Source organism: Homo sapiens, chromosome 12 (genome assembly GCF_000001405.40).
Source record: "Homo sapiens chromosome 12, GRCh38.p14 Primary Assembly".
Classification (NCBI taxonomy): Eukaryota; Metazoa; Chordata; class Mammalia; order Primates; family Hominidae; genus Homo; species Homo sapiens.
This window is the reverse complement of record NC_000012.12, coordinates 83,778,867-84,355,582: the sequence shown is the minus strand read 5'-3', so window position 1 is coordinate 84,355,582 and position 576,716 is coordinate 83,778,867. Positions and strand designations below refer to the sequence as shown.

At 34.7% G+C, this 576,716-nt stretch overlaps 2 long non-coding RNA genes and 1 pseudogene across 3 annotated transcripts, besides 8 other annotated features; 2 read left to right on the top strand and 1 right to left on the bottom strand.

Moving 5' to 3' along the window:
* Positions 1-61,026: 61,026 nt before the first annotated feature.
* LOC124902976 (uncharacterized) lies at positions 61,027-84,292 on the bottom strand. Its single transcript, XR_007063391.1, has 2 exons — positions 84,177-84,292; positions 61,027-61,273 (listed from the first exon to the last, which is right to left on the bottom strand). It is a non-coding gene; the product is annotated as an uncharacterized LOC124902976 (long non-coding RNA).
* Positions 84,518-85,240: an enhancer, noted in NCBI's record as "OCT4-NANOG hESC enhancer chr12:84664122-84664844 (GRCh37/hg19 assembly coordinates)". NCBI's record gives its function as "activates a minimal SCP1, AML or CMV promoter by ChIP-STARR-seq in primed H9 embryonic stem cells {active_cell/tissue: H9 hESC(primed)}" and the evidence as "EXISTENCE:reporter gene assay evidence [ECO:0000049][PMID:30033119]".
* On the top strand, positions 169,007-466,735 carry LOC107984536 (uncharacterized). 2 transcript variants are annotated; one of them, XR_001749234.2, is made up of 4 exons: positions 169,007-169,117; positions 294,429-294,531; positions 378,647-378,697; positions 465,610-466,735. It is a non-coding gene; the product is annotated as an uncharacterized LOC107984536 (long non-coding RNA). The 2 variants fall into 2 exon arrangements; XR_001749235.2 differs by lacking the exon at positions 378,647-378,697.
* Positions 172,135-172,259, top strand: LOC124900326 (uncharacterized; annotated as a pseudogene).
* Positions 227,047-227,572: an enhancer, noted in NCBI's record as "H3K4me1 hESC enhancer chr12:84521790-84522315 (GRCh37/hg19 assembly coordinates)". NCBI's record gives its function as "activates a minimal SCP1, AML or CMV promoter by ChIP-STARR-seq in primed H9 embryonic stem cells {active_cell/tissue: H9 hESC(primed)}" and the evidence as "EXISTENCE:reporter gene assay evidence [ECO:0000049][PMID:30033119]".
* Positions 312,404-312,594: a silencer, noted in NCBI's record as "fragment chr12:84436768-84436958 (GRCh37/hg19 assembly coordinates)". NCBI's record gives its function as "represses an EF-1alpha promoter that drives an FKBP-Casp9 reporter gene in an ReSE screen in HepG2 liver carcinoma cells {active_cell/tissue: HepG2}" and the evidence as "EXISTENCE:reporter gene assay evidence [ECO:0000049][PMID:32094911]".
* Positions 343,481-343,981: an enhancer, noted in NCBI's record as "H3K4me1 hESC enhancer chr12:84405381-84405881 (GRCh37/hg19 assembly coordinates)". NCBI's record gives its function as "activates a minimal SCP1, AML or CMV promoter by ChIP-STARR-seq in primed H9 embryonic stem cells {active_cell/tissue: H9 hESC(primed)}" and the evidence as "EXISTENCE:reporter gene assay evidence [ECO:0000049][PMID:30033119]".
* Positions 483,928-484,427: an enhancer, noted in NCBI's record as "H3K4me1 hESC enhancer chr12:84264935-84265434 (GRCh37/hg19 assembly coordinates)". NCBI's record gives its function as "activates a minimal SCP1, AML or CMV promoter by ChIP-STARR-seq in primed H9 embryonic stem cells {active_cell/tissue: H9 hESC(primed)}" and the evidence as "EXISTENCE:reporter gene assay evidence [ECO:0000049][PMID:30033119]".
* Positions 484,428-484,929: an enhancer, noted in NCBI's record as "H3K4me1 hESC enhancer chr12:84264433-84264934 (GRCh37/hg19 assembly coordinates)". NCBI's record gives its function as "activates a minimal SCP1, AML or CMV promoter by ChIP-STARR-seq in primed H9 embryonic stem cells {active_cell/tissue: H9 hESC(primed)}" and the evidence as "EXISTENCE:reporter gene assay evidence [ECO:0000049][PMID:30033119]".
* Positions 536,339-536,633: a silencer, noted in NCBI's record as "tiled region #9787; K562 Repressive non-DNase unmatched - State 24:Quies". NCBI's record gives its function as "represses a minimal TATA promoter and a strong SV40 promoter by Sharpr-MPRA in K562 cells {active_cell/tissue: K562}" and the evidence as "EXISTENCE:reporter gene assay evidence [ECO:0000049][PMID:27701403]".
* Positions 558,535-559,734: an enhancer, noted in NCBI's record as "CDK7 strongly-dependent group 2 enhancer chr12:84189628-84190827 (GRCh37/hg19 assembly coordinates)". NCBI's record gives its function as "activates an origin of replication core promoter dependent on BRD2, BRD4, P300/CBP, MED14 and CDK7 cofactors, with strong dependence on CDK7, by STARR-seq in HCT116 cells {active_cell/tissue: HCT116}" and the evidence as "EXISTENCE:reporter gene assay evidence [ECO:0000049][PMID:35650434]".

The window sequence follows — 576,716 nt, the reverse complement described above, 5'->3', positions numbered from 1 at the left end:
TGCCCAGGCTGGAGTGCAATGGCACGATCTTGGCTCACTGCAACCTCCACCTCTCAGGTTCAAGCAATTCCCCTGCCTCAGCCTCCCAAGTAACTGAGATTACAGGCGCACGCCACCACACCCAGCTAACTTGTTTGTATTTTAGTAGAGACGGGGTTTCACCATGTTGCCCAGGCTGGTCTTGAACTCCTGTGCTCTGGCAATCCACACGCCTCAGACTCCCAAAGTGCTAGGATTACAGGCATGAGCCATTGCACCCGGCCTATTTTCTTTTCTTAAGGTCCCTCAAATCATACAAATTTTAGTTCTCATAAAAAACTTGTTTTCGCTTCTCCTTTCTACAAATTCAAATATGGATATTGAGAGTAAGTAATTGGCAAGAGTTTTTAGAAAACATGTCTGGATGGGTGATGTATATTTGAGAGTTTTCAGCATGTAGAGGAAGTTTAACACCATAAGCCTGTATGATATCACCAAGTGAGTAAGTATAGATAGAAAAAAAGTCCAGTGAATGACCCCTGAGGCGCATCAGAAATTTAGAGGCCCTGGAGAATTTGGTGTTAGAGTTACTACAACAAGATGAGAAAGGACCAGTAAAAGATACTGGAAAGAAAAAAACAAATAAAGTAGGAGAATCAAGAAGTGTGATAGTTTAGATTCTAAATGAAAATATGCATTTCTAAGAGGAAGTGATCAGCTATGTCACATGCTGGCTAATATCATTAAAATCATTGGTGAAGATAAAAACAACAAAACAACAGAAAACATATCCCACGTTTACTTAATTCCAAGCAGTGTTCTAAGAATGTCAGATCTTTAAAAATTCATTTAATCCTCACAACAATTTCATGAGTTAAGTATTATTTCTCATTTTGCAAATGAGAACTCTGAGACCCTTAGAGACTAAAAGACATGCTCAAGATCACACAACTAGTAAGTAGAGGGGTCGGGATTTGCACAAACTCTAAGTCAATATGATTAACTATTCTTTTATTTGACTATTTCTTTGTCAGTGTTTGGGAAGGAGTAAAAACCTTTTTTTATGCTCTTTCCATGAGCTTTGTCAATGATTGTTTTAGGCTTGGATGCATTTATTGTTTATGGGATTCTGTTTATTTGGTATAATTGTGGGCAATTTATTTATCGCATAAATTAATAACTTACATGAATTCATAAAGGGACTCCAACATATGTGAAATTTTTAAATCCAAGACTAGAAACCATTATTCTTCCCACTTCACCATCTCTTCCATTATAATCATATATCTAAATTTGAGGTTTAATTGTCAAACACTGACAAACCACTAAAATGTGAAGAAGAGCAGTAACTGAGCCGTTGGTGAAAGTCTGGACACACCTATTTCTAACTGGGAGATGGCAGTGGCTGCAAAGACCATCCTCTGACTATCTGGACAGAGGCTCTTGAGATCATGTGGTGTATTTATCCTCTGAGTTACTCCAAAACCAGTCCTGTAGGAGTGGTCTTCAGCCCTGTTGCAAGAGATTCTCCCAGCAGGGATCACACCCTCAGCAGAGTCCAAACCATAACTGAGATTTCCTGGCAAATCCCTTGTGTGAAGAATCAAACCTTCAGAAACCCTGCAGGAGAGAATTTCCATTGATTTCAGCTGTGCCTAATTCGCCATAAAAGTTTAGAGAAGATAGTAAATTCGTTAGTGTTAGTGTTTTGAGATATCCTCTTACTGTAGAGGACCAAAAAACAAACAAAAAACAAAAAAGAGGAGAAGGGGAAGAGAGGAGTAGATGCAGTAATTTCTCTTTGGAAAATCTTTGTCCTTTATGCCACTTCAGATACCTATGACAACAAAGATGAGCATGAGTGGCAGGGAGAACTTACGTTTTGCTGTAAGTTTTGGTTTAGTATAACAAAACCAATCACATTCAGCTTATAAAAACAGGCATAGAAAGACTGAGAATCAGACACCCTAAAATTGCTCAGTGGAAACTCTGTGATGTGATGTGACAGAGTGTCACTAGTACCTGAGGTGCAATCTGTATTTATAAACAGAGTTTGCTACTTGTCACAAATCCAGAAAACAAATACATTTGTTATACTGTGATGCCATTAGAAAGAATTGCATTTGATCATCTGCCTTGGTCTTCTCTGAACAATTTCAACTGAAATAAAAGCACTGCAGTAATATTTGTACTAAAAATCCCACTGGATTGATAAAAGATAGTGTCAAAAACCTGTTTCTTTGAAATATTGGGAAGATTCCCAGTGGGGTTGGAGGTTTGTGGAAATCCTAACTTTAACAAAATGATGGAGAAATCACACGTTTACTAGAAACAATAAATCAGGGGAATAAACCTCACTTAATTAAAATGATGTATAGAGCCTATTAAAATTTGTAAAAACCCGTTATATTAATTGTGCCACTGGCTCACCCGCTAAGCAGCCAGTGGAGAGGTTCATTTGAAGAAGAACTAATACTCCTGGCCAAAGCCCTGTGAGCTTTCAATTGACAGCCAGCACCAACTTAATAGCCACATGAATGAGAATCTTCAAAGTGGATATTTCAGCCTCCAGTCAAGCAAAACTGCTGATGCCCCATGGAATAGAGATAAACTTTTACTTATATAATCCAATTTCTTTTCATTAATTTACTTTATATTATTTTAAATCTATTCTTTAGAACAGAGCTACCGAAATAAATATAATGCAAGCCTCATTTATAATTTTACATTTTCTGGTAGTCACATTACAAAGAATAAAAACAAACAGGGGAAATCAGTTTGACAGAGAAATTTGATTATCTTAATATATCAGAATTATTATAATTTCAGCATGGAATAAAGATAACAGTAATAAACCCTTTTGTGGCCAGGTGCGGTGACTCACGCCTGTAATCCCAGCAATTTGGAAGGCCAAGGTGGGTGGATCACCTGAGGTCAGGAGTTCGAGACCAGCCTGGCCAACATGGTGAAACCCTGTGATTGCTAAAAAAAAAAAAAAATTAGCCAGGCATGGTGGCAGGCGCCTGTAATCCCAGCTACTCGGGAGGCTGAGGCAGGAAAATCGTCTGAACCTGGGAGGCAGAGGTTGCAGTGAGCCGAGATAGCCCCATTGCACTCCAGCCTGGGGGACAAGAGTGGGACTTCATCTCAAAAAAAAAAAAAAAAATTAAAAAAATATATGGTTAATTTTATTTAGAATTACCCTCTACTCAGGCCAGTTCTCACCTTATATTCATGAGTGCTGTTTCTTTATTCATAGTGTTGAATATGGGAGTAATGAAACATTTCAAATTACAAAAATGATCCTGAAAAGAGAACAATTAATAAGAGTGGATATAAAATAATTATTGTGTTTGCTCTTGCTTTTCTTTGATGGGCTAAAGATGGGGATCTTTTACGAAGAATGAGTATTATAAGATAAAAGCTATATAGAGACAGAAAGAGACTCCTTTATGTCTCTATTTCCTGGCTGTGGAGTCAGGCCTATCCACTTTTGAAGGGCTCTCTTCCTCACCAGTTGTGCGACTTTGAACTTGCTGATCAAATACATGTAGCCCCCAGTACCTTTATATGTGTAACTGGATTACTAATATTTACTTATTATGGGGGTAATTAGACAAAATAGGATTATATGTAAATATATATAATCCTATTTATATTTACACCTGTATGTGTGTGTGTATATATATATATAAAACATAGATATAAAGAGAGAGAGAAAAAATGCCTGCTTCATAAGTATTCAATGTATGGTATCTATTTTTCTCCTTTTCCTTCTCCTCCCACTTATCCTCTCTCTTTGTTAAATGATATAGATTAATATTATAAAGATAACAAACACTCTGATATACATAAAATGTAGAAGTTTATTATATTTTAAAAGCAGATAATGAAGATTTAGACTTGTTAACCATTTTTATTTTCTTATTATTCTATTACACACTTCTAAAGTTTTAACTTAGTTGAATAATCTTAGTAATTGAATGACTAGGTCATCTAGGGTCTACAGAACTAATAACAATTATCAAAGACAATTGTTCCTAAAATGAGACCAACTTTTAGGAAAGCCTTTTCAAAAGGTAATTCTTGGATTGATAGTATTTAGTTGATTGTAAAATCCATATCATTAACATTCGTTAATTTTTACTAGAAATATCTGTGTTTTATTTAAGTATAGAGTAGCATTTAATATTAAAAGCTTTTATGTAATTAATGGTTCTCCACAAAATTTCAAGTAACTGGTCAATACATAACCTGTGTGCTTTTCTTTAAAGATACCTAATTTAACTCGTATTATTGGTTCATTAACATTGAACTCATGATTAATAGCACTGTAACTCACACCTAAATGAAGCTTAGCTAACACATGTATTTTTTCACAAAGTATTTTGGCCTTAAGAATGGGAGATTTCCTTCAGCACTATACTCGAGCACCATTTTAAAAAACAGAAACACCAAAAAAAGCAAACAAAAAATGAAAGAAGAAAGAAAGAAAAAGAAAGAAAGAGAGAAGAGAGGAAAATGAAAAATGTGAAAATGTGGCACTAAGAAGACCAAGAAAAGAAAGCTACTTTACAATACGAGAGCTGAAACAGGAAGGCAAAGAGTCACTTTGTTCAACCTCAGTTGAAAACTCATTAGGCAATTCAAAATTTTTGCTTTTCCTCTGAAATCTGTGAATGACCACTAAACTGCTATTATAGATATTGGGGTTGTAAATAAATTTTAGCAAGTAGAAGCATTTGCAAATATGAAATACATGAGTACAGAGGGGTGACTACACTACAATGAAATTCTCTCTTCAATGGATAAGTCTTTTAAAATTTACTGCAACTTGATTCTATTTTCCAAGTCTTTATATATTAAAACTATAAACTGCATGTCCTAGAAAGAATGTAAATCACAAATACAAAAAGAAACTGTCACCTTTTTTTGGCATTCACTGTGGGAACTGGTGCAAATTTGCATAATAATAAATACAGACCAATTTTGATGTACCTCAAAAGACATCTAGTTTAGAAAATTTGTTCTCTACCATAAAAAAGGTTTTCCTTGTACCACAATGTCCTGCAATTCTGAACAACAGCAACTAAAGAATAGCTTTTCTTTTTTAATTTTCTTGTTTCAGAAATGCAAGTTACTACCCTAAAAGTTTATGTATGTCCTCAAAGTAAATATAATTAGAAATATCTTTGAATTTTGACTAAATCATGATCTAGTTTCAAGCTTCATTCCAGGGAATAATGATGCATGTGATACCACATTTTGTAGCCCTTTCAGTCATAGACTAAAATAACACAGATGTTGCCAAACTCAAAAATAAAGACAGAAGGTACTCTGACTATGTGATGAGGGAGTACTTCCCAAGAGAGGAAATATTAACTTGCTGAACACTTTTTTCTGCCTACAAATTTAAATTTTTCTTTTGCGGTCTAAGATGGGCTTCTCAATCACCATGCAATTCATTAATGAGTTTCATCCCATTTTGTCCTATCTTCCTAAAGTCATCTGAAATGGATAAATTGATCAAGCAGATCAATTTTGAAATTTTCTAAATTCAGTGAAAGATGATGGACAGTGCCTGGAGAATTTCTGAAGAGCGCTTTCACTTTCATAAAAAATAATGTTCTCTGAAATATTAATTAAAACTTGAATATTCCAACAGTAAAACAGATATTGAAGTATGGCTCATTATTTCTTTCACACTATAAAGTCAAAAAAAGGTACTTTTCTAACAGTAATCACATTTTTAAATTAATGGCTGTACTATATCTTCAAAAGAAAAACTACATATTTAAACAAAAAATATAAAATAAGAATGTGATTTCACTGAAATAGGGGGGAAAATGATTACTATATTGCTAAATGTGCAAAGTTTAGATGAGATTCCGTGATGTGCTGGTGAATTTTTAACAATTTGTTTTACACACACACACACAAAATCTCTTAATTTGTAGTATTTGTTAATTTTCATTGTGTAAGTACTCCCAGCAATACTAATTTTAAGATACCAATATGTCAGTAAATGAAGCAGAGAAAGGAAGAGACAGGAACATTCAGCTCTCACAAGCTGTTAAAATCTAACTCCAGAACACTATTGGTTATATCTCTAAGCAATTTTTTATGAATATAAATTATCCTCAAACCAATAATAAAAGTATATTCTTAAGTAATATGGTTTATCTTGTATTACATACAGCTCTTGGGGGAAAAAAGCCAGTTTTTTTGAAACATAATTGACCTCAATTTTTATTTATTCTGAATATTTTATTCATTATTGAAATATTTTAATTCGCTTTAACATTTAAAGATATAAACCACAATATATAAATATCTACTTTTATACATAAATAATTACTATTTATGAGCATAAAGTTGTGCATCAGCCCACTCTCACTCAGGACATCTGAAATCCTAACTACAAGATATCCCACAACCGCTTCTCCCACCATAGACATTAAATAGACAGGGAGATTGGCCCAGAGAGTAGACAGAGACAGAGCTCCAGCTTGCATGGGGCCCAGGGGTGTTGTGCATGGGACAGCTGCAGTGGAACATGATCATAGGTGCTTATATCTCAAAGCTGTCCATCTAACCCCATCTAACTGCCAGGCCAAGAGAGAGCAGGGCTGTCTTACCCACAGGACTGAGGCGCATCTTTTCTGCAGGCACTTCTGCCCAATACCTGCACCCCAAGGTCCTACCTGGTTGTTCCTGCAAGAGCAGAAGCACTGCACAGCCTCTGCCATCCACCTTGGTTGCTTTGCTGGCAGCCCTGCCTGAGTGCTTTCCTGGTGGCCTGAAAACATTTTGTGTCCCTCAGCACAGCCAGGGCATGACCTTAAGAGCCAGAAGACAGAGCTCTGGGCCCAGTCCCAAAGCCCCAGGGCTGCAGTACATAGCTCAGGAGTGCCAAAATGAGATCTGTAGCCGGCACTCAAGCTAGGGAGGAGCCTTCACTCTCAGAACACTGTGAGGGGTGAGACTTGGGTTCCTGGGCTGGCATGGGAGCAGGGTATGCCTCACTCTGTAGGGCTGGTTTAGGAAAGGTGTGGCCAGTCTGCCAGCCACAGCTTCTGTCTGAGGGAGCCCTGAAGCCTGGAACACCTAAGAAAGGAAATGCAGGCAGTGCCAATGATGGGAGTAGGCTCCCTAAAACCTGGGAGCAGATCTGGCAAGGAGGTTACCCCTCTTCCCCACCACCAAAATGGAGCACTACTGTGACTTCACTGAAATACAAAATATCTGGCTGAGTAAAAGCCTATCTACCAGCCATTACTCTTAAGTGTCTCCTACATTAGTCTTAAACAGCAAAAATCACAACACCAAAAATATTCTGCCATTATACATTTCCTGTGAAACCCAGGGCAAGAACCTAGCCACAAATAAAGATCACATACAGAGCCTTGGCCCTCTGAAAGCACACAGAAATTAAGCTAATTGACTATACTCAACTTACACCACAGCTTAAACCTCAAAGTAAATAAAGAATATAAATACAAAAAAAATTGCATCCAAATGACAGAAAAGCCAATAGGACAAAGGAACACCAGAAAGAATCAGCGCAAAAACTCTGGCAATCCAAAAGCTCAGTGTCCTCTTACCTCTAAATAAGCATATTAGCTCCCCAGAATGATTCTTGAAATAATAGACATGGAATTCAGAAGGAATGGCAAGGAAATTCATCGAGATTCTGGAGAAAGTTGTAACCCAATCCAAGGGATCCAGGAATCCAATAAAATGATCCAAAAGTTAAAAGACAAATTAGTCATTTTAAGAAAAAACAAAACCAAATTCCTAGAATTGAAAAATTTACAACAATAATTTTTTAACAGAGTTGGTAGCATTAACAGCAAACTAGACTAAGCTAGGGAAATGATCTCACAACTTGAAGACCAGTTCATCAAATCAACTCAGTCAGACAAAAATAAAGAAATAGTAATTTTAAGAAATAAAACCTCTAAGAAAGCATTATGAAAAGAGATCTAATAAACAACTCCTTGGCATTTCTCAGACAGAAGGAGAAAGAATAAGTAACTCTGAAAATGAATTTGAGAATACAGGGCACAAATATTTCCCCAGTCTTGCTAGAGAGATTTATATGCAAATTCAAGAAATACAGAAAACCTCCATGAAATGCTATACAAGGCGACTATCCCCAAGGCACACAGTCATCATATTTATTAAGGTCAATGCAAAATAAATCACATCAAAGGCAGCTAGAGAGAAGGGTCAGATCACTTACAAAGGAAACACCATTAGGTTAATAGTAAATGCCTCAACAAAAACCTCAGAAGCCAGAAGAGATGGAGGACCTATTTTCAGTGATCTTAAAGAAAAGAAATTCCAACCAAGAATTTCATATCCTACCAAATAAAACCTCATAAGCAAAGGAGATATAAAATCTTTCTTAGACAAGCAATCACTAGGGGAATTTATTTCCTCTAACCTGCCTTAAAAGAGGTCCTTAAGAGAGTGATAAGCATGGAAATGAAAGAACAATACCTGCCACCACAAACACATTTAAGTACACAGCCTACTGACACCATAAGACAACCTCATAATCCAGTGAACAAAATATACAGTTAACAACATGAGGAAAGTCTCAAAATCTAGGATATCAACATTAACCTTGAATGTAAGTGGTCTAAACATCCAACTTAAAAAGTTATGAAGTGGTAACTTGGAAAAAAAGACAAAGCCTAACTGTGTGCTGGCTTCAAGAGACCCATCTCACATGTAATGACACTCACAGGCTCAATGTAAACAGAAAGGGAAAGATTTATTATGCAAACAGAATACAAAAAAAGAGCAGGAGTCACTATTCTTATGCCAGATAAAACAGACTTTAAACCAACAACAATCAAGAAAGACAAAGAAGAGCATTACATAATGGTAAATGGTCAATAAATAAAAATGTATATATATATATATATCCTAAACCATAGCATTCACACACTTGGACCACAGTGCAATAAAAATGGAAATCAATACCAAGATGATCTCTCAAGGCTATGCAATTACATGGAAATTAAACAACTTGCTCCTGAAAGACACTTGGGTGAACAATGAATTTAAGGCAGAAATATAAAGAAAATATTTGAAACTATTGAAAATAAAGATACAACATATTAAAATATTTTGGATTCAGCTAAAGTATTGTTAAAAGGAAAGTTTATAATGTTAAATGCCTACATCAAAAGTAAGAAAGTTCTCCAATTAACAATATAGAATTGCACCTAGAGGAACTAGAAAAAAATGTACTTAAAGATAGCAGAAGACAAAAAATAAGTAAAATCAGAGAAGGACTGAATAAAATTGAGATGCAAACGTCTATACAAAAAATCAATGAAACCAAAAGTTGGCTCATTGGAAGAATAAACAAAATGAATATATGGCTAGCTAGATTAACAAAGAATTAAAGAAAGAAGATCCAAATACACAATTAGAATTGAAAAAGATGAGATTACAACCAAATCCCACAGAAATATAAAAAATCCTGAGACTATTGTGAACACCTCTATGCACACCAACTAGAAAATCTAGAGAAAATGGAGAAATTCCTGGAAACAGATAACTGTCCAAGATTGAACCAGGAAGAAAGGAACAGACCAATAATAAATTATGAAACAGAATCAGTAATAAAAAGTCTACTAGCTATAAAAAGCCATGGAACAGATGGATTCACAGCCAAATTCTTCCAGACATACAAAGAAGAGCTAGTACCAAACCTACTAAAATTATTCCAAAAAATCAAGAAGCAAGGAGTCTTCTCTAACTTGTTCTATGAAGCCAGCATTATTTTCCTACAAAAATGTGGCAGAGACCCTATGAAAAAATAAAACTTTGGGTCAATATTGGTGATAAACATAGACCCCAAAATTCTCAACAAAATGCTAGCAAACTGAATCCAGTAGCACATCAAAAAGTTAATTCACCATGATCAAGCAGGCTTTATTCCTGGAGTGCAATGTTGGTTCTACATTTTTCAAATCAGTAATTGTGATTTACCACATAAACAGAATTACAAACAAAAACCATATGATCATGTTAATAAATGCATTAAAAGTTTTGGATAAAATTCAACACCTCTTCATGATAAAAACACAAAAACAAAAAAACCTTGAGCAACTAGGAATTGAAGGAACACACTTCAAAATAATAAAAGGTATTTACATCAAACTCACAGCCAATATCATAATCATTCCAACAAAAGCTGGAAACATTCCTCTTGAGAACTGGAACAAGACAAGGATATCCACTCTCATCACTCTGATTCAACATAATACTGGATGTCCTAGTCAGAGAAATCAAGTAAGGAAAAAAAATGCATCCAATAGGAAAATCACATGTCAAACTATCTCTTTTCACCAATGATATGATTCCAAAACTAGAAAACCTTAACAGCCCTGCCAAAGGGCTCCCAGAGCTGATAAATATCTTCAGTAAAGTTTGAGGATACAAAACCAATGTACAAAAATAAGTAGCATTTCTATGTACCAATAAATTTCTAGATGATAGCCAAATAAAGAACACAATCCCATTTACAATAGCTGCTAAAAGAGAGAAATACCTAGAAATACATCTAACCAAGGAATTAAAATACCTCTACAAGGAGAAATACAAAACACTGCTGATAGAAATGAAAAATTACACAAATAAATAGAAAAATATTTCATCTTTATGAATTGGAAGAATCAATATTGTTAAAATGGCCATACTGCCCAAAGCAGTTTTCAAATTGAACATTATTCCTAGCAAATTATGAATGCCATTTTTCACAGTACTAGAAAAAAATCCCCAAATTCATATGGAACCAATAAAGATCCCAAATAGCCACAGTAACCCTAAGCCAAAAGATCAAAACTGGAAGCATCATATTACCTGATTTAAAACTATACTACAAGGCTACAGTAACCAAAACAGCATGGTACTGATACAACAACACACACACACACAGACCAATGGAAAAGAACATAGAACGAGAAATAAAGCTATGCACAGAGAACAGAGAACAAGAAATAAAGCTACAAAGTCATTTGATCTTTGACAAAGTCAACAATAACAAACAATGGGGAAAGGACTCTCTATTCAATAAATGGTGCTTTTATAACTGTCTATTCATAAGCAGAAGAATAATACTGAACCCCTACCTTTTACCATATACAAAAATTTACTCAAGAATTATTAATGAATTAAATGTAAGACCTCAAATTATAAAAGTCCCATAAAAAAAGAAAAACCTAGGAAATACTCTTTTCAATATTGTTCTTGGCAAATAATATATGGCTAAGTCCCCAACAGCAAATTCAACAAAAACCAAAATTGATAAGTATGACCAATTAACTACAGATCTTCTGCACAGTAAAACTATCAAAGACATACACAAACAACTCACAGAATGGGAAAAAATATTCACAAACTGCATCCATCAAGGTTCTAGTATCCAGAATCTATAAGAAACTTAATTCAACCCAAAAATTACTCCATTACATGAACAGACACTTCTCAAAACAGAACATATGCAGCCAACAAATATAAGAAAAAATGTTTATCATCATTAATCATCAAAGAAATGTAAATCAAAACCACAATGAGATACACAACTGTCACAATGACTTTTCTTAAAAAGTCAAAAATTAACAGATGTTGGTGAGGCTGGAGAGAAAGGGAACACATACACTATTGATGGAAACGTAAATTAATTTAACCACTGTGGAAAGAAGTTTGGAAATTTCTCAAAGGACTGAGCTGAACTACCATTCAACTCAGCAATCCCATTATTGGGTATATATTGAAAGGAGAATAAATAGCTCTGCCAAAAAGACACATGCACTTGTATGTTCATCGTGGCATTATTCATAACAGCAACAAAAAAATAGAATCAATGAAGGTGCTCATCAATGGTGGACTAGATCAATAAAATTTAGTACGTGTATACCATGTAATACTATGCAGTGATTAAAAAAATAACAAAGTCATGTTGTTTGTAGCAACACAGATGCAGCAGAAGGCCATTATTTTAAGCAAATTAATGCAGGAACAGAAATAATACATGTTCTCAATTATAAGCAAGAGTTAAACATTAAGTACACATGGACATAAAGATGGGAACAATGGACACTTGGGAATACAAGAGGGGAGAAGGAGGGGGCAAGAGCTAAACAACTACCTATTGTATACTATGCTCACTATCAGGGTGATAGGTCCAGTCAGACCCCAAACATCAGCATAACACATATATGTTTGTAACAAACCTGCACATGTTTCTCCTAATTCTACAATAAAAGTTGAAAAAGAGGGAAAAAAAGTAAAAACATTAACAACAATAGCAAAACAAAAATAAAAGAGCATATTATGATCTCATATTTACACACGATTTAATGAAAGGGGGTTATGTTTGATTGCTGTGTTTGATACTAAATTGACTGTCTTACAGGACAACAGCAATAAACTTACATTGAAGAGAAATTATTTGAACCTTTACATACCATTATCTATACAATAACATGTGAATCCAATAAATTTGGGGTCTTTACTTAGTAGTCATAGTGCAGATTCCTGCTTGTCTTTGGAATTTTCTAATCCTATGACGAGAATTGATCTAAATTATATGCATTTTTCACTTTAAACAAAATTTGATATGTTTAACTTTTCATGAGGTGAATTCAAATATGCATTTAGATTCAAACTCTATTACAAATATCAATAAATTGTTATCAAATATAATTACTAAGTCTGTACCAGGTATTTATTTGTGTGCTAGATATACAATAGTGGCCACAACAGAAATCTGTATCCTCGTCAAACTTAAATTGTAGAAACAGGAGAAAACAGACAATTAAGCAGGATACACAAGCAAATTCTATAGCATATTAAAAGGTGATGTGTGCTATGAAAAATAGAATCTACTAAAAGATAATGGAAATTTGGAATGGGGAATAGGAGAGGAGCAGATTTCAGAGACAAATAGAACAGTCACGGTAGTCTCATTAAATTGGAGAGGTTTAGCCAGGTAGAAATAAGCACACCTGGACCAAAAACTTAGTTTCTAATACCATTCTTCAATAAAAGAACAGGGGATCCTTAGAAAAGTGCCTAATTCTAGGACTGATGCAGTGAAAATACAAGATAATCCTGAAGCATCTTGTAGTAATAGAAAGTAAAGAATGAACAAAAACAAAATAGTAAGTGCATGTCAAAGAAACACAGATGCCAACGTTTAAGAGACCTCAATAGACAAAGCTAAAACAATTTGAGCAATAAAATATACATGTAACATTGAATTATAACCCAAAGTATCAGATAAATATGCATGTCTATAATGATATCAATAAATGATTGAATAGGTAAATAGATAAGGGATAATGAACAAAGAATTCTAACATTTATATATAGATATAACTTTTCTAGTACATTGAGCTTAATTTCTGGCTCCCTTGAGGGTAGCTTGAATTGAATAATTTGTTTCCAAAGGATAGAGTATGAAATGGAAAATTCTGTAACTTTATAATAGAGGAAACTGACATACCCTATCTTAACCATGCAATGAAGGGTGACAGCCTCAACGATATCATATGGATATAATTTATCCCCTAATATGATGCAATAATAATAGCACTTTACCTCTGTGGTATTTTTTTCCAAAAACACATGAGGCAGCTATATTTGAGAAAAATACTTTAAAATCTCAAATTAAGAAACATTTTATGTAGTATCTAGAGTACTCTTCAAATTGTTAAGGTGATGAGAAACAAAGAAAATATGAGAAATACACATAAAAGAGAAAAATAAGGTGGCATGACAACTAAATGAAACCTGGAATTTTGAATTGGATGCCCAGGAAGTAAAAGGACTTTAGTGTGGGTACAGATAATGCCTGGAAATTAGTTAATAACAATGTACAGATAGTGATGTCATAATTTGACAAATGTATAAGATTATTTGAGATGATAACATCTGGAAAAACTAAAATTGGATGAGGAGTACAGAGGAACACTTTATGTTATCTTTGAAAACTTTCCATACAACTGAAATTATTCTAAAATAAAATGTTTATTTTTTAAAGGTGATATTTGAGTGAAATAAGGGAGTGACCCTTGGGAGTATTGAAGCTGGGGGTGTGGATGGAAGTATCACAGCTAAAGAAAACAATCAAACAAAGGCTGAAAGAGAAGATATGCTATTTCTCAAAGGGCGTAAGTCTTGGTGTGTTTGCCTGAGTATGCACACACATGCACACTGCATCTGTAGAAACTTCTGTGTGTGTTTGCAAGATTGTGGATGTGTGTTTTCCTTTCACAGTTTATGTCAGATACTATTTTTTTTTGCCCTACAAATACACTTACGACTTTATATCTTGAGAAAAGACTTGTTCTTCACAGGAAGGGGAATATCACACACAGGGGATGGTTGTGGGGTGGGGGGAGGGGGGAAGGATAGCATTAGGAGATATGCCTAATGCTAAATGATGAGTTAATGGGTGCAGCACACCAACATGGCACATGTATACATATGTAACAAACCTGCACGTTGTGCACATGTACTTTAAAACTTAAAGTATAATAATAATAAAATTAAATTAAAAAAAAAAGACTTGTTCTTTAGTGGAATCAAGGACAATGAAAGAAAGAATAGGTATGAGTATTTCCATACTCATTTTTACATGGAAACTTTATGTCATTGTTTCTATCACATATAAAACAAAAACATTTTGCTACACTTTCTAAAATGTCCCAGATCTGTCTTTAATACATGAACATTTTTTAAGGAAATTTTTTGGTTATGATTCCAGTTCCCAACTTAATATGAATCTTTACTTTCAAGCTGTTATAATTTGCTTTATTTTTATTTGCCATGCATATAATTAAATCTTCACATCTTGATCATTTTCTAAGTATGAAAAAGTCTTAGTATCTTCCATTAAGAAATTGACAATTGTGATATATTTCAGTGATTTTAGTGATTTCCTAGGCAGCTAATGTCTCATCATCATCCCAAACTCAAGTTTAATCTTTCTGCTGAAGTTCGTCTTTGTTACAGGTTGTTTTCCCCAGGAAGTAAATTCTGAGATGGAGACTTGTATGTGGAAATGTTATTACAGAATGCTTTTAGAAACTAGAACTCTGAAGGGTTTGAGAAGCAGGGTTGAACAAGGAAAGATATTGAACAATGATGCTTTGCAACAAAGGCTCTAGTCTATTTTATGGAGAGTTCTGGAACTGAAGTGATCCTTCAGAACTGAGGGTTGAAAATAGAATGTGAAATATTCATACTTTCATTGACATGTCATTTTTTCGATCTTCTATTTCTGATAAGAATCTTCTGTCTGCTTTTACTTTCTTAAAATCTAGGTGTATAATGATAAAGATAGGGCACTCTAGTCAGGTACAAATTCTAACTCCCATCAACTACCTGTATGACATACTGAATTAGTTTCTATCTCTTGGATCAATTTTGTGACTTTAAAAAGTAAATAATAATTTAATTTTTAGATTATGGAATCTAAAATTGTCTGAAGGTACCTAAATAATCATGGATGAAGTAAAATAAAGACATTGACTCTCGACAACGTACAATCTGAGAAGAAAAGTAAGTAGATATATAAATAAAATAAGACTTAAGGTAGGTGCTGGATTCATGGCCCTTAATTGTTAAATTCCTTCTGTCTGAAACCTTCCCAATAAAATGTACATGAAAATGACATGGTTCTAAATGTATATTTTCAACATTTTTTTTGTTTTACAAAACTCTTGGACAAAGGGATGATATAAAACTAAAAAATACAGAATCAACTTCTTAGCCTACTTTATGAACCACTCCTGTATTTTTTTGTCACGTGAGCTCATACTTACACACAGGCATACCTCCTGTCAGGAATTTGATGTCTTCCTAAAGCTGAAAGTTTAATGTTTTTATTTATTTTTTTCTCATCTTTAAAGGGTATTGTGCCATTTTGTCACCTCTTGAAAAATAGCACTACGGGTTTCTCTTCACAGGTGAGAGACTTTATCCAGGTCATTCAGCTTTTATTGACTTCCCTGTCTATTCTAGCAATTTATGATATCTTAAACCTGAGCTTTATCCTTGTAAGTGTGATGATATGTTTAAAAACAAATTAAAAGAAAAAGTCACATGTTAATTTTTGTATTTTTAAAGGACATCCCTATAGTCTTTTACTCTAGGTTCTACTGCATAAAATACCTTTTTTTATTATTAATATTATTATTTTCATTATTATTACCATGTTCTTCTACTACATTTTTTTTAGGATAAGGATTATAACATAGCTTTTTATTTATTTATTTTTGGCAATTAACATAACATCTGGCACAGAACAGATGCAAAATAAATTTGGACTGAAACATATTTAATTGTGCTTTGATTCTTTTTTTTTCTTTCCTGTTTCTACATTATTTTTCTGCTCCCACCTTTTTCTTTGACCACTTTTCTTCTTTCATAGGAGAAATAGCAATGTGCTATTTTGTCATCTACTAAAAAATAATAGCACATCATGGTTTTGTAAACACTGGATTGAGAACTCTTTCCAGGGCATTGAGCATTTATTGACTTTTAGGTTTAAATTAGTAAGTTATGATGGCCTTAAACCATTATCTTTCTCCTGTGCTCATCCCTATTGTTTATCTGTCTTTGGTTTTTCTTTTCCTTTTCAAGAGCGTCTTTTATCATCACCTGACAGCAAGATTCAATATATAGCAGAGAGCAATTCCTTTAGTACCTAGATAACAGGGAGTCTAATGATGATTATAAACGAAAACATATACAAGTTAGTGAAGTATGAAACAAAAAATAAGTATAACATCAATGAGATATTCTTGTACACAAATATTGTCTAATGTATTGAAAATTAAATTGATTATCTTCTGCCCATATATGGGATGAGCATACAATTTAATCTGTCTTGTGACTTGTCCAGATCATATGTTAATTTCTCAAAGTATTGTATAGATTGTTGTAGAATTCTTTGATTTAACTTGCAAATCTTTTTTCATCTCACTTATAATTTATTATTTGAATTAGTTAGTGAAACAGTAGCATGTCGGAAAAATACAAAATGGTCTGTGAAATGAAAAGGACGTTAGAAATAAATGGTGCTGGTAGCATAACAGACAGCACTATGTCCCATTTGTGTTTTAGGCAAATACTTTGGCAAATACAAGCAGGCTACGTATGTTCTTACCCATGAGAAATTGTTAAATCAATTGAGACTTGAATGAATTTGAGCAGGAGACTGTATTGATGACTTTTTATATGTATCTTTCTAATTTTGTTAGGATGATCCCGAATGTTGCTTTAAAAACAGAAAACCAACAACAACAACAACAACAAAAACAGAACTCCCTACCTAACCCAGCCCAGTGTAATAGGTTAGCCATTATCTTTGATTAAAAATCTAGCTTTTGGCTCAGCAGGTGGGTCACACTTGTAATCTCCAGCATTTTGGGAGGCCGAGGCAGGTGGATCTCGAGGTCAAGATATCAAGACCATCCTGGCCAACATGGTGAAACCCTGTCTCTACTAAAAATACAAAAGTTAACTGGACGTGGTGGCACATGCTTGTAGTCCCAGCTACTCGAGAGGTTGAGGCAGGAGAATCGCTTGAACTCAGGAGGCGGAGGTTGCAGTGAGCCAAGATCACGCCACTGCACTCCAGCCTGGCGACAGAGCGAGACTCCGTCTCAAAAAACAAAACAAACAAACAAACAAAAAATAGCTTTATTTCTGCCACACTCTTCTTTCTCTCTTTCTCTACTTTTTAAACGTGGTATTCTTTTCCAATAATTGGCATAAAAATGTTACTTCCTATAGTAAAAGGCCTTCAGATCATCATGGTATCCAGAGGGGAAAGTTAACTTAGGATGAATGAGGGTAGAGGGTTGATTTATTTAGATTTGTATACTTGTGGATCAAACATACTAAGAACAGTAATCTAACCTCACACTTAGGTTTTAAAAAATAGGATGTTGTCTAGTACATTTGTATTTGAGAATTATCAGTGGATGTTCTTTTGTGAGAAAGTAACACATTTCTTCACTGAAAGTGCCATCTCTCTAGGAAATGGAAATGTTTTTGAGGCTTTATCATTTAAGCCTTACTTTGAGAGAAAATTCATTTTGGCAGTGACTCAAATACCAACTCCTGTATGCAGTACACACATCTTTTTTGTTGTTTTATCCACTTAATGTATGTGAAGCCTGAGGCTGGAAGTAGGACATATAAATATACACAAAAATATGCCCTTCCTCTGCTCTTGAAGAGTAGGGAAGTTGAAAATATGGGCAGACTTAACACAAGACTATCACAAATAATACAAAACAATATACAGCAATATACAGGTATTGGTCTAAAGTGTTATGAGAATTTAGAAGAGGACTAGATGAATTCTGGCTGAGGGAAAATATTACATGGTGGCAGAGGGATTTTAGTTGTTGTGAGTAGATAATATCTTATTGGAAAGTATGGATTTAAGGAGGATTAATATACTGGGGGAAAGGTCTTATGTAGGCTCCGAACACTGAATAGAGAGATCAAATGTGTATGTGGGGGATTTTGTTCAGTTTGATTAAAACTAAAATTCAGTGAGAAGATTTATAGCTATGACTGTGTAGAGAGAGCTGTGGAAAGATTTTATCAGGTATGATACGAATTTATGGCACAGCCATTTAAATAGGAAGTGTTACTAATTAGGAAGGTGAATAACTACAGTTAGATATTTCTTTGACGTATAAAGATTGAGAAAGAGACTTTGTGACAAATATTTACAAATATTGTAAGATTTTTGACTTCAAATATGCAATGCTAATTTTTAACTCTCATCTCATATTACAATTCAGTTAATTTGCTGCGGGTTTGGGTCTATTGGCAAAGGTACCAAAAATCTTTGATTAGTTACTGTATTTTATTTGGCTTTATCATTTTGTTTGCATTTAAAACAAACTTCTAGTCCTCAAGAGCACTGAGATGTGTGTCTACAGAAGGAAAAGAAGCATTCTCTCTTAGAACGTTTCAAAGTCCAGTTGTATCAGTGTCTTCAGGATTTAGTTCAGGAGGGGTTAGGATAAATTGCTGGGAACATTATCTTCCTACCTACTTCAAAAAAAGCTTGGTTGAGTTATCTAAAAAAAGCATGTGGGTGTAACTCTAGAAATTGCTCTTGTCTAATCTCACTGAGAAGTGATTTTGTTGTGGTCATCTTAGTCATCCACTGATTTCTCTCTCTTAGTTGTTACCAAGCTATTTCTAAAAGGAGTTTCTGTAAGTTTTGCCTTCTTGCTTCCCAACTCTTTTTAGGCTTTATAGAATGATGATCTCAGAAAAAGAATACAAATATTTTGTTTCTAAAAAGTACCAGTAATCTGTATATATGCTATAAAATATTTTTAGCCAAAATTTTACATCTCATGACCTTGGAAAACTATAGCCTAAAAACGTGTCTCTAGGCCCTGTTATTTCTTATGGTGCCATAAATAGGAAACGGCAATAAAAGTTTTAATAAAGCAATGTGTGCTTTTCAGAGATCCTAGATCTACTGAATTTACTTTCAAGGTAAACGTGAGCAAAAAAAGTAAAAATGTTTGTAATATATTCTTTAGCATTTCAAAAATGCATTCATCAAATACACAATAATGTATGAGGGGTAATACATCTTTTAGCATGTATTTATTTGACAATTCAGTTGAAAGAAATAAAGGAAACACCATACACCTTAGTTTAGAACATTAAATAGTCAATAGTATTCAGGAAAATATAATAACTATTCACTTATATTGGCTTTCTCTTAATTGGCATTATTTTGGAGCAAGGTTATTACCAACCTAGGCTAGCACTCTTATTTCCCTCTAGCTTCAACCCCCACATGCCTATGTTTTGTTGTTGTTGTTGTTGTTTTTGAATTGGACTGATTTTTTAAGACTTTATCTTTTAAAGCAATTTTAGGTTCACAGCAAACTGAGAAAAAGGTACAAAGAATACCCCATCCCATATTTCCCCTACCCCACACATGCATAACCTCAATTATTGATATTCCCCACCAGAGTGGTACAATTGTTACAACTGGTAAACTTACATTGACACATGATCACTCAAAATTTATAGTTTACATCAGTGTTTACTCTTGGTGTAGTACATTCTATCATTTTGGAGACATTTATGATACATATCCACCATTATAGATTTATACAGAATATTTTCGCTGCTTTAGAAACCTCTGGGCACTACCTATCATTGTTTCCACCCCTGACTCTTGGAAATCACTAATATTTTTACTGTCTTTACACTTTTGCCTTTTACAGGATGTCATATAGTTGGAATCTTACAGTATGTAGCCTTTACAGGTTGGCTTATTTCACTTAGTAATATGAATTTAATTTTCCTCTATGTATTTTCATGGCTTGATAGTTCATTTTTTTTAGCACTGAATAATATTCCATTGTCTGTATGTATAGTTTATCCATTAACCTATTGTGTTAGTCCATTTTCATATTGCTATGAAGAACTGCCTGAGACTGAGTAATTTATAAAGGAAAGAGGTTTAATTGACTCAGTTCAGCATGGCTAGAGCGGCCTCAGGAAACTTACAGTCATGGCAGAAGGCAAAGGGGAAGCAAGCCATCTTCTTCACAAGGAAGCAGGAAGGAGAAGTGCCGAGCGAAGGGGCAAGAGCCCCTTATAAAAACATCAGATCTTGTGAAAACTCACTCACTATCATGAGAACAGCATGGGGGAAACCACCCCCATGATTCAATTACCTCTACTTGGTCTCTTCCTTGACACATGGCAATTACAGGGATTACAATTCAAGATGAGATTTGAGTGAGGAAACAAAGCCTAACCATATTACCTACTAAAGTACATCTTGGTTGTTTCCAACTTTGGACAATTATGAATAAAGCTACTGTTAACAGGACCGTGAAGGTTTCTGTGTAGAGATAAATTTTCAATTGTTGGTTGATGAAATGCAAGAGAGAATAATTCTTGGATTGTATCGTAAAAGTATGTTTACCTTTTAAGAAATAGCCAAACTATCTTCCAAGGTGTCTGCACCATTTTGCAATTAAGATGAGTTCTTGTTTCTCCGCACTCTTACCGGCATTCGATATTGTCAGTGTTCTGAATTTTAGCAATTCTAATAGGTATGTAATGGTATCCTATTGTTTTAATTTGTTTTAACCTGATGACATATGATATGAGACATCTATTCAAGCGCTTGTGTGCTATGTAACTTCATTGGTGAGGTGTCTGTTAAGGTCTTTTCACCATTTACAAAATTGAGTTGTTTTCTTACTTTTGATTTTTAAGAGTTCTTTGTATATTTTAGATAGCAGTCATTTATCAGATATCTCTTTTGCAAATATTTTTCCCAGTCTGTGGCTTGTTTTCTTATTCTATTGGCAATGTCCTTTGCAAAGTAAAACATTTTATATTTAATTAAGTCTAGCTTATCGATTCTTGTTTTCAAGGATTGTGCCTTTGGTATGTTTGAAAAGTCATTGCCAAATCCAAGGTAATCTAGATTTTCTCCTTTGTTATTTTCTAAGAGTTGTATAGTTCTTAATTTCAATTTAGGTTTGTGATTTATTTGTAGTTAATTTTTGTGAAGGTTGTAAAATCTGTGTCTAGTTTTTTTTTGTATGGATGTCCAGTTATTCCATTTGTTAAAAAACAAACAAACAAACAAACAAAAACGTGTATTTGTTCCCATTGTATTGCTTCTGTTACTTTGTCAAAGGTCAGCTGACGATATTTGCATGAGTGGATTTCTGGGCTTGATATTCTGTTCCATTGATCTATTTGTTTATTCTTTCACCAAAATCATACTTTCAGGATTACTGTAGCTTTATATTAAATCTTGAATTAGGTAGTGTGTGTCCTCCAACTTTTTCACCTCCTTCAATGTTATATTGGGTATTCTAGTCTTTTAGTCTCTACATAAGCTTTACAATCAATTTGTGGCTATCTACAAAATAACTTGCTGCGATTTTGATTGAGATTGGATTGAATATGTAGATCAAGCAGCAAAGAACTTACACTTTGGCAATATTGAATCTTCCTGGCTGTGAACATGGAATATCTCTCCATTTATTTAGTTTTGTAGTTTCTCTCATATAGATCTTGTACATATTTGATAGATTCATACATAAGTATTTCATTTTTATAAGAGTTTAAGTGGTATTTTGTTTTTAACTTCAAATTTCACCTGTTCATTGCTGGTATACAGGAAAAAATGATTGACTTTTATGTATTAACCCTGTATCCTGCAACCTTGATTTAACTGATTATTGGTTCCAGATTCTCTACATAGATGATCATGCCATTTGCCAACAAAGAGTTTTATTTCTATCTTTCCAATTAGTATACCCTATTTCCCCTTTACTTGTACTTTGCATTATTTGGACTTCCAGTATGATGTCAAAAAGGAGTGGTTAAAGGAGATGTCCTTGCCTTCCTTGCCTTATTCCTAATCTTAGTAGGAAATCTTCTAGTTCGTCTTCACTGTAGGTTTTTGGTAGATATTTTTATCATATTGAGGAACTTCCCCTCTTCTCCTATTTAACTGAGAGTTTTTATCATGAGTAGGTTTTGAATTATGTCAAATCTTTTTCTATATTTATTAATGTCATCATGTGAATTTTATTCTTTAGCCTATTCATGTGACAAATTATTTCAACTGCTTTTTGAATGATGAATCATATCTGAATAAATTCTACTTGTTTATAATGTATAATTCTTTTTACACATTATTATATTTTATTTGCTAATATTTTGTTAAGTATGTTTGCATGTATGTTTGTGAGAAACATTACTTCATAGTTCACCTTTCTTTTAATGTCTTTGTGAAGTTTTGGAATAAGGGTAATACAGGCATCATAGAATGAGTTAGGAAGTATTCCCTCAGTTTCTATCTTCTGGAAGAGTTTGTAGATAAAACTTGATACCATATCTTCCTTAAATTTTTGGTAGAATTCACCAGTGAACCCATCTGTGTCTGTTGCATTCTGTTTTGGAAGGCTATTAATTGTCTATTTAATTTCTTAAATATGTATAGGCCTATTCAGAATGTATATTTCTTTTTGTGTGAGTTTGGCAGTTTTTTTCTTTCAAGGTATTGGTCCATTTTACCTAGGTTGCCAAATTAGTGGGAATAAGACTTGTTCATAATATTTCTTTATTGTCTTTATAATATTTGTGAGATTTCTAGTGATGTCCACTCCTGTTGCTGATATTAGCAATTCATGTCTTCTTTTTTTTCTTAGCTATTTTGGCTAGAGCCTCACCTACTCATGAATTGTATTGTAGTCATGAATTACCTATTGTATGAATTGTTCATCTAGGTGTTTGTATGTAGACAAACTAGCAATTTCAAGATGAATCAATAAATACTATAATTTGTGATCTAACATTATACATACACATACACAAACATAAAATAAGCCAGAGACAAGAAGAAAAAGAAAGAGAAGGAAAGGAGGAAATAAATGAATGAAAAATTTTTTTGAGTAGCCTCATCTTAGGATAAAAGGTTTTAAAGACAAAAGCTAGGTTCTCTCATGTAAGCATAGTATTTTGTTATAATGCAAGCCTTCATTCTTTTTTAAAAATTATCTTCTTATTTATCTGCCCTCTGGTACATTATTGGGATTCCTCTCAAGCGCTAAAATAATTAGCATGATGATATCTCAAAATATTTATTAACTATAATTCTACACAATGGTATTAATTAGTACAGTTTATTTAAAATATCCCCCTCAGTTCAATGGGACTAACAATATTGAAATCAATTCTTTCAACGTGGTTGTTGTAATAATCATAATTAGACATGGCAGGGCTCAGTTTAATCATGTGCTTCTTTGGGGACACACTGGCTTTCAGTCTTTCTTGATAAGCACTGTATAATTAATAGAAGTGGTTTATTGCCAACACTCTTTGGGAATTATTCAAAAACATTCTAATGAGGGACTCTTACTAAAGGATGAAATTAAATTAGACAATTACCTTGTTTTACTAATTGTTTTCTTGACTCTCAGAAAAGTCATTTTAATAAGTCTTTTCATATCAATTCATCCAACTTTTTTTGACCAACTGCAGCTTGTGTAAAAAGATTTTGGAGGGCATGATAAGACAGAATGATTTTTCAGTCCTAAATTCTTTAAGCATTTTGAGAAGACGGCAGGCAAACAGAGCTGTGAAGAACTTCCTCAAGAGTTAGAAAGTAAATGTCCATTATGCCCTTTTGAAATCTGAGATGGGGGAAAAAAGCTCAGGGGCATCAGAAAAGACAAATGTAAGCTGTGAGTGGATTCACAGAGATTATCCTTCAAAGGTACAGGATGTAATTATATTTGTTGACTAAGTACAGAATGAGAAGAACATGGTACCTTTTATTTGGAAAACTGAAATATGAATCTAGCTGTCGGAACAAATTTGATAATTTTTCTTAAGTTTTATGCAGTAAGTTGCTATGTAATTACTCTAACTGTGTCATTGTTAAATGACATTTAGGACATTTTTCCCTTATGTGGCTAAAGGCTTTGCATTTCTAACACTATAAAATAAATATTAACTATAAGCCTAATTACTATAACAATAGTTGGATTAACTTATGAATTGGCATGGATAAGCATAGCACACTTATGAATCTGAATGAGTCAGAAAGATATTTTAGCACAGAAGTATAAGGGCCACTTAAAGTCTGCAATATCCTAACTGACTTAAATGACATTGACATTCACAATATTTAATAGAAGTTTTTCTATGGTGACCTTTCACATGAAAATGGTTGTACCTTTCTGTAAATGATGGAATTAGACTGTGCATTGAGGAAATGGTTCAAATCTCTTTGCTTATAGAGATATAAGGGTAATGCCATTAATTGTTTCAAATAATGTCCCATATTGAATACACTTCAATGTACTTGTAGTAGTCGTAATATCAGCTGTGCTAACAAATACTTTAATTCATAATAAAATGATCTACTTAAAAACATTCTGCATCGGTTCCAAAAATTGCATGGAGATATAAAAAGTACTATTTTTTTTAATGAATGGATCAAACTTAAAGAGAAATTGTATAGTAATTACTAGTATATTCATGGATAAAATTTCAAAAGCAGAATTTAACAAACATTAACTTTAGATAATTTTTTAAGATAACAATTTTTATACTCTATTTTTTTATGGCCCCTGCTTTTTCTTAACTCAAAACATCCAAGTACTAGGAAACTGAAAGTTCCATTAATTACGTGTAATTGCAAATACAAATGGCTAACATCCCCAGGAGTCAGACTACCTGGTTACGTCTTGAAGACAGAAACAACCTTCTCCATCTGAATTATTTGACTGATTTTACAACCACTCATTTCAAGGAAGGAAGATAATGGGGCTATTCCCTGTGAGTGACTTCATCACTTCACTCATGTTAAGCTATTTTATAGCTTGGCAACAGCCCAGAAACCTAACCGGAGGAATATTGACAAAACTCCTGGTGCATGTAGAACTCCCTGGCTGCATTCAAGCCTTTAAAACACAAGAGAGTGTGTCAAGCATGTGGAAAAAAATGTTTTTGGGTTATCCAGCCACTCACTATTTCTGTACTTCCCTGTGTTTGTATGAGTGTAGAGTCATTTCAATTATATATCTAAAATATGCTGTCACTTGTGGCAGTAAAACCTGCAAGCTAATGTTAAAAGATTATAGTTGGTTTTGAAAGCCTTATTGTAAATACCACAGTTCTCAAAAATTAATTAAAATAATGATAAATGTGTATCTTTGAAATAGGTATTAAAATGACAGTGGCCTGCTTCAGGAGATGTGAAAAAAATCACCTACATCCTAAAAGAATAATTTCCAGAAATACGAAGGTATACAACATTAAAAATTGTTAGGACTCAAATAATATATCAGCTTCTTTAAGACTGATGTAGAGGTAATATCTGGAATTATACAACAAGATTAAATTTTACATACTGATGAGGGCACAAAAATAGTATTCTAATCTTTTAAATAACTGTTACATTCTAGCATGAGAACAATTGTATATTAACTGTACCTTTTCTAGAATTCTTAGAATTGATTACATTTATACAACTGTCTATTTATACTCGTGTTAAACATAATGTGGAGGTTCTGAATAATAAACTATAAATTATTTTACTTGGTTTCAGAATTTAAGAATATATTCCAATTTTTTTATATCCTGTCTATAGAATTTGGGATAAATCACTGAATTTCTTTGAATATAATTTCTTTTATCTGCCAAATAACAGAAAGAACTAATACAAATATATCTAAACATTAATATCTGTCATTTGATCCAAATACATCAATTAGAAAAATGAACAGAATTGATTTAAAAAACTTGATTCAACTGTATGAATTTGAGAAACTCACCTTATATTCAACAACGTGGATGGTTCAAAGTAAAGTCACGGAAACAGATATACCATTGAGACACTAAATTTAAAAAGTTCCTGTATTAATCACTGATAGACTTTAGGGTAAAGATAATTACTAGAGGAAAAGAGAGACATTTCATAATGATAAAAGGGATAAATCTATTAGTAAGACATAATCTTATCTTCTTATCTTAAAGTACAGGGTTAAGAATTCTAAGCTGAGCAGGTTTTTATTTTTTTTTCTTCATGCCACTTTACAATGCTAAGGCATGTCTTCCAATTTGCATTATTTGTGACAAGAATTCTGGTGCCATTCTTATCATTGTTGAATTCATGTTATGTGTCTTTTAGCTCTGGCAGCTTTCAGAATTTTCCTATTTGTATTTGATTTAGGTGTCATTTTATCATATTTATTCTGCTTGAAATTTTCTGATACCCTGGGATATAGAGATTCATTTCTACCATTTTTCCTTCATACATAAATTTTTTGCTCTATTTTCTCTTTTCTACTTGTTCTATAATTTAATATATATTATACTTTATGTCGTTGATAACTAAGTTTATAAATCCTTAGTCTAGAATTATTCAGTTCCAGGATTTCAATTTGATTTATTTTTATAGTCTTCAGTTTCCTTCAGATATTCCTCATCTGTTTATAATTTCCATCTTTTACTTTGGGTTATAATTTTCTAATTCCAATACCTGGGTCATCAGTGTTTTGGAATGCACTTGTTTTGACTCTGAGTTTTATTTTCTTGCTTTTTAATATCTCTTTTAAGTTTGTAATGTATGGAAGAAATGATAAATAGAATAACAGTGGAAATTAATATGTACTACTGTTTTGCTTTGTTTTTTTGCTGTTGAAAAAAAAAAGCATGTTCCCTCTTATATCTGCTGGTTAAAGTGAGGAGGTGATTATTCACATTTCACCAGGTATGAATTAATTTGAGAGTGGGTCATAGTTTTAGGTGACTGAGCTCACCTGTTATGCTGCTGCTCCAGATGGTAGCATCAGCATTTTTGTTCTGTATTACTATTGAGCCTTGAACCAGGAAGGAATGGGGCTTCTACTTACCTTCAGATTCATTAGTAGCATGGCCTCTAGTTTTAAAGATGGTTAAAATACACAAATGCCATGGTAATTGATTCTTTTAGTCCCAATTTCCTTAATTTAACATACAAAAAATGGAAAAATAGATAATATTGAGAGATTGCATAACGATTTAGCTGGTGAAAACTAAAACAATGAAAAACAAAATCAACCCAAAGTCATCCTTATCTGTGGCAGTATCTCTGTGTGTGTGTGTGTGTGTGTGTGTGTGTGTGTATATATATATATATACACGCACACATGTATATATACATATATATATATATAAATTGTTGTTTCACACATAGTACTTTCCAAAGTTAACTGGAAGCCTCCAATAGAAATTATAGAGTGTTAAATAAATATAAGTTATAAATAAATATTCCCCATATATAATAAAATGTTATAGTATGAAATGGCATTTGAACACAATTGCTTGGATTTGTAAGATACAGTAACTACATTTCTCCTGAAAAATTGTTCATATTTTTAATGCTAAGCAAACAACCTTTGGCATCTCTTTTTGTTTGATTTTTCTTCTTGTAAGAACTTGCACATTTTTATCTGAAATCCAGCTCAGATGTAATATTTTGTTTCTGCCAGCAAGCTCACCCCCATTTTTTGCCTTGAACATAAAATAATGAAACTTAGAGATTTATGAGCCCTAAGAGTCTTTTTAAAGAAAAAACTTGCTTGTAAAACTAATAAAGCAAGGTCAAGAAGATAGTATTATTCTCATTGATTCAATTATTAATTATTGAATTTTTTAACTATAATTTTTTGTAATTTACAAATATTTCTAAAATATTCCCATTTCTCCCAATGCATGCTGAAGAACTATGTGAGCTAGACACCTGCTGTGAAAGCAGCTGATTATGATACAGAAATATAGAGCAGGTGCATATCTCCTCAGTGAAGGACAGAAATAGCACTAAAAAGAGAAATAATTTTTTTTTTTTTTTTTTGAGACGGAGTCTAGCTCTGTTGCCCAGGCTGGAGTGCAGTGGTGCGATCTCGGCTCACTGCAAGTTCTGCCTCCCGGGTTCACGCCATCCTCCTGCCTCAGCATCCTGAGTAGCTGGGACTACAGGCGCCCGCCACCACGCCTGGCTAATTTTTCGTATTTTTAGTAGAGACTGGGTTTCACCGTGTTAACCAGGATGGTCTCGATTTCCTGACCTTGTGATCCGCCCGCCTCAGCCTCCCAAAGTGCTGGGATTACAGGCGTGAGCCACTGCGCCGGATCTCCACATCTTTCTATTTCTACTATGCAAAGAAAAAGTAACATAAATGTATGTATGTGTAAGTTATTCCGCTATGGAAAATGTATTGAGCTAAATTTTAAAAACGTTATCAAGCATTTATGCTTTGCTATACTATATATAATACCTCTGCACAAAAACATGTTTTTGCAATATACAACAAACTGCATCTAGTATTTTAGAAAGAACCTGAAACTGTAGTTTAAGAGTTCAAAATCCTACTCTACACTGGCTAAGTGACTTAACTTCCATTCATTTAAAATATCAATAATATGCGTTTTTTTAGTTTTATTTTAGGAAGAATGCATGAGATGTATGTGCAGTGTGACTGGCATATAAATTATGTTTATGAATACAAATAATTATATTAGGAAAATCAGAGGATTTTTTCTGAACACATTCATAAACACAAAACCATAAAGGTACAATTTTGCTCTGGCATTGATTTTTTGTCTGCCTCAGCTTCTTCATGACAACTCTAGAAATATTTAACCATCCCACAGAGTTTTCATGTGGATTACCCAGTAGGTGGTTTTGTGCTACTCTATTAAGTGTATTCAAGTGGTGATATTTACATGCGGGAATAGTTTTCAATGAGTGACCACAGAACATAGAAGAAAGGGCTGAAAGTTTTTCCTATGGGTCAAGGAATTTGACAGCTTCCCTTCTTATTTTTTATAGGGGATTTCCGTATATTAATCCTGTTTATATTGTGAGCACACATTTTATTGAAACAGGTTGAAGTATTCATGAATGCATGTATTAGGTTAAAATTTGCTTTTGTTTTGATTTGCACTGGGGAAATTTGAGAGAGGTTAAGGATTTATTATACAAAAGAATTGTGGAAAGGTCACTATATTAGAAGATGTGTGAGGCTGCTTAGTCTTATGGAAAATGGAAACTATTTTAATGAATTAACCAAAAGAAAAATTAATACATTGTGATGCTGCAAAACCAGATATAGGATGAATTAAAAAATCAAAGTTACATGCTTCTTCTCTACTATTTTGTCATAAATCCAGAAAACTTTCATCGGTGTGGTCAAAGGTAAGAAGTATCAATAATCTACATGTACTCACCAAAGCAAACCTCACTCTTTGGGTTGTTTCTCATTAGCTGGATTTCACCGAAGGATATTGAAAGTCCAGTTTTTCTTAACCATTCCTTTAATCACATCTTGGAGCAATTCATCTTGCTTGAGTGTTTCTTTAGTGGGCAGCTCGTTAATTTTCATGACATCTTCTATTGCTGAATAGCTCTCATTATTTACAACAGAACAAAACTACCAATGTTTTAAAAATTTTCCAAAATATATTTCTCTGTCATCTCTGTCACCTCTTCACTTCTTTTCAAATATCTATCTACCTAAATATCTGCCTAAAAAGAAATATTTATAAGTACAGATATCTATATTGATCTATATAATGTCTGTACTTATACATTACTACATCTATCTATCTATCTATCTATCTATCTATCTATCTATCATCTATCTATCTGATTGTGAGACTGTCAAATTAATTAAAAGGAAAATTTATACACAAAAGAGCAAAAAGCTATAGTCAATAAGTAAATATTTGACCGAATGAATGACACTTGAGACTATTAATAAATTGGATATTGACGGCTTTATGGTAGCTACTTAGTAAGTTCCCCATTGTTTAATTGTGGTAGATCATAGAACTTTGCTGAAAACAACATTGGCAAGAAAACTATTAATAGTACTCATGATATTATAATCTCTAAGAACACAGTAATAAAATCAATGATTTCTGTTAAGAAACTTTCTGTGTGTGGTATGGTCTCAGAGATTCTGAGCTGATTCTACCTGTTAACAGAGTCAGTGTTTCCGTATTGTCTGGGTGTCTTCCAGATTAAATTGCCTGTGCCTGGACTATATTAGCGATTCTATAGTAGCAGAATTCCATCTGGAGAACATACGTATACTTTCTTTCTTTGCAATTTTCACTTGGTTGTATTTATTGAACTTATAGAAGTGCTGAGTGAGTCATGGCAAGCAATCTGTCAAGTAAAAGATGCCATCAGCTTGGCTGAAGTCAGCAAAGAGACTCAACATCTTTATAAGCAAGTGGCTGGTAGGCAACAACTTTGCTTCACAATTGTGTATGTAAGAAATGAAATAAATGTTATTAGATGCATGAAGTTATAGTTGTTACAGATGTTTACTCTTTTTATCTAACGTGGAAATGCCTTTTAGAACATTTCTTTAAGATGTCCATTCAGACAGTCTGTATGTTCCCAAAACAAGGCTAAGTAAAACATTTCCATTGCTGAGTGATTCCAATTTTTCCTCTAACTTACCTTTTAAATTATAAATTTTCAAAAAAATAGATAAAATCCAGCCCATCTGCCTAATTTTTCAAAAGAAGAAACTAAGAATTAAGCATCTTAGATAACATCTGTGGTCTCCAGGTATAAGTGCCCTCACTATTAAATTAGAAGTTGTACTGACTATTCATAACAAATTACAACTCTATGATTCTGTCATTCTAAAATATTATGCTTGTCAGTTTCTAAAAAAAGAAATTTTTCCAATTTTTTCACCTGACATGTGTCTTTTGCATTTCCCTAGCACTGATGTCAGCACTTTACAATAACAAAGTGACTCTCAATGGAGAAATGGGGGCAATTTTGCCTCTTTGGGTACAGTTTGCACTGTCCAGAGACACTTTTGGTTGTCACGACTGGGAAGGTTTGGTGCCACTAGCATCTAGCAGGTAGAGGCCACAGTTATCTGACCCAAATTGCCAATTGTTCCTAGATTGGGAAACAGATGTAAGCCTACACAGATTAAATTTAATTGTTCCTAAATTAAATTGTTCCTATATTGGGAAACTGATGTAAGCCTACACAGATTAATCTAATTATTTTAACATATACCATACTTTTAAGTAGAAGTCTTATTGTTTTCTACATTTGTATAAGAGTATATAAGAAACTGAGAAAAAGGGGCTTGAGCAGTGTCATAGAGGTAGAAATGGTTGAACGAGTTGAACCCAGATCTACCTAAATTCATAATCAATGCTTGATCTAATCTATGCACTGGTACTTAAGACAATGCTGTCTTCTCATGGCAAAGTTACCAAGAAGTCAGTGGTAAATCATTCCTCACCTTGTGCCAAGACAGTTAACCAACACCAGGGGAATTGTAGAATGCCCTTCAGCATGTTGTTTTCCTTTTAGGTATAGGGCATTTGGCTACCTGTTCTTTTATCTGTCACGGCATGACCAAATGTGATTCAATGATTTCTCTCCTTTCCACCTTATATTAGGTCTGTCAGTGACTTCTCTCACATTTCTTTCCTTTTGACTGGGTGGGAGGAAAGAAATGAGGTGTGAAAAGTATAAATCTTCTAGAGTTTACATCAGTCTGTGGGTAGCAGGTGTTCACACTTTGTCTTGAGTATTGATGCACTATTCTTCCTATTTATGAATTGTGTGGATTATTTGTTCCAAATCTGCACAAGGAATATGGCATGGTTTGAGAGGGTCCATGGTCAACTAATAGTCATAACTCTGAAATTTTTCAAACTTATGGAGTAAATCACCTTTTATATAATAAAATTTTAAAAACTCTTTTCCTGCTCATTTTTTAACTAGTAGTGTACAAATTTGTTGAAACATTTGCTTACTCTTTTGTTCTAACAGCTATGTTGGTGTTATTTAATCATTCTTTTTTCTTCTTTTACTTATTATACAACCTGTTCTAATTGTATCTTTACAAATCTCCATATACATTTTTAATTGTTAACATGGTTAGCTGCTTAAGAAATATTTTTCTATCTAAAAATATTTTTAAATGCCTCATTTATTTTAAAATTAACACCTATTATTTCAGTAGTTTCTGGAAAAAACACTAATTGCTACCAAAAACACAAAGGGCACCTACATGTCATCCTAAATTTGCTGTGAAAATAGTTGGCCAAGCAATGATTTATTAAGTATTCACAAGATGGCTGTGAATGTGGTTAAGGGCAGAAGATAAATAGACGAACAGTACAATTCATCTTCCCTAGAGAGATTACAGTTAGTGAGAAAGACCAAAAGTGACATTTACAACAAACTTTATACAGCACACACAAACACACACATTCTGTAATTAGAAAATGGGTATATTTAATTTTGGCTGGGTGTAAAAGAAAAGGATCTATAAAATGCAACATGAACTATAATATTACTAAGTAGATTGTTCAACTAAAATAATACACTGTTTTTTAAACTTTTATTTTAGATTTAGGGGTACACGTGCAGGCTTGTTATATAGATACACTTATGTAACAGGGGGTATGTTGTACAGATTATTTCGTCACCCAGGCATTAAGCCTGGTACCCAGTAGCTTTTTTTTTTCTGCTCCTCTCCCTCCTCCCACCCTCCACCATCCAGTAGGCACCAATATCTGTTGTTCCTTTCTTTGTGTCTGTGAGTTCTCATCATTTAGCTTCCACTTAAAAATGAGAATATGCAGTATTTGGTTTTCTGTTGCTGCGTTAATTTGCTAAGGGTAATGGCCTCCAGCTCCATCCATGCTCCTGCAAAGGACATGATCTCATTCTTTTTATGGCTGCATAGTATTCCACGGTGTATATGTACCACACTTTCTTCACACAGTCTATCATTGATGAATATTTAAATTGATGTTATGAGTTTGCTATTGTGAATAGTTCTGCAATGAACATATGTGTGCATGTGTCTTCATAATGGAATGATTTATATTCCTTTAGGTACATACCCAGTAATGAGATTTCTTGGTCAAATGGTAGTTCTGTCTTTAGCTCTTTTAGAAATCACCACACTGCTTTCCATAATGGTTGAACTAATTTATACTCCCACTAATAGTGTATGTTCCCTTTACTCCACAACCTCATCAGCATCTGTTATTTTTTAAGTTTTTAATAACCATTCTGACTGGTGTGAGATGTTATCTCACTGTGGTTTTGATTTGGATTTCTCTAAAGATCAGTGATGTTGAGTCTTTTCTCATATGCTTGTTGGCTGAATGTATGTCTTCTTTTGAAAAGCGTTGACATCAAAAGCAATTGCAACAAAAGCAAAAATTGACAAATGTGATCTAATTAAACTAAAGAGTTTTCTGAACAGTAAAAGAAACTATCAACAGAATAAACAGACAACCTACAGAATGGGAGAAAATTTTTACAAACAATGTATGCAAAAAAAGGTCTACTATCCATCATCTATAAGGAACTTAAACAAAATTACAAGGAAAAATAAACAACCCCACTAAAAAGTGAGCAAATGACACGAAAAGGCACTTTTCATTTTTTTAATTATACTTTAAGTTTTAGGGTACATGTGCACAACATGCAGGTTTGTTACATATGTATACATGTGCCATGTTGGTGTGCTGCACCCATTAACTCGTCATTTACACTAGGTATATCTCCTAAAGGCATTTTTCAAAAGAAGACATACGTGCGACCAACAATATGAAAAAAAAAAGGCTTGACATCACTGATCATTAGATACCATCTCACACCAGTCAGAATGGCTACGATTAAAAGTCAAAAAATAACAGACGCTGGCAAGGTTGCAAAGAAAAAGGAAGGCTTGCCCATGCCTATGTCCTGAATGGTATTGCCTTAGGTTTTCTACTAGGGTTTTTATGGTTTTAGGTCTAACATTTAAGTCTTTAATCCATCTGGAATTAATTTTTGTATAAGGTGTAAGGAAGGGATCCAGTTTCAGCTTTCTACATATGGCTGGCCAGTTTTCCCAGCACCACATGTTAAATAGGGAATCCCTTCCCCATTTCTTGTTTTTGTCAGGTTTGTCAAAGATCAGATAGTTGTAGATGTGTGATGTTATTTCTGAGAGCTCTGTTCTGTTCCATTGGTCTATATCTCTGTTTTGGTACCAGTACCATGCTGTTTTGGTTACTGTAGCCTTGTAGTATAGTTTGAAGTCAGGTAGCATGATGCCTCCAGCTTTGTTCTTTTGGCTTAGGTTTGACTTGGCAATGCAGGCTCTTTTTTGGTTCCATATGAACTTTAAAGTAGTTTTTTCCAATTCTGTGAAGAAAGTCATTGGTAGCTTGATGGGGATGGCATTGAATCTGTAAATTACCTTGGGCAGTATGCCATTTTCATGATATTGATTCTTCCTATCCATGAGCATGGAATGCTCTTCCATTTGTTTGTGTCTTTTTTTTCGTTGAGCAGTGGTTTGTAGTTCTCCTTGAAGAGGTCCTTCACATCCCTTGTAAGTTGGATTCCTAGGTATTGTATTCTCTTTGAGAACTGAACAATGAGAACACTTGGACACAGGAAGGGGAACATCACACACCAGGGCCTGTTGTGGGGTGGGGGAGGGGAGATGGATAGCATTAGGAGATACCTAAGGTAAATGACGAGTTAATGGGTGCAGCACACCAACATGGCACATGTATACATATGTAACAAACCTGCATGTTGTGCACATGTACCCTAGAACTTAAAGTATAATAAAATATATATATACATATATATATACACACATATATATGTACACATATATATATACACACATATATATGTACACATATATATATATATAAAAGAAACATAAAAAGGAGGATGGGAGAAGGATGGATAATAAAAAGGATTATTTATCTTTTATCACAAATTAAAAAAAAAGAAAAAGAAAAAGGAAGGCTTATATACTGCTGGTGGGAGTGTAAATTAGTTAAACCATTGTGGAAAGCAGTGTGGAGGTTTTTCAATGACCTACAGACAGAAATACCATTTGAGCCAGCCATCTGATTACTGGGTATATACCCAAAGGAAGATAAATCATTCTACTATAAAGACATATGCACACATATGTTCATTGTAGCACTATTCCCAATAGCAAAGACATGAAATCAGCCTAAATGTCCATCAGTGACAGACTGGATAAAGAAAAATTGGCACATATATCCTATGGAATACCATGCAGCCATAAAAAGAGAACAAGAACTTTTCCTTTGCAAGGACATAGATGGAGCTGGAGGTCATTATCCTTAGTAAATTAACACAGGAACAGAAAACTAAATACTGCATGTTCTCACTTATAAGTGAGAGCTCAATGATCAGAATGCAAGGACACATACTGAGGAACAACACCTATTGGTCCTATTGAAGATTGGAGGTTGGGAGGAGGGAGAGGATCAGGAAAAAACAACTAATGGCTTAATACCTGGGTGATGAAATAATCTGTACAACAAAGCTCCACAACACAAGTTTACCTATGTAATAAACCTGCACTTGTAACCCTGAACTTGAAAGTTAAAAAAATACAAACTAAATATTATAGCAAGGAGAACATTGTTAGGTAAAATGCTTTCAAAGACTTCATCAGTTCTATGATTACATGTATATTCATTGTTTAATCTTTATTTGTTTAATATAGCTACCTTATCCCAGTAGGTGCTGAATAAATTATGTCACCTGACAAAAACAAACTGTCTATTCATGTAATTCACCAACTTACTAAAGGAGTTGTTTGATATTTTTTTCTTATACATTTAAGTTTCTTATAGATGCTGGATATCAGACCTTTCTCAGATGCATAGTTTGCAAAATTTTTCTCTCATTCTGTAGATTGTCCATTTACCATGTTGATAGTTTCTTTTGCTGGGCAGAAGCTCTTAAGTTTAATTAGATACCATTTGTCAAATTTACTTTTGTTGCAAATGCTTTTGGTGCCTTCATCATAAAATCTTTGTTCATTCATATGTTCAGAATGGTATTGTCTAGATTGTCTTTCAGGGTTTTTATAGTTTTGGGTTTTATATTTAAGTCTTTAATTATCTTGACTTCATTTTTATACGTGGTATAAGGAAGGGGTCAAGTTTCAGTCTTCTGCATATGGCTAGCCAGCTATCCCAGCACCAATTATTGAATAGGGGGTCCTTTACCCATTGCTTGTTTTTGTCAGTTTTGTCAAAGGTCATATGGTTGCAGGTGTGTGGCCTTTGGGTAGGTAATGTATTATTGCTTGTGTTTCAAAAACAAATTTTAAAAACCACTAAACAAATAGAAAAGCCGTTGTTTTGAATCATTTTTATGATGAATTCAATAAAAAGCACATCAATATGAGCAAGATCTTACCTCGTATGTATGAGGTTGGTATATCAGAAACTCTTCATAATATTAAGATAGAACTCATTATCTCTCCTTTTCTGTACAGATTATTATCTCTCAAAGCACCTCATTCCATTTGGAGGTAGCTGTTTCATTTAGCCTAGAAATTTTTGTAATTTTATTACATTGCATTTTAATGGGCCCAAATAAATTGACTTGTGTGTTACATATTTTTAATTAAATTTTAATAGATCTGAAACCAAATTTAAAATCATGTAATTTTTCTATGGTCTCTCATATAATAGCTAGTTTATATTTGTATTTATTCAGATCTAATACAGTACCTAGCAAAAATAAGCACTAGATATATGGTAATTTATGCCTATATATTTTCTGAAAAATTATAATGAAACCCTTCAAGCAATCTACAATTTACAATAGAAATTGTAATGATGGTCATATTCATGAATATAATTTTAAATGTAAAATGCCTTTGAAAACAAGAATTTTATTAAAAGAAAGCACAGCATAGATGCAAAATTTTCAGAAATGCCAATTTGTTCAAACAGTATCTTCAATTTTTTGCTGAAACTAGGCAGACTTCCTCTTCATCTATTTCACCAATGTGTTCATTAACTTTACAGATAAAGAACAAGTTTTTAAAGCACAGTGATTAATTAAAATAAATGGACTCTCCTGCCCTGTGTAAATCTGGAATTAACTTGGTAATGTACAAACAGTGAATGAAATCTGAAACATTTCAATAAAATTTGAAAGAAAATGTTTATTTCAGTTATAATTATTATTACTGCTGACCTAGTTATCTTCATAATAAGTCAATATTTCAAAGAGAAGAAATAGTTTATTTCTTGTGAAATGTAAAATGAAAAATTTAGACTTTAAGAATTTTCTATAAATAATGTGAAATGCAATGCTAATGCATCTAAGTTCAATTTATTTTTTAGCCATTATTATGGATAAACCATTTTATACGAAGATGAGTTTTACTTTAAGAAATGTTCTTGAATTGTTTTTGATACTGCCTTCTGAATGTTCAGTTTTCTCTATTATCTTTTTACTGCAATTGTTTTAGTTGCAATTTCGGGATCCTGGATTGCATAAATACCTGTTAACTTCTTTAGTCTGTTTTGGTTGTAAGTTTTAGGCTGTCTTTTTAATTTCTGTTTTCTTCAGTTCTCTGAATATTGTATAGTTTCTCTAGTATCAGTTTTGTTTTGTTTGATATTTCATTTTCATGTTACAGTTTTTTGTCAAGTTTTTCAGAAATCATTAATTGTTTTAAATTTAAGAATCAAGCTTGTCCAGGAGCTGCTCACGGCTGTAATCCTAGCACTTTGGGAGGCCAAGGCGGGAGGATCACGTGAGGTCAGAAGTTTGAGACCAGCCTGGCCAACATGGCGAAACCTCATCTCTACTGAAAATACAAAAATTAGGCGGGGCGCAGTGGCTCATGCCTGTAATCCCAGCACTTAGGGAGGCCGAGATGGGTGAATCACGAGGTCAGGGGTTCAAGACCAACCTCGCCAACATAGTGAAACCCCGTCTCGACTAAAAATACAAAAATTAGCCAGGCTTGGTGGCGTGTGCCTGTAGTCCCAGCTACTCGGGAGGCTAAGGCAGGATGATCACTTGAACCTGGAAGGTGGAGGTTGCAGTAAGCCGAGATTGCTCCACTGCACTCCAGCTTGGGCAACGGAGTGAGACTTCTTCGTCTCAAAAAAAAAAAAAAGAAAGAAAGAAAAGAAAATCATCGGGCGTGGCGGCGTATGCCTGTAATCCCAGCTACTCGGGAGGCTGAGGCTGGACAATCGCTTGAACTCAGGAGGCGGAGGTTGCAGTGAGTAGAGATTGTGCCATTGCACTCCACCCTGGGCAACAGAGCCAGACTCCGTCAAAAAAAAAAAAAAAAAAAAAAAAAAAAAGCAAAAGTGACAAACTACTCTGTACTTTGTGTTCTTCATTCTTGAGTGGACATTGCCAACCGTTATACTTCATTCTAGGATGAGTTGGTGAAGAGTCTTTCATCATATTGAGCTTTCTCAAATACCAAAATTCAGATGCTTCATCCTGGGCTATAATTCCACCCTAGTCCTTCCCAATCATGTAATCCCAATTGTTTGTGTGTATTTATCTAAGAGGTAGAAGCTTGCCTTCTATTCTTCCTGTGAGGTAGAAGCTTGCCTTCTATTCTTCCTGTGTGCATAAATGTTGGGGTGGTGCTGACAGGTGTTCTGCCTTTTATATCATGGCCTCTATCTCTTAGTCAAGAAATGCTGTGAAATTCATAACTGATAAATAACCTCTTTTTTCTTGCATCAACCCTTTCAGAGCATGTCCTAGTCTATGGCTTCCAGTAACCTGTATTATCAGCCTACACAATCAGTTCTTTTTCTTCCAGATTTTGCAACAACCATCTTTCTACTAATGGTCCCCCACTGCTGTTGTGTTTATTGATTTGAGTTTATATGTCTTTCACAATAATTTTAATTAGGAAACCAGATAAATTCAGTTCAAAATATTGAAACAGGATCCCTAATTACCTACTTAACATTCGTTATTTTGATTAGTCTGAATCCTTGGCAGGAGATGCTATCTTACTCATCCTTTCTTTCTTATTATAGCATCTGGCACAGTGTTGAGCTGAGTTGGCACTAGTGATGTTCACTTGATGAATTAATGTTTCTCTGCAAAATGACCCTGTAAACTACTATTACTTCCTACTTTTTAATTTAATAATTTAATTTAATGTATTAATTTAAATTATTATTAGTTATGAACTCAAGATACTGGAAAGTTGGAAATTAAAGCAGGTGAATAAAATATAATTTCAATGTAATGGCATTGTTTTTATTTGCAAAGAAATTTTTATTTTTGAAATTTGAAATTTATAGAAGTTTGAACTATAGTGTAAAAGGGCACAAAGAAGAAAATAAACATTCCATATAATGTCATGTTGTCAAAATTTATTAAAATGTCAGTATTTTAAATAACTATATGTACATGTATGTAGGTATATTCACATACATACATAATTTTCTTTAAAAAATTGAGAAATTAATTACATAATAAATTGTAATCTTTTTCACTTTATAACATTGTGATCATTATCTCAATTAAAACATCATTTATAATTCTATAGTATTTAATCATATCACGATAATTACTTAATTTGTATCTTTGCCTCTAAATTATTCTATTTGGGGGGAAATTGTTGCCTGTTAAGTTATTCTCAAATTTTTACTCTCTCTTTGTAATAGCAATAAATGTTTAATATATAAAAGCCTGTAGCCATGTGACTTTGCAGTGCTTCTCAGTAAAGAGTTGAATATAATCCCTTTCCTCCTCATTTCCTTTGACTTGTGCCTCGGTTTTGTGGCTTGCTTTGTTTGAACAATGGACTATAAGCAAAAATATAATAATGTAGCTCCCATAATTCCATTGGATTGTGGGAGGGACCCAGTGGGAGATAACTGAATCATGGGGGCGGTTTCCCCCATACTGTTCTCCTGGTAATGAATAAGTCACAGAAGATCTGACAGTTTTATAAGCTCCTTTCTCTTGGCTCTCATTCTTCTCTTGTGTGCCACCATGTGAGACGTGACTTTTACCTTCTATCATGATTGTGAGGCCTCCCCAGCCACGTGGAACTAAGAGTACATTAAACTTATTTCTTTTGTAAATTGCCCGGTCTTGGGTATGTCTTTATCAGCAGCCCAGTAGAGCTAGGTACAGTCAAAGCTGTCCTGCAGCATTATGTGCATGAAATAAATGCTTAATTTTATAAATGCAAGTTTGGGGCTGTTTATTACCAAACAAAGCTTGACCAGTGCAATTATTATATAGAGTATTGCATCAACAATATCTGTAGACTTATCTTTCTGTAGGTTAATTTTTCCATTCTAATAAATATTGGAATATTCATGGGATACAGCTACATTCAAATAATTTGAATTTGCATTTTAAAAGGTACTCATATTTTAAAAATATTTAATTTGAATTTCTAAATTCTATTCTGAAATATACTTAACCTGTTACTCCATATATACATATATACATATATGGAGCAAGATATATATATATATATATATATATATATATATATATATATATATACACACATATATCCATATATATATGGATAAGAGGATAAGTATATACCCTCTTACTCTATACCTATATGGAGTAAGAGGATATATACTTATCCTCTTATTGATATATATGTGTGTGTATATATGTGTGTGTGTGTATATATATAGTAATTCTTCTGGATCATGGCAGAAAAAGAGTGGGATATTAAAATGCATGTATATAACATGATCTACCAACTTATGATGGCATATTAAATGAAAGTTACAATATATTACCTGTAATATTTAATAAAGAGCTTTTTACTTTTTTGTCTAAATAGGAATTTAAATATTTATTTTGAAAACCCAGTACACTGTATAGTTTGGAATACTCCTTGGAAAAAATATATTTTACACAGATGGCAGATTTTATTGTCCCAATGCTACTATTCATTCTCAGATTGATGGGCCCTGAAATCTTTAGAGAATATAAAAATATCCTTGTTATCCTTGCATGAAATAATTTAAACATGTCTCATATTCTTAGCAAAAAGGACTGTAACTGCACACTGTGTTCATCAGAGGACCTATTATTTGTTAGAGATTCCATGAATATCAGTAGAGTGTTAATTAGGAGTACCAGAGTATTATACCACTAGCAGGCTTTATTATGTCTTTACCTGTGTAAACCTCAAATTTAGGTAATTCTCTTTTAAATATACCTAAAGTACTATGTATAGTATAAACAGAACAAGAAGTTATTCAACCATAGAACTATAGCAAAGCTGCTAAGTCAGGTCTAGATGGTCTTTTGCTTGGTCTCAATCCAAATTATTAAGCAACAGGATAGGAAACAATAAAAGAGACATTAAATAACCATTATTTGTCAGCTACTATGCCAGGTGCTTTACAAATATTTTCGTAACAGCTGTTAATTGTTTCCCTCTACAGATTATTTCTCTCTCCTTTTAGAAAGGATGTTTTCCTTACCCTCAAGGGTTTAATTATAGATGAAAACTCATCACTTTGCTAATAAATATATTTATTACAGCTGGATGTGAACATGTTGATAAGTGATGCTCACAATTTCCATATCTTTTTTTTTTTTTTTTTTGCACAAGAAAACCACTCTCCCTGTATTTCTCTTCCATTCTTTCCAAGTGCTGAAACTAGATCATGGTGTTGTAAGAGCAATGACCACATAAGTGACAACAAGAGAGGATGACAAAAAAAAAAAAAAAAAAAGGGAAAGAAGCTGGATCCCTGAATGGTTCTATAGAAGAGACTACAGATTCTCTCAATCCCTTACTTATTTCTTCACAGCTGAGAAAAAAATAAATCCTAACCTAGTTTAAATCACTTTATCTTCAGACTTCTTCTTTTCAGTGATATATATGCTAAAAACACTGAGGAATCTTAGCCACCATTAACACACACACACACACACACACACACACACACACACCTCTGAACTATGTGGTGCTGGCTTAAAACTTCAGAGGCAGATAGTTTGGCAGGCTGAAAAGTTGGTGACCCTCATTATGCAATTGCAAAACATTTGGTTAAATTATTGTGTGATAAACTTGAAGGCAGACCACATGCTCACCAAGCCTATAGCAACAGGCGAAATGGGTGAGAATCCAATAATTTGAGGTCTCTCAGAGGTTTGGAAAAGCTACTCAATTATAAATAGCAGGAGATATTATTCTTATTCAGAGATTTTCTCTGAGGCCTCTCCTTAAGCATTTCAGCCAGATCTTGTGATTTAGACCCATGGCAAAAATTCATTAAAGAGAGGTGTTTTGGGTGACTTATTGCTTTGCGTGACTTCATTAAAGCCGGTGGGCAACAGATGACTCACACACAGAAGCCAGTAAACAAAAAAGAATCCACAAGCTTAACTATGATGTCAAGAAGAGATCTTTAGGTTTGGTTACTCAAAAGTGGAATTTTTCTGGAAGCAATTATACTAGAAACTCACTATATAATTTTCTTGCCAGAGAAACAAGCCTAAATTACATAAATACCTGTGATTGTTTCATTTCTATAAAAGCTCCTGGACTCTCAAACTTGCTGTAGCAGGAAGTAGATTTCAAAAGCTCACCACCCCCTGGAAAAGGCACATGTTCCAATATGCATTTCAGTGTGGTTGTGAAGAAAAATTATGTATCAGTCAATGTAGACTGTGTTTTGCTGCATAATCAAAATCTCTATGGCATAAGACTTCAGAAAGTTTTATTTCTCGAGCCTACAATGTCTGAGGTGAGTTCAAGCCTCTTTCCTGGGCTGATGGCCTCTATAATTTAGCATTATACTTTTGTACCCCCATATTAACATACGATTATACCATCACAAAGGTGCTTTCATATATTTTATTGGCCAACACAAGTCATATGATCATAGTTATCTTTACAATGGCATGTGAGACCAATTCATTCCTACGCTTGTAAGTAGGAAGCAACTTGCTAATATTGAACACTAACACTATCTACCCTAAATCACTAAGAAACTACATCTCCAAGAGCAAAACCAAGAGACATAAAGAACAAGGCACAGGAAAGTAACTTCCAGAGAGAACCAAGTACAACCAGATGGGCTAACCAAATAACTTACTTTACAGACAGAACAGGATTCTCCTTGATTCCTGCCTATTCAAAATTGATAATTGAACATGCTCAAATTCTTCCTTTTTCCAAATGGTAGTGTTTATTGGATTGAACGAGGTCCAATTCCACCATTGTATATTCAGTGTGAGAAGGTAATTTATTTTTTATGTATACATCAGTTTTTCAGGATTACATACCAATTAAATGGAAGAGAAATTGCATTACTTAGAGATACTGGATTTTGAACTGGATAAAGCAATTGCTTAGAAATTTGGATTTTCTTCATTGTAGAGAAAGTCAATGTGTTTTATGTAAGGGAAGACTGATCTGCATGGATACTTGTTGGAACAGAATTGCAGATGATTACAGGGACAGTTAACTGTCTGAAATCTATTTTAAGTGTCCTCTTTTTTGACAGAGCCTCTAAAGTTTTAATCGGGCATATGACCATCTATGTCCTTTTGGATCCTCTGGAAAGCAAATGCCAGGGCAGAATTTGATGTAAAAGAGATTTAACTTCCAGGTTAAGTAGAAAAGTGTTAAAAGTTGGCAAGGAGCACTTTCTGACCACGATACAGTGTAATATCTGTGAAAGGACAAATAGAGGTAAGTTGATTGGGTAATAAGAGTCTTGGAATTTAGTATAGCTTTGAGAAAGTATATGCCAAACCAATAAGCAGTTCCAGAAAAAAAAAAAAAGAGGAAGGAAGAAAGAAAGGAAGAAAGGAAGAAAGAAAGAAAGGAAGGAAGGGAGGGAGGGAGGGAGGGAGAGAGGAAGGAAGGAAGGAAGGAAGGAAGGAAGGAAGGAAGGAAAGAAGGAAGGAAGGAAGGAAAAGAAATGCCTGTTATTGAAGTTGCAAGTTGAGCAGAAATGTTTTAGCATGCTAACAAACTCAGTGAATAGCTCGGTACAGGCCAAAGAGAGCATAACCTTGGCTGAAATGCTACAGTGAATTAACTGGATAAAGTCAGACAACTACACCTATTATACTATCTTCTCTTTTTTTTATTATTATACTTTAAGTTTTAGGGTACATGTGCACAATGTGCAGGTTAGTTACATATGTATACATGTGACATGCTGCTGCGCTGCACCCACTGACTCGTCATCTAGCATTACGTATATCTCCCAATGCTATCCCTCCCCCCTCCCCCCACCCCACAACAGTCCCCGGAGTGTGATGTTCCCCTTCCTGTGTCCATGTGTTCTCATTGTTCAATTCCCACCTATGAGTGAGAATATGCGGTGTTTGGTTTTTTGTTCTTGCGATAGTTTACTGAGAATGATGATTTCCAATTTCATCCATGTCCCTACAAAGGACATGAACTCATCATTTTTTATGGCTGCATAGTATTCCATGGTGTATATGTGCCACATTTTCTTAATCCAGTCTATCACTGTTGGACATTTGGGTTGGTTCCAAGTCTTTGCTATTGTGAATAGTGCCGCAATAAACATATGTGTGCATGCGTCTTTATAGCAGCATGATTTATAGTCCTTTGGGTATATACCCAGTAATGGGATGGCTGGGTCAAATGGTATTTCTAGTTCAAGATCCCTGAGGAATCGCCACACTGACGTCCACTTTACTATCTTCTCTTAAGGGAGATCTGAATGGCATATTTCCATGGTGGCCCTAACAACCTATCTAAAAATTACCTTTTTATCAGTTTCTCTTACAGCTAGGTGAGGCTGTATATCTTATTTCTCTCAATGGAGTAAAAGAATTAATTTGCAGCCAGGATCGGTGGCTCATGCCTCTAATACCAGCACTTTGGGAGGCCAAGGCGGGCACATGGCTTGAGGTCAGGAGTTCGAGACCAGCCAGGCCAAAATGGTGAAATCCCATCTCTACTAAATATACAATAAAAAAGAAAAAAAAAAAAAAAGGCTGGCCAGAGGTGGCAGCAGGAACCTGTATTCCCAGCTACTCAGGAGGCTGAAGCAGGAGAATTGCTTGAACTCAGGAGGCGGAGATCGTAGTGAGCCGAGATCGTAGTGAGCCAAGATCATGCCACTGCACTCCAGCCTGGTCGACAGAGCCAGATGCTGACTCAACAAAAAAAGAAGTATTAATTTGTTCCACTTAAGTACTTAAGTATAGCATTTTATAAGGAGATTGCTTGCTTTTCATTTTCTCTTTTTTTCTCCATTGTATAGGCTAGAATTTGGATGCGTTTATGTGAAATAAAGATTCTAGGTGATAATAAATCAAAAGAAATCTGAGCCTCTATGACTCTCTGGTGGACTACTTCCATGTTAGATCAACTTCCCACTCCTGAACCAACTGCCCATCTCTAGGCCATCACACAAGGTATACTTAACCCTGTATCTTGTTTGGTTAGAGATCTTGGAGTCTCTTTGTAGTAGCAATTAAACTTACCTAATACAAAAAAAAAAAAACTCCAATACCTAATACAAAAAAGATTATCCCAATATAGGAGCAGAGGTAACTGTAATTCAGAAATATATTCCTTAAGTTTCTATCAATAGAACTAGTCATCAGTGGAACTAGTAATCAACAGAACTAGTACTCAAATTCAAATTGTAGAACAAGCCCTGACCAGAAATTGGTTTAGTGTTTAAAAATCTTTCCTACATTCAGACAAGCAGAATTCAAATATTAGCTCCAGTATTTACTAGCTGTGTGATTTGTGGCAAGTCACTAAAACTCAAGTTTACTTCTACTTTAACATGGTTATTATAATTGTACCTGTTTTATAGGGTTATGAAGATTAATCAAATAAGTAAAGAACATAGTATTCTCAATATAGAACTTAAATGTTAATCATAATTATTGCTGTCCTCTCTTTCTATATTCCTTCCATTATTCTCCTTCTTACCCAGCTATTTGAACCCTTATTTATTTGTGTCCCATTTTTTGTAGGTACAAGTTGAAATCACAAATACAGTGGCTAACATTTTGAAGCAATACCATTTTAATGCTAAAAAAACTATTTTTTATCTGTTTACTTATATATTTTATTTTAATAAGGTACACAAAAACATGGAACAGACTGTGATAACTTGGTGTATATACTAAGGTCATATTTTAATAATTTAAAATGTATAGCATTGAAAGAAAAGTTGAAGGATTATGGAGAGATACCAAGAAGAAACTCAAAGTGTTGCAGAGACAAATAAAAATTGTACTAAACATAAATGAATTATCAACAAATATAAGGACATTTGTAAATAAAATATGACCAGAAACTCAGACAAGCCACCAAGAAACTTAAAGAATATAAACTGTACTTGTCAGAGTAGAAAAGGTGTAGTCCATGAGGAAAAAAACATAGTTAAATAGTTATAAGGTTAGGAAAAGCAATGGTCTTTTTTAAGTGAGTGGTCGTTCAAACATTTCTAGTAATGTAAAACTGAGATGGGAAATCATAAATAAATGCCATTTGAGACAAACAGTCAAATCTATCAGAATCAATGTGATTTAAATATATTTATTTAGGTAAAAAACTGGACTCTAAGAATACTGATATAGGGAAAGGAGAAGATAAAACACATGCACATTTTGTGCCAATGAGTTTTTGGAAGAACATATTTGAAAAAACAGTAATTTTAATGAGGGAGTTGGGCTGAAAGTGCATTTGGCTTCTAAGGAAGAAGACTGGAACTGACTTGAGGTGTTTCTATTTAGAAACAGCATGTTCTGGCCCTAATTTGTATACACCATCTGTGATTAAACATGCAAATACCTATTAGCTTTGGAAGGTTAACTAGACTCTCTTGATCGAAGTTGTTTTCCACTAAATTGCTGCTCTGTATGTCTTATACCATCTGAACATTTACACATTTACTTTTTTATTTTCTTGTCCTCTATTAAAGACAGATCTTAAGTTCTATTTCTGTTCTAATTTGTACATAATGCAGCTATCATTATCAAAAATATATATTATTTTTATTTTGGTTATGTGAGGTGTTGCAAAGTAAGCTAAATTGATCTACCATCTTTGTCTCTGTCTCTCTGGGAAAAAATTGACTATTTCTCACATGTGCAAGGCTAATCTCACCATCTCTGCCTTGTATCCGATCACCTCCTCCTTATTTCCTCCACTAAGACTTTCTTATCATTTAACCATGCTTTAGTTTTGAATTTAAAAAGAAAAAATAAGAAAACAGAGAAAAAAAAAACCCCTTAAATCCACATTCACATTGACTGTAATCATCTCTTTCATTTACACCCAAGAATTGAATTAACTCTTTGATTCACACTAAGCCTTGTTTTTAATTTTTCTTCTATTCATTTCTGAAACACTTGAAACCTGGTTTTTACACTGAAGTGTGTGCTGAAACAAGTCTGGTTAAAGTTGTGAATGGTCAGTCTGTACGAATATTGACTTTCAGTTATTTTGCTTTGTTCCTTTTCAACTTTACACTGTTGACCACTTTTATTCTTCACTTGCTCTTTTGTCTTGAAATGCTGGATAACACACTTTCTCCTGCATATACTCTACTGCATCTGCATCATGGCCTTTTCCATCTGCTCAGTTCTTATCTCTTGGTGTTCCCCAGTTTTCATTATCCACCACCATGACTTCTAAAGACCCCCCCTTTTTTTGGTGAAAACACACATGTCAATGATTTTACTCATTATTCATATGCCCGTGAGTGTCAATTTTTCTATCTGCCTTGAGTTCTGTCCTGAGCTCATATTTGCCTATTAAATTCTATAATAAAAATTCTGATTTATATATACTATAAGACACACTTAACTCAATGTGTCCTCATATAAATTTATGAGACTTATGTGCGGCCTATTGCACTAAGTGCACTAAGCAGGCAGGTCCCAAACTGACTTATTATCTCCCATCTACCACAAAATCTGTTCCTTTTCCGATGGTAGCAATGAAGAATATAGTAAACTAGCAGTGTCTCAAGCCAGAAATCTGGATTTAAGTGCTGGTTAGTCTTCTCTTTCATCCCTGCATTGAAACAATGACTGAAGTCATCCCCATTTTCCCTGTCTCCTTCCATACTACTTATTTCACATGGCAGTCACTGCTCACAAGATTAATTCCACACCCTTCTAACTGTACTTTATTTTTCTCTTTGCCTTTTTCCCACTCTTTTTTGTCCTCCATGTTGTTGTCAGAATGTTTTTCCTATCACTATGATTATATTTTATTTTGCAATCTTGCCCCTGTATCCTCTCTCACATTATGTTTCAGTATCCCTAACACTCACATTCCTGGTTTTTAAATGTCTTAAACATCCACAATCTCAACACACTTTCCATCATATCAGAACCACTGCATAGCTCTCTCTTTTGCTTAGAACTCCCCTTCCAATTTAGTTGTCCTAACTTGCCTAATTTCTAATTTTCCTCAAAAGTCAGCTTAGCTCTGTCATCTAGAATATTCTCTTTAACCCTCCATAGCAAGTCTAAATCTTTTTAGATACGATAGCACTGCTATGGTTTAAATATTTGTCCCCTCCAAAACTCATTTTGAAAGTTTATTCCCATCATAACAGTTTAAGAGGCGGGACCTTTAGGAGGTATAGATTAAGAGAATAGAATAGATTAACGCCATATTGCAGGAGTGAGTTTGTTATAAAAGGGAAAGTTTAGCCCCTGACCCCTTTTCCTCTCTCTCTTGTCTCTTGGCCTTCCACCCTTTGCTATGGGATAATGAAAAAAGATGGCCCTAAACAGATGCCAGTCCCTTGATCTTAGACTTCCCAGCCTCTAGAAATGTAAGAAATATATTTCTATTCTTTAAAAATTATCCAGTCTGGGATATTCTGTTATAGCAGTACAAAATAGACAAAGACATTCACCATCTCAAACATAGTATTACACTGTGTTGTAAATGCTTATTTACGTTCCTGTCTGTCCCTCTAGGACGACATTCTTTGTAAGCTATATTTTGCTACTAGCAGTTAATTTAGTATTTCCTATTATAAATGATTCATTCAGAACACTGATATTAGTGTCAGATGTCCTGGAATCAATATTGTCAGAAAATATATAATATTCAACACATTGATAAGCTCTCATCTACCTCATTTATATTATTTTAAAAATGAGAAACACAATGATACCTACAAATAGTTATTAGAAAGAACAAATGACCCACTGCATAATATAGACCTACACATAGTCCAACAGTAAATGCTTAACTTTGTAAATGTTATGCAGTAGTTGTAGTAGAATAATACAGAAAATTATTCTACAAATTAAAGTAGGAAATTTTAGGAACAGCATATTATCATAGATATTAGATAAATAACCATTTTTAATTAATAGAATACATAATAATTTTGCAAGAAAACCTGCCAAGTAGCTGGAAATCAAATTTCCCATATAGACTTAGAAGAGTGTATCTTGTCTCACACCGACAAATTCTACCAAAATTGTAGACAAATAGTTTTAGTGCCATGCGGTGGGACTGGAATGAGGATATAAAGAATAGAGTGGAAGTCATAATCATATTCCTGTTTCACAAGTTTGCTATAGGTATTGAATACGATAAGGAAAATGTATTCTGCACTCTATATGAAAGGTTTCATGTATAAGTATCTGGTGTGTTTTTCTCTAATTTGTTCTTAAAGTGTCTGTCTTTCTAAGTGGCCATAAACTGTTGCTTGCCCTGAGGGAGCTCCAGAGGATGTAGCTATGGCTGTTTACAGTGACGTGCCTTTAATAAGACACCTCTTTATCCTGTCAGGCGGCCTAATGTGTAAGCATCTGGCCTGTGACCAAGCGTCTCTCTCAAAGGAAACTTGTTTATATTGTCAAATACCCTGTGGCTTTTGCCTGACCTGTGTTCAGTTTATTCCTACCAAGATAGCTACTTTCTAGAAGAGCCCTGACTGAAAGGAGAGTTAAGTTTGAGTGTATTGGTCAGATGAAATATGGAGGAGGCAGTGAAACAAAACACATGAAATAACAGAATCAGTACATTACTTGCAGTTCCCAGGGAGAAAACGGCCTTATGACCTCATGCTCACAGAGCCAACGGGGATGGGGAAGCTATCCAGGACATGCATGTTTAACCAGAGGGTAGGGAGCGCGCGAGAGAGCGAGCGAGAAGAGAGGTCCTGTAGAACAAAGGCTTTCAATGGGATACAGGGCATTACCAAATCAAGTTTCCTATGGAACTTCTTATTTTTTTTTATTTTTATTTTTATTTTTTTTAGACAGAGTCTCGCTCTGTTGCCCAGGCCGGAGTGCAGTGGCACGATCTCGGCTCACTGCAAGCTCCGCCTTGCGGGTTCACGCCATTCTCCTGCCTCAGCCTCCCAAGTAGCTGGGACTATAGGCACCCGCCACCACGCCCAGCTAATATTTGTATTTTCTTTTTAGTAGAGACAGGGTTTCACCGTGTTAGCCAGGATGGTCTCGATCTCCTGACCTCGTGATCCCCCCGCCTCGGCCTCCCAAAGTACTGGGATTACAGGCGTGAGCCACCGCGCCCGGCCCGTATGGAACTTCTAATTGGTGGGTTTAATGCAAGCAGGCATGAGTTCCAAAAGGTCACCTCGTGACTGAGAAGCATTATCTGCTGCATAGCCCATGCAGGGTGTGGGTGGCAGTGGGGTGAATCAAGTAGGTTTTATCTAGCTGTCTGATACGAGTGTGGTCAATAGAAGGTGGTTGTACAGGGCAGACATCTGCATCAACCAGCTTGAGAAAGGGGGAGGAGGTGGAAAACTAGAAACTTTGGTAAGCCTGTCTTAGCCCTGCTTCTGGTGTGAGAAAGTCCAACTTATCTTTAAAATGGATGCTGAGGCACCATAAAATTATAAGAATTTACTACAATATAATTTTTACTTATATTACTGTTCTCTGTCTTTTACTAACTTACAGTGGTTATGTTTTTCTATATGCCTTCTTTCACTAACTTATTTTGGTATATTTTTCTATACCCTTCTTTTGTGTCTACTTTTTGCTATCACCAAAACCTGATTATTTCCACAAGCCTTCAAATAATCTTTTTTTTTTAAAAAAAATAACTGTTTAGAATTATTTAAGACTTCCTAGAATATAACACAGCTGTTTCACATTTTCTTCCTGTCTATCCCTTGCTATTGTATTAGCAACATAAAAACACATTCTTCTAACAATTCTTAATCTTTGACCATAAAGTTATTGTCTCTGCAGACCCCTTCGATCTCGCCATATTAGAAAGCGATATTATATATCAAACTTCAACAAAAGACCTTTAACTCATGTATAATGTCTGCCTCTCTCAAGCTATTATTCATTCTACATTTTCTCAGACTAAGTATCTACTCTAGAATCAATTGTCATATTTTATAACACCAAATATATGTTATTCGATGAAGTAAAATCAAGATATGCATTAAGTCATTGCTATGTGCACTGCTCATGAAACAGAGATAAGAGAGTTAGGGATATAAAGAGAGTTAACATAGCAATATTGGGAATATCGTTATTTTAAGGATATTAGCCTTGGATAAAATTGGATGTAAGGTAGGGAGGGGCTGATGATAGTAGAAATTGAAATAACAGATTATATTCAACAGACTATAAAAGCAGGAGGAAATGATATTTGTCTACTTTGTTCATTGCTCTTTTTGTACTTTGCATTCATTCCTTTATCCTCAGTGTTTAGCAGAGTGTCTGGCACATAATGGGCATGGAATAAATATTTTTTAATTAACTTGTTTCCCTTAAAGGGTATAGGTCAAAGAGGATCAGAGTGTTATATGGCCCTTGGAAAAAAACAGATTTTAATGATCAGAGATGCAAAATTAGAAAATCCTAGGTTCCTAAAAAGCTAATAATTATGCACCCTCTCTTACCAAACTCTCATCCCACTATGGAAGAAAAACAATAAATGATAATACCCCACTCCTTTTGTTTTTTTTCTGTTATCATGTATTCTGAATGGCGAGAAAGTCAGAAATACAATTTGGGTACATATTACAACTGATTTTGAATGCAGATTGTAGACTCTTTACCCATTTATAAAGCAATGGAAAAATAGTAATGTTTATTTTAAGCAAAGTAAGATCATGATTTGAATTATACTTTGGCAAGAAAATTATGGTAGGAATCTGCAGGCTCATTTGAAGGGGGAAAATAGAGGGGACAAGATCATTAGAGAAGCATGTCAAAATATGATTCTTCCTACCTCAAGGGTAGGAAGAATCCCAAGAATCCCAAGTTCCAGACTTAAATATAGACTCAAATACTGCCACATTCTAAATCAAGTCACTGAACCATCTATTCAGGATATGCTAAGAGAGTATGAAAGTGGTTCTACTAGCAATAGTCTGTCATCTTCCATTAGACAATGTAAGAAAACCAGAGCATTTACTAAGAATTTAATGAAAGTGAAGAGTGAGGCTTTCTTACTTCATATAAGAGCTATTAGCATATTATATTATATGTCAATCATTTCTATCAACTCCAGTCCAGTGAAAAGGTATTCAACTAAACAAATTTGGAAATCTTTTAAATAAAGCTTTACAGATAGAGTTGAAGTTATGTTTTTAATTTCCTCCACAATCTCACTTTTTTCCTTTCCTTTTCAAATTTAAGTACTATTGCATCTGTTTTTATCATATTGCTTATGCATATGACTATATATGCACGTATTTGCATACATACAAATACATAATACATATAGAAACAGTAAAAGTAGATTGTTTCAAATGTATAAAAATAAACTTGCTGTCATAATATATGTTTTTAAACATGTTTTAAACAAAATTATTTTTAAGATGTATCCATCTTGGTAAATATAAATCAAGTTCATTTATTTTGCCTTCCACTTGACATGCCATAGTGTGAATATTTTATAATGTATTTGTATTTTCCAGTATCGAAATCTACTTTATGGGGTTTCTTTACTCTAGGATGTATTGGCAGCAGGGATTTTGCTGGGTCCTATGTGAGCATCTTCTACGGCTTTCTTTGCTTTTTATACTTGAAAGGATACCTATGGCATACATATATTTTTTATAATGTTGAAGTTCTACTTCTGCATTTTCTATTTCATTTTATTAATTCATTTGCCAATGCTTAGCCCATATACCATAATCCTTCAATTTTATAGCTTAATATTGTCCCTTAAATCTTTATGTCATATCTTCACTCCTTATGCTGCCATATTATGTTGTGTTGACTATCATTGGCCTTTAAAATTTCATACGAATTTAAAGAAGATTTTTCAGTTTTCATGAAAAAAATCCTTAGTGGGTTTGATTTTATTGCTTTAAATTTTTATGTTAATTTATAGGTAATTGAAATCTCTTGAATATTAGACATTTGTATTTATAAATATGATATGTCTTTACACATTTCAGTCTTATTTTAAAACATTCATTAAAAAGTATAATTATATCCATAAATATTTTTCCTATTTTACTATTCCAAAGTACTAAAAAATCCTACCACTGTGTTATTTTAAAATTATATTTTCCAATTAGTTTTCAGTAGCATATAAAATTGTTTTTTTATATGCATATACATCCATGAGACTGCTGTGTTTAGGTATAATTTTAATAAGCAATCGAAAATTTTGTTAGATTGTCCATTGCAAATAAGTATATTATCGTCTGATGAAGAAAAATATTTCTCACCTCTACTTCTTGTATATACTATTATAAATACAAAACCACCCATGTAATATGAAAAGCAGTAAAAACAATTATGATATTTTTACTTTTACTGAAACTAAAGGAAATATTTCTAATAGCTCTCTATTTACTAAAATATATGCTTTTTTTGTTTAATTTTGATCTTGTGAAGGATATTTGCTTCTATACCTTCTTTGCTAACATGTGAATTTTGTTAATAAATAAATGTTGAATATTTATCAGTTTTTGCATGTGTTGAAATCATTATCAAATTTTTATATTTTTATTTAAAAATAAGGTACATCTTACTGCTAGATAAAATATTCTGGCTTCAAACATCCATTCCATTCCATTCCAAACATCCATTCCATTCCACGATTCTCCACAATATATGCAATTTATTCATGAGTGAGGCTGTCTACATTATTTTCATTCATACATCTGTGCTTTCACCATTGCAGGAAATTTATTTTTTGCTCTCCTAAAAACATGGGGTACTAGGTCAAATCCTCTCTCTTCTAAAACTTCACCTCACTCTTTAGAATCCATACTGATGCCAGTTTCTTTTTTTAAATTTCTAATTGAAACAGAATTGTTGTACATGTTTTGGGGGTGCATGTGATACTTTGATACATGTATATAATGTGTAATAATCAAATCAGAGTAATTAGAATATCTAACGCCTCAAACATCCTCGTGCTGGAACATGTCAATTCTCTTTTGGCTATTTTTAAACATACAATAAATTATTAATGATAGTCATGCTACTGTACTATCAAACCAGGTTTTCTTAATTTTTGTTGCCTTTGTAGACAATTATAACATTGAAGAATGTAGGCCGGGAGCAGTGGCTCCAATCTGCAATCCCAGCATTTTGGGAGCCTGACAGGGGCGAATCTCTTGAGTCCAGGAGTTCGAAACTAGCTTGGGCAACGTGGTGAAACCCTGTCTCTACACGCCTGTAATCCCAGCACTTTGGGAGGCTGAGGCGGGCAGATCACGAGGTCAAGAGATTGAGACCATCCTGGCCAACATCGTAGAAACCCCGTCTCTACTAAAAATACAAAAATTAGCTGGGCGTGGTGGCACACGCCTGTAGTCCCAGCTACTCCAGAGGCTGAGGCAGGAGAATGGCTTGAATCCTGGAGGCAGAGGTTGCAGTGACCCGAGATCTGCCACTGCACTCCAGACTGGTGACAGAGACTCCATCTCAAAAAAGATAAAATAAAATAAAATTAGCCAGCCATGGTGATACAGTGCCTGTGGCCCCAGGGACTCCGGAGGATGGGGAGGGTGGATTGCTTGAGCCCAGGAGGCGGAGGTTGCAGTGAGCAAATTTTGCACCACTGCACTCCAGCCTGGGTGACAGAGCAAGACCCTCCCCCTGACCCCAAAGAAGAATGTAATGTTTCAACTTAAATAAGCCAATTTTCTTTTTACCACTGCTGGAAAGAAATAACCTTGCCTAAAGTTGTTATCTCATTGGTGTCTAGCACACTGTGGCATAAGATTGATAATCACAATGTGATGTTTGATTGATTGAATGGATAATTGATTAAAGAAGAACACATGGAGATAGAAATATAATAGTAAATATGGAGAAGACATGCATACATATACACGTACACACAGACAAATAGAGAAAGCAAGGTACATATTGAGGAGAACGGATGAAAAGTGGCATGAAATGTTTTTAAAAAGCTTGATATTGACAAAGGCAAAAGGCAAAGTGTAGATGAGTATTTTAACAGATATTACATGTTGTTTGAAAGCAACTGTTTTGGGAAAATTTGATGTTCTATTAAATTTTTCCTCTTAAATTATCACAATTTGTCCACTTTTTTAAACCAGAGATCATAATTCAACAACTCTACTGTGAATGCAGTGGTGTTATAAAACGGTGATAAAGAGTACTGAATAGACAACAGAAGATCTATATTTCTATAAGATCTGTATTTCTAAGATCTATATTTAAAACCAAGTTCCACCATTAATTGTTTGATCCTGAGCAAAACATGAAACAATTATCTCTTCATTCTTTTTACATTTCTGTGAGATGAAAATTTTGCCCATAACAACATTTATTAAATCACTCTTATCTTTCTATTTATCTATCATCTATCTTCCTATTTGTCTATCTATTGTATCTATGTATCTACACTAGTGTAAATACACTAGTGTAGATACATAGGCATGCACGTATATATACATGTATATATGTATACACATATTGATATATATGTACATGTCAATATATATATACACATACACACCTATCTACCTGTCTACACATATACACATATTCATATACATACATATATATACACATACATACACACCTATCTACACATACATATATACATATGTATACATACACATATGCATATGTATACATACACAGCTATCTATCTATACACACTTTTTTGTGTGCATATATATACACACATCACATACACATATATTCACATTTCCAAATCTTTCTCTAGACATGTTTATCTATAAATACACACACACAGAGATTCTGAAATGTATATATATATATAGGTATATATAAACACACATATAGTTTCTAAACTATTGCCTATTGTATTATCCCTTGTAAAATTATAATGTACCAGAACTTATAATTCCTATGAACATATTTATGTAAGTTCTGAGAATTCCTGCTGTAGAGAAACTTGTTGGACCATTCAGTCTTACATTTTGTAAAGGTACTTGTGAAAAACTAAATGGACTATGATATTTTCAAGATAACTTCCTTAGTGTGATTGTTATTTGGTAATTCTAACCCTAGCGATCTATTTAAACAGAGAATAATTAAAGAACTGCAAGAATAATATCCCACAGAAAATTATCTCATTGACTGCAGCAATTTAAGCTGATAATTCATCTTATGCCAAGAGTTTTCATGTTGAAGATCAACAATAAAATAGAATACTAGAATATCAAAAGTTGCCATGGGTGAGATAATCTAAAATTCTTGGGCATGAATATTACTTGGAGAGGAAGCCAATAAGTTTATTCATGTACATACCTTAAGAAACATCACAGGAAGCCGGGCGCGGTGGCTCACGCCTGTAATCCCAGCACTCTGGGAGGCCGAGGCGGGCAGATCACGAGGTCAGGAGATTGAGAACATCCTGGCTAACACGGTGAAACCCCGTCTCTACTAAAAATACAAGAAAATTAGCTGGGCGTGGTGGCGGGCGCCTGTAGTACCAGCTACTCAGGAAGCTGAGGCAGGAGAATGGCGTGAACCCGGAAGGCGGAGCTTGCAGTGAGCCGAGATCGCGCCACTGCACTCCAGCCTGGGCGACAGAGCGAGACTTCGTCTCAAAAAAAAAAAAAAAAGAAAAAAAAAAGAAAAGAAAAGCAGCACAAGAAATATTCAATATGTACAAATCATGTTCAGTGATGTTTTTACCTTTGTTCTTTGGAAACGTGCAGACATTTTTCTATTTGTGCATAAATAATTATTTGATTTTCAGCATACACCAGAAAACTTTTTTAAAATATGATGTTAAAATATATGCAAGCATATATTATTTTTAAATTAAATCAATTCAGCAAAAGTAGAAAAAAGTTTAAGTGACTTGATTTTTATGAAATATCTTGAGCTTTAATATTTGAGATAAAACAAACAAACAGAGTATAGAATGAAAACCTGACTTGGAATTCCCAAAGAGATTTTATGGCCACTTTCAGAATTAGTGAAGCAATGTTAATTTTTTTTTTTTTTTTTTTTTTTTTTTTGAGATGGAGTCTCGCTCTGTCGCCCAGGCTGGAGTAAAGTGGCGCAGTCTTGGCTCACTGCAAGCTCTGCCTCCCCAGTTCACGCCATTCTCCTGCCTCAGCCTCCCAAGTAGCTGGGACTACAGGCACCTGCCACCATGCCCGGCAAATTTTTTGTATTTTTAGTAGAGTCGGTGTTTCACCGCGTTTGCCAGGATGGTCTCGATCTCCTGACCTTGTGATCTGCCGGCCTCGGCCTCCCAAAGTGCTGGGATTACAGGCGTAAGCCACCGTGTCCGGCCAGCAATGTTAATATTTTTAAAGAAAAGGCTTTTTATTTGTTAAAAACACATTACTAGTACTGATTTTTAGCATTTTGTAGATTTCTTTTTTGTTATCATACGTAAAAAAAAAAAAAAAAAACATAAATGACAAACCTATAGCCAACATCATACCCAATAGGCAAAAGCTAAAAGACCTCCTTGAAAACTGCAGCAAGACAAGGATGACTACTCATAGCACTCCTATTCAATATAGTACTGGACATTCTGGCCAGAGCAATCAGACAAGAAAAAGAGATGAAAGGTATAAAATAGGAAGAGAAAAAGTCAAATAATTTCTCCTTACAGGTGATATGATTCTATACCTAGAAAAACCTATAGACTATCCCAGAAGGCTCCTAGAACTGTAAGTGACTTCATTAAAGCTTCAGGATACAAAATCAACATACAAAATCAGTAGCATTTTGATACACCAATGATATCCAAGCTGAGAGACAAAACAAAAATGCAATCTCATTTACAATTGCCACAGAAAGAATAAAAAAAAAAAGAAACTAGGAATACAATTTACCCAGGAAGTGAAAAATCTCTACAATGAGAATTACAAAACACTGGTAAAAGAAATCAGAGATGACACAAACAAATGGGAAAACACTCCATGCTCATAGATAGGATAAATTAATATTTTAAAAATGGCCATACTGCCCAAAACAATTTTTAAATTCAATGCTATTCCTATCAAACTACTAACATCATTTTTTCACAGTATTAGAAAAAATGATTCTAAAATTTATATGGAACCCAAAACAGAACCTGAATCACCAAAGCAATTCTAAGGAAAAAAAAAAAAAAAGTCAGAGTCATCACCTTACTTGACTTCAAACTATATTACAAAGCTATGCTAACCAAATAAGCATGGTACTGGTATAAAAACAGACACATAGACCAATGGAACAACATAGAGAACCCAGAAGAAAGCTACACATCTACAACTACCAGATCAACAAAGTTGACAATAACAAACAATGGGGAAAGGACTCCCTTTCAATAAATGGTGCTGAGATAACTGGGCAGGCCATATGCAGAATATTGGACCCCTTCCTTTCACCAAATAAAAAAACTTAAGATAGATTAAAAACTTGAATGTAAGGTCTAAAAGCCATAAACATTCTAAAACTAAGGAAATATCATTCTGGACATGAGCCTTGGCACGAATTTGTGATTGAATCCCCCAAAGCAATTACAACAAAAACAAGAATTGACAAGTAGGACCCAATTAAACTAAAAGACTTCTGCACAGCAAAAGAAACTATCAAAGAAGTAGGAGTTAAGTATTGCATACACATGGACATGAAGATGGGACCCATAGACACTGGGGACTGCTTGACAATGGAGGGTGAGGGGGAGTCATGCATTGAAAGGCTACCTATTGGATGCTATGCTGACTATCTTGGTGATGGGATAATTGGTAGACCAAGTCTCAGTGACACGCAATTTACCCATGTAACTAACCTGCACATGTGTTCCCTGAATCCAAAATAAAAGTAGGAAAAAAGAAAAGGAAAATAAATCAGAAAAAAAATGATGAAAACAGAATAAGAGATATTTTCATAATTTTACTGAGCAAATAAAATACTTGTGAAATTTATGAATAATGATGAAACAACAACAGATGAAAAGTAAGATAATAGACTTGACATTCTTAGGTTAATTATCTAAACCATAATTGGCAATGAACAAAAGGAATTTAGAGTTTGAAGACCTCACATCTCCTCAACAGAAAAGATAGAATATGCTGTGTTTCAACAATAGTGCTTCCTACACTCAATTTTTATCATGTAACTACTAGTTTCCTATCCCATTAGATTATAAGCTTTTTGAAGATAAAGAATGGGTACAATAGTTTCTTATGTTAGCCAACAAAGGTAATAATGAATTAAACAAATACTGACCTTTTTGATTTGATATTTCTGGGATATCCTGTGGATTCTCTATGTCCTTGAATCTACCATATTAAATAGTACTTGTATTATTTAATAGAATCTTGGTTTGTAATTATTAAATGTGTTATATTCCAGAATGGTTGGTTCAAATTTAGTCTTACTTAGTTTTAAGAATTACACTTTAGGAACTATATTCAAATTGAAATGTATGCAAGGGAAATAAATGGTTATAAAATATACAAACCATAATTGTTGGAAGGTGAGTCAGCTGTCCTGAAAATGGCTGAGTCAAAATAGGAAGAGTGGTAGGATAAAATGGTTGCCTTCAAATATCTGGAAAGCAGACTAACATAAGTGGTATCAGATACCACAGATATTGTTAGATCATATTATCTAGAGGGTTAATAAGTTCCATGAAAGACAAGGATATACTTTTCAATTGTCTGCCTCAGAAAGTAGAGAACTTCTATCACTGGTGGTCTCAAAGCATAGCCTGACAAAAGCAGACATTTGCCGAGGAATTAAACATCAGAAAGTTAAGGTTTTTTAGTATTTCATCTAACCCTTATATACTATAAATCTTCATTTGTGGTTAACCTCAGCAAATTTGCTCTTGGCATCTAAAAGAAAGTGATAGTTTTACTAGATAAATGTTCTGTTCATTCGTTGGTGTCAAACTATGAAATCAGCTTGTTCTTTCTTTGCATTATCTGTAAATAAAATTTCTCTGGGTTGAAGTCATTAATCTTTTCAGCTGTGCTGTAAATCTGACATCTCAAAAGGGTTCTTTCATTTTGGTAGAAATTTTATTTCATCTAACACATTGAAAAATGAATTCTCTATCACATGGTGAAATATGTAGTTTAATAATGCATCAAATTGTGTGTCAGCCAATAGATCTTTTGAACCCTCCGTTTGCCTCTACTTGAATGATTTTGGCCTTTGTTCTGTGTCATAAAAAGGGTCTTAACATGTGGAAGAAATCATCATAAACTTGAACAAGATTTTATTCTTATACACATAAACTTGAAGAAATTCTTGACAATGACAGGGCTATCAAAGGAATTTGGCATCCATCTGGGAAGGATCTCCTGAAGTCCCCCTCACCTCACCCCATTTGACTGATCCCCAGGCAAGTTGATTGGTGCCAACTTAAGTAAGGAGTATCTGGCCAGTAACTTTCCATAATGCTGTCAATCAAGGATCCAGATGCTGCCACCACGGCTGTTACTCTTGCTGGGGAAAAACAAAGCAAATGTGTCAACTAAGTTACTCAGACCTGCAGCTGTGCTATTCCCTATGCATCCATTGTACTTTTATTTTACGTCTGAAGAAAAGTAAAAAGAATCAGAGTTTCAAAAATCATGTCGAAAACATGGGACAGTCAAAAGTGCATTTACTTACCAATTACATCTCTTAGCTTAAAACAATATTTTCAGCCCTTGCTAGTGCTCAGTGTATTTGACCAGCATGTATGATACTGTTTTATTGTTGTGAAGGTCATGTTTCTTCTTTTGTGGTCTTAACAGCATTTCCCAACGTCATATTTAGTGAAATGCAAAGCCAGACCTAATGCATCCTCAGGCTTTGTATGATGTTAATACACTCAAGTTTCAATCTTCATATGAAAATAAAATAATACAATCAGTGAGATTGGATAAGTGATTTATTGTAATACTTTACTAGAATGTTTTCCAACTAGGTTGAGCTGATTAACAGACCCTGATGATAAGCTTTCATATGATTATATACATCATAATTTACCTGGCAATCTATCCCAAAATACTGTCTTGCTAAGTCACATTAAGGAAGGTAAGCTATGAACCTATTCTAAGATATGTTTTAATGGGGATGGATAATTAATCCTCATTTTGGGAAAATGGGTTGCAAACTAAATGAATTGTCAAATTTTATGTGTAAATATCCATTTATATACATATTGAATTTACAGGTAAACCTCCAAACATTCTATCCTTACATCAACAAATTTTAGTCCAGGCATAGTGGCTCACATCTATAATCTGAGCAATTTGGGAGGCAGAGGCTGGAGAATCACTTAAGCCCAGGAGTTCGGGACCTGGGCAGTATAGTGTGACCTTGTCTCTACAAAATATAAAAAAATTAGCGGGGTATAGTGGCACAAGCCTATATTCTCAGCTATTTGGGAGACTGAGGTGGGAGGAACACTTGAGCCTGGGATGTCAAGGCTGCCGTGAGTTCTTGCAGTGCCACTGCACTCCAGCCTGGGTAACAGAGAGAGACACTGTCTCAAAAATAGTAATTATTATTATTATTTTTAAAATTCCTTAAAACAATTGGATTTATCATAGGAATTATTCTTCAATAATTCAATTTCTATTGTATTATGTTGATCTATATTTCAATAGTTTTATGAGTATTTTAAAATGTAATTAGCTGGAAGATGCTTCAGAGACAATCAATAATATATCCAGTACTGTTTTTTCTTTCTATTTTATTTTAGAGTCACACTTGTCTAGTCTATTTTATCATTAGCATTCACATTGCATACCTATTATGTAGTGGAAGAAGAGCAAATGATTTATTCCTTCTTCTTGAAAAGCTAACATTAAATTGTATTAATTTTTTTAAATCTCAACTTTTTTATTTTTAACTTTTTTATTTCAAATACAGACTCTCTGTTCATTTTTTGATGGCCAATAATTTCTCCAATAAGAAAACCCAAAACTCTTTGAAGCATCGTGCTTGATATGCAAAAGGCCTAAAGGCCTATGTTATATAATCAGTCCTATCTCTACACCCTTCCCCTTTTAATCTATTCTCTACCCTGACATTTCCCAAGAGTATATCCTGTGTCAAAATATATTCAGTTTAAAAAATTAAACCAAATCTCTAATTCATTAATGTAATATTGTGAAATTTCCAAAGGAGGAGAGGATATAATATGCAGTTTTTCTTAACCTTATTTGACCACAGAAACCTTTCAGTGATGAACATATTTCTTTTATAATACTTTAAGAAACACATTGCACAAAATGCTTCAACAACATTTATGGCCGTTTTTTTTGTGTTGGACACTATGCAAAGTCATGCTTCTGTGCCTGTTGTAGGGAAAACCTTTGCTTTTCTCCTACTGGTCAAAATCTGTGTGTCTTCCTTCAAGGCTCAGTTCCATTGTCGGTTCTTTTTCAAATATTCCCCTTACTTCCACAGGCTATGCTAATTTACTACTCTCATTGGATCTTGCATAGCTCTGTGTTTTTCTCTATCTTAGTTTTCATATTATATCACCATTGCCATATTTTATCAAATCTAAGGCATCATTGGCTGTGTCTGGTTCTAAAATTTCTAATCCTCAAAGGAAACAAAAATCACTGTTGATATTGTTAATATGATATATAATGTTTCATTCTACTTATAATTATCTTATACTAGTATAAATATGCCTTTAGGCTTAAACATATATTTAATCATGTAGCACTTTTGTGTGTACATAAAAGGAAAACATAAGTGAAATAAACTTCTGAAACTGTTCCAAATTCTGCCTCAACTTTTACTAAATTATGTTTCAGCTTGAATTGTCAGTGTTTGATATTCAGAATCATTCTCTGTCATCAAGAGGATTTAGTAATTTGTTTCTTAAGACAGTGCTCCAGTATGGCCTCTGAGATTTTCTTCCAAGACACAGCCTCCCATTTTGTAAGTTTTGATGCAGATATCTTCTTAATCATACAACCAAATTCCATGCATGTTGAAACAATAAAAACGTGACATTGACAGATTGACAAACTTTGATTTTAATACAGTATTGATTGTAACATACATCCTAATTTTAAATGTTACAATATGAAAAATATGCACCTTATAATTGGTGACTTATAGGATTTTTCCGTTTCCCAAGACCTTCATTGCAGAACCTTATCATTTTCAGAAATATCTACCAGTACTCTCAACCCCTGTAGCTCTGACACGTGCAAACATTGTTAACACAGTTTTGAGAATCAATATGTTTTGTTGATTGCCTTTGTAAAAATATCCACTACTGAGTTCTATGACATGTATTTATTAAATACCTTTGATGTTCTAAACCAGAAGCTAAATGATGAATAGATGTGTGTAGGTTTGGACTAGTTAAACAATTTCTCAATGAGCAATTTCTCACTGTCTTTAAGAGTTACTCTTGGTAACAGGAAGTTCATAAGTACTGAACCAATGTGCTTTTTAAAATGAAAGAGTCCTGTCCAAGCTCTATTTGAAGTAAAGAAGTCTGAGTGTTTACAGTTATTCATCAATTATGTTTTATATATATATATAGTGATGAAATATATATATACTGTTATTTATCAATTATGTTTTATATGTGTGTAAATATATATATATATAGTGATGAAACAATAGCATTATCTACTTCCTGGTAATTTTCATTCATACTGACAGAAAATTTTCTGTATAAATTCAACTCAGAAAATAGTTTGACCCATTTATCGGAACATCCTTCCCATATATATGTTAAAAGCAAATAGAATTTGCTTCCTAAGATGTAAGTCTGTTTGTGTGAAAAGATGGAGAATTGACTGAAGTAGCTGAGCAGTCTTTATTGCTAACAGAAAATACTAACTTAAAAAAAGTTAACCTCATGTAAATAATATAATTCAGCAATCTCTTAACTTGATTTATTTACTGATAATTTGACATGCTATGAAAATCTGTCTGGGGTCATTTCCAAATTCAAAACAGAAAGTAAAGTCTGTAAAATCTACCTTCTAGGCAGATTTTTTTTTTCTTAAAGGCATCGTTTCTTACCAGAAAGCCACAGCATCTATTATGGGCCAAAGTATCATAATCCAGAAGTTTGGGACATTTTGGTTCTTGGGTTAAAATGCTATTTATAATTTGTTGTCTTTTTTTGTTGTGGAATATTTAAGATAACTTTTTAAATGTTGATGAAACATTTCAAATAGCATTTAGGAAACATTCAGTTTGAGACAAGAAGTATTTACTCATAAGTCTGCCTTCATTTAATGTTCATGAACAAGTGTGCTGCAGGATTTATTTACTGAATTTAATATGAACAAAATATGGCTGGGCATCAAAAGTTTACATAGGGATTAAAATAAGGGAGTTATATTTAGAAAGCTGTGTGAGGGAAGATAAACTTTTTTTTTCTCTTTAGCAAACATTAATGTCTTAAATGAAATAAAGATGAATAAAAATAGTAAGTTAAATATTGCAATCTACTGAGTCATATAAAATACTTCCATTCAAGGGAATAAAAATAGCAATGAGACTATTGTTTGGAATCTAAATAAAAATAGCTTTGATTATGTTTTACACATAATGACATTGTTTTTCAATTCTGTTTCCAGAACAGAACAATAAAAAATTAGTTTACTATAATTTGAGTATTGTCATAATAGACAATCTACGTGTGTGTTTGTTTGCACATGTTTGTAAGTTTGAACCTAGCAGAACTGAGTAAAGCCAAAAATAACATTATACTCATACATTTTGAATATAAAAATACAGGAGTTTAAACTAGTATTAAAATTTCCAAAATACATAGCATCATTCTTTTTTTATTTAATGAAATATATTATACTTCACAATTTTGCAAAGTGTTTTTTTCTTCTCTTGTAGTAAGCACTAAAATTATTTCATTTGATCATATAATTTGTTATTGACTAGTTGGTACAGCAATACATAGTGCTCAAATTCCTTTGATGAATTTTGACAATAGCCTCAATTATTTTGTGAGGCAAAGGTGATAACTGCTACACTACAGAAACCTTAATATCAATTATTTCTTAATTATAGCTAGCACACATATCAAATGCTAATCACCAAAAAAAATTGATTAATTTTAAGTTCTGTGTTATTCTAAGCAGCTAAAATGTTGAGTAACTGCATCAAATATTTTAAATGAAAATTTTCTTCTAAAAATGCCAGCATTTTTTCCTGCAAATACATCATGATTTTCTATATGAAGTCACAATAAAGTAATTTAATTTAAATATTTGAATCATTTCATTAAAACATGTAACTTCATAAAAATTTTAAAATGTTCAAAGAGAATACAAATCTTGACTTTTTTTCTGTATTTCCATTTTTATGTCATTTAATTATGGAAGAAACCTGAAAGTATAGTCTAAATATATATATATACACACACACATATATATATGTATATACACACACACATACATTTTTTTAATTGCAGAAGCCATTATTTTTTAATGGAGCAGAGCTGCCACAATGCACAAATCCAATGCTCCTATTCGAAAGAGGATTCATCTGAAACCTGATTTATTTATTGCTCATTCCAATATCTTTAAGTGTACCTTCTTAGCTATAAAGCTAAAAATAAACTAACAAAAAATAGCAACAATTAATATAATACACATGCACACACACAAAAAAGTGTACGTTTCTAAATTCACTTGTAGGTAGATTGTTTCAGGATAATTTCAATTCTATACTGTGATGTACATCTGTGATTTCTGATTCAGAATTGAAATGTGTTTGGGCAGAGAGAAGCATGGTGCAAGGCATTCGTTCATTGATACAAATTTTAGCAAGACTTCCTGAGATGCTGGCTTCCTGAGGCCTCAGCAGCATCTTGGTCAGTCATAGCAGGAACAGCATGACCCTGGAGGCTGAGGATTATTGGAGGAAGCTTCATCTAGAACCTACCACTCTAGGACTACAAAAAATTTGTAAGCCATCTTGGACTTAGTTATACTCATTTCTGCAAGAATTGTTTTCTTTTGTCTGCAACTGACCTGTTAGGAATGGTTTTAGCTGTCATTCTCAAAAAAAAAAATAAGCCTCTGTGACTGGTCATCTGACACTTCTTTAGATACAAAGGTAGTGAGCACTCATCTAGTATTAGAGAATGGCAAATGATCTAAATTATATTTTTAACTGGATCACCCTGTCTGCTATACCAAACAAAAGGCCAAATGTATCAAGGAACAAGTAGAGACACAAGTTAAATGGCAATTGCAGAAGAGATTATATTATCAAAAGTCATTCTATGATGCTAATGCCAGCATTATTTTAATACTAAAAACAATTAGAATAAATCCACAGAACTATATCCTCATCAACATAGTTACAAACATTCTTAATATAGTATTAGCAAATCTAATCCAACAATGTATAAAAAGGATAATGCATTGCGGCCAAGTTAGATTTATTCCAGTAGGTAAGATGAATGTAACTTTTGAAAAATCAGCGTGCAAGATATGTGTGTAAGATGGATGTCACTATTAAGAGAGTAAAACAGAAAAAAAGACCATCTCAATAGATGCCAAAAAAGTATTTGTCAAAATTCGACAATAATATATATTTTTAAAATCTCATGATATTCTGAAAAGAGGGGAAACGCATCAATATTTTAAGGGCCAAATATGAAAAGATTTCATTTCAATGCTGGCCACTTGAAATCATGGGAATGGAGTGAGTTGCCCGAAGATACTATGTAAAATGAGAAGTGAAGACCTAGGGGCAGTTCATCTGTCAAATTTAAAATCAAGTAAAATATGGGAAACTGTGAAAAGGAATTTAATAGTGAACAGATTTACTGAAAGAGAGCAAAAACAATGTTATTTTTGATGCTTAGGTGATCATGATGATGTGCGTGTGTGTGTGTGTGTGTATGTGTGTGTGTGTGTGTGTGTGTATGTGGTTTTCTTTAGAAGAGATGGTTAAATACTGGCAAACATCTTATTGAAGGATGACTAAATTGCGATATGGCAATTAGGTCATTACCTGTCTTTGGAAAAAGTAATTTAGGTAGCATTATAGGGTCAGGATGCCCACTGAGTGTTGTAGGTGAGGAATTTGAGCCAATATACATCAACTGTTCTACCAGCATTAAGAATTTTGGTGGCAAATAGTAGGCTCAATTGTGGTGGCTTCAGAAGGGCCTCTGACTCCTTTGAAACCCTTACTTAATATAAGAAAGAGAGGCAAATGTTTATTTCCTGAGAATAATGTGTCAATGGAAAGTAAGAGTTTATGAATACACAAGAGAGAAGGGCAATTATAAAAACACAATCTCGAAAGAGTAAGAATGGCAAGAGATCAGATGGTGGTTATAATAGTGTTGGTAATGAAGATTTAAAGTTCCTTTGTCTTTAAAAATATTAAGTAAAATAACTGTACTTGTACCTTTTTAGCATGGTTTTTAGAGAGTTGTATGTTTTAAAACTACTTAAAATACAGTAAAAAAAACTGTACAGATAAATCATTGATGAGACAGTGTTGGGCATTTTATAAACTTCAAATTAACAAGCAAGGATGAAATGTAAGTAGAACAATAACTGAGAATAGATCGATTGTTTCATCAGAGACACTGCTGTCTTGGGTTTTCTGCAGTCTTTTTCCAGGTCACAGAGCACATCAATAATTGTATTCTTTTAGAATCAGGAAAAGTGTTTTAGAATCATTGTAGATATTAGAGCTGTGACCATTTTAAGCCTACAAAGAGTACTCTTCCATTTTATTCTAAGATGTGCTTCTAAAAGCCATCATTTTTTATGAATGTTAATGTGCTAATAGGCACTGCCCTTTACCGAAAAAGTCTCAATTGAATTAGCATTACGGGTACTTTGGCAGTTATTTAAGAATGAAGAATATATTCTGTGGCCTAAGTATATTAAATTTGCTAGATGGGATTTTTGTTTCAAAGAAGCATTCTAAACCACTATTGTAACACCTAGCATTTTAAATATTAATGCCTTAGGTTTGGAGACAGTTCGTATAATAATTCGACGTAAGAAACAGAAACTATTAAAGAGAAAGATCACTTTTCTACCTACAGATCTTTTAGGTCTGATATGCTTTGCTTTGTTAAGAACATGAATGTTATTTTTCTATTGTTTACATTTACTTGCACCATTTTTACAATCACTATTCAAAGATAAACAAATAGAATAATTTATTTACTCTCATTATTTGAAGTCTAGAGGGTTGTTTATATTTAAGACTTAGTCATTTTAATTAAAAGTCTTCTTGCTGTCTTAGTAAATTCTGAACCAATAAATGAGCTCAAATTAATTTATAAGCATGTTTTTAATTATTCCAATTGAAAAGATGCTAGAATATCATGAATTTAAGGAGCGAATGCCTCTCTGAGGTAATTCAATTTCTCCTATACCACAGCTATAGAGTTGGAGGCATAGTAGGTATTTCATGACTACACATGGCAAAATAAATCTTAGGATAAAACATTCAAAGAAGAATGACAGAAAGTTAGAAGAAGGGAGGAAGATGGAGAGGGGACAGTAGAAAGGAAGAATAAGGGAATGGAGAGAAATAGGCCATTGGGTGAATGGGATTCTTAATATAAATTATCGTCCCTCTGGGTACCCTGAGCAAAAAAAATAATGACAGCAAGTTATAAGGATACATGGTTGTCTCCAAAATTCCAAGGATATGGACACAGCTGTGTCTCAGGAACAAACTGGAACCAGGGACTACAATACTTGCCAGGTTCATGAGTTTGTGACCAATCTGGAGACTCTTACCCAGGAAGGCCTTTGTTTAAGATATAACGTTCTGTAATTGCCCCCTTAAAATTCTTAGCCTGGTGCAGTGACCTGTGCTTGTAATCCTAATTACTCGAGAAGCTGAAGCAGGAGGATCCCTTGAGACTAGAAGTTTGAGACCAGCCTTGGCAACACAGTGATACCCTGTCTCTATATAAAATAAAATAAAATAAATGCTTAAGCATTTTATCTTTGAAATTGCACAGTATAAGTGAATTTTGATAGGACACAAGAGCATGTTAGGGCTTGAAGCCTACGTGCTTGTGTTGTCCCACCTTCCACTTCCTCTTCTCCTCCAGGCTACCCTCTCCTTGTTCTCTGGCACCCTGGCCTGCTTGTATTACCCCTCAGCTGCCCAGTAACCCCTGCTACTCCTGCCCCCTGGAAGCCTTGGCCCCTGCCCTGCCACTTATTCTGCAGATTGAGGCTTTCCTATACCATTAAGTCAGTACACCTACTAAGTGTATTCCAGTGCAGAGGTTACCATCCTTTGGGGGGCTTGTCACTGTGGGCTGGGGCTATGGGCTTGTAGGAAAGAAACATTGCTTTTTCCCTGCTCTCTGGGTCACAGTATCTCTGTCCAGTGGCTGGCAGAAAGAACAACCCAGAACTTCTGCTTCAGTAGGTACTTCTGAGGGTCCTTACTTGCCTTGCAAGTGTCATTTGTTCACAAGGGAGCAAAACATTACGAAAATTTTTAAAACACAATGACAGGTTAAAAGAGAGACTACCAAGAAAAAGTAGAAAAGTTTGTATTTCAGTGCCTTTTAATAGCACTTTTTTTCCTGCTTTTTAAACTAGAGTGCTCATGTTTTCATTTTGCACGGAGCCCACAAATTATGTAGCCAGTCCGGATACTAGCAGTACTTTTCCTATTCACCTCATCATTGTTACTTTCTAAATATCTGGTTTATTCTTCAATTTCTGGAAGTCAACTCATCCTCTGATATTCTAGCCCATATGGCAAACATGCATGTGCACTCACAAACACACACAAATATGATTTCTGGGGGTATTTTAGTTGTCATATAAGTCACTAAGAAATAATTTATTTCTTAGCAATAAATTCCCAGAGAAGAGATTTTTAATTGTCTTTGGTCAAGCTTAAAAATGCCTGCTTCCACTCTAAACACAAGAATTTTGTAGGTGGAAGAAAAGTTCTCAGAAAAAAGTGGAAAAATTATGTCAACTATATGCATCATAAAGGAAAACGCAGGCTGATAGGGTATTCATTTGAATAGGGATTTTCAAAGCATCCATGTAAAATTGCATTCTATAAATTAAAATGGTGATACACTAGACAAAATTCAAAATGAACCTACTATCTTCTAAAAGATATCAAAAAATTAAAGTAATAATAAGCAACTTGGTACACGTATAGGAAAATTGTACCTCAAAACTATGAGTATAGGTTAGTATCATGCCCTTGCTCCCCAAATATACACTAAAACCAAGACCACCTGTGTAAACATAACTTATCTGTTTACTGTAGGAAATATAAAAGTACAAACAAATACAGACCTTCACTGTTTGCTTTAGAATATTTGTATAAACCAGTTTAACCAAGCAACCAATTTTCTCATCTAGGCAAACAGCTTTCTTATTTGGATAACAGTTTTCTCACCTGGAAAAAAAATAACTTTTTTTTATCAAAATTTATCTCAGACCCTTATCCTACTACAGTATATGTCCTCTTATCCTAAAGTATAATTGTGTGAATTAGCTCAATTTGAAAGTTAATTACCTTGAAATTCTTATGTTGAACAATTTGTATCCAGAAACCCAAACCTATAAATACCCTTCTCTAACTTCTTTTTTGAGGTACTACTAAGACTTGTCAAGATAATGATCTTACTAGAGAAAATTTATATTTAACTCAGTTTTGCTTGAGCAATAGATATCTTAGGATATCTCCACGGGTTAGGTAAGTCAACAATCTTGAAAGTTCCATTTCCAACAAGCCAAACCTCTCCACTGCCATGGCTCAAAACCCTTGAATTGGAATGAGCAAGGTTCCCTGAGGCTTCTTAGGCCTTCTGCTTGGGGACCTCCACATTGTGGTGACAAGGCAGGTCCCTCACTGTGTCTTAGCTCCAATTTATTTCTGTTGAGCTCACAGATGTCTTCATCCCTTTGCATAGGAAAACTTGAAAAGAATGTTAGTAGGACAGAAACAGGCATACATCTAACATTTTCATCTCTCAAACCAGTTCTGATGAAAAATAAAATAAATATTTTCATTAGAGTGGCTTCTTTAAAAAAAAAACTTTGCCTTTGAAACTTATCAAAACAGTATAAAAGCTTTCTACGTGTTGCCTTCTTTTGTTTAAAAAAATTCTGGAATTAGAAAACATTTCATTTTAAACATTTTATTATTTGAAGACTGGCTTTATGGCTTTAGTAGTTCTGCAGTTAGAGGTGGCCACATTAGTTTGGGGGTCTGAGATACAAAGTACATAAGCAATATAGTTAATTAATTTTTACCAAATTCTCAAGGGATCATTTTAATTTAAGTCCATTCTTCCCCCAAGTTAGACTTAATTCTTACATGTGTTCACTCTATAACTATTATTTATGCGTTGATATTTCTAAATGGCCAATTTTACCAAGTATAATTTAAAATTTTAGTACCTCCTTTGGAGAATTGCCAATGTAAGCCAAATTGTTTTCTTGATAGGAACATTCGAACTAAGTGGAAGCAAAGATTTGAACATCTAATGATTTGTGTTTTTTATTGTTCTGAGGAAGCTTATACTCATCTGATTGAATCCTATCATTGTAATTACTTTTCTCTGGTTTAATATGTTCCCTATATCTCCTCATGACTCAGGATCATGACCCCTCTTGTAGGTCAGAAATTATTGAGGCTATATTACATCTCAAAGATTAAACTCCCTTCAGAAAAGACCAAGCCCGTTACGGTTGAATTTAAACTCTAGTCTCAGTCTGAACTGAGATTCGGTGTTAAAGACATTCCAAAGCCTCGATAGGATACTGAGAAATTTACGGAGAAATTTAGATTTGTTCTAGTAACGAAAATTCCAGACCTATAGCAACTGGTTTAGATGTTAGTTTGTAGGAGCTTCATATGAAAACTATTTAAAAGTGAGTCTGGGAAAATTCTGAGACTCGTCTGAAAGTTCCCAAATTGCCCAGGACATAGATGGTTTAAGAAAATATGTAGACGAATTCCAGAAGATTGTTTTCTACTTTGTTTCCTCAGATGTTTTGTAGTCTTTATTTATTCTAACAGCAAAAGCCCTACTCACACTAGGGTTAATTTTGAGATGCGATCCATTCTATGAGCAGAAAAAGGATAAATTGACAAAAGATGGGTAAAGTTATGTCCATAAAATGATTTTTCTAACTTAATTTAAAATTGGAATCATTGATGTACGTATTAAGAGTTGGAACTTTGATCTTTTTAACTTCCATGATCTCAGAGTTTCTACCCTAGAATAAATTTATCCAGATGAAATTATGTCAGTCATTGAGGAAAGAATGAAAAGAAATGTATTTTGTAAAAATTAATGTAGTAAAAACTAAAATTGTAACTTAGTTAAGAACAAAAAGGTTATGAAAATGCACTTATCTTTTTTCTTCTTATTATTATTTTATAAATGGAGTCTTACTATGTTACCCAGGATGGAGTACAATGGTGCTATTATATGTCACTGTGACCTCAAACTCCTGGGCTCAAGAAATTCTCCCACCTCAGCCTCCCAAGTAGCTGAGATTTCAGGCATAAGCCACCACACTAGGCCAGTAACTTCTAAATATGTAACAAGGTGTGTATAAAACACATGGGTCATGCACATTTTCAGATAATTAAGCCATTTCAGAACTTTAGAAACCAGAGTTTAAGTGTTTTATTATAAAATATCTTACTATTCACCTAACAAAATCCAGACATCTGTGTTTTGTCAGCATTCAATTTTCTATTTTCATAAATTGTCATATTCAAAGGTATCGGGTATTTTCCATTTATTTTTAAGAAATATATATGTTCTGTGGTATAATGTAATATTGGACACATGTTGGTATTCTGATTAAATCTTTTGTTTACTGAAAGATAAGCATTGCTCATACCTTAGAATACCCTAGAATATATATTTTTTTCCTAAAAAAATTAAATTTATATAAGTGTATAGACATTAAGAGGACAGGTTCTGAACTCACACAGTCGGAGTTCAAATCTTGACACTTAGGGCCGGGCGTGGTGGCTCACACCTATAATCCCAACACTTTGGGAGGCCGAGGTGGGCGGACCACGAGATCGAGAGCATCCTGGCTAACACGTGAAACCCTGTCTCTACTAAAAATAAAAATAAAAAAAATTTAGTCGGGTGTGGTGGTGGGCGCCTGTAGTCCCAGCTACTCAGGAGGCTGAGGCTGGAGAATGGCATGAACCCAGGGGGCAGAGCTTGCAGTGAGCTGAGATCACACCACTGCACTCCAGCCTGGGCAACAGAGCAAGACTCCATCTCAAAAAAAAAAAAAATTCTTGACACTTAATACTTCCATTATGTTGGACCTTAATCAACCTCTCTGAGTCACAATATCCTAATTAGTTAAATAGGGTTAAAACACATAGTATTGTTAGGAGCATTAATTGAGCTAATATAATGCAAACTTATAATAGAACTTGAATTAACATGTAATATGTATTTTGTTATTGTTGTTGTTATTTATTACACATTTTATGTAAGAATAGTTGTTAAATGAAATTCAAATATTGTACCCCCTACAAAAGACTGCAAATTTTCTCTTGATGATGTAGAAATAACTCAGGATCTTTTAGAACTATAATTAACATTTAGGATCTGTTGTTTTGTTATAACTATACAGATGATATTTGTAGGAAAAGAAGTTCTGGGAAATTAATGTCAGAGTATGAAAGAAAAATATGACCTTTCTCAGAAGAATTATGTTTCTGGCAGCCATAGAGAATATTCCCTGAAGATCATGCCCTGAAGAAGAAGCTCTTCAGTTTATTAATATATAATACCTCCACAATTGCCTTACATCTTGGATGTATTGTTAGGGTGTCAGATTTTGTATTAGATAGCATTCACTAAGTTCCTCTTCAGTACTGTAACCTTGGTATCTCAGTGGCTTACCATCGCCAGTGTTAATTTTTGATTCTCAATGTATAGGATTGCAAGTCACTGTAGATTGGCTTTAGCTTACTTCTGTGTCTTCTTTGATCTAAGATCCAAACTGAAGGAGTATCTTTTAACTGTTACACCTACGTTTTATTGTGGTAGGAAGGAATGGGCATAAAAGAGCTGAAGAATCATGTGATACCCCTTAAACTTTCTGCTCTACATAGGTACAGTATATTTTACAACTGTTCACATTCAATTGGCTAAAGCTGTTCTTAGAGCCGAGGAATGTCACTGGGGCGGGGAAGTAAACTCCATCCCTCCAGGAAGCCTCTATAAGTCATAAGGCAATTCACTGAGATGTGTAATATGGGAAAGAACAGCAAATAATTTTAGAAAAATTTTACAATTTACCACACTTAAATCATTCTTTTCACTGTATATCTCTTATATGCAGTAATGTTTTGCTTTGTTATATAATTTGAAAATCAGTTTGTTGAATTGCTAATAAAACTTGAAAATCTATGAAATGCTAATGGTTAATTGTAAAGTTATTCTAATATTTAAATTAAGCACTCTATTTCAACACTGTTTAACTGTTAAATGTCAAAATATGAAATATGTTGGTTTTTTAATCTGCTTCTCTTTGTCAGTAATTTGAAAAGTTTATATTTCATTTTAAGTTCCAGTGGTTACATTTATAAGTATTCTTTTGTTTCATTAGAAATGCTGATTGACTTCCCAGAATGAACTGTAAAGAAATTATTATAATGGCACCTCCTCAACCACCCATCCTGCTTTCTATTACCAGAATTCGACATGGATTGTGATATGGTTTGGCTCTGGCTCTGTGTCCCTACCCAAATCTTATCTCATATTGTAATCTTCAGATGTCAGGGAGGAGTCTGGTGGGAGGTGATTGAATTACGGATGGGGGGACTTCCCCCTTGTAGTTTTCATAATAGTGAGTGAGTTCTCATAAGATCTGGTTGTTTGAAAGTGTGTGGCACTTCCCATCCTTGCTCTCTCTCTCTCTCTCTCCTGCCTCACCATGGTAAGACATGCCTTGTTTCCCCTTCACCTTCTGTCATGAGTGTTAAATTTCCTGAGGTGTCCCCAGCCACACAGAACTGTGAGTCAATTAAACCTTTTTACTTTATAAATTACACAATCTCAGGTAGTTCTTTATAGCAGTGTAAAAATGGAATAAAACAGAAAATTGGTACTGGGAGAGTGGGACACTGCATAAAAATACCTGAAAATGTGGGAGCAATTTTGGAACTGGGTAACAGGCAGAGGTTGGAACAGTTTGAAGGACTCAAAAGAAGACAGAAAAATGTGAGAACATTTGGAACTTCCTAGAAACTTGTTGAATTGGCTTTGTCTATTGTAATATGGACAGTGAAATCCAGGCTGAGCAGGTCTCAGATGGAGATGAGTAACTATTGGGAACTGGAGCAAAGGTAACTCTTGCTATGCTTTAGCAAAGAGACTGGTTGCATTGTGCCCTGCTCTAGGGAATCTGTGGATTGTTGAACCTGAGACAGATGATTTAGGGTATTTGGCAGAAGAAATTTTTAAGTAGCAAATCATTCAACAAGAGGCCTGGCTGCTCCTAACAGCATACAATCATATGCATTTACAAAGACATGGTCTGAAATTGGAAACTATGTTTAAAAGGGAAGCAGAGCATAAAAGTTTTAAAAATGTGCAGCCTGACCATGTGGTAAAAAAGAAAAACTTATTTTCTGGAGAGAAATTCAAGCCACCTGCTGCAGAAACTTTCATGAGTGAAGAGGATTCTAACATTAATGGTCAAGACAATGGGGAAAATGTCTCCAGGACATGTCACAGACCTTTGTGGCAGCACCTCCCATCACTGGCTGGAGGGAAAAATGGTACTGTGTGCTGAGCACAGGACTCTGCTACTCTGTGCAGCCTCAGGACATGGAACCCTGTGTCCCAGCCACTCCAGCTCCAGCTGTGGCTAAAAGGGGCCAAGTTACAGCTCAGGCTGTTGCTTCAGAGGGTGCAAGCCCCAAGTCTTGGTGGCTTCCATGTGGTTTTGGGTATGCCAGTGAACAGAAGGCAAGAGTTAAGACTTGGAAGCCTCTGCCTAGGTTTGAGAGGATGTGTGAAAATGCCTGAATGTCCAGGCAGAAGTCGGCTGCAGGGACTGGAGCTTTCTTTGAGAACCTCTATTAGGGCAGTGCAGAGGGAAAACGTGGGGCTGGAGCCCCTTCACGGAGTCCCCGCTGGTGCACTGCTTAGTGGAGCTGTGAGAAGGGAGCCACTGTTCTCCAGACCCCAGAATGGTAGATCTACCTACAGCTTGCACTGGGCCCCTAGACAAGCCATGAGCACTCAATGTCAGCCAGTGAAAGCAGCCAAAGGGGTTGTACCTGGCAGAGCCACAGGGTTGGAGATGCTCAAGGTTTTAGGGGCTCAACCCTTGCATCAGCATGTCCTGGGTGTGAGACATTGAGTCCAAAGAGATCATTTTGGAGTTTTAAGATTTAATGACTGCCCTGCTGGGTTTCAGACTTGCATGGGACCTGTAGCTGCTTTGTTTTAGCCTATTTATCCCTTTTGGAATGGGAGAATTTACCCAATGCCTGTAGCCCCATTGCATATTGAAAGTAACTAGCTTGTTTTTGATTTTACAGGCTCGTAGGCAGAAAGGACTTGTCTTGTCTCAGATGAGACTTTGGACTTGGACTTTTGAGTTAATGCTGTAATGAATTACAACTTTGCAGGACTATTGGGAAAGCACAATTAGTTTTGAAATGTGAGTTGTACATGAGATTTGGGAGGGGCCGAGGGTAGGAATGATATGATTTGGCTCTGCATCCCCACCCAAATCTCATTTCCAATTGTAATCCCACATGTCAAGGGAGGGGTCTGGTGGGAGGTGATTGAATCAGGGGGCAAAGTTTCCCCGTAATGTTCTCATGATAGTCAGTGAGTTCTCATGAGATCGGGTTGTTTGAGAGTGTATGGCACTTCCATTTTCTATCTCTCTCCTGCCACCATGTGTGAAGGTCCCCGCTTCCCCTTTGCCTTCTGCCATGATTGTGAGTTTCCTGAGGCCTGCTGTCATGGTTCCTGTAAATCCTGTGGAACTGTTAGTAAACTAAACCTCTTTTCTTTATAAATTACCCAGTCTCAGGTAATTCTTTATAGCAAGGTAAGAATGGACTAATATGATATGTTTATGTTACTCCACTGTCAAATGCCCTTAAATAGACTTCCTTTTACTTGATATATAATTTTAAAATCATACATTCATAGTTTAAATATTATTAAATATGAAAAAAACAGCATTTTATATTACTTCCTACCAAATTTATTTTATGTTGGGTCTCTTTCTGTTGCAAGAAACAGAAAATTTGGATTAGAAAGAAGAATTATTTGGCTTAGCAGCCCTTCTGTTACTAAAATCTGGAGCTCAATTAATGTGTTTAAGGTTCTTTCTCAATTTCCCCTTTTTGATTTTACAATGTTGAATTTTTCACAATTCCCTTCTTCTCCTGTGGTTGCAAAATGGCTGCAGTGACTGGGAAGCTTACATATAATCTAATTAAAAAGAAAAAAAATATTCTTGCAATCAAAAAAAGTTGTCCTCTGTGTCTTAAACAGTGATTTTTCAACCAGGGGCAATTTTATACCCATGAAGCTATTTGGCTAAATTTAAAGACATTTGTCTGTGTCACAATGGACATGGAGTGCGTAGATGCTACTTGAATCTAGTGAGCCGAGACCAGGAATGCTGCTGAACATCCTACAGTATGCAGGATAGGCCCCTATGGCAAATAATTATTTGGCTGAAAAATCTCAATAGTGCCAAGTTTGAGAAACCCTGGTCTAAGGTAAATGATATGCTTATACCTTGCCAATAATTGCAAGTAGGAGAAAGATATGGTCTTAAATATAAACCTATCTGAGTGGGATTAACTCTCTTACATCATGAGAAAGCAGGAGATGTGGCCACAAAAACACCGAGTTCAGCTTTGCCAGAAATGATTATTGTTCAATAGGCATCTACTACAATACTTTTCCATCTTTACTTTTTGAGTATGTATAATTTTTCTATGTTTTTATGGTTTAAAATATGTACACTCTATGCTGTAATCATTTCCATAGTTGTTTTTGGCAGTAGTTCTACTTTTACTCAGAGTCAATAATTCTGCATCTTCTCTATCACATCCTAATAATAAAGTTTATCCACTAATTGTTTGTTCAATATACAATCATGGGGTAAAATCTCTGAATTCTTTGGATTTGAAAATAGCATTTTTACCAAAACAGTAGTGCATTAGTTATCTCTTCCTGTACAATTAGCCACAATAAAATATATTAACTTAAAATGCCATCCATTATTATTGCTCATGAGTTTACAAACTACATGCTTCTGATGATCAAGATCAAGTTTCAGCTTAACCTCAGCTTCAAACCCATTCTTACATCCACTAATCTGTGATGTGAGGGCTGGGACTCTGCAAACCACATTCTGTTCTGCCAGTTGGCTCCCTGTTAGGCTCTGCCAAATGGGATGCTGGAGGGCGTCTGGAAGTCTGGAAGAAGAAAAGATTGCTCCCACCTGTTTGCTTCCCATTCTTGACAGTGTCCTGACAGCAACGCTTCTTCATCCTGGGAGCAGTGATTTATTTTAACCTGAAAAACCAACTTTGTCTTGCCCCTTCAGATAACCCTGGTGAATCCGCATAAGTTTGGGAATGCACATCTATCAGAGGTCAAAATTTCAGGGCTGCCTGGCATCTCCTCCAAGCTTCTAAGTGGTGATAACCCCAACCTCTGCCCTAAGGGTGGAAGCCAGTCTTTTTACTATTCTGATTTCATTTGCTGAGCATTCTTTTCAATAGGAATACAACATTTTTTTTTTTTTTTTACTAAATATTCTCTACTAAAATAATTGGTGTCATACTGTCTTCTGACTGGATCCTAGTTGCTACAGTTACTCCTTACCATTCTGAACTGTTGTTGAGATTTTCTTCCCACAATTGCTCCCTTTTCAAAAATCACAATTGCATTACTTTGTAAAGGGAGGTAAAGGAAAGAAGTAGAAGTTCACTTCCCTTCAAGAGGACAAGACTTAACAGAATATTGTCACAACCCTAATAAAATTCCTCACTAGTGTTCAGTTTATTATTGAATCAATCCCGTTAGTAACAGATTACTGATCAAATATTCCATTTGATGTCCCTCTTTCACTTTCCACAAATTTATGCAGCCTCCTGTCAACTATTTACATCAGAGCCAAACACCAAGTAACTGGGCCTGCAAAAGGAAATTGATATGCCATTTACCAGTTTTGCTGCTACAAGTGATATCTTTTACGTTGTATTTCATGTAAGAAATAAGTTCCATTATCTTTCTGATATTTAATGTATGACATGACTAGAAAATGCCTTCACTCAGAAACTTGCCAGAGTCTCTTCCTAACACTGTTTTTGATAGCTTGTTTTTCTCTGGGTGTCACACAGTTTAAAACTGAGATATAGAGTCCCAATATTTTATTGTGTGGAGATTTGATAAATATTCGCAATGACATTTCAGGACTATTGGCAGATATGGGCAAAGTGAAGAACCGTGCCAAAGTGCAACACTCTTTAAACAGGTCCTGGATGCAGTCTGGCATTGTCTAATCACTTTCTTAAGCCACCATTTTAAAATTGTTATCGCTTTCAGCATATTTATATTTTCTGAAAAATAGAATTCTTACTGTCTCTGAATTTGGTTAGGAAAGTATGGCTACCTGTATTAGGGTTCTCTAGAGAATTAGAACTAATAGGATATATTATATATATATATATAATATATTTTATATATATATATATCTCTTCTGTGGATTTAAAACATGGAAGCACAGTACTGATAGCTTTTGTCTTTCCAATTTATTTTTGTTGTTGGTTTTGGTTGGAGTGCTTAATAGCATCCACATATATATGGTACTGTAGTCACATCTCCAGTATTGGAATCACAGTCCCTATACTTCAAATCATCCACATTTTTCAGAGAAAAGAGTCAATTTCCCAAATTTTCTCAATGAAGTGAGGCCAGTTTTCTACCCTAAAGGAGATAGGAGTGATAAGCTGGTAAATATTTAACAACTTACTTTCTAGAGGGAAAAAATAGATGAATAAACCCTCATTTGTAGTATTTGCTGATTTTTATGGTGTTAAAATTCACAGCATGTTCTGCTTGAAGCTATCAGTGTATTGTCACTAAACACAGAGTTGGGACAAAATCACTCTCAAAGGGAAATACAAGTTGGCTGCAGCACATCACTGTCAGACATAAAACAGTCAAATACTCTAGTCCAACTTCAAGGCACTTCCCTACCCATTAATCCAAACTAATTCCAGGATAGGCAGCTCTGCCTGTTTCGGGAATCAAATGATAGTCTTCAAACTTGTGAACTGTACATTTGATTAAGCCATACTTATTGATTAATCTGTTAGGGATATTTTGTTCTAAAAAACATTTCTGACATTTATGCAGCCAAAAAACACATGAAAAGATGCTCACCATCACTGGCCATCAGAGAAATGAAAATCAAAACCACAATGAGATACCATCTCACACCAGTTAGAATGGCAATCATTAAAAAGTCAGGAAACAACGGTGCTGGAGAGGATGTGGAGAAATAGGAACACTTTTACACTGTTGGTGGGACGGTAAACTAGTTCAACCATTGTGGAAGTCAGTGTGGCGATTCCTCAGGGATCTAGAACTAGAAATGCCATTTGACCCAGCCATCCCATTACTGGGTATATACCCAAAGGACTATAAATCATGCTGCTATAAAGACACATGCACATGTATGTTTATGGCGGCACTATTCCCAATAGCAAAGACTTGGAACCAACCCAAATGTCCAACAATGATTGACTGGATTAAGAGAATGTGGCACATATACACCATGGAATACTATGCAACCATAAAAAATGATGAGTTCATGTCCTTTGTAGGGACATGGATGAAATTGGAAATAATAATTCTCAGTAAACTATCACAAGGACAAAAAAACCAAACACCACATGTTCTCACTCATAGGTGGGAATTGAACAATGAGAACACATGGACACAGGAAGGGGAACATCACACTCTGGGGACTGTTGTGGGGTGGGGGGAGGGGGGAGGGATAGCATTAGGAGATATACCTAAGGCTAAATGACGAGTTAATGGGTGCAGCACACCAGCATGGCACATGTATACATATGTAACTAACCTGCACATTGTGCACATGTACCCTAAAACTTAAAGTATAATAATAATAAAATAAAATAAAATAAAAAAACAAAACAAAACAAAACAAAAAGAAAACATTTCTAAGAAGACATATTAATACCACTAGCATGCTTAAACCTTCTGAAAGAGTATCATATTACTTTGGGTATTTCCAAATACAGTATTTGATTACTTAATGTCACACATTGCTCAGAAACAGATAGCAATTATTGTAAAAAATACATATAGATCTGAATGTTTTAAACATGACATCATAATTGTTCATATTATTTCTTAAATTTATTTCTTACTTTGCAGTAACTCAACAACAGATTCAGTGATTAAAATGCATACACATGATATTCAGCAAAAGCTTCTGATAGAAACCCTAAAAAGTTGAATATTTGATGCTGATTATTGAATGAATCAATGAAATGAACAAATTAAACATTTTTGACTGTTTTTCTCTGATTTCTTTTTGGTTCTCTATCCAAAATTCTATTCTCTTCCACCCTTCCATTAAACTCTCCACCCATTCTCATGGTTTTCCAAAGCTTTTGTAAGCATATACTTGATGTGTTTATGAGCATGTGTCTCCACTCATGTTTATAGACCTTGAAATAGTTTCTTTTCTCCTTTTACAGATGAGAACATCATTTTTTTTTAGAGCATAAGGATGTAATTTCTGAAAAATGAAATGAAAATTTTAAAAGATTATAAGGTAGAAAAAATAGATGCAAAAAATAGATGTCCTAGTGAAAATAGAAGACATTTTCTATTCTAAATAATAGTGATTATAGAAACAGCTTTCAATTGTTCTATGATTATTGTTGTTTTGTTATGATCGCAGCCCAATTACAATGTACTATAGTAGTCTACCTAATCATTAAAAAAATTGCTTTTTATAATAAAGACAACTTAAATATTCATAAAAATTCCCTGTGAACAAACCATTTTTTTTAACTTGGAATGTAGTTGGCAGTGTTTAATTTTTTATATATAAAACATTAAATTTTGTTAGAAAATAGTTGTGTTTCTAAATACACGTAGTATCTAATATGACTAATTCTGTTAACAATAGTTAATTTCGAAATACTTCCTATATGCCAGATACTGCTTTAAGTTTTATTTGTATGTGTGTGTACAGTATATGTGTGTGCGTGTATGTGTATTCTTGTTTAATCCCTGAATTAAATTCTGAATTAAAGCCTGCTTTCAGATGAAGATATTGAAGCATGAAGAAATTAAGTCACCATGCAGGTCACATGCTGGTAAGTAATGAAGCTGAAATTCAAGGTCAAGCAACCTGTATCTTAGCCTGGGCTCTTCAGAGTAGCACTACACAGCACCTCTATCTCTAATAACAAGTGATCAGCTGGGATGGTGAAAATATAAAACATAATGCACTAAGAATTAAATAGATTTTAGAAACAGTTAGATTCTATACCATAAACTTTAGTTCTTTTCTTTTCTTTCTTTCTTTTTTTTTTTTTTTTAAGATAGAGTCTTGCTCTTGTTGCCCAGGCTGGAGTGCAATCAATGATGAGAGCTCTGCTGACTCCAACCTCCGCCTCCCGGGTTCAAGCGATTCTCCTACCCCAGCCTCCCAAGTAGCTGGGGTTACAGGTGTCCACCACCATGCCAGGCTAATTGTTTGTATTTTTAGTAGACCAGGGGTTTCACTATGTTGGTCAGGCTGGTCTTGAACCCCTGACCTCAGGTGATCAACCCACCTCGGCCTTTCCATGTATTTCTTTATTATAACTGCCTCTTTCAAATAAATAAGATTAAATATTATAGGAATTAAGAATTTTTTACAAAACTCATATTAATGTACACATAAATCTTGTAGACTAATATAAAAATATTGTTTAATTTGTGTTTTACTTACAGAATTACTGAGGTATTGTTACCCTTTTCTTCAATTAACAACATTTCATTTTACAGCATATATATATGTTCTTATATGTTACGGCATATTAACATACTATATAGTTTGATTATGTTACACTACATAATATCTTTAATACTTCTGCATTAATTTATATTCCATCACTTATTTATGATTAGTGCAGTCATTATAATAGTCACTGCAATAGTTTTCCACATGGCAAGACTGATTACCACCTCCACCTTACATCATTACAATTCACATTTTCAGTGATCACTTCATTTTCTTCATATGCAGAATTCTTTCACACATATTAAAGTACACCCTGATTTTCATCTAGGGGCCACTTTTCCACTACTCACCTAATGTAAATGCTGGAGACTCCCACATGCATGAAAAACAGAAGGAGAGCACTTGCTGCCTGTGGAAGAGCAAGAGAGGGAGAGAAACCAATAGTGAACAAGATTTCAGCCAAATGTTTGAGGAGTTCGCTCAATGTCGTGTTTGAGCTAGCGTAGGAAGAAGCTGCAGACACTGAGGTTCCTACTCTCTGGGATCTTCTCTGCAGACCTTTTTGGATCCAGTGAGAAAGATTGTGAAAAAAGATTGCTTCTCTTAGAAGTAAAAGCCTGGGGAGAGGCTTTTCCTGTCAGAAGGACAGGAAGTTTTTCCCATAACCTTGTTCCCCACAGAATAAAGGCAAATGGCCTGCTGTAGCAAAGAAGAAAGATAAAAAATGTACCCCACTACCCCTGAAGAGGATCAAGGCATTCTCTACCTTCTAGACTTGAGATAGAAGGCAGAGTCTGGCTGCCTGCCAAGCGTACTCGCTATAAGGAGAATGGGCAACATTACTGAACAAGCTTCATTCCCAACACCCAAGGATTTAGGGCTACCTAAAACTCACACTTCAGTGGGAAAGGGGAAACAATTCCGACCAAGAGAACATTAACATTTCTTCCAGTTTGCCTCACTTTAGACAAGTTTCTTCATGCCTCTAGGCGCCTGATCTTTCACGTTAGAAATCTTGTAATTGCCCATTCTTTTTCTACCCACTTTGATATGTAAATCTTTTTTAAAAGCCTCTTAACAACTTTAATTCCTATGAATGTCTTTCGCACGCACCTGGGAGTTATCTCTTTGATAATGTCTTTGAAATGTAATCATTAAGGAAGGGAGTGCCACAGTCTTCCAGCTTCCGTGGGAGTTTAGGAGACTAACTCTGGTTAGGACATCCTTCTTCAAGTTGTAAACTACCTTCTATCATGAATATAAAAGAAAGTTTACTTTTCCTTTGTGTAAAGCCATTTAACAAGTATAAATGGCTTATGATTGCGCCCTCCAATTCAAGTTCTCAGTAACTCTTGCATCCCCTTTTCCAGTGGAGTTGAGGTCAGAATATTTTCTGATCTCTCTCCCTTATTGAAACAGCCTTGAATAAAGTTTTCCTTACCTGTGTAACTTTATCCAGTGTAACATTTACTTTGACAATCCCTGTTCGAATGGAAAATGGATTATAGAAGAGGGGGCCAAAAGATAATACATTTTAAAGTATCACAACATGTTGAATGCCACTTACTGAACAGAATAATAACACTCCCTATGTTTCAGTCTCTGACTTACAAATTGGGAATGAAAATGAACTATGAAATCTGTTTCAAACATTAAAGGAATATAAATTGTGAATCTAATTGGTGTATGTTAATCAATAGATACATTTCGTTTGTTTTTAATATTTTCCATTGGGAATGCTATGTGAATGTTTCTGAACAATTTACACATTAACTTGTCTCCTTCATCTCCTAGTCTTTAAGATGAGGTCCAACCTAAATCCAAATTCTATTACAACTACAACTATATACTAAATCAAATGCTATCTTTTAGTTGATTCTGAAGGAAACCAAAATATTTCTTCCCAAACTATACTTCATTGACATATTTGAAGACGGCCGTTCAGAGGGCCAGTAGACAAAATTAGCCCTGAACATCTTTTATGGGGGAGATTTGCATCTGTAGAGAATCTGCACTGATGCAACCAGATTTACTCTGAGGCTTTCTCTTATATCTAGGAAAGATTAACTGAGAGTCTCACATGGTTACTTATCTGAAAGAAACATTTTCCATCTATTGTCTCTGAGGGCTGCTATCTGTGAGGTCTCATCTATATAACAAGACAACCTTTGCTAGCCAGGCCTCTGCTTCTCTCCCTCCCATATCCTGTCTTACCACCATGACTTATTTGGGGCCATGCTCCGAGCCCCCATATTCTCTACAACTCTAAGATGGTATACAAGGGTCAACCATTTTACCTTTTTGGGGGATCTTCTTTTGTAAGACTCTTGTGGCACATTAATAATTTTGTATGCTTTTTCTTCTATTATTCTGCCTTTAATCAGTTAGTGAACCTTCAGAGAACAAGAGGAAAATTTCCCCTTAGCCTCTACAATTCTCACTTGGCTTTCTTTTTAGGCATAGATAGGTATATTGAAGAAGAATCATAATTTTATATTCTTAATTCTTTGACTACTTGATCAATATGTATTGCTAGTGTTCCTAACAATACTGCGTGGAACTTTAGAGGCTATCTATGGCAATTGTTTTCTGCTGAAACCCATATTTCAAGGAATTATTCTCAAGTCCTTCCAATTTTTTTGAATGCTCTTAACACAAAATTCTAAAACTAAATGTAGACGACTGTTGGAAAAGCCCATGTTACTGAAGCCACCAACTAAATTCAGATGTTCAAAAGGCCAAGCCATTATGAGATGATGCCAGAGTTTTGCAGGGCACAATAATTTAGGTGTATGGGCACAGAATCAAAGTATGTAAAAATTCCCCAAATGACCTTTCATTTTCCTTTACAAATACTTTGAAGTTTACCTATTGTTTCTACTTTCAAAGCACATTCTTCCTGCTGCAATTATGGAATTGTTTTCAATAGTATTGTCGTGAGTAGATTTTTTTTACACACGCAATTTATTAATAGCTAATAATATAAAATGAGACCATAAAGAGTATAATATGTACACATATTTTCTGATTATTCTTTCCTATATAGTTTTATCTTGTTATGTAAGCCATTACTGAAATGTATTGAAATCCACTAGAGAAAATTTATCATCTCATTATTACTACTCTTTATTAGTGGTTTCCTTGTATAACAAAAGGTACAATGTAGCAATAGCTTTTAAAAGAACAATATGTAGAATTCTCAGTTGAGTTTGAACATATTTAGAAAAATATTTCATTTTAAACTTCTGTTTTTCTCATTCACTTGGATTTTTGTCACCCAATTTCTAATATCCATGCTTAAATATGTGACTTTAACATCTGGCTTACCAGAAGTAAAAAATAAAATTGACGTTTTCTTCCTTACATGTAACCTGGTTTTATTTATGGTGATTAAAACTGAGCAAACTATTATTATCCACTAACAACCAAAAGTATTAAAATATGTGAGTATATATACCTTGAATATACTTCTCCATTTTTGCCCTCAACACCCCTCCAAGGCATTCTGTTTGCTGCTGCTAGAGTGATGTTTCAGCAAGTATCTGAATAATATTTCATTTTATAATTATAAATGTTTCCATGGAATACCCATCAAACAGGATAAAATCTTAGCATTTTAATGTGTACAGAAGCCTTCAGGACCTACTGATTCGTGAGACATGGCTGACACATAGTAAGAGATGTATACATCTAAATTCTCTTTCCTGTAGACTTGATCCAGTCTATAGTCTAGGGGTGGCTGGAGGAGCAGCAGTGTAAAGGCAGGGTTTTGAGGGCAAAGTGTTCAGATGGGGTCCATTATTTTGGCCCTGCAGGTATCACCATTGCTGTCTTGTAATGCTTTCTCAACCTCTCTTATATACCTCATTCACAATCATATTTTAATCTCCACAGTTACTTCCTTTCTTTTCAAAAATAATAGACAGATGTAGCATAAATATAACAAACTCTTTCAAGATTTTTTTTCCACTCAGAATACCCCTCCTCCTTTGGTTTCCCTTGCAAATTTATTGCAATTTTTTTTCCTGATTTTATCTTGTCTCTGAAGTCTTTCTTCACTAGCACCCTGGAATTATTCTGTACAGCAAACACTTTTCTCTGCATTAAACATTATTCAATCATTTTTTAATATTACTGAATATATGAATTGTCTTCTAGGCCTATCTTTTCCACTAGTCTGTGTACAACTTGAGGGCACGATAATGTCTTATTTATTTATGTTTCTTTGGCACTTAATACAGTATTTAGCAGATATTTGGTGTAGTATTTAGCAGTTATCTACTGAAGCTGAATTTGGAGGTGCAAGTGTATGTGTGTGGCATTAGGAGTATATTAATAGTCACATACATGACAGTAAGAAATTTGATATATTGAGGGGCAGGGAGAAGTGATGGTGGTGAGCTTTAATAATCTTATCAAAATTTTAATTAAACCAAAAAAAGGAGAAAAAGATTGATTAAAAAGAATATTGAGTTAGTTTCCAGTAATTTAGGATCCTGTGAATTAACAGTTTAGATAATTCATCCCATACATTTCAGTTGATCAAGGTCAGATGTTTTATTTTCCTTAACTGCAACAAGTATATTTAAGTACCAAGGTATCTTAAAGTAGTGTTACTAGATAAAGGTTAAATAGTTGAGGAAATGGATTGACTCATGTCCTGAAATCTTTTTAGAGGAATATTGTCAAATAAAAATCAAGAAAAAAGTTAAAAAATTTCATCTGATAAAGCACATGCAATTTTTCCAAGTTCTTGTTACTCAGACTCTAAATCTGCCTTTTCATTTAACACCTTCCTTTGCCTAGCATCAACTTATTTCTAGCAATCAGTTACTCTGCTGTATTGAATTTTCTCTTGAAATGTGAAATATATCCATCCACTCTTTTCTTCTCATGCTATTACCTGTTTTATTCCTTCTCATTCTGTGCAATTCAGCAGTATTTTTCTGCTTTTCTTGCTCAATTACTCCCTAAAAGAATTTGAAAATCAATGTATGTATTCACATGCTATTAAGATAACATATAAAATTTTTCATCAGGTTTCAACAATTATAGAGAAATTATAATGATTAACATCATAGAATAAACTGTTACAACACTGTTTAAATGTTACCAATAGTTTCCAAATACTATAACAGCTTACTACTCCCCCCCATTCATTTAAATGTCCATGTAAATAACTTTCTACACAATCAGAAACTCTACACTGTTGCTTGAAATTATGGTTGAATTTATTGAATTCAAAATTACATTTTACTTTTCCTATGAACTTAAGTTTAATCTAGCTTTATGCTTTAAAATAAAAAACTATGCAAATTTAACTATTTAAGAGCTTACATCCTCCATGTATATATGTATGTATACACAGATGGTCGGCAACTTACCATAGTTTCATAAGCTTTAGACTCCATCCATGAGTTTTTTTTTTAACTTTATGATGGCATAAAAATGGTATGTATTGAGCAGAAATTTTACTCCAGTATTCAATAAATTACATGAGATATTCAACACTTAACTATAAAATAGTCTTTCTGTTGGATGTTTTTGTCCAACCATAGGCTAATGTAAGTGTTCTGAGTACATTTAAGGTAGTATAAACTAAGCCATGATGTTTGGTCAGTTAGGTGTACTAAATGCATTTTCAACTTAAAATATTTTCAACTTGTAATGGATTTATTAGGAGGAACCCTGTTGTAAGTCGAAGAGCATCTGTACATGTATATGTCTATATCTCCTTTGCAAATGACTACATTCATATGGTTATTGTATAACTAACCTTACTATCTTTGGTCAGTTACTTTCCCACATTTGGAAAGGGGAGGGAGCATTCTGTAAGGGATTGCCCCCTGTGATGAATGACTCTATGCTCTCCTGTTGGCAACAATCCTCAGCCTTAGGTTGTGTTGAATGCATAAACGTGCACATATACACACAAACAAAAGAGCTCATCACACATACTAGAATCGATTTTTTAAAAAATCATTTCCTTTTTAAACCTCCAGAGAATCCTACAAAGCCATATGTTCAGTTATGCACTGAGATAAAAGTGTCAAAAGATTGAGAAAGCATGTTGAAATGGTTGAATAGTAATCAGTTTAGTGATTCCATTTATAGCTTTGTTTTGAATAAATCTAAATTTAAACTATTTTATTGGTAAAACAAGCACATCATCACAATTTAAGCAACATTCTTCAATAAAGAGTATTTTATAATAGCAGTATTATTTGCTTAATCACATAAAAACTAATGTGTCTTTGATAGCCTTTGAATAACTGTTATTAATCTTTTTTGTTAAAAAAGGCATAGGACTTTTAGAAAATGTGCATATTCTAATAGTACCTTAAAACTTTTATTTATTTTTCTTAAGTGGAAACAGACATGATCTCTCAGAACCTGAAAATGAGAAAAGTGTGTTCTTTAAGACCAAAATTATAAAATCATTTCAAAATTAATCACGAAAAAACATGCAAAAATTACTATAAACAACTGGAGGGACACCTTAGACGTTGACAGATAAGCAGTAAGAGTGAATAAAATATTAAAAAGTGAGTCAATCCACTAAGGGTGTTATTGCTGCTGGAAAATATCAGAAGGACATTCACTGAGGCAAGAGCATTTCAAGTTTCATTCAAAGAAATACCTCTTAGAACTAAAGACTCTGCCTGGCTTGTCCAAATGGCACACAAAGCTGTTTTATAAACATAAATTACAAGGACTTTGTACCAGGAATAGGGCCATACAAATGTTTAGTTCTTCATTTTGCCAATTTAATGTAGACAGTCATAACCATCTATTTAATTTTTGTTTTATTTATTTATAATGAGGTTGAGCATACTTTCAGATACTAATCACTGGTCATTTGTACATCTTCTTTTGGCCCTTATATCTTCTTCTCCTTCTCGTTCTCCTTCTCCTTTTCCTTCTTCTTCCTTTTTTTTTGAGACAGAGTTTTGCTCTGTCTCCCAGGCTGGAGTGCCATGGTGTGATCTCCGCTCCCTGCAACCACTGCCTCCTGGATTCATGTAATTCTCCTGTCTCAGCCCCTTGAGTAGCTGGGATTACAGGTACCCACCACCACTCCTGGCTAATTTTGTATTTTTAGTAGAGGCGGAGTTTCACCATGTTGGCCAGGCTGGTCTCAAATTCCTGACCTCAAGTGGTCCACCCACCTTGGCCTCTTAAAGTGCTGGGATTACAGGTGTGAGCCACTGTGCCCAGCCTCTTCTTTCTATTCTAAAGTTATGTGTTTATCTTAACTCTATTTATTTGGTCTACTTTTGGAATTGTAAGAATGATTGTCCCTATATCCATTGTATGTTACACACTGTGAAAATATTTTCTTTTAATCTACCAACTGATTTTAAATTTGTTTATAATCCCTTTGTTTATAATCCCTATGTTTATAAACCATATTTCCATTCTTGGAGGATCTTATTCTTGTTATATGTCCACCAGTTGTATATTCACCCTTGATGGAAAGAGCTACTGCCATTGGGCAGAGACGTCAGGCCTCTAGTTATAAAACTACGCGTTTACTCATTAGACCCAGGTAAATTTACTAAGGCAAAGACAATCTTATTAAATATCTTGACAAATGACTGTATGGCTCTCAACAACCCTTAGCTTCATGTCGTGCACGATACTGTTCTTTTAACTGTTTTACAGTCATTAGTATGTTTAACCAGCACTCAATAAATATTAAATAAATAAATAATACTTGAATATGCTACTAAATGGAAATCCCAGCTGAATAAATGTCCCTGACAATACATGCAAAAATTTTGAGGAATTATTTAATTATTTCATTCTTTTGTCTACTCATCCTTTGTAATCATGGTGTTTAGTTTCAAATACAACTTAAACTTCCTGATTAAATAAAGTTGATGAGACTAAGTAATAAAGAGTGAGAAAATAATTGAAAATAACAATAATGTAATTAAATAATATAGAACCAAATTAATAAATCCCCTTATAATTCTAAGATTGCTCTCTGTACTTTCTAGAAACTATAGCAGAAAAAAAAATGGATACATTTAAATATCACTGGCTCCATCACAGCATTTATTGGAATTTTTTTTTGAGTGCAGGATATTGTTCACTGACAAGTACTCTAATTCAAGTATCAGGAAACTAGGGCCAAAATATTAATTCTATTATTGCTAACTTATAAAATTAAATTCACCCTCATTAAGATTCAATTCCCTCTGCTTTTACATAAATATGAGTAGTTACAGAATTGCTGTGGGGATCAAAAGGTGCTATGGAATCATAGGCAATTCCATTAATTCTGTCATTTAAGCTGTAAACACTTCTTAGAAATGTTTGGACATAGTGTTCTATACCATAAGTTTGCCTTACAAATTGAGTTCAGTCACCTTTGTTTTATGTGTTAGCAAACAGAGGCTTGGAAACATTATTTAAACTGTTTTATTCATTTATGTCACACCTCTGCTAAATTATATCTTTAAATGAACTTCAGCATGTAAAAATAAAATAAAACACTATAAATTAAATTATATGCCTTCCATATTTCAAATACTTTTCAGTACTTTTCTTTATATGAAGCAATAAAACACAATCAGACCAATATGGGTAACCATCTTATTTTTAAAGTATATGTAAATGTGAAATAGGTGACATATTACTTCCCAAACTAAAAATACAGAAAGTTAGTCAAAATAATCAGAGATCAACTTTTAGATGCTTGCTCTATATTTTAAGAAACAGTTCTTTATTATTGCTATAAAACATCTGAAATACACGAATGTTTTGCTTTATTTCATAGCTAATCTTTTTGAAATAATAGAATTCACTTGCTATCTCTAATTCTCACTTCTCATTTCACCTTAATAATTTGGCTTCTTATCACTCTAGCAAGATGCTATCCAGATGATTTATAATGACCTTATAATTGATAAATTAATGTGCATCTTCTCTGTCTTCATAACTTTTTATTTTTTATAGTATTTGTCAGCATAGCCTTTGTCTTCTGTGATGTTTTTCTCCCTACAAATCTGTAATGTTACACTTTTACACTCTTTACATTCAAGAATAAGAAAAAATGAATTCATTATTTTCATTCCCGAACCTCTGTATCATTTTTCTTTTCTCATAATGGAATCACAATTCAGGTCAGACAGACTCAAGGCACTGGAGGCATAGTCTACTGTTAATTCCACATCATATGATTGATTTTTTAATAAGAAGCCCTGTGTACGATTTTAAATATACTAAAATCTTTCACTTTTCTATTTGATGCTCTCCAATTCCACTTCAAAACATAATCAAATTCTTTATGCTAACTTAGAAATCTCCACCCCGTTCCTATTCCTCTTGTGATTCAATCCCTTGCCATTGAAGTTCCAAACATAAAGAACATCTTCCTGTCTTTTGAAATCACCAGGTTTCTGTTTTTTCCTTCTCAGTAGGCCTTTGCACTAACTGTACTCACTCTCGGGATCACTCTTTCCTTTTATTGACATGTTATGGCTACATTTTTCCCATCATATCCCATTTTCCATGTCATCTTCCCAGAAACACCCTCTCTGACCAGGCTGCTTCAGAACAGAAGCTCCCCCAAGAATGGGGAGTGGGGAAATTCTCTGATTGGAAACTCAGAAAAGTATTTAATGACAGCTATGAGCCAGGTACTTTCCTGTGACCAGGCACTATGGTCATGAATGTGTGAATTAATATGTATTCATTGCCTTAAAAAGTATTTAATGTATTCGTTGCCTAAAAAAAAATATTTCCTATCCTAGGAAAGTGCCTAGCACACAGCTTTCATTAATACTTTTTAAGGCAAGGAATACATATTAATTCTAATTCACAAATATCTTCACCCACAACTTTTTTCCATCCTATAATTTTCAGACTATTGTTGCCTCTTCCCTTAGAAACCGATTACCTGTCAGCTATTTCAAATATAACTTCTCTGATCCTGTTACTTCCATTCTTAAAAATCTGCATGGACTCTCCACTTCTTAAAAAATGAGCCCTATTCATGGCTTTCCATGATTGGTTCTATACTTGCCTGTTCTGTGCTGTGCTACTTATGTCCTCTCTGCACTTTTTTTTTTTTCTAACCTCTCTTTCTTAAAAGTAAGATATAGGTATAGCAAACCACCACAGCACATGTTTACCTATGTAAAAAACCTGCACATGTACCCCAGAACTTAAAATAAAAATAAATAAACAGAAAAATTTGCTGAAAGGAAAGAAAAAGTAAGCTATTCTATTCACTCATCTAGATAGACTGGTGTTACCTGTTTCTTGAATATATCATATAAATTTCGTCAACTATAGTTTTATATTTTATTTCCTAAATTCAGGCCAGTTCAAAACTTTACCAGCTAAAATTATACGACTGCTAGTCTCATCTTAACTCTTATTTTTAAAATACAGACATCAAGTCTCTGAGTAGAATTCATGTCTCTCTTCTGTAAACAAATAAGAATCACTTTCCCGTAAGCACAAAGCAAATATCTCACATCAGTTGCCCAGTTACCTGTTGCTACACAAGATTACCAGCTTCTTTAGAATGGAAATAAATTCTTAGTCCGTTTTTAATCCTGCGTTTCATTTAATGCAATATTTTACACAGAAAGAAATTCAATAAATAGATATTGAATTAATATTTGCATGTTTTAAACTTCATAATATTAATAGTGTGGTTTAAATTTATTCATTTCAGGAATTAATTCACAAGGTATATAAAATGTACATTCAAAATTGCCAATTAGGGAGGAATTTCTTAAAATTATAGCTGCCTTTAAATTTCAAAGTTAAAACTAATAGTCAAAGATAATTAGTCTTACTATTTTACATATGGATATTCTGTCCATTTTATATTTTATTTCATTTTTATTTTACATTTTAACTAATGCTTTTCTCTTCCTGTATAGTTTTCATTTCACTTTTTGTTTGTTTGTTTTCATTTAGTATTCTTAGGGCATAAAACTAACTGTTGAAACTTGCCCAGTTTAATGCCTTTTAATTCAATTATAATTGCAGCGCTTTTTTGGAAGTATTTTTTTTTATCATTACTGGCTCTGAATATCCTGCTTCTTGTGAAACATAAGCTGTGAAAAAACCTAGCAATTCATCTATAATTCAATATGTGTTCTCCTGGGATTCACATTCTTATTTCTTACATTAGGTTTCATAAAATTCAGTTCTAAAAAAGAGTGAAATAAAAGTACATATGTATCTAAAAAATTAAAATACCACATTGCACACACTCATTGGTGTCTAATATTGAATTGTGTGAAATAATTTATTATAAATGTATTTTAATAAATATATTAAGTATTTATAATATTTATTTATTTATTATTATTATATATAATAGATAATATAATATATTACAATAGATAATATAAACACTAAATATTTATAATATTTATTATAAATACTTAAATTTCATAATTATTTACTGTAATTAAATCTTTAAATGCAGTAATGCAAATTATGCAGCCTTTAATAAGCTCATAGATTATGCATGGCTGCCATTTTAACAAGGTTTTATGTAATGGTTCAGATCCCATTAGGAAAATAAAAGACAATTTATCTTATTCTTGTTAATTTGAGAATTGAGAAGAAATTTTGGCTGATTGCTTTTCTAGGATATGTCATTCCTTACATGAGATTTAAAACTTTTGTATATTGAGAAATGTAAACCATTCACTATTTAGTTTCCTTATCTCATCACTCCAAAATATATTACCTATGTCACATCTCTAATTAATCACAATAAAATGGGATTGATAAAGTAAGCATTATTTGATGGTTCTACCTACAGCACAGAAGATTTTTCTATCTATTCAATTTTTCTGTAATTTCCTAAGGCAAATATCTTCTGTAGAATACATTAGGAATCAAGCAAATAATCACACATTTTGAAATGTACACTCTAGTTTAAATGACTATAAAATATTTTAGGGTAGTGCTTCTTTAAAAATGTCAATAAAAGGGATAATTCCTTCATATCATACACTTTTTTATGAAAATTTTTAAATTTTATTCCCAGTTTGTTTGAAAATTTCTCATTTGAAAAACGAAGGTTGTGAAACTTAGTGTTCTTCCTGAACAGCATAATATATGGTGGAAAATATGTTTTTATATTTAAAATACTAAGCACTAAAACATAATAACCCAAATTCAAAATGAAAAGCAAAATGAGAATTAAATAGTTTTTATATATTTTTGAGACAGTAATACAACTATTAGTGTCAAGCAAAGTACTGAACTATATTTTTTCTTTGCTTTATTAAATACCTAACAACACTAGAATAGAGATGTAGAGAAATTTAATATTTAGCCAATTTCTAAAATAAATTCCAAAACATAGATTTAATTACACATCTACTGCAGATAAAATGTTAACTGTTAACTGATATACAATTATACTTTTCTGTCCCTTCTAATAAATATGCATATATAAAATTCTTTTTACATATTGAATCAATTGTTATAAATGTATGCAATTGATTCAATGTGAGCAAATATATATTTAAAAAAATAAAGAAAAACCTATTATTCAGAAAGACTTTGTAAATTTTCAAATCTTTAAATTCACGTATCTCTGTAAGAAATAGTTAATTTTTTCTCTCACTATTTAATACAGATTATCAGAAAAAAATTGTTTTTGGCTTAGTTATTTCACAATTTATTAATTCATTTTAAAATGCCTTGTAACACCACATCAACAGAATGATAATAAAAGCCATATAATTTTCTCAATAGATGCAGAAATAGCATTTAAGAAAGTTGAGCATATTTTTATGGTAAAAACTGTAAACAAATTAGGTGTAGAAAAAGTGTACCTCAACATAATAATTGCCGTTTATGAAAAGCTCATAGCAAACATCATACAGAATAAGCTGAAATATTTTCCTCTAAGACCAGGAACAAGAAAATAATGTAAATGCTTGACACTTTTATTCAACATGGTATTTAAAGTTCTAACCAGACAAATTAGACAAGAAAAACAAATAAGAGACATCCAAATTAGAAAGGAACAAGTAAAACTGTCTCGGCAAATGATCTAACTTTATATACAGAAATCCCTAAGAACTTCACCAAAAAACTGATAGAACCAAAATCACATTCAGTACATTTCAGGATACAAAAGCAGCATACAAATATCAGTAATGTTTCTCTACACTAACAAGAAACTATCAAAAATGGAAATCAAGAAAAACAATCTCACTTACCAATAACATAAAAAAATACTCAGGAATAATTTAACGAAGAAGGTGAAAGACCTGTGCACTGAAAACTATAAAACATACATGAAAGAAACTGAAGACACAAATGAATGGAAATACATTTCATGTTCATTGACTGGAAGAATTAATATTGTTAAAATGTCCTTACTACCCAATATGATCTATAAATTCAATGCAATCTCTCTCAAAATTTTAATGACACTTTCCACAGAAATAGAAGAAAACATTTCTAAAATGTTTATGAAACCACAAAGACCAGAATAGCCAAAGCAATTCTAAACAAAAACAACAAAGCTGGAGGCATCACAATAATTGATTTCAAAATATACTAAAAAGTTATAATAACAAAACTGCATGGCACTGGCATTAAAACAGGCACAAAGACCTATGGCAAAGGCTAGAGAGCTGAGAAATAAATGTATGTTTCTATAGCCAATAGATCTTTGACAAATATGCCAGGAACACATAATTCAGAAAGGACAGTCTTTTCAATTAATGATGTTGGAAAACTTGGTACTCACATGCAGAAAAAATGAAACCGGACCTTTATATCACCCCATATACAAAAATCAACTCAAAATGATTTAAAGACGTACATGTAAGACATGAAACTCTAAAACAACTAGGTGAAAACACAGAAAGAAAAATTCTTGACATTGATCTAGGCAATGATTTTTTGAATATAACCCCAAATCAAGGCATCAAAAGCAAAGTCAAAAAACAGGATTGCATTAAACTAAAAAACGTATGCACAAGAAAGGAAACAATAAACAGAGTAAAGAGGCAATTCATGGAAGGGGGAAAATTATTTGCAAACAGTATATGCAACAAGGGCTTAATGACCAAAATATTTAAGGAACTCAGCTTGATAGCATGAAAACAACCCAGTTAAAAAATTGGCAAAAAACCTGAATAGACATTTCTCAAAAGAAGACATACAAATGGCAACAGGTATACAAAAAACAACAAAAAAAATTCAACCTCACTAATCGTCAGGGATATACAAATCAAAACCACAATGATTATTATTTCACACCTGTAAAAACAGAGATTATCAGAAAGAGGAAAGATAACAACTTTTGAAAAGGATGTGAGTAAAAGGAAACACTTGTATACTATTGGTAGGAATGTGAATAAGTAGAACCATAATTAAAACCAGTATGGAGGTACCTCAAAAAATTAAAAATAGAATTACCATATGATATAGCAATTTCACTTCTGTGCATGTACTGAAAGAAAATAAAATCAGTGCCTAAAATAGACATGTGGACTCCCATGTTCATTGCAGCATTATTCACAATGTCTAAAATACAAAATTAATCTAATTGCCCATCAATGGAAGAATGGAATTTTAAAATATGGTATACACACAATGGAAAATTACTCAGCCTTTAGAAACAAGGAATCTTGTCATTTGCAGCAACATGGATGAACCTGGAGAACATTATGCCATGTAAAATAAGGCAGGCATAGAAAGACAAATACTGCATGATCTCACTTATACATAGAATTAAAAAATGTGGAGCTCATAGAAGCAGAGAGTAGAGTGGTGATTTCCAGGGGCTGAGGAGTTGGAGAATGGATAGGTTTTAGTCAAAGGTACAAAGTTTCAGCTGGAAAAGATGTATAAATTCTGGACATCTGTTGTACCACATGGTCACTATCGTAATAATGCATTGTAAACTTGAAAATTGCTGAGAATGTAAATCTTAAATGTTCTCACCACCACTCCCCCTACCCTCACACACACACACACACACACACAAAGGGTAGCTATGTGATGTTAAGGATATTTAAGTAGCTTGATTATAATAAACATTTAACAGTGAGTGCATATATCAAAATATCACTTTACCCACAGTAAATATATACAAATTTTATTTGCCAGTTATACCTCAATGAAGCTAGAAAATTTGTTTAAACTCTACTTATAATTATAATTAAGAATAAAATGCTATAGCTGTTTTCCTCTCTAAGTCAATATTTATTTGGGACAATTTTGTTATTGAGTTCACAGCATGCCGAAATGGTGTTTCAGAGACTTCATCTGGCCAAGAAAATTTATATTTTGTTTTGGAGGCTGATTTTTTTTTAATCAAATACATTAGTTACTCCAATTTGGTTTTCTCTCAGCTTTTTTTCTAGGTTTACTATTAGCCATATTTATATACAAGTTCTTTGTTTTATTTTAGGATATTTGTTATTTCTAGAGTTTTTCTCTCTACTATATCTTTGAGGTACTTGTTAAGTAGTAAACGTAGTATTGGCTAAACTGGTTTTCATACACACACAAACACACACAAGTATATGTGATCTTATTCTCATTAACAAACCTAACATTTAGCTAGAAAAATATAACTATAATTATGATTTTGAGTTATATTTACTTTAATGTAATATGTTTGATATCTTATACAAATACAGTATGTCTCCTCTGAAAATTTCCAAATCCCCATGACTTTGACTTCAATGTTGATAATCCTGACAATTTTTATATGTGTAAGCAAGAAGGTAAGGAAAGTCTATGTAAAGAATTTACAAATTTGAAATATTCATTTAGCAAATAATTATTTAGACTCTCTGCTAGGAATTAAATTTGAAATGAATAGCAAGATAGACATGGTCCTCTCTTCAAGGAGCTTACAATATAAAAGAGAAAGCAGGCAATGAAAACATAATACAAAAAAAAACGTGATGCTGTGGTAGCAGAAGTAGTAGATACTGTAGGAGCACCTACTTCAACTAAACAAAATGGGGAACCTGATAAGTAGGCAAAAATTCCTGAAGTGCATGTGGAGAGCATGACTTTTCAGCAGATATCTGAAAAAAAATAAGATTTATTCAGGAAAAGAGAGCAGGAGATTATCAAGGAAGAGGTTATAGTTGGTGAGAAGATTTAAGGATGAGAAAGATGAGAAGAATCAAGCAACAGGAGAAGAGAATACAAACAATGGAATGATGGACAATGAAGTCAGAGAAGTACGCAGGAACCAGGGCTTGAATGGCTGTATGAGCCATTTTAAAGACTGGCTAATTCTGGGGAAGCCAATTTAACTAGGGTCTTCCATATGGAGATTTTCATTTCATGTTAAACTCTCAGTCAGCTTACATTCAAGTAAATAAATTGTGGGGGGCAGTGCGCGGGGGTGGAGGGATGAGGTGTAAAATTTAGGCAAGAGTATGATGAATACTTTTATTGTAGTTTTTAAGAAAGAAGAGAATAGTTCAAAAGTAGAACAAGCTTAATGGAGATCCTAAAGATTGAAAGGGACAGTGCAGAAAGAGAATCATACCTGCTCCTCAGATTTGGCTTCATATGGCAGGATGAATTGTATCAAGGACCTGAGCAGACATGGAGAAGAACTATATTGTGGAAGAGCAGCAGAAACAGAAAAAAAAAAATAAATAAGGAATGACAGGTTGTTACTCATTGACAGAGTATATTGGCCTATGAGCAGAATGCAGGAAAGAAAAAAAAATTAAGAGTTCTCGTATCCTTCAACTTAAAATGACAGACATATTTGCTGTTATCTGTTCCTCTCGACTCATATTTTGTCTTAATGTATATGCACAGCTGTTGTTTCTGACCTGAGAGACGATATGTTCAGCCAATCCGTCCATGGTTTTAAAGATTTTGTTCCCACGGTTGTCATTTGTCAAGCTTTTAAACTAGTAAGTGTAGTTACAAACACGTTTTAATTCCTTGTGAGATAATTTCTTAGGTAAATTAATATTGTATTGCAAAACATTCTAATATCTGTATAAATAAAATGTTTGATAATCAAAATCTTCGAGCTATTTCAAAATCATTACCATGTATGTTTAAAAAACAGTGTATTTAAAATCATCAATGTTTTGCTTAAAATTTTAAAAATAAAAATAGCAGAGAATAATTTTATTCTAGCAAACTGCTTCAAATGGTGTTAAACTGGCACTTTGACTTATTTTATAAAATTGATTGTTTAGAATAACGGAGTTTTGTTTAGTAATGAAATATTTCTTATAGCTTTCAGGAAGTATTAGAAGGTCTCCATGAGCACAACATGCAGGTTAATTACATATGAATACATGTGCCATGTTGGTGTGCTGCACCCAATAACTCATCATTTAATATTAGGTATATCTTCAAATGCTATCCCTTCCCCCTCCCCCGACCCCACAACAGGCCCCCGTGTTTGATGTTGCCCTTCCTGTGTCCATGTGTTCTCATTGTTCAATTCCCACCTATGAGTGAGAACATGCGGTGTTTGGTTTTTTGTCCTTGCGATAGTTTGCTGAGAATGATGGTTTCCAGCTTCATCCATGTGCCTACAAAGGACATGAACTCATCCTTTTTTATGGCTGCATAGTATTCCATGGTGTATATGTGCCACATTTTCTTAATCCAGTCTATCATTGTTGGACATTTGGGTTGGTTCCAAGTCTTTGCTATTGTGAATAGTGCACATGTACCCTAAAACTTAGAGTATAATTAAAAAAAAAAGAAAGCCATCATGAGTAGAAGGATCTTTTTAAAGAAGAGTTTGGGGTCTAGAAAAATATGCTGTTTCAAGGAGGCAAACTTTCTTAAAAATAAATGGCTGTCTTGGTACCCAGCCTTTCCATATGCCTCTCCCCAAACACACTCCCATTACATAAACATTTCTGGTCATACTCAAAATTATTTTAGAGGTTTATGAGCTTTAAATAACTCATCATAGCACAAATTTGAGTTTGTATCCAAATCATATCTAAATTAATTAGCTCTTTGAATTTGTAAAGGTTATTTACAATTTTTAAGTTTCATTTTATTCAACTTATAAGAGGGGTTGATAAAAACTACTTTAAAGTAAGAAAAATGATTAAAATGCTAATTTAATGAGTTAAAATATAGAAAACCTTAGTCTCTGCTTCATACATAATAAACTATCAAGAAATTATAATATTAATTATTTTATTATCACTGTGACTTTTTTCTGCCCATGACTAATTTCAGTTTAAAATACATATTGGAAATCATTAAATTATTAAATAGAAAGTGGTCATAATGGTTTATTGAAAAATTGAATCTTCATGGTGTGTATAAGACATCAAGCAAATTCATCATTTGAACCTGACATTTGGCTGGGAAACCAACCGTACTGTGAGAAAAGCATTTGCCCTTTATAGCACAGATATTAAAAAGTGAAGATTGCTTCCAAGTCCCACTAAAAAAATAAAGAAATCAGTGGAAAATATCTGAAAATCTAGCTGAGAAATCTTAATTTTGTAAGTATCCAAAGAAACTATATATCTATATCTAGATTTAGATCTATGGATATGTCATAGTATATTCCATAATGTGCCCATTATTTACTATTAACACCACCTGACTGCCATCTAAAACTAGAAACAATGCTTCCTAGAATCCCTTTCCACACTAGGTTATGGGATAGAGTTTGCCAAGGAGGAACAAGTCGAGTAAGATTTGAAAGGCAGAAGTGACAAAGAAGATACTCTGCCGCTCAAAAGGTCATAGAAGCCAGATGGAAAATTTTTGCAGAGCCCTCCAGAAGATCATGTTGTGACTTGATAAGCTTTGCAGAATTCCCTCAAGAACGCCCCTTCTTCATAGTGACAGATAGAGGGAGGAGCAATTCAGCCAACTTCTTCTATACTCTCTTGGCTTCCATATTCTCATTATACTCTGGCTTCTATACTCTTGGTTCTGAGATTTGGCTGAGGTCTTAGTGATTGAGTATGATCTTTCAGACCTTCACTGACCTAAGCTTCTCCCACATTCTTGTAAGCTATAATTTGTATATTAAATACCTTATTTTTTGATGCTAGTAAAGATTCAATTTTCCTGAAAAAGCAGTACAGATGCACCCTCCTGACACATGATGCATTACCATGTACATATCACATTGGCATTCTAATGATGACCATGCCTGATATGAATTTTAGGCTGCGTGCATCATGTAGATAGTTTCATGTGCCACTGCAACAACAATAACAATCATCCTCAAAAGATGTATTGCATTCAGTGTACTAAAGTATTTCATTACCACGGTTAGTCCTCAATTTATTTGAAGAGGTAGAAACTCTGTATACCTTTAATTTACAAATTAGAAAATATTTTTTAAATGTGTTTTGGTAACTTACTCTGACTTGGTCATTACACATTCTATGCATGCAGCAAAATATTACATGTACCTCATAAAATTGTACAAAAATTATGCAACAATAAAAAAATTCCTAGCAACCGTAAACCATTCATTAGAGAGACATTATATTTTTATGCTGATAGCAGAGTTAAATGTTAATAAAATAAATAATCTATAATTCAAAACAATTGAATTTTGTCTTTCACTGCAAATTGGTCATTTCCTTAAAAATAGGCAAATCTATGTAAATAAAACTGTTTTCCCAATTTGAAATCCTTTCTATAATAAGTCAGTTTAAAATAGTTAAGGAGAGCAGTAGTCTGCGGAGATTCAACACCTGTTCCTTCATACTGACTGTGTACTCTTAACAACCACACTATCCTCCCCAGCCTTAGTATAAATTATTGTTTTACTTGGAATGTGTGTTTTATTCCACTGGATCAAAATGTAGATAACTTAATTAAGACACAACTGTTGGTAGTGGCTGTGTTTCCCATTTCCTTATATTTCCTTCTAGAAGAGGCTCTCTCTGCCTAAATAATGAAGTGTTGATATTCCACCTTTGGTGATTCAACAGGATGGATAATTATTTTCATGTGTTTGGTGAATAGCCAGTGTTTCCAAATGGTTTTGTAACCATAATCTAAGTAACTTTTTAAAAAAGGTACAATCCTAAATTGGAGTTCATTGAAACACCAGGTTTTCTTAACATTTTAAATAAATACTTTTTATCTCCTTTTTTATTGATTCACAGTTCTCATAACATCAACTGAAATTTGAAGACCTGTCTAGAAAAGTTGAGTTTACTCAGAAAATTGTTGCATTAATGACACAATCTACTTTTTTATATTTCCTAAATAATGCAAAACCAGTGTGAGAGTTGCTATCTCTTTGCCCTGCCTCAGGCTCTGGTACTTTCTTCTCATTAGAATACAACTAAAATTATTTCAAGTGCAAATCCATATACAACTAAAGAAAATGTTTTCTGGCAAATTGAGTTTTAGTATTAATAGTATTTTTTCCCTAATTTCCCATAAAAGTCACAGTGCCTTAATTATTTAGCCTAAATTTGAGATGAACTAACCTTCACAAATTTAAGTTATTTTGGAAAATATAATGGACAAGTTTATGTATTCAGACTTATGGGAGAACTTTTTCAGCAGCAGCAGGATACTTGCTTTTCACAGGAAATTGTTATAGCTTCCTAAAATAGTGCAATATTTGGGGGTATTTTTTTCTCAAAATCTTGATAACATATGACCATAGTAGCATACAAGTATTTTTCTAAGTATATAAACACAAATAATGGTTGAGCTTCACATCATTTTTTTCTGACACCACAATCTTAAAAGTATATAATCTATAGTGTATAATTTAGAAATGAAGAAAATGACATATAGGTGCTTTGATTATCTAAGTTCTTATGGTCAGAAATAGAGTGGACTGGAAAGAAACAAAGAAATAGGTTACAAATATTTCAGTAATTAAGTCAATATTTCAGGATTCTCTTTATACTCCTTTGACAAGCTACCTAAATATGAGTGTTTTCTTCTCTTCTACATTCTTATTCCCATTCTCCCATGCATCCTTATCTTTCAAATTCCATCCATTTATCATCCCTTATCGTCTAGTCAATTTGCCCTTTATGTATAACCTAAGTTCTAAGTATTTTCACTATACATATATCACCTAGGCATCCTTTGTCTATTAAAAAAATAGAAACTAAAATAAATTCTTTGTTTTAATTTTCAGGGTTTGTTTTTTGTTGTTAGTTTAGATTTATTTTTTAGAGTCCATTCTGTTTTCAGAATTATTCATGTATCTTGTGTCACCTAAGAAGTAAAATTAGAATGTGCTTATAATATGTGAAAATAGTCAAGCATAGTAATCAGGGTAGAGATGCCACTTAAAATATAGTATTATTTCATCATTTATCATTTGTAAGGATTTTTTAACGTTAAATTACATAGTTTCTGTGCAAATAAAAAAAGCAGAAAGATAATATGAGAAAACATTAAAATATCATAATAGCTCCAGGATTGCATATAGAATGAAAGAATTAAACGTTTCCACTAAAACTTTTAGCATGAACAGGTCATAAATGAGCCAGAGCACTGAAAGCAAGATCTTTCCAGCTTCATTGCACTAATTATTGATATTTCACAGAAAAGAGCCTTTACAATGACCTAAATATGCAAATCTGAAACTTGTCTCATCTGAATAAAAGTATAGAAAAGTCTTTGTTTAGATATTGCTTTGTTAAATTCATATTAAAGTTATGTAATTTAAAAATGACTCAATAGTCTTTATACAAACTTGAGTTTAAATTTTATTTTTTTTGGAATCCATTTTCTTTACAAAGTTTTTCACTGTACATTAACTGAGAAGCCAACATTTGCTAAGAGTTGATGTTAAGTATTTTTACCACACACAATTAACTATGTGAGATGATGAATATGTTAGCAAACTTGATTGTGGTAATCACTTCACTAAGTGTGTGTGTGCGTATAATCACCTTAAATATATATAATTTATATTTGTCAATGTAGAAAAAGAAAATGTCATTAACATTGTGAAAAGGTTGGGTTTTTGAGGTATTCACATTTCCGATCATCTTTTTCTTCTTCACTTTTAACTGACTTTTTTCCCCCAATTGGGCAATGTGGAAACAATATCAAGTGTTATGTGGTTGGTGAGAAAGGAGGCTTCATGGCACAGAAAGTCTCAGGCCACATACAATAAAAAAGGCCAGAGTGATGGCACATGAGAAGAAACTCCTGGGAAATCAGCATAGAAGCAGAACATGCCACCACCCCATATTAACATTTTAATTACTACTGTAACAGATTACCATGAATGTATTAGCTTAAATCAGCACACATTTATTATCTTTCCATTGCGTTAAGAGCATGACATTGATCTCACTGAACGAAGATCAAAGTGTTGGAGACATGTATTCCTTTCATGTATTGTAGGGTATTCTGTGCTGTTTCCTTTTCCAACTACAAGAGATTCTCCTTGTCCCATGAGCCTCTTCTTCCATTTTCACAGCCAAGAACATTGGGCTGAGTCCTTCTCACTCTACCCAATCTCTGGCTTTCTCCTCTGATTGTCTCATCTCATCTACTTTTAAAGACCTTTTTGATGATATTCGTCCCACCCAGATAATCCAGGATAATCTCACTATCTGAAGATCAGATGATTCACAACCTTAATACTCCTCTGCAAACTTAATCTGCAAACCTAATACCTCTTTGCACTGGAACCTACCATATTCACTGGTTCTGAGGATTAAGACATGCCATCTTTAGGGTCATTATTCTATTCAACACAGTTTCCTATTCACGGCCTTCAAGTTAAGTAAGCTTTAATACTGGCTGCAGAAAAAGAGATGGAAAAATTACAATAAAAAAATGGGGATAAAATGAGGATGCTTATTCATTGATTCACAAATATTGATTACAGTACTATTTGTGATTCAATGCTTTTCTAGGTAGTAGAGATTAATAGAAAATCAAAAGTGGATTCTGTTTCTGAATGTATATGTTTTAATTGAAGAAACAGAAATATGAACAACTAATTACAAGATAATTCATTAATTCACATGTGCATTTTATATTCATTGTATTTTAGGTACAATAGAAGAAGTATGGTAATAAAGCTGTTGTTGGAAAAGAAAAAAGGAATTTTAATTAAATATTCTTCTAAAGTTCAATATTTACAGCATCATTTTAAAGTGAACTATATAACCATATTGCTGTGGCAGTTTATCAGTTAAGGCCATTTATTAATGAAGTTGGTTTTCTTTCCAGATATTTTAAAGCACAGAGATCCATTTAGTTATAAAAACTGAGATGTATCTGGAAACTATGACCTGAACACTCTTTGTGACTGGAATTGAAATAGAGCAAGGAAGAATTATCCACAACAATTTAAGTACATCTACTTCATACCCTTTTTATATGAACTAATACTGAACTATCCATATGATTGAAATACAAGATTTTACCTATTTGGGAGGATGAGGAAGTTAATGATATGGAGTAAACATATCCTCAAGCTTTTCTGCCTATACCAGAAGGTCCTTACTTCTTGAGCTACTGAAAAGTTAAAGTTACAATATATAATATATTTTATATTATTGAAATAATATAAATAACATAAACGATGGACAAATAATATAAACAACTCAAGTTCTCACCTTCTCTTGGACATTCCTTTGTCAGCCTTTTTTTTTTCTTACTGATTCATTCTGTAAATATTTAGGAAATACTGGCTGTGCTCCAGACACTATACAATAGTCTTAAGATATAATAAAAATGATGATGGACAAGATTCCTGCTGAAAGTCTAGTGGTAAAAACAATTAATCAAGTAATTAAAATAAAATATGTTTGCACAAGTCCATAATGCAATGGAAACACAAAATAGGGGCCCCTGACGTAGCCTATAATTTAGAGGGTGTTTTGCATGTAAAATGCAAATTTTAAGAATAATGAAAAGATATTATTAGAGTCAGTAAAGTTAAAAAAAAAGATAGGTAAGAGTGCTATTTACCCAACTATTCTAGAAACAAAACTCCAGGAAATTCTATCTACATGCAAGTTTTGAAGTGAGAATGCAGGGGATATGAATTTTGCACAAGTTACTTTGTATTTTTATTTTTAGTATGGAGATAAGGATATTACCAATCCATAGGATTTTTGTTAAGGACCAAACAAGAATACATATATAGCACAAAGTGTGCCTGGCATAAAATGTGTTCAGTAGACTTTAAGTATTATTAATATTATTAATGTATTTAGCTACATATCCCTTTCAAGCTAGATGGACTAAGATAGATCTAAGAAAATAGGTGTGCATTTCAATGCAAATTTTATGAGAGTGAACAAAGATAGGAAATTCTCACCTTCCATTTGTAGAAATAAATTGTCCAGGGTGGAAGTATTCACAGATAAACAAATACATTTACAGAGGAAGAAAAGAAATGAATATTTTCCTTATAGAGGTAGGAAAAATAAGTTTGTATGCAGTGTTTTGATATATGTAGCTCCATCCAAATCTTTCACTAGGGATAATTGTCTGAAAACTATTCCCGAAGACTCAGCTTCATTCAGAATCTGGCATGTTAGTGGCAAGTGAACTTGGCTCAAATCCAAATCCTATTTAGGAAATCCTAATTACTTTATTCTGCTTTCTTTTCTTTGAACTGATTCTTACCCCCCATCAACTAGTGTATTAATCTGTTCTCATGATGCTAATAAAGACATACCTGAGTCTGGGTAATTTATAAAGCAAAGGAGATTTAATGTACTCACAGATCCACATGGCTGGGGAGGCCTCACAACCACGGTGGAAGGTGAAAGAGGAGCAAAGGCACATATTGCATGGCAGCAGGCAAAATAATGTGTGCAGGGAACTATTCGTTATAAAACCATCAGGTCTAGTGAGACTCTCACTATTACAAGAACAGCAGCATGGGGGTAACCACCCCCATAATTCAATTACCTCCCACTGGGACTCTCCCATGATATTTGAGGATTATCGGAACTACAATTCAAGATGAGATTTGGATGGGGACACAGCCAAACCATATCATTCCAGCCCTGGCCCTTCCCAAATTTCATGTTCTTACATTTCAAAACACAATCATGCCATTTCAACAGTTCCCCAAAGTCTTAACTCATTCCAGCATTAACTCAAAATCCAAGTCTGAAGTCTCATCTGAGACAATGCAAATCCCTTCTGCCTATGAGCCTGTAAAATCAAAAGCAAGCTAGTTACTTCCTAGATACAATGGGAGTACAGAAATTGGGCCAATACACCTATTTCAAATGGAATAAATTGGCCGAAATGAAGGGGCTTACAGGCCTCATGCAAGTCTGAAATCCAATAGGAGAGTCATTAAACCTTAAAGTTCCAAAATGATCTCCTTTGACTCCATGTCTCACATCCAGGTAATGCTGATGCAAGAGGTAAGCTTCCACAGCCTTGGCCAGCTCTGCCCCTGTGGCTTTGCAGGGAACAGCCCTGCTTCTGGCTGATTTCACAGGCTGGCATTGAGTGTCTGAGGCTTTTCTAGACACAAGGTGCAAGTTGTCAGTGGATCTACCATTCTGGGCTCTGGAGAAATGTGGCCCTCTTTTCACAACTCTACTAGGCAGTGCCCCAGTGGGGACTCTACTTGGGGGCGGAGTCCATGAGGACTCCACCTGTGCAGCACACCTCTGCCTGGACATCCAGGCATTTCCATATATCCTTTGAAGTCTAGGCAAATAACACAAATAATATGTTATAGTCCTGGAAGTTGGAAACGAAAATCTCAGCTTTTGAGTCAAATATTCTACTCATAAGTACCTGTTTTTACTTTGAAAATAGCTCATCTCCAGACATGATTCCCTGATTTGCAAAATGAGAATATTTTCATATAAGATCTGCATTATCTTTCTGGATATAATTGTGTGTGTGTGTGTGTGTGTGTGTGTTCATAATATAGTAATACTGGCTTTAGATAGATATTATTTATAACCACTCTTAATGAAATAATACTTATTTCCTACTCTTCAAGGTGCTTATTAACCCAAAGGAAGGTTGCTAGAGTGACATGAAATTACTTATTTATTTATTTGATGTGTCTTTTTTGAGAGTTCAGTAAGCAGTTATTGCCGGACATTTTGGCAAAAGAGGTTTCTCATTAGTTTCATATACAGTATGTTTATGGTGATTTTAAATAATAAGAGACAGTTGGTTTACATCTTCCTAGATGTAGGAAGATGTACTTACAATGGAGAAAACATTGTAAGTGCTCTGAACTAAGCATTAACAGTTGTCCTTGACTCTAAAACTTGACCTAGTGAAGGGCCTGATTATTTACTGACAAAACACATTGAAGTGACTTGCCTCTGTTATTTAAGAATATAAAATGCTTCCCTTGAATTGCCAATAAAAAACAAAACATTTTTCATGTTTTGGTGAAAAATGCACATGTAATTGGCTCTTTCACAGGTTTTAAAGTTCAAATTCTTGAAAAATAAACACTTGAGTGTTTATTTTTGATATGATGCAGCATTTAAAATCCAAGACATCTGGACTCTGGGTGGTTTATTAATCTTTCTCCCCACTGTTATTGCTCCTTTATCCTATAAGTATATATAAGTTCCTTCTTTTGGTAGTATAATTAAATAATTTCTTATACTTCCACATATTAGTATGTAGGTTTCTCACTTGACATTTGCCCTCTCATTGTTATTTCTCCCATTCTTTCTTTTCAACCTATTTCAGCCAATATATCCCAAGCTGCAGGACCTCATCTTAAAGGGTGCATCACATCACTGCTCTCTTGACAGCACCCCAACCACATTGCTCCATACTCTTCTTACCACTCTCATTCCACTACCTCTTACCTTTTGATCGATTCTATAATTGTACACTCTGGTCCAGGAATCTGAGCTACTGAACTTGCTAAGGACAAGAAAAAATGGCATTGGAAATATTTACAAACATATAACCTCCAGTCACATTGGGTCTTATTTATTTTACCAATCCATTTACTTGTTCTTAATCAATACTTAATCATGTAGTCCATTCCTTTTCTTCTGTTAGCTCTCATGTCCAATGGTCTAGCTCCCCAGCTGTCAGTGACACACACACACACACACACACACACGAGTAAAAAGAAAATTTTGTCATTATGACTACATAACACTTGAGTAATCTTCCTACCATAACTCTTACTGAAAATCAATTTGTGTTTGCTTTAATTGCATAAATGCTTTGATTTCATGGATAGGAATGTCAGTGTTCTGTAAGGCACAACTTAACTTTTTAGATACTTCTATTTGTTAGAATGTTCCTTCTAATGACATGAAATCTAAATTAATATATTTATACTATTGTATTTAAGTAATATGAAGTTGAATATTTTTGCTTTACTTATTTTCAAACTTTTGAGAATAAACATTACTTTTAATATTTTACTGTGTTCACAAAACTTTTTGTCTTTTTGTTTGTTTTTTATTTTTCTTTCATTATTAGGTGTTTTCAGACAATAATTTTTCCAAAAGTAATGGTAAGAGATTTCAGAAGACAAAACCAACAAACCAACAAAGACAATCTTTCTTAAATTCAAAATGTACTCAAATCTAAGCTTTGTATTAATTCAAAAATAAATGTTAACTTTGTAATTCTTAAGAGTTCAGTTATATTCTAGTTCATTAAAATGACAGGTTTGTTATTGAGATTTACTAATAAAATCATTCTTCCAATGTAAGTATTCTTTTTACATTAAATGTACACCTACATAAAAATCATAAATTGATTTCTCAAAGAACATATAAAAATCTATATTCATTGGCAAGAGAACATATCCTTTTTTAAACTGCATTAGCCCTCTACTTGCTAAGACATTGTTTAAAAAGTAGCCTGACTATTATAAAATCTTTTTCAATTAAAAGCAGTATGCAGCTGGGCTTGGTGGCTCATGCCTGTAATCCCAGCACTTTGGGAAGCTGAGGCGGGCAAATTGCCAGAGGTCAGGAGTTCGACACCAGTCTGGCCAACATGGTGAAAACCCGTCTCTACTAAAAATACACAAGAATTATCTGGGTGTGGTGGTGGGAGCTTGTAATCCCAGCAACTCGGGAGACTGAGGCAGGGGAATTGCTTGAACCAGGGAGGTGGAGGTTGCAGTGAGCTGAGAACACACCACTGCAGTCTAGCCTGGGAGACAGAGCGAGACTCTGAAAAAAAAAAAAAAAAAAAGCAGTATGCAATCTGTAACAAGCTCCCCAGGTATGTAGAAGTTTTCTTTCAGGTGGTAATGGCAACTACAGAAAGAAGCTTTGTGATATGACTAAAACATATGTTAGTCTTTGTTCAAGTCAAAATGAATATTTTCACAGAATACGTTGCCGCATAAGAGAAAAAGTATATAGCAGTAAGATAAATGAATACTAGAATAATTGGAGAAAAATAGTAACTCAAGCGCTTCATCCTAAAAGTAGTGATTGAACATGGATTGATGGAGGAAAGAAGGAACTACACACCATGAGAGATGGAATAATATAGGCAAATATATAGATATATAGTATGAGAAACAGCTTTGATGAGTTTCAAGAGCATAGAGAAGACTGTTCCAGTTAAAAGGCTGGTGGTTCTAATTCAGGAATAAGACAATTATAAAATTGTATAATTACCAGCATTTGTATAATGCTTTTGTTTTCAAAGCAATTTCCATTACATTTATCACAAATTATTTTCAAAATGACCTTGTTTAGTAATCATACTAAGCATTGCTATAATTTCTACAAAAGCTATGTAAGACAGATTATGAGGGTTATCGGCAAATTCATTGTGCTGTGTTTAAAACATACTTATATAAATATAACAAATGTGAGGAGTTTGAACTTTTAAAACACTGAATGGTATGAGGAAGACCCACATGCTTTTGAACGAAATCACAAAAATTACAATGGAAAGACTGCATTATTGCAATTTCAAGAGTTTGATTTCACCCAAAATTCAACATGCCTGAAATATAACCTTGCTTCTTATAGATATGAGATATAATGTCTTACGTTAAAAATAATAGCCCTGAAATTCTTCTTGAAAACTTTTCTAGATTTAAAGTAAGTTATGATAGAATTATTTTCCCTCTATTTTATGTTTTTTCATAGAAGTGAGACTTGTAATTTTAAGTTTATATTTACCTGTTAAAAGAAGAAGAAAGAAGTTAGGTCATAATAATCTATATTTTTCTGAAAAACTGTGACCAAATAATTCATGTTGTGACAACCCGTACAACAGACATCATAAAGGGATGTTTGGAAGCCCTTCTGTGAGTATCTACAACCTTAATTAGATTTTTAAACAGAATCTGAGCCATCAGTTACTGAGGGTTTGAAAAATGTTATGAATGCATCTCTTATTCTTATATACACACATGCAAAGATATTTGTGCAATGCCTATTTAAAGCTATATAATTTTGAAAATAATATAGGGAAAATCAGTACTATAAATTGTATTTCATCTCTCCGAAATTCATATGTTGAAGTCTTACCTTACTCCTGATGTGATAATGGTATTTAGAAATGGGGCCTTTAGGCTGGGCACTGTGGCTCACGCCTGTAATCCCAGCGCTTTGGGAGGCCGAGGCGGGCAGATCACGAGGTCAGGAGATTGAGACCATCCTGGCCAACATGGTGAAACCCCGTCTTTACTAAAAATACAAAAATTAGCTGGTTGTGGTGGTGCTCGCCTGTAGTCCCAGCTACTCAGGAGGCTGAGGCAGGAGAATCGCTTGAACCCAGGAGGTGGAGGTTGCAGTGAGCCAAGATCACGCCACTGCACTCCAGCCTGGCAACAGAGCAAGACTCTGCAAAAAAAAAAAAAAAAAAAAAAGAAAAAGAAAAAGAAATGGGGCCTTTAAGAGATAATTAGAGTTAGATTTAGATGTGGTTATAAAGGTGAAGACCTCATAATGGGACTCAGTGCCCTTATAAGAACTGGAAGAGACACAAGAGCTCTACCATGTGAAGACGATGAGAAGGCTGGCATTTGCTAGTCATGAAGAGTCCTCACCAGGACCCAAATCTGCTGGCACCTTAATCTTGAACTTCCTAGTCTCTAGAACTGTTAGAAATAAGTGTCCATTGTTTAAACCACCCCAAACCACCCAATCTATGGTATTTTATTAGAGCATTTTGAATTGACTGATATTGTCAGGCAAAGTAGAATGAAATTGGTTTCAGGAGGATCAAAACGACATCTGTGAAAAATGACTTTCTGAATATCACAGAATACTTGCACAAGTGAGTAACTTAAAATGATAATATACAATGTTATTATAATTGTTCACTAGTAATATGTGGATTTAGTGAATAAATTATTTCAAGTTTTAAACAACTTATTTCCTGATACCAGTTTTTTGCAAAGGCAAATGGTAATTACAAAATAAGAACTCTAAATAGCTTCTTATAAATCATGCAAGAATTTCAAGTTCTTGAATACCACTATTTGATCATTGTTTAGTGTTTTACTTTCTCTGTATTCTGTATAATGTATAATATTAAATAGCTTATGTCATTCTAAGAAATAAGCTATTTTGTAGGAAATATTAGTGCAGTTAGACATCTGACTATAATAACACTTTTTGGCAATACTCTTGTGAATAATTCAGTAACTAACAGCTTACTAACCTGAAAGAGATATTTTCTTAAAAATTGAAAACTGAACAAGATTTATGCTCTTTTTTGCATCACATTTATTTTTATTAAATAAATGCAATAATTGCATGGCTTTTATCATTTAGAAAAACATTTCTCAACTTAAGAATTCCAATTATGCTGCAGTAAGACCCTCCTAAAGAACCTTCACCATGGAAACAACTATAAAGCCATCATATATTAGGAAACAACCTGAAGACTTTAGATATTAATAGAAGCAGGCAGATACTGGAGAATAGTATACTCTTAGAGGAGAAAAGCAGTATAAAGTTATCTCCTCATTTCTGTGGCTTTTATCCTGGAACTAATTGCATTTTCAGTGTCAGGAGTATCACTGGTAGAAAAACCTGTAATCTAAGTTGGGGAAACAGAAGACTGTTGGCAGAAGACCATCATAACAATAATTGTGGGAAACTCAAAAAGAAAAGAGGCAGAGAAAAGATGCCCAAATTATGTCTTCCTATATTTTTCACTGATATCTGAGCCGTGCATACATAGAACAGACTCAGAGTAGTTCACCTAGAGGCAAAAATTCTGAACTGTTGCTGAAGCTGCCTTTTGTGAAAATAGTTTATAGTTTAAGCATAAGCAAGAAAATCACCTGAAAAAATAAAAGAAACAAAATCATCAGAGAAATATGTGAACCCAAATAATTATAACTTAATATTCATAATGTCCAAAACACAATCTAAAACTACATGACACACAAAGAATCATGAAAATGGCATGCATTTCCAAGAGAAAAGAAAAAACATAGTCTGCATAAAGGTAAACTATATATTCAAACTATCAAATAAAAGTTTTAAAGCAACTATTATTAGTGTATTCAATGATGTAATATCAAATAGGCTCATTAAATGAAAGAAATATATAAACTCTCAGGAGAAATAGAAATGATAAAAAGGACAAGATAGAAATTCTAGATAGACTGGATTAAATAATATAGGAAAGAAAATCACTCTGGAGTCTTAACATCCAATGAAAGATGACAATTACATTTTAAATGAAGTAGAAAATAGATTAATAGAAAATATTCCAGGTAAATAACAGAGGGAGAAAAACAGTCTCATCAACTTTTAATGTAATATCAGACACACGTGTAATTAAAATTTTAAAAGGATAGTAGAGAGAGATCAAAGCAAAAAAATTTAGAAAATAATAGATAAAATATTCCCAAACTATAAGAAAGTTATAACTTTATAGACACAAGAAATTCAGCAAATAGTTAGAATAAACACCACAGAAAACCACTCTGAGAAATCCCATAGTCAAATGGTCATAAACTAAAAAATAAAAGCAACTCTCAAAAGCAGCTAAAGAAAAAATGTGACATATTTTATACAGAGGAACAATGATTTGATCAATGGCTGATTTGTCATCAGAAACTATAGAGGCCTAGAAAGAGAGTGAAGAAATATCTTTAATGTGACAAAATTAAGGAATTATCAACCCAGAATTTTATATCCCCCAAAAATAAAATTTTCTCATAAAATTAAACTATGAGAAGTTTTCCTCATTATACTAGCACTAAACAAATATTTAAGGAAACTCTTTTTTTTATGAGATAAAACTATAAATTTTATTTTGCTTCTCAACATAAGCTCCGTCAAGTTGAAGACACTTTTATAAGGGATGATACCAGCCATTTAGTTCATCCTTGAAGAACTGAGGGTGCTGGGAATTTAACCATGTCAATGCAGTCGTTTTTACATTATTAGCTGAAGAAAAATGGATGCTTTTTAAATATTTTTTTAAGATTGTGAACAAAGAATTCCGAAGGAGCCAAATAAGTATTGCTGAAAGACAATGATAGCAGATGAAGAATATAATAGATCCACAGGAAGAAATGAAAAAGCATCAACACAATAAATATCCAGGCAAATAAAAATAATGTTTTTCTTCTGTGCTTTTTCCCATAATTTGTTTTATAAATTATATAAGTATTTAAAGTAAAAAATTGCATTCAAATAAGTTTTAAAATGCAAGAAAGGATATACAGGACAAATAAAGGAAGAAAACAAGAAAGTCAAGTAGAAATCAAATAATAAAAGTTTGACCCAAACCCAACAATAACAACAATCATAGTAAAAAGTTAATGGACTATTCAGGTCAATTAAAGGACAGTGATTATCAGAATAGATTAGAACAATAACTAGCCCATAAACAAACAACAACCAGATATATGTTTCTTAAGAGAAGCAGATTTTAAATATAAAGTTTGAACTTTATATGTAGTTCATATACGTAGGCTGAACGTAAATAATATTGCATAAGAGGGTTGTAGTGGTTATATTAATATTACATATAATAGATTATCAGACAATATATTAACAAAAATAATAAAAGTGTTAACACATAAAAATAGAAATATTAAAAAATTATGTATATAACACAATCTAAAAACAAAGCAAAAATTAACAATTAACTCAATAAGTAATGCAATAATTGTAGACTTTAACAGTCTCCCTCTCAGCAATTTTCAAGTCATCTAGATAAATAAATCATATGAGAGCTTCACAAAACTACTACCACATTGAGTTTCACATTTATAAGAAATTATATATAACAACAGGTGGTGCCCATTTTACTACTACCAAGGTAGACAGTATGTTACATCATGAAGCACATTTCAATAAATTGGAAAACAGTATATTCTCTGACAAAAATGAAATTAAATTAGAAATAATTAACAAGATTATAAGTAAAAGTCACAATTTAGAAATTAACATTTTATTGTAAAATAATTTGATCAAATTACTTAATGACAGAGAAAAATATTAAGTTTTAAGATTTATGCTGAATATAAGACCTATCAAAGTGTATACCGAATATAAAACCTATCAAATATTAAGTATTTAAAGTGTATACTGATATAAAACCTATCAGTGCTCACAGGAAAGTCTGTGATATTGAATGGTTACATTAGAAAGAAAGAGAAAAAAAGACCTAAAATCAATAAGCTAACTGCTCACTTTAAGAAATGAATAAAATAATAGCACATAAAACCCAAAATAAGTAGATGGAAAAAATAATATAAGAGCACATACCAATGAAATAGAAAATAGACAAAAAAAAGCCTATTAATGAAATAAAAATTGAATCTTTAAAGTTAATTAAATTGATATATCTGTAACACAGCTATTCCTGACAATTAAAGAAAAAAGATACATAACCTGAAAATCAGAAACAAAAAGGGAATATCCATGCCTATTTGATAAACATTATAATGATAATAAAATATTATGACACAATTAGGACAATACATTTTACAAATTAAAAAGGCAAATATATAAAAGTCACAAATATGATTGACCCAAGAAGTTGTCACTCTATCCTCACAATAAGTCAGAAAGCTAAACAAACTGATAATTAAAGATTTTCTTGGATCCATGAAAAAATTGGAATTTAATGCCAATTGGACACCTAAAATCTATAGAGACAGGCAAATACAAAAAAAAAAAAAAAAAAAAACTACCGATAAGATTAGCTTACTTTGAGCAGAAGCAGCTGAGTCCATATACTAATAAAAGCCTTTGAGTGGCAGTTTTGATGAACTGCTAGGTACTGAGTGTGAGAGTGACAGCATGAGACTGACGAACTTCTGGGGACCACAGTATTAGGGAATCCTCTACACTTTTGTGGGTTTTAATGCCTTGAACCCAAACAGATCTTAATGATGAAGAACCAGGAAAAATCCTCTTGTGTTCCTGGTAAAGAGATGGGAAATATAAACATTCTGAAATAGGCTTAGAACATTCTCTATAACAAAAGCTTTATATGTAGGAATACAAGACTGTGAGAGATTTATGCATTCAAAGTTGGATTTATCAATCCAACTCCAGCATCTCTACTCTTCCTGCCTCACCAAACAGAGGGACTGAAAAACACTTGTTAACATTACAGACCAGGTACATAGGCCCACAAAAAGACTGAGATTTAATCATAAGATTACAGATCACTTACCTTACCCATGTCTCATCTACACGTTAACAGACTTTCAGGATAATTGTGGATTATAGCTGGAGGAGCTACAAGATACACAGTCCTTCTAAAGAGGAAAGATAATATATGAGACAAAAGCAAGGACACTGAGGTAAGTTAAGGCATCTGGCACCTACATGCATGGAAAATATGAAGCAAATATTAAAATAAGAAACAAAGTCCAAATTCTAACCAGATTAACAGTACACTTCACACTAAAGACATTTAACTTAGTTCTTGTTACATAACATACCCAGCTTTCAATATGAAATTGCAAGGCATTCTAAAAGCAAATAAATAAATAAATAAATAAGAAAAGTCACACACAGTCTGAAGACATAAAGTAAATATTTGAAGTAGACACTCAGGTATAATAAAGATATTAAAATTATCAGACAGAAAATGTCATGAAATTAAATTAATAAATGAGGGTTTCTAATGGAGAAAGTCGACAATATGCAATATATAGATGGATAATACAAGTAGAGAGATGGAAGTTCTAATAATCAAAAGAGAGTGCTAAAAATAAAAAATACTAACAGAAAAGAAGATTAACGGATATATAATTCTATCTAAATAGAAAGAATAAATTCTAGTGTTTTATAGAATTGTAAGATAACTATAATTAACAATTTATTGTATGTTTTCAAATAGCTAGAAGAGTGAATTTTGAATGCTCGCAACCCAATGAAATTATAAACATTTGAGATAATGAATTTGCTATCACCCTGATTTATTACATTCAAAATATGTATCAAAATAATACATTGTGCCTTATAAATATATACAATTATTATGTGCTAATTAAAATAATAATAGAAGCACAAAAAATGTAGTGAGGAACAAGAAACATTTGATGTGCTCAATACTAGCCAGGACTAGCCAGGAATGAATCACTGAGCTACGAGATATTTTAATAAAAACTTACTAAATTGAAATGCAAAAAAAGGTAAAGAAGGTAATGAAGAAGGTAAAGAAGGGGAGAAGCAAGAAGGGAAGGAGGAGGGGGAAAAGGAAAATAAATAGATCAGCACATACAAAACTGTGGGCAATTTCAAAATGTGTAACATACACATAATGATAATATTTTGAAGGAAAGAAAAGGCAGTATTTATCAGAAAAAATATTTGAAAAAACAATGACTGAAAATTTTTCAAAATTAATTCCAGACCCCAACTATAGATCAAGAAATCTCAGAGAACATTGAATAAGCTAAATATAAAAAAAAATCTACCCAGAATAATAGCATATTAAAAACTACAGAAAATCAAAGACAAAGAGAATATCTTTAAAAAGCCACAGAGAAAACAAACAAAAATATCTCACTCATAGAGGAACAATGATAAGAGTAACATTAGATTCTCACCACAAACCTAGCAGACAAGAAAAGAGTGGAATAAAATATTAAATCTGTTAAAACAAAATAAAAATTAATCTGGAATTATAAAAACCCTGGAAGACAACCTAAGTAATACCATTCAGGACGTAGATATGGGGAAAGATTTCATGATGAAGATGCCAAAAGTAATTGCAACAAAAGCAAACACTGACAGATGGGATCTAATTAAACTACAGAGCCTCTGCACAGCAAAAGAAACTATCAACAGAGTAAACAGACAACCTACAGAAAGAGAGAATTGTTTTGCAACTATGCATCCAACAAAGGTCTAATATCCAACATCTATAAGGAACTTAAGCAAATTTGCAAGAAAAAAACATTAAAAATTGGGCAATGGACATGAGCAGACCCTTTTCAAAAGACATACATGTGGCCAACAAGCATATGATAAATAGCTTAACATCACTGATCATTAGAGAAATGCAAATCCAAACTACAATGGCATACCATCTCGCACCAATCAGAATGGCTATTACTAATAAGTTAAAAAATAACATATATTGGTGAGGTTGTGTAGAAAGAGAAACCTGTATGCATTGTTGGTGGGTGTGTAAATTAGTTCCACCATTGTGGGAGACAGGGTGGAGATTTCTCAGACCTAAAGACAGAAATACCATTCAACCCAGCAATCTCATTACTGAGTATATACCCAAAGAAACATAAATTATTCTATTATTATGACATATGCATGCATATGTGTATTGCAACACTGTTCACTATTATAGTGGACACTTGAATACTCTGTTTTCATAAATTTATAGACCCTACAAACAGAAAATCAGACAGGAAAGATATAGCTGACTTGAATAGCATCATCAATCAACTTGGTCTAATTGGCAAGCACAGAATACTCCAGCCATCAACAGATGTATACATATTCTTCTTGAACTCACATAAAACGTTCACCAAAATATACCATATTTTAGGCCATAAAAACACACTTTAATAAATTTAAAATAAATAATGTTCTAATACCACAAAATAATTAAACCAGAAATAAATAACAAATGATAGCTAGAAAATACCAGAGATTAAACAATACACATCTTAGTAACATATAAGTCAAAAAATAGTCTCAAGAAAGAAAAAAAATTTAAAATAAATAAAAATGAAAATAAACTAATCAAAATTTGTGGAATGCAGTTAAAACAGTGGATAGAGGGACATTTGAATATTAAATATAAATAATAGAATAGAAGAAAGATCTAAAATAAATTATTTTATCTTGCACCTTAAGAAATTAAAAAAAGAGCAATTTAAGCATAAAACGAGCAGAAAAAATATGTATATATATATGTGTATATATGTATATATATATGTGTAAATATATACATATACATACCATGGAATACTACTCAGCCATATAAAAGAACAAAATGATGTCATTTGCAGCAACTTGGGTGAAATTAAAGGTGATTATTCGAAGTCAAGTAACTCAGGAATGGAAAGCCAAAGACCATATGTTCCTACTTATAAGTGGAATCTAAGATATGGGTATGCAAACGCATATACAGTGGTGTAATGGATACTGGAGATTCAGAAAGGAAGATGGTGGAAAGAGGACGAGGGATGAAAAACTACTTGTTGGATACAATGTACACTATTTGAAGGATGTGTACACTAAAATCCCAGACTTCATCACTATATAATTCATCCATGTAAAAAAACCCACTTGTATCCCTAAAGCTATTGAAATAAAAAAAATTAAATTGGCAAAGCCTGACTGACAGCACCTCAGCCAGTTGAGTGATCAAGGTCAACATTACAGTCATAAATAATATTGATAGTATGTGTCATTATTATGAGGTGATAAAAAAGGTATTTTACCTCTGTGATCTTCTTCCCTAAAACTCATATCTCTAGTATACTCATGAGAAAAAGACAGAAAAATTATAATAGATTGACCTCTTATAAATGCCTGACAAGTACTCCTTTAATCCCCAATGTAATCAAACGTATAAAAAGTAAGAAAACTCACAGGCAAGAGATGCTTAAGGAGAAAGGAAAACTACAAGTAATGTATATTGCATGTGGTATCCTGAATGGCAATCTGGAATAGAAAAGAAACATTAGGTAGAAATTAAGATGATCTCAATAAGTTATATACTTATTTAAAACAACTGCATCAATATTGGTTCATTAAATGTAGCAAATATACTAATTAATATAAGATATTAATAATAGGGAAAGTGACTGTGGGATATAAGGCAGTTGACTATACTATCTCTTCTCTTTTCCTGTATATATAAGACTGTTCTAAAAAATAAAGTACTTTGAAAATGTGTATATATATAATATCCAAACATGCATATTATATCACAAAGAATGATAGTAAGTTCCTAAATTTAATTCAAACAGAAAGAAATGGTCATAACTTTATGTTTGGAGAATGTATAGGCACACAAAATAAAATTTAAATTAATCCAGAAAACTTAAAAATTTTATATTTTCTAATGATTGTAGTTTTACATAAAAGTTACAAAAATTGTACAGAGTTCCATATATTTTTCAACCAGTTTCCCCTCATATTTACATCCTAAAAGTATAATAAAATTTTATTTATTTATTTATTTATTTATTTATTTATTTAGAGACAGAGTCTCACTCTTGTCACCCAGTTTGGAGTGCAATGGTGAGATCTCAGCTCCCTGCAACCTCCACCTCCCAAGTTCAAGCAATTCTCATGTCTCAGCCTCCCAAGTAGCTGGGATAACAGGCACCCGCCACCACATCTGGCTAAGTTTTGTGTTTTTAGTAGAGACAAGGTTTCACCATGTGGCCAGGCTTATGTCAAACTCCTGACCTCATGTGATTCGCCTCTCTCATCCTCCCAAAGTGCTGGGATTACAGGTGTGAGGCACCACACCCGGCCCTAAAAGTAAATTAAATTAACAAAACTAAGAGTCTTTCATAAGTGCTAATATAGTACTAATTCTACTGGACACTTTGTTCTGATTTTCCATGGTTTACCTCTGTTTTTTTGTTTGTTTGTTTGTTTTTTGTTTTTTTTCCGTTCCACAATACAGTTTGGGTTTTTACTTTGCATTTAATTTTTATGTCTCCTAGTCTGCTTCAAAATCCTTCAAGAGAGTTCTTCATCTTTTCCTTGTGTCTCGTGACTATAGCATTTTTAAGAGTATTTATGAGTCATTGTGTAAAATATATTTCAATATGGTTTGGTCTAATATTGATTTTTTTGCAAGAATATCAGGCAAGTAACATAATCATTCCAGTGAATCATATCAGAGTCCAAAATATCTATATGTCGTACTGCTGGTGCTTCCAATCTCAATTGCTTGGTTGAGGTAGTGTCTGTCCTGTTTCTCCAACTTTAAAGTTACTGCTTTTTTTTGTTTTTTGTTTTTTTTTGCCTTTGTAGTTGATACATATGTTAGAGGAGATTCTTAGAGATTAATGAAATATCTTGTGTCCCCTAAACATTTGCTCACTAATTTTATCATTCATCAGTGGATCTTACCTGTGACGATGTTCTAACAATTACTTTTAATTTTTAATTTTTTTCTCATTTTGTATACATTATTAATTGGAATTCATCTGTAAATAAGAATTATTGATTATAACAATATAGACACCACTTTACTTATTTTATTATATGTGCTATAATAATCATGTTATGTACATGTAATACCATTGGTTAATTCCATTTTAGGATCTTCCCACATTCTCTTTGATACAGTAAAAACTACACTTTGTGGTATATCATTAAATGGATTTTGAGAAAAAAAAAGTCATATATTCACCACCACAATTATAATACAGAATGGTTCTGTCACTCACAATTATCCCTGTGCTGCTTTTTATAGATGAGCTATATCTTTTCCTTCATAATCCTAGAAAAGTTCCTATCATTTTGTCTTATCGAAACTGTATGTAAATCAAACTATATAATTCTGATTTTATTTCTGACTTGCTTCACTAGGAAAAACTTAAGAGTCATCATTTTGTTGCACACACCAACTTTTTTTTTTAAGTGCTATGTAGTATTCCATTGGATAAATATGCCACAAATTTGACTCTAAAATTCATCTTGGAGGGAGGTGGAGCAAGGTGGCAGAACAGAAGGTTTCACTGATGCCCCCGCCCCCACACACCAGCAAGGACACCAATTCAACAACTATTTACACACAAAAAACAACTTCATGAGAACCAAAAATTTGGTGAGCCCTAATAGTTCCTGGTTTAAGTTCATATCGCTGAAAGACACTGAAGAGATATAGAAAAAACAGTATTGAATCTTTGCTGCCACTCCTCCCCCATGCCCCATCAGTGGTGGCTTGATGCAGAGAGCCTCTCTGGGCACTATGGGAGAGAGAGCACAGCAACTGTGAGGCATTGAACTTCAGTGTTGTCCTGTTAGAGCTGAAAGGAAAACCAAACCAAACTCAGCTGAAGCCCACTACAGGAGGGAGCATTTAAACCAGCCTTAGCCTCAGGGGAACCTCTAATCCCAGTGGTTCAAACTTGAGTTCTCACAAACCTCCCCACTAAGGGCCAATGCACTCTGGGTGTCTAAGGAAACTTGAAAGACAGTCTAGGCCACAAAAACTGTGACTCTTAGGCAAGTCCTTGTGCTGAACCAGAGCCAGAGACAGTGGAATGGGGAGGCATGCAACTCACCAGGACATCAGCTGGGGAGACTAATTGTAGTGCAGGCCTCATCCCTCCCCTAAACCCAGGATGTACATCTTGTGGATCCAAAAGAGACCCCCTTCTCACATGAAGAGAGTAGAGGGAAGAGTGGGGAGAACGGTCTTGTATCTTGTATGCCAACTCAGCCACAGCAGGATAGAACATGTGTCAGAGTTGTGAGGACTTCTTTCTGGGCCTTGCTACTGGACAATATTTCTAGACACATCTTGGGCCAGAAGGGAACCTGCTGCTTCGAAGGGAAGGACGCAGTCCTGGTAATATTCATTCCCTGCTAACTGAAGAGCCCTGGGGTCCTGAATAACCAGCAGTGATACCCAAGTACTATGTGGAGGTTGAGCCTCTGAGACTTGCTAGGTTCAGGGGAGACTCAACGCATTCCCAGCTGTGGTAGATATGGGGCAACCAGACTCCCTCTGGTTGAGAAAAACAGTGGGAAAAGTAATGGAAACTTTGTCTTGCACCTTAGGTACTGGCATGGCCACAGAGGGGTAGAGCACCAGGGGTCCCTAATTTCAAGACTTGACACATTGATGGCATTTCTGGACCTGCATTGCTTCTTGAATGCAGTGGGAATGTCACTACCCTGAAAGGGGAGTCTCAGGCCAGGCAGCAATCATCACAAGCTGACTTAAGAGGCCTGGGGCCTAAAGGAAACTTTGGTGTTAGTCTGGCAGTACCCCCCATGGCCTGTGGTGGTGGTAGCTATGGGGTGAGGCTCCTCTGCCTTTGGAAAGAAGAGGGAAGAATGGGAAAGACTGTGTCTTGCAGTTTGAGTGCCAACTTAGGGACATTACAATAGAATACCAGATAGACTTCTAAGGTTTTTGACTCTAGTCCCTGACTCACAGACAGGACCTCTGGACCCACTTGGGTCCTGGGGGACCTCGCCATCCTAAAGGGAAGAACACAGGCCTGGATGGCTTTGCCATTTGATGATTGTAGAGCCCTGGGGCTTTGAGTGAACATAGACAGTAGCCAGGGAGTGGTTACAGCATGCCTTGGGTGAGACTCAGTGCTCTTCTGTATTCAGGTCTGACCCAGCACACTCATAGTGGTGGTGGACACTGGGGTGCTTGTGCCACTTTACCTAGAGCTTTAAGTGGCTCAGAACAGAGGGAGAGACTCCATTTGTTTAGGATAAAGTAAGGGAAGAGAACAAGAGTCTCTGCCTGGTAATACAAAGAATTCTCCCAGATCTTGTCTGAAACCATGGAGGTAGTACCTAGAGCTTTAAGTGGCTCAGAACAGAGGGAGAAACCCCATTTGTTTAGGATAAAGCAAGGGAAAAGAACAAGAGTCTCTGCCTGGTAATACAAAGAATTCTCCCAGATCTTATCTGAAACCATGGAGGTAGTACCTAGAGCTTTAAGTGGCTCAGAACAGAGGGAGAGACCCCATTTGTTTAGGATAAAGCAACGGAAAAGAACAAGTCTCTGCCTGGTAATACAAAGAATTCTCCCAGATCTTGTCTGAAACCATGGAGGTAGTACCTCTACAAGTTGGCAAGAACCGCAGCAGTACTAGGCTTGGAGTGCACCCTAAAGCAGATATAACTCTGATTACAACACTCAAGTCCTTTTGAATATCTGCAAAGCCTTCCCAACAAGGAGGGTTACAAACAAGCTCAGACAGTGAAGACTACAAGAAATACCTAATTCCCTAATGACCAGACACCAAAGAACATCTATTAGCATCAACACCATCAAGGAAAACATAATCTCACCAAACTAACTAAATAAGGCACCAGAGACCAATCCTGGAGAAACAGAGATATGTGATCTTCCAGAAAGAGAATTCAAAATACTTGTTTTTAAAAAACTCAAAGAAATTCAGGATAACACAGAGAAGGAATTCAGAATACTATCGGATAAATTTAATAAAGAGATTGAAATAACTAAAAATTGAGCAGAAATTCTACAGCAGAAAAATGCCATTGGCATACTGCAAAAGGCCTCAAGAGTCTTTTAATAAAATGATAAAGCCAAAGAAAAAAATAGTGAGCTTGAAGTCGGGCTATTTGAAAATACACAGAGGAGGCAAAATAAAAAAGAATAAGAAAAAGAAGCACTCTTACAGTATCTAGAAAGTAGCCTCAAAAGGGCCAATATAAGAATTATTGACCTTAAAGAGGAAGAAGAGGAAGAGATAGGGGTAGAAAGTTTACTCAAATGAATAATGATAGAGAACTTGCCAATTCTACAGACAGATATAAATATCCAAATACACAAAGGTTTTATAACTCTAAGCAGATTTAGCCCAAAGAAGAATAATTCAGGGCATTTAATACTCAAATTCCCAAAGATCAAGGATAAAGAAAGGATCCTAAAAGCAACAAGAGGAAAGGAACAAATATAATATACAACAAAGCTCCAATATGCCTGGCAGCAGGCTTTTCAGTGGAAATCTTAAAGCAAGGAGAGAATAAATTAATAAAAGAGTGTAGTTGGATTGTTTATAACAGAAAGGATAAATGCTTGAAGGGATGGATAACCCATTCTCTATGATGTGATTATTTCACATTGCATGCCTGTATTAAACATCTCACGTACCGCATAAATATATACATCTACTATGTACCCACAAAAAATTAAAAATTAAAAAACAAATCAGAATTAAAAAAAAGAAAATGCATCTTCGTTTCCTGTTTTGGTAATTATGGATGAAGCTGCTATAAAAAGTTATGTACAAGTTTTTGCAGGAACATAAACCTACATTTTATATCTATGCATACCTAGGAGAAGGATTGCTAGATTGTATAGCATGCGTATGTTTAAATTTAAAAATTTTTCTGAATTTTCTCAATATTTAAAAAAATGCCAAAATTGTTCTTCACAATGGCTATGCCTTTTTTTTTTTTTTTTTTTTTTGAGATGGAGTCTTGCTTTGTCGCCAGGCGGAGTGCTGTGGCACGACGTTGGTTCACTGCAACCTCTGCCTCCTGTGTTCAAGCGATTCTCCTGCCTCAGCCTCACGAGTAGCTGGGATTACAGGCACACGCCACCACGCCCAGCTAATTTTTTTACTTTTAGTAGAGACGAGGTTTCACCATGTTGGCCAGGATGGTCTCGATCTGTTGACCTCGTGATCCACCAGCCTCGGCCTCCCAAAGTGCTGGGAGTACAGGCGTGAGCCACCACGCCCGGCCTGGCTATGCCATTTTTTATTCCCACAAACATTAAGACCATTTTTTATTCCCACAAGCATTAAGAATTACAGTTGTTCCCTAATCAGTATTATATATTGCCAGTTTTCTTTTATGACTTATAGTCTGTGTTTAGTGGTATTTCATTGTGATTTTAATTTGTATTATGTAATGACTAATTAAATTGAGCATCATTTAATATGCTTATCTGCCATGTGTATATCTTCTTTTGTTAAGATTCTTTAGCTGTTTTGCCCATTTTTTTTTGTTTATTTTTGTCATTTGTTTTACTTTTGAGTTTTGAGAGTTTATTTTATATTCTGGATACAAATCTTATGTCCGATATGTGATTTGTAAATTTTTTTTCCCTCTATGACTTGTGTTTTCACACTCAACAGTGGCTTTCACACATCTACATATTATTTGTTTAGTTTAGTTGTTGTTGCTGGTATTTTTGCATGTGAACAGAAATCACATACACTTCAAAATTGAAATGTGGGTATGTCATTTATAATGAATGAAACCCAGAACATCCTAATAATTCAGTGGATCATTATTTTTAATCAATGAATTAAGGTGTTTATACTTATCAAATTATAGTTTCATGTTGATTTATTTTATTAATGTAGGAAAGAATGTTTCTACATATGACTTTTTAGTTACATGACTAAGCAATTCATTTTATAGCCATAAGACCTAATTTTCTTATGTTAAATATGGATAAAAATAATCTCTTAAATTTGTTTGTGATTCTTATAGACAATAGAGAAAGGGAAAGCAATGTGTAATTATAAAACCCTATATAAAGGAAAGGTATTATTGTAATTGCCATGATTATATTGTTATGTGAGAAATTAACAGCTAGGAAAATGGTAAAATGTTAGTGGGCCACATCTGGCTTTTATTACAGGCAAATACAACAAAATATTCATACTCCTAAAATAGTTTTTCTTTTGTCTGTAGAAACAATATTTATTTTACATTTCTTATCATAGCCATTTTATTGCTTTAGAATTTCTGAATGTGCTTTTTCAGCTATTATAAATACTTTGCATGGAATAAATACTGAGGCTTGGGGGAAGGTTTGGAAAAGGAGAAATCAAAGTCTGTTACACGAGTTTTGTTATGTATTAGATAGTTTAAAAAGAAAGTCATTAAAGTTGACAGTTTTCATATCAGTCATCCATAGTTTCATAATACAAAAGAAAATAAGATTTAAAGTCTATTATTTTTTATTAAATCACATCCTTAAAACTCCTCTGGATGCTGCTAAGAAAATATACATTTTATAAATTTTTAACTGAAAATTTACTTAGACAAGTAATTGCAGCTAACCTCAGAATGATCAAGCTTTGTAGTTTGACAAATTGTCCTAAAGGCAGCCAAATAGGGAGGTAAGAGAACCAGTCTCACTTGCCAATGGATTCTGCTGTTTTAAAAATATATACAAGGTTTCCAAAAGCTAAATGGAGGAAGTCTATTTATAACAATTATTTTCATATCATCATTTGAGTTTTGATTACTCACAGGTATAATAATCTTATTTCAGATCTTGACTTTTTTTATTCTGTGCTTTGAAAAGGAGATGCACTTCGAAATATTTGAGGTGATGATGCTGAAAACAGTCAAGAAGAAATTTAAGACTCAATGGTAGACCAAGACAAATAAGAAACCCCACAGAGAATTTCAAGTTAATGAAACAAACATATACATTTCAAAAGCATTGCAGTAGCACAGAAAAAGAAGCATCATATCTGAAATTATAGTAAGATACTTGCATATACACCAAGTAGTTTGGAAATTTATTAAATGGAAATGTTATATTTACTTTTCTTAACATGAAAAGTAAATTTTAAAATTAGACGTCTTTTGGAGGTCTAATTTAAAAAACATTTACAAAATAGGATAATGTATGTACAATAACAACATCAAGTAAATTTACTTATTGTATATTACAAAATGTCAACTGGAAGAAATTGTGGAAGTGGTGGGAGGGTAGGTGAAGACCTTTTGAGTTTAACTAACAAGATTCATATCTATGTCTGAGTTATATATTGTCTGTTTTGTTTGTCTTTTGCACGGGAAAATAAAATTAAAATCTTGTGGACAACTCTCATAACCATTTCAAAATCTTCTTGGCCCCATCTCACACTCTAGGAACTGTTATAGCAAAGAATTCCTTGCAGAATCTCACTAGCCTCATGCAGGTATAATTGAATAGTACATCATCTGACGCTTAGCCACATACTCCCTGCTTCCTGCCTTGGAGCTTCCTTGAAACTGTAGCACAGATAAATTTGAAAATCTGCCCAATGCTCACATGTTTAACTTACGAATGCGGTACAGTCAAAGCCCATGATGGCACATTTGAACAATGAGGTATGAGAACAGATACATAAATATGGCTTCAATTTGTTCCCTCAGATGGACAGTTCCGGGATGTATTATGTAAGTCCTCTTACAAGATGCTCATGAGCTAAAGCACCAGTTTCTTAAAAGCATTGGTCAAATCAATATAGCATTCTTGTGTTTGCTTTTCCACTTTTCCCATTATACTCCCCATATTCTGCACTTTAGCTCCCTAAGATAATATATTTTCAAGCTCTTCTATGAGAAAAATTTAGGCTAAGACAGGTGTTCTTTCTTTTTTGAGTGTGTGCCTTGTGGAAAGAATTCAGTCTTACAGATCTTTTCATACATATTGACCAAAAACATTTGATCATGTTGTTCTTTAGCAAGCACAAAAGATAATCAAATTTCTAATTAAAACACAATAATTTTATTTCTTTTGTAGTACAAATATTGTAATACCATGAAATGACATCCCTAAATATAATTTTAGAAGTTGTTAATGTACTACATTAATTCCTTATGTTGAGTTCTTAACTTTTTCTGTAACAAGAGATTCACTGTTAAAAATGTAATGTGCAACAGTAGTAATTATTTTATTTTGAATGAGATTATACCATATCCTCTTTAAGTGAGATTTATATCAGATTATCTTTAAATGACAATTCCTTTGGCGATTAAACGACTGTTTTCAAAATGTCCTTTTTGACAGATGTTTTCAAAAAGACATCTATTGTATGAACAATGAATTCCTTTTCTGCCTTATAATGGCATCATTAGTCCACGAAAAAGTTCCACTCTTTCAAGTGAATATCTTTCTGTTAGATAGACATATGCATATTTTGACATGTCTACATTATTGTAAAGTGTCATGTATTTTCCCTTTATAAAATACATCTGCTTCGAGTAAATAATGCAAAAAATATATAGAAACAAGGTACTGGGAATTTAAGTTCTACATCTTCAAGTTATTGTGGAATTATTTCAGGTTTAGGTGTAACTGTTGCAATCAGTCTTCCAGAATTTATGTTACCATGGGGATGTCATTACTGTGTTTTCATTGATTATAAAGGATTCTCAGCCTACCATAACATCATAGGTAGTAAAATTTTCAATGGAGCAATTGTTACTATTTAAATGCCAGTTCAATATATTCAGTCACAAAATGTGATGCTTTTTATCTCTCTCTGTTTCTCTCACATACACACACACTGCAGCATATGAAAACTGAAGACACTGGAAAACCGTAGTGGAGAAAATGTATTCGCCAATACAGAATTTTCTCTGCATAAATAATATTTCAATGGTAGTTAAAGAAAAGCTTAGGAGACAGGGAAATGATATAACCACATGTGCATATTGCTTGGAAAGAAATACACAAAGTAACAGATTCTGTCAAATCAATTTATATTTCAAATCAAAATCATAAGAAAAACCTCACTATGAATCTTAATCAGCACACAGAACTATTGCAAAGCATTCAGTATATCGTGGTAGCCACGGACTCAGAGGAAAAGAAAAATCATTTTTCCATGTGTTGAGGTTATCTATCAAGGAACTGAAGAAATATTTTTTTCTCAAAAATGCATTGTTGCCAAAAACTAGACACTAATAAGTAGGTGTGCTTTGCAATAGCATGACTACACTTTTACTAAAAAAATGTCATCTTGAACTCACAAGATGTAGTTTGAATGAATATTGATCACTAATATTCTATATGTATCTGTAGAATTATTTGTAATAAAATAGTTTTTATGCCTTGATTTATGCTTTTTCCCACCAATTCATGCATATATTGTGGTTTAATCTTCAATTAAATTCTTCTTCAATTAGAAAAAAAACTTTTTAATAAAAATTTTGTTTTTTTCAATTTAAACTATTTAAAAGGAAGAAAAAAAAGACCGGGAGAAAAGCTTTAAAATCAGACTAAAAATACCCAAGTTACTTATATTTCATTATTCATGTGACATTGTCACATGTGTCAAGCAGATCAGAAAGCCAACACAAAAAGATCTAGAAAGGACTCAGTCTTGTCAATTGCATTCGTGTTAAAGAAATAATTTATAAACGTGCAATAGGAAAGGAGACATGTCAGGAGGAGCAAGGGTGAAGAGTGATTCAAGCATTTCTGTTTCAGAACTTTGAAAAAAATAATTATTTCTACAGGATTTATTTTTAGCTTGTCCTCTTGAAAATCATTTTGTGTAGCTCTTTTATTTTCACAATTTTCAGTGCCTAGAAATTATAATTATTATATTGTTAATATATTTTTCTCTGATTTTAGTTACATGTATACATATTTTACAATTGTTTTAATGTATTCCCTTTAATAAGCTTATTCTAATTATGTGTACATAAACATGGGTATAATAATAAATATAGATTTCTATTTTGTAAAATATGGCAGATTAGATAAATACTCTGAATAACATTCACATTAAAACAGCTAAAAATTGTACAAAAGAAGTGAACATTTCATCTTAAATACATTGCTAAACTACTAATACTATAGGGGAACAACATAAGCCAAATCTAAAGTTAAAAAGGGAATCTTTTGAAGCAAGCAAAGTCAAAAGTTGGCTTTCTGCCTAGAGGGCTTCTGCTGACCTTCATGATTCAAGACTTGGATTTGGGAGATGTGTGTCGAGGGAGGGATGGAGGTAAAAGAACAAGACATAATTTATAGATCTTGCCTAAGTTTGAATAACTAATAGAAGACTAATATAAAATATGGATCACAAAAACCAGGAGATAGTTCCATTACATAGGAGGAGAAAGAAATGCGTCTTTATAGTCGCAAACAAATGTTGAATTTCTGAAAAGGAAAATAATGATTTGTAAAAAAATGATTTGTCATAACAAGACAGACCTTATCTAACTACGGTACTCAATTCCACCCAATCTGTGTTGTTCTCCAAAATCTCTAGCAGAGAGTTTACTTTAAAGTAGACTTAGATTTGTAGTAACCCATATGCCTGTGAGAAGTAAAAGCAAATATTCTTTGTATTCTCTGAAGGGAAGGTCTCGAAGATTCTCACATTTAGAATATAGCCAAAAAAAAAAAAAAAAGAAAGAAATCACAAGGCCTAAACAGTACAAAGGCACCAAGAGACATCAGATGACAAAAGTAGACTTATTAGGATGTTAGAATTATAAGACAGAAATTATTAATAGACATATTTACTCTGTTTAAAAACTAAAAGACAGGCTTATGGGGATAAAACAGATAAGGGGACTTTGAAAATACCCAAGCAGTTATGGAAATGAGCCCACAAAATCCCTACATATAAAAAGTGTTAGAAGCAAAATATAGAAGAATTTAACATAAAATTAAGTACAGTTTAACTGACAACTTGTGACTAAAAAAATATATGAAAATATACTGTAATGGAATAAATAAAATGAGAGGATTAGAGAAAAACATTTAACAAACAATAAGTCAAGTTCCATTAGGAGTTAAAAATAATAAGAATCATGAAATATTCACAGATACATGGGTTAGGAGTACAAAGATATAGGAATTAATATAGTGGAGTATTGATCTAGGAATAGATGAATAGACTACAGAGTTTAGAAACAGGCTAATGTCTATCTGGAAACATTAAAAATGACACCTGGCATAAGAGGTCAATGGTGAAAAAGTCTTATCTAATAAATGGTGAACAACACCAAAAACCAAATGTCCACATATAATAGTTTAATTACAAAAATGTGAAAAGAAAATTGAATACAACTAACACAACCTTAAAAAAAAATTCCACACACACACACACACACACACATACACACACACATATATATATGCCATATATATACAAGCCTGTTTAAAAACATACCTAAGACTGACTAATTTATAAAGGAAAGAGGTTTAATGGACTCACAGTTCCCCATGGCTGGGGAGACTTCACAATCATGACAGAAGATGAATGAGAAGCAAAGTCATGTCTTACATGGTGGCAGGCAAGAGAGCATGTGCATGAGAACTGACATTTATAAAACCATTGAATCTTGTGAGACTTATCCACTATCACAAGAACAGGATGGGGGAAACCACCCCCATGATTCAATTATCTCCACCTGATCCCTCCCACGAAACATAGGGATTATGGGGACTATAATTCAAGATGAGATTTTGGTGGGGATGCAAAGCCTAACCATGTCAATATTTTATATATGTGTATCAATATGATATATATTGATATATAGTGTATATATGTATATATGTGCATGTATATATATACATATATATATACATGCACATATATACGTATGCATATGCATATATATACACATGTATACACATATATGCATGCATACACGTATATATCCATATATATGCATGTATACAAGTATATATATACACATATATACATGTATATATATACTTGTATACATGCATATATATGGATATATACTTGTATGCATGCATATATATGCATGTATATACATGTATATGATGAATATGATATTAAATTAGAGAACACAAATAAATATAAAATATATGAGTAAATTTTACAATTCTAAAATTTAGAATATTTTCACATTAAAGACATCATAAAGAGAGTTCAAATAGAAGCCATAAACAGGAAAAAAAACCAGATATTTGCTACACACATTTGACAAGGAATTTGTATCCAAAGTTTATATTATCTCACACACACACATGCACACACACGTGAGCGTGTGTGTGTATACACATTCTTATAGCATTTTAGACAAAGACAAACAATCCAAGAGAAAATGGATAAACTCTTCCTTCCAAAGGAACCTGAAAAGAAAAAATTAAAATGTCCAAAAGTATCAGAAAAGTTGTTTCAGTTAATTTATAATCAGAAGTAAAAATACAACCACAATACATTTCCATTGTAAACTTAATAGATTAAACACACACACACACACACACACACACACACGTCTAAATATTTCAATAGTTGGTAAGCAAGTAGAAGAGAGAAATACTGCTGAAAAATAATTTGACAATACATTATTTCTAGATGCATGTTTCTTAGGACACATAACCTAGAAGGGAGGGTGGTCTTAATTTGCATAAGAGGAAGTATGATAATTTTCATGAGAGTTAAACCAGTAGCAATACAAGTCTGTAAGCCAGAAAAAACATCTGTCCAAAGGAAAAGTAAACACATGTCTACACACCATACATATTATGTCTATTTTTCAAATAGAATGAAATAGAATAAATTAATTTAGCTACATTGCCATGAATCTTAAAATACTATTAAGGGAAAAATCAGAGAAGAAGATATAATAGTATATCATTCAATCTTTATAATTTAAAAATTATGTAAATCTATGTAATCTACAGTGTAGCATAACAAGCTCACATGGCAAAATTGGCTTTTCACTCAAAGATGAAGGATTCAAGGAAATAATAACCTCCAGCAAATGAGTGCTTGTAATGAAATGGTTATGTGCTCTTTGAAAATGGGTAATGGCTCAATAAAATTTGAATTATTGCTCTACTTTATACCTCCACATATATTAGTAAAATTGTATTGTTTTTTCAATATTTAATGAAAATCAAAAAATATATTCTTATGTGAAAATTTTAAGAGCTTCCATATTTAAACGGGAAAAGCAGGCTAGAGGGGAGAGAAGGAGGGTATGGTCACATTACTGAATCCACACGTTACAATCCACAAGGAACAGATAGAAGAATAGTCAATTATAGATTAGTCTTGCACTTAGTAAATTAGCATTTTACATAAGATAAGGTGAACATAGAGTAGCTCTCTGTAGAGATATTCAAAATGTTATCTGTAGCTATCGGCTTGGAAATCAAAGGAAAAAGAGTTCCTTGCTTGAGTCAGCTCTCGGCTTAATATTTTTTCCTTTTGATATGTGAATTGGAGTCCTGAGATTTTATTTTCCTTTTGCAAACTATTTTACCTTTGGGTTTGTGGTAAAATCAAGTATATTTTTGAACTGACTTAATATATACATCCACATTGATTATATAGAATTAGAACATAGCTTTAATGGAAAATATTAATTTTCAGTAGCAGAATGATATGGTTTGGCTGTGTCCCCACCCAAATCTCATCTTGATTTGTAGTTCCCATAATCCCCATGTGTTGTGGGAGGGGACCCAGTGAAAGTTGATTGAATCATGGGGTTGATGCTTTTATAAGGGGCTTTTTTCCCTTTGCTCTGCTCCCATTCTCTCTCTTGCTGCCTTGTAAAGAGGTGCCTTCCACCATGATTGTAAGTTTCCTGAGGCCTCTCCAGCCATGCTGAACTGTAAGTCAATTAAACCTTTGTCCTTTATGAATTACACAGTCTTGGGTATTTCTTCATAGCAGTATGAGAATGAACTAATATGCAGACTATGTAATTAAATGAAGATAAAGGAGAGTTAACTAAAATTGCTTGCTACAGTTTAACTAAAGTTCTATAGAAGAAAATAGACTAAGTTGCAATAAATGCTAATATTATAAATCTTTAAAGCTTCCAAAATGAAATGCAAATTGCTGCAATTTTTTTTTTGATGACTATAGAATTAGAACCATATAGGCATTTCACCTATATTCCTAATGCTTGAAGTTCAATTAAATTTAAAATGTGTGATGCCAAATACAGTTTTTATTAACTTTTAGGCCCATGAGTATTTTATTATAAAGTTAAATTTATCTACCTTTTAGATTCATTTAGTGTTGGCTAATTTAAAAGTTGTTTAGGGAAAGTTTTTTGAAGTCGAGGAGACTTGTGCACTTTTTAAAATCATTATTCATAAATCATATCTTTCTCCTGTAAACAAACTCAACATGTGTGTATGTGTGTTTAAGTAAAAGTAAAATAAAATTCAAAGTGAGTATGAATATACTTTATGCCAATTATTCAAAATTATATTTTCACTCAGGAATAAGTGCACTTACTCTCCAGTTTTCCACATAAAAAAAATTTGAAATATTTATGATGTGTTTCATTTATAGACATATCATAAAATTCATTTAGACTCTAAGAAAACAATTGAGAAACAAATGCAAGCTATATTACACAACATAGAAGCATGTGCAAATAGAACCGTGTGAGCCAAGATCCAAGAAAAAAAATTCTTTATATTATGTAAGGGCAAAAGTGTTTTTTTGCATTATATAGCAATGGAACTCACTCAATTGACCCTGCAATATAAATAATTAAAGAAATCAAATTCAAATACATTTTAAGAAAAATATTTTTGATGAATAATTTATCTTCTTTTTTTTCACAGCCCTTGTCCTTGTGTCTATATTCAAACCACAGTTTTACATACTTGCATAAAAATTAAGTATTCTTTATTAAAAGTATTTTTCTAATATATAGACACTTCCATCTACAGTTTATTAAAATAACTTTTCCTATAAATTAAGAATTTTATACAGTAGTATTAATTGTTATATATGTAGGGATTAGTTGCATAATTCTTAAACTTTGCAGCAAAAGTTTTGTTGGAACAATATCCATAGTAAGAAGACATGAATATAAAAGCACAGTTTTTCTTTCTGTCTCTAATTCATTTTGTCTTTCATAACTTTCATCTCTATATCTGAAACTGCCTTTGCAAAAATTACAGCTGAGGAAATTATGGCAGTGAAAGAGATCAGACCTAATCAACTGACTCCATCTTGCTTCTAACCTTTAAGCTGTCCTTATTCATTCCTGGGTGAAGCCCCAACTAACCTTGGGAAGGACTTTAGTTTATGGTTTGACTCTGAAACAAAATTGATAATAACCTTTCCCAAAAAGAACCTGTTCTTGCATGGGGACAAGCCTGTCTTTGTAGGACTAACAAATTAGCCAGAAGATTAGAAATTATGATTTAGGGGTCATGCAGCCTATGGCTGCAAGAGTCTGAACCTCTACAAATTGCTCCTGGGAATAACATCACTACTGTAAAACCTAAGATCGGTGCTGGAGATATTTTGTAAACCCTGCACCCAGTGGATCAGCTAACACCACTCAGACTCGTAATTTGGCTCAACCAGTTCTGTGATTCCACTGAGGAACAGAAGACAGCAAGAAAACCTCACGTCGACTTCCCTTATAATTCCATCTTCAGCTTGACCAATCAGCACTCAGTCCCCACTTCCTGAGCCCCTACCAGCCAAATTATCTTTAAAAATTCCTATCCCTAAATGCTTGGAGAGACTTATTTTAGTAATAATAAAACTCCGGTCTCTCACACAGTTGGCTCTATGTGAATTACTCTTTATCTATTGCAATTCTCCCGTCTTAATAAATAGGCTCGGTCTAGGCGGCAGGCAAGGGGAACCCACTGGGTGATTGCAAATTCACACCCAAATGTGCACGCACAAGTACACACACTTAAACACACAGAAAATACTCCGGAAGGGTAGAACATATACTCTAGATTGCACATTTGAGGAATAAAGTATACTTTAATTCCATATTCCTTTTAATATTTACAATACGCATGTGTGTATTTGTTGTTTGCTTTATTTGTTTATAGGAATCACTTAGCTCAGGGGTACCCAATTCCCAGACCTCGGACTGGTATCGCTCAAGGGCCTGTTAGGAACCAGACCCACGCAGGAGGTAACAGGTGAGCCAGCATTTCCGCCTGAGCTCTGCCTCCTGTCAGATCAGCTGTGGCATTAGATTCTTAGAAGACAGCGAACCCTATTGTGAACTGTGCATGCAAGGGCTCTAGGCTGTGCACTTCTTATGAGAATCTAATGCCTGATGATCTGAGATGGAAAAGTATCATCCCAAAACCATAACCCCCAAACCCATTCATGGAAAAATTGTCCTCCACGAAATCGGTCCCTTGTACCAAAAAGATTGGGGACCACTAACTTAGATGGTCATTGGTTAGGGACTGAAAATAATTAATTAAGTAAACTTTTTATTTGTAGGTGGGGTATGCTATGGTATTAACCACCTTAATGACTCCTATGGGCATATTAGGAAACTTACTAATTCTTTCTTTCCCTTATGGGCTAAAATAAAATCTTTACTGCAAAACAAATATTGAAAGAACAGTGATCTAAAATGTAAATTACCCACACTTCCATAAATTAATAAAACCAGCTTATTCATTTTTCCACTGTAGCTTCTAGTTTTTATTCATTTGCATATTTTGTATTATATATTGTAGAAGTGTTACAGAGATAATTTATTTCACATGTCATGTTCAGGAGGTTTCTGGTAGTCCTAGTTAACTGGCTTCCCCAAGGGCCACTTCTCCTGTTCAGTCTGATTTGCATCTAAGTTGTCTTAGATACCCTCTGATGCTCAATTTATTCTCCAACACTCACAAGACTGATAGCAGAAGCAAGCCAGTTGCATGGGTCAGATACAGTCAAGAGGTCAAAATGACGGCTTGATCCAGAGGGTCTCCATACGAAGGCCATTCTCTGAGTTTGGGGGATTCTATGCCCTTTCTTATACAGATGTCCCAGGCTTAAGACAATTTGATTTGGGGATTCTGAATTTACAATAGTGCACGAAAGCCTTATACATTCAGTAGAAAACATACTTCAAGCACCCATAAATTCTGTTTTTCACATTCAGTACAGTATTCAATGTATTACATGATGTAGTCATACTTTATTATAAGGTAGGCTGTGTGCTAGGTGATTTTGCCCAACTGTAGGCTACTGTAAGTGTTCCAAGCAGGTTTAAGACAGGCTAGGCTAACCTATGATGTTCAGTAGGATAGGTGTACAAAATGAATTTTCTTCTTATGATATTTTTCAATTTATGGTGGATTTATCAGGACATAACCTCATTTTAATTCAAGGAGCATCTGTACTTGTATTCAGTCAGGGTTAGTTACTAGGTGTTCCTTTTATAAAGGGAGTTTAAGTTATTCTTGTAAGGGTAAGCTTTGTTTTAAGGTTTATTTATGTTGCATCTGTGTTGAGGTGGTCTTGTGTCCTGGAAATCCACAGACCAGTGTTGGAAAGCCCTAGGCCATGTTGCACCACATTGATAGCAAACACATAGTTTTGGGCCTGAAATATGCTTGAGTGAGTGGCATGGCTATCATTAGTCATATAGCTGTGATATGTTTCTTATACTATACTACACTACATTTTTATTTAATAATATAAAACAAGGCATTTTCCCATTCATCTATAGATTTTTCTGTTCATATATCTCCTATTCCTGTTTTATCCAGTATCCTAATTAACATAACTAAAATGAACATCTTGTTGCCTTCATGCACTAATCTTTTCCAATGTTCTTACCAAAATATATACATACATACATAAAATATTCTTACATAAACACATAGAATTTTACAAATCTAATTTTATGGAATGGTATACTATTCCTGACATTTCTCTGCACCTAAATTTTCATTTATGAATACATCATGAGTATTATACAGTGACACAGATATTTTTTAATGGCTCCATAATATTCTATAGTGTGATTATAATACAGTATATTCATATTTCCTTTCTTGATGAACATTCTAGTTCTTTTCAGAATTTCTTCCTTGTCAATTCTGTTGCTCTAATTCTTCTTGTTTATTTGTCCTTATGTGTAGGTGCATTTTATCTTTGTTGAAGATAGAAAGCCAGAAAGGATATTACTGAACCAGAAGGGCATATGAATATTACAATGTTTATGTCCAGAATATTTTAGAGACACATTACTACAACCGATGTGTGAGAGTACTCTTTATTTCATTGGGGTATCACAATTCTTTCTGATTTATCACAAATACATTTTTTAAAAGGTTCAGGTTGTTGTTTCTTTGATTGTTCTATATCAGTTTAAGTACTGCGTTACCAATGCCTGTAAGATTTTCAGTTTTATTATTTGGATAGCTTAATTAAATCATGGGTATTTTTTCTATTGCATTTGTATCCTTTCATTATAAATGGATATATGAATTTAATAAACTATGTATAATGTTTCATCTCTTACATATGTTGCTGATATTGTCAGTTTATTGCTTCCCTTTGACTTTATCCAAGATGTACAGACTACCCCAACTCTCCTACTATTTTCTTTTTACATTTTAATGTATTTGGAACTTCTCATTTTGTGTGTTATGTTTTATAATTCTTTTGTGATATGGTGAACCAAGTATGGCCACAAAAGGAGCCACACAAGAGGCTCAGGAAAACAAAGTTCTTAATACTCACAGGACCTAGAGACAAGAGGTACAACATGCCAAGCAAGGTCATGTGAGAAAGACACCAGGATAATCAAACGCCAGATGATAGGAGCCAGGGGAAGGTTTAGACATCTGTGTTTACTGGAGTTTCCATGGGAAAGGCAAAGCAGGGCAGAGTGAGTAGTTAGGATTGGGTAGTTTGAATAATTTTGGTCAGCTTTAGAATATAGGGGTGGTTCCTAGTGCCTGGTACCTAGTCCTGGAATAATAAAGGCAGAGAAATATTGTCTCCTGGGATATACAGGCCAGATAGAGGGGTTATGTTTCTAGAGTGGTTAGTTTGCATATCGAAAAACATGCTCAAACTGAGCCCTTTGTTACCCTTAATAACTGGTTAGCCGCGCAAAAGCAGTGTCTCTGAACGCTTTATAATATGCAGGAAAATTTAAATATTTGCAGTACAAGTTAATTGTCTAATTTTGTTTATCCAGTTTAAACTATTTTGGTATATAAGGACTTCTTCATTATATATACTCAATCTTATTCTTCATTTGTTGTCTATATTTTGTAGAATGGTTATAGTAAGTAGTAGTATCATGTAAAGCAAGTTACATTTATTTTTTAAATAATCCTTCAGTTTGCATATTTATTGGTTCACCCATGTCCTGCATTTATCTACATTAAATTAAAATATTATAACATGTGGTATGACTGCTGTATTTATAATATTTCTAGATACATAATTTTAGTCTTAAATATTTTACTATTTGTAAAGAGAAAATAAAGCATTAAATAAATATTCATTTGTTCTAAGTGAAGGAAAATAAGTAAAGAGAAAACACAACAGGCAGTCAAATAGGAAATATACAATGAGATGACAGAAATAGACTCACATTTATAGTAATATCTTTAGTTTATATCACCATCTTGCTTTTTGTAATTAGTTGTCACATCAGATTTTTCTTCTTCATTTATCAGGAATTTTTAACAACTTATTTTATTCTTCCACTGAGTCTTCAGTTGTACTTTTTAATTTAATAGTGAATTAGGAAATCAAATTTACATGTTTACTGATTGCAGTCTATGTAGAAACATTATTTTAACATTTCACATAAACATAAAACACCTTCAACAACAAAACGTAATTTAAACCCATTGCTTGTGCTGTTGGGGTTATATATTTTTACAGTATACATGCCTTATTTAACTCACAATACAGTATTATAATTTTTGTGTTTAACAATTGTATTTCTAATAAAGTAAGAAGAAAATGTTGCTAGTTGTATTTATGTGCATCATTAAAATTTCTGGTATTTTTTTTTCTGTAGATACGTTTTTATCTGGTATCATTCCCTTTAGCAATGTAAAAAATTCGAGTACAGTTCTGTACTCAATGAATTCTCTCACATTTAATTAATTTAGAAATGTATATATTTTATGCTCACTTTGAATATATTGGGATGATTATTTCCCTTTAGCATTTTAAAGTTGTCATTCCATTATCTTCTGGCCCCCATTTTTGGGTCATATCTGTATATCTTTACGCACTTATAAGTTATAGTATTTCTCTTGCAGATTCTATGATTTTTTTTCTCTTTTCTTGCCTTTGGCTTACAGCAGTTTAACTACTAGTTTTGCATTTCTTTGAAGTTTTCCTTCCTATATGGGGTTGTAGATCTTGTTTGATTTGTCAGTAGATGTTTTTTACTTATTTGAATAAATTTTTAGTCATTCTTTTTTCAAATATATTTTTATATCATATTCTTTCTCTTCTTTTCCTTGGGAATTCATATGACACATATGCTAAAATGTTTGCTATTTTCTGTCATGTCTGCAAGACTATGCATTTGTTGTTTTTCAGTCATTTTTTTCTCTGTTCTTCAAAATGGATGGTTTCCATTTATTTTTAGTTTTACTGAAATTTTATTTTGTAGTCTCCATTTGCTGTTAAACCAAGCCCAATTTTTTTTTTACTTCATATATTATATTTTTAATTCTAAAATTTCTATTTGGGTTCTTTAGTTTTTTTTTTAACAGTGTTCATTTCTCTACTGAGATTCTTCATTTTTTTTGTTCATTACGCATATTTCTTCCTTTAGGCCTACAACATATTTATTGTATCTGAAAGTATTTGTCTATTAACTTCAATACCTAAGTCATCTCTGAATTTGTGGATTGGTCACAATTTATTGATGAAGGTTCACCTTTTATTTGCTGCCTTGCATAGCTAGTCCTTTATTTATTGTAGGAGGGATATTGTATATGTATATCATAGGGTATGGATTATGTAATTTTTATTTAATGAATGTTGACAGAGGTTTGAATAAGGCTTGGTAGGCAGTTAAATTACTGGCAGATCCTTTTGATCCTCTTGATCCTCTTAAATTTCCTTTTATTGTTTGTTAGGGCTGATGTAATGTTTTTTGTTTTTAGACCCGTTGTGTTACCCTTACTCTCTGGGCCACAAGCTGTGGGTTGGACAAGGTCACTCTAGATTATGGTCCTTCCACTTAAGGCATGGTCTTCTTGGAGTCTCTACTGAATGATGGCGGTGCTCAAGAAGACTTTGCATTCTGACTGGCCCAGAAGTCTAATGATCTTTAGCCCTGCATGATCACGTGCATTGCTGTTCAGCTCTCAGGAAATAGCAGCCATTTTCTGCTAAACCTTGCAGAGGCATGCCCTGAACGTGCTCAGCCCAGCCCTTGACAAAGACAAAGAAGAATCTCCTTAGCAGAATTCTGTAGAGAAGATCCTTCTCATTGAAACTGTTTCCTCATTGTAGATAAATTGCCCTACAAATACAACCACTGAAGCAGCCCTGAACTCTGATCTTTGCATCATTAGCTCAGTGATGGCACTATGGCCAGTATACGCCTGTCAACCTCCATGTGATATGATCTATAAAGTCTGATGTAGTGTTATTTGAAAGTAAAATTACATTAGTTGTAAATGTATGGTGGAAACTCTAGGGTGAGCACTAATATTTTTTTCAAAATAATTATAACTGATAAGTTAAAATAAGACAAAATACAATTATATAGTGTTCAGTTAAAAGGAAAAAAAGGTAGAAAAGAGTTTTAAAAAACAGAAACAAATAACAAGTGAAACAAATAGAAAACGATTACAAATTTGATTGATATTTAGCCAAATGTGTACTAAGGTAAATAATTTCAAGTGCTGTCTTGACTTCTGTGTGCTTCACAGAGCCCCCAAAGGCCTTACCATGAGTTCTTCTGCTCTCATCTGATATGCTTTTCACCTACTTAAAAAGGCAGTCCATCTGTCTAGCTCTGGTATCCGCCAGAACAGCTGCACTGCACCTGGTACTAACCTTAATGGGTCTCTCTTTTCTGCAATTGCACCAAATTAGTTAAACAAGCGAATTAGATTTTTCTACCATGTCTTAATCTGGTCACACTGCCATAAAAAATTTCCATGAACTGGATAGCTTATAAACAACAAAACCTTATTTCTCACAATTCTAGAGTTGGAAGGTCAAAGTTCAAGGTACCACCAGTTTCTGGTGAGGGTCCATTTCCTGGTTCATAGATAGTGTCTTCGTGTGTGCTGACATGATGAAAGGGGACAGGACAGGCAGCTCTATAAGGCCTCTTTTCTAAGGACATAAATCTCATTCATATAGGTCTGTCCTTACGATCTGATACCTCTCAAAAGTTCTACATTATAATATGATCATATTGTTGATTAGACTGTTAGCATAGGAATTTTGAGAAGGGAATACAAACATTCAGTCCATAGTACATGGGAACCAGGGAGCACCTGAAACTTGTTACTACAATGCCTAGCTCCGAAATAACAAAATATTTGATTAAACCACACACTTCTCAGTAAAATATGGGCCAAAGAGGAAATTTCAAGTAAAATACTTAAATATTTGGTACTAATGGTAAACTTTTTGATGTAACAGTTTACATACTGTTTCAAAATGTATAGGGTTTGTTGAAAGCAGTGACTGAGTTCTTAGAGTAAAAAATTATAGCATTAAATACATTAGAAGAAAAGAAATAACTAAAATTAATAACCAAGATTACACCTTAGGAAATCATTATATAATGACCTCCTTTTTTTGTTTTTACAGTTTTGGCTTAAAGTCTATTTTATCTGATACAGACTGAGTATTACTTAACCAAAATGCTTGGAACCAGGAGTGTTAATTTTTTGACTTTTTTCAGGCTGGACACCATGACTCATGTCTGTAATCCTAGCACTTTGGGAGGCTGAAGCAGGTGGACCACTGGAGCTCAGGAGTTCAAGACCAGCCTGGGAAACATGGTGAAATACCGTCTCTACAAAATAAAATAAAATAAAATAAAAATAAAAAAATTAGCCTGCCAGCTGTGGTGGTGTGTACCCATAGTCCTAGCTACTTAGGGGGCTGAGGCAGGAGGATCACCTGAACCTGGGAGGTCAAGGCTGCAGGGAGCCAAGCTCACTCACACAACTGCACTGTTGCCTGGGTGACAAAGTGAGACCTTGTCTCCAAAAAAAAGAAAAAAAGAAAAAAAAGAAAAGAAAAGTTAAAATTTTGATTTGATTTTTCAATTTTAGAATATTTACATTATATTTACTCAGTTGAGCACCCCAAACAGAAATTTGAAATGTTCCAATAAGTATTTCCTTTGAGCATGACCTTGAAGCAACATGTCAGTGCTCAAAAATATTTAAGATTTTTGAGCATTTGAATATTTTATTTACAGGTTCAGGATGTATAATTACAGCTGCTCCTGTTCATTTTTGTTTCAGTTGGCATAAAATATCTTTTCCATTCCTTCACTTTCACTCTCTGCATGTTCTTACAGATGAAGTAAGTTTCCGGTAGTTAGCATATAGTTGGGTCTTGTGTTTTTGTTATTATTTTCGGTTTTAAAAAAAATTCTGCCACTCTATATCTTCTAATTAGGGACTTTCATTTTTTTAAAAACATTAAGTTTACTATTGAAGTAGGTAAGAACTTACTTCTACCATTTTGTTAATTGTTTCCTGGTTGTTTTGTGTATCATTTTTTCCTTTCTTCTTATAGTTACTTTTGTAGTTTTCTTTGATGCCAAGCTTTGATTGTTTACTCTTTCTGGTTTGTGTATCTGCTGCAATTTATTTCTTTGTGGTTACTAACACTAGCATAAACAATCTTGTAGTTGTAATAGACTATTTTAAGCTGATAACAACTTAACTTTGACTGCATAAAAATACTCTAGTCTTTTGCTCTACCCCCATTATTTATATTTTTGTTGCCTTAATTTACACCTTTAAATATTTTGAGTTCCTTAACAACTTAACGCAACTGTAGTGATTTTTTACCATTTTGACTTTAGGAGGACAATTTTATGCTAAAGCAAGCAGAAAAAAAAACAATAATAATTAGAGCAGAAATTGGTAATAATATAAATAAGGAACCATAGAGAAAAAAATTAAATCAAAGCTGATTGAAACAATAATAAAAGTGATATGCCTCTAGTCAAGCTAGCCAAGAAAAATGGAGAAGACACAATTATATATATCAGAAACGAAAGAGAATCCCATGGCCATTAAAAGAATAACAAATTTTATGAATAATTTTATACCCATACATTTGATAACTTACATAAAGTTAATAAGTTTCTAAAAGGCACAAAGCTAATACAAGGAAAAATAGATAATCTGAATAAATCTATGGCAATCAGGAAATTTAGCCAGTAATTTTAAAAACTATGCTTTCCATATTTAAAAAATATGCTTTCCAAAATGAAAGCATAAGGCCAAAATGGGTTCACTGGTGAATTATAAGAGAATAAATGGTGACAATATTCTATGATCTTCTTGAAAAATAAAAACAAATGAGATATTTTCTAATTCATTCTGTGTGGGCAGCATTATCCTAATAACAATATATGATAAACATAATATCAGGAAAAATTCACAGTTCAATATCTCTCATGAAGATAAATGCAAAATGCCTTAACAAAAACTCTAGAAGAGTGAATGCACAAATGTAAAAAGAATTATAAAATGAAGCCAAGTGGGATTTATTTCAGGTAAGCAAGGCTAATTCAACATTCAAAAAATCAGTTAAGGTAACCCACCACATCAAAAGTCTCAAGGAAAATATATTATATGACCATATTAATTAATATAGAAAAATCATGTGGCAAAACCCAATGTCCATTTTTGAGAAAAAACTCTTAGAATTTGAAATAGAGATAAACTTTCTCTGCTTGAAAAGGAATATCTACAAAAAAAGTACAGCTAACATCAGACATAGTTGTGAGAAATAGCATGCCTTTTTCTTAAGACTGAGGAAAAGGCCAAGAAAAAGGTCCCCATTCAATACTTCTTTTAACATTATATGGAAGTACAAACTAGTGCAACAAGATTGGGGAGAAAAGAAACATATAATTGTCTTAATTAGCAGATGGCATGTTTATAACAATTGTAGAAATCTCAAATAATTAGCAAGAAAACCCCCAAAGATAAAAACCCTGGAAATAATAAGTGAGTACATCAAGGTCACAGAATTCCAATTTATTATGCAAAAACCCAATGTTTCCTTAGATATCCACAATGAACAATTAAGAATTGTAATTAAAGTGTGAGGTTCTATGGTGTAATGGTGAGCACTCTGGACTCTGAATCCATGGAAGAATTGTAATTTAAAACATAATACTATTTACATTAACACAAAACAAAGAAATAATAAGGTATAGAACTAATAAAACATGTACAGCATCTATATGTGGAAAACTACAAAACTCTAGTAAAAGAGATAACAAATATCTAAATAAATGTGAGCTATTCTGTGCTCATGAATTAGAAGATTCAGTATTGTTAAGATGTCAATTATTCCCTAATTGATCATTCCATGCAGTCATACACACACCAAAAAAAAAAAAAAAAAATCTCAGGAAGCTATTTTGTGGATATTGGCAAAGTGAATCTAAAGTTTATATGGGAAGGCAAAAGACCCTGTATATACAGCATAATACTAAAGTAGAGAAACAAAGCTGGAGCATTGACACTACCTGACTGAGACTTACTATGACTCTACTGTAATCAATACACAAAAAGATTGGCATAAGAAGAGGCACATAAATCAAAGGGACAGAATAAAGAGCCACTCAATTAAATGCACACAAATGTGTCCTCTATTTATCTTTAGCAAAGGGAAAAAACAATTCACTGCATGAAGGGGAGTCTTATTATTTGGTGCCAGAATAATCAGAAATTCATATGCAAACATAAATCTAGACACAGACCTTATGACTCTTACAAAAAAGAACTCAAAGTGGCTCATACGTCTAAATGTAAAATACAAAGCTATAAAATTTCTAGGAGAAATCATGGAAAATTTGTTTAACCTAGGTTTTTTGAGAAGTTTACAGATACAACACCAAGATTAACAGTCAGTGAAGGAGAAAATTGATGTCAGACTTAATTAAAATAGAAACATCTGATTGTGAAGGACACTTCGGAGAATAAGAAGACAAGCCAATGATTGAGAGAAGGTATTCGTAAAATATGTAACTGATAAAGGATCTATAGGTAAAATGTACAAGGATGTCCTAATAGTTTAAACATACTATCTAGTGAAAAAAATGGACAAAAGATATAAGCTAAAACTTCATTGAACAAGATACAGTTGTGCGCCACGTAATGACATTTTGTTCAACAACAGAATGCATACACAATAGTGGTTCTACAACATTAAAGTGGAGCTGAAAAATTCCTATCCCATAGTGACATTATAGCCATCGTAACACGGAAAACCAAGTCACATGTTTGTGGGCATGCTGATGTAAGTAAACCTATTGCACTGTCAGTGATATAAACTAAATCATATAATATTTTAGATCTATTTAGATACACAAATACACTGTGTTACAGTTGCCTACAGTATTCAATACAGTAACATACAGTACAGGTTAGAACCTGGAGCAATAGGATATACCACACAGCCTAGGTGTGTAGTAGGCTCTAACACATAGATTTGTGTAAGTACACTCTATGATGTTCACGCATAATGACTGAATCACCTAACAATACATTTCTCAGATTGTATTCGATCATTAAGCAATGTATGACTTTGTATAAAAGGGGAACAAGCATATAAGAATATTTTCAACATCATTTGTCATTGGATATTGCAAATTCAATCAACAATGAGATATCACTATACAGCTATTAGAATGGCTAAAACAAAATAACATTGGGAGCCCCAGGTGGGGGGATCACAAAGTCAGGAGTTCAAGACCAGCCTGGCCAACATGGTGAAACCCTGTCTCTACTAAAGATAAAAAAAAAAAAAATTAGCCAGATGTGGTGGCACGCACCTGTAATCCCAGCTACTTGGGAGGCTGAGGCAGGAGAATCACTAGAACCTGGGAAGCAGAGGTTGCAGTGAGCCGAGATCGTGACATAGCACTCCAGCTTGGGCGACAGGTAGGCACTTCATCTCAAAAAATAAAAATAAAAAATAACAACAACAACAAATCTTGATGTTACCAAATACTCGCAAAGATGTAGAGCAACATGACCTCTCATTTATTGTTTGTGAAGCTAGAAGATGATACATGTATTGTTGAAAAACAGTGTGGCAGTTTCTTTTTTTTTTTTTTTGGATTTTCTATTTCTTCAGTTTTATTTATTTATTTTTTATTTTAAATTTGTTTTCTTTATTAAAATACATTTTTAACATATTTACTATGGAAGATAAATATAACAGGTTTAGGGAAACCATTCTTCAAAGGGCTTGTAGAGACAAGAATGATTCCCCCCCGGGGGGTATTTATTCTTTTTTTTTTTAAATTATACTTTAAGTTTTAGGGTACATGTGCACAATGTGCAGGTTTGTTACATATGTGTATGTGTGCCATGTTGGTGTGCTGCACCCGTTAACTCGTCATTTACATTAGGTATATCTCCCTCAATTCTCCCTCAACCCCACAACAGTCCCCAGTGTGTGATGTTCCCCTTCCTGTGTCCATGTGTTCTCATTTTTCAATTCCCACCTATGAGTGAGAACATGTGGTGTTTGGTTTTTTGTACTTGCAATAGTTTGCTGAGAATGATGGTTTCCAATTTCATCCATGTCCCTACAAAGGACATGAACTCATCATTTTTTATGGCTGCATAGTATTCCATGGTGTATATGTGCCACATTTTCTTAATCCAGTCTATCCTTGTTGGACATTTTGGTTGGTTCCAAGTCTTTGCTATTGTGAATAGTGCCGCAATAAACATACGTGTGCATGTGTCTTTATAGCAGCATGATTTATAATCCTTTGGGTATATACCCAGTAATGGGATTGCTGGGTCAAATGGTATTTCTAGTTCAAGATCCCTGAGGAATCGGAGTGTGGCAGTTTCTTACAAAGCCCAAAATTATTTTCCCACACTAACCATCATTCATGTTCATAGGTATTTATTTACTAGAAAACTCATGCCACACGAAAACCTGCACACGAATGTTTACAACAGCTTTTTCTTAATTCTCAAAAAACTGGAAGCAAACAAGATGTTTTTCTGTAGGTAAATGGATAAACAAATATGGTACCTATAGTGGAATATTGCTCAACAATGGTAAGACATGAGCTACATAGCCATAAAAATACAAGGAGAAAACTTAAATTTATATTGCTAAGTGAAGGAAGCCAGTCTGAATAGATGCTAATTATATGACATTCTGAAAGAGGCAAAACCATACAGACAGTAAAAAGATCAATGGTTCCCAGGGGTCTTGGAGTGGGTATGGAATGAGGCTCACATAGGTGAAGCACAAAGTATTTTTACTGTATTGAAACTGTTTTTTATGCTACTATAATGATGAACGCATGGCATTATGTATGTCAAAATTAAAAAAAAAACTTTACAGTACAAAGTAAAGCCTAATGTATGCATTCCTTTTTAAAAATATAGGAGGCCTGGGGATCACAGAAGAAGTGCAGACTGTCACACACACAAAATTAACTGTATGAAAAACTGACATTAGGGTCATTATAGCAGGCCCTAATCCAATGTATGAAACAGCCACAGTGGAGGAGATGGAAAGAAAACATGCTGACCTAAACACTGGAAATTAGTTGAGTCTATGACCAAAAGCAAAGGGAAATGCATACAATCACTGTGCTCTCATTGATAATGTTCTTTCTCACTAAGGTGCAGGTTAAAAATTCTGGTACTACTATACATGTATACTGGGATGAAACAACTAAGAAGCTGGATGCTGAATAGTGCGAGCCCAGTTTTTCACTGTCGAAGTGGGAGTTACAGATAGGTAAGTGGAAGAGACTAGAATTATCCGTGTGTTAATAGAATTAGAGATATCAGAAAGAAGTCAATTTTAATAATATAAATACAGATGGATGCATATATAAATATTTGTAAATATGTGTATGTATATATGGGTTAGTATACACACATATATTTATTTACTTTGTTAATTGAGAGAGCTTAAGAAAAATAATGAACCTATAGATACAAGCACATCTGAAACATAGACCTTGATTTCTAATATTATTTGCTAATAAGAGGAATAAAGTCTCCTTTGATAAATGGATGAAATAGTCAACATAAGACTGGAGCATCTTAGAATTCCAGCATATAAGGAAGGGTTCAAAAACAACACAAAGAAACACCCATAAACCTGGGAGTAAGTCAAAGGGACACTGGAGACAGCTGAGAGAACTCCCAATGGCCAAAGCTGGAACCTTTTGAGCAACAGAAAAGTAATATTGGATTTTAATCCAAAGTAAAATAAATAACCTATCTGGACTGATATAAATAAATAATTAAACAAATTGATAAATAGGGGTTAGGAGACAAATATTTTATTCCAAGTAATTTATGTGCTTTGTTCACCCTGGTAACCATAAACTCCTTAAGTGTGGGCTGCATGTAGTGACCTCTTCTTAAAGAGAATAGTATGGGAAGGGGAGGAAAAAGATAAGCTTTAACAGTTTAGAACCTGAGAAACTATCACAGTCAAGTTTATTAAGGGTAACATCAACAGTCATAAGTTATGTGGCTAGAATACACGCTTGCTATGATGTACTGAAAATGGCATAGTGATCTTCTTCCCTCAACCATAAGTCCAATCTAATAATAAAAAATAAGCAAATTCCACTAGGAAGGCATCATACAAAATATCTCACTAGCATTCCTTTTAACTGTCAGGGTCATCAAAAACAAAATCAGAGAAACTCTCATAGCTGAAATGAGCCTTTGAAGACATGACAAGTAATTATAATGTGGTATCAGGAACTGGATCCTGAGGAAAAAGAAAAGGATATTACATAAAAAACTAAGAAATATGAATATACTATAGACTTTAGTAACAATGTGTCAATATTGGTTCATTAATAGTAACAAATGTACTATACTAATATAAGATGTTAATAATAGGTGAACTGGATGTGGGTTTTAGGAGAACTTTCTGTATTACCAAAGTTTTTCTGTAAATGTAAAATATAAAAGTTGTTCTATGGGCTGAGTTGTATTCTACCTCCCTCAAATTCATATGCTGAAGTCCTAACTCTAGTACCTTAGAATGTGACCACCTTTAAAGATAAGGCCTTTAAAGAGGTAAGTTAAAATGAGGTGATGATAGCAGGTCCTAATCCAACATGACTGATAGCCTTATAAGAAGAGGCACCTTGGACACAGAGGAAGTCCATGTGAAGAAACAGGGAGGGGAGGTTCACCTGCGAGCCAAGGAGAGAGGCCTCACAAGAAACCAAACCTGCCAACACCTTGATCTCAAGACTTCCAGCCTCCAGGTCTGTGGGAAAATCAATTTCTGTTGTTTAAGCCACAGAATTTTGATGTTTGTTATGACAGCCTTAGCATGCCAATGAAGTTGGTAAAAAGATATGAAATGTAAAACTATTTACTTCAAGTAAGATCTCTTCTCACAGTATTTTTGTTTATTTTTGTTCTCACAGTATCTGTGTTCATGTGGCTGTCTTTGCAGAGATCGTATATGTATGTGGTTTACTGCTACCTTTTTTTCTTTTGTTTTTCCTTTTTGAGTATACTCTGTGGGACTTAGATCTAATGATTTGTTTATGATTTTAATTCCTGCTCAAAAGTGTACGTATGTGTATGTGTGTGTACATTTTCCATATCTAATGATTTTTGCTGTGTATAAAACACAGATAACCCTCAATCAAAGAAGCCTTCCCTGACCTCCCAGTAAAAAATCTCTATGTCCTTTTTCAAAGTATAATTTTTCTTCTTAAATTGATAACCAGCAGGACATGGTCGCTCAAGCCTGTAATCCCAGCATATTGGGAGGCCGAGGTGGGCAGTTCCCTTGAGGCCAGGCACTCAAAACCAGCCTGACTAACATGGTGAAACCTTATCTCTAATAAAAATACACAAAATTAGCCAGGCATGGTGGCCCACACTGTAATCCTAGCTACTCAGCAGGCTGAGGCTGGAGAATTGCTTAAATCCAGGAGGCAGAAGTTGCAGTGAGCCAAGATCACACCATGGCACTCCAGCCTGAGGGACAGACTGAGATTCTGTCACAAAAAAAAAAAACAAAAAAAACCCTCTCTCTCTATGTATGTGTGTATATACACATATATATATAACCATATAATATAATTATTATGTTCAACCATATTAGAATAAAATTCTATAGAGTGAAAACATTTGTTAATTTCATTCCTTATATTTTTCCAGAACCCAGGGTAGTGCCTAGGGCATAGTGAGTACTCAATGAGTGTCAGGTGCTCTATATTTCAATAAAAAAATTTTTTATATTGGTATCTGCTAGACGTTTGCAAAAGAATGCTCACTCACTATTATAATGTAACTGCTAGTGCTTGAATGTAGTGGCTGAATTTAAATGAAAACACTAAAAGTTTATATTGCTTTTCTGAAAGCAATTATTTTGTAAAAATTATAACCGATTTTGTTTTTATTTAACATCTCAATGATTTCAAATTTTATCCTCTGGTGATATGTTTAAACTTTTAAAAAAACAAACAAAACATCTTACCTAGTTTCTACACAAATTGTTTATTAAGAATATTTTGTTTGAGAAACTAGGAATTTTAGGCATTCTTTCCTCCTTCTTTCTATTTAAGCAATTGTCTCTCATTCTGTAGCTTTTTCCAGAGAATTTTTTTATTATATTACTGAGAATAAATGCCTCAAATTTTGCTCTGTCTTCATTGAAATAATTGCCATTAAGGCAGTAAACCAATCAGTTGTTTTATTTCCATATTTATCATGTCCACTCTGTACTATGCTTGGTGAAATTTAAGTAACAGAAAAGTTACTTTTAATTACATTACAAATGATGTTATAAAAGAATATATATTCCTAAAAAAGATAAGTAGTGGGTAATAGAAAGAATGTGAGAGTTTTAAATGTATTCTTTAAGAGATGGATAGATTATTTTGGGTCAGCACAATGAGTTTAAGAAAAACAAGAGTAATCCATCATTGAAAAAATATTTTACTTATTTCTTTCCTCCTCCAGTCATTTCCTTTTCATTCATTATTAAATAATTGAACCTCTTAAAATGTGGGTTTCAAATATAAAAAAATGAAATATTTGATCTCAAAGAGGTTTTAACTAAAATTCATTTGAAATAAAATGTGTTCTCAGAAAACGTGATACTAACAGAATAAAGTACATATAATTGAAATATACTATTATAGAATAATCTATAGAGATGCACCTTGGTTTACACTGGGGTTACAATCCGATAAACTCATTGGGAATTGAAAATGTTGTAAATTGAAAGTGTATTTCCACTGATAATATTTTCAAATTAATAAAGGTTTATATGGACATAACCTCATTCCAAGCCTGGGAGTGTACTGAATGCATATTGCATTTGCACCATCTTTATGTCAAAAAATTACGAATCAAACCATTGTAAGTCAGAGGAGATCTCTAGCTGAATAGAGGAGGAAGAACCTACTAATGAGAATCAGGTGTTGAAGAATGGGTAAGTTTTATTTAAAAAAATGCAGATGGAAAGGAAAATGAGATGGCATTGACAATATGTACACATATACAGAAATATGGAATACTACATTATATTCTGAGTACTGACACTAATTCATTACACCTGGCTCATAAATTACATGTGGTATGACATGCCTATACCATATAGATAAGAAGACAAGTCATCAGGAGCTTGATGTACCATGATAAAGAAGATGAGGAAATGGACTTTTGCTGAATGCCATGGTGAGAAGTTGGAGATGGGTAAAGGAGTCTCAGTGCTGCATTAAATGAGAGACAGTTATTCTCAAATTGATGCAGCTTTAAAACTGTCATATACATTATCAAAAGGTATTTGAGCTTTCCTTCATTAAAATATCAAATGACTTTCATGTATTTTGAATATATATTCTTTATAAGAAACTAATAAAGTTATTTTATTATTAAGATATCCTAGATATTTAAATTGCTCACATTTCAAATATCTGTTTAATTTTGTCTAGTATAGAAGTTCATATATTATAAGCAAGTTTTTAAATTGAATTTTAAATTTATGAAGGTCTTCTATTAGGTTTTCTACTAGCTACTAATTTTTGAATGTCTATATAATAAGTATTCTGTTGATTTTTTCAAAAAATAAACAAAATAAGGCTACAGAGAGAAATATACAGATTTAAAGAATCTTCATGCATTCAAAGCAACAAGTGAAATAGAAATAATTAACTTATAATTTACAAAATAAGCTAAAATCAAGTATAGTGAGCTAATTATAATTTTAGTGGGCATAGTCAACCTCCTGTAACAAATACAGTTTAATTTTTCAGGTGCATTTACAACTGGAAGTTCTCTATAATGAGATATTAATACATTTAATCTTCCTTAATAAAGATTAAAAATGTCAAAATTTTAAGTCAAATTAACAGCCCTTGAGGCTATAAAAACCAACCTACCAATATCAATTTTTTAAAATCGTTTTCATAAAAGTGTTGTAAATAGAAATAAATCTGTTAAGGTAGATACAAAGTAATCACGTGTTAATTTTTAATTTTATAGTAATTGGTGTGTAAATAATTACAATTTTTTAGTTTTATCTAAATAAATCTAAAGACTAGTTAAATGTTTAATTTTTCAACAACCTGTTCCTCTATCTTCTTATTTGTTTCAAAGTTGCTTGATAAATGACAAACTGAAGGACATATAAATGTTTTATTACACATTATGGAAGAGAATTATCAGTTTTTACAGAAGAATCTGAGGCTGACAATGACAAAACTGATTGTACAAAATCATAACTTCAGCTAATCAATTGAGGGTAGACTTGCATGCTAGTCTCTTTTTTCTTTCCTAATGGCGATAAGAGAAATAACTATTAGATGCAATTCATTTATTACAAACATTGCAATACAAAGGAATCAAAAGAGAAATAATAGTATTAATATCAGCAGTACTTTAAAATTATGTTTATATTATTTTCAAATCAGTCCTTCCAAAATACAATATCAATTTGTGTTTTTGGTTTCAATTTAAACAAATAATGTACAATTTTTAACCCCAATTTAGAAAGTTTACATATTTTTATTTCACATTTTAGATAACACTTTTTTTCTCAAGATATTAGATTTGGTAACTGAGATGAGGACTAATGAACTGATTAAACTCAGACAATTTCTGTTTTAAAACTCAGATCCAAGATAAAAAAAAAATTGACCGTAAGATTTCATTCTACTCCTCCACATTTTTTCAAAGTACAGAACAATTTTTACTTAGCTCGATTTGACAGACTGTCCCTTCTAGGAAGCAGGTAAGCAGGTGTTTCAAGGTCAGAGCTAAGGATTGTTGGCAGAAATGTGAGGGGAAGTCCACAGAACACCAGCCAATAGGCATTTGGCTTCTATCCCTCAGTTTCACCACCACAAATTTCATTCACTGATAATTTTCTAAAGGTGAACTTATTACTGCCTCTGCAAATCTTTATAAATGATTCAGGTAAGTTTATTTCCTCTCCTTTGCTATTTTACACTTTAGCGTTGCAAATGGGGATTTCTGCTAAGTGAACAGTCTTTCAAAGCACTGACCGAATTTACTGACATTAAAAAAATTCATTTATGACATATTCTTGGCAGGTTTTCTGGTCTCCAGTTAAAAGTAGTACTCCTACTTAAAAATGGCTTTCAAACCATAACTTTACCAAGAAATGTAACATTTCTTTCATTTTGTCATTTTTTTTCATTTTTTAAAATTATAATTTAAGTTCTGGGATACATGTGCAGAACGTGCGGGTTTGTTACATAGGTATACACATGCCATCGTGGTTTCCCGCACCCATCAACCTGTCATCTACATTAGGTATTTCTCTTAATGCTATCCCTCCCCTAGCCCCCCAAACCCCAAAAAACTCCAGTGTGTGGTGTTCCCCTCCCTGTCTCCATGTGTTCTCTTTGTTCAACTCCCACTTATGAGTGAGAACATGAGATGATTGGTTTTCTGTTTCTGTGTTAATTAGCCGAGAATGATGGTTTTCAGCTTCATCCATGTCCCTACAAAGGACATAAACTCATCCTTTTCTTTTTCTTTTTTTTTTTTTTTTTTTTTTTCATGAGATGGAGTCTCGCTCTGTTGCCTAGGCTGGAATGCAGTGGTGCCATCTCGGCTCACTGTAAACTCCACCTCCCAGGTTCAAACGATTCTCCTGCCTCAGCCTCCTGAGTAGCTGGGACTACAGGCAGGTGCCACCACGCCTGGCTAATTTTTGTATTTTTAGTAGAGACGGGGTTTCATCGTGTTGGTCAGACTGGTCTCAAACTCCTGACCTCGTGATGTGCCCGCCTTGGCCTCCCAAAGTTCTGGGATTACAGGTGTGAGCCACGGTGCCTGGCTGAACTCATCCTTTTTTATGGCTGCATAGTATTCCATGGTGAATATGTGCCACATTTTCTTTATCCAGTCTATCATTGATGGGCATGTGGCTTGGTTCCAAATCTTCGCTATTATGAATAGTGCTGCAGTAAATATACATGTGCATTTGTCTTTATGGTAGAATGATTTATAATCCTTTGGGTATATACCCAGTAATGAGATCGCTGGGTCAAATGGTATTTCTAGTTCTAGATCCTTGAGGAATCGCCACACTGTCTTCCACAATGGTTGAACTAATTTACACTCCCAACAGTGTAAAAGTGTTCCTATTTCTCCACATTCTCTCTAGCATCTGCTGTTTACTGACTTTTTAATGATCACCATTCTAACTGGTGTGAGATGGTATCTCATTGTGGTTTTCATTTGCATTTCTCTAATGAACAGTGAAGATGAGCTTTTTTTCATATATTTGTGGGCCACATAAATGTCTTCTTTGGAGAAGGGTCTGTTCATATCCTTCGCTCACTTTTTGATGTGGTTTATTTTTTCTCGTAAATTTGTTTAAGTTCCTTGTAGATTCTGGATATTAGCCCTTTATCATATGGATAGATTCAAAAATTTTTCTCCCATTATGTAAATAGCCCATTCACTCTGATGGTAGTTTCTTTTGCTGTGTAGAAGCTCTTTAGTTTAACAGAGCCCATTTGTCAATTTTGGCTTTTGTTGCCATTGCTTTTGATGTTTTGGTCATGAAGTCTTTGCTCATGCCTATGTCCTGAATAGTATTACCTAGGTTTTGTTCCAGGGATTTTATGGTTTTTGGTCTTATGTTTTAGTTTTTAATCCATCTTGAGTTAATTTTTGCCTAAGGTGTAAGGAAGGGTTCAGTTATAATTTTCTGCATGTGGCTAGCCAGTTTTCCCAACACCATTTATTAAATAGAGAATCCTTTCCCCATTGCTTGTTTTTGTCAGGTTTGTCAAAGATCAGATGGTTGTATATATGTGGCATTATTTCGGAGGCCTCTGTTCTGTTCCATTGGTCTATATATCTATTTTGGAACAACTATCATGCTGTTTTGGTTACTGTAGCTTTGTAGTATAGTTTGAAATCAGGTAGTGTGATGCCTCCAGCCTTGTTCTTTTTGTTTAAGATTGTCTTGGCTATCTGGGCTCTTTTTTGGTTCCATACGAAATTTAAAGTAGTTTTTTCTAATTCTGTGAAGAAAGTCAATAGTAGCTTGATGAGGATAGCATTGTATGTGTTCAGGAATTTATCCATTCGTTCTAGATTTTCTAGTTTATTTGTGAAGAAGTGTTTGTAGTATTCTCTGATGGAAGTTTGTATTTCTGTGGGATGAGTGGTGATATACCATTTATCATTTTTTTATAGTATCTATTTGATTCTTCTCTGTTTTCTTCTTTATTCATCTGGCAAGCAGTCTATCTTTTCTGTTAATGTTTTCAAAAATCCAGCTCCTGGAATCATTGACTTTTATAAGTGTTTTTCATGTCTCTATCTCCTTCGGTTCTGCTCTGAACTTAGTTACTTCTTGTCTTCTGCTAGCTTTTGAATTTGTTTGCTCTTGCTTCCCTGGTTCTTTTAATTGTAATATTAGGGTGTCGATTTTAGATCTTTCCTGCTTTCTCTTGTGGGCATTTAGTGCTATAAATTTCCCTCTAAACACTGCTTTAGCTTTGTCCCAGAGATTCTGGTACTCTGTCGTTGTTCCCATTGGTTTCAAATGACTTCTTTATTTCTGTCTTAATTTCATTATTTAGCCAGTAGTCATTCAGGAGAAGGTTGTTCAGTTTTCATGTAGTTGTGCAGTTTTGAGTGAGTTTTCATTTTGTCATTTTTTAAGTGAGCAGCTTTTGTTAGAACCAGATCAGCCTATTAAAATGTCCAAATAATGTTCAAGAATGAGGATAGTGACTTGTAATGGTCATGGTCACATCTTTTGTATGTAAGAATTTTAAGAAAAATAATGGTAGATTTGTTCCTTGTTTTTACACATAAGGCAAATTTCTCATAAACTTTCTCAGAAAGTTTAATTGAAGGAGTCAATATACAGGTAAAGGAAACAGAAAATTAGCGTGAAAACAATTTGTCTGAGATAAATTTTGGGTGTAGAGATGATACAGGCAGGTAGGCGAGCCCCCAGATTGAGGAAAGAATACAAGACTGGGCCGGTGGTGTTGAACGGCAATCTTTTATGGAACTGCAACTGCTCCTTTTGGAGCAAGGATAACTCATAGGCAGTGTGCCCTGAACTGCACTTCTAGGCTATGGGCAAAGTATTTATATCTACTTAGACCCACTTTCAGTTACATGCAAATAAAGGGGCAGGGTATCCAGAAATATCTACGAAAGTTGTGGTAACTTATGGGTTGTTGTCATGGAAGAGGGCAGTAACTTCCTGGTCATTGCCATGGAATTTGTGAACTGCCATGGCACTTGTGGGAGTGTCTTATGCTAATGAGTAACGAGGGCTGATTGAGATCACTTTCCTCACCATCTGCTGGTTTTGACTAGTTTCTTTACCATATTGTGTCTAGATCAGATCTTGTTTTGGTCAACAGGGTTGTGACCAGAAAACACATCCTGCCAGTCTCCTATTTCAGATATACTTTTTAATGATTATTATATAAAAATCAAAATTATCTTAAGCATAGAAATATGAAAATATGATATTTTATTTATTTATTTTTTAGTAATTCCAACTTTTCTTTTAGGTCCAGGGAGTATACAGGCAGGTTTGTTACATTGATATATTGTGTGATGCTAAGATTTGGAGAATGATTGATCCCATAATCCAAGTAGTGAGTGTAGTACCAAATAGTTAGGTTTCAAAACCTTGCCCCTACCTGTCTTCACCTCTAGTAGTCTAGTTGTCTATTGTTCCTGTCTTTAGGTTCATGAGTGCCCATTGTTTGCTCCCACTTATAAGTGAGAACATGAAGTATGTGGTTTTCGTTTCCTATGTTAATTTGCTAAGGATAATGGCCTCCAGCTGTAACTATGTTGCTGGAAAGGAAATAATTTTTTATGGTTGCATAGTATTCTATGGTGTATATATATATATATATCACATTTTATCTACCCAATCCATTGCTGATGAGCAGCTAGGTTAATTCCATGTCTTTGCTATTCTCAATAGTGCTATGATAAACATATAAGTGCATGTGTTTTTTTGGTAGAGCAATTTATTTTCTTTTGTATGTGTTTCCAGTAATGGAATTGCTGGGTCAAATGGTAGTTCTATTTTGAGTTCTTTGAGAAATGTACAAACTGTTTTCCACAGTGGCTGAGCTAGTTTACATTCCCACCAATAGTGTATTAGCATTCTCTTTTCTCCACAGCCTTGTAAGCATCTGCTGCTTTTTCACTTTTTATTAATAGCCATTTTGACTGGTGTGAAATGTTATCTCATTAGAGTTTTGATTTGCTTTTCTCTGATGATTAGTTACGTGGAACATTATTTTCATGTTTGTTGGCCCTTGTATGTCTTCTTTTGAAAAGTGACTTGTCATGTCCTTTGCCCATTTTTTAATGGGGTTATTTGTTTTGTACCTGTTAAATTATTTAATTTCCTTATAGATTCTGGATCCTTTTTTGAATGCATAGTTTGTAAATATTTTCTTTCATTCCATAGGTTGTCTGTTTACATTGTTGACAGATTTTTTTTTCCTGTGTAGAAGCTCTTTACTTTAATGAGGTCCCATTTGTGAATTTTTGGTTTTGTTGCAATTGCTTTTGGCATCTTTGTCATGAATCTTTGCCCAGGCCTATGTTCAGAATGGTGTTTCCTAGGTTTTCTTCTAGGGTACTTGTAGCTTTAGGTTTATGATTAAGTGTTTAATCTGAGACAGAGGTTGGAAAAAGATGGCCAAATAGATGGCTCCACTGATTCGTCCCCCTGTAAGGTCACAAATTTAGCAACTACCTACACAAAAAGACACATTCATTAGAACCAAAAATCAGGTAAGCACTCACAGTATCTTGTTTTAACTACATATCACTGAAAGAGGCATTGAGGAAGGTAGGAAAGACAATCTTGAATTGCTGACACCATCCCTCCACCATCCCCTGGCCGCAGCTATGTGTCACTGGGAGAAAATCTGTGCACTTTGGGTAGAGAGAGTGAAACAACTCTGAGATGCTGCATTGAACTCAGTGTTGTCCTGTCAACAGCAAAAGGCAATATCGAGCTGAACTGAGCTGATACCCACCCACGTAGGGATCGTTTAAACAGGCTCTAGCCATAGGGGAATCACTCAAACCAATGGTCAGAATGTGAATTCCAGTAAGCCTTACCACCCTGGGCTAAAGTACTCTGGGGCTCTACAAAAACTTGAAAAGCAGTCTAAGCCTCAAGGACTGAAAATCCTAGGTGAGTCCCAGTGCTGACTACGCTCAGAACCAGTAGCCTTAGGGGGTACTGAGACACCAGCCAGGGTGGCTGAGACAGTGTTGCACCACCCTTTCCCCAAACTCAGGCTTCACAGGTTGTGGCTCCAAAACAAACCCCTTCCTTCTGCTTGAGGAGAGAAGTAAGACTAAAGAGGAATTTGTCTTTTATTTGGACATCAGCTCAGCCACAGTAGAAGAGGGCACCATGCAGAGTTGTGAGGCTCCCTTTCCAGGCTCTAACTCCTAGATGACATTTCTAGACATATCCTGGGCCAGAAAGGAACTCATTGTCATGAAGGACATGAGCCATCACCTGTTGACCGGAGAGCCCTTAATCCCTGAATAATCTGCAGTAATACCCAGGTAGTATGCCAAGGGCCTCGGGTGAGAAACTGAGACTTTTTGGCCTCAGGTGAGACTCAGCATAATCCCAGCTGTGTTAGCTATAAGAAGACACTCTTTCTGCTTGAGAAAAGTGGAGGGAAAAGTAAAGGAGACTTCGTCTTGGACCTTAGGTACCATCTCAACCACAGCAGGGTAGAGCACCAAGCAGATTCTTGGGCTCCCTCACTCTAGGCCTTAGCTCTTGGATAGCATTTCTGGACCATCTCTGGGCTAGAGGGGAACCTAATGCCCTGAATGTTGAGTCCCAGGCCAGGCAGTGTTCACCACAAGCCAAATGAGGTTCCCTTAGGCCTGAAGGGAATATTGGCAGTAGCCTGGCATTACTTACTATGGGGCTTCACTTCCTGTGGAAAGGGAGGGAAGAGAGGGAAGGACTGTGTCTTATGGTTTGGGTGCTCGCTCAGCCACTGTACAATAGAACACAAGGTAGACTTGTAAGGTTTTTTATTGCAGTCCCTGGCTCCCAGAATGCACTTCTGGACCTGCTGGGGGCCCAGAGGAACTCACTGTCCTGAAGTGAAGGACACAAGCCTAGGTGGCTTCACTACCTGCTGATTGTAGAGCCTCTGGGCCTTGAGCAAACATAAGACAGTAGCAAGGCAGTGATTACAGTGGGCCTTGGTGAGCCCCTGTACTGTACTGGCTTTAGGTGTGACCCAGCACAGTCCCAGTGTTGGTGGCCACAGGGGAGCTTGTGTTCCCCTACCATCATCTACAGGTGGCTCAGAACAGAGACAGACTCCATTTGTTGGGAAAAGTTAAGGGAATTGAAGAAGAGTTTTTATTGCCTGGTAATACAGAGTATTCTTTCAGATCTTATTCAAGACTATTGAGGTAGTATCTTTAGGAGTCTGCAAAAACCACAGGATTACTGGTTCGGGGGTGCTTCCTAATGCAGATGCAATTTAGACCACAATACCCAAGTCTTTTTGAATTCCTGGAAAGACTTCCCAAGAGGGACAGGTACAAACAAGCCCAGAGAGTGAAGACTACAATAAATACCTATCCGTTCAATGCCCAGGCACAGACAAACATCCATAAGCACGAGACCATCCAGGAAAATGTAACCTCACCAAATGACATAAATGAGGCACCAGGGATCAATCCTGGAGAAACAGAGATATGTGAACTTTCATAGAGAGAATTCAAAATAGCTGTTTTGAGGAAACTGAATTAAGAATTCTATTAGATAAATTTAACAAAGAGAATGAAATAACTAAAAAATTGAGCAGAAATTCTAGAGTTGGAAAATGCAGTTAACATAGTGAAGAATGCATCAGAGTCTCTTAATAGCACAACTGATGAAGCAGAAGAAAGAATTATCAAGTTTGAAGCAGGCTATTTGAAAATACAGCCAGGGGAAAAAAAGAAAAAAGAATGAAAACAGTGAAGCATACTTGAAAGAGCTAGAAAATAGCCTCAAAAGGGCAAATCTAGCATTATTGGCCTTAAAGGGGAGGCAGAGATACACAGGTAGGAAGCTTATTCAAAAGGATAATGACAGAGGATTTCCCAAACATTAATAACAATGGCCACGATTTGGAAACAACTCATTTGTCCATCAATAGGTGAATGGATAAAGCAAATGAGGTACATATACACAATAGACTACTATTCAGCCATTAAAAAAATTAGATCCTGTTACTTGCAAGAACATGGATGGGACTGGAAGTCATTATGTTAAGTGAAATAAGCCAGGCACAGAAAGACAAACCTATCTTGTTCCCACTTATTTGTGGAAGCTAAAAATTAAAATAATTGAACTCATGGAGATAGTGAGTTGAATGATTAACAGAGACCACGGAGGATGGTGAAGGGTTGGAAGGGATATGGGGAGGGTTAATGGGTACAAAAACATGTTGAAAAAATGAATATCACCTAGTATTTCCTAGCACAACAAGGTGACTATATTAAAAGAATAATTGTATATGTGAAAATAACTGAGTATAATTGGATTGTTTGTAACACAAAGGATAAATATTTGAGGTGATGGATGCCCCATTTACTCTGATATGATTATTTCTCATTGCATGCCTATATTAAAATATCTCACGAATCCCACAAATATATGCATCTACTATGTACCCCCAAATATAAAAAATAAAATTACAACAAAAAATGTGCTTAATCCACCTTAAGTTGATTTTCATATACGGTGACAAAAAGGGGTCCGGTTTCCAGCTTCTGCATGTAGCTAGCCAGGTATCTTAGCACCATTTATTGAATAGGGATTTCTTCCCTATTGTTTGTTATTGTTAACTTTGTCAAAGATGAGATTATTTTAAGTGTGTGGCTTTATTTCTGGATTCTCTAAGCTGTTATATTGTTCTATGTGTCTGTTTCTGTACCACTACCAGGTCGTTTTGGTTACTGTAGCCTTGTAGTATAATTTGAATTCAGGTAATGTGATACTTCCAGCTTCTTTCTTTTTGCTTCCGATTGCTTTGGTTATCAGGCTTCTTTTCTGTTCCACATGAACTTCAGAATTTTTTTTCTAATTCTGCGAAGAATGATATAGGTGTTTTGATAAGGAAGAGCATTGAATCTTTAAACTGCTTTGGGCAGTAAGGAAATTTTAACGATATTGACTCTTCCTGTCTATGAACATGCAATGTTTTTCCATTTGTTTGTGACATCTCTGATTCCTTTCAGCAGTGTTTTGAAATTCTCGTTGTAGAGATCTTTCACCTCCCTGGCTAGCTGTATTCCTACCTATTGTATTCTCTTTGTGGTAATTGTAAATGGGATTGCATTCTTGATTTGGCTGTGGACTTAGACATTATTGGTTTATAGAAATATTGCTGATGTTTGTACATATCTTTTGTACCCTGAAACATAGCTGAAGTTGTGTATCAGTTCTAGGAGCCTTTGAGCAGAGACTATGGGGTTTTCTAGGTATAGAATTTTATCACCTGTGAAGATAGTTTGACTTTCTCTCATCATATTTGGATGACTTTTATTTGTTCTCTTGCCTGCTTGCTCTGGCTAAGACTTACAGTACTATTTCCAATAGGAGTGGTGGGAAGGAGCATCTTCATGCTGTGCCAGTTCTCAAGCGGAATGCTTCCAGCTTTTACCTTTTAATGTGATGTTGGTGGTGGGGTGGGGGGCAGGGTTTGTCGTAGGTGGCTCTTTTTATTTTGAGGCATGTTTCTTTGATGCCTAGTTTATTGAGGGATTTTAACATGAAGGGATCAAATTTTATTGAATGCCTTTTCTTCTTCTATTGAGATGATCATGTGTTTTTTTGTTTTAATTCTATGTAATGAATCACATTTATTGATTTGTGTATGTTGGACTAACCTTGCATCCCAGGAATGAAGTCTATTTGATTGTGGTGGATTGGCTTTCTAATGTGCTACTGGATTCAGTTTGCTTGTATTTTGTTGAGGATTTTTACATGTATGTTCATCAGGGATATTGGCCTGAAGTTTGCTTTTCTCACTGTGTCTGCCAGCTTTTGATATCAGCATGATGCTGGCCTCATATAATAAGTTAGAGAGGAGTTCCGTTTCCTCAGTTTTTTGTAATATTTTCAGTAGAATTGTATCAGCTCTTTTTCATTTGTCTGCTAGAACTTGGCTGTGAATCCATCTGATCTAGGGCTTTTTCTGGTTGGTAAGCTTTTTATTACTGATTCAATTTTGGAACCTATTATTGGTCTATTCAGGGTTTCAAGTTATTCCTGGTTCAGTCTTGGAAGTTATATGTTTGCAGGAATTTATCCATTTCTTCTATATTTTTTAACTTGTGTGAATAGATATGTTCATAATATTCTGTTTTTTTTTTTCCATGAGGCAAATGTTAACATCTCCTTTGCCAATCCTGTTTGTGTTCATTTTGATCTTCTTTCTTTGTTTCTTTATTGTTCTAGCTTGCAGTCTATCAATCCTTTTTATCCTTTCAAATAACCACTTTTCATTCTGTTGATCTTTCATATGCTTTTTCCTGCCTTATTTTTTTTTCCAGTTTAGCTCTGACGTTAGTAATTTTTTTCTGCTAGCTTTGAGGTTTGTTTGCTGTTGTTTTCTAGTTTTTCTGGGTGTGATGTTAGGTTGTTAGTTTGAGACCTTACTAACTTTCTGAGGTGGATATTTAGTGCTATAAACTTTCCTCTTAAAAGTGCTTTAGTTGTGTCGCAGAGAGTCTGGTATGTTTTGCCTTTGCTTTCATTAGTTTCAAAGATTTCTTAATTTCTGCCTTAATTTTATTGTTTACTCAAAAGCCATTCAGCAAGATTTTTAATTTCAATGTAAATTGTATGGCTTTGAGATATCTTCTTGCTATTGATTTCTATTTTTATTGTGTTTTTCTGAGAATGTGGCTGTATTCACTTCCAGTTTCTGAGTTACCTTGTAATTTTGTTCTCTGCACAATGGGTGACTACAACTGTTATATTTAATTTGCAATATTTGGGGATTTTCCAGGTACTTGAAAAAATAGATTTCTGATACTGTCCCATTGTGATCACATACATTGTATGATTTAAATAATTTTTAATTTCTTGAGACATGTTTTATAGTTCATTATATACTCATCTTAATGAGTGTTCCATGTGTGGTGTGAAAGATTATGTGTTCTGCAGTTGTCGTGAGGGTTAAGTATTACATAGGACAATTAGGATTAATGCTTGATAGAACATACATTCTTATGAAGCTTTATCAATTTTGGGAAGAATGGTGCTGAAACCTGTAAAAGGTGCTGTGAATGAAACCTGTGTGTGTGTGTAAATGAAGTATATATATATACATATATACACACACATACACATTCATATTTATACTGAGAGAGCTAGAATCAGTGAGGTAATAAAACATTGAATAAGAATTAACGTATGGTAAGAGAATGATTTGAATTTTTTTGTTTCTGAGTTTATAAAATCTACTGAGAAAACTTCCATATTATTCATTATTTATTTATTTATTGGATGGGAAAAAACCCTATCTTAATGAAAAGTAATTATCCTTATTACTTTTGATGTTGCCCAGTGAACATGTCTTTTCTTTTTCAATTTTTTATTTCTATCAGTTATTGGGGAACAGGTGGTATTTGATTATGTAAGTAAGTTCTTTAGTGGTGATTTGTGAGATTTTTGTGCATCTATCATGTGAGGAGTACACGCTGCACCCTATTTGTACTCTTTTATCCCTCGCCCCCTTCTCTCCCTTTCCCTCAAGCCCCTAAACTCCATTGTGTAATTCTTATGCCTTTTCATTCTCATAGCTTAGCTCCCACTTAGGAGTGAAAGCATACGATGTTTGATTTTCCATTCCTGAGTTACTTCACTTAGAATAATAGTCTCCAATCTCATCCACAGATAGGTGATAGATAGATAGATAGATCAATAGATAGATAGGTAGATAGATCACAGTTTCTTTATCTACTCATTGATTGATGGGCATTTGAGTTGGTTCCACATTTTTGCAATTGCAAATTGTGTTGCTATATACATGCATGTGCAAGTATATTTTTCATTATCTCAAACTATGTGTTCTTGAAAATTGTTTTTCATGAAAAACTGAAAATGTTAACATAAAATCTCAGCCTGAACCAATGATTAAATATAATGTTTGAAAACTAGTAATTTTTTTTTAGTGTGTGGTCAATTTGATTTTATTATTTTGTTAATTTTCATAAAGTTTAGTTTTTTATAATTCTGACATTTTAATGTATGTTTACACTAATATTTTATTTTATATTGTAATTAATATCTTTTTATATGTGATTTATACCAACTTTGTCATTTTTAATTTGAATATTCTTGTTCTTATAATTTGTCTTTTATAAAATGCATATTTTATTTTAGCCAGACTCTGATTTCTACATTAATTTTGTTGAAATTAATTGTGGGTTTCTGTTTGTTTTATTGACCCACTTCAATTTTTATTTTTCTTAAGTTATACTATGAAACTTGTGGTCAGTTTGGTTATTCTGTTGGTTTTCTGGCATAATAATATTAAAACAGGGTTGGTCTCATTTTTGCATACTAGAAATCATTTAGCAAAACACTAAGTCAATGAATAAAGGTACACCATACTTAGAAAGTCATTATTTAACCATAATTCTTACTCCAGTAGTAAAAATACTAATACATAAAATTAATGCACTTTTATTTGTAGTAATACATACATATTTTATTTACATATGCATGTTTTTTCAACTAACAGATTAGGTAGAACATTATAGCCTACATTAATAGAATATAACTACTAACTTGGCAATGATTCCTACATCTTGTGGTTATGGATCTGGTCTCCATCATCTTTATCCTACTATACTCTCTCTGACAGTCTGTGATACAAGATAGATTTAACAGCCTGCTTTAAACCTTTGGAATGTGTTTTTCCAAGCACTAGTACCAGCATCTAAGTCTACCTCCGCAGCAAATTCTGGTCAGTATTTGATTAATTGTTTGGCTCACAGGTTGATTAGTCAGCCTCTGCTACAGGTATGTCTCATATTCTAATGCTATTTTATGGCTTCCTAATTATTAAAATAATTTTCTTTCTTTTATACAACTTATGTTTTATTCATACTGATTGACAAATAATTTACCTTATTTAATTTTGTATGACATTTTGTCAAGACCTCTCTGTACTTCATAAACCTTCAGCAGTATGAAAAATTTGTATTGTGAGACCATGGCTAGTATAAATAACTTTTATGTGTACATTTAAATCAAGTAAATTAGGAGAACCATTATTGCCAAGGAAATGGATTCTGAAATGCAATAGAAAAAATATTTCTCTACCTATCAAAAGTTAGATTTAGACTTGATTGTTTTGTGTAGATATGTGGTATACATACATATTATATATACTGTATTATATATCATATGTAAATATAAAACATATATAATATATACATACTTCACAAATTAGTTCATTACAAAACATTTGGAAAATATAAAGAAAATATTAATATTTTAGGTACCTGTATCTAATCCTGCTTTAATTCTTACTGGAAGTGCGGCATTGGGAGAATAATTAATCCCTTATAACATTAAAATGGAAATGATACTAGTACATCGCTCATGTAACTACTAAGAGGCATACATTAATATTTTAATACTTGTGCACCCAAATAATAATTATTAAAATTTCCTTTTAAAAATTCCTGTCATTAAAAATTACATTTTGATTATATTAGGACAATCTCAAGATAAATTGAGTTAGTTTCCTCTTTATATTTTTTCTATTTTTTTATAGTTTCTGTTTCTTATTCTTTTCCTTACATATGCTAAGGTCTTTCATAGAAGCTATTAATTTATTTGCTATATCAGTTGTTAGCAAAGATTATATATTTTAAAATCATATTGTTTAATAAAAAGCTTAAATATTTATAAGTATGTGGTAATTTATTCTTACATATATATTTATGTGTGCATACTCACATTTATTTCAATTTTTTCCTTAGATAGAATTTGCCATTGATTTGTCACATATTTTAAATATAACCATTATTTTTTACTGCATTAAATATAAAACATCAACATAGTGATATTATTAATTAAATGTAAATAATTAAATTTAAGCCAAGTTTAATAATTAATAACTTGGCGCTAAGACCAGAATAGACAAATATATCAATAAAGGAGAATAGAACCTGAAATGATTTATAGAAGAATAGCCTAAATTTAAAGTGGTATTTTATCAAATAAATAATAAAAATATTTTAAAATTACAAAGTTTCCATTATGTCATCTTCTTTTATTTTTAAATAAGTTAAACAATTTTGTGTTTGTTTCCTTAGTTTATTTAAATAGGTTTCTACATTTATTTGTGTGTTATGTATTTCTGTAAGTATTATTTTGCTTTTTACATTCTTGTGTTATAGATTAAGGGGAAAATGCTTACTACTATCTCACCAATGAAAAACCACATGACATCCTAGAAAATAACTTGAAACCCAGCTCCATATTTTATTCTTCATGGTTTTCTGTAATAACTATGCCCAACAGAAGTTTCTGTGATAACATGAGTGTTCTGTATCTTCCCTGTCCAGTACAGTAGTCACTAGCCACATGTGATGACTATTGAACACTTGCAATGTGACTAACATGACTGAAGGTCTAAATTTTAATTGTTTTTATTTGAATTAATTTTAATTTCAGTGGCCACCTGTGGATTGTTCTATTGTGAAAATATCTGGATTTTTGTAACATTACTTCCACATTGCTTTTTCTTACTCTTCTGACATTTTGTATACATCATCCCTAATTTGATATCTGGCAAATTCATAACCGTGACCTAAGCATTGTAATTATCAAGTATAATGATCAATAATTGCTATATATACCAGTTAAAAAGAAGGCAGGCACATATACTGTGATATGTAACTACTGGTAATATAGAACAATGTCCTCAGTGGACTGTTAAGAAATAAGAACTAATTGCTCAACAGTATAAATAGTAAAATTTTATTTCTGTAAATAATAAGCATTTATGTGCATCTGTGCTTGTGTTTCTGCTTTTCTATGTGATTTTCAATACATTTTAAAGGATGATTTTAAAAGGCACGTATTGTCACCGTTTGCTGATGGAAAGTTTGGAATAGAACATAGCATGATTTCTGCCTCTTGGTAGCTTTACTCTGTCTAATGCCCTCCTCTTAAGTGTGAGTGGAACCTGCGGCTTGTTTCCAACCAACAGAATATAATAAAAGTGATGAGATATATGTAATTATGTGCCTGTGTTACTCTTTATAATAGCATATAAAAGGTCATGTCTGATTTATCCATAGTAGCTAAGCATAGCAGCTAAGCATACTACACTGTGTATGCATACTACAGTGTAGTATGCATAGCAGCTAAGCATACTACACTGCAGTGCATGTAGGAGGTTCTCAATTTATTGAAAGAGTGGATAAATAACAAGCACTGTTTGACTAAATAAATGTTATTGAAAAATTTTTAGCTTTTAGCCTTGTGAAGAGGCTGTTTTCCTCACTGGCTTTAAATAATCAAAATAATCAAGCTGCCGTGTAGTGAACTTCCCCTTGGAGAGGACCACATGTCAAAAAACTAAAGGCACCATCTAGCCACAGTCAGCAAGTAACTGGGGCAGGCATGCTGGTATCCTGCAATAAACTACAAGTTACCACAAGCCATGTGAGCTTGGGAAGAGATCAAAAAATGGAAAAAGAGTAGATGAGTCTAAACATGCAAGGCATGTGAAGGTCATGTATTTAAGCTTAACAAGTCTTGAATTTGCCATATTGGCAATAGATAAAAATAGAAGGCTCTTAGCTGGGAATGTACGTTAAGAATATTACTGATGAAAGATGAAGAATGTCTAATGACTGTACCAAGCAAGAGGGAAAACTACTGTCTCCTGCAAAAATAACAATGAGATGGTTAAGAATCTGAATCTGGAAACTGAATATGGAGAAAGGAAAATAAAGAATGTTATGGAATTAAATTTGTGCTATTATATGCCAGAATAAACACTCAAAAGCTAAGTTCGAGCTGACACTAGAGTAACATCCTGACACAGCTCTTGTCCTGGTGTGCTAGAGTTCTCGATGAATCTACTGGTCTTGATTCACTGGCAGGAGCAGTGACTGTGTTAGTATGCGTATCTGAAACATGGCCTACCTAGATCCCAGAAGGTGTGGGTTGGGAGGCATCTTTCCTCATACTCATCAGGGAGTTGGTACCTGCTATGGTGTATTATAAGCCATTTCTCTGTTTTTCTAGGCCTACTAAAATGTTCTGCCTGGGGAAGGAAAAGTTCCCAAAGCAGCCTATCATCATGAAAGCCAAATTCTTCAGCAGAAGAGCTGAGAAGATTAAAAGCGTTTATGAGTATGGGGCTAGTCTTGGTTACTTAAAGTCACATGGGGGGAGGTTTATTAAATGTTAACAAATGCTTTTTAAAAATAGCTGATGTAGAAAATTCTGTCACTTACATTATCAAAAAATAATGAAGTACCAATCTTTTAAAGATGTATAGATCTTTAAAAGACAGAAATGACAAAACTTTATTCAAAAACATAAAAGATGATAAACATAAATGAAAATCTGAAAATCGAATTCTGTTCATATATAAGAGGCTTAATATCATGAACATTACAGTTTCTCTAAAATACAATCTACAGAGCCAATCTAATTCCAAAAATGTTGATATGGTTTTAAAATGAACTTGTCAAGAATAATTAGAATGGGCATAACCAAAACAATTTTAAAAGAACAAGGTGGATGAATAAATATATCCCTACCAGGATATATTATGTAGTTATACTAATTGTAGTAAAGTATGTTGACATTGGAATAGATAAATGGACCAACTGGTCATAATAGAGAGCTCAGACACAGATTCACACAATTGTGGAAAGTTTATACGTGACAGAAGATTTAAGAATTCAGCAGGAAAACACAAATGGTGATGAGACAACTAGTCTTCTTGTGAAAATAATAATAAGCAGATCTCAATGTTGCTGAAAGTAAACTCCAGGGGTATTAGATAATTAAATGTGAAAATAAAGATGTTAACTACTTAAAAAGGATATATACGGAAATATATCAATACCCTTGTAGCAACAAAAAACTCCTAGAGATATTGAAAAAAAATAGGCTAATGAATTTAAATATACCAAAATGAATATATTCTGTATATTATAAGGCAGCAGTCAAAAAAAACATATTTTATCATATATAACCAAAATAGAATTAGTGTCCATGAAATGTGCTAATAAATAGAAAACATTTTTAAGTCTATTAAACCTAATAAGCACCACATAAATGTTAGTTATAAGTATCATTCTTTTATGAATATATAAAGAGCTTCTTAAAGTCATAATACAATAATCTAAGAAGCATCATATTTATATAAAAGTGAGCAAAGAATATGAATAGCAATTTGCAAAAAGAAAAATAAAATGGCTAATAAGTATGTTGCAATCTCATTAGTAATCAGGGAAATACAGATATCATTTCTATCCAGTAGACTGGGAAAAATTAAAACAATTTTATTGCATCTTATCAAGACAGGGTCACATTCTGTCCCCTAGGCTGGAGTTAAAGTGTGTGACCATAGCTCACTTTAGCTTAGAACTCCATGTGATCCTTCTGCCTCAGTCTCCCAATTAGCTGGGACTAAAGGTACACGCCACTGCCCCTGGCTTTTATTATTATTATTATTATTTTTTTTAGAGATGGGTTCTCACTCTGTTGCCCAGGCTGGTCTTGAACTCCTGGCCTCAAGCAATTCTTCTGCCCCAGCCTCTCAAAGTGCTAAGATTAAAGGCATGAAGCTGGCAAAACAATTCTTAATAATAGTTGTTAATAAGGTTGAGGGGCAATGGAAATCTCATTAATTACAGGAAATAAAAATAGATTCAACCACTCTCTAAAGCTATTTAACAAAAGCTTAGGAAAACTGAAAACTAACATATTCTATACCCTAGTGATTTTACTACTAGTAGATACTATATATAGCTTTAATACATCTGCACAGTGTGACATTTATAAGAATATTGCTGCATTTTTCAACATTTAAAAATTAGAATTAATCTAAATATTCTGTAAAATTCAAATGGACAAATGATGTTCTGTTTATACTCTGGCATATCACAATTAATAAACTAGAGATACAGATATCAACAGGAACAAATTTCAAAAACATAACGTGAAAAAATTCAGGAGGTATATACGATGTCATACCTTTTATACAAAATTTTAAAATATATAAGCCAGTGTTATATATTTGTAAATAATGAAAATAAGTAATAAATATAAATAATAAACATCAAATTCAGAAAAGCAGGTACTCAAGAGATGAAAGGATGGTCATGTGATCAGAAAAATATACATAGAGAGAAGTCTATATATATAAGTAAATATATAGAGAGAAGTCTTCAATTTTTAAAGCTATAATTTATTTAAAATAGAAAAATAAATCTGAATTAAACACAGCAGAGATTAAGATCTGACCATCCATACAAAAATAAATATATATGTTATATTTTTCGAATAGCTAATGTATGCTTAAAATATTTTATAGTAATTACAGAAGAAAAGGGTTGATAAATGTAGAAAGATAATACAAGCCTAACCTTGACAATTGTTAGATTTGTTGTTAGGGAGAACAGACAAGCAAGGTCAAAGAAGATTGGGAGAATAGGACAAGAATTCTGTCATAAACAGGAAAGGGGGATTCAAGAGAAAGAAATTTTCTGGAAAAATAATACATTCAGCTTGCCAGGAAAAAGTTTCAGGTACATCAAATATCTATAGTTAGTAATTCATACCATGAGTTGAATATAAAGACAGATAGGATATAAGATGCAGTTCTGGAAGTTATCAATGTAGAAACTATACAAATAGACGAGAGTAAGGGAGTAATTGAAAAGAAGCAAAACTTTGAAAATTATTATTTGTCTATGGCAATCCAAAATTGCCAACAAAATTAGACATAAACGCAAGAATAAATAAGAAAGGCATTATCAAGATAGAATTTAAAGAATGCGCAACAGTGTATGGATTTGTAGGAGTGGGGCAAGTTGGTTGAGAGAAAATCAAGGGAGAAAGAGGATTCAAGAATAACTAGAAGATCACATGCCTAAGGATACCACTTTCTCTAGTAATTTTTATTTGTGGGCCTCCTGATTATTCCTTCTTTTATACATTAAGGCAGCAAGTAAAGCTTTGAAATCCAACTACACAGTGACAGCTTTATAAAATCCAATGTGAAGGAAGGGTTACTCTGACACCTTCATACTTCAAATAAATTTGTTTCTAGTAGAAGTAAAGAATTTTGTTAGCTACATATGGCTTTACACAAAAAGTGCTGCAGATACGTAGTAAAGCTATTCTGTGGTTTTGGCATCTAATAGAATAGCATTTATTTCTACTTTACCTTCAGTTTTTACTTAAAATATTACATTTTCGTTTCTATCTACTCCAGTTAAATTTGTTCTGACATAACTCTCTAACTAAAGGTGGCCACATGAGTTCTTATGGTTTAACAGTAATGTGATAACATTTTTACTCTTTAAACATAATATTTACTAACATGAATAATCAGTTTTGACAGTAAAATAAATTTGTGTATGAAGAAAATACTCTTTTACTAAAAGTTAAATGTATTTAAAAGTAATAGAATATCTCTCTTAAAAAATTTCATATTGTTAGTCCATGACATAGACGCATATGAGAAGTGCAGACTTCAGTTCTGTCAATGTTTGAAAAGTTATTTTGAAAATGCCCCAGTTCCAAGACATAAGATATGCTTGACAATATGAAGTTAACATAGTACAAAATGCACACCTGAATATGTAAGGAAATAAGAAAACTTTCCAGAGGATGTAAACAGTAGAAAATTAGAAACCACTGTGATAAGCCCTTGCAGAAAATCTGGTAGGCCTGAGAACTTTTGATGATTTCAGAAACCTAGAGACTTGAGTTATAATATTGCTCAGGGATAGGAGATGGAGTTGGAAGCCTTAGATCTACTTCAAGTGGTAAATGGGCAGACAGATCCCTCATAGAACATCTAGAAGTTTAAAAATTGAATTTAAATGTGCAAAGTGTCAAGTATCAGATTGTACAGAGGACACAAAGACATACAAAGGAAATACAAAAGAGGGTTAAAAATAATATAATAAGGGTCCAACGTAGTTTCTGAAAATCTAGAAAATAGTGAGGGATGATGGACATGAAGCAGAATAAAACAAAACTTCCACCCCTAGATTCATCATAGTAAAACTGCAAAATAAGAACATCTTAAAAACAGCCAAAGAGGAAAGAAAAAAGAAAAGGTAATCAACAGAAGAATTGCAATAAATTTTCAAAAGAATGAGAAGAAAAATTGAATTATAAAACTAAAATAGAAGACAAAAGGTTAAAAAAGGAAACATAGCATAAATTAAGGTGGTAAAAATATTTCATATGAATTTCAATTGTCATATATCATAATCATACATAAAATATTCACAAAAATATAAGTTCACAGAAAGGTATACTGAAAAGGGGGAACTTTATACTTGAAAATTACTGAGTGAAATATAAAGAATAATTATCTTAAATTTATTTTATAAAATATATGTATCCAAAGAAAAAAGAGGTTACTACATATTGAGAAAGTGAATATATATATTTCAAAACATTTATCAAACTACTAATGTGCACTAATTAAAAATGATATTACAATAAGTGTGTGAAAAATACCATAATAGTGGGAGATTTTATCATCTTTAAATAATAGTTGATAAAACTAATAAAAATATGCAATTTGAAAACATACTTAACAAACTTGATCTAATGGACAGATATAAAACATGTCACAGAAGCTGAAGAATATGCATTATTTTCTGAATTACATTTGACCTTTAAAATTATGTATTAATTTCAAAAAGTACTTTCATCAATTTTCAAAGAATCAGTGTCATATAAACTGACTAAAAAAATTAATAAATGTAATTTAGATATTTAAAAACTGATATTATAAATAAAAATTGAATAAACACAAAAGAATTCTTAGAAAAGCTGTTATTGTGGAAAACAACTAAAGCAATAACCAGAAAAAAATGTCTAAACATTGCTTATTGACTCTTTAAAAATGAAAGAAAGTGTAGGAGCTATTCATCTATTTCAAGGTGTAAGACAAAGAAAAGGAAAATACCCTCAAAAAAATAGAAGAAAGGAAATTATAGAAATAAAAACAATAATAAATGTAGATCAAAGCCAGTGAATAAAACTCATCAAATAAACAATTGTTTTTGAGATTTGTTTACTCGCACAAAAAAATGTAAAACAGAGAACTTAAGTTTAGAAACGTAATTATAGACCAATCTCAGTAATGAAAACAGATGAAAAAAAAAAACCCACTAAAACACTAAATACAATCACAACAAAAACCCTAAATCTAAAAATATAAAATAGAGCAAATTCGGAAAAAAAAAACCCTAAAAAGTAGCAAAGCCATCACCATAGTGGTTTTCTCCAGATGTGATGAGAGAAAAAAAATGCTTTCACACTAAATGATATTAATGGACCCATTAACAGAGCAAAAGAAAGAGACCAAGTAGTTATTTCCATATGTTCAGAAAAAAAGTAATTAGATAATTTCAAAATTTGTTGAAGATAAAAACACTTTACAAATCAGCAGGTTAATCAGTTAAGTTGCTAAAGTGACTGCCGTAACCCTATATGTATAGTTTATAGAGACCAATATGAAACCATTTTTTCCTCTCATCACATCTGGGAAAAATCATGGTCATGGCTTTGTTGTCTTCTAGATTTTTTTTTTCTAAATTTGTTTTGTTATTTAGATTGAGGGTTTTCTTGTAATTTTATTTAGTATTTTTGTATCTGTTTTCATTACTGAGATTAGTCTGTAATTACATTTCTAAACTTGGGTTCCACATTTTACATATTCTTCTGTGAGTACACAAATCTCAAAAAAAAGTTTATTTGTTGAATTTTATTCACTGGCTTTGATCTACATTTATTATTGTATTGCTATAATTACTTCTACTTTTTTGGTCTTTTTTTTTTGTTCTTTTTTTCGTTCTTTTTTTGTTCTTAGTCTTACACCTTGAAATAGATGATTAGCTCATATATTTTCTTTCTTTCCTTTTTTAATACTCTATAAACAATGTTTGAAATATGATACATATGAGATAAAATTTTAAAACTTCCCTTTAAAATAAACAACAAAAAAATTAGAGAGAATGATCATTGCCACTGATTCTACCTAATGTTCTGCAAGTGTTTGCTAGTGAAAACTATATATATATATGTAAATAAAGGTTCAGGGAGAAAATCACTGTTTACTAAGATATCTCAATGTGTTCTTCATTGTCTTACACATTTTGTTGCTAATATAAATGATGTCTTTCTAAGTCATATTTTCTGTTTTATATGGGTATATAAAATGCAAGGAATTTCTGAAATTTTATCCCTTTTCATCAACTTTCTATATTGTTCAAGATTTCTCAGTATGCAGTGTTAGGTATAGAAAGTTTAAGTTATAAATTCTCCCCAAAATAATCTACTAGGATTTCTCCAGGTTTTTTAAATAGCCTTTGAGATAATCAATCTAGAGTGTATTTGAATGAATTATACAAGAAGAAGCTTCATATTCTTGAAGATAATTAAATTGAGAGACTACCCAGAAAATAATGGACACCCATTATCTATTTTAACATATATTTTTTTCAATTTAGCAGAAATATCTCTGAATATAAGTGAATATTTCCTGGGCTTTCTTATAATTATAGGCGATTAAGTTCTGTTAAGTGGGACTTAAGTGTTAATGGAAGTGTTAATGGTATATGTTACATCTAGTATCCACACTTAATGGCAGAGAGAATGCTTCTCTCCTCCTAGTTTCTCTTCTGTGTCTAGAATTTGAATTCATTTACTGGGACCGAAGCATGAAGAAGAAACCAGGTATTGAGTTTGCTACAAAAACAAAGTAGTAATACCCTAGGTCCTAATGCTTGTGGAGCTGATTTACTAATTCTGAATCTATCCATTACCTATTTATGTGTGAGAAAAATTTATGTTGTGTTTAATCCACATAAATTTTGAAATTTTATTTTTCACTTACTCACAACTGAATTATATCCTGTGTAATACAGGTGTCGTACCTTATAAGAAATGAAGGGCTATCACAAGATCATCATAATGAAGACAGCATATTGCTAAATTAGAAATTAGTAAATTTGCTAATGTATTACCAAAATCACATAGATCCTTAAAGTAGACCTACAATAAAAATGAGAAATACGTATATTTTAACAGTCACATTATGTATCAATGGGGAACACATGTCTAATCAATAAATGTGCTAGGAAAATAGTATTCCCAGTATTACTATATACTATTTCAAACAATGTTAACTATATTTTGAAGACTGGGCCTTATATCAGATGAGGGGAAGCAAATTATTTGTTGAACACCTTGAAGATATGAGGAATACTTGTTTTTTAAGTTAGAAGGCTGAAAGTTTAAAGACAGTGATATTTTACTTCTGTCTCATTGTTCATTGTCCTATATTACATCATTTAGATAAGTTATTTATTTAATTTGAGTATTATTTCTTAAAGGGTGAATTTGTCTATCTATACCCCAATGGCAAGCTATGTTATGCAAAACATTCATCCTCATAAATAATAAAGTAGTGTTTTTATGCAATTGTTTCAGATCAGCAATTATTTTAACCTAATATACCTTTATATTTTATATATATCAGCCTTGTCTCACTTGACTTGATTACTGAGACTTCTCCTTGAGAGATTGATGATTTCTTCATTTCTGTTTCTGGAAACCTAAGGGCTAGGCTCCAGATTTTAAGGGATACACCAATGTAGTTAAAGATATCCTGTAAACACCCTTATTTGAGATAGCCCCCACACACTTTTCTGAGGCAGTCATACATTTCTTCTTTTTTTTCTTTTTTATTACTTGAAAAAAATGTCCTGCATATCTGGAGCAAGTCTTACATTTCTGGATAAACATTATAGTTTACTAAGGGCCATATTAATCCCAAAATTCGATTTTCTTTTCAATGAATAGTAAGGATAAGATGATGGATTGACACTGTATTTATCTATAATCATTACAGGAGCTTATGGGTAAAGAATATAGGTCAAGTGCCAAAATTCTCAATGAATATAGGAAGTTTTCTGAGAGGTGTGCTGACACATACAATTAAACACAGGAAATATAATTTATCTATCAGTATGATGAGTAAATGCAATAAAAATGGACAATGACCATAAACTATTTTCATGTATAACCAGAATGTTAATAACCTTTCATAACAATGTTACACATTTTTTTTAAATGAAAATACATGATGGAATAGAAAATACTTGGTAAATTCAAAGGTTGAAATTATGGGTAAGCCTATTCCTTAACTGTTTTTAATTGTATTTAAGGCACGTGTATTATAAAATATGAAAGTAAGATCTGTAAATCTGAGAACCAAAGTATTTTTTAGGAAATTTTGGTTAGGATAGAATATCTTATGGCTGACTACTAGGTGTCCCCAGTACATGCTCTCCCTTCTTCCAAACACGTGGAATATTATCTGCTCTTCAAAATATTACATTTTCAGCCTTCTGTAGCTCCACAAACCCATGAGATTAAGTTTTTTTCACTCCTATAGTTGTTGAGTTTAAGTGATGATTACCACTTCCAGGACTCAACTTGAAAAGATTTGCAATGCATTCCTGTGGCCCTCTCTCTCTTCCTTCTGTCTGGATGATGGCACAACCTAGATCAACACCTTTTGAATCCAAGATGAAAGCCAAGTTTTGAAGCCATCAGTACTACCGTATCGAACCTGGGTCCTATCCATTAGGATTAGTGGAAGTAAATTTTTATTTTTTATGCACTGATTTAATGGTCCCTTTCTCTTTTCTGGTTAACAGAAGCTTATCTTATACTCTAATTAATAAATATGTCAAAACTTATTGATGGCAGTGGTGGCCCATCTGGAGCAGCTGCTGTAGGGATGCCAGATGCAGCAGGGGAGGCGTGGCTGGGGCTGCAACTTCCATGGACCTACCAGGGGCCAGGAACAACCTGGAGCAACGTTCTCTACCAAGTTAGCAGGGCTGGAGCCCCGCATTCCCAGGCACAGCTGCAGCCACCCAGCCATGTCTCCAGACCTGGACATCCCTACACTCTCGGCCAGGCCCAGGAAGCCCCTCTCCCTCACAGGCTTGAAAGTGCCTGCTCCTGCTGTCTGGCTTTTCCCCGCTCCCTGCACTCAAATGGGGGTGGAACAAAGTTGTGGCCAAGCTGGGAAAGCTGTTGTGACCTGGCCAGGTGTGTGCTCATCCTGGGCAATGCTGACACACCAGCCCCCTTCTGCCTCCACCCCCTCCAGACTTTGGGCACTGAGGAGCATGGGAGGGAGGTTGAGGGAGCATGAGGGTGGCTTGGAATGGGCCTACAGGCGACCCTCAGCATTAACAACCTAGGAGTTGTGGATGGCATGTTGATAGCAGTAGGAGGCAGACAGATTCCTGGGTAGAAAGGGGCAGGTCCCAGTGAAACGCCACCTTCAAGCCAGGGATGGCCTGAAGCCTGGGGCCCGGGCTGCCAGTTCTGGGTGGAGTCCACAGCCCAGACTGAGAAATTATGGTGCTTTTTCTGGGCCCACTCGTGGCTATCCATGGACCAAACAGCACATATTTCCTCTCTTCTAAGGCCATAAAAACCCCAGACTCAGCCAGACTCAAACAGATGTTGGAATGACCTGCCTGCAGAAAGGAGCTACCCATTTCAGGTATCCTGAGAGTTTTACTGTCACTCAAAGAAGCTCCTCTCCACCTTGCTCACCCTCCAGTTGTCCACATAACTTATTCTTTCTGGACACATGACAAAAACTTGGGATCTGCCAACTTGTGGGATTGGAAGAGTTATAACATAATCAGAGCTGAAACAGCACCTCCCCACCCCCGCCCAGTTGCCACATTGCAGGCAAGGAGGAGAGACATTCTGCAGAGCTTGGAAGAGCCCAGACCTAGGGCTTCCCCGAGCCAGGGCTGTGACACCCTCTTTGAGGCTCTGTGGTTTCTGGCATCTCCAAGCTTCCAGGTGTCACTGTATTCCCCTCATCCAGTTGCAGTGCCTGAAGCAGAAGCTGTGTGTGATACATCTGGTCCAGCCACAGCTTGCATGGAGCTGGCACCTATGCCAGCAGCTGGAGCTACCTGCCCTGCCACAGCAGCCGGTGTGCCTGGCTGTGCAGTGGCTAGACCCTGCACTCACTTGTTCACATGTGCCTTGCTGCTCTGGCCCTGGCTTGCCCTTGGCAGGTGTGAGATTCAGGCCAGTAGCTTCAGCTGAGTGCAGCATGCCCAGACAAGGGGGCAGAATGAGCCCAGCAGTCACAAACAATACTCAGGCAAAGGTGCCACTGGCCACAGAGGTATCTGGCTGATGAAGCAACACCCCAAGGATCATGTGACATTATCACTTATTAACTATTTACTGACAGCTTAAGCTAACGTGACAATACTTTAATCCTTAATTATTATTTGGCTTCAGAATACACTCACCGTTAGATTCAGAATATTCTCCCCACATATCTTTTATTTGCTTATTTGAAACTTAAAACTGAAGCATTGCATTGTAATATTTCTACCTGAAAATATTCTGTTCGACTAGCTGGAAATGGGCTATAAAATCTCGTGAGGATTTCTTTAGGCTGACAATATAAACAGAACAGAAGTTTCTAGTCAGCACAAGAATAAAGTTCTCACTATTAACCGCATTACTATTTGTTTATATTGGATTGCCGCTAAAATAACCCTATTTCTAAAACTATTTTCCACTTCTGTTAACCTTTCCTGTACTTTTCTTGGAAAATGAGCAATGTGTTATGCATGAAAAAGCCACTGCATTAAGGATAGAAGTAAAGTTTCAGATTCCACAATTATTGTAGATAGAGTTCCAATGACTACACCTAAAATCACTCATATATTACAGTGTAATTCAACAACTGAATTGTAGAGGCTTTTGCAAGGAATAAAAATGTTGAAAAATATATATTCTCACCTAAAACAATTTACAATTTCTGAGAAAGGCTAAAGTCCTGTTAAATATTGGTTAATGGTGCATTATACACGTGGAAATACATATACACTCCCAGTTCCAAATAGATGCAAATTGTGATAATTTTCACATGCCAGAGAAATACCAAGCAAGTGTAATAGAGGAAACAGTCATTTCCTATATGCTGTACTTCTCATTTACACTTCTAAATATTTGTCTAATGATTTTTTTAACACTGGATGGGGAGCTCCATGAAGGCAAGGAACTTATCTGATCACAAAATTCTCATTGTCTAGCATACAGCAGCTGATTAATAAATATCTGTTCTCTGATGATATATTCTCCATAGCAACTGCTTTGCTTTTATTCACAATCACTGTAAATACTGAAATTGAATATATTGATTGCTTTTTTTTTTGTATTGGCTACTAGGACACTTGAAATTGGCTATATGAACCACTCCAGCAAAGAATAAAAAATTGTGGATATTTTTTGGTATACTCTCTCCCTTGTCTCTTAATGTCTTCCCTATTGCTTTACTTCTTCACCACTCTGCCACTTAAATTTACTTATTTAATACATAGAGTCTCTATACTCTTTCTGGAATGAAGTGCAGGTATATATAAAAATTTAAACAAAATAAACACACAAAATCAAACTGGTTTTAGAAATACCTTGGCAGAATACAAACAAAAAATAGTTTATCTTCAATCACTGGCTTCAACTGAACTATATTCAGTCTCTCAATGAGAATCTTGGAAGACCTCATTGCTCCCCAGTCATAATTATTATAAAAGCCCAACACAGCACAATGCAATTTAAGATTTTGATTTTTAATTTAACTTCCACATTCTCCCCTTTCTATCTTGGATATTGGCCTGGCCTTTGCCTGAGGTTCTTGAAGTCAGGGGTTGGGGGTTGTGGAGTTTCTTTCTCTCTTCTTCCTTTTCTTGAGACCCATGGGATGGTAAGAATCTTGTCAAAACTTTTCCATGTAGAAAGTTTTGTAAGTTTTGAGTAAAATTTTACCCAAGCACTTTGAACCAATAATTTTTAAAAATGACTGAAAAACAGAGTTAGTTCTGCTGTATTCTACACATGGTGAACATCTTAAAGCAATGTATGAGTGGCAGATTACAAAAAATGGGTCATGATTCTTCTCACCCATCTTATGCAAATCCCTTTCAAATGAAATTCTGCAGTCCTTTCCATTTAAAGGTAAAACCTTTCTCCATATATTGAATCTGAGAGACATTGAAACTCGCTTATTCCAGTAGGATTTCTCTTGGGAACCTGGCTGAGACAGCATTTGAACAAGCTCAGGCTACCCTGATAGATGATGAGAGACATATGGCTGGTTGTTCTTACTACTCTAGCTGACACAATGCCAACCATCACATATATAAATAGGGGCATTGTAAGCCCACCTCTCTCAGCCATCCTGCAACTAGCTGGCATCTGACCACAGATGCATTAGAGAATCGAGCCAGGAACAAAAGAAATTATTTGCTGAAGCACAAATTGCCAAACCACAAAATTGTAAGTTAAATTGATAGTGCTTGTTTTAAGCCACCATGTTTGAGTTGGTTTGTAAGGGAGCAATAGATAACTGATACACCGCATATAGATTTTCCTTTCCTATCCTTATTAATCTGCCACAAATGTCTGGAGCAAGTTTCCCAGGTCAATACTATTTTTTTTTAAATCTGGTCTAAATAAATGTACCATGTGATTCTTGACTGGATCCTGGTTTGAAATAATCAGCTGCAAATGATATTATTGGACTTCCCCCAAAAATGTGATTTTGAGAAGTATTTATGATAGTCTTTAAGTTTCTGAGAGATGCATACTGAGCCATTAAGATATTTATATTTACTTACTTTCAAATAATTCTTTAAAACTTTAGATAAAGCAAATAAAATACATTTATATTTCTTAAATCTAGATGTTGTATAGCATTATATCATTTTATATAATTTATATGTGTTTGAATTTTGTCTTAATAGAATACTTAAACAAATAGGTTGTCCTTACTTTCTGGTGAATGACATTTACTGATAATAAATTCTGAGCTATATCCTAGCTTCTGAATTTCCAATGTGGAACATTCTCACAAATCTGCTCCGTCTCACTCATGTCCAAATGACTTAACATGAAATGCTGAGACCTGCAGATTGAATAAAATGACATATTCAACCATTTTTGGTCTCAGCTAGTAAAATCTTTCTATATTATATAGTATATCAATTTTTTATATTCAAATGGCAGATAGAAGTATATTAAATATACCAAATTCTTTGTTTCTGTAAGCCTAATTTATCACATGACTCCCTTTTCCCATTCCAAATAAATTACCTTTATAGTATTAGCTAATACCAGGAAGAATCTAATTGGTATTAGATAATACCCATTGCAGCAATAATCCTTAGTCTCAATACTATCAAATCATCAAATAACTACAAAAATCTTAGTATGCATTGAATTTGGATTAGGGAATGTAATGTGATGGGGATAATATTTGCATCATGTACTTATTTTAAACATGAAATGTGATATGTATTCAATATTTAGCCCAGTGATGGAAATATAAACACTAAACAATGCAATTATTATTATGTTTATGCCTAATTCAACACCATGTGGTCCCTTGATTCATTGAAACAAATATTAATTAGTAGCTACTATGTACAGGCAGTACCTGAGAATTTTTTGGAAAAAACTGGAGTAATAGAAACCTTATGTTCTCAAGAAGCTTTTCATGAAAACTTACATACCAAACAGGGTAAATTAATTTTAGAGTAATGCGCCAGTAGAATGCTATGAGGTTACATTTGAGAATATACATCTCAAACCCTGGAATATAAACTGATTTTCTTCCTTACCTACCTTATCCACCTCTTTGTTGAAGTGCCTCTGTGAGGCATAGGATTTGTTGGGTCATTATTAAGCTGAGAGCAATAATCTTAGTAAAGTTGCTTGGAAAAGGTAAAACAGAACTGAATGTAACTGTGCAGATGAATTCCTCATCCTAGACTGGGAATTACAGGCAAGAAAGTTACAGATTTAACTACAACATTTAAATCTAGATATGATTAAAATTACTTGTAATAATGAAAACATCTTGTCCATCTTAGAATCTGATAATAGAGTAAATCCAAGAATTTACCGAATGTTATGAATTAGCACAATTATTGAGCCCAAATGAATAGATTGTTAATTTTGTATGAATTCATAGAAAGATATAATCTAAGTTCATAAGTTAATTTAAAAAATGCCTGTTAAGTTGTGTTTGCATATGCATAAATATGGTAATCCTACATAATCAAATTATAATACAGATAACATAAAATAACAAAATAACTTTAGATTATATAAAATATTTATTGGCCCTATGAATTGCCTTTATTTTGATCTTCATTAATATGTGGATAACTTCCTGTTGCTCAAAGGCAAGGGAAAATATTCAATGAGAATTAGAAATTTTAAAGGGATTGAGAGACAGGAAGAGAGATTGTACTTAGTAAAGTCAGGTGATAGAGAATAAATCGTTGAAAATCACTGTGATTGATGAATGGTAAAGATGTTGCTAGAACACTAATTCATGGCTAGAAAATCATGTGCTTTGTTAATACACATGAAACTTGAAAATGAAATAAAACTGTAGTGCCACATTTATAGTAACTACTTCATGACTTTATGGTCTTAGAAAACAGCAGTATGCACAATATCTGTTAGTATTTCACATCAAATATTAATTGTCACACTACTTCCTAAAAAACTGTTATTACTTGTCTGCATAAAAATCTACTTTATATCCATTCAGTTTTTCCTCTGTGACAAAAGAAAATTTAAAAAGAAAGCTTTTTGGACAATATGTTATTAAAAGTTTCCATATATTTAAAAAAGTCTTCTCTTGCAATGATTTTAAAACTTGGGGGTAAGTTGAGGTAGAGAAAAGAAGAGAGATATTTGATTGTACACGTTCAAGGATACCAGATGTCTATTTGTTGAAAATTTGTCCACATCAAATCTTCTACTCACTGTGGCATAAAAAAAATGTGAATAGGCAATTAAATACCATTCATCATTTTCCCCACAAATGGAAAATATTTCCAGGCTCAGGATATAGTGCCATTTCATGAGTCTGAATACAAGGGAATATTTTGTCTAATAACTACCAGATTTGTCATCAAATACACTCTTCTGACTACACCATTCAGATTGCTATTCATGTTGGGGTAATGATAAAGTGGAAACTTTCTAGCACACTCTTTTTTTTTCCATCCAACTTTTTACCCCTCACTATGTGTTCTGAATTCTAAAGACAGAGAAAACATTATGATTTTCCAAAATAATAGCACAGAGAAATAATTTACAACCTTTTTTCTAAGATAAAATGGTTGCCCCATTCTCTAAATAGATTTTATTTAAAAGAAAAATATCCCTTTGCAACCCATGGAGTTGTGCAACATTAAAATTGGTTTTGGATAGTAGTGTCTATCCATATGTTAGCAAGTAAGGCACTTATGCACAGTGAGTAGATTTTGATAAGAACAACAACAACAACAAAGAAATAATGAGTTTTGTCTCCCGGATGACAATTCATCAGCTGAACGGTTGAGAACAGCAGTTCAGCTGACAATTCATCAGCTGAACTAGTACACACTTACATAACTGTGAGTTATGTGAGTAGCTGTGAGTGTGTACTAGTTATCACAGTTGAACACAACTACAATTTGATATATTTTTAAGTACTGAAATGGTCTTTGTCCCATACAATATAAAACAAAAGAATTTCCATGTGTCTAGTATTCAACTAAATTTGATGTCTAGCATTTGCTATTTATTTATTTACATATTTTTCCTAATTTGATCTGAAATATCTTTACTTTTTTGGAGCCCTCTTTTTCATAGATTATGAATCACCCAATTTTCTCAATCTGTGAAATAAAAAATGCACCATTTGCAACTCAAATTTCCCTTTATATTATGGCTTAATTGATAAATCATAAAATTAGTATAGTATTAGAGGTATAAAATATAACCGTTTCCCTCAAGCTGGGAGAGCCTAGAATAACCATTAAATGCAATCATATATATATATATATTTTTTTTTTTTCTGGTCAATCTCCCTTGATGACTTTTGATTTCATCCAGCACTATCAATATTTCTTTTATAAACTTACCTAAAAGGATTTATCAGGAAATAGGTAACCCCATTTGTCTCTTCTATTCTGGGTTGATGAGGGTGAAACCAGCTTTGTCTAATATATGTAAGTGCAAAATAGCTTGACTGACCCAGAGAATTCTTCTGTTATATTTCTGCCAACTCCATTCATCAAAATGTTTCCATTTGACACTTCCACCTGCTGAGATTGATTGCTCTATTCCCACTGCTGTTTGGAGAAGTCCTGCATCAAAGCCAAAACTGGAAAAGTCTGCCTGACAACCTAATTTCTTTCTTTCTTTTCTTTTCTCTCTCTCTCTCTTTTTTTTTTTTGGTGACCCTTATGACCTACTTTGTTTCACTGCCACAGACACTACGTGCAGTAATCTTTTTCTTACTTCTCACAGATTTTCATTATCCTAATGTCTACCAGGAACAAGAGAGAAAATGTAGCCTTTCCAGGGGAAGGGCATAAACTTTTTGGAGTAGATTGCATTTCTCACCTATTTATCAATCTACCATCCATCCATCCACTCATCCATTTATCCATGTATGAATCCATCCAGATAATCTTTGTCCATCAATAAATTCACTCTAAATACCTTTGCAAATTTTTTAACTCCCTAAGCATACAAGAGATTGTTTTAATTTCTGGGGGAAAAAGACGAGAGAGAAATTACTAATCAACTACCACCACAAACTACTAACTGCATCAATCATCCATATATAAAAATACTGCTGCTACCCAAACATAAATTCCTTGCTTATTATTCCATTATAAAAATGGATTAGCCCTGCCTCCTCATGACCAAATAAAACCCATTATATTATGTGACTCAGAACAGTGTGCAAGAAAAAGTAAATTTTACATGAGATTAACCAATGGATATTATTTTATTAGTAGCATTCTATAAAAAGCTAGAAAAAGGATTAGTGTCCTAAACGAGTATTCTAAATTTCAAGTCACAATGACAAGTGCAAATACTACTTGTTTGTTTCTGAAAAACTATTTACTTATCTGTTATTCTTCTGTTTACATAGTGAGGAATTAGGCATCCCTTGGCATAGATGAAAATTCTGCTCCCTGTCACTCAGTAAAGACCCAGCTAAATCAAGCTTAGACATTTTTAGAAAATAAAACCAACACATAAAATAATGGTAAAAGTTAAATAAAGAATCTCCTTACTATTTACAAGATGCAAATTAGCACTTGTAGAAATTTATCTGGTTAACTATACAAAATTGTTTGTTTAAAATGCTCCTATAAAACCCTTTGCTATTTAAATATTTTTGCCTAGATATTCTTTTATGTCATATTTCTATGACACGTATTTTTGCCAAAGCTTTTTAGTAACTTTTTAAAAAAACCTGTTTCTAATCTCTCTCATTAAACAGTCCATAGTTAGGTTATTCAATGTTTTCATTGTCTTAAAGTTTGTCTTATTTAAGTAATTTTTTTCTTTAGATTGCCAAAGTGCCTTAAGGATGATTAGCCTTTAATCTCTATTGATGGCAGTTCAAAAAATAAATGAATATATTAGATTCTAATCATTGCCTGTGAAATATAATGTTTTCTCTCATAAAGCTCTACAAATTGATATTACTTTTTCATTATTTGATGATTCACATTGGTTTTCAGTGTAAACATTTTAGTTTACATATTTAAAAACCTGCAAACATTTTCAATATTCCTTCCTAATTAATTCAATCTATTCTATGGGCCCTATTTACTAGATAATCATAATATAGCCAATTCAATGTTATTCAGAGCTACATCTTTTTGGAAGCTTAATCTTCATTGCTAACTGCTCAATCAATATTTTCCTGCCATTTCGTCCTTTTTATCTTCTTTCCAAATGATATTTGGATATAAGGGTGGTCTACATAATACCAGGATATATACAATACGTGCAGTTTTATTTCTGCTCACTGGCCTCCAATGACCCTATTAGACCTTTCCTCCTTCCACTCTTCCCCTCCTTCACTCTAGCCATAATGGACTCATTGCTAATGTTTGTACACTCTAGGCATATTTCTCCTATGGGACTTTTGGATTTGCTCTTTTCATACTTCCTATGCCAGGTATACATGTAAGTGGCAGAATGATATGGTTTGGCTCTGTATCCCCACCCAAATCTCATCTTGAATTGTAGCTCCCTTAATTCCCATGGGTTGTAGGAGGTAATTGAATCATGGGGGTGGGTCTTTCCTGTGCTGTTCTCTTGATAGTGAATAAGTCTCACAAGATCTGATGGTTTTATAAAGGGGAGTTTCCTTGCACGATCTCTCTTTTTGCCTGCTGCCATCCATTTAAGACGTGACTTGCTCCTCCTTGTCTCTGCCATTATTGTGAGGCCTCCCCAGCCATGTGGAACTGTGAGTCCATTAAATCTCTTTCCTGTATAAATTACCCAGTCTTTGGATGTCTTTATTAGCAGCATGAAAATGGAGTAATACAGTTTTTATATATATGTGTATATATATATCCTGCAAACCTTTATAGAATTTCTTCCTAAGTAATTTGGTCTCTGCTATAGGCCGTATTTACTAGATAGTCATAACCTAGCCAATTCAATGTTATTCAGAGCAACATCTTTTTGGAAATTTAATCTTTATTGTTAACTGCTCAATCAAAATTTTCCTGCCATTCCATCCTTTTTATCTTCTTTCCAAATGATATTTCAACATAGGGGTTGCCTACATAATACCAGAATAAATAGGATATGTGCGGTTTTATTTTTGCTCACTGGCTTCCAGTGATCCTATTGGATCCTCCTCCCACCACCCTTCCCCTCCTTGACTCTAGCCACATTGGCCTCATTGCTAAAGTTAGTACACCCCAGGCATACTTCTCCTATGGGGCCTTTGCACTTGCTGTTTTCATGCTTCCTATGCCAGATATAATGTAAGGTGCTCTCTCACTACCCTTAGGTTTGTTCTCAGTTGGCATTGTATTAGAGAGTCCTTCCCTGGACAGACTATAGGATACAGGAGCAAATGCTCCCTCCCTCAGCCATTTTTGCCAATAAGTACTTAATGATATCTGGCAATTTATCTATTTACTTCTTTGTTTATTGTAAGTCTCCCCCCAAAGATGTAATTTCCATGAAGGCCAAGAATTTCATTCTATATTTTGCTGTATCCATAGCATCTAGAATAGTGTGCAGCACATAGTATATGTTCAGTAAATGCCCATTGAACAAATTGATAAAAAGAAAGACATAAAAAATTAAAAGGATTTGAGACAATTTTGTTCCCACTTCATCTGCTGTTTATGTCCACAGTCATATTATGTTCTGTTTATATCCTGTTCCATAACACTTGCCCTCAGCTGTGCTTCTGGCCCTTTCAGTTGCTCTTGACCTATTTCTGATGTGCTTCCATGATGTCCTAGGGAGGCAACACTCTCCCCTGCAAATGTGCAGGTTCTTGCGGGGCCAGGACTTCCATAAGGGTCTGGCAAGAATCTTTGTAAAGTAAATCTTGGAAATGGATGTAAAGTAAATCTTGGAAATGGTTGTAAAATTTTCTCTGCTCTGAGGTCTTCCCTGACATATCTGCATCTTCTATCACAAATCTCATCTCACAGATACCAGCCCTGCCAATATCACCTTGACTCTTTTTGCCAGAGTTTCCAAAAAGTAGGTCAGAAAGAATTCATATCTCGTCTCTGAGTGGTAATAAAATGTAATTTGTTAGCAACAATTTTCTACTCTGTGCTTTTAATTATTTGTGTCTTTCTTTCTATTCGAAGCTCTGCACTTCAGACTCTGTTTCTAGTCTATTTCTATGGCTTGAGTTGCATGAGATACCTCCTGTGCCACTGTTATAAACATTCTATGTAGCTCCAAGTGATTTTTGTCACTTATAGCCTTGATAATACAGAAGTATACGTTATTAGGAGGTAGTGTCTGTTGATTACATCAAACTTAAAAATTATTTAAGCAAATTATTCTTTCTCACAGTTTAAAACATGGTAGTTTAAAAAGCAAACACCGGGGTCCATTAATTACTAATTATAATTTCTATGCATGTATAATTTTGGGTAAACTATTTGTGCTTTGATTTACTCATCTGTAAAATGAGTTTTTAATGTTATTAACTTTTCAGAGCTTCTTCAAAAATTAATTAAGATGTATATATAAAGCTCTTAGCCTGGTGCCTGGAGCATAATAAGCATGCAATAAATTTTGATTACTATTTGCTAAATATAGATATACACATATATATGTGTGTGTGTGTGTGTGTGTGTGTGTATATATATATATATATATATATATATATATATATGAAAAAGTTCAGATGAAAAATTCTCACGTCTCTTCCCATTGTACCACTCATCACTGGGGCAATCTTTAGGGGAACACTGAGTCACAGCCCAATTTTTTCTGGCTTTCTTGTCCCACAGTAAAAACAAGCACACAGTAGTATGCATCTAAAGTCAACTTTAATAAATAGGAATTATAAGAGGCATAGTTAAATAAAACTGCTGGAGGCATACATGTAATGAAAATGAAAAGTTAAAAGATAACGATGTATATAAAGGTCCATATGCTTCTTTAGTTCCCCATTTTGGAGTTACCGTCTTTCCACCAAACTTCGTGCTTCTCCAAATATTGGGGAATAAATTGATCATCCAGTTTAACTGTAGCTCCGGATGTCTCTCTCTCTTGTCTGACTGTCTCTAACTCTCTCTTTGTATATATATATACACACACACACACACACACATATGTATATGTGTGTGTGTACATTTTTATCATAAGGCTGCTTAAGTGGTTGGTAAAAACATAAAATATGATAACTAAAATGTGTATGTGTACATTTTTATCATAAGTCTACTTAAGTGGTTGGTAAAACATAAAATATGATAACTAAAATATGTGAGGTCTCTTAAGTACAGCAAGGTTGATTTCCTTTTTTATTTTCTTTATTATACATTTTTGAACATTTGGGAGATGTGTTGAGAAAGTTAATTACCCCATCCTCGTCCCACTGCACCAAGGAATCCTCTGTTAACAGCCTGTGCACATCTTTTCTTTCTTTTATTACAATTTTGAAAAGCAATTTTCTCTTTATGTTTCTTTTTTTTTGTACTTTAGGTTTTAGGGTACATGTGCACAACGTGCATGTTAGTTACATATGTATACATGTTAAATGACGAGTTGATGGGTGCAGCACACCAACAGAGCAAGGTTGATTTCTTATCTTACCATGGTTCAGGTTTTAGAGCAGCGCATCTACAATATTATTAAGTTATCTTGGGTTAGAAATATAAATATGTTAACTACTATAGAACGCCATGTATAAAAATCATTTTTGTTTATGTATTTTGGGCATAATTGCCACTGTAGATTATCAAGAGAAAGCCTTAGTCATAATATGTTTTTAATTGGCCCTTTGTAAATATTAGAATAGTAAGACTTCACTAAGAAACAAGTCTCAGAAAAAAAGCGCTTCAGAAATTCTTCTAATATTTCCATTTAGTGAAACATGATTGAAATCAGTTAATGGTGATGCCATCATTATGCTACAGACCTGTTTCAGAATTGCAACAGATGTGTGTATACCAGAAAGAAAGAGAGGGCATCTGTGCTGTGCAGAAATGTATATTTTCCTTTGAAATTCTGAGTGTGGTCTAATTCAAACTCTGTTATGTTTTTGTGTTGTGGCACGATGTCGACACTAGAGTACAATATTTGGAAAGCTATTGTTTCCACAGCTTGCACTGATTTATGTTTCATTCTGTTTGAAGGCCTTTGTGGTGGCCCAAACCAGAATGTCATATGTACCAATGTACTGGAGGATTGTTTTTCACTATTTTAAGCCACATGGTGTTAGATCATCTAAGTTTGTTTTTTTAACTGGACTTGAATTATGATTTACAAAAGAAGTTGCAGGAGGCTCAAATAAATGAAGGGAATTCCATGTAAAGCTGCAGGCATGAACGCATCTAACCTTCCGAAGACTGTCAAAGTAATAAAGAAGTGTGAAAAAGACCAGGAAACTTCGCTTAATAACACATTATTTGGGGCTGCCTTTAATGAGTTGCATGATTTCAAAAATTATTTTCATCCTAAAAATAAATTAACATTCCCACAATATCAGTTAATTTTCTTTTCCGTTGAAATGGAAAAGTCTTTTTTTCCATACTTACAATATAAATTATGAGCAATTCTTTTGGGAAGCAAAGACAACTCATTCACTAAAAAACTTAAAACGTCATTTTGAAGCTAAGAGGGAGGTAAGAAACCATCTAGATAGAGTTCTGAATTTCCAAAGGTCATATTTTACATAATTTACTAGTGGGAAATTCACACCCTCTTGATAATCTTATGGATTCAAGTAGTTAGATCAATTAGTCATTTTACTGTGGTGATTGACTTTGCTGAAGAATCGTTTCCATGAACCGGGAGTGTCAATTCATAGTTACCAATGCCTTTTACCTAAAGATGTTTATTTGACCAAGCCCTATAGTTCTACTCAGAGGATTTTGCATGCACAAAGCGAGCTTTCCATGCGATAAACCAGATAATTGCTTTTTAATTCAGCTAAATAATTAGTTGTCGGCCGGGCGCGGTGGCTCATGCCTGTAATCCCAGCACTTTGGGAGGCCGAGGCGGGTGGATCATGAGGTCAGGAGATCGAGACCATCCTGGCTAACAAGGTGAAACCCCGTCTCTACTAAAAATACAAAAAATTAGCTGGGCGCGGTGGCGGGCGCCTGTAGTCCCAGCTACTCGGGAGGCTGAGGCAGGAGAATGGCGTGAACCCGGGAAGCGGAGCTTGCAGTGAGCCGAGATTGCGCCACTGCAGTCCGCAGTCCCGCCTGGGCGACAGAGCGAGACTCCGTCTCAAAAAAAAAAAAAAAAAAAAAAAAAAAAAAAAAAAAAAAAAGAAAGAAGAAATAATTAGTTGTCAGTTTTAGGTTTTAAAATATTTCCCTTATATGTCTGATTTATTTTTTCAATACCAAAATCTATGATTGCTTCATGATCACACATCTATAAGTATGTACTAGGCATAAAGCATGATATTAATAAATATATGCTCTTTTAATAAAGCCAGATGAATTAAGATGAAATGTTGCATTGCACACAACTTGTTACGGTTTCATGATATATCTCAAAATAGTGTTACACTCAAAGTGCTACATTAAAACCAAACTGCCTTCCAATTTATTTTTATTGAATTGGAATCAATACTAATAATGAAAATAGTTGGACAAATTGTATGGGTTTAAGAGAGTCAGAGGAGAATTATATGTCAATAAAAATTATATGTCAATAAACATCAGCATGTGAAATTTATTCCATGCTCTAACTTCAATTTATCAAGATATTATAAATTCAGCTTTGTTGTTATCCAGCAACTGAGCATGTTAGCATTTTAATTCATTAAAATTTTTAAAAAATGAATTGTTAGCATATTCATGAGTATATTAATATGTATGAAATAATCATATAAAAATAATCACTACAAAATATTGAAAAGTATACTAAACAATGTTAAGATTTCTAAAATTAAATGTTTAAAATGATATGTCTTCATAATCATGATTCATCAGTATTAACATTTCAAAATGCTTTAAAAAATCTATAATATACATTGAACACCTCAAAACCTTAATTATTTAATATGTGCCATGCCTTTGTTCCTTCTTCCTAAACAAAGTCAGAGAGAAAAAATTGTGGTTTGTGTATTAAAATGGTGAATCACAAGTCTGGGGAATTTGAACTTGGAGATTTATTGAACTAAAACAGAGGAAAGCAGCAGCCATAATACATCAGTCTTAAAACAACAATTAAAACATAATGTTTATAAGTCCCCACAAGCCTTACAAATAAATCTGTGTTAAAGCATTCTTACCATAAAAGGCACTAAAGTCTTTTATGAAATGCAATGTTCAGTGAATGGGGGATCAGAAACAATAAAAGAAGTTTAAAATTGCTCTTACTTTATAATCCGTTGGCCTTAAATTTTTGTTAATGAGTTTCACCGGCCCTATAAGTTGAGTGGAGCTTGTGCCTATATTTTGGAACAACAAAACTTAATTTTTATGTTTTCTAATTTAGAGATATTAAGCCTCTAGTTTTTCTGGTAAATGAATCTCCCTGCGCTGCACTTTGACTAATGAATGAATTTATTTGTATGAAATGTTTCCCCAGTGCATTATACGGAATTTTTTTTGCAAATTATATATAAATAAGGGTTTGATGCATTTGAAAAAAACCAAAATGTTTTAATTATGAACTCTTAAATTTTTCTCCTCAATATTTTTGAGAGTTTTCAGATTTTCTACAATAAACATGTATTGCTTTAATAATTAAAAGTCAACCCAATTTTAAACTGAAACTAAAAAAAAATTCTAATAGAATATGTTCTGGCTGCAATAAATGCTTCTGTGTGACTCAAGAGGAGAAGTTTACTTCTTGCCCTGACAATGATTAAACTCTCAGCTTCTGAATCCCAATTGTTTTGACTGAAAAATGTGTGGATTGTCCTAGGTGATGATCCCTTCCATTTGTAATTTTTTTTGTAGATTATAATTCAACTGAATACTAATTATAGAACACGTTTCCTGGCTGATGATTCTAATGTGAAGGTACTTAAAAAATACTTTTATAAAAAAAATTTTCAGCCAAGTATAAATGGTAGTCCATTAGCCCAAACTCAAAATGTCCATGAATCTTATATTTTGTAGATGCTATGATAATGAGGAATTTGAAAAGTGGAAAACATTAATGTCTTGAAGAATAATCCTCATGTTATTTATCATTTTTTATGTATATGTTTTTTTCACCATCTAATAATTTTTTTCATTCTATTTGGTCACGTTAATACCACTGTATGTACAGACATGTAAGAATACTTACATGTAAAATCCAATTATATAAAGAAAATATATTTTATAAATTATGGATGAGACAGTAATACGTACCACAACTTTCTAAACATGCAGTATTAAGAACAGAACTAGCTAACCCATGATCCTAGGAACATGATAAGAGACATATAAAACAAAGATGTCCCAAATGAGCTGCCTCGGCTTAGCCTAGCTTATATCAGGGGGCATTCAGGTGCCCAAAAATGTATTTATATTTTTAAAAATTCTAATAAGAAATTATAAAAGAAACCTATACTGTGTTGTTAAATAATAAAAGCACAGTTAATATAACCTTCTTTAGGAAAACCCCAAAACGTTAACACCTGATTTTCCAAAGTGATATATTTAGAGATAATTATTCTATAAAAGAAATCATATAATTCATTTCTTCTCCTGTATTTTATAACACATATCAATTCATCTATCATTTGAATGCCTATGTGTGCTAACATCTGTACTAATCTCTTTAAGTGAGTCTAGAATGAAATAGATATAATTTTGTCTAAAGAGGAGATTCAATAGGACAAAATATAATCAAGTATACTTGTTTGTATATTGCAAAGTATGGCATAATCGGCTCCATAGTAAAAATATAAACAGAGCAAAGAGTGATATATATATATATATATATTTCTATAGAAATATATATTTATATTTATGTAGAAATATATATTTATATTTATATAGAAATATATATGTATTTCTTCATATACACTCTTTGTAAAATAATAGAGGTGTAAAAATAGCGTAAAATGAAGCTGTAATATCCTTTGGGACTTTCATGTTAAACGTGGTGAGTTAAACATGTAAAATTATTTCTATTTCTCCTGAAACTAAATGGCATTAAAATAAATCTTTAAAGGATAAACTTACAAGAAAAATAGAATAGAAGAACAGACAAAAGTGGCTGAAATACATTAGCAAAGGGAAGCCAACCAGGCACAGGAAATAACCAGATAGGAATCTACTTAAATGCTTTTTAGTTATTTTCACTTAAGTGTGAAGGGCCTGGAAATCATCATTAGACATTCAAAGGAAGCTACTCACACAAAACTGGGACATGGCAACCAAACCAAAAATCCAAAAATAAAAAGTAAAAATAAAAAAGAAAAATTCATGGAGCAGATAAAAACTTTGTGTGTGTCTCTCTGTGTGTGTGTGTGTGTGTGTGTGTGTGTGTGTGTGCATGTGTGCGTGTATCAGGCCAGAAGATTTAATATCCAAATTCTAAGATTTTTTAAAAAAGAGAAAAAGAAGGGGGAAATTATAAAATAATAATATTTTAAAAACTATTGCCAACTAAGAAACAAGATACTCTAGACTGGGGGCCAAGAGAGATTCTTACAAAATTACTGAAAATGCAAACACTCACATATTCCAAGTACAAACATATGATTGCCAAATTTCAGAACATCAAATGAGATGGGTGGGAAATAGATGCAAATATAATAAGTTTTCCTCATTGTAATAGAAAGTCAAATAGGTATTTTTTAGAATTAAAAAGTGCTGCAGTACAAGCCAATTATTAAGATAAATGGAGATAACTAAAAGAAAGTACAAAAATCACTAAAATTGGAACTCAGGATGAGGACATAGCAAGGTGTTGTAGAGATTGCTTAGTCTTACGTACCTTTTGCGCTACAGTCATGCATTGCTTGACAGTGGGAATATATTCTCAGAAATGCATCCTTAGGCAATTTCATCACTGTGTGACCCTTACAGAGTAAATTTACACTAACCTAGATGATATAACCTATTGTTCCACGGCTACAACCTGTACAGCATGTTACTCTACTGAATAGTGTAGGCAATTATAACATAATAATAAGTAAGTGTATCTAAATATATCTAAACATTGAAAAGATACAATGACAATATAGTATAAAAATTTTTTAAAAAACAGTATTCCTGTTACAGGGCGCTTAACATGAATGGAGATTGCAGGACTGAAAGTTGCTCTGAGTGAGTCAGTGAGTGAGAGATTAATGTGAAGGCTTAGGGCATTTCCATACGCTACTGTAGACTGTATAAACACTGTACACTTAGGCTATACTAAATTTGTTTTTTAAATGTTTCCTCCTTTAATAATAAGTAGATATTAGTTTACTGTAAATTTTACTTTACAAAATTTTAATTTTTGAATATTTTGACTCATGTAATAACATATAGCTCAAAACACAACATTGTTCAGTCATACAAAAGTAATTTATTCTTTATATACTTATTCTATAAGCAATTTTTGTTAAAAACAAAGACACAAATATGCCCATCAGCCTAAGCCTACAAAAGTTCAGGATTACCAATATCATTGTCTTCCACCTCCACATCTTGTTCTACTGGAAGATTTTCAGGGGCAATAACAAGCATGGAGTCGTCATCTCCTATCGTAACAATGCCTTCTTCTGGAATACCCCCTGGAGGATATACCTGAAGCTGTTATACATTAATGTTTTATACGTAGGAATATACTCTAATACAACAATAAAAAGTATGCTGCAGTAAATACACAAACCTATAACATATTTATTATCATATTTGAGTATTAAGTACTGTACATAATTGTTGTATACAATGCTTTTATAGGGCTGGCAGTGCTGTAGGGTTGTTTACACCAGCATAACCACAAACATGTGAGTAATGCTTTGCACTATAACCTTATTGAGAGGTGACAGCGTGCTGGCAGTCCTCACAGCCCTCGCTTGCTCTCGGTGCCTCCTCTGCCTGGGCTCCCACTTTGGTGGCACTTGAGGAACCGTTCGGCCCGCCGCTGCACTGTGGGAGCCCCTTTCTGGGCTGGCCAAGGCTGGAGCCCACTCCCTCAGCTTGCAGGGAGGTGTGGAGGGAGAGGCACGAGCGGGAACCGGGGCTGTGTGCGGGCTTGCGGGCCAGCTGGAGTTGCAGGTGGGCGTGGGCTTGGCAAGCCCTGCACTCGGAGCAGCCGGCCAGCCCTGCTGGCCTGGGGCAATGAGGGACTTAGCACCCGGGCCAGTGGCTGTGGAGGGTGTACTGGGTCCCCCAGCAGTGCCAGCCCACCTGTGCTGCACTCGATTTCTCACCGAGCCTTAGCTGCCTTTCCATGGGGCAGGGCTCGGGACCTGCAGCCCGCCATGCCTGAGCCTCCTACCCACTCCATGGGCTCCTGTGCGCCGGAGCCTCCCCACGAGCACCACCCCCTGCTCCACGGCGCCCAGTCCCATCGACCACCCAAGGGCTGAGGAATGCCAGCGCATGGCGCGGGACTGGCAGGCAGCTCCACCTGCAGCCCTGGTGCAGGATCCACTAGGTGAAGCCAGCTGGGCTCCTGAGTCTGGTGGGGAGGTGGAGAGTCTTTATATCTAGCTCAGGGATTGTAAATACACCAATCAGCACCCTGTGTTTAGCTCAAGGTTTGTGAGTGCACCAATCGACACTCTGTATCTAGCTGCTCTGGTGGGGCCTTGGAGAACCTATGTGTTGAAACTCTGTATCTAACTAATCTGATGGGGACGTGGAGAACCTTTATATCTAGCGCAGGGATTGTAAACGCACCAATCAGCGCCCTGACAAAACAGACCACTCGGCTCTACCAATCAGCAGGATGAGGGTGGGGCCAGATAAGAGAATAAAAGCAGGCTGCCTGAGTCAGCATTGGCAAACCGCTCGGGTCCCCTTCCAGACTGTGGAAGCTTTGTTCTTTCGGTCTGCAATAAATCTTGCTACTGCTCACTCTTAGGGTCCACGCTGCTTTTATGAGCTGTAACACTCACTGTGAAGGCCTGCAGCTTCACTCCTGAGCCAGCCAGACCACAAACCCACCAGAAGGAAGAAACTCCGAACACATCTGAATATCAGAAGGGACAGACTCCAGACGTGCCACCTTAAGAGCTTTAACACTCACCGCGAGGGTCTGTGGCTTCATTCTCGAAGTCAGTGAGACCAAGAACCCACCAATTCCAGACACATTATGACAGCTGTGATGTCATAATGTCACTAGGCAATAGAAATTTTTTAGTTCCCTTTTAATTTTAGGAAACGACTGTAGTATATGAGATCCATTGTGGTATATGTTGACTGAAACATCATTAGGTGGTACATGAATGTATTTGACATTAAGAGTAAGTAAATATATCCCTTCATTTAAAATAAAATAAAATATTTAAAACAAAATAATAAGTAGGTTGGAGTTTTTTCTCGAAAGAGCTTTAAACTCAGGGTTGCTAGTTCAGAATTGAAACTAAGGAAGGTTTTATTGTCTGTTAGGCATCAGCACCATTGGTGGAGCCATTTAATTTTTCCCCACTCTCTCCCTTTTTTATTCTGGTCATATGGACTTTATTATTATTATTATTATTTAACACAGGGTTTCACTCTGCCACCCAGCCTGGAGTGCAGTGGCACAATCTTGGCTCACTGCTACTTCTGCCTCCTGGGTTCAAGCAATTATCATGTCTCAGCCTCCTGAGTAGCTAGAACTACAGGCATGCGCCACCACACCCAGCTTATTTTTTTATAGAGATGGGGTTTCGCCATGTTGGCCATGCTGGTTTCGAACTCCTGACCTCAAGTGATTCACCCACTTCGGCCTCCCAAAGTGCTGGGTAGGCATGAGCCAGCCGGCCTTGGACTTCATTATTTTTGAAAAGAAAATTAAATTTTTATTTTAGATTTGGGGCTACATATGGAGGTTTGTTATATAAGTTTGTTGCATGAGGTTTGGGCTGTGATTGATCCCATCACCCAGGTAGTTTTCAGCCCTTCTCTCACTGTCTCCCTCCTCCTGTTAGTAGTCCCCAGTGTCTATTGTTTGCATCTTTATGTCCATGTGTATCCAATATTAGACTCCCACTTATACATCAGAACATGCAGTATTTGGTTTTCAGTTTCTGTCTTGCTTATGATAATGGCCTCCGGGTGCATCTATGCTGCTGCAAAGAACAGAGTTTTTTATGGCTGCATAGTATTCCATGTTGTAAATGTGCCACATTTTCTTTTTCATGGCTGCATATATATTCCATGTGTGTACATACCATATTTTCTTTATACAATCCACTGTTAATGGGGAGCTGGGTTAATTCCAAGTCATTGATATTGTGAACAGCACTGCAATGAACACAGAAGTGCATTTGTCCTTTTCATAAAACAATTTCTATTTTTTGAGTATATACTGAGTAATAAGATTGCTGGGTCAAATGGTAGTTCTGTTTCTGGTCCTTTGAGAAATCTCCAAACTACTCCCACAGTGGCTGAACTAATTTACATTCTCACCAATAATGTAAGCATTCCCTTATCTCCACAAGCTTGATAACATCTGTTGTTTTTAACTTTTTAATAATAGCCATTCTGACTGGTATGACATCTCAGGTATCTTATTGTAGTTTTTATTTTTGCATTTGTCTGATGATTAGTGATGTGGAGCATTTTTTCATTTCTTTGTTGGCCACAGGTATGTCTTTCTTAGAAAAGTGTCTGTTCATGTCCTTTACCTACATTTGAATGGAGTTATTTGTTTTTTGCTTGTTGATGCATAGTTTGCGAATATTTTCTCCCATCCTTTAGGTTGTCTGTTTACTCTGTTGAGTTCCTTCTGCTGTGCAGAAACTCTTCATTTTAATTGGGTCCCACTTGTCAATTTTTGTTTTTGTTGCAATTCCTTTTGAGGTCTTAGTCATAAATTATTTCCCAAGGCCTATATCTAAAATGATATTTCATAGGTTTTCTTCAAGGATTTTTATAGTTTAGGTCTTATATTTAAAGTATTTAATCCATCCTAAGTTAATTTTTGCTTATGGTGAAATGTAGTGGCTCAGTTTCATTCTTCTGCATGTGGTTAGGTAGTATTTTCAGCACCATTTATTGAATAGGGAATCTTGTTGCCTATGTTTGTTGATTTTGTCATGTATCAGATGGATGTAGGTGTGTGGCTTTATTTCTGGGTTCTTTATTCTGCTCCATTGAACTGTATGTCTGCTTTTGTACCATTATCATGAGGTTTTGCTTACTGTAGCCTTGTAGTATTGTTTGAAATCAAGTGATGGGATGCCTCTAGCTTTGTTCTTTTTGCTTAGGATTGCTTTGGTAATTCAGGCTCTTTGTTTGGCTCAATATGAATTTTAAAATATTTTTTTCTAATTCTGTGAAGAATGGCATTGGTGGTTTAATAGGAAGTGTGTTGAATATGAATTGCTTTGGGCATCATGGTCATTTTAACAGAATTGATTCTTACTACCCATGAGCATGGAATGTTTTCCATTTGTTGTGTCATCTCTGATTTCATTTAGTAGTATTTTATAGTTCTCATTAGAGAGATTTTTTTCACCTCCTGGGTTAGACATATTCCTAGGTATTTTATTTGTGTGTGTGTGGTTATTATAAATGGAATTGCATTCTTAATTTGGCTTTCAGCTTGAACGTTATTGGTGTGTAGAAATGTTGCTGCTTTTTGTGCATGGATTTTGTATCCTGAAACTTTACTGAAATCACTTATCAGTTCTAGGAGCCTTTTGATGAAGTTTTCAGGGTTTTCTGGTTATAGAATTATATCATCAGCAAAGAGAGATAATTTGAATTATTTTCCTGTTTAGATGCTTTTGCTTTCTTTCTCTTGTCTGATTGTTCTCGTTAGGACTTCTAGTACTAAGTTGAATAAGAGTGGTGAGACTAGGCATTCTTAACTTTTTCCAGTTTTCAACAGAAATGCTTTAAGTTTGTGCCCACTCGTGATGTTGGATGGCAGTTTGTCATAGATTACTCTTACTATTTTGACGTATGTTCCTTCCATGCCTAGGTCATTGAGAGTTTTTATCATGAAGAAATGTTGGATTTTATTGAAAGCTTTTTCTGCATCTGAGCTGGTACCAATCCTATTGAAACTATTCTAAAAAATTGAGGAGGAGGGACTCCTGTCTAACTCATTTTATGAAGCGAGCCTTATCCTGATACCAAAATCTGCTAATGACATCACGCAAAATGAAAACTACAGGCTGATATCCCTGATGTGTAGTGCAAACATCCTCAACAAAATACTAGCAACTCAAATCCAGGAGCTCATTGGAAAGTTAGCTCACCATGACCGAATAGGCTTTGCTCCTGGGATGCAAGGTTGGTTCAACACACATAAATCAATAAATGTAATTCATCAAATAAACAGAGTTATGTGCACTTTAAATTTATACTGTTGGTAAAGAGGAGATAGCGAGGAACTGGATGAATCCAACTGAAAGAAACAATTTAAATGTATAGGCTACTACACATCTTCTGGGACAATGTTTCTTTATCCTTTACTCACATGCTTTTCAATGTTTTTGTTGAATAAAATATTCCTCTGCAGTCTATTCAAAGCACATATTTACATGGCTCACTTTTAATATGTTATAACCTCTTGTGATAAGGAGAAATAGATTAATTACTTCAAACTATAATTTACTATATATACTAGAATTTTTATACACAGTAAAATTAATCTACAAAATCATCCTTAATTCTAATCATTAGCAAGCTTCTCTTAGAAACCAGTCTAAGGTAGTTTGTTTTCTCTTGTGCTAATTTTGAGTTTCATTTTTGACAACAAGTCAGCTCTTTAATACTGATATGAAAACACCTAATTAGACAAAAAAGGTATGAACTATCCATCCACAGCTAAGATAATATGCTGACATCTTAGAACTATGAGGCTGCTTGCACAATAATAAAAAGGAAGGAGGCAGTGGGTTTTTAAAAAATTATGAACTTTCTCATAGTTTGCATTTAAAAAATCTAATTTCATACTGTTGAATAGTTGAAAGAGCAATACTAAAGTTTCTAAAACCAAGCGCCAGATGCAGTGGCTCATGCCTGTAATCTTAGCACTTTAGCAGGCCGAGGGGGGAGGATCACTTTAGCCCAGGAGTTTGAGACAAGTCTGAACAACATAACAGAATCCTGTCTGTACAAAAAAAAAAAAAAAAAAGATAGTAAATTAAAAAATTAGCTGGGCATGGTGATGCATGCCTGTAGTCACAGCTACTCAGAAGGCTGAGCTGAGAGGATCACTTGAGCCTGGGAGTTTCCAGCTGCAGCGAGCTATAATGGCACTACTGCACTCCAGCCTGGACAACAAAGCAAGATAGGTAGGTAGATAGACAGATGGGTAGATAGGAAGGTAGGTAGGTAGGTAGATAGATAGATAGATAGATAGATAGATAGATAGATAGATAGAGGTAGATGGCTTTCAAAATAAATAAATATAAAGACTGCGTAACTGAATCATACAAAATGATACTTCTATGTAGATGACCATACTTTGGCATTATAACAAGATCTTAGAACATGCAGAGATAAGTCCACATCTCCCAGATGTTTATCTAGAACCTATAAAATTAGATGCTGGTATAGAAAGGAGGCATATCTCACATGGTTGGAGAAGGAGAGTGAGAGAGCACAGAGGGAGGTGCTTGCTGCATCCTTTTTTTTGTTTTGTTTTGAGAGGGAGTCTCACTCTGTCGCCCAGGCTGGAGCGCAGTGGTGTGATCTCGGCTCACTGCAAGCTCTGCCTCCCGGGTTCACGCCATTCTCTTGCCTCAGTCTCCCGAGTAGCTGGGACTACAGGTGCCTGCCACAACACCCAGCTAATTTTTTTTTTATTTTTGTAGAGACGGGATTTCACTGTGTTAACCAGGATGGTCTCAATCTCCTGACCTCGTGATCCACCTGCCTCGGCCTCCCAAAGTGCTAGGATTACAGGCATGAGCCACTGCCCCCGGCCTGCTGCACACTTTTAAACAACCAGACCTCATGAAAACTTACTCACTATCATAGGAACAGAAAGGGGGAATCTACCCCCATGATTCAATCACCGCCCACCAGGCCACTCCTTCAACATTGGGGATTACAATTTGATATGAGATTAGGGTGGAGACACAAATCTAAACTATATCATTCTGCCCCAGCCCCTCCCAAATCTCATGTCCTTCCATATTACAAAATACAATAATCCCTTCTCAACAGTACCCCAAGTCTCAACTCATTTCAGCATTAACTTAAAAGTCCACAGTCCAAAGTCTCATCTGAGATAAGGCAAGTCCCTTCACTTATGAGCCTGTAAAATCAAAAACAAGTTAGTTTCTTCCAAGATACAATGGGGATACAGGCATTGCATAAATACACCTGTTCCAGAAGGGAGAAATCAGCCAAAACCAAAGAGCTACAGGCCCCATGGAAGTCTGAAACCCAGGAGGGCAGTCAATAATTCTTAAAGCTCTGAAAAGCATCTCCTTTTACTCCATGTCTCACACCCAGGCCACACTGATGAGAGGAGGGGCCTCCCAGGGCCTTGGGCCTCTCAGCTTCTGTGGCTCTGGAGGAAAATCTCTCTTGACTGCTTTCACTGGCTGGCATTGAGTTCCTGTGGCTTTTCAAGGTGCACGGTGCAAGCTGTTGGTCAATCTGCCATTCCGGGGTGTGGAGGATGGTGGTCCTTTTCTCAAAGCTCCACAAGGCAGTGCCCTATTGGGCACTCTGTGTTGATGCCAACCCCACATTTCTTTTCCATACTTCACTAGTAGAGGTTCTCCATGAGAACTCTGCTCCTGCAATAGAAATCTACCTGGACATCTAGGCATATCCATACATCCTCTGAAATCTAGGCAGAGGCTTCCAAGCCCCAACTCTATCCCTCTGTGCACGCACAGGCTTAGCACTATGGGGAAGCCACCAAGGCTTACAGCTTGCATCATCTGGCGCAGCAGCCTGAAACTTATCTGGGGTCCTTTTAGCCACAGCTGGAGCTGGAGTGGCTAGAATGCTGGGAGCAGTGTTCTAAGGTTGCACAGGGCAGCAGGGCCTTGGGCCCAGCCCACTAAACCATTCTTTCCTCCTAGTCCTCTGGGCCTGTGGTGGAAGTAGCAACCACAAAGTTCTCTGAAATACATTCGTCATTTTCCCCCTTGTCTTGGCTATGCACATTTGGTTCCTCCTATGCAGATTTCTGCAGCAAGCTTTAATTTCTCACCAGAAAGTGGGCTTTTCTTTTCTACCACATGGTCAGGCTGCAAATTTTCTAAACGTTTATGCTCTGCTTCCCTTTAAATATACGTTCCAGTTTCAAATAATCTCTTTGCTCATATATATGAGCATACACTGTTAGAAGCAGAAAGGCCACCGCTTGAACACTTTGCTGCTTTGAAATTTCTTCCACCAGATACCCTAAATCATCACTCTCAAGTACAAAGTTTTGTAGATCCTAGAGCAGGGGAACAATGCTCAGAGTCTCTTTGCTAAAACACAGCAAGAATGACCTTTACTACAGTTCCCAATAAGTTCCCTATTTCCATCTGAGACCACCACAGCCTGAACTTCATTATCCATATACTTATCAGTATTTTGATCACAACAATTTAACAAATCTCTAGGAAGTTCCAAACTTTCCCATATCTTCCTGGTCTTCTGGGACCTCCAAACTCTCCCAACCTCTCTGCCTATTACCCAGTTCCAAAGTCACTTCCATATTTCCAGCAATGCCCCACTTCTTGGTACCAATTTTGTGTATTAGTCCATTCTCACATTGCTATAAAGAACTACCTGAGACTGGGTAATTTGTAAAAAAAAAAAAAGGTTTAATTGACTTATCGTTCCACAGGCTGAACAGAAAGCATGGCTTTTGAGGCCTCAGGAAACACAATCATGGTGCAAGGTGAAGAAGAAGGGGGCACATCTTACATCGCCAAAGGAAGAGGGAGAGAGAGCAAAGACGGAGGTGCTACACACTTTTAAACAATCAGATCTTGTGAGAGCTCACTCACTGTCATGAGAACGGCAACGGGGAAATCTATCCCCATGATTGAATCACCTCCAAGCAGGCCCCTCTGTTTAACACTGGAGATTACAATTCGACCTTAGATTTAGGTGGGGACACAAATCCAAACCATATTAAATATCATGGAGCAAGTTAGTCTAGATGATATCACATTTGTATAAGGCCATGATATAGTGGCCTTATTTTCATATTTTTAGTATTTCAGCAAATGTTTGAATTTATTTAAGAGGTATATTAAAAATATATGCCAAAATAAAAACATGCTCAAAAGGTTTATATAGCTTTTGTAAAATATATTTACTATGGCAAAGAGATTTATACAAATTTTAGTAAAAGGAAAAAAATATTTCATTCCTAGAAGACTTCTCAAAATTTTTAGTATGGGAGACAGTATTGTGAGTCTGCATGTGGAAATACAATACGATTAGTTGAACATGAAATCGTATCTGTGTGTGTGTGTGTCCGTGTGTGAAATGGTGCACGCACACCATTTCAAAGGACTGTTGGATGTGCAAAACTTTTAAAAACCTCTAGGGGACTGTTTTTAATTTTTTTTTGTTTCAATAGCTTTGGAGGCACAAGTGTTTTTTGGTAGTGTGGTTGAATCAAACAGTGGTGAAATCAGGTTTTATTGCACCTGTCACCTGAGTAGTGTACATTCTGTCTGATGTATAATTTTTTTAAAAAATTCTTCACCCTCCTCTCATTAATTATCCTGCCTTCTGGGTCTCCAATGTTTGGCATACCACTCTATGCCTTTGCATACCCATAGCTTAACTCCCACAAGTGAGAACATGTGGGATTTGGCTTTGCATTCCTGAGCTAGTTCACTTAGGATTATGACCTCCAATTCCATCCAAGTCTTTGCAAAAGACATTATTTCATTCTTTTTTATGGCTGAGTAGTATTCCATGGCATGTTTCTATATATAGAAATATAAAAAATATGTATGTATATTTTTCTTTATCCATTTATTGGTTGATGGGCACTAGGTTGGTTAAAGGAATATACATCATTCTGCTATAAAGACACATGCACACGTATGTCTATTGCAGAAGTATTTACAATAGTAAAGACATGGAACCAACCCAAATGCCCATTAATGATAGACTGGATAAAGAAAATGCAGTACATATACACCATGGAATACTACGCAGCCATGAGATAATGTCCTTGGTAGGGACATGGATGAAACTGGAAGCCATCGTCCTCAGCAAACTAACACAGGAACAGAAAACCAAACACCACATGTTCTCACTCATAAGTGGGAGTGGAACAATGAAAACACATGGACACAGGGAGTGGAAAAACACACACCAGGGCCTGTTGGGAGGTGGGAGGCAAGGGGTGGGAACCTAGATGATGGGTTAATAGGTGCAGCAAACCAGCATGTCACATGTATACCTATGTAACAAACCTGCACTGTTCTGCACATGTATTCTGAAACTTGAAGTAATTTTTTTTAAAAAAGAAAGTACTCTAAAGGTATAAATTATGTATCCTTCCAAGCTTTAACTATAGTATGAACAGCAGTAGTTTGTATTAAATGTAATACAAAACACACATTTAGTGTAGAAATATATAATTTAGTGTAGAAATTATCTAGTTGACAGCGGAAAATGTAAGATAAAATTCAAAACTTATCATTTTAACTTTAAGATATGTAAGGTAGAGAACACAGCAAGACTCTTTTCAGGCCCTAAATTGTTTAATTCTAGGAAAAATATGTAGATAAAGCAATTTAATGCTGTTATTTTAAATAAATCAGTGATGGTGTGATTTATTTTGTTTTCCACTTTATTAATTCTTAAAAAAAACAAATAAATACCGTAACAGAGAATGCTGTAATATATTAAAATGAGAAAATTATTTTAAAAATGAATCATTTTTCTTCTTATCCTCCAATTTCCGTTTCTACTACTCAACCAAGTAATCCCTGTTTATTCCTTAATATATATCTTTGAAACCATTTTTCTCTGCTCAAGCAAACACACACACACACACACACACACACACACGCCTACATATTATATAAAAATAGAAACACTCTATACATATTACACTTTTCTTTTAATTTTACTGACAGTAATACATAATACATTCCTCCCAACTGACAGATAAATATGGAGATAGATGATGATGATTTAGATTGGTGCAAAAGTTTTCCAGGTTTGGCAATTAAAAGTAATGGCGAAAACCACAATTACTTTTGCACCAACCTGTAGATATATACATCTTATTTTTTAAATAGTTGAACAATATACTCTTGGGTTTTTTTAGTATGCAGCATAGTATAATGGTTAGGAGCTCCGATTTTAGAGATATGTTTCTTGCGATTTCATCTATATTCTACCATTTCCTAGCTGTACATAGAGGAAGCAATCACAAAATTAGGCAAAAATTCGATTAAAAATAAAATTAAGGTACATAAGTTAAAAATGTAAGTATAACTCTTTAATCACCATATGATAAAACTAGAAATTAATAAAAAATTTAAAGCCCTTTCATTGGAAATTTTAAAAGATTTCTTTAAAGCTTTAAAGTAAAAATTCAAAAAAAAAATACAGACTTTTTAATATGGGAGCCTCACATGTTATACAAAAATCAACTCAAAATGGATCTTGGTTTTAAATATAAAGCATAAAACTACAAAACTTCTAGACAATAACATAGAAGGAAATCATCAGGATCTAGGACTAGGAGAAGAGTTTTTAGATTTGACACCCAAAGCATAAAACATAAACACAGATATTAATAAATTGGATCTTACTGAAATTAAAAAAAAAACCTTTGGCTCTGCAAAAGATTTTAAGAGGTTTGAAAGACAAGCTACAGAGTGAGCGGCAATATTTTCAAACCACATATTAGACAAAGAAATAGAAGATATGTTACAAAAATACTTCTCCAAATCAATGATTTTTTAAAAAAGCAAGCAATTCAATTAAAAATTGGGGAAAAAAACCGTAAAGCAAATTTCACCAAAGAACATATATTGGCCACAAATAAGCCCATGAAAATATATTTAGTGTCATTATCTATCGGGGAAAGGTAAATTAAAGCCACGAAGGGATATCACTATACACTTATCAGAATGGCTACAATTTTTAAATGGCAAAAGCATGAAATGTTGATAATAATTTGGAGAAATTGAATCATTCATCTTTTTCTGATGGAAAGGTAAATTTGTACAGCTACTCTGAAAAAGAACATTATAATTTCTTACAAAAGTAAATATGTACTTACCTTAAGCCCCAGCAACTACACTCTTGGAAATATATCCCAGGTTAATGGTAACTAATATTCAAACAAAAACCTGTACATGTATGTCCATAGCAGCTTTATTCATAATAGCCAAAAACTGGAAACAACTGAAATGTCCTTCAGTAGATGAATGATTAAACAAACTGTGGTACATCCACACCATGGAAAAAATTACTAAGACACACAACCTGGATTGATTACAAATGAGCTAAGCTATAATGATTATAAAAAAGAGCAATCTCAAAAGTCTACATATTTTATAATTCCATTTATATAGCAATCTAGAAATGACAAAATTATAGAGATGGAGAAAAGATTAGTGGTTGACAAGGTTTGGGGAAGAACAGGGAGAAGGTGATTGTGGCTATGAAACAGTAGCATGAGGGCTTTTGTGAGAGGACTTTCTGTATCTTAACTGTAGAGATGGATAGAAGACACTACACATGGAATAAAATGCACACAACTAAGTTATACTCACATAATAAAATGAGTGCATATTAAACTAATGAAATCTGAATACGTTTGTTAAATTTTATCAATGTCAATTTCCTGACTGTTTTTATTATTGTGCAAGTTATTACAGGTACCACTGGGGAAATTGAGCATATGGCATATGGGTACTATGTGTATTATTTATTATAATTTCATTTGAATCTACAATTATCTCAATGTAACTTTTTAAAGAAATGTAAAAAAAACACTATATATCTTCAAAATTCACATAACCTAAGGAAGGGAGGCGTGTTGATTTAATTACATTTTCATTCTGTCTTATATTGATGTCCTCTTGTGCCACACTATATTTCTCAGGTATCAAGCTTACTCCTAACTCATGTTATTAAACTATTTTATGGCATTAAAAAATAGAAAATCCAGAAATATCAATAAAGTTTTTTATTATACACTAAGCTAAAGTGATTGAATAAACACTTGCAAAGAAAAAATACACGCACACAGAAATGCACACACATTATATATGTATATATATAAAATTTGAATTTTATTAATCAAGATTTAGTGAACTCATAGCCAAGTCTACAAAATTTATTAAGAAAAAATAATTATGTTTAAACCCAATGTAAAAGTCATTGAGGGACTTTGCTCTTCTTTTTAATATTCTTCTAAAATCCATCCTAGGTTTCAAATGAAAAATTTCATAAAGTTTAACTAACTATATTTAATCTCGTTTTTCTATTATTTGTCATCAGTTGAGATATTTTCTATGCTATAAATCTAGTTCACTGCTACTAACTAAATGCTAATATTTTATAAATGAACACTGAAGTGGTATAAGGTCCCCAGAAAAGATTAAATTACAAGCTTTGAATAAATCACGCAGATTGAAATAGTGTCATGAACCATGCTGGAATGATTTTAATATACCTGAAATAGTCTTTATGCTTTTCTCATTATGCTGTGTCATAAACCCTAATATAAAATTTCCTAGAGCTGTGACACAGTCATGCTCCCTGAAACTCAAGGTTCTTTTAAGGCAGAGCAAGTCTAAGGTATGGCTTAGAAAATAAAATTTGACCCTTTATTGATTGTACATGTTATGATAAAAATAGCAAAGTTATTTTATTATATTAATATTGTCCTATGTGTCTTAAAGGAGATAATAGTGTTAAAACTATATCTGTGCCCTCAAAATGAGTCCATTTTCTCTATTTTACAGAAATAACTCAAGATTAATGCTTAGTTTTACACTCATGTCCATACAATTTAATATGTATGACATCCCCTGGGGTTTAGGCATAAGTTCATAGTTTTAAGTGGAAGGTATGAGAATTCATAAGGCAAAGGGAGGACAAAGTGAAAAGAATGACCAGAAATGGTAAACATATATCTGGAATAAGACTCATATACATTTCTTAGGCAAGTGAGGCCAGTTTTTATAGGGATGTCTAGTCACAAAGTATACTACGGAGGCTTCAGAACTAAGACGGTACATTCTCTGCAATGATTAGGACAAGGAGAATAATCAAAGTATGAGGCTTCCCAGATTTTGCTAATCTCTTATCCATGCAGCAGGGAAAAGTGCTTTTTCAGTTCAAGCTTTTTGATGTGTGGGTTTTTCTTTTAAGTAGCTGTTCTGGACCAGAGGTAGCCTAACAAGGAGGATATACAACCACAAAATTTACTGTTTACATTGACCTAACAAAAATGAAGGAGAAGTAGTATGTGGGAGTTTCTAGTATCTCAGACACGAGTAAGCTCAGGTGATATTTTAATATTGCATTTTGGTGGCATACAGATGATGGGGCAAAGGAAAAAAAATCACTATTTTCTCTCAGGTCTCTTAGCTTAGGTTATCAAGAATACAAGAGGTTAAGGCAAAAACTTAAATAGTATCACTTGTGGAGATGGGTAGCAAAACTGAAGAGACGTGAAGGGAACAAGGAATGGAGATTCCAAAAAATGGAGAGCAAGTACAAAGGACTGCACTTCTTGGCTGGCCACCGTATCACAAAGAACATACTTATCAGTCCTGTCAGAGCTACAACTATAGCTCAAATAGCCTGCGGTATGGAGAAGGAGAAAAGTTATGTAATTTAAACTACCAACTCTTTCCCATCTCTGTCTTTCCTTGAGCAAAATCTTCCCTTATGTGGCATCAATTCCTATGCATTTCAAGTTTGTGCAGTCTTTCCTGACAAGCCATGGGGAAGACACAGTTCTACAGGTCCAATGCCCATATGCCAGCAGAGAAGTTTCTTCTTATTAATTGGGGCTTTGTGTGGGGACTTTTTCTGTTTTGTTTTGGTGGCAATGGAAGCAGCCTAGATTGTTCATAGGAGACTTCCTGTTCTAGGATTTGGTTTCATTCCTGTTCATAGGAGGCTTCCTGTTCTAGGATTAGGCTGTCCCATTCAGCTAGAAAAATAAGCTGTCTTGGACAGACAAGTAGGGAGTTTGTGGAGAGAGGAGAGAATGTGGCATTGCTGAGCAGATCTGGGTTGGGGCAAAAACCCAAATTCAATACATTAGATTGGCTCCAAAGTGGATAGAAATAAGCCACACATGCCTATGTATCTAATTATTATTTATTTAATTTGATGTTTATTCTTATGTGTGTTTTGATAACAGTATCTTAAATGGGAGGATCCATTTCCAGATAAACCTAAAGTGGATATGTGCATTTGCCTCCATTGATATTTCTTTTTTTCTTAATAATTCCTTAACTTTGCTTTTGGTATTATATTTTTGTATAGATTTCTTCCTTAACTTCTTCCCATTCTTAGCATCCTTTGATGGATTCATTTCTTCTGTCTGATCTTAATAAATCATGTATTGTTCTAGGGCTCAAAACTAAGACCTATCATCTTCCCTAGGCTTACTTGTTTCCTATTCTTCTTTTTGAATCTGGTTTCAAATACCATTGGGGATGAATCCCAACCCCAACTTCTTTTCTGAACTCTAAACTCATATACTAACTGGTGATGCTGCGTTTTCACCCTGAGGTCTACAATGAAATGCTTGCAGGGTTTTTGTTTTGTTTTGTTTTTGTTAAATACCTTCCAAACTTTCTTCTTTCCTAATGATTTGCATCTCAGAAAATAGTAGTGTCATTTACTCAGTTGCTCAGTCCAAGAGACCTTGATATCATTAGTGACCTGTATTTTCATACACTGCATCTTATTGACCAAAAATCTTATTGCCTTTATTACAAGAAGATATGCTGACATTACACTTGTTACAACGTCAACTATTTCTTGCTAAGTCCAGATTCATTTTAACTCTGTGATAGTCTTATAAATCTGGCGTGATCTCAGAATATACTCCCTATAGTGCAGCCAGATTTCAGTTTCAAACATAAATTTGATCATGCCACTTCCTTGCTCTCACCTCTTCAGTGGTTTGCTAATCATTAGAGAATGAACTGTAACCTCTTCATTAGGTTTGTTGGAATGACCATGTGTCCTGATTTTCTCTCACCTGATTTTCCAACACTCTGTCTGAATGTCAGAGCTGTTCTGGCCAGATTGGATTCTGTTTTCCTTCAAATATCCCAAGTTATTTCATAACTGAATACCATTGATTGGATTTTCTCTCTGACTGGAATGCTCTCCAAGTCAAAATTCCAGAATCATTCCTTATTTTCATCTGAGCTGTGCCTTAACTATCACCCCCTCAGTAAGTTATCCATATACTCCAGTTTGGGTTATTCCTAGTTTGTGGATATTGTATCAGAATCTTGGAAAAAGCAATATTGGATGGATTTTAAAAATAGATTTTGTGAGGTACAGTTGACATGTGAACACATAAAATCAATGTTCCTATTTATTTCACTTAGCACTATTACTTTGAGATTCATCCTTGATGTTGTATATGGAAATAGTTTATTCAATTTTATTCCTGAATAATGTTCCACGTATGGAATTGCCAAAGATTTTGTTCATCACCCATCCCACTGCTGACAGAAATTTGAGATGGCCCCAATTTTGCCTGTTAAACAGATCAAAATGTTTTGAATATTCATGTACAACTTTTGTATGAACGGATGTTTACATTTCTCTTCCAATATTTCTACTCTTCTTCTCTGAGAGCTGGACAGCTGGGTCACATAATGGGTGTGTATTTAAATTTCTAAGAAACTGACAAACTGTTTTCCAACATAGTTGTACCATTTCACATTTTCGCCAACAGTCTATGAGAGTTTCATTGCTCTACTTTTGACAATATTTGGTATAATCAATCACTTTAATTTTAGTTATTTCAATAAGTATATAGTGGTAACTTATTTTGGTTTAAAGTTTTATTTACCTAATGAGTAATGATGTTGAACATGTTTTCATTTGCTATATATGTATGCGATATATATGTTCAAAAATAATTTGATATATATGTTCAAAAATAACTTGAATATCTGTTCAAATGATTTGCTAAAATGTTTCAAATGTGTCATTTCCTAGTTTTTGAGGTTTTAGTTTTAGAGTTCTTTATATATTCTCAGTATAATCTTTTTCCAAATATTTGATTTATAAATATATTCTTTCAATTTATGCCTTGTCTTTTTATTCTCTTAAGAGTTACTTTGGGAGAGTAGAAAATTTTAATTTTGGAGTAGCCTAAGCTTAATTATTTTTGATAATATGATATAATTTTGTTATTATGTCTAAGAAGTCTTTGCCTAACTCAATTTCACAAAAAAATTGTTATATGCTTTCTTCTAGAAGTTTCATAGCTGTAGGTTTTCCATTAAATTATTAATTTTGATTTGATTTTTATGTGGTATAAGGTATAAATAGATTTTATATTTAATATGAATAAGCAGTTTTCCTAGCAACAGTTTTTGAAGACTACTCTTTCTTCAAGAATTGCCTTTACGCTGTTCAGAAAACCATTTGGAACTATTTTTAAACTCCTTATTCTGTCCCATTCATCTGTTTGTTTTTTTTGATGCCAATACCACATAGACTGGGTTACTGCAGATTTATAATGAGTCTTGAAATGAAGTAGTATATGGCCTCCAACTTTGTCCTTCTTTTTTAACAACTGAGTTTATGGGCATTTTGAATTTCCATGTGCATTTTAAATCAGTTTAAATTTCAGAAAAAAAATACCTTCGGGGATTTTGATTGTTTTTGTCTTGAATCTAGAGATCAAATTTGAGAGAAACGGTATCCTAAAAATATTGCATCTTCCAGTTCATGATCACAGTATATTTTTCCATTACTTAGGCTTTAAAAAATCCCTTTCAACAATGTTTCTCATTTTTCAGTGTATAGGTTTTGCATGTCTTATTCAGATTTATCGCTAAGTAATTAATACTATGATGCTTTGGAAAATAGTATGGAATTTTACTTTTTTTGAGACAGGGTCTCACTCTGTTGCCCATGTTGAAGTTCAATGGCACAATCATGGCTCACAGGAGACTTGACCTCCTGAGCTCAAGTGATTCTTCTGCCTCAGCTTCCTGAGTAGCTGGAACTACAGGCATGCATCACCACACTTGGCTAAATTTTAAAAATTTTGTAGGGACAGGATCTTGTTATATTGCCCTGGCTGACCTTGAACTCCTGTACTCAAACTCCTGGCCTCAAGCAACTCTCCCATCTTGACCTCTCAAAGTGTAGAATTTTAATTTCAATTTCCAAGTGTTTATTGCAAATATAAAGAAATTTAATTGATTTTTTGTGAATTAATATTTATAGCCTGTATCCTTAATCAGTGATCCATTTGGCCCATAAAAGTTTTCATGGAGATTCCATATGCTTTTCTACATAGATGTCCATGTCTTCCATAAATAAACATGGTTTTACACTTCCTTTTCAGTATGAAGGTTTTTATTTTTAATTTTTTTGCCTTATTGCATTACATGGAATCTCTGAAGAATGTTGAATAGAAGTGATGACAATAGACCTCCCTATATTGTTCCTGATCTTAGAGAAAAAGATCTCAATATTTTGTCGATAATATGATGTTATTTCTAGGTTTCTTTTTAGATGCTATTTTTTAGGATTGAGGAAGAACCTTCTATTCTAGTTTGCTGAAATTTATTAGCCTGAACAAATGTTGCATTTATCAAGTGATTTTCTGCCACAGACTGGATACAATATTTTAAGGCACATGTCATACAAATTACTTTTATTCAAATATATAAAGAACCCTCAAAATTCAATGATAAGAAAACAACGCAGAAAAAATGCTAAACATTTGAAGTCACTTAAAGGACAAAAGGAGGTATATGAATATACACAAGAAAAGATGTTTGATATCATTTGTCATTAGAAAAATGTCAACTCAAATTGCATGATACACCACTACACATCTATTTGAATAACTAAAATTAAAAATATTGAACTTAAATTTAATTGTGTATATAGAGGAATTTGAACTGCTGATTGAAATATTCACTTTTGCATATGGTTTGGCAGCTTCTTAAAAAGTTCAAACATGCAGTTACCATTTGACCCAGCCGTTGTATTCTTAGGTATTTACCCAATCAAAAGGAATACATATGTTCATACAAAGATCTGTAGACAATTGCTCATAGAAGATTTATTTGCAATAGCAAAAAGTAAAAGCAAGCTGTGTGCTCATCAATGGGTGAATCATCAGCAAACTATGATATAGTCATGCAATGGAATACTACTTGGCTATAATAAGGAATGATATATGCTACAATAAGATTTAATTTCAAAATAATTATGTTGAGTGAAAGAAGCCAGTCACAAAAGAGAGTACATTATCTGTTCAAACCTCCACAGACGCAAACGAATATTTACTGACAGAAAACAGATCAGTGTCTGCTAGGAAAGGGGAAGGGTGTGGCTGGTGAGATAAAGAGAGTGCAAGGGAAGCATTACTAAAGGGCTAAAGAAACTCTGGAGTTTTGCGTATGCTTTTTGTCTTGGTTGTACTAATCGCATTTCAGATGCACAGTCATACCAATATCCTCATCATCATTCTTTGGATACCTGATAATGATGACTCAGACAAGTGTTACCTCTTTAAAATGGCTAGAACATTTGAGCAGCTGATGACTTTCAAGAATATACACGGCTAAACATTTTATAGCTGAGGCTCCAAATGTAACGTATCTAAAAGTGTAATATATTAAATTATGTCATGAAAAAAATCTGTGGAAGGTGTCACAGGAGATGCATATGAGAAAAAAATTATCTTCAAAAAATCAGAATGAAATAATTATTGAAATTATTTTAAAACTTCAAAATCCAGTACTAAAAGAAATTAGTCATTTTTCTAATCAAATTTAAATTAGTTAAATTATTTTAATCCATTTAGAAGCTGCAAGCTAGACTGAATAGTTGTTTGTGTAAATAATAACAGTTGGGACATAATCTCTCAGAAAACAATTTCATTTTAGGTCACACTTATTGTAAATAACTAATTAATAAATTGAGGAAATATCTGATACTGAAAAAAATCTATAGAATAAGAAAGTGGAGAAAGGCTAGAAGGAACTGGCAGATGTGAAAAAAGAGATATAGCTTTATAGCATATTTATGACAACCTATTCTTTATCACATGTGTGCCATCTTTTTAAAATGTATTGTTATCCTCAAAAGCCTATATATGTCTAGCCTCTACAAATCTAGGTAGCTGTTGTAAACTGCTGTAGTTGATGGGTTTACATGAAACAACACTTTATTTACAGCAGGCAAATAGGTGGTTTTCATTTTCTTCAATTCATTTATTCTCATAGTAAGTTCACTGATATAACCATGCCTGAGGCATAATTTTCTTTTAGTGAGTATAAATATAAAATTGTCTAATCAGCTTTTTAAAAAGTATTCCTTTTACCAAACTGGAAAATAATGCCTATACATTTTAATACATATACTTATGCATGAAAAGCCCTTAAATCATGTGTATTTCTTTCTTCTATCTTACATTTAATACTAAACTCCAGACTATAGATGATAGTAAAATAATAGTACAAATGCAAGCACATATGTTAATATTCAGTCTTGCAAACCTTAAATGTTAAAGAATAGTCATTGAGATTTCATGACATGTGAGTTAATCTTAAACAGTTGGAATTGAGTTGTTACAGAGGAGAGAATACTAACTCAATATGGGCTACTAGGTGGTTTTAAATGGAATGTTTAAGTAATTCCAAAAATGCTTTACAATCTAAAATTAAAGCTTATGTTTGTCACACGTGCAATCTTTGAAAGGATTTCTGGACCTCCTGTGCCCAGAATTAAAGGATTAAGGACACTTAAAAATCATTTTATAAAATATAAAAATAAAAGTGGAGAATATTAATAGGATAAATCAGAAACTGGACTAGCAACTGAACTCTTCCTACTCACCTACAATGTCCTCACTGAATCATTGTAAAGTCGACTGGTCTATTAATTTATGTTTTTGTGGTTTTTTTTTGTGTGTGTGTGTAACAAACTGCATATGTACTCCTTGAATCTAAAATAAAAGTTCAAAAAGAATTATGTTTAAATAAGGAAATGTTGTGGTTTAAAAATTATGTAGCATAATATCAAACAAGTTTTTCTACTTTTAACACCTAATTTCCAGATATAAAAAACAAAAACTGTAGTGTATAAATTGCGGAATCAAGATTACTTTAAACGTCTGGATTTTCATAAAATTATTCAAGGACTTTCAAAAAATAGTGCCTATTTAGCCAATTCCAAAGGGTTAATTAAAATGCAAGTTTGCAAAAAGTATAACAGAAGAAAGGATGAGAGCTCTGTTTTATTTACACTTGGCATGATATCTTTCCATTATGCTATATTATGTAGTGTTTGCCTTGATATTCCTAGAGATGTGTATACAGGTTATTTCTATTAGTAATTTGAAGTATGACATAGAGGTTAAGCATATGCATTCTGACTCACACAGCCTGGGTTCAGTTCTTTTTGTTCCACATTCTATCTCTATGATGTTAAGTTAAATTAACCTAATACTTCCCACTTTCTCACATGAAAAAAAGGCAAAATAATGGTACTTACCCCATTGCTTAGTTTTTGATGATTAAATTATGTAATATAAGTAATGTCCTTGATATGCTTCATGAAACAATTTTAACATATAATAAATAATACTGTAGCTTAAATAATGTAAATAAAAAGAAAGACATAGTTTTTTCGGTAAATATCTTTATGTTTAGCTGGAGAAAAAAATAGTTGGGATAGAAATAGTTGCAAGTAGAATAAACAAACCAAATCCCATAAACTGGCTCAATAATAATATAGTAAAGTTGACATTGTTAGTGTACTATATTATAGACAGAGTACATGAAATGTCACACAGTGAAAAAAGTTATCAGGTACTTAACACACAAATAATTAATTAATTTTATATTGAACTAGTTGATAGGTCAACTCACAATTTTTCTTCTGCAGGTTTCCCCTCTGTCTTACTTGAGATCACCAATTATCACTCCCTGTCTGAGCTAAAAAAAATTTAAAAATAGCGTATATTTTACTTCTCTTTTTTCTTTTCATTTATATACATCATTTCTTCTTTCTTTCTTCCTCTGCACCTATAATGTCCAAGATATCAAGAAACGTGACCTAGATTGTTAATTCTTCCACAAAGATCACCAGAAAATATTTTTATCGAGTTGAGTTTTATTAAACTTATTGCAACGAGGAAGAATGCCATCTTAAAAGAATTTTCATAATGTCTCAGAAGTTAGGGAAAGAGATGTATAGAGTCTGGGGTCTAGGCTCAAGTGGGGTTAGGTGGCTTCTTCAGATGCTCCCTGATGTATGATGGGGTTACAATCAATAAATCCATTGTAAGTTGAAAATATTGTCAAAGCCAGTTACCATATTTTAAATTTATGATAGGTACATCCTCATGTAATTTGATTGTATATTAAGGAGCCTACTGAATATGTATTCCTTTTGCACCAGCATAAGGAAAAAAGATTGTAAGTAAATGCATCTTAAGTCAGGGGCCGACTGAATTGTGAAAGGGCAAAATGCACGTAGTAAGAAAGGTGTGACCTAAAGTGTAGAAATTTAACATGGTTATAATCCTTTATAAAATGAGGGATTGTGTGTGTGTGTGTCTGTGGTGTGCCTTGAACTTTTCTCCCTACCACCTCGCATTTAGCATATAGCACATATAACATATAGCATAGTGGAAAGATATTTATGCCAAGTGTAAATAAAACAGAACTCTCATCTTTTCTACTGTTATACTTTGCAAACTTGCATTTTAATTAATCATTCTAGAACTGGCTAAATATGCACTATTTTTTGAAAGTTCTTGAACTGGTTGAAATTGGGCAAAATTCATTTTATATTTTAAGATCAGGGGACTTCATGGGGCAATAATAAAGCAAGACGTTTGCCAACATAAGAAAGATGTTATCTAAATGGAAGAGGGGTTTGCCCACATTAGAAAACTGATCAAATACATTTGTTTGTAAGGATTTCCTGATGCAAAGAGGCAAATGGTTAAGGTAATTATTGGTTTAGAGCATTACTTTCCTTGTAATGAATTTCCTGGAATAAATGGTTAAGTCATGTTGATACAGGTGGTCTTAATTCTCAGTCAATTGTATCTCCTTCTTTGAAATCTTCCTTTTCTGCTCTCTAGTTATCATTTATATTATTTCTCCCTTTCATCTGGATGCTTAAAATTATTTTTACATATGGTTTTCTAACCTTCCATTAAAACTACCTTTATAGTATTTTCTCTAATTTGCTAGAAAAAAATTTTAAATGGCACCTTATTCTGCAATTTTCATAGTCAAATCTTGGAGTGTCTCCAGTTTTGAAGTTACCAACAAGGATAAAATCCAGGCTATGACAATAGTCCTCATTATTTGGCCTTGGTTTGTTTCTCCAATATCTTCCTTAGTCAAACATCTACATATAATTTTTGCCCTAGTCATACCAAACTTAGAACTTCCTCAAACTCCGTATTAATTTCAGGAAGCTCTGCTTTTTGGATATTGCTAGTTTTCCCTAAGATAATGACTATTTCCCCCAAGTGTTAACTACAAATCTTTCAATCCTGAATAACTGCTAATCTTTCATAATTAGCAGGTCTCTAAAACACATTTGACAGTAGTTACGAGATGCTGAGATATCCATAAATGCATTCTAAATTCTGGAGATGAAAGTGATAAAATCTATCCCTTACTTTCACTCCTCAAGTCTATATTGGTATGACATATTTAAATATTAATTTTGTATTAAAATAAACGGCAGAATGGGTGTTTCAATGTTACATAACACATCAACCTGTTCAAAAAATAAAAATAAAAATTTGCCCTGGAGAAAGGAAGTGCTAGCCTTTTTAATGGCTGCATAGTATTCAATGGTTTATAAGTACCATATTTTCTTTATTCAGTCTACCGCTGATGAACATTAGGTTCATTCCATGTTTTACTATTGTGAATAGTGCTGCAATGAACATATGGATGCATGTGTCTTTATGGTAGAACAATTTATATTACTTTGAGTACATATCCAAGAATGGGATTGCTGGGTCAAATGGTAGTTCTGTTTTACGTTCTTTGAGAAATTGACAAACTGCTTTCCACAGTGGCTGAACTAATTTACATTCCTACCAGCAGTGTATAAGCATTCCCTTTTCTCTGCAATCTTTCCAGCATCTGTTATTTTTTGACTTTTTAATAAAAGCCATTCTCACTTGTGTGAGATGGTATCTCAATGTCATTTCGATTTGCATTTCTCTAATGAGTGATACTGGCCATTTTTTCACATGCTTGTTGGCTGCATGTATGTTTTCTTTTGAAGAGTGTCTATGCATGTCCTCTGCCTACATTTTAATGGAGTTATTTGTTTTTTGCTTGTTGATACATAGATTGTGAACATTACTGACATTCTTATCTAGAGTCTCAGGAATTTTAAGTAGTTCCTTAATTATTGGTAGAATTGTGCTTATTTTTTAGTTGCACTACCTTTTCAGTAGGTCTTCAAAACCAAAACTGTAGAAGTTAATAATACTAATACTGCTAAAAATAACAATATATCTATTCTGAGGTGACACATAATTAACTTCTAAAGTAATAATATAGAGAATCAGTGCTATCAGTTCAGGAAAGGAAAACATTAAAAAAACACAAAATACAAAAACATCAGTGCACTGATAAAGGTATAGGTTTCTGTGATTTTTGAGTTGGATGAAATATCCCATCATACCTTTCAAATTAGTTAATGTTTGTTATTTATTTATGTATGAAACTTAAATGGAAAGTTAATTTAATTCTTTAATTGTAATAGAATGGAATGGGTATATCATTAAATCAGACTTAGTTAAAACTTATACCACAAATACAAAGATTTAGTACAGATAAAAAATTTGTACAACAATATTTAAAACAGGCTTTCACAAAAACAAACACCCCCATTCAGGGATTTTTACTTTTATCATAGGCCCAGACAGTAAACATAGTCCATATGTCTTCTGCTTCTCCACACTTGTTGCACACCAACCACTATTTGATATTTAAGAAGCACTTTTTATGATGAATGCGATGTGTGCATTAGTCTTCATTCATTTCTGAGAAATAGATTCCATTTCTCAAAGGTTTTTGCAAAGCTCACATCCTGTTAGGCATATGGAGAGAGTGACTCACAGAGTAACTGAAGTATATGAAAAAGTATTACCAAACACTGTGTCTCACTGGGGTCCAAATTTTTTTTCGAATCTAAACAGTACATATCAAACAGATGGAGTGTAAAAACAAATCTTTGCCATGGGTGGCCTTATCATTACAGTCAAAACAATCCACATATATGGATGAGAGATATGTATCCAATAACTCTTCTGTAACAACAAAAATGATATTCCAAGGATATTTCCCAAAATAATTGTCCAGTTTCTTTACGATGTCTCATTCATTTTCAAAATAATTTGATTTATGTACTATTATTATTTTTTGAAAACAAATGACTTACTAAAAAATCCAGCATTAGTCATATTATTAGAAACACACTGTCATCTGAGTATCCTAGAATAGGGGAATAGTTAAGAAATTTACATTTCATCAAACTGATAGATTCTTGTTCAGCCATCTATCATAATTATTCTATTAAAACCATGTAGAAAAATGCAAAAGTGTTTATCATGTAACATTTGGTGGAAATAAACAAATACACAGTTCTATGAATACTTTGATTATAACTGAAAAATGTGCATGGAATTGTATAAAGACTAGAATGCATTATAAAAAAATGAAAGAAAGTATGCTTTGTTGTTTGGAGCAATATAATCTTTTTTCTTCAAAAACAGTTTACGTTGCTATAGTCTTCTCTGTATTGTAATCAAAAGTGTAGTGAAATTTTATTTAGTAGATGACATCTGCTTGGAACTTTACATCAGCCTTATAAATAAAAAATTATGAGATCTCTATTTCCAATAACTGCTTTTTTGCCTGTTACAATGGGATTTCTTGAGGCATTAAATATTTTTCATTGTTTGTAACAATCAGTCTTTGTAAACCACTCTGATGAATGCTATTGCAATTTGCAAAAGGCATTTATTAGAAATAGCAGATCTCATAAATTTTTAATTATAAGGCTGATGTAAAGTTCCAAGCAGATGTCATGCACTATATTGTTGGCTTTGAAATGCATTACTTATTTGATGGCCTTCAAATGTGGCAATTTATTAATTTATTTAGTTAATGTTTGCAAAATCCTGTGATTGGCATTAGTTAGAATGTGCAATAATAACATCTTAAGCTTTTTTATAAATTTGGTATTGTACAGCATTAATAAATCAGGCCACACTTTTTTTGTTTTTCAAAAAGTGTGAAAGAAATAATACTTGGAGTGTTTATTTTTCTCATATAAAAGGAGTAGTATGTAATTAAGCCCAGTCGAGAATCCAAATTAGTGAACTTTTCATTCTAGCATGTTCATGCTTCCTCTTAAAAAATATTAAGTTACTGTGGTTGTCCCTATGACCTTTGGCACGTGGTGTTACTCCCATAGATATGTTATGTTACATCTCAAAGAGACTTTGAAAATGTAATTAAGATTACAATCTAATTAAGATTACATAAATTAGGGAGATTATTATGGATTATTCAATGTCTGTAATGTAATCACATAAGCCCTTAAAAGTGTCACAAGATCCTTCAGGTGTTGCTTCGCCAGCCAGAAACCTCTGTGGCCAGTGCACCTTCTGTCTGAGTATTGGTCGGCCTGCGTATTGCTCATGCCCCTGGGCTCATTATGCCCAGTCAGCCCTGCAGGCTACACCAGGGTCGTGCTACGGCCTGGATCCTACACCTGCCAAGTGTGAGCCAAGTGCAGAGTGGCAAGCCGCTCCAAACAGGTCACTGCTGCCATCAAAAGTATAGCTCTTTCTCTGACTAGTAGCAAAACTGAAATGAGAGATTAAAAGCATGAGAAAGACTCAACCCACAGACCCACCATTGCTGACTTGATGGTAAAGAGGACCACGTGGGGAACGCATAAGGGAACAGAAGCTGCATGCACCCACGTCTGGACAAGGAGAATGCAGTGGCGCCTGGAAGCTTGGAGACACCAGGAACCACAGAGCCTCAAAAAGGGTGTCACAGCCCTGGTTCAGGATGTCCCTAGGTCTGGGTTCCCCAAAGGGCCATAGCTCTTCTCTTCTTCTCGTCACTGCAGCTTGGTCGAGTGGAGGGGGTCAGTGAGGGGGGTGGGTTCAGACCTGTTTGTGTTACAGCTCTTTTAGTTTTGCCTTTCATCAAATCCGAGTTCTTGTTCCGTGTCCAGGAAGAATGAGGTACACAGAAAACTGGAGGGTGAGCAAGGTGGAGAGGAGCTTCACTGAGAGCCAGAAGAGTTCTCAGGAGACCCGGAGTGGGTAGATTCTATCAGCAGGCAGGTGGTCCCATCGTCTGCCAGTCTGTCTAAGTCTGGGGTTTTTATGGGCTTCAGAGGGGAAGAAGTGCCTGCTGATTGGTCCATGGGTGGCCATGGGCTGTCCCGGAAAAAGCCACAAGTTCTTACTCGGGGCAGTGGAACTGGCAGCTCAGTCTCCAAGCTTCTGACACTCACTAGCTTGAAGGTGGGGCTTAACTGGGGACACACCCCTTTCCACCCAGGAGCCTGTCTGCCTCCTGCTGCCATCAACCTACCCTCCATGGTGCCCATATTTCCCAGGCTGTTCCCGCTGAGGGGTGCCTGCAGGCCCATGCTGAGCTGCCCTCAGCCCCCACCTCAGCTCCCTCTCATGCTCATTGGTGTCCCAAATCCTAGAACGGGCCAAGGCGGCAGGGGGACTGGTGTGTCAGCGCTGGCTCGAGTGCGTGCACACCCAGTAGGATCGTGACAGCACTCGGGCTCAGCCTCAACTTTGCTCCAAAATCGGAGTGGGCACCGGGAGCCGGGAGAGGCCAGGCAGTAGGAGCAGGCACTTCAGAGCCTGCAGGGGAAGGGGGCTTCCCGGGCCCCCTAGCGCAGGCATGTCCAGGTCTGTAGCTGAGACTAGTTGGCTGCAGCTGGGAGGGCTGGCCTCCCGACCCTCCAATTCAGAAAAGGGCGGGGATCCCTCCTGTTCCTGGCTCCAGGTGGCTCTGTGGAGCCCCTGCGCGCCTCCCCCACTGCAACCTGCGTCATGGCAGCAGCTGCTCTAGATAGGCCACAGCTGCCATCAAAAGCATAGCGCTTTCTCTGGCTGGTAGCGAAGGAAAAAGAGATTAAAAGCACGAGAAAGACTCAACCCACTGACCCACCGTTGCTGGCTTGATGGTAAAGAGGACAATGTGGGGAAAGCATTCGAAGAAAATCACTTCTGCCAACAATCAGTGAGTTTGGAGGTGGACCCCGAGACTTAGCTGACAGCCCCAGCAGATATAATACGCTGATTCAAGTTTAATGAGACCCTGAGAAGAGAATCCAGTCAAGGTGCTTTAGACTTCAGACTTTCAGAAGTTCAGACCTTCAGAACTGTGAGATTATAAACAGGTATTGTTTTAAGATACTTATGTTTTGTAAATTGTGGTAATGGCAGCAATACAAACTAATATAATACTTGTCCTCTTGACCTTGCATAAGGTAAATGGAAAGGTGGGTAAAGTTTGACTTAACTGATTTCTACATTTCTTTTCTCTATGTTTCTGCCTCTTCTTGTTTCCTTTCTTTCTAAAGCCATCCCAGGACAACTATCTATGATAGACCTCTACCAAAGATAGCTTTTTCAAGATGAGTGCACCTGTTCCAAATCACGTCAAGCAAAATTTCCTTTTTCTTTAAGTCTGGCTGATACTAAAGATTCTCTAGGTTGGAATTGCTTCCTAAACGTCCCCACTGGCATTTCCATTTCAAATTTGTATACAAGAATAGACAGATGAAAAGTAATAAATCTGAAGTGGTGAAAATTCCATCATTCTGATAAACAGATGGAAAAGATACTATACGATGGGTGGATAATTTCCAATATGTCCTTAATTACTCAAAGTGTGGTTTATGGACCAGCAACATCAGCAGCATCTGGAAACATGTTAGAAATGCCAAATCCCAGTCTCTAGCTCAGAACAACTGAGTCAGAATCTTGTATTTTAATAAAATTTTCAGGTGCTGCATACACAATAAAGTTTAAAAAGTGCTGCTTAAATTCCATTATATGGGTGAACTATTTCTTTACAGTTTAGAATAATCGTGCTAAAAATGCCCTCTCACTTAAGCAAGGGCATGCATAGAATTATGATGTCTCCTAAGGTGCAATTTCAGAATCATTATTTATACTAAGGATTGGAATCCAGGCAGGCTGAGATCTAACTATTTGAATAACCAGTCAGCCACTATACCATGATTGCTTTTATAAAGCTTTAGTTTCTAAATTGTCAAACTATCACATGTATCAAAACCTAGAATTCTATCTCCCAATTACTATTCTGTATCATCTGAAGAACCAAACAAAAACATTTTTTTTTCAAATAGTTCCAGACCTTTTCCATATATTACTTATATATGAAGTATTTTTTTAAGATTTTATTGTTTCATATAAACAGCCCTGTTATCCTGCTTGAATGAACTTTTTGATGTTTTCACATTTCATCTGATTGAGAAGTCACACATATTCCATGAAACAATCTAAAATTTTAATTGAACCATTGAACCACTCATTACAGTAAGAAAATTTTGTTATATTTAAGATGATTGATCATCTGTATTAATCAATTTCATGTTCCAGATTTTTTTTTTTTTTGAGACAGAGTCTTGCTTTGTCACCCAAGCTGGAGTGCAATGGCATGATCTCAGCTGACTGCAACCTCCACCTCCCAGATTGAAGTGACGCTTCTGCTGCTTCTGCCTCAGCCTCCTGAGTAGCTGAGACTACAGGCACGCACCACCATGCTCGCCTAATTTTTGTATTTTTAGTAGAGAAAGGGTTTTGCTATGTTGGCCAGGCTGGTCTTGAACTCCTGACCTCAGGTGATCTGCCTGCCTCAGCCTCCCAAAGTGCTAGGATCCAGATATTTTTCTAAGAACTGCATATGCATGAAATCTGAGTTATTTCTGACACTGATGAGTTATAAACTATTATTGACCTTGTTTTACTGTTAGGTAAACTGAGGCTTAGAAAATTGAAATTATATTTTAAAGATAATAGTTCAGCTAGAAATGGAAGTCAGACCATTTATGTAACAGCACATATTCAATATTTGATAACAAAATGCTTTTAATCAAATAGAGGCTCCAACTCTTAAAACCTCAGTTAAAAAACAAACATTAAAGAAATTCTTATGGAACTTGAGGAAGTACTAATTATTTTATCAGATTAGGGTAAAATACTTTAAAAGATAAACAAAATAAATGGAAGGAATAAATTAAAATAAAAGGAGATATTAATAAACCTCACCTCAGAGGTTGATTATGAAGAAAAATAATTTAATGCATGTAAAATATTTAGAAAAGCATCTGAAAAAAATGTAAGCCTTAAATACATTGTCATAATTCTTGCTATTTCAATTATTATTACCACTGCACCAATCTCACTGTGTATGTACTATACCAATCTCATTAAATAGTAAATGTACAACATCCCTCCCTGTTACATAGTAGATATTCTAAATTTGATTTCTTTCTCCTCTCCTAAAAGAAAATTGTAATATTTCAAGATACACAATAAAGTTAGTGTTTAAAAATAAAATAAATCATATTACATTTAAATTTATTCCTTAATATTTATACTATTATAATTTTTATCTTTTAGTCACCTTTTTCATATATACATGTGATGTTTTAGTCAAAGAACAATTATAACTTATAAATAAGAGTACATATAATATCACTGATTATTGCTTGAATCTAATATGAACAAAGTAGAAGCTTTTTAAGATTTATTTTCAAAAATAATATTAAATGTTAAGAAATATTAATACACACAATTCTAAGATACTTGTAATGTCTTTTATCATAAGCATTCAATTCTTCCATGAAATGGAAAATCCAAAAATACAATCAACAGAATGAAATAACATATTAAGTTAATGTGAGTTTCTAAGTGATTTTGGTTTTGTGTGTAATGGCAAGAGAATGGAGAAAAAGGAAAGCTTTAGAGTATTGTAATTCAGCAGCCCTGTGGAAAATATTTATATGACAAAATGCAATATATTCACATCCAGATCCATCACAGATAACAATAGCTCCCTGAGAGAATGCTACTCTCTCTTTCATATTAATACCGAGGTAGCTCTTTTTTTCCCTGTCATTTTAAATCACTGAATGGAAACTTAATGGGTTTTTATTGCCTTTGCTGACTGAATAATACCAAAATTCATTTGTGTAGCTCAAAATTTAAGTAAATATTTAAAATTTAAAAGTGAGTTAATTTAATTAAAGGTAAAAATAGTATTGGGTGATATATGCATATTTAGAATATGCTATGCAATACTAAAACTTATAAAAATGCTAAATTTTGCCAGGGTTTTTTTTTTTTTTTTAGACGCAGTCTTGCTCTGTCACCCACCCAGGCTGGAGTGCAGTGGCGCAATCTTGGCTCACTGCAAGCTCCGCCTCCCGGGTTCACGCCATTCTCCTGCCTCAGCCTCCGGAGTAGCTGGGACTACAGGCGCCCGCCACCACGCCCGGCTAATTGTTTGTAATTTTAGTAGAGACGGGGTTTCACCGTGTTACCCAGGATAGTCTTGATCTCCTGACCTCGTGATCCTCCCGCCTCGGCCTCCTAAAGTGCTGGGATTACAGGCGTGAGTCACCACGCCCGGCCAACAGGGCTTATTTTTAAGTATATGAAACCATCCATTTTTGATGACTGAATGTGGATGAAGGGGGAATTTGAAAGTGTTTAGTGTTTCTATGGTTCCAGCAAAAAGATCTGGAAAAATCACCCTTAATTTTTTACAACCAAAATCCCTATTAAATACCATTCTAGTAATGAATATCAGCACAGTTTTAGAGAAATAAAAACACATTTAAATTACAAATGGACAATATGAGTCATTGTCAATTGAAAGGCATTTAAGCAACCCTCAGATAAACCAAATTCCAGTCAGTCTATTACATCTCCAACACTGTGCTAAACATTATAAACTAATTCTTGCCTGAAAATTATACAACATGAATATTAAAAGCAAGCATAAATTTAGGGAACATTTAGAAACAAATAATATAACACATTGTTTTGTAAAAAGTATAATGGCAAACTTGATCATCCAAAATATTATGCGGAAACTCAATTACCAAAACTGAGTTTAAAAATAGAAAGGAGAAAAGAGAGAGACAGAGAGAGACAGACAGACAGACAAATGGATAAATGCTTGGGCTGAAGTGACAGTGAGGAATTTGGAGCTAACTCAAAAACATCATTTAACTTTTGGGAACATTACCCCAAATTTCTTCTATACATGCCCTGTGGTAGACACACCAAAAACGTAAGGGGAAGCAGAATACCATTTGAATTCCACTGGAGAAGAAATCTATTCTAGAAATGAGAAACTAAATAATTAAGGGTCCCTACTGTAGAGAAAATACAAAACATGATAAAGAAGAATAGAGTCTGTTTTGATGGATAATTTAAGTAGGAAATTATTTCACTCAATAATACAGAACAGTATTGTAAAGGTCATTAAAAGCCATCGGGAGATTTTATGCAGTTGGCAAAGGACAAGCTTTCCGAATCTTGGGTAGAAAGTAACATAAGACAAGAAGTGCTTACCTCCTTTATTTCACTGTTTTTGATCCCTCAGGTCAACTCAGGAAGATTTTCCTCATTTTCCAAGTTATAGACCTAGAACTGTCAATGACCTACCTGTTAATTTTCTAAATATTGAGTTAGTCCAAATTATTTTTAAGATATTAATTATATACACAGTTAAATCACATTGCATATTTTATATGTTCCATGAGAGACCATACAGAAAATTATAATGACATGGTGAAAAATATATCTTACCATGAGAAATACACCGTGGTGGGGAATACATAATTCATATAATTAAAACATTATCTTTTTATTGTGGGCATTTTAATTAAACAAAAATTCAATATGTTACTGATCTTAATATTATGCTTCAAATTTATTTCTTGCCAAATAGTGGTATTTACAGTTATGTATTTTATAGTATTTGACCTTACTTATAACTATATTTAAGAACAAAAGCATATGAAAACTGGTGGGCTAATGTTAAATCCTGAAGGTAAAAAGCAGCCTTCACTTCTGGCTGGGTGATAGGATGCTGGCATGTATATGGCAGCTTACCTACTGGGTTGAACCAATGCCCTTTAGGCATTTCCTGTGGAGAAAAATTGATTTACCCCCCTTTATAAATAATTCCTGGTATTTTCTAGGCTAAGAAATTGATGACACCTAATTTAAGTTTTATTTTGTGTATTTTCTCCATGGTTTCATAACATTTCAAAAGAAAAATAAATATTTTAAGCAGAAAAGGAAAATTGTTTACATAAATGAGTTTGGCTAATTTCCTTTGTTTCCAAATCAAACCAATAAGCTATTTCTTTTACAAATGATTAAAATGAATTTAATCTAGCTCTCTAATTTTTACAATGGCTTAAAAATGAATTAATTCTATGATATAGGCCCTGCTTATAGTTTAAAAATCATCTTTAAAATAAGCAACGTGGATGCTTTCTCAAGTGTAAAAGAACATATGTAGAGGGAGGCTAGCATGAGTGAAAGAACATGGATGGTTGACATATACCAGTTATATCAAATGATTTGCCTCTTTCAGTTCTAATAGCATCCCACACTTAAATCAATTCTAGAAAAACATTAATTCAAGATTGACTTTCTCCCAAGCCTAAAACTGAAATGGTTTATAAAGAAAACATTGGATAAATTGATGAGTAGTTGAAAAAGATAAACTAATCTTAAATAATAAGGTCAAAATAAATCAATAACGAATGGAAAAAAGGCCCAAAATAATATTTATAATGTATTTTGGTATTTTTTGGTGGACCACTGTAGTTAACAAAAAGGGAGGCTGAATTTAGATAGCTTTGGAATTTTCTTTTTTTTTATTATTATACTTTAAGTTCTAGGGTACATGTACACATCGTGCAGGTTTGGTATATATGTATACATGTGCCATGTTGGTGTGCTGCACCCATTAACTCGTCATTTACATTGGGTATATCTCCTAATGCTTTCCCTCCCCACTCCCCCCACCCCACAACAGGCCCCAGTGTGTGATGTTCCCCTTCCTGTGTCCAAGTGCTCTCATTGTTCAATTCCCACCTATAAGTGAGAGCATGCAGTGTCTGGTTTTTTGTTCTTGCGATAGTTTGCTGAGAGTGATGGTTTCCAGCTTCATCCATGTCCCTACAAAGGACATGAACTCATCCTTTTTTATGGCTGCATCGTATTCCATGGTGTGTATGTGCCACATTTTCTTAATCCAGTCTATCATTGATAGACATTTGGGTTGGTTCCAAGTCTTTGCTATTGTGAATAGTGCCGCAATAAACATATGTGTGCACGTGCCTTTATAGCAGCATGATTTATAATTGTTTGGGTATATACCCAGTAATAGGATGGCTGGGTCAAATGGTATTTCTAGTTCTAGATCCTTGAGGAATCGCCACACCGTCTTCCACAGTGGTTGGACTAGTTTAAAACTTTATGACAGCAAAAGTGCACAGATACTGAGTTTGGACATTTGTATTAGTATTTCCATTTAAAAATGTGATTTATTATGCTCCTTTTGATAGTGCAAGTAAAAAAGTAATGAAATTCATACAAAATGGCTGTTTTATCTTTAAGACTACTATTCTAAAACTTTAAATATAATTAAATAAATTATAACTTTTTGTAAAAATACATTAACTAAAAGACAGTAGCCTACATTAATTTTTTCAATGTGTTTTAATATTGTATACATATTTCCATTATGGAAGTAGGTGATTCTGGAGATCATAGTTTGATAACTCTGACCATTAAATCATCGAAAATAATCCCTACATCCCAATTTCATGTTGATTAAAATCTACATCTGAATGTAAGTTTTCTTCCCTTGTAGTTACTTTCTTATGAAACGGAGATTGTCAATTCAGTAAGTGATATGATATTCAGTTCACCTAAAATTTCTTGGCGAAAATCAACAACTCGACACACTTTTATATAACCGTCTGACTTCCATTGAAATGTAACAATAGTGAAGTCCTATTAATAAACATAGAGTTTGCTGCCGTCATTGAAAACACTTATCTTTTATTAAAATAGTAGGCAATTTTTCTTGTGCATTTTTTTCAAATTTGTAGTGTAATGCTTATAATAATTAATGTAATTTTCCCACTTGTCTTTCTTTATATAAACTAAATTTTAGGTTAGCAATACACTAAAAATTCTGGGTCAATAATACATTAATCAAAAAATGATCTTTTAAAATTCTCTAACATTTATAATCAATAACATTTATTGAGCACTTATACTAGACACTAGTCTGGATTTTGATGATAAAGCTGTAAACTGAAAAGGAAAACACTGTGATCTCATGAAACTTAAATTTTATTAGAGGAATATTGACAATAAACCATAAGTTTTAAAAACACATCTAGAATATATTAATAATTATATGTGTGCATAAACACAAGCATATGTACATATCAAACATGTCTGCACAACAAATATGCCAATTGATAATAAAACAAAAAGTAATTCAGGAAAATGGATATAGATTAATGATTATGATGCCTTGGACATGCGTGATATTTGTAAAGTTACAATTCTATGTACACATTCTGGCAGATTGTGACTAGGTTTTCTAATGGATAAGATAAGGTTTATAAGAAAAAAGGGGTATTAAGGATTACACTCAGTGTTTTGATCTGAAAAATTGGTAAAATGAAATGAGCATTTACTCAGGCAGGCAAATCTGCAAATAGAGCAGGGAGAGAAAAAAACCATGCTGTTAATTTTGGATCTGTTAAGTTTGAGATATTAATTAGATATGCAAGTAAAGATGAAGAGTAGGCAATGGTCATAGGCCTGATGTTTGTGGGAAAAGTAAGGAACAGTGGTAAAATGTGTAAGTTGTGAAAATATAAATGACATCTAAAGCCATGAGACTAAATTAAATTGCCTAATATGTAAGGATAACAAAAGAAAAGAAGAAAATTTTGAGGACTATGTCCTTGAATATTCAAGTGTTTAGAGATCTAAACAATGAGAAATAATTGAGAAAGATACTAAGATATTTGAGAGGAACCATGGAGTATTATTCCAAAGCTGAACTGAAAGATGTTTGAAGAAGAAAGCTGAATCAACCATGCTAATATTCTAGTATGTAGACTGGCAACGTAGTATGAAAAGAGCATATTAGACATCGTTGTTGGGGAAAGATGATTGGAAAGGCTTTAAAAAAATAATAGAGAGTATTTAGATACAATTCACTCAGCTAAGTCTTTGGGCAAGTATTGTTTTTCCGTAAATAGAAATTAACTGTATTATTAGCCAGAAGAGAATCTGGGGTCACATAATTATTTCTTTTTCTAGTATGGAACAATACTGCCATTGCAGAAACTCAATACCACCATTGTAGGAGTTGTTTCATCTTGATTGCATAAACCCAATATGAAGGATGGAGCACCTGATGGATATTCGCACTTACGCTTTATTTCATTTCCTCTTCTGTTTGGTTTTCTGGTCATCTCTACCTATGTAGAGAATGTGTGTTGCTTCCACTAGTACTTTCCCACAGCTAGTTCTGCTTCTTTGGCATATTATTATATTCACTGTCATCACGTTTTCTGGGCACTACTACTGCCTCACTTAGTTCACAATACTATTGGATCATTCACCGTCTTCTTAGGGTATGGCTATGTTTGCCAGACATTGATGACTTTTCTGCTAAAGATTACTGTTTTTACCATTGCAGATATAAATAATTCAGTCCTTCCAAATTCAATGATACAGTGTATATTATTATTATGCTATATTAGCATAAAGGTTTGACAAGTTAATTAATTTATTCTCTTCTTATCTTTTTGCTTCCACTGCTCAAGTCTTCCTTCACTGCAAAGTAGTGTGTGTGTTCACAATCAAGCACTCTCAAAATCAAGTCCCACAGATAATCCTCTGGTTCAGTGTCAGTACATGCTAACTATTCTTACAGCTCCCTTAATTGCAGTCTTTCTTTTTTTTTTTTTTTTTTTCTGGTGAAGAATACCTCCAGCCATGTTTTGCTGGGATTTAATCCTAGTTATCAACCTAACATTCAGGAAAAGGGGTTAGAGGAAATCTTGAGGGGACATTTATTGGCTTGTAGGGGAACAGCCTCGGTATTATCTTCCTGTACTAGGAAAGGGAAGTCTAGGTCTCCAGATACTGAGGTTTTAGGGGAGTCTGCAGAGCCACAATATTTGGGGTCCATCTTGACATATATTCACATTTCACATTTCTAAGGTCTCAGGTTTTATGAACCAAAGACCTGACTTTAGCATAGCAGATTTGCTTGGTTGAACGTTCAATAATGTTTGAATTTCCATGAGCTTAACTATTAAATCTTGAGTTTATTCCTCAGCTGGGTGTGCTCTCTCCCTGTAGGAATTAAGGACCTCTTTGTAAGCTACCAGTGAGACCCTCAAGCTTTCAGACTTTGTTTATTTACCATGATGAGTTTCTTGATATATCTGTTAGCTTTAATGCACTTTTGCAATAACCAGACCACTTCGGCTTTCTTACATGTACTGTGTTACTCATATCTTTTAAATGCCTCAGTCATTGCACCTGTCAGATCATTCCTTTTACAGGGAGGTTTTCACAAACTTGTATTTATGAAATTTTTAGCAATTGATCTTCCAGTTTGTACCATGTACTATCACTTTCTCACTTGTCATTTGGAATATGTGCTTTCTTGTCAGCTGGGCGCTGAGTGATCCAGTCCCCAAATCTCATCTTAGCACCTCTACTTGGAATGTCTCCTAATACCAACTGTATGACTTTGGATCTTTAGGCAATCAGGGATCAAAAGAGAGATAAAAGTCAAGAAATTTATTTGGAGAAGTCCCTATGAAAAGTAAATGAAAGAGGGAGCAGAGGAAGTCTGAGAAACTTCCACGCCATAATGGCAGTCTGACACCTGTGAAAGAAGAGTGGGTAGAAAAGAATATCATTAGGCAAGAAAAGTCGCAGACTGTGGTGCATCTCTGATAACAACTTGGCCAGCCCAAAATAGATATGGTTCACAGATGATCTATGGAAGTGTCCTTTGTTAGGCAGCAACGTCCAGGCATTATCTCTGCTGTGCTAACTCGTGGCTAAGAATTGCCATGACAGAGTGTGGCCTTGGCTTGAATACAGTGGTGGATCTCAAAGGTACTGCAGGATATCAGTGAACTATATTTCTTCAAATAGTTTATTTCTGGAAGGGAAATCCAAATAGTACCTATCCATGGTTGCCAAAATTTGTTTTTTAAAAATAATAATAAACCTTCTCTAATGACAAAACTTTCCTAATGACAAAATAATTAAAAAGCAAAGCTATGAAATGAAAAACATTTCAATATATGCCATAAAAATTTATCCATATATAAATAAATAAGAACTCCCACCTCCAAATGAATTAACTAAAATAAGGAACACATAAACACAGGCAGTAATTACATACAGTTGTCTGACATTTTGCTTACTGTTATCCATAAAAAAACACAGGTTTATTTTTTCAAATTTTGTTCTCATGATGGTATATTTATCAAGGTATGAGTACAAAATATTTACAGTTTTTTTTAACAATTTATATCATTTAAGTGTTAATGTTTATCTGTGGCCTTCTAATTTTACCTCCGCCTCAGGCTCCCCAAAAGTCAGATGGTGCCAGTTTGGCTGAGCTTGGTGGTAGAATGGATGGGGAATGGTGGGGAGGAGACACAAAAATGATTTCTCTATTTTTACACTTATAACAAAAGCATAGCTTTCCATTCATTTGAAAGAAAATATGAGAGAGTCAAATTGTTATGTTTGTTTTTGTTGGTAGTGAGTGAGGGTGGATCCTCTGTTGTATTTGAATCATCTAAGTACACAGTTACTATACAGATCTGGCACTCCTAAGAATGAATGACCTGTATTAGTAAAGAAAAGTGTGACTTGCTTTTTAATTACTATCTGTGTGTCAGAGTCATCTTTTCGCATTACGTTCTCAAATATTTTTCAGAATATGTTTATGGAAAAAGGGATTGCGACAAAAAGTACACATTTTACTTTCTCTAAGATGTATTTGTTCCTGTAAGCCTTGGAGAGAGAGAGGGACAGAGAGTGTGTGTGTGTGTGTGAGTGAGAGAGAGAGAGAGAGAGAGAGAGAGGGAGGGAGAGAGACAGAGTTTTACTGCCAAAAGATTCAGTTAAAAATTGAAAGCATTCGATTATATTATTCTATCTAGGTCAATTTCCAACTCTTCCATGAGGTCTATATGAACACTTCAATCACCATTTCCTTTTTCTTAACTCTATTTCTTGCATTATAATTATCATCCTTTTTTGTCACTTGTATGTAGAGAGTGCCATTTGTGCTTAATTATTTGCTTAGTAAATGAAGTGTCCTCAAATAGACTATACATCTATGGAAGGCAACAATAATATTTTAGATTTTATTTGCTCCCTTTTTATCACTTAGGGCAGACATATAAATAGCAGAAACTAAAACACTAATCATGGCCAAATAACTGACAAAGCAGTAAACATTTCTCTTTTATAAGTACTCTTCAATGATACTGTATCATAATTATTTCTACCAATAGTTTGTGAGTGCTTATCTATAAGTGCCAGGCACTGCAGCCAATACATATGTCTTCTTTGATCCTCACAACAATAGCAAAGTGCAGATAATAGAATTATCCTCATTTTACAAATAAGAAAACAGTGGCTTAGAGTTAACAAATGACTTTTCTAGGGATATGCAGATGCTAGCTGTTAGAAAACGTGTTTAAATTCAGGATCAGGATTACATGCCTAGACCACATTGCTATTTTGCCTTCTTGAGAAGCAATTATACATAAAATCCTCTCTCTCTCTTTCTCACTCTCTCTCTCTCTCTATATATATATATAATTTTCATGCATAATTGCCTGAAATAATTTTGACATTATTTTGTAAGCATATAAATATACATATATATGTGTACATACACAATACTCTTTCACACACACATACATATATATAAAATATGTGTGTATATATATACATATATACATATATATAAAATATGTGTGTATATATATACATATATACATATATATAGTGGTTTGCAATGCAAGTAAGAGAAAATCCATCTCAAACAGACCAAACAAGTTTAGTTAACCCTATAGAAGGTAAGGCTTCAGGTCAGTTCAGTTGGATCTATGTTTAATTTTCTATAATTCTCTGTTATAAATGTTCTACATATAGTTTTTCCCAGGTGTTTCTGCCTCAGGTTTGAAAGTGGATATTAAATATTGGAGAGTAGATTTCTTTTCATTCCAATTCACGGAGAGGGAACATAATTTTCATCCACCGCTATCTAACAAATGCCCTGATAATTGGACTGATGGACCACGCCCAAACAAATCTCACTGGTTTGGGAAATGTGCAGCATTGCTTAAGTTAAGTTCATGACACTCTCTATTCCCTATCTCTGTGGGTGTGGGGTGTGGAAAGATTACTGCTATAGGCCCATCCCCTGAGCTATCGGTGTGACCAATAGATGAAACACCATGGGGTAAGTGTTAGTAAGACAACGATCTAGTTCACCACCCTTACCAGTCTCCTGGGTAAAATTGAGAAATTTGGTCAATTATGTGACTCCTGAACTTACTATCATTCATACTTATTTTTTTATGTTTTGCTCAATTTGCTTTTTTAAATCGTAAATTCTTAAATTATTAATGAAAATATTGAATCTATAATATGAATCAAAACTCTGAGCATTCTGTATAGTCAAATGTTCTCCCTTTGTGTAGCTTGGGCCTGCTTTTGGTTAGAAACTCACTACAGAAAAAGGTATATGTGGTTGATTTCTTCTGTAATTATTCTATAGGAACAGGAGCAGCCTTATTTAAATTAGTGCTATTTTAAGATGGAGTTATAACCCTGTGGAGCTGATAAGTACTGCAAGATGATTTTCTTGTGGAGTATTTTCAGTTGACCTTCAGAAGGTCTCTGCTATGTCTCTCTATTCTTAAATTCTTTTACATCTAGCATGCTTTTATATATTTTTTCCTGGTACTCATTTTGACTCATTTTTTAGGCTCAAAGAGGTCACATCTAGGATTTTTCTAGTGGTGGACCTTCACCCTTGCAGACAGCACTGAAGGATCCATGACCATCCACAGAATCACACGGGACTAATTTCTCTGCCATGAGAAATAGTCATGCATACTTGTTTGCTACCAGTTCTGGGAGTTCAGGCCATTTGATCTCAGCAAAGTAGCCCTCCGCAGCTCCAAACTAAAGCAATTCTTCACACAGTGTCTAGTCACCTTAAAATTCTTTTGCAGGAGTGAAATCTTCAGTGCAGTACATTTACATATATATATGCACACCCACATATATATATACCCACATACACGCGCGCGCACACACACACACACACACACACACACACACACACATATATATATTTATTTATTTATTTATTTTTTCCAGAGAGAGGGTCTAGTTTTGTTGCCCAGACTGGAGTATGGTGATGCAATCAAAGCTCGGTGTAGCCTTCAATTCCTGGGCTCAATCAACCCTCTTGCCTCAAGCTCTTGAGTACCTAGAACTACAGGCTCATGCCGCCACACCCAGCTAATTTTTGTATTTTTTTGTTAGAGACAGGCTGTCACTATGCCCAGTCTGGTCTGAAACTCCTGGCCTTGAGCAGTCCTCTCATCTTTGCCTCCCAAAGTGCTGGGATTACAAGCATGAGCCACTACACCTGGCCCAGTGCAATACATCTGTAATCTACATGGGCTTCACAGTAAATATTCCAAGACTTTAATAGAATTCCCATCATCACAGTCTTTGAAGGGTAGGTACTATCCCAATTGAAGTGAAAGGAAAAAGAGACAGTCCTTAAGACATCCTATCCATAAAAATCTATTACCCTCTGTCATCCTTTTTATATTTTCAAAATGGGTAGTTGTAGTGAAGGGCATGTTTTAGGATGCTGAAGCCATGGAACAAGTACTGGTTCTACAAATCTGAACATTGCAATTTACACATAGCATCACATGTCAAAGCTATTGTGCCTAGCTTGAATTTCTAGTTTTTTGTCTTATTACATTTGCAATGATTAAATTCAATAGATTTCCCCTTTATTCAGTATATTGTAGAATATACTGATATTTGCTTGAAAGTATGAAAAACATTTCAAAATAATAATCATCAGATGTTTTAAAAGATATTTTTCATAGTTTTAAAACATTTCATGAAATATAGGCAAGTTTTTCATTGGCAATTTAAATGGTTCATTATGAAGGTAATTTTTGTTCACAGATTCATCATGATTTTCTGTTTTGTTTTGTTTTTTGTCTTGCTGTTTTTGAGATGAGGTCTCACTGTGTTACCCAGGCTGGTCTCCAACTCATGGCTTCAGGCGATACTCACACTTCAGCTTCCTGAATAGCTGGGATTACAAGTGCACACTGTCATACTCAGCTATTTTATGTTAATATAAAAATAGGTTTGCATTAAATTTTCTGGAACATATTGGCTATATTAACACTGTATTTATTTAGAGCATTAAAGTTGTTAACACTTTTTGATTTACATGTGCCTTTGGGAAGAATAAGACTAGTGGTGAAAAAAGTCATGAACTAACTCTGATTTAGTTATCTTTCTTTTCTCCTATTTGTGGCACAGAGTAGGTGCCAATAAATGCTTTTGAATGAAATGAGTTAAAAGAATATTTTGAAGACATAACCCAAATTTCTGGCTCAACTTATTCAACCCATTCTTTTTTCCTTTCCTTTTGTTTCTTCTGCCTTTTAAAAAACAACACATAAAATTTTTAGGCCTATAGTTTGCTAAAATAAGAAAAACATTAAATTGCTCACAACAATTTGCTTAATATATCGAACCCAATTTAAACTAGTGCTGGCCAAATTTATTTCAAATATAAATTTTATGGGACTACAATTAAGGAAAGACTAGAAATTCATTGCATTAAAATGCTGAATATTCCCATGTAGTGTACTAAGACTTGCTTTCAGATGAAGATAAGTAAGAAAGACACTTTTAAACAGGTTGGAACTCAATACACATTTCCAGAACTTTTTTTTTTGAAATGTAATTTGCTTTATAGCCAACTTGACCCCTGGCAACTTCTCTATCAGTTCTTACAGCACATTCAATGTAGTCAATAAGCTAGTTCCAAAGTTATTTCAGGAACCTAGTTTGTGCTTAGGGGAAGCATTTTAGTAATTAAAACTGCTATTCTTCACAAGCAGAACTTATTAGGAAGAGTACTTTAAGTGGCTTAAGCAGGTAGAACGATTTGTACTTATTTTCTGAGCTGCCAATACCTATGCTAATCCAGTATCTGGTGGGGAGGTAGGAAGGATAGCTCTCTCTGCCCTGCCTCCAAACTTATCTTTATTTTTGCTTTTGTTGTGGAACTTACTGATTTTTTGCACACATATAAAACATGTACAACTTGAGATAATATTCACTTCCATTTTAGCCACCACCATGCATATTTAAGCAAGGCCTTGCACATGGTCTTGCACACATTTTAAAAAATGCTTATAGAATTGAATTAGATTTCTGAATTTTATACCCTAAAAATTAACGGATAAATGTTAAGTTTATTATTTTATAATTGCAAAAATACAAGCAATAACTATAATAATAGATAATATTGTATACGTAACATGCACCAGCCACTCTTTTAAGCAGTTTTTAGGTATTAACTAAGTAATCCTCATAACCAGCATATCAAGTTGGTTACTTTTTCTTGTTTACACAATTAGAAATGGATATGATATGAGATTAAATTAATTTTCCTTCATCAGGTGTACAGTAATGGGTGAATTCAAGATTCAAAATCAGACATTCTAACTTCAGATAATTTGTGTACAAAAACAAACAAGTCTTAAAATATGGGGCATTTCTGCTTCTGGCGACAATGAAATAATTTGCAGCAAATCAATGGTCACATAGCCACCAATGTGAAAGCCAAGTAAAGCGAATAATTTAAAGCATTAAGAAAGCTGCAGAATCAGGAAGGACTAGATGGTATAAGACTTTCGAAAAGAAAAAACTGAAGGCAAAAGGTGATTATCTGCAGCTGCTTTTTGTTCTGAAGTACTTGCTGATTCAGGGCATTGGCCAGAGACCAAGAATACAGATTATGCCTGGACAGAGGGCTGTGTGTTCAGGTTACACAAACCAGGGAACTTTCATTAATTAGGCAGGGCTATGGCAATATGGCTGAAACTCAAGAAACCTAACACATGTGGGTAGTTTCCACTGGAGATATTTGACAAATTCTAACGTGTATGCAGCAGGGTGCTAAAAATCTAAGTCTGAATTATAGAACAAGTTTTTTCTTTTTTTTATTATTGTACTTTAAGTTCTGGGGTGCATGTGCAGAACGTGTAGGTTTGTTACATAGATATACACGTGCCATGGTGGTTTGCTGCACCCATCAACCTGTCATCATATTAAGTGTTTCTCCTAATGCTATCCATCCCTTAGCCCCTCACCTCAGTGTGTGATGTTCCCCTCCCTGTGTCCATGTGTTCTCATTGTTCAACTCCCACTTATGAGTGAGAACATGTGGTGTTTGATTTTCCGTTCTTGTGTTAGTTTGCTAAGAATGATTGTTTCCAGCGTCGTTCATGTACCTGCAAAGGACATGAAGTCATCCTTTTTTATGGCTGCATAGTATTCCACAGTATATATGTGCCACATTTTCTTTATCCAGTCTATCATTGATGGGCATTTGGGTTTTTTCCACATCAAAAAACCCATTTCCAATATCAAATGGGTCTTTGATATTGAGAACAGTGCCACAATAAACATATGTGTGCAAGTGTCTTTATAGTAGAATAATTTATAATCCTTTGGGTATATACCAGTAATGCGATTGCTGGGTCAAATGGTATTTCTAGTTGTAGATCCTTGAGGAATTGCCACACTGTCTTCCACAATGGTTGAACTAATTTACACTCCCACCAACAGTGTAAAAGCATTCATTTTTCTCCACATCCTGTCCAGCATCTGTTGTTTACTGACTTTTTAATGACGGCCATTCAAACTGGCATGAGATGGTATCTCATTATTGTTTTGACTTTCATATCTCTAATAATCAGTGATAATGAGCTTTTTTTCATATGTTTCTTGGCTGCATAAATGTCTTCTTTTGAGAAGTATCTGTTCATATCCTTCGCCCACTTTTTGATGGTTTTTTTTTCTTGTAAATTTGTTTAAGTTATTTGTAGATTCTGGATATTAGCCTCTTGTCAGATAGATAGATTGCAAAGATTTTCTCCAATTCTGTAGGTTGCCTGTTCCCTCTGATGATAGTTTCTTATGCTGTGCAGAAGCTCTTTAGTTTAATTAGATCCTATTTGTCAATTTTGGCTTTTGTTGCCAATGCTTTTGGTGTTTTAGTCGTGAAGTCTTTGCCCATATCTATGTCCAGAATGGTATTGCCTAGGTTTTCTTCTAGAGTTTTTATGGTGTTAGGTATTACATTTAAGTCTTTAATCCATCTTGAGTTAATTTTTGTATAAGGTGTAAGGAAGGGGTCCAGTTTCAGTTTTCTGCATATGGCTAGCCAGTTTTTCCAACACCTTTTATTGAATAGGGAATCCTTTCCCCAATGCTTGTTTCTGTCAGGTTTGCCCAAGATCAGATGGCTGTATCTACATCTCATATGTTATTACCACCATCTGTGGTGTTATTTCTGAGGCCTCTGTTCTGTTCCATTTATCTGTATATCTGTTTTGGTAAAAGTACTATGCTGTTTTGGTTATGGTGTCCTTGTAGTATAGTTTGAAATCAGGTAGTGTGATGCCTACAGTGTTGTTCTTTTTGCTTAGGATTGTCTTGGCTATGTGGACTCTTTTTTGGTTCCATATGAAATTTAAAGTAGTTTTTTCTAATTCTGGGAAGAAAATCAATGGTAGCTTGATGGGGATAGCATTAAATGTATAAATTACTTTAGGCAGTATGGCCATTTTCACGATATTGATTCTTCCTATCCATGAGCATGGAATGTTTTTCCATTTGTTTGTGTCCTCTCTTATTTCCTTGGGCAGTGGTTTGTGGTTCCCCTTGAAGAGGTCCTTCACTCCCTTGTAAGTTGTATTCCGAGGTGTTTTATTCTCTTTGTAGTAATTGTGAATGGGAGTTCACTCTTGATTTGGCTCTCTGTTTGTCTGTTATGGTTGTGTAGGAATGCTTGTGATTTTTGCACATTGATTTTGTATCCTCAGGATTTGCTGAAGTTGCTTATCAGCTTAAGAAGATTTTGGGCTGAGATGATGGGATTTTCTAAATATACAATCATGTCATCTGCAAACAGAGACAATTTGAATTCCTCTATTCCTATTTGAATAAGCTTTATTTCTTTCTCTTCTCCAGTTGCCCTGGCCAGAACTTTCAATAATATGTTGAAGAGGATTGGTGAAAGAGGGCATCCTTGTCTTGTGCCAGTTTTCAATGGGAATGCTTCTGGGTTTTGCCAATTAAGTATGATATTGGCTGTGGGTTTATCATAAATAGCTCTTATTATTTTGAACAGATACCTAGTTCATTGAGAGATTTTAGCATGAAGGGCTGTTGATTTTTGTCGAAGGCCTTTTCTGAATTTATTGAGATAATCTTGTTTTGTCATTGCTTCTGTTTATGTGATGGATTGTGTTTATTGATTTATGTATGTAGAACCAGCCTTGCATCCCAGGGATAAAGCCCACTTGATCGTAGTGGATAAGCTTTTTGATGTGCTGCTGGATTCAGTTTGCCAGTATTATACTGAGGATTTTCGCATTGATGTTCATCAGGTATATTGGCCTAAATTTTCTCTTTTTGTTGTGTCTCTGTCAGGTGTTGCGGGAAGTCAGGGACCCCAAATGGAGGGACCGGCTGAAGCCATGGCAGAAGAATGTAGATTGTGAAGATTTCATGGACATTTATTAGTTCCCCAAATTAATACTTTTGTAATTTCTTATGCCTGTCTTTACTGCAATCTCTAAACATAAATTGTGAAGATTTCATGGACACTTATCACTTCCCCAATCAATACCCTTGTGATTTCCTATGCCTGTCTTTACTTTAATCTCTTAATCCTATCAGCTGAGGAGGATGTATGTCGCCTCAGGACCCTGTAATAATTGCATTAACTGCACAAATTGTACAGCATGTGTGTTTGAGCAATATGAAATCTGGGCACCTTGAAAAAAGAACAGGATAGCAGCAATTGTTCAGGGAATAAGAGAGATAACCTTAAACTCTGACCACCGGTGAGCCAGGTGTAACAGAGCCATATTTCTCTTCTTTCAAAAGCAAATGGGAGAAATATCGCTGAATTCCTTTTCTCAGCAAGGAACATCCCTGGGAAAGAGAATATGTGCCTGGGGGTGGGTCTCTGAACTGGCCCCCCTGGGCACGGCCGTCTCTTATGGTCGAGGCTGTAGGGGTGAAATAGACCCCAGTCTCCTATAGCGTTCCCAGGCCTATTAGGAAGAGGAAATTCCCGCCTAATAAATTTTGGTCGGACCGCTTGATCTCAAAACCCTGTCTCCTGATAAGATGTTATCAATGACAATCGTGCCCAAAACTTCATTAGCAATTTTAATTTTGCCTTGGTCCTGTGGTCCTGTGATCTTTCCCTGCCTCCACTTGCCTTGTGATATTCTATTACCTTGTAAAATACTTGATGCCTATGACCACACCTATTCGCACACTCCCTCCCCTTTTGAAAATCCCTAATAAAAACTTGCTGGTTTCTGTGGCTTGTGGGGCATCACGGAACCTACTGACATGTGATGTCTCCCCCAGACACTGAGCTTTAAAATTTCTCTCTTTTGTACTCTGTTCCTTTATTTCTCAAGCTGGCCTACACTTAAGGAAAATAGAAAAGAACCTACTTGAATATCGGGGCAGATTCCCTGATATCTGGCACCCCCATGGTCTTTCTTTCATGCAGAGTCTAAGCATCATGCTTATCTCTGCTATATTAAACTCCTGTTAAAACAGGGCGGTGTTCAATTGCCTATGGAAAATATGATCACTCTATTCAGGACGGTAGAAAAATACTGTACTTGGTTTCCTGAAAAAGGAACCTTAGGTGTAGAACTATGGGATCATGTTGCTACAACATTCAGGGAACTGGTCTCCACAGGGAATTATGTTCCCATCACTGTTTGGGGTGACTGGGCCTTGGTACGTGCTGTCCTGATGACATACCAATCCCATGGCCCCCTACAGTTACCACAGTTTTCTGAATCTGACGATCCTCCACCTTTTCTTCAATCTTTCTCTCCTGCACGGCCTTCGTTATCTGATCAGCCTCTCCCTCCGGCTACTCCTTCCCTACCTGACAATGTAGACAATTCAATGTCTAACTCCAGTGACTTTGACTTATGGTCACCCTGATGATCTTATTTCTTTTCATGAATAACCAGTACGTGTAACTCCTGCAGCCTGGACTCACACAGCCCAGGATCCTATATATGCTAATTCTTCTCTTCTCAAACCTCTGGAATCACCTAGCGGCTCTGGGACCAAACTACACTTTACCTATAATTCTGCTGGCCCTCCCCCACCCACTTCAGCCCCTCACCCTCCTGTCATTTCGGTTCCTCAACCAGTCACTTTACCATCTACTCAGCCTGCTTCTCTGTACCCTTCTTCACACGTGAACACCAGTAATCACCAGTATACTTCTGCTCCTTCTGCTCCCCCAATGCCTCTTTCTCACACTCTCATCCCAGTCCGACCCTCTCACCTTCAGTTTCCCTTATCTACACATGCTTTTCCTGTCACTTCTATGCTGACTCCGACTCAGATGCCTACTCTTGAAACTTCAATGCAAAGCTTGTTATGCCAAAACAGAGAAACAAGTGGATTAGACGCGTGGACTTATCTGGTCGCGCTAGACCCACCTAACTTCCAAGGGTTGCAAATGCATCATTATGTACCTCTTAATCTTACCTTTTTAAAAGAATTTAAGGATGCTTGTACTCAGTATGGTCCTACTTCTCCTTATGTTAAGATGGTTTTACAAACTTTTTGTACTGAGGTCACTTTACTCCCTTTAGATTGGGACCTTTCGGCAAAAGCTGTTCTAACCCCATCTCAGCATTTACAATTCCATACCTGGTGGTCAGAGGAGGCCCGTTTGTAGGCTCAGCTAAATAACAGTAATGGCATTCTAATTACTCAAGCTCAGCTCACAGGCTCCCATAGTTTCTCTGATGCTTATGCCCAATTAAACTTTGATGCCCTTACCACAGAACAAGTAACAAAGGTGTGCATGAGAGCTTGGGATAAATTATGTGCTCCAGGCCAAACTCCTGTTTCTTTTACCACAGTTAAACAAGGTCACCCTGAATTATACCCTGATTTTTTGGCTAAATTACAAGATGCTGTTAAAAAATCTGTCTCTGATGAGTGCGCTCAAGGCATTCTCCTTCCTATGTTAGCTTTTGAAAATGCAAACCATGAATGTAAAATGGCCATGCGTTCTGTCCAACGACAAAATTTACCTGATCATGAGGTGTTGCCTGCATATATTAAAGCTTGTGAAGGCATTGGATCAGATGCCCACAAAACTATTCTGTGGGCATGGGCCATGAAGGACACCAACCACACTGGTCCCATTAATTCTTCTCTTGGAGCCTGCTATGATTGTGAACAACTTGGTCATATTCAAAAAAATTGCACTGTTAAAAAGTTTTTAACAATTGCTTTGACTACCTAATATTGTTTTAAACATAGTAGATAAGACATGTGGCCCTGGGATGGGCTCCGGTGGTGAAAAGGCCGCTTATTGGATTAATATAATTTCTAAACAACGGCCCACCTGCACCATACACATTCAAGGAAGAAAGTTTGAGGGCCTAGTAGATACTGGTGCTGATGTTTCTGTTATTTCCTCTAGTTTATGGCCTTCCTCTTGGCTTAAACATCTGGCTAACATGGGACTAGTAGGTGTTGGAAAGGCCGAGGAAGTTTATGAGAGCACATTTATCTTGCCTTGCACTGGCCCTGATGGTCAAAAGGGTACAATTCAGCCCTATATCATACCAATTCCCATTAATCTTTGGGGTGTAGATTTACTGGCACAGTGGGAGGCTGAAATTAATATTCCACATAACACTTATAGTGCTCCCAGTCAGCATATGATGGAAAATATGGGGTTTGTTCCTGGACTCAGTCTCGGTCCAAAGCATGAAGGGATTACTAAACCCCTCCCAGTTACTATAAAAGAAAACAGGGCTGGTTTAGGTTATCATTTTTAGTGGCGGCTGCTGCCATGCCTCCTGATCCTATTACCTTGCAATGGAAATCTGACACACCTGCCTGGATTCAGCAGTGGCCACTTTCTAAAGAAAAACTGGAGGCTTTAAATCAATTGGTTTCTGAGCAGTTGCAACTTGGAAATGTGGAACCTTCTCTTTCCCCTTGGAATTCTCCTGTGTTTCTAGTAAAGAAGAAATCAGGCAAATGGCAGATGGTAACCGATTTAAGGGCCATTAATACTGTGATTAAACCTATGGGGGTCATCCAACCTGGAATGCCTGCCCCTGCTTTAATACCTAAAAATTGGCCTCTCATAGTTATTGATCTTAAAGTTTTTTTTCATATTGCTTTACATAAATTGGATTGTGAAAAATTTGCTTTTACTGTACCATCTATCAATAATCAGGAGCCTGCAGCTCGTTATCAATGGAAAGTACTTCCTCAGGGAATGCTAAATAGCCCTACAATCTGCCAGCTTTATGTTGGACAAGTGCTTTCACCAGTTCAAGCCCAATTTCCTGAGGTCTATATTCTTCATTATATTGATGATATTTTAATTGCTGCCCCCACTGATAAACAATTAATTGACTGTTACCAAATTTAGAGCCACTGTGTTACAGAGGCTGGATTGCACATCGCTCAGGATAAAATTCAACAGACCACTCCTGTTCAATATTTAGGAACGGTGGTTGATAAACAATGTATTCAACCTCAAAAAGTTCAAATTAGGAGAGATTCTTTAAAAATGTTAAATGACTTCCAAAAACTTTTGGGTAACATTAATTATTTAAGACCTACTTTAGGCATTCCAACCTGTGTGCTGTCTAACTTATTCTCTACTCTGCGGGGAGATTCCGATCCTGCAGCACCAGGACTTTGACTCCTGAGGCTTTACTAGAACTGGAATTCGTAGAGGAAAGAATCCAGACTGCCCAGTTATCTAGAGTACAGCCATTTCAGCCTCTTCAGCTTCTGGTTTTTCTTCATTACACTCCCCTACTGGACTAATAGTTCAACATAATAATTTAGTGGAGTGGTGTTTTCTTCCTCATTCTGTGTCAAAAACTTTGTCTGTTTATCTAGACCAAATAGCCATATTAATTGGACAGGCTCAGTGCAGAATACTTCAAATTTCTGGATTTGATCCAAACTTAATTGTAATTCCTTTAAATCGGCTCGAAGTTCAAGCTGCCTTTCAACATTCTGTACCATGGCAAATTCACTTGGCTGATTTTATTGGTGTTATTGACAATCATTATCCAAAAAACAAATTGTTTGATTTTATAAAAATGATGTCTTGGGTGGTTCCTCTATTAACCAAAGATCAACCCATTCCTGAGGCTGTTACAGTGTTCAATGATGGCTCCAGTAATGGCAATGCCAGTTACGTAGGTCCTACAGACAAACTTATTTCTACCTCTTATACTTCTGCTCAAAATGTGGAGTTAATTGCTGTGATTACTGCTATACAGGATTTCCCCAAACCTTTAAATATTGTCTCAGCTTCTGCTTATGTTGTACATGCCACTAAAAATATAGAAACTGCTACTATCAAACATATTGATAATTCTGAATTGGCTTCTTTATTTTCAAGGTTACAACAGGCGGTTCACCAACATAGACACCCTTTCTATATTACACATACTAGGTTTCATACCACTTTACCAGGACCCATGTCTGCCAGTAACCATAAAGTCGACTCTTTGGTCTATTTTGCAACCCAAGAAGCTCAGGAGTTCCATAATCTCGCTCACGTCAATGCCGCTGGATTAAAAGATAAGTTTGCTCTTACCTGGAAACAGGCTAAGTTTATTGTTCACAGCTGCCCTCAGTGCCAGGTCTTCGTACTTCCAAATCAGGAATCTGGCATTAATCCTAGAGGCCTAACTCCTAATGCTTTATGGCAAATGGATGTGACTCATGTTAGCTCCTTTGGCAGACTGTCATATGTGCATGTCTCTGTAGATACCTTCTCAGGTTTTATCTGGGCTACTTGCCAAAGAGGGGAAGGCACAGCCCATGTTAAAAAAAAATCTATATTCTTGCTTTGCAGTTATGAGGCTTCCATATCAAATAAAGATAGACAATGCCCCTAGAATTGTTAGTAAGGTTTTTGATTCATTTATGCAACAGTGGGAAATTTCCCATATTACTGGAATCCCTTACAATCCTCAGGGACAGGCTGTGGTGGAGCAGGCCAATCGCACTTTAAAAACCCAATTGTCCAAACAATCTGAACAACCAAAACATGATTTAACTACTCCCCACTCCCAATTACATTTGGCATTGTTTACTTTAAATTTTTTAACTGTTCCTAAAGATAATACTCTAACTGCAGCCGAACACCATTATACAGGCAAAAAATTCTCCTTAAACGAAGGCAAGCCAGTGTTATGGAAAAACTCCCAAACCAATACCTGAGAACCTGGCACAATTATAATGTGGGGAAGAGGATATGCTTGTGTTTCACCAGGAGATCATCAATCCCCTGTCTGGGTACCCCCCAGAAGACTCAAGCGTCAGGTGAATACTGACAACGAAAATCACAGAGAAAAGGTGTCTGTGTCAGAGACTGCCTTCAGACGTGGTGAGATCTGTGCCAACTCCTCAGAAACAGGCACACCAAATAACAATGGGTATAAATCAATCCTCCATGATGGCAATGGAGGCCCATCTAACTAATCACACTTCTCCTGATTACCTTTCTTTTTCTCCTTACAAATGTAAAAATCTTGCCATTTCTATTAGCCTGAAAATAACATCCCTCTGTTCTTCTCTTCCTCCTTCAGCACTCAATCTCACTTACACTAGGTTTTATTTAATGATTCTCCTCCTCATACTTTCTGTCTCACCAGTTTCCTCTCACACTGATTTATCTGCTACACATAATTATTCTTACTGGGCTTATGTGCCTGTTCCTCCACTTATTCAACGTCTCAACTGGATAGATGCTCCTGCAGAAATCTACACTAACGATAGTGTGTGGATGCCTGGAGCCACAGATGACCATTGCCCTGCTCAACCAGGAGAAGAAGGCACTGCATTTAATGTTACCATGGGTTATAAATACCCGCCTCTGTGCCTCAGACATGCACCTGGTTGCATCCATCTAGAAACTCAAGTCTGGGCCGTTTATCTTCCGGAAAGATCAGCTACAGATAAAACGGGACATTTGGTCTCTGGCCTCTCCCTTTCTCCTTTAAAACAAATGAAAGGAGGAGTAATGGGAGATACCCCATACTTTCAATATAAACCTGCAGGAAAATCATGACCTAAAAATTTTGAGGGCCCATCTAAAACTTTAATTTGGAAGATTGTGTTAACTCACATGCAGCAATATTAAAAAATGACTCATATGGTTTAGTAATAGACTGAGCACCAAAGGGCTATTTAAAAAACAATTGCTTCTCTGGTGGAAGGGAAAGCCTGGAGGCTAATTTTATTTCTTATCAGGAGAATGAGAATCATCATTCAACTTTGCATAGGAGGATCAGCTCATTCGTTCCCTTAAAATGGGAAAATAAAGGCATTACCGCCCCCTCCGAGGCCTCGTATGATACTTCCCATTCTGGGCCCAGAACACCCAGAACTTTGGAAATTGGCTGTGCCATGTCCGGACTGCGAGTATGGGAAAGGAAAACTATTCTGACTGTTGTTCCCACTACCGTCCCACTCTCTCAGTATCATCGTAGACCCAGACATTCTGCTTTACTTACCTCCAACCTGACTGTTCCCATACAGAGTTGTGTTAAGCCTCTTTACATGCTGTTAGTAGGAAATATCAAAATTTGGACGAATAATCAAACTGGCCCCACGTTGGGCGCCAGATATCGGGGACTCTGCCCCCGATACTCAAGTAGGTTCTTTTCTATTTTCCTTAAGAATTGGCCAGCTTGAGAAATAAAGGGACAGAGTACAAAAGAGAGAAATTTTAGAGCTGGGCATCTGGGGTAGACATCACATGTCGGTAGGTTCTGTGATGCCCCACAAGCCACAAAAACCAGCAAGATTTTATTAGGGATTTTCAAAAGTGGAGGGAGTGTGAGAATAGGTGTGGGTCACAGACATCAAGTACTTTACAAGGTAATAAAATATCACAAGGCAAGTGGAGACAGGGCGAGATCACAGGACCACAGGACCGAGGCAAAATTAAAATTGCTAATGAAGTTTCAGGCACCACTGTCATTGATAACATCTTATCAGGAGACAGGGCTTTGAGATCAACAGGTCTGACCAAAATTTATTAGGCGGGAATTTCCTCTTCCTAATAAGCCTGGGAATGCTTGGGAGACTGGGGTCTATTTCACCCCTACACCCTCGACCATAAGAGACGGCCACACCCAGGGGGGCCAGTTCAGAGATCCACCCCCAGGCACATATTCTCTTTCCCAGGGATGTTCCTTGCTGAGAAAAGGAATTCAGTGATATTTCTCCCATTTGCTTTTGAAAGAAGAGAAATATGGCTCTGTTACACCTGGCTCACCGGCGGTCAGAGTTTAAAGTTATCTCTCTTGTTCCCTGAACAATTCCTGTTATCCTGTTCTTTTTTCAAGGTGCCCAGATTTCATATTGCTCAAACACACATGCTGTACAATTTGTGCAGTTAATGCAATTATTATAGAGTCCTGAGGCGACAAACATCCTCCTCAGCTGATAGGATTAAGAGATTAAAGTAAAGACAGGCATAGGAAATCACAAGGGTATTGATTGGGGAAGTGATAAGTGTCCATGAAATCTTCACAATTTATGTTTAGAGATTGCAGTAAAGACAGGCATAAGAAATTACAAAAGTATTAATTTGGGGAACTAATAAATGTCCATGAAATCTTCACAATCTACGTTCTTCTGCCATGGCTTCAGCTGGTCCCTCCGTTTGGGGTCCCTGACTTCCCGCAACAGTCGGGCTTTGGTATCAGGATGATGTTGGCCTCATAAAATGAGTTAGGGAGAATTCCCTCTTTTTCTATTGTTTGGAATAGTTTCAGAAGGAATGATATCAGCTCCTCTTTTAACCACTGGGTGAATTCATCTGTGAATCTGTCTGGTCCTGGACTTTTTTTTAGTTGGTAGGCTATTAATTACTGCCTCAATTTCAGAACTTGTTATTGTTCTATTCAGGGATTCAACTTCTTCCTGGTTTAGTCTTGGGAGGGTGTATGTGTCCAGGAATTTACCCATTTCTTCTAGATTTTCTAGTTTATTTGCATAGAGGTGTTTATAGTATTCTCTGATGGCAGTTTGTATTTCTGTGGGATCAGTGGTGATATCCCCTTTATCATTTTTTATTGTGTCTATTTGAGTCTCCTCTCTTTTCTTCTGTATTAATATGGGTAGTGGTCAATCGATTTTGTTGATATTTTCAAAAAACCAGCTCCTGGATTCATTAATCTTTTGAGGGGTTTTTCATATCTCTATCTCCTTCTGTTCTGCTCTGATCTCAGTTATTTCTTGTCTTTTGCTAGATTGTGAATTTATTTGCTCTTGCTTCCCAAGTTATTTTAGTTGTGATGTTAGGGTGTTGATTTTAGATCTTTCCTGCTTTCTCTTGTGAGCATTTAGTGCTTTAAATTTCCCTCTAGACACTGCTTTAAATGTGTCCCAGATATTCTGGTATGTTGAGTCTTTTTTCTCATTGGTTTCAAAGAACTTCTTTATTTCTGCCTTAATTTCCTTATTTACCCAGTAGTCATTCAGGAGCAGGTTGTTCAGTTTCCATGTAGGTGTGCGATTTTGAGTGATTTTCTTAATTCTGAGTTGTAATTTGATTGCACTGTGGTCTGAGAGACTGTTTGTTATGATTTTTGTTCCTTTCCATTTGCTGAGGAGTGTTTTACTTCCAATTATGTGGTCAGTTTTAGAGTAGGTGTGATGTGGTGCTGAGAAGAATGTATATTCTGTTGATTTGGGGTGGAGGGTTCTGTAGATGTCTATTAGTTCCATTTGGTCCAGAGCTGAGTTCAAGTCCTGAATATTCTTGTTAATTTTCTGTCTCGTTGTCCTGTCTAAGATTGACAGTGGGGTGTTAAAGTCTCCCACTATTATTGTGTAGGAATCTAAGTCTCTTTGTAGGTCTCTAAGAACTTGCTTTATGAATCTGGGTGCTCCTGTATTGAGTGCATATATATTTAGGATAGTTATTCTCTTTTTGTTGCATTGATCCCTTTACCATTATGTAATGCCAATCTTCGTCTCTTTTGATCTTTGTTGGTTTAAAGTCTGTTTTATCAGAGACTAGGATTGTAACCCCTATTTTTTTTTGCTTTCCATTTGTTTGGTAGATCTTCCTCCATCCCTTTATTTTGACCCTATGTGTGTCTCTGCACATGAGATGGGTCTCTGAATACAGCACACTGATGGGTCTTGACTCTTCATCCAGTTTCCCAGTCTGAGTCTTTTAATTTGGGCACTTAGCCCATTTACATTTAAGGTTAATATTGTTATGTGTGAATTTGATACTGTCATTATGATGCTAGCTTTTTATTTTGGCCATTAGTTGGTGCAGTTTCTTTATAGCATCGATGGCCTTTACAATTTGATATGTTTTTGCTGTGGCTGGTATTGGTTGTTCCTTTCCATATTCAGTGCTTCTTTCAGGAACTCTTGTAAGGCAGGCCTGGTGGTGACAAAATCTGTCAGCATTCGTTTGTCTGTAATGGATTTTATTTCTCCTTCACTTATGAAGCTTAGTTTGGCTGGATATGAAATTCTGGGTTGAGAATTCTTTTCTTTAAGAATGTTGAATATTGGCCCCCACTCTCTTCTGGCTTGTAGGGTTTCTGCAGAGAGATCTGCTGTTAGTCTGATGGCCTTCCCTTTGTAGGTAACAAGACCTTTCTGGCTGCCATTGACAGTTTTTCCTTCATTTCAACCTTGGTGAATCTGACGATTATGTGTCTTAGGGTTGCTGTTCTCAAGGAGTATCTTTGTGGTGTTTTTTGTATTTCCTGAATTTGAATGTTGGTCTGTCTTGCTATGTTGGGAAAGTTTTCCTGATAATACCCTGAAGAGGGTTTTCCAACTTGGTTTCATTCTCCCTGTCACTTTCAGGTACACCAATCAAATGTAAATTTGGTCGCATATTTCTTGGAGGCTTTGTTTGTTCCTTTTCATTCTTTTTTTTGAATCTTGTCTTCATGCTTTATTTAATTAAGTTGATCTTCAATCTCTGATATCCTTTCTTCTGCTTGATGAATTTGGCTATTTATACTTGTTTGTGCTTCACAAAGTTCTCATGCTTTGTTTTTCAGCTCCATCAGGTCATTTATGTTCTTGTCTAAACTGTTTATTACAGTTAGCAACTCATCTAACATTTTTTCAAGATTCTTAGCTTCCTTGCATTGGGTTAGAACATACTCCTTTAGCTCAGAGGAGTTTATTATTATCAACCTTCTGAAGCCTAGTTCTGTCAATTCATCAAACTCATTCTCTGTCTAGTTTTGTTTCCTTGCTGGCAAGGAATTGTGATCCTTTGCAGAAGAAGAGGCGTTCTGGTTTTTGAAAATTTCAGCCTTTTTTCACTGGTTTCTTTCCATCTTTGTGGATTTATCTACCTTTGGCCTTTGGCGTAGGTGACCTTCGGATGGGGTCTCTGAATGGGCGTCCTTTTTGTTGATGTTGATGCTATTCCTTTCTGTTTGGTAGTTTTCCTTCTAAAGGTCAGGCGACTCTGCTGCAGGTCTGCTAGAGTTTGCTGGAGGTCCACTCCTGACCCTGTTTGTCTGGATATCACCAGCGGAGGCTGCAGAACAGAAAAGATTGCTGCCTGTTCCCTCATCTGGAAGCTTCATCCCAGAGGGGCACCCGCCAGATGCCAGCCAGAGCTCTCCTGTTTGAGGTGTCTGTCGGCCCCTACTGGGAGGTGTCTACCAATCAGGAGACATGGGGTCAGGGACTCACTTGAGAAGGTAATCTCACCCTTAGCAGAGCTCAAACTCTGTGCTGGGAGATCCACTGCTCTTTTCAGAGCTGTGAGGCAAGGATGTTTAAGTCTGCTGAAGCTGTGCCCACAACTGCCCTTCCCCCATGTGCTCTGTCCCAGGGAGATGGTAGCTTAACCTATAAGCCCCTGATTGGGGCTGCTGCCTTTATTTTTTCAGAGATGCCCTGCCCAGAGAGGAGGAATCTAGAGAGGCAGTCTGGCCATGGGGGCCTTGCTGAGCTGCAGTGGGCTCCACCCAGTTCGAACTTCCTGGTGGCTTTGTTTACACTGTGAGGGTAAAACCACCTACTCAAGCCTCAGCAATGGCAGATGCCCCTCCCCACACCAAGCATAAGTGTCCTAGGTCGAGCTCAGACTGCTGTGCCAACAGCAAGAATTTCAAGCTGGTGGATCTTAGGTTGCTGGGCTCTTTGGGGTGGAACCCACCAAGCCAGAACACTTGGCTCCCTGGCTTCAGCCCCCTTTCCAGGGGAGTGAACAGTTCGGTCTTGCTGGCATTCCAGGTGCCACTGGGGTATGAAGAAAGACTCCTGATGCAGCTAGCTCAGTGTCTGCCCAAACAGCCACCCAGTTTTGTGCTTGAAACCCAGGGCCCTGGTGGTGTAAGCACCAGAGGGAATCTCCTGGTCTGTGGGTTGTGAAGACCATGGGAAAAGTGCAGCATCTGGGCTTGAGTGCACAGTATGGTCCCTAATGGCTTCCCTTGGCTAGGAGAGGGAATTCCCTGACCTCTTGAGCTTCCTGGGTGAGGCAACAGCCCACCCTGCTTTGGCTCACCCTCCGTGTGCTGCACCCACTGTCCAAGCAGTCCCAATGAGATGAGTTGAAATACAGAAATCACCCACCTTCTACCTCGATCTCACTGGGAGCTGCAGTGGAGCTGTTCCTATTCATCCATCTTGCCAGCTGCCCCAGGTTTTCTTTCTGGTCTTATAAGGGTAAGGATGATATAGTCACAGCAGGGGAAAAGGCCTTTATTGCTAAACAAACTGACAACAAGCAAAGGCTCTTATATGAAAGGTCAGATGGGCCATATCCTCAAAAAGGTGGGAGAATAGAGGTAGCAGAGCCTTACCAAAACTATACCCAGGTTTGGATCAGCTCAGCATCGTATTGGATTCAGAGTTCAGCAGCTAACAATGTATCCTAAACTAAAGGAGAAAAGTGTGAGTTCTTTCCAGAGGATGATCATTTAGACATCTGTGTTGTCTAAAATGTTGTTATATCAAGGCAATACTAACATTCATTAAAATATTATGAGATGTTTTTAAAGACCATAGAACTATAAATCTAGAAAAAAAGCTGATAACAGACCAAAAATTGGTTCAGATAATGGATTATATTTGTATTTAGCAATCAAGGATTTTAATATAAATATAGCTGTATTTTTGAAAATAAAGGAAAAAATGAATCTTTAAAAATGAGTCAAGTAGAGTTTCTAAAGTTGAAAAAAAAATCCAAATTTTTAAAATCAACAGCGTTAACATAAATTTTAGTAGAGTAATAGAAATTAACCAAACTGGGTCATGAAAAAGAGATAAAGCAATACATAATAGTCTTGTAGAATACTATGTCAAGGTCAAATATAAGTGTAACTGGAGTATTAGAAAAAGAGAAAGAAATTAGATACAAGCAATGTTTGAATAGTGAACAAAATTGTGCTGAACCTGACAAAACGCATCAACTTAGAAATTTAAGAACCTCTAGAAACTTAACACATAATAAACACAAAGAAAATTACCATTAGCATATAATAAAATTTCTATAAACAAGAATATCTTGTTAAAAAAGCCAACAATATATGTTAGTGTGAAAAGAGCAGCAGTAAGACTCAGCAATCAGCAAAAAATATTAAAAGCCAGAAGACAACATAACAACATTTTTAAAGAATAAATACATAGATAGGTAAGTTGGGGAAGACAAAGGCAGAGAGAGACAGAGAGAGAGAAGGTAGTGCCTTTAACAATAATTAAAACATTTAGTTCCTTATACATCTCCAACTGAGGGAATTTCAATTGATCCACATAGTTTGTTTTCTACTCTTATGCCAATTTAATATATATTCTTTTCCAATGACTTCTGGATTGATAAAAATAATATTTTCTATGAGTCAATTTCATATTTTATAGGCATATATAATTGAATTCCTAATTTTGTATTAAAGAAATCTATATTTTACAACACCAAGGACATATATGACATGAATTATCCTTCATATAATTATAGTCCCCTTACTTTGTTAGGTCCAATTTACATAAGTTTTAGAATTTCTTACCATTATATTTTAAAATTGATAAATACAAAATTACATATATGTTTGTATATGTTATTTTTCTAATGTAACAGTGTAATATATAAAGAAAATGTAAAGTGTATGTAATAGAATTATAAAAGGAAAATGTTGCAGTTCTATCATAAGAAAAGAATAAATGCCAATATAAAGTTACTAGCAGCCATTACACACAAATACCAAGTATACTCCACAACTAAAATAACTATATTCCTTAGAAAATTTATATACATAAATGAAATTGTTTTATCCAATGATGCATTCAGCCAATTCAAGGTTACAAATTGTTCATTTGTTAGCTTGTCAGAAGAAATGAAGATAAAACTCAACTAATTGTTCCGGATTTTATTTCTATAAAACCTGATTCAGCTTTCTGATGTTATAAACAATGTATAGATGATTGGTTTCCCTTATGATGTACGAGTAAATTTTAGCTTCACTTTTATACAAAACTAAATGTTTTTGTTATTTATGGATTTTCTACTGAGATTACCTACCAGTGTTACATCTTTGGAGCCGAAGAGATGTACCACTTGAGTGTGCAATTCCAAAATCTCTTCAAATTTTTCTTACTACTCTTTTATAAAATTATTATTTGATTACAGGACTTTTTTTTTTTTTTTTGAGATGGAGTCTCCTTCTGTCACCCAGGCTGGAATGCAGTGGCATGATCTTGGCTCACTGCAACCTCCACTCCCGGGTTCAAGCGATTCTCCTGCCTCAGCCATCCCGAGTAGCTGGGACTACAGGCATGTGCCACCACGCTCAGCTAATTTTTTGTTTTGTATTTTTAGTACAGATGAGGTTTCACCATGTTGGCCAGGCTGGTCTCGATCTCTTGACCTCAGGTGATCCGCCCGTCTTGGCCTCCCAAAGTGCTAGGATTATAGGCATGAACTGCTGTGCCTGGCTGACTACAGAACTTTTTAAGCAATATAAAATGTATATTCCTTGAAGTTAATTTTCCCACATCATATTTTTTTCAAAATGATGTATTATGATTATATAATTATATATAGCTAACCAATGAAAAGAAAGAATTCCCACACTTTGAAAACATTAATTACATAACTTCACACAATTTCATATGGAGGTAGGAATCAGATAGTAATCTTCCATCATATTTACTCTATGCTTGGTTTTAATTATAGAGATTTAGACAAAGACACGTTTAGCTGCTAAAACAAAAGATGGATTTCCTGATTTCAAGTACATGCAGGCCTGTCATTTGAATGGTACCACTCTAGAGTTGTAAAACTGGTGGAACTTTCAAAAGAATCCACTGAGTTCTTTTATTTTAAAGTTTCTTAGAGAATTCTTAGTATCTCAATCAGTGATGAAGTTACTCCTTAGAGCTGACTAACATCAAGTTCTTTAAAAACTTTCTCACATTCAAGAGTAAAGGATTCAGAAATAGGGCTTTCTCATATACGAATTGTGGGGAATGTGTATTAGCAGAATTATCAACAGGTAACAATTAGCTGTATGTGTCATTAAAAATGGCACTGACTTTGCCTCTGTAATTTCAAGTTTTATAAATTGATTCACAAGAAATAATGAGGCACATAACACACAGACTTCTAATCAATACACTTTTACTTATTTTTCACTCAGCTCACTGATTTGAAAACTGACACATAATACAAATAATGTTATAGGATATTGGATGATTAAATTTCAGAATTGGTAAGAATAATTTAGTATAATACTTGGCATTTTATAGGTATATTTGTGTGTATATATACATATGTGTATGGATGTGTATGTATATATGTGTATGGATTTGTATGTAGCCATCTATGATAATACTGGTTTTGGAAATTATGACAAATATTTATATATACATATGTAACCACAATAGTAATAATATACAATATAGTTTTATTCAGGAAGATATAATTAATTAATTATAAGGTGAATACTGCTTAAAGAACATTCTGTATGTTCTGTATTAATCAAAAACTTACAAAATTAAATTAAAAAGTGAGAATCTTTGTTCAACCTTAGCAACTTTTTTGTATTTTATAGTGAATGAGATATATCATAGAATCCTACTCTACATTAAAACAATAAAACATTATTCAGCATTTAAAAAGGTTAACAATTATTTGCCTCCATATTAACTTGTATTATTGAATTAGGACAGCATTTTCATTAATATCTTTACTTGAATATATAGTTATTGTTTAAATAAGAAAAAAGCATCAGGCAAAAAAATGTGGTATCTGTTAAGCTTGTTTCCTCATAATTCTCCATATTTTTTTGTCCATGGTTGGGGTTGGGTAGGAAAGTTTATATTTTATGTATCACTTACAGCCCAATATCTGGAGAGTAATATTAATAGATTTACTTCACAAACAAGTACTCATAAAGAAAAGCTATATTTTTAAAATCAACTAGATCTTTTGATGAAATTGTAAGGTTGTTTTGTTCTTAGATTTTCAGGAACAATGAATTTGTAAATAAACAGTAGAAATATTTTTATTTATTTGAGCTATTTTTAAGTCTACAGTTTAGGTTTTATGAATTTCTAGAAATCCGTCTTTGCCTATGTTTTTTATGTGTGTGTGACAATCTTATTTATTCTCAAAAATTCTAATTTCAGTTATCTATAAATGACTACCAAGTATTTATCTCTAGTTTTGACTTTTCCATCTGCCTGCTTCTCAACTCTCTTTGGATATTTTGATATTTCAAAGGCACTAAAAATTAAACAAAACAAAACAAATCTCAATATATTCCCTTACTAAACCCGGTCATCTCACAACATTACTTTCTGAGCAGTTGCACAAACATCTATCCACTCAAACAAGAACAATATCTCCCACTGCCTCCACCTCATTTATAACTTATCAAATACCAAGTACTGTCTGTTTTACATCATATACTAAGCTATATAGAGATGAATACTGTAGCCCCAATTTTGCTTACTCATGTACTCTAAAAACTCTATAGAGTACCTAACCTTAATAATGTACTTAATAAGTATTTTTGAGTTAATAAATGAATGTAAATATATTTTGGTCTACATAAACAGGTGTTTCTATCACTTGATGTCAAGCAAGAAAAATAGAAACTAGTAGTAAAACTAGTACTAAAAACTGATATTGATAATGACAGGAGACAGACAAATTCATAGGCAGACAGGGACAGGTCCCTGGTTAAACCCAACTTTCAAGCTGAAGACAGTTTAAAGTTTGAAAACTGAGCTGCTAGTTCCAAGTAGAGCCCACCTCTTAACCAATTGAATGGTGCTTTTTCCAAGCTCACCCATGGACCAGTCAGCACACACTCCCCCATTCTGAGCCCATAAAAACCCTGGACTCAGCCTCACAGATGGCTACTGCTTTCGGACCCCCTCTCACAGCAAAGAGCTACCCACTTTGGGTTCTCTCTCATTGTCAAGAGTTTTTCTGTCACTTAATAAAATTCTTCTCTGCCTTGCTCACTCTCTGTTGTCCATGTACCTCAATCCTCTTGGTGGCAGGACAAGAACTCAGAACCTACCAAATGGCAGGTGTGAAAAGAGCTGTGAGGCTTCTCACCAACTAGTCAAGCTGCAGGCAGCAGGAAGGAGAAAGCTGTGGCATTCCCCAATTCACTGAGCTGCGAGCAGCAGATGTGAAAAGAGCTGTACATACACTCCTGCCCACCAACTATGGGAGTTAAAAAGCCAGCCACTGGCCACCACACAGTCCTGTGTGCTGACCTAGGGGAACAAAAGAGCTGTGACATTTTTGAGGCTCCAACCTCAGGACACCCTAGCAACAGCTGTAACACCCTTTGGGGTTCCGTGATTCCTGACATGTCCAAGTTTTCTGGTGCAGCCACATACCCTCATCTAAACACCAACGCCCAACAGGGAAGCTGCTCATGGCACACCCAGTTCAGCCACGGGCTGGATGCAGATCCTGTGGCAGGCGTGGGATCCAGACTGGGGCATGAGCCAAGCACAGCCTGCCTGGCCAAGCAGGCAGAGCAAGCTTGGTAGCCATGAGCAAGTCCCTGGGCAGAGGACACTGTGTCCACAGGGGTTTCCACTTGGTGAAGTGGCCCCAAAGGAGTCCTGTAACAGTATTATTGTAACTTTGGGTTGTAACTTCACATTATGATTTTCACAATATTTAGGAGACTAATAAACCAAAAAAAGTAGTTTAAGGTTTTTGGCATACAATGTATAAAGATGTAATTTTGTGACATCAACAGCTAAAAGGGCTGGGAAAAAAGAGCTTATAAACAATCAGAGGCTTTGAGGTTAAACTAGTATAAACTCAAATTAAAGTATTATAACTTCAAAATGTTAAATGCAATCTTCATGGTACTCACAAAGAAAATAGATAAATAATATACACAAAATGAAATGAGAAATAAATTTAAATGTTTCAGTACAAAAAATCAAACACAAAAGAAGGCAGTAATGCAGGACATAAGGGACAAAAAAGCTATAAGGCTTATAGAAAACAAATAGCATAGTGATAGAAGTAAGTCCCTCCTTACCAGCCATTACTTTTAAACAGCAATTAATTTAAACTCTTCAGTCAAAAGACAGAGACTGGCAGAATTAGTTTAAAAATTATCCAACTATATACTGTCTATAAAAGATTTATCTTAGAGACAAAGACACATATAGCTTGAAAGTTAAAAATACAAAGAGAAAATGAATATTCCATGGAAATATTAATCACCAGAGAGCAGGGGTAGCTGCATTAATGTCAAACAAAATAGATTATAAATTTTAAAAAAGTTGGCCGGGCGCGGTGGCTCACGCCTGTAATCCCAGCACTTTGGGAGGCCGAGGCGGGTGGATCATGAGGTCAGGAGATCGAGACCATCCTGGCTAACAAGGTGAAACCCCGTCTCTACTAAAAATACAAAAAATTAGCCGGGCGCGGTGGCGGGCGCCTGTAGTCCCAGCTACTCGGGAGGCTGAGGCAGGAGAATGGCGTGAACCCGGGAAGCGGAGCTTGCAGTGAGCCGAGATTGCGCCACTGCAGTCCGCAGTCCGACCTGGGCGACAGAGCGAGACTCCGTCTCAAAAAAAAAAAAAAAAAAAAAAAAAGTTACAAGACAAAAAAGACATTATATGTTAATAAAATTTTCAATATAGCAAGAAGATTAACACTTATATACACACGTGCATAGTAAGAAATCATCAAAATATATAAGGCAAAAGTTGATGAAGTTGAAGGAAGAAATAGAAACTCCCATAATAATAGTCAGCTACTTCAATAACCCACTCTCAGTAATGGATAGAATAACCAGACATAAGATAAATAAGGAAATAGAAGCTTTAGACAAAATAATAAACCATGTAAATCTAACAGACACATAGAAAACACTGTATCCAACAACAATAGAATATACATTCTTCTCAAGTGCACATAGGAACATGGGACATATTCCAGGATAGATCATACATTAGGCCACAGATTAAGTCTTAATAATTTAAAAAAGATATATTTCATACAAGATATCTTCTGTGACCACAATGCTACAAAGTTAGAAATCAATAACAGAAGGAAACAGAAAAATTCACAATTTGGTGGAAATTAAACAATATACTATAAAACAACCAGCATATTAAAGAATAAATCCTAAGAAAATTAGAAAATATGTAGAGAAAGATAAAAATGAAGACACAACAAAACAAAACTATTGGGACACAGGTAGTGCTAAGAGATAAAATTTAATTATAAATGCCTACAGTAAAATATAAGAAAGATTTCAAATCAAAAACCTAACTTTAGAATTTAAATAACTAGAAAAATAAAAACAAAGTCCAAATATACTAGAAGAAAGAAAATAATAAAGAGCATAGATATATAGAGATGAAAAAATAATACAGAAAATCATTAAAACAAAAAGTTGTTTTCTTGAAAAATTAAACAAAATAGATAAACCTTTATATGGACTCAAAGAGAAGATTCGATTACTCAAAAATTTAAAATGTGGACTTACTGCTGATCCTACATAAATAAAAAATATATGCAATACTATGAGCAATTTTCTGCCAATAATTTGGATAACACAGATGAAATGAACCAAATACTGGAAGCACAAACTTATCAAGATTCAACCATGGGAACTAGAAAATATGAATAGATGTATAACTAGTAAGAAGATTGAATTAGTAATCAAAAATCTCGCAAGAACATAACAAAAATCCTGGATGTGAAATCTTCACCAGTAAATTCTTCCAAATACTTGAAGAAATAACACCAACCCTTCTGAAACGTTTCCAAAAAAAGTAAAGAGGAGGGAACACGTCCTAGCTCATTCCGTAAGGCATGCAATAACCTAAAACCAAAGCCAAACAATGATAAAATAAAACTACAAGCCAATACTCCTTATAAAAACTGATGCAAAACTCTTCAACAAAATCTTAGTAAGCCAAATTCAGCAGCATATTAAAAAGTTATGCACTATGACTAAATGAAATTTATTCCTGAATACAAAAATGGTTTAACATGTGAAAAATGATCAACATTATACACCACATTAAAATAATTAATGAAACAAAGTCACATGATCATCTCAATGCAGAAAAAATAATTTTATAAAATTCAACACACTTTCATGATGAAAACACTCAACATAGTAAGAATAGAAGAAAAATACTTGAACATAATAGAAACTATGTATAAGAAAACCTCCAGTGGACATCATACTCAGTGGTGAAATACTGAAAGCTTTACCCTTATGATCAGGAACAAGGCAAGTATGTCTACTTTCACCACTTCTAGTCAACATAGTACTGGAAGTCCTAGCCAGAGCAACTAGAAAGGAAAAATAAATAATGGAGTTAGAATTGGAAAAGAAGTGAATTATTTCTGTTTACAGATGGTTTGATCTAATATGCAGAAAATATTAAATATTGTTTTAAAGTTAACTAGTTTCAGCAAAGCAACAGGATACAAAATCAACACACAAAAATCAGTTATGTTTTGATCCACTAACAATTAACAGTATGAAAAATAAATTAAATCATTATTTTCAATAAAATAAAAAGAATAAATACTTAGAAATTAGTTTAATCAACAAGGTAAAAGATTTGTGCAATGAAAACTACAAAGTATTTCTGAAAGAAATTAAAGAAGATATAAATAAATGGAAAGATATTCCATGCTCCTGGATTGGAAGACAATATTATGAAAATTTAGGCTATGGATCCATTTTGAGTTTTTTTTTTTAATATAGTATTAGGGAAGAGTCCAACTTGATTATTTTGCATGTCACTATCTGTTTTTTCCAGCACCGTTTGTTGAAAAGACTTTGTTCCATTAGTCTTGGCAACATTGCTAAAAATAATTTAGCCATATATGTGAGAGTAATAACCAAAGTAATCCCTAATATTTAATGTAATCCTTATCAAAATTCCAGTGACATTGTTTACAGAAATAGAAAAACCTAAATTTCATCTTACATAATTTTAACAAACCCTAAATAGCCAATTCTTGAAGAGAAAAACAAAGCTGGAGGACTCACATTTCCTAATTTCAAGCTCACAAAACTACAGTACTTAAAACAGTGGAGTACTGGAATAAAGAAAGACATGTAGACTAACTAAATGTAATAAAGTCCAGGAATATACCCTCTTACATACGGCCAAATTATTTCCAACAATGTTGTCAAGAATAGTTTATGGAAAAAATATTTTCAACAGATGGTGCTGGGGAGACGAGACAGTCACATGCAAAATAATCAAATTGGATCCTTACCTAATGTCACATTAAATAATTAGCAGAGAATGGATCCATAGCTTAAATGTAAGACCTAAAACTCTAAAACGCTTATGAGAAAATATAGGGCAAAAGCTTCATGACTTTGGATTTGATATCAAAGGCACAAGCAATTAAAGAACAAATGGGCAAATTGGACTTCATTAATAATTAAAAATTTTGTCCATCAAAAGACACTATCAACAGAATAAAGGCACCTCACATAATAGGAGAAAATATTTTCAAATTATATATCTGATAAGGAATTAATATCCAGAAAATACAGAGAACTCCTAAATCTTAACAACAACATCAAAAATACTTGAATAGTTATTTATCTAAAGAAGACATACAAATGGTCAAAAAGTGCTTAAAATACACAGAATATCACTAATCTTGTAAAAATGCAAATCAAAACTGAAGCAAGATACCACGTTAGACCCATTACGATGGCCACTGTCAATAAAAACCAAAATAAATGTTGGTGAGGATGTGAATAAATTGGAACTTTTGTGCACTGCTATTAGAAATATAAAAATGGTACAGCCACTGTGAAAATAGTATGGCAGTTCCTCAAACAAATAAATATTGAATTACCATATGATTCTGTCATTTCTTTTCTGGGTATATACCCAAAAGATTTGAACACAGGGCCCCAAAGAGATATATGTACACTGAAGTTTATAGAAGAAGTATTTATAATAGCTAAACATGCAAGAAATTCAAGTGTCCATTGTTTAATGAATGGCTAAGCAAAATGTAGTATACATGTATAATGAAATGTTATTCAATCTTAAATAAAATCTAAAATATGATACAACATTGATGAACCTTGAGGACATTATACTGCATAAATTAAACCAGTTTCAAAGATACAAATGCTGTATAATTGCTTATATGAGGTACTTAGAGTAGTCAAAATTATAGATATAGAAAGCAGAATAGTGGATTCCAGGCATTGCAAGAAGGGGGAAATAAGGAAGTATTTTTTAATAGTTATGGAGTTTCAGTTCTGCAATATGAAGAGTTCTGGAGATGGATAGTGTTTAGAGTTGTACAGCAGTAAGAATGTCATTAATACCACTGAAATGTATGATTCCAAATGGTTGAGAGTAAATTTTATGTTACATGTATTTTATCACAATAAAAATTTGGAAAACAATACTGAAAGTAAAATTAAAAACAAAACATTGGGAAAGATACACAATCTGTAGGTCAGGGTGAATTTTCTTGCCCTTCTGTAGTAGAAGCTACTTGCAGCCTCACACCAACCTGCTATGAATTCCCAGCTCTGTACTCACTGCATTTTCTCCCTCTGAACATTAGCTTTTGTCTTCTGTACAATGAAATCATCATAATGTCTCTACTATCTTCTAAAAATGATGCAAAGATTCATTTGAGAAAAATCTGGAAAGCTTACAAATAGTAAGATTTCCATACATGAAAGCTGCTAAACGAAGTTATTTACTGTACTAAAACTATAACCAAAAAATGAACAAAGCACATCTTGATGATTAGCTGAACTCTAGCTATTGTAGAAAACGTAGATTTACTCAATTCATTGTATTTAATGGATTTATTCAATGACTTGACACTGTAGAAATTATTACCTAGCACCTTCTCACTAATGTAAAATTGGAAGCCACATGCTGCCTAGTCAGGACATGGACCTAACTTCAGATTTGATTTCTTTTTCTCATTGAAGGCCAAATTATTTAATTATTAAAGCAGGAGCTTTAAATGGTCTCATTTTTATTAGCTGCACTTTAAAGTAATGGCAACCAACAAAGTTCTACTGGATCCTTAATGATGCTCAGACGTCACACTTTTCACTCTTTCATATGAGATGTAACTATTTAATCTCTTCTCTCCTCGAAACCTCCAATCACTCCTTCTCAACAGAAAAATGCTCAACTGATGATCTAACTCCTATTTTACTGAAAAACAAAAGAGAGGATCAAAGGCAAACTCCGAGAGATTCTCACTATCACATCCACCCACTCATTTGGCTGTCCTGTTTGATACAAGAGGTGATCTATCCGTGCTCCTATTTAATGTTTACTCTTCTATGTGTTCACTTCATAAATTTTCAACTACGAAGACGAGGTATTCCCATAATATTTTTATTTATAATCAACCTAATTATATTTAGCTATTCTATTTAAAATGGTTTCCTAAATATTAAGGTATGAAAGTTTTAATTTTTTAAATTATGTCGTTGCTTTTAAGATGTTAGAATAACCATTTAAAAGACTGCTCTTAATTTCAAAATGAGAAAAAATATTAAAAATGTGACTTTGTGAACAGAAATAGGACTTGTACATATATAGAACCTCAAACAGTTTCCGAACATGCTGTATGGAAAAAAATTAATAATAAAACTCTAATCATGTTTGTCTGCGTTCATGGAACCCCAGATTCTTTCTAGACATATCTAAGGGAGGAAGGAAAAAATAAAAACAACTCTACCCCAACCACACTTGGCTGGCACATAATTATCCCCCCATTCATTCCCCCAAATTTTCACTAGTAAAAATATCATCAATGATTTTTTTTAAGATTCACAGAGAAAATACTGAAGTATGTAGTAGAAACAGAATAATATAAAAGCATACTTTCATCCCTCAGTCAATCCTTTTTCGAATTACATATAATCTAAATTTACTTTTAGACACATGCAATGTTGTGATTTCAATTTAATATCTCTTCACTTTTAAGAAATATGCAATTGGGACTCATGCAAAATCCAGCTCTCTGTCCATGAAATTCTTTAGAGTTTATCTTGCATGAGAAACTAGGAAATGTTCTATAAATATTCATAAGCTGGCAGCTACCCATGGCTGCGATATATTTGAAGAATGAAAATAAAAGCTTATAGAAAAGTCCAACCTGATTATCATAAAACTGAAGTACGAACTTTTTTCCAGAGCTCATGTACAACCAGTGTGTTTACTGTATTTGAAACAGCCTGTTTTATTTTGTTATTTCCCAATTTTTATTCACCATTAATATAAAGTGGTTTTATACAATATATGCTGTTCATTTTGTTGGCACCTCTACTATATCATTCTATTTGCTTGTAGGTGGTCATAAATAGGAAAATATTTTTTCTGTTCTTAGAAGTACCTCCACATTCCTACTTATCACCCACTTCTTTATTTGATGTCTGACGATATTCTACTGTCACCTAAATTTTTGATTTATAATTTTGCATTTATTAAAATCATTTTTTATAATGTATCAAAATAAATATTTATTATGGGAAGAAAATTATTTTGTAAATGAAGTTTTCATTCATCTCTTGTTATAAATATATATATATATATATATATATATATATATATATATCAGGAGATTAATAGAATAATGACTTTTGTGAAAAAGCACTGGAAGATGTTGCCATAATTATTATATCTGGAATAGTGCAGCATCTCTGAATTTGCTCCTATTAATTTAAGTAAAAGTTATATAAACAATATTGATGAAAGTTGTCTATTCCTCAATTAAACTGAGCAGTACAAAAAATATTCTGATTATTAAGAAATAAAAAACTATCTGGGGACCTGAACTAATTTATACAAACTATATGCAAACTATCATATGTTCAACCAGTTTAAAGATATAACATAAAAGATATTACCAATGTATGTGCTTTCTATTGTATCAAAGCTATTCTGAAAATAATTGATACTGTTCTTGGTATTCTCATAATTATCACAGACCCAAAATTTTTGTTATAACTTGTATTAATAAAAGTGTTGAAATTTTGTTCCACATGAAATAATTCTCCCTTTCTGGAGAGTGTTGAAGTTAGTATGCATATGTCATGTTAATAAACCAACTTAGTAATGCTTTGGAGTGGAATGGTTGAAAATGAGACTATTACTTTTGCCTCACTAAATTTCTAGGAAAAAAAAAACAGACCATGTCTATATTATAGCAGTTGAAATGTATCAGATCAAGCTTCAGCAAATATTTCATGGCTGCACATTTTAATATGATCCAACAGTATTAGATCAATTTTCTGGGAAATCAGACCATTTAAATGTGTTCTTCCATATCCAGTCTAGTTACAGATTTAATAACAATCTTGAATATCCAGCCTATTTTTCAATCAAGAAAAAATTTGGATATGAATGATTTATGCAATTTGTTTTGACAAATATATAGTGTATACATCTGTGTGATTACTGCCCCTACGACTAAAATATAGATTATTTACAACATGCTGAAAGTGTCTTTATGCATTTTAGTTCTATCTCAAGTCCCATCAATAACCACTTTTATGAGTTCTGTCACTATACCTAAGTTTTGTCTGCTTTTGAACTTCATATAAATAATATCATATAACTTTTATGTTTTGTCTGGTTATTCTCATGCAGTAAAATGTTTCAAGATACAACCAACTTGTAACGCGTACCAGTAGTTTATTCCTTTTGCTTTGTTTAATGAAGCATTAAGCTCTGGCCTTTGCTCTTGGCTACCTTAAGGTGATACTTAAGCCCTGGGCATCCAGGCTTGGGTGAGCTTCACTGATTGGGAATACTCTATGTTTTATCAAACATCAATACCTGGAAAGTAATGTATCCATAATTTCTCAGGAACAGAAAACACAATCTCCATGTTTGGACCTTTCTTAGACTCTAATCCTATGCACTTTTTTCCCTGTTTGATTTTAATCTTTATCTTTTCCCAGTAAAAAAAGCATTAAGTATGGATACAAGAGCTTTCAGTGAATTCGATAATTCTGTCTAGAGGATTATCAACCCCAAGGGTCGTTTTGGAACCCCCTAAACTTGTGATTGGTATCAGAAGTGAGAGCAGTTCTATATAAACTGGTTCCTCTAACTATATCATTGTCTAAACTTTCTCAATATTGCTCTGTAGTGTTCAATTACATAAATACATTGTAGTTTTTCAGTCCTCATCTTTATAAACATTTGTTGTTTTTTTAATCCTTTTGGGGGCTGTTATGAATATAGATGTTATTAACATTCAGATGCAAGTTTTATGTGGACATTGTCTTTATTTCTTTTGAATAAGTGTTTAGAAGAGGGTTTTTTTGAAATTTTTAAATCTGAAATTTAACCTTTCTCACCGAATTTTGGAAATGCCTTGATATAGGTTTTCATGTTTTGTTTTGTTTACCTTTTTCTCCTTTCCTTTGGAATTTTAATTACAGTTTTGTTAGAATACTTGATATTTTTTCTTTTCTTCAAATTGGATCATTTTATAATGAACTGTCAAATTCGTTGATTTTCCTTCTGCAATATCTAATCATTTTTAAGTTAATGCAACATTTTTTTCAGTTTAATTATTGCAATTTTCAGTTCTATTATTTTCATTTTGTTCTTAATAGTTGCTATTTAACCACCAATGTTACTTATCTGTTCCCTCATTATCATCTTCTGCATACTTTATTGAACATATTTGTAGTATCTGCTTTAAGTCCTTGTCTGTTACGAACAGATCTGGTTTATCTTAGTTTCTGTCCTCATGAACTATATTTTGCTTGACTGTGAGTCATTTCACCATTTCTCTGCATATCTAGTAATTTTGAATGTGTACTGATATCATATATGACACATTTTAGAGACTATGGTTGCTGTTCATTTCTTTTGAAGACTCTTGAATATTATTCTGGCAGGAAGTTAAATTACTGACTGATTCCTTGAATTTGTGGAGAAAGGCTTTTATGCTTAGATTAGCCAGATTTGTGGAAAGCCCAGGCACATATCAAGCCCCTCTAACTTGGCTAATCCTAACTCCAAACTCTTTCTCCCCTCTAGTGGGAAGGAGTTGACATCTCTGTTAATTCTTTCAATTTTATAGCTTTCGATTTCCACCAGGCTCCTTGATGTCTCCTACAGGAAGGCAAAATTTAGGAACCACTCATGGGAAGGATACTAACAGATTTTGTGGCCCCATCCAGAATTAGCTTTCTCAGTTTTCAGCCACTTTGGAAGTCCTGAACTCCATTCTGAAATCTCAGTCCAAAATGACTGCGACTTTCTCCTTAAATTCTAAAGCCTACTACAAGGGCTGGAGAATGTCCTAAATTTAAAAAGCTATCTAAAGGAGAGTCTCAATTAATTAGTGAGGGTAGCATCTTTCTTTCAAGGGTCATATCCCCTTCAGTTTCTTCCTAGTTTTTGAGTCTCTTCAGTGCTTTCAAACATGTTTATCATTGTTACATTGTTATTTTGTTGTTTATAATTGTTATTTCCAGGAGTGTTAGGCCTATAAGATTTTCTGCCATTACTTCAACAGAATTTTTAATGTGGTTATTTCAATTATTAGCCAACTGTTGATTTTCTCAGCACCAACAATAAGAAAATTAAGATATAAAGAGGAAGTTGTTCTTGACTATATTAAGATTACTTCAAGAAGACCATCATCAAATATGAATTATTTGAATTCTAGTAAAGAACTAAAAAAACCCACGATATTTCTCTGGTAGAAGAGAATTGATGACTAAAATTCAGGTGTGAAAATCAGAAGTTCCTCACCATCACTTGCCAAAGCTAGTGCCTACAGAAACACTGATTTAAAATAATCATAATTGCAATCTTTAAAAAATTATAATTGAAAATTTAGAAATGTAGGGCACATACTATGAATAACACAGAGAATGAGATTATTCTACAAGTACTCCTAGAGGAATTTGGCTGAATTCAGAAGGCACAAGAATAAAGTGAAAACAGTATGTTTAAGATATGAGAAGAAAATGAAGTAGTGTGTTTAATAAATGAGAAGAAAACAAAGCAAAAAGCTCAAAGAATTATTTTAGGGGAAAATAAATCACCACAAGCAATTTATGAAAATAATAAATCTATAAATTAACCTAGGTATTCTGTAATTCTTTAAAAGAAATTGCTAATTTGCTTTGCTAGGATTTGGAGGATAAAACTTTACCACTGCACATAAATTTTTCTGATATTAACCTTGACATTGAGCCTGGCTTTACACATCTCTAGTTAATTTTTTTGTTGCCACATAGACACAAACCTAATTTAAAATGCATTGAATGTTCCCAATAATCATACAAGACGGTCTTAGTTCTTTTAATTTCCCTAAATACATAACTTATCTAATTACTATTTATCAGGCAACTTCCTGATGAATACACAGAAGAGTAAAATACAGTGTGTTGTGATCAATGGCAATATAGAAATACAAGAATACTAAATAAGCTAGTATCTTTTTGCTCGTAACTCTATCTCCAGTGCCTAGAATAGTTCCTAATTTATAGCAACCAATAGCAGCCACTCCATAAATATCAGTAGAACAAAGCATTTTTTAAAATAGTGACTTAGAAGAAACATATCCTTGCCCTCCTTTTTCACAGCACTCACTCTGGGTACCAATTGAGGGGAGGGGGGTGATAGTATTAAATGCAGTTCTTGAGGTCAAAAACTCATTTAGGATCTTAAATTTTCAGTAAACTAGATTACATGCCCAATATTATTCTATTTTGCATGAAGGATACCTATGTGGTTTAGACACATTATAATTTATCTCTCAAAAAATAGAAGGTGCTCCATGGATAAATACTACTTCTTTGGTCTTAAGAACTGTCAATATCTTTTAAGTGTACAAATTTGAGCAATTTAGAGAAGACTTTTTGTGACTGGTGTTAGCTTTAGTTTCCTTTTTTTTCTTCTAGCTTTATTGAGATGTAGTTGACAAATATGAATTGATATGGTTTGGTGAAATCCAAAATTCACCTTGGATTGTAACAATCCCCACGTGTCAAGGGTGGGACCAGGTGCAGATAATTGAATCATGGGAATGGTTTCCCCCATACTGTTCTCATTATAGTGAGTGAGTTCTCAGGAGATCTGATGATTTTATTAGGGGTTTCTCCCTTCGCTTGGCTCTCATTCTCTCTTCTGCCACTCTGTGAAGAGATATCTTCCTCTATGATTGTAAGTTTCTTCAGGCCTCCCCAGCCAGCAGAACTGTGAATCAATTAAACCTCTTTTCTTTATAAATTACCCAGTCTTGGGTAATTGTTTCATAGCAGTGTGAGAACAAACTAATACAGGAATTATATATATTTAAAATGTACAACATGATATTTGATATAGATATACACTGTGAAATGATTACCACAATCAAGCGAACTAACATATTTGTCACCTCACATAGTTACCTCTTCTTTTTTGTGGTGGAATATCTGGAATCTTAGTATCTCACACATCATACTAGAAATATCAGTCCAGATGACTACCTCCTCCTGCTATGCTATGCTCACATTTCCCATTGAAAAGTAGCTGTAGGTAACAACAGTCTGTGACTCCAAATCCTCCACAAAACTAATTAAATCACAGGTTAGTATTCCATCAAAGGATAGACAAGCTATGCTGCCAGCAGTTTAATGCAAAGTTCAGAAACTTGCCATTTCTGAACAAAGCTGGTCAGAATATTTTCACTGAGTAGCATAGAAACAAACATGTAGTTTATAGTGAGGAAAATAGACACAAAGCATGTAGATGACTTATATTTGTGACAAAGCAATAAAATGCCTAAAATGCATATCTATAACCTGTAGCATTGGATTCAGAGTAATCTGTTTTTATTCCTGAAAAAAATCTGAATCTACTAATATCTTTTGGCTCTTTACAAGGCCTAATTGTTCTTTTATAATTTGTGTGATTCACGGCCTTACAATCTATGTAGCTCCAAAATAAATCTATTACTTAAAATGATTTGAGTGAATCTCTGTTCCTTTTAAGAAGCTCTTAATTAAAATACTCTAGCATGGAACTCACACTTACCCAGATGACCACACTTCTTGTATTACTTGGGTGTAAACTATGATGGGATATCTTAACTTTTTTGTTTCTGTTTTTGGTTTTGGTTTTGCTTCGTATGTTTTCTGACTCATCATTAAATCTTTTGATTTGAAGAAAAAAATATGCCATTTCTTCACTGAGGAACCAACTCTATTGTCATCTGAATTCCAACCTTCGTACCTATCCTGCAAATTGTCTCCGCTTAAAAACCCCTTTTATTATTCTTCCACATTTGAATGTCTTATTTTAGAATTCCTTTATTTTAGAAACATATTCTATATTTTTGCATCCTAAGGAAGAATTTTTTGTCTGATATTTTTACCTGAAGGTATTGTCTATTAACCATCAAATTTCCTGAATGGATAATTTAAACTTATGCCTTCTAATATTTCTGGGAGCATTTATGCTTCCATTCTTCTGAAATATTGCTTCTACTCAATTTCTCCATTAGAAATTATCTTTCATATCACTAATGAGCAAATATTCACAAAATAAAGTGTCCTTTTTTGTGCATACTGACACTGAAGTATGTGATACAACTGATAATTCCATCTGTATTTTTATATTCATAACTTGTCCCTAAATACTACAAAATGGACAGGGGGTAGAATGAGGAACAGAAATGAATGGTTGTTTGGGATCCTATGAGGAAAAGTAACAACATAAAAGAGAGCTTCTCTTGCCTTTAAAGGTTTGGTATTCTTTTGAGTTTTCTCCTCAGAACTCTTGTATTTTTATTTTTCTTATCCTCTTAATGCGCGTCTTTTGTGTGTTAGCCTGGGGAAGGGTCTTCATAGACCCTTAACAAGTTGCTGATAAACATCTGATTTTTATGTGCAAACTTACATAATCTTATGATTATTTGCCCTTCTCCATCTTGCTATATTGTCTCAGGAAGCTGACTTATTTGATCTACATCAATGTACTCTGTTAACCTTCAGCATATGATTGGGTTTGGCCAGTGGAGACCACTGACTGAAGGTAAAGGAAAAGAGAAAAGTAAAGACAATTTTGTACTGTGCTGTGTTTCTTTCAGTGGGATTCCCAAAGGCTGGCTGTATCCCTAGACTGAACGGCAGAGTTCATATCAATTGGTTTTCTTCACACAATTCTTCCATTCTGAATCTGCTAGCAATTTTCTCCACTTCAGAGTTAGTAGTGTTGGTAGGCTCCAGCAATTACTAACCCTGTGGTTAGTATCTCATACAGTTTTCATAAACTCTTTATTAAACTCTTTTCTAATTATCCAGTTAAAGTATGCCATCTGTTTCCTCTCAGGGCATAGACAGATAAAGCACTTTGTATATATCTATGAATTTTCATTTTCAGTCATGTCATTTTCTTTGGCATCTAACCCTGAAAGATAAGCAAATTATCCTTTCTCTTTACCATGCTTCTAGACCATTAAATGGCTCTTAATCACCTTAGCCTCTTGACAGAAGCAGCAGAATTGAGCCAAATGTAGAAACAATTCATCTGTATATGAATAAGGATTTAGTCAGGCTTAACAGCTCTTTTTCTCACTGTATATGCTCTCTCTTAGCAATTATATTCACTTTCAAACCCTCATCTATCATCTCTTTAGATGACTTTCAAATATATGGAACATTTAAAGCTTTTCTTTTGATTCTTTGTGTAAGTTTTAATTTTCCTATCTATAAACATATGGTAATCTTTATACAAACAACTAGTGAACTCATGTAAAGGACATAGTTCCATACGTGTTATAAAACTAGCATTGATTCATGGTAGCTATTAGTAGCAGTGGTATTTATAATAGGTATTCAATGAGCACCTAAATTCTATCATACTCAAACCTGAATTCACTGTCTCCTTCTGCAAACTTGCTCCTTCTAAGCAGTAGACACTGAATAAACAGGAGCAGTGAACAAGCAGAAGTAATGGTCATGAACTTTGGCTTCACTGAAGACAAACTACAGCTGGATTAACCTTTATATTCTTTTTTTACAAAAATCTTTAGACTCTCTGTAAAGATGAAACAGATCCTGATGTCTCCCTTTCATCTGATAGTGTAACAGCCAAATTGTCTTGAGTTTCAGAAAGAATTATATACATTTGGATGATCCAATTCACAAGCTGAAAGAACACACTTTTGGGTAGAGCAAGTCCAAGGAATAGAGATAGCTTTAAGGTAAATCTCTGAAGATAGCCTTTGTTACATGGTAGTCCAGGGTCTTAGGCCTGGGATTATCAATATAGGCAGAAAGCCATGGTACAATAGTCCAGAAAGCCATGGTACAATACATTTGTTGAAGTATTCTGACAGAAAATTGAAATTCTGAATTTTCCTGGAGCAGGCGTACTTATAGGAAGGACATAACTCTCTCTCTCTCTTTTTTTTTTTAATAAGCAATGGTCTAGAAATATAAAAAAGCAGATATTCAGTGAAAACTTGGAGATCACTAAATGGCTTTTAAATATTTCCATTTAGAACAGAAAGCAAAGTGGACATGATACCACCAGAGCATGTCTCTAGTAGTTCAAATGGCAGCCTACAAATGACTTATAATCATGCTTATATTTCTTTCACAATTTTTATCTTTCTAAAAGCCTTTCTATCTAGAATCCTCCTGTTCTCTTGTTCTTTTTATTCTGTTCTTTGAAGCTAACTCAAATAACTCTACTGCTTTAAGAAGCCATTAATGATATTCACAAATAGAACAAACATTTAAAAATCTACAGAACACTTTCTACCTACATTATAGATTGCCTCACAGCCTATCAGCACTCATGCTTCAATGGTTGTTTATTTAGAAATCTGTCTCTTCCTCTTGTCTATATGCCTTCTAGAATTACATGTCAGGTTCCATTTATCTATAAAGTAGTAAAATGTTAAATGTAGACATTCAAAAGACAAATGTTGAACAGAAGTGCACTTTTTCTCTAATATGCAGTTGTTTATAAAGCATTTTAGATTATGAAAAAGAAAAGTTTTTTGGTTTTTTTTTCCTCATTTGTATGTTATTTTTTGTCATAACCCTTTCCAAAATACTTATAAGAACAGAGATTGTTGCATCACTGTCTGGGCAATATTCCTTAAATTTCTGATCATAAGACAGTGCTTCCAGTTAATAATAATATAACTCTATGTAAGAAATCTGATAATCTCTAACGCATTAAAGACAAACACCCACCTATGTTTAAATATATCCTTTCCAATGTCAGTCCACTAAAAGTGAAATAAGGGACTCACAAATTACAGTGAATAATACATTTCTGAAATGATTCATGTAATTCTTACCAGATCCTGTTGTGAGAATGGTTTCCTAATAGAAATCCTTTACCTTTTATATATCTCAGGCTACTCTACTCTATATTATGTGTAACTTTGCTCTGTATTTACATTTATGTGCATTTCTTATACTACAGTCACATTTTAAATAATTCAATATTGAGTTTGGGTTATTGACTATTATCACATCTGTAATATTATTACAATCAAGTAAATGGTCACACCCCAAATTTTTGCACCAATAACCAGCATTTTCCAATACATACAGGTTTAATTTTAGAGTTCTTTTCTTGTTAATTCATTGATCTTGGAGAGTGGTATGCTTATTATTTGAGCTGTAATTCCACAGATATATTTAAAAATGGAAAATTAATAACTTTTGAAGTGACTGATAAAAAGCATGCCCTATTTCCTTTTATTACATATCTTGGAGCATAATCCAATTTCTTTGAATTAAACTTAATTGAAATAAAGGCATGTATAATTTTTAGAAAGAACAGTAAGATATCCCAATTCTCATTATAGTGGACTTAAATGAATCAAGTAATGAAATTTGTTTTTTTATTATTATTATACTTTAAGTTTTAGGGTACATGTGCACAATGTGCAGGTTAGTTACATATGTATACATGTGCCATGCTGGTGTGCTGCACCCACTAACTCGTCATCTACCATTAGGTATAACTCCCAGTGCTATCCCTCCCCGCTCCCCCCACCCCACAACAGTCCCCAAAGTGTGATGTTCCCCTTCCTGTGTCCATGTGTTCCCATTGTTCAATTCCCACCTATGAGTGAGAATATGAGGTGTTTGGTTTTTTGTTCTTGCGATAGTTTACTGATAATGATGATTTCCAATGTCATCCATGTCCCTACAAAGGACATGAACTCATCATTTTTTATGGCTGCATAGTATTCCATGGTGTATAAAGTATTTCTTTAAAGCCAAACCTCTATATCCAAAGATAATGTAAAGAAAGCAAGATCTAAAGATTTTATCCTTAAATAGAATAATTAACTTAATTGATGACAGAAATAAAGGTAGGTTCTGACTGGGCAGGGTTTCGAACAAAATTACACTGGGCATTTGTTATGTGCCAAACACTAGGGAGAGGATAGTGAACCAAAAACTTGCGGAGTTTATATTCTAATTTGAGAGACCAAAGTTAAATAACTATATATAACATAATGTTATAAAAATTTTTAATTATGAGCTGAGAATCTCTAACTGAAGAACTGATTTATGGAGTGGAGTGCAAGAAATCTAAGAAAGGTACAGTGTAAAATGGTGGTTACCAACTGAGCATCTGTTCTCTTTTTTTTCCTTTCCCAGAAGGCCCTTATTATTCAGAATTCTAGGCCTCCTCCATAGAAGTCCTTTGCTGCAGGACTAATGACAGTCAGAGTCCTAGGGCTGGACTTGATTAGTTGAAGGATAATTCAATGGCACTTGCTAGTGATTAGCATATGATAAATTAAGAAACACTTGAGAGGCACGGAAACACAGAAAATCAAAAGGGAAAGATGAACAGAAACAAGATGATGATAGACAGCAGAAAAAATATTAAAATATGCAGGAGGCTGAGACGAGTATTGGACACTCTGGCAGTAGAGAAGGATAGAATAGCAAACAGGCACAAAATGGAACACAGTTTGAGAATTAGAATATATATTGGCATTAACCCTGTAGCTCTTGAAAGTACACACATAGAAAACTCTCTTTTTTTTTTTATTTTTTTTTGCCCAAGTCCTCTCTCATAAGCCCCAAACTCTTTCAAACTGCCTACTTTAATCTCCATTTGAATGTCAAATAAACCTTTCTTACTTGGGGGATACATCTAAAGCTAAATTCTCTCTTCTCCTCGAGTCAGTTTCATTCACAACTTTCCATATCTCTGCTGATAAACTGGATGTTGTACTTCCAAGATCCCTTCATAGATAGTGAGCTACTTGTTTCCCTACATGACAGGAGTATTAGATGCTTAGAGCTCACACCTAAACTTTCTCCAAGAATTTCCCTGATCCAAATGGATGAGAGTTGAAGTACCAAAATTATACCCTTCCTCAAGAGGTAGATTGTATCCAGTGAAAATTATTCACAGGGATACAAAGGCCCAGCCTTCTTGGCCAAACTTTGGACTACTCTGAGGGCCCATCTGAACTCTAGAATGTCTAGTAGGATCAGCTAAGATCTCTGTTGTAACTGAATCATATTTCAGCTTTTAACTCTACCCTATCCTGCTTCCCTTACTCCATTATTCTCCTCCAATAAGCCACCTAGGTACAATATCCATTTCAAATTCAGTTTTCTGGAGATTTTGACTAAAGAGAGTTTGTTCGAAGTGTGTTCCTAGCAAGCAGACTCTAACGTGGGATTTTGGAGCTGAATCACCAGCCAGCTGGCTGGCAATAAGAATACTATCAATGGTGTTAGATAGAGTACTGACAGCCTCTGGCAAAAGCTAGTGGTGCCATTGTTATACATTTCACAGATGTAATAAAGCCTTAGTAAAAGCAAATGTAGTCTCGTCTATAATACATTAGCCATTTTAGAGGTTTAGAGCAAGTACTAATTACATAGGATAACAAAATCGGATGAATGTTGCTAGATTTTACTAATGCATTGGAAAACAATAAAGGGCTAAGTGTAATTAATCATTAATTTAGGGTAAAATATGAAAAACAGAGGACTTTCTTGGCAGTTTCTAAAGAGATTCTCTTCTCCTAGAGCTAAAGGACAGATGAGGCTGAGGATCAGGCACAGGATGTAATTTTAAGGGTAGTAGAATTCCAGGGAAGGTTTAATTTTCAATCCAAGCTCTAATTAGGGAAGAAGGGAACCTGAAACTTGGGATGTGTACATCTGGCTCAATGCACTAGAAAACCTAGAGATGTGATCCAATTCCCAGCCCTTGTTGAAAGATGATGCAGAGGTCTCTGCTTTGCAAGAGAATATGTGCTCCCCCAGGATACCCCTACTTCTTTCTTGGTCTTCAGACCAATAATTAGGGTCAAATCACAACATATCTCAGAGAGTACTGGGATTCTGAAAGTGAAAGGTTTATACCCAGTAAAAGTATGGGAGTGCTGGACCAAGCTAACATGTACAAGAAGAAATATGGTATATATTTATGGAAATAGATAATGAAAATGCTGAATTGAAGAGCAAAGTTTGGACAATGGAGAATTTATCAGTTTATCAATATGGGTGCACTCTTCCATGAAGGAGTATTTAACTCTGTGATAAGTACCCTGGAAGAATGAAGTTATATTACGACTATGTTGGAGCTTGGGCACTAGAAGCATGCTGAAAGTGTTTTCCACTTTAAGTGAAGTAGAAATGCTAAGAGGTGGCCGGGCGCGGTGGCTCACGCCTGTAATCCCAGCACTTTGGGAGGCCGAGGCGGGCGGATCACGAGGTCAGGAGATCGAGACCATCCCGGCTAAAACGGTGAAACCCCGTCTCTACTACAAATACAAAAAATTAGCCGGGCGTAGTGGCGGGCGCCTGTAGTCCCAGCTACTTGGGAGGCTGAGGCAGGAGAATGGCGTGAACCCGGGAGGCGGAGCTTGCAGTGAGCCGAGATCCCGCCACTGCACTCCAGCCTGGGCGACAGAGCGAGACTCCGTCTCAAAAAAAAAAAAAAAAAAAAAAGAAATGCCAAGAGGTTGTGGCAAGAGATCAAAAGCTCAGAGAAGTGTTCATACTAGTACATATTTACTACATAAAACCAAAACATTCTAGCGTATAAGATTTTCTAAAATCAGTAAGATTTTAGATCTTAGATCAGATTTTAGATCAGAGTATAAGATTTTCTAAATAAGTAAGATTGTCCCTGTGGATAGCAGAATCTGTGGAGAAGATGCTATTACTGTCCTGAGCTCACTGATAGTAGTGACCATAATAGAGGCTAGATGAACTATAGAGTCAGGCACAATGATGATAAAGAATGGAACAGTTGAGAGCAGACCAGTAGGCCTAACTACAGAGAGCTATGGAGATAGCTAATAAAACCTAAGGCAAGATAGATGGGCAGCCAAAATGTTTATCACTATAGTAATTCAACAAAAAATCAAGGGTAGATCATCGGGATTATGAAAGAGGATGGACCAATCAAGTACAGACTTTTTTTTTTTTCCCAGTTTTCAGATCTGAGGTAGTTCTCAGATGAAGAAGTCACTCACTGAAAAGGGTTTATATCTTTAGGAGGAAGGATCCAGCAATACCATGACAAGTATACGATGTAAACAAACTCTCAGGCCTTCCCCAAAGCTATTTACTCAGGTACAATTCACTGGGAAAGCATGAAGGGAGACAGTTAAAGAACGCTTGGCTATAGGTTTCAAGCTTATATTGATGACAATTGCCAAAAACATTATCACTGCCACTTAGTTAGAATGGAAAAATGTGGATGCTGGGTAATAAACTGAGTAAGCCTCAGGTCAGGCCTGCTGTGGGACTCCTGGACTTCTGGACAAATTTTGTGAACATTTCCCCATTCCTGATTAGAACACCCATACCTGATAGCTGGCAGAACACTCTTTTAGTTTAGTTTAGTTTAGTTTAGTTTAGTTTAGTTTAGTTTTGTTTTGTTTTGTTTTGTTTTGTTTTTCTTGGGATAAAAGCCATCACAGTGGCAGAGGCCAAGTAGAATGACACTCTAAAACAACTACACCAACTCTCAGCCAAAATAGAAAATAAAATACAATATTGCATCCAAGGAGGAATGGCAAAGATTAGTACCAACTTAAAGATGGAAGTAACTCAATGGGCCCACTGTATCTTCCTTGAATTTACAAATTCTGCTTCTATGAAAAAGCAGACAAATCGTGGAAGACACCAGTGGGCTACCACACGATTAACTATATAGTAACACCAGTTGAGGCCACTATGTCAGATGTGGAATCTTTGCTGGAAAAAATGAACAGAGACTCAGGTGCATGGTGTGCGGTCATTTATCTGGCAAATGTTTTTACCCCCCCACTTCTCAAGAAGAATCAGAAGCAGTTCACAATCGCCCAGGATACAAAATATCATACACATTTACAGTTTTGCACAAGGCTATGTTAACCTTTCTGCCCTCTGTTATAATATACTCAAAACAGCCCTATATGAACTGGACATTCTGTAGAATATTACATTAGTCCAATATTGATTTTATCAGTGATATCGCAATAAGATCTGATGAGCCACTAATGGAAAATAAATTGAAGCTTTAATAAAACACATGTACCTCAAAGGCAGGAAGATAAACCCTATTAAGTTTCAGAAGCCCACTATGTATATCAGTGAAGGATTAGAAAATTCAGTGAGCTTCAGGATGCCAGGACATCACCTCCAACTTAAAGGCTGTATCTTTGCATTACAAACTGAGTAAAAATGAAAGTTCACACAATCACTTACAAGAATTTATGTGATCTGTCCGCTGTCCTCTCTCTGACCTCATTTTGTGCTATTTCCCCATCACTATTCATTCCAGTCACACTGGCCTCGATGCTGTTCCAGGAAGGCTCCCCGAACAGGGCCTTAGCTAATTTCCCTGCTGCCTGGAAGGCTCTTCTCCCAGATGTCTCCATGACTAATTCTCTTACTTCCTTTAAATATTTGCTCCAAGTCATCTTTTTAATGAGATCCACCTGTATAGCAACCGTCTTTTCCACCATCATCCCTCACACCCAATGCTTTCAGTCTCTATTATTCTCCATTAATTTCCTTTATAAAACAGCATATGTTCTAATATACTCAATATTTTATCTATTTTTAAGTATTTTGATATTTTTGTCTCCCCTCACTGCTAGAATATAAGGCAAAACTCTTTGTTTTGTTCATAAATATGTTCCAAGTGCCTAGAAAAATTTTTGGCATATAGTAGGTGCTCAATAAATTTTCTAGAAAGAATTGGAAGGAAAGAGCAACCACCACTTTGATTACAAATGCCTTTGAAATGAGAGTCTTTTGCTACAGCAAAGTAGTAAAGGCAGGATTGAAAAATAGTTACATACCTCTTAATAATTCCTAAGCATATCTGTTAACCATAGTGAGACAAGCAATTCAAAAGTATGCGAGGATAAATTGATACACTTGTAAATCAATGATGTGTTAAATTAGTCAGTCCTCTGGAATTTCATTAACATCTACTATCTTTTCTATCTATAGCACAACATAAATATTATTGCTCATTGGGATGACTTGACACTGATAAAGGAAATGCCATTAAAATACATTCCATGTGTGTGCTTTAAAATTTGGAGAAGAAGATAATACATTTATTCATCATTAATTACTTTGCAAATTGAAAACAGTTTGAATGTTAAAAAGCATAAATGGTTAATCGTTCAGGTATTCAGAAAATACTGATGTAAATTAGCTCCTTTGCCTGTGAAAATAAAGAAGAGATGCACAATATCACACTGTAAAATCTCAATTATCAATGTGTAGTTTTTCCACTCTGTGCATTATGTGCCATGTGTTTCAAATCATAGAGCAACTCCTCTGCACGATGCAGAACATTTCTGAGTGTCAGATTCTGTCTCCATCCCTAACCTCTGACTATCCAGGTGCTCCCACATGAGTAGGTTACCACCTGCAGATTCTGGAATTGGCAACAGTCTAAAAGTAATTCAGACCCAGCAGAATTCATAGGAGATCTTTCCTTCCTGAGGCAATATCTTAATAAAATCATAAGCTAGTCTTTGAGGAGGACTTAGATATGATCTAATCCTCTGACATACAAACAGAGCCCTAAGCGGATAGCTGTCAGTACCAGCAAGGGGCATAGCATGTTAGCTTGAAAAACTGAACTCTCCCAGTGTCCTTCACACAGAATATATCTGATTTACCTCTTCTATTTCCCAGGGTTCCATTGGAGACTTTTTAAACCCAGAGTTTTAAAGAAACTTTTTTTAAAAATTAGAAACACTACCAACTTTTATTCTTTACAGAAAGAACAAAAATTCCAGAGTGGAGAGAGCCCAATGATTCAGGCACAAATGTTCTTTTGTTTTATTCATGCATGAAACAATTTTTTATACTGCAGTCTAAGAATTAAAAAGGTTCTGCAGATTTCCTGAGGTTAATGATACAAAGCCAATGAAGGTGGTGGGAAAGGTCTTGGAATTCATAGTTTAAAAATGTAAAATCGAGGAAATTTTGGGCTGTAAAAGTAAAAACCAAAGGGAGCTGTGCAAAGCAATGGAGGTCGAGATAAGCAGTTATTAAGACATATTGGCTACTCTAAAATCTACATCTCCAATTCTAGATTTTAGAATTCCAACTGTCTCTTGAACTTCTCCATGATGTATAGAAAAAAACCCTCAGACTTTAACACACCTTCCCCTAGGAAGCCCTCGGTTTTCTTCTTCAAATCTCCTGTCCCTCAGACTTTCCCAGCTCTGCTATTAAATCTGTTGACCCAAAAGCTCAAGCCAAATATCACAGTGTTACTCTGATTTCCCTCTTTCCTCATTTCCCTCATGCAACTTATGAATAAGTCCTGTCAATACTATTCTAAAATATATCAACAATATTTTAATTTTCATTTTCTCCATTTTCACTAATCTGAAACTATTTCAAACCACCACTCTCCTACAATTGACCACTGCAATAGTCTTCTACTAGCAATCACTTATTTTATTCTGTCGTTTATAACTCATTCTTCACATGGAAGCCCGAGAAAGCTTCCCTGGTCACCTAATCTAAGAAAACAATCAGACACTCTCAATTACATAACTTTATTTTAATTTTATGCATTCTACTAATCGCTTTTTGGTATTTGCTAGAATTTATTTAGGTGTTTGCCTAATGTTTGCCTGACTTACGGAAATGAAGGCTTTAGGGACCATATCTGTCTCATTTTCCCTATATCATTAGGCCATGTTCCCAACATGGCCTAGAACATAGTAGCTGCTTAATAAATATTTGTTTAACAAATAGCTAACAAAAAAATCTGGCTATATGGCACTACAACCATGGCCTAATGTTTTTAAATGTCTCTATTCTAATTCCTCTGTAACCATTAATGTCTTTCTTCACATAGCCAAGTTTTCTGGCCATAATATAACATGAGCAAGGTTGAAAAATACTGGCAGATATTATTTGTCTTTAGCTATACAGTGGTTGATTATACAGACAGTGATGATTAGCATTGTATATATGTATGTATAAAGTAATCTCTCCCAATTATTGATTGCCCAATCCATTCTCAAGTTTCCCATTCAGAGGGGGTAATACACAATGTAGGTAATGTTAATATCATGTATATTTCCTTTAAAATCCCAGACATTTCGATTGTAGTTTTACTTTTTAAATTATGTTTTACACAGGTTAGCAGCAATTGTATTGCATTTGAATAGTACGTCTGATGATGTCATGGAGACTTATTGCCAATATTGGTAATTGGAACCCAAGAAACACTCAATTGAGGGATTATGTGCAGCAGAGTTAAGAAAACAATAGTTAAAATTTTTTGTGATGTGGGAAAATCAAATCTGCTACATTCTAAAAATTGCTTCATTCATTTGGTCATACAGATTCCAGGGACTAAATCACCTGCTCAAGTTCTCACACCTATCTAGTTACTTACCTGGTACTGGAGCTAAAGACCTTGATTATAGGTCACTGATTCACTACATCCTATTATCTACTTTATACACATATGTATTAGTTCAACTCATTATTGATCATCCACTATATTTTAGGCAAAATATCAAAGATGTCAGAAAATATTTAAATCATCATACTTGTCTATATTTATAGGAAAGATAAATGTATCTCAAATACATTTGTTAGTGTCTAAATTGCTTGGCCACGTCCTGACTCCTGGAATTTCATATTTCAGTAGGTTTGGTAAAATTACTTCTTTTATTACTACCAGCTCAGTCTTTTTTCATTCCCATAGGTTATTGGGGAACAGGTAATGTTTGGTTACATGAGTAAATTATTTAGTGGTAATTTATGAGGTTTCAGTGCACTCATCACCCTAGCAGTATACACTGCACCCTATTTGTAGTCTTTTATCCCTCATTCCCTTCCTACCCTTTCTCCCTGAGCCCTCAAAGTCCATTGTGCCATTCTTGTGCCTTTGCATCCTCCTAGCTTAACTCCCACTTATGAGAGAGAACATAAATGTTTGGTTGGTTTTCCATTCCTGAGTTACTTCACTTAGATTAATAGCCTCCAATATCATCCAGACGTTCACTGTGAATACCATTAATTCATTCCTTTATGGCTCAGTAGTATTCCATCATATATACATACATACATACATATATATATATATATATATATATATATATATATATATGTATCACAGTTTCCTTATCCCCTCATTGATTGATGGACATGGACATTTGGGTTGGTTCCATGTTTTTGCAATTGTGAATTGTGCTGCTATAAACATGCATGTGCAAGCATCTTTTTCGTATAATGACCTCTTTTCCTCTGGTTAGATACCCAGTAGTGGGATTGCTGGACTAAATGGTAGTTCTGCTTTTAGTTCTTTAAGGAATCTTCAAACTGTTTTCCATAGTGATTGTACTCGTTTACATTCCCACCAGCAGTGTTAAAGTGTTCCCTGTTCACTGCATCCACACCAACATCTATTATTTTTTTGTTCTTTGACTATGGCCATTCTTGCAGGAATAAGATGGTATTGCATTGTGGTTTTGATTTGCATTTCCCTGAGCATTAGTGATGTTGAGCATTTTTTCATATGCTTTTTGGCCATTGCCACATGTGGGAGAATGAAACTGGATCCTCATCTCTCACCTTATACAAAAATCAACTGAAGATGAATTAAGGACTTAAATCTAAGAACTGAAACTATAAAAATTCTAGATGATAACATTGGAATAACCCTCCTAGACATTGGGCTAGGCAAACCAAGAACCCAAAAGCAAATTCAACAAAAACAAAGATATATAACTGGGACTTAATTAAACTAAAGAGTTTTTGTATGGCAAAAGGAACAGTCAGCAGAGTGAACAGACAACCCACAGAGTGGGAGAATATCTTCACAATCTATACATCTGACAAAGGACTAATATCCAGAATCTACAATGAACTCGAACAAATCAGCAAGAAAAAGACAAACAATCCCATCAAAATGTGGGCTAAGGACATGAATAGACAATTCTTAAAAGAGGATATACCAGCTCAGTCTCATTCTTGACTCTCTGATTCAGTGACTGCTTGCCAGACAATTGCTTATTTAATTTACTAAGATATTTTGCTATAAGTTTCATATACTTTTTCAAATTTAATGTTCATATCAAATCAGTAAGTTATGGATTATGAATCTCATCTTTTAGATGATGAAACTGAGGTTTATATGCTATAGCCAGTAAGAAGTGGAGCTAAGTTTTGAACTCCTATTTTTATAGCTTATGCCCACGCCCATTCAATCATGCCATTCTGTCTTCCGATTATATTTCCTTGATACATAGAACCTGAATGTTTTCTGATTTTTAATTTCATTCATATTTTTCACTCGAATTTATATAAAGGTTTCTCATCTCTTGATATGTACACTTAGCTTCAACATAGGCTTTTAAATGTAATTCCCTGTTTGGGCCATTTTCTTCCCCAGTCTATTTCTGTAATTTTCTCCCATAATCGACTACTGCCTGTGACAAGTACTGCCAATGACGGTCACCACCAAACATCTTTGGGTGTATCTAGATGAAATTGGATTTTAGTATCAACATAAGAAAAATAATTACAAAAGTGAATGAGTTATTGAAATATATTTAGTTGCATTTACAATACATATAAACTACTCCATTCTCCTGACAACAGTAATTGAGACTTAAGATCGACACCAAGGGAAATTGTTTTACAATAACTCACTGTTAACCATCTTTATTGATATTATAATTGTGATCAAAAGCATTTAGGACATCACTGATATTATTTTCCACACTAGATTCTTCAAGTTACTCTTGGTCCAAAAATATGTCCTGGACTCTTTAAGCCATGAAGGCCTGGCCAGTCTGTCTCTCATCTGGTTTTTAGCATCACAGAGGCAGGATGGGTAGAGTCATCTATCTTCTATCTGTTTTATTCTGAATTCATTCATGGCTTTGAGGTGAATCTCCTAGGATTTGGCTTTCATAACATTTTTTTTGTTTTGATTTAATAGTTCAGGTAATAGATTCTATGATTGATATTTACTTCCTCATATTAAACCTTATCCCTGGCTTCTGAGGCAGTTCTAAACTTTGACTTCTGGCCTCGATCAATGGCCAGAAATATCACTCACAGTCCCTGCTGTCCCAAGTAAGATAAGGTAGATGATTCTGTGTTTGCATGATGGTATCTGCTGCATGACTTAAGAATAGTTTCCTTCACATTTTGAGGACAATCTTATAAATAACAAAGAGAAGGGGTGTCTTTGTCCGTTCAAGCTGCTGTAACAAATTACCATAGTCTGTGTGGTTTAAGCAATTTATTTCTCACAGTTCTGGAAGCTAGAAAGTCGAAGATCAAGACACCAACTGATCTAGTGTCTAGTGAGGGCCTGTTTTTTGGTTTTCTTGTAGCTTCACCTGGTGGAGAATAGAGAAAGCACAAACTCTCTTGTCTCTTTTCATAAGGGCACTAATTCTATTCATGGAGACTCCCACATAATTATCTACCAAAGGCTTCACTTTCTAATACCATCACCTTAGGGGTTAGGGTTTTAACACGTGAAGTTTGAGAAGACACAAACATTTAGTCCATAACAAGGAACTTCTTTATTTTACCATGTTATGAATTTGATGAATAGTCTGGAAAACAATTTGCTTATTCTTCATATTTTTCCACTTGTCTAGTGGTCTTCTCCTTTAAATTTTACTGTATCCTTAAAATAGTAGTAAAAAAATTAAATAACTGCAACAAAAACAAAAATCTTTATACTCAGAGACTCCTTATGTGTAAATACAATCACATGCTGTATAGCAGTATTTCAGTGCAATATGATGCTGATCTCATAAGATTATGATAGTTCATTTTTAGTGTTTCTTTTCTACACTTAGATATGTTTAGGTACCATTTACCATTGTGTTATAATTACCTATAGTATTTAGTACAGTAAGATGCTGATATGGTTTGGCTCTGTGTCCCCACCCAAATCTCATTTAGAATTGTAATCTGCCTACGTAGAGTAGAGGGAGGGAGGTGATTGGATCATGGGGGCAGATTCCCCCATGCTGTTCTCGTGAATTCTCAGGTGATCTGATGGTTTTATAGACGGTAGTTTTTTCCGTACTCTCACATGCTCTCTCTCTCACCTGCCATCATAAAAGACATGCCTGCTTCCCCTTTCATCATGATTGTAAGTTTCCTGAGGTCTCCCCAAACATGCAGAACTGTAAGTCAATGAAACCTCTTTCCTTTATAAATTACCCAGGCTCAGGAAGTTCTTTACAGCAGTGTGAAAACAAACTAATACTACAGTTTTGTAGTCTAGGAGCCATAGGCTATACCCCATAGCCTAGGTGTATATAGGTTCACCATCAAGCTTTGTGAGTATACTCCATGGTGTTTGCACATCACAAAATTACCTAATGATGCATTTCTCATATTTCTATCATTAAGTGACACATGACTGTAAATGGAGAATACTAATTAGAGAGGACAAATATTTTATTTTGAATTATTTCTTGTCATCCCTTGTTCAAAACTTTTAAAATTCAGTCAGGTCTGAAACATCATATGGTGGATATTATAAAATAAGTAAATGTTCTTTTCCAATTTAAATCAATCCTATACATTCCAATTTGAGATTTGCCATTATTTTGACACAGAGTCAAAGACAAACATAAATGTAGTTACAATAACCAACCTACGACTAATGCGTAGGACAATTTAACTTCCCCTTTTCAGAAAATTGTTGAATAAACACATCAAAGTAATCACCTAACTGAAGACCCAGATCATATTATTTTAATGACAGCTATACAAGATTTATTTTCAAAATGTCCACTTTAACATCAAGCAACTAGACAATTCAACAGCCCACCTGCAGAAGTGTCATGGTGACTTAAAACTATTAAATAACAGCCAGGACTTATTTTCTATTCACTTTAGAAGCAAGTAAGTGTTGTTTTAATGTTTGAAGGCAGCTTGATTTCCAGACAAACAGATGCCTAATTTTTATATTGCATTTTTATAAGAGCATACTTCAATTTACAGGTTCCTGTTAACAAGTTCTCAATTCCATTTTTGGAAAAACAGATTAAATTTGGGGGCCCAGGTGTATGTGTGTGTCTGTGTGTGTGTGTGTGTGTGTGTGTGTGTGTGTGCTTTAAATGGTGCCATGTCACTTTGAACTAGCTTCTAGTAAAATGCATCTCATTATTTGTTTAATAATCAGTATATTACAGACACCTTTAATTTGTTTTTTGTACTTAATGTTGAGATTGACACATTTACCTCAGGAAATAATAGTATAATACTTAGCCAGGGATACGAAATTTTATTTTTATTCTCAAATTGTATATTATAAGAATAATTAGCATTAGAAAAACTGTACTAAAATTTTGAGCAGGGACATCTGTGAAACAGGAAAATTCCAACAACAGAGTTCAATTCTAACCTGTTTTTCTGCATAAAGTTATGAAATCTACTAGTAACAAAAGTTCTTTTTCCACTAAATCAACTATGTTAGTGTAGGATTCAGCATTTGAAGCTAAAAATCATATCACATTATGATTTTCCTATGTAAAGGAATGTTCCCTTCCTTCTTATACAGGTCCTTGAAGGAGTGCATGGAAGCCCACAAATCTTACTACTTGGGGACTTTCTACAAAGTTAGAATAAATATGGGATTCAATACACTACACTACATTTCTAATGTTCTGCATCCGCTAAGTAAACATCAAAATTCAAATTTTACTTTCTGTGCTATAAACCAGCACTTTGTTTGATCATTTTTGAAATATACATTATGTAAATATCAAAGGAAATGTCAATATATGAAGTGGAAGTGCCTTCCATCACATGGCAGAGATCATTACTAACACTTCTAACAGCAAGTTGCCTGAGTGCAATTCAACATGCATTATGGCCATGGCCTTGAAGTCTCTACTCCCAGATCAGTATATTCTTAAATAACTATATTTGATTGAGCTATAGGGCCTAAAATCTGGGCTCAAGCAATTTTTAAATGCCATACAATTATATAGTTACATATTGATTTTATATTCAGTAATAGAAGAAAAGATGCACAATTCATACTTAGAAATACTATGAAAATAACATTTAGAAAATAAAGTGTATTTTTATTATTTATTTGTAGAACCAATTCATATGATAGCTCTTTTTGTCCCATCTAGCACATAACTATCTCTTCTCAGATTGCCAAGAATGCCAGTGATCCTTTTCAATTTCAAGGGAATTCTACAAAAAATTAATATCGCCAAACCTTTTAACAAGATTATCTATAAACCCTATAATGGGTTTTCTTAATTATCTTGCTGATTCCTCTATTCTCATACTGATCTATCTTTGGAATTAGAAGATGATAGATCATCTTAAATATCTACAATTTATTATATCTGGCTAAGCAGTCATGCAAATCTGAGGGTTCCAAAGAATGCTCTCTGTGGTCCCTTATTAATGTCTCAAGGAGGAAATTTAGCATAGCTCTTCCATTCAAGAACTTATTTTACCTCATATTATATTTAAAAGTATACAATTAAATACCACGTAGAGTTATAATAGATGTGTATTCATTTTTAAGCACTGTGAAAACGAGACAAGAATTTTTGAAATCATGGAGCTCAGAGCATAACATTTAAAAATGATTAATACATAAAATAATTATTGATTATTTATTATATATTATTTATATGGTTTTATCATAGGTGCTGCAAAGGGAAATTATGTCTAGCATAAGACACAATCTCTGACATTGAAGAACTTACAATTGAATTGAGGAAATAACATATCTCCGGACAACTTAACAAGGTAATTAATATCAAATTCCAAAGGGTATAATATATGCTAAAGATATTCAGAAAGAGGAGTGATATTTTCCATTGGGTCACACAATACCATTTGGTTTCATCGACATAGCAGTCGAGAGGTTTGTTAAAGGTGAATTATCATAAATTAATTTTTGTTCATAGTCATAATGAGTAATGAAAAACAGAAATAGAAATGGATGAGAGATGTTAGTTGACTAAGTCAAAATTTTATTTATTACTGAAGATTGAATATGATGTTGGATACTAGTAATGATGTATCTTGAATGTCAGTCTGAGAAATCCGCTTTTAACCTGAATCAATGGGCTGTCACTTCAGTACTTCAACTATTATTTGGTACTTCCACTCAGTAACCACTGAGGTCACAAAATAAACAAAAGCAAGGTGATCTAAAACATTGTGAAAAGCCATTTAGATCATGCTAGGAATGGGATTTTAAAAACCTAATCATATAGCAATTAGTAGTAAGAATAAAATTGCTTAGTAAACATTAGTTAAATATTGGATTTCTCACAGTACTTAATATTTTTCTATCTTATATAATTTTTATGATTTACACGATTATACATACTCTTGCCTATTCAAAGTTGATGACCTTACAACAACCTTTTGAGTAGACAGAGTGGTTATAAGTTTCTAAAATAAATAACTAAGAATTAGAAAATTTAAGTAACTTGTCACAGTTAAACAGCCAAGGTTTTATTTTAGACACTGATGGGGCCATATTTTCCTCTTAGAAATAAAGACTACAAAGCAGTTTTAATATTTCAATCATTTTTTTCTTTTTCTCTATGGTTTCTGAATAAACCATAGAAACTAAGCAGGGTCATAAGAGTTGCTAAACAAAGGTGTAACTTTGAAGGTAAGGACTCTTCTAGAACTGTTGAAACTCAGAGCCCATGCTCAACTCAAACATAAGGTAATAGGAAAAAATAAAGAATATTCTTTCTTCTGGTAAACCAATTACCTCTCAAAATCTACTTACAATGCAAATTAAAAGGGTTCAGAGGATTCTGTCAGCATCACTCCCTACATTTAAACATGCTTCATTTCATTGCTAACACATCGAGTTCACGATACATAATAATCGGTGTCACCAGCAATGAGTTTTATATATTCTATAACTACAGGAGTCAAATCCTTTTAAAGACTATGAAAAATTAATGTTTAACAAAAGAAGCATAGTAATTTTGTTATCCATTCCTTGATTAGGTTCATTTGTTCTTCTTTGTTATTTCAATCTGGTAAACATTTTCTTATGTGCTTGCACTGATGTACCGTATTATGGGTTTATAGTGTCCTCTTAATTTAAAGTTTCAGTGTGACATTTCCATTAGTTCTGATACAGCACTGCACTGGATTTCTTTAGTTTATCAGCTTATTTCCTAGTATTGGACACTGTGTTATTTTACATTTGTTCAAAACAATGTGAATTCAGAATATGCCTATTTTATGGCTAAGTGTATGGAAAGTAGATTTTGGGCAAGTCACTAGATAGGCAGATTAAAGGAATTGTATAATATAATATTGTCCTTCAGATATTTCTTGTCTCAAACATGAGAGAGCCTTCATCCATCTACCTTATTTTATCTCATAATTCTGGGCTAGAATCATCACCCAAGTCCTTACAAAGGGCAGTCTTTCATATACTGCTAGCAGTTGTTTAAGCTAATGCAATAATTTTTTTGAAGTATGTATATGCAATTTTTACTCAAATGCCAACAAATATTTATGTTCTTTACAACAAGATATAAACTTCTAGGCAGGTAAGTTTTGAATAATCTAAAATACAAGGAGCAAAGTTTGCCAAGCAGTATTGATTTCAAAATGAGTAGTGTAAAATATTGGAAACAATATCAATATCCAACAAAAGTGAAATGTCCATTGCATTATGAAACATCTAAAACAATGTGGATAAGAAGCATTTAATCACACAGAAAAGTAGTCACTAAGAGTGCAGATCCTATTAGACTTTCTACTACTACGCTCACAAAACGTCTTCCACAAACTACTAATTGAGTGGTCTTGGGCAAGCTGTTCTCTCTTTGTCTCTATTTTCTCAACCATTTAATGGAGATAATAACTACTTCAGGGGATGTTGTAAACATTTGACAAATTAATATATATTAAGCTTTTTGAACAGTGCTTGGAAGGTAATTAATGCCAAAAAAGCTATTATGAGTATTTTATTATAATTTTCATTAATAATATCTTAATGGTTTTTAAATAAGACTAAAAAGATTGAAAAATAATTACTAAAAGATAACGTTGAGATTATCAATGATGGTTTTATCTAAAATTTGACTTTATATTTTTAAAATTTAAAATTTCTTAAATATTTTTACAAATTAATATTTTACAATAAAAGTTAGCAATGTGAAAACGTGCTTAAGAAATACATACTTTAAATGGAAAATTAAAAAAGGAAGCCAGCTCCGCTATACCTGGTCAATCTAACACTGATTCCTAATTTGTTTGAGGAATTTTGGAAACAAATTTCTTACAAGTCTGTTTCAGGGAGGACTAGCTAGATTTTGCTGTGCTAAAACACACAAACAAAAACCAAAACTACCTCAAACTAAAGGGTTTAAAACAACAAGGACTTTTTTTTTTTCACCATGCTTATCACAGTTCAGTAGAGAGGGGAGAGCATGCTCTGCTTATCACAGTTCTTAAGAACGCTGACTGCTGGAGCAACGCCAATCTCAAATTGCCATCAATGTGCAAGAGTGGAGGAAACTCTAGAGGATCTTATTATTGGCAATTAAGTACCCTGGCCTGGGAGTGTTACTATACGTTCTTTAACAGTTCATTGGCCAGAACTAGTCACATGGTGAGACTAAACCATGAAGGGGTCCGAGAAGTGAACAAAGGGATTTTCATTCTTACACAAAAGTATATTAAAAATTAAGAAGTTTAAGAAAATGCCCAGAAGTCTATGCTTTAAATGCCAATTGGCTAGAGATTATAAATGTGTTATAAGAACATCAATCATACCTGTCAAAATAAGGGGCTCAGTAAAACTGCAACAAGGAGAAATAAAGGAGGTGAAATAATTAGAAGGCGGCCAGTGAACCTCAGATTTAATTCAGAAGGCAAGCAGAAAATTTTCAGTATGCCACTAAGCTCTACACTTTTGAGTGTGGCAGAAAATGTCCAGTCAAGTAAGGAGTGGCCAAAGGAAAAACAATTAGAGACATGAAAAGCAAAGGAGGTAATGAGCAGAGGATGAAGAAAAAGTAACACTAGTCTAAAACTGGGTATTTTTGTCTCAGAGTTATTATTTTAAAGAGCCAAGAATTATGTCTTCTTTCTCTTGTTTTACATGCTTTTAGTCCCAGAAAACTTCATTTCTACACTCATAGATTTCTATATGTGTAGTCTGAGAATCGGTTATTTGTTATTCTTGAATATGGTCACAACTTTCTATTAATATAATTATCTGGTCAGTATTGAAACATAATTAAAAATTATCTTCACTTTCTAATTTATAAAATTATTATATTGTTTTGAATAAACTAAGATTCCTTTGAATTTCAGAATTCTAACTAAAAGTTTAGAGTAAAATCAATTCTCAATACCCATTCTACTGTCAAAGTTCATCCCTCATTCCCACCTCGTGTTTTCATCTGGTTTCCTGTAATCCACCATTTCACAGTTTATCTTCTATATTTATGGGGGTTTCTGCTCATCTTTGATTTATGAGCTCATCTTCCCCAAACCCTAAGAGTTGTCCCAAATGTACCTCTTTGAATTTCCTTTTCATTTATTTTTTAAGTTTTGTTAAATCCTTGGAGAATACTTAATTTCTTTAAATATTCCAACAACTTCTGTATTGGTATCTTGAGACCACAGCTCTCTCCTCACTTTACTCATAATGAACTTCTTATTTGGTGTTTTCATCCACATGTATAATAAGAATATCAAATCAGCATACTGAAAACTGAGCTCCTCATCCTTTCTATCCCGATAAGTTTGTTTCTTCACCACCTCTGCAAAAGACAATTTTATTTTCAAGCTGCACAGGCCAAAAAACTCAGTATCTTACCCGACTCCTCTCTTTATATTACACCCTAGACTAAACAAAGGCCTTCAGCAATCTTGACCACTTCTCACTATTTCTACTGCTTCCATCCTAGCCTAAACCACCATCATATTTTTCCTGATTTATTTTCACCAGTCTTCCAAATAGTGCCTTGGCTTCCACCCTTAAACAGCTCCAATCTTTTCCTGACACAGTCATCGGAATGATCCAGTCAAAACAGAAGTCAGACCATATTATTCTTATAGCGAAACATCTAGTGTATTCCCACCACAGAGTAAAAATCAAATTTCTTATAATATTCGAAAAGGCTCTACACATTTTAAGCCCCCTTTATCTTTCTGACTTCTTTTCCTGTTGCTATCTTTTTTCTCATACTGATCTCCTAACTCTTTTATAAACATGCTAGGCATGCTTCTACCTCAGGCCATCTGTATTTCTGTTTGCTCTACCTAAAATGTTCTTCCCTCCTTTACCTGCTGGCTTACTTCCTCTCCACATTCAATTGTTTAACAAATTGTCACTTTCTCAATGAAACTCTTCCCATCTATTATGTTTAATTTTGAAAACTCCAATACTTCTTGTTATGCAACTCTCCAACAACCACCTTCTATAACATCCTTTATTTCTCTCTTCAGCAAGTATCACCATTTACCATGTAATTATTTTAATTATTTACCTTAGTTCTTACCTGATTTTCTCACTGAAGGAAAACTCTTATAGGCAATGTTTTTCTTTTGTCTTTCTGTTTATTCATTGTTGTATCTCTGGTGCCTAGAACATTGCTTGCTATATGACCCTCATTTGTGCTGACTGAATTAATGATTTATCCTGAATGTAATTATTTTTAACTGTGCCAGTATGATTTCCTCATATCTTACTTAATTTCTTATATTTGAATTTAGGTTGTATATGGATATTTGAATTTAAAGACAAATAATAATTGATTAACCTTATCAATAAATAGCTTATAATGTTACATCAGCTTGCAATTAATTAAAAGGCCCCCCCCTTTTTTTTTTCTTTTTGAGACAGAGTCTCTCTCTGTCGGCCAGGCTGGAGTGCAGTGGCATGATTTCGGCTCACTGCAACCTCCGTCTCCCAGGCTCAAGCAATTCTCCTGCCTCAGCCTCCCAAGTAGCTGGGATTACAGGCATGTGCCACCACACCTGGCTAATTTTTGTATTTTTAGTAGAGACAGGGTTTCACCATGTTGGCGAACTCCTGACCTCAGGTAATCCACCCGCCTCAGCCTCCCAAAGTGCTGGGATTACAGGTGTGAGCCACCTTGCCCAGCCAAAAGGCCCTTGATTTGTTAACCATTGAAACCAAACTTATAAGATAACAGAAATACATCATATTAGCATAATACAGGATAAAAATTACGTGATCATCTTAATAGGTGCAGAAAATACTTGAGATAAAAATTAATACACTTTCATGATAAAAATTCTCAACATACTGGGAATAAAAGGATGACCTTCAAAATAATGAAAACCATATATGCCAAACCCACAGCTAACATACTCAATGGTTGTATTAGTTCATTTTCACATTGCTATAAAGAAATACCCGAGGCTGGGTAATTTATAAAGGATAAAGTTTTGACACCTAGTTCCACATGGCTAGGGAGGACTCAGGAAACTTACAATCACGGTGGAAGGTGAAGGGGAAACAAAGACCTTCTTATCAAGGCAGCAGGAAAGAAAAGAGTAAATGAAGAACTTCTAAACATTTATAAAACCATCAGATCTTTTGAGAACTCACTATCATGAGATCTGATGAGAACATCAACTCACAACAACATCATTGAGGAAACTGCCCCATGATCCATTTACCTCCCTCCCTTGACACGAAGGGATTATAAATTATAATTCCAGATGAGATTTAGCTGGGGACACATTGCCAAACCACATCAATCAAGAAAAACTAAAAGCTTGTCTTCTAAGATCAGGAAAAAGACAAAAATTGCCACTCTCGTCACTTTTATTTAATATAGTTCTGGAAGTTCTAGCCAGAACAATAAGGCAAGAAAAAGAAATAAAATGATCTAAACAATAAGTAAGTAGTAGAATTGCCTCTGTTTGCAGATGACATTTTCTTAATATATAAAAAACACTAAATATTACACCAAAAACTATTTAAGCTAATAAACAAATTCAGTAAGGTTCCAGGATACAGAGTCAACATAAAAAGAAACAGTTGTATAGAAACAAACGTCAAACTATTAAAAAAACAAATTATGAAAACAATCCCATTAACAATAGCATCAAAAAGTTAAAATATAAATATAAATATAGCAAAGAATTTGAAAGATTTGGATACCGTAAACAATAAAAATTGATGAAGGAAGTTGATGCCACAAATTAATAGAAAGATATATCATATTTATGGATTAGAATAATTAATCTTATTTTATTTATACTTCTCAAAGCAGTATACATATCCAGTGCACTTCCTATCAAACTCCCAATGGCGTTTTTCACAAAAATAGGAAAAGAAAAGCTAAAACTCATATAAAATTACTAAGAGCCCAGAATAGCTGAAGCAATATAGAGAAAAAACAAACAAACAACAAAAAACAAAGCTGGAGTTGTCACACTATTTGGTTGCAAAATCTACTTCAAAGTTTTACTAATAAAAACAGTATGGCACTGTCATAAAACAGACATATAGAACAATAACAAAATAAAGGTATCATAAATAAATCCACACATTTACAGTCAATTGATAATTTGACAAAGTTCCAAGAACACACAATAGAAAAATATGAATGCTTTTAAGAAAACTGTATGTCTACATGCAGAAGAATGAAACTGGATGCTTATCTCAGACCACATACAAAAAGCAATCCAAAATAAAAGGCTTGAATATAAGACCTGCAGCTATAAAACTACCAGAAAAAAACACATTAAAAAAATACTTCTTGACATTGATCTTGGAAATATTATTTTGGTTATGACCCCCAAAACACAGGCAACAAAACGAAAAAGTAGACAAATTGGATTCCATCAAACTAAACATCTGCACAGCAAAGAATACATTAACAGAGTGAAGAGAAAACCAATGGAATGGGAGAACATATTTGCAAGTCATATATACAACAAGGAGTTAATATCCAAAATATACAAGAAACTTGGCCAGGAGCAGTGGCTCATGCCTGTAATCCCAGATACTCAGGAGGCTGAGGCAGAAGAATTGCTTGAGCCCTGGAGATGGAGGTTGCAGTGAGTTGAGATCATGCCACTGCACTCCAGCCTGGCCAACAGAGCAAGACTGTGAAGGAAGAAAGAAAGAGAGAAAGAAAGAGAAAGAGAGGAAAAAGAGGAAAGAGTGGAAAGAAGGAAAGAGAGGAAAGAAGGAAGGAAAGGAAGGAAAGAAAGAAAGGAAGGAAAGAATGGAAGGAAAGAAAGAAAGGAAGGAAGGAAAGAAAAGAAGAAAAGAAAGGAAGAAAAAGAAAGAAAGAAACTTAGCTCAATAGCAAGAAAACAAATAGCCCAGTTAAAAAAAAAATGAACAAAAGACCTGAGTGGACATTTCTCAAAAGAAGGAAGACAAATGGCAACAGGTATATGAAAAAAATGTTCAACCTCACTTATAATCAGTGAAATGCAAATCAAAATCACACTATCACTTCACATTTTTTATAATGGCTATCATCAAAAAGATAAAAGATAAAAAGTGTTGGAAACAACCTAAGTGTCCATCAACAGATGAATAGATGAAGACAATGTGGTAGTTACGCACAGTAGAGTACCATTCAGCCATAAAAAAGAATGAGTCTGTCATTTGCAAAAACTCAAGTGGAATGAAACATAAATGAAACTAGAGGTCATTATGTTAAGTGAAATAAGCCATGCACAGAAAAAACATCGCATGTTTTCACTTATCTGTGGAATCTAAAAAGTCAAAATAATTGAACTCATTGAGATAGAGAATAGAAGGATGGTTACCAGAAACTGGGAAGTGTAGTGGGGGTCGGGGGAGAGGTGTGGATGGTTAATGAGTACAGAAAAATTTAGAAGAAATGAACAGGACAATATTTGCTGGTACAGCAGGGTGGCTATAATTAATAATAATTTATTTGTACATTAAAAAATAACTAAAGGAATGTAATTGGATTGTTTGTAACACAAAGAATAAATGCATCGGGGGCTGGATACCCCATTCTCCATGATGTGATTATTACACATTTTGTGTCTCTACCATAATATCTCATGTACCCCATGAATATATGTAACTACTATGTACATACAAAAAACAAAAAAAAAAATAAAAAGAAAAGAAAAAATAAAAAGAGAGTAGTGTTGGTGAGAATGTGCGGAAAAGGGAAATCTGTATATTATTGGTAGGGATGCAAATTGATACAGCCATTGTTAAAAATAGTATGGAAGTTCTTCAAAAATTTAAAAATAGAACAACCATATGACCCAACAATCTTACTTCCAGGTATACACCCAAAGGAAATGACATTAGTATCTTGAAGAGATATCTACATCCCAATATTCACTGCAGTATTATTCACAATAGCCAAGATACAGAATCAAGCTAATTGATGGATCAATGGATTAAAAAATATGGTGATGTAAATATACAATGAAATATGCTTCTAAAATATTTTCTTCTGAAGAAGCAGAAAATTGGCAGGGCCTGGTTCCTCATGCCTGTAATCCCAGTACTTTGGGAAGCCCAGACAGGTGGATCATTTGAGGTCAGGAGTTTGAGACCAGCCTAACCAACATGGTGAAACCCCATCTCTACTAAAAATACAAAAATTAGCTGGATGGTGGTAGCATGTGCCTATAATCCCAGCTACTCAGGAGGCTGAGGCAGGAGAATCGCTTGAGCCTGGGAGGCGAAGGTTGCGGTGAGCTGAGATTTAGCCACTGCACTCCAGTCTGGGAGACAGAGTGAGACCCTGTCCCCCCAACTCCAAAAAAAAGGCAGAAAATTATGTCATTTGTGACAACATGAATGAATGTGGAGGACATTATGCTAAGTGAAATAAGCCAAGCACAGAAAGACAAATACTATATGATCTCATTAAATGTGGAATCTAATAAAGTCTAAATAATAGAAGCAGATAATAGGAAGGTGGTTACCAGGGTTGGCCTTTGTTGCTCAAACATGTTGATCAAAGAGTACAAAGTTTCAATTTAAAGGAAGCAGATCTAATGTACAGCATGGTGGCTAGAGTCAGTAAGCTGTATTGTACACTTGAAATTTGCTAAGAGAGCTTAAATGTTCTCAGCGTATGCAAGACAGTAACGATGTGAGGGGATGGCTATATTAATTAGTGTTATAGTGGTAATCAATTCATATGTTTATCAAAACATCACCTCGTACACTTTAAATATATATAATTATTTGTCAATTATACCTCTATAAAGTTGAGTAAAATAAATAGCAGAAAATAATCACGTAACTAAAAACATAATGATTTATTTTTCTTATATCACTGATACATTTAATAATTTTTTTGCTGTATAGCACACTGAGTAAAATGTTAATTAAAATTATGTTGTTTGCACAAATGTTGAAAACATGTGCAGAGGTACCTCATTTTATTTGAGCCAAGTTCTAAAATGAATATGTATGACACATATAGTCAAAATCTCCTTTTATAATTTTGTAAATTGCCTGTATATGTTCTTAATCTGTTGAATTACATCTATATAAATAAATAACATATAAATCTGTCATATTTACCAGAATACATTTCAAATTCTAAGAGTTTTATATATATGTATATATGTGTATGTACATATATATATTTATATATGCAAGTGATCACATATAGTTGAATTTAGTTAAAGAACCATGTATGGGAACGCCCATGTTCAGATACACAGCATTCATCATCTGTAATCCTCAGATTGTTTCCTATAAATTTTATAAATCACTCACCTCTGGATATGATTTAATAAGATAATGTAAAACTTAGTAAAATCAAAACAGTTATAATGTAAATGTTGCTAGTCATATTCTGAAATAATAAAAAGTGTTTAGTAGCTAATTTTATACAAATAATAACTTTAAATCTTTAATTATATAATGATTGGTTCTTATCACCAAATTCTTACAGCTGATCACCAAGCTTACAGTGTTTCCACAGATGTCTCTTGGTAATTAGTAAAGCCTTTTCACAGAAACAAGAAAAATAAATTTTATATTTAAAATTAAAGTATTTTAATAAGACCATACTTGTAATTTCACTGAGGCTACTTTAATAATAATAAGGTAGCTGCTTAATGTGCTTAAAGAGTTACTTAAATAAGTCTACATACTTTAAGGTATTTGCTCTGGCAAAATTAATTTAAAAACCTATATTCTAAAAGGTTGTAAAATTTGCATTATTATACATTAAAAACATAAGTTCTGATTTAATTATGTAATGCTGTTAAACTTTAAAAAGCAGATTTACCATGTTAATAACCAAGTCTCTTTATAACCTATTACTCTGAACAGCCACATAAATCATACACTTGCAACTTGGCACCTTTGAGGACCTCTCCCAACCCAAATACTGTTACACAAATAGTGTCCCATAAAGATTTAAAAACTCATAAAGATTTAAAATTCAGCTGGTGGTCCTTGCATCTGCTGTTGGCACACCATTCCCTTTTCATTAAAGTCGTAACCAAGATAATTCATACAATGACTAGTAAGAAACATTTGTGTGTGAAGTCCTTACAATATGTCAGGCACTGTGCTAGGAGCACTTTACACATATCCTTTTTATCTTTAAAAAATCCTTAGAGGTAGTAAACCTGTTCTAGTTCTACAGATGCCTGGAATAGAGGTAACTTATTTAAACACAAGAGGCTAAGAAGGAGCCTCAAATTCTGCTTAGGTTAGTTTCTAATGTTTCTGCAATTAAGAATAATAACAGCTGGTCAAAGGATACACAGTTTTAGTTAGGAAGAATAAATTTGAGATCTATTGTACAGCATGGAAACTGTAGTTAATAACATACATTGTATAGTTGAAAATTGCCAAGAGAATAGATTTTAAGTGTTTTCACCAAACACAGAAAAATAAGTATGTAAATTAGTGCATATTATTTATCATATTATTTTGTATAAATTAGTTTTTATTCTCAAAACAAATACAACCAACAAAATCTCTTCTACTTTTCTATTTGATATACACTATCAAATATGTTTTTTTATAGTTGAAATCACACTTAATTGGCAATGGAAATTTTAATGAAAATTCAATAAATATTTATTGAGTTTCTAGTACAGCAAGGTATTTTGCCAGGTCCTGAGGGGAATTTGCTTGACTTAGCTGTTCTTTAATGTATACACATTTTAAAACATCATGTTGCCTACCATAATATATATTCAATTTTATTTTTCAGTTAAAAAATATGAATTAATTAATTAATTAAAAAAATAATATCAGCAAAAGTGATTCAGTGCCAGGCAGCAGGCTGTGTTTTTTACACACTTTATGCTATTTACTTATCCCAATAACCCTAAAATATGAGTGTTATTATTATCTTTATTTTACATAGAAATAAACTGGAGCTTAGGAAGCTTACATAAATTTCCCAAGCTCATACAGATAGAACACAGAAGAGTGAGAGCTCTGTTAAGCAATCTCAAGCAAAAACACAACCAGTGGGTCTACCACCTAAGAAGTAGCACAGCTTCATGGATAACTGAGGAGGCTACAACTATATGGACCCTAATTATAGGAGGAAAACAGCCAAATAATTCTTACTGCTGTGTGTCCAGAAGAGTACCTCATTCCTCATATTAAATGGGAATGGGAAGTATTTATTCCTGAAAAGATTGCTGTGACATTTAAGTAAGAAATTTATTTAAATTATTCATCGCCATCTCTGTGGATGTCTCACCCTACCCTATCTACCGGCAGAGGAGTAATAAAAACTCGTGCTTCATCATAGAGAAGTATTCACTCAAAGTTGTTGTCTTAGGCTTTGTTACAGGTTTCTCCCTAAACAGACAGAGCTTAGAGTCAGATAACTGGTTAGAAGGCATAAGTGCAATAGGGACATACACAAAAAAAGGAATAATATAACAAAACCACTATATACCAAGAATGTAAGTCATCATAATAAAATGCCAACCATCAAGCTTTAGAATTGAATTAGAAACTTTACTAATGAATGTAACTCAAATAATACCTCAATTGTATTTTATAATTAGAAAATGAGTTTATTTAGTAATGTCACTTTGTAAGTGTAATTGAAAAGTGAACTTATCAGTTTATTAATTCATATGACAATTCTCCATTATAAATTGACTATACAAAGCAGGTCACAGAATTGCAGGCAACAATGAACTGGGTTTCTGAGATAAGAAATATTAATTATTGTTTTTCATAGCCTACTATATTTCAAAAATATTTAACATTTAAGCCCTCTTTAAAACTGTGTAAAATGAAGCAAGATGACATAAATTATTTGTTTATGAAAAAAATCTTTAAAATATTTTATAATTTTATATAATTTTATATATTTGAGACCATACTTCTTTTCCTAAGGGGTTAATTAATCCTTTACTGAAAATGACCCACTCTATGTTGGGCAACAGTTATCATAAAAATTTGTTTATCATATTATGTTGGTGAAGTACATTTTTCTACTCAAAAAAAATTGCAACAATAAACAAAACTACTTCTGCATTTTGTTTGATATGCACTATACATTTTCTGTTTTACAGTTGAAACCACACTTTCATGGCAATAGGAATTTCAATGATAATTCAATAAATATGTATTGAGTTTCTACAACAGCAAGATATTTTGCCAGGTCCTGAGGGGCTAGAAATATGAATGAGGTTTGGTTTGTGATTTCTAAGATATTACCATTTTATTTGGCTGGAATATATGTCATATGATAAAATGGAATAGAAAATTAGATCGTAAGAGAGGCCAAACCATGACAGTTCTTCCATATTGTGATTACAATTTTGGATTTAACTATACCATCAGGAGATTTTATCATAAGAAAAAAACAGTTTGAATTTAGATATACTTCCATCTGCTTAGCAGTGAGATGTTGATAAAGTCACTCTAGGCTACTGTAAGATTATGTCACTCTAAGCCTTAGCTCAAAATGGGGATAACAATCACTGTCTTTCAGTTATTTGACACCACTGTTCTCCCTCTTTCCCTTGGAACTTTATATATTTCTAATATGTGGTATTTCTTCATTTATTAGCTTTATTAATTCCTACTTTTTCTTTAGATGTCAACTAAATGTTCACCTATTCAGGAAATTCATCCATTACATTACATACATAATGTAGCAGTTCACCTTTTACCTTTTAAAATTTCACAGTACTCTGTACTTTTCCTTACTTTGAAATTATGTTTCTTTAATTTATATCAGAATATCCATTTTCTTAATGAAATCTGTACTCACCAGAGAGGCTGAAGCAACTTTCATTTGACTTACCATTTCACTTTCAATGCTTAGAGTAGTGACTGCATGTAGTAGATACACAAATATATTTGCAAAATAAAAAATAATAATAATTACTTGGAGCCACATGAGAAATAAACGTTTTTTTTTTCAAATTTGAATATTTGCATTGAAGAATAGTAGAGTTTATTAGAAAGATATTTCTCAGGAACCATCCTTGTATACCAGGAGTGAACCCCACTTAATTCTATTATGTAATCTTTTGAATGTGCTGCATAGCAAAAGAAATAATCAACAGAGTAAACAAAATGTGCAGAACAGGAGAAAACATTTGCAAACTGTGCATCTGACAAAAATCTAATATCTAGATTCCACAAGGACCTCCAACAACTCAATGAAAAAAACACAAATAAACTCCATTATAAAGTGGGCGAAGGTCACGAATAGACATTTTTCAAAAGAAGACATGGATGTGGTCAAAAAGCACATGAAAAAATGCTTAACATCACTAATCATCAGAGAAAGGCATATTAAAACCACAATAAGATACCATCTTACACCAGTCAGAATGGCTATTACTAATGAGTCAAAAGACAGCAGATGTCATCAAGAATAAAGAGAAAAGTAACCACTTAAACATTGTTGGTGGGAATATAAACTAGTACTTCTATGGAAAGCAGTATCAAGATTTCTCAAAGAACTAGAACTAAAAATACCATTTGATCCAGCAATCCCACCACGGGATATCTACCAAAGGGAAACAAAATCGTTACATAAAAAAGACACTTGCACTTGTGTGTTTATTGCAACACTATAGTAGCAAACTCATGGACCCAACCTGTGTCCATCAGTGGAGGACTGGATAAAGAAAAGATGGTGTGTATCCACACACACACACCATGGAATACTACTCAGCCATTAAAAAATATGAAATCAGAGTTTTTTTGTTTGTTTGTTTTGTTTCAACATGAATGGAACTGATGGCCATTATCTTAAGTGAAAAAACTCAAACAGTAAGTCAAATGCTGCATGTTCTCATGTATAAGTGAGAGCTAAACAATGGGTACACATGGACATACAAAGTTAAAAAGTAGTCATTGGAGCCTCCCAAAGGTGGATGAGAGGGTGGGAAGGTTGGAAAACTACCTACTGGGTACAGTGTTTACTATTTGGATGATGGGTACACTGAAAGCCCAGATGTCACCACTGTGCAGTGTATCCATGTAACAAAGCTGCACTTGTACCTCCTAAATACTGAAATAAAAAAACTTCAGAGAAAGAAATACATTTTTCATAAAAAGAACATAAATAAAATACAGAAATAATTGTGCAATAGATTTAACATTTCAAATATAGATTACATGCTGCTGATTAATGTCGTTATAATAACTGTGTGAAAACTCTTCAAATAGCCTGTCAAGAAAGCGACTGTGAGGCTGGGCATGGTGGCTCACACCTGTAATCCCAGCACTTTGGGAGGCCAGCGCAAGTAGATCACCTGAGGTCAGGAGTTCAAGAGCAGCCTAGGTAACATGGTGAAACCCTGTCTCTACTAAAAATACAAAAATTAGCTGGGCAAGGTGGTATGTGCTTGTAATCCAAGCTACTTGGGAGGCTGAAGCACAAGTATTGCTTGAACCTGGGAGGCAGAGATTGCAGTGAGCCGAGATCCAAGTTTGTGCCATTGCACTGCAGCCTTGTGACAGAGCGAGACTCTGTCAAAAACAAAAAACAAACAAACAAAAAAAAAACTGTGTATCAAGTTAATAAAAATATTTAAAAGCTCATGTCTTGCCGTAATAAGACCTACCAAAGGGATAATATTTTACCTCAGAGGGTAAATTGAGATAACTTTCTTGAACTATAATAACATAATAATAGCAACAATAATAAAAGAATATCCTAACATTCAGATTATAGTTTTCAGCTACTACAAATTGAATATTTCTTGGTGTCTGGCATGCAGGGTTTATTTTCTCAGATATAAGACATAGCTTTGAACTTGTCTATATATAGCAGTAAAAATAAGAAAAAAAGTTAAAGAATTAAGCAAAACATCAATTTGTTTTCTTCTGTGAATTGTTAGAGAGCAATTTTGTTACATTAGAATAAAATTTGAAAAGAAGATAACATGCCAAAAAGCTAAACTAGTAATAGAGAAGTGGAGTGTAATCCTGAATCCACATTTTAGAGTTAAAATCAACAGGGAAATAGAGTAACCTATTACACCTTGGATTTAAGTATATGAAATAACACTTGGGAACTATCCAAAACATTTTAGGAGGAAGTGAGGTGAGGAAATGAGAAAAACCATATTTTCTAAGATAATTACTCATAAATTCTTCCTATGAAATGTTGTTCTTCATTCAAACAAATTTCTCCCCTTGTTTTTAATAGATTGAATTGGATATTGGTCAGGAGAAATTTTTTTTAAATGACCGATAATTCTTTCTATACAAGGTCAGCCTTTTGGTGTTGGGGGTCATTTGAAAACACAACTTTAGAAAGTCCTTAACATAAATCTCTCTCAAAATCAATAAATCTAATGTGCCAAACTGAAGGTGTATCATTTCTCTGTGCATTTATTATCTGGTTTCTGGCATATCCAGGCACATAAATTTTAATCATAAAATTATCCCTGCAAATTTCAATCATCAGTATATATTATAATAAAAATCAATCCGATTGTTGGTAGGATTTATTTTATTCATGTCCTTTATTCATTAAAATATAATCAAAGATTGAATCTTCTTGAATTTCCAACCAAATATTTTACATGAAAACTATTTAAAAAAACTTGTTTTGACAGGTGACAGATAAGTTGAATATTAAAGCGATTTTAACATGATGATGCGACCCTAATTGCTTTTAAATCACTGCAAAATTATTATGGTTGGCTAATTTGTAATCAATTTCTTTGTGTCTACTTATATTGTTACCTAGCACCTTGCAGCCTCCAAGAATTTGGCATGCTCCTTTCTTTTACCATCACCTTGTATGCCATTGGTTTTCACCTCAGTTTTTTCATTTTTCCTCTATCTTTCTGACTGTGAAAGCTGCATAAATAAACTATTCTACAGGAATTTCCAGCTTAGAATGAAGATTCAGATGAGAATTCACAAAGAGAGGATGGCCAACAAGCCTAGACTCTTTCTTTAATTCTATTTCTAATATTCTCTTGTGGAATTCTGCCAGACTTTTTCTTACAAATCATCTATAACTAATGTTGGCAAGATTAAATACTAAATTAGTTTACTTGTATTTTTGGCTGCTGTTTTTTTATTGTTTTCTTCTGTCTTTTCCTGAGCCAGTTTGAAATTATTTTTTTCATCTGGTAAGAGCCCTAAAATAACTTTCAATATTTATTTCACTTAACTTCCAATGGTCTGGTTCTTGGTCTTATAGTTGAGGAAACACTTCCTGCTTTAGATTTTAAAAATTATTTTCCTTAAATTTATGTTAAATTGTCCTAAACTTGAAATCACTTCCTTTCCTGTCTCTTGGCTCTTTCTTGGCTCCTTCTGTCACCTCACTCGGGAAGTGCAAGGGGTTGGGGACTCCCTCCCATAGCCAAGGGAAGCTGTGAGGGACTTTGCCTGGAGGAACAGTGCATTCCAGCCCAGATACTACACTTTTCCCAAGGTCTTCGCATCCCACAGACCAGGAGATTCCCTCGGGTGCCTACACCACCAGGGCCCTGGGTTTCAAGCACAAAACTGGGTGGCCATTTGAGCAGACACCAAGCTAGCTGCAGGAGTTTTTGTTTTGTTTTGTTTTGTTTTGTTTTCTCATACCCCAGTGGTGACTGGAATGCCAGCGAGACAGAACCGTTGACTTCCCTGGAAATGGGTCTGAAGCCAGGGAGCCAAGTGGTCTAGCTCAGTGGATCCCACCCCCACGGAGCCCAGCAAGCTTAGATCCACTGGCTTGAAATTCTTGCTGCCAGCACAACAGACTGAAGTCAACCTGGGATACTCCAACTTGGTGTGGGGAGGTGTGTCCACCATTACTGAGGCTTGAGTAGGCAGCTTTCCCTTCACAGTGTAAACAAAGCCACTGAAGTTTGAACTGGGCGGTGCCCACCGCAGGTCAGCAAAGCCGCTGTAGCCAGACAGCCTCATTGGATTCCTCCTCTCTAAGCAGGGCATCTCTGAAAGAAAGGCAGCAGCCATAGTCATGGGCTTATAGATAAACCCCCCCATTTCCCTGGGACAGAGCACCTGGGGGAAAGGGTGGCTGTGGGCAGAGCTTCAGCAGACTTAAACGTCCCTGCCTGTAAGCTCTGAAGAGAGCAGCAGATCTCCCAGCACAGTGCTCAAGCTTTGCTAAAGGACAGACTGCCATCTCAAGTGGGTCCCTGATCTCCATCCCTCCTGACTCTGAGACACCTCCCAGCAGGGGTTGACAGACACCTCATACAGGAGAGCTCCAGCTGGCATCTGGCTGATGCCCCTCTGGAACAAGTCTTCCAGAGGAAGAAACAGGAAGCAATCTTTCCTGTTCTGCAGCCTCTGCTGGGAATACCCAGGCAAATAGGGTCTGGAGTGGACCTGCCGCAAACTCCAGCAGACCTGAAGCAGAGGGGCCTGACTGTTAGAAGGAAAACTAACAAACAGAAAGGAATAGCATCAACATCAACAAAAAGGATGTTCACACACGAACCCCAACCAAAAGTCACCAACATCAAACACCAAAGGTAGATAATTCCAGGAAGATAAGGAAAAACCAATGCAAAAAGGCTGAAAATTTCAAAAACCAGAATGCCTCTTCTCCTCCAAAGATCACAACTACTTACCAGCAAGGGAACAAAACTGGATGGAGAATGAGTTTGATGAATTGATAGAAGTAGGCTTCAGAAGGTGGGTAATAACAAACTCCTCCGAGCTAAAGGAGTATGTTCTAACCCAATGCAAGGAAGCTAAGAACATTGGAAAAGTTTAGAGGAATTGCTAACTAGAATAACCAGTTTAGAGAAGAACATAAATGACCTGTTGGAACTGAAAAACACAGCATGAGAACTTCGTGAAGCATACACGAGTATCAAGCTGAATCGACCAAGCAGAAGAAAGGATATCAGAGATTGAAGATCAACTTAATGAAATAAAGCATGAAGACAAGTTTGGAGAAAAAAGAATGAAAAGGAACGAACAAAGCCTCCAAGAAATATGGGACTATGTGAAAAAGACCAAACGTTTGACTGGTGTACCTGAAAGTGACGGGGAGAATGGAAGCAAGTTGGAAAACACTCTGCAGGATACTATGCAGGAGAAATTCCTGAAACCTAGCAAGAAAGGCCAACATTCAAATTCAGAAAATACAGAGAACACCAAAAAGATACTCCTCAAGAAGAGCAACCCCAAGATACATAATCGTCAGAGTCACCAAGGTCAAAATGAAGGAAAAAATGTTAAGGGCAGACAGAGAAAAAGGCTGGGTTACCCACAAAGGGAAGCCCATCAGACTAACAGCATATGTCTCTGCAGAAACCCTACAAGCCAGAGGAGAGTGGGGTCCAATGCTCAACATTCTTAAAGAAAAGCATTTTCAACACAGAATTTCATATCCAACCAAACTAAGCTTCATAAGCAAAGGAAAAATAAAATCCTTTACAGACACGCAAATGCTGAGAGGTTTTGTAACCACCAGGCCTGCCTTAGAAGAACTCCTGAAGGAAGCACTATATATGGAAAGGAAAAAATGGTATCAGCCACTGCAAAAATACACCAAATTGGAAAGATCATCTACACCATGGAGAAACTGCATCAACTAACGGGCAAAATAGCCAGCTAACATCATATTGACAGGATTAAATTCACACATAATAATATTAACCTTAAATGTAAATGGGCTAAATGCTCCAATTAAAAGACACAGACTGGCAAAATGGATAAAGAATCAAGAGTCATCAGTGTGCTGTATTCAGGAGACCCATCTCATGTGCAAACACACACACAAGCTCAAAATAACAAGATGGAGGAATATTTACCAAGCAAATAGAAAGCAAAAAAACAGCACGAGTTGCAATCCTAATCTCTGATAAAACAGACTTTAAACCAACAAAGATCAAAAGAGACAAAGAAGGGCATTACATAATAATAAAGGGATCAATGCAACAAGAAGAGCTAACTATCCTAAATATATATGTACCTAATACAGGAGCACCCAGATTTATAAAGCAAGTTTTTAGAGACCTACAAAGAGACTTAGACTCCTACACAATAATAGTGGGAGAATGTAACACTGTAATGTCAATATTAGACAGATCAACAAGACAGATTTTCAGGACTTGAACTCAGTTCTGGACCAAGCGGACCTAATAGACATCTACAGAACTCTCCACCCCAAATCAACAGAATGTACATTCTTCTCAGCACCACATCACACTTATTTTAAAATTGAACACATAATTGGAAGTAACACACTCCTCGGCAAATACAAAAGAATGGAAATCATACCCAATTGTCTCAGACCACAGTGCAACCAAATTAGAACTCAAGATTAAGAAACTCACTTAAAACCACACAACTACATGGAAACTGAACAACCATCTCCTGAATGACTACTGGGTAAATAACAAAATTAACGCAGAAATAAGTACATTCTTTGAAACCAATGAGAACAATGACACAATGTACCAGAATCTCTGGGACAGAGCTACAGCAGTGTTTAGAGGGAAATTTATAGCACTAAATTCCCACATCAGAAAGCTAGAAAGACCTCAAATTGACAGCCTAACATCACAATTAAAAGAACTAGAGAAGTAAGAGTAAACAAATTCAAAAGCTAGCAGAAGACAAGAAACAACTAAGATCAGAGCAGAACTGAAGGAGATAGAGAAACAAAAAAACCTTCAAAAAAATCAATGAATTTAGGAGCTGGTATTTTGAAAAAAGATTAACAAAATAGACCACTAGGAAGACTAATAAAGAAGAAAAGAGGGAAGAATCAAATAGACACAATAAAAAAATGATGAAGAGGTATCACCACTGATCCCACAGAAATATAAACTACCATCAGTGAATACTACTAACACCTCTATGCAAATAAATTAGAAAATCTAGAACAAATGGATAAATTCCTGGACACATACACCCTACAAAGACTAAATCAGGAAGAAATTGAATCCCTGAATAGACCAATAATAAGTTCTGAAAATGAGGCAGTAATTAATAACCTACCAACCAAAAGAAAGCCCAGGACCAGGCATATTCACAGCCGAATTCTTTCAGAGGTACAAAGAGGATCTGGTACCATTCCTTCTGAAACTATTCCAAACAATAGAAAAAGAGGTACTCCTCCCTAATTCATTTTATGAGGCCAGGATCATTCTGATAACAAAACCCAGCAGAGACATAACAAAAAAAGAAAATTTCAGACCAATATCACTGATGAGCATCAATGTGAAAATCCTCAATTAAATACTGGCAAACCGAATCCAGCAGCTTATCGAAAAAGCTTATCCACCATGATCAAGTTGGCTTCATCCCCGGGATGCAAGGCTGGTTCAAAATATGCAAACCAATAAACATAATACATAACATAAGCAAAACCAATGACAAAAACCACATGATTATCTCAATAGATGCAGAAAAGTCCTTTGATAAAATTCAACACCCCTTCATGCTAAAAACTCTCAATAAACTAGGTATTGATGGAACGTATCTCAAAATAATACGAACTATTTATGACAAACTGACAGCCAATATCATACTTAATGGGCAAAAGCTGGAAGCATTCCTTCTGAAAACCGGCACAAGACAAGGATGCTCTCTCTCACCACTCCTATTGAACATAGTATTGGAAGTTCTGGCCAGGTCAATCAGAAAAGAAAAAGAAATAAAGGCTATTCACATAAAAAGAGACGAAATCAAATCGTCTCTGTTTGCAGATGACATGATTGTATATTTAGAAAACCCCATTGTCTCAGCACAAAATCTTCAGAAGCTGATAAGCAACTTCAGCAAAATTTCAGGATGCAAAATCAAGGTGCAAAAATAACAAGCATTCCTATACACCAATAATAGAAAATCAGATAGCCAAATCATAAGTGAAATCCCATTCGCAATTGCTACAAAGAGAATAAAACACCTAGGAATACAACTTACAAGGGAAGTGAAGGACGTCTTCAAGGAGAACTACAAAACACTGTTCAAGGAAATAAGAGAGGACACAAACAAATGGAAAAACATTCCATGCTCATGGATAGGAAGAATCAATATCGTGAAAATGGCCATACTGCCCAAAGTAATTTATACATTCAATGCTATCCCTATCAAGCTACTGTTGACTTTCTTCACAGAATTAGAAAAAACTACTTTAAATTTCATGTGGAACCAAAAAAGAGCCTGCATAGCCAAGACAATCGTAAGCAAAAAGAACAAAGCTGGAGGCATCACCCCACCTGACTTCAAGCTATACTACAAGGCTACAGTAACCAAAACAGCAGGGTACTCGTACCAAAGCAGTTATGTAGACCAATGGAACAGAACAGAGGCCTCAGAAATCATGGCACATATCCACAACAATCTTATTTTGACAAACCTGACAAAAACAAGCAATGAGGAAAGGATTCCCTATTTAATAAATGATGTTGGGAAAACTGGCTAGCCATATGCAGAAAACTGAAACTGGACCCCTTCTTTATATCTTATACAAAAATTAACTCTGGATGGATTAAAGATTTAAATGTAAGACCTAAAACTTTAAAAACCCTAGAAGAAAGCCTAGCCAATACCATTCAGGACATAAGCATGGGCAAAGACTTCATGACTAAAACACCAAAAGCAATGGCAACAAAAGCCAAAATTGAAAAATGTGATCCAATTAAACCAAAGAGCTTCTGCACAGCAAAATAACTATCATCAGAGCGAACAGGCAACCGACAGAATGGGAGAAAATTTTTGCAATCTATCCATCTGACCAAGGGCTAATATCCAGAATCTACAAGGAACTTTGCCGGGTCTGACCCGCATACCCTGGCAGAATGAAGGATGAAGGAATGCACTCAGACACAAGTATCCAGTGAATGAGTGGGCTAGGAGACCGGACCGCTTACAGACTCTCAGGAGGTGCTGTAAAGAGTCAGCAGCCGCAGCCCTGACAAGCTTACCCTACGGGCATTTATTCAGCACAGATTGAATTAATGACAAAGGCTTTGAGTCAACACACTGTGGGCAATTCACATGGTCGCCACCACCCCCGCTGGCCCCCTGAGAGAGAGTGGTCGCAGATGATTAAAGGCCAGGTTTCTGGAGACATGAGTAAACAAGCTATTCAGATAAACTCCCTTTCATTCTTTTGTACCTACTTCTTGCCCTTTCCCCAGGGTAAGAACTGCTACCTTCAGCTCATTCTTCCCTGAAGCTTTGCAAAATCCCCTGGCCTTCCAAGAAGGTTTGTGTTTTTCCTACAATTTCTCCCACCACCCTGACCAATATACAGAAATTAACAAATTTACAATAATAAAAACAAACAACCCCATTAGGCAGGCAAACGTTATGAACAGACACTTCTCAAAAGAAGACATTTATGCTGCCAAGAAACATATGAAAATACGTTCACAATAGCAAAGTCTTAGAATCAACTCAAATGCCCATCAGTGATAGCCTGGATAAAGAAAATGTGGCAGATATACACCATGGAATACTATGAAGCCATAAAAAGGGATGAGTTCATGTCTTTTTTAGGGACATGGGTGATGCTGGAAACCATCATTCTCAGCAAACTAATGCAAGAACAGAAAACCAAACACCACATGTTCTCACATATAAGTATGAGTTGATCAATGAGAACACATGGACACAGAGAGGGGAGCATGACACACCTGGGCCTGTCAGGGACTGGGGGTCTAGGGGAGGAATAGCATTAGAAGAAATACCTAATGTAGATGACAGGTTGATTGGTGCAGCAAACCACCATGGCACGTGTATACCTATGTAACAAACATGCACATTCTGCACATATACCCCAGAACTTAAAGTATAATTAAAAAAAAAAGTCTTGTGAAAGTTGACTGCCAGTGCAGGCATAGCAAATAGGGAGAGAAAAAAAAAGAAAAGAAAAAAGAAAATGAAGTTTAAATCAAAATAAAAGAAGAAATATATATTGGAAACCCCAAATGCTGCGCACAAATTTTTCCAAATATTTGACTGATCTGTGAATTACAAATGTACTAAGCACATTTTGTGGAAATAAAATAACTGAATTTAGACTTAAGCTTCCGCCCAAGAGACAGAGTTTTTCCTTTGAGTATAGCCAAGAAATTGCATGCTAAGACAAATGGACCAACCAACATCAACAGTCTTCATAGAAGAATGTACAAAACAAAATTGAATTGAGAATCATTTTAACATAACGTTCATGGTGTACAGATTGAAACTTGGGATAAAAGAACCAGACAAATGTGACCCACAATTAAGGGAAAAGACAGTCAAAGGAAACCTCCATTTGTATTATCTCAAGAGATGAAGAGAAAAATGTGATTAAATTAACTTTTTTTTCATAATGAATATCCTCAGAAACATAACAATAGAAGGAAGCTTTTTCAATCTGATAAAGGGTATCTACAAAGCTACACTCGCAAAATAGTTAATGATGAAAAATGAACAAATTCCCCCTAACATGTGGAAAGCAGGAAAAAGTGGCTGATCATACTACTTCTTATCAACGTTTTCTGGAAGTAACAGTCATCACAAGAAGACAAGAGAAATAATAAAATGCATAAAGATTAGAGCATAAAAATAAAACCGTATCCATTTGCAGATAATAGTATTCTTCATATAGACAATTATAAGCAAGCTAGAAAAATGACTAGAACTAATCAATTTTTCAAAATCATGGGGTAGGAGGTTCACTTATAAAACTCAATTTTTATATACAAGTGTCATGATATTAAAAATATGTGTTAAATGTTCTACTTATAACATCACACAATGTAATATTCTTAGAAATATATATACCCAAAGCCATAAAAGATCTCTGAAAGGGGACAGTGGGGGTTTAATATAAGCTGGGTAGGGAATACATATGTGTTCATTTTATTGTGACTATTAAAACTGTGCATAGATCTTATAAGTATGTTTTATAGAAAGAATAAAATAAAGTATTTAGAGGACATACTTGGCATAAACCAAGTTGTTATTCCCTCTAGGTGAAATGCATTTAAGTACTATTTTGAATTAATATTTCATCAGGATTAGATTACTACCTTAGTAGTTTCAAAAGTGTGTATCTATATTCCAAGAAAGTTACTTAAATCTGCAACTTTCCACACTCATCTAAAATATTTTATTTCTTTTCTCACATGTAAATAAGTCAAATAATGTCACGTTGTTGCTCAAAACCCTTTAATGGATTTACATTTAATACAGATGAATATCTAAATTTTTTATGGCCAACAGTACGTGTTCTGTGCCTACGTGACCTGGCCTATGCCATCATTCCCTCCAGGCACTCCTCTAATCACCTAGGCCTTATTACCATTCTTTGAAAGAAACAAGTATTTTTACACTCATGCTCCTCTGTCTTCTTAGACTAGATATCTCTGTTTATAATTATGTTGTCACCCATTTTCAGATCTCCACTCAAATATCACTATCTCAAGGACACCTGCCTTTATCATTCTCTTTAAATGACACCTTCTTGAATGAAATAATGTCTTTTGCAGCAACTAGGATGGAGCTGGAAGCCATGATTCTAAGTGAAATAACTCAGGAATGGAAAACCGCATATTGTATGCTGTCAATTATAAACAGGAGATAAGTTGTGAGGACACAAACACATATAGAATAATATACTGAACTTCGAGGACTCGGTGGGGGAAGGGTGGGAGTGGAGTGAGGGATAAAAGACTATATATTGGGTACAGTGTACACTGCTTGGGTGACAGGCACACTAAATCTCAGAATTCACCTCTATAGAATTCATCCATTTAACCAAAAAATACTTGTACCCCCAAAAGCTATTAGAATTAAACAACTAATTAATTAATTTTTAAAATGGCACTTTCTCAGTCTTTACTGTCTAAATCTCTCTATTTTATATTAAAATTTTTAGGGTAATAAAATGTATACCCTAAAAAACATTTTTAAAACATTACCTACTCCCCTAATAGAATATAAGCAGAGCCCTATGGATGCACAGATATTGTGTTGTTTGTTGCTACGTCTTTAGTGCCTAAGATCTTTAACATTCATGGTTTACTATCAATAAACAGATATTGAGAGAATGAGTAAGGGCAGTTTACATTTTTATAGAATCTGCAATTAATTTTCTTTTTAAAAATGGATTTAAAATCGTTAATCTCAAATCAAGTTTAATGCATAGATTAAGTCACACTCAGCCCTGTGAAAGACCAAGCATGTAATGCCCTAGATTGCTAGCTCAGTTCACCTACACAGCATCTCTTTCATGATTCTCATTACTTTCACCCTTAGGCATGTGTGTATGCGCACACACACACACACACACACACACAGGTTTTCACAATCTGTCATTAGACTTTTACTATGTGCTTTAACAATAACAAACACCACTTTTCCTGAAGGAAATATAAACATTAAAAGTTCTTCCTGGCCAGATTCCCTCATTCTAAAAATTATGCGTTGTGCAATTGAAGAATATTCCCTTTGCTATTGGTATAGTACAATTACATGAGATTGCCAATGTTCATCATAATAATATATCCAACTCTGTCAATTTTTCTGAGTAGTTTTATAATTTAGTTAGCTTTTATTGCATTTCATCACAGTTTTGCATTACTGCATAAATTCCTGAAGGTATTTTACACATTAATAGTTATTTCATACCCAAATTTTAATCTTGACTATAACTTTATTGGGGTTCCTGTGAAAATGGAATTCATCTGAATATTGACATGACTTTGACAGAAAACACGCAGATTCCAAACATTCTGTAGAGTTCAATCAGTGCCAATTTGGTTTTGGCAAATATTAATAAAAAATAAAGCACTAATGAACACTTTGCCTAGAGTAATATTTGATGTTTATATAGTTTCCCTTATCAAAAGATATCAAACATGCAACAAGTGAAAATCTCATTAAGTCTCAAAATAGCCCAGTGAGAAAAAGTAGAGGTCAGGCTCTTCTACTCTAATTTCATAGACTTTCCATTCTACCTTTCTGGGAAAGAGGTAAAGCTTTTAAATAATGACACATACACAGAGGTGGAGAAAAAAAAAGCTGTCTCTTACAGAAAAATTGTTAAAATCAGAATTGCTCAAAAACTGGATTTAAATTAAATTTTGAAAGGGTTCTTTAGAGTATTTTGCACATGAAGACAAACATTAATGATTATATAAATTCTTGAAATATATTGCAAATTGATTAAATCTAGTATTTGTGAAGAAGCATTTTGCTCAACATTTTAAGTCAAGTATACTCTGGTATGTAGATGCCAAAGAACAAGATATGTGGATGAATGAACTGATAAAACTGACACTCATGAAAATATATTGTTTGAGATATAGTCCAGTGTAGTTCCTTGGTTCCTTGATTTTTTTTTTTTTTTTTTTTTGAGACGAAGTCTCGCTGTGTCTCCCAGGCTGGAGTGCAGTGGCGCGATCTGGGCTCACTGCAAGCTCCGCCTCCTGGCTTCACACCATTCTCCTGCCTCAGCCTCCCAAGTAGCTGGGACTACAGGCGCCCGCCACCTCGCCCAGCTAATTTTTTGTATTTTTAGTGGAGACGGGGTTTTACCGTGTTAGCCAGGATGGTCTCGATCTCCTGACCTCATGATCCGCCTGCCTTGGCCTCCCAAAGTGCTGGGCTTACAGGCGTGAGCCACCACGCCCAGCCAATATATATTTTTAAAGCATATTGCTGCTCCCTTAAGTGCCAGTTTCTGGCTTCCTCTCCCTCTGACCTGAAGTCAGAAGCTAGTATTTTCCTCCCTCCTCTCTAGTATTTACTCTAAAAAGATGCAGGATATTTTCGGTGCCACTTTGCCAGCCAGAAACCTCCACAACAGGAGGCGCCTCTTGCTGGAGTTTCACTCAGACCCTCTGGGCTTGCTCTACCCACTTGGCCGGGCAGGCTACGTTTAGGTCACACTGCTGGCCTTGATCTCACACCTGCCAAGGGCAAATCAGGAGTACTGGCTGCTTCAGTTTGGTGGACAGCTCCAGGCTGGTACAGGTGCTGGCTCCGTGAGAGGCTGCAGCTGGACCAGGCTCGACCACAAGCAGCTTCCACCTTGGTGCTGGTGTCTGGACAAGCAGAACGTGGTGGTGTCCAAAAAACTCTGAGACCCCAGAAGTCGTGGTGCCCCAAAGGAGGTGTTACAGCATGTTACAACTCTGGCTCCAACAGCCCTGAGGTCTGGGCCCCCAGGAAGCATTACAGCTCGTTTGTGTTACAGATCATTTGTTTCTCCTGTCCACACGCTTTGGCAAGTGGGGGCATATCCCAGCTGTTTTGTTCCCATTGCCCATTCTGGTCCATTGCTCCTGGGCTGGCCGTGCCCCACCTGCAGCTTCTCATTGCTTGGGGCAGGAGAACTGGGACAGGAGGGCTACAGTGTTACAGCAGCTCCTTTGGCACCGGCTGTTTGATGGGCCTCCCAGGTTGTTGTCCCACATCCAAGAAGAATGAGGTTACGTGTACAATCAAAGAGTGAGCAAGGCAGAGAAGAGTTTTACTGAGCAACAGAACAGCTCTCAGTAGAGAGGGGACCTGAAGTTGGTAGTCCCCACTGAAGGCAGGTAGTTCCAAAGTGTGGCTAAGTCAGGGGGTGAAGGGGGCGGGATTTATGGACTCAGAATGAGGGAGTGTGTGCTGATTGGTCCATCCGTGAGCCTGGGAAAAGAACCATTACATTGGATAAAAGGCATCCAGGAAGTTGTGACTCTGGTTGGGGTCTTTATCCCGTACCAGCAGCTTGGTTTTCAGGTCATTTTTGGCCTGAAGGTCAGGTTCAAGCAAAAAGGCCAAAAAGGGGACCCACCCCTTTCTGCCTAGAAATTTGTCTGCCTTCTGCCACTATCAATATTATAGTGATTTTCAATGTGTGGTCCACAGACTAGCAAAACCAATATACCTGGGCACTTGTTACAAAAGCAAAATTTCAGCTCTTAAACCAGACCCACGTAATTAGAAACTCTGTCATTTGAGCTTAAACTAAGATTTTAGATTTTTATTCTGATGCATGCTAATATCTGAGAATCACTTTATATGGCTTTCTTTACCATACCTATGAAAGTCATTTGCCAGATGCCTACATTCAAGTTATTCAGTATAAAGTGTCCATGGCGTTCTATCTGTCACAGTGCTTAATGAAACTATTTTACTTATTTCTGAAATCCCTCTAGATATTGCTTAATTGCCTAACCTGGTATTTTTCAAGTGATTCTGCGGCCTGACAGAAAACTGTATTCAAAAGAAGATAGAAATTATCTGTTATCTTAGAAAAATAATCTTAATATAAAATACTTTTTTAGAATTTGTGTAACATAGAATATTTTTATAGCTTTATGTTTAGTTTTCATTAATGAAGAATGGCAGAAGGAATTAGCAGGATGTAGATAGATTGTAATGGAGAGTAATATGATGGAATAGATTGGACTGATGTGGTCATAAAGCACTTTTCTAAGGATGTAATATTTAAACTAAGTTTGGAAAAAAGAAGAAACTGCATGCAAGAACAGTGGCTAGGATTTTGAGGCTGCAGATACTGCCCATCTATAGGCCAAGCTTCGTGAAAAAGCATCTTGTGTAAGGCATGTTAAAAGAGGACAGTAGGTGTTCAGCAGAGTGGACAAAGGGAAAGGATGAGAGAGATGCCAGAGAAAAAGAAATATACAAGCCATATGTGACTTCTTTCATTGAGAATTGCACATATGAAATGCAGATGTGTTATATGAATCAATAGTTTTTTCATTTCAATTACATAATAATAGTCCATTGGATCAGTGAAATGCAGTTTCTTTATGTAGGTCCTAAAAAGTAAGGCATTTATATTTTATTATAAAAAAGAAAAAATATTTAGTGAGTGTTAAGCACTGGTGTAGCATAATCCATCCATGTCTATAAAATATAAAGAAGTTTGCTTGTACAATGGTTGATATAGTTTTGAAAGTTCTAATAATGTAATATGACATGAAAAAATGTTTAATAAAATACAAGATACAAAATTAATTTCACATGCTTATGGCATTGGGTTTTAAAGTACAAGTAAAAACACACCTAGAATCAGTAGTAAGTAATAGAAATAGTAATAGTCATAGAAGGAAAAAAAACAACCTTTGAAAACAGGTAAGCCTGGGTTTAGCCTGAGCAGCATCATTTACAGAATAGGATCTTTTGAAAGGTATTTACCTCTAATGGGCATCAGTTTCTTCACCTGAAGAATAGAGGGAAATAATATCTATTTTGCAAGTTTGCACTGAAGATTAAAAGTGATAGTGCAACCCAAAGAATTAGTAGAAAGCAAATACCTTCCAAATAGGTTTTAAGATCATTGATAGAGTATCTTGATCCTGAAAATATACATGAGTGAATGTGTACATGTAGCTGAATTTTCCTATATAAGGGAAATAACCAATCAAAAATACAGTGGAAAAATAGACAAACCACATAAGAAGAAAGTCTATCATCTAATAAGTACATTAAAGAATAGACTGTGAAGTAACCAAAACATTTAGAAAGTAGAACTATTTTACTACATGTTCTAAATATGATTCAAATCTTTTAGCTGGTTAAAATTTTTAATATTTAAGAAACAAGACCAAGTGAGGAGGTCTATACCTGTAATCCCAGCACTTTGGGAGGCTGAGGCAGGCAGATCACTTGAGCCCAGGAGTTCAAGACCAATCTGGGCAGCATGGCAAAATCTCTGTCTCTACAAGAAAATCAAAAAATTAACCAGGCATGGTGGTGTGCCTGTGTTCCCAGCTACTCAGAAGGTGAAGTGGGAAGGATCACTTGAACCCAGGAAGTTGAGGCTGCAGTGAGCCAAGATTGTACCACTGCATTCCAGACTGGGTGACAGAGTGTGACCCTGTCTCAAAAAAAAAAAAAAAAAAAAAAAAAATTCAGTGGAAGATTTACATGTGAAAAACAAAACAAAACAACAAAAATTTTAAATGTATTTATAAACCCGAGATAGAAATGAATTTCTTAATAAAGACAAATTGTAAAATGAAAAGGAAATGTTAACTTTTATTACATTACATTTTTTAAACCTATGGGTCAAAAGACAGGATTTTTAAAATAAACATTTAACAGAAAAAAATCAGCAACAGCAACAATAGTAACTTCTGAGGAAATCCTTAATTAGTAGATTATAAATGCTACAATTGCTGGCTTTTTGACATACAGATGAGAAAATCATTCAGGGAAGTACAATGATATCTGACCAACTAAGTACCATAACTACAAATCACTGCATTTATCTCTAACCATTGTCATCATAATAATTGAAAAGATAATTTCATATCTAGATTAATAGTTGTTTCTACTACTTATGTGTTTTTCAGAAAAGTTAAAACATGGGCATTTATTTACAATTATTCACAATTAATTTTTACTTCATTTAGAAGATTATAACATGTTCCAAATTTTTGTACATTCATCTATGCAAATTGAATGTGTTCCTCACTTTGTCAATTCTAGTCTAAAATACATAAATTTGTGGAAGAGCTAGGGAATGCCTGAAGTGTGAATTTTTATTTCAAAGAATACCTGAATCTTGAAGCAGATTATAGTTTGTGATTTAAAAAAGCAACAATCAAATGGAATTTTTTTTTAGTGTGATTTCTCTTCAGAAGATTTTGTCTGTGAATAAAAATCTGTGCATTTTTTTTTCCTGGCAAAAACAAAGATTTAGACAAGTTACCTGGGGAAATTTGTGATGCATCATGTCAAAATTAATAAAACTATAGAAAATCACATTTCCCCACAAATCTCTTAGGGATGTTTTGTTTTATACTTGTTTGGCTTTCTATTCTGTAGCATCTGAGTAACTATCAGCATCAAGCCTTAAAAATGAACGTGCTTAGTTCATCAGTATGCCTTTAAATGCACTAAATGTTGGTGCTTATTACTAATTGGTGTTTCCTCCCTAGCAACCAATGAAATAGTTGACTTGCTCATGGAAATCAAATGCCAATTCTTTCTCAGTAGTCAGAGTGTGGTTTGTAGCAAAGTCATTCTTAGAAAAGTAGTATGACATAAATAAGGACCCCAAGACTTAGACACCTTGTTTTTCTGGATATTCCTTATATGCTATCAGGGATACCCCCAATATACATTTTCTCTCTATCCTCGTTATAAAAAACTTTCCAGTGGTGAGCAAGGATGTTCACCTCTGACGATGGTGAACACTTCTTAAGCTTACTTATAGGGGGCTCTCTTCTTCAGAGTCATTTGGCATAAAACTTTGAGTTGTAATATTTTTCTTGCTTTCCCAGCACTATTATTGCATGTGACTTCATAATTTTATATTTCCTTAATTTTTTTTGCCTTTGATTTCTATCTAAACTTCATGTCACCATTTTTTTCTTTTATTCTTGACTACTAAATAGACTTTCCATCTTTTTATTTTGTTTACAGAGCCCCCGTTTCTTTATTATACAAATATACCATTATTTCCTTCATTAATTTTATTCTCACCGGTTAATGTTTTAAAATTACCATCATTCATTTTCTTTCATTATACATCTTACCCTTGGTCATTTGTGTTAGAACCAATTATAGCAAGGAAATGGGGAAGAAAGAGGCATTTTCCAAAAATGCATTGTTGCCTCGGTTTTTAATTCACTACTTTTTTCTTTTATAAGGAATTGGGACCAATTTAAGTGATAAAATTTTGAGTGTCATTCCCTTTACGTGCAAAATTTTATGCCCTTAACTTTCACATAGATCTTGTTGTATTTTTTTTTTCAAACTCTTATTCACTTTGAAGCATCCTGCATAGGTCTGTAGGTGGTTGTATGTGTTTCAGTAATTCTTCATAACAAACAGCCACAAAAGACCAGTGACAAGTTACATGAATAATGTATTTCTTACTACCACATCTATGGATTCCTGGGTGCCTTTGCTCCATATATTTCATTGCGGGGCCGAGGATAGAAAGGTAGGGTCTGCTCAAGGTGTGGATGTGGTCTCCCAAGACAATGGCAAACATCGAGGATGGCAAGCACCTTTAAAGACTCTGCATGGATCCCATGCACTTACCAAAGCAAGTCATAGGGGCAAGTCCTGAAGAGCACTCCTCCTAAGCAGAGACCAAAACCTAACATCAATGGAATAAGGAAGTATACTCTTCCCATGGATAGGGACAGGTTAAGTAGTGAGTATTTGCTGAAAAAGAATCTAATCTACCACACCAAGTAGAGTGTTTGCAACCTCTTTTCAAAAGTTAAAAGACTAAAAATGTAAAACAATAACTAGTTTGACATTAGTGCTTCTATGAGAAAGACATATTGATACATTTTCCCATAAAAAGTAGTTACATATGGAGATTAGAATCAATTTTTAAATTACATTTTTGGTTAAGTGGATTTGAAGACTAGCCCGAAAGCAAACCACCGTGAATAGTATTATTTATGTGTTCCAAGTTATGACAGTTCAGTCTATAAACACTTTTTGTGGGGTCGCCAGTGGGAATTGCATTTTGGAGATAGATTGTATACATTGCTACCTTTACTCATGCTTCCCACAGAACATCTAGAATTTTATTTTTGATTGAGATGATGAAAGCTTAGAATAAAATATAAGTTTATCTAGATGTACATTCCCAGAAGGTCTGCATGAAAACATAGGCCACAGCACGTACCGTTTTCTGATACATTAATAGAAAGTGGGCTCAGAGAATTCTGTTTTACTCTTTTGCAAGATTTAAGTATTTATTATAACAATAACTATATAATAATAACTATATATCTTGTAAGTCTTCCATTTGCCTGTTATATATAGAATTTAACAAAAAAGTTGTAAAATATAGCTTTAAAAAAAGCTCGTATAGGATAAGCAACTTAATGTTACTACCATAGCCTGTAGACTTATACCCATCTCAGAATTCTCTTTCTGAGGCACCAGGTGACCAAAGAGCACACTTTTCTAAGAACAAGTACATTGCACTATGAGTAAAACACATAAGCAGTGCACACACACATACAAACGAGTGCACATGGAGTACAAAGAATATACAGTGTGTATTAGCTTACCAAATTTCCTTGATATTTAATCAGGATCTAATACCTACCTAACTTATTTATTGTACATTTTATTTATCTGTGCTTATTGCTAAGATAATAAAAATTAAGATAATTTTAAACACTCAAGTTCTCAGAAAATCTAAAAGATCTATTTAAATATATAACTAGTCCTTTCAGATTCTGTAATGGAAGAAATTTATAGGCTCTATAATAAAAAGTTAGTATCGCATTTATTATTAACATATTTATTTATCTTTCTTCAACTAGATTGAGCCAATTCTAATATTGCCATTCCTGACTCAGAAAAATATGTCTAAAATGTCATGCCTTCGTTAGTAACCAGATTTATTTTATTACTATTCAATAATTAAACATAAAGTGGAAGTTTTTTCTTCATTTCTTCTAAAAGACAAAAAAATGGGATACATGTGCAGAATGTGCAGGTTTGTTACCTAGGTGTACGTGTGCCATGGTGGTTTCCTGCAGCTACCAACCTATCCTCTAAGTTCCATCCCATTACTCCCCACCCCCCAACAGGCCCTGATGTGTGTTGTTCCCCTGTGTCCATGTGTTCTCAATGTTCAACTCCCATTTATGAGTGAGAACACATGGTGTTCGGTTTTCTGTTCCTCTGTTAGTTTGCTAAGGATAATGGCTTCCAGCTTTATCCATGTCCCTGCAAATGACATTATCTCATTTCTTTTTATGGCTGCATAGTATTACATGACGTGTATGTACCACATTTTCTTTATCTAATCTATCATTGATGGGCATTTGGGTTGGTTTTATGTCTTTGCTATGGTAAATAGTGCTGCAACAAACACATATGTGCATGTGTCTTTATAGTAGAATCATTTATATTCCTTTAGGTACGTGCCCACTAATAAGATTACTGGGTCAAATGGTATTTCTGGTTCCAGATCCTTGAGGAATTGCCGTACTGTCTTCCACAATGGTTAAACTAATTTACATTCCCACCAATAATGTAAAAACTTTCCTATTTCTCCACAGTCTTGCCAGCATCTATTGTTTCCTGATTTTTTAATAATCGCCACTCTGACTGGTGTAAGATGGTATCTCATGTTGGTTTTGATTTGCGTTTCTCTGATGATCAGTGATGTTGAGCTTTTTTTCATGTTTTTTGGCCAAGTAAATGTCTTATTTTGAGAAGTGTCTGTTCATATCCTTTGCCCACTTTTTGATGGGGTTGTTTTGTTCCGGTAAATATCTTTAAGTTCCTTGTAAATTTTGAATATTAGACCTTTGTCAGATGGACAGATTGCAAAAATTTTCTCCCATTCAGTAGTTTGCTTGTTCACTATGACAATAATTTCTTTTGCTGTGAAGAAGTTCTTCAGTTTAATTAGATTTAATTGATTTAATTAGATCAAATTTGTTAATTTAGGCTTTTGTTGCCATTGCTTTTGGCATTTTTATCTTGAAGTCTTTGCCCATGCCTATGTCCTGAACGGTATTGCCTAGGTTTTCTTCTAGGGTTTTTATGGTTTTAGGTCTTATGTTTAAGTCTTTAATCCATCTTCAGTTAAATTTTGTATAATGTGTAAGGAAAGGATCCAGTTTCAGTTTTCTGCATATGGCTAGCCAGTTTTCCCAACACGATTTATTAAATAGGGAATTCTTTCCCCATTGCTTGTTTTTGTCAGGTTTGTCAAAGATCAGATGGTTGTAGATGTGTGGTGTTATTTCTGAGGCCTCTGTTCTGTTCCATGGGTCTATATATGTGTTTTGGTGCCAGCACCATGCTGTTTTGGTTACTGTAGCCTTGTACTATAGTTTGAAGTCAGGAAGCGTGATGCCTCCAGCTTTGTTCTTTTTGCTTACGATTGTCTTGGCTATATGGGCTCTTCTTTGGTTCCATATGAAATTTAAAGTAGTTTTTTCTAATTCTGTGAAAAATGTCAATGGTAGTTTGGTGGGAATAGAATTGAATCTATAAATTTCTTTGGGCAGTATGGCCATATTCATGATATTGATTCTTCTTATCCATGAGCATGGACTGTTTTTCCATTTGTTTGTGTCCTCTCATTTCCTTCAGCACTGGTTTGTAGTTCTCCTTGAAGAGGTCCTTCACATCCCTTTTTAGCTGTATTCCTAGGTATTTTATTATCTTTTTAGTGATTGTGAATGGGAGTTCGTTCATGATTTGGCTCGCTCCTTGCTTATTGTTGGTGTAAAGAAATGCTTGTGATGTTTGCACATTGATTTTGTATCCTGAGACTTTGCTGAAGTTGCTTATCAGTTCAAAGAGTTTTTGGCCTAAGATGATGGGCTTTTGTAAATATAAAATCATGTCATCTATAAACAGAGACAATTTGACTTCCTCTCTTCTTATTTGAATACCCTTTATGTCTTTCTCTTGCCTGATTGCCCTGGCCAGAACTTCCAATACTATGTTGAATAGAAGTGGTGAGAGAGGGCATCCTTTTCCTGTACTGATTTTCAGAGGGAATGCTCCAACTTTTGCCCATTCAATATGATATTGGCTGTGGGTTTGTCATAAAGAGCATATATTATTTTGAGATATGTTCCATCAATACCAGTTCATTGAGAGTTTTTAACATGAAGGGATTTTTTTTTATATTTTAAGTTTTTTTTTATTATTATACTTTAAGTTTTAGGGTACATGTGCACAACATGCGGGTTAGTTACATACGTATACATGTGCCATGTTTGTGTGTTGCACCCAGTAACTTGTCATTTAACATTAGGTATATCTCCAAATGCTATCCCTCCCCCCTCCCCCCACCCCACAACAGGCCCCGGTGTGTGATGTTCCCCTTCCTGTGTCCATGTGTTCTCATTGTTCAATTCCCACCTATGAGTGAGAACATGTGGTGTTTGGTTTTTTGTCCTTGCGATAGTTTGCTGAGAATGATGGTTTCCAGCTTCATCCATGTCCCTACAAAGGACATGAACTCATCATTTTTTCTGGCTGCATAGTATTCCATGGTGTATATGTGCCACATTTTCTTAATGCAGTCTATTATTGATGGATATTTGGGTTGGTTCCAAGTCTTTGCTATTTTGAGTACTGCTGCAATAAACATACGTGTGCATGTGTCTTTACAGCAGTGTAATTTATATTCCTTTGGGTATATACCCAGTAATGGGATGGCTGGGTCAAATGGTATTTCTAGTTCTAGACCCCTGAGGAATCACCACACTGTCTTCCACAATGGCTGAACTAGTTTACAGTCCCACCAACAGTGTAAAAGTGTTCTTATTTCTCCACATCCTCTCCAGCACCAGTTGTTTCCTGACTTTTTAATGATCCCCATTCTAACTGCTGTGAGATGGTATCTCATTGTGGTTTTGATTTGCATTTCTCTGATGGCCGGTGATGACAAGCATTTTTTCATGTGTCTTTTGGCTGCATAAATGTCTTCTTTTGAGAAGTGTCTGTTCATATCCTTCGCCCACTTTTTGATGGGGTTGTTTTTTTCTTGTAAATTTGTTGGAGTTCATTGTAGAATCTGGATATTAGCCAATTGTCATATGAGTAGATTGCAAAAATTTTCTCCCATTATGTAGGTTGCCTGTTCACTCTGATGGTGGTTTCTTTCGCTGTGCAGAAGCTCTTTAGTTTAATTACATCCCATTTGTCTATTTTGGGTTTTGTTGCCATTGCTTTTGGTGTTTTAGACATGAAGTCCTTGCCCATGCCTATGTCCTGAATGGTATTGCCTAGGTTTTCTTCTATGGTTTTTATGGTTTTAGGTCTAACATTTAAGTCTTTAATCCATCTTGAATTAATTTTCGCATAAAGTGTAAGGAAGGGATCCTTACACTTTCAGCTTTCTACATGTGGCTAGCCAGTTTTCCCAGCACCATTTATTAAATAGGAAATCACTTCCCTATTTATTGTTTTTGTCAGGTTTGTCAAAGATCAGATGGTTGTAGATATGTGGCATTATTTCTGAGGACTCTGTTCTGTTCCATTGGTCTATATCTCTGCTTTGGTACCAGTACCATACTGTTTTGGTTACTGTAGCCTTATAGTTTAGTTTGAAGTGAGGTAGCGTGATGCCTCCAGCTTTGTTCTTTTGGATTAGGATTGACTTGGCAATGTGGGCTCTTTTTGGTTCCATATGAACTTTAAAGTAGTTTTTTCCAATTCTGTGAAGAAAGTCATTGGTAGCTTGATGGGGATGACATTCAATCTATAAATTACCTTAGGCAGTATGGCTGTTTTCATGATACTGATTCTTCTTACCCATGAGCATGGAATGTTCTTCCATTTGTTTGTATCCTCTTTTATTTCATTGAGCAGTGGTTTGTAGTTCTCCTTGAAGAGGTCCTTCACGTCCCTTGTAAGTTGGATTCCTAGGTATTTTATTCTCTTTAAAGCAATTGTGAATGGGAGTTCACTCATGATTTGGCTCTCTGTTTGTCTGTTATTGGTGTATAAGAATGCTTGTGATTTTTGCACATTGATTTTGTATCCTGAGACTTTGCTGAAGTTGCCTATCAGCTTAAGGAGATTTTGGGCTGAGATGATGGGGTTTTCTACATATACAATCATGTCATCTGCAAACAGGGACAATTTGACTTCCTCTTTTCCTAATTGAATACCCTTTATTTCCTTCTCCTGCCTGATGGCCCTGGCCAGAACTTCCAACACTATGTTGAATAGGAGTGGTGAGAGAGGGCATCCCTGTCTTGTGCCAGTTTTCAAAGGGAATGCTTCCAGTTTTTGCCCATTCAGTATGATATTGGCTGTGGGTTTGTCATAGATAGCTCTTATTATTTTGAGATACGTCCCATCAATACCTAAATTATTGAGAGCTTTTAGCTTGAAGGGTTGTTGAATTTTGTCAAAGGCCTTTTCTGCACCTATTGAGATAATCATATGGTTTTTGTACTTGGTTCTGTTTATATGCTGGATTATGTTTATTGATTTACATATGTTGAACCAGCCTTGCATCCCAGGGATGAAGCCCACTTGATCATGGTGGATAAGCTTTTTGATGTGCTGCTGGATTCGGTTTGCCAGTATTTTATTTAGGATTTTTGCATCGATGTTCATCAGGGATATTGGTCTAAAATTCTCTTTGTTTGTTGTGTCTCTGCCCTGCTTTGGTATCAGGATGATGCTGGCCTCATAAAATGAGTTAGGGAGGATTCCCTCTTTTTCTATTGATTGGAATAGTTTCAGAACGAATGGTACCAGTTCCTCCTTGTTCCTCTGGTAGAATTCGGCTGTGAATCTATCTGGTCCTGTACTTTTTTTCGTTGGTAAGCTATTCATTATTGCCTCAATTTCAGAGCCTGTTACTGGTCTATTCAGAGATTCAACTTCTTCCTGGTTTAGTCTTTGGAGGGTGTATGTGTCAAGGAATTTATCCATTTCTTCCAGATTTTCTAGTTTATTTGCATGGAGGTGTTTATAGTATTCTCTGATGGTAGTTTGTATTTCTGTGGGATTGGTGGTGATATCCCTTTTATCACTCTTTATTGCGTCTATTTGATTCTTCTCTCTTTTCTTCTTTATTAGTCTTGCTAGTGGTCTATCAATTTTGTTAATCTTTTCAAAAAACCAGCTCCTGGATTCATTGATTATTTGAAGGGTTTTTTCTATCTTTATTTCCTTCAGTTCTGCTCTGATCTTAGTTATTTGTTGCTTCTGCTAGCTTTTGAATGTGTTTGCTCTTGCTTCTCTAGTTCTTTTAATTGTGATGTTAGGGTGTCAATTTTGGATCTTTCCTGCTTTCTCTTGTGGGCTCTTAGTGCTATAAATTTCCCTCTACACACTGCTTTGAATGTGTCCCAGAGATTCTGGTATGTTGTGTCTTTGTTCTCGTTGGTTTCAAAGAACATCTTTATTTCTGCCTTCATTTTGTTATGTACCCAGTAGTCATTCAAGAGCAGGTTGTTCAGTTTCCATGTAGTCGAGCGGTTTTGAGTGAGTTTCTTAATCCTGAGTTCTAGTTTGATTGTCCTGCGGTCTGAGAGACAGTTTGTTATTATTTCTGTTTTTTACATTTGCTGAGGAGAGCTTTACTTCCAACTATGTGGTCAATTTTGGAATAAGTGCGGTGTGGTGCTGAAAAAAATGTATATTCTGTTGCTTTGGGGTGGAGAGTTCTGTAGATGTCTATTAGGTCCCCTTAGTGTGGAGCTGAGTTCAAGTCCTGGATATTCTTATTAACTTTCTGTCTCTTTGATCTGTCTAATGTTGACAGTGGGGTGTTAAAGTCTCCCATTATTATTGTGTGGGAGTCTAAGTCTTTTTGTAGGTCACTAAGGACTTGCTTTATGAATCTGGGTGCTCCTGTATTGGGTGCATATATATTTAGGATAGTTAGCTCTTCTTGTTGAATTGATCCCTTTACCATTATGTAATGGTCTTCTTTGTCTCTTTTGATCTTTGTTGGTTTAAAGTCTGTTTTATCAGAGACTAGGATTGCAACACCTGCCTTTTTTTGTTTTCCATTTGCTTGGTAGATCTTCCTCCATCCCTTTATTTTGAGCCTATGTGTGTCTCTGCACATGAGATGGGTTTCCTGAATACAGTGCACTGATGGGTCTTGACTCTTTATCCAATTTGCCAGTCTGTGTCTTTTAATTGGAATATTTAGCCCGTTTACTTTTAAGGTTAATATTGTTATGTGTGAATTTGATCCTGTCATTATGATGTTAGTTGGTTATTTTGCTCGTTAGTTGATGCAGTTTCTTCCTAGCCTCGATGGTCTTTACAATTTGGCATGTTTTTGCAGTGGCTGGTACCAGTTTTTCCTTTCCGTGTTTAGTGCTTCCTTCAGGAGCTCTTTTAGGGCAGGCCTGGTGGTGACAAAATCTCTCAGCATTTGCTTGTCTGTAAAGTATTTTATTTCTCTTTCACTTATGAAGCTTAGTTTAGCTGGATATGAAATTCTGGGTTGATAATTCTTTTCTTTAAGAATGTTGAATATTGTTCCCCACTCTCTTCTGACTTGTAGAGTTTCCATGAAGGGATGTTGAATTTTATCAAAGGCCTTGCCTGCATCTATTGAGATAATCAGGTGGTTTTTGCCTTTGGTTCTGTTTATGTGATGGATTACATTTACTGATTTGCGTATGTTGAACCAGCTTCGCATCCCAGGTATGAAGCCAACTTGATCATGGTGGATACGTTTTTGATGTGCTGCTAGATTTGGTTTGTCAGTATTATATTGAAGATTTTCATATTGATGTTCATCAGGAATATTGGCATGAAGTTTTCTTTTTTTGGTGTGTCTTCTCCTGTTTTTGGTATCAGGATGATGCTGACTTCATAAAATAAGTTAGGATGGAGTCTCTCCATTTCAAATGTTTGTAATAGTTTCAGAAGGAATAGTTCCAGCTCTTCTTTTTATTTCTGGTAGAATTCAGTTGTGAATCTCTCTGGTCCTGGGCTTTTTTTGGTTGTGAGGCTATTAATTACTGCCTCAATTTCAGAACTTGTTATTTGTCTATTCAGTGATTAAACTTCTTCCTGGTTTAGTCTTGGTAGGTGTATGTGTCCAGGAATTTATCCATTTGTTGTAGATTTTCTAGTTATTTTTGTAGAGTGTTTACAGTATTCTCTGATGGTAGTTTGTATTTCTGTGGGGTCAGTGGTGATATCCCCTTTATCAATTTCTATTTTGTCTATTTGATTTTTCTCTCTTCTTCTTCTTTATTAGTCTATATAGCGGTCTATTTTTTTAATTTTTTCAAAAAAACAGCTCCTGGATTTATTGATTTTTGAAGGGTTTATGTGTCTCTATCTCCTTCAATTCTCTTCTGATATTAGTTATTTCTTGTCTTCCACTAGCTTTTGGATTAGTTTGCTCTTGCCTATCTAGCTCTTTTAATTGTGATGTTAGGGTGTCTATTTGAGATCTTTCTAGTTTCTGATGTGGCATTTAGTGTTATAAATTTCACTCTTAACACTGCTTTAACTGAGTCCCAGAGATTCCGGTACTTCATTTCTTTGTTTTCATTGGTTTCAAAGAGCTTCTTGGTTTCTGCCTTAATTTCATTATTTACCCAAGAGTCATTCAGGAGCAGGTTGTTCAATTTCCATGAAATTGTGTGGTTTTGAGTTAGTTTCTTAATCCTGAGTTCTAATTTGATTGCACTGTAGTTTGAGAGACTGTTTAGTCTGATTTCAGTTATTTTCCATTGGCTGAGTAGTGATTTATTTTCAGTTATGTGGCCAATTTTAGAATAAGTGTCATGTGGCACTGAGAAGAATGTATATTCTGTTTACTTGGGGTACAGATTTCTATAGACGTCTACTAGGTCCACTTGATCCAGAGCTGAGTTCAAGGACTGAATATCCTTGTTAATTGTCTGTCCCATTGTCCTGCCTAATACTGACATTGGGGATTACAAGCGTGAGCCACCACGCCTGGTGGTTGGAGGTGAATTTTCATAAGGAAACTACAACTCCCAGCAGTCTCCAAAGCTTGCTGCCATATTGGCACAGTCTCCACCCCCATTGACTGGGGATAGTTATATTTCCTTTGGGTTTCTTTAATAATAGAGCCCAGAGTACAGAACAAGGTAGCTGCAACTCCTCATAGTCCTTGGAGGTAAGGGAGTTGCTAACACGGCTTTGCCTCAAAGACAGCTGGGAATTGTAGTTCTTTGAAGCTCATGGTGGTTAAGGGAATGAAAACATTTCCAGGCCAGGTGTGGTGGCTCATGTCTGTAATCCCAGCACTTCGGGGAGGCCAAAGGAGCCTAAGTATCTTTGTAAGTCTCTAAGAACTTGTTTTCTGAAACTGGTTGCTCCTGTATTGGGTACGTATATATTTAGAATAGTTAGCTCTTCTTGTTGAATTGTTCCTTTTACCATTATGTAATGCCCTTCTTTGATTTTTGATCTTTGTTGGTTTTAAGACTGTTTGATCAGAGACTAGGATTGCAACCCCTGCTTTTTTTTACTTTCCATTTGCTTGGTAAATATTTCTCCATCCCTTTATTTTGAGATTAAGTGTGTCTTTGCACATAAGATGAGTCTTTTGAATACAGCACACTGATGGGTCTTAACTCCTTATCCAATTTTTCTGTCTGTGTTTTCTAATTTGGGCATTTAGCCCCTTTAAATTTAAGGTTAGTATTGTTGTGTGTGTGTTTGATCCTGTCATCATGATGCTATTTGGTTATTTTGCACACTAATTGATGCAGTTTCTTCATAGTGTCATTGGTCTTTATGTTTTGGTGTGTTTTTGCAGTGGCTGGTACTGGTTTTTCCATTCCATATTTAGTGCTTCTTTTAGGAGCTCTTGCCGGGCAGACCTGGTTGTAACAAAAATCTCTCAGCATTTGCTTGTCTGGAAAGGATTTTATTTCTCCGTTCCTTATGGTGCTTAGTTTGGCTGGATATGAAATTATGGATTGAAAATTCTTTTCTTTAAGAATGTTGAATATTGGCCCCCCTCTCTTGTGGCCTGTAGGGTTTCTGCTGAGAGATCTGCTGTTAGTCTGATGGGCTTCCTTTCTTTCTCTTGCCTGATTGCCCTGGCCAGAACTTCCAATACTCTGTTGAATAGGAGTGGTGAGAGAGGGCATCCTTGTCTTGTGCCCTCTTTTATATACCATGTATATAAAACCAGCAAAAAATAAAAATGTAATATTTCAAATTAGTATTGGACTGCTGATTTTTTTTCATATAAAATAATAGAAAACCATTTAGATGCATACCTACTTGCAGTCTGGGATATATAGGAATGAAATATGCCTAAAACATATTTTTCAGATTTTCAATTTGACAAAATATTTTCTACTCTTGGGTAGTCCCTTCTCTTTTCAATTTTAGGTTTCTCAATGTGGCAATATTTTTAGAAGAATACTAATTTATATAAAATTTAGATTTTTTTAAAAAAATTACCCATTCATCATAAATAGTTTTATGCCATGCATTTTAAAACTTATTGCACAATTTCAGCTGCTTGTGCCTGCCAAGATCATACCACAATCAGGCTTATTTTTAAGTTAGTGATATAGACTTCCATTATAATATACAACATGAAGCTGCTGATTCCCAAAATACTTAGAAATATAGTACTCCTCACCAACTTTTGAGTTGCTACTTTAATTGGAGCAAAAAAAATTACTTTGTGCCAGTTATGCTAATAAGTGACTATGAGAAATTAAATTACCAGCTTCATATTTTAAATATATTCTAGTGATGGCTTATCTTGCTTTTAGACTGGTGCCAGACATCTGCCCAGCTTGTTCATACCTTAATAAAGTACTACTCCCAGTGGCAGCTGGTGGGGAGTAGACAAATCTGTGTTGTGTGCACATACACATATACATAAATCCCCTTCCAAGATGTTCCCTTTATGTAATCCACCATCTGTGGGACATCACAGGTTTCAGCATTGCCTTTGATCCCCAGCTTCAAGCTTGTGCTCACATACATAAACTCATTTTCCACCAAATTCTACATTGAGATATATATATATCATTTGAAAAATGAGAATATACATAAAAAGAGACTTAGGTATTTTGATGTAACTTCACTCCATCCCATTAATGGCTTTATTTACCCTACATCTATACTCATGTTCAACAAGATTATAATTTGTGTGCATACATTTCTATGGGTGTTTGTGTTTTAGTTTTTTGTTTTGAAATAGTCATAGATTCACAAAGGCAGTACAGAAAGGCTCAGGATACACTTCACTCAGTTTCTCCTATGAAAGAAACTTCCATTTTGCAATTATAGTACAATATCAAGATAAGGAATTTGTCATTGGTACAAATTGTGTGTATAGGCTCATGTCATTTAATATGTGTAAATTGTATAGTCACCATTCAATCAAGGTGAAGAACCAGTTAATCACTAGCAAGATCTTCTTCAAATTGCTTTTTATAGTCACCCTCATTACCCTCCTCCCAACATCCTCAATGCATAGCAATTACTAATTTGTCTTTCAACTCTATAATTTTGTAATTTCAAGAATGTGATTAAGAATGAAATAATACCGTGTGCGATGTTTTTATATTAGTATTTTTCTTCTCAACATAATGCCCTTGAGTAGTTCTGTTTATCAATTGTTCATTTGTTTTTATTGCTGAGTAGTATTACATGAGATGGAAGTACTATAATTTGTTTAACCACTCACCTATGGAGGGATATTTTAGTTGTTTTCAGGTTTGAGATATATGCTACTATACACATTCATGTATAGCTTTTTTCTGTGGAATTAAGTTTCTATTTCTTTGGAATAATGGGCAGAAATGCAATTTCTGGATCACATGTTGAATATAGGTTTAGCTGTTTTTTGTTTGTTTGCTTGTTTGTTTGATTAAAGACGGGGTCTTTCTCTGTTGTTGAGGTTGGAGTGAAGTGACCTGCTCATAGCTCACTGCACCCTCAAACTCATGTGCTCAAGCAATCCTTCCACCTCAGCCTCTCAAGTAACTAGTACTGCAGGCATGTGTCACCATGCCTGGTTAATTATTTTGTTAAAGTTTTGTAGTGATGGTGTCGCACTATGTTGCCCAGGCTGATCTTGAACTCCTGGCCTCAAGTGATCCTCCTGACTCGGCCTCCCAAAGTGTTGGAATTATCGGTATGAGCCACTATACCTGGCCTAGTTTGTTTCTTTTTAAAGAAATTAACAGATTATTTTCGACAGTTGCTGTAACATTTTACATTCCAACCAGATTGTATGAGAGATCCAATTTTTCTCCGTCTTCACCAGCATTAGGTATTGAATGTTGTCACATTAAAAAAAATAGCTGTTCTCAAGTTTTTTTAAAAGGGCTCCAAAGAAAAAGAAAACAAGAAATATACTTAATTAAGGAGATAAAAAATCTCCACAAAGAGAAGTACAAAACACTGATAAAAGAAATCACACAAAAAAAGGAAAAAACATCCAATGCTCATGGATTAGAATAATCAATATTGTGAAAATGACCCTGTGCTCTAAAGCAATCAACAGATTCACAAGTGCTATAAATATACCAATGCCATTTTTAATGAATTAGAAAACAAAATCTTAAAATTTATATGGAATTTTAAAAAGTACCTGAAGAGCCAAAGCAATCCAAAGCAAAAAAAACAAACCTGGAGGCACCACATTTCCTGACTTCAAATGATACTACAGAGTTATAGAAACCAAAACAGCCTGGTACTGGTACAAAAGTAGACACATAGACCTGCGAAACATAACAGAGAACCCAGAAATAAAGCCAAATACTTACAAGCAACCAATTTTCAACAAAGCAGATGGAAACCTACGCTGGGGAAAGGAAACACTATTCAGTAAATGGTGCTGGGAAAATTGGATAGTCACAAATAGAAGAATGAAACGGGAGCATTATCTCTCACCATATACAAAAATTAACACAAGATAAATAAAAGACTTAAATCTAAGACTTGAAATTATAAAAATTTCAGAAGAAAACCTCTCCAGGACATTGGCCTAGACAAATAATTTATGACTAAGACCCTAAAAGCAAATGCAACTAAAACAAAGATAAATAAATGGGACCTAATTAAACTAAAAATTTTCTGCAGAGAAAGGCTGAAGAGAAGCCTCTAGTGGTTATAATACTTACAAGAACACCAAATAGAACAACTATCCAAACAAAAAACACCTTCATAAGAACCAAAATGCAGGTGAGCGAATACAGTACCAGGTTTTGTTTTTACTTTTGTTTTGTTTTGTTTTTCTTTTTTCTTTTTCTTTTCTTTTTTTTTTTTTTTTTGAGACAGAGTCTCATTCTGTCGCCAGGCTGGAGTACAGTGGCGCAATCTCGGCTCACTGCAACCTCCGCCTCCCGGGTTCAAGCAATTCTCCTGCTTCAGCCTCCCAAGTAGCTGGGACTACAGGGGCACGCCACCATGCCCAGATAATTTTTGTGTTTTTAATAGATATGGGGTTTCACCATGTTGGCCAGGATGGTCTCGATCTTTTGACCTCGTCATCTGCCCACCTTGGCCTCCCAAAGTGCTGGGATTACAGGCGTGAGTCACCACGCCTGGCCCACACTACCAGGTTTTAACATCATATTGAGGGAAGAGGCACTGAAGATGGTAGGAAAAGTATTCTTGAACCATGTACATTACTCATTTTCTATATCCCCTAGCAATGGCCCAGTAGCATGGAGAGAGAATCTGTGCACATGGGTGAGAAAGAGGACAGTGATTGGGGATTTTGCATTGTGCTGTCAAACACATCAGAAAGTGATTCAGGGAACAATTCAGCCAGTGCTCACAGAGGGAGCACTTAGACAAGCTCTAGCTAGAAGGGAATTGTTCATTGTCCATCCAGAGGTTGGAACCTGAGTTCTGGCAAGTCCTGCCACTCTAGGCTAACTTGTTCTGGGTTTCTAAATAAACTTGAAAAGTAGTCTGGGCCACAAAGATTGCAATTGCTGGGCGAGTCCTTTTGTTGTGCTGGGCTCGGAGCCAGTGGACTTGGGGTGCATATAAACTAGTGAGATACTAGGTGGAACAGCCAGGATTGCCTGCATCAACCTTTCCTCAATGCCAGGCAGCACAGCTCATGGCTCCTGGAGAGACCCCTTCCCTCTGAGTGAGGAGACAAGAGAAGAGAGTAAAGATAACTTTGACTTGAAATATGGACACCAGATTACCCACAGTAGAATAGGGCACCAGGCAGAGTTCGGAGGCCCCTATTCCAGGACCTAGCTCATGGACAATATTTCTAAATACACCCTGGGTCAGAAGAGAACCAGCTGCTTTGACCTATCACCTGCTGAATAAAGAGCCCTAGGGTCCCTGAATAATCAGTAGTGGTAACCAGGCAGTACTTGCCATAGGTCCTGGATGAGACTCAGAGCTATGCTGTCTTAAGGTGTGACCCAGCACATCACCAGCATGGTAGCTACAGGAAGAGACCAAATATGCTTGAAGAAATGAGAGAAAAGTATAAAGAGGATATTGTCTTGCAGCTTGGGCACTGGCTTGGCCAAAATTGGGTAGGGGATTTTAGCAGTTGCCAATTTAAGACCTTGGCTACTGGACAGCATTTCTGAACACACTCTGAGCCAGAAGGAAGCCCATTGCCCAGAAGGGAGCGACTCAAGCCTGGCAGCATTCACCAAAAGCTAACTAAAGGAACTTGGGCATTGAGTGGACATAAGCAGTAGCCAGGCGGTAGTTGTCATAGGTCTGAGCTGGTGGTGGCCATGGGGAGAGAATCTACTGCTTAAGAAAAGGGGAAGGGAAAGTGGAAAGAACTTTGTCATGTAGCATGGATGCCAGTTCAGCTGTAGTAGAATAAAGGACCAAGTAGATTCCAAGGGTTTCTGGCTCCAGGCCCTTGCTCCTGGATGGCATCTTTGAACCAGCCCAGGACCAGAGGAAACTCACTGCCCTGAAGGAAAGGATGAAAGACTGGCTGAATATGTCACCTGCTGATTGTAGAGCCCTTGAGCCTTGAGTGAACATCAGCAGTAGCCAGGCAGTTGTCATCGTGAGCCTTTAGGGAGACCCAGTGCTGTGCTGAAAACAGGACTGACCAAGTACAGTTCCAGTAGTATTGTCTACAAAGATGCAATTCTCTAGCTGCATGAAGCTCAGTGCAGAGAGAGAGACACTCCATTGATTTGAGAGAAAATTAGGGAAGACAAGAAAAGTCTCTGCCTAGTAATCCAAGCAACTTTCCAATATCTTATTCCAGACCAGCAAGGTAGTTCCTCTACAAGCCTGGAGGATCCACAGCATAACTGGTTTTGCAGTGCCTCCTAAAACAGAAATGGCTGCAGTGACCAAAGACTTAGATCACAACACCCAAATCCCTGTGAATACATGGAAAAGCCTACCCAAGAAGGACAGATACAAACAAATGCAAACTGTGAGTACTACAAAAATACCTAAATCTTCGATGTTCAGACATTGATAAAAATTCACAGGCATCAATGCTATCCAGAAAACATGACCTCAGCAAACGAAATAAATAAGTCACCAGTGACCAGTCTAGGAGAGACAGAGATGTGACTTTTCAGACACAGAATTAAAAATAACTGTTTCTAGGAAACTTTATAAAATTGAAGATAGCACAGAGAAGAAATTTAGTATTCTATCAGATAAATTTAACAGACATTGAAATAATTAAAAACAAGAAGAAATTCTGGAGCTAAAAAATGCAACTGACATACTGACAATTCTGTTAGAGTTGCTAAACAGTAGAATTGGTAGAGCAGAAGAAAGAATTAGCAAGCTTAAAGACAGATATTTGAAAATATACAATCGGGGGCCTGGCACGGTGGCTCATGCCTGTAATCCCAGCACTTTGGGAGGCCAAGGTGGGCGGATCACAAGGTCAGGAGTTTGAGACCATCCTGGCCAACATGACGAAACCCCATCTCTACTAAAAATACAAAAAATTAGTTGTGTATGGTGGTGGGCACCTGTAATCCCAGCTACTTGGGAGGCTAAGGCAGGAGAATGGCGTGAACCCAGGAGGCAGAGGTTGCAGTGAGGCGAGATCGTGCCACTCTACTCCACTCCAGCCTGGGCAATAAGAGCAGAACTCCGAGAGGGAGGAGCCAAGATGGCCAAATAGGAACAGCTCTGGTCTACAGCTCCCAGCATGAGCGACACAGAAGACGGGTGATTTCTGCATTTCCATCTGAGGTACGGGGTTCATCTCACTAGGGAGTTCCAGACAGTGGGCACAGGTCAGTGAGTGCACGCACCGTGAGCGAGCCGAAGCAGGGCGAGGCATTGCCTCACTCGGGAAGCGCAAGGGGTCAGGGAGTTCCCTTTCCTAGTCTAAGAAAGGAGTGACAGACGGCACCTGGAAAATCGGGTCACTCCCACCCGAATACTGCGCTTTTCCGACAGGCTTAAAAAACGGCGCACCAGGGGATTATATCCTGCACCTGTATCGGAGGGTCCTACACCCACGGAGTATCACTGTTTGCTAGCACAGCAGTCTGAAATCAAACTGCAAGGTGGCAGCCAGGCTAGGGGAGGGCACCTGCCATTGCCCAGGCTTGCTTAGGTAAACAAAGCAGCCAGCCAGGAAGCTCGAACTGGGTGGAGCCCACCACAGCTCAAGGAGGCCTGCCTGCTTCTGTAGGCTCCACCTCTGGGGGCAGGGCACAGACAAACAAAAAGCAGTAACTTCTGCAGACTTAAATGTCCCTGATAGCTTTGAAGAGAGCAGTGGTTCTCCCAGCATGCAGCTGGAGATCTGAGAACGGGCAGACTGCCTCCTCAGGTGGGTCCCTGATCCCTGACCCCCGAGCACCCTAACTAGGAGGCATCCCCCAGCAGGGGCAGACTGACACCTCACACGGCCAGGTACTCCAACAGACCTGCAGCTGAGGGTCCTGTCTGTTGGAAGGAAAACTAACACACAGAAAGGACATCCACACCAAAAACCCATCTGTGCATCACCATCATCAAAGACCAAAAGTAGATAAAAACCACAAAGATGGGGAAAAAACAGAGCAGAAAAACTGGAAACTCTAAAAAGCAGAGCACCTCTCCTCCTCCAAAGGAACGCAGTTCCTCACTAACAATGGAATGAAGCTGGATGGAGAATGACTTTGATGAGCTGAGAGAAGAAGGCTTCAGGCGATCAAATTACTCTGAGCTACGGGAGGACATTCAAACCAAAGGCAAAGAAGTTGAAAACTTTGAAAAAAATTTAGAAGAATGTATAACTAGAATAACCAATACAGAGAAGTGCTTAAAGGAGCTGATGGAGCTGAAAACCAAGGCTCGAGAACTACGTGAAGAATGCAGAAGCCTCAGGAGCCGATGCGATCAACTGGAAGAAAGGGTATCAGCGATGGAAGATGAAATGAATGAAATTAAGCGAGAAGGGAAGTTTAGAGAAAAAAGAATAAAAAGAAACGAGCAAAGCCTCCAATAAATATGGGACTATGTGAAAAGACCAAATCTACATCTGATTGGTGTACCTGAAAGTGATGGGGAGAATGGAACCAAGTTGGAAATCACTCTGCAGGATATTATCCAGGAGAACTTCCCCAATCTAGCAAGGCAGGCCAACATTCAGATTCAGGAAATACAGAGAATGCTGCAAAGATACTCCTCGAGAAGAGCAACTCCAAGACACATAATTGTCAGATTCACCAAAGTTGAAATGAAGGAAAAAATGTTAAGGGCAGCCAGAGAGAAAGGTCAGGTTACCCTCAAAGGAAAGCCCATCAGACTAATGGCGGATCTCTCGGCAGAAACCCTACAAGCCAGAAGAGAGTGGGAGCCAATATTCAACATTCTTAAAGAAAAGAATTTTCAACCCAGAATTTCATATCCAGCCAAACTAAGCTTCATAAGTGAAGGAGAAATAAAATACTTTACAGACAAGCAAATGCTGAGAGATTTTGTCACCACCAGGCCTGCCCTAAAAGAGCTCCTGAAGGAAGCGCTAAACATGGAAACGAACAACCGGTACCAGCCACTGCATAATCATGCCAAAATGTAAAGACCATTGAGACTAGGAAGAAACTGCATCACTAAGAGCAAAAGAACCAGCTAACATCATCAAAATGACAGGATCAAATTCACACATAACAATATTAACTTTAAATGTAAATGGACAAATGGACTAAATGCTCCAATTAAAAGACACAGACTGGAAAATTGGATAGAGTCAAGACCCATCAGTGTGCTGTATTCAGGAAACCCATCTCACATGCAGAGACACACATAGGCTCAAAATAAAAGGACGGAGGAAGATCTACCAAGCAAATGGAAAACAAAAAAAGGTAGGGGTTGCAATCCTAGTCTCTGATAAAACAGACTTTAAACCAACAAAGATCAAAAGAGACAAAGAAGGCCATTACATAATGGTAAAGGGATCAATTCAACAAGAAGAGCTAACTATCCTAAATATATATGCACCCAATACAGGAGCACCCAGATTCATAAAGCAAGTACTGAGTGACCTACAAAGAGACTTAGACTCCCACACATTAATAATGGGAGACTTTAACACCCCACTGTCAACATTAGACAGATCAATGAGACAGAAAGTCAATAAGGATATCCAGGAATTGAACTCAGCTCTGCACCAAGTGGACCTAATAGACATCTACAGAACTCTCCACCCCAAATCAACAGAATATACATTTTTTTCAGCACCACACCACACCTATTCCAAAATTGACCACATACTTGGCAGTAAAGCTCTCCTCAGCAAATGTAAAAGAACAGAAATCATAACAAACTATCTCTCAGACCACAGTGCAATCAAACTAGAACTCAGGATTAAGAATCTCACTCAAAACCGCTCAACTACATGGAAACTGAACAGCCAGCTTCTGAATGACTACTGGGTACATAACGAAATGAACGCAGAAATAAAGATTTTCTTTGAAACCAACGAGAACAAAGACACAACATACCAGAATCTCTGGGATGCATTCAAAGCAGTGTGTAGAGGGAAATTTATAGCACTAAATGCCCACAAGAGAAAGCAGGAAAGATCCAAAATTGACACCCTAACATCACAATTAAAAGAACTAGAGAAGCAAGAGCAAACACATTCAAAAGCTAGCAGAAGGCAAGAAATAACTAAAATCAGAGCAGAACTGAATGAAATAGAGACACAAAAAGCCCTTCAAAAAATTAATGTATCCAGGAGCTGGTTTTTTGAAAGGATCAACAAAATTGATAAACTGCTAGCAAGACTAATAAAGAAAAAAAGAGTGAAGAATCAAATAGACGCAATAAAAAATGATAAAGGGGATATCACCACCAATCCCACAGAAATACAAACTACCATCAGAGAATACTACAAACACCTCTACGCAAATAAACTAGAAAATCTAGAAGAAATGGATAAATTCCTCGACACATACACTCTCCCAAGACTAAACCAGGAAGAAGAATCTCTGAATAGACCAATAACAGGATCTGAAATTGTGGCAATAATCAATAGCTTACCAACCAAAAAGAGTCCAGGACCAGATGGATTCACAGCCGAATTCTACCAGAGGTACAAGGAGGAACTGGTAGCATTCCTTCTGAAACTATTCCAATCAATAGAAAAAGAGGGAATCCTACCTAACTCATTTTATGAAGCCAGCATCATCCTGATACCAAAGCAGGGCAGAGACACAACGAAAAAAGAGAATTTTAGACCAATATCCCTGATGAACATCGATGCAAAAATCCTAAATAAAATACTGGCAAACCGAATCCAGCAGCACATCAAAAAGCTTATCCACCATGATCAAGTGGGCTTCATCCCTGGGATTCAAGGCTGGTTCAATATATGCAAATCGATAAATGTAATCCAGCATATAAACAGAACCAAAGACAAAAACCACATGATTATCTCAATAGATGCAGAAAAGGCCTTTGACAAAATTTAACAACCCTTCATGCTAAAAACTCTCAATAAATTAGGTATTGATGGGAAGTATTTCAAAATAATAAGAGCTATCTATGACAAACCCACAGCCAATATCATACTGAATGGGCAAAAACTGGAAGCATTCCCTTTGAAAACTGGCATAAGACAGGGATGCCCTCTTTCACCACTCCTATTCAACATAGTGTTGGAAGTTCTGGCCAGGGCAATCAGGCAGGAGAAGGAAATAAAGGGTATTCAATTAGGAAAAGAGGAAGTCAAATTGTCCCTGTTTGCAGACGACATGATTGTATATCTAGACAACCCCATCGTCTCAGCCCAAAATCTCCTTAAGCTGAGAAGCAACTTAGCAAAGTCTCAGGATACAAAATCAATGTGCAAAAATCACAAGCATTCTTATACACCAATAACAGACAAACAGAGAGCCAAATCATGAGTGAACTCCCATTCACAATTGCTTCAAAGAGAATAAAATACCTAGGAATCCAACTTACAAGGGATGTGAAGGACCTCTTCAAGGAGAACTACAAACCACTACTCAAGGAAATAAAAGAGGACACAAACAAATGGAAGAACATTCCATGCTCATGGGTAGGAAGAATCAATATCATGAAAATGTCCATACTGCCCAAGGTAATTTACAGATTCAATGCCATCCCCATCAAGCTACCAGTGACTTTCTTCACAGAATTGGAAAAAACTACTTTAAAGTTCATGTGGAACCAAAAAAGAGCCCGCATCGCCAAGTCAATCCTAATCCAAAAGAACAAAGCTGGAGGCATCACACTACCTGACTTCAAACTATACTACAAGGCTACAGTAAACAAAACAGCATGGTACTGGTACCAAAACAGAGATACAGAACAATGGAACAGAACAGAGCCCTCAGAAATAACGCCACATATCTACAACTATCTGATCTTTGACAAACCTGAGAAAAGCAAGCAATGGGGAAAGGATTCCCTACTTAATAAATGGTGCTGGGAAAACTGGGTAGCCATATGTAGAAATCTGAAACTGGATCCCTTCCTTACACCTTATACAAAAATCAATTCAAGATGGATTAAAGACTTAAATGTTAGACCTAAAACCATAAAAACCCTAGAAGAAAACCTAGGCATTACCATTCAGGACATAGGCATGGGCAAGGACTTCATGTCTAAAACACCAAAAGCAATGGCAGCAAAAGCCAAAATTGACAAATGGGATCTAATTAAACTAAAGAGCTTCTGCATAGCAAAAAAACTACCATCAGAGTGAACAGGCAACCTACAGAATGGGAGAAAATTTTCACAACCTACTCATCTGACAAAGGGCTAATATCCAGAATCTACAATGAACTCAAACAAATTTACAAGAAAAAAACAAACAACCCCATCAAAAAGTGGGCGAAGGACATGAACAGACACTTCTCAAAAGAAGACATTTATGCAGCCAAAAAACACATGAGAAAATGCTCACCATCACTGGCCATCAGAGAAATGCAAATCAAAACCACAATGAGATACCATCTCACACCAGTTAGAATGGCAATCATTAAAAAGTCAGGAAACAACAGGTGCTGGAGAGGATGTGGAGAAATAGGAACACTTTTACACTGTTGGTGGGACTGTAAACTAGTTCAACCATTGTGGAAGTCAGTGTGGCAATTCCTCAGGGATCTAGAACTAGAAATAGCATTTGACCCAGCCATCCCATTACTGGGTATATACCCAAAGGACTATAAATCATGCTGCTATAAAGACACATGCACACGTATGTTTATTGCGGCATTATTCACAATAGCAAAGACTTGGAACTAACACAAATGTCCAACAATGATAGACTGGATTAAGAAAATGTGGCACATATACACCATGGAATACTATGCAGCCATAAAAAATGATGAGTTCATGTCCTTTGTAGGGACATGGATGAAATTGGAAATCATCATTCTCAGTAAACTATCTCAAGAACAAAAAACCAAACACTGCACATTTTCATTCATAGGTGGGAATTGAACAATGAGAACACATGGACACAGGAAGGGGAACATCACACTCTGGGGACTGTTGTGGGGTGGGGGGAGGGGGGAGGGATAGCATTGGGAGATATACCTAATGCTAGATGACGAGTTGGTGGTTGCGGTGCACCAGCGTGGCACATGTGTACATATGTATCTAACCTGCACATTTTGTACATGTACCCTAAAACTTAAAGTATAATAATAATAATAATAAATAAATAAATACATAAAGAGCAGAACTCCATCTCAAAAAAAAAAAAAAGAAACAAAGAAAAAATATACAATCAGGGGTTTAATAAAAAAAGGAAAAAATAAGAAAATTGTCCAATGATCTATTGCCTACTAGAAAAACACTTCACCTATAAAAACACCGTAGACCAAAAATAAATGAATGGGAAAAAATATTCCATGCAAATAGAAACCAAAAAAATAAAGAATAGTCATAATCATATCAGACAAAATAGATTTTAAGACAATAAGAATAAAATATGAGGTAACTCTATAATAATAAAGGGGTCAATTTAGCATGAGCATATAACAATTGTAAATATATATGCACCCATCACTGGAGCACCCAGTTATCTCAAGCAAATATTAATGAAGTTAAAGAGAGCTACTTCCCAATACAATAATAACTGAAGACTACAGCACCCCACTTTCAACATTGGATAGGTGATCCAGACAGAAAATTAACACAGAAACTTAATCTGCGCTGAGACCAAATGAACCCAATAGATATTTTTAGAACATATCACTCAATGGCTGCAGAATACACATTCTTCACCTTAGCACATAAATCATTCTCAAAGACAGACCATGTATTAGGCCACAAGATAAGTCTTAAAAATTTCAAAGAATTAAAATTATATCAGATATCTTATCTGACCACAATGGAATAAAATTAGACATCAATAACAAGAGGAATTTTGGAAACTACAGAAACACATAGAAATTTAAAAATATGCTCCTGAATAATCAGTAAGTCAGTAAAAAAACAGGAACATTGAAAGTCTTTATGAAAGTGGAAACACTATGTATTAGTCTGTTCTCACACTGCTATAAAGAACTACCTGAGACTGGGTAATTAATGAAGAAAAGAGGTTTAATTAACTCACAGTTCCACAGGCTTAACAGGAAGCATGACTAGGAGGCCTCAGGAAACATACAATCATGGTGAAAGATGAAGAGGAAGCCAGCACGTCTTACCATGGTGGAGCAGGAGAGAGAGAGAGCAAAGTGGGAAGTGCCACACACCTTCAAACACCTAAATCTCCTGAGAACTCACCAGCACAAGAACAGCAAGGGTGATGTTCATCCCCATGATTCAATCACCTTCCACCAGGCCCCTCCCATGACATGTAGAGATTACAATTCAAGATGGGCTTAAGATGAGGACATGGAGCCAAACCATATCACACAACATATGAAAAAATATGGCATAAAACAAAAGCAGTAATAAAAAGAATGTTAATAGCAATAAGCACTACATCAAAAAAGTGGAAAAACTTAAAGAACCTAATGATGCATCTTAAAGAACTAGTAAAGGAAGAGCAAATATAATCCCAAGTTAGTAGGAGAAAATAAATAATAAATATCAGTGCCAAAATAAATGAAATTAAAATGAAAAATACAAAACATCAATGAAACACTAGTTGTTTTGAAAAGACAAACAAAATTAACAAACCTTTAGCCAAACTAAGAAAAAAAAGAGAAGATCCAAATAAATAAAATCACAGATGAAAAACCAGACATTACAACCAATACTGTAGAAATTCAATGGATTGTTAGAGACTAATATGAGCAACTGTATGCCAGTAAATCAGAAAACACAGAAGAAATGGATAAATTTATAGACACATACAACCTAGAAAGATTTAGCCATGAAGAAATCTAAAACCTGAACAGAGCTGTTACAACTAATGAGATCAAAGAAATAACAAAATTCTCCCAGTAATGAAAACCCAAGGGCCAGATGGCTTCACTGCTGAATTTTACCAAATATTTAAAGAACTAATACCAATCCTACTCAAACATTTCCAAAAATAAGAGGAGAAACTACCTCTAAACTCATTCTGTAAGGCAAGTATTACCCTGATACCGAACTAGAAAAATAAATCAAAAAATAAAAAAGAAGACAAAAGAAAACTACAGGCCAATATATCTGTTTAATATTGATGCAAAAGCTTCAATAAAATACTAGAAAAAGCAAAATCATTTAAAAGGATTCTTCATCATGACCAAGAGGGATTTACCCCAGGGATTGAAGGATGGTTCAACATACACAAATTAATCAACATGATACATCACAGCAACAAAATGAAGGGCAAATACATATGATCATTTTAATCAATGCTGAAAAGACATTTGATAAAATTCAACACCATTTATGATAAAAATTCTCAAGAACCTGGGAATAGAAGGAAATTCTTTAAAACAATAAAATCCACATCTAACAGACCCATAGATAGTATCATAATAAATGGGAAATATCTGAAAGTATTTCCTCTAAGATCTGGAACAACAAAAGGATGTCCACTTTCACCACTGTTATTCAACAAAGTACTCAAAGTCCTAGCTAGATCAATCTGACAAGAAAGAGAAATAAAGTGTCTCCAAGTTAGAAAGGAAGAAGTCAAGTTATTCTTGTTTGCAGATGATAAAATCTCATATTTGGAAAAATCTTAAGACACCACAAAAAAAACTATTAGAATTGATAAATGAATTAAGTAAATTTGCAGGATACAAAATTAACACACAAAAGTCAGTAACATTTCAATATGCCAATACTGAACAATCTGAAAAAGAAATCAAAGAAGTAATCCTATTTATAATAGCTACAAATAAAATAAAATACCTAGGGACAAACTTAACCAAAGAAGTAAAAGATCTCAACAATGAAAACTATAAAACACTGATGCAAGAAATTAAAGAGGACACAAAAATTTGAAAGATATTCCATGTTCATTGATTGAAAGAATCCAATAATGTTAAAATGTCTATAGTATCAAAAGCAATCTACAGATTCAGTGAAATCTCTAGCAAAATACCAATGACATTCTTCCAAGAAATAGAAAAAAGTAATATTAAAATTTACATGAAAACACAGAAGGCCCAGAACAGTCAAAAGAAAACTGGAGGAATCACATTACCCAACTTCAAATTATACTATAGAGTTATAGTTACAAAAATAGCATGGTACTGGCACAAAAACAGTCACATAGATCAATGGAACAGAATAGAGAACCCAGAAACCAATCCATACATCTACAGTGAATTCATTTTCAACAAAGCTGCCAGAAACATATATTGGAAAAAGGACTGTCTCTTCAATAAATAGTGCTGGGAAAATTGGACTTATCCATATGCAAAAGAATAAAATTAGACCCCTATCTCTCACCATATACAAAAACTAAATCAAACTGGATTTAATATTTAAATCTAAGACCTCAAACTGTGAAACTGGTATGGAAAACTTTGGGGAAACTCCAGGACACTGGAATGGCAAAGATGTTTCGAATAATACCCCACAAGTGCAAGCAACCAAAGCAAAAATAAACAATCCTTTCTTCACAGAGAAGGAAACAACCAAAAAAGTGAAGAGAAAACCCATATAATGGGAGAAAATATTTGCAAACAATTCATCTTACAAGGGATTAATGAACAGAATACATAAAGAGCTCAAGCAACTCAATAGGGAAAAAAAATCTAATAGTCTGATTGAAAATGGGCAAAAGATCTGAATAGACATTTCTCCTAAAAAAGACAAACAAATGGCACACAAGTATATGAAAAGGTGCTTAACATCAATGATCATCAGATAAATGCTAATCAAAACTACAATGAAATATAATTTTACCCCAGTTAAAATGGCTTTCATCTGAAAGACAGCCAATAGCAAATGCTGGCAATGATGTAGAGAAAGGGGAATGTATATTAGTACAACCACTATGGAGAACAGTTTAGAAGTTCCTCAAAAAAGTAAAAATAGAACTACCATATTATTCCACAATCTCACTGTTAGGTATACACCCCAAAGAAAGAATATCTGTATATCAAACAGATAGCTGCACTCTAATTTCACAATAACCAACATTTGAAAGCAAGCTAAGTGTCCATCAACAGATGAATGGATAAAGAGATTTTAGCACATATACACAATTGATTACTATTCAGCTATAAAAAATGAGTTTGTGTCATTTGCACTAACCTGGATGGAACTGGGATCCAATTATATTAAATGAAATAATCCACACACAGAAAGACAAACCACACATTATCACTTATTTGTGGGAGCTAAAAAAAATTAAAACAATTTAACTCATGAAATAAACAGTGGAATCATGGTTACCAAAGTCTGAGAAGGGTAGTGGGAAGTGGAAATGATGATGATTAGTGGGCACAAAAATATATTTAAATAGAATGAATAATATCTAGTATTTGATAGGACAACAGGGTAACTATGGCGAACAATAATTTATTTTACTTTGTTAAATAATTACAAAAGTATAATTGGATTGTTTGTCACATAAAGAAAAGATAAGTGGTTGAGGTGATGGGTACTTCATTTACCCTGGTGTGATTATTACACGCTATACACCGGTATCAAAATATCTCATGTAACTCATAAATATATACACACACTATGTACCCACAATTTTTTTTAAGGAAAAAGCTTCTCCACATCAAAAGAAATAAGTAACAGAGTAAATAAACGACCTACAGAATAAGAGAAAATAGTTGTGACTTATACATCAACAAAAGGATAACAGCTAGAATCTACAAGGAACTCAACAAATCATCAAGAAAAAAACAAATAATCCCATTAAAACGTGGGCAAAGTACATGAACAGAAATTTCTAAAAAGAGGATATACAAGTGGCCAACAAGCACATGAAGAAATGCAAAATCTCAGTAATCATTAGGAAAATGCAAATTAAAACTACAATGAAATACCACCTTACTCCAGCCTGAATGGCCATTATTTAAAAGTCAAACGATATATGCTGGAATGGATATGGTGAAAGAGAACGCTTATACACGGTTGGTGGGAATGTAAATTAGTACAACCTCTATGAAAAACAGAATGGAGATTCCTCAAAGAACTAAAAGTAGATCTACCATTCAATCCAGGAATCCCACTACCGGATATCTAGCCCAAAGCAAAATAAGTTGTTATAGCAAAATGAAACCTTCATATATATGTTTATTGAAGCACAATTCACAATTGAAAAAATACGGTATCAACGTAAGTGTCCATCAACTAATGAGTGGATAAAGAAAATGTAGCACATATACCATGGAATACTATTGAGCCATAAAGAGGAATGAAAGAATGTCTTTTGCAGCAACTTTAATGGAACTGGAGACCATTATCCTAAGTGAAGTAACTCAGGAAGGAAAAACCAATTACCGCATGCTCCCACTTATAAGTGGAATCTAAGCTATGGGTATGCAAAGGCAGTGTAATGAACACTACAAACTCAGAAGCCGGTAAGGTGGGAGGGTGAGGGATAAAACATTACCTATTTGGTATAGTGCACAATATTCAGGTGATGTGTACAGTAGAAGTCCAGATTTCACCACTATACAATTCATCCATATAACCAGAAATTATTTGTATCCCTAAAGCTATTGAAGTATTTTTAAAGACACATAGACATTTTAAAACTTTAAGCCCACTGAATTTAGGCATTACCATGAAACTTATGATGATGATTCACTAACTAAATTTAAAATATAGCTGTACTCTTTTTTTTTTTTGACAGAGTCTCACTCTGTCACCTAGGCTGGAGTACAGTGGCGCGATCTCTGCTCACTGCAACCTCCGCCTCCCAGGTTCACGCCATCCTCCTGCCTCAGCCTCTGGCGTAGCTGGGACTACAGGTGCCCGCCACCATGCCTGGCTAATTTTTTGTATCTTTAGTAGAGACAGGGTTTCACCGTATTAGCCAGAATGGTCTCGATCTCTTGACCTCGTGATCTGCCTGCGCTGGTCTCCCAAAGTGCTGGGATTACAGGCGTGAGCCACCGCGCCCAGTCAGCTGTACTCTTTTAATGACTAAATAAATCATATGCCATTTTGTAAAAAAAAAAAAAAAAAAATAGCAGTTTCATTAAGTATATAGTAATAGCTCATCACCGTTGAGAAAGTATTAATTTGTAAACGAGGAATGCCAAAATATAGATTTGCCTTTCCTTTGTTCTTGTATTTAACTAATCACAACAAAATTTTTTAATAAGTTATAACCCTGGAGATGGTTTTTGGAAAAAAAAATGGCAGGAAACCATCATTATTTTTATTCTAAAATTTCAAATATTCTCTTTTACAAACAAGAATTTTATTAAAAATGTATTAACACCTACCAACTAGGAAAGTGTATTAATTATGGACAATGTTGAACAAAGGTATCATTGAATGAATGGATTTTTGACATTATGAAATGAACATAAATACCTGTCCAGTACCAAAATGCAGGCTTTTCATCATGCTGATAGTTTAAAGTACAGTGTAAGCCTCTATTTCATCTATGTCATGTCTTCCTACTACTATTCATCATTTTCCAATGTTCAATTATTTTCTTCAGGATGGCAACTTACTACTGTAATATTAAATTTATCAGAAGCAGCAAATCTAAGTCACCTCATCCATCACTTTGTCTCCTGATTAGATTACATCGGAAAAAAAATCTTATTTATGAACACCTGCAGAAGAAGAAATTTTACAACTTTACTTGATAACAATTTAAATATTTAAATTTATTTGCTGTAGAAAGATGTCTTCCTTTGAATCTCTTCAAATGCTAAATGTTTAAAAGAGAGCCAGCTTTATCTTGTTCTCTGTTCAGCTTAAAATATCTGGCTCAAAGTTTTCATGTGCAGGTCGTTAGTTTATTCTCAGATTCTCCTGCTGAGTCATGAGAAGTTATTTGTAAATGAACCCTAATACAGTAACAAAATAAAAACACTTACTATAATTTTATCATTGACTTTTAAATTTTTATTAACAGACTTGGTTTTAGAACAGTTTTAGATGTATAGAAAAATTGAGCAGTTACTATTAATACAAAATTTCTCATATACCGCTCACAGCCAGGTTTTCCTACTATAAAACCTGGCTTATATTTCTTACATTAGTATGCTACATTTGTTACAATTAATAACCCAACTTTGATTCACTATTATTAAACTGAAGTCTATATTTCATTCAGATTTCCTTAGCTTTTACTTAATGCCATCTTTCTGTTCTAGGATTTCACCCAGGATAACACATTATATTTATTTGTCTTATTAGGCTCCTCTTGACAGTGAGTTTCTCAGTTTTCTTGGTTTTGATGAACTTAGTTTTCAGAAGTACGAATCTTGTATGTTGTAGGAGCCTCTGTGTTGAAATTTGCCTGATGTTTATCTCATTATTAGACGGGAGTGCTTTGGGAAGGAGAATCACAGGTTTGGATCCCAGTTCTGAAAGACACAATCCTGAATGCCGTAATCCCAAATGATCAAAATCCCTGAAGTCTAAATCCTTAATGTCTGAAACTCCTTAATGTCCAAAATCCCTAAAATCACAATCACAGGATAGTTGTATCATATCAGGCAGAATTATCACTGTGTTTTTGTCTTCCTTTGGAAATTAAGTATGGTTTAAGGAGAAGCATATGGGTGCCAAGCTGACAATGGGTGGACCTGTGGATTTAATTTTAGGCATCAACTTGGCTGGATTAAAGAATACCCAGAAATCTGGTAAATCATTATTCTGGGTGTGTCTGTGAGGTGTTTCCAGAAGAAATTCGTGTGTAAATCTGGTGTATTAGGTGGAGGAGTTTTGCGCTCCACGTTGGTGGGCATCATCCAATTTAATCAGCTGGGGACCCAGAGAGAACAAATACAGAAGGCTCTCCCTCTGTGATCTGGAAAAGACCTTTCTTCTGCTGCCTTGGACATCAGAACTGCAGGCTTGCTGGCCTTTGGACTTCAGGACTTACACCAGTAGCCTCCTGGATTTTGAAGCTTCTTGCCTGAGCCACTCTACTGGTATCCCAGGGAAGCCAGTTTACAGATAGTCTATCACGTAACTTCTCAGCCACCAGAATTATGTGAACCAATCCCCTTACTAAATCCATATATATACAGATATAGTTAGATATATATGTCTATATATATGTTTATTATCTATATCCATATATGTCTATTATACATATGTCTATATATGTGTATATATATGTGTGTGTGTATATATATGTCTATTAGTTCTATCTCTCTGTAGAACCTTCACTAAAACCTTTTTTTGTATTGGAAATTTGGTATTGGAAAACCTAAATATCATTCCTTCTTATTGTATTTCTTGCAACACAATGGAAGAAATCTGTGAAATTTTTCCCTCAGAAAGTCTAAGTTAAGTACAGGGTTACTTAATGGAGAAATATAAAGTTTAAAAGATAATTCTTATTGGAGCTGTAAAAATTAAAAAAATGCTTTAATGTGCTTACTAAGCAATAACTAAACTTTCAAATGGACAGCATATACTTACACAATTTGTAGACCACAGCCACTCTTCAAATAAAAGCAGTGTGTTTTGAAGATCATAGAAATGAAAATACAGGCAAAAGAATACAAATCTCCTCTGTCAACTTGCTCAACCATGTACAGCTTCTGACCCTTCACACATAGTGTGTCATGGTTGCTTTCAAAAAATTCCCTTTCTCAGGAAATAAAAATAATTTGACAAGCTCAGATACCTTCTGAGTCAGACAGATGCTAATATTGAGGTGCCTCCAGTGTTACAAAATACATTAAATGGTGAACTATTCTTGATTAGGGATTTCATTGTCAAAGAAGATAGGTTTATTGTTTTTACCACTAAATCTAACATAGAAAAACAAATGTATGCTTCACTTTGGCTAACAGATACCACTTTCAAAACTGCCCTCCATGTTTTTTATCACCTTTGTACAATTCATACCTCTGCTGGATCTGAAAATTCTAGAACTCTGATAATTTCTATATTAATGACTGGAAAATGTGAAGCACTTTGCAAAGGCTTATTTAAAGATTTAATGAACTTTAAGGAAGGAAATGATGAACACAAGGAAATGAATTTCAACTGAATCTGCAAATCATATGACAAATATCGATTTTGGTACAATCAAGGCTTCTAAAAGTGAATTTCAAGATATGACCAGTAAAATTTGTTTTGTTAATTTGGCCCAATGCATTTGGCAGAAAACTTAGATGAGTCATGGCCATGCCATAGGGCAGCAATGAGTACTTCACTTGAAAATTTTGTTATTTGTCTGCATTGGTATTCTTTCCAGCTGTTGACATTTCAGGAGCTTTAATGAATTTAAGCCACATTTGCCTAAAGAAGTTAATGACATTACTGACTAGTTTGAAAATAACTATGTGCATGGTAGGGAAAGAAGACACTTATACAACAATCTTGCCTTTCGATCACCAGTATTGTTTCTGCCAAATTTGTGGTTTTGTATATGAGTACATGCAGAATGGATTTCCATGCACCGGAATCAACATAGAAGCATGGCACAGAAAATGGGAAAATTTAATATAGAACATTCATGTCAGGCATATATCAGATCATAGAAGAATTTCAGAAAAAGCACCACAATGTAGAAAATCATTGTGAACCTATTTTCCAAAGATAGCCACATCCTGAAAGAAAAGAAAAGAACAGCTATTCATCATGAAATGAGACTTCAAAATATAATGATCATAAATTCATAAATGTTGGGCAGATTTTATGAACTATCTCTGTGCAATCGCCCATAAATATATCCCTATGATACATTTATTCATATGTCAAATTTTCTTTTTAGTTTTTCTTTTTCTTTTATTTCACCTTTAAAAAGTTTTTTCACTATTTAAAGTTATCAGCATTACAAAATTAAGTGCACACCATTGCCAACTATGGTGATATGTGCTTATACATTTCTCTACTTGACCTATTCTTTATGATACCGTTCATCAAGCCTGTTATACCCGTGACTGCCCTTAGTACACCTGAGTGTTTATGATGGCAAAAATTGTGTGTGGTATTGCCTATTTTATTGTGTAAAGTGGCCTGTGGAGTGTTCTTTTGTGTTTTTTATATGTTTCTCAAACAAATTCCCTCTTAAAAATGTAAATGAATATCTTTAAATAACTTTAATTTTTTTCCAGAATTATATTTTTGGGATTTCGATCTTCACATTTAAAGTAGTTATTGATGTAGTTAGTTTGCTTTCTATATTTTTACATGATTTCCAATTTTGTTGAGCTTTTTTGTATCCTTCTTACCCTCTTTCTGGTTGCATGAATTTTCCTTATTTTCTCAGGTTATCAATTATACTTTAATGTACATATGTGTGTGTATATATATATGTATATATATATATGTATGTATACATGTATTTATACGTATATATATATACACATATATATACACACACATACACACACATATGTATATATTTCAGTTACTGCCTTAGAATTTTTTATGTATACTGACAATTTTGGGCCACTTCTAGATAACACTATACTGCCTCATGAGTAGTAGAAGTACTTTATGGCAGAGCATTCTCATCCTTTCCTCTCATCCCTTATAACATTGTTGTTATTCATTTCACTTTTCCATATACTATAATCACCCAATAGATTGTTATTATTACTTTAAACAGTTATCTGTTAGATAAATTGAGAGTAAGAAAAAAGAAAATGTTTTTAGATTTTTATTTATTCTTTCTCCAACATTCTTCATGTCTTTATGTTGATACCAGTTTCTGAAATATATACTTTTTTGTTTTCTGAATATTTTATTTTAATATTTATTACAGGGCAGGTCTACTAGTGATAAACTCCTTCCATTTTTACTTGTCTGAGAAAGCCTATATATCCCTTTCACTTTGGGAGGATACTTTTACTGAATTCAAAATTTAGCTTGGTGGATTTCGTCTTTAAATTCTTTAAATATTTAACTTTACTCTCTTTTTGTTTACATGGTTCCTGAAAAGAAGTCTGATACAATTTTTCTCCTTATTTTTCTATTAGAGAGGCATCTTTTTTTTTTTTCTTCTGGCCTCTTGAAAAATTTTCTCTCTTTTTTTGTAGCAATTTGAATATGATATGCCTACATGTAGGTTTTTTGGTATTTATCCTTTGTGTTCTATAAGTTTTTTTAGGTCTATGGTTTAGTAACTGTCATTAATTTTGGAAAATTATTGGCTGTTTTTACTTCAAATATTCCTTCTGCTTCTTCCTTTTTTCCACTGCAGTAATCCTATTATGTATACGTAACACCTTTTGTAATTATCTCATAGTTCTTAGATATTATGGTCCATTATGAAAATTTATTTTTTACTTTCCATGTTTTATATGCAAATTTCTCTTTGCATATTGTTACACTGAAAAAAATATGTCTATTGACATATCTTCAAGCTCACTGTTACATTCTCTAGTGGGGTTCAGGCTACTGAAAAGCCCACATTTGTTCTTTATTTCTATTACAGTGTTGTGTTTTTCTTTTTTTTCCATTTCTATCACTTTTTAATTCTTTCTTTGAGTTTCTAGCTCGAGTTGCCAACTTTTTCCCTCTTGAGCCCTCAACTTATTAACTAAAGTTATTTAAATTCTCTATCCCTCAACTTATTAACTATAGTTATTTAAATTATCTACCTGATAATTTCAAAATCTATGTCAAATCTGAGTCTGGTTCTAATGCTTTTCTTTCTTTTCAGATTGTGTTTTTTCTAGCCTCATATCATGTCTTATAATTAATTTCTTGTTTAAGTCAGGTAACAGACACTGAAGTAATAAGCCATTACTCTGAAAATTTACACTAATCTTCATAGGATCTGAGCTGTGTTTAATGTAACTATAGCTATAGGTACCAGTGGCTTCCATTTCCTATAGTATCTTCATTGTTGTTTTTTTCCTTTCCTTTTTGTCTTTAGTTTCTCTATAAACTGTTTCTGAAACAAGGTAGGTGCCTTGCAGCTTTTTCAGTTGCAATCCACAGTTACTATACTGTATCCTTATTGACATGGTAGGAAAGCGTGAGAGAGGGAAGCACTCTACAATCTTATGATTAAAGTTCAGTCTTTTAGTCAGCCTGAGTTTCTGGGTTGTGATTTCACATGTGTTCCGTAGTCTTCTATTTTTTTCTCCATAGTCAATCCAGTAGTCTTCTATTTTTTTCTCCTTAGTCAATCCAGGAAGGCTAGAAGAGGCTGAAATTAGCTAATTGCCTTTCCCCCAAGTATATTAGGCCCTGATAAACTAGTATCCTTTGGAGAGCAGGTCTTTGTTATATAGAATGCTCTAGGTATAACTCAACTTTGTTGCTTTATTGTCCTCTGCTCATAACATGAGTGATGCTTTCTCATATCTCTGACTTGAGAACAGGATAGGGTTCCTAGAGGTAAAAATCATGAAAATATGGAGACCTTTCTAAGACTAGCCCACCAGGAGTTTCTCACTTTTTCAAGCTAATCCTCACTCAGTCATCAGCAAATTACCATTTTAGTATTCCTACAAGTTTATGGCTCCAGTGGCATATGCTCTAGGTAAGCTGGTCTCGGTTGTGATTTTTCTCTATGTGTCTATCTGTCCAGGTTTTAGAGTTCCAGTTTGTCCTAGGACCTCGGTTCTTTTATGACTCTAAAGGAGACATTGATTTTCAGTTTAGTTAGTTTTGTTTTCATGTCATAAGGACTAGAATGACAACTTAAAAGCTTTAACATGGTGGAGCTAAAAAGAGAAGTTGACTCTTAATTTTAATTAACAAAATTTGACCCACCTCAATCCCTCAAATTAGTCATCTTTAGAAATCATTTTTAACTTAATTCCATTTATCCCTTAATTTTTAAATATTTTTCTATTAACTTTTTTAGAGATCGGGTCTTGCTATGTTGCCCAGGCTGGTCTCACACTCCTGGTGTCAAACAATTCTCCTATCTCAGCCTCCTGATTAACTGACTACAGGTGCACACCACCACATATGGATTCGTCATTAACTTTTTATCATTGTGCTTCGTAATTATAGAAAGAAACTCAAAAATATGATTATTAAGTGTACTTTCTTCTGTGTATATTTACGTTGATGCTTTTACTTTTACAGTGGGAAGATAAAGGAGCATAGGTTAAAAGGTACTATTTATATGTCCTCTTTTATTACATTAGTCTACATTTCTCTACATTGAGCTTATCAAGAAACACAGTATGTTCTTTTAGAAGCTTTTTTGTGTTTTTACATCTGAAACTAAAAATATCTTATTCCAAGTAATGAATATTTTTTGTGGAAAATTCCTATTCTCAGAAAAATAATGGTTTTCTCATTTAATGACCCCTTACATAGAGGAGTTACTTCTGAGAGTTGATTAGTCATTCTGTCAATATCCAGAATATAATTATCATTTAATGTTGATCTTTTATTTCTATCTGTAGAAACTTCTGTTATTCTACTTTCTTCTCCTAAAGTTAAACGTGACATGAATTATGGAATTATAATTTCTATTAAAACAAATAAAATTAGAATAAAAGAATGAATGATATTTAAAAACAGTGTTATTTGTACATTTCTATATAGCAATGATTATTAAGATCAAAAAACACAGCATAACAGCTCATATTGTTTAAAACAATGTACAGTTTTCTAATATACTTTCATCTAAAGATTCAGTGGTCCTACCAATGATTGAAAAACAATAAATAGAGATATGTAAGAGATTGTGAGTTTTTAAATTTATTTTTTACCAATTATATATGAGAATTCAATGCAATTTCAAAGTACCATTCTTGTTCAACAGGAGAGTGGTAGATCTTCAATTAGAAGATTAATTATTTCACAGAATAATGTAGATTAAGGTAAATATATAGTTTTTGGTATCAATATAAATATAGATATTCATCCCATGAGCAAGAATTATTTATTAAATGTTATCACACTGCTGTGGTTTGAATGTGTACCCTCCAAAATGTATGTGTTAGAAACTTAATCCTCAATGCAAGAGTTGAGCGGGGTATGAGGCCTTTCGATATGAGTTTAAGTCATGAGAGCTCCACCCTCATGAATGGATAAATACGCCTATTAAAAGCGCTTGTGGGATTGGGTTCACTGTTTTCTAATCTGCTATGTGAGTATATAGAATTCATCTGTCTCTTGCTCTTCTGCCTTCTTCTATGTGAGGATGCTGTAATAAGGCCCATGCCAGAGGCTGGCACCTTGATCTTGGACTTCCCAGCTTCGAAACTGTGAGAGAATAAATTTCTGTTGTTTATAAATTACCCAGTACCACTTACTCTGTTATAGCAGCACAAAACCTATGAAGACACATGCTAATACTTCTGAATGGGGTGACATATTATACTGATATCAATGATAGCTTATTATTATTTAAATAGATGAAATAAATTTATTTAATCCTATAAATATATAGGTGTATATGTATGTGTATGTGTATATATATACATGTACACATTATATATATATCTGATTATATATATTATATATATAAAATATATATATCTGAGAGTGAAGAAATGTATCATAAGTCTCATAGGGGGAGCCAATGGTACACACTGTTGATCTTTCAATACTGACTCCCCGGATGACTCTATTCCCATGTGTTCCTCACTAGGTTCCATGCAGGAGCTTCTTTTGAGTAGTTGTTCAGGTTATCCACATAGTCATTGGCTTGTAAGTCTCCTCAATTTCACCCCACCTCAACAGCACTGTACCACAACAACCTCACAGGTTTTATGGTCCGTTTGAGTCCTAGAGATCACCCCCATGCATTCAGCCATTTTGCTTTTTAACCTCTCAAACCCAAGAACAGGGCTCAAATGTTAAAACCATCATCTTTCTACAGAAAAACCTCCTCACTATCATGAGAGTAAAAGTCACCTATGCCTTGAAAATTCAAAAGACTTTTACTTCCCTCTTCAATTTCTTTGATGGGGACACAAAGGAACCTGAGGCATGAACATATTTTTTGCAAGTCAGGCAGGAGAGTTTTCTAATGCCCTTAAATAAATTTGTGAGATTATATCTTCAAAAAATGTCTTCACTAATTTAGAGTTTCCACCTTCATTGCATTGCATGTGATTAAACCGTCACTACTGGTGCCCAACAAGCACAATTTTATTTTTCCCAACAATCACAATTTTAGTGATGCATCTGAGTACCTCACATAATAGCTTATTTCTTAAGCTACTTAGCAGAAACAGGAGATTTAGTTTCTCTTACCTGGGCACAAGTGCAGACATCCTCTACAACTGTGCATAAATAACTCAACATTCTTAAGTAGTTGGTTCAGTTCTATATTCTTAAGTAGTTGGTTCTTAACTATTCTTAAGTAGTTGGTTCAGTATCTATATCCATATATCTGAGTTAAATGTGCCTACAATGCTTGAGCTCAACCAATCTCACTGCAGAGTAGATACACGAAGTAATTGGCCAATAAGTGTAAACATTTACTGGCTTTATTTATAGTTTATATATTGTTTAACAAGTTAAGCAGCACATATAGAGAGAGCTATATTAGTTTTACCCTTCTATACCCTTTCTAAAATTTGTGTTCTAGCTTCCAGAACATGGGAAAGCATGCTATCTTTGACCAATGTGGTGTATTGCTACAAAAGGGAGAAAAAAAAAAAAAGAAAAAGCAGTATATTTTGAAAAGCAAGAGGTGCGTACTCTGGAAGAGAAGGGAAACTTAATGAAAATCAAATATGCAAGTACCAAAAAATGCTCTTTACTTTATTAAGAAGGAAATAGTTGATAACTCCAGAAGAGACAGAGTTAATGCAGTAATGGAGGGGAGGACAGATTATAGTAGGTAGAGGGATAATGCACTGAGGCAGTAGAGAGAGTGAATTTAGAATGCTACTTCACCTAGATGTTTGGGTCTATAAGTCTCTTCTAAATCAGAGTGGAAATATTTAGGCACAGCTTATTTCTCTTTCTTCATATTTTCATTAACTATTTCCCTATAAACCATTATTTCCATATTTGAATACAGCCTGCCTCATCGTAGTTTTCACAATAAGCTCAGCACATTAAAAAAAATAAGTAAGTGAAAAATGGCCTTTAGTGTGAGTTGTAGTCACTTTCAAGCTTTGAGTAATTTATCTGTAAACTATTTTGTCCATTCTCTGTTTATTGGAAACTCAGTTATTTTATCTATTTTTTTCAAGAGCATCATCACTTCGTAATGATTTTATGGTTATATCTACTTAGAGGATTTCATCCAGGATGTCTAAATGGATTATTTGTGGACTAATTGAGAATATTAGAAATATGAACTAGAACTCACTACATTAAGGCTAGGAAATAAATCCACTTTCATCAGCTAGTTGAATGTAAAAACATAAATAAGGTGTTTTTATTCAAATATGTGAAATCATATTCATTACTAAACTACCTTTGGGTGGTGATAGCTTATTCATTTATTCATGATGTAATCAGTCTAAAAATTTGAGCCATTACCACTAGGGTTATCTAGATTTAATTCCTCTAAACAGAGTTTGTTGATATGGGTTAAATTTCATATTTTAAGCCTATTTTTATTCAAATTTATCAGCATTATTTTTCAAATTGCTCTAACTAGCATTAGAGAGAAAAAAGGAGACTTAACATAGTAAGCTTCTAATTCCTACTAAATTATAGTTTTAATAAATTACATATAAAAGAGACTTAAATATGTTATTTATTACACCAAAATTACCCTACTTAGTTCCAGTTATAAAATGAATATCAGGACTAGAAATAAGAATTGGATGAATAGGTGAACTAATCAGGATAAAATTCATTAACTAAATAAATAAGAGTTTTTTAGTTCCTTCTGCAGCCTGAAGAATATAAGCAATCAACCTCTTTGGATGAAATTTGCATAATTTTGAATTAAAGTCAATCCTTAGAGCAAGAAAATTCTAATTTTGTGTGGAGGCTGATTCTAAAGTCTATACAATAAGAGTTATCAAGTATAATTCTGCATTTTTAAATGCATCGTATTTTTGAGGTATATTTTGTGGGTTTTATACATTATCAAGGATTAATTTATTATAATCACCCCATTTGCATGCACATTAAGATAATTAATTTATTTAAATGTATGAGTCAATGAAATTATACAGTTATCTCATTATGTCTTTATTATTTGCCCAGGGTTTTATCTTTAGGCATGTATTATTTGCCAAATGAGGTACTTGCTTTGCAAACATACAGCAAACTGCCCTTGGTTTATTGACTGCGTTATACAAAGTCTGCAAATGATACAGGAGGAATGCTGTGGATAACTAAAATATAGAACTAAGACATGTACTTCACACATAGAATTTAATAGCATACACAATATTACATATTTATTCTTGTGTAACTCTTTTCTCAACATCTTATCAAGTCAAGTTAAGGTCATAAGAATCAACATTTCCATTTTTGGAGATTGGAATGAATACATGTAGCTTCAACTTAACACCAAAAGAAATATAGCAAACCAAATGTTGATTAGTACGTTTATTATCTTATAATTTATGAAGTTTATATTTGTTTGTTTATTTGGTTTTTCTGTTATTTCATTTCAATAATCTTTAATAATGAAAGTGTAGTTCTCTTTAGAGTGCTAAGAATTCAAGTTCATGATTGTTCAGGGAGTTTCTTGATTGCACAGTAATTTTTTTCCATTAAAAGCCTGTAATTCTCTCAGCAGTTGGACTAAAGGAAATTCTGATTATCGCTCTTTTGTGGTTGTTGTTTTCATCTTCCACAAATCACCAAAAGATCTACAGTACTTAGCTTTCCACTTTCTGAGGATTCCATGAAGAGAATACAGAGTTGTGAGAATATTAGTGAGGTCTGAGCTGTAAAACATGCATGCAGCAAACATATCTTTCTGGACACAAACACTTTCACAAGTGACTAGAGAATTCTGAGACAAATAGTAAGTACATATTGCCGCTGAACTAAAAGACATAAAATAATTTTAAAAAGCAACAGCCTGCCAGGCTAAAGTGATTTTTAAAATTGCACTCTATACTGAGAAGCCACAGCAGTATCCCTACAGCATGTTGAGCATTCTCCCAGCAGAATACTATTTAAGTAGGTGGTGTGGTCATTTTGGGAATTCTATCCAGTCCTGTTATACATAGCTTTTGCCTAACAGATCCTTGAGTTTGTTCAGATATTCATGCCTCTCTAAAGCAGGCCATGACTGATTTTACTCATATAATATGAAAAATATATTTTAACAAGTGATACTGGACCTCTAAAAGAAGAAGTTATTTCTTTTTTTTTTTTTTTTTTTTTTGAGGCGGAGTCTCGCTCTGTCGACCAGGCTGGAGTGCAGTGGCGGGATCTCGGCTCACTGCAAGCTCCGCCTCCCGGGTTCATGCCATTCTCCTGCCTCAGCCTCCCAGGTAGCTGGGACTACAGGCGCCCGCCACTACGCCCGGCTAATTTTTTGTATTTTTAGTAGAGACGGGGTTTCACCGTTTTAGCCGGGATGGTCTCGATCTCCTGACCTCGTGATTCGCCCGCCTCGGCCTCCCAAAGTGCTGGGATTACAGGCGTGAGCCACCGCGCCCGGCCAGAAGAAGTTATTTCTAATAGGAAGAATTGAAAAGCTATAGAGGACATGGCATTTGACCTGAATGCTGATAAGTACATTGTATTTTGATGGGAGAGGTTGGATAAAAAGTACTCTTCTTAAAGGAAAGAATATTGGCCATGAAATAACGCAAGGAAAGCCAGGGCCATCACCAGGAAATAATAAATAGTCCAATGTGGCAGGATTGTATTGTATTCCAAGGAAAATGACTAGAGATGAGACAGTTGTTAATTGGCCTTCAATAATTTGTAAAGAAATTTGAATTTTATTAAAAAAATTTTATAAATATATACCTACTGTAAGTTAGAAGTGAAAGAGATATTAACCTTGAATCACATCCTAAGGTTAGACTCCATTTTGTAGGCACAGGTAAGCTATATATTTGAAATATTTATCCGAAAGTCTTTTTAAATACTATTCTATTCGGCACTTCTTTGTATTATTGCTATGATATTCCATTCTGTGTATTGTATTCATATAAGTTTTCTTCCATGAAGTCAAATTTTAAGACTTAATAATCATTTCTGTATGTGTGTGTGTGTGTGTGTATATACATATATATGTGTATATATATATATATATATATACACACACACACACACACATACATACATACATATTTTTTTCTTCAGCTCAATTTGCCTATAAGACACTCTCATATATAGGAAACAAATGACTGACTCTGTATCCTGGGAAGAATTGTTCTCAATTTATGTTAAGATCCAAACATGCAGTACTCTAATTAAAAGTAAAGCCAGTAAAAATCTGCTGTAAACATGGTGTTCAATCAATAAACACCTGCTTACAAGCTAAATAAAGACAAGCTCAAAGGTTTTTATTTGCTGTCCTTATTTCTCCTCTAGAGAGACTAGAATTGACTCAAGGAAATGAGAAAGCTAGACAAACTGATTATATAAGAAAATCAAATATGTAACTTTTTTGTTTTTGTTTTTGTTTTTTGAGACAGCGTCTTGCTCTGTAGCCCAGACTGGAGTGCAGTGGTGTGATCTCAGCTCACTGCAAACTCTGCCTCCTGCCTCCTGGGTTCAAGCAATTCTCTGACTCAGCCTCCCGAGTAGCTGGGACTACAGGTGCCTGCCACCATGCTGGGCTAATTTTTGTATGTTTAGTAGAGACGAGGTTTCACCATCTTGGCCAGCTGGTCTTGAACTCCTGACCTCATGATCCACCCACCTCAGCCTCCCAAAGTGCTGGGGTTACAGGCGTGAGCCACCACACTGGGCCTATAACATTTTTAAACCTTGTTTCGATGGAGAATCTTACAAATGAAAGTGCTAGGTCCTTTGTATACAATAGCATGCAAGTTAGAAAAAAGAAAAAAAATTATCTGTCTAGAAATCTTACTGTAGCTTATGTTAGCACACATTAAATTATATAATCACTCATAGTCTCTTAAAATTTTTTTTTCCAAATTAAATCAAAATTACAGATATCTTAGCTTCAATATATCTAAACTATTATTTGTGATTAAGGGATATCCTTGATTTCCTTTACTCTAAGCTCAGCTCAATGCTTTGCACTTTACACACATTCACATGATTGAAACCTTAATGCAACCAATCATATATCAATTGTAAATAATTTAGCCTTTCTAAATTCTATCCATCATATTTATGCCAGGCCCAAGTAAAAGAACATGCCATTAAAGAAACTAAATAGGATGCTCTGCCAAAGGAATTATGCCTTGTGTTGCTACAATCCATTTTGACACTGGAGGATATCAAATCTTATTTTTGAAGAATAGTTTCACTCATCTCTCATTGCATAGGTTAGAATAATACTAAAAATACAGCATCAGGCTTATTATGAGGATTGTGATATGATAATGATTGCTAGATCACTTAAAAAACTGCTTTTGACAATTCATTTTCACTTTTGGAAGAAGTTTATTTTTATTCAAACTGCATTTGTTGGTCCAGTGCCAAAAGTGATGCTATAAAACAGGAGGGACTCTCCTTCAAAAGAATACTAGTGTTTTTATTATAAATAATAAATGGTTCATGAAAGTTATAAACAAATATCTTAGGAATAATCTTTTAGCTCTAAATCTATGGTAGAAATGTGTATGAACAGTTATCCTTCGATCCTTCAATTATTTCTATAGGCTAGGCTAGAGTTACGAAACTAAGCACATTTGTCTCAAATGAAAAAATTGCAGCTCTAATAGACTCACAAGTGCCAGGCTTTGCATCCATTGCCTCTGCCAAAATCAAATATTTTGGCTGGAGCTGTAATAGATTGTGCTGATAAGAAGCTAGTAAATTATCTAGTGAGGTGATCAGTCTCACAGCACTTGACAGCCAGGTCACCCAGATAGATTCTCTTTTTACAAAAAGGAACTGTAAGAGCAGAACTATGAAATTCCATGTACATTTCTAATTTTCTTGAGCCTAAAGCATAATTTAGCTTATGTCTATTTCTTCTGCAGAATATTTATATGTAAGAAAATATTTATGTAGTGTTTGAAGGTTAAGTATTTCAATAGTTCAGTGATAAACTCCAGAGTACATTCATTTAGGCATAAAAACTGTGCTATTTAACCTGAATGTGAAATAATTAGTAATGTTTAGATGCTTATATGCAGCATTGTAGCATATAAATAGTAATTTCACAATCATTAATAAACAAGTAAATGGATAACTTTACAGTGAGGAATGCTGTCACATGGAAAGAGCGATGTTTATAATTGCTATTGAGAAACATTAATAGTTTTAGTTCATCAAGCCAGTAAAACTTCTTAATATAGAATAATTTTTTTCTTGGACTGGTTTCCTTCAGACTACCTGTCTATATCTTTTTTTGTTCTAATATATAATAATAAATTCATGTTGGAAATACAAAACCATAATAAAAGTGCTCAGCATAATTTCATTAAAAACTATTACTTATTGAATAACCTAGGTAGTGTTGCTGACAGATATTCGGCAATATTTATGGGTATGTGTATGTGTGTGTGTGTGTGTGTGTGCATACTTTAAATGTGAATTATACTATTTGCCATCAAAGAGAAAATAGCTAATAACAAAAATGTTCTAAATTGAAGTATCTTTGCTTTTAATCATATTGCATCTAGGTGTTTTGGTATGAAGTAGCATTGTGTGGTATGTTTTGTACTGCATAGTAAAGTTGAAAGTGATATAGGAAGAAAACAAAATCTTTTAGGATAGGATGTTCCAGTATAGTATAAGAGTATCTTACAGTATAGTACAATAGCATAACAGAGTAAAGTAGAACACAGTATAACATATTGAAAATAGCATCAAATTTTATTTCTGAATATATATACTAGTACAAAATTCAGATTATCATCATTATGCAGTCCTGGGCAGATCACTTAACTATACTGAGTCCCAAGTTTCCCAGGTTTCTTTTTCTTTTTCTTTTCTTTCTTTCTTTCTTTCTTTTTTTTTTTTTTTTTTGAGATGGAGTTTCTTTCTTGCTGGCCAGCCTGGAGTGTGCAATGCCACGATCTTGACTCACCGCAACCTCCACCTTCTGGGTTCAAGTGATTCTCCTGCCTTAGCCTCCCAAGTAGCTGGGATTACAGGGGCCCACCACCATGCCTGGCTAATTTTTATATTTTTATTTGAAATGGGGTTTCACCATGTTGGCCAGGCTGGTCTCGAACTCCTGACCTCAAGTGATCCACATGCCTCGGCCTCTCAAAGTGCAGGGATTACAGGTGTGAGCCATCATGCCCAACCAACAGGTTTCTTTTTAAATGACCATGACTTTTTGGTTAATTTTAAAGATACAGATTTTCTTCCCTCATAGCTGAATATTCTTGATTTATTAAAACATTGTCTTTTTGCCTATTATCTAATTATCTAATATTGTCTATTATCTCACTGAGGGTACTACTTAGACTATTTTCAAAAGTACTAGACTATTTCCTAAGTTATTTCTGCTTCAATAAAAAGCATGTCCTATGATTACTTGTTCTTTTCTTTTTGTCAGTTTTTCCCAATTATTATTTTCTCATATTCAGAAATTCAGGTTTAGACTAAGGAATACTATTAGCAGGAATGGGCTGTCAGTATTGATATAGGTAACTTTTTAAATGTCCCCCACACAATTCTTGAGGACATTGCACTTGACCAGGAAGGTCAGCAGAAGAAATCTACCCTCAGTGAAGTGAGTGGATAGTGGTGGGCATCATATCAGCTTTTTTCAAGTACTCAGCTTAATCCTCCCCTAAACTAGACTTTGCAGCTTAGTTTCAATTATGTTGTTTTTCAGACAAGCTAAGCCTGTGGAGCTATCCCTGGGAAAACTGCTCTGCTTTTAAAAATTTAATGGATTTCTCAATGTCTTTCAATATGTTATCCAACATGTTTGTGGAATAGTAAGGATGTTTGCATTTATCTAGAGCCCTAGTTACAACTGGAGAACAGACTTTTTCTGTAGAGGTTAAACATTTTTCATTTTTCTTCTATCTCTTAATTTGATACAGCTAGTCATAAATAATTATGAGAAAATAATGAAAGATTTTGATAGAGAAAATAGAAAGGAACATGTTGGCTAGTTTAGTCTGATGAAACCATAAATACAGCCCATTTTTTTCAAATTCTGTGAATGTAGATGCAATGAGTATTCATAGACTGTATCACAATTAGTAAACTGTAAATCAAGACCGAACTTGTGTGAAAAATGAAGTGCTACTGGAGAAGGAAGTCTGTGGATGGATGGAAAAAAACAAAGATTTCAAATAGACTGTAAACAGGAAAAGAAACACAGATATATATATATATATAAACCTGGCAACAAAGCATTTAAAAGTGAGGCCATGTCTCCATTTATTATCAGAGTTAAGAGGTATGGATATGAAATAAGTATGAGAACTCAAATACATAATAAGAAATATACCTTAAATTTTATAGGGAACATGCGCGGCAGACTGGATATTCTATAATGAATCGAGCCAACAGGAAAAATGAGAATGAGGTGTCACTGTGATAGAACCAGTGAGAACCCAAATATGGAAATCTCCTATCAGTTCAGTGACTATGAGTGAAGGGAAACATCATCCTTAGCCTGGTTTTAATAGCAAAGGAAAGAGCAACACTGATATTTACAATAGGATATGTATGTATACAGTCATGTGACACATAACATTTTGGTCAACAATGCACTGCATATATAATGATGGCCCCATAGGATTGTAATGTAATGTAACCCCATAGGATTGTAATTTTTTATTGAAATAAAATATTTCTATCACCTGGTAGGGTTGTAGTCAACCTAACATTATATTGCAACACATCACTCATGTTTGTGATAATGATGGTGTAAACAAACCTACTGTGTTGCCAGTCATATAAAAGTATAATGCATACAAATATGTGCAGTAACATAATACTTGATAACAAATGACTTATGATATTGGTGAATGTATTTATACTGGTACTTACTGCACTATACTTTTATTGCAATTTTAGAGTGTACTCCTTCTACTAATAAAAAAAAGTTAACTATAAATCAGCCTCAGGCAGGATGCTCATGAAATATTTCAGAAGAAGGCATTTTTATTATAGGAGATGACAGCTGCGCGTGTGTTTTTGCCCCTGACGACCTTCCAGTGGGACAAGATGTGAAGGTGGAAGAGAATAATATTGATAATCCTGACCCATTGTAGGCCTAGGCTGATATGTGTGTTTGTGTCTTACTTTTTAACAAAAAAAAGTTTAAAAAGTAAAAAATAAAATAAAACATTTCAAAAATAGTAAAAGGCTTATAGAATAAGGAGATAAAAATATTTTTGTACAGTTGTACAATGTGTTTGTGTTTTAAGCTAAGTATTATTAGAAAAGAGTCAAAAAATTTAAAATCTAAAAGTTTATAAAGTAAAATAGTAATAGTGAGCTAAGATTAATTTATAGAAAAAAAGAAAATTTTATAAATTAATTTCTATGTATCCTAAGTGTACAATGTCTATAAAGTCTACAATACTGTACAGTAATGTCCTAGGCCTTCACATTCACTCACCTCTTAATCACCAAGAGCAAATTTGGGTCCTGCAAGCTCAATTAGTGGCTAATGACCTCTACATGGGTATAATTTCTTTAAATATTTTATACAATACTTCAACAGTACCTTTTCCATGTTTAGATATGTTTACATACACAAATACTGATTATTGTGTTATAATTGCCTATGGTATTCAGTAGAGTAACATGCTGTACAGTTTTGTAGCTTAGAAACACTTAGCTATACTATATAGCCTAAGTGTGTAAAAGGATATACAAATTAGGTTTGTGAAAGTACACTATATGATGTACACACAACAATGAAATTGGCTAAGGCTGCATTTCATAAAATGTATTCCTTTTGTTAAGTGATTCCTGCCTCTCTCTCTCTCTCTCTCTCTCTCTGTGTAGGTATATATGTCTATATTTCTTTGTGGGTATGTGTATACACAGATAAATTTATTATAAAGAATTGGCTCAGAAGTCCCCAGGAAAGCTGGTGGTACAATTCCATTCTGAGTCCAAAGGCATAAGAACCAGGAATACTGATGGTATAAATCTCAGTCCAAGGATAGGAGAAGAATTGAGATTTCAGCTCAAACACTCAGACAGAAGAGTGAATTTGAATTTCCAGCTCAAATACTCAGACAGAAGGGTGAATTTGAATTTCCAGCTCAAACACTCAGAGAGAAGAGTGAATTTGAATTTCCACCTCAAACACTCAGACAGAAGGGTGAATTTGAATTTCCAGCTCAAACACTCAGACAGAAGGGTAAATTTGAATTTCCAGCTCAAACACTCAGACAGAAGGGTGAATTTGAATTTCCAGCTCAAACACTCAGACAGAAGGGTGAATTTGCTTGTCCTTTCCCTTTTTTCTATTCAAGCCCTCAACAAATTGGCTAGTGCCTACTCACACTGGGGAGAGCCATCTGATTTACTAAGTCTACTGAATGAAATGTTAATCTCATCCTCTCATCTGGAAACACCCTCACAGACACATTCACAAATAATATTTAACCAAACATCTGGACACCCAGTTACCTAATCAAGTTGACACACAACATTAATGATTACACCTATTACAAAGCCAAAGACAGACTCAAAATTCTGGATCTGAAGGCTTCTGAGGTTTGGCCCACCCTCAGTCTGAGCCAGCATGCAGACCTCCTGAAAACAGGCTGGTCTTAGGTTAAAATATTCCTTGGCATGCCCTCCAATCATGCCACCCTATCTTTCATCCCCATTCCCTACACCTCGTTCTTTCCAGCATTGTTTACTCATCTCTGTAAAAGAAAACCCCTTTCTGCCTAACTCTTGAGATGCTTGGAAGACCCTTTAGTTAGAACATTCGCCCTATTGTAAATAGTCCCTTTCTCTCCTTGCACTCATCCTTTCAAATAAAAGTTTCTATCAATCTAGATTTGTTGCTCATTTCATGAGCAATTCCTCAAATATTTATTGTAAATATGACTACTAGCAGTATTCCTAATAGTCATAGCTTTTAATGTGCATTCTGAAATCCTTTATCATTCTGACATTATTGTCATGCATTGGTACCTCACTCAAAATATTCCTTTGGTTCTGCAAATAGTGCAAAATAAATACCTATACATTTTTCCTTAATGATCCTTACCCACACACAATGACCCTTTACGTGGGAGGTTTTGAATGCTTCAAAATTTATAAGTTACTAAAAGCATTTGGCACATATTGGCCATCAATTTGCTTTTATGAATTTTTATTCCATATAACCTAGGTAGTTTAAGACTCAGGGTTAGAATCCCTAGCTCTAGGTTTATTAGTCAAACAATTAGTTATTTAAGGGAAAAAAAAGAGAACTATATCTCATCAAAATAACATTTCAATTATCTATGGCCTTTGCCTTTTCCCATTATTTATATCCACATGATAATGTCTTGCTTTATTAGCAAAAAAAATCAAGCCACAGCATTGTATTTAAATGCAATGGCTTAGAAGAATATTTTTAAGCTAAGGAAAAGTTCACAATACATTAAATATATTAAAAGTGTATAAAATAAATTAAATGGAAAGAATGATTACAGTGAGTATATAAATAAATATGTTCAGTGTGATTCCAGTTCTGTGCATATCTGTGTATATAAACATGAATATATATGTAAGAGGAAATTAACAGTGGTTATTTCTATGAAGTAGAATTTTACATCAAGCTTATCCAACCTGTGGCCTGTGGGCTGCGTGAGTCCCAGGATGGCTTTGAATGTGATCCAACACAAATTTGTAAACTTTCTTAAAACATCATGAGATTTCTTTTTCTTTTTAAGCTCATCAGTGTTAGTGTATTTTATGTGTGGCCCAAAACAATTCTTCTTCTTCCAATGTGGTCTAGGGAAGCCAAAAGTTTGGACATCCATGTTTTACATAATATTTATGTGTTCTTTGTACTGTTCCACGTGTCTCTAATTTTCTTTGATTAATATGTCCTTAGTCTTTAAAACTCTAAAAGAAACTTTATTATTCATTTTAAAACTAATCTCTAAAATGTTCTTTTTATAAGAATAATTTATTTCAATCATTTTTAGTCTGTCTCATGTCATTTTAATGCAACTTGTCTCACAGTGACTTAGAAAAATCATCTATAGAATGTTTCCAAACATCATTAATCTTTTGTATAGGAGGTAGGTGGTAAAACTTTAATAAGGGTTAGTTGGAGGGTTAAATGAGGGGAGAAATAATATTGATATAGTTATTAAAAGATTTCTATGGGATTTTGGAAACCGCCTTCTTGACCAAATGGAAAAAATGTATTGGCAGTCTTTGGGATATTCTACTCAGTAATGTGTGTTTATATGTATGTGCATGTATATAATTGGTTAATATTTAATATCATCCAGGCACGGTGGCTCATGCCTGTAATCCCAGAACTTTGGGAGGCTGAGGTGGGCAGATCACTGTAAGTCAGGAGTGTGAGACCAGCCTGGCCAACATGGTGAAACCCCATCCCTACCAAAAACAGAAAAAAACTTAGCTGGGTATGGTGGCACATGCCTGTAATCCCAGCTACTTGGGAGGCTAAGGTAGGAGAATCAATTGAACCTGGGAGGCAGAGGTTGCAGTGAGCTGAAATCGTGTCATTGCACTCCAGCTTGGGTGACAGACAGAGCAAGACCCCAATTCCAAAATTTAATATTATATACTATGCATATATATTTTATATATACATTTATTATATGTAAGACAAAATTATACTTTCTGTGGAGGAAAAATTCATGAAAGAACAGTTGCTAGGCCAGGCGTGGCGACTCACACCTGTAATCCCAGCACGTTGGGAGGCCAAGTCAGGCGGATCATGAGGTGAGGAGATTGAGACAATCTTGACTAACAAGGTGAAACCCTGTCTCTACTAAAAATACAAAAATTATCCGGGCGTGGTGGCATGTGCCTGTAGTCCTAGCTACTTGGGAGGCTGAGGCAGGAGAATTGCTTAAACCTGGGAGGCGGAGGTTGCAGTGAGCCGAGATTACACCACTGCACTCCAGCCTGGGCAACAAAGCAGGACTCCATCAAAAAAAAAAAAAAAAACACCAAGAAGAAGAAGAAAGAAAGAATAGTTGCTATCCCCCTGTACAACCTTTCCTTTCTGGACCCAACAAAGACTCTAACTTATATTTCCACTAGCACACATGGGTGGGCCATCAAGACTTCTATGTACATAAGAGCAGATGTACTTCCTGTAAGAAAAAAAAAACATAAATACATGGAAAAATATAATGTTACTATTTGAGGCAAAATATAAATATATGTTAGGGTTGGGGCAAGACCATCACTGCCCTTTTAGATAATGCATATGGATGAAGGGTGGGGAAACTCACCTGAGATGAGAACAGAAATATAAGGTCTAGTAATGATCTAGTGATTAAAAAGAACACGGAAAAGAACATTTTCTAGTGTATGTCGTGTTAACATTCAAATATTCCCTGAGCAGAAGATGAGAGTAATTGCTTGACATTGGAAGCTGTAAGATAAGAAGAGAGCAGCAGTCTCCCAAGTGAAAGGGTGCCCCAGCCACCTCTGTGAGAACACTCTCAGCAGTGACATGAAGGCTACAGTGGAAGACTGACAGTGACAGGAGGGGCAGAGTCTTGGTGACAAAGAAAAGAGAGATACATGCCAGTGGCAATGTCAAGCATGACCCATGAGGGAGAATTTGTAACAGCTGGCAAAGGCCTGTAGGTAAATGCACGTTGAGGAACTCCAAGAATGGCAGTTCATTTTAATTGCTGTCAAGGCAAAAGATGCCCTTTTTTTTAGTTCCTTATGTGAGGAAAAAAACGTAAATTTGAGATGTGAAATCTCACCAACTCCAAAATTACTACCGAAATTAAATTTCCTACATCTGGGGACTCAAATCAAAGGTTATTAAGGTGATAGGAAGTGGGATGAGGTGACGGGAAGGTGGTCAGGGGAAAGGTTCTAAGGTTCCATCTAAGCCAATTTAAATTCTTAAAATACCTTGTTTTAAATCATTTCTCAGGAAAAATTGTGGCATGCCTTAATTTTCTGTGGCAGTGTAAGATACAATAGAAGAAGTTAATTTCTCTTTTTCTTTGACAGAAGAAGAGCTTTGAATAAGTAAGGATAGGTTCCTTTGCATCCAGTGGAAAGGTAAGAGTGTTTTGTTTTTCTTGTCTTTTCCTTTTTTTTTTTTTTTATTTTACTTTAAATTCTGGGATACATCTGCAGAATGTGCAGGTTTGTTACATAGGTATATATGTGCCATGGTTGTTTGCTGCACCCATCAACCCTTCATCTAGGTTTTAAGCCCCACATGCATTAGGTATTTTTCCTAATTCTCTCCCTTACCTTGCTCCTAACCCTGCAACAGGCAACATTGTGTGATGTTCCCTTCCCTGTGTCCATGTATTCTCATTGTTCAACTTCCACTTATGAGTGAGAACATGTGGTGTTTGGTTTTCTGTTCCTGTGTTAGTTTGCTGAAAATGAGGGCTTCCAGCTTCATCCATGTCCCTGCAAAAGACATGAATTCATTCTTTTTTATGGCTCCATAGTATTCCATGGTGTATATGTGCCACATTTTCTTTAACCGGTCTATCATTGATGGGCATTTGGGTTGGTTCCAAGTCTTTGCTGTTGTAAATAGCGCTGCAATAAGCATATGTGTGCATGTGTTTTTATAGTAGAATTATTTATAATCCTTAGGGTATACACCCAATAATGGGATTGCTGGGTCAAATGGTATTTCTGGTTCTAGATCCTTGAGGAATAGCCACAATGTCTTCCACAATGGTTGAACTAGTTTACACTCCCACAATAGAGAAGTGAATAGTTGGACTGTCCCAAACAGGACTGTCCCAGACTAGCCAATAATTCTGAACCATGAGAAATAGAGAAGCTCTGACCATAGGAAGGGAGAAGGAAGCTTCAGGGTCTTCCTCAAGTGGCAGAGACCAGGACACAATAAATCATAAGCTGACTATTTTTGGATGCTAGTATGGACAAGACAAAGACAGCCACAGATTTAAGAATGTCATTAAGGCCAACAGAAGATCAAGATTTTTGTAGGTCATAAAGCTTATACACATTACAGGGAAAAAACTCTTCAAGAAAAAAAATGTTAAAATTATGAATACCAACTTAGATAGTAAAGTGCATGTTTGTTTAGAATATGAAAAACAAATTTCAAAAAATTATATTTTTTAAACAGCTGACAATCATCACCATAAATATTCAAAAATAAAATGCATTTTATTTATTAGCTCTCCTGTTAGATCTGTAAAATAAATTTTTGGTTTTCGTTTTTGGTTATATATTCTGTGATATATACATATTCTTCCTGTATGAAAATTATTTTGTAATATGATTTGCTATAGTGAGAAGAGAAAGAAAATTGAGTCTTTCTTTAGAGTTATGAATCACAATTTGTTTTTTGTCATTGATAGTTTAGAAAAGTTTGTATCATATTCAAAATTTTTATTGGTAATATGTGTATTTTTAAGGTTAGAGTTGCCCCTTGATATATATGGAGAATTTGTTCCAGGATGCCCATAAACACCCAAATCTGTGGATGCTCAAGTCTCTTATATAAAATTACATTATATTTACATATTACCTATGTATATTCTCCTATATACTTTAACTCTAGATAACTTATAATACCTAATACTATGCAAGTTTTCTGTAATTAGTTGTTATACTGTATGGTTTTATTTGTACTTTTTAAATTATTGCATTTTAATTTTTTAAATATTTTCAATCTGTGGCTAATTGAGTCTGTGGATATGACAGTATTGTCACATGTGGGAAACTGCCATCAAGATGTAATATATTCAGGCATTTCAAGATAATTTGGGCAGTGGCTAATTCAACATAGTTTTTACCTTGATTATATTAATTAACCTATTTACTGTAGATGTATGTGCCATAGTAACTTATAAATTTTAAGAATCTGTGAGGCGGGCGTGGTTGCTCATGCCTGTAATCCCAGAACTTTGGGAGACCAAGGTGGATGGATTACCTGAGGTCAGGAGTTCAAGACCAGCCTGGCCAACATGGTGAAACCCCGTCTCTAATAAAAATACAAAAGTTAGCAGAGCGTGGTAGCAGATGCCTGTAATCCCAGCTACTCTGGAGGCCGAGGCAGGAGAATCGCTTGAACCCAGGAGGCAGAGGTTGCAATGAGCTGAGATCGCATCATTGCACCATTGCACTCTAGCCTAGGCAACAGACTGAGACTCTGTCTCAAAAAAAAAAAAAAAAAAAAAAAAAAAGAATCTGTATATCAATTTTCATGTGAAATCAGAAAGAATTTAAATTTTTACTGTGTTTTGTGATTCACTTTTTAATATTAAATGGATTACTAAACAACCTATTAGTTCATATTTGACTTCAGTTTGAAGTCAGTTACTCAGTTAATTATCACTACCATGTGGTTTAAAATATTTTTGCTAAAAATTACTGCTTGGTATATGTAGTAATTTCCTAAAGCTGCTGTAACAAACTTACCATAAACTTGGTGGCTTTAAACAACAGAAATTTACTCTCTCACAGTTCTAAAGGTCAGTATTCTAAAATTAACGTTTTGGTAAACCTTAATTTCCTCCCTACACTCCCTACAGTGATTTTAGGGAAGAAATTATTTCATGCATCTTCTGCCTTTTGGCAGTTGCAAGCTTCCTGAGCTCATTTCTACATCATTTCAATTTCTGCCTTTGTCCCCATATTGCCTTCTTTGTGTCAGTCTTCTCATTTGTGTGTCTTATAACAGCACTTGTTATTGGATGTAGAGCCAGCTGGATCATCCACAATGATCCCTTTATCTCAACATCCTTAATTATATCTGCAAAGACCCTTTTTATTGTCTTCAGATAAGGTAACAGTATAGGTTTGAAGAACTAGGATGTGAACATAACTTATTGGGTGGCCCCTCTGCAGCCCTCTACATTGTCTACATTATCAGAATAATTTCTACTACTTTTACTGCACATTTCTTATATTTCCCACATTTTATTAATTCTTATCTGCATTTTCTCTTATTTTATTAATAAAAATAAGAACAAAGAATGTGTCCCTCTTTCTCAAGCACCTATTGTCACAATACCATGCATAATAATCTCACTTCAAACTTAATTTGGCTAGAACAACCATCATTTAATGTTTCTCAATAATCTGATTTAGCTGGTTGGTTGTGCTGATCTGGAGTGGGTTCCGCTGATTTCCACTGGGCTCAGTCTACTGAGAAACTCAGATACAGACAGATCTGCCTTCAGTTAGGCTGATCAGATGAATGCTGGCTGGTCTGGAATGACTTCCAATGGGAATGGCATATATCCTCTCTATGTAGTTTCTCACCTTCCAGTAGCCTTCTCGTACCCAGATTTATTCTCTTGGCAATGGCAGAGATGATATAGTTCTAGAAGGACACAAAGCCTCTTGAGGCCTAGAGTCAGAACCTGCACACTGGCATTCTATTGGCCAAAGCACTCACAAGTCTAGTCTAATTTCAAAAGGCTGACTGGCAGACATGCCACGTCACATTGCAAAGGACAGGGAAAGAGAAGAGTATGAAATATTGGAGCCTCCATGCTACCCATCTATTACAACTTTTTTTAAATTTAATGTAATTATTTCTATAGGTAATTGGGGAACAGGTGGTGTTTGGTTACATGAGTAAGTTATTTAGTGGTGATTTGTGAGATTTTGGAGCACCCATTAACCGAGCAGTGCACACTGAACTCAATTTGTAGTCTTTCATTCCTCACCCCCCCTCACCCTTTCTCCCTTGTCCTCAAAGTCCATTGTGTTATTCTTATGCCTTTGCACCTTCATAGCTTAGCTCCCATTTATGAGTGAGAACATACAAAGTTTGGTTTTCCATTTGTGAGTTGCTTCTTAGAATAATAGTTTCCAATCTCATCCAGTTGCTGCAAATGCCATAATTTATTACTTTTTTATGGCTGAGTAGTTTTCCTTCATATATATATATCTTATATATATTTGCAATGGTGAATTGTGCTGTTATAAACATGCATCTGCAAGTATCTTTTACATATAATGATTTATTTTCCCCGGGGTAGATACCCAGTAGTGGGATTGCTGGATCAAATGGTAGATCTACTTTTAGTTTTTTAAGGAATCTCCACACACTTTTACATAGTGGTTGCACTGGTTTATATGCCCACCAGCAATGTAGAAGTGTTCCCTGTTCACTGCATCCATGCCAACATCTATTATTTTTTGATTGTTTGATTATGGCCATTCTTGTAGGAGTAAGGTGGTATTGCATTACGGTTTTGATTTGCATTTCCCTAATCATTATTGATGTTGAGCACTTTTTCGCGTTTGTTGGCCATTTATGTATTTTCTTTTGAGAGTTGTCTATTCATGTCCTTAGCCCACTTTTTGTTGGGATTGTTTGCTTTTTTGCTTACTAATTTGTTTGAGTTCGTTGTAGATTCTGGATAATAGTCCTTTGTCAGATGTATAGGTTGTGAAGATTTCCTCCCACTCTATGGGTGGTCTGTTTACTCTCCTGACTGTTCCTTTTGCCATGCAAAAGCTCTTTAGTTTATACATTCAAACCAGGTATCTGCAAATTCTAACATTATGTATTGGAATTGTCTTAAATGCCATTCTAATTATTGCTAAAATAGGGTATTCAAGCTTTATCAACTTTATTAATACAAATTTTGCATCTCATTAGTGAATGAGTTTCTTTTCTAATTCTGCAAAATGTATTTTAGAGTTTTCATAAGATATTTTACTTATCTTAGGAGGCTCGAACAACTTTATAGTGAACATTTTATTACACTTAAACAATAAAGAAAAACCCAAACTGCATGGGTGACAGAGTTACTAGTCACTCTGTGTTCAAAATATTCAACAAAGAAGCCACATTTCAAAAAAATACATACAATACTGCAAAATACTGAATTAGTTAACAATATGAGGTACTTTGGAGGTAGTCTTTTCTCCAATCAGGAAAAGAATATGAGCTGCACTTAACATAAATTTTGTGACACTTGTATGTCACAATAATACAGGATGAGTCAGCGCGGTGGGTATTAGTAGTATTCCTACATCAGTTATAAATAACTTTATACAGATGTGACAGTGAACCACAAATATAACGCTACTCAATCCAACTTAATCATACACCCCAAATTAGCTATGTTACTTCAAAGACATTGAACACAAGAGAATATATGATTGAAGAAACATTGAGAAGATAGAGATAGGAGTCTATCAACTGCATTTAAAAAAACATTGCAAAAATTTCAAAAACATATGACCAGGTGAAAAATTTGCTAGAGACTATCCCAAGGCCTTTAAGGGATGTATGCAATTATGGGGTACTGAATCTTAAATGGAAAATGCCTCTGATGATATTTTACATGGGTTAGTCTAGTGTCAGAGTGGTTAGCCACTAAAGGGAGTATTTCTAAATCCGCTTAAAGCATAGGACCATCTCAGGACCCCGCCTTCACATAGCTGAATTTAGTAGAAAGATCAATAATAAAAATAATGATCCCCATGTGTAAAGGCCATACCCTCCTGTAGTCTGTCGTATAAACCAAGATACTTTGAAGAGGAAAGAAAAGATCCCCAGTAATAACTGAGTTTGAATTTTTTATTATAGTGGTACAAGAGGGTACAAAACATGTTTTCTGATTTAGAAAAATAACAAAATTCAGTATGTCTTAAACCAAAAATTATAGATCATTCACATCTTCAGTTATTATCAATAGCCAATATTTTATTATCAATTAAATTACATAAATTTTATACACTGTATCTTCTCTTTGGAGATCTGCGATCCAAATAACATAGTAACTATATCTGCTTAACTTTCTCTAATCTATTCTTCCTAAACTTATTTGATGTGAACCACTAACATCTCTCCCAACCAGTATTCTAAATAACGCAGAAATCAGAGTTCTAGGGAGGTCATTCAAAATCAGAATGTTCTGTAGTCTCTGACTCTTTGGTCAAAAAGCATTTCCCTTAAACCACATTCAATATCATTAACATACCAGCAAAATAAATGTTGATGTATTTGGCAGACTTAAATTTTGCATCACAATCTTTGAAATAACTATACTTGTTTTTTAAGCAATATTTATTAAAAGGAGTGAAGAGAAAAAATCTTCAAATTATATTATTATAATATGACTAACAAGAATTCCAAATATTTAAATTTTTTTCTAATAATACGTTAAATCATCTAAAATTATTGCAGTTAAGTGAATCTAGCTAATTAAACCCTTTTTTCCAGTTTGAAAACATAAAATAAAGGTCAACTAAGTAACCTACATTTCATTATGAATGTGAAAGGAAAATAAATCTTGAGGCCCCAAAATCACTAAGCTAAAGGGAAAAATCAAGCTGGGAACTGCTTAGGGAAAACCTGTCTCCCATTCTATTCAAAGTCTTCTCTCTGCTCACTGAGATAAATGCATATCTGATTGCCTCCTTTAAAAAGGCTAATCAGAAACTCAAAAAAATGCAATCTTCTTTTATCTACCTGTGACCTAGAAGCCCCCTCCCTGCTTTGAGTTGTCCTGCCTTTCCTGATATAACCAATGTACACATTACACATATTGATTGATGTCTCATGTCTCCCTAAAATATAAAAAACCCAGCTGTGCCCCAGCCACCTTGGGCACATATCCCCAGGACCTCCTGAGGCTGTGTCAAGGGCATGTGTCCTTAACTTTGGCAAAATAAACTTTCTAAATTAACTGAAACCTGTCTCAGATATTCGGGGTTCACATGAGGAATAATGTGACATCAATTTTTTTTGCAAGATCGATTTATTGTTTTTTCTTCTTTATTAAATATATCTCTAATAATTCCATGTATTTAAATACTAAAGAATAAAGATTCTTTAGTAATTATTACTTTAGCAATTATTATTCTTTAGTAATTATTCTACTTTTTAAGTTGGCACAGTGATTATTTTCTGACTTTAATTTATTTTGTACAGCTTTTTAGATATAACTTACATATTCTAAAAGGTATCCATGGCAAGTACATAAGTCAACAATTTTTATAGTTTTTTATATTTTTATAGTTTATATTTCTATAGTTTATAGGGTTATGTAACCACTAGCATAATCTCATTTTAGAACTTTTTTCCATCACCCTCAAAATTTTCCCCAACCCCATTTGCAAATAATTCCTACCTAGGCCCCAATTGAATCATACTATAGTCTGTTGTGTCTGGCTTATTTCACTTGGCATGTGGTTTTTGAGATATGTCCATGTTGTAGCATATGTATTTATTTGTTTTAATTCATTTTTACTGATGAATAGTATTCGATTATATGCGTATGCTACATCTTGTTTATTTATTCATCAGTCAAAGGATACAGCAGCTTCTTTAATAACGTCATTCATTTTATTTGATGTTGTTTTGTTATTACACTGATGAGAAAAAAAAAAAAATCAATTCCTGCATAAAACCAGTATCATTGTGGAATTTGCACATTCTCCCCACAGCTGCATATGTTTTTTCCAGGGACTCCAGTTTTCTCCCACATCCCAAAGATATGCATGTTAGGCTTATTAGTGGGTCAAAATGGTCCCAGTGTGAGTATGGGGTCGTGTGTCAGTATGCCCTATGATGGGATGGCATCCTGTCCAGGGCTGGTTCCCACCTTGTGCCTTAAGCTGCGTTAGGTTTTAGCCACCCATGACCCTGAAGTGGAATACCTGGGTTAATAATTATCTTACTGGTTTTTATCAGTCTTTCTTAAATGTATATATAGCTCACATTTATTTCAATATTTAATATAAGAAGGGTTTTGATCTATATTTAGAAGTACCATGATGCTTTTGTGGCCAGAGCTATGCCACAGGAAATTAACACTCTTCTTTATATTGATAAGCCTGTGGTAAAATTGGTTTTGTTATACATAATTTCACTTAAAGTCACAGTTTCCAATAACCTGTTGATGATGTTAAGGAAAGACTTACTGTATTTGAAATTGTTCAATTTTTTAGCTCTTACAAATAACGCTTCTTTGAGCATTCACATACAAACCTTTAAGAGGACATATGTTTTCATTTATCTTAGGTAGATTTGTAAAAGTAGAATTAATAGTAAGTCAAGTAAGACCATTCTAGCAGTGGCAGAAATACTTCTGGTTTTCATAGTCTGTGTGTCTAGTTAAACCTGGCATGCTACCAGAGCAGGGAGGGTGGACAAAGCTCCAGGCAAGAACACCATGCACTTCAATCTACTCTCACCTGTAGCTCAATAGTCTTGATGAATTAAAACTTCTTAGCTTGTTCAGTGTTACTGGTCAATTTCCAGAGTATTGAAATTATTGATTTGACAGTTCTGTCCAACTTTATGGTTGCTTTTGGGGGAGTGCATTTATTGACTTTCTCATTCTATCATGTTAGAAATGAATCTCCAAAATTTATTTTTGAACTTTATATATGTGGCAATATATAAGAGAACTTTATGTATGTTGCAATATATAAATATTGCATTGTCTCTAAAATCATTTTGATACTTAAGATAATGAAGGGAGCTTATTTTGCTTTGTTTTTGTACACACATATATAACAATAGATTAAAATTGTAACTAATTATAAATTTGTTTATTAAAATAGATAAGTTTAAAATGTATGCAAATGCCAATGTCATGCTGTTTTGGTCTCTATAGCATTGTAGTACATTTTGAAATCTAATAATGTGATACCTCCAGCTTTGTTCTTTGGTCAAGATTGTTTTGGCTGTTCTGGGTCTTTAGTGGCTTCATACAAACTTTTGAATTTTTTTTCTACTTCTGGAAGAATTTTGACAGAGATTGCCTTGAATCTTTATATCACTTTGGGTAGTATGGACATTTTAACAATATCAATTCTTGCGATCCATGAACACAGGATATTTTTCCACTTCTTGTGTCATCTTTCACAGATCTTTCACAGGTCTAAATTTCACCTTGATTAAATTTACTCAAGTATTTTTATGCTATTATAAATGAGATTGTTAGCCTAATTTATTTTACAAGTAGTTCATAGAGTATTGTAGTTCACATAGTAGTTCATAGAAACACTACTGATTTTTGATTTTTGTACATTGATTTATTATCTTGCAACTTTACTGAATCTGCTTATCAGCTCTAACAGATTTTTGGTGGAATCTTTAGGATTATCTACATTTAAGACTTGGTCATCAGCAAACAGAGACAATTTCACCTATTTTTTCACATCTGGATAACTTTTATTTATTTATTTGCTTATTTATTTGCCTGATTGCTTGGGCTAGGATTCCCAGGACTATGTTGAACAGAACTCTTCTGAGTGGGCATCCTTGACTTGTGGGCATGCAGACCTTGGAGGAAATGCCTTTAATTTTTCACCATTGAGTATGATGTTAGCTGTGGGCTTTTCATACATGGCCCTTATTGTGTTGAGAAGCATTGCTTCTATACCTAATTTGTTGGGTATTTATTTACTTATTTATTTATTTAGAGATGGAGTCTCACTCGGTTGCCCATGCTGGAGTGCAGTGGCACAATCTTGGCTCACTGCAACCTCTGCCTCCCAGGTTCAAGCGATTCTCCCCACTCCACTTCCCAAGTAGCTCGGATTACAGGTGCACCACCACACCCAGCTAATTTTTGTATTTTTAGTAGAGACAGGGTTTCACCATGTTGGCCAAGCTGGCCTTGAACTCTCAACCTCAGGTGATATGCCTGCCTCAGCCTCCCAAAGTGCTGGATTACAGATGCGAGCCACTGCACTCAGCCTTAATTTGTTGGGGTTTTATCATGAAAGGATGTTGAATTTTGTCATATGCTTTTCTGCATCTACTGAGATGATCATATGGGTTTTGCCTTTATTTTCTTAACATGGTGAATTACATTTATTGATTTGCATGTGTTGAACCAACCTTGTATCCCATTTGGTTGAGGTGAATTATTCTTTTAGTGTACTGCTGAATCGAGTCTGCTAGTATTCTGTTGATAATTTTTGCGTCCACATTCACCAGTGACATTGGCCTGTACTTTTATTTGTGGTGTCTTTGTCTAGCATTAGTATCAGAATAGTGCTGATCTCATAAAATGAGCTTAGAAATATTCTCTATTTTTTAATTTTTTGAAAGATTTTCAGGATTGGTATTAGTTCTTTAATTGTTTGGTAGAATTCAGCCATGAAGCCATCTGGTTTACGGCTTTTCCTTGATAAGATAATTTTAATTACTGATTCTATCTCCTTATTTCTTATGGGTTTGTTCTAATTTCTAATTTCTTTATGATTCAGTCTCAGTAGTTTTATGTTTTTAGAAATTTACTCATTAATTCTATTTTGTCCAATTTGTTGATGTATAATTGTTCATAGTAGTCTGTTATGGTCCCTTGTATTTTATGTTACCAGTTGTGATGTCTCCTCTTTCATTTCTAATTTTGAGTCTTATCTCTTTTTTTAGTCTAGGTAAGGGTTTGTCAATTTTCCTTAGCTTTTTTAAAGAATACATTCTTAATTTCATTGATCTTTCATTTTTCTAGTCTCTATTTTATTTATTTCTGCTCTGATCTTTGTATTTCTTTCCTTATGCTAACTTTCAAAACAGTATGGTATTGGCATAAAGACAGACACATAGACCAATGGAACTGGATAAAGAGCCCAGAAATAAGTTGGCAGATTTACAGTCAGTTGATTTTTCGACACATGGGCCAAGAGCACACAATGAGTAAAGGACAGGCTATTCAATAAATTGTGTTTCGGAAAAACTGGATATTTACATTCAGAAGATACAAATGAATGTTATTTCATCTGTTCTGCAAGAATCAACTCAAAATATGTTAAAGGCTTACATTTAAGACCTGAAATTATAAAACTATTGAAAGAAAACAGGGGAAAAGACCCCACGACACTGACCTGGGCAGTGATTTCTTGAATAAGATCCTAAAGTACAGGCAACAAAGGCAAAAATATCCAAATGGGATTTCATCATACTAAAAAATCTTCAGTATAGCGAGGAAAAGAAATAAATTAAGGAGATTGGAGAAATATTTGCAAACAATACTTCTGATAAGAAACTAAGATCCAAAATATACAAGGAACTCATACTACTCAATAACAAGAAAAAAAGCTATTTTAATATTGGCAAAGGACTTGAATAGCCATTTCTCAAATGAAGACATAATAATGACCAATAAATATATATAAAAAATGCTCATTACTAATATAGGGGAAATGTAAATTAAAACCAACTGAGATATCATCTCACACCTGTTACATTGGCTATTATAAAAAAAAGAAAGTTAATAACTCTTGTTGAGAATGTGGAGAAAGGGGAACCCTTATACCATGTTGGTGGTATTGTAAATTAGTACAGTGATTTTGCAAAACAGTATGAAATTTCCTCAAAAAACTAAAAATAGAATTACTATATGATCCAGTAATCCTCTTTCTGGATATATATCTAGAGGAACTGTAATCAGTGTGCTGGAGAGCTGTCTGCACTCTCATGTTCATTGCAACATTATTCTCAATGGTCAAGATATGAGAAGATAGGATGTGTAGGTGCCAGGGGAAAATCGTGGTTCTCTAGGGCACTACAGAAATTGGGTCTTGGGCTGGGTGGCATCTAACAGTCATGGATAATGCTTGCTTTTCCAGTTGATGTGGCCATGTGATTCCAAGCGTCATGTTGCTTTGTGGCAGGATTGTTGTGTGACTTGTTTTTAAAAGAAATGGAAACTATTTGTGGGCTGTAGGAAACTTTCTGATGCCTCAGGATTGTGTCAGTAGTACCCATCAGGAGGGTCTACAACTAGAAACACTTGTTCCTGTTTGCTTCCCCTTTCTTTGTTCAGCATGCTTGTCAAGTTGCCCTGCTTGGAGTTGTCTGTCACGCACAAGTGTCCTGTAGTCATAGCTAGAAGGGTGGGAGTCTCCTGCTGATGAGTGATAGCTTAAGCTTGGGGAGAAGGTCTTTTCCACTGCCTAGCTAAGCAGTCTGGGAAGAGCATTGGGATAATTTCTGTGTGTGTGGGTAGTCAGCAAGATTGAGACTTAGTTAAGATTGCCCTCGAAACCTCCTTAATGTTTATTAGCTTCTAACTAGTGTTAAAGTCCACTGCCAGAATTTGGAGATGTGAGTTCTTCTTTTCATGGCTTTTATTCTCTATGATAATAAGCTTCCTAATAAATCTCTGCCAGATATAAACCTAAATCTTCATCAACAGATGAATGGATTTTTAAAATATTCTGTAAGTAGACACTGGAATAATATTTAGCCTTTCAAAGACAGAAAATTCTGTCATTTGCAATAACATGAATAAAACTGGAGGACATTATGTTATGTAAAATAAGCCAGTCACAAAGAGACAAATACTATATGATTTCATTTATATGTGGTATGGAAAAAAACTAAACTCACAGGGAGTAGAATGGTTGTTACCAAAGGATGGAGGCAGGGGTTAATTGAGGAAAAAGGAGATGTTAGTCAAGGTATAAAGTTTCAGTTAGGTAGGAGGAATAAATTCTGGTGTTCTATTGCATAGCATGATGACTATAGTTGATATACAATTATTGTCAGTTAACTATAAAACTTTTAAAAATCTATGCAAATGATAGATCATATTTTATAGGATAAATATCTTGTTGTTACTAAGTTGTTCACCCTGTGTATTTCATACAGTCACTAAGCCTTTATAAAACCCAAAGACCATTAATTTTAACCAGCTTTTTTTTTTTTTTTTTTTTTTTTGAGACACAGTCTTGCTCTGTCGCCCAGGCTGGAGTGAAGTGGCGCGATCTCTGCTCACTGCAAGCTCTGCCTCCTGGGTTCACGCCATTCTCCTGCCTCAGCCTCTCCGAGTAGCTGGGACTACAGGCACCTGCCACTACACCCGGCTAATTTTTTTGTATTTTTTAGTAGAGACAGGGTTTCATCGTGTTAGCCAGGATAGTCTCGATCTCCTGACCTTGTGATCTGCCCGCCTCGGCCTCCCAAAGTGCTGGGATTGCAGGTGTGAGCCACCGCGCCTGGCCTATTTTAACCAGCTTTTAACTTGTCTACTAGGGCTTTGTTTTGTTTTGTTTTTGAAGTACAACCTTGTCTCAGTATTATATGTCACTAAAATGAACGTTTTCTGCTGGTTGTATTTTAAAAATACATCATTCCTAATGTGGTCACGGTGAAAAATAAGTTTAAGATGCCAATGTCAGTCTAGCACTTACTGGCCATAAACTGTGAAATAGAAGTTTGGAAACCAATAAATAATAGATATTTGAGTCAAGGTCAGTAAGGTATATTAGCAAAGAGTAGATCTCAATACATGTCAGATTGCCCCAGTGGGAATCTTAGAATTGTTTCCCAGTGGTAGAAAAAAAAAAAAAACTTAAGGGAGATGAAATCTCTTGAGGAGAGATTTAATCACAGATTTAATGTAATAAGCATGTGGAAAGAAGATTTTAGACTATGAATTGCAGATTAAACTTTAAAAACAAACAAAGATTAAACATATAAAAATACATTACCAGAAACTTTATTCGTGAGTAAAACTGTGAGGAACATTCTTCTATAACCATGGATAAAGTACCATGATGAGCTCACTGCTGAGCATGGTGGGGAGTGTAGGGTGAGGATGAGGAAAGATTTTGTTTGTCTAATCACAGAATGTAAGCGTTAATCCTAGGCATCATCAGAGGCTATATTACAAAGGAAAAGTATTTTTCTATATAAACATTATGTTTCTAAACAGAACATTGTATTTAAAATTTAACAAAATAAACTGTACTATTAAATAAGAGTCCCGTAAGAAAATACAAATATACATACCAAGGGTCATGAGGAGAGAAATGAGTGCAGTCATAGGACTTAGATTTCTAAGTTTCCATGGTGGGCTTGGAGAAGAATGAGGACACCTATTACATTATACTGGGTTTGAAAGTTGTGTGCCTTTGATGTTTGAGCTCAGACTGAATTAAGAGCAATGCATAGGTTTTCCTACTTCTGTTCCATGCTCACAAGCTTCTTGTACATGAAATGCCCATTTCCTAAATTCTATCGTTTTATATCCCTCAATTCAAATGTGATCTTTGTAAAATTTAAAGTGCTAGCCTAAAAGAATCCCTTTAATTCATCTCATCTTCTCTCTCCTTTTCAGTTTTATCTCCTATTATTTTGATACACAAACCTTGCGATCCAGTCTAATTCAACCACTTGATATTTCTCAAATACTTTGTCCTCCCTGTCCACAAGCCAGGCCCGCTGAATAGAGTTTTCTTCCTCCACTTTTTGCTGGTTCTCTAGCCCTTGAAATTCTTTCAATATCTTTAAGATCTAAATCCATGGGTGTATTAGTCCGTTCAGATGCTGCTAATAAAGACATACCTGAGAATGGATAATTTATGAAGGAAAGAGGTTTAATTGACTCACAGTTCCACATAGCTGGGGAGGCCTCACAATCACAACAGAAGGCAACTAAGGAGCACAGTCATGTCTCACATGATGGCAGGCAAGAGAGCTTGTGTACGGGAATTCCCATGTATAAAATCATCTGATCTTATGAGACTTATTCAATCACTACCACAATAATAGTGTGGAAGAAACCACCCCCATACTGTTCTTTTATCAGTTATCACCATCTGGTCCCACCCTTGACGTGGGGATTATTACAATTCAAGGTGAGATTTGAATGGAACACAACCAAACCATATCAGCTGGTAAATTCTGTTCATAAAAATCTCACTCAGGGTTTAAATCATGAGGGAAATAAGGTGATATTTTGCATTGAAAAAAAATGAAATTCATCAAGAATATTTAAATAAGAGCAAAACTAGATGTGTTTAATTTAAAATATAAAGTGAGTCAAATAAAACTTTCTTCTGTTCAGTGACCTCCCCAACCATATCTAAGTAAAATTTATTAATATTGTTGAATGTCTACTACATGCTGATGCTATGTCTTAAGCATTGAGGTTAGAGCAGTTAAGAAGACACGCACAGTTGTGCTATCATGAGGTTTAAATTCTAATCAAGGAAGATCCAGTCAACAGACAAATAAATACGTATAATCAAGTATGTTATAATTTTAGTTATTGGAATGTGATATGAGAAAATAAGTGGGTAATGGTTCGTAACGTAAGAGAGTAATATGATTGAGAGAAACTCAGACACAGGACAGATAAAGAATATAATTTAAATAATATGGTCAGCTCAGCCACACTAAAGAGATAGTATTTGAATCAAGGCATTAATGATGAAGATAAGCCAGACACGTTAAAACTGGTGGTGGAAGTAGAGATGGAACACTTTCTAGCAGAGGTTACAGCAGTTGCAAAGGCCCTGACATGGGAACTGAATTGGCCTATGTGAGTCTCAAAGAAAAGACTTACTATTGTAACATAACATATGGGAAAAGTAGTCGAAAATAAATCCAGAGAAAGAGGGGAAACCACATCTCATAAAATGTGCTCTATATGGTCAAAAACATATGGGTAGATGTGGATGTCATTATTTAACACTATGAAAACAAATTTTCATTATTTTTGGTTGATAGAGTGTCTTTCCATATCTTGAGTCCTTCTATCACCTTGCAAATCAGTTATGGCTTTTACTGGTCTCTATATTATTCATGCAGTCTTTTAGGTTATTTAGCAGATAATCCACTTGAGGCTGAGGATCATATTACTTATTTTTGTATTCTTGAAACATCTACTTTGGTATTTTGGTGGGGTAATAGTAATTATTATTATCATGGTAAGTATCCTGAAGCTGCACAAAATACAACAAATAAAAGTAATCTGAAGTGAATTTTGGTTGAATCAATTGACATTATTTAATATTTATTAGCAAGTAGTCATTCAGTGAATAGTTCTCCTGATGTTATTTGTGATCATTAGTTTATATTACAGTATAGTGGAGATTCTCATAAATGACCCAAGTGAAACAGTATCTAAGGACATGTTAGATTTATTGGAGGAGAGGACTCTATCTTATCAAACTCCACTAGTATACTTTAGACAGTAAAGACATTCTAATGAAGTTAGTAAACCCAAATGGAAACCTTCCACATGTTGCAACTTCTGTAAGTTAATTAAAGGAAATTCAGGGTAGTCAATAACAAAGATGTAATATGTCGGATCTGAAGAACTACAAGGACACTCAATTATTGAATTTCAAGGACCTGCTTGCATTTCAGGGATGACATAAATCAATTATGTGGGAAAGAATCTTTATAGCCCTTGTTGTTACTACTCTTCAGTTTTCTTGTCTCAGTCCCCACAATATGTTGATGTGAGAGTATCCTTCAAAGACCATGAAACTATTATTTGAAAAGTTCTACGAAAAGGTGAAAAAAGCTAACAGAGTTACATATGATAGAGACTAACTTAAATATAATCAATAAATGTAGAAAAAAAATAAGAAGAAAGCAATGGCACCTTTTTCCTCCAGTCTTATAAATGTGATTGACATTTACAAAAGTCTCTGTAAGTATAGATTTCAGCTACAGAAGTCTCTGTAAGTATGGATTTTAGCTAGTTGTAAATAGTGTTTTATTTCTTGCAGGTTCATAAAACTTTGCTGTTTGGGTCAATGTGAATAATGCAAAATAAATCACATTAGGAGTTCATGATAATTAACTCCTAAGCCAACTAAAGAAAATCTACATCCTAAAGTTTAAATGAACCTGTGAATCAAAAATTGATTTTATTCTTTTTGGAAAACTTGTTTCAAATAGTTTTAATTTAATGATCTTTAGCACATAACTACAAAATATGGATTAATTTTTTCCAAACAAACTTTAAGATATTTGATGAGTACTAGCTAATTAAATGTTTGAAAAACCAAAGTCAATAAATACATTTAAAAATAAAAATAAAATAAATAAGTTAAGTGACCCTGCTTTCTTATGTTAAATAAAATGGTTTCTTCACAATGACATATAGCTTCTCAAACTAATACAAAATGATAGCAAACCCTCTCTTTAGTTTTATTGGTGCCCCTTTCTCTGTCCAAAAGTATCCTAATATTAGGCCACCATCAGTTACTAGTGAAAATTAACTTTTTGAAACACTTTGGAAAATGTTAAAAGAAATTAATAACAAATATGCTTTTCTATATGTTTATTTTGCACTAAATGAAGTAAATAACATTCCTTTCTAAATTACAAAAGCCTGCCACAATGTTAAGTGCTTTAAGGAAACATGTCTTTATTTCTAAATATTTATTTTTTCTTAAAGTCTTATGTAGTCAAGCTTTTTCTTCCTGTTTACTAGTTTATTTATTTTTTGTAAACTTAAATATATAAGCATAGTTATACAATCATAGGATTGGACAGACTGTTTTCATCAAATGTCTATTGTCCTTTTGTAAAGTTTTCTTACCCCTTTAAGAATCTGATGAAAGCTGCGTAGACTGTCTTCATGATAATGCACTAGGGCCCCCTCCCACAAACTTCTGTATACAGTTTCAAAGGGTTTAGGACCTTTGATTTTGTTAATTCCCCTGTCTGATATACAAAGAAAAACTGTTTTGAACCATGGTCTTAAAACTCTTAAGAAAAGGTATTCCATAACAGCATTTAGTAATGCATTCCAAATGGTTCAAAACCTTTCTTAATCAGTACCATATCTCAGAAGAGATCAGACCTTATAAGTCAATGCAGACAAAAAACAATTGTCCACTTTTCTCTGTTCTTGAGTAGAAACGAACAGGTACAATGACAGTACAGTAACTAAAAGTAAAAATCCCCAACCCAGTTTTTCTTTGTTCCACTTTCAGCTGAATGAAACTTTCCTTCTGAACTATTGACAAACTGATCAACATGAAAATTGCATGGTGAAAGTTTCATTTCTCAACTGAATTTCATATTGTGGTGATTCATAAAACAAACATTTGTGTTCAAAATTCCCTTTCATACATTCAGAAGGATCTGGAGGTAATTTCTGAGACTCTAGATTATATGGAACTGAAGGTTGAAAGCAATGATTTTTTTCAACAGATTTGAATATTTGCTCACTGTCAATATTTCCAACATCTCATCTAACCACCTTTCTACACGATTTTCGTTGCTTCTATCTGAAATGTGAATGCAAAGCAGACTTGACTCACCATGCATTGAACGTTTTTCTTTACACTTAGAGGCCTTTCAGCAACAGAAATTTAACAAATAGTTATTTGTTTACACACAGCTCACTTCTCAACATCATTTATTAGATTTTTACTCTATGCAAATTACAAGTTTCTCTAACATTTTCCAATCTCTTCATTTTTTATTGTTGGTTTTAAAACTCACAAATTCCTCTCTAGATCTCCAACATTTAGAGTTAGTTTTCTTATTGTCCTAGAGAGCACAATAAGAAAAGACTCAGCTATCCTTTCTATTATAGGCAAATATATAAGTGAGGATAAACTTGATGTATAAAAAGTGAATGAATATATGCCATTGCAATATGCTATTAGGATCATATGTAACATCAGTATCTTTATTTGATATAAAATATTCTAGTTGTTTCTTTATGCAACGCATTCATGCCATTCTATTAACATTCTAAGCGATTCTACTTAAATAATATATTTTTAAAAAGTTTTAAATATTTTTGTAACTTTAATAAAAGTTTAATTCTCATGCTAAACACCTTTTTGAGAATGACAGGATGATGATTCATAGGCAATGTGACACATAGAGGCTGGCATTTCATTTTTTACATACAGTACTACTTACAGTAATTTGAGAATATTCATGTCACTTGGTCATATTTTAACACATGACATACATTTGAATTTTGTACTTATGTACTTCTAGTTCTAAAGCTTTGTTGAAGTGCTCATTTAATGACTACTTGAAGTTTCATTGGAGATTCTAATTATCTTTGTCTGTAAGGAAATAAATGGATGGGGAATGATGAACATGAGTGATGAAGAAAACATTATTCTCTTTTTAAACCATAAAGTACTGAAATTCCAATTAAAGATGACTGTTTAGTCACCCATGTCCAATCTCTTTGCCTCACATAGCACACTAAAATAATAGCTAAAAAACCAGAATGAGATTTAAATCTACAAGGAAAGGATAGGATGCAGACTACAGCCTAGGAAATGTATGAGTATTTTTTCCTTTTGTGAGGACTGAAAATTGATTGAAGTATGACTAGTTTCTGGAAGATCAATATTTACCAATAAATTATATAAAATTTTGAAAAGAGTAAAAGTAATTAAATATAAAGCCTTGTTTGGAAGAAAGCATAGAATCCCCTGAACAGTAAGTGCAGAACCCACAACTAAAAACACTGGCTGGAGATGTCAAGAAGAATTAGACATTTGGAAACCTTGTAGCTACCACCATGAGCTTGATATGCACTCAATATTTAATTTATTCTGATGATATCAATGGTGATATTAATATGAGTTTTCAGCTATATCATGAATTATGGCAACATTTAGAATATGTACATAATTCGATGAATCAACATTTTCCAAAATAATACATGGGTATAGAATCAATTCAAAGGACAAGATGGACCAATGAATTTAAAGTAATAGAGTAAGAATGTTCCTTGTTACGGTTTCAGTTTCCACATTGCAACTAACCATGAAGAAAATATAAAGACTGAGTCAAGATTTAGTAACAAAGGAGATTTTCCATGATTATATGAAAACTGTATATCTTTGTGAAGTTGAATTTATTTAACATAGTTCAAGCTAGACATTTTTCAACAGAATATATACCAAAGTAGATATGACAATATATTAAACTGGACATTAAAGTGATTTGCAAAAATATAAAATACTACTTTTCTCATTAAATATTTGTGGATTTGTAACACAGGATTATGTTTCATAAAAATATACCTATATTAAATTGTAATAGGTTATAATTGCTATTTAAAAAGACATGGTGTATGAATATGTTAAATATTCATTGGTTTTGATTTTAATATAACTATCAAAATATGCATCCTCATATGAGCAAAAGCTCTTTGGGACCTCAATAATTTCTAATAGTTTGAGAGTCTTGAGACCAGAAAGTTTGAGAACTGTTGTATTGGAACAACTAAGTAAGTTTACCATGACACACAGGTGCTGAATTTATTCCATCACTTAAAAATCCATATTTTTTCCACACCAGCAAGATATTCTCCCTTAATGTCTATTTTTAGCCAGAGTTTTGGGGCTAATGGTGAGGTTAACTTTTCATATGTTAGGACAGGAGCTTATTCTGATAAATTGAGAGAGTAGTATATTAGTCTGTTCTCTGTCATACTGTTAATAAAGACATACCCAAGACTGGGTAATTTATAAAGGAAAGAGGTTTAATTGACTCACAGTTCAGAATGGATGGGGAGGCCTCAGGAAACTTATAGTCATGATAGTGAGTGAGAATTCACAAGATCTGAGAGTTTTAAAAGGAGCTTTTTCCCTCTTTGCTCAGCCCTTCTCCTTGCTGCTGCCATGTGAAAAAGGACATGTTTGCTTTCTCTTCTGCCATGACTTTCATATTATTACAAGTTAGTATGAAAGAGTCTTGAGACTTTACTATACGTATCTAGAAATATCCTTGGTATCATTAAACACATTACATGTTATCTGCTAAAAATTTATAGCAGAGAAATTATAAAAAGAATCACAGGTAAGGTAGCAGTGATCATCTCCATAGCTGGATATGTCTCCCTGTTTTTTACTTTCTCAAAATTATACTTCTTCAGTCAGGCCCCTATTTCTAATTAAGTTAACTCTATCCTTTCTTGATTCTTTTCTTTTTCTCAGGTTCCAGAGTCCCCAAACCTTGTTAAACCAAACGCTAAGGATATAATAAAAATTAATATAACCAATTTTTATAATATCAGTGATATGGTTTGAATATTTGTTCCCCCCAATCTCATATTGAAATGTAATCACCAACATCAGAGGAGGGACCCAGTGGAAGGTGGTAGGATCATGGGGGGTGGATCCCTAATGAATTGGTGATAAGTGAGTACTTGCTCAGCTAGTTCACATGAGATCTGGTTGTTTAAAAGTCTGCGACCTCCCCACCCTCGCTGTCTTGTTTCCTGCTCTCACCATGTGATGTGCCTTCCCCCACTTTGCCTTCCACCATGATTGTAAGTTTCCTGTGGCCCTCACCAGAAGCCAAGGAGATGTTGATGCCATGCTTGTATAGCCTGCAGAGCCATGAGCCAATTAAATCTCTTTTCTTTATAAATTTACCAAGTTGCAGGTATTCATTTATACTGTAAACCAAAAGGTATCTGAGACAGGTCTCAATCAATTTAGAATTTTATTTTACCAAGGTTAAAGACATGCCCATCACACAGCCTCAGAAGGTCCTAAGAACATGTGCCCAAGGTGGTTGGGTCACAGTTTGATTTTTTACATTTTAAGGCGACAGAAGTTACAGGCAGACATCAATCAATACATGTTAGGTATACATTGGTTTGGTCAGGAAAGGTGTGACAGCTAGAAAAGGGGATTGGATTCCCTGTCATAGGTGGATTCAAAGATTTCCTGACTGGCAATTGATTGAAAAAGGTGAGTTTTGCCTAAAGAGTTGAAGTCAGTAGAAAGAAATAATGCTTGAGGTTAAGATAAGGGAGACTGTGGAAGCCAAGGTTCTTGTTAGGCAGATGAAGCCTCCAGGTGGCAGTCTTCAGAGACACTGGATGGTAACTGTCTTCTTACCAGATCTTAAAAGGTGCTAGACGCTCCTGAAAATACCTACTAAGGGAAGAAGATTCTCTACAGAAAGTAAATTTACCTCACAAGAGACAGCTTTGCAGGGCCATTTTAAAATATGTCAAAGTAATATATTTTGGGTTAAAATACTTGCATTTCTTTCAAGGCCTGTCTTCTGTCATGTAATGCTATACTAGAGTCAAATTGGTATCTTATTGCTACAAAGAGTTTGTTTTGTCAGTCTTAAGATCTCTGTTTTAATGCTAATGTCGGTCAGTTGTACCTGAATTCCAAAGGGAGGAGAATATAATGAGGCATGTCCCAGCTGTCTTCTCATCATGGACTGAATTAGTTTTTCGGGTTTATTTTGGAATGTCCTTGGTTGAGAGGAGGGGTCCATTCAGTCAGTTAGGGGTCTGAGAAATTTATCTTTGGTTTACAATAGTAATGCAAAAAAAGGCCTGAAACAACTAGACCTAAGCCTCTCCCATTTGGGTTTGCTTTTCCTGACACAATGCACTGTATTAAATTGCTTTTTTCCGAGTGAGAAGAGTAATTATCTTTCTCATATCATAAAATATATGATTTTAGAATAAATGGGGTCTCTTGACATTTTTAAGATAATGTGTGACATCACATATGTCTTTTATAAAGAAAATTGGCAGCATTTAGAAGAGAGAAAGACTGGAGACAAACTTGTTAGGAAGCTATTGCAATAAATATGTAGAGTAAGATTACGAATTTAAGTGTTACTAGTCAGCTTGAAGCAAAGCAGACAGAATAAAGAAATATTCAAGAGAAAGAAATACCACAATTTATTATAAGTAATTACAGATGAAATCAGGGAGAACTCAGAGATGACCTAAGTATTATGTTCACTTACTGGAAGGAGAAAAAATTGCTCTACTCAAGATAATGCCTACAAGCAAAAAACTTGTATAGATAGTAAAAATTACTTTGAAAATGTTGATTTGTGGTGCCAGTGAAACAATGAAATGAAGATATCAAAGTAGCATTTAGAAACCTCTAGTCTGGCATTTAAGAGAAAGGCCAGAGCTTGGAAAGAGAATTGAAAATCACATATTACAGGCGGAAGCAGAAGCCAATAAAAAGGATGAAACCAACTAGCAGATGCAGAGAATAAGCTGCAGAAGCATTCCAGGGTAGAAAACAATGGCTTATTCTTTCAAATGTTTGGGGTAAGTTAAATAGGATAAAGAACTATTTTTAAATACAAAAGGACTTTGTTTATCTCATCTATCCAATTATCTAAATCAAAAAATAATTAGGAAGATTATAGCATATCAACTCCATGGACCATAATTAAATCATAAAATGATTACATACTCTATCTCGATCTATAAGAAAATATTTATAATACTAAACTAAATATACAAATAAAAAATATAAGAGGCATTATTATTACACTAGTATAAAATGTCAGCATGTAGATAACTATTGGGAAGGTGGTGAAGAGAGTTTTTTAAATATGGACTTGATCAGATTTTCTGGATTTGAAACAAACTCCAACAGTATTTTTTTACTTTTGCAGGTTTACCCCCACTAATTATCTAAGACTCAGTTTTCACATTTGTAAATTAAGTATAATAATAAATTTTTTTTCTGCTTGTGGAGAGGACTGGATTGAATACGATAATACATAACTTGACACATAACTGGCACTCAGTATCTAATAGACCTAATTATTAATTTTGATTACTGGGAAAAACAGAGAAAAGCAAAAGTAGTTGCTATTTGGAAATGGTGATTTTTTAAGGAGACTAGACACAGTAGTCAGTCTCTATTATGTCATTTCTGCACATGGCACAAGTTACTTATTCTCTCTAGGCAAATAACAATAACACTTATTCAACAGATTTGTTATAAAAATTGAGTAAGTTAAAACCTAAAATAGTGCTTGGCATTTATTTAGGACTCAAAATTTTTGTTAATGCTCATAATTTTATGCTAAATATTAAAAAGTCATTGTATTCATTTCTTTGAGTTTTTTTTTTTTTACTTAATGGATAAAAAATACTGTCCTTAAAATGTAAATTTAAAATAGAAAAATACCTAAGGAAGATAAGCTATGTCGATAATCAAAGATAACCCATTTTCCTTTTTCCCAATTTTATTAATTCACATAGAAAACATATGTAATTATTGTATTGTATAATGTTGTGCTGTGACATTTAAACTTATGTTGTGTACATGTTAAAAAATATATAGGAATATCCACTCATCAACTTGGGAGATCACAGATCATTTATTTTCATATTCTTGACATTTTGGATATTTTCATTTCAATGTTTATGAGTTCAATTATAGGAATGTACACCATCTTAGAAATGAGAATGAATACTCAAGAAAAATGCAATCTAGGAGATGTATAATCTTAAGGTCAGGCAATATAAGCTCCTCACAGTTTCCATTGCATTTTTTGGAATTAAAAAAAAGAATGAAACAAGATAAATGTCAGGGGTAACTTCAGGTTTATTCACAACTACATATAATAAACCACTTCCTTCAGAAACTGTAGAGCCTAATTAAGGTGCTAAAAGAGGGAAACAATAAAAAATAAAAATATATCAGTGAATGAACAAAAATAACTCTTAAAAATTACTGTATTGTTAGTTTTTAAAAAATTAGGTACCTTATTGGTGTATTATGTATCTCACATACTTAGCCTTATTTTCACATTAACATGGATCTGATCATCTCCTGAAGAATACAAACAAATGTTACTATGTCAAAACATGAGTTTCCATGTATACCTTTAAAAATTCCAGGTCAGAATTAAAGATACACATTAATTTTCTATTGTAATTGCTAAAACATTGTTATAGTTATTATGACAAAATGACATATTTCATAACAATAGAAACTACTTTTTAGCTTGATAAGGCCAGCAAAAAAAAAGAGGTAAGTACACTGTATTTTACAGTGCATAAGAGCAAGGACCCTAAAGCCACAGCAGAATCTTCAGATTTAACTCTGACACATTAGTTGCAACTTTAGACAAATGCTGTAATCTCTGTAGTCCTTGGTTTTCTGATTTTTAAAATTAAAATAATTATAATTACCTACATTAGTAATTATGTAGTACTCATAATTAGGACCATTATGAGTACTAAATGAATTAATACATCTATAGCACCTAGAAACAGTGGCTAACAAACATTGTATATAAACAGTAAGCATACAATAAGTATCAGCTATTATAAATATATACAAATTTATGCATCTACAGGTCTTAAAGCATATACATTTTTGTGAGTAATTTTTTTCAATAATATACCAATGATATTCCCTTGATAAAAGTTTTCTATAATATTTTAAATTGGGAAATTCCTGAGCTGGCAAAGTTAATGTATGTTTACTAGAAGTTTCTCCCTAGCTGATTATGTGGAAGTTTTGGTATAGGTTAATAAATTAATATTTATTTTCAATTATATTATATTAGTAAATCTATAACATCACTCATCAATAAAGGATTATAAGTCATTTGATGTTTTTTAAGCAATTTGGCAGAAAATGAGGTAGCAGAGATATTTTACTTGGTCAATAAAATATAGCCAAATGTTACATTCTGATTATGATTGCAAAACAACTTTGGGAGAACTTACTTTCTTCTCTACTAACTTAGTAATTGTGTGACCTCATACTACTTATTTTATGTACCTAAGTCTCAGTTTCTAATTTTAAAAAAGTTAAGTAGAATATTTTTCACAGTGTTTTGAAAATGTAACAAGTTGACATATATAGGTCCTTACTAGGATTGTAATATAGCAACATTCAAGTATTTAACTTGTTACTCAGATACAAAATCTAGTCACCATTATGAAGCAAGATACTTCCCTGGCCCTTTTGTAAGTGGGAACTGGAGTACAGGGGTGCTGAACAAAACCAGTCACTTCGGCACTGGCAGCAGTGAGCTCCACTCAGTCGAACCCTCTGTGTTCCACCCCTCATGGGAGGGGGCATGCAGGTGAGTGGGTGCAGGAGCTGGGACAAGTGCTTTTGGGCACCAGCAGGAGCAAAATTCCATGTGGGCCCTGTGATAGCATCTGGGGCAGGGGTAGTCCATGACCCCTGAAGCCCCAAGGGGAGTGTTATCAGTGCTCTTTTAGCTTTGTCATTCATGGATGGCTTAAGTGTTAACAGCTCACTGCAGGGTCAGTGTGACAGCCTTTTGCACCAGTACTCATGGCACTCAACTTCTTGTCTGGCATCCAGGAGGAATGAGTTTGCATGAACGAATTGAAGATGGTAAATGCAGGGAATTTTATTGCTGTTGAAAGTGGCTCTCAGCGTGAAGGGGAGCTGAAAAGGGGACAGAGCGGGAAGGTAATCTTTCCCTGAAGTCTGGCTGTCCTTGGCTAGACTCCTTTTCAAAGCTACACCATCAACCTGTCCGTCTGAAGTCAAGTTGCTTCTCTCTGACGTCTAACCATAGTCTCCGATGTCCAGCTGCTTCCCTCTCTCTGCCAGCTGAGCCTGGAGTTTTTATGGGCACAAAATGGGGGGCAGGGTAGGCAGTGGGTGGTTTTGGAAAAGGCAACATTTGAGCAGGAAAACAAGGATGTAAGTTCTCACCTTGGGCTGTGCTTCCAGGCTTGAGGGTGGGGCTCTCACCAGGGACCCGCCCTCTTCTGTCCAGAATTTCCCTGCCTCCTGTCCCTATCAATTATTTGCTCTTCTCTTTTCCTCAGGACTACTAATTTTGGTTCTATCTTCAAAATATACTGAACTCTACTTTTTTCTATCATTTCGACTACAATGCCTTAGTTTCAAGCCTTCAACATCTATAGGCTGGACTCCCTGTAGGGTTGTCCTGATAGGGCAACTGGTTTCACTCCTGCATCCTAACCCTGCACACAGTATTCTCCACACACTAGCCAAAGAATGCTTTTAACATGTGAGTTAAATTATGTTGCTCTACATCTATGTGCACAACTACGCAAGCACTCCAGTGGTTTGTCACTGCATTTAGAATAGCACCTTTAGTTTTAGATCTGGCTCCTCTCCCACTTGCTCACACCAAACCATTTGCCTTCATCTTCTTGAGGTTTCATGAATAAGTCAAAGCAATTTCCACCTAATGACCTTTGCACTTGCCACTCTTGGCTCAACACAATCAGTATTTCAGCTAATTTAGGCTCTGCCTAAAATGTGTCCATTCTCAATTCCCTTATAGTTTTCTATCATTCTATTCCTTGACATACAATTGTGAGCTAAATGAACACAAGTTATCTGCTTTGAACCAAGTTGTATCCCCACTACCTAGAACAGTGCATGGCATGCAATAGGTAATGTACTAATTAATTAATCAATATTTATTATAATTATATAGAATTCAGAATATACATTTTTTTGATTATAAAATTTTAACTGCTTCTAAATATATAAATTTATGAAAATAAAAATATTTTCCAAGATTATTTTGTCAAGAATCACTTCTCCCCACTCTATTTCAGCAGGTGATATTAAGGAAACTTTTTGACATATTTCCTTTCAAATTAATGCATTTATTTTAAATAACTGAGATAAAGGATTAGTCAAGGTTGTGTCCATAAAGCAGAACTCATTATAGTTATTTGAAACAGGAAGAGATTTGATACAGGGAATTAGATGCTTACAAAATCAGTGAGTAATAGACACATTAAGCTATAGAAGTCACTGTTAGCTCACATTTGCTGCTTCCTTCCAAAGTATCAGATAGTTTCAGGAATCACAGGCAACTTCTAAGGATGATCACATTTGCTTATAGCAAAGTGGTGAGTGATTAAAATGAAAACACCTAGAATTACTGCAAAGATATCATGTTTATCCCAGTCCATGCCTGTCCACTATGTTGGAAGAAAGACAATATGCCCTAAAATTTTCTCTCTCAGTCTTCCTCAACATAATACATCTTATTTTTTCCAGTTTTCGACACCAATAATTTAGATAACATTATTAGCCTTTAATCTCTCTCCCCCAATTGTAATCATACTCAAAGAACTGTTTATTATTTTAATTCCAAAATGATTTAAAAAGTCCCTCTCGTTTCTATCTTTACTTGTAGCAACTCATCTCACTTCGATTGATGCAACAGTCTACATTCTTGCTCCTCTCCAATGTATTCTGCATATAAACATCATCACTTTTTGAAATAATTGAAATGGGAGGTATTTCTATGACACTTTGGACAATATTAAAATTGTGTACCATAAGATGTAGCAATTGACTATATAAGGTGAATAAAAGTTTTAAAGCAAAAGAAGTGTGGTTTTACTCACTCTAGAGGTAGATTGGATAAATATATCAAACAAGCAAGTTGAGTTGTGTGTCTGGATCACTGGCCAGGAATTGAAAAAATAAAAAAAAAGGAATAGGGAGTAAGCAGAATTGTGTCTTCTAGAACGTCTGACATAATGATGATATCCTTTCTAATACACCAAGTTCTTAAATAATGTGTATCATATTGAAAGTAAGATTCAGTGATTATTTAAAGGCAGTCAAAGGTGAGGAAAAAAGCAACAGCAGAAGGTCATTTATAAAAACGAAAAAAAAAACAAACCACAAGATACAGATGGTAAGCCTCTTTTTAAAACTGAGTTAGATACCAGAGAAAAGTCTAAAACTTCATGCAGTTATTCTAAACTTGAGCACTTATTCATGGTAATAAATTCTCACCAATCTTTACCAGTTGAATTTTGGAAATCTGCTGTCATAACTCTCTCTCTCTCTCTCTCTCTCTCACACACACACACACACACACACACACACAAACACATCCAGCAAGCTCTAAAATCCTAAGACAAATTAATTAAGAAAAATTACCGAGAACTATTTATTTTTCCCCAATGCCAGTATAGTATTATTTGCCTGGTTAGATGTCTGTATACTTCCTTAGATATTTGATCAGGAATATTAGCACTCTAGGTAATGTGTAGTTTTTAAGAATACTTTCCATATAATATTACACACAAAGCCAAAGTGATATGAAAGTTTTATTTGTTACCAAAAACATGCTGACCCAAATGTAATTGTAGTACAATTTTATTTTCTTGTGTTAAACCAGTCTTTTTGCATTTTCTTTTTTTATTTTACAAAATAAAATTCATCTGCAAATGCTCCACTTAAGGTCAAAACCTGTCATTTTTTTCTCAATCCTTTGTCTTTAATATGTTATTTAAAGAAACCAGACATTCAACGTTAGCATATCAAATGCAACCAGCTAGGACCCAGGTATAGGCTCACCCTTTCATAGTCCCCAATTCTCCTATTTTATTTAACTAGAAACATTTGCACACAGATAATGATAGAAAACTGACAAATGTTAACTGACAAGCACCTGGTACTTATTAGACAAGATCTACAACTAATCATAAAGCATATGCCTTCATAGCTATAAAGTTCAATACAAAGACACATTAAAATACTTTTCAAATATAGGAGATAAAATATTAATTGTGATGGAACTATAATTTTAAAATGTTCTAAAAACTAAAATTTAATGATATTCTTGGTTTATTTTCCCTTCTTCCCCTAAGAACAACATCCTCATGTCACCAGGACCAATGGCTGTCTTTATTTCACCAGCTTCGCTAACACTCTCTTCAGAAATTATGACTAATTATTGCAACCAACCAATCTTCACCCAACCCAATCTAGCAACAAATCACTTACCTTTCTATATTGAGATTATTATCATTGAATGTTAAAAAGTTCTTCTCTCTAATAAGAAACAACTCAATTGAAATAACACCATGATTTTTAAAAGCCTTTATACTCAATCAGAGATTCACCCATTTTAGTAATTTACAAGGAGTTAAATAGTAGTAACCTGATCTATTGGTTTAAGAGTAATCAATACTGGCGAAGGAACTGGGCTGAGAGCAGTAAAACATTGATTTCTCAATAATATCTAATCTACATACTTGTGGAACATCTGCTCTCTTGAAGTTCTGCTTTTTCAAATGAATTCACACCTTATGCTTTAAATTTTTTTAGACTTATTATGATTGTGGGTCAATGCAGCAGAATTTCAGTCAGAGGACATTTAAAATTATATTCAGCAATCTGAATTGAAACAAAAATGGGACAATTTTATCCACAAAAGAGGGAAGGGGAAGATAAATTTTCTCTGCCCTAATTACATACAAAAACACTCCTATATATGGAACTCTTAAAATATTTTTTATTTGGCTTCTTCTAAGAGATGACATTTTAGTCAGTTACAGATAATATTTAGAAATTGGCCCGCTAAAAGTTAAGACTTCCTGATAGTCACTAGGTAATTCTAAAATCTACAAACAAAATTACCCAATATCTGTGAACAGTATACCCTCCAACTCCATGCTTTAACTCAATGAAATACTGTGTGGGGAGGACAGTCTCGCACACCTCACCTTCTGAAAAACCCAAGTAAACTGCTGTTATTAGTCAGCTTGAGTTGCCATAAAAACAAAAAACAAACAAACAAAACAGCACAGACTGGGTGACTTAAAAAATCAAAATTTATTTTCTCACAGTTCTGGAATTTAAAGGTTCAAGATTAGGGTGCCAGTATTTTCAGTTTCTGGTGAGGCCTCTTCTCTTGGCCATCTTGCTATGTGCTAACATGAACTCTTCTTGCCTGCTTGTTGTGGGTGGGGAAACTGAGAGCTCTACGGTGTCTCTTCTTATAAGGACACTAACCCTGTGGAATCATTTTACCTCAATTACTTCCTTAGAGGCCCCATTTGTAAATACAGCAAGACTAGGCTTTAACATACACATTTCAAGTGGTGGAGAACAAAAACATTCAGTCCCATAAAATGTATGTCATGAGATATGAGGGAAATAATGAAAGGGAAGAAGAAAATTCAGGAGTTCTGTTTAAAATATTATTTAAAGTAGTGCATGCTTTCAAATGTAAATATAATACAGTCAATTATTAACATAATAAAGAAGTTCTAGAAAATAACATGTAAACTTTAAAATTATATGGAAAAGTTTTTACTTTAGCAAACCTTGTCTGCCAAATATTAATATAACATACTTACAACGGAATTAATTTCAGCAAAAACACTTTTCAATTTAAACAGAAGAATGAAGCATTAAGAAATATTGAATTCTGTACTAGTTGTTTAAGTAACACAAGTTATCAAAATAAAATCACAACAGAATGAAAGAATGGATTTTTAAAATTTATTTATACAGCAATGTCAGCAGCAGTCTTCAATTCATGTGAAGGTTAGATACAGGTTATTATGAATCATGCTTGTGCAGTTTCATGAGTAAAATGACCTTTGACCTTTACATTTCCAGATGTTACTATTTGCTGTTTAATAGTCAAAACAGCTCTAACTCACACTGAGAACTGGCAGGAATTCATAGCACAGTAGACCAGGCTATTTATTTTACATATCAACAGAATTTGGGTGTGTCCTCAGTTAGTATACTCTCATAAATCATTATTATATATAATGCCTTCTAAGGATTATTTAAATTAATGGCTGTGTGTGTTTTTCTTTAACCTCATGTTACTATAAATTAATTGTTACAGCTACATTAGCTAAAAATACAATTTCATTCATTTCATTCAAGAAAGACTGAGAAACAGTTAACACTAATTCCTCTACCTTTCCAGGTATCAGGAGAAAAGTTCTGGGGACTCTTTCAATGCAGACATAAAACAGAATTTAGAATTGGTGCTAAGTAAATGTGAGGAAGCACACATAATCTTAACTAGAAAAATGTATTTGAAATAAAAGAATTATCACTAGCATTTTTAGTGTAAGAAATTACATTCCTAAAATTAGCATGGAGGTTATCATTAAGAATTTTGTATTTGTTTGCTAAGATAGTTATCTAGGAATTTAATTTGGTTAATTTTATTCGTAAATGGGGAAAATTCTTTACTTCTCTAATATCTAGCAGAATCTTTCATTCTCAACAACCTTAGATTGAAGTCACAAAATCACGGAGGAAAAGAAGAAATTAATCACTACCACATATTAGTAGATTGTATGTATTTAATACATAAGCCATGGGAAAAAAATCTCAAAATCATTCCCATATGTAAAATTTACAGTACATATATATTCACTGCATAAGAATATACTTACACAGTTTTTAAATTCTATAGGCAATGTATTTGTAAGTTTAATAAAAATGTTTGGCCGGGCGCGGTGGCTCACGCCTGTAATCCCAGCACTTTGGGAGGCCGAGGCGGGCGGATCACGAGGTCAGGAGATCGAGACCATCCCGGCTAAAACGGTGAAACCCCGTCTCTACTAAAAATACAAAAAATTAGCCGGGCGTAGTGGCGGGCGCCTGTAGTCCCAGCTACTTGGGAGGCTGAGGCAGGAGAATGGCGTGAACCCGGGAGGCGGAGCTTGCAGTGAGCCGAGATCCCGCCACTGCACTCCAGCCTGGGCGACAGAGCGAGACTCCGTCTCAAAAAAAAAAAAAAAAAAAAATGTTTAATTACTTCATTTACTTTTATAGAAAAAAACTTTTTCATTTTATTACTACTATGATTTACCTGTAGAGTGAAGAATTGGATAAGACATATAAAAATGTTGTGTAGAGATTTTTGGAAAGTTGAGATATTGTGTTTTGCTTGCAATTATGTGTTCCATGTTGAATATTTTTCTTAATGCTCTCCTTTTCTTCCTTTTTTTTCATTCTTTAAACAGTATTGAGTACATACTTCTGTGGCATTATATCAAACACTTTATGTGGAATCTCTTATTAAGTCTCACCACATGTACAAACACTAACAATCCAGACGTGTTCTCTCTCTTCTTTTAGTATGAAAATAAAAATTTAGAGATTAACTTTCAGCCATGTGAATAGGTGCCAGTTATAAATGAACTCAACTTGTGAGCAATATTGCCTCATGAGTCAATAACATTCCCTCTAAGATAATCAGATTTTGCAGAATGTATGGGTAAATTATTCCAATAAATGGCAGGGAACAAAAAGACCGTTTCTGTAGTTCATAGTAGAATGTATCTTTCAGTTGAGTGTAGTCATTCTCAACTGGGGTCTCTGGACCAGCAACATCAATATCACCTGAGTACTTGTTAGAAATACCAATTCTTGGGCCCCACCCCAGACCTGCTGAATCAGAAACTAGTTGTGGCACACCAATCTGTATTTCAACAAGACTTCCAGGCTATTCTCACTAAATTTTAGAATACATGTCTCTGAATATTTACACTTAATAACCATTTACATTTGTCTCTCACAGTGAGAATTACTCCCTGTTTTAGAAAAGTTTAATTTGAAAGAATTGGCAATAGCTCATCTAAGAAAAACAAATTGAGGAGAAACAAATGTAGAAAAATTAAATACAGCTTTTACATTCTTGAGGAAAGGTCTTGCTCAAAATATTTCTTAGCTATAGTTTGTGTCTTCAAATTTAAATCAATGAGTCTTTCTTCCTTTAGCAGATGAAAAAGATATGCATATTGGGGTAAAGGCAGAAAGGATCAACAACATATGAACCTGGAAGTGGTTGAGGATGGCATGTAACAACAGGAAGCTGATGAGAAACAAGCGGCAACAGAGATTGTACATCCTACTTAGTAAGGAAGCCGAACCATTCCAGGGACTTTCTTATGAAGTCTTATACCTAGTTTATTTTTATTCATTTATTATGTTTCTTATTTTCCTTTCTGCTGCTTATTCTAAATTATTATTTAGCTCATAGGATTCACTTTATTTTAGTCTTATTCTGTAAATACTAGTTTAACCTCTTAGTTGATGATTTTTATTTTATTTAAAATTGTACTTATTTTACCTCAATCATTTTATTTACATTCTTTATTTTACTTTTACTTTTTAGTTTAACATATTCTAGGTATTTCTTATTGTAGAAAAATTCTCTTATTTCTTTTTAATATCTCCCTTTTTAAAATTCATAATCTTTAAAACTATAGAACAATACAAACAAACATTTCTCTATATATACACTCAGCAATTAATTATCTTGCATTAGACTTACACTGACATACTGTAGTATTTGAGCTAAGCTTATTTTTTCAGGGGGAAAAGGACATACAGCATAAAGGATTGCCAGAAGTTTTTCTACGTATGTATAGGCTGGCTCTTGCTCTTACTTTGCCTGGGAGAATCCTTATTTTCTCTTGTTGTATCAGGATAATTATTAATAGCACCCTGAGTTATACTCAGATATGCCCTATTTCTACTACAAATTAAATGAATACCCTTTGGGGAAAAAGTTGAGCTAAGCTTTGTGCTCCACTCTAAAAATGTCTTGACCAACAAAGGTGAAAAATATACTTAATTTCCTCACCATCCTTTTAAAAATTGGAGGACTTTTTGAATACTCTCTATCTCCATTCTCCAATTTAATTATATCATAGTAGTTTGCAATAAATTACTATGTATTTTATTTTTTTTTGTTACTTGTCTCTAGAATCTAAGTACTATGAGTTCAGAAATTTTTCTCTTTATTTGATTCTATGTTCTCAGGAACTATTTCAGTACTTTCGACATAATGGTAATCATATATAAATACATAATTACATATACATTAATTATATATCTAAACATCATACTTTTAAACATTATAATATGGTTATATATGATAATTATATTGATATTAATTATTATATCAGTATTAATATATCAATATAAGACCTATTACTATCATAATTAATATTAATATGACAATATTATTACATAATGTACATTATTATATTAATATATGTTTAAAATGTTCATATATAATTTATGTATATATAATTATGTATATGTTAATATGTACATTATGTATATACACATTAAACATATACAATTATATATAAACAATTTATAATGTTATTACATTATTATAATTAACATGATTTTATATGAGTGTGTATACATATATATATAAAACTGATATTTTTTCTTGCTTAGCTATGATTCTTTCAACTCAGTCCTTCCTTCAATACACTGTTCCCTTCTTCCTGAAACCTCCTTTAATAAAGACCTATTGATGGTAAACACCCTTAATTTATAAAAAATAAAAATACTATAATCATGCCTATTTTGAATAAGTTTGCTATTGGATACTTAATGTTTCTCAAGTACCTTGAATTGCACAAAATTATTTTAACCCAGTACCATGCCTGATTGTTAATGGACATGTGTTGTTTTAGTCAATTGAAAACAATATTTGCTACATTGATACAGAGATACTCTACAGTTGTATGAAGGCCGTAGCCACTAGCCACAAGCCACATTTGGCTATGGGCTACTTGAAATGCAACTAGTCTGAATTGCAGTACGGTATAAAGGCTGAATTTTGAGATCTTAGTACAAAAAAGAAGGTAAAATATCTCATTAATTATTAATACATTAAATACCTATTGAAATGATAATATTTTGGAATATTGGTTAAATAAAATATATCATTAACATTAATTTCACCTATTTATTTTTACTTTTATTTTAAGAGCTTATCACTCAGCATTATATTATACATTTTAATGCAGGAATGTCCTTATTCTTGGAAGAGTAAGGGGCTACTGATAGGCTAGTAGAGTTTGGATGTCTGGCCTTTCCAAATCTCATGTTGAAATTTGATCCCTAGGGTTGAAGGCAGGGCCTGGTGGAAGGGGTAATGAGTGACTTATTGCTCTGAGTTCCTGGGTCCAGATCTGATTGTTAAAAAAAGAACCTGGCACCTTCTCCTCTCTTTCTTTCTCTCTCATCATGTGATGCCTGCTCCCCTCTCCCTTCTGCCGTGAGTGGAAACTTCCATAAGTCCTCACCAGAAGCAGATGCTGGTGCCATGCTTCTTGTATAGCCTGTTAAAACATAAGCCAAATAAATATCTTTCTTTGACAAACACCCAGCTCCAAATATTCTTTTATAGCAAAGCAAACACAAGGACAATGCCAAATAGAGAATAGGAAGTTATTTTGATAATGAAAGTAAACAAATTTGTTGTAAGGACAAACAAAGATGGTGGTTACAATCTACACAGGTAAATCCCTGTCATGGTCTTCTCTCCTCCTGATACTGGGAATGGTTCAGTAGAATGTGAGCATGAAAAAGAAATGATGATTTTAACCAAGTGTTGTAGCAATTAGTTGCTCTTGTATAAAATAAATGTAGCTCTAGCCAGGAAAATAATTCATTTATGCACTGATCCCATAGAGATGTTTGGGAGATAAAATGAATAACAAAGTGACACAAATATACGTTGATTAGACATTCAAAGCAAATATTTAAAAAAAAATAAGAAAAAAACAATTAGGGGGGCGCGGTGGCTCACGCCTGTAATCCCAGCACTTTGGGAGGCTGAGGCAGGCGGATCACGAGGTCAGGAGATCGAGACCATCCTGGCTAACACGGGGAAACCCCGTCTCTACTAAAAACACACAAAAAATTTAGCCAGGTGTGGTGGCGGGTGCCTGTAGTCCCAGTTACTCAAGAGGCTGAGGCAGGAGAATGGCGAGAACCCGGAAGGCGGAGCTTGCAGTGAGCCGCTGAGTTCATGCCACTATACTCTGAAGCCTGGGCAACAGAGCGAGACTCTGTCTCAAAAAAAAAAAAAAAAAAAAAAAAAAAAGAAAAAGAAAAGAAAAAGAAAAAGAAAAGAAAAAAATGTAATGGAACACATTATAGCAGTGTTTTTATTTTCTGAACTTCCAAAATGGGCTTTTCTCAGTTTCAAAAAAGGAAATGAATTTGCTTCAATTTTTCTTATATGATTCCTCATGAGATCAGAACTGAAAAATCACGTCTTAAACAAAATAATTAACATTTGTCTTAAATTTACCACATAAACAGTTTTGTTATTATAAAATGATACTCTTCCTTTCATAATACTTATCTCAGGATCTCATACATAATGTCACAATTAAATTATTCCCTTTAGTTATCTTTTTCATTTCCCCACATTTTCTCACAGAACAAAATGTATTATCATCATCTATAGTTATCTTTTTCATTTCCCCACATTTTCTCACAGAACAAAATGTATTATCATCATCTACCCTAACATAAGTCTATGCTATTGCCTTATTAAGAAAAAGAAATTGAATAGCAGTATCAAAATAATTGACAAGTATATAAAAGGTATAATGTGGTTCATTAAGCTCTTTGTCATATGCATTATTATCTTTTTACAGAAACATCTTTATATTGATAAACTTTCTATAAATACACACTTCCATATTCTAGTATGGCACTACTTACAGTGCAAAAATTGTTTTCATAACATTTTCTAGAATATCCAGGTTCAGTTATTAAAAGTACATTGTCAAATGTAAACTTGTATCCTGATTTTTTTTATCTGAAGTGATTCACCTTTTTTCCTAAATTACTTTTTTTTGGTATTTATAAACATATATTTTATACATATTAAGTAGTCTATCTATTTAACATATGTATATATGCTATTTAAATAGAACAATACTTGACATTCAACAAATATATATTGAATGATGGAATAAAGTTTTTGATGACTGTGGCAGATTCTAGTGGTCACCTAATTGAATTTCTATTCCCAGAAATCTTCTGCTTCTCCCATCTACTAACTATAGAACCTAGAAAGTTAAGTCTCATTCTTACAGCCTTCATTGCCTTTAGAGAGAGTAACATGAAACAGTTCTGGACATTAAGATGTACACATATGAAAGTCCACAAGGAATGATCATGAGAATACTTTGCTTCCTTATAAAAAAGACAGGTATAGCTTGAACCACCCTTTCTTTTTCTTCTTGCCTTAAATATAGATATTTTTTACTGGGTTCATGGCAGTCAGCTTAGGGTCTTGAGCAGAGCCCATGAGAACTGCAGATATAGAAATATTAGGTTATTGAGCTGCTATAGCTATTACCATCACTACCTCTTCATGTTATGTGATAAAAAGAATTAAAAAAAAACTTGTTTAAACCACTTCTGGGTGGGGTTTTTCTGATAATTATCTAGCAAAACAATATACTATAATAAAATATTTCAAAAGCTAGGTTGTAGCTATCACTCAAATACAACAACTGGACTAATTGTTATATTTTATTGCCTCCTTTTTTCAATTCTCTCTTTGGCTTTCCACAACAGGCAATGCATAGCCAGTGACTGTGAGATTTCTGTAGCCACAGATGTTAGTTCCTTTTTTTGATATATATAGAGCAATATTTGTAAGTTTCCAACATATTACATCAAATATTTACCACAGAGTATTAAATCGATCAGAGTGCTTAGAGAAAAAATTTTCTTAGTAGAATTTGAATATAGAATCCATTCCTCTGAACTCAAATCCTTCAGATGGTGCAATTTTTATTTTTTAGGGAAGAAATAATGGTGAGAAGACCTTAATCTAAAGATCTAATAATCTTTATCAGTCATTTCTTGTTGTTAGAGACAACAAGACCTAACTTTGTCAGGGTCTTTCTCATTTATTTCTCTCTAAGGTATGATGAATAAGGTGTCATTTGACATAATTCAAAATGCTTAATATATAATTTGTAGACATTGACACTTCTTTGTGTGTGTACAGCTGCCAGATGCGAGGTTTCCCCAACAATGGATTTCCCAGGCCTCCTCTCTATCCATGTATTGTAAAATAGTTGCCTCCAGGTATTTTAGCAGATTCAGGAAACAATTTTGATACCATTAGCTTCATGATGTTGGGTCAGAGGCGCTTCATAAACCCTTGCATGGTCATTTTAATTTTATGGATTTTATTGAGAGAAAGTCATAAAGTAGTCTAAACCATTAAAAGAATCAAAGACTAACATGCCTGTGTTTCATCAAGGCATATTTTCCATTATTTGAATATTTCAAGGCCTGAACAATTTATTTAATATGTCATAACTCCTTTTAAATTTCTGGATCATAAAGATAAGGCAAGAACAATAAAAATTTCCCACAGAAAGTGTGTAGGAAATTGCCCGAGCAAACTAATTGAAGAAATAATAGTATTTTTAAAATAAGGTTATTTTCTATTTTATTAAAATGCTATTTATGGAATATTTGTTATATAAACATTCCAATAAAATATGATTTATTTCTTAACCAGAAACCATTTTTGTTTTAATTAAATATTCTTTTTCATAGAGAAGATGTTTAATGATAAAATAGTCATAGGTAAAATATTCAAGATACAAGTTATTTTTGCCAATATATCTAATCATAACTATATGATCAGTTACATTTTCATCTACCTTTAAGCTGGATGTCTAATTACAAAGATAAGTATAATGTATTCTGAATTCATGAGAAATTGTTACATTCATAAAGTTAGATATATTCACTTAGCTATCCCAATTACTATCACCTTCTAAGAAAAATATCTTTTAAAATCTAATTATGAAATATTTTATATATAAGGCAGAATGAATAAGTATGATATATAACATAAATATACTATGAATACTTATAAATTTGTCAAATATCATTTCAATAGAACATAGAAATAATGTTCTATTTCTTCAGATGGGAACTGATTTTAATGTTCTTCTCTTCATCTTTTTCCTTCTTCACTGCCTAAAGTTTACAGTTTATCATTTCCTTTTTCATCTTCATCATTTTAATTAAAAAATACATTATATAACTTTGCTAGTTACTAACCTTTGTTTAAATTGAATCTTACAATATACACTTTTGTAGCACTTGTTTGTATTACACATTATCTTCCCAACTGTGTCTGTAGTTATCTCCTCTTGTCATTCTCCTTAACTTTATGTGTGCCTTTTTCTAGGGATTTTTCCTGATGACGCTTGTGAGAGTTTGCTAGATTTTTACAAGTATTCAAAGATGTTACTTTCAATTTGTTGATCCTCACTACTTACTTGTTGACTAATTCTTTAATTCCTGCTCTTCTCTTTATCATTTCATTTCTTATAATTTTGCATATTGTATTCTATTTTATATGCAATATCTAAACTATAATCCAAGGTTGTTATTTTTAGTCATTTTCTTCTTTTAAATATATGAATTAAATACTGTAAAAGTTGCTCTGAATCTTTTTTGTTTTAACCTGTAAAGCTGGATATTATATATTAAATATCATATCTAGTCTCAACTCACTGTGTATATATTATAGGTGTGATATGTTTATTTAGTACTTTAAGTACATTATTCTCCTCTATTTTACCCTCTCTATTGCTGCATACAAGTCAATTGCCAGTCTAATTTCTTGTAGGCGATACTTATTTTATTCTCTATCTGCCATGAAGTTATTCTCCTTGACTCTGAATATATAGTTTCTCTAGTTAGTCCTGCATAGAATGTGTTGGGCTTTACAAATCTGAGGATTCATGGGAATGCCATTACACCTTCTCTGAGCTCATGCTTCTTCAAAAAGGTATTACTTTTACCACCTGCCTGAGCAGCTATTAAGTTGGACTTATCTGAAAGTTTAGCTCCCTCACTCTCATGCATGGTGTCTACAAGAGAAGACTCAAATATCTAGAGAATGAAACAACTGGGCCTTCTCACATCACTCTCTCTGTATGTTTGCATCCTTTCAACCAAGAAAGGTTCAGAGTACTCACATTTTTTATATTGCAGTTCAGAGTTCCAAAGACACTTGCCTTAAAAGAGAAAGATAGGTGGAGTATATTGCCTTTTATGATCTCTCCTCAAAGATCACATAGGATAATTTGTCATGCTTTATTACACAAAGTTACAGAGGTCTACCCAGGTTCAAGGAAGGGGGCTTTGTTTGAAAAGGATATGAGATGGATACATATTGGTGAGGATATATTTGGAAATTACAGTCTCCCCTAGGATGGAAACCACCTGATAACTTTTGAGAAAAATTTCTTGGTTATAGCTTGCTGTGGAGGCTCAGGTAACATGGAAATAAGTTTTGAACCTTGATGATAGCTATTTATGACATCAAATTTAGGGAAGTCTTCTTCCCAATTAAAGACCAAGACAGACAATTTTCCTTTTTGGATTGAATTTTGTTGCTGTTAAGCTTATTATTTCATCTAACAGCAGTCCTTCTTTAGGTGGGGTCACCTATTTCAACTTCCCAATCTGAACCAATCAAATTGGAGACTTAAGGCCTTGTTTTTCGTCTTTCCATGCCTTCTAAAGCAGAAATCTGATAGATGTTATCTTAGGAGAAGAGTGGAATAGTAATAAAAAGGGAGCCTGAAGAAGCTAGATAGAACTAAATGTTCTATTTCTTCATATGGAAACTGATTAAATAGATGTGCTCACTTTATGAAAATTAATTGGTGTTTACATTCATAATTTATACTCTTTGATGCCTGTGCTATACTTCAACAGAATGTAAAACACACCAAAAAATGAACAAAAACCATGGATAACAAGAGATTTACAAATGACCTCTTAGAACTGCCTTCTGCTTCAGCATATGATTACCTTTGATTTGTTCTTCTCTTTAGTTTTGAGTTTTGAGATATGCATAATATATAAATATATACAATATAGACTCAGTTATACATTTAAATTGATTTTTAATGTCTGAGCTACAGATTTTAGTCCTCTGTGTTTAAAGTAATTTCATATACCATTATTTTTAATTTAACCAAGCCTACCGCCATCAAATTAGTTTAAATTTGTTCAATTAATTTAAAAAAATTATGAATTCCTCTCATACGTGCATCATCCCAGTGAGCAGGAATACAAAAGTCATATAAGTTTTGCAGACTTCCAAAATATAAGCCAAACCACACCACAGTTTAAGCTATCAATATGCACAATGAGCGTTGTGTTGCTGCTATAACTAAGGATGTCACCACATTAAAAATCAGAGTAGATCCTTTACATTTTTTAAAAGAGGAGGAAATTAGGTCTCCCCAAAATGTGAGATATAAAAAGTGTACCATTTTTATTTGATATAATTTACAAAGTTATTTCAAACCAATTGTTTGCTTTTAGGCTCACATACAAAAATGTGCCATACAGATCTTACTACTGCAGTTATGCTATGGATGAAATGGCTTCTACTAGTTCTAGGTAAACACTCTCATTGTCTTCTGGCTTGGTGACTGGAACCTCAATATTTACATCAATATTTAATTACTGTTATAGCTAATTTCATACCAAACACATAAATAGGGACTTATATGTGAAGCTCTCAACTCATCAGCCACTCCAACAGCAAACTTGCAATTGCTATGTTAAGCCACATGACACTGAAGGAGAAAGCTCAGGACCTATTTGGCTTTACTCAGGTCAGGCCACCAGCCCTGCTCTGAATAGATCTTCAAACCACAACATGCAAACATTAGGACCTTGATGGCCTTTACGAAGAAGTGCGGAATGATGCTTAGGTTCTAGAATGTTCAGTGCTACTTTGGAAACTTAGATTGCAGGTAGATTCAAGGGGAAAAAATAGTTTGAATTTGTTCAATTAATTTTAAAAAATTGTGAATTCCTCTCATATTCTGGCTCTGCTCCAAGTTATAGATGTGGAAAGATTGCTAAGACATAACCCACTGCCTTCAACAAAATCACAGGACTTTTTTCTAATGCTGAATCATTCAAAAAATCTGAAAAATATTTAGTTAAAATATATCCCTCTTTTTCTGTCCATGATTCTGCTTATGTCTTTTCGTTATTCAAAAATAGTAAAAATATAAAATTTAAATATGTGTGTGTGGGAGTTCTCACACTTCATTTCCTTTTATCTTTCTGAATTTTCAAATCACTATCCCCTGTCCATTATGTAAGATAATATGCTATTTGTAGTCTTCTTTCAGTGAAGACCTATGCTTCAAGACAGGAGATGATGTGGAAAGAACAGCCCATATTCAGATCAGCCTAAAATTCTAGGTAAAAACAAAATATAGTTGACATTGAGATCCCCCAAGAGAACTTGGCATTTAGCCTGGGTAAAGGCCAACATCATTTGTAATCAATGTCTTACTCATATCACCAAGCTCTGACTCCCCTCTGCTTTGTACATAAAACAAGCTACCCAGATTTCACTGGAAACTGTATTTTTCTGAAATGCTTTTACCAAGGAGATCAACTGTCAGCAATGTTATTGCGGTTGCTAATGATTGATTTTAATTGGCAGTTTTTTAAACAGCTTTATTGAGTTATAATTGATAAATAAAGAATATTTAATATAAACAATTTGATAAGTTTAGATATATGCAAACACCCGGCATACCATCACTATAATGAAGGCAATACATATCCAACACATCTCAGAGTTTTTTGTGTCCCGTTGTTTTGTGTGTGTGTGTGTGTGTTTTGTTTTGTTGCTTTTGTGGCAAGAACCCATAACATGAAATCTATCATTTTAACAAATTTTGAAGTGTATAGTATTGTATTATTTACTATAGGCAGTATGTTATACAGCAGATCTCTAGAACTTATTCTTCTAGCATAACTGAAACTTTATACCCATTGAAAAAATCCTTTCTATTTCTTTCATCCCCACAGCCTTTGGCAGCTACTATTTTTATTAGCTGCTTCTGTAAGTTGGACTATTATAGGTAACTCATATAGGTGGAATCATAGAATATTTGTCCTTCTGTGACAGGCTTGTTTTACTTAGCATAATGTCCTCCAAGTTTATCCATGTTGTCATAAATGGCAAGATTTCCTTCCTTTTGAAGGCTGAATAATATTCCACTGAATGTATATACCACATTTTCTTTACTCATTCAATTATCAGTGGACACTTGGGCTGTTTCCATATCTTGGGTATTGTGAATAATATTGCAATGAACATAATAGTGGAGATACTCCTTCAAGATACAGCTGTCCATTATTTGGGATATATATTCAGAAATGGAATTGCTGGATCAAATGGGAATTCTATTTTTAACTTTTTGAGGAACCTCCATTCTGTTTTTCATAGCTGCTGCACTATTTAACATTTCCACCAACAGTGTATACGATTCCAGTTTCTTCACATCCCCACCAACACTTATCTTTGTTGCTATTGTTTTCTACTATAGCAGCCATCTTAATAGGAGTGATAGAAATATCTCAGCATGGTTTTGATTTGCATTTCCCTGATGATAAGTGATGCTGAGCACCTTTTCTCATACCTGTTAGTCATTTGTGTGTTTTCTTGAAACATGTTTTCTCAAAGTTTTGCCCAATCGTAATCAGGTTTTTTTTGTTTGTTTGTTTGTTTGTTTGTTTTGCTATTGATTTATAGGAGTTCCCTGTAAGTTTTGGATATTAACCACTTATCAGATGTATCGTTTGCAAATATTTTCTCCCATTTCATGGGTTGCCTTTTGATTCTGCTGATTTTTTTTTCCTTTTTTTGCTATGCAAAAGCATTTTTGTTTTACGTAATGCCACTTGTCTGTTTTTGCTTTGCTTCAAAAAATCGTTGCTAAGATCAATGTCAAGAAAGTTTTCCCCTATGTTTTCTTCTAGGAGTCTTGGCCTTTAATTCATTATGGTTTAATTTTTGTGTATGGTATAAGGTAGAGGTCCAATTTCATTTTTTTTGGCATGTGGAAATCCAGTTTTCTTACCATCATTTGTTGAAGAAACTATTATATTCCTTTTATGTATTCCTAGCCCCCTTCTTGAAGATCGGTTGACTGTGTATGTGTGAGTTTTTTTCTGGACTCTGATCTGTTCCTTTATTCTATATGTACGTATTTATGCCAGTACCATACTGTTTTACTGTTGTTTTGTAATATAATTTGGAATCAGGCAGTGTGATGCCTCACTGTTTGTTCTTTTTCAAGATTACTTTGCCTATTCTGAATCCTTTGGAATTCCTTGTAAATTTTAGTTTTTTTTTCTATTTCTGTAAAAAGTGCCATTTGGATTTTGATAGGAATAGCATTGAATCTGTAGGTCGCTTGAGTAATATGGACATATAAGCAATATTAAGTCTTCCAATTAATAAACACAGTATGTATACAATGTCAAATATATTTCATTCTATGCAATGCTTTCATGCAATTGACAAGTTGAACCTTTGCTTTATCACTGATAAAGCAGCTGAGGAAATATTTGAATGTTAGGGGGAAAATAAACGTTAACTGATCAAGATGAACACCTCATTAGGCACATAATTTGTAAATGCATTTATCATAGATCCAGGCTGCTTTTTGGATCTGCTAGACTGGTCTGTGTTGTGGTAAATTATATGTGTAAGAAGTATATTTTTATATTTAACTTTGCCTGAAAGAGAGCATAAGGTGCTATTCAGTATTCGTTGAAACAAGTTGCACCCTACACTCCAGCCACACCAAACTACATATGTTTCCTAGACACAGTTCCAGCTTATGCTGGGCGTTCTGCCTAAAATCGCATTCCCTCCACTGTCACCGCCCCCCCCCCCCACACACACACATAATGTGATGTTTTCTGCCTATAAGCTTTGTATATGTTTGTTAATATTTAAACTCCTTGCTTAGCAGAGAACTGGCTACATAGTATATACTAAATGAATGAACAATAAACACAGAAAGGAGGACAGAAGAAGTAACTGATATATGGAATATGTTTAGTACAACACTATATTATGGATTCACGATATTCCATTAATTAAAAGACCAACTTGGGGATTTCAGACCATATAAAATGAAACTGATAAAGAGCAAGAATATTTTCAGTTATCACCAATATGTGAGGAATTGAAGTATCAAAAATAATTCTAAGGCAAGAAATAATAAAAGTAGCATGTGAAATCATCATAGGAAGCAAAAATAGAATCTGCTTTGATCTGTTGGAAAAACCCTATGTAGTGTGGTATATATGTGTGTAAGAGAAAGAAAAAAGAGAAACCAAAGGGATTAAGGCATAAGACATGGAAACTCTCCACAAAGAATGAATTTCCAGCAATGAAAAGATAACATAAAATGTTTCTTGGCATGATAAAAGGACACTTGGATTTGAGAAGTCACAGCAGGAAAAAACTATTAGCAGTATAAATGAACACACAAAATCAAGTTAAGCATTTCAAAACTATCACTCAGCAGCTTATTATGTTAAAAAATGATATTAAGAATCAGAACTAAATGAAAAATTGCATTTAAGCTTACAGCCAAAGAGCAATTACAGGGTGCTATAGAATTTAAGAAATCTTTTTCCTTCTTTCATATGTAAAATTAATGATTGTGGCAAGAAATATATGTATGTCTTCTTTATAATTAAACTTATATTATTTGGGAAAAATTGTAGTGCTTTATTGCCACATATGAGTTGCTCATATTATGTGTCCATATTCATAATTTTTGAGTTAGTGGGTTTTACTATTGTTTAAAAAACATAATTTTTCTTCTCTTATTTGTAATTTATTTATTCTTTGTCAGTATGGGTAAATCCTTTGGGGCATGTGAGTAAATTCTGGAGAGTATCATATGCTTATTTCCCCATTTTTTTTTCTCCTTTACTTTTCCATCTTCGTCAGTTGGGATTTTTGAGATTTACATCTAATAGGAACTCATTACTCTCTGATTTTCATTATTTGTTGCCATATGCAGAGTTCTCCTGGTCATGTAAATAATTTTAAAAATACATGTAGGCATGTTTCTATCATTAATGGGTGCCTGGTGCTTCCTGATCACACCTAAATGTATGTAACTTACATCTATTGTTTATGTAATAAAATCATTTTTGTCTCTCTAAAAGAAAATTACAATTGTCCTTGTATGTGGCCTCTGTTAAATGGCTCCAGGGATGCAAATGTCTCATGAAAAAAACCTAGGATTTTTGATCCAGATAAAACAATCTGTAAAGTTATTATTCTCTACTGGACATCATATGCACATTTTAAGTTAAAATCTTCCTTGGAATGAAACATTTGAGAAAAAGTTTAAATATTTCAGTGATAAAAAATGTTCAAATTAATTATATAACTGGTAATTTGTTTTTATAGAGCTTTCATTTCTATACCTTCCTGTTATTTAAAATGTGCTGCAATTCTCTAGAATTTTAGGAAATGTGAAATGTTTTCATTCTGATTCATTTATTTTCTTTTGCATTTAAACAATAAAAACATCACAACAAAACAATAAATGTAAAAGAAAAACACTCACATACACGTTTACATTACACTATCAGAAGGTCAGTTTATATATCAGTGTCCCTAGTTTGTTTTCCCTGAGGTTTAACTTATACAAAAATTTTTACTTAGGAAGTGTGCTAACTTCAGAATGCATGTTTGCCTGCTATTCACCTGTTAGACTATCCTTTTTCCTTTTTTCTTTGATAGTTCAGCAGATGCTTGGAATTTTATTTTATTTTATTTTATTTTTTGAGACAGAGTCTCACTCTGTCGCCCAGGCTGGAGTGCAGTGGCATGATCTCAGCTCACTGCAAACTCCGCCTCCCGGGTTGAAGCCATTCTCCTGCCTCAGCCTCCCAATTAGCTGGGACTACAGGTGCCCGCCACCACGCGTGGCTAATTTTTTGTATTTTTTAGTAGAGAGGGGGTTTCACCGTGTTAGCCAGTATGGTCTGGATCTCCTGATCTCGTGATCCGCCCTCCTCGGCCTCCCAAAGTGCTGGTATTACAGGCATGAGCCACCGCGCCCGGCTGGAAATATTTTTAATGTTAACATAAGTACATCTGTAAATATTTACATTGTAGATTAATTAATGCATCTGTACTTCAAAACTTATCGTATAGCAAATATTTTCTTAACTATTAGTCTTTTGCTGGTGGACAGTTTTTGCATTTTTTAATTTCATCTTTATTATTTTCCTCTTTTTAGAGAATTGAAAAGGAAAAATTAAGCACAAGATAAAATAAGTACTTGTGATAACCACACATAGCCTATATTATTGGTATTTTAATGTGTTTTCCCAGGTAGTCTCTTTGGTAGAAATATTACGTGATGGGATTAAGATGACAGAGGAGAAAAACAACTTTGTAGTCTGCTTTTATTGGCAGTGGAGTGGTAGGGAAAGAAGTTGAGTAGAACAAATGGGGCTTAGGAGGTCCCACTGCCTGGGGTTGAAACATGGTTGCATTTTAAGAGTTGGGAAGCCTGAAGTCACTAACTATACTATCCATTTCTTGCTTGTAAAATTGTGACAGTAAAATATATTATGTGTGTGTGTGTATAAAATCATTAGCACAATAATTATCATAAATATGGAAATGTGATAGCTAACACTATTATTTTCTCTTATATCTTAATATTTCTTTGTCATTAAAAATGCTTTCAAAGCCCTCATAAAACCTGTAGAATAGTCTATCAATTGGCTGAAGATACTTTGCTAAGCGCTAACATTCCCTTATTTTAACACTTGAATTATGTTTAATTTGTTACTATTTTTAATAATTTTGACAGTAAAAGGCGAGCTTTTATCTATAATTACCATGATTGTTATTATTCCATTCTACTCTTTTATTGGTCAACTTAGGCTTCAAAGCTACATTATTTTAATTACTATAACTTTTAAAATGTTGTGTGTATGTGTCTGTCTGTGTTTGTGTATCAGATCAGATTTCCATCCTTTCTATCTTATGCTTATTTTTCAAGTATTTCTTGATAATTGCCCCATGAGATTTTCCAAGTTTCTTCTTATTTTATATTCTCTGTATAACATCACTGTGATTTCTAATTGCTTTTAATTATATTTTCTTACTTCATTCTTTCTCATTTTTATGACTCAATTTGTTGAAAAACATATTTATTATTGATGTGGAACAATATGCTAAGCTTCTTATAATGGTTACTATGATATTTTTGTTATTTTGATATTGTATGGCATGATGATATGATTTAGATATGATAGACATTTTACTAGACTGGAGTTTTGTTTATCAAATTTCTTGATGTTTTTGATTTGGTGTGTGACAATTATAATTTTTAAAATTATATAGGAACTTAGCAATGTTCTACAAAGTAATTGATTTTCAGGAATAGATTCCAGCCATTAAGCAGGAGATGACTTTACGTATATCATCCGGTCATATTTTACCAAATCCTCTGCTTCTTCCTAATATAAGGCCCTCTCATTCCTGTCCTAAATAGTGCTAGAACATCCTGTTTCTAACTGTATTAGTCAGGGCTCTCTAGAGGGACAGAATTAATAGGAGATATATATACATGAGTTTATTAAGGAATAATAAACCTCACCCCATGAGGTCCCACAATAGGCTGTCTGCAAACTGAGGAGCAAGGAAGCCAGTCAGAGTCCCAAAGCTGAAGAACTTGGAGTCCGATGTTCGAGGGCAGGAAACATCCAACATGAGAGAAAGACGTAGGCCAGAACATTAAACCAGTGTAGTCTTTTCACATTCTTCTGCCTGCTTTTATTCTGACTGTGCTGGCAGCTGATTAGGCTGTGCCCAGCCAGATTGAGGGTGGATCTGCCTTTCCCATTCCACTGACTCAAATGTTAATCTCCTTTGCCAACACCCTCACAGACACACCCAGGAACAATACTTTGCATCCTTCAATCCAATCAAGTTGACACTCAACATTAAGCATCACACCAACCTTGCTGCTTTAGCCTGTTCTCATCGAAGCAGCCATAGTGATTCTTATAAATATAAACAATGTTAACTTACTCCTCTGCTCAAACTCCAAATTGACTTCCCATAAACTGTAAGTAAAATCCAAAACCTTGCCTGTAATCTCAGCACTTTGGGAGGCTGAGGCAGGAGGATCACCTGAGGTCAGTAGTTCGAGAGCAGCCTGACCACCATGGCAAAACCCTGTCTCTGCTAAAAATACAAAAATTAGCTGGGCGTGGTGGCGCATGCCTGTAGTCCCAGGTACTTGGGAGGCTGAGGCAGGAGAATTGCTTGAATCCAGGAGGTGGAGGTTGCAGTGAGCTGAGATCCACTGCACTCCAGCCTGGGGGATAGAGCAAGACTGTCTCAAAAATAAATAAATAAATAAAAATTTAAAAAAAATTGAAAATATTTGCTTGATCATATGGTCCCCTGTAGTCTCACTGACCTCATAACCTCTTACTCTCCAATTTTCTCCCTCTGAGGCAGCCTTGCTGTTTGTCCATGGACAAATAACTCTCTTTTCTTGGATGCTTTGTAGTTTCCCCCTACCTGAAAAGTGCTTGCCGTATATATCCACGTACTTACATCCTCACTTCCATTAAGCTTGTTCTCAAATGATAATCTAAAGTTTTTCCTGGCCATCAAACATAAAGCAATATCCCTTTCACCAGTATTCCATGTACGCCCTAGCTGCCTTGATTTTAGTCCATAATATTGATTGCCATATGAATACATGTTTCTGCTTTAACACAAATTTAACACTCATGCTAAAAAACCCTGGAATTCTACAAAATCATAACCCCAAATAATCCTGAATAGTAAAATGGTATTTTTGCCTAAAATAATTCTTATAAGTAAAATGGTGTTATAGGAGCAGATATTAAAAATTTATGCAACTCTTTAACTAAAGCATCAACAAAATATTAAAACTACTAATAGAAAAATGACAGAACGGTTTTAAAATACTTTTAACATTCTAATGAAACTATAGTTAAAAAGGGATTTTGTCATAAAAAATGAAGGTGGCTTAATGGCAGAGGATATGAAGAAGATTCCAAGCTTCTGAATTATGGACACAAGAAAAACATGCATGAAGATTCTGCAGAAATGTACAATAAGCACTTCAAAAACAGTGCACCTGTCCAAAGTAAGCCAAAAGAAAAAGAACGGGCTATTCAGCATCCATGTCCTGCTGGATTTAGCTATATCAGTATATTTTGTATTTTGCTATTATAACTTACATGAGCAGGTTAGGAAGTTATTGTTTTTTGATTGAATTTTCATCCTTCCATAATCTGCTCAGTAATACAGGTGCTGAGAAAACTACATTTCTTCTTTGCCAACTGGCTTCCTGCTATGTTCTGCCAAAGGGACCACTAAAAGAAGGTTTGAAATTCAGCAGGGAGAGAGTACTTGCATCTTCTGGTCTCCTTGCTGATCCTTTCAGCATCAATCTAGCTAAGGCAGTTTACTGTAAAATAGGCAGTTGGTTCCAACTTCCAGCTCCTCGTGGCACTCCTAGAACTAACCCATTGAGCCCCTTGGGAGACAGCAGCACCCTTGGGCTGTATCACCTCTTGAGATACTGGCAATGGCAGAACACATTGCAGTAAACGTCTAGTAAATGCAACAAATAGATGTTATTTATTTCTTGTTTATTTCCTCTCGCTAGAATATAAACTCCATGAGAGATTTTTTTCCTGTTTTGTTCACTCTTAAAATTTAGAGGTGAGATGAAAGACTACAATTGAGTACAAAGAATGCTCATAAATATATGTTGAATTTTTAAAACATGCTATCTTATTTTCATCAAGAAGGTCCTACCTTCCAAACCTCCCCCACGCATATACATACAAAAGTACAATTCTTACTCAGTGCTCACTTATGCATTGTGATGTTTCCCTAGCAGATATGTTCTTAAGGTATACAAAATCAGTGTTAAAGTTAACCCACATATGATCAACTGGGAAAGGTAATTATACAGAGAAAAAAATAAAGTGATTTTTTAATGCCCAGGCAAGTAATTCATTTCATTGTGTATTGTTTAGAATTAATTTTCTTTCCCTTTAATTTGCACAGATTACTTAAAGCTGTAAATTTAATTGGTTTACTTCATACATACCTAAAGAAAATGAGTTGCTATTGTAAACTAAAACTGACATTTGTATGTTAGACTATGCCATAGTTTTAAATTATTTTATTAATTTTGTTGATAGACATTTTCCTGCTCTACAATTTAAAAATTAAATTATACTCCATAAATATTGTTAAATGCATTACTTTAGATGAAAAATGTTCATATATAGAAATATATATTCACTATAGAATACCTCTGAGAAAAGAGAAACTATATAGAGAAAAAAAATGAGTGAATTTTTAGTTTAAAATTTCTGATGCTCTATTTCATTGTCACTTTGAGGCACACATAGGTACTAGATAAATAAAATGGAAGAAAAAAGTTTAGCTTAAATGTATAGTTGTATATAAAAGATATAAAAGTAAGCAACTGATTTGCATTTTTAACTCAGGGCAAGACAATTTAATGTTATATTAATTTGGCAGATAATATATTCAGGGGTTAGATTTTACTCACATAGAGGGTATAGGCTGGATCCTAGAAAAAGTCCATAAAAATATTTGTGAAAGTTTAGTGAGAAGCAGAAGATTTACACAGCCATAAAATATCTCCCTTCATAGGAATGAATAGTTTTTTTACAGCGGAGAAACCTGGTGAGCATCTGACCAACACGGTGAAACCCTGTCTCTACTAAAAATACAAAATCAGCTGGGAGTGGTGGTGAATGCCTGTAATTGCAGCTACTTGGGAGGCTGAGGCAGGAGAATCGCTTGAACCTGGGAGGCAGAGGTTACAGTGAGCTGAGATTGCACCATTGCACTCCAGCCTGGGCCACAAGAGCGAAACTCTGTCTCAAAAAAAAGAGAGAGAGAGAGAAATTATCTAAGCCAACCACCAACCATAAGGCATATTCAGCATGTGCCTCCTAATAAGATGCACTGAGCAGGGTACGTTACTTCAATGCTACTCCTGACAGAGACCAAAATTGAGACACATTTTACAAAATAACAGACTGTACTCTGAAAATATCAAATGTCAACAAAAAAAAGGGACAAAGGAAAGCTGAAAGTTTCCAAACGAAAGGAGACTTACGAGAAATAAAACAAATAAAATGCATGATCTAGGATTTAATTTAGAGAATGGTGAAAAATTGTCAATGGAACATTTGACAAAGTTTGAATACGTATTATAGATTATAAATACTGTACCAATGTTACACTTCCAGATAAGACATGATTAAAGGTGTTTTAAAACATCTTATAGAAAAGGTCTTTGTTCTTGGGAAATATATTCTGAATTACTGAGGAGTAAAGGTGCATGATTGTTCCAACTTTCTTTCAAGTACTTCAAAAAACATTTAATCCATGTCTACATATAGATAGATGATAGATATATCTATATTATCTGTATGTATATTTTATCAATATAGATAGCTATATTATTTTCTGTATATATCTATTCATATACATTGATTCTGTTTCATATATGTTTATTAAAATTATAAATACTACGATTAAATTTAGGGCAAACTTTGTGTTAATATGAATTTGTTTACAGAAAAGTTGATCACCTCAAAATCACTTTGATTTAATTTTGCTTTAATTCTATTATATACTACAAATTCCACAAGAGTTAGTGTAATTAAAAGAAAATAATCTATTCCCTAATAACATGTGCCACTATGACTCTTACGGAAGAACACAAGAGAAATAATTCAGTAACTGATAATATAGACAAGTGAGGCACATCAATTTAGTGTAAAACAATAGTAATTCTCAGTTTTAAATTGTTAACATTCATGGACCTTGCTTCCTGGGGTTTCATATTCAATGATCTTCCAATATATTGCTCAAAAGAGACATGGATCTGAGGTAACTGTTTTCATAATTAATCATAAATTATACTTGCTGCTCCAGATGCAATGATCTGGAAAAATTTAATTAAGAAATGAATAGTGCCAACTCTCCATTTTGATTCAATGGTTCTTTGATTCATTAGTTCTATTGTATTTATTTAAGTAAATGTCTTGGTGATAAAATGGAAATACACCATAGTGACTGCCTCAAAAATTTAACTCTCTCTCTTTCAGCTGAAAGTTACTTAGAATTGAATAAAGTTGTGTAGTTACCTGGATCACACATAACTAAATCAAGACCTTACCAACTTCTCAGTATAAAAAACAGATTATCATACTACAGTAGAAAACAGCCATATTCTCACTTGATTGCGGTTTTCGGGAGCCCAGGAGTATGCCTTATGCTTAGTTTATTTGCTGATAAACTTACCACAGCGCGCCAACTCATATTAAGTTCTGACAAATTCTTAATGACTTACGAACTATGAATACAAGGTCAACATCTTGTTCCTCATACTGTGATAGTTATTTGAGCACCTACCACAAAATACACATAAGCACCAGTGCTGGGAATTTATATAATGAAGAGAAATATCTTGGATGAATTCAGAAATGTGGAGAAATATAAAGACTTACCTCTCCCCTTGACTTTATATTCAACCAGGACCCATGTAACCCTGTTTGTTTCATCTTCCTCATAGCATTTAGAGTTGTGTGTAAAAGTTCACATGATGAGGAAGTACAGGATGTAAAGAAGTACATTGCCACTAGCCCACCTTGAAAGGTTTGAAGGACAGTGACCTTGAGAAAGTGACATCTATGATGAGAAATAAAGGATGACAAGTTTTTAATATATCACATAGGATGAGGAGAGTAGCATTAAGATGCTCAAACGGTGGGGATAGAAGACATAAAAGTGTGAGGAAAAATTAGTGAATGGTATGTTCTGAGAGCTGAAAGACATTCATGGATGCCAGAATACAGAAGACAGGTTAGGAGTACTAAGAGATGAATGAGGAGAAATAAATTGAAGCAACCATTTTAAAAAGTATTAAGTCTTTTGCATCGTAGCTGAAGAGCAATAGGAAACCATTAAAAGTTATTTAAAGCAGACAATGACATGAATATATTTATATTTCCTAAAGATTTATCAGTATCAGTAAAATTGAGAAAGGTAAGATAAGAGGCTAAGAGGGTCAGGAAATAATTGTATTAATCCAAACAGATATTAATGGCCTTCTGAAATAGAGTGGTACCAGTGTGGAAGGGAGAAACAGGAATAGTAAGGGGAAAGTATATCCATGGACGATTTGACAGTATTTTATTGCTTGATTCAATAAATGAATCAATTTTAGAAATAAGAGTTATCTTTCAGTCATACTTTATTTCATGAGGTGTTTGATGAGGTTTACAAAAATGTATGCAAATGTTAACATAAATACAGCAGTTAAGAGAGATAATTTCATAAACTGTGCCAAAATCTACTTTTACTAGGTAGCTAAAGTTCATTTTCTAAATGGGCAAAAGTTGTTTTTTTTTTTCACAAAGGTTTTAGGCTAGAAAAATAAAAGCTGTAATAATAAATATACATTCATGCATCAGTAAATGATAGGAATATGTTCTGAGAAATGCATCATTAGGTGATTTTATCATTGTGTGAACATCATGGTATAGACTTAACACAAACCTAGATGGTATAGCCTACCACATACCTAGACTATATGGTATAGCCCATTGCTCCTGGACTACAAACCTGTACCGCATGTTGCTGTACTGAATACTGCAGGCAACTGGAACATAATGATAACTATTTGTATAACAAAACATATCCGAACATAGAAAAAGTACAGTGAAAATACAATATAAAAGATAAAAAGTGATATGCCTGAATAGGGCATTTACCATAAATGAAGTTTGCAGCACCAGATGTTTCTTTAGGTGAGTGACTGAGTGAGTGGTGAGTGAATGGGAGGGCCTAAGACATTACTTTCCAGAACTGTAGATATTATAAGCACTGTATACTTAAACTACACTAAATTTATTTTAAATTATTTCTTCAATAATAAATTAATGTTAGCTCACTGTAACTTTTTTTACTTTATAAACTTCTTATTTAAATAATTTTTTATTCTTTGGTAATAACAGCTTCAGACACAAACACATTACACAGATGTATGAAAAAAAATTTCTTTCTTTAATGTCCTCATTGTGTAAGTGTTTTACTAACTTTAAATATTTATTTTATTTTTTTATTTTTAAACATTTATATTAAAAAGTAAGATACATGCGCACACATTAGCCTAGGTCTACACAGGGTCAGGATCATCAGTATTACTGTCTTCCACCTCCATATCTTCTTTCACTGAGATGTCTTCAGGTACAGTGAAAGTATTTCAGAGAAAGATTTGACAGTACTTTATTGCTGGAACTGGCATCTCCTATGATAAGAATGCCTTCTTCTGGAATACCTCCTGAAGGACCTGCCTGAGGCTGTTTTCCTGTTAACTAAAAAAAAAAAAAAAAAAAGAAAAAGAAAAAAAATGGAGGAGGAGTACATTCTAAAATAATAGTAGGATCGCTTGAGCCCAGAAGTTTGAAACCAGACTGAGCCCAGAAGTTTGAAACCAGACTGGAAAACATAGTAAGACTCCTGTCTCTACAAAAAAAATAAAAAAAAAAAATTAGCTGCACATGGCGGTGTGTGCCTGTATTCCCAGCTACTCAGAAAACTGATCATGTTACTGCACTCCAGTCTGTTTGACAGAGAAAGAACCAGTCTCAACAGAAAAGTCATTAAAAAAGTCATTTACACATTGAAAACTAAAAGACAAATATTCCCATAGAAAAATATACAAATTAACAACTCAAAGAAGAGTTAGTTTCAATAACCTATGAGTATAACTGATGATGCTCAATCTTACTATGAGTTGAAGACAAAATTAAGCTCAAAAGAAATTGAAGTAACAATAAAAGGTTACTTATCATCTATATGAAAGAAATGTTAACAGATGGCAATATTTATGGCTGTCAGTAATAAGTGGAAAGATCTACTTCTGTATAGTGTAGAAATTTGAATCATTACCTCAAGGGAAACATTACAGTCAATTATAGCTAAAATATGTATATTTTATTCTAACATTCCTATTCATGAGAATCTCTCTCATAGAAATGAAAGTATGAATATGCCCAGAAATTCAAAGGGTAATTTATTATGGATCTGCTGGCTGAAAACCAAACTTAGAAATAAAATGAATGCTCATCATTAAGGGAATGGTTGAATAAATGCTGGTATGTTATTAAATGGCATGAAACATTTTCCCATAAAAATAATTAATTATATCTATGCTATTGACTTGAAAAGATTTCCATGAGGTATTTTTAAAAATTAGATAAAAATGTTTCCTAAATGATATATATTATTCATAAAGAAACAATCCTATCAAATTGTCTGTAAATGTATGTGTGTGTTTGTAAAAGACAGTTTTTGGTTTTGTATGATTCTGTGGAGAAATATGTAGAAGGGAATCTACTTTGTTAATTTCAATTTCTTTTAGTTGAAGATAGATTAAGCTGAGAAAGCAAACAGAAAGGGCTTTTTAAAAGTTGTCTATTGTAAAAAAAAAAAAAGCACAAATAATCACTTACGAAGATGTGTGTGAATGTAGGCATAGAGAATCATTATAAGGCTATTAATTAAACAACAGACATTATTCTATTCCAGGGTTTTTGTTTTTTGGTTTTTCATTTTCTGTTTTTGCTTTTTCCCATTAAGTCCTTTCTCTTTTCCTGGAGTAAATCAGAATCACACAGCGCATTTAATCATTATGCCTCCTAAGTTGCCTATAATCTATGACAGATCCTTAGTCTTTCCTTATCTTTTAAAACTTTCACATTTTTATTGAGTAGTGGCCAGTTAATTTGCAGAATATCACTAAATTTGGATGGTCTGACATTTTCTCATGACTGGTTTGAAGGTAAACATTTTTGGCAAGAATACCACAAGAGTGATATACCCTTCTCAGTACATATCCAGGGCTTCTCAATATGACATAAGAAATTAGATTTTCACATATATTTTATTTTATTAAAATGCTTCCTATATATTTTTATACTAAACACCTATGTTATATAATCAATGAAAACAAGTGATCATAAATGAAAGTTTGGAGATTCTGTAGTAACTAAGTTATTTTAACCTAGTATATTGACCTAGTGAGGTCTCTAGTTTTTTATTTTTATTTTTTATTTTAATACCTATCTGAAATCTCATAGAATAGTGTTCCTTATAAATAAATTGAGGCACGGCGAAAAGAAAATAATTTTCATCATTTTTGAGCCTCTCAATTCAGTATAATAAGATTTCTTTCCATATCCATCAAGAAAAGTAGTGATGTGAAAAAAACATAGTACAATTATCTTGGTTTTCCTAAGAGCAAGGCCATCATCAATCTGATACTGCAGTTAATGGGGTCTGTAAGAAGGCACCATTTTTATTTGAGTTTTATAATGCAGTAATGAAGGATTTTTGGACCCACATCCAAAAAAAATTCTAAGCATTCTTTATAAAAGAAACTGACTAGTATTTAGTAACTAGCCTCGCACTCTTTCTTGATTTCAGATGAAACAAAATAGGCTTTCTTCCAATTCATTAAAATTACCTGAAGCTAGCCAATTTTTTTCCATATAAAATGTATTATAGCTCTCAATTGTACGTCAAAGCTATATTATATAAATATTACAGTAATCAACTGTGAAGGTCCCAGATGCATTATGGAAGAGAAAGGGAAGGCTTTTATCAAAAGCCAGTTCCTGCTTCCTGAACAATGATACAGTTTCAGCAGTTTCTCTCAAGAGACCTGAATTTAGTTAGTATTCACAGAATGAGAAAATAAAATTTTGAAATACGTGCATGCACAAACACACAAACACAGTATACACTCATACTTTTCAATTATCTTAACATGTCTTTTTCTTCTGTAGATGTTTGTTTTGATTTATTGAGACGTGCTCTCAGTATGTGTTTTAAGGCAACAAGTTTTAAAACTTCAAGGAAGGAGTGCTATTACTTTTAGTTTTCCTTTGCAAAGGATTTTACCTTTTGCTGCTCATCTAAAGTATAGCATGGAGTTAGTGTAATGATGAGATGTTATGTTAATTTAACCAGATCATCTTTAGTCTCCCACTCAAATTAGTACAAACGATTTCTCAGACAACAAGAAAATTTACAGCATTCATGTTGTCACATTAACTATAGTTATTTAACATGAAAGTTAATATAATATCTTGAAAAAATTAATTTGTTATTACCATTCTAACAAGAAAACTCATACCATAATTTAACCATTATATTCCTTTGTTGCAATCTGAAATTGCCTTTATTATTCTAAAAGCATTTGTTTTATTTCTGGCTTTGGCACATAACATGTTTGTTTTCTAAGTGTTCATTTGACAAATACTTAATAACATCCTACAGTGTATTAGAAATATAAGCATTTCAGAAACATGAACCCTGCCCTGAGAAACTCACTTTATTCGCTTTGCATTCAATATTATAGAGATAGATATGGTTTTCCCCTTGTCTCTCCTTGGCACCAAGGCAAAATTTGAGTGTGTGTGTGTGTGTGTGTGTGTGTGTGTGTGTGTGTGTGTGTGTATGTTTCCTTGAGGAGCTGGGAAGAGAATTTTTATTTTGTTTTCAGGCTTGCTCTGTGAATATAGCCCTTTGGATCCAAGCTTAAGGTGAAGAAGTATTCTTATTGGTCTTCCTCCCTTGGAGAGACTCTGGCTTTTTACTTCATTTCCCTTTCCCTGTTGTACTGTCAAAACTAAAATTTTGCATTTGGGTAGGAGGGAGAAACATTACCTGATGTCCTGTGGAGCTCTGAAGGGTGGATCAGGAAATGTCGAGAAGAGCAACAAGGCTTGTGATCTACCCCATTGATTAGTAATTAGGTTAAGAGATATATCCAAGGAAGGCATAAATTTGGGCAGGACAGCTCTCCCAATACTGGGAAAATGAATGCATTCATCCATAATGGGTGACCTAGGTAAACTAGCCACTAGTGTCTTTTTCATTTCTAAATTGTGTTCATCAATGTGATTGGTCCAAGTAACTCAGGCTACTGTATTTCCAGAAGGGGAATATAAGATGACTACAAAAAGCTCATGGAAAATCCATAGTATCAAAAAAATTACTCATGGATTTCAAATTTTTGCACCAAAATACACTTGTACTAACTTATTATAACATATCTAAACAGGATTTAGTCTAAAGCACTAAAAAGGGTAACACATCATTTTGAAAAGAACACCTATCAGAGCAACATGAATTCTGCTAAAATTGAAGCAAGAACAAACATCAAACTTATGGTGAAGCTTGGGTGGAAGAATGATGAAATAATTGGTTCTTCATGAAATTTTATGAAAACATGCCCTAAGAAATCAATAGTTTACAAACAAATAACTCATTTTAAGAAGAGATGAGATGATGTTAAAGATGAAACCCATAGCAGCAGACCATCCACATCAATCTGTAAGGAAAAAAATTCATCTTGTTTGTGCCCTAATTGAAGAGGACCAACAATTAAAAGCATAAATTTTATGAAAACATGCCCCAAGAAATCAACAGCTTACAAACAATTAACTCATTTTAAGAAGAGATGAGATGGTGTTAAAGATGAAGCCCATAGCAGCAGATCATCCACATCAATCTATAAGGAAAAAAATTCATCTTGTTTGTGCCCTAATTGAAGAGGGCCAACGATTAAAAGCATTTTGCTTATTGACTTTATGGAGGGCCAAATAATGATAACATCTGCTTATTATAAGAGTGTTTTAACAAAGTTTCCCAAAGGTCTAGCAGAAAATGCCTGAGAAAGCTTCACCAGAGAGTCCTAATCCACCATGGCAATGCTCCCACTCATGTGTCTCATCAAACAAGGGCAATTTTGTGAGAGTTTCAGTGGAAAATCACTAGGCATCCACCTTATGATCCTGATATGGCTTATTCTGATTGTTTTTTCTAATCTTAAAAAAATGAGTAAAGATCACCCATTTTTCTTCAGTTGATAATGTAAAAAAAGACTACATTACCATGGTTAAATTTCCAGGACCCTCAGTTCTTTAGGGACAGACTAAATGACTGGTATCATCACTTACAAAAGTGCTTGACTTTGATAGAGTTTATGTTAAGAAAAAATGTTTGTATTTTTTCATTTTTACTTTCTAATTCCATTTTCCAGAAACTTTTCAATGTCCCCTCATATAAATACATGTATTTTTCCCCATTGGATGATTCGTGTGTGTTTTCTCACATCATAAAATAATCCGAGTTTTTAAACAATCAGTGCTTGACTAAAGTAGCTACAACATACCAATGAAATAACCGTAAGAATTTATATGATTATAAATAATACATATGGATCTATTTAAACAAGCATTCCAAATAAAACAACATTGGAATAAATAGTATAAAGATGCCAGTTTATCCTAAGTTCCTGTATAAATGTAATTCTCAGTAAAATTATAAAATAGTTAAAAAGACCATTGAAGGAAAAGCTAAGAAGCTAATCTAATGAAGAATTACCTGGGGAAACAAGTTCTATAATACATTAAAATAGATTATACAATCTCATTAAACATATCAGTGTCCTACTAGAAGAGGAGGATACAAAGAAATCAATAAAAAAGCATATCATATTAAATACACGAATTTCATGTATATAAAATGACAGCACAAATAACTGCTAAAGAACAATTTTGGGGAAAAAGAATTGTTTAATATCTAAATAAATGTAATGATTTATTTAGAAAAAGTTAATTACAACTTAACATATTATTAAAGCTCATTACAATTATGTTAAGCAAAAAACAAATTTATTTAACAAACAGGGATCAACAAGAATAATACAAAGAAAAAGTGAGGGATCAGGTCTTAGTAAAGAAAGACTTAGGGAGGCTGTGCAATTTAGGTAGAGGGAAACAATTACTGTCACTTCAGAGTAACCCTGTCAATCTGAATGGCTCGTATGTTTTTCAGTGTTTGGTTTATCTGTTCAAGATTCAAATTCCAGAGCAAAAGGCTCTAATTACCCTTGCTTGGGTCGTTTGTCTTGGTCGGGAGAAAACAAGGCACCTTGCCTATTAGTGACATCATAAGTGAAGGCAATTGTACATTATCAGGTTCTCTAAAACTACAGCACTTTTGCCACAAGAAAACAAAAGCATCCTTAGCCAAAGTAATAGATGTTCCCTGCTTTTATGGAAAGTGTTGTTTCCCTCTACTTCAATTGCAGAGCCTCCCTAAGTTTTTCTTTTTTCTTAGATCTGATTCCTCACATTTTCCTTATATTCTTCTTGTTAATCTATCCACCAGTGAGAATACCAAGCCATGCTTATGAACAGGTCATAGGAATGTAAATTACTACAACTATTCTGAGAAAGTATTTTATCAATTTTCAAATGACATAAAAGTAATCCTCTCTAGTAACTCGACTATGAATATGTCATAAGAAACTAATCTGAAACTTTGACAAAAAATGATCTCAGATCCATCACTTATAAAACTATAAGACTTTGGCAAGCCTCAGTTTCTTCTAAACAATGGTAATAAGTGCACTCATATCACAGGGTAACTGTGAGGAGAATGCACTGTCCGGAATATTGTATTATTAAGTATTAAATATATTTAAAAGTATTTCTATATATTTACCTTAGTGGAAAACGTGAAAAATCATTTCATTAAACAAATTATGATGCATGCATCAGATAGAATATGACATAATCCTACATATTTAAAAAACAATTAAGTAGATGGTAACTTTGTGAGAAAACATGGAATATATGTTGTTAAGTAAAAATAACAAAGAAAACATAAAATTATATATGTAGTATATTCTCAATTATGTAAATAAGACTAGATGGAAATTTAATTTTTCTGTCATATAGTGGCAGAAAGGTTAAATAAATCAAATAAACATAGATTAAAATGTACCATAATTATCACTGAAATTACAGTTATAAAGATTTGAGGATTTTCTTTCTCCTTACTTTCTATGATATTTTAATTGAGATAATACGTTTCATTTTATCAAATGAAAAAATGTATTGATTTCTCTCATTTGATAAAAGTAGTTAGAAAAAAAGAGAAATAGTAGATTTAAAGAAATTATCATTATGCAACTAGAAACGAGTAACAGAATAGGCAACCAACTGAAAGGAGCATAAAAATTTGCTTTTATTACAAATATAAAACATAACTTTCTGACAATATTATTAAATATGAATCTAGTAAAATGACCTTGTTAAAATTGTATATACCTCCTAAAATGTTACATTTATTAATAAAAGCTATTAATATCATAGATTTGAATTTACCAACCTTCAGTGTATTGCTCTATTTCATATCTAAATTATTAATGCCTGATATTATTATGCAGTATTATCTATAAGTTAATATATTGCTATAGAAAACTTTTAAAAAATTGGTCAATCATAGTGGCTCACACCTGTAATCCCAGCACTTGGGGAAGCTGAGGCAGGAGGATGGGTTGAGCCCAAGAGTTTGAGAACTTCCTGGGAAACATAGCAAGACCTCATCCCTAGAAATAATAAAAAACTTAGCCAGGCATGGTAGCATGCACCTGTGATCCCAGTTACTCAGGAGGCTGAGTCAGGAAAATCCCTTGAGACCCAGTGGTTCAGGCTGCAGTGAGCTGTGATGGTGCCACTACACCCCAACCTGGGCAACAGAGGCAAAAACAAAACAAAACAAAACAAAACAAAAACCACCTTTTTAAAAAATAAAATTAAAATTATATTATTTTGTGGCAAATCTTTTCAAACATATCACTTTATACCACCACTAATTTCACTCTCAATATTTACTCTAAATTCTGGACAGAATGTTGTTTATACATTATTAAATCTGTTGGTGGAGTTTTATCATTTTGGTAAAAATAAAATCACATATCTTAAATCATATGAATAAATTAAGAAGATTTTATTTGTACTATATATAAAGAGAAGTTTAAAAAATAATTAACCAGGGCTGGGCGCAGTGGCTCTCTCCTGTAATCCTAGCACCTTGGGAGGCCAAGGCGGGTGGATCACTTGAGGTCAGGAGTTCAAGACCAGCCTGGCCAACAGAGTGAAAGCCAGTCTCTACTAAAAATAATTAAAAAAAAAAAATGACCAGGCATGGGGGTTCACGCCTGTAGTCCCAGCTACTTGAGAGGCTGAGGCAGGAGAATCGCTTGAATCCAGGAGGCGGAGGGTGCAGTGAGCTAAGATCAAGCCATGCACGCAGCCTGGGTGACAGAGTGATACTCTGTCTCAAAACAAAAAATAGATAGATAATAATAATTAACCACATGTATAACTAGTTAAAGAAGAAAAATGAAAATGATAAATAAATACTTGTAACTACTAAATCACCTGAAAGTCTTGGAAATACCAATCTCGATATTTTTCTTAGTTTATTTTAATAATTAACAAATTTGGGTGAAGGTACATTTTAAAATATTTTCTATAAGTATGGGAAAAGTATTATGATGATAAGCTATAAAAATTAAGTTCTTGATACAGATAGTCTAGTGGAAGTTTTTACGATGTGTAATTATTTTATTAGTCTGATATTTTATTTGAAAAAAATCCATATTTTATTCAATGTTTATCTTAAAACATATTGTAGTAGATAGCTGTTGAAAACACAACATCTTAATAGTCATTTATTCCAGCAAAACTTAAGAGAGTTTGAATACATATAATGCAGGTTGTATTAAACATTGGAGTTTTGTTACACATGATAATTATAAACACTTCCCAGTCATTGTGGATTGAAGAGGAAAAACTTGGCAATTTTAACTTCAATTCTACAATCCAAAGTATAAACCTTTTGTTTTTGCTGCTGTTAATGGCAACCCTTAAGAATCGAATTAAAGTCCTCTTTCCTAGAAAACAAGCAAGCATTCAAAATATTAAGGTATGCACTATGTTAAACAAATTTTCAAGAGGTCTTGAATTTACTTGGGATTACTTTTTATTGTTACAAAATTAACTTTATATATAAAAATAAAATATACATTGTAATTGTCTAAATAAATTTTTAAAAAAGATTTAATCAAAAGGCTCAAGTTAGTATTTAAAATGTCAACATCTTTTAAAAGTTATGCACACAAAATGTTAGAATAAGGAAGTTAATCATTGCATTATTTATTATGATATGTTCTAAAATTAGTTATCTAATGGAGTAAGATGTTCAGTTAAACCCCAATAATTAAATAAGTATTTACTTCTAATCCCACTCATAGCTTCATTACAACAGCAGGGAATACATTTTTAAAAGGAACAACCTACATTAGCCAATAACTGGCTGGAGAAATAGCAGAGAAGGTATGTCAACAAATTTCAAAAGATAAAATAGAGAAATAACAGTGATAGCTGATTTAGCCAGTAAGATGAAACCAAATGCCTACAGTAGGACAAAGTTAGCAAGAATCAAGTTGACTTATGACCCAGAATCCCAGGAACATTTAACTGATAGTTCCAGTTTCACTGATAGCAATAAGTATCTTTGAAGGATGGAAAGAAAATATATTATATTTAGCACCAAAAAGATTAAGTAAAAGTTTCTTTAAAAAGTAGTTAAGAAATTCAGGACTCTTTATTAGCTTCACAACAAAGTAAACTCCTTCTTGTCCACCTGCACTCTGCAGATGAAAAGATTTATTTCTGGATAGGGATATCAGATGGATATAGGCCCTTTCCACACATGAAAAATCCTACATGACTGGAATTCCAATTTACCTAACTAATTCACTGCATTGCCAATTCCACTGAATTCATGGAAAAACAACTAATTGCTCCAGATGGTCAATTTGCTAAATAACCTTTGTGAAATGATTAATTGGCTAAATTAACTTATTTATTTTTAAATATTTTATAAAAATACATACTTCATATCATATATTGTATTTATAATGTGAATTCTTTATATTAAATGATATACTTTGAGAATGTATCAATATATTGTTCATACATTTATTTATAAGAATAATATATGTACAAAGAATACAGGCCTAAGAAAATATTTATTCAATATATTCTTGAAGCATACATGTTTAGGCTTGTATTTCTAGCAACATAGGGAACCAGATATCAGAAAACACCTAAAACAACTGAAAACAGTAGATAGAGTTTTAAATATAGTTTTCTAATCTTCAGTTTTATGCAGACAAACTGGAGATATTTTCCTGAGGTTAAAGAGGCACAAATCCGTAGGAGTGAAAAAACTGTGGAACCAATGATCAGCCTGATGTATCTGCTCATCTCTGGAGTACTAAAATGTGCCTTTAGATTAATCAAATGAACCTAGTGCAGAAGCCAAAGCCTGACACTTAAGCAGAGGGCAAGGGCAGGAAGTTCAGAACAGAGCTATTCACAAAATGTCAGGATCTGGGAAGAGGTACAGCCTTTGTGGGTGCATCAGAAAGGAATCTACCCAAGAGAATGGGGCACACCTACCTAGGCCTTGGCTCTGGGAAATTCCCAAGAAAAGGACTGAGATACAGAAGGGGATGGTTTTCAAATAAAATGTTTGACATGTGGATAACTAAATAAACACTGACCATATAAAACAATAACAATAATATCTAACCTAGTCAATTTAAAAAAATAAGTTAGAATTGAAATAATCCTGGATTATCATACTATGTCCACATAATTCATAAGTAAAATAGATAATCATATCAATAATTAAAATAGAAAAGTACATCATGCAATTTATAAACCTTTTTTAAAAGACAAAATTCTATATTCTTTCCTAAAGACTAATATTTTAGTTAATCAGAGATATGATTTTGAAATAAAATGACCGAAGTGAATTGTTGTCTTGGGTCCCCTGGGAACACTGAAATTTACATCTATTTTGAAAACAGCCATTTCTACTTATACTGGTATATGAAATATTTTCGTAAACCGATAGTAAAATAGAATCCGTATTATGCTTTTTCATATGATTCAAATCTTTTCTCCCTTATTGTTCAGTTATTCTTGCATTATTGCTAAATGCTTAAAGTTTCTATGGTTTTAGAAATAATTTCTGAAAATCATTTTGGGAGCAAATCCAAACTTCTAAGTAAAACTCATGGATAGCAAAATGAATCCAAAAAAAAAAAAAAGATTCAGCACAACCTCTATGAACCAAAGCCTCTAAGTTTTGCTTAAGTTAGTTCAGACAGGGTTCAGATAAAATGTGAGCTCATAGTTTCTAGCCAAACCAAATAAAATGCCAAAATCGTGACATTGTTAGATTATTCTTAATAATTTCAACGTCTGTTGCTTCATACTTGTCTGTCTACAAAATATGAGAGGATAATAGGCATTTTCTTACCAAAAGTATATTGCTTTTGCAATTACACCAATGTTTGCTATACATAAATTATTCCATAATAATTACTTTTTAAATTTTGGAAGAGGTGCTTCATAGAACCAAAATTTATATCCTAAATTCTACAATATTCTGAGATATCAACCTCAGTAATATATTCTGGATTCGAAATATTAAGGAAAAGCAGATAGATGCTAAAGGACATCTTCCTTGGGTTTAGTTGCTTTGCTGTTTCTAAATCAATCAGGAAACCGACAGAACAGATGACATTCTCACTTTTAATATAGTCTTAAGAGGGCTTACATATAAATGATTAATTGCACTGGTATAAATAGAATAGAGAGGAAGTAAAAGTGTACCAAAATATGAAGCCAGTATCAGCAGTCTGTAATCACTCCTAGGATAAGGGGAGAGATGTTATTAGAAACCAGCAGGATGGAGCTTCATGTAGAGCTGGCCTCACAAAGAGGATCAATGAACTTCCTTTCGAGGAAAGTCAGTAGTGGTGACCTCAAGGGACACAGGAGGAAATAAGTATGCAACTTCTCTCACCTTTTTCCCAGGTGTCCTTATCATTGTCCCCATGACAAAACCTAAATGGAAGGAAGAGGGCCCAGACTACAACTATTCAATTTATAAATATCAGCATCCTCATTAGAGATTAGAATGGGAAAGGTACAGGGTAATTCTGAAGGGGAGATTGAAGAAACTCTGCACATTTTAATATTGTGAGCTCAGGAAAATGCATTATGGCACCTAAATAACAATTAAGTGTGGATTATATTATGGAAGTTCTCTGATATGAAAAATCACAATAACAAAATATCCCAAGTTTTTAAAAGGCAGTATCAAATGCCAGTGAAAAAGTAGAGTACAATAAATTAGCTGGTTATACCATTTCCTTCTACGTACATGTGTGTGCATGCCTATTTCTCTTTTGAAGTAAATTTAATAAAATAATGTTTGTAAAGTCTTTGAATATTTAATATCATATGAAAAATGCACATGTCACGACCTTAATACTATAAACATTCTTCTGTTAATAAAAATTCCATTGTAATGAATATTTAGCTAGTAAAATGAAATACAACATTTTTCCTAAATAACTAAATTCACATAACAGTTCTCATAGATATTTTCCAGCACTATCTTAATATTTTAAGTCATAAAAAGTTCAGATAATAAACAGTTAATATTAAAACCATGATATAAGCTTTAAAGCTTTATACCATTTTATGTCCATGATTCCAAAGACATTTATAAGATTATAAAACTTCATTTCTCTCCTTACAAAGCAAATCAAGACAGCTTTTAAAATGATTTTTATTTTCTTGTAATTTTACTTGAAAAGTATTCCACTCTTTTATTAAATGAGAAGCATGATAAAAATAGAGGAATTTTGTTTCTTGATGACATATAGCTATGTGGCACCATTCTTTACATTTTTATTAATTTGGCATGACTGCAAAGAATGTCTGTAACCAAAGAGACATTGGTCAAAATTCTGACTTGTGATTTTTTTTTTTATAATTAGGTAGGGTACTTAATCTCTATACATTTCAACTTTTGTTGTTGTTGTTATTGTTGTTGTTTTTGGACATGGAGTCTCGCTCTGTCACCCAGGCTGGACTGCAGTGACACATCTCGGCTCATTGCAACCTCCACCTCCCAGATTCCAGTGATTCTCCTGCCTCAGCCTCCCGAGTAGCTGGGATTACAGGTGCCTGCCACCATGCCCGGCTAATTTTTGTATTTTTAGTAGAGATGTGGTTTCACCATGTTGGCCAGGCTGATCCTGACCTCATGATCTGCTGGCCTCAGCCTCCCAAAGTGCTGAGATTACAGGTGGAAGCCACTGCGCCCAGCCTACATTACAGCTTTCTCATCTTTAAAATTGAGGTATAAGGATATTAATTGTAGTTATAATATCTACCTACCTTATTGTTTTCAAAAATGTAAAATAACACTAAAGTCTCACTAGTAGATATTACTCTTTTACCCCTAATCTCAACACACATATCAGATTCAAACATCTATATATCCTAAGAGGGAGATCTAAGCTAATTTCTGCTTGGAAAATAACTTCCCAAAATCTCCATTTGAGATACTCACCAAGTCTTTTGTCTGAAATATGGTGCCAAAGGAAAGTGCTAAGAAATAATTACATGTTCAGAACATATTCTGGAAAAAAAGACTGAGTATACAGTCAGAATACAGAGCTCCCCATCTCTGAGATCAGCTAGTAATTTTTTATTATATAGAAATATATATATATATATTTCCAATTCCCACTTCCACCAATATTACTCTGTTCCAAGGCAAGATCATTGTTTGATGGATTAGTTCCATAACCACCTCTATCAATTTACTCACAACATGGCTTATAGAAGGACTCTATTAAATTGGTATGTCAATTATATCAATTACCTGCTGAAAACTCAAAGATGGAGCCTTTACAGCAGTCCTAAGAGACCCGGGTCTCAAATCTGTAGAGACAGAAAACAGATGAGTGGGTGCCTAGGACTGAGGGCTTGGGAGGACTAGCAGGTGATAGCTGAAGTGTATGGGGTTGATTTTGGGGGTAATAAAAATGCTCTAAAATTGATTGTGATGACTGTTGAATAACTCTGAATATACTGAAACAATTGAATTGTATGCTTTAAGTGGGTGAATTATGTGATATGTAAATTATGTCTCAATAAAGCTGTTGCCAAAAGGAAAAATTAAAAGGACCTGGTCCTCATCTGCCATGACTTTATCCCCACCTCACTCTGCTCCAGCCACTCTGTCCTCCCCGAAGTCCTTCTGACAAGCCCAGCATGCTATGTCTTAGGATATTGGCTCTGGATGTGCCATCTGCCTGTAACACTTTCCAATTTTATTTTATTGTATTTATTTTTATGTGTATAAACTTAAGGGGTACAAATATAGTTTTGTTACATGGTATGTTAGTCTGTTTGCCTTGCTATAAAGGAATATCTGAATCTGGGTACTTAATTGATAAGGAAAGTTTTATTTGGCTCATGGTTCTGCAGACTGTACAAGAAGCATGGAACCAGCATTTGCTTCTAGCAAGAGCCTCAAGAAGCTTCCAATCATAAAGAAAGGCGAAGAGGGAAGCATGTGCATCACATAATGAAAGAGAGAGGGGAGGAGGTGCCAGTATCTTTTTACTGATGGGATGTTGTAGTAACTAACAGAGCTAGGGCACTCACTCATTACAGCACCAAGCCACTCATGAGGGATCTGCCGTCTTTACACAAACACCTCACATCAATCCCCACCTCAAACACTGGGCATCACATTTCAACATGAAATTTTGAGGGGACAATATCCAAACTATTTCACATTGATCTATTGCATAGGGATGAAGTTTGGGCTTTTAGTGCCACTATCACCCATATAATGTACATTGTACCCATGAAGTAATTTTTCATGCTTTATCCCCCTCCCACTTCCCACCCTTCTTAGCCTTCAATGCCTAGGATTCCATACGCTATCTCCATGTGTACACATAATTTATCTAGATTTGCATTGCAAATCATTTTTAATTGTTAAACTACCACTTCCCAAAGTATTTTCTGATGGACACTAATCCAGTTAGATCTTTCTTGAGAATGGATTATATAGTCATACATATCTGGAAATAATGCATATCACCACACACCTTTGAAAATTCACACAAAATATTAACATATTATAATCTTTGAGAAGGAAGCCCTGTAGCAGAAAAACTGATTTACCTTTGCTTCTGTAGTTCCAAAATATACTTAGACTGAAAAAGGAAACTAACATCTTTATTGTCTCTCATATGTCATGAAATCTGCCCTCTTCAAAATGCTCCATTAAGCAAATCCATTTTCAGACCCTTAAATGACCATTTTTAAAGTACTAACTGTATTGATAAAGCCAACATTAATACAACCCTGCTTACTTTGACTGTCCATTCAATTAATTTTTTGAGATAAACTGACAGTATACATTTAATTAATAAACTTTCATCTATAAAATCACAATGTTTGTGTTTGTTGAAACAATTTTCATAATGGAAGGGTCAAAAGAAAATGGACAATTATATAAATGAAGCAATGTAGCTCACAGAATGATATGGATTTTATTCTGTTGCAACATGAATCATTTGCAAAACCTAACCATTTACTAGAACAAAGTGAAAAAGAAATTTTATCATATTTGAACTTATAAATAGCTATCTTGAGAAGTATTCCTACCATACAAAAATTAACTGAAGAAATATATATGAATTTTAGTCTAGAAACTATACGTTAGCTTATATTAGGTAAGAAAGTAATCGTATTCTTGTTTTTCTTATTGCAAAAAATTGAGATTATTTCACAGATGGGCTGGAAATTGTGCTGCAAGGTATACACTCTATGTATTACATAGTTCAAAACAAAGATATGACAATGAATCATACATTACATAAGAAACAATCCAAAATGTTTAGACCTAAGAATGACCATGTTAGATTTTTCTGAGTTCAAATATTCTGGCAAGTAGTCCTTATACATATACGTGTATATCTGATATTGTTTTGGAAAATGTATTCACTATATAGTGGTAAAATATCTAGGGTGTTTAATAAAGATGTAGAGATATTAGTGCATCACGACTTTCTTTTTCCTTACATCTTATTATCTCTTCTTATTTATTCTTGGTTACATTCTCATTTTGTGAATTTAAAATTGGAAATATTTTGTCAAGTGTGCATATTCTGAATATGTAACCTTCAATTAAAAACATTTAGTAGATTGCCTCTGATTCTTACTAAAGTGTAAAAATGTAAGGCAGAAAAAAGAGATTTTGTGAAGAGCAAGTGCTATATGCCTCAGCTTTGAACATTCTTTACATGGCAGAGTATAGATTTATAAATATTCTAAACTAAGAAACAACCCAATCTTTCTTTAAAGTTATTTGCCCAGGGTATTTAATAAATCTGAAAATCATAAGGACATGCTAATTTTTACCATTAAGAAACTTGGATTAGCCAGGCGTGGTGGCACATGCCTGTAGTCGAAGCTACTTGGGAGGATCAGTTGAGCCCAGGAGGTCAAGGCAGCCGTGAGCTGTGATTGTGCGACTGCACTCCAGCCTGGGTGACAGAGTGAGACCCTGTCTAAAAAAGAAAAAAAAAAAACTTGGAAAATAAGGAAAACCTATAAAAGTGTAGATCTTTACCACAAAGAGAGTTCCACAAAAGCACTAGCTGTTTGCCAAAATGCTTTTCTTCATGGGCACTGAATGTGTTAACCCGACTATCTAACAATCTACCCCAACTTAATGGTTCAAATAAACATTTGTTGTTTTCTTCACAATTCTGTGAGTTCACAATTCTGTGGTTCAGATAAACATTTTTCATTGTTTTGTTCACAATTCTGTGGGCTGGGTTTAGCTGAGATTTTATCGGCTTGCACTGAACTTACTTCAGCACCTGCAGTCACCTGATAGACCTTCTGGAAGTGGATGATCTAGGGATAGGGACAGGAGGCAGAGAAATTGTAGGCAGAAAAGGGCAGGTCTTTAACAAAAACCTACTCTCAAGCCTGAGACTGTGGCCCAAAGTGAGAACTTATATCCCTATTTTCCTGCTTGAATGTTGCCTTTTCCAAAGCCACCCATGGCCTGCCCCACCCCACATTCTGTGCCTGTGAAAACTACAGATTCAGGCAGCAGAGAGGGAGAGAAGCAGCTGGATGATAGATACTAAGGCTGGATGTCAGATACTAAGGCTGGATGTCAAAGAGAAGTGGCTTGACTTCAGAGGGACAGCTTGATGGTGTAACTTCAGAGAAAAATCTAGCTGGAGAAGGCCAGGGGAATAATCTTCAGGGGAAGATTATCTTCCTACCCTGTCCCCTTTCCAGCTCCCCCTTCTGCTGAGAGCCACCTCCATCACCAAGAAAATCCCCTTTATTTACCATCCTTCAATTCATTTGTGTGATCTCATTTCTCCTGGACACCGGACAAGAACTCGGGAACCACAGTGTGGATGCAAAAGGATGTCACACTGACCCTTTGCTTTCACTGATGGAAGGCAGCTGCCTTGTGCGAAAAGGTAGAGGGTCCACTGAGCTGTTAACACTTAAGCCATCCATGGGCAGCAGAACTGTGAGAGCAGTGTAACACTCCCTCTGGGACTTCAGGACTTCAGGACTTATGGGTACCCCCTCCAAGACACTGCCACGGGGCCTGCACACAGTTCTCTCCTGCCAATGCCCAAAAGCACTCACCCTGCCTCCTGTACCCACTCACCTGTGTGCTCCCTCCCATGGAGGTGTGGAGTGCAGTGGGTCTGAGTGAGTGGAGTTTGCCCCCGCTGGCGCTGAAATGGCCGGCTAGTTCCAGCACTCCAGTTCTCACCTCCTTCACTTGCACTTTCCCTCACAGAAGCAGTTGTGAGCTGCGGGCTGAGTAAACCAGGCACCCCATTCATGCATCCCGTGAAGGGTGTCAGGGAAATATCCTACTTCACTAGGATGGCCTCATTCACATATCTGGTGTTTGGTAGGCTATTGGTTAGCTTTAGACTGACTCCCAATCTTGGCAATATTCCAAGAGGGAGAGAGCAGAAGGTGCAAGTTTTTTTTAGTCCAAAGCTCAGAATCTGCTAAGTCACTTGTCTCATATTTCTTTTAATTAAATCAAGTCATTTGCACAAGATCAGATTCAAGGGGTAGGAGGAAAAGACTCCACCACTGGATGGGAGAGGCTGTAGAAATGTGTGGAGGTTTTTAGATCTGACACGTATACATAATTTAACTAGATACATAATTAAACCTCTGATCACATTGGGTGTAGCCATCTGAATGAGTTCTAAATACTTAGATAAAGTGATGTTTGCTACCTTTAGACTTAGCCAATAAAAACTGCCATGGATGCTTTTCTATGTTTTTTGTTTGTTTGATTGATTTTTGTTTTTTTTTTTTGTTTGTTTGCCCTTCAAATTCACTGGGATTGCATTTTTAAGGCCATGAAGAACAGGTAATAATGAAGAACACATTTTTTCAGCCTGAGTCTCTGAATGGCCGTGTAGAACAGAGCATCTCCATCTACTCCCTGCTTACCCCACCTTCCTGAGACAATCTTAAACTGCATGCGAGTAAATTAAAAGGTTACTTAATATTATGGTATTACCTACTGGAGACGACTGCTCCAGTACAGCTTAATTTATTAGAATTAAAGTGGATAGTTTACTTGTTTTCTCCACACTTGTCATTATATTGTGAATATTTCAATACTGATTGATTTTTCCTGACAGATATTTATTTTGAGATTAAAAGTCCATTATTAATGTGCTGCTGGATTTGGTTTGCCGGTATTTTATTGAGGATTTTCACATTGATGTTCATCAGGGATATTGGCCTGAAATTTTCCCTTGTTGTTTTGTCTCTGCCAGGTTTTGGTATCAGGATGATGCTGGCCTCATAAAATGAGTTAGGGAGGAGTACATCTTTTTCTATTGTTTGAATAGTTTCAGAAGGAATGGTACCAGCTCCTCTTTGTACCTCTAGTAGAATTCGGCTGTGAATCATCTGGTACTGGACTTTTTTTGGTTGGTAGGCTATTAATTACTGCCTCAATATCAGAACTTGTTATTGGTCTATTCAGGATTCCACTTCTTCCTGGTTTAGACTTGGGAGGGTGTATGTGTCCAGGAATTTATCCATTTCTTCTAGGTTTTCTAGTTTATTTGCGTAGAGGTGTTTATAGTATTTTCTGATGGTAATTTGTATTTCTGTGGGATCAGCAGTGATATCCCCTGTATCATTTATTTTATTTTATTATTATTATACTTTAAGTTTTAGGGTACATGTGCACAATGTGCAGGTTAGTTACACATGTATACATGTGCCATGCTGGTGTGCTGCACCCATTAACTCATCATTTAGCATCAGGTATATCTCCTAATGCTATCCCTCCCCCCTCCCCCCACCCCACAACAGTCCCCAGAGTGTGATGTTCCCCTTCCTGTGTCCATGTGTTCTCATTGTTCAATTCCCACCTATGAGTGAGAATATGTGGTGTTTGGTTTTTTGTTCTTGCGATAGTTTACTGAGAATGATGATTTCCAATTTCATCCATGTCCCTACAAAGGACATGAACTCATCATTTTTTATGGCTGCATAGTATTCCATGGTGTATATGTGCCACATTTTCTTAATCCAGTCTATCATTGTTGGACATTTGGGTTGGTTCCAAGTCTTTGCTATTGTGAATAATGCCGCAATAAACATACGTGTGCATGTGTCTTTATAGCAGCATGATTTATAGTCCTTTGGGTATATACCCAGTTAATGGGATGGCTGGGTCAAATGGTATTTCTAGTTCTAGATCCCTGAGGAATCACCACACTGACTTCCACAATGGTTGAACTAGTTTACAGTCCCACCAACAGTGTAAAAGTGTCCCTATTTCTCCACATGCTCTCCAGCACCTGTTGTTTCCTGACTTTTTAATGATTGCCATTCTAACTGGTGTGAGATGGTATCTCATTGTGGTTTTGATTTGCATTTCTCTGACACTTCTCAAAAGAAGACATTTATGCAGCCAAAAAACACATAAAAAATGCTCACCCTATATCATTTTTTATTGCATGTATTTGATTCTTCTCTCTTCTCTTCTTTATTAGTCTGGCTAATGGTCTATCTATTTTGTTGAACTTTTCCAAGAACAAGCTCCTGGATTCATCGATTTTTTGAAGGCTTTTTTGTGTCTCTATCTCCTTCAGTTCTGCTCTGATCTTAGTTATTTCTTGCCTTCTGCTAGCTTTTGAATGTGTTTGCTCTTGCTTCTCTAGTTCTTTTAATTGTGATGTTAGGGTGTCAATTTTAGATCTTTCCTCCTTCCTCTTGTGGACATTTAGTGCTATAAATTTCCCTCTACATGCTGCTTAAATGTGTCCCAGAGATTCTGGTACGTTGTGACTTCATTCTCATTGGTTTTAAAGAACTTATTTATTTCTGCCTTAATTTCGTTATTTACTCAGTAGTCATTCACGAGCAGGTTGTTCAGTTTCCACGTAGTTGTGCAGTTTTGAGTGAGTTTCTTAATCCTGAGTTCTAATTTGATTGTACTGTTGTCTGAGAGGCTGTTTGTTATGATTTCTGTTCTTTTGCACTTGATGGGAGTTTTACTCCCAATTATGTGGTCAGTTTTGGAATAAGTGCCACATAGTGCTGAGACGAATGTATATTCTGTTGATTTGGGGTGGAGAGTTCTGTGGATGCCTATTAGGTCCCCTTGGTCAAGAGCTGAGTTCAACTCCTGAATATTTTTGTTAATTTTCTGTCTCATTGATCTGTCTAATATTGACAGTGGGGTGTTAAAATCTCCCACTATTGTTGCGTGGGAGCCTAAGTCTCTTTGTAGGTCTCCAAGAACTTGCTTTATGAATCTGGGTGCTCCTGTATTGGGTGCATATACATTTAGGGTTGTTAGCTCTTCTTGCTGCATTGATCCCTTTACCATTATATAATGGGCTTGTCTCTTTGATCTTTGTTGGTTTAAAGTCTGTTTTATCAGAGATTAGGATTTCAACTCCTGCTTTTTTTTTTTTTTTTTTTTTTTTTTGCTTTCCATTTGCTTAGTAAATATTCCCCCATCTTTATATTTTGAGCCTATGTGTGTCTCTGCATGTGAGATGGGTCTCCTGAAGGAAGCACCCTGATGGGTCTTGACTCTTTATAAAATTTGCCAGTCTATGTCTTTTGATTGAGACATTTAGCCCATGTATGTTTAAGGTTAATATTGTTATGTGTGAATTTGATCCTGTCATTATGATGCTAGCCCGTTGTTTTGCCCGTTAGTCGATGCAGTTTCTTCATAGTTTCGATGTTCTTTACAATTTGATATGTTGTTGCAGTGGCTGGTGGAGGTTATTCCTTTCCATGTTCAGTGCTTCCTTCAGGAGCTCTCGTAAGGCAGGTCTGGTGGTGACAAAATCTCTCAGCATTTGCTTGTCTGTAACAGATTTTATTTCTCCTTCGGTTATGAAGCTTAGCTCGCCTGGATATTAAATTCTGGGTTGAAAATTCTTTTCTTTAAGAATGTTAAATATTGGCCCCCACGCTCTTCTGGCTTGTAGCATTTCTGCAGAGAGATCCACTGTTAGTCTGACGGGCTTCCCTTTGTGGGTAACCTGGCATTTCTCACTGGCTGCCCTTAACATCTTTTCCTTCATTTCAACCTTTATGAATCTGACGATTATGTGTGTTGGGTTTGCTCTTCTCAAGGAGTATCTTTGTGAGGTTGTCTGTATTTCCTGAATTTGAATGTTGGCCTATCTTGCTAGGTTGGGGACGTCCTTCTGGATAATATCCTGAAGAGTGTTTTCCAACTTGGTTCCATTCTCCTCATCACTTTCACATACACCAATAAGACGTAGGTTTGGTCTTTTCACATAGTCCCATATTTCTTGGAGGCTTTGTTCATTCCTTTTTATTCTTTTTTCTCTAATCTTGTCTTCTTGCTTATTAAGTTGATCTTCAATCTCTGATATCCTTTCTTCTGCTTGATCAATTCAGCTATTGATACTTGTGTATGTGTCATGAAGTTCTTGTGCTGTGTTTTTTGGCTCCATCAGATCATTTATTTTCTTCTCTAAACTGGTTATTCTAGTTAGCAATTCCTCTAACCTTTTTTCCAGGTTCTTAGCATCCTTGCATTAGGTTAGAACATGCTCCTTTAGCTTGGAGGATTTTGTTATTACCCACCTTCTGAAGCCTACTTCTGTCAATTTGTCAAACTCATTCTCCATCTAGTTTTGTTCCCTTGCTAGTGAGGAGTTGTAATCCTTTAGAGGAGAAGAGGCTTTCTGTTTTTTGGAATTTTCAGCCTTTTTGTGCTGGTTTCTACCCATCTTTGTGGATTTATCCTACAGTAACCAAAACAGCATGGTACTGGTAACAAAACAGATATATAGACCCATGGAACAGAACAGTGGCCTCAGAAATAACACCACACATCTACAACCATCTGATCTTTGACAAACCTGACACAAATAAGCAATGGGGAAAAGATTCGCTATTTAATCAATGGTGTTGAGAAAACTGGGTAGCCATATGCAGAAAACTGAGACTGGATCCCTTCCCTACACCTTATACAAAAATTAACTCAAGGTGGATTAAAGACTCAAATGTAAGACCTAAAACCATAAAAATCCTAGAAGAAAACCTGGGCAATACAATTCAGGATATAGGCATGGGCAAAGACTGTATGACTTTGAACACCAAAGCAATGGCAACAAAAGCCAAAATTGGCAAATGAGATATAACTAAACTAAAGAGCTCCTGCACAGTAAAAGAAACTATCATCCAAGTGAACAGGCAACCTACAGAATGGGAGAAAATTTTTGCAATATACCGATTTGACAAACGTCTAATATCCAGAATCTACAATGAACTTAAACATATTTACAAGAAAAAAAAAATCAAAAAGTGGACAAAGGATATGAACAGACATTTCTGAAAAGAAGACATTTATGCAGCCAACAGACATATGCAAAAATGCTCATCATCACTGGTCATTGGAGAAATGCAAATCAATACCATAATGAGATACTATCTCATGCCAGTTAGAATGGCGATCACTAAAAAGTCAGGAAACAATAGATGCTTGAGAGGATGTGGAGAAATAGGAAGGCTTTTACACTGTTGGTGAGAGTGAAAATTAGTTCAACCATTGTGGAAGACAGTGTGGCGATTCCTCAAGGATCTACAGCTAGAAATACCATTTGACCCAGCAATCCCATTCCCGGGTATATACCCAAAGGATTATAAATCATTCTACTATAAAGACACATACACACATATGTTTATTGCAGTATTATTCACAATAGCAAAGACTTGGAACCTACCCAAATGCCCATCAATGATAGACTGGATAAAGAAAATGTGGCACACATACACCATGGAATACTACACAGCCATAAAAAAGGATGAATTCATGTCCTTTGCAGGAACATGGATGAAGCTGGAAACCATCATTCTCAGCATACTATCACAAGAACAGAAAACCAAACACCATATGTTCTCACTCATAAGTGGGAGTTGAACAAGGAGAGCACATGGACACAGTGAGGGGGAACATCACACACCAAGGCCTCTTGGGGGGTGGGGTGCTAGGGAGGAATAGCATTAGGAGAAATCCCTAATGTAGATGATGAGTTGATGGGTGCAGCAAACCACCTTGGCATGTGTATACATATGTAACAAAACTGCAGTTTCTGCACATGTATCCCAGAACTCAAATAATAATAATAAAGAAGTCCATTATTAAATGGAAAATTCTACATTTTTACTGAATCATAATTTCTATGTGCAAAGATGAAATTCCTTAAAACCTATGAAGATATGTGAAACATCTACAAAGTTTTTGTATAAGCTGTAAGATACGTAAAACCTTGGTAGAGTGATTCTTCTTTAAATCTAGAGTTCGATCTGATCCTCATCAGTGTCAAGAGTTGCTAAAAAAGTCCCATGAGATATGTATAATTTTTTTTCAACTTGGAAATTCAGAAGTAACTATTTCAGGAAATGAGTAACAAAACTTTTATTGAAATATAATTCTCTGAGTATGCAAAGTTAATTTCTTTCAGAAACTTTTAATAATCTCGAGAAGAAATAAGATTTCCTACAACGACCATTTGAAAAGAAGACTTCCCAAAACTTTAAAGAGTAACATTACAAGCATTGAGCTGTTTGGAAAGAATACTCCAAAATATTCTCCTCCAGTATTTTTTCTCATGTGTAATGCTGTCATAACAAAACAATGTAGAATAAATGTATCTACAGATTTTACTTTTTAAAGTAATGCATGAATGTGTAAAAATCTACATAGTACAAGAGAAAAAATGAAAATTAAATTCCTTCCTCTTCCATTCCACCACCCCATCTCCCTCCATTGCTGAAAAAATAGCTACTATTCACAAATTCTTTGATTCTTCAATAAAATTATATTAGTCTTCTTTTTACATTATTCTATACCTGGGACTTTTCACTTAATATTAATTATGTAGCTTACAGATACAAATCTTTCTTTTATAACTTGTATTTTGGACAGTTCTTGTTGACTCTTCTATGAAATATAAGGAAATTAACACATTTACACATTTCTGTCATTTCCCCTCCATCATTTTTTCAGATAATCTCACTCATTTTTATTACATTGTCAGTATTTAGGACACTTACATTTTGATTTATGCACAAAATTTTTAGATATTTTTACGTATAGTTTTATATCAAAATACTTTTCCTGTGCATTGTCAAATTTTAACAGTTTCTCCAAAATGGCAGTACAATATTATTATTTTTATCATCATTATTTTGATGTATCTCTAGTTGACTGTATTCCAGCCACAATGTTTTATTAAGTTTAATATGAAATTGATAATAAATTGGCTGGGAATAAAATTATTCAGTCATATCTTCTGTCTAAAACTTTCATAGAACTGGAAAATGTATTTTCTATTGTTGATCAGTGAATCATATGGAAAAAGCTTTGAAGTCCAATTTATTTGTTGTTGTTGTTTTACTAATAAGTAATTGGCTTTTTGTACTTGGGGACCATGCTGTTTTTCTTTGTTTTTTAAATATAAAAAAATAACAGATTATGTTATGTTGTTGATTATCTTCTACCAAGGTGTCTTGGAGCTTGGCCTATCTTTTCATTCTAAAGATGCCTGTATTGGAAAATGCTATGTTACACCAATATCATCTCAAATACCTTTACCATTTTTATACATATCGACTCCTAGTGTGCATCACACACAGCAATGAGCATTTGAGTCTCTCTGTTAGAGGGCTGTCCACAGGCCACCAGATTCATTTTCCCTGCTTTTGGAAAACTAGAAGTTCTTAGAATTTATATCCCCACCTTGCCTGGGAGTAGCTGTTAAACAAAGACTGATGCATGCAGAGTATAAATATTATAGTTCCCTTGCCTCTGACTGGGACAACTCTCACTCATGAGCTGTATTCTCTCCAGAGCTGTTTTATGGGATTTTGACCATATTTTCCTCTTCTGGTATTTTACTAGGTATCATACTATTGTTTGGCTTCCTTCCATTTCTGTTCCCATTTCACTCCCCTACTGTTTTTATCTCGGAAAATTTCCTAATCCTTTTCATACATTCCTTTTCTCAAAACATGCTTCTGGTGTATTCCTGTATTTCAAGAAAGTTTTATCCTTTTATATTAGAATGCTTTTTTTTTAGTTCATTAGTTATTTCGTGGTTTTAAAAATAAAAATTATGCTTATGGGTTTCCTTTTTTTCTTTCTTATCTATCATAGTTTCTTTGTGTTCTTTACTTTTTTTTAGCTTATTCTCTTTTGCTCTTTCTCAATCTTCCCCCTCCCCCTCCCTCCACTCCCACCAAATTTTCTGAGTCCACATACTCTTCAATTATTTCAAAGTGGGGAAAATGCTTTTTGAAATGTCCACCCTTTTCTAAAATAATTATTCATCTTCTATAGACTATTAATGTGCTTTTGGTTTATATGTTATTTTCTCCTTTGTAAACATTAGTTTTAAAAGGTGTTCACTTACCTAAAAGGTTTCAGGTTTAAGAGAGAAATATCCTTAGTTTGATTACAAAGTGTATTAGTCCATTTTCACTCTGCTATAACAAAATACTCGATACTGGGTAATTCATAAGCCAAATAGATTTAATGGACTCACAGTTCTGCATGCCTGGGGAGGTCTCAGGAAACTTACAATCACAGCAGAAGGTGAAGGGGAAGCAGGCACCGTCACAACGTAGCAGTATGGTAAGTCTTGATATGTAGTATCCCATTTAATTCTCACAATATATGCAAGTCTATTGTTTCCAATGAATAAATGAGGAAAGTAAATGTTAATGAGATTAAATATACTTATAATGAAATATGAATATAGGTAAATGATTTTTCTCTGTGCATTCATTTTTACAGTTAATTCTGTGAGTTAGAAGTCAGATATCATATTTGTGATCACAGATTACTGTTTGCTAAAAACAAGAATACCATATTACAAATAAATTATCAATTATAGGAGAGGTCTGGAACATTTCCCCAATTAAAAATTGTTTTAAAACCATCTCATGAAACAGTGTTTCAGAACAGTTTCCTTGGACCACATCAAAAAGGAAATATAAAAAGAAAAGAAAGCTTAGCATCATATGTTTTATTTTCACAATACCACTTAACATATTACAGTACACATAATCAATACTAAATGCTTTTTGAATGTAACATAACAGTGCCATATCTGATAGCATCTTATCAAGCCACCATGATTCAGAATCTAACTATAAGATAGATTTTTTTCAGCCAGGTGCGCTGGCTCACGCTTGTTCCCAGCACTTTGGGAGGCTGAGGCAGGCAGATCACCTGAGGTCAGGAGTTCAAGACCAGACTGACCAACATGGAGAAACTCCGTCTCTACTAAAAATACAAAATTAGCCGGGTGTGGTGGCACATGCCTGTAGTCCCAGCTACTTGGGAGGCTGAGGCAGGAGAATCACCTGAACCCGGGAGGCAGAAGTTGCAGTGAGCCGAGATTGCACTATTGCACTCCAGCCTGGACAACAAAAGCAAAACTCCATCTCAAAATAAATAAATAAATAAATAAATAAATAAATAAATAAATAAATATAAAAAATAAAAGATAGATTTTTTCTTTTTGTTTTATAATAAAAGAAAAAATGTTTTTATAGCATATCTGAACATATCTAAATATTGATTTGTAAAGTCAATAAACTTTTTTTTCTTTTATTATTATACTTTAAGTTTTAGGGTACATGTGCACATTGTGCAGGTTAGTTACATATGTATACATGTGCCACGCTGGTGCGCTGCACCCACTAACTCGTCATCTAGCATTAGGTATATCTCCCAATGCTATCCCTCCCCCCTCCCCCCACCCCCCACCCCACAACAGTCCCCAGAGTGTGATGTTCCCCTTCCTGTGTCCATGTGATCTCATTGTTCAATTCCCACCTATGAGTGAGAATATGCGGTGTTTGGTTTTTTGTTCTTGCGATAGTTTACTGAGAATGATGATTTCCAATTTCATCCATGTCCCTACAAAGGACATGAACTCATCATTTTTTATGGCTGCATAGTATTCCATGGTGTATATGTGCCACATTTTCTTAATCCAGTCTATCATTGTTGGACATTTGGGTTGGTTCCAAGTCTTTGCTATTGTGAATAGTGCCTCAATAAACATACGTGTGCATGTGTCTTTATAGCAGCATGATTTATGTGGCGATTCCTCAGGGATCTAGAACTAGAAATACCATTTGACCCAGCCATCCCATTACTGGGTATATACCCAAAGGACTATAAATAAACTTTTTTTTAAGAAATAAAAAGAGACAGCAAGAGAAGGGAGGGAGAGGGGAAAGGAAGGAGAAAAAGAGGAAGAATAAAAGATATAGAGAAAGAGAGAGAAGAGGGAGAGCCATATAATTCCCCTCTTTTTCCAGAAACATGGGAGGATTGTTCTTGCTTTCCATTTGGAAGTTGGTTGTGGCTATATGACCTACTTTGGCTAGCAGAATATAAATTAAAATGGCATGCATCACTTCTTAGCGTCTCCTGATATGCCTTGACATGCAGTGGCAATTTGGTTAGATTTTTAATTCCTGGCACATTGCCTTTTGCACTGCAAACAGTAAAAATATTGTTTTTTTTTTTTTTTTGTCAGTAAATTTATCCTAATCTCGTCTTAACTGTTTTATCCTTTGGAAGTGAGCTTATATTTCCAGCTGGATAGTTTTGGGAATTTTTTTTTCCAGTAAAATTCACTAATGCCACCATCATAAATATTGTCAGGAGAGGGATAAGAGTTTTGTAGAAACTTTGTACTTTCATGTTTTGTTTGATTTTTAAAAATTTTTATGAGTTCTAGGCTCCGGGTCTACTCCAGGTGGGAAGCTTAGCCTGTTCTGTGAGTGATAGGAAAATGCCACTAGAGTTTTGATTTGATCTTTTGGTTAGGAAGAGCTGCCACGTTGGTGAGATATCTAGTTATGGTCACAGGCTATTGTTCATAGGCTGCATTGATGTAGTTAAATGCATGATTTTCTTTACCCAGATACATCTTTTCTGTAGTTGAAAAGTAAAATTATCTGCACACCTCACCCCTTCCAGTCAGAAAACTGATTCCGGAGAATAACAGAAAAAAGTACAAGCAGAGTAACTTCTTTTCCAATGCGGCTTCCTAGAATAATTAGCTCTAAGACATGTTTTGATACCTTCATAGAGCCTACATACATCTTCTGCTTTTTTCCAGACAATCTTGCTATCATTGGAGGAATCTTAAGAATTTATTTTGTTTTCCAATCTGCCAGGACTCACTGTACTTCTTCCAAACTGGGAAGTGTGGCTCAATATGAAATTCCTCTTTTGGATTTTTCCACATTTAATATCTGGCAGTTATTCTTTGATGTGGGTGGAAACCATGAGCACATGTGACATTTTATTTTCACTTTTAATTCTATTTCACTTGTTTGATACTTTTAGTTTTTTTTTTATTTTTGCTCTTTATTTTCTTTATTGTAAAATAAATGTTAATTTTTCCACTCAAGAAAAAAATGACATTTTGGTGAAGATTCACACTCTACAGCAAAACTATCTTGAGTTCAAACCCTGGCTCATCAATTCGTGACATAGTTTTGAGAATTAAGTATGCTCATTAATATACTGAGTTTATAACTGGTACATGATAAATACTTGACAGTTATTGGCTTTTGTTAGCTACCATCTCTTCTGGAATTATCTAGTCATGTTCTTACTGTACCTTATTACATCTATACCTCTTAACAATGCTATACTTGATTATAAGCTACATTTTACACATGAGAAAACCAATGCTCATAGAATGTAACATATTTATCCAAATCCTACAGAGAGAAAGTGGCCAAACGAAGACTTAAAGCCATTTTCTCAAAGTCCAAAACTATGCTTTTATTACACTGCATTGGCTTTTGTAATTTCCAAATGTATTGCTGAATATTACTTGCTGTATTTATTACGTTATTTAAAATTTTGCCCCAATGACATATCTCATGCACATAGAAAGTTGGGTATGAAAAAACAGGCACAAATATTCTAGTAGCCCTACAAAACCACAAATGTGTTCATTTTAAGTCTCTCAAAGTGATGCTATAAATTTTGGTTCAAAATCTCAAGCTCTCATGTTGAATATATGTCCACTTCATATACTGCAACAATTATAAAGAACTGCCTTATTTTTTCCTTAGACTTTCTGAACTAGTAATTAATTTCACAGTGTACCCATAAAACAGTTCACGCTATTGTCATCTCCTTGTGTGTGTGTGCACACGTGCACATGTGTGTGTGTTAGAGAGAGAGAGAGAGAGAAACAGAACACTAATTCTAATTTATGGATTATATATAGGTATATATCTACTCTCTTTGAATAAGGCATTTTCTATAAACTCTTTGTAAAATTAAGATGCATGAAAGACTGAGAACACAAGGTGTTATAGACATGAGCCAAAGATGACCTTCTATAGTGGCCCAATATTTTTTTCTTCTTCACAGCAGGCAGGATCCATTAACTCATAATCCTGCCAGCACAAAGCTGAAATTTTAAAATCAATCTAATGTTTTAAAAATAGCCCCAATAAGCAGATTTTTAGCCATGTAGAGCCTGTCTGCTTTGAATATACCGTAAAACTGAACCCAACATCTGCTAGCCACAGATGAAATAAACCTCAGGCTTATAAAATCCCAAAACTGCTGCTGCTCTTTGGAGCACTCTGACCCAGAGACTCCTTGCCATGCTGCTGAGTGACATCACCTAGATACATAATATCCATCTCTGATTCCTCTACCTCCTGGAGTTCACATGCCCTCCTCCCCTTTTGAGTAGTGGCCCCCATCCCATAGCCTCTAAAGGTCTCACACTGTAAGAAACCTCCCTTTCTCCCATGCAAACCCGTCAAAGTGTAGTTTAAAGAAAACTTGTTGCAGGCTTCTGCCACCTTATGATGATGTCTCTTTTCTTGATCACCTCAAAAATTCCTCAATGTCACTATAAAAGTGGAATATAGTTTGTCTCATCAGGGCCAAAATAGGCATATAATATACAATAATAATGTAATATAGTAGACACAAATATAATGTTGAAGGCAAAACTGCTCCGTCTTTGACAAAATAAAGATAGTGTTCAAAATTAATCCATTATACTATATTTAAAATATTGCTTTCAAAGTATTGACTAAATTAACAACAGCTTCATCGAGCTTCCAGCAAATGGCAATGATGCCAGTTAAGTTTGTTTAGGAACTAGTCTTGATTCCAAACTTAGTGGCAAATAGTGTCTGATTTTTACTATATTAAAAATTGAATTTCCCTTTGTCACCCTAAATTGGATTTATTCTAAAATTTCTAATTTATTTTAAATAATCTATCATCTAGAACTTATTTCAGAGATGTCTGATGCCTCCTATCTTAATTCATTGTACATTCTTTCAATAAACATGTGTAGTCAGACATTGGACTGAACACCATTTCTGTCATAATCTCTCAGACTCCGGACTAAGAATACAACATATTTAGGAGTAGTTTCCTGACTATAAAATAAAAAGATAATTTCTAATAGACATTTTTATGAATATTAAAACAAGCTAACGCATGTTATAAAAACATACACTTTTGGCATAGAGTAAACATTCAACAAGTGGTAACTGCCATTATTGTTGTGACTATTTATATTTATTTTACTTTTGATTCATTATTTTATACCTTATATTGTGCTTGAGTTATTAGCTATATAAATGACATAGAGAGAGCTGTCTAAAGATTGCAGTTTCAGTGATATAAAAGGGCCCACCTTTAATAATAGAAAATCAAAATAATAGTAAACCTCAGAATATATTACTTTTTTTACTTTCCAGGAATAACATTACAACAACCAAATTCAAGTGGTAGAATTATGGAAAGGTGAACATGACAGAACAAGAGGGACAGGCTCAAAGTGTCAGAACACCTAACAAGATAAAAAGGCTGCTGAAAATGAATGCCAAAAATAATTAAACTACATAAAATAATGTTCATATTACATTGTCAAATAAGATTTAAAAAGTAGAACAATACATACAGTATAAAAATTTTGTATGAAAAGAAAAATTATATACATAATATTAGTCATTTTTTCATTTGATTCTAGAGGTCAAAAGGCTGGATTGAGCTTCCTTAATTAAGAGAAGGGAATTGGGCCGGGCACGGTGTCTCACACCTGTAATCCCAGCACTTTGGGAGGCCAAGATGCGCGGATCACGAGGTCAGGAGATGTAGACAATTCTGGCTAACACGGTGAAACCCTGTCTCTAATAAAAATACAAAATGTTAGCTGGGCGTGGTGGCCCCCGTAGTCCCAGCCACTCGGGAGGCTGAGGCAGGAAAATGGCGTGAACCCGGGAGGCGGAGCTTGCAGTGAGCCGAGATCGCGGCACTGCACTCCAGCCTGGGTGACAGAGCGAGACTCCGTCTCAAAAAAAAAAAAAAAAAAAAAAAAAAAAAAAAAAGAGAGAGAGAGAGAAGGGAATTGGCTGAAAATATTTAGTTTTCTCATGTGGACCCAACCTGTGGCAAGATGTGAATAAGTAAATGCATTTAGGGATTATGGATATGTGGAACCAGATAATAAGTATTATCTCTCTCACTCTCTTTTTCTCTTTCTTCTCAGGCAGCTGCTTCCATCTCCATGTCAACTTCATTCTTTCTTACTGCAGATCATCTGTCAATTCATAGTTCATATCAGGACCACCATCAACTCTTACATGCCATATGCAACACAGAGGAGACATTCCTATTTTTCTACATCCTTTCTAAAAAGCACTGGTAAAGAATCCTGATAGTCACAATTAGATGTTTACCCACAGATTATTAGTTCTGTATATGAAGATGCAGTTGGCCAATATAGATATGATCACTGAGACTCCATTCGTTTGTTTGTTTGTTTGTTTATTTATTTATTTATTTATTTATTTATACTTTAAGTTCTAGGGTACATGTGCACAATGTGCAGGTTTGGAGACCCCATTCTTTAGTTTCAGGATGATTTCACAAAAGCATGGATCATGACTTTGACAACTACTTATTGCCTCCTTAGGGCAACTATGGCTAAAATACAAAAAGTATTTACACATACATTATAAATATGCATATGTATGCAAACTAAAATCAATGAAGGGATGATAGGTAACAAAGATGGGGACATTTACTTTAACTTAATATTCTTAACTTTAGGATATTGAGGATATTGTTTGAAGTGGCCACATAGCTACTGATAAAATTATTTTTGGCTGAATAAAAGTTAATACATACTTAAACTTTTTATGTTGCATTAAGTGACATAAATTCTGCAACATAATGGGAGAAAATTTATTTTAATACGATTAGGTCACATTTGAAATGTGTCACTTTAAGTTAGTATAGTCAAACTCTGGAAAATCTATCAAACAAATATCAGCAAGGTGAAGAGAAATCATGATGGGAAAATGAGTTTCCCATGAGGGATGCCAAAACAATAGCCATTTACCCTTTTAGCACTGCTAAATAAATATTTGCCAAACTCACAGATGAGCTGAATAGCTTTAACAATAGCAGCTGTACTTTCATCTGTTTGTTCACATTTGATATAACATTCTATCAAAATTGCTTTCAAAGTTTAAAAATTACAGCATTAAATGACTCTGAGATCTTTTCAACCCTAAGATTTACTTATTGCCTCTTTAGGGCAACTATAGCTACAACCTATATGTCTCAGTTCTAAGTAAAATTGACATGAATAATTATTTAATTTTACTGTTACTTTTTCATTTTTATATATTGTGTTTGATTCAGTGTTTTTAAATTGTTACATTTACTTTAAAATACATTATTAGTTTTAAAAGTTATATTATAAAAAATATATTTGTGTTGTGCCCAAATAAATATTTTATTATGTAACTTACTTCTTTTTATTATACTGGTCTCTTGAATTGAGGAACAAATTGCCAATGCCTGATAAATAAGACTTGCAACAAATGAAATAATATAATGTAAAAGCATTGCTGTTATCAATTTGCATTTTGGAAAAACATAAAATGCAAATAGAACATAAGATATGAAATATAGCAATTTTTCCAAATCAAAGTGCATCTATAAATGAGAGATCATAGAGCCAGTCTCAAACATTGTAGCACATTATGTATATTAAGCACAAATATAAAAGAATATTTTCTTTACATCTGAATATTACATAGTCTTTTACCGAATCCTACTTTGTAATTCATACTAAGATAGTATTGTTTTGTCTTAAAGAAAACTAGAAAGAAAAATAAGAATATTATTGATTGGTAAAGACCTTTCTTGTTTTCACAGTGTTTTAGAGCCTTCTGGACTGTGGGTTGTTGGCCAATTTTAGAGAAGCGATCTAAAAACATAGAGGAAAAATATAGTAGAAGAGATAGCAATTAAAAATAAGCTTATCTCTCCAGCCTGTAGGGGTTCCTGGAAACACCATCTATGCATACTGAGGAGAGACTGTACATACAGTGGAGAGTAGAGTACTATTCGGTGTTAGAAGAAGGAGGTACTGGTATTTGCAAGAACATGGGTAAACCTGGAGAACATTATGCTAAGAGAAATAAGCCAGATACCGAAAAAAAAAAGTATTGCGTACTATCACTTATATGTGAAATCTTAAAAAAAAGTCCAATACATAGAAATAGAAAGCAGAATGGTCAGTACTAGGCAAAGAGAGGGGAAGGAAATGGGGAGATAATAAGTCAAAGAGTACAAACTTGCAGTTATATGGGATGAATAAACATAAAGCTTTAGTGTACCACAGGAGGATGACAGTTAACAATATTGTATACATTGAATTTTGCTAACAAATATTTTAGGTGCTCTTACCACACATACACACAAAAGTGGTTAACAATGGAAGGTGATGAGTATGTCAATTTACTTACTTGTAGTAATCCTTTGACTATGTAATCAAATTAATATAGCTGGTTATGAATAAATAATTTGCCTTATCAATTAGAAATTTTAGCTACATGAATCAGTTACTTACTATGTGACTTCTTTCAAATTAGGATAATACAAATGTTGATCCTGCCTTTAGTGTGATGCAAGCAAGAATTGTAGTAGTTAGGAAGGAGAACTCAAACAGAATTGAGTTTGCATCCAAGTAAAGAATTTGCTACAAAGAGTTAAACAGTTTAGTTCACCCACTCTTGGGCTCAGTTTCCTGAGGAACTGATGATATTGAGAATACCCAGGTCATGCGATTATTTTGAGAACTAAATGAAATAATGGTTCTAAAGCATCTGGCACAATGTCAAGGTCGTAATGTGCATACACACACACACACACACACACACACACACACACCACACTTTAGATTTTTTTTAAGTTACAAATTCAGAGAGTTGTAAAGATTAAATTAAATAAACTAATCTATGCCAATCTCAAGCAGAGAGGAAGGATGCAGCACTTGGTAATATGATATCCCTGAGAAATAATTCAATTTAAATAATATATAAAACAAGAATGAGGAAGAAGACAGGAAAAGAAGGAAGAAAAATAAAGAAAGAGATGGAAAAGAAGAAGGGGAGCAAAAAGGAAAGGAAGAAAGGGGAAAGGGAGGTTTATCATCACCTCTCAAATATATGAGAAAATTAACACTGAAACCCTACTTAGTTTTATTCTGTTGACTTTTAATTTCTTTCCCCTTTATCACTTTTGGCACGTTTCCTGCTCAATGTATTTTAATTAAGAGTATTCCTCTACCATTGTGAACTTTAAAGAACCAACACTTTGATAAAACATCAAACTAGAATGGGAAGTTGGAAAAATCATAATCCAAAAGTGGAATTAAAACTTGGAGTTATATTTTGGAAACCCAGTCATCAAAACAGGACAAGAGACACTCGGGTCATGAAGCTACAGTTCTGATGTTTAATATGCAAAGCCAAATGCCCAAAAAGTGGTGACGTAATACTGGCCTAAAGTTAGATGAGACATTTTTTCAACTGGGCCTTTTCTCTCATTAACTTAATAATCCTGAGGTAGACGTGTCAACTCTCTGAACTCTGGTTTCTTCATATGTAAAATAAGAGATATGCTCTTATTTTTATAACCCACATATATTTTATATATGGATTTTAATTTTATAGTCCATAAATATATTTACACACATGCATATACTTTCCCATGTATACATATAGATATATATTCTCATGCCTAGGTGCTTCAAAATAGAATTGGTGGTCCATATTCTCAGGTTCCTCATCTACGGATTCAACAAATCACAAACTGAAAATATTCAATAAATAAATAATAATACAAATAGATATAGTATAATATTATTTACATACTATTTACACCGTATTAGGTATTGTAGGTAAGTAGCGATTATTTAAAGCATATGGGAGGAGATTAATATGTTAAATACAAATACTTGCCATTTCATATAAGAGACTTGAGAATGGATTTTGGTATTTAGGAAGGGGTCCTGGAACCAATTCCTTGTGGATACTGAGGGATGATTTTATTCATAGCCTGGCATTTTATTACACAGGCACATTAAATAACCAAAGGTTATCACAAAAAGTAGAATAAAATATGATCCTTGCCTTCAACAAGATGTCAGTTATCAGCTTATTTCTCAAAGTCAACTTACTTGCAGATCTAATATTTCTTTTAGTGAGCAAATATCCCTCAGAATCAGCTTCCTCAACCTGAACTTTCACTCTTGCCCACTTTATTAGAACTTACTCCAAACTAATAATTTCAAAACTCCCATACACTGCTGTTCATTTTCAAATAACACCATTCCCCTAATTTATTTTCTCACTGTGAGTTTTGAAACCAGAAATATCTAGGTTCGGATTCCAGGTTTGCCAGTTGCATGCTAGGAAACGTAGGCAAGATGCTTAATTATTCTGAACATCCATTGCTTCATAAATTGGAGGTGCTGTATGTAAGATTCAGCACAGTGTGTGGTACATGGTAGACATAATGGTTACTCCATCAGTTATAGATATGGCATAAGAAATTTGCCTGGTCTTCCACACATTGTAAGATGAACTCTTTGACTTCACAACTGACTCAGTTATTTGTAATCTACTCTCACCAGGTGCTGAGGGAAATCCCTGCCAGGTTATCATTGTTCCAAACTAAAAGATATGAGAAGAATATGCAGTCTGATTTTGTCTAATCATGTGTTCTTCTAACATTTTCTATATTAAATCTTGATCTCAACTTTTAAAACTAAAATTCACAAATTGCCATGAATATACTCACCAGTTTTGCCACTTAAGAAATTCCTATTAGGAATACATGTTTGAAGAAGGACAGAGTTTTAAAAGGAAGTTTCGAAGGCTAGAATGATATCAAAGATAGCTTAACAATACCATCTTCCTTCTCCAAAAGGTCATTGCTCTCTTGTTGAACCGTCCTTTAACCCAGACTTCTACCAGTCTCCTCCCACATTAACGTAAGTCCTATTTTTGAGTAGTCTTTACATAGATATGTTCAGCACCTTCTTACCCTCCCTAAAGAAAAGCAAATTACACAGTTTGTGAGAGACATATACTAGCATTTGGTAATTTATTGAAGTAACAATTTTATGTGTGAAATTGTTCATTTATATAAGAAACCATATGGTTCAGCAAATAAAAGTTAAAAAATTATTTTCAGTATCAAATGAATTTGACCACATAAGATAAAAATGAAACCAGCAGAGGGTTTATTAATTAGTGGTGCTTAGGATGAAACATGTCTCCCTTAGCCTGAAGTGAGATCAGAACATTTTTCTCTGAGGCATGATCAAGTAACATTTTGAATAAGGATAAAAGTCTTATTTTTCAATCAGTCCCATTTTATAATTCTAGTAAAAGACTATCAAGTTTTACTCATGATATATTTAAACCTATTTAATATTCCCAATACTCTTCTATGGTAAAGCTATAGTTTTACTAGAAATTGAAGTTGGGCTCAGAGGAGTATAATTTCTAGGGGCATATTTCATGATATTTCATAAGTTATTTTATTCTTTTAGCCTCACTTTATGGGGCTTTTTAATATATTCACTGTATTATACTACAAGGCTCACAGTAGACCCTAAGTCTTCTCACAAAGACCTTGTGTTTATATTTACTATGCTGTAACTCAAGGCGCCTAAAACATTTTAAGGATCCTGGTAGTTCAAACAACACTGTGAAAATTCCAAAGTTATTTGAGAAGGCAATTGATGTTATTATACTGACGAACAGCATTTGGAAATAGACATTGTACATTTATTTTAAAATGACTTTTGACCAGCCCCACAATGCGTCCTCCACATTTCCAAATCTACAAAGCTCTAAAAATGGAAGAAATTATTTTATTTTCTTTTAAAATTTTTAAGTTTGATGCCAAAACTCATTTAGCAGTTAAATCTGAGAAAAAATGGAATTTAGGCTATTTACAGTCTTTATTTATCCCACTTCATGTGAATATTCATAGGTTTTGCTGTTTATTAATGGGGTTAGGGAATGTTGTCCTAGACTTTTCTAAGAATTACATAGTAAATGGTATATGTGTCATAATAAGTAAAAAGAAATTTAAACTTATTATGTAAAATGCAGTTTAATATACATAAAACTATGTATATTGCTAGGACTGCCATAAAAAATACCGCAGATTGAGTATATTAAACAATAGTAATTTATTTACTCATAGTTCTGCAGAGTAGAAGTCCAAGATCAAGACGTTGGCAGGATTGGTTCCTTCTGAAGACTCTCTCCTTGGCTTGTCAATGGTCGTTTTCTCCCTGTTTCCTAACATGGTTTTTCCTCTGCTCATGTTGGTTCCTGGTGTCTGTGGTGCCTGCCTAATCTAATATCCTTTTTTTTTTGGGTAAAGATAATAGTCATATTGGATTAAGGCCTACCTTAATGGCTTCATTTGAACTCAACTACCTCTTTAAAGCTTTTATTTACAAACACAGTCACAATTGGGGGTACTGGGATACCCATACTAAATATAAGTATGGGTACACATACTGAGGTAATTCAGCTTATAATTTTAAGGCTGGATGCAGTGGCTTCTGTCTGCAATCCCCACACTTAGGGAGACCAAGATGAGAGGATTGTATGAGTCCAGCAGCTTGAGACCAGCCTAAGCAACAGTGAGACACTGTCTCTACAAAAAATTTAAAAATAAAATTAGCTGGACATGGTGGCACACACCTGTGGTCCCAGCTATTTGAGAGGCTGAGGTGGGAGGATCCCTTGAGCCCAGGAGGTCAAGGCTGCAGTGTGCCATGTTCCCACCACTGCCCTCCAGCCTGGGCAATAGCAGACTCTGTCTCTCTCTCTCTGTGTCAGATACATATATACATATAATATATATATATATATAAAATATATTATATATATAATACATGTTTTATATAGATATATAATACATGTTTTAAATTTCAACATATAAATATTGGGGAAACAAATTAGGCCCCTAACATGCGTAATTTGATTAAATTTACACATACACAATTACCAGCACTTCAGAAGTCCCTCATGTTCCCCTTCAGGCACTGCCATTGAATCATTGCATTACTAAGGGTAATCTATGCTGATTTCCATTAGCATAGGTTGGATATTTTTCTGATTCCATTTTATACTACCGGAATAATATATTGCATGCTCTTTGTGTTGGATTTCTCTCAGCAAGGTTCACTCATAATGACTTGTATAGTTGTAGGTAATTCATTCAAATTGTTGTATAATATCCATTGTGTCTGTAAGTTGATTTTTTTTTATCTATTTCACTACTAATTGTAATTTAGGTAGTTTCCAGTTTTAAGCTATTACAACTGTGCTGTTAACTTTCTTTTACATGTCTGTTAATGGGCATTGGCAAGAAATGGGACTGTTGGTCATAAGATGTGCATATGTTCAGCTTTAGTTGATCTGCTGTACTGTGTTTCAAAGTAGCTAGACCATTTGAAACTAGAATCTGAACAATATTAGAGTTCTGATTGTTCTCCTTTGGAAAGGATCAGAGTTTTGATTGTTCTTAATTTCACTAAAAGGCGGTATTTTCATCTTTTTCATTTTAGTCATTCCTATAAGTAGTATCACATAGTGGTTTTAATTTGTTTCTCCCCAATGGCTACAATTAAACACTTTTTATATATTTATTGGCAATTCAGATATCATGTTTTTGAAGTATTTATTCAATATTTGTTCATTTATCTATTGGATTATCTGTCTTCTTGATTGCTGGTTCTTCATATATTTATACATTCTAGATACGTGAAGTTTGTTGTCAGATATGTTACAAATATGTTTTATCATTCTGTGGAGTCCCCTTGCACCCTGTTAGCTTTTGTTTTATGAAGAATTCCTTATTTTTAATGTCTATTTTAAATGTTTGCTGCAATTTGCATCACATCTTAAAATATACCACTGAAAGATATCTCATGTTCACAGATCAGATGACTCAATGTTGTTAAGATGAAAATATTTCTCAAATTGATCTAAAGATTCATTACAATTCCCATAGAAATCTCAGATTTTTAAAATAAATTGACAAACTGATTCTAAAATTCATTTGCAAATGCAAGGAGAGCAGATGCCCAAACAATTTAGAGAAAGAATATAGCTAGAGGTTGCCATATCAAGAAAGTGTGATACTAGCATAAAGACAGACATTTAGGGCCTGGCGCAGTAGCTCACCACTGTAATCCCAGCACTTTGGGAGGCCGAGATGGGCAGATCACTTGAGGTCAGTAGTTCAAGACCAGCCTGGATAACATGGTGAAACCCCGTCTCTACTAAAAACATTAAAAAATTAGCCAGGCGTGGTGGCTCAAACCTGTAATCCCAGCTACTCGGAAGGCTGAGGCAGGATAATTGTTGAATCTGGGAGGCGGAGGTTGCAGTGAACTGAGATCACACACTGCACTCCAGCCTGGGTGACAGGGCAAGACTCCATCCCCTGCACCTACCCTCCCCCACCAAAAAAAAAAAGAAGATAGACATTTAGATCTGTGAAATAGAATTGAGAGTAAAGAGAAAACCCTAACTCTTCAGGTCAAGTGATTTTTGACAAAGTATCTGAGGTAATGGGAGAAGAGTAATATTTTAAATAAATGGTGCTGAGACAATTGGATATTCACATGCAAAAGAATAAGTTGGGTCCCATACCTAATACCATACACAAAACAATAACTAAAAGTAAGTCATGAGCCTAAAACTAAGAGCCAAAGCAATAAGATACTTATTGAAAACATAAGAGTAGATATTTTTAACCTAGAGTTAGGAAATTATTTCTTAGGTATGACACCAAAAGCATAAGCAATACAAAGAAGGTGGTAAGATGGCTTATCAAAAATAAATGTTTTTTGCCTCAAAGAAGACCATAAAGAAAGTGAAATAATACCCATGAAAAGGGAGAAAATACTTGCAAAGTATATATCTATAAATGAAATAATATCCAGAAAATATAAATAACTCATATAACTCAATAATAAAAGAAAAATAATCCGTAACAAAATTAAAGGATTTTCATAGATATTTCTACAAAGAAGAGACACGAATGACTAATAATCACATGAATGTATGCAAAATTATGTCATTAGGAAAATGCAAATCAAAACCACATGTGATATCACACTCACTTGGATGGCCATACTCACAGAAGTAGACAATAACAAGTATTCACAAGAATGTGGAATAATTGAACATACATACATTTTTTATGGGAACATAAAATGGTGCAGCTACTTTGTAAAAATAGTTTGACAGTTATTCAACACTGCTGATGAAGTAATGAATAAAGTACTGAGATATGCTACCACAATGACTAATCTAAAAAAAAGTGCTAGGTAAAAAAGCAAGTCAAAAAAGACCACATATTGTATGATCTCATTTAAGCTAATCTATTGAGATAAAAATTAGATACAGTAGACATAAGGTAGATATAGCAAATCCTTAGTAGACAGACAGTAGGAAATTACTGCTACCTAGAGTTAAAGTAGGGGTGAGGTATCCGGGATGGGAAGGGAAATGACTGCTAATGAATACAAGTTTTCTCTTTGGGATGATTGAAATGTTCTAAAATTAGAATACAGTGTCCACAACTCTGTAAATACACTAAAAACCACTGAATCATACTTTTTTTTTTTTAACTCTGTCGCCCAGGCTGGAGTGCAGTGGCATGATCTTCACTCACTGCAACTTCCTCCTCCCGGGTTCAAGCGTGAATCATACATTTTAAGTGGTTGAACTTTATGACACATAAATTAGGTATCAAGAAACTTGTTAAAATTGCTGTCTAATATTATGGTTTGTTTTATTAAAAATTTTCTGAGTCCTAAAGCACATATATGGTTCCAAACATTTTAAAGAAGAAATTGTGGACCCATACTTAAGATAATGGAAACATGTTATATCTATAATATTGATTTCTGGGGTAACATAATGAGGTAACTGTAATAAAAATCAGCAAAGAAAAACTAGATTATATCTCTTCTGATATTTTATGATCTTATAAATATGGCTTATCTTAATTCTTCTTAACCCTAACTATACTTTAGATTACCTGATCATAAGCTTTTTATCCAGTAATAACTTTTCTTGCTCCTAATTACATAAATTGTTTCCCTAAAATGCCATAATTAATATATCACATAGTAGGAACTCAATAATGGATTGGAAGTCCCTTTACCATCTTAAGAAGAAGGCTGAATTAGTTCATCCCCAATCTCACTGTTATCACAATGAAGAGGTTGAGGATCACAGTCTGAAGTAATTCACATTATCAGTATACCACTAATTATAATGATTTGGACAAGTTATTAATCAAACATAAAATATTATGCACTACAACAATATGCATGTGTATACATATATATGTGTGTGTATGTGTGTATAATAAATTAACCCTTATAACATATGTAAGTTGCTATAATATATAATTATATACATATAAGTTAATTTTTATAATAATTAAAATTTAGCTATTATTGACACTAATTTTCCTCTGTCTGAAGAAACACAGTTATATGAAATATGTAAAATTACCTTCCCAAGATTGCATATTAAGTGGGTCATAGAGCCAATTTCCAAACCTAGAGTCACCTGGCTGCAAAGTCTATTACATTTCCACTTGCTACATTGCCTCCTGCCTTTAGTTCTGGTACTGTACTAATATATGTCCTTGATATACTCATAATTTTATTTCACAATATGGTAATAAGAAGCTTCCAAAATATATACATCTACTCCATGCAGTTCCTTGATGGAGTGACTGAGATAAGCAAATGGGAAGAATCAAATGCTTTTTGGTTTCTAACCGGTGTCTCTTTCTCAAATATGAAATAAGTTCTTGAAATATTCACTATGAATTAAATTCACTATTATAAAGTTGTTAACTTTATCCAGGATGAGTTCGTTTCTTCATGAACAGGATGTCTATTTCATAAAGAAAGATACTCTGATGATTTAGAATAATATAGGAGATCAAAGCTGGTATAGGGAAGGTATTAGAGAGGAAACAGAAGCCTCCAGGTTATGTATCAATGATTTTAAGATGTGACACATACATCAAGTAAGAATGCAAAGTACCACTGTACTAACTCTGAGAAGTCAAGGTTAAAAATGGGCATGACTATGTTTTATGCCCACTTTGTCAGCTAACAAACCCAGTGGAAATTGTTTTCAAATCACCAGATTAAAAATAGAAACAAGAACTTCAGGATTCAAGTAGACATAATTAGATCGTGTAACTGAATACCAAGGAAATCATTGAGTCAAGGTAATCTGTCTTCCAGGAACAATAATGTTTTTGTTTGTTTGGTTTTTAAAAAGGCTGTGATGACCTCTGAAGAACTCAAATACTCTATAACCTTTGAAGAGTGGTTGCAAAATTGGGTATCTTGCCCTCCTCCATTTGGTCTCAATACATTCCCTGAACTTCACCCAATCTAATCTGCATTGATGGGCAATGCACTGAATCCTTCAAATTACTCTTCAAAGGATTCCTTGAAAATTATTCTAATTGACTTCAGCCAACAAAAACACAATCAACTGTCTGGAGGGTATGAAGCAGGGAAATAACCAGGACTCACTCTGTTTCTCCTCCAAATGTTTCAATTCTCATTAGGCAGTCCACAATATTTCCAATTACCACTGGCTGGTGCTCATTCTGATCAGATCATTTCCCTCTTTAGTTCCTCCAAAGTGACCATGGTCTCCTGATGTTACTAATCTTTGGTTGGCTCCTCATTTCTTCTTTGGCTTTCCAGGTCTTCCATCTTTTTTGTAACTACACCAGTCTATTAAATTATCTAAAATGGGGTCTGCTTTCTAATTAGATCTTTATTAATACAGTCTTAATAACAGGAGTGATTCCACAAAAGAGACTTTCAGCAGAGGATTCTAGAGGATTGTATTTCTCCTTATGGAGCTTGATCACATCACAGCTTTTTTGCTAAAGGAAAATGTGATGCCAGTAACATGTGGCATGCCGATGCAGCAGGATTGCCTATAGTGGTCATCTTTTCTTGTTTGGGATGAAAGGTCAATTCAGGGGTGAGCTTTGAGATGTTAAGTATTTGCTGGCTGCTTCTCACACATGTAAAGAACTTAAAAAATCATAATGACAGTCCCAGACTTTTAAATTTCCATCTCAAGAAATTAGAGAATAAATGATTTCTTATCATGTCCTTAAATAAGTTTCTTACTTTTCGGTAGCTATAAGGCAGACATGTCTAAAAGTTTGACCCAAAATCCAATTAGACCGATTATAGAATTAAAATGCAACTCAAATGTATAGCACTTAAATGTTTTTATGTTATTATTGCGGCATTGCCTTGGGAAAATTAAAACCTGATTATTGAAATGAGAAAAATTGAGAAGACAGATTAATCTAAAAAAACTTGAGCAAATTCTACTGAAAACTGTCTGCCAGCAGATACACCTTTCCTTCACCATCTGAGGAGACAAGCGTCCCTTTCTAAAGATGCTGTAATAGGTTTACCTGAGATATTTGTTTGGAGGGAAATATTGATCATACTCAACTTTACCACTATTTCTTGCCTCAGAATTGGTAATTAGAGGAATGTTGAAATGGAAAGCCCACTAACCACCCCAAAATTACGTCCTTGGGAAGGCTCCAAGCACACCTTTTCACTAATCAATGAAAAATTTATTAGAGAAGATAACAACAGAATTCTTGGAATCCTTGTATTAGCTGATTGTAGTGAACTGAAGTGATGGCTCATGATGCCAAAGTTGGAATCGTGTTCTGATTTCAATGGGAATTGATATCCCAGAGTAGCAAAGTTTGAATAGTAGCATTTAGTCAGCAGGTGCAATTGTAATAATGTGTATAAGCAGTGAAGTGGAAATCAGTGAATTGACCCTTAAAGATCTGTGGCAGTGACAAAATTATCATGTTGTCCTAAAAAATCAAAAGGTTTAATACTTGGGTGATGAAATAATCTGTACAACAAACCGCAGTGACATAAATTTTCCTAAGTAACAAATCTGCACATGTACCTCTGAACTTAAAATAAAAGTTTTAAAAAGCTACCTGCTGACATATTAATTAAATACTAGGTTCACCGAGCATGACCTTCCTTTCCTCATCATGACAGAGTCAGTCATAGCCTCTTTCCCCATTCACATACTTAGGCCTATTTAGAGACCTTTAAATGAATGGGAGGCCAGCTTATTTTCAGAAAAATATCCACTGTCACAATTTATACTAAAATTTCCCACAAACCTTCCCCAAAGGGACCTGCAATATTTTCTAGAGTACTACATAAGGAACATATGCAGAGTTTTAGAAAATTATTAGTCACTTGCTCTGAATTAGCACTAATCAATGTAAAGACAAAATTTCACTGTTATGAAATTCAGAGTAGATGCTTATTAATTGCAAAATTATTAAGTGTAATTTTGACCCAACTCCATATCATAATGGGTGAATGAATCTTCAGATTCTTCTTATAGTTACGCTCTTCATTCCTGAATGTGTAGTTTAATAGACATGTTCAGCAACTGAAAAATATTCCCATATTGACTCCCTGACCTATGAACTGCATGTTATTTTGACAAGAAGGAGCAAAAAGGTAGTTCCTCAAAGACTATTCCTCCAATATCATATAGCAAAAGCAATATTGTATCTCTCAGGGAACTGACAAGATTAGTGTCATCATTAAAGTGTTAAAAAAGTTGGCTTTAGAAAAAGCCAAATAAATATTGAACAGATTGCATTTTTTAAGCTTAATTAGGAGGTGACTTTATCTGTAGCTGCTCTTCCAGATATGATCTCTTTCCTAAGGAAATGAAATTAGACACTAGGCATCTGGTATGCATCTATTGATCTGTCAGAAGTTTCTTGTATTGCTTTGTTCATTTTTTTTTCTCTTTTTTGAGTGGGCTATAGCCCACTAAAGCTTTTGTTCTTTCATAAAAGTCTACTTTGTCTCACCATCAAATTCTTCCAATATTAGTTGCAACTAATTCTTCATTATAAATTCCCCTGTTGTCCAGGGGTGGTTGCTCACGCCTGTAATCCCAGCACTTTGGGAGGCTGAGGCAGGTGGATCACCTGAGGTCAGGAGTTCATCAGCCTGGCCAACATGGTGAAACCCTGTCTCTACTAAAAATACAAAAAACTTAGCTGGGCATGGTGGCTCATGCCTGTAATCCCAGCTACTTGGGAGGCTGAGGCAGGAGAATCGCTTGAATCTGGGAGGTGGAGGTTGCAGCGAGCTGAGATGGCGCCATGGCACTCCAGCCTGGGCAACAAGAACCAAACTCCATCTCAAAATAAATAAATATATACATGCATACATACATATATAAGTTTCCTCTGTTTAACGCTTTGTGTGGACGATGTTTTTCTGCCTCGATCTGACTAATGTAATATGTGAAAACAACATACTGTGACTAAAAAACATAGTAAAACAAATTTGCTGATGCATGCATTCACTAATACATTGCTATGGTTTTCAAAATTATTAATGCAGGGTTATCTCCAATTTTTTCCGTATCATCACAAATATTTTCCAGTACTTCAGACTAATTCTTTACCTGTGTCCATTTATAACCATGTTTGGCCAAAAAGCAGCTATAGAGTAAATGTTTTCCACATTAAGAAATAAGTTATTTCTTCAGTGCTCATTGGGTAAAGAGACAAAATGATTTCATTGGATTATATTCCTACTTCTTGGAAAAAATATCAATTTTAAATCTCTGCATAAATGTCTTTCAATTCTACCCCTAACACTGCATGACACTCAGTATCTTAAATGAGTTACCCTGAATCACACTATTCTCATCTTCATTCTCCTTAAGACCGAATATAGTCTCTCATAAAATTATTTTTTATCTAACAGTTCAATCCTTTGTTTCTCCCACTCACACCACCACACTATACATTAAATAGAAATGTGAACTTGTTCATTCATTTAGGTGTATGTGAATGTGTTTTGGATATTTTATAGCTACATGTTGTACATTTTAAGAAAATATTTTCATGTCTGATTTCTGTAAGAAACTTGGGAGTACCTTAGAAGCTTGGATCTATTCACCATTGTTCTTATTCCCAGCACAGTGCTCAACACATACCAGTTATCCAATGAGTACATGTTGAATTGACGAATGAATGACTTTTATAACTTCTTGGATTAGATACGAAAATGTATTTTTTGCTTCAGATCTGTGGCATAAATAAAAGCAAGTCATAATGATGCATTTATCACATGTTTGTAGGGGGTATATGCAAAGAAATGAAAAGTACCAGTTATAATTTTCCTGTTCAATACAAAAAGCTATTAGTCTAAAAATGTGGCTTTTTAAGTTAAGCTTTTTTTTTTAATCACATTTTACTGGATATTTTATAAAAACTGGACCACATATTTTTAGAAGTGGTATTTTTCTTATTGAAAGTTGAAATCATTGTTATGACATAACCACATTTGTCATATTAAATTTAATTATAATTTATATCAGGGAAATTCTCTTTTTGGTTGTGTCTCTGCCCGGCTTTGGTATCAGGATGATGCTGGCCTCATAAAATGAGTTGGGGAGGATTCCCTCTTTTTCTATTGATTGGAATAGTTTCAGAAGGAATGGTACCAGTTCCTCCTTGTACCTCTGGTAGAATTCGGCTGTGAATCCATCTGGTCCTGGACTCTTTTTGGTTGGTAAGCTATTGATTATTGCCACAATTTCAGAACCTGTTATTGGTCTATTCAGAGATTCAACTTCTTCCTGGTTTAGTCTTGGGAGGGTGTATGTGTCGAGGAATTTATCCATTTCTTCTAGATTTTCTAGTTTATTTGCATAGAGGTGTTTGTAGTATTCTCTGATGGCAGTTTGTATTTCTGTGGGATCGGTGGTGATATCCCCTTTCTCATTTTTTATTGCGTCTATTTGATTCTTCTCTCTTTTCTTCTTTATTGGTCTTGCTAGCGGTCTATCAATTTTGTTAATCCTTTCAAAAAACAAGCTCCTGGATTCATTAATTTTTTGAAGGGTTTTTTGTGTCTCTATTTCCTTCAGTTCTGCTCTGATTTTAGTTATTTCTTGCTTTCTGCTAGCTTTTGAATGTGTTTGCTCTTGCTTTTCTAGTTCTTTTAATTGTGATATTAGGGTGTCAATTTTGGATCTTTCCTGCTTTCTCTTGTGGGCATTTAGTGCTATAAATTTCCTCTACACACTGCTTTGAATGTGTCCCAGAGATTCTGGTATGTTGTGTCTTTGTTCTGGTTGGTTTCAAAGAACATCTTTATTTCTGCCTTCATTTCGTTATGTACCCAGTAGTCATTCAGGAGCAGGTTGTTCAGTTTCCATGTAGTTGAGCAGTTTTGAGTGAGTTTCTTAATCCTGAGTTCTAGTTTGATTGCACTGTGGTCTGAGAGACAGTTTGTTATAATTTCTGTTCTTTTACTTTTGCTGAGGAGTGCTTTACTTCCAAGTATGTGGTCAATTTTGGAATAGGTGTGGTGTGGTGCTGAAAAAAATGTATATTCTGTTGATTTGGGGTGGAGAGTTCTGTAGATGTCTATTAGGTCTGCTTGGTGCAGAGCTGAGTTCAATTCCTGGGTATCCTTGTTAACTTTCTGTCTCGTTGATCTGTCTAATATTGACAGTGGGGTGTTAAAGTCTCCCATTATTATTGTGTGGGAGTCTAAGTCTCTTTGTAGGTCACTAAGGACTTGCTTTATGAATCTGGGTCCTCCTGTATTGGGTGCATATATATTTAGGATAGTTAGTTCTTCTTGTTGAATTGATCCCTTTACCATTATGTAATGGCCTTCTTTGTCTCTTTTGATCTTTATTGGTTTAAAGTCTGTTTCATCAGAGACTAGGATTGCAACCCCTGCCTTTTTCTGTTTTCCATTTCCTTGGTAGATCTTCCTCCATCCTTTTATTTTGAGCCTATGTGTGTCTCTGCAGGTGAGATGGGTTTCCTGAATACAGCACACTGATAGGTCTTAACTCTTTATCCAATTTGCCAGTCTGTGTCTTTTAATTGGAGCATTTAGTCCATTTACATTTAAAGTTAATATTGTTATGTGTGAATTTGATCCTGTCATTATGATGTTAGCTGGTTATTTTGCTAGTTAGTTGATGAAGTTTCTTCCTAGCCTCGATGGTCTTTACATTTTGGCATGATTTTGCAGTGGCTGGTACCGGTTGTTCCTTTCCATGTTTAGTGCTTCCTTCAGAAGCTCTTTTAGGGCAGGCTTGGTGGTGGCAAAATCTCTCAGCATTTGCTTGTCTGTAAAGTATTTTATTTCTCCTTCACTTATGAAGCTTAGTTTGGCTGGATATGAAATTCTGGGTTGAAAATTCTGTTCTCTAAGAATGTTGAATATTGTCCCTCACTGTCTTCTGGCTTGTAGAGTTTCTGCCGAGAGATCCACTGTTAGTCTGATGGGCTTCCCTTTGTGGGTAACCCGACCTTTCTCTCTGGCTGCCCTTAATGTTTTTTGCTTCATTTCAACTTTGGTGAATCTGACAATTATGTGTCTTGGAGTTGCTCTTCTTGAGGAGTATCTTTGTGGTGTTCTCTGTATTTCCTGAATCTGGATGTTGGCCTGCCTTGCTGGATTGGGGAAGTTCTCCTGGATAATATCCTGCAGAGTGTTTTCTAACTTGGTTCCATTCTCCCCATCACTTTCAGGTACACCAATCAGACGTAGATTTGGTCTTTTCACATAGTCCCATATTTCTTGGAGGCTTTGTTATTTTCTTTTTATTCTTTTTTCTCTAAACTTCCCTTCACACTTCATTTCATGTTCCATCAGTGATACCCTTTCTTCCAGTTGTTCTCAACAGCTCCTGAGGCTTCTGCATTCTTCACGTAGTTCTCGAGCCTTGGCTTTCAGCTCCATCAGCTCCTTTAAGCACTTCTCTGTATGGGTTATTCTAGTTATACATTCGTCTGAATTTTTTTCAAAGTTTTAACTTCTTTGCCTTTGGTTTGAATTTCCTCCTGTAGCTTGGAGTAGTTTGATGGTCTGAAGCCTTCTTCTCTCAACTCGTTGAAGTAATTCTCGGTCCAGCTTTGTTCCACTGCTGGTGAGGAAAGCGTTCCTTTGGAGGAGTAGAGGCACTGTGCTTTTTAGAGTTTCCAGTTTTTCTGCTCTGTTTTTTCCCCATCTTTCTGGTTTTACCTACTTTTGGTCTTTGATGATGGTGATGTACAGATGGGTTTTTGGTGTGGATGTCCTTTCTGTTTGTTAGTTTTCCTTCTAACAGAGAGGACCCTCAGCTGCAGGTCTGTTGGAGTTTGCTAGAGGTCCACTCCAGATGCTGTTTGCCTAGGTATCAGCAGCTGTGGCTACAGAACAGCGGATTTTTGTGAACTGCGAATGCTGCTGTCTGACCGTTCCTCTGGATGTTTTGTCTCAGAGGAGTACCTGGCCGTGTGAGGTGTCAGTCTGCCCCTACTGGGGGGTGCCTCCCAGTTAGGCTGCTCGGGGTTCAGTGTCAGGGACCCACTTGAGGAAGCAGTCTGCCCATTCTCAGATCTCCAGCTGCATGCTGGGAGAACCACTGCTCTCTTCAAAGCTGTCAGACATGGACATTTAAGTCTGCAGAGGTTACTGCTGTCTTTTTGTTTGTCTGTGCCCTGCCCCCAGAGGTGGAGCCTACAGAGGCAGGCAGGCCTCCTTGAGCTGTGGTGGGCTCCACCCAGTTCAAGCTTCCAGGCTGCTTTGTTTACCTAAGCAAGTCTGGGCAATGGCAGGCACCCCTCCCCCAGCCTTGCTGCCACCTTGCAGTTTGATCTCGGACTGCTGTGCTAGCAATCAGCGAGACTCCGTGGGTGTAGGACCCTCCGAGCCAGGTGCAGGATATAATCTCCTGGTGTGCCATTTTTTAAGCCCTTCAGAAAAGCGCAGTATTAGGGTGGGAGTGACCCGATTTTCCAGGTGCCATCTGTCACCCCTTTCTTTGACTAGGAAAGGGAACTCCCTGACCCCTTGCACTTCCCGAGTGAGGCAATGCCTCGCTGTGCTTTGGCTCGCGCACGGTGCCCTGCACCCACTGTCCTGCGCGCACTGTCTGGCACTCCCTAGTGAGATGAACCCGGTACCTCAGATGGAAATGCAGAAATCACCCGTCTTCTGCGTCGCTCACGCTGGGAGCTGTAGACCGGAGCTGTTCCTATTTGGCCATCTTGGCTCCCACCGGTTTTCAGTTTCTAATCCAAATGATATGATTGTTATATAGCTGTTGGTCCAGAAGAACTGTATTTGCTTTTTCTGTTTCATTTAAATATTAGCAGACACCTAAAATATATTAAAAATCAGTAACCTATCTCAAAAGGTAATTGAATATTTTTTTTGGACCATGAAAATTATAGAAAGCAGAAAATAAATATTGCTATACAATTTAATTTATTTTTAGTAATTTCAGCAAAAGTGTAATTATAACTTTGGAGCCAATGTTTTTGTCACTCCTAAATGCCAGGCCATGCAAAATCTGCCGTTGGTTTCTCTTTCACATCTTGAATGTATTTCATGTAATTTTTAAATGTTTTCTTATGATCTGTTTTTTCACCAACCTCCACATGCCTGATGGGAGATATAAAACAGCTTTTCCATATGCTTTTTGTAAAATATGTTGAATGAAGAAAATTGGGCATGAAACAGTCTACTTAGAAAAAAAAATATGAGCAAAACAAAAATATCCAAAAAAGGCAAATTATATTTAGTCAGTTCTTTTGGCTTGAAATTTCCAAATTCAAAATTCAGATGATTTAAAATTTAGTAAACAATTGCACATTGGCACAATTGGTGTTTTACTATTGGTTTATAAAGATAAGCATGCATTACTAGAGGTTTACTTTCTAAAGTAACTTATAACAGAGCTATGACAGGTTGTTAAGAAGTATGCAAAAGACAGGTACCAGATATTTTTAATTAATTTATTTATAATGTATGCCTAATCACTTCCTTTCTAGTATTTCAGTCACCTTAAAATAAACGGAACATACTCAGCAAGTTTTAAAAAGCATATATTAAAAAGCAAACCATATATCAAATTATTTTCTTAATGGAATTAAGGTAATTTAGGATTAAATTTAGGTTCTAATCTGTCTGCACAGTGTAATTTAAACAAAATAAAAACTTAAAATAATATTTTCCATAACATGTAATTTTAGCATTGCTCACCATGCTGTGGGAGCTAGACCTCATAATAAGTGCTTCATTAATTGTATTTTAGTTGATACTTCTAACAACCCAAGAGAAGATATTATTATTACCCTTTTACAGATGAGGACACCAAAGTAGAAAGCAATTAAAGAAACTATGCAAGGTTATACAAAAGTAATCAACCAAAGTTAGAGTTTAAATTCAGATCTAACTCAGATACAAAGCTCTCTCCCACTATTTAATGATGTTCACACATCACCAAGTCCTACAAGAAATGCCATACACACACTTAAAAATAATTCGAGTCTTATTAGAATATCTATTTTGTTTTCAGTATAACCAAAAGATCTTCGTCTTGGTAAACTTACTGCAATTTACCAAGTAGGCAGAAGGATAAATGATTTAAATGTTACTTATGGTTGCAAAGTACTTCTGATTGGATACTATCTCCAAAGGAATGAATCAATTAGTACTCCCCATTTTTCTGACTAAAATCATATTAATGATATAACATTACATAACCAAAATTGTATCCTAGGCACTTTTCTCTTCACATTTTGCTGAAATTAACATACATGTTTTAAATAGTCAGATGTTTATAATAATAGCCATGTTAAATCACCATTGATAATGGCTGAAATTATGCGACTTGGACTAATATGATCACAATGGAAAAGAACATGGATTATTGTGATATGGAAGACATATTTAATGAGACATGAGAAAGGATTGGATATAGAGACTAAGGGAAAGGAAGTTGTAGATGCTGACTCTTCGATTTCTAACTTGAGAAAGTGAAGGAATAGTGGAGATATTGGGACAAGATGTGAGGAGCCTTTACATAAATGGGTGATAATGCTAAATATATTATATCCATCTGCGCTGAGAGGAAAGATTAAGACTAGCAATATAAATGCAAACTGTCTAAGCTAGAGAAGTTCATGTGTAATGCATGCATACAGCTAGGGAGATAATGCAAATTAAGTAGAAAGAAGACTTAGGGCTATTCCTTGAGAAACATAAACATTTAATAACTAGAGAACAGAAGATACACCTATAAAGTATATGACCTAGGAGACATCAGAGATGTAGAAGAAAAAGTGACACAATTTCATTGATATAGGTGAAAAAGAATACAAAATGAGAACAACCAATGAGACAAATACTGCTAAAAGTGAAAGACTGAAGCCCCAAAATATTCTTTTTATTTATTATATAGAAGGAATAATACTTATATTTCCAAATTAACTTATTAACTGTATGTCCTTGTCATCATTTCTACTCAAAAGTATTCTGTTGGACAGGCAATAAGTTCATGAATTCCATCAACCCTATAGCTTCTACACATTAGTAAATTGACTTCCATGAGAAAAATTATAATGGAGAAATTAAGAATACAGGTCTTTAAGGCCTAATAATCTCAAAACAATTGTTTAATGTAGACCCAGATTCATCTTTGAAAATATTTTCAAATTACTTTAAACTACTTCAAAATAATGTTAACTTTTGAAAATTAAGAATACTTATAAATTAATTAGATAAGTAAAATAATTTAAGTAGCTTCAATTAATTAAAATAATTTACAAAGGATGAACATTATATATCTTTGAAGTTTTTAAACATATTTTTATTTAAGTTACATTCATCTTTTCACCTAAGTATAGTTTACATAGACTCATTACTATAAAAATATTGCACACATCATGAGAAAGTTACTTTTAAGTTATACATAACCTAAATCTATGAAAACCAGGTTTTAATCAGAATAAAAACATACTTTATCGTCCAACTGAGAGCTGATTCGATGTGGGAAAAAATTATTTACAGAAAGCTTTTATGAGGATTCTTAAATGTGTGGATACATGTGCATGAACGCACATACACATATACATTTTAGTGTTTACACGTTTGGATTAGGTTAATATATGAAATATATATCATACTATTGTAAAAGAAAATTAAAACAATTTTTTGGGTGTATTGGGATTTTGAATTTGAATAACATCTTCCTTCCCCTCTTGAGTTAGGAATTAATTGAAATAGAAAGCACAAAACTCAGAGACACTGAAATGAAAATATCAGGTTTATTATTGAAAGGCTATTTAGAGAACTTGCTTTAAATTTACAGCATAAAGGGCTTGCAAACACTTCAAACTAGAATTAAACATACTTGCACAGATGTAAAAAAGTCAAGACTTCTCCCCAACAAGCTTCATACTGACAGCACAAATATGTGATTTTTGAGGCAGCCATCAAAATAAAGAGGAAAATGGAGATTAATGTACATAATTCCTTCTATCAAATTTTGCAAGTAATTTAATCCTCTGCCTATGGAGATGTGTGTGTAAGTGAGTAGTGAGAAAGGGACCAAGTATTGCTTTAAGCCAGAGAGTTTTTTCACTTGGAAATCTGAGCAGATGATAAACATGTTTCCCTGCACATACACCCTTGAACCTAAAATGAAAGTGAAAAAAGGTAGTTTCCCCACACAGGACTATGCCATTAATAAAATACATTTAAATTAATTTGAATAAATACTCAATAAATGTGTGTAGACCTGTCAGGTATGCCAAATTTCCATTTCATAATTCTCTTATGTTATATTTTTAACGTGGCAAAATTATTTCTCTCCAGGAAAAAAATAATTTAGACTAGTTACAAAGAATAATAAGTAAAGAATTTTGCCAAATGTAGAATGAGTATATAAGACTATAAAGATAACTTATTTGTAAATATTTTACCTTTTTAATACACCAGTCTCACTTTACCAAAAAGAAAAAAAGTATGTGTGTGCAACCCCAGTCAATTTGATGATATTTGCTTAACTTCAATCTTAATGTTAAACTAATATGGCCTATAAATTGAATGCCCATCAAAAGTATCAAATATTTGGTAAATACCTCTAATATAAAGGGATTTTTATTGGCTGAACCAGTATTTTTTATCTTTACTGTTATTAAGCGTTCACTACAACTTCCATTAATTGAGAAAACATTGTCCCTCTAAACCTTTGGCCTCTCCTTTTACTTGCCAATGTGATTTCAGGCATCTCAAAACAAAAATCAGGGGAAAATAGAGAATCTATGAGCCAGTTTCAGTCCAATTTGAAATTATAAATTTATTGTCTGGAAAATGATCAACATTTGGATTTCTAACTCTTTATTATGAATGGACACCAAATATGGGGAACTGTGGGAGTTAAAAATGAGGCTAGAAGGAAGTGAGAGACAGATATGCTGGTAGAAAACCGAAGGCAGTTTCAGCAAGCAACCAGCCAAGTCTGGAGAGGATGCTGGCTTCTTTGCCAACTTGCACTTCCCTCCTAACACCCCACACAGTCACTATGCCTGCCGCATTCCCACTCATTACCCATCGGGGTTTTTTCTTTTATGGCAATGGGAAAATGACACCGAGCTCTGTGCAGGAATTCAACCTCCCAGATCCCTCCTTTGCATGTATTCCTCTCAACATAAGAAATAGGAGGATGGACCTGAAAGCTAGGAAAATCATAAAACAGCCTGCCTGCCTTGAGTTTTTCCACTCATGAATGTGGTCCTAGGTTGTTGAGGTTCACAGAAAAGGGTATACATTCCATGAGAAAAGGAAACTTTCTAGTTTACTTCTATATTTCCTATGTCTGGGCACATGGTAGAGCCAAAATAATATGTGCAGCAAGACAGGAGGACACAAGAGACTGATTTAAAACTGGGGTGGAAAATAAAAGATGTTAGAGTTAGAAGACAGAGCTTGATGATGGTAAATAGAGAGAAAGATCCTGAGAATTTCTTTTTCAGTTGCTTGAATGTTCAAATAAACCTTATGTGTCTGCCTAGAGGATAGTCAGAGATTTTTCTCATGGCAAGAGGACTCCATTGAAGCTCAGTATTTTGGGCCACTGTTTTCGTGAAGTCCTTGCCTGGAAAACGAACTGATTACAGGTCAGTAGAGATGTTCGTTAGTCTTTTCCAAAGTGATCGAATCTGCAGTCAGTTTTACAGGAAGCATTACACCCTGCTCCATCCCTTCCTTTCCATTCAGCTGCTTGAACACATGGAAGGCTAAAGGTACTTTACTGAAGTACAGAATCTCAGTCCTTTAGATTGAGCCTCTCCCTCAATCTGCTTCTCTCCAGGCATTGGCTGATCATATCTATAAATCTGATCAACAGTTTATTGGGAAATTTCCAAACCTTCTGGAAGTGCCGTCCAGGAGATATATTTATTCAAGCTCATACCCTGAGTAAAGAAATAGAATATGGTGCTATAACAGTGGCCATTGGCTCAGTTCATGTAAAGTTCATTTGCTAATTTCCTGCTTGGCAGGAACCTCATAATTTGCTTATGCTTCAGCAAGATGCCTGAGGTTGCTAAGTACAATGAATTTATACCACATAGGAGCCTGTTCACCTTTCTTCCATCAGGCAATTACTCATTCATTCAAAAGTATTTGTTCAATCCCAAGCACAAGTAACTCTAGGCACTAGGGAGGCAGTGCTGAGCTTGACTGGCATTACCCTTCTCCACAGAACTCCATTACCCTTCTCCACAGAACTCCTCTGGTGGATGACATAAATTTTAAACTTTTAAATAATAAACATAATAATTCAAAATTCTAGTAAGTGCTATAAAAGAAAGAAAAAAGAAGATAAGATAGAAGCTAACTGAAACCACTGGGAACCCCCTTTAGCTAGAGTGGTCCCAATTATTTCCTTGTAAGTAATGTTTAATCTGAGAAATGAAAGAAGAATGAATTTACTGCCTAACAGCAGAGTTAGGGAAGAATATTCTAGCATGTACCCTGATGTGGTCATGGGAAGTACTATGCCCCATAAAGAGTGCAAGACCCAACCATGAAGAAATTTTGGTGAATTTCTGACTAAAAGTGCCAGGCAAGCCTTTTCATGCTGCAGAACATTTACAGTGAGAGTTTTTACATGTCCCAGACATTTTCCATCTGATTGTTAGACCAGAATCTAGTCCCACAAAGCCTTGTTTCCAGTCAGCTGTCAATCCAGCCACAAATAATTTTCAAACAATTCTTACTAAGGAATTAGGTAACAATGACCTAACACTCTGAGATATTTAATTTTTAAAAGTAGACACAAAGCAAACATAAGTTCATTAAACTGCAGAGAAGTGAAGCCATAGTGGATCACCCAGCAGAAGCATGGATTTGGTAGGTCATACCCACCTGCAATCGCAGAATATGGTTTTATAAATATTTTCCCACCAGAGTACTTATAAATTGGGGCTTATTCATTGTGAAGGAAGTAGGGTATTGCTGATTCTGTTTTATGTGTTTTGGTTCTAATTTGACTAAATAACTACACACACACATGAACACACACACACACATTTTTCATTATTCTATTGTGGCCAGGTAACATTCTTAAAATTGTTTCATTACCCATTTAGTCAATTTGAGCCACATTTACAATGATTAGAGTCATTACATTTGAGAACCAGGTTTTTGTTTTCTAAAATCATTGTATATGGTTTTTCTCTCATGGAAAAACAAACCTTATGAGTGTGCTGTTCTATGGCTATTAGCTTGAGTAGAGGACACTTTGCTTCGCTCTGTCAATCCTTGACCACTGCTAAATTATCAATTTACAATAATACTCTAGATAGTTTGATGCATTGTCCCAGAACCCTTTCATTTTCACCAACATAATATGGGTTATGAGTCAAAAAATAAATACAAGTTTTTAAGGAATGTGTATACTCAGTAGCATTTTGCTTCAATAAAATGTTTAAAACTATTTGTTCAAACACCCGGGGTTTGGCAAAACATAAAATGCTTTGGCCAAACACTTTCCTCCCAATTTTTAAACCCACTACATTTCAAGGGAAATTTAATTCATATGTTTCCAGTATATTTACACTTAGCTTCTTTAAATAATGTTTTGTAAGAGCTCTGTGAGGTCCAGTAAGTCAATAACCAGCTTATAAAACATTTAAGTTTCCTTTACATTGAACTAAGTGAGCACATTTTGTTCAAAATAATAAAATTAAATAAAAATTTATGAATTTACTTTAAAATGTGATATTCTATAACACTCATTATATTTGAACTATGTAAAAGATACATATGATTGCCAAATAGGTGTAATAATCTGGCATTAGCTGCCACCCAAGCATTCCTTTTTAGAGCTGTGCTGTAACCCAAAGGACCCCAACAAGATCAATCCAGGCTGAGAAACATGCAATCTGAGGCATGATGACCAAGCTAGCTTCAGAAAGGAAACTTCTTAAACTCTTCTGGAAGTAGTTGGCACTACTAACCGTATGTTAGCCTTCCTGTTTATTGTGACTTTAGATGAACCACTGAACTTCCCACCACTATAATTTCCTTTTACCCAAACAAATGGCAGTAATATAGAACTAATTTTATAGGGTTAGAGTGGGGACTAAATAAAATAATAATGGTAATGTTATAAGGCACTCAGAAGTGGGTCTACCTACAGCAAACGCTCAATGATAAAAATGATAGTTACATACATTTGAGTTAAGTTTACCTCCAATAACAGCTTCAGCTAAACTGCCTTTAGGTAGATGCCCATTACTTAAAGACCATTTTTTTCTTTTTCTTTTTGTTTTAATTATACTTTAAGTTCTAGGATACATGTGCACAACGTGCAGGTTTGTTACATATGTATAATTGTGCCATGTTGGTGTGCTGCACCCGTTAACTCGTCATTTACATTGGTAAATCTCCTAGTGCTATCCCTCCCCCCCTCCCCCCACCCCACAACAGGCCCAGGTGTGTGATGTTCCCCATCCTGTGTCCAAGTGTTCTCATTGTTCAATTCCCACCTATGAGTGAGAACATGTGGTGTTTGGTTTTCTGTCCTTGAGATAGTTTGCTCAGAATGATGGTTTCCAGCTTCATGCATGTCCCTACAAAGGACATGAACTCATCCTTTTTTATGGCTGCATAGTATTCCATGGTGTATATGTGCCACATTTTCTTAATCCAGTCTATCATTGATGGACATTTAATTTTTTAAAGTGATTCTGACTTACATGGAAAAACAAACAGAGAAAAAAACTAAGATAAAGTTAGGGAAAAAAATTAGAGCCTTCCAGTTTTTATTTATAGTGTTGGATAGTGACAAGAACACTGAAGTAGGAAAAGGCAAGCACTCCCATTCTCTGCACTATTAGCTGTATGATTGTAGGGAAGTTATTTAACTTTGCTGGGCTCCAGCTTCAACAGCAAAATGATGTGTCTAGAATAAGTGACCTCAGGTTTCTCCCAGCATTTGAATATAGTGGTTCTACTGTTTGCCTCAGCATTGAAATAGGCTCAAAATCTGTTATGAAAATTAACTAATGGCTATAATTGTTTCCTAAATATATTTAGGCAGGGACACCAGAAATTGCTTAAGCTTTAGCAAGATGCCTGCTGTTAGAAGGTACAATGAACATACACCACATATGAGCCTAACACATCTTTCTTCCATCAAGCATCTACTCATTCACTTACTAATTCAAAATCATTTTTCAACATCAAGTACAATGCTAGGTACTGAAGGGGCAGCTGTGAGCTTGTCTAAAATTTCTCCTTTTCATTTTCTAGAATATACTGGGATAATAAGTCAAAAATAAGTGACTTAACTAATCCATATACATAATATTATTTATGTTCATGTTTCCAAAAATTAGAAATACAGAAACATAAGCATACAATTGTACTTCTAAGTTTCTTACAAGGTATAGGTTGGAATAATTTGTGTCACATTAACTCATTTTGCTTTTGCTTTTTCTGACTTTTAATTCATAAAATCTTCAAAAATAAGGAGTCAGTATATTTTTGTTACCCACAGAGCATGAGTTGGACAGAATCAATGCAATAATACTTCCTCTGTTCTATTGGCAGTCCATTATTTTGTATTAATTTTTCAATTTATGTATGCATTTTCATTTAGAATCATTTTTTCTTCAAAAAATATCAGCCAGTATATGAATGTTGATATGGTTTGGCTCTGTGTCCCCACCCAAATCTCATTTTGAATTGTACTCTTATAATTCCCATATGTTATGTTGTGGGAGGGACCCAGTGGGAGATGATTTGAATCATGGGGGTGGTTTCTCCCATACTGTTTTCATGGTAGTGAATAAGTCTCTCATGAGATCTGATGGATTTATCAGGGGTTTCCACTTTCGCATCTTCCACATTTTCTCTTGCTGCTGCCATGTAAGAGGTACCTTTCACCTCCCGCCATGATTCTGAGGCCTCCCCAGTCATGTGGAACTGCTTTCAAGTCCAATTAAACCTCCTTTTCTTCCCAGTCTCACGTATGTCTTTATCAGCAGCATGAAAACAGACTAATACAAATGTATATGCTGAAAGTGAAAATATTTTTTAACTAAATCCATTTATTTGGATATTTTATCTCTCTGATCCTCACTTGATTTTCTATAAAATAAAGGGATTATTTTAGAAGATTTCTAAAAATTCTTTTTATACCCTATGAGTCTATAGAATTTATCTTTCTGTTATTTAAATGAAATGTACATATATATGCATATATATAAACAAACATACATAATGGAGTTGTTTGAATATGTTGATTCCTATATTTGATCTTAGCAAAAAGGCTGAGAAATGATTGTTATTTATTTCTTATTTTTTTTTTACATAGCACATTTTGAAACAAAAACAAAACTTGCTGCTAGAAAAATACAAATAATATTTTAGAAAGAAAAAAACATAGTTTAAGTTTTACAGGACATTTTAACCTTGTCTTTACAAGTATTCAGTTTTAGAATTCTGACAATAAAGCTAAGCTTTTCAAGTTAATCAGGGCCAGGCACGATGACTCACACCTGTAATCCCAGCATTTTGGGAGGCTGAGGGGGGGTGGATCACTTGAAGTCAGGAGTTCAAGACCAGCCTGGCCAACAAAGTGAAACCCCATCTCTACTAAAAATATGAAAATTAGCCGGGCATGGTGGCAGGCGTGCATAATCCCAGCTACTCAGAAGGCTGAGGCAGGAGAATCACTTAAAAGCCCAGGAGGTGGAGGTTGCCGTGAGCTGAGATCGTACCACTACACTCCAGCCTGGGTGACAGAGCGGGACTCCATCTCAAAAATAAATAAATAAATTAATTAATTAAAGTTAATAAGGTTTTTCAAGAAACTTGTCTTAGTTCCATTAAACCAATAATTACTAGAATGCAATGAAGTGCAGCAATTTTTTATTGCAAAATTCTCTATTCATGCTATAAAATAGTTGCCTTTGATAAACATTTATTTTTTGTGCATTAGTGAAACATTAGCTTAGCCAGCATTGTAAAAATGTTGCTAATATATACTAAGAAAAAAACCTCACGGTAACACATACATTTCTTCACTGGGCAGTCAAAGTGTAAAGTGCTACTTCAAGCACTGTGTTACTTTTAAGTCTCATGTTATTGCAGAACCTGTCACATGCTGTATTTAAAAGCAGAAGCAGAACAAAAGAGAGTTTAACCTCATGATAGGTTATTCCTTTCCTTTCATACTTAGGAATTTTAAATATACCCACACTACAGTTCTCACTTGGTTTTCTTTAAATGTTATCAGTGGCTATTTGTCTTTCTACCTATATTACATCTCACACATGAAAAAGAATAACACAGAGCATCATGCCATTCTTTTCAGTGTTAGCCTTTCTACTTTTGATTCCTTTATTCAATACTATCCAAAAAAGCTTAAAATGCATGGTTTTGGAGAGATTTCTGTGAGAAAGTCTAGCCTGTCAGTGGACAACTTCTGCCCCTAAATAGAAATCACTGTAACTCATTACAGAAAGCAATTTCCATTGCCTCACTAGTATCTGGTTATGAAAGAAAATGTGGATACTGTGGCTTTAACCCATTTTCAGTGTTCAAAAATATACTTTTATAAACTGTGGAAGTTTTGTCAATTTTTAAATCAAAGTTTCTTTTACAAATTCAATTCAATTCAATTGAGTACTACTATATGCCAGAGAAGGTACTATGCATACATAGCAAAAAGAAATATATACTTTGATCTCAAAGCACTCACAATTAATCATGGGAAACAGAAATGGAAGTAGCAATTTCTTCTTTCTCACTCTTTCAATGACATCATTTCCTTGCCTCCACAATAAAATGCAATACTATATCCACTCTTTTGCTAACATTCTATATCCTGATCTTCATGCCTTTGAATCCCACAGGACCCTGTACTTTTTAACTTAGATGATTCTATCTCATTTGCTCCTAAATTTGGTTTCTGAATGGTGTTACAGAAAGGCATACAATCCTGGAGGACGGTGGCACCCCACTCCCTAATTCTCTGATATCCGCTAAACCCAGGGACCTCTCAAGCACTTTCAGGTTAATGATGCTTTCAGGTACCATTAACCAGTTGGCACACATTTTTATAAAAATTATTTTTAAAACAAAATGTACATTTTACTTCTCTAGATAAAACTTTTCTAATCTACAAAAGTTTTCTATCTCAAAATTGATTATGTGTGGCATCACTGAAATGATCATGGGTGCCAAAATTGAACTTATTTAAATTGCTGTCCTCTATGATTGTATTTACAATTATACCTGCCTTCACTGTATTTGCTCCAACCTAGGAAAACTAGGCATATTTTCTGCCCTTTAAGGATGATATTTCCAACTCTACTTTCTGTGACATGCTTTCTCAATTCAAAACAACATTTGGGCCATGATAAATGTTCAAAAATAAGTATTCAACCTACATTCTGGTTTCTGCTTCTATGAGTTCATCTTTCTAGAATGCACATACACATGAGATCATGTGGCATTTATCTTTCTGTGGCTGGCTTATTTCACTTACCATAATGTCTTACAGGTTCATCTATGTTGTCATAAATGACAGGATTTTCTTTCCTTCTTTTTTAAGGTTATGGTTACTAGAAAGGGGAGATTGAATAGATTTTGGCCAAAGGGTACAAAATGTCAGATAAGAGGAATAATTTTATGAGATCTACTGTACATTGTTAAGAATATAGTTAATAACAACATGTTGTATACTCAAAAATTGCTGAGAGTAGATTGTAAATGTTTTCACCACACACAAAAAAATAGGTATAGAAGGTAATTCTTATGTTAATTTGCTTGATTTAGCAATTTCACAATGTATGCGTATGTCAAAACTCTGTATTAGAGGAATGGGCTTCAAGATGGCTGACTAAAGGCATCTGGGACTTGCCTCCCCAACAAAGAACCAAAATAATGAGTAGATAAATAAGCTTTGAATATATTACCTATGAGAGAATTCTGGAATTCAACAGAGAAATGACAGGAAACATCCAAGGCAAGGAAGGAGAGGGAAGTGAGGAAGCCTGCTCTGCTGGGATTGGCTGGGAGCCCAGAGAGGCACCCCAGTGTCAGGGAGGGTGAGTGACCCCTAGCAGTTCACATTCCCACAACAGACTTTGGCAATCCTAGCCATGAAAGAGCCTCTCAATTCAAGTGGGCCCTGAGACTAACATAGGAAGCTGCCTAGAGACCATGCAATGACAGTATTCCAAATAAGCTCACACTGGGTCCCACACATCCTCCACGTTCTAAGCAGCTGCTGTACAGTGTCATTTGGAGAGCTGAGCCCTTACCAGACTGCATCCTGCCTTGGTACCCAAAACCTCCTGCATCTCCACATCCCTGGAGCCCCATTGACATCCTTGACCTCTGTTGGGCACCACTGCTGGGTGCTGCTGCCAGATCCAAAGTGCAAGGCATTGGCAGCGATCCCACCACTCCCAGTAGCAGGATTGTACCACATGCATAAGTGCCCTGAGGATAGGCTGTCCTGTTGCAGCTACCACATGGGGCCAAAGCTCATGCTCCCCAGCCTGTTTATGACTTTTGTCACTGACAACAACCCCACCCAGCCCAGTTTTACCCTCCTCAGAGCCTGAGCACATGGTCTGGAAGACTGAGACTCTCTCTGCCCTATCCACTACCAGTGTTCAGGTGGTACCTGAACACTCCTCCTAGGGGCATGAGAACAGGTCCACCAAACCTGCTTCTACCACCACACCTGTACCCATCCATATAGACCACCTGTAGGCTTGGACATTGGCCCACCCAGTCATCACAGCCACCACCAACAACAGTGCAGACCACTTGAGAGCCAAAGGATTGTCCCACCACTGCTACCACCATTAATCATACCATTCTCATGCTTGGGAGCCGGATGTCCCACCCACACACCTGGCAAACCGCTGCCCCTGCAAGCTCCTTGGAAGCCAAATAATCAGTCTGCCTGAAGCCATTAACACCAGTGCCAATGTATGCTGCTCTGGGGCCAAAGACAAGCATGCTTGCCCCACCACTGCCAACAATGGGGCATGAGGATTGGCCCACCCAACTTCCCTGTTCCCAGAAAAATTTTGCCACAACTTCCACTAACAACCATGGTGTAAGCCACTAAGGAAATCACAGAAATTTCTGATATTGTTTGAAGCTGAAGAAATCATATGGGGACTACACTACTGCATGTACCCAGAAGCAAAGTGTCCTACCCAACCAACACCATATATATATACACACACATACATATATAATATATATATATATATATATATATATTCAGGAAAAAGTTCTCCACTATAAAAGCAAATTTAAAAACTGGAAGAAGTGACTGTTACAGCAGATATCAATGTAAGGACAAAAGAAACATAAAAAAGCAAAGAAACATGCCATCTCCAAAGGAACATGATAATTCTACAGCAATAACTTCCAATAAAAAATAAATGCATACAATTCTGGAGAAAAAATTAAACTAATATTAAAGAAAGTGAGATATAACAGTTCTCAGATATTCAACACAAAGAAATGAGAAAAAAATTCAGTATATGAATGATAAATTTACCAAAAATACCTTTTAATATAACAAAACAAATTCTGGAACTGAAAAATTTATTGAAGGATACACAAAATACATTTGAAATCTTTAACAATATGCTAGATCAATCAGAGGAAAGAATTTCTGGACTTGAAGGTCTTTTGAAAGAACTGATTGATATGGTTTGGATATTTGTCCTTGTCCAAATGTCATGTTGAATTGTAATCCTCAGTGTTGAAAGCAGGGCCTGGTGGGAGATGTTTGGATCATGGAGATGAATCTTTCATGAATGGCTTAGGCTATCTTCTTTGGTGATAAGTGAGCTCTCACTCTGAGTTCACATAATGTATTAGTCTGTTCTCATGCTGCTAGTAAAGTCATACCCGAGACTGGATAATTTATAAAAGAAAGATGTTTAATTGACTCAGAGATCCACATGGATAGGGAGGCCTCATAATCATGGCAGTGGACACAGAAGGAGCAAAGTCACGTCTTATGTGGTCCTGGCAAGAGAGCATGTGCAGGACAACTCCCCGTTATAAAAACCATGTGATCTCATGAGACTTACTCGCTATCACAACAACAGCACAGAAAAGACCTGCTTCCATGATTCAATTACTTCCCACCAGTTACTCCCAGGACACATGGGAATTATGGGAGCTAGAATTCAAGAAGAGATTTGGATGGGGACACAGCCAAACTATATCATTCCACACCCAGCCCCTACCAAATCCTATGTCCTCATATTTCAAAACCAATCATGCCTTCCCAACAGTTCCCCAAAGTCTTAACTCATTTCAGCATTAACTTGAAAGTCCACAGTTCAAAGTTTCATCAGAGACAGGGCAAGTCCCTTTCACCTATGAGCCTGTAAAATCAAAAGCAAGTTAGTTACTTCCCAGATACAATGGTGATACAGGGATTCGGTAAATATACCTGTTCCAAATGGGAGAAAGTGGCCAAAATAAAGGGACTACAGGCCCTATGGAAGTCCAAAATTCAGTAGGCCAGTGATTAAACCTTAGATTTCCAAAATGGTCTCCTTTGACTCTGTGTCTCACATCTAGGTCATGCTGATGAAAGATGTGGGTTCCCAGAGACTTAAGCAACTCTGCCCCTGTGGCTTTATAGGGTACAGCCCCCTTCCTAGCTGCTTTCATGGGATGGCATTAAGGGGCTGTGGCTTTTCCACATGCAAAGTGCAAGCAGCCCATGAATCTATCATTCTGGAATCTGGATGATGGCGGCCCTCTTCTCACAGATCCACCAGGCAGTGCCCCAGTGGGAACTCTGTGTGGTGGTTACAACCCCACATTTCCCTTCCATGTTGCTTTAGCTGAGGTTCTCCATGAGAGAACCACCCCTGTAGCAAACTTCTGCCTGGATATCCAGGTGTTTCCATACATCCTGTGAAATCTAGATGGACGTTTCCAAACCTCAATTCTTGACTTCTGTGTACCCACAGTCTCAATATCATGTGTAAGCCACCAAGGCTTGGAACTTCCTCCCTCTGAAGCAATGGCCTGAGCCGTATATTGGCCTCTTTTAGCCATGGCTGGAGCTGGAGCAGCTGGGATGCAGGGTACGCTGACCCAGGGCTTCATAGAACAGGGGGACCCTGGGCCCAGCCAGGAAACCATTTTTCCCTCTTAGGTCTCCAGGACTGTGATAGGTGTGGCTGCTATGAAGGTCTCTGACATGGCCTGGAGATATTTCCCCATTGTCTTGTTGATTAACACTTGGTTTCTCATTACTTATGCAAATTTCTGCAGCCAGCTTGAATTTCTCCCCAGAAAATAGTGTTTTCTTTTCTATTGCATAGTCAGCCTGCAAATTTTTCAAAATTTTATGCTCTGCTTCCTCTTGAATGCTTTGCCACTTAGAAATTTCTTCCATCAGATACCCTAAATCATGTCTCTCAAGTTCAATGTTCCACAGTTCTCTAGGGCAGGGGCAAAATGCCATCAGTGTCTTTGCATAACAAGAGTGACCTTTACTCCAGTTCCCAGCAAGTTCCTCATCTCTATCTGAGACCACCTCAGCCTGGACCTTATTGTCTATATCACTATTAACATTTTGGTCAAAGCCATTCAACAAGTCTCTAGGAAGTTCCAAACCTTCCTACATCTGCCTATCTTGTGACTCCTCCACGTCTCTAGGAAGTTCCAAACTTTCCCACATTTTCCTGTCTTCTTCTGAGCCCTCCAACCTGTTCCAACCTCTATCTATTATCCAGTTCCAAAGTTGCTTCCACATTTTTGGGTATCTTTACACAGTGCCCCACTACCTGGTACCAGTTTGCTGTATTAGTCCTTTCTCAGGCTGTTAATAAAGACATACCCAAGACTGGGTAATTTATAAAGGAAAGAGGTTTAACTGACTCACAATTCCACATGGCTCGGAGGCCTGACAATCATGGTGGAAGGCAAATGAGGAGCAAAGTCACATCTTACATGGCATCAGGCAAGAGAGCATGTTCAGGGGAACTCCCCTTTATAAAACCATCAGATCTCATGAGACTTATTCACTATTTATGAGAACAGCATGGGAAAGGCTCACCCTCATGATTCAATTACCTCCCACCAGGTCCCTCCCACAACATGGGATTATGGGAGCTACAACTCAAAATGAGATTGGGCAGGGACACAGCTAAACCACAGCAAATGATATCTGGCTATTTAAAATTGTGTGACTCCCCCTGGAGCCCCCACTATCTTTCTCTCCTATTTACTCCTGCTTTCTCCATGTGATGTGCTTACTCCCCCTTTGTCTTCTGCCATGATTGGAGCTTTCCTGAAGCCTTATAAGAAGCCAAACAGATGCCCAGTGCCATGGTTTCTGTACAGCCTGCAGAATCGTAAGCCCATTAAACCTCTTTTTGTTATAAATTACCTTGTCTTGGGTAGTTTTTATAGCAAAGAAAGAAAGGTCTAAAAAACCAGTCAGACAAAAATATAGAAAAATGAATCAAAAATAATGAGAAAAGCCTATTTGACATTTGGGTCACCATAAAGCAAACAAATATTTGCATTTGTGGTGTCCCAGAAAGTGAAGAGAAATATCAAAGTAATAGAAAGCAATTTAACAAAATAATCACTAGAAAAAAATTCTAGCAAGAGATTTAGACATACAGATAAGAAAGCTCAAAGATCTCCAGATAGATACAATTTAAGGTCTTCTCCATAGCACAGTATGGTCAAACTGTGAAAGGTCAAAGACAAATAAAGAATTCTAAAAACAGCAAGAGAAAGCCTTGTAGTTACTTGTAGCAGAACTGCCATAAAATGAACAATGAATTCTTCAGCAGACACTTTACAGGTCAACGGATAATAAGATGATATATTTAATGTGCTGGAAAAAAAAAACAAAAACAAAAATGAACAAACAAAAAGACACCTGCTAGCCAAGATACTACAGCCAGAAAAGCTATCCTTAATAAATGAAGAAGAAATAAAGTATTTCCTAGAAAAACAAAAGTTAAAGGAATTCATCATCACTAAGATAGGCCTAGAGGAAATGCTTAAGGGAGTCCTACACAAAATAAGTGAAGAATGATACTTACCATCATGAAAACACACAAAACTATAAAACCCACTGGTACAAAGAACACACAAATGAGAAAAATGACTCAAATGATACAAATACAGAAAACCATCAAACTATAATGAGGAACAGTAAGAAAAAAAGAAATAAAGGATGTATAAAACACCAGAAATCAATTAATAAAATGACAGGAATAAGCCCTCACATGTCAATAATTACTGTTAATGTCAATGAGTTAAACTTTCCACTTAAAACATACAGCCTGGCTGAATGGATTAAAAACAAAATACCCTGGCCAGGCGCGGTGGCTCACACCTGTAATCCCAGCACTTTGGGAGGCCAAGGTGGGTGGATCACAAGGTCAGGAGTTCGAGACCATTCTGGCCAATATGGTGAAACTCTGTCTCTACTAAAAACACAAAAATTAGCCGGACGTGGTGGTGTGTGCCTGTAGTACCAGCTACTTGGGAGGCTGAGGCAGAATAATCGCTTGAACCCGGGAGGCAGAGGTTGCAGTGAGCCAAGATGGTGCCACTGAACTCCAGCCTGGGTGACAGAGGGAGACTCCATTAAAAAACAAAACAAAACAAAACAAAACAAAAAAAACCTAACTAGATGCTGCCTACAAGAAAATTATCTTACTTGTAAAGAAATATACAGACTGAAAATGTTGGGATGGGAAAGATATTTCATGTAAACAGAAACCAAAATCCAGTAGGAATGGCTATACCTACATTAGATAAAACAGTTTTTAAGTCAAAAAAGTAAAAGAAGACAAAAAGGTCATTATATAATGACAAATGTATCAATTCAGTGAGATGATATAAGAATTCTAGACATATGTGCACCCAATAGTGGAGCACTCAGATATATAAAGCAATCATTATCACATATAAGGGATAGCTAGACTCAAGTACAACAATAGTTGGGAACTTCAACACTCTGCTCTCAGCATTAGACAGATTAGGTAGAGAGAAAATTAACAAAGAAACATTAGATTTAAACTGCACATTAGACCAACTGTACCTAACAGACATTTACAGGACATTTCACCCAATAGCCACAGAATACACATTCTTTTCATCAGCACACAGAACACTCTCCAGGATAGATCATATGTTAGGGCACAAAACAAGTGTCAATACATTTTTTAAAAAGAAAATTATATCAATTATAATCTCAGGCCACAAGGGAATAAAAATAGATATCGGTAACAAGAGGAACTTGGGAAACTGTGCAACTACACGGAAATTAAACAACATGCTCCTGAAAGTCCACTGGATCAAAGAAGAAATTAAGAAATACAAAAGAATCCTTGAAATAAATAAGTGTCAAAACATAACATTGCAAAACTGATGAGATAACAGCAAAAGCAGCGCTAGAGGAAAGTGCATAGCAATAAACACGTACATTTAAAAATCAGAAAGATTCCATATAAACAATGTAACAATACATGTCAAATAACTAGAAAAGCAGAACAAAACCAAACACAAAGTTCATGGAAGAGAAAAGAATAATAAAGATTAGAGCAGAACTAAACAACATAGAGACTGAAGAAAAACAAGACAAACCATTGACAAAATGAAAAGTTGGCTTTCTCAGAAGATGAACAAAATCAATAAGCCACTAATAAGACTAACCAAGGAAAAAAAGACCAAAATAAACAATTTAGAGAAGAAAAAGGAAATATTACAACTGACATCACAGATACACAAAAGATCATCAGAGTCGAGTATAAGCAACTATGTACTCACAAACTGGAAAACCTAGAGGAAATGAATAAATGTCTGAACACATACAACCTACCAAGAGTGTATCAGGAAGAAATAGAAAACCTGAACAAATGAACAATGATTAATGAAATTGAATTGGTAATAAAAAGTCTCCAAACAAAGACAACTATAGGACTGATGGCTTTACTACCAAATTCTACCAATGTTTCATGTAGAAACTAACACCGATTCTTCTCAAACAATTTCAAAAAATTAAAGAGGAGAGAATTCTCCCTAACTTATTCTGTAAGGTCAGCATTACCCTGAAACTGAAACCAGAAAAGGACAGAACAATAACAACAACAACAACAACAAAACAGTAGGCCAATATCTCTGATGATGGTGGATCCAAAAACCTCCACAGAATACACCAAACAGTATGGCCTTAGTATCAAAACAGACACATAGACAAATGTAGCAGAATATAGAACCCAGAAATAAATGTGCTAACAACCAACTTATTTTAGACAAAGCCAACAATAATATACTTTGGAGAAATGACACCCTCTTCAATAAATGGTGCTGGAAAAATTGGATATCCGTATACAGAAAAATGAAATGGAACCCTTATTTCTTACCATATATAAAAATTTACTCAAGATGGATTAAAGACTTAAATGTAAGACAAAAAAATATGAAACTATTAAAAGAAAATGCAGGGGAAACACTAGTTCATTGATCTAGGCAAAGATTTTATGGCTAAAACCTCAAAAGCACATGCAACATAAACAAAAATAGTCAATGGGACTATATTAAATTAAACCAAAGAGCTTCTGCTCAGCAAAGGAAAAAATCAATAGAGTAAAGAAGCAACCTGTTAAACTGGTGAGCACATTTGCAAACTATTCATCTGACAAGAGATTAAATTTACCTCATAAATATCTACAAATACTTGTATAAAAATAAACAAAACTAGGATTATGTGTTAATATAGAAAAATATAAAAATAATTAGGATATAAAATCAATTTGTAGAATGCAATGAATATAAGAATATATTTTTATAACAATGAAAACTTTCACATCTACACATTCTTATTTTTGTATATGCTCATACGTAGTAAATGTGTACACATGCACGAACAACAGAAACATTAATTTCAAGATGGTGATTAACACTGGGAAGGAAGAGATGACAAAGAAATGACTAATGTCTTGAACATAAGGCTTCAACTATCTCTGGAATTGATACATTTTAAAAAATATCTGTTGCAGATACTAAAAAAAAACCAGTTTTCCTAAAACTAGTTGGCTGGTACATTGTTTTTTATGTTATATTATACAATTTTATTTCTGTTTTAAATGTTCCATAATTTTAGAAAAATAAAATAATAACCAAAGTGTCATTGAGGTAGATTTCCTTTTTCTGCTAACTTTCACTCTCCCTTTGCTCCACCTCATTAGGAAGCATATTTTTACCTACCCAATGATAGGCGGCTCAGCCATAAGGTTTTCTTTGGCTAACAGAATATGGGCATATGTGACATGTTGCCAGTTTTGAGTAATGGCTGTAAAAGGCATGGCAAGTTTCTGATTCCCATTTGTTTCTGTACACTACCACAAAAACATCACATCCGAGATGTGTGCCTCACCACACCAGTCATAGAATGAGAGAAGACATTGAAGTTACTCTAAATTTGCCATTGAACTTGGAGCAGAGTCAGTATCTAACCCACAGACACTGACATGAAATATAACTGAGAAGTAAATCTATAGTTATGTAAGGTACTGAAAGTCAAAGGTTATTTGTTACAGAACCTTTTGCAGCAGAAGCTGTCAAATAGAGTCCAAAATTATTATATTAGAGAATATTAATGCAAAATATCATAAAACTTTATATTAGTATATGAAACTGCCTCAAATATTCAAAGCCAGAACCATATCCATAAAATATACCAAATGTCCTTAATTTGAAGTTGGTTCATGTTCACTACTCCAAACTCAATACACAGTATGAAGACATGCACCTTGCAAATGTCTACCATTAATGATAAGCAAAAATAAATGGTCTATCTAATAAGTATAATTCCTTTTAAGAAAGAAGGAATGAGGTTTAAATATTGCTAAATATAACACTAGCAAAAAATAAGAAGAATGTGATTTTGAATTTACTTAGTACTATAAGATCTTTGTCATTTGGGTAATAGACTTTTGGGGTTAATTTTCATCAGCCAAATACCACCTATAATCTTTCACATAATTATGTGTAGAGAAAATAGCCTCCGAAGCATAGAACTTCTTATAATAGATGATGATGATTATTATTTTTTTGACACAGAGTCTCGCTCTGTCACCCAGACTGGAGTGCAGTGGCGCGATCTTGGCTCACTGCAACCTCCACCTCCTGGGTTCAAGCGATTCTCCTGCCTCAGCCTCCTGAGTAGCTGGGATTACAGGCATGTGCCACCATGCCTGGCTTACTTTTGTATTTTTAGTAGAAACGTGGTTTCACCATGTTGGTCAGGCTGGTCTCGAACAAGAGAAGAGACTGCCTCAAAATTCCTGTGTTCTTTGTAGTGAAGCTAAGGGCAGTGATGAAGAAGGAGTAAGAGTTTGGATCCTATCCATTCACTGATTCACAAAATTAGAGTTGAAGCCCTACCAATCCCCACTCTACTCCCAGGTATTGACAATGGGAAAAATTGTCAACAAGTCTTTGGTAACCATCAGGCTTCCTATTCAGTATAATCCCACAGTCCCTCTGAAAACAATTAAGATACTAATTAAAATACTTAAAGAAATTGTTTTAAAAGCTTCAAAGAACTGATAAGATAAAATGAATCAATAAGCCAAAATATAAGTATGAAATTCTCCAGAAAAGCAAACAGAGCACAGCAGCCATGTTTTCCCTGAAGACATTTGCCAATCATGGTGATATTGTACTGATGCTTATTGGCCTTGTAAGGCATAAGGACAGAACCCAAAGACCTAGAGCTGTCCATGGTGCAGAGTATAGATAGAAAACCACTCATACCCTTCTACCAGGAAAGCTAGGACTCTAAAGGCTACATCCTCAATGTAAAAGTGAATCTGGAGTAAACCCATCTACACTTCTCCATTCCCAAGGGATTTCAACGAAAGCAATTTGACAATAAGCAGAGTTGGTAGTGTGTACAGTGTGTGTGGGTGTGTAATAAATCTAAGTCTCAGTTGTGGCCACAACACTTTATCAGTTCAAACACAAAAGTGCTGCCTACAGTCAGAAAAAGACCTCACATCTAATCAGTATCACCACATGATGGTTGTTTGATTTGCATATATATAAAACTCAAGAAAGACGGCTGCAGTACCACAACCAGATATTTGGAAATCACATCAAGGTTTAATATTTTAGAGTTCTCTGATTTACATACAGGTAAATCTCACAATCAGTTGGGTGGTATTAACAACAAGTATGTGCACTTATCATATGGAGAACCATTTTATTATGGTTTACAAATTACTAATATATAAACCCCAAACCTTCATACCTCAATGACATTTGTTTCCACTGGAAAGATTTCTCCAGTTTTCTAACAGTAGATGGTAAAATCTTTAATCAGCGCCCACACCTCACTCTGATCAAAGACCTTGTAAGAGGCCCACATCACTGTAATAATTAAGTGGGAGGGAGAGAGAAGGAAACACAGAGAGAAGAAGGAGGAGGAGGAGAAGACAGAAGTAGGGAGGAAGAGAGAGAGAGAGAGAATCTGAATCCGTATCTCGAGGGTGACCAATGGACCACCATAAATATCCACCTAGATAAGGCATTTTGCCTCCAACCCCGTGAAATATGTCTATGAGATGTGTATTAATAGGAAGGCTTAATTTAAATAAATTAGATATTTCATATTAGATAATCTTATGGTACATTGAATAATTCCATAATGAATACAAGTAATTTGAAAAAGCTCTTTCTAGTCAGTCTCTAGTCAACATTATTTTGTTAAAGGTAGTGGATGAAATATAGTTCAGTTTCTTGTAGATCTTGAACCCTCCTCTTTTCACTCATATTATAGCATTAACAAGATGTGGCAAAAACCATTCCTTAGAAGTGGAAACCACATTCAACCCCTCTCAGCCTAAACCCACATCACCTAAGTATTATAGTTTAAAAAATAAAGCCAAACAAATTGAAATTTCATTTACCCCTATTAACAGAAGGAAAGAAAAATCTCTAAAAGTGTTTGACTTCAACTTAGTCATAAAGAATTCCCACAATTTTCCAAGCAGAGAAAAAAAATCCCAGTCAAAATAAGCTAAGCATGAAAGGAAACAGTATAGTGTGCTCAAGAACCAACTTACATAACAGAATGCAGAAACCAAACCACAATGTGTTGAGTTGGAGCTTTCCAATCCAGATTATAAATTAATGACAGTGTTAAAATGTTTAAAGAACAGACAAGATTGGCAATATCCACAGAGAATGATGAACTACAAAAATAATTGTACAAATATGAAGAGAATCAAAAGCTCAGAAATTAAAGCAACATAAATTAAAAACTCAGTGAATTTGATAGGACCAGGTGAAGAAAAAAAGTGGTGAACTATTAGACAATAAGTCAGAAAAGATTAATTAATATAGAGAGAGCAAAAAATAATAGAATCAAATATAACATTTCTATTCAAAGCTCCAGAAGGTGAGAGAAAGAGAATGGCATAGATGCATATCTGAAGATACAGAGTCTAAGAACATTTGAAAACTGATAAAAGACATCAAGCCAAAATAGTCCAACAAAGGATAAATAAAAGGACTTCCACCCCTAGGCATATCATTGTAAAATTGAGGAAAACCAGTGGCACACCAAGAAAATTAAAAAGCTAAAAACCACATTACTTAAAGGAGTAATAATTTGACAGAGAACTCACTTCTCAATAACAATAATAGAAGCCAGACTTCAGTGATGATAACTTCAACAGGCTCCAAAGAAATAAATTTCAACCTCAAAAAATATAAGAAAAGAAAATTTCTCAAGAATGGAGGTTAAAAAACAAAAGACATTTTCAGAAAAAAATGAATTTATCACAGGTGAAACTGGGCTGAAGTCTAAATGATGTACTCTGGGCCAGGGGTCCTTGATCCCCAGGCCAAGGTCCCTGGTACCCTGGTCCATGGCCTGTTAGGAACCTGGCTGCATAGAGGAGGTGAGCAGTGGGCAAGCAAGCAAAGCTTCATCTGTATTTACAGCCACTCCCCATTGCTTGCATTACCACCTGAGCTCCACCTCCTGTCAGATCAGAGGAGGTATTAGATTCTCACAGGGGCACAAATCCTATTGTAAAGTGCACATGTAAGGGATATAAGTTGCATGCCCCTTGTGAGAATCTAATGGCTGATGATCTGTCACTCTCTCCCACCACCCCAAGATGGGACCATCTGGTTGCAGAAAAACACGCTTAGGGCTCCTGCTGGTTCTACATTATGGTGAGTTGTATAATTATTTCATCATATATTACAATGTAATAATAATAGAAATAAAGTGCACAATAAATGTAATGCACTTGAATCATCCCAAAACCATATCCCTAACCCCAGTTTGTGGAAAAATTGGCTTCCAGGAAACCAGTCCCTGATGCCAAAAGGTTGGGGACCACTACTCTAGACAAAAAGAAAGAGGACCCCGATGAAGGGGTAAAATTAATGGAAGAAAGAAAGTACACAAAGTGATAAATATATGAGTATATCTAAATGACTAGTTACTGAGTAAAACATATAATGTAATGTTTAACAGAGTTATATATGTAGAATTAAAATATTGAACAGAAGTAAGTTGTTATGAGTAGAGCAAATTAAATCATTCTGTTGGTTTTATATGATCTTGGAAGAAAGCAATGATACTGATTAGAGTTCAATGTTGAAAATGTGTATTTTGTAATTGCCATGGTAATCCCTACCACAGTTGAAAAAAAAGTGTATACCTTACAAATACTGGGGTAGCAAGAAAAATGTATCATGAGACAAAATTAATTCCAAAGAAGGCAAGAAATAAGAAAAAGAATACTTAGAATCGGTAGGAAAACAACATATAAAAGTGAATCCAATTATATTACAAATCAGTCTAAATACAACCAACTAAATTCTCGAGCTAAAGAACAGATTTTAAGACTGAACTTAAACATCAATGTATATGCTTTTTATGCATTTAAAAATAAATATAGAAAGTAAAAGAATGGAAAGAGATGAACCAATAAAATTGGGATTGTTATATAATTTACTGAGAAAGTATTATATAATGAAAGGCATTACCAAAGATAAAGACTTTTACTTTATAATAAGTAAACATTAATTTTGTGAGGAAGACATTGCAATTTGAAATTTCTTTGAAACCTAATAGCAGGTATGTGTACAACATTACTGAATCTTACATATATTATATAATTTTGAACAAAATAAGTGACAGAAATAAACCTAAAGTATTATTCCATTTTTATAAATTTCCAAAACAGGCCAAACTAAATAGACATTTATGCCTATATTTTAGGCATAAATATATGTGTCTGATAAAAATAAAAAGAAAATAAGAGAATGAGTAACACAAAATTCAGATTGGTGATTATTCGGATTGTTGGGAGAGAAGGGAAGAAGAAACACTAGAGGGGCACCTCAGGGAATTCTAAGTAGATGGCAATATTTTCACTGTTAGGCTGAGTGGTGGTAACAAGGATGCTTGCTTTAATATTATTCCTTAAAACGTGTGCATATATTTGTATATTTGTATTTATATATTATATATTTCACAATTTAAAAAATGTAAAACCAAGATCCAAAATATATAAATGACATACTTAAGGTAACACAGCTAGTAATAACACTAAAATCTCTGGCTCCCAGTATGTTATTCTTTCCATTACAATGTGACTTCTTTAACTTCCTTGATAACATCTCATTCTTTTTATTCCTCAGTGGTCCAGTTGTATAAAAATATATGATATGTTTATACTACCTCATAGATTTCATGGGAAATATATATAAGTCACATTTTTACTTTGTTCTAGAAACTCATTTAGTAACTCAAGCATGCATTTCTGAATAACCACAGAGATCCCTAGTGTAATATCCCAATTTGTAATTGTCTATGACAACTGTCATTTTGTCCAGATGAAATCTTTCTTCTTCCATTAACAGAATTCTCCTTTACTATGGGCATATTACTTTATCAGTGTCCAGTTAAATTCACTCTTTTGGCTCCTGCCACAGAGATAGTTAGATAACCTGAGACATAGGCCTGGCTAATAAGAATACAAAGCCCCTGTTCAGGCGTAATGGGTTGGGTTGTTCATGCGGCCTGAGATAGGTTAATAAAAGCTGTCTCAAAAGTGTTATGTTGGATTAGTTGGGAAATATATTTTCCCTTTTTCTAGAATCATTGGTATTAAAGATTATGTAAGCCTGGGGATACCCAGTGGTCTCTAACATCTCATGGCTATAGCCAGCCTTAGAATGTTACCAACACAGAGGACAACAGAGTTAAGAAACAGAGAACAAAAATTGTAGATTTCTGATGGCATTAATTTATATCCCTACATTCAAATAATTTGAGCCAATCACTTACCACTTTTATTTTTAAGGAAATCTAAGTTGGTTTTACCACTTGTAACCCAAAAGTATTAGCTATCTCACATGTTCTAAAATCTTAAATCAGGGCTTGAAACTGAGAGGCCTATAGGGGCCAAGCTGGCAAATAGGTTAAGAAAGCCAGGTAAATGCTGGCCAAACCCTTACTCCCTTACTTCGCACAGCCCTCAAAAGTCCTACTTTGTTCCATGCAAAAGAATTTCAAAACGTAATTGTTTTTAAAGAAGCATGTCTATGTTTTTTCTTGTCTTAGACAAATGCAACTAGCAATAGAACATTTGGATTGACAGATCTGGAGGGTTCATCCCCCATCAGAAGGAGCAGCTGCTATTAGGCTACAGCAGACTTCTGTCACTCAAGCATGTGGGCCCAGTGTGGATATATTTCCTGATTTTTTCAGAGAAGATGGAATTTTTTTGAGAGAAATTTCCCATTTTTTAAATGTGGTGATTAATTCAAGTTTGTTTTAAACACTGTGTGTGCCAAATAAAACACATCTGTAGATCTGCAGACAAAATTCTTCTTGGGGGTCAGCAGTTTGGAACATTTCCCTAATAGTGATTGCCTCACTCAGTATGACCTTTTAAACAGTTCTCCACAGGGCGATCTCTCTCTCTCACACACACACACACACACACACACACTCACACACACACATACACTTTCACACGTACACACTCATTTACATCAAAACATTGCTTCTGACCTTCTTGTATTCAGTTGATTGTGTCTATTTGTAAGTAGAAATACTCAGTTGGTAAGGTTAAGTAGGAAAAATTGTAAGTTTTTTCAGGCTGTAAGGTAAAGAGACTTTCATGATGTGTATTAGTTAATGACTGTAAATTGTTAAGAAAAAGAAAAAACAAGAAGTAAATGAACACTACTACTCATGACATTTATTTAAACACTAAAGATACATTGTTAAATATAGAGAAAATACCTTATTAGACATAATCTAGGTAAAAAGTTATGTGCTCAGGCATATTTTGAAATAGACACACAGACAGACACACACACACATCATACTTTAGGAGTTAAAAATCTTGAATTATAATTAATCAAGCTTGATATAGTCCACAAAATCCATGACTTTTTTGAGGAAGACAGATGAAGGTTCCAACAAGGTATGGATATTTTTATATTTTATAAGGTACTTTGCTTTCTTACTGACACAAAACAAAAAGAGAGAGACTTGGGTAGACTTTGGAAATAATTTGCTCAGAGAAGAATGCCTGAGCCCACTAGGTTGAAGAAAATTGGTGGTGGATAAAAGAGGCAGCATAAGCCTGTTATGCAAAGTATATTTTGGCCACAGCACATACCTCTTTTTTACTCAATGGCATAGATGTAAAGACTGTCATTAAAATAAATATATGTAAATACATTTAATATGGTCCCATTTAGGGTGAAGGCAAATAACAGTATCATGATTTCATTTATATAATGGCTTGGGTTCTAGCCACGATGTCAGCAGAAAAAATCTGAGTCCATTATGAGGGCTATGATGAGGACTGACAAAATAAACCAAAAAGCTTCTTATCCACCTTAGTGATGGCACTAAGACGGTGCCTCCATAATCATGGTACATAAGGAACTTCAATAGTTACCTATTGCTGCGTTAAAAACCACCCCCAAAACTTGGTGGCTTCAAATAATATCTGTGTCTTAATGCTAATAAGTTTATAGCATGGCTTGAAGTTCTGGTTTTGTCTTGGCTTCCTCATGCATCTGCAGCCATCTGTGGGACAGGTAAACAATTGTGTTAATTTTGTCTGGTACATTCCCATATTTGTGGTCAGTCTGCCATCAATTATGAAAAATCAACTCCCCTCCATGTGCTTGTTCATCCTCCAATAGGCTAGCCCAGGCTTGATCTCATAACAAAGGCAGAGGAACAAGAGGGAGAACAAAAGTGTGCAAGGACACTTGAGCTTTAAGCTTTGAACTTGCAAGTTGTCAGTTCTGCCATGTTCTACTGCCCAAAACACTCATATCCCAGATTCAAGGAGTGGGGAAAAAAACTCCAGCTTATAATAGAAAGAACTGCAAAGTCACACTGTAAAATGTGTGAAAACAGGTAGGGCTGGAAAATTTTACCATTGTTGTAATCATTATGCCAAATGACATCCAGCTGTGATAATGGACATGAAAGTTCTTTGAATTTTCTTTAAAAGAGGAAATATAATTTATAGGAACTTACACAGTCCATCACACACACATACATGCACACTTACTCCTCCTAAAATTGGTGGCATTTACTACAGCTCCAAAAATCAAACGAAAAAGCTTTAGCTAAAAGCCATTTTTAATGCATCATCAAAGAGAAATAAAGAGCAGTGGTGGATCAGTTATGAATAAGTGATTCCTATGTGCTGAGGCTACAAAGATAGAACATTTTCTGTGACAGCCAGCATCTCATAGCAAAGAAAGTGTCATGAGATGTCCTTGGGGAGAAACTGAATGCCTATTCAGAAATCTCATACCTCTTCAAATACAGATCTTAATCATAACCAGACTGGCTTCAAACAAAAGGAAGTGATGTGTCATTTTTAGGGTTTGTCTTATAGAATTTTTTTTATTGTGGTGGTGGTGGTGGCGGTGCTGGGATTTTTCATTTGTTTTTAAATCAGACAGTAGAGCCTGTGGGATATATAGGGAAATACTAAATTTCAGAAATGCAGATTCCACATCAAGTTTTGCTCGATTCAGCAAGTTCATTAAATCTTGAGAGACTTTTAAATAATTAGTTTGTATTTCATTGATGATATTCTCCGTAAATAATTGAGGTATCTTTCTAAAATTTTGGCATATATTTTATTTGTTAAAAATTTTTGCAAAAGTTACTGGAATTTTTATGTTGGTTTTTGAAGTGTCCTGAAATTTTCTTAATACATATCTAAGAGAATGTTGCCATCATGTATGCATTATTCATACTCTCAGACCTAGGCACCACTTTTATTTACCCCAATCTACCATCTTGATTTCTACCCATGTCTCTCCTAAAATCAAACACTATGTCCTATGTCCTTTAGTGTTAATTAAGGAATTGAACATTTCTTTTATTTTCTTTCTTTTTTTTTTTTTTTTTTTTTTTTGAGACGGAGTCTTACTCTGTCACCTAGGCTAGAGTGTAGTGGTGCAATCTTGGCTCACTGCAACCTCTGCCTCCTGGGTTTAAGCGATTCTCCTGCCTCAGCCTCCTGAGTAGCTGGGATTACAGGCACACACCACCACGTCCAGCTAATTTTTGTATTTTTAGTAGAGACGGGGTTTCACCATGTTGGTCAAGCTAGTCTCGAACTCCTGACCTCATGATCCGCCCACCTCAGCCTCCCAATGTGCTGGGATTACAGGTGTGAGCCACCGTGCCTGGCCTTCTTTTGTTTTCCTCTAATTCATCATCTTTACTTCATTTCCAATATCAAAACCTCAAGAAGATCTGCATGCTTTCTTTCCCCAAAGAGCCTAAAATTTGATTTATAGTTAATCTCTTCTAATTAAGCTGCATTATTGTATCCACATGAATTTTCTTTTATTTTCTTTTTTACTATCCTTCTGTGTCAGAACATGAATTTCCTTGATCACAAATAACACAAATGAACAAGTCATTTCACTATTTTGAATCCTTACAATATTTTGTGAAAGCATTGGGGAAAGTAACAACAAATTATCAGGATATCAAAGGCTTCCACGAGGTATTCCTAGCCTACCTGTTTTATATACCCAAATTCTTGGAGATCTATAAAATTGTATCCAACGTTCCCTAGGCAGCAAATAGACTGTGCTTTTTCTGATTAACTCTAATTTATTCTCTCCATTTAACCTTTAGAGCCACCTCTTCAAAGAATCTTTTCTGACTCACTCTACATTAGGATTCTTCTGCTTTATGTCTCCTACAGCACTTACTACCCCATATGACTGTCCCACTCAGCAATCGACTATACAGTGTTTGAGGAAAGGTTTCTTTTTGTGTTTAAAGTGTTTGTGTGTGCGTGTGTATGTGTCTTTAACAAATATTTGTATATTTGTCATTTTACCAACACAAGCCAGAGACATAACCCAAGACTTTCCCTATCTCACATTTTAACACTGAAAATAAATCAACAAAATATCTCAAATAAATATACATAATATCTCAACTAAATTTATTTTAAAATTACCTCATTTCAAAAATATAGAAACTAAGAATTGGATGATTCTAAGCAAGACAACATAATTCTGAGTTTAAAAAAGTAATAGAGAAAGAGTTATAGGAAAGTCAAATCATCCAGTATAATCCTATACACTCAATGTCATTAATAATGTCTCCATGTCTATTCTGAATATTCTTGTTTTTTTCTATGAAGAACCATTTGGACAGTTGCTCAATATGTCTGTCTTTACCAGAATGTTATCTTTATAATGTTTAAATAAATGACTATTATTTTAGAGTCTCCATTGAAGTTGATATTTCTTTATTAACTTCACTATAAACAAAACTAAAACTAAGCTTATGCTATTGAACAGGTTGCAAAATGTCCTTAAAATGGACTTTATTAATAGAAAAGAGATGATTAGCCACTTGGAAGCAATGAAAATAAAATGAAGCCATGAAAGAAGTCAAATAGCCTTTTTTATTATACATTCAACGTTTAAAAACTCATCCCTGTTTACTACTTAAGTTAGTAAGAATGTTATTAATTGAATCACAGCCTTACTCCATATAACATTACAATGATTTACAGAATGATTCTATCATAGACTAAAGGCAAATGATAGCCACTCAATTTTTAATCACTTTATAAAGTTATAAACACAGGTGGTATTGAAATATAAAATACTAGTGCCTATAAAATAATAATAGTTCTTTCTATAATTAAAGTAACCACAACTCAGTCTTAGGAGATATTTCAACAGAAATTCATCTATTGCAATTTTAAACAGTAAGCAATAACGCCGACCTTGAAATTTCTTTATTGTTTCCCAGTGCATATTTAGGAATTCCTGGTGTTTTAGTTGGAACTGCCACAATAGAGTATCATACATTTGAATGACTTATAAACAACATAAATCCATTTCTTGCATTTCTCTAAACTGGAAATCCAAGATCAGGGTGCCAGTATGGTAAGGTTTTGGTGACAGCCTATTTCCAGGTTGCAGACTGCAGACTTTCCACACAGTGGAAAAAAGGCAAGATAACTCTATGGGGCCTTTTTATAAGGACACTAATCCCATACTTAAAAGCTCTACTATCATGAACTAATTACCTCCAAAAGGTCTCACCTTTTAATACCATCATCTTGGGGGTGAATATTTCAACATGTAAAATTTAGGGGAACACAAACATTCAGTTAATGATACTTGGCAATTTATTTTTGGAAAATGCTATTTACCTATCTAGGCACATATATAAACAAATATGTATTGCTTATCCTTCCTACCATCTCTTTCCAATATCTCTACCCCCACCCCATATAATATTTTGTATTTGACTTCTAATTTTCCCTGTTTCACTCAATTTTCTTAAAAGATGATGAACAAATGCCACATGGGAGAATTGGTACATTGTCCAAATAAAAGTCATTGTCAAATGACAGAAGGATCAACGTTCACCAAATTACTGCATGCAGTAAGGGAATGTTTTTCTCAGAGATTTTGCAGAAGAGACTGTGTAATAGATACAAGGTGTGAAAAGCAATATAATGTTCATCAGTAATAAAAGGGGTTAAATGTAGATGTGTGGACAAAGGGGTTGCAAAGGTAAAATACACACACCTCTATATGATTTCTGAGCACAGTTAGTAAGTGTTGGAATTATTTTCTGTAGTGTGCATCTGTGAAAACAATCGCACTCAACCTCAACACAAACCTTGGCTTTTGGCTACAGTTTTGGGTGGGTAAATTTGCTGGTAGCAGAAAATTCTGACTAAAATAAGGTTAAATAATGAAAAATATATAAACACAAATATAAAAGACATTACAGGTGATGGAGATCTAAGCAGGATCTGTTTTCTGGTATGTTGTTCCCACTTCTCTATGTTCCTTTTGGTTCTGTGCTTCTCTTTATGTTGTCATTTTACCAGGTTTGTAGTCAGATGGTCATGGAACTTCCCAGCTTACCATATGTTTTTATCAATGACCATATGAGAAAGATGTATAAACATATTTCAACTCCCTTTTACAGAAACACGTAAAACTTTCTCAGAATCCCATACAGATTTCTCTTTAGTTCTCATTGATAACAATTATATCATGTGCCCAACCTGGCTGGGTCATGTGCCAATCACTGGCAATGAAATAGTCATGTGAGGATAGGCCTGTAATAATCACTGGAGGTGAAATGGATATTAGAAAATTAAGCACAGAACACACAACAATAGTGTACATTTAGTAAATCTGGGAGCCAATTGTGAAAAATAAATTTTAAAAGGAAAGGAGTCTGCTCTTATTGTTTATCATCAAATTTATATCATGGAGACCTATGCCTTTTTCTATTTTTACTAAATCAATGAGAGGATAGATATTGCAAAAGAATTTCATTTTTCTTCATCTGCAAGCACCCAACCTAATACCACATGGTGGAAAATAAAACACACATAGCTTTCACATTCAGTATTTTTTATTTATGCTTTTAAGTATTTTCCAGAATCAATGATAGTTTAGGGCGAATACACAGCATCCTTTGTAAAGATCTGGGGTAAGGAAATGAGGAAGGAGTGCATGTAAAATTATGGGCATATTCATTTTACATTCTGGTTAATTTTGTTAATTAGGGGTAACCTCAAAGTCATGAAAGTGACAGAGGGGATAACAAGATGAACAAAGGTAGGCTAGACTCTCTAGTGATGTTAGTACACTGTCCAAAATTTCTTCAAATGCCAGTCAATTTTGGGTTGTCTCCTTTTTTAAATTACCAGTGTCTTTTGGGAAGCTCAAACTTTATTCACACCTTCAAGTACATACTAGGCTCTTGATTTTATTCCACTTGTTCTGTGAGTAGTTGTGCCCATCAATAAACACACTGTCTAGTTTTCTGAGACTTGCTGCCCTATAAACTGTCTAATTTCCTGCATCCTGGAAACTAGAATTATTTTTGGTCACTGAAAGCTTTTATGATACAATGCTGGCAGGTTACAACACAACCACCTCATGGCCTTCCATGCCTGTTCTGCATATATACTCAGTGCTTCCAGCAGACTGACTCTGTAACATCTCATGAACAAGATCTGAGTTATAGCCTCCTTCATATTTATCATCATTCTTATTAAATTCCCCATCTCATAAAAGATGCTCAATAAATAACTATAAAATATATATGGGAAGAGATAATTGCTATAAAACATTTCCCAATATTATACCTATTAGTGTAATAACCTGACTTTGGAGTCAAACAAAGCAGGAATCATGTATTAAATTCTCACTTGTGATCTATGTGACTGAAAACAATTTTCTCACCTCTTCAAACACCTGTTTCAGATCTACGAAATTGCCTAACAATGGGTACACAATACAATTTTCTGAAGATCAAATTAGTTAACAAAATAAATTTGAGTGTGCTTGACATATAAGACACATTCAATATGACATAGCTCACATTATTATGTATATTCTAGGTAGTAAATGTTTGATTAAGCTGTTTTTGAAAACAGCTCAACTATTAAAATATGATTAATTCTTTCCTCTTTTAAAAAGAAACTGTGTTTTTAGCCATAAAATTGTAAACATTTCAAGCAGTCATCATAATTGATGATATATGAGGTATTCTGTTCACCATTCTTCTAAATACTGCTCTCTCTGTTCTAGGAAGCAGATTTATAGAAATCATATTAGCAGTTTGCAATGTCTTTGGGCTTCAGGTTTGATTTGGCTAATAGGAAACCCCAGCAAGGAAACAAAGGAAGATAGAAGAACGTGGACAGGTTTTTTTCTCCTGGGCCTTTCCCAGCAAGGAACTTTGAGCTGGCTATTTTTGACTGAAAGTCCATGCTAATTCTATAAAAATATTTCCTTCTGGTCTTCTGTAACCACCGCTACCACCCCTTTTTCCACTGGGATTAGGAATAGTAAGAGGGTCATTTTTACAAAGCCCAGTACATCTCTCATGATTCCATTACATGAAAATTTTTGTAAATAGTCCTTTGGAAATTGATCTTCTTTAAGTATCTATTTTGGGTGTGTGAACTTTCTCCTATGGTGGTTCTCATTAACAAACACTTGAAATAGTATTTTAAGATTGGGTTCGTTGAAGAGTAAATAAGTATGAATAAATTCCTTACTTATAGAGGATTGGATAGAGGAAAGAACCATGGGAAATACATGTCAAAGAATGACATAAGATTCACTCAAATTATCATCTGTTGTGGCATGGGTTGAAGTGTAGGTAAGAGAAAGGGAGTTGAAAGATCAACTTCCTAATGATACCAATGGTATTGATTATAAAGATGTGGAGTCTGCTGGCTGCTTCTTATATCTCTAGAGAGTTTACATAGGAAATATGAGAAGCAAAATCTACAGTAATGAAAGCAGAAACGTACTTGACAAAAACAGCAGGCAAATATGACTGAAGATGAAGGTTAGGTCGGATTGCAGAAGTGACAGATTTATAGGACCAACTATGTGTGTGACCATGCCAGGTAGGAGCACTAGTGGGAGACCCTGAGATATGAGATAGGATGTTTGGATACTCATGGAAGAGCTTGAGAACTTTGAACTTCCACATTTTCTTACTGGACAAGGCAGCACTTCCCCTTCCCTAGGGAACCAGATCTTTGCAACAACAACAACAACAACAACAACAAACTTTTCATAGATAACTCTAAGAAGGTTACATCATAAACTGATGCAAATTATCCTTAGGACAATGTCTCTACATCAAGTATTGACTCTAGGTCTCTATAAAGACTTAGAATTCTGCTTAACTCAAACAGATATTGAGCTGTTTGGCAAGAGATACAGTTACGCCAAAAATGTTCCAAGACTGAAGCTTTTATGTCAGGAAAATCTTGAGGAGTATTTGTGGAGTGCATTCTAAAGATGTAGGTCTATATGGAAAAGAGATACATGACTTGATGAGGCTGAATTCATGAACAGTGTTGTACCCACTAAGGATCTAGGTTTTAATGTCTTGGCTTCAGCACCTGTGAATGGCATTACTATTTATGAATTGTCAGTCAGATGATTAATTAAAGCCTGGAAACAAAAATTGCTTATAATCAATGAAATTGAAATGCAGCAACTTCAAAAGCATGGGATTAAGAAATGAGTTAATAGACTACCAAAGTGGTTATGTTGGAATGTATCTATTAGAAGCAACCTACTCTCCCAACCCTGAGAGTCCATAAAATACTTCTTTCCTCAAAGCATTAAGAAATGCCCTGGGAGAGGAGGTTTTTTTTCTTTAAAATTTCTGAGTCATCATTTTGGCAATAATAATAATATAATAATAATAATGGTAATGTGGAATTCTCTTTCATAATATCAAGTGTTTTAAACCTTGAACATTTAACAGCCTTCCCAAAATCAAACTTCAGTTTCAAAATTGTCTTTCCTGACACTTGGCTTTTCAAATACTTCACAGGGCCCCTGAAGTGTCCAGAAAAGAAAGGTAAACAGGATTATTTGACATGTTTGGGTACATGGAATTGCCAAAATGATCCTCAATCTTCTTCAGGTTATATCTTGGTAAATAATGCTAATATATGTTCCAAAATTGTATGAGAGTTCTAACATTCTATGGTCTGAGTATATGCTATCAATCATAATTAAGGTTTTTATGTTAAGTTATTGTAAACCACAGAGATAACCAAACTTCTTTGTCAATCATGTTTATAACTGTAACTACCCTGGTCATCTTGCTGTTCACAGACAATCATTTTTTTTTTATCCTTTTCAAAGATGGTTTATGGTAAGCTATCAGACTCTTGACAGGTGCTCTCAAATATGGGCTTCTGATAACTTTTGGGATTGTAATATTGGAATAAAGGAAAATGTACAGGACCCATGAAGAGCTGAAATGCTCATTAATATCAAGCAAAGCAAGAATTAACTAAATAGATTGAACTCAGAAAGCAGAAGCAAATCATTTTGACTTTTGCTTGGAATATTACTGATCCTTGTTTTGTTTTTCAGAGTCAAAGAAACTTATTTTAAACCATTTATGGCCTTTAATAATTGAGTAAGTTATACTCCTATGAACACAATTTGGAGCATGTTTCTCTCTGTCTGGTTCCTCTAGAATTTGGAAACTAAGTATTCTTAACTTATGGCAAGATATTTGTTTGCACAAATCAAATAAGAATTCATTTTTATTTTGCAACAGGACACAATTGGAGAAAGTGGTTATTTTATCATGGCTTTGACTGGAAGGGTATGCTTCCCTTTAAGGAGTCAATCTCAACTTGCAGAGCCAATAAAAGCCCCATGGAGAAACTGGTCTCATACCCTCGTCTATGTAGTCTCTGTACAGGGTTCCTGATGTATGTTCAGTAAAGAATGTCACTTTTTTTTTTTTTCTTTTTTAGACAGAGTCTTGCTTTGTCACCCAGGCTGGAGTGCAGTGGCGTGATCTCGGCTCACTGCAAACTCCACCTCCCGGGTTCACACCATTCTCCTGCCTCAGCCTCCTGAGTAGCTGGGACTACAGGCACCCACTACCATGCCCCGCTAATTTTTTTGGTATTTTTAATAGAAACAGGGTTTCACCATGTTAGCCAGGATGGTCTCCATCTCCTGACCTCGTGATCTGCCTGCCTTGGCCTCCCAAAGTGCTGGGATTACAGGCTTGAGCCACCACGCCTGGCCAAGAATGTCACTTTCTAACAAGTCCAGGAGCTCCAAGTTTATCTTGGGACCTTAAGAGAAAAGGATCACCCAACTTACAGGTGTTTGACCATAAAAATCTATGGCTTGGCTCAGCTTTAAAAGATCTTATCTGAGACACCTTGTGGAATAGAGTTCCATCAAAACCAATCCAAAAGACCAATGTAGAAATAATTTTTCTTGCTGTACTTTATGCAAATAATCACACCAAGTATAGTACTAAAGTCTTCTTTACACACCACTCAATCCTATGATGATTTGTTTCTTAACAAAAATGAGAATTGGAGAGGGAGAAATTATGTTTCAAAATTTACACATGTCATTAAATTCTAAGCCCATTAGTTGTTTTTTTAAGTTTGCCCCTACATTTTTAGACTAATCCAGCTTGTTCCTGTGAACCAACCAGCAATCTCTGGCTGCAGCTCAGAAAGAACAAGACGGATGGATAACGTAAAAATCTGAATCAATATTCTAGTTCTGAGCAATTATCCTGCAAATCCTGCCAGATAATGGAATAAATAGGATGCCCATCACTTGGAGATTTCCTTTAAAGTAAGACCAAGGGAGCTAACTAAAGCCAAGCACCATACACTCAAATCCTGCAAGCATAACTATAGCCACCAGTTATCTGGGTGTGTCATAAGACAACGTTTTTCTCCCTTGTTGAAAGAGGACTCAATTCCACAGTTTCACCTTAATATTTGGCTTATGATAAGGAGTCCATGCAACCCACCCTGAGACAAATTTTTGTCCCAAACTCAATTCCAAGCTTCAGGTCAAAGCCCTAGGAAGGACAACTGGAACCGAGGGATTCAGAGGCAAATGGCAACAGAAGTTAAAAGTCACAATGCTATTATTTAAACTGTTCCCAGAAGTTAATTTGTTTTGTTGTTTTTTGTTTTTGTTTGTTTGTTTTTTATAGCCTGGTCAGACTTGCTCATTGGATGACAGAAAATAATGTTTTTTAAAAAAACAAATATTTTGGTTTTTGGAAACACAGTAATTATAATTATTGATTATCAGTATTCTACTCAGCATTACATATAAGTGGATTTAGTTATGATTTAATCAGAAATCATAATGTAAATGGATCATACTCCCAAGCCTTTAATAATATGATCTCTTACTGTGTTGGTCTGTTCTTCTACAACAAAATAATATTTATCTTTTCTTAGTATGGTTGGTAAAAGGTGATTTAATATTAAAACATACACCCATTTTCAGTAGCACTGAGATTAGATGAATGTTTTACGCTAAGTATAGATTACTAAATGGTCTTTAATCTGATTTCTTCCTAAAGCCTGTATTTCATCATGCAGGTAATAGTTATTAATTATATTGTATTAAATGTAAAGATATTCTACAGAGCAGTGCTATCTAATAAAAATACTAACATGTTTTATATATGCAATTTTAAATGCTCTAGTAGCCACATTGAAAAAGTGAAAAGAAAAAGGTGAACTTAATTTTAATAACAAATTTCATTTAACCCAATATATAAAAAGGAGGTGTTTTTTTCTAAAAAGATCAACAAAATTGATAGACCACTAGCAAGACTAATAAAGAAGAAAAGAGAGAAGAATCAAATAGACGCAATAAAAAATGACAAAGGGGATATCACCACCGATCCCACAGAAATACAAACTACCATCAGAGAATACTATAAACACCTCTACGCAAATAAACTAGAACATCTAGAAGAAATGGATAAATTCCTGGACACATACACCCTCCCAAGACTAAACCAGGACGAAGCTGAATCCCTGAATAGACCAATAACAGGCTCTGAAATTGAGGCAAAAATTAATAGCCTACCAATCCAAAAAAAGTCCAGGACCAGATGGATTCACAGCCAAATTCTATCAGAGGTACAAGAAGGAGCTGGTACTATTCCTTCTGAAACTATTCCAATCAATAGAAAAAGAGGGAATCCTCCCTAACTCATTTTATGAGGCCAGCATCATCCTGATACCAAAGCCTGGCAGAGACACAACCAAAAAAGATAATTTTAGACTAATATCCCTGATGAACATCGGTGCAAAAATCCTCAATAAAATACTGGCAAACCAAATCCAGCAGCACTTATACACCATGATCAAGTGGGCTTCATCCCTGGGATGCAAGGCTGGTTCAACATATGCAAATCAATAAACGTAATCAAGCATATAAACAGAACCAATGACAAAAAACACAGGATTATCTCAATAGATGCAGAAAAGACCTTTGACAAAATTCAACAACCCTTCATGCTAAAACTCTCAATAAATTAGGAATTGATGGGACGTATCTCAAAATAATAAGAGTTATTTATGACAAATCCACAGTCAATATCATACTGAATGGGCAAAAAATGGAAGCATTCCCTTTGAAAACTGGCACAAGACAGGGATGCCCTCTCTCACCACTCCTATTCAACATAGTGTTGGAAGTTCTGGCCAGGGCAATCAGGCAGGAGAAAGAAATAAAGGGTATTCAATTAGGAAAAGGGGAAGTCAAATTGTCCCTGTTGGCAGATGACATGATTGTATATCTAGAAAACCCCATTGTCTCAGCCCAAAATCTCCTTAAGCTGATAAGCAACTTCAGCAAAATCTCAGGATACAAAATCAACGTGCAAAAATCACAAACATTCTTATACACCAATAACAGACAAACAGAGAGCCAAATCATGAGTGAACTCCCATTCACAATTGCTTAAAAGAGAATAAAAACCTAGGAATCCAACTTACAAGGGATGTGAAGGACCTCTTCAAGGAGAACTACAAACCACTACTCAAGGAAATAAAAGAGGACACAAACAAATGGAAGAACATTCCATGCTCATGGATAAGAAGAATCAATATCATGAAAATAACCATACTGCCCAAAGTAATTTATAGATTCAATGCCATCCCCATCAAGCTACCAATGACTTTCTTCACAGAATTGGAAAAAACTACTTTAAAATTTATCTGGAACCAAAAAAGAGCCCCCATTGCCAAGTCAATCCTAAGCCAAAAGAACAAAGCTGGAGGCATCACGTTACCTGACTTCAAACTATACTACAAGGCTACAGTAACCAAAAGAGCATAGTACTGGTACCAAAACAGAGATATAGACCAATGGAACAGAACAGAGCCCTCAGAAATAATACCACACATCTTCAACCATCTGATCTTTGACAAACCTGACAAAAACAAGAAATGGGGAAAGGATTCCCTATTTAATAAATGGTGCTAGGAAAACTAGCTAGCCATATGTAGAAAGCTGAAACTGCATCCCTTCCTTATACCTTACACTACAATTAATTCAAGATGGATTAAAGACTTAAATGTTAGACCTAAAACCATAAAAACCCTAGAAGAAAACCTAGGCAATACCATTCAGGACATAGGCATGGGCAAGGACTTCATGTCTAAAACACCAAAAGCAAAGACAACAAAAGCCAAAATTGACAAATGGGATCTAATTAAACTAAAGAGCTTCTGCACAGCAAAAGAAACTACCATCAGAGTGAACAGGCAACCTACAGAATGGAAGAAAAGTTTTGCAATCTACTCATCTGACAAAGGGCTAATATCCAGAATCTACAATGAACTCAAACAAACTTACAAGAAAAAAACAAACAACCCCATCAAAAAGTGGGTGAAGGATATGAACAGACACTTTTGAAAAGAAGACATTTATGCAGCCAAAAGACACATGAAAAAATGCTCATCATCACTGGCCATCAGAAAAATGCAAATCAAAACCACAATGAGATACCATCTCACACCAGTTAGAATGGCAATCATTAAAAAGTCAGGAAACAACAGGTACTGGAGAGGATGTGGAGAAATAGGAACACTTTTATACTGTTGGTGGACTGTAAACTAGTTCAACCATTGTGGAAGTCAGTGTTGTGATTCCTCAGGGATCTAGAACTAGAAATACCATTTGACCCAGCCATCCCATTACTGGGTGTATACCCAAAGGATTATAAATCATGCTGCTATAAAGACACATGCACACGTATGTTTACTGCAGCACTATTCACAATAGCAAAGACTTGGAACCAACCCAAATGTCCAACAATGATAGACTGGATTAAGAAAATGTGACACATATACACCATGGAATACTATGAAGCCATTAAAAAGGATGAGTTCATGTCCTTTGAAGGGACATGGATGAAGCTGGAAACCGTCATTCTCAGCAAACTATCACAAGGACAGAAAACAAAACATCGCATGTTCTCACTCATAGGTGGGAATTGAACAATGAGAACACTTGGATACAGGAAGGGGAACATCACACACTGGGGCCTGTCGTGGGGTGGGGGGAGTGGGGAGGGATAGCGTTAGGAGATAAACCTAATGTAAATGACGAGTTAATGGGTGCAGCACACCAACATGGCACATGTATACATATGTAACAAACCTGCACATTGTGCAAATGTAACCTAGAACTTAAAATATAATTAAAAAAAGGAATCAAAGAATAAAAAAAATAAAATAAAATATTATTTAAACAAAAATAGAATATAATAAAAGGCACAATGCAGGTGAGCCTGGCTGATTTCTGCCAATTACGCCAACCCAAGCTTCCCGTTTCACAGATAAAAGCCACATTAATATCCATGGCATAAATGAGGTCAAGGGAACTCTAAGGCTACTGACAGTTGAGGGGATAGAGGAATAGGTCAGAGCAGATAATTCCTATTTTCTAGGTCCTCCCTGCTTCACGGGTGCAAGTCGCTTTGACACTCATGGTCATGCCTGCCAAGGTTTCCAGGACTCGGGTATGCAAGGATGGAAGAGGGAAAAGGAACACTCTTTTGTCTCCCCCTCACATGCCCAAGTATCTGCTAGGAAGAGAAGGGAACCAGGGATACCTGCTCCCCTCTTTATAGATGGATAGCCATTCATCTTCAGGCTGTTCCCCTTTCAAATGCATCCTGAACCCCTGGGACTCCTTTGAAAAAAAATGCCTCTTTTTTCTTCTCTCCTCCCTGCTCCTCTCTTCACAGTCAGGTAATTTTGTCTCCGAACTACTGGACACTCCCCTCAGATGCATCCTCCAAACTGGAAAGGGTTAATTTTTCCAAGGCTTAGGACTGAGCTCAGGGGAAGAAAACTCAGAATGCCAACATGCCAGCAAAAGGGTGAAGTTTTTTGTTTTTCTGGTTTTTTTGTTTTTTTACAAGTTGGGCTTTTGGCATCCCTCTCCTTGTGCAAACTGGTAAAAGGCCTTGGCATTTTTGAGCTGTCCTTACCCCTCCTTTTGTTTCATTTTGATACATGTTTTCAAATAACCCAGTTTGTCTGTTCTTGACTTCAGGCCATCAAACTCAAAACGTTCATGCAGCTGGAGCCTCTGACCCTGGCCCCTTTGGCTGGAAGCCCTTAATTAGGCCTCTGAGGGAGCTCTGACTGCCATTTCCTCAAAAACAGTGCCCCCTGTCAGCAGGAAGCAGTTAAAATGGGTCTTCGTCCTTATCCTTAATCTAAGTCAGATGTACTTCCTTAGAGAGGGGAATGAGACAACCAGGTAGGAGGGAATTCCTGGAAAAACTCCAACCAGCTTGAGCACTGGGGTGGAGCCTTAGGAAGTTTGTGCCATTTGCAGCAGGGAGGAGCCTGGCCCCTCCTCTTCCTGTGTGGAACCTGGGATTCAAGCTGCAGGCTGGAAGCGCTCTAGCAGGGATTCTGGCCTAGAATCCCTGTTTTCCCCTTTTCACCCAATAAAACCCTGTTTTACTCACCATGAATTGTCTGAGAGCCTGAATTTTTGTGGTCATGGGACGAAGACCCCATCTTTAGCTGAACTAAGGAAAAGTCCTGCAACTCTACCTCACAGGGGACCTTGCAGAAATCTGCCAGTTAACACAGCCAGTGATCACAGGTTGACAGAAGCTCCCAACGGAGATATGAGACCTAATCTTGAGTGGGGATGAACCCCACTGGCCAAAATTGAGGGGTGAGCAGGAAGCACACTATGGCTATGGGTACAGGAGCTAGACATCCCTGCTCCATAGGCAGACTAGGAATGGCCTGGAAGCTGTGGTTTCTGTCTCCGTTGAGAAGGCTTATGGCCTAGGGCAGTTTTGAGTTCTGAGCAGAGGCTGCCGGAACACAGCCAGCTGCTGCTAACAGAACACTGTGTGTTCTGTGTGAGACCTGCCTTGCCAAGGAATCTGAGTGGGCTTACTGCTGCCTGCTACCCCAACTCCCACTCCATGCAGATTCTTTTGTGTAACAGAGGCAGCTGCACTCCTCCCTGGAATATTATGCCACAGCCAGCAACTGCCCTCTAATACCCAATGGGGCCACTGCTAGTGTCCACGTGTGGAGAACCAGAGTACAGACTTACCTGACCCAGCCCCCACCCAGATTAGCCCCTGTACCTGCCCTGGTAGCATAACACAAAAGACAGGGACGTTTGGGAGCTCCACGGCCCAGCCATTTCCTGAAACATCAGAGTACTCCCCTGGTTACATAAGGTAAGCATAAATTCCACCACTACCACTACTGGTGATGCTTCTCTGCAAATGCCACCTCTTAGCTAGAGGCCAACCTGCATAGCCCATTACAGCATCTGTAGATAAAATAACACAGCACTCAGGAAGTAGAAAACTTTTGCATGATCTCAGCTATCGCCATTGCCTGCATCATCCTGGCTAATAACTAGAAAGTCTTCAGTCTGTCCACACACCCAGTATGTTACTATTACAGCTGGCATCTGAGAAGGCCAACATACTAAGGCTATACACAACAAAGGAAGCCTCAGCATCTATGCCACTCCTCTCACACCTCCATGACAGCTGGTGCTGGTTCCCACTGCTGGGAAACTAGAGGGCAGGTCACATCACTGAATACCTTGCAGACATGCCCCAGGACCAGCCCAAGTGTGGCAGCTCCACTGGGTGGCTAGACTCAGAGGAGCAGCAGGATTCACAGTAGTCTGGTCTTCAGCAACTTCTACTCCTAGGGGAAGGGAAAGTGCACCACATTAGGGAAGAAACCCATGGGACAAAAGAAACCAGACTGCAGGCCTTGAGTCCTAGATCTTTCCATTTGTGGGAAGTTTATTTCAGCAGAGGCACAGGTACACTGGGCTCAGTGGGGGGAGTCTCTATCCCAACAGTCAGGCAGTCCTGGTACACATGAAAAGTAATGGAGAGTGACTATTTCTCCCCATCTCTCACTACTGCAAACACAATTGGGGCTCCCCCTACAGGAGCTCATCATGACTGCACCTGTAGCCATGCAACCTGCAGTCTATGCAACACTTCAGGGTAACTGCATTCCCACAGGAGGAGTGCTCTCCAGGTTAGGATTTGCATGAGGGGTAAAAATCACAATCACTCTCTACAGGAACATCAGTATTCCTGCAGATGAAAAGAGGTGCTTTTCTGATCTAAATAGCCAGAACACCAGGTCAGGAGTGTGACCAGGAGGCAGATTCCTTTCCTGCTGGCCTGGAAGGAGAGCTGTGGGGACTCCCTCCCTTTCCCCTAAAAAGACCTCAGTGCATTTCACTGAGAGCTTCCCCAGCTGCCTCTGTCAAGGCTAGGACCTCTGCTCACCATTGGAGTATTGCATTTACCCACCTGCTTTAGACAGAGCTGGTTTTTACCTATAGGCACCTCCTACTGGCCTGAAACCTGAAATATTCAACCCAGTGAATAAAATATTGAGGAAAATTAATGTCAAAAAAAGTGATCAACACTGAGACCTCTGCCATTCCAAGCCCTCAGGTTACCAAATCAATGTACACAAATCAGTAGCACCAACAATGATCAGGCTGAGAATTAAATCAAGAATTTAATTCCTTTTATAATAGCTACAAAAAATAAAGTACCTAGAAACATAATTAACTAAGGAGGTGGACAATCTCTACAAGAAGAACTATAAAACACTGCTAAAAGAAGCCATAGATGACACAAACAAATGGAAATTTATCCCATGCTCATAGATTGGGAGAATTAATATCATGAAAATGACCATATTGCCCAAAGCAATCTATAGATTCAATGCAATTCCTATCAAAATACCAGCATTATTCTTCAAAGAAATAGAAAAGACAATCCTAATATTCATACAGAACCAAAAAGGAGCTCCAATACCCAAAGCAATTCTAAGCAAAAAGAACAAATCTGGAGGTATCACATTACCCAACTTCAAATTATACTACAAGGCTATAGTAACCGAAACAGCATGGTACCTGTTATAAATGTTGATATATATGTATCAATGGAACACAATGGAGAATGCAGATATAAAGCCAAACACAACCAACTGATCTTTGACAATGCATACAAAATCATACATTAGAAAAAGGATACCCTATTCAATAAATCATGTTGGAAAAATTGGACAGCCACAGGTAGAAGAATGAAACTCAATCCATATCTCTCACCATGTACAAAAATTAACTCAAGATGGATTAAAGTTCTAAATCTAAGACCTGAACCCATAAAAATTCTAGAAGAAAACCTATGAGAAACTCTTCTGGACATTGGCCTACACAAAGAATTTATGACTAAGACCCCAAAATCAAATGCAATGAAAACAAAAATAAATAAATGAGACCTAAACTAAAAAGCTTCATCACAGCAAAATAAATAATCATCAGAGTATACAGACAACCTACATAATTGGAGAAAATATTTACAAGTTATGCTTCTGACAGTAGACTAATATCCAGAATCTGCAATGAGCCCAAATTAATCAACAGGGGGAAAAAAATCCCATTAAATAGCAGGCAAAGGAAATGAATAGACATTTCTCAAAAGGGGCTATACAAATGGCCAAGAAACATGAAAAAATGTTCAACATCACTAATGATCAGGGAAATGCAAATTAAAACCACAATGAGATACCACCTTACTCCCACCAGAATAACCATTACTAGTAAGTCAAAAAAAAAAAAACCCAATAGATCTTGGTGTAGACAAGGTGAAAAGAAACACTTATACACTGCTGGTGGGAATATAAATTAGCACAACCTCTATTGAAAACACTACGGAAATTTCTCAAAGAACTAAAAATATACCTACCATTCACTCCAGCAATCCCACTACTGAATATCTACCCAAAGTGATAGCTGCAGGAGGCAGAGAAATCCATAGACAGATAGGGCTTGGTCCCTGGTGAAACCCCCTTTCAAGCCAAAGATACGTTTAAAGTCTGAAAGTCAAGCTACAAGTCAAATCCACAGACCTGACTGAGAACTTCTGTTCCTGATTTGTGTGCTTTCCTCTGATTGATCCTCACCTTTCACCTGGTTTACATACACCTACCCTTCCCTAATTGTTTTTTTGCACTGTCTTACCCACCTTTGAATAATGCCTTTGTTTTAGCCTTTTCTGCGTACTCAGAAGCCAATCAGCACACACTTCCAATTCTGAGCCCATAAAACCTCCAGACCCTGCCACACAGAAAGACAGACCACCTGACTTCAGGTGGCTGACCACCCTCACATCCCTCTCTGCTGAGAGCAATTTTGTTGCTCAATAAAATTATTCTCCGCTCTCCTCATCCTTCAATTCAACATAAATTCATTCTTCTTGGATGTAGGACAAGAACTTTTGACCCACCAAACTCAGGTACAAAGAAGGTTGTAACACTGTGGCCCTTTCCAGCAGAGGGCAGCCACCCCACACGATGGGAAACAATAATGGCAAGCAGAGGCAGGGCCAAGCCAGCCATGGAGCTGCAGGCCAGAGCAGAATCACAGAACTGAGTTGTTCACACACTGCCGCCTATCGGGCTGTAGACGTGTGGACTAAAAGAGCTAATTAGCATGCCGTAACACCCTATCTAGGGCATCAAGGTCACAGGCAACCCTCATATGGATGTCAGAGTCCACCATGGAAGACACTTGTGACACATCTGGTCCAACCACAAGCCCCACACAGAGCCTGTTCTTGTGCTGGCACTTAGAACAGCCGGCTGGACCCTGCACTCACTTGCTCACACACCCACTCCTGCCAGAGGCTGAGTATGAAGTTGTGGTGGTCACTGGATCTGTGCTGGAGTGTAAGCCAGGTGCGGCCCAGTGGGCCAAGTAGACAGGGCATCTCCTGCCATGAGCCTGGGCCCAAGCAAGGCTGGCAAAGTGGTCAAGAAAAATCCTCTGTCAAAAGGAAAAGAAACCACTTATCAAAAAGACATCTGCATGTGCATCTCAGCACAATTCACAACTGCAAATATATGAAATCAACCTAAGCGCCTATCAAAAGATGAGTGGATAAAAAACTGTAGTGTGTAGACACACACACACACACACACACACACAACATAGAATACTACTGAGCCCTAAGAAACAATAAAATAATGTCTTTTGCAGCAACTAGGATGGAGCTGGAGGCTGTTATTTTAAGTGAAGTAACTCACAAATTGAAAACTAAATACTGCATATTCTCACATGTAAGTGGGACCTAAGCTATGCATATTCAAAAGCATACAGAGTGGTGTAATAGACATTGGAGACTCAGAAGAGGGGAGAGTGGGAGAGAGATGAGGGATGAAAAACTACCTGTTGGGTACAATGTACACTACTCAAGTGATGGTTGCACTAAAATCCAAGATTTCACACTATACAATTCATCCATGTAACCAAAAAGACCACTTATATACCCTTAAAGCTATTAAAATTTCAAAAACATTTTAAAATAAATTGGAGTGGTCATAGGAGACCAAAAAAATGTCCAGGAAATTTCCAGAATGGTGTGATATATAAATGTGTAGCTCCTTGCAGATAGTATGAATGTGCCTGCTTTTTCCTCTGCTAACCTCACTCACTCTGTATTCTGTCTTCCATATATCCTAGAGATGGCTATAGGGTCAAAAGTTAAGTGAAATATGGGTTCCAGATTCTCAAGGTAAATTTCAATAAAAAAAAAAGTGAATGGAGAAGGAAGGGTTTCTCCTGGCTAATATCTTTCTTTTCAAATGTATTCATTAACTCCTTTTTAAAAACAACTCCCACCTACTGACTTATATAGCTACTCTCCACTTTCCATCCTTTAGTCATTATTTTAGTCTGAGTGACGACATATAAGGAAATTCATTATTCTCCTTAATCTGTGGACCAACTCTAGTCTTCCATATTACAGGAAACTGCCTTCTTGAAAATCCTCCAAGAAGTTTTTTTCATGTGCAACAGGTTTTCCAGTTCTCATTATTTTATTCCTATCCATAATTTGATACTGTTGCCCAAATCCAGCTGCTATTGCTTTTCTCTCTTCTCTCCTTGGTTATATTTCATCCTCTTGCCCTCCTATCTGTGGACATTCCCTCGGATGTGGTCCAAAAATTTTGCTATTTACTCCTTTTATTTGTAAGAAAGCTTATTCTTGCTCAAGGCTCTGATGTTACAGATGACTCTTGCAAAGTTAAATGCACTATTATCTATTCAGAATTGCAACACAGAATCATTTCTTATACTCCAAGTAGCCACCACAGTTTTGAGTTGAGAGTGTTACCATAGCTTCAAATTTTCTGTTCCTAATCTAGGTAATGTTTGTTGTTTGTTTTGTTTTGTTTTCTCTGATCAGAATGACTCAGGTATGTAACTGCTATTTGAAACAATTCTCCTAGTACTGTTTTTTTTTTTATTTTTAAAGGTTCATGCTAATCTTTTCTATATTGTTCCAATTTTAGTATATGTGCTACTGAAGCAAATCTTGTCCTTTCTTTCCATTCTCTACATCACTATTCCTTTCATCTTTTGCAGGGGTTCCTACAATAACCTCTTTACTAGTCTTGTTTTCACTATTTCCTCACTCTATTCCCACAACAAAAGACTACTTGATCAATCTTTTACAAGCATTGATTTTATTAAAGTATGCTTCTGTATATAAGCATGCCCTCAGGATAAAATCTGTATTCAGTAAGTGTGACTTTGAAAGTCCTTCCTTACCTAAGCTCTCTGCACCTATCCTCCCTCCTCCCACCAACTTTATCTAATTACTGTTGCATAAAAACATCCTATAATCATTTTATCTTCATTTTGGTTTTAATATATTTGTTCAGTTCTAGGGACTGTTTATTTGATAACTTCCGTATACTACTATATCACTGCCTGACATCCAATAATTTTATATTATAATTTCTCATGATTAAGAAATAAATTATGAAGGAGCCATAAAACTGACCTCTCTGCAGATAAATGCATTCTCTAGTTACACAGAAAAATGCTCATAACATTGGTGATTCTTTAAATTATAAAATATAAATTGTATACATTCATAGATACATATGTTTAGTATGTGATACATATTTATATACCTAAATATTTATAGAGCTTTCCTTTTAATATTGGGTTATGAGTGACTACTTTTATTCTTTATGCTTTTCTGTAATTTCATAATATTCTGTAAAACATACTAGTTTGTTATATAATGATAACAAATAGATTAGGAATAGAAAAACATTAGACATGTACTTTTTAGATATATTTACATGCTTTTGTCATGTAAAAATTTTTTAATCTTTTTACAATTTCATTTTTGTCGTTTGTTGCATTTATTTTATGTTATCTCTCCACAAGTGCTATTATTATAACAGGTAAAAACTTTGGTTTCCATCTAGAGGGTTGGTGCTGGTGTTACAATCAATCCCTGGCTTCTAGGCAGGTATTATGTGGAATATTACAAAAGTTTTTTCTGACCTTTGCTATAAACACTCCAGGCTATTGTATCAACATTCTTGAGGAAGCACTGCTTAAAATTTCTCTGCAAGGCTGGGCACGGTGGCTCATGCCTGTGATCTCAGCACTTTGGGAGGCCGAGGCAGGCTGATCATGAGGTCAGGAGTTCAAGACCAGCCTGGCCAACATGGTGAAACCCTGTCTCTACTAAAAATACAAAAATTAGCTGGGCATGGTGGTGGGAGCGTGTAATCCCAGCTCCTTGGGAGGCTGAGGCAGGAGAATTGTTTGAACCTGGGAGGCTGAGGTTACAGTGAGCCGAGATCGTGCCGTTACACTCCAGCCTGGGCAACAGGCGAGCATCCATATCCAAAAAAAAAAGAAAAAATGGTTTCTGGGTCTCTTATTACTAACCTTTGAATTGATCATTAAATGTCTACTTACAAAAAGAATAAATCAAAATCTGATTTCTTCCTTCAGTGGTTACTTTGATACTTAGAATAGAAAATCCTGTTGTTATATTTTCATTGGATCTTTAAATATCTACATTCTGTTTAATACGAAGACCAACTAGAAACGAAGTAGGCCTGGAGTACTGTACAATTTACTTATACAAATAAATTTTTATTATCCACACTGACTGTATGTGATTTAGATCAAAAGGAGGCAGACATTATGTAGCCATTTTCCTGTGTTACTAAATAATGCATTTATCTCCATAAAAGACAATTTAATGGCCCCATCCTGATTTATTTCTTAAGCTTGAGAAACTGTAATTTCAACACCTGCTTATTTTACTTGTTAATTATAATGAAGATAGTTTTCTAATACTCTTTGCTTAGGAACTTTGAACCTAGAATTCAAACTTGTATCATGCACTAGAACTAGGATTTGTTTTGTCAGGGGAAACAAAATTTCCATTTCAAAGTATTCCAGTGAACTGAAAGACAATTGTTAAATACATATTACATATCCGGCTTAGGATACATTCCCCTACTTATTCTAATAGGAGCATTTCTCATGCTATTTAATTTCTTTGACAATATCATTGAGCCTATTTATAATCCTACAATAATATAGAACCGTGCCAGTCTCATTTTGAGTAATGCTATTTTCCAAAGTCCATTTTTGATGACTGTAAAATCTGTATTTCTATTCCCTCATTCTCTTTCATGCTGAAAGCCATATTTCAAAGTATCTGGATGCCCTAAAGCCACCTCAGACTTAATATAAACTAAACTGAACTCTTTACCTTCCCTAGAAAGTTTATTACTTTTCCTGTTTCCTAACTCCATGAATAATGTCAGAATCATCTAAATCCCCAAATTCGAAGCTTCAAAGTCATCCTCAAATGTGATCTCTCTCTTTTCTCCCCAAGGCAATTAATCAAGTTCTATTAATTTTATATCATCAACGTCTTTCAAATTTGCTTTTTGTCTCTAACCAATGTTACTGTTTTATTCCATCTTTTATAAACTCTCAACTGGCACATGAATAGCATCCTAAGTGTTTCCTTTAACTCTCATGCAACTTTTATCCAGTCACTAAAATTCCATTCAGTAAAAAATAGCAAGGAAACAAATTTAAAAATCAATCTCTTACTTAATGTATTTTATCATCCTTCAATAATTAAAAGTCAAATTCTTCAATATGACATTCAAGCTCTCCACAATCTAATGCTTAAAAACATATTTCTCATCTTTTTATCTTACTCTTATTATGCAAGCCGAAGCTCTCTCAACAACCCTACCTAAACCCCCAGACAAAAGCCAGCACCAGCAGCAAGATACATAAATGAGTCATCTTGACTGGCCCAGCCCCAGCCAAGCCTCTAAATCAAAGTAGTCCAGCCAGTGCTATGTAGATCAGACAAAACTACTCCTACTAAGCCCAGCCAACCCAGAGAATTCTGACAGATAATCAATGGAAATTGTTACTGTAAGTGACTGAGATTTTGGTGATTTGTACATACCAATAAGTAACTAAAAGAGTTAAGTATCCAAAAAGAATGCATTAACTATGCATTTATGTATAATATTTGTCAAATCCAAGCAGGCCTCTAATTTATGAGCATCTCTTAAATAACCCCAAAATTCCACCACTGAAGACCTGCTTATTTTACTTGTTCATTATAATGAAGGGATTATTTTCTACACTCTTTGCCTAGGAGCTTTGAAACCTAGAATTTAAATTTTTTATCATTCAATAGAACTAGGATTTGTTTTGTTAGGGGAAACAAGGGTATGTCGATCACTAATGGCCAATGATTTAATCAATCATGCCTATATAATGAAGCCTTCATAGTAGCCCAAAATGATAGAGTTTGGATGAGGCTTCAGATGGCCAAACACGTGGGGGCTTCCAGGAAGGTGAAAAACATATTCATGTGCAGGAAGAGTGGTGCACTTCAACTTCATGGGACAGAAGCTTCTGTGCTAAGGATTGTACCAGACCTCATCGTATGTATCTTTTTATATGGCTGTTTAATGGTATTATTTAAAATATATTTTGTAAGAAACCAGTAAATGTGTTTTCCTGAGTTCTCTGAACCACTCTAGCAAGTTAATCAAACCCAGGGAGGGAGCTGTGGGAGCCCCAAATTATAGCCATTTGTTCAGAAGCACAGGCAAAATAACCTGGGGCTTGTGACTGGCATCAGAAATGGGGCCAGTCCTGTAGGGCTGAGTCCTCAATCTGTGTGATCTGTCACTATCCCACGTAGGTAGGTAGATGGTGTCAGAAATTAAATTGACTTAGAGGACACCCAGTTGGTATCTACTGCAGAATTGATTGTTTGCTTGCTGCTGGGGGAAATCTCTACACATTGGGTGTTAGAAACATGTTGTAAGAGAGTGGGAAAAACTTATTTTCTACTCAAAGCAGTATAAGCAAACAAATAAGAACAGACATTCATCATGAGTCCAAGGAATCCACATTCTAGATAGGCATTAGAATTAGTGAGCAAACAATGATGGCACAGTGTTTATCCTGTGGTAGAGCTATATATGGGTTGCTAGAGGAATAAAGTAGGCAAGTACTTAAGTCCGAAAGAGAGGGGTAGTAATGAGAAGAGTTTCCTATGGGGGAGAAACTTTCATTCTGAAGGACAGGGAAGAGGTAGCCAGGAGTGAAAAAGAGAACAGGTATGTCTCTTGGCAGACTGATTAACATATAAAACATAAGGTTTCAACCTATAAAATATTTTAGTATAACTTGAATATATGCATATTTGGCAATTACAGGGGTCAGAAATGTAGACAGCAGCAGGGTCAAAAGATGTGTATGTCCTCTCAAGAGGTTTCAGTTGCATCCTGCAGATGATGAAAGACAAAACATTTGTTAATTATTGGTATTATCAGATTTGTATTTTACAAAGATCTTTCTGGAAACAAACTGGGAAATTGGTAGGAGAGTGGTAGAGATGGGGCTGGTAAAACAGCTTGGTAAAATAGAGTAAAACAAGCTAAATATCTATATATCTATACATATTTATATATGTATGTCTACAAAAAACAGTATCATTGGGCATGGAGATAAAGAAACATAAGTAAGTCAGTTTTCTGAAGGTAGAAATTAAAGGATTTGGTGACTGGAAGTGTGAATTTGAGAAGTTAATAATGACTCCTAAGTTCCTGTCAGGTATGATAGAGAGAATGGGGATGACATTTTGCAAGAAACTGAATTTCAAAGAAGGAGTAAATATGGTATAGGTGAAAACTGATGAGTTTGAAGCATTTGTGAGATATCTAGTTATATATTTTAAATAGAATGGAAACTATTCAGGAGGCTATAGAATGAGGATCACTTGAGCCCAGGAGTTCAAGGCTGCAGTGAGGTATAATTTCACCACTGCACTCCAGCCTGGGCAACAGAGTAAAGCCTTGTCTCTAGAAAAAATAAATAAATAAACTAAATGAATTAATAATATTTCTACTATGTCAACTTGATTTTTCTATCTTTTCTCCATTTCATTATCATCAACCAAAAAAATTACTATTTACTATGTGCTAGATGAAGTTTTCGTTCTGTTTAGGTTAAAACATTAGTTATACATTTACTTCCGCCATATAGGAATCATGTTCCTAACCTCTTGTTCACCTTAACCATTTAAGGTTTTTGGAAAAAAATTCATTAGGCATAGATAGATTTTACATTGATTTGTTTTTCAGAGTGCTTTACTAATAAAAACAATTATTTCAAAATTGCATCATGCAATTTTTATCATGCAATAGAACTAGGATTTGTCTTGTTAGGGGAAACAAGGGTGAGTTGATCACCAATGGCCAGTGATTTAATCAATCATGCCTACTTAATGAAGCCTTCATAGTAGCCCAAAATGATAGAGTTTGGATGAGCTTGTGGATAACCAAACACGTGGGGGCTTGCATGCCTTCCTTGAATGAATGCTATTTGAAGCATGTATTCAGGTTAGTATTCTCCATCTTAGCTGGAAAGGAAAAGGGGCATTTCTGTTCCTCAAATAAAATTATTCAAAATTCTGCCCCTTTGTTACAGATTGAATTGTGTCCCCATTTCCAATATAGTTCTATACAAATTACCTTAGAATATGACTGTATTTGGAGATAGGACCTTTAAAGAAGTAACTAAAGTTAATTGAGGTTATTCTGGTGGGCTCTAATCCAATCTGACTGATGTCCTTATAAGAAAAGGAAGAGAGGATGTGTGGATGCACAGGCACAGAGAAAAGGCCATGTGAGGACACAGTGAGAAGGCTGCTTTCTGCAAGCTAAGGAGAGAGGCCTCAGGAGAAACCAATGGAAAGAACTTTTGATTTTTTTTTTCCATATATTCTTTTTTTTTTTTTTTTTTAGACAGAATCTTGCTCTGTCACCCAGGCTGGAGTGCAGTGGTACCACTCACTGCAACCTCCACCTCCTGGGTTCAAGAGATTCTCCTGCCTCAGCCTCCCTAATAGCTAGGACTACAGGCATGCACCACCACGCCTGGCTATTTTTTTTGTATTTTTAGGAGAGACAGCGTTTTACCATGCTGGTCAAGCTGGTCTCAAACTCCTGATCTCAAATGATCTGCCTGCCTTGGCCTCCCAAAGAGCTGGGATTACAGGCATGAGCCTCCGTCCCAGCCAATATATTCTTTTATTTACTGTCTCACATCATCTCTATCCCCAGACAATAAAATAATGAATTTGTCCTGAATTTCAGTACATTCATCATTTCATGTTTTACTAGCAGGCCACATCACTCTAGTGAAAGCCAGCACTCTCTCTGTGGGTTCTCTATTTATTGACTTCCTATAACAAGCACACCTGTGAGATCCCTAATGAAGGTCTGATCACACATGTTCATGCTGCTGCCCAGAAAAATGAACTCGACTCCATCTCTCAGATGCATTCATTTCCTTTTAAAAGACCTAGAATTAGGAAACCTGTTTAGGTCTTTTGTGTGAACTGTATTTCTCCACTCAGCAAGTATCAGAGAAACTATACTTACAATATAGGGTGCTGGAAACTTGCTTGGTGATTTATAAAAGTATTATCTTATTTGCTTTATTATTGATTATCAACTCAAAGAAATTTGGAAAAAGAAGAAGTAGTAGGACCTCAATTTCAATACCTAAACTCGACCCTCTAAAAATAAATATTATATTTCCTTTTAAAACTACCTGTTAAATATATCTTACTCTAACAACTCAGCATCTATTTTCCATGTGCTCGCAAGTAAAGAAAACTACATAGCTGGATGGAATCTGGGGTATCTGTAGAACAAATAACCTGAAATTGCTTAAAATTAAGCTTTTTTAAAATGTCAAAATATTTTTCTTTAATGTGCCACTTACCTGATTGCTTTTTCTACTCCGCAGAAAAAGTTATTGTATATTAAAGACCAGAGTTTTTAAAACTAAAAGGGTTGTAAATTGTTATATAATATGGTCTCCAAAGTAGGCTCTATAGAGAAATAATTAAATTGGGATTCCATAGATCAAGAAATTGTTATTTTCAATTTATGTGTGTTAGTTTATTTACTCAATGTACTGTATTTGTATAATAAGAAAAGTAGACCTGAAGGAATTCCTTTTATTTAAGAATAAAAACTAAGAATGTTAAAATGAGCAACAAGAAACATAACATTATCAAATGACATGATCAAATTCTATAGTTATTAGGTTTAAAATGTATAGCTACAATTTTAATGAACCTATGGGGAACACCCCACATAGACTCAAATAAGTTTAAAATAATATAGAGTACCTAAAATATACTGAGTTAAACTACTTCTACTTAATATATTAGACTTTACCAGAATAACAATAAAAATGAATTAAATTTAATCACGATTTATAGAAATGTATCCCATTTGAGACTGACACTTGAATTTTTTACATATGTTCATGTTTATTGCATCTTTTCTTTTCAATTAAAATTATTTCTATAGATTTTGCTAAATATAGTGGATGGTAAACATACATTTAACTTAATCCCTTTCCAAAACCCTAATAAATAAAAATAGATAATTTTTAAAACTTTACTCATGAGGAGTAATGGAATATAAGATATAATGAAATGACAGAACAAAAGGCAAGAAACTGGATCAACAGGGTAAGGAAAACCCAGAAAAAGTTCAATTATACTGCAAAAAACACACACTAAATTGACAAAAATTAAAAAAAAAAACTTAACAATACCAAGTTTTGACCAGGATGTGGAGAAACTAGAATTTATATACTGCTGCTGAAAATGTATATTTAGACAAGCACTTTGGTAATCTGTTTGACACCTCCACTAACTCCGAACTCGTGCATATTCTATGACCCTGGAATTTTACTCCTACTTTTTTACTCAACACAAATGAGCACATATGTGACATAAGATATGTACAGAATGCTTATAACATTACTTTCAACTTGAAACAACCAAACTTTCAATCTATAGTAAAACAGATACATGAATTGCAGTATATTGTATATAATGGAATATTACACATAATAAAAATGAACAAACAAGCTATAAAATAATCTCAAATACAATATTGGGAAGAGTCATTCAAAAACTTGTCTAATAACATTTATATAAAATTCAAAAACAGGCAAAATGAATCTATGATTTTACAAGCTGGACTAGTGATGACTTTTAAGGAAGAACAAGGTAGGGCACAATGAACTAGGGAATGAGAGAAATTCTGAGTTGCTGGTTATATTCTATTTCTTCACTTGGGTGAAGACAAGGGTGCATTAACTTTGTGATAATGTATTAAGTGGGACAATTATAAGTTTTGCAGCAGTTCTCTGAGAATATTGCTGAAAAATTACAAATATTTTTCTTATTGAAGGACATGATTAAATAGAAATGTACGTGGTTTTTTTTTAAGTGGTTTTGGTCAACCATGTCAAATACTATGAATTAAGCTAATTAAGATAAATCAAGATATTCAACAGATTTAGAAATAAGGCAATAAGAATACTAACTGTTCTTGCTATAGAAAAGTTCCAGAATATGGTAAAGTCAAAACTCTACAGAGCTGGAATAAAGACAGAGTATAAAACTAGAAAGTGAAAATATTAATTACAGTCAGTTCTTTCAAGAAGTTTTACTGTGAAGGTCATGATTTGAAGAATAGTTAGAGGTCAAGGGAGAGTTAAAATGTAAGAATTTCTAGAACATGTTCATAAGCTGATGGGAATACACACCAGAGAAAGAGAAATCCGTAGAGTAAGGAGAGAAATCCCAGTTGTAGGAATAAGAGACTGTTAGAAAAGAGGGGAACCGGAGCCCAGGTGGATGTTAATTCCACCCATAGTAACAGGAGAGTAGGAAAGGAGTGTGAGTACAGATGCTGGTATACTAGTAGATGTGGTACAATGCAGAACACGGAGTTTATGTGTGATTGCTTTATCACCTGTGAGTTAAGAGAAGTGAGGATAAAAGAAGTATGATAAGACAAGAGAGGCTGAAATGACCATTTTGGAAAGAGAAAAGGGGAGTGTAGCAGTAAAGGCCAGTAACATGATTTGTTTCTTTACCATTGCTCTGTAAATTAAAACAATGGTAAGTAATACGGACTTTAGAGGAATAAAAGACATTCTGCTGGTTTATAATGAATTATCAATTTATGTAGAAGTATTTAATTCCTAAAATTAGACTCTGGTTAGGAAAGGAAGCTAGAAAGACCCTTCAAGCTACTGTTTAATTAGACCTAAATAAATACATGAAACAGCAATCAGATTGTATTGTCATCTAAAGAGATAACTGTAAAACCCTTTTAATGAGTTAAAAAAAGACATCGGTTGCTAAAGTTAAATGGAATTGGTGTCGCTTCAATAACATATAAAGAGCATTTATTGATTATCTAAGGTCAAATATTAGGCTAGAATTAGAGATTTTAAAGTTATGATTAAGAAAGGAGCAAAAGCAGAAGGAAGGAAGGAAGGGAGGGAAGAAGGAAAGAAGGAAATCATATCTTTAAGAAGATTTCAATCAATTGGTGGAGATTTACTTGAAAAGAAAGTATAGTAATCAGTGGAAAGGATATAGTAAAATAGGTAGGCCTGATGTACAGTGCTTAGTGATAGCAGTTATAACAAAGTGGTTAATTCTTATTTGAAGTAGCTTTGTATTTCAGGATCTTAATACAAAGAAGTCAAGAGTCATGCTTTCTTCAGTTGATTTCTGATTAATTCAAAAAATATTTATTGAGTACCAACTTCACACCAGGATCTGTTTTACACACTAGGAATAAAGCAGTGAACAAAAATGTTGTCCTTGTCATTAGGTAGCTTAAATTCAAGTAGTGGAGAGAAACAATGAACAAACACACATACATGGTCTGGTGATAAGTATTATAAAGCAGTTATTAATTGACATGAAAGGTTGGAAAGGCAAAGGAACCAGTGTTGCATTTATTAGGGAGAAAATAAACAGCAAGGTACAAGGAAAGGAAAGAAAAATGAGAAAAGATTATAATAAGTAATGTGATTCCTGATAAATCTTTTGAATGCTGTGTAAAAGTGGATTTTGTTCTGAATGTATTGTTAAAGTGCTAAAGAGTATCAATCAAGGGAATGAGTTATTTAGATTTATGTTTTTAAAAGACTGCTTGAACAGTGGTATAGTGTTTGAATCAGAGTAGAGAAAGACTAAAATTAAAAGATAGCCTTTTAGGCAGTAAAACAAAACAAAACAGAAATCCAGAAAAAAAAGAAAAGAAAAAATTCAGTGAGAAAGGCAAGGGAATGTTTTGTGAATGAAATAGAGAGGGTGAATCCAAGAGAAAACAGTGCAGCATACTTATATAATCATAAGCTCTATAGCCAGGCTCCTTGACTCCCAGTCCTCTCTTGTCTACTCACTTCTGTTTGACCTTGGGTAGTGCTTTTTTTATCTCAATATTTTTGTAATCGAGGGTGATAATGAAATATGTCCTATGTTTGTTATTAAGCTAATTAATATATGTGCTTTACTTTGAATGTACCTGACACATAGTAAATGATCAATACATATTAGAAAAGAAAATTAAAAAGCAGGACATGTCAATTTGGGGGATACAAAAAAGGAATGAGTTGAGGATGACCTCAAGTTTCTTATCAGGTTAATTGGACCGATGGTAGTAATAACACTTTAGAGAGGGAACAAAAGGAGAGGCAGATGTGAGAGATATAGAAGAAGTTTAATGTTTAACATGTTGATTTTCAATTATCTGAAAAATATCTTATTAAGCATGCTTATTAGGCAGTTGGATTTTTTAAGTCAGTAGTTCAATGAGGAGGTCTATATTGAAGATAAATATTTGTGATTTGTATCTGTGTAGAAGTAGGTAAAGTCATTTATTGCACATGTATTATCTAGAGAAACCATGTAGATTTATAAAAGATAAAAGGTCATATAATATATGTATACAGAATCAAGCAAAAAAGAGAAAGCAAATGGCACAGTCAGATTTGAAGAACAAATATGGAAGAAAAATTTAAAGATACTGAGGGAATAAAGATTTTCAAAACGAATAGTATTCAATATTATCACATTCTAACATAGTAAACAGGACAAGAATATAAAATCTTCTCACTTCTTTCTGAGTCCTTACTAACAAACTAGCTAACATCTATATTCCTTTGAAAAGTTCCTTCAAGGGAATCTATACTTTGGTTATCTTTGCTCTCAAAATTCTTCCGCCTCTGCCCATTGCCAAATCTCAAAGTAGTCCATATTCTTAGGTTATTTGTTACAGCTGTACCCACTTCCAGAAATGCAGTTTTGTATTAGTGTTGTTGTTGTTTTTACTGCAGTAACAATTCTTCACAAACATAGTGGCTTAAAACAATTCAGATTTATTTTCTAACAGTTCTGGGGATCAGAAGTCTGAAATGAGTTTCACTGGACTAAAATCAAAGTATTGGTAGGACTGCTTTTCTTTCTGAAGGTTCTAGAGGAGATTTCCTATTCTAGCTTTTTCCTAGATTCTAGAGACTGCCTGCATCCCTTGGCTTTGCCTCCCCTTCCATCTTTAAAGCCAGCAATGGCCAGTCAAGCTTTCTCATGATGCCATTTCTCTGGTTCTAGTGTTTCTGCTCCTCTCTTCCCCTTTTAAGACCCTTCTTATTACATTGAGCTCACCCAGATAATCCAGGTTAATCTCCTTATTTTTAGGTCAGCTTTTAGCGACCTTAATTCATCCTTGCCATGTAACATAATGTTTTCACACACTCGGGGAATTACAAAGTGAACACTTTATAGGAGCTGTTATTCTACCTAACACAACATCATTCATGGCATAATTGAATGCATGTCTAAGAATGTGATATTGACATAAAACAGATTATATTGTGTTTAGAAAGGCATAGATGATTTGGAAGGGAAGACAGCCTGGCTAGCAATTAATATGGTGAATAGGAAATCAATATATAAAAATAGGAAACTGGTGAAACAGTAACTTCCTTTTTTTCATTGTTAATAAGATAACATGACCATAGAATGGTAGGTAGTGGTTTATGGAAGTCTGATAAATACAAATGGCATCCAAAATTTTAACTAAGAGCTGGATTAATTTTTTAAATCATAACAGGTATCAATGTATGTATCATACAGTATATCAGCCAGCTTTCTTGCCATTATCTTAATCAGGTTTCTTCACTTCTTATGGATTAGAAGTGACAGTGGTAAAGATATCAGACCATGGTATGTATTGAAAATGAGAAAAAAGATCATAACTCACAATTAAGAAAAAGGGCTCTATAGTAAGATATTTTCCAAATGATATTATAATACATTCAACAGAAAGAATATGATATTAAAAATACTGTTATGATCAAACATTGATATATATGTAGAGCCAGCCACTGGAACTCTCATATACTCCTGATGTGAAAGTAAATTGATAAAACCATATTTGAAAGAAGTCAGAACTCTTTCAAACAATTTGGAAAACTGATTTGCGGAACAAATTTAGAACTTATGGAAACCTCCACCCCTAGACACATTCCTAATTTTATATATATATATATATAATCTGTGATATATAATGTCACATATAATATCATGTATATATAATGTCAACACAAAACATAAATGATAATTTTATCAGTCTTTTTTGTAATTTCCCAGTCTGGAAGTAATCAAATTGTACATCAAAATAAGATAAAATTTTTTACTTCATTTAATGAAATGCCATACAGAATTAATTACTGTTATATACAACATGAAGGAATACTACATATATAATATTGAGTAAAAGTATCTAGATTCTATCATTGTATTTACATAGAGCTCTAAATCAAAGAAACAATGATTTTCAAAGTCCAAATAGTGGTAAACTTTGGGAAGGGGAGTAATAGTGACTAGAAAGAAGCACATGTAGGGGCTCAAGTTTTATTTTTTTAATATGCATGTTAATTACGCTAGTGTTTTCACTTTCTCAAAAATTGTCAAGGCATATACTTGATATTTGTGCACTATTTTCTTTGCATAAATATTAACTATATGCCAATATGAACAAATATTAAGTACATGAATAAAACAGAAAAGTGACATGAAATAGTGTAATAAGTAATCTCAGACTAACGAGGGAGGAAATAAAGGACAGCTGTGTCTCGTTACTATGAAAACTCACAGGGTATTTGGCAATGGGGATGAGTGCAGATAGCCATTTCAAAAAGGCAACGGCAAACCCACAAAAAAACTAAGTGCCAACCTCAAGACTAGAAAGAACAATATTCCAAAAAAGGTTTCAAAATAAATCTGTAGCTGATTGCCTATATATACTTTATTGAAATGGGAGAATACAAATGAGAAAACAAATGTGCTTGTAAAATAAGGGTTATTTTAGTCTACAAACTCACAAAATTTCAAAACCGTCTTTAGAATTCCAAAGAAGTTTTGGTGCAACTAAATATAAGTTGTCATATGCACAGATGTTACTGCAGTTTACCCTATATTAACTATAATTTTAGCTTGTGATATTTCTCCTTTTCAAGCAAAGGCTATATTCCCGAATGAAATGCCAGATGGCAAAAAGGTTGTATTGTATACCCTGGAAACCAAATCCAAAAACGTTGAGGGTTTTGTTCAATGGGCCACTGTTACATTTGGCTCAGATTATTTAAATATTAAGCAGGATGTAAAGCCCAGACAATAATTATTTAAAAAATAATCTTATTGTATATGTAATTTCTAAATGTACAGCAATTTGTCTAATTCCCCAGGTTGTTTTCCTTTTAATTTACTGTGATTGCTACATAACCACTCATTTCGTCTCTTTCCCCAGACTTAAATGCCGAAATACTCATTGAGTAACGCACTGGATCATTCCACAGGGTCTGCCTTTTGACTTCAACTAGCTCTAGCAAGTATTTGGTTTTAAGTATATTTTCTTAAGGAATTTGGCAGCTGAAGAATATTGAAATTTTACTGGAATCTCTATGTACAGCCAGTTTTTAGCTCTGCCAAATAAAAAATGATGAATTAATTTAAAAATTTAAATGTCTCCAATTTAAAATAATAAATCCCTTCTACTTCCTAGCAGGAGGGAACTGACCATTTATAAAGACTCTTGATAACTGAGAAACTATCCAAATGGAATATGTTCCATACAGGACTGGAATGCTTATTTTTATTGAAGGTGTATCTCAGGAAACTATTCCAAACAACATTTTCCCCTCAGAAGTCAAAATAAAGAAAATCAATCACAAATATTTTGCTTCTAAAATAACTTCTTTTGTAAAAGTAAACGTGAAAGTAATAAAACTGGCACTGATCAAAGACCAGTTCAATATTTAGAAAACTGTGATTTCTATAGAAGGAAGCATTGTTGTACTTTAGAAAAAAAAAATAGAAAATTTTGGTCTGGATCCTTAGCTCATTATTAATTAACTGTATGATCTTGAACAAGACAACGAAAATTTTTGGTCTTCTATTTCCTCCTCTGATAGGCATCTGCATTTAAGGTAAATAATCCCCATAATCTTGTTTATCTCTGAAAGTCAACAGATTAATATGAAAATTCTAGAAAAGTGTGCTTTCATGTATTATTTTTTAAATTAACCCTTGTGTTATTTATACATTGCAAGTAACCAGATCATTGGTTTACACGTGTCTTAGCAGCAAATACCATCTTTCAAATGAATCTTATGAAAGAGCAAAAAACAAGTAAAAAATAGATAAAAGATGTGTTGCTCACATTAAAAGGATTGGGGAGTTGCACATTCATTACAATGTTGACCTTTCTGTTTTGCCTCCTGAATCAGACTTTCCAGAATCTTTAAGGCTCCTTGGAATACAGTTTAAAAATTGCTACCCTAGAAAGCCCTACACAGCTTCTAACAATAAGTGTCTCGGACTCAGGATTCTGGTATTACCCATTTTACATTCTAAAATTTTTAAAGAATGATAATATATATCTTTCTTATCTTTTACTTAACACCAACCATAATAATTAGCCCTCACATATCAAGTAAAGTAAGCCTCTCAAATAACGTCACTAATGAGATGCCTAAATTAGAACTCAGTTTAATTAACTATAACAAATCTTATTTTCAAATATGACATTATTTTCACTCATTCAACCATGAAATATCACAAACTACTAGAACTATGATGTATATATTATCAGTGTAGATACAATAAAATTCAACTTATAATTATTAATACAAATACATATGAAGAAACAAATATTTTGATAGTAATTTGACATTCACAGCACTATTTCTGCTTTCATAAGGTGATCTTTTACACCGAACTTCCCTGATCAACCATCACTGAGTAACACCTTGATAATGTGCTACATATGGAAAAATGATAATGTGGTAAAAACAGGCAAAAGGAAGACAACAGGTTTTAGAATATATGACCTTGCTGTCCTATATGAACCACGTTTAATTCTGAAGGTAAAAATCAGCTATATAAAGAGACAGAAATAGGAAAAGGTTGAATAAAATAGACTAAACAAAAATTCTAAAGAAATGTGGTAGGAAATTTAAAATTGCATGCATTAAGTCCAATAAATTAGACTTAAGTCCAATAAATTAGTCCTTCCTTAATATTTCAAGTAAAAATTTTAAAAACACAATTAAGCTATAGTCAATATATTTGGTAGGTTGCCATAATACAGTACCACAACTAGTTGGCTTACAGAACAGGAATTTATTGTCTCACAGCTCTGAAGGTTACAGGTTCAACATGGAGATATCGACAAAGTTGGTTCCTTCTGAGGGCTGTGAAGAAAATATGTTCCATGCCTCTCTTAGAGTTTCTGGTGATTTGCTCTCAATATTTGGTGTTCCTTGACCTCTGCTACATCACCTTAATCTTTAACTTCATGTTTACACAGTGTTCTCCCTGTGTGTGTGTCTGTGTCCACATTTCCGCTTGTTAAAACGATACCAATCATATTGGATTAGGGACTCACCCTTCTTCAGTATGACCTCGTCTTAAACAATTAGATCTGCAAAGACTCCTTTTCCAAAAAAGGTCATATTCTGAGGTCCTCACAGTTAGGATTTAACATACAAATTTTGGAGGGACTCATCAACCCATCACACAGGCAGAATTTCAGCCAGATACAGCAATAATAAAATTATGAGAGAACGAAGCAGAAGATATTAATGAATATTAGAAGAAAACAAAACACTGTTTTCTAAGGCATTTATCTTCTAGTATTAGTCTTCCTGCTTGCAATTGCAAATCACAAGATAACATATTTGGAGAAAGTATAGTGCAGTAAGCTAGTGATCAGAAAAGAAAAGATTAAAAGCAAGACTCGGACAGGAGTGTCTAGTCCATACTAGAAAAATGTTCAACTTAACGAGAGGGCAAGTATTACCATCATCTATCACGGCCAGAGAAAGTGAGCTGGACAATACTTCATTGCAATCATATCATTTAATAAACCCACATCAGAAGAATTTGAGCAGTGAAGTCACTACATCTTGGCATGGGACCACAGTGGAACTATACAGAAAATGCAGCAGTAATCTGAGACTTACCATTATTAAAGCAAATTGTCTAGGATAAGTTTAAATGTCAGCACAGATTTCTAATCAACCCATAAAGTGGAACTATAAGGAACTTAACACATGATGGGGTATTCAACAAACAAAGATTTACAATGACTAAGATAAGGCAATTCAAATAAAATGGAGAATCTTTCGTGACAAGGGTAGAAAAACATTGTTTAATATCTGGACTGTGACCAAATCTAAATAAAATGTTAGTGTACCATAGTAACCTCAAAAAGTGAGAGGACAAATGATTTGTAATCAGAACCAAGACCTAATAGCTAGAAAAAATTATGAACTGAACTGTGTCATTTATTATGAGACCACAGAGAGATGCATAATAAATTTAATAGCTGAAAATTGCATGTTTAATTCAGCTTGCATTATTTATATATAACTTAGTTATATTCACATATATTTTATATATGAGTCATTTACTATTCATTAATATACAGTTTTTCAGTACTGAGTGGATTATATGTCAGTTATAATAAGTGCTGAAATACAAAGATGAGTAAGACATAGTTCTTGTCCTCAAAATGTAACAGTCCAGTAGTAGAGAGAGAGATTGAAAAATGAGGGGCTAAATGATAAGACTGAGTAAAAAACAAAAGATTTCAGAAAACCAATGAAATAGTAGCTTAAAGAATAGCTATCATTTAGTTTACCACCCAAGGAATGTGTAAAGTTTTCAAGCCAAAGAAAGTAGAAGAGACTTTTTCGGTTGCTAAAAATCAAAAATGGTTTAATCTGCCAGTGCCTTTCGATGAGATCAATAGCAAGCTAAGATACCTGGGCAGGTACATCCTGTTGCTAAATCTACAATTTCTGGATTGCTTAAATAATTTAACCTAACCAATGTCCATAGAAGCATCTGTCCTCAATTAGCAATAGCAATTTACAAAGCATTTAAAAAGTACATGGGTTGCATCTTTTCTAGATGATGTGCGACCAATTTCATTTTCGTCACTTAGCAAACAGCAATTTCTTTGGGCAAAACCATAGACCAAATATTTGTATTAATCTAGGAATCCTTTAGATAGGCAAAAAGCTGTACTCCTGCTGACTAAAGGAGAACATGTAACACTCTTAGATAAACTAAATATGCTATAACAATTTCCTTACAATTCTATGCTTTCTTTTATAATAAAATTTTCAGTAGCTTTGTCCTTCCCGTTATTAGTAGTTGAAAGTGTCTGGGAAGGCCACTAAGAAAAGGCAGTTGTGAGAACTTCTAGAGCCTAAATATTCAGATAGTTTATAAGACTAATGTTTTGGCCAAAAAATTATTATTTCTATATTTATCTATAAAATGAGAATAATAATAATAATAATGCAATAGGAAGTGTTATGAAAATTAAATGAAATAACACATAAAGTTCTTAGAATAGTATTATTATTATTCTTTAAATTAATTAAATAAATGACACGCCATAATAAAGGACAAAAATTTAAGCCTAATTTCTCATGATTATTAACTTTAAAAAATCATACTAAAAGTGATAACCAGTACATAGACATTGAAATTCTACTTTTGATTCAGCTAACTAATTTATGCTTCCAAATAAGTTTTATTTTGGTCACCTTATAGCAGTCTGGGTATATAAAAATAGATATTTAAATGTTGATTAAATATCAATAGCAAGTATATTACAATATCAGAGAGAGATCCATTTTCCAAACTAAAAGAATTAAAATCTTTTTTTGTACATATAGTAAACCAATATTGTAGATTCAGTTAAAAAGAAAATACATGGCCATAAATCTTTTTTTTTTTGAGACGGAGTTTCACTCTGTCGCCCAGGCCAGAGTGCAGTGGCGCGATCTCGGCTCGCTGCAAAAAAGCTCCACCTCCCGGGTTCACGCCATTCTCCTGCCTCAGCCTGAGGAGTAGCTGGGACTACAGGCGCCCGCCACCACGGCCCGGCTAATTTTTTGTGTGTTTTTGTAGAGACGGGGTTTCACTATGTTAGCCAGGATGGTCTTGATCTCCTGACCTCGTGATCCGCCCTCCTTGGCCTCCCAAAGTGCTGGGATTACAGGCGTGAGCCACCGCGCCCGGCCCATAAATCTTAATCTAATAATAGACTGTCGACTTCCTTAAGGCACCTATTTCTTTGAGCCATCAGTACATCAGTTTCCTCACCTGTCAAGCAGAAATACTATTTGCTCTACAGGAGCACCGCATGCTTAAAGTGAATACAAATTGACTTATATATCAAATATGCATTTAGAACCAAAGAGGTGAGTTGATCTAGCACATCATTAAGAGTGTGGGTTCTATTGTCAAAGAGGTTTAATTTAAAATGTCTCTGCCTTTGTTAGTCTTTTAATATTGGCACGTTACTTCTCTGAAATCAAGTTTTGTGTAGCAATAATCACTTTCCTCATGGAACTTATAAAAGCATTATAATAAACAGTGACTTTTTTCCCTCATGAATGCAGTAAGTAAGCCTACATAATTTAGGCAAAGTACATAAACACTTTAACAGGCTTCAGAGATCTGAAATTGTAAGCATTAGAGTTATGAAATGTACAATAAAATCGTACATGTACATACACATTTTAGAATGTGCTATTTTTCTGTTTCTCCTTTAAATACAAAATTTGCAAATATTTTTGCCTCCTAAATTTGAAAGGCAGGAAAAAAGAAAAACAAAATATAGTTGCCTCCATGAGAAGTTCCCTGTACACTAAAGTTAATGTCCTTTTATTATGAAAACTGAGTTATTATATTACTGCAAGTCTTCAGGATCTTTGTCTTACATTTCTTCTTAAAGACACATGACAGGATTAATTTCTTCTTTTCCCAGATACAAATGGTAATAAAATTATTTTTATAATACTCTGAGTTCAAATAAAATGTCAACTAAAAGATAAAAATGCATGTAATTTTATATCTAAGATACACAAGTTCGACTATTTATCACAACTGCAAGGACTTTTTATCAGATAATTTAGAAAGAATAAAATTTTATTGCACAAATATTATTGCAGTATGATTATTTCACTTTACAACCTATTTTTTGAAATTTCAGATATCTCCTGTGGATTCTGGAATATTCTTAAAATTTATAGTGCATCAAAAACATTAATCAATTCAAGGCTGTTGGGTGCTGGTTTTGTTTTGCTTTTGCTTTTGTGTGAACATAGCAGAGCACTTGCTTCTGCTTATATGACTACTTTAACTTAATAAACACCATCTGGAGCAGTAGGAACCTGAGCATTTGCATACATCTGGGCACAAATAACATGTTGCTACAAAAATGATTAATAATAGTGTTGAACAGGCTACCATTAGCTATATTTACATCTTGGTGCCAATGGGAAAGGAGAAAATGAATATGATTCCTATCTTGCCTTAATTTGAAAAGGCTGTTAAGCAATGTTGTAACCTGTGTGAGCTGTATTTCTGAAAAGTTTAATGCAGAAAATGGATGCTTTCTGTCTTTCATTCTCTGTGGTAGAGGGTACATAACCACACTAGGTGATTAATAAAAATAACTGCTTTGAATCCAGTTTAATGTATATATTTTTTATTAAAAAATACTTTTTTGTGGTGAAAGGAAGCCGCATGTTCCCATTAAGATCTATACAGCCTTGAGACTACATTCAATCTCAAGTAGGCTTTTACAAATAAAATTGTATATTGTTTTGTGTAATTCTATGTAAGCCTAAGCAAAGTGTGGATTCTCTGCTTTACATCATTCATTCACACCAGTGTGTTCGGAAGAAAACTTGATTCCACACATTCAACAAAGTAGAGAAATAATAAGATGATTCTTTTTAAAGTACTACAGGTAGCATTTTAAAGGGCGATTTAAAACATTCTTATTCACCAACTTTTTTTCTAAAGAGAACAATTAAAATCCAAACAACTATTTTTTTTTCCCTTACCAACTGTGAGGTCTCAAAAATATATTTTTCCTTTTCCTCTCCTTCTCTCCCTTCTTCCCTCTAACTAGACACATCCACAAATAAAACCTCAAGTTGCATAACTTTAGTGTAAATAATGATATATAAATAAGGAAACAATTTTGAATATTCTTATCACTGAGTTTAAGAAAAAATATATACACGATAGCTTTGATCGAATTGATTTCTATAAAATACTACATATTTTTCCCTATCCATATTTTTGTTAGGAAAATTAGAAGGAATAGCCTTTAGGGAGGGCGTGTTTTACATAAATACTGTTGTGTTTTACATATACTACCAGTACGTCTCACATTTTAATATACACACAAACCACCAGGGGATCTTGCAAAAATGCAGATTCTGATTCAGTAGACCTCAAGGGAGCTCCTTGCTAACAAGCTTCCAGTGTTTCAGATGCTGTGATGGAAGGACTCCATGCTGAGTATTGACTAATTTCAAGTACAGATAAGTTAAGCAATTTCTTAGGGAAAAAAAAATATATAAAAATAGCAAGCCGGCTGGGCGCGGTGGCTCACACCTGTAATCTCGGGACTTTGGGAGGCCGAGGGGGGTGGATCACGAGGTCATGAGATCGAGACCATCCTGGCTAACACAGTGAAACCCCGTATCTACTAAAAATACAAAAAAAATTAGCCGGGCGTGGTGGCGGGTGCCTGTAGTCCCAGCTACTCGAGAGGCTGAGGCAGGAGAATGGCGTGAAACTGGGAGGCGGAGCTGGCTGTGAGCCGAGATTGCGCCACTGCACTCCACAGCCTGGGCGACAGAGCAAGACTCCGTCTCAAAAAAAAAAAAAAAAAAAAAAAATAGCAAGCCATGTAATGCATATGTACATTCACAGAGTTGATCTCCAGGCTCCACATAATTCATTCCAACCCTATATTGTCTGTCGGTTAATTAAGGCTAAGTACTGGAATATTTCCACGCATGGGTAAGGCAAAAAAGAGACGGGGAGCCTGGAATAGAGGAACAAGGTGGGAGAAGGGAATGGGGAAATAGGGAGGAGGAGGAAATTAGGGGAACAGGGAAGGCAAAGCAAAGAACCAAGTTCCTGAAAAAACATGTGTTAATTATTTCCATTCCACTTTATAAAGCCAAAGTCTATAGAACAATCACCTGATACTACATGCAGAGATATTTGTTTGATAATATCTCAAAGACAGTGATTAGCAAACTGAATTTGTCACTCTGAATTAGGCCTGTCCTTCTGTTCTCCGAAAGAGATTATTTGACTATCAGTCGTGGACAGTTTTGGTTTTACTGGAGCTCATGAAACACCTGGAATACAAACATCACATTGAGGAGAAAGTTCAAAGTCTATGGTAAAGTTGGCTCCCCACCTTCTTTGTTAAATTATTTTGGACATAACACTTGTCTTCTTACTGTTTTGTACTATAATCACTCATGTCACATACCCAATTTGCTTTTTAAAGTTGATATTATATCTAGACATTAAATGTCTGTGAAAGGTGAAACAAAAGATTGTAGTAATATAGAGTTACTAGAATTAAAATTTTCATGTATTCAACAATCACTGAGTGCTTACTATGTTCCACGTACTATTATAACTATATGCTGCTAGGTACACAGTGGTGAAAGAAAAAACAAAGACCGTTGTCTAGTGGTGCCTACGTTATAGTAAGAGAACAAACAACTAGCAAGTATAAAAAGAAGTCAGGTAATGCATGCTAGGAAGAAAAATTAAATAAAGCTAAAAGGCTAATAAATAGTAAGGGAGAGGATACCATTTTAAACGGAGTGGTCAGGGAAGGCTCTTCTGAAAAGGGGCATTGAGCAGGGCCTCAGTGCAGTGAAAGAGGAAGCCATGAAAATATCTGGAGAGAAAGCATTCTGGACCTAAAGATGCAAGTGGAAGGCACCATCACAGAAAAGAGCTTACTGTTCCTGAAGAACATCAAGTTGGTTAGTATGGCTGGGGAGGAGTGAAAGAAGGCCAAGAGATGTAGAAAATATGGTAATAGAAGGGCTACAATAAAGACAGGAGTGACATGAAATGTCTCAGGTTCTGCTTTGGGAGAAATCCACTAAAACAGCATACTTTGAAGGGCTTTTATTCTAACCGTTTACAGCAGCATGGGAGTGAAAGCAGAATAAGCAGGAATGTAAATTTAATCAGACAGGGTTTTTTTAATTTATAAGAAATATTTTTATATACAAGTAGTACATACATATAAATAAATATATGTACATGTTATATATATATAAGCAGTTTATATAACTTTTCTCTGGAGAAATGCCAAAGAAAGTAGTATAATTTTTTACCCAAATGCAAATTTTGATTTAGAAAATTATACATTTATTTATTCACTTAAATAGAAGTCACTGAGCATTTTTCACATGCTAGGAATAGATTTGGGTGGTAGGAATACAGGAATAAACAAAAAAACAAAAATATCTTCCTTCATATACATTTATATTTTAACTAACATATGATGTAGCTAAATTATACACACAGTGTTTAAATTTTACCTCCTCTGTCCTGTGACTATGGTAGGCACAAAAATGAGTGAAAGTGGTAAAGATGGAAGAGAAAGGAGAATGCTTAAAGAAATCCACAAATAATGTGGATAAACGAGATTTTTTTAAATCCTAGATTTATCTTTACAACGTTTAAATCTCCTAGACATTCAATTTTGATATTTTTAGTTTTGAACAATTTATTTGTCATAAAAAGTCCACTAGAAGCCTATATTGTGAAAGCCCCCTTTTTAAAATTATGTTGAATTCTCAATGTTTGACCATGTGCAAAAACAAAAATAAAACATAATGTCAAATATGTTCCTCAGAGTGATGACTGTATTTTTTATGACAAACAATTATTTAAAATCATTATGCAGTCTTTCCTTGTAGTTGGTAAAATTTATGAAAACATGGAAGGATGAATTAGTGATCCCATCATTGTTGAAAGAGTTGAGGACAACTAGATTATTAAAACTGCAAATCTGTGAAAACAGCCAGTGATAATAGTAGAAAGAATTTACTGTGGTCAAGGTTAAAGTCTAAAGGGTGGTCACCCTTTCGGAAGTTGTCCTTATGAGCCACACTATATATTATAATTTTACCACTATACAAAAAAAAAGGTTATTCAATGGACACAGTGGCATCTAAATTTAGAATTCTAAAATACTCCATGTAATTCACTGGAAATATAATCATAAATTATTTTTCTAAAGTTTTTTAATATTGTGAAAAGTATGAACTTAGAACAAAAACCTTATTAAATAATGCTTGCATATGTTGTTTTTCTGATTTTCTTTTTAAGTGAACATGGATCTCTGGCATTATGTTCATCAAAGAATATTTACAAATCTTTAAAACATTTGAAAACACCAATGGCGATTTAGTTCTTTGTTCTTGTTATAGATAATGTTTTGGCAATCAAATATCACATTATATGTAACATCTATTTATTATTGTTTTTGATGTATTACTAAAAATATAGTTTCAGAAGAATTCCACAGTCTATAAATATTTATGACCAATGAAGAAATTCTTGTTAGGTTAAAGCAAGCCATGCTAAGCAGCCACTGTATTTTAATAATGCAGTGAATACATGTAACAATTTTGAGAAGCAGATGCCTTCTATCTATATGAAAATTGCTTATTGCAATATGCCCAATTTTTTAGGATCATATAGGAAAATGAATTTTAAAGTGTCAAAGAGATACCACAATTTTCTTTCTGTGGCTTTATTCACTCTTTCAAGTACTTGCTTTCTTCTAAAACCAAACCTAACAAATGTTAGTTTAACACAATCTCAATAGAAGAAATAAGTGCAAATGGAACTATATAGGAAGACAGGCTACTCTATGCAAGTAGGGATATATATCTCTACAAGTTTTCAAGCAAAAGTTTATCTGTCAATTATGCCACAGAAGAGATCCCTGAAAAGTGGGAGAAGGGAAGAAATGACATAGGGATAGAGTGACAATTTCTCATTTTGACTGAGAAAAGCGAAAGAGAGTGAACAGGAACAAAATTAATGATTATCATGCGCAATGATTGTAAACCTGGACAATTTCAGGGAAAAAAATATGGTCACCCAAACTCTGAAATTTCTTTCAATCCTATGATTTAGAGATCAAGATATGCTGATACATAGCAATATTATTTTCAGAATATCCTAAATCACTTTTATGGAGACTAGCGTGAGTCCTTTCTCTAATAAAAAGATAAGTCATGACTCTGGCAGCAAACACTTACATCCCTTACATCCAAAGACCAACTCTGCACCTCTGTCTTTGATAGTATTACATGAGACTGAAAAGCTGACACTGGAAAATAAAATAATTAAATTATAAACATAACAGAGTTGATAAAATTAAAATGAACCTAACTGCAAATGCCATATCACAAAATTTCAAAGCATATCAATAATTACATTATCAAATTAGCATAGCTGTAGATGACCCTCCTAAAGTTGTAGGAAAAATCAAATCCGTGTAACTAGGAAACAAATATAATTTCAATGTGGTAAACAATAGAGCAGCTAAGGAAATAGGAAAAAAATGCTAAAAATCAGAAGGTCCTAATTACTCAAGATAAATTACTGTTTTGTTTTGTAAGCTAGAAAGAGAGCTGCAGGCTGTCCAATTTCTTGATTCATTGGCCTCAGGAATTAATTCTGCAATTGTTTTCATCACTTGGTAAGGGGTAAACTTGTGAAGCAGAGATTCCCTTAGTCAGTCCCAGAGCTGCGTGGCATTTAAGGAAACACTCAACAGGAATGCACACTTTTATTGAAGCGTCTCTAAAATACCTGAGGGCAGAGCAGAGGCAAAGATGAAAGGAGATCAAAAAGTGACTTGGGAAAAAAGGAATTTCTTTTATACAGCTCTCTCTCTTTTATTTTAATTATAAAAGGACAGGATCAGAAATCAAGGCCTTTGTTTTGTAGTTTTTTAGATCTGAGTAGTCGGCAAGAGAAAGGCTTAACCTTTTTATTCTTAGATGCTCTAAATTTAAACCATTTCAAGATCTTCCGCTGCTTTGAGACTTGTTTGTTTTGTTTCTGTAAAATAATGTAGCAATAAATGTGATAATAGTACCAAAAAGAAAAAAAAACAGTCAAACAATAATTTCTTTTCAAATAATCATTGAATCTCCAATACTTAAAAATTATCACATGCATTTGCAGCAACTTATAGTGGCTATAGAAATTACTGGGAATCTTTCTATGTAAGTTCCATAGTCATAATCATTGTAATAGACTCAACTTCAATGGATTAATTACTTTTAAAAGGCTTGTATAAACCAACCGACCCAGTTGTTTTACTCCTATGTATTTTTAATGAGCAGAGAAGAAGTATATATCCCAAATTTCCTGTTCAATAAATTCTAGTTTTTCATAAACTCTCAATTTTAATTTTACAACTTGGACGTTTCTCCTGGCCACTTGATTTCCTGGAATCTTTACCTGTAGCTGAGGACATTATACTTTTGCTCACAAAGCCAACTGCGAACGTCCACAGTGTCTTTTCCAGAGCAATGGTTACAGAATTCACTAATGATACTCCTTTACCTCCAGAGTAATCAACACTTCTGCCATGACATTACTCATATTTCAGTGGTTTCACTAATCTAATGCCAATAATTTGGTCTTTCTCTCTTGGAGAAGGTGAGGCTACTTACCATTCAACATTTTTGTCTGGGCTGAGAGTAAAATTAAATAAATGTCATTGTCAGATGCATATCTCAATTATCTTCAACAAAGTAATGTGTTCAGTGTCCTCCTGAAGATTATAATCCAGTAGGGTAAAAGACATTAAATAATTACATAAAGAATTACATAAATATATAATATGTGACTGAATAAAAAGTAAACAATTATTGTATAAAGCAAAATATGAGTTTCCTGAGGAAGTGATATTTTAACAGCAAATTAGAAGATAAGTATATACTAGCCAAAAGAAGAGAAAAATACAGAGAAGTTGAGCAAAGTTTCCCGGTTAGGAGGAGGTAGACAGTGAGTTCAATAAATATACCAAAGTTCAAGGTGGCAATTTGTACGTTTATGGTTATTCATATACCATTACTATCTCATTACATTTTACAAATGCTGATATATATATTTAAAGAAAAATTTTTATGTTTTAATACATTAACTGCACATTTTGTTTTTGCTTTTTGAACAAGTGTGCCACATATTTTGCACTGTACTTTGTAAATTATGTAGCCTTTGCTAACTCCCAAAATTATACAGAAAAAGAAATGGGCCAATTCTAAGTCTAGAGACAGGAAGAATATCCAAAAAAAAAAAATACCTCAAGAATATCCAAAGGAACCCTTCATCTTTCCAGAAGAAGGTCAGAACCTTCAATTTCCCCTGCCCTTGGATCCTACTTCCCAGAGCTTATGCATATTAACAACACCTTTTAGGAACTGGTTAGGGCATTTCAAGTTCTAGTTCACTAGATTAACTATGCACAAAATTTTCCAGTTGGCGTGGTCATTTATGTACATAATAATTCTCAAAAGTTATATTTCACAATAGTTCTCAAAAAATTAATATAATAATTCTTAAAATGTATTTTATAAAATAAGTTGTAGATTACTCAAAGTGAATATAACTGAATTATATTTTAAAATTAAGAAGATAAAGCATATTTTAAGAGATTAGGAAAGGAGTTTATGATCTGGAAATAGATGCTACATGTTGACTCCACTTGTGAATTTTATTTACATGTTAAGAGGCCAGAGAGGTAAATTTGAAAACTAGAAGCTGATATTGCTTAGAATGATGAATTTATATTTTTAGAAATGTAATGTTTCAAGAAGAACATTTTAAAAATCAGATCTATTTGAAAAATGTATTTCTGTAGATCACATCTCTTCATGAGATGAGCAAAGAAAAGTAAGTTTCTAGCTTCCAGGAGACTGATATTTTGGCATCTCTTATAAATTGATATTTGGCATATTTTTTAAATTGTCTGAGAATCTATAGTCTAAAATTAAACAAACAGATTTAATTAAACATGCATTTGCTTTACTTCAAATCTTCCCTAAGTCCATAAATATTGGGCACTATATAATAGAATTCATTACTGTTTCAACAATCTTTTTCTAAAGAAAACTGTTTCCATTGGTCTATAGCTCTGTTTTGGTACCAGTACCAACATGGCACATGTATACATATGTAACAAACCTGCATGTTGTGCACATGTACCCTAAAACTTAAAGTATAATAAAAATAAAAAAAAGAAAGTTGAAAACAAACAAAAAAAAAAGAAAACTGTTTTCTAGATTATGGACCATGAAGCAAAGCACAGCATATGTAAAATGTGTTAGAAACTGATGTTCATGGGAAGTGTCAATTTTCTATTCCAATTCCGAAAGCCAGTGTATGGTCTCCTACTTTTATTCTTTTAAGAATAATGGAATAATGTGTCATGATAATCTTGTAATTGAGATTCAAGGAAAGAAAGATTACATTACAAATAAAATAGTTTGTTGAAACAAGAGAAGAAATCAGGAATAAAAAATATATACTAGGAGAAATGGTAATAAAATAAGAAAAAAGATAATATCACACCATTTCTATATTTCTTTTTCTGTTACTCAACAAATACTCAGTGCCTACATTGCTACACTTTGTGTCAGGCACTTATGAAACAAACACAAATAACATATTGATCCTGCCCTCCAGGCTGCCTGTCCAGTCAGAAGATTGGGCAAGAAGAGGTCTTGCAGCATATTTTGAGCAGCAGAGCAGATCTCTCAGAAGGCTGCAAATCCATCCCACAAAGATGTTTCCATATAAGAGGCAAAAGCTCAGGATTATTTTGAAGAAAATTACAATTTAGAGGTAAAAATAATAAAATAAAATGCATTTACTTAAAATCTAATGTAATAATTAAAGTCATGACCTTTAATGAAGAGGCTTTTAATAATATAAACACCAGAATTTTAAATCATGGAAATATCAATAGAGATGGACTTTTATTCCACTTTCCTGACTCACTAGAATAACTAATACCCTCAATTCCTCTGTAAGACATACTAAGTGTGCCTTCATGCCTTGAACAGACTGGTAGAGGCTGCTACCCAGTGTGACCATGCAGTTCTGCTGACTGCAGTTGAGTTGAATTTTATCAGTAGACTGTTGTGTGTGATGCCCAAACCGTGCTCTTCAAACTTGTTGTTTTAATGACATGATGTGTTTTATTTGTTTTTTTGTTTTTTTTCGAGATGGGGTCATGCTCTGTCACCCAGGCTGGAGTGCAAGGGCAGGATCATGGCTCACTGTAGCTTTGGACACCTGAACTCCAGCCATCCTCCCACCTCAGCCTCCCAAGTAGCTGGGATTATAGGCATGCAGCACCACACTAAGCTAAATGTAAAAAAAAAAAAAAAAAAAAAAAAAAAAAGTTGTAGAGACAGAGGTCTTGCCATGTTTCCCAGGTGGATCTTGAACTCCTGGAATCAAGCAATCCTTCTGCCTCACCCTCCCAAAGTGCTGGGATTACAGGAGTGAGCCAAGGCACCAGGCCAGGCCATAACGTATTTAATAGTATTTAAGCTGCAAAAAAAAAAAGTGTGTTATTTCCATGGTAACTAAATTTAATGTTTTGGAAAGGCTTAAAAAGATGGGCTAGTTTTAAAAATCACTATCTAATTAGGTGTAGGTAAGATAACAGTATAAATATGGGGAAAAACAAAACATTGAAATACTTTTGCATGCAAGTTGTTTCACAGTCTTAAATTACATCCCAAAGATGACAGAATTTCTCATCAATAGACCCAAAGGTTTTTTTGAAAAATTGTCTTGACTCCTAATGAAATAATTGATAAATGTACATTTTTATATTTTAAGTTAAAATAAAATATTTTAACAATCATGAATCTTTGTCATGCCCCATTTAAATCTCCTTTTTATAATAGATGATTCACTCATTTTAATAGAATCAGAATATTTTATGAGAAATAATAATTTAGTTATAGACTTATACACAGATAAATAAAATATTGAAGGGAAAATACTAACTTTTAAGAGTTTTTGTTTTTTGTCTAAAACAGATATTTCTTCAATATCTCTAAGGCAGCTTTAATTGTGGCTTAAAATCAAATGCCTGTTTTTGTTTGCATACATTGAAGATGTGGAACTTAAAATATGGAAGGAAACTTATTCAAGGCAATATAAGAACTGACTCACCTGTCCAATACCTCTTAATGATAAAACCATCTAGTGCTATTGGAAATTTTTGCACCATTAGAGGTAATGTAGTAGATACAAAAAAAAGAGATTATTAGCATCAAAATTCATACTTGTATATAAAAAAGTGTAACCCAAGTATAAGCTAGGGTCACCCTCTTTTTAAAAATGTATATAACAGTTGTTTATAAGGATTTTAAACTACCTACCACCTAATAGGATATGCTGTGTCTTTCCCAAGAACCAGAAAATGCTGACTTCGCTTGGGTGTATCCTAATCAGTTTAATACTAAATTCCTACTCTGAAAATTTCTTAATGTCTGTAACATTTAATCTCCTCCAACTGGTCTTTTCTCTCAGCTCCAGTTAAACGTAAATATGGAATATAACAGCAATTCTCACATTTTAGTTTGCATCAGAATTACCTGGAGGGCTCCATAAAACACATATTGCTAAATTCTACTACTTGAGTTTCTAATTCAGCAGGTCTGGGTTAAGTCCTGATAATTTGCATTACTAACAAGTTCCCAGATGGTGCTGATATTGCTGTTCCAGGTGCATATGTTAAGGATCACTGAACTACAACCCCTTTTCCTTGGTTTATCCAAAATCGTCATTTTGGGAGTATACTCTATTAAAATTGGGACAAAAAGAGTTGACATTGCATTAGCATGAAGAAATAAATACTGAAAATTAAATTTATTGATTCTAACAGATCCTTTGGCCATGTTATAATGATCTTTTCAGCCAATTCTTCATGATCTCCAGCTTCCGTAGCTTGGTGGCCTCCTTTTCTTTGACCTTCTCCTCTTCTCCTTCTCACTGATTGACCCTGCACCAAAATTCTTATTAACTCTTTATAAAGAGCACTTTAACATTGCTTAGCAATCTCTTTACAAACAGTCATTGCGGGGATTTAAACTCGCATCAAAAATTTGACTTTCAAGACATTCGTAAGGGAGAGAACCTCATAAAAATGTTAGAACAAGCTCTTTTAATAACCTCTTTTACTTTCTATAAATAGATGATGAAAACAGATTTGTTCATCTTTAGTTAGAATACCACCTGTAATTAAAACCTGACGGTAGAAAACACATACCTGCTTCTTCTCTCCTTACAAATTTAGCAATAACAGGGAGTAATCAACTTCCAGGTGAATGAAAGGGAGAAATGCATGTTTTTGGTCAGTTATTAAAGTGGCGGCACAAGCAGGTAGCTGACTCCAATCAGATGGGTCTCTATAGGGTTTATTAATGATTAACATAACCACAAAAAGTGACAGAAATGAAAAAGTACCAAGTCAGTTCTGCATATCAATAAGCCAAGGAAAGAGAAACCTACAGAATAAGATGAACAACTTGAGCACTCGTACATTACCTGTACCAATAAACCAGGACATTGGAGGAGACAGGCTCCTTAAGATTATCTACCCCACACTTAGAGGAAATAAGAAAAGATCACACTTGGAAATTTGATGGAAATAAGTCATAATCCTGTTTACCAAACAAAAAATAGCATTTTTATTCTGATTTAATTTATGAATGAGTAAGTGTATTTTGGTGTTGACTCCATTTAGGTTTATAGCCATAATTTTACCTGTCTACTAAAAAATATTTAAAATAATATTATAGAGAATTTTAAAATAGTTTAAATTATATTATAAATCTGTAGCCCAGTGTCTCTGTTTTGACCAAGGTTCCTTAGGGGCAAAAGAGGGTGGACTATTGTAGTAGAAGAATCTGAGGGCAATATCAAACACAGCAGGAAGCATAATATTCACTTGAAATAGCATATCATATCCTACATTTTCATGATAATATGGTATTCTGCTGCCCAATATATTTGTCTTTGATTTAATTTGAATTCAACTAGAAAAATAATAGACTGGTTTGCTTTCACTTTGATATCAATCTCAAAACTTAGTTGCATTCAACAAAGTACTTTTCTACCAGCCACTGTCACAGACAACTCAATGGCGAAAAAAAAGGTGGGGGGAAATAGACATTCTTTCAAAGAAGATAGGCAAATGGACCACAGGTACATGAAATGGTGTTCAATATCACTAATCATCAGAAAAATGCAAATCAAAACCACAATGACTTATCATCTCACACCTGTCAGCATGGCTAGTATTAAAAAAATAAAAACAACAAAAGAGTATTCATTTGCAAAGAAGTGGGGAAAAAAGAACCCCGAATAGACAAAGGTTCTTTTTTCCCCACTTCTTTGCAAATGAATACTCTTTTGTTGTTTTTTTTAATACTAGCAGTTGAATCTCTGAATAGACCAATAACAGGCTCAGAAATTGTGGCAATAATCAATAGCTTACCAACCAAAAAGAGTCCAGGACCAGATGGATTCACAGCCAAATTCTATCAGAGGTACAAGGAGGAACTGGTATCATTCCTTCTGAAACTATTCCAATCAGTAGAAAAAGAGGGAATCCTCCCTAACTCATTTTATGAGGCCAGCATCATCCTGATACCAAAGCCAGGCAGAGACACAACCAAAAAAGAGAATTTTAGACCAATATCCTTGATGAACATTGATGCAAAAATCCTCGATAAAATACTGGCAAACTGAATCCAGCAGCACATCAAAAAGCTTATCCACCATGATCAAGTGGGCTTCATCCCTGGGATGCAAGGCTGGTTCAATATACACAAATCAATAAATGTAATCCAGCATATAAACAGAACCAAAGACAAAAACCACATGATTATCTCAATAAATGCAGAAAAGTCCTTTGACAAAATTCAACAACCCTTCCTGCTAAAAACTCTCAATAAATTAGGTATTGATGGGACGTATCTCAAAATAATAAGAGCTATCTATGACAAACCCACAGCCAATATCATACTGAATGGCAAAAACTGGAAGCATTCCCTTTGAAAACTGGCACAAGACAGGGATGCCCACTCTCACCACTCCTATTCAACATAGTGTTGGAAGTTCTGGCCAGGGCAATTAGGCAGGAGAAGGAAATAAAGGGTACTCAATTACGAAAAGAGGAAATCAAATTGTCCCTGTTTGCAGATGACATGATTGTATATCCAGAAAACCCCATTGTCTCAGCCCAAAATCTCCTTAAGCTGATAAGCAACTTCAGCAAAGTCTCTGGATACAAAATCAATGTACAAAAATCACAAGCATTCTTATATACCAATAACAAACAGAGAGCCAAATCATGAGTGAACTCCCATTCACAATTGCTTCAAAGAGAATAAAATACCTAGGAATCCAACTTACAAAGGAAGTGAAGGACCTCTTCAAGGAGAACTACAAACCACTGCTCAATGAAATAAAAGAGGAAACAAACAAATGGAAGAACATTCCATGCTCATGGGTAGGAAAAATCAATATTGTGAAAATGGCCATACTGCCCAAGGTAATTTATAGATTCAATGCCATCCCCATCAAACTACCAATAACTTTCTTCACAGAATTGGAAAAAACTACTTTAATCATATGGAACCAAAAAAAGAGCCCGCATCGCCAAGTCAATCCTAAGCCAAAAGAACAAAGCTGGAGGCATCATGCTACCTGACTTCAAACTATACTACAAGGCTACAGTAACCAAAACAGCATGGTACTGGTACCAAAACAGAGATATAGACCAATGGAACAGAACAGAGCCCTCAGAAATAACGCCGCATATCTACAACTATCTGATCTTTGACAAACCTGAGAAAAACAAGCAATGGGGAAAGGATTCCCTATTTAATAAATGGTGTTGGGAAAACTGGCTAGTCATATGTAGAAATCTGAAACTGGATCCCTTCCTTACACCTTATACAAAAATTAATTCAGGATGGATTAAAGACTTAAATGTTAGACCTAAAACCGTAAAAACTCTAGAAGAAAACCTAGGCATTACCATTCAGGACATAGGCATGGGCAAGTACTTCATGTCTAAAACACCAAAAGCAATGGCAACAAAAGCCAAAATTGACAAATGGGATCTCATTAATCTAAAGAGCTTCTGCACAGCAAAAGAAACTACTATCAGAGTGAACAGGCAACCTACAAAATGGGAGAAAATTTTCGTAACCTACTCATCTGACAAAGGGCTAATATCCAGAATCTACAATGAACTCAAACAAATTTACAAGAAAAAAACAAACAACCCCATCAAAAAGTGGTCAAAGGATATGAACAGACACTTCTCAAAAGAAGACTTTTATGCAGCCAAAAAACACATGAAAAAATGCTCACCATCACTGGCCATCAGAGAAATGCAAATCAAAACCACAATGAGATACCATCTCACACCAGTTAGAATGGCAATCATTAAAAAGTCAGGAAACAACAGGTGCTGGAGAGGATGTGGAGAAATAGGAACACTTTTACACTGTTGGTGGGACTGTAAACTAGTTCAACCATTGTGGAAGTCAGTGTGGTGGTTCCTCAGGGATCTAGAACTAGAAATACCATTTGACCCAGCCATCCCATTACTGGGTATATACCCAAAGGACTATAAATCATGCTGCTATAAAGACACATGCACACGTATGTTTATTGCGGCACTATTCACAATGGCAAAGACTTGGAACCAACCCAAATGTCCAACAATGATAGACTGGATTAAGAAAATGTGGCATATATACACCATGGAATACTATGCAGCCATAAAAAATGATGAGTTCATGTTCTTTGTGGGGATGTGGATGAAATTGGAAATCATTATTCTCAGTAAACTATCACAAGGACAAAAAACCAAACACCACATATTCTCACTCATAGGTGGGAATTGAAGAATGAGAACACATGGACACAAGAAGGGGAACATCACACTTTGGGGACTGTTGTGGGGTGGGGGGAGGGGGGAGGGATAGCATTAGGAGATATATCTAATGCTAAATGATGAGTTAATGGGTGCAGCACACCAGCATGGCACATGTATACATATGTAACTAACCGGCACATTGTGCACATGTACCCTAAAACTTAAAGTATAATAATAATAAAATAAACTTAAAAAAAGAAAAAAAGAAAATTTCAGAAAAAAAAAGAACCTTTGTACACTGTTGGTAAGATTATAAATTGGCACAGCCATTATGGAAAATTTTGTGGAGGTTCCTCAAAAGGCTATCATATGATCCAGCAATCCCACATCTAGATATACATATAGCTATATTTTTTGATATACATATATATAGTCTGTGTGTATATATATAGACATACACATACTATACATATACATATATATAGTGTGTATATATACACACACACATATACATGTATATCCAAAAAAATGAAATCCATATCATAAAAAATATTTGTACTCTTACATCATTGCAGAATTGTTCACAATAGCCAAGATATTAAAGTGACCTAAGTACGCATCGAAGGTCGAACTGATAAAGAAAATGTGGTATATACACACGATGGAACACTATTCAGCCTTATGAAATAAGGAAATCTTGCCATTTGCAAAAACATGGATGAATCTGGAGAACATTATGTAAAGTGAAATAAGCTAGGCACAAAAAAAATACTAAATAATCTCACATGTATGTGGACTCTAAAGAAGATAACTCATAGAAAGTGAGTGAAGTGGTTGCCAGCCAGCCTGGCCAACATGGTGAAACAACATGGTGAAACCCCATCTCTACTAAATACCTGTAATCCCAGCTACTTGGGAGGCTGAGGCAGGAGAATCACTTGAACTCAGGAGGCGGAGATTGCAGTGAGCTGATATCGCACCACTGCACTCCAGCCTAGGCCACAAAGCAAGACTCCGTCTCAAAATAAATAAAGAAGAATAAATGAAGTGGTTGCCAGGATTTATGGGATGGGGCAATGGGAGAATTTTGGTCAAAGTTTATAAACTTTTAGTTATAAGATGAATAAGTGCTGGCGATCTAATGCACAGCATGGTGAATATAGTTAATGTATCATATACTTGAAATTTCCTAGGAGAGATCTTAAGGGTTCTCATCTCTCACACAAAAATGTTAAGTATGTGAAGTGATGAATGTATAAAGTAGCTAGATTGAGGTAATCATTTCACTATATATAGTTTATATATATACTATATATAGTTTATATATGCTATAGTTTATATATACTATATATAGTATATATACTATATATAAACTATATATAATGTATATATAGTTTATATATAGTATATATACTATATATACTATGTATAGTTTATATATACTATATATACTATGTATAGTTTATATATACTATATATAGTTTTTATATATACTATATATAGTTTATATATACACTATATATAGTTTATATATACTATATATAGTTTATATAGTATATATAGTTTATATATAGTATATATAGTTTACATATAGTTTATATAAACTATATGTATTATATATAGTTTATACATACTATATAGTATATATAGTTTATATATACTATATAGTATATATACAGCATATGTATAGTTTATATATACTATATATAGTATATATAGTTTGTATATATAGTTTATAAATATAGTTTATATATACTACATATAGTATATAGTTTATATATACTACATATAGTATATAGTTTATATATACTATATATAGTATATAGATAGTGTATATATATAGTTTATAGATAGTATATATATATATATATAAACATCAAGTTGTACACCTTAAATATATACATTTTTTTTCCAGTATACCTCAATCAAGTTGAGAGGGGGAACAGAAACAACTTAAAATTTACTGGCTTCTCTTAAAGAATGACTAATGTGTATCCTAGCCATGTTACATAAATTAGCTTTCTGAATGGAGTTCTTTCTCTCTCAGCCCTCTGTAGCTGTCCCCAGAATCCTCTTCTTTCACCCCATGTAGAAATTTTTAAAAGTTAATTAACTGCCCAAGACCATTCAGCTAGTTTGCAGCTTGTCTGTGAAGGATGTCCACACTGTTCTATTCTAAGAAACTGCTTCTTTGCAAGACTAATTACAGGGAAAATATTTTTCTGGATTGGACTTGTATTTTATTTATTGTTGTTTATTTCTGTGTGAGTGCAATGCTTTAAATTTGAATTCAAAATTCCTTAACATTAATCCAGGCTGTTCCTCTTCCTGGGTGTGTAATTTTGGGTAAATCCCTCATGTAATTTTGGGTAAATCCCTTTTATTTGCTCTCATATGAAGACAAAGCTAATGAAATAGGACTCTTGAATGACTTAATAAATCTGAAAATGTATGTAAGGTAAAATAAGCAAATTCAGGTTAGTAATTTCTGAAAATTATATAGTGATGCAAGGGCAACCACATAAATATGAGAGTATCGATGTGAGTTATTAATGTATTTTGTAAAGTATAGTGGAGCTTAATGGCATTTTAAGAACACTGCTTAGGTAAAAAACAAAAGAGGATATTTTGACAAAATACATAAATAAGAAAAATAATGATATTTAAATGATGTTGCCTATTCCAATCTAAAATAATAAAGCATCTCGCAATCTTTAGTGTCATAATTTTAAAAATCTGAATTATCCTGAACTTGTTTAAAATAGTCACTGCATGGACATACATTTTTAAGCCTGAACAAAGTTGTTCAAAATCCAGCAGTACCCTGTCACTTTTGGCCTACTTAAAAGCTTCCTCTCCTCCTGTGACTGTGAAATAGCCTGTTTGTTACTCACCCCATTGAACCAAATCCCAGCACGCTCTACAACAGCTGACCACAATAAAACATCAGCATCAGAGTCAAGTAAATAAGTTCCTCCTTCACAGGTGTTTTCTTTAAACTGGCCAAGCCACAACCCCCACAGGAGAACCTACAGAATAAGGCCCATGGACCCTACTTAAAGGCAGAGTCCCACAGCCCCGCCCTCTCTTGCTGGCTCTCTACCGCCTCCAGACTTCCTATCCACCTCCACTGGGCGCCACTAACCTCTCTGGGTCTGTAAGTAGTACGTTTATTTTGTATCATGCATTTTAGTTACACTTTCTCATTGTTTCTCCACTGACCAACACAACTGAATCTTGCTTTGCGCCATCACAGCTCTCCTAGAAAATGACTCCCTTGGTCTACAGCCACTCTCAAGAGAGAGACCTTAAGATCAAATAAGAAAGAAACAATAACAATAGAAATAACGACAACAATGCTTACATAATCAAATAAGATAAATGGACTGTCAAAAGTGAAAATAGATTAGGATTATATTTTTAAAGAACACTCTGAGAGCACTGTTTTTAAATCAATATAATTCCCCCAAATTTCTTGTATTAACAACTCTGCTGATTTTACTTTATCTGTCAGCTTTTTTACGTAGAGCCATTGTTCCCAAACATTCATGGAACAGAGGTACTTGGAGGGACAGTTGAACTGCAGATATCTGGACTCTATACCCAGCATTTCTGATTAAGTACACCTGTGCTAAACTTTTAACAAGTTTCCAGGCGATGCTGCTGCTACTTAGGGAAATTCATTTTGAAAACCACTGATATAAACTTTAACGCACTTACAATGATGGCATGAAACACAAAGGAATGTCTCTTTAATGCTGTAAAATATCACATGCTAGTGCTCAGCTTACATGCACTGTGCTCTTAGAAGTGTATAGGGTATATTGCTAACTTTTTAACTTTTAGGTTCTGAGGTACATGTGAAGGTTTACCTATATGGTAAATTTGGGTCGAGGGAGTTGTTGTACAGATTATTTCATTACCCACATATTAAGCCCAGTACCCAATAGTTACCTTTTCTGCACCTCTCCCTCTCCCCAAACCCTCAAGTAGACCCCAGTGTCTATTGTTTCCTTCTGTTCATCAGTTCTCATCTTTTAGCTCACACTTATAAGTGAAAAGATGCGGTATTTGGTTTTCTGCACCTGTGTTAGTTTGCTAAGTACAGTGGCTTCCAGCTGCATCCATGTTCCCGTGAAAGACATAATCTGTCTCTTTTATGGCTACATCGTATTCCACGGTGTATATGTATCACATTTTCTTATCCAGTCTATCATTGATGGGCATTTAGGTTGACTTCATGATCTTTGCTATTGTGAATAGGGCTGCAATGAATATACATGTGTGTGCCTTTATTGCAGAATGATTTCTATTCCTCTGAGTTTATACCCAGTAATAAGATTACTGAATCGAATGGTAGTTCTGTTTTTAGCTCTTTGAGGAATTGCCATACTGCTTTCCACAATGGTTGAACTAATTTACACTCCTACCGACAGTGTATAAGTGTTTCCTTTCCCCTCAACTTTGCCAGCATCTGTTCTTTTTTGACTTTTTAAAAATAGCCATTCTGACCAATGCGAGATGGTATTTCATTGTGGCTTTGATTTGCACTTCTCCAATGATCAAGGATATTGAGCTTTCTTCATATGCTTGTTGGCCACATGTATGTCTTCTTTTGAAAAGTGTCTGTTCATGTCCTCTGCCTACTTTTTAATGGGGATGTTTGCTCTTCTCTTGTAAATATGTTTAAGTTCCTTATAGATGCTGCTTTATTAGACCTTTGTCAGATTCATAGTTTGCAAATACTTTTTCCCATTCTGTAGGTTGTTTACTCTGTTGATAGTTTCTTTGGCTCTGCAGAAGCTCTGAAGTTTAATTAAATCCTATTTGTCAATTTTTGCTTTTGTTGCGATTGGGATAACTGGTTAGCCATATGCAGGACATTGAAGTTGGACCCCTTTCTTACACCATACACAAAAATCAACTCAAGATGGATTAAATACTTAAATGTAAAACCCAAAACTATAAAAACCCTAGAAGTCAACCTAGGCAATACCACCCTAGACAAAGAAATGGGCAAGGATTTCACGACAAAAACACCAAAAGCACAACAAATCCAAAAGTACTTTCAATGGTATAACAGATATGTTATATTTGAGCATCCCTAATCTGAACAGGTTGAGCATGTGTAATCAGAAAATCCAAAATCTGAAATGCTCTAAAATCCAAAACTTTTTGAATGCCCACAAGATGCCACAAGTGGAAAATTCCACACCTAACCTTATGTAACAAGTCACTGTCAACATTTTGTTAAATGCACAAGATTATTAAAAATATTATATAAAGTTACCTTCAGGCTATGTGTACAACGTGCATATGAAACCACAAATGCATGTCATGTTTAGGCTTGGGTCCCATTCCTAGATATTTCATTATGTACATACAAATACTCCAAAATCCAAAAAAAATAAAAAAACCCAAAGCACTTGTTTTCCCAAGCACTTTGGATAAGGAATGCTCAACCTGTATTCTCAAGAATTACATTTTTCTGTGATTTTATTTCTTATAAAATGGAAACCAAGAGTACAAACTGCTGAGAAGATTTCTTCAAAGAAATTTTTTAATGCTGTCTTTTCTTTGCACTCCTCTTCTTAAAATACCTTGTTTTCTTTGTGTTGACAGTTTTATACATTTAGGACTCAAAACATTATTATTCTAATCTTATACTTTGATTTGTTATAAATTGGGATATAGAATCAACTACTATTAAAAAGTTGCCTAAAAATACAGCGGTATAAATAAACTAGAAGTTTGACCCTTTCTTTCTTTTTTTGTTTTTTGGTTGGTCTTTTTCTTTTTTTTTTTTTTTTATTATACTTTAAGTTTTAGGGTACATGTGCACAACGCACAGTTTACTTACATATGTATACATGTGCCATGTTGGTGTGCTGCACCCATTAACTCGTCATTTAACACTGGGTATATCCCCTAATGCTATCCCTCCCCCCTCCCCCCTCCCCCTACCCCACAACAGGCCCTGGAGATGTTCCCCTTCCTGTGTCCATGTGTTCTCATTGTTTAATTCCCATCTATGAGTGAGAACATGCGGTGTTTGGTTTTTTAACCCTTTCTTAATTTAGCATTCTAAATGTAGGCAGGCATACAGGCAGGCTCTGACTGGTAGACTCTGCTTCTAGGCCAGCCATCTCTGCACAAAAAGTGACTTTCATCTCTGTACCTAAGCTTTCTTTTGTAGTTGTGATTTTCATGCCAGAAGAAGAGGATACAGTGGAAAGTTACAACACACCCATTTGTCTTTAAGTTGAAAATGACCAAGTAATTGTATAATCACTTTTGTTGTGTCCCATTGGCAGGAGCTTAGTTGCATAGACACACCTGAATAGAAGGGAGGCTAAGATACATCCAGCTAAAACCCAGAGAGGATGGGGTGAGTGTGAACATGGACAGGGAGCATAGTGCTTACTACTAAAAGGAAAATGGTGAGAATGAATCCTGGGGGACAGTTTAACTGTATCTCCTACAGGTGGGAGTATACCAGGTGAACTAAAGCAGTTCCAATGTTAGTGAAAATAACAAGCCTGAGTAGACTTAATGGATCCTTTAAAGCACTTCTGAGGGAGGCTACTCACCTAAAGAGGACTGCAATATTTTAAATTTAACATTCCAGAAATAAGTTAATGGTTCAACTTATTTTTAAAGAAAAGTTTAAGAAAAGACAGAATAAACTTTCTTTATTTTCCTGGGTGGAAAGGTTGTACATCTGTGTGTACATATGTTTAGGAAGCAAAAGAAGGAAGCAATGATACCACTGTGTAATATCTTTCATTTATATGTCTAATAATGAGAAGCTTTTATTTTTATTGCATTTTATCATTGATAATTGAAAGTTGTCTTTGCAGCAGAATTTTAAAGACCCTCTTTTTTCCCATTTACTATGTCCTTAAATATGTGCTGGGAGATTTAGGTAAAAGCCAGCATTGTTGCAGGTCTAGGTCCTTCATGTAAAACATCTAATCACCTTATTTTTGCTTAAATGAATCTCCTACCCAAAAGTCATTTTTATCTGTTCTCTCTACGTCTATTTATTTCTTCAGTATTCTTACTCTTAGTTTACCATCTTGTTCCTCTGAAAAGATTGAAATTTTTAAAGTACAATAAACTATTTCCAGTGTGTTTTACTAAACCAAGGCAAGATGGTAATTACAGACACACTGAAAACTTTTTTTCATTGAGAAAACAACAACAAAAAATTATGTTACTAGAATTATTACCTGAAATACATAGAGCCTGTTCTAAAAGGTGTTTAGTTATAAAGGTGGGTCATGGATATTTGAATGTGTGACTTCTTTTGAGGAAGTCATGGGACATCTATATACCAAAATAATAACACTGGTTTCAATTCAACTTGTATGACCTTTGTGCAACTCATAGGTCAGCTCCTTTCAGGTGTATAAACTTCCTACTGTGAAATCTGACACTCTATATAGTACTTTAAAACACCTCTAAACTCCAAAGGTGGTGGTAGTTTTCTGTGTATATGTACAATATTCTGTTGGCAAGATCTTGTTCCATACATGTGAAAAGCTGAGATGAAAGTTGGAGCACCAAGGCAAGTAGATTCACATACTACTCTGAGCTGTATGACATATTGAGAGCGGTATTGTGATATATATTTTATCACATAAAAAGCTGGAAAGTTGACTACAACAACTACAACAGCATTGCCCTGCATTTTTTTACTAGAAAAATTCTGGCCGAGGTCTTTCTGTACAAACTACAAAAAGCATCATCAACCATTCCCTTTTAAACCATGGTAAAAGTTTAATTTCATTGCAGCACAGCACACATTATCTTTGCAAATAGATTCTGCATTCACTTAGGGAACAAACTCAAAACAAATGGCCAGCACAAATGTGTCATCACTGGAAAACTTAGGCTGCCAATATATTTTTAAAATGTAGTTACAGAAGTAGGGTGGAGAATGGAACAGCCAGCGGCCACCAGAGCAAGGGGGAAAATACTTTTTTTTTTTTGTGATGTATAAATTGTTTCTGGTGATATGATAAAATATCATGAGTTGTATAGTATTCATTATAGCTCATAACCAACATTTTTGTAACAATGATCACTTCTAATTAAGTAGCAAGCCATGAAAGACTACATTTATCTAATTAACCTCAGGTGTATGGTAGACAAAAAGTAAAGCCAAGTTCTTAAAATAAGTGAACTATCATTAATTATTGTGACTGTATAATCATATGTCTGATCCTAAATATAAACCAACTCTTCCCAAACCAAAATTTTAGTTTTAAATTATCAAGTTTTATAATCTGCAAAAAGTTAGTTTAACTATTAAAAAGGTACTTTACAAAGTTAAGGTCATTGTTCCACCTATAAATAGTATATGATTTTGAGCATTTAAACAACTGTTATTTTTAATATAAATTATTCTAAGTAACTATTGTCTACATTATAAAGTTCTAAACAGGAAAAACAGAAAAAAAGCAATACTGAGACAACCAAGGGAATTATTGAATGATATTTGTATTACAAAGTCACAGTATCAATATGTCTGTGTAATGTGTGATACATAGATCCTAATTTATTCCTAAACTGGAAGACACAGGGAAATATTCTCTATTGCTGTTGTAACATATGAAGGAGAAGAATAAAAGGAAAGGAGAAGAAAACATCAAACTAAAGAGAAAGAAGATACAGATTAGAGACACATTAGAAGCTCTAGAAGTCACAGAAATAGGA